The 573,486-nt window shown below is 39.7% G+C and overlaps 8 protein-coding genes across 16 annotated transcripts; 5 read left to right on the forward strand and 3 right to left on the reverse strand.

Moving 5' to 3' along the window:
* Positions 1-5,099: 5,099 nt before the first annotated feature.
* On the reverse strand, positions 5,100-79,423 carry TUBGCP3 (tubulin gamma complex component 3). Its single transcript, XM_063304854.1, has 22 exons — positions 79,157-79,423; positions 68,012-68,119; positions 64,036-64,103; positions 61,963-62,040; positions 60,428-60,627; positions 58,379-58,551; positions 46,846-46,964; positions 46,109-46,234; positions 35,424-35,492; positions 34,391-34,523; positions 32,131-32,297; positions 28,257-28,367; positions 27,502-27,610; positions 25,163-25,352; positions 22,394-22,529; positions 21,365-21,433; positions 19,143-19,278; positions 13,458-13,546; positions 13,173-13,304; positions 12,796-12,936; positions 11,787-11,903; positions 5,100-6,202 (listed from the first exon to the last, which is right to left on the reverse strand). Exons 1-22 carry the CDS (start codon positions 79,230-79,232, stop codon positions 6,044-6,046), a joined length of 2,706 nt encoding a protein of 901 aa, XP_063160924.1. The 5' UTR covers positions 79,233-79,423; the 3' UTR covers positions 5,100-6,043.
* Positions 79,424-107,609: 28,186 nt separating this feature from the next.
* On the forward strand, positions 107,610-243,391 carry ATP11A (ATPase phospholipid transporting 11A). Of its 4 annotated transcripts, XM_063304857.1 has the most exons (30): positions 107,615-108,446; positions 177,048-177,170; positions 184,381-184,470; positions 185,120-185,200; positions 187,024-187,131; positions 192,288-192,416; positions 193,752-193,855; positions 196,737-196,787; positions 198,387-198,451; positions 200,736-200,817; positions 201,196-201,346; positions 202,119-202,316; positions 203,244-203,417; positions 204,981-205,147; positions 206,799-206,870; positions 207,167-207,240; positions 208,170-208,273; positions 208,929-209,110; positions 209,717-209,968; positions 214,344-214,518; positions 215,377-215,479; positions 215,712-215,857; positions 218,635-218,694; positions 220,930-221,057; positions 222,277-222,412; positions 229,612-229,677; positions 230,513-230,616; positions 232,187-232,352; positions 237,544-237,648; positions 239,530-239,638. In XM_063304857.1, the coding sequence occupies exons 1-29, from the start codon at positions 108,408-108,410 to the stop codon at positions 237,631-237,633; spliced, it is 3,420 nt and encodes a 1,139-aa protein (XP_063160927.1). In that variant the 5' UTR covers positions 107,615-108,407; the 3' UTR covers positions 237,634-237,648; positions 239,530-239,638. The 4 variants fall into 4 exon arrangements, with proteins under 4 accessions (XP_063160928.1, XP_063160926.1, XP_063160927.1 ...); XM_063304858.1 differs by lacking the exons at positions 237,544-237,648; positions 239,530-239,638 and adding an exon at positions 235,436-235,524 and having other exon boundaries at positions 107,610-108,446; XM_063304856.1 differs by lacking the exon at positions 239,530-239,638 and having other exon boundaries at positions 107,614-108,446; positions 237,544-237,676.
* A 5,163-nt stretch (positions 243,392-248,554) lies between these two features.
* On the forward strand, positions 248,555-385,083 carry MCF2L (MCF.2 cell line derived transforming sequence like). Of its 5 annotated transcripts, none has more exons than XM_063304861.1 (31): positions 248,555-248,706; positions 252,381-252,573; positions 328,356-328,439; positions 332,317-332,431; positions 337,763-337,853; positions 344,599-344,718; positions 346,535-346,651; positions 348,464-348,613; positions 349,095-349,219; positions 350,246-350,360; positions 350,733-350,852; positions 350,961-351,152; positions 352,932-353,123; positions 353,820-353,979; positions 354,095-354,171; positions 354,797-354,873; positions 355,309-355,375; positions 362,901-363,016; positions 365,400-365,469; positions 366,669-366,761; positions 366,858-366,950; positions 368,531-368,656; positions 369,563-369,784; positions 370,371-370,463; positions 371,024-371,102; positions 372,188-372,254; positions 372,679-372,794; positions 381,568-381,686; positions 382,114-382,226; positions 382,763-382,866; positions 383,157-385,083. In XM_063304861.1, the coding sequence occupies exons 2-31, from the start codon at positions 252,405-252,407 to the stop codon at positions 383,249-383,251; spliced, it is 3,477 nt and encodes a 1,158-aa protein (XP_063160931.1). In that variant the 5' UTR covers positions 248,555-248,706; positions 252,381-252,404; the 3' UTR covers positions 383,252-385,083. The 5 variants fall into 5 exon arrangements, with proteins under 5 accessions (XP_063160931.1, XP_063160930.1, XP_063160932.1 ...); XM_063304860.1 differs by lacking the exon at positions 248,555-248,706 and adding an exon at positions 251,361-251,612 and having other exon boundaries at positions 372,676-372,794; XM_063304862.1 differs by lacking the exons at positions 248,555-248,706; positions 252,381-252,573 and adding an exon at positions 305,136-306,015 and having other exon boundaries at positions 372,676-372,794.
* Positions 385,084-394,443: 9,360 nt separating this feature from the next.
* Positions 394,444-429,445, forward strand: F10 (coagulation factor X). Its single transcript, XM_063304396.1, has 17 exons — positions 394,444-394,729; positions 396,559-396,719; positions 398,901-398,925; positions 399,017-399,130; positions 399,585-399,725; positions 400,675-400,778; positions 401,178-401,298; positions 402,260-402,798; positions 403,216-403,275; positions 408,003-408,180; positions 418,255-418,415; positions 420,191-420,215; positions 421,691-421,804; positions 422,935-423,066; positions 423,680-423,936; positions 426,605-426,722; positions 427,977-429,445. The coding sequence occupies exons 1-17, from the start codon at positions 394,660-394,662 to the stop codon at positions 428,549-428,551; spliced, it is 2,895 nt and encodes a 964-aa protein (XP_063160466.1). The 5' UTR covers positions 394,444-394,659; the 3' UTR covers positions 428,552-429,445.
* A 15,607-nt stretch (positions 429,446-445,052) lies between these two features.
* On the forward strand, positions 445,053-456,747 carry PROZ (protein Z, vitamin K dependent plasma glycoprotein). The gene is made up of 8 exons (XM_063304865.1): positions 445,053-445,174; positions 446,445-446,608; positions 448,455-448,479; positions 450,395-450,508; positions 451,859-451,990; positions 452,625-452,710; positions 454,041-454,155; positions 456,051-456,747. Exons 1-8 carry the CDS (start codon positions 445,108-445,110, stop codon positions 456,566-456,568), a joined length of 1,221 nt encoding a protein of 406 aa, XP_063160935.1. The 5' UTR covers positions 445,053-445,107; the 3' UTR covers positions 456,569-456,747.
* Positions 456,748-457,324: 577 nt separating this feature from the next.
* PCID2 (PCI domain containing 2) lies at positions 457,325-470,524 on the reverse strand. The gene is made up of 14 exons (XM_063304866.1): positions 470,331-470,524; positions 469,159-469,248; positions 467,866-467,939; positions 467,251-467,316; positions 466,530-466,571; positions 465,856-465,910; positions 465,506-465,609; positions 464,913-464,988; positions 464,668-464,809; positions 463,332-463,432; positions 461,581-461,654; positions 460,173-460,298; positions 459,098-459,221; positions 457,325-457,776 (listed from the first exon to the last, which is right to left on the reverse strand). Exons 1-14 carry the CDS (start codon positions 470,364-470,366, stop codon positions 457,687-457,689), a joined length of 1,200 nt encoding a protein of 399 aa, XP_063160936.1. The 5' UTR covers positions 470,367-470,524; the 3' UTR covers positions 457,325-457,686.
* Positions 470,525-485,661: 15,137 nt separating this feature from the next.
* LAMP1 (lysosomal associated membrane protein 1) lies at positions 485,662-508,083 on the forward strand. The gene is made up of 9 exons (XM_063304883.1): positions 485,662-485,853; positions 497,234-497,349; positions 500,360-500,573; positions 500,910-501,068; positions 501,585-501,793; positions 502,465-502,587; positions 504,478-504,547; positions 504,958-505,128; positions 507,154-508,083. The coding sequence occupies exons 1-9, from the start codon at positions 485,805-485,807 to the stop codon at positions 507,291-507,293; spliced, it is 1,251 nt and encodes a 416-aa protein (XP_063160953.1). The 5' UTR covers positions 485,662-485,804; the 3' UTR covers positions 507,294-508,083.
* Positions 508,084-508,916: 833 nt separating this feature from the next.
* On the reverse strand, positions 508,917-541,203 carry GRTP1 (growth hormone regulated TBC protein 1). 2 transcript variants are annotated; one of them, XM_063304869.1, is made up of 8 exons: positions 540,620-541,203; positions 535,464-535,615; positions 533,019-533,177; positions 526,546-526,670; positions 523,017-523,113; positions 512,441-512,613; positions 512,139-512,324; positions 508,917-509,242 (listed from the first exon to the last, which is right to left on the reverse strand). In XM_063304869.1, exons 1-8 carry the CDS (start codon positions 540,676-540,678, stop codon positions 509,153-509,155), a joined length of 1,041 nt encoding a protein of 346 aa, XP_063160939.1. In that variant the 5' UTR covers positions 540,679-541,203; the 3' UTR covers positions 508,917-509,152. The 2 variants fall into 2 exon arrangements, with proteins under 2 accessions (XP_063160939.1, XP_063160938.1); XM_063304868.1 differs by having other exon boundaries at positions 522,963-523,113; positions 540,620-541,201.
* Between the last annotated feature and the right edge of the window lie 32,283 nt (positions 541,204-573,486).

The raw sequence follows: 573,486 nt of genomic DNA on the forward strand, positions 1-573,486 counted from the left end.
TCTCTGAAGTATCTGGTCATTTATCTAGATGACATATTAATATTCTCTGAGGATGCTACAACTCATGTAACCCATGTACGTAATGTCTTAAAAAGACTGAGAGAGAACAAGCTGTTTGCCAAGCTAGAGAAGTGTGCCTTCGATTTAACTGAATTACATTTCCTGGGCTATAAAATATCAACAGAAGGCATATCCATGGATCCTTCTAAGGTCCAGGCAATTCTCTCTTGGCAAAAAACTCTCCATAGAGCTCTGAGAGACTACTGGTGGCCTAGGATGACTGCAGACATAAAGGGCTACGTGGCTTCTTGTCATACCTGTAGACAAGACAAGCCTCTCCCAGGGAAGCCCACAGGACTCTTGCAACCCCTATCCACCCCCAGTAGGCCTTGGGATACAATCTCCATGGATTTCATCACTGATTTACCCCCGGTCCAGGGGCTGACTTCCATACTAGTGGCGGTGGATCTTTTCACTAAAATGGCGCATTTTATTCCTTGCAAGGGCCTCCCATCTGCGCAAGCCACAGCACAGTTGTTTATGGACCATGTTTTTCGGTATAGAGGCATGATAAATCACTTGGTGAGTGACAGAGGCCCTCAGTTCACTTCCAGGTTCTGGAGGGCCCTTTTCCAGTCATTAGGGGTCCAGATCCACCTATCATCATCGCATCATCCGGCTAGTAACGGGCAAGCTGAGAAAATTAACCAATGGTTACAGCAGTATCTCAGGTGTTACACCACTTATCAGCAAGACAATTGGCCAGCCCTGCTCCCCATGGCAGAATTTACTTATAACAACTCTGTGCAATCCTCTACCAAGATGTCTCCTTTCCAAGCACTCTACGGGGTTAACCCTTGGGTGTTGCCCACCTCCTCCCAGCAGGGAACTGTTCCAGCCGCGGCTGATTTTCTTAAAGAGCAACAAGCCGCACAGGAGTTGTTAAAGGAGCAGCTGAACAGGGCAAAGAGTGCTTACAAGAGAGCTGCAGATGCTCACAGACAAGAGGGGCCAGCGATTGCGGTAGGAGACGAAGTGTGGCTTTCTACCAAGTTTCTGACCTCTACCAGGCCCTCCAAGAAGTTGGACTCTTAAGTTTGTGGGCCCTTTCACTGTGGTACAGCAGATAAATCCAGTGGCTTATCGCTTAAAGCTGCCAGCATCCATGAAAATCCATCCAGTCTTTCACAGAGCCTTGCTAGCCAAAGACCCTCCCCCAAGTACCTTACAATCACAAATGCCCCCCCCACCTCCAGTAATTGTGGAGGGGGAGGAGGAATACAAAGTCGAGGAAATTCTGGACTCTAGGAGGAGGGGAAGGAGCATCCAATATTTAATACACTGGAAAGGGTACCCTGAGGAAGAGCGCACATGGGAGAATGCCAGAGATGTGCATGCACCAACGCTGGTTCAACAATTCCATCAGCTTTTCCCTCACAAACCCAAGCCTTGCACTCTACCAGAGATTCCTCTTGACTGAGCAGGCAGAGGAATCCCAAGCAGAGGAGTTCATAAGTTGGCAACCTCCACCCCCTCCTGAGGCTCTGAGGCCAGAGACAGAGGAGGAGGGAGAGCCCTCCACCTCGGGCTTGCATTTCCCAAGGGGGAGGGGGGAAGAATCTTCTAATTATCTAGCTATTTTCCAGCAGCAGCCACCTGGGCCAGAAGCGTTATCAGACCTGGAGAGCAGCACTGATTCGTCCTTGGCGGAGTTTTCCTTTGAAGAATTTCCATAGTTGCCCAGTTCCCATGGGAGCTTGGAGGGGGAGATGGACTCTCATGAGACCTCTGGAAGGGAGGGGGCTGAAATGGAATGTGAATCTGGAGGGGAGGGTGATGTCATGAGTACTGATGGTGAGCAGGAGGTAGCCTCTATCCAGGGGGGAAAATGCATGCGTAGTACTGAGGAGTTAAGCAGCCATTCAAAGAGACACAGATCAGACCCGCCTTAACCTTTGGGGTTTATCTGTCTGGGTTTTTCTCACGCTTCTTCAGTTTGTTAGATTTTCTGTGTAATGTAGCAGTAATAAAGCACCAGAGACCTATTCCTTGTCTCAGCGTGGTTCCTGGCTGTTAGGACAAGTGACTTACTTAGGGAAGAGAGAGCTCTTTGGGGATACATCTTAGATTCACTTCAGTCTTAGATACACTTCATCCTCACTTACCAACCACAATTGGAACTGGCAACTCCATTGCTAAGTGATGTGGTTGCAAAGTGAAACATTGACCACTCCCAACTTACAATGTCATTTCTGGCTGTGGTCATGAAGCAAATCACCCATGGTTGAACGTGATGTCACATAACCATGACTTGCGGCCAGCTTCCCCATTGACTTTGTTTGTTGGAAGCCAGTTATTAAGGTCGCAAATGTATGGCCACAAGCTGAAGGACCGGTCATAAATCTCCTTTTTCAGTGCCATCGTAACACTGAGCAGTCAATAACCAAGGACTATCTATACTATTTTTCATAGCTGTATTCAATAACAGAGCAAAGAAGTGATACCATGTAGCACATTGTTGTACATGAAATGAATCAGATGGGTGGCTAGACTTTAAATGCTTAAATATATCAGCAGGTTTTCTGCAATAATGTTTTCATGAATTACAGCAGCAGTTAAGGTGGGGCATTGTTACATTATGGAAAATATGATACTATTCTGTGTCATCTATTATGTCCCTTTAGGTATTCAGGACAAAAAAAGAGCAAAGGCTGCAGACCTTAAAGAACTACTAAAGCACATAATCATTGCCTGTGTAGCTGTTTCTAGTTTGATCTTAGCAGTAATAGTTCTTGTGCACATATACAATTCATTGTTTGGGAAGAAGCGGTAAGCTATTGTTTCATCCTCTTCTCTCGTCCCTTCACTCTATCTCTGTATCTCCCATCCTAATCCTTACTATTTATATATTTTTAGCAAACATATAATATGTTGGGTCTAATTGATAGAGTAGTAGAGACTGCTAATCATATGCAACTCAGCCATCTAAGAATCAGATGTTGAGGCTGACTATCCTGCAGAAGGATAGGCATCCCAATTCAGCCATGATGCTCCCCCCCCCCCCAGGGCCTTGAGCCCTGTTTCTGGCCTAAACTTCATAGAGATGTTAAGTGTAAAAACCCTGTTCTAGTCTTCTTGAGAAGCAAGAAGTAGAAATATGTATTTCGTGCGGGCTTATTGAATGTTTATCCATCCATGATGTAATTCTTACATGTCAAATGCAGCCTTCAGAAGATGCTGCTAATACCCTTCTGCTAGCTAGGAATCTTTCAACAACCCCCCTTATGATTGATAATGAAATGTGGGAATGAGTAAGAAAAATGGCAACTTAATTAAAGATTCCCTCCCTTTCTTGGAAAAGACAGAGGGAAAGATAATGTTTCATCACTTGTAATCTGTTCAAGATTGGTCTTTTAGCTGATGTTGTTCCCAAGTTATTATTTGATATTAAGCATCATTTATAAATAATGTTTTGTTTAAAATCATTCTGTTATCATTTTAGGGAACCAATTATGGCAAATGCTAATACCGACAAGAAGGAAGAATCTAACAAGACGGAAGAATTGGTCAAAAATGAGGAATCAGACAAATACAAAGAATCTGAAAAAACTGAGGAATCGGACAAAACCGAAATCATACCACTTGAGCCAAAAACACCAGAGTACAACACTGTTGAGATAGAAAATCATAACAACAACAACTGTTCACCACCAGCAATTTTTCTTTCAACAGATGGTGAAGATGTTACAAAGCCTTTAGAGATTCAGTCTATTTCCTCCCCTAACTGCCCAGTAAAACAGACAGACTTAATTCCCCATGTTGAATCATTAGAGGAATCTCTTAATTACAGTACACATAAGAATTTCAAACTAAAATCTAGAGCTTTCAAATTGAATAACACTTCCTATAACAGTTTAGAACAACATAGTACATCCAGGAATCAGGACTATGGAAGACGTCAAGAGAAAGATTGTACTTCTCACAGAAAAAAATCAGACCATCATATATCCTCCAGGAATAGTACCAAATCTACAGAACCCAAAAGAGCACACACCACTGATATATATAAGCATCAATATTACAACTATTTGAATTGGGTTCATGATCCTTCATCAGATGTTTCCATTGCATTAGAAACAAACAAAAATATTAATGAACCAAAAATGTCCCAGTTTGATGGCACAGAGTGTGTATGTTTTCAGCATCACAAATGTGGTTCTAGTACAGATTCATACTCTGACTAGCAAAGCAAGTGAATAGTAAGGAGTTGTTCTATTTGATCAATGTCCAGAAGCATTTAGTCCAAATCTTTTTACCAAGATTAATCATGATGAAACCCTGTAGTATGCTGAAGCAATTATACTGCAATCATGCTTAGGAATAATAAAAGTAGGTTTGATACTGGGTTGTAGGAGTTGCTAATCTAGCTTCTTGGATTTGCCCAATTAAAGTGCAAGTTAATTTAATTGTAATATTTGCTCAAATTCTTTACCTGGCATTTTTCAAATTTCTAGTTTGAAAAAGGCCTAACTAGCGTAATGCACTCTGCAATGACAAATAACTTTCTGTGACATGTAAGCCAAAGCAAAACTGCACATATATTGAATATTTCAGGCAGTAAGTTCATTGGAACACTATGTTGAAACAGAAGACAGATATTGATACATCTGATACACATGAGTTGAAAAGGAATTAGAAACATAGGGAAGAATATCGGGATTTGGTTTTTGGCTTTTTCCATTTAAAAGATATCCACACTGAATAAAACAAACTCATAATACCTTTAATACTCATTTTGCACAATACTTTTTTTCAGAGAATCGGAAATAATGAGAGACCCTCTTGGCTCTGTAGCCTGTAATACTGAAAAGTTTCATGAACTTGGTCTAGGAAACCCATATAGAGGTGTCAGTATGAGTTGAATCTGGAGCTCCTTGCCTGAGGCATAATGCAAGAGGAGAGTGGTCAGGAGCGAGCTGTCCATTTATCTGAGATCCCTGGTAGACTATTGGCAGATTGGCCCGAACCATCTGATCGTGCAAACTGAATTATGTACTCTGAGAGGCTATCAGGCAAGGTAAAGAAAAGAAGGGCCTATACATTCAAAACTAATTTTATTATATAATTATTTCCTTTCAAGAACAGGCACTTTTCCAGTTAGAAGAAACAGATAAAATGTTTGAAAGATAATTGTGTTTATTTTCTAAGGTATTATTCTACCTGTGAATATAACAAATGGATAATTGAATGACTTGATATATAGTGGCTTCTTTACAAAAATGTTTCCCTGTAATATTTGGACAGCAATATATAAATATTTACAATGAAAAAATAGGCAAGGAAAGAGAAATAAGTAGTCTTCAATATCCAAAGTAATTTTGAATACATCCGATTTGAACACAAAATACTTCATTCACATCTATTTCATATTTACAAGTTTAATTACTTGAGAGCACTGAATTCTTAATTTTATTTTAGGATATCTGTGTGTTATGTTTCTAATATGTTTCTGTATAAGCAGTTAAAAATTTTCTGGAAAAATAAATCATTGCTTTGAAAATGCTGAAAATATTAATGCAAGTAATTTTAAGTGACATATTTTCCCCACAATACTAAAAAAAAAAACACCTTGGATACATATTTCATGACCAGTATCTAATGTGGCAAATTTTCACAAAACTGGCTTCCAAGTTCAAATAGAAACCTGGAAACGGTGCTTAAGTTGAAATGACGTCCTAAAGACGAATATAAAATTACAGTGGAAAGTGCTTCAGGAGCTCCCAACAAAATATAGTGATTTTTCAATATCTTAACAAAAATGGAACAATTTAAACCCATTTAGTTGTATCACTTATTAAACACAGAAGGGAAACTTTCTTGCTTTCTCTACCGGTGTCGCACAACCACATGACTGAAAACAGGTTGCTTCCAAGAATGACAAACACTATTGCATGCCATTTGGTTTCAGACTGTCAACCATCACTGCCACATCCAACAACAGTTATACTTTGAGTGATCCTGGTTATGTTTGCTGCAGAAAAAATTATGTGTGTGAATTACGCCGCCCTCTAGTGCCCAAAGATACCCGAAGCCTCGGTTCTCTGGCTTTATAATGTTCATTGAAATCCAGTCTAAAGCTAAGAAATCGGAGGCTTTCATCAGAACTGGTGGTCAGGAGCACCAAGAACTGCTGTACAATGCCCTGAAAGGAAAAGGAAAAAAAATTCAGAAGAAACAGAATAATTTTAGTGCAATGGTGGTACTAAATAGTACCCTGAACAGGAATGCATAACGTTTTTCAGATCAAGGGCCTCGCACTTAGTGGCAGGCTAACAGCCACATTTCCAAAAGTATTTAAGGCCATTACAAAAAACAAAAAACACAAACCCATTTTAAATTATTTAATAAAAGTTCATCCAATTCCGTTGTTTAAGCATAGAAAACCAGCTATGCTGTTCTATCTCTTCTCCACACTCCACCCAGTCACATTACCTCAGATCTATCTAAAGAAATGAAGAAAAACAAAACTCTTTCCAAGTTAAGAAAGGGCTTGGTGATGGCAGCAAAACCAATAGATCCTTTAGAGAAATCCCTGGGCTAAGGGGATTCGACTTCAATTTTTGAAGTCAGAAAGAAAAATAAGGAGACCCAGAAAAGAGAGGATATGCAACATGGGGTGAGGTGCAACTGCAGGGAGGTTTTGAGCTGTTATGCTAGCTGTTAGTGTCCCAGAAGAAGAAGAGCTCAGTGGAGAAACAGTAATTGAACAATTTGTGAGAGAAAACTTGTTGGAGAGGCTATAATTGGAAAGGACAGAGACAGAAAACAGGTTCTTGACATAAAAGCTAGCAGTTATGGAGGCCAAATTTATTTACTTATTTATTTAATTTGTCCCCGCCCATCTCTTCCCATCAGGGGATCTGGGGAGTTTACAATAAAATAATCAATTAAAACAACAGACAATATAAATATGATATATAAATATAGAACTACTCTTAATAAATATAAAAATAAGAGTAAAAAAGGTAAAACATCTTGGAGAATGACCAAGGCAGCTGGAATGTAAGGAGAGAGGTTTCCTTCTTCATGGTGTGAGTGCAAAAGAGATGAGGCTTCTCACTAAACAAGCAACATTGCTAGAAAGTGTGTGGAAAGTGGAGCAGGGAACCAATACAGCCCAGAGGGAAATACTTGGAATATCCCAAGGAGAACTGCCATAGCAACAGCCAGTCAGACATCTTCAACAAAAATGGAAAAGCTGAAGGAGCAAGAGAAAGAGACAGGAGAGGGAAACGTTTCAGTTAGAAGCAGAACATCCTATTAAAACACTCCTAAAGACTTTAGCTCGTACTTTCCTGAATAGTGTTGAAAGAGCTGCTAAGAGAAAATTCAAGAGGAGTTTATGAAATTGGTTCCATGAGAAGTTAGCAGAAATCTGTATGGAAATTCGGAAGGAGCAAGCAGATTCTTCAGTGTTCAAACAGTTTATAAGCAATTTAAAATGGATCCTGATTTCTTTAGAGGAAACGTTAACATCTTACATCTAATCTAAGGTGAGAAAACCCATCAATTGTTGAAAAAAATGGACAGAAGGGCCTAAGGTGAATTCCCTAGAGAAGATGATAGAACAGGTGGGCTTAGATCAGGTCTGCTCATAGCTGCCTCAGGAGATAAAGTGGAAAGTTAAAGACCTTGTTCTAGACCCTATTTTAAAAGGGGCAGATAGGTAATATATAGTGTCTTTAGTGGAGAAAAAAAGGCACGTCAAAGCTGACTGTTACTTGAGGAAAAGCTCAAATGAAAACAAACCAGAAATGAAAAAGAAATAACTTCTAAACTGAAGAATAAGTTTAATATTCAAAGACATATGTTGAATAAATGGTTCCTTAAGAGAAGCAGTGAAAGTTGGTCAGAAACCATTGAATGGTTATGGTAGATATTGCTGCTGCTATGTGTGTAATAAAGGTTCTAGTTGATTAAAACTAATCCCATGGTTTGATTATTTATAACATGGAGAAATATGAGAGAGTTACATGAGGTGGAAGTTATGGAAGATTTCTTTACACCCTTCATTATGCTAAGAGATGTAATGGGACTTGATATGCAAGTGTGTTTTAGCCAGGGCTCAGAATAAAAAGAATAAAGAAGCAGAAAAGGCAGGAACATATACCATTTAAGACTGGTTCTGAAGCTAATTTAGCACACCACGATTGATCATTATGTGCCCTCAAGTCTGTGTCAACTCAGCACTACATCCATAGCTCTTCTCCAGGATTCTCTCTCCAACCTGGCTCTTCAGGCCTTCCAACACTGTACCCATTGCCACCGTAATCAAGTCTATCCGCTTGCTGCTGATCATCCACTCCATCTTTTTTCTTCTACCTTTCTCATCAATAAGCCTTCTCCAGAGAGCTAGGTCTTCACATAATGTGTCTGAAGTAGGAAAATTTGAGCCTGGTCATAAGCGCTTCAAGTGAGAACTCTGGGTTGATTTGTTCGATGATCCATGTGTTTGTTTTCTTGGCCGTCTAGTCTTCTCCAACACCAAAATTGAAAAGCATCAATGCTCTTCCTATCTTGTTTCTTCAGAGTCCAACCTTCCCTTCCATAGAGTGTTACAGGGAATACCATTGCCTGCATAATTCTGATCTTTATAGACAGACACATCATACCATCTGAATATCTTTTCTAAGGCCTGCATGTCTGTTCTACCAAGGGCTAGTTTGCAGCATAGTTTTTGACTTCTTGTTCCTTTACTGCTGATCCTAAAAAGCAGAAACTATCCACCACTTCACTGTCAACATTAAGGCTGGTTGCTGTGCCTGTTGTCATGAGTTTGCTCTTCTTTATATCTAACATTAGTCCCATTTTTTCACTGTGTTTCTTGATTTTCATTATTGGAGCTTGCAGATCATTCGCATTTTCACTATCATCGGTATACTACAGGGTAGATGAAAAAGGAATAACTGATATATGGAAGAAGTCAGAAATCTCTTCCTTTATACTGACAACTTCACCATGGCAACCAGTCCAGTTCTGTGAGTTGTCAGAGGATTTTAAACATGAATTACAATCTGATACAGACCACAGATACTATCCAAGAGATTCAATGGAACTTTAAAAATTGTGATAAAGATTTATTTGGCACAAAACTCAAATGACTGGCATGACAATTTACAGTGGTTTGCCAACTATGAAACACCTCAAGAATTGAGTATGTCACCTTTTGATCTGATGTTTGGAAGGAAAGTGGTTGGCCCTCTATCCTCGCTAAGAAATAGTTGGGAGGACTGATTCAGAGAACCGAAAGCAAGTATAGTCCAGGATATTTTAAAAATCATGGCAATTATGTGATTGATGAGAAAAAATTTCACCTGATCAAAAGACCAGTCTTAGGGAATTCCAGACAGGGGATGAATTGATTTTATTGGTTTCCTCTCAAAGCCAGTAAAATGAAGATTGCATGGAAGCCCCTTACATGAAAGAAAACTTGGAGGAACAGCAACCTGGGCAATTATAGATGTACTGAGATTTGCCCATGCAATATAACTACTACAGGAGCTGTGCTAACTTCCAGTTAGCTTTCAGGTACAATTCAAGGTGCTGGTTGTCACCTTTAAGCCCTACATGGCTCAGGGCCTGGATATCTCTATGATTGCCTGTCCAGTAAAATCTTGGAGAAAACCCTTGCTGAGGGTCCTACTATTGAGGAAGTGCCATCTTCATGAATCCTGGGTTCAAGCCTTTTTAGTGATGTGATGCCCTAACTCCTCTGGAACAACTTATCATCAGAAATCTGGACCACCTTTCCTTCCTACAGTTTCAAAGCACAGCTCTTCAGAAAGGCATTTGGGGACAAGTAAGATCATGCTACCATGAAGTCGGGTGCACCAGACCATTTGGCTATATTTGTATTAATTGATTTTTGTTTCTAATCTTCTGTATCAATACTGTTAGCTACTTAGAGTCTGGAAATGTAGCAGGATATAAGCGGCATCCCCCCAAAGGGTCAGACATGACGTGGTGCTTGCACAGGGGACCTTTCACCTTTCACACAATAAACGAAGTAGTTTATTAAAGTAAGGATTGACAGAGTGTAAATTGTAAAATTAAGGAAATCTGATTATGAGCCATTTTAAGTTGTTTAATAAAAGTTAATTCAATTCCTTCTTTGGACATTAAGAACGTGACTGTGCTCTTATTTATCTGATCATGTTTCTCATTCCTTCATTCCTTCATTCATCTCATTCATATTGTATATGAATGTGTGTATATGTGGTTGCATATGTAGCATGGATACGTATAGTATGTGTGTGTATTTATGCACACACATACACAGACAAATATATTCATTAATCCAGGGATTATCTCTAAAGCATCTTTTGGTTTTGTTACCTCCTTTAAACAGTTTACTGATTTTGAAATTCTTCTATACATATATGCACCTCTAAAAATTGTGATTTAAATTAACTTAAACTACATTAAATTGCAATTTAATTTTGAGGAAAGAAAGAAAAATAAGGACCTCCACAAAAGAAAGGGTAGACACAGGTGTATCCTCATATTAAATACTTAAATACACCGAATGTTCCCCTTCTGTCGTGTTAAAAAGTACATTTTTGTACCAACATCTGTATTGGCTCTGGAGGCCTCATTCAAGATTCTCAGTGGGTGGCACAAGGCCCTCTGCATTCAAGAGGTGTACTGTTTGTCAGCCAAGGTCACATATGCACACCAGTTGCACTCACCTTATTTCCCAGTTTCCTCCCAATGTATTTGAGGAATGATGGGATGAAAGGAGAAGCAACAACACTTTGCCTCTTCCCAGAGAAATACTTATAGATTTCTGGTTTCTGGTAGGAAAAATCCAACATTCCCTAAACTGAACCTACCTCTTCTTCTAGCATTTCTACTCAAGTTTGCTAGTTTCCTGCTGTAAGTAACTGCAGCAAATCAGCAATCTTGAGTAGTGTCACAGAAAGGGACAGCAAGCAACAAGGTTTCTTCCTTCTTCCAGCACTTCTATGGAGATTCCTCAATTCTTGCTATGATAGCAGTGGAGACCAGCTATTATTATCTATCAGCCAACTCAAACGTGGGGAAGATGTTTTTGCATTAGCTGACTGACCAGCTAGCCAATAGGAACAGACTGCTGGTTTCTCGCTGCCATTAGAAGCCAGGAAGCTAAGAAACTGTTTCCTCCTGGACATGGTGGCAGAAATAGCCAGGGGTCCTTCAGGTGCAGCTTATTCCTATTCTACAGCAATCTTTGAAAATTCCTCTCTTAAGTAGCAACTGGAAACTGATAACCTGCAAGGGACAGGCAAATATATAATGTCTATCCATTGCAACTGGAACAAAATACTGTCTTTTGATTTTTAACGTAGAAAAGCAATTCAAGAAATAGCACAGTTAATTCACTGAAATTAGTGCCATGGTGGTCATGACATCTGTTCCAGCAAAAACACTTCTATGTTGATAAAGTATTGTCTGTCTATAGTGGCAATGATGTGATGTAAATCCATAATACGAGTTATGTAAGCAGTCTAATATATGGGCAGTCTCTGTGATGTGTTTGCTTATGCTTCTATTCTGAGAATACATCCTTCTTTCCCAACCTTAGCTATCATAATGGAATCATATACCATGAACAGTTTTACTATTTTCACCCAGTTACAAATCATGAAATGGCCTGAATAATGCTGCGTTAAAAGATTATTTATTGTAGACAAAGATACCTAGTACTAATCCATTCATATCAAATGTTCTTAGTTTAAACAAAATACCTGATAGAAATGAGTAAGTAGTCGCAACTGTGAGCACATTTTCGGTATTGAGTCTTCAAATTCTTTCATCCTTTTCATCTCTCCTTCTTGTTCTGAAGCTGTTACTCCCCATTCACCCTTAAGAATGCAATTTTTTAAAAATGAGGCGATAAAACAATAGGTGCACATTTATTCCTTTGTTCCATGAAGGTGCTCACTGATTTTTTAAATTAATTACTATGGGTAAAGGTAAAGGTTTCCCTTGACGTAAAGTCCAGTCGTGTCCGACTCTAGGGGGCGGTGCTCATCTCCGTTTCTAAGCCGTTAGAGCCGGCGTTGTCCGTAGACCTGTCCATGGTCATGTGGCCGGCATGACGACACGGAACGCCGTTACCTTCCTGCCAAAGCGGTACCTATTGATCTACTCACATTTGCATGTTTTTGAACTGCTAGGTGAGCAGGAGCTGGGACTAGCAACGGGAGCTCACCCCGTCACGCAGATTCGAACCGCCGACCTTCCGATCGGCAAGCTCAGCAGCGCAGCGGTTTAACCTGCAGCGCCACCGCGTCCCTTTCTCCCTTACTATGGGAGAAAGTCATAAATTTGGTTGATGATTTCTGAACCCTGAAGGACAGAAAATCAGCAGAAATTCTCTGGAAAGTTTAGCAACCATGAATGAAGAACTCTGGATACATTTTTCTTGTCAAAGGACTGATAGACCTACATGCACATTTTTGTGGGAAAATAAGAATTAAACTTCTAGTGCGATGCCTCTTGTGGCTTCCAGTACAATAATTTGCATTTAATTTATAAAGAAATATAACACGGTCACTCTAGTGTATTTTCCTAAAAGTAAACTCTGTTGAACATAATGGATTTACTTCTGAGTTATATACATACATTCATAAGATTGCATCTTTCTATGTGTTTCTACTTTTTATTCATTAATTTTCAGGAAAAAGAATGAGGAAGGTTTTTTTTTAAAGTACCATTAAAACACAAGCATGTGCCATAGGAAAGTAGCTGTACCTCAAGTTCTCGCTCCTTTTTTCTTTCTTCAAACTGCAACCGTAGCTGCAACTCCTCTAAGGCGGCTCGGTACATTGAGTCTTGCACATTTTGAAATTCAAGAATCTGATCAAAGACAGCTCGAAGCTGGTTGAGAAGCATCTATAAAAAATTGTGAAATGTAAAATAACATCCTGCACCCACAAATATTACAGTCAGTGCAAAGACAGTCTCAACATGGGTGTGCAGTTCCAAGCTCTCTTATTAGGGAACAGTGGGATTTAACTTCTGAGTAAATACGCCTAAAATTGCACTGCACAGGTTGCTAAGCAAAGAAAAGGAGGGATGAGTGCAACTCAATCATTACAGAAATGATGTCTAAAAGCGAAAAGGCTTACTCTTGAATCAGTGTCCAGCAAACAGCGAGATATGATGGTGTCTAGGAAAACTTCGTGAGCTGCAATGATGTGGTCTAGGTCCTGAGCTTGTTGGACCTTGTTCCACAGTTCGTCCCATGAACACTCCAGCACCTAAGGCACAATTTTAAGAATTCAGTACCATGATAACCTTTCTTCAGAAACTCTTTATATAGCACACTCTTTACCCTGTACGTCACTACAAACATTCCTCCTCCTCAAAACAAAAACGAAAAACAGACTACAAAATGGTTGGTTGAAGGGTACCTCAAATGTAATATAATACTGCATTTGATGAATGAAATGGACCATTTCTGATGCCAAGACGTGACACTGATGCAGCACCCCAGAAAGCTCTGTAAGAAATCCAAAGTATTTGTATATTAAAAGTTAGAAGGGAGGCACTCATCTAACATTTTAAAAAAATACAACTGAAGTTGCTAACCTGCACCCTTCTCTGAAAGGAATAAGATATAACAACTGATCAAGGACACTCAAAGAAAGAAAAAGCATAACATACTTTATTTATACCATCATCTTTTTAATCCTGTAACTTGAGCTACAAATGCTAATAGCCAGCAGTGTTTCTGGGTAATGATAATAAGACAGCTCCCAAATATATCATTGAGTCAAGCAAGAAAACAAAGGGAACAGTATGTGTTCCATATAATAAATGAAGCTAGGCTGCTTTCTGCTAAGATACTTGGTTCATTTAGTTTAGTCCTGTAAGCCTGACAGCACCTCTCCATGTTTTTTTTTCTAACCCTACATGGAGATGGAACTTGGCACCTTCAAAATGTAAAGCTTTTGCTCTACCACTTAGCTACAACCCTCTCCCAAATTGTTAGTAAGAACACGGAAAGGAAAGTATTTCAGATGGCAGAACTACCAAAACCAAAAGATAAGAAACAGTTACTCAGAATTAAAGATGGATAAATCTGTTAATCCCCAGCTCTGCTTTTCCATTATATTTCTTAGTACTTTCCTCTTCACTGCAGCTTGTTTTTACAAAGGTGGTATTAAACAATGAAAGCTGTATTGCCTTTCCCTAAAAGAATGAGACAATATTGCCTAGGGTTCTAATAAACCTATTATTTGACAGGGATGTTCATGCTTGCCCAAGGCCAATATTTTGACTCATAAGACACCTTCTTGCTTATTTACAAAGAAAGGTGACTTTCCTATTGGGTGGATTGACAAGTGGTTTCCAGTAGATGTTTATGTTCAATGCAAGAAGGGAGAGACTTATCCTCAGAGATTATAATATTCCTTGGGGAGAGATCTTTGTTCAAATGCTTAGGCCAAACTTTGTGGGAAAAGGAGATAAGGCTTTCTCAGTCAAGGGTACTCAAATGTAGAACAAGCTTCAAGAGAAGATAAAGCCATGCCAAAGCTTTCCTTTTGCATACTAGGTGGCAAAGCCTACCTGGTTGCCATAACCTACCTGTAACAGATTACTTTCCTGATTACTATCCTGTAGCTATTCCTTTCTATACAATAAATGTTATATAGTACTTGACATGCACAAAAACAAAACCCACAACATCTAGTATAAAAGGCATCATACCAGGAATACAACACACTGAAATAATGCAAGAAAGTATAGTCAGAAGCAGAATGATTTTCAGCATTCTTGCTGAATTAAGACTGTTAAAGTGATTGAAGCAAAGGGCAGACAGAAGTGTGGGTACTATGGCCAGAAAACATGAACAAATAAAAAAAAACATTTCATTTCAGACCCACAACCTATGTTTCAGGGCTTGTATTCTGAACTGTTAAAGCAGCCTTCCTATTGCTCCCCTAGTGCGTTGGACTATGATTCTCAGTCAACATGGCTAAAGGGTTTATTCAATTACTTGGTGGATAACTGTAAAATAGTCATGCAACTTATGGATATAGAGCCCAGGGACTATGATTTCATAGACTTACTTAGTTCTGCTTGAGCTTATGATTAGTATCCAATGCATAAAAATTTGAGAAGCACCTGAAAGTCTTATGATTTGGCAGACAACTCTGTGAAGACAAGCGTTTTCTAAGACTTGATTTCCTGTAATATTTATAAGGTAGCAAAAGTTCAGTCATTAATAACACAGCGTGATAGTCTTATATCACGGATAAGACTAGAAGCTGTTGAAAATAAAGGAATTGCTTGGCATGCAAATGACTGCAGATACTGCTGCTGAAAAGCATGGATGCCTTCAAAATTAGCTTATTTAGGGCTACCAAATCTGGATGACCATTTGTTGGTAGCGAAGAGACAGAGAAAATCTAACTTTTCTGCAGCCCAGATCTGATAGACGTAGTTTATTGCTTGAGAGTGACTGTTTGCTTAGCTAATTTTAATCCTTTTTGTAATGCCTAAATGGAGTTCCTTTCTTCCCTGTGTGTGTATATACATATATCAGCCTAAATCAAACCACTAAGGATTAAGGCTTCTTTATTAAAGGTTATGGATGGTCCTAATGAAGGATTCAGAACTGGGTCTCATGAGCCAGTGTGGTGTAGTGGTGTAAGGCACTGGACTAGGAGCACAGTTAGGTTCCCCTAAGCAAGGAAACCAGCTGGTGACTTGGGACCAGTCACTTTCTTTCAGCTCTAGACTGCGAAACAAAAAACCACCTAGTACTATCTACTAACCTGTACCGGACCCATCAGATAGATTATGGTTCATAACTAGGCTGACCATACATCCCATTTTGAACAGGACAGTCCTGTTTTTTTAACATTTCCAGACCGCCCCATCGTTTTAATATAAATGTCCATTTTGTCCTGTTTTCTTAAAAGCCTTACTTAAAAATTTGAAAGTTCCTGCGAACCTGTCAGAATGCAGTCTGACTTTGAGTGGAAGGAGGGGGAGCTCAGCAGAAACAGTGGGGAAAAAGCCGCAGAGCTCAACCCGGCGGGAAACCTAAAAAGAAAAAAACAGGATCAGCTGATAGGCTGTGATCAAAGGGCGAGCCAACTGGCTCCTGCCTTGAAATGGTGGGAAGAAAAGAACGTACAAGCACAGTCAGAGGAGGAATGGCTTGTCGGAGACAACCGTTCACTAGACTCTCCAGCCCAGCCTTGTCTCTCGCAAATGAAGGAATCTGAAGATTCCCAGCCTGAGAAAACAGGAGAAGTTCCTGCCTGCTGATCCAGCTGGTTGCCCAGCCCTGCCCCGTTTTGCCATCCCAATGTCCCGTTTTTAACCCCGTCCCATTTTGCCATCCCAATGTCCCGGTTTTGTCTCAAGGAAATATGGTCAGCCTATTCATAACCCTCACCAAAGAGATCTTCATTTTGCAGTGGACTGACTGATTCAATAAGAAGACAGTTGGGTAGGTAAATGGATCACTATGTGAGTTTATGACACATTTATTGGGGGGAGGGGGAGAATGTCCAGCACTTGTTTCAGCTGGAGCAGGTAATCCTAGGTTAATAAGCTGAGCATTGCACAAAATTTCTGTCTATGCTTATAATATTTTTCTTTTCTGTCTAGTCTATTTTCTGGGTACGTGTAAGGATTTTACATTCAGTAACTACACTGAAAGTTTCTGTTAACTTTTAATTGATCAAAATATTTATAAGCTCTTGGTTTTTTTAAAAAAACAATTATTCACAATATTGATTTACTTTTAAAATTACCTAGCAGTCACCAGTACGGCTGCTTATAAAATAAATACTACAATGTTCACTCAATCTTCAGTAATTTAGACTTCTTATAGGCTTGAAGAAGTACTATCTGAGCAACCAGAAACCTATACAGGTAGTCCTCACCAGGTGCCTCATTTAGCAACCATTCAAAAGTATGACAGTGTTAAAAAAAATTATATGGCGACCAATCCTCACATTTACAGCTGTTGCAGCATTCCGCAGTCACGTGATTGCTATTTACGTGCTTTGCAACCGGCTTGAAATAAGCAGAGTTAATAGAGAAGGCAGAAGTATAATCGTAAGTCGCAGTCACATATTTTGATTAGCGACTATGGCGCTTAGCGACTGAGTTGCCAGTCCCAATTGTGGTCACTAAGTGAGGACTACCTATATACCCCATGATTGACTCTAGGACTGCAGTTCAGAAACCTGTTAAATTGAATATGATTTCTATGCAAGAGAATTAATTACAATTTTATCAAGACATATTTTATTCAGGGGACTTTTAGTTCCATTTTGTTTTAGTCTTTAGACTTAAAACTTCCAGAGATTTAAAATGATTTCCATTTTGCCATATTCCAGTGCATTAACACGGATTTTTACTTCTATACAGCTCAGTCTTAAACAGCTCTGCTAAAGTATCCCTATTTAATTGAATGAGCTCTGTTAAATATTACAGATTTAAAAAATCAAGAGGCAGGAGAAGTATTCTAGAAAAAAACTTTAGATGAAATTCAGTCCTAATCAATGAATGATCTTCTATGATTTGGTTATTATTTACATATTAATTAAAATATCTGTTTTCCACTTTTATGGAAATTCAAGGAGGCTAATACTATTCAATAAGCAATTATAAAGTAAAAAGTCCATAAAGTTCTATTCACGTAAAGAAAAGAATGTAAATAACTTGGCATTTAGAAATGTACAGGTCAATCACATAACAGTGCTCTATTGCCCTCTCAAGGCTGTTTTTAAAAAATTCAGATTCTTATTAAACAGTTTTTATATAACTTATCTCTGATTAACTCCACCCCCTCCCCAAAACCCTATTTCATTAGTCATCTATCCCTGTTCCAAGCAAATAACTGGCAAGTGAGCAGCATTCTGATTACTATGCTGGCTGTATATAGAAGAGCCCTTTGGTACAGGCCAGGTCAGGAAATGGACATCACAAGAAATACTACAACTCTCTTTTATTGATAATACACTATAATAATAGAATCTCGAAGGCCTGAAACAGTTTCTACTTTCCCCTCTGATACTAAAGTGAATCAAGGTGGGGCAATTTTGAGTTTCTTTCTCATGCTTTCCTGTTCTCCTGGGCTAAGTTCATATTTTACTAATGGTTGCTACGAATTTCCTTCATTTCCATCTCTGAACTGCTCTACAATATCATCAATCCTGAACTAAAAGACTCATGTTGTAAAACATGGAGAAAGTCAGATCCCAATATAATCACAATAATATTTTGTAGCCATTTTCCCCATATATTTTGAGTACTTGGCAAATAGCTTGTAATGCACACAAGTGGTATTATCCTTGTATTGCAGATGGGTGAAAGAACTCAGACTAGAGAGCTGCCAGTTTCTAATATAAACCTAATAAATTCATGACTGAAATTTGAAATGGAGTTTTCTAACTTAGCAAGTGGGAGCACCTGACCAACTAAGACCTGTTCGCTGATGTCTAGGAAATGTGGTAAGCTTTACCCTCATTATATTTGGCTAGTAAATAAATAAAATTATATAAATAAATATTGGGCTAGTTTGCAAATATCACCCCTTCTGGTTACAAACTTCCCAAAACTGTCAGTGTTGGCTCAGTAATCCTCCAGAATGGGGAACACATAAGGATAAGTTACCACCCACATGCACCCCCCCAACCAACAGAAGGCAGCTATCCCTCTGTGAAAACTGACTTCTAGATATATTCTGAATAGAAAGGTTAGAAGGCAGCTAATTAGTGAAAAAAATAATTTCCATAACTTTATATGCCATGCTTGCTTTTGGGTTTTTTCCCCCCTGTTGTAATACGGTAGCAACTAATGGCAAGTTTGTCTAAACCTTCCAGACAGAACATCATCAGAGTCTATTCATTTTGAATTTAACTAAATCTGTTCAGTGATCACAATGTACCAGAACTTACTCTAAACCAGTGTTTCTGAACCTCGGCAGCTTTCAGATGTGTGGACATCAACTCCCAGAATCCCCCAGCCAGCCACTGCTCTAAACAGTTTTTAAACATCCAAAATAACCTGAAGAACTATGGGCACAAAACAGCAATTGATGTAATTATGCACTGAAGTCAATCCCTTACCAGGCATATTTTTTAGAAGCTTTGCATTGCACATATGTCCTTTCCATATGTCTGTTAGAATATATTCCATCCGTTTTGCCCTCCATAGGAAGTTAAACACTCTCAGATAGTGGCTCATGCACTCTCGTGTAAACATCTGTGAATAATAGCAACATTCGATCATAACCTTTAAAACCTCAGGCACTGCTGCTTCCATTGCTTCAAGTATCTCTGTTAAAAGGATAGTGCAATAGCTTAAGATCGTTGTCGACTCAAGGAGCTGAGTTATGGGATTTTGAACAGAAAGACTCAGGGAAGTCACAGTCTGACTGTTAGGAAGTCCCATGTTAGTACATAAGGATTTCTCTTGATCCTCTGTGCTACAATAAATACAAGGAAAACAGCATGATGGGGATTTGTGTTGTGCAAAAGAAGCTTTGGGTTCATTTATCTTAGCTTCCCTAGATTCAAGTGCTTTTGTATCTGCTCACCAGAACATACTCAGCCCAAAGACAGAAGTCCATGGCAAACCTTTTACTAAATACCCACGTTCTGAATGCACCAAAAAGTTAAGGCCTGTGCTGCAGTCATGATTAGCTACTGCATTAGTTCCAAGCCTCATCTGAGTGAATATGAAGGAGGGGGGGAAGTCCCATTAATTTCCCCCAATACAATTTCTGTATGCTGTCTCATTACTAGAAATAATTGTGAGGATAAAAAAACCAACAGTTTATTGGCTGGATAAGTCTTTGTGTTATAACAGACGGCTATGATTCAGCTGTTAGCACCCACCAAAAATGGTAAAATCCCCCCCTTCCTTGGCCCTCGCTCCCTCAAACAATGTTTTAACTCCTGTTGAAATAACATCTTCTGATTTATGTTCAACTGAAAGCTCACTTGAAAAAATCTGAGAGGGGGTTTTGTATCTGATTAACTTGAAAATCAAAAATTTTTTAGAAAAGAGCTGCTTCATCTATTTTATTTTTTATTTTTATTTATCATATTTTTTATCACCGCCCATCTCCCTCATATGGACTCTAACTCTTACCTGTTATCCACAGTCAGTCTGAGAAATGCATAGCTTCGTGGGTCAAGGGCACATTTTACAACTCAGACAAATTCTCATCATTTGAATCAAATATTCTACATTTTTTGACACCTTTGCAAAGTATACAAAATCTAAAATATTAACTTAAGAGTTGTAAATCAATAGGAACTGTTTATATTTCATATATTATTTGACTTCATAACAACCTTAAACAATTAGGTTATACATGGGGGATGGAAACTGAAAGGGTGACTTGTCAAAACCAGATATATTTGACCATAGTTATTTATATCCATGCTTCCCTTGTCCAAGATTCAAATGTCCACTGGGCTTCTTTAGTTACATATGTAGCTTTAAATTCTGTTCCTTATATAGTCAGGTTGGGTTGATTTATTTAAGGAATATACATATTAACGAATATTCTATTATAAGCTACAGCTATAGTAAAATCCTTCTACTGCATTTCAATTCTCAACATATAAAAGATTCATTATAACAAAAGGAAAATACATTGAATGGTTAACAGCATGCTACAACAAAAATTAAATATTAAGGAACTGATTACATAGCTCTGCAACTACTTATAACTTAAGGAGAAGGATGCAGAACATACAAATGGATTAACAAATGTTAAGTTAGATATTATCTTCCTTTGATTAAACTATACGGAGCAAATACCTTCTGGCCAAACTCTCATTTTTGACACCTTGTTCACAGAGCGCTGCTATTCTTTACATATAGTAAAAGCATTTTGAACAATGGTGCTGCTATTTTCTCATCTGTTTTAATGAATACTATATATCAGATTTTATTTAAAGAGTACAAATAGGTTCCCTAAAATACATTTTACAGTTCTCACAAATTATCCCAAATTAGTTGCTACAGTTTTAGAATAATGGCTGAAAATGAAAATCCATTTATTAAGTACTTTCTAAAATCTCCGACAGAGCAAATGAATTATTTATTTCAAATAATGAAGGTCTTAAAATGTAGCATTTTAACACTCATTAATAATTTAGGAAAATTGAGATTTTGGCTGTACTCTTAATACAATGGGTACATCAAAGATATCAAGCAATCTCTTTAATCATGTACTTCTAAAAGTACAAAGGCTATTTTAATAACAACTATTTAGTGAACTAAGTAGGTAGTAGGAGGGAATCAGAAACGGACAAACTGAGCTATACATCCTTACCGTTGCAATTGGCCCATCAACGTGATAGTCTAAACTGAAAACATCCCAACCTGTATCACCTGGAGACACCTTCAAAAAAAGTTATAAACATTTAACCAGATCAGTTACATAGTTATTTAGCTATTTCCCCAAAGTAATTATGATCCAGCATTTAGTAATGATCAGGGGTCTATTGCCAACCCACAGTGGGTTGAAGAAAGACCAACCTTATCTTAACAGGCTAAAATGTTAGTTTCAGACTAGGAGATAACCAGTGTTTATCAGCACACAAAATAAAGGAAATGCAGTTGTGACATTTTGGGTTCAGGTAAGCAAAGAGAGCCTCTTTGGAGCTTCATGTGACGCAGAGTGCTAGGCAGCAGTATTGCAACTGAAACTCTCCCCACAACCCAAGTTTGATCCCAGCGGAAGCTGGATTCTCGGGTAGCTGGCTCAGGTCAACTCAGCCTTCCATCCTTCTGAGGTCGATAAAATGAGTACCCAGCTTGCTGGGGAAGGTGACGACTGGGGAAGGCAATGGCAAACCACGCTGCCATAGTCTGCTAAGAAAACATCGCAAAAGCGGCCTCCCCACAAAGGGTCAGACGTGACTAGGTGCTTGCACAGGGGGCCTTTCACCTTCTTTTTCACAAGCAAAGAGAAGAACAATGATGATGTCACAACTCTTAAAAAACAGACTAAATAATGCAACATCTTAACAAAACTGTATCAGAATAAATTCAGCAGAACTATAATTTAGGCCATAATACATCACAGAGTTGAGGATCTGTAAATCCATATAAACTATGGGCATGTTTAATTTGGATTGTAGCCTTATGCTTTTATTATCAAACATACTTACCTGTAATATCTATAACAGACTGAGTATTAGAACTCATTTTTCAGTGAAATAACGATTACTGTAAGGCAAGAAAATCTGACAATTAGATGATATTTTTTTGGATTCTGCTGACCTCAGAGCTAATTTTTCTTACTTTTCACAAACCAAATCTAATGTTCTCATAAGATACTAAAATGGCTCAAAAGTACCTCCAAAAGTCTAACATCCAAGCGTTTGAGGATCTCAGGATTATCAAACTGTGCATTAGTTGCCCTGACCGCTGTTTCAAGGATTCCTGTCAGATTATGCTGATACAAGGTTGTAGCTGGTCTCGCAAGTTCTGGCCTATTTTTAAATAATATAAATAAAAGACAGATACACCACTGTTACTATACTCCATTTTCATCCAGCTGCAGATGTAATAGTTATACAATCAGTCCATACATTAGTGAACAGATTCTCTTAGTGAATTACTTTTTTTAAAACAACATTTGGGCAATGCCTGTATAAGGATCTGGCAAACTGCACAAAAGAACACACATGTTTTCAAGTTCTCCATGTCACATATTTTTTTGTAGTTGCAAGTGCTCCCAAGATGCAAATTTCAAGCACAGCAAAATCTCAAATCCACCAAGCATTCATATTTGAGCTTCTGTCCAGGGGCCAGGATCCAGAAGCCAATGCAGATGTTTACCACAGCAGTGGTCATGTTCAACTAAACCTACAGTGAAACTGACAATGTTTTTCAAAACCCCAGGGCACATCTCAATTAACCATTAGCACTGCAATGCAATTTTTCCTTTGATATAGTATCTTTTTAGACTGGATATAATTGAATTCTATTTTTCCCCTTTGCTCCTATTTTTAAAGGACCAGCTTATTTTCCTCTTTTTAAACAAGGATACACTGTGGGGGAAGGAGGAGCAGTGAGATAAAGGGGCTACAGAAGAATGCTTTAGATTCCCAACAGCTATAGATCTGGAAAACTCCTTTTACACCAAACATTGTTGTCATATCTAGAAACAATGAGTTCAAAATACATCTTGTAAAAGTGGATAATGAAGTATCTTTTTTGGATTCTAAAAAGTGTCTTAGGTGCTTCACATCAAATTTATTGACGAAGACTAGAAAGTTATGCTTTTTGCATTAAAGAATATTTAGGACCAAAGCTAATACTCTCAGAATCTGAAATAGCAAATTAAAAATTCTATGTCAAAAAGGGCTTATTTCCATTAATCCATGACTCTTCAGTGCTTGACACACCAAAATGTTGTGCCAATTCTATGTCTCATTATTATTCTGCTGCACTTTACTGTAGAGATGTTACATCAATTCAGTTCTTGGACAAATAGACGTCTCTTTGATGTCTGGCAAGCAAATGGAATCCTTTGTAATGAAAAATTGGCATTATTGAAGGAAAAGAAATGTAACATGCAGGAAGTCTGCCATTATACTATTGAAATGTCATTGTAAAAAGATGCTTTTAAAAATACTGACACCAAGGGAAGCAGGTGGGGTGCTGAATTTAAAAGTACAAGATCCAGGAGTTTAAAAGCTTGGGATCTAAGGAGACGTTTAAAATAAATATATCGCGATACATTCATCAAAAGGTAGTCTTTACTTTCTCTTTGTCAAAATATTATTCAGTGGTAGCAACCACCAAATAGTAAAATCCAGAGTGCAGAATGTAAAGTTTTATAACAGCCCAGTCCTCTGCAGGATATATTTGGTACCCTGCATTCTGAGGCAATAAAGAACTGGAAGATACCATATAAATTTAATGTCATGGCAACTCTTATTCCCAAATTTACAGTCTAAAATGCTGGAAAACAATAGAAGGGAGAAGGAGGGGCAGGAAGAAGGATGAGAGAATCAATTAAAATTAATGTAGGGGAAAAAATCAGAATTTTAAAAGATTTGATTGATGCTACTAATGTCAGATGCATAACAATTCAATCAGTGCAATCCGTTCTCTATTTTTACCACATATATGTAAAGTTTAATCGTGTCTGAAGTTATCTTAGTGAAAAGGTAGAATGTTTGATAAAGTTTTGAATACTGAGAATGGGAAGTATTTGTTATATTTTAGATTAATAGTGCAATTTTAAGAGTGTTTACTATGCAGTAAATTCAGCTCTCTGAACTAAAAGAAACTAACTTTTGAGTGCACGCAGATAGGATTGTAACATCAGGCCCCAATCCTATGCACACTCACCTGAAAGTAAGTTGAAAAGAATTAATAGTGCTTACTTCTAGAGAGATATACATAGATTTGCTGCACTCTTAATATCATATGAAGAACTCTCAAAAACTTCTAAAAGAAGAGATAAGAGAGATCAGCTTTTTAAAATTTGATTCTTTTCCACCAAAATCTAAAAGGCCCAAATGTTACCCAATAGAAGCTTAAAAAAACAAAAGAACCTTCAGTGTTAATTCTAATGTAGAGTGACATTATCACTGAATAAAGTAATAAAAGAGCAAGAGATGTATAAACTTTAATATTGGGTATGATACATACATCTCTCTCTATATATATTTTTCTTTAATTATACAAAGAATAGGAAAAAAGAAAAACAACAACTGTGTGTGTGTGTGTGTGTGCACACGTACACATAGGGTTTCTCAAAAGTCTTAGTGCAGCTTTAAGTTGCAAGCCCTATGTATGGGCTTCTCATATACAGTTTGCATATAAACCCATAAGGTTTTATACAACAGTTTCAGTAACGGATGGCCAGACTTCATCCATATACCATCTATTTGTGCAGAACATTCCTATATTGATGAGTCCCCCTCCCATCCCAAGATGTATAAGGGACATAATAATCCTCTCCAAGGTAATACTCCATGCATCCGATGAAGTGGACTTACCCCATAAAAGCATCTGCAGTAATACCTGTATCAGACTTTAAGGTGACACATGATGATTTTTACAACAACAGATTAACAGAGCGATCTCTCTGAATCCTGCATTTACTTACTTTAGCAAGTCCATTAAATGTCTGATAAAATCTCCTTGACCAAGTAGCAAATAACGTCTCATGGCCTGCATATGCTCCAGTAAATTGTACTTTTTATTGAGCACATCTAGCAAGTATTTGCTGGTCTCAAAATACGCAGCATCTATTTTTCCCTGAAATGCATTTTCCAAATCTGTGAACATTTCAGCAGCTGTTACAGGAAAAAAAAGAAGTTGCAAAACAAGCCCTTTAATATTTTTTTCTTAAATGCAAACATGCAAAACTAATCAACTCTTGCACTCAGTATAATTGATTCTGTAAAATGAATTCATTGTTTCCAGGTATTCCCAAATCATTTGATGGTGAATAGAATATAAATGATACTTACGTGTTTAATGAGGTTATAATGCGTTTTCTAGAGGTAATAGCGATTTTTATTTCATCTCATGGAGTTGGCATTCTGAGCATGCTAGGCTTCTGTCTTGTTCTCTATGCTTTTTAATACCAAACCATGAAGCCTGAGCTAATCCCAGGAAATTCTCGGGAGGAATGGATGAAGGCAAAGAAGCTGAAAATGAATCTGATTCTGTCTGCAGAAAGGTGGGTGGCTTAGATGGGCATGTGCAATTGGCTCTGCCTAGATTTGCCTCATCACTGAAAGTCCATGTCCAAGCCCAGACCCCGGGCCTTCTCCTGGACCCAGTGCTATCATATGATGAAAAGGTGGTGACAGCAGCTAGCAAGCTTTTTATCAGCTTAAGCCAGCATGGTGCTGTGTTCTTATCTACAGATAATGGGCCTTACCTTGGTTTTCATGTCCAGGTTACACCTAGACTAGACTATGGCACTGAGCAGTATGTGCAGCTTTCATGAAAATTGACTTTATCCATAGAAATGTTACTGAAGTTTAAGAATAGCCTCAAATCCCAGCTCACAGGCCCACCATTAAGATCAGTTATATTAACAGACAAAATAGATGTTTTAGCTATGATACTACATCCATGAAATTCCCTCTGGAAGGAAGGGACTCACCAGTCTAATTTAAGTAGATAGAAATACCACATTAAACAGAAAAGATTAGATGGATTGTTGATATTTTTAATGTTTTATTGCAATGACTGAACTAAGCTGCTGTTCTTAATCTTGCTTTTTAAAATAAACCGTTTTATGAATGTTATGAATAGAAAACACTCTTTATAAAAGTCACATATAAATTAATATAGTATGGTGCTTCAGATTCAATTCCCAAAAAGTACACAAGTGTGTGAATACACAGTAGAAGTTGCTGAATGATTTCAAGAAAAGATGCAGCTGATTTAAAGAGCTGCAGATGTGTGATATGCTTGTGCCCATACACATTGAAGAACCTTTTTGGAACTAAATCCAAAGAAACACAGTCCTTCTATTAATTCTTAAATAATAATAAACTTGAAATTATTACTGGAAAAATAATTACAATTGTGTGAAGTTTTGATTCAGAAATTCAAGTCTGTGAATTTGATCATATCTTCAAATTAGCTTTCCAAAGTGGATACCTTTAGATCAATTCAATTATTTGTATTTATGAAAACCACTTTTCCAGATTGAATCAGCTTTCTAGATCAGACTGTCCTGATTTGACAATTTGATTCAAAGCACTAAATAAGCCAGTTTGGTCTACTGGTTAAGGCAACAGGCTAGAAACCAGGAGTCTGTGAGTTCTAGTCCCGCCTGAGGCATGAAAGCCGGCTGGGTGACCTTGGGCCAGTCACTCTCTCTCAGCCCAACTCACCTCACAGGGTGGTGGTTGTGGGGAAAATAGGAGGAGGAAGGAGTATTTGGTAAGTTCACCGCCTTGAGTTATTTATGAAAATAATAAAGGTGGGATATAAAATAAATAAATAACTAAATAACCTGATTTTCTTAATCAAACAGATAATTCAAATCATATTTAACTGACAAACGGATTGAAGCCATTTTGCATGCAAACTGAAATGCTCAACATGATTGTGACTCGTTATATAAATTCATGAAACAAGAAAATAACCAACTAGCAACACTATTATACCTAAGCACATTATATATGGGAGCACATTATATATTTAGAGTCACACAACCCAGTGTTCAGGAAACAGTTCTCCATCTCCTAAAGGAAGACAGTATGGTGCAATACAACCCATAAAACCTTGGCCCTTGAACTTTTTACACCATGTTATTATTTCAGTTAATGATAATCTGTAAAATAATGAAGTTAAAAACAAAGTTACTGCTGAGTTTCTATGTAACCTTGAGGCAAAATTCTGTAAGACAAAAGTTTACGTTCTATTAAATAAAACTTACATAACATATATTGCTAAAGTAATCTTATTCTAATTCCATACCATCTTTTGGAGATTCTGCAGATCTGGCCACAGCTATCATCTTTGATGATGGACTTTGGTCATGACAAACTTGATGCAAGAAGTTTATGGATTTTCCTATTAGGAGAACCTAAATATAAAAAGGATATTATTTTTAAAGTTTTATAAGAGCAAAACATTTTTCAGGTAGTACATTTCACTTACTAAAATAAAGCACAGAAAAAGCAAACAACAATAAGTATAAAAAATTTACTTTAGCTTCAATAGCCCCTTCCAATTCTATACTGTATGATTGGTCACAGCAGACCTAGCAAATAAAGAGGGGCATTCACCTCAGTTTAATGATGAGTTTATCACCTTGGATGCCAAGCTTAGTAGAATGTTTTCACCATTTATCATAAAGAAAGACCTATGTGCCTAATTTTGGAGACTAGCCTGAAGAAAAAGGTTCTATAGCAGTGGTTCTTAAGCTGTTTGACCCAACTGCCCTTTTCCCAGTATGAATGTCATTACCCCCTCCAAAAAAACCCCATCAGACTCTGTTGTTTCACACAAGTGTCTTGGCAGTACCAAACTGGATTCTCACAAAAAAGCAATTATAAATTGCTCCCTTATGCCCAGGATATGCTAAATTACCCCCAGTTTAAGAACCATTGCTCTACAGAATGTGAACTTTTATATTCTATGCTTCCATATTATATATCTCTATCATCTACAGTATATCTATAATTGTCAATTTTAAAGTGTACAGAACAATCTACAAGTTTTTTTCATACCTTTCTGGAGTGATCCATCGTAATAAAAGAAGGAATCATTGATTTTCTCAATGTATATTTGTCATGCCACAACCGATCTGTTTTCACTGTAGGATCTGAAGCTACAAAGAACTATGGATAAAACAGTATTATAATAAGCGTAACTATGATACATATACAGTCACGTGTATTTTTCTATATATAAAAACTAATATATATTTACATATAGAATGAGAGAGTTGGAAGGTATCTTACAAATCATTTAGTCTACCTCCCTATCCAATGCATAATTAATTGTATTCTAATCAGAATGTTACCTTTGCTGCTTGGTTATAATCTATTAGCAAAAAATAAGGCTTATTTATTTTTTGGTTTTTAAAACTTGTGTGCTACCTTGCAAAACCAGATTTTCTTGGGGTAGCTTACTACAGACTCATTTAGAAGGTATTTATTTTTAAAAGATCAATCAATTCATAGCAAGAAGATATGAATACAAGCTGTACAAAACTCAGCTGGAAGTTTTTAGCTTTTCTGGTTGCATAAAACATTAAGGAGAAAAGAACCATTGCAAAATAGCATCCAGTTAATTTCAGAATCTAGCAATTTTGAGCTTTATAGGGCAAAAAATCAATTACGTATAACCTAGAGAATTTTTACTTTTTCAAAAAAACCCATATCCATCTATTTAAGAAATACGGTACATTTAGAGAAAACTGAACCATGGTATAGACAGTTTTAGTCCCCCTTCTTCCCCATTTGCTAGTAGCCATAGGCTCCTAAGGCACATTACATCACCTGTTAAATAATTCAAAAATTCAGAGCATTCCCCTCATTCATTATCTATTTCCCCAATGTTGTAAACAAAACAGAAGAATTCAAATGAGTGCAATACTTTGAGACTAAAGTATATAGATCCAAAAAGTGTCTATTCCACAGCTCTTCAGCTGAGATAGCACATGCTAGATAAATTCAAAAGACCAATATAATACAATACAAACTAAAATATATTAATCACAAATATCAAAGAAATATACAACAATTTTGGCACAACATTTAATACTCAGGAACAGTTCAAATAGTTTGTGATTAGTATTAGCATCCCTGTATCACAAGCAGTATACCTTCATGCATTAGAACTTAGTTTTGAGATGTATCTCCCTTGACAGATACCAACAACTTGCACCTCTTTCTTCCCATAGGATGGCCTTTGTTCTTTCTTGTTTCTATCTAAATTTTCTAGAATGCAGTCAAATAACCATTACAGTAACTCAGACTATCTGTAGAAGTAACAATAGTATACATGAGGCTACTTCTTCACTTCCTCCTTATAACATGAGGCTGGCTCTCTGGAATGGCCTCTTGTCGGAGGTCCATCTGTTTGAACATTATTTGCCTTCTGGAAAAAGTTGAAAACAGAGCTTTTCCAGAGGGCTTTTGAGGTCTGACATCATGTATTGCTTTGGGACACTTATTTGTAAGATATTTTTGTTTGATCACTGTGTTCATTTTATTAATATGAGCCACCAAGAGTCTTCTACAATTGTGGCAAGATAGAAATCTGATAATAAATGTATAATAACATTCTGAAAAATTATCAATAAATCAGCATCATAAGTGAGCACATTTCTCTGCTGGCTCTCCACAATTCTGATGGTCAAACCATCAACAGAAAAGCACACAAAATTCAAGCATTAACATAAAGGTAAATTGGTAGCTATAACATGTTTATCACCACATATGGTTTAAGCTCAGTAGTTTATCTCAATCCTGATTTGGTCTCTTGCCTTGCTAAGTGCCTCCTTTCCCTAAGCCCAAACTGCCCCTTTTTATCTGCCTGCATATTCAACTCATATCTCAATTAAATATTCTTGCTTTGCTCATTCCCTCACTCTGTCTTTATTGTGGTCATCAGAGATCCTGACCTTACATTGCCCCTTGTAATGCATTACACAAAATGAAAGGGAAGATTTTCATCTGTTAATGTCTTTGGCTGTACCTGAAGTAGCTCACTCAAAATAAATACCCATAAACACACATACACTTATATACCTTGTAGTATTAACATTATTAAAGCATTAGCATAATTACCATGTTATTTATAAGGCTGTTTTAAATCTAGTTTTCTTCCAATTAAATGTAAGGAAAAGATAAGATTGTTTATAGCAAAACGGAAGTAGTACATTCAGACAATATTGGAACATCTATAAATAAGGTATTAAATCTCATTTTATCCATTCTAATGCAAACACATTAGTTAGATGTCTTTGATCACCATCTTCACTATACATAGAATGCAATTTCTGAATCAGATGTTTTTGAGCTATTTATATGTCCCATGAACCAGACCTCGCCCGAAAGTAGGTTACCCTGTCTTCATGTAAGTAGAATCTATAAGAAAAGACATCCTATTTTCAGTTTTTAACATTTATTTATGAGTAGAGAAGATCACAGACACAAGTGTGTGCTGTACAAAGAGGCACAAGCAAAAAAGGCAGGAATATGACTAGAGATATGTGAAAAGGGGTGAGGGAGAACAGACCCCAAAACATAAAATTCTACCTCCCCTGCATACACACATCTGCACTGGAATGCAGTAGTAACTCATGAACATGCACATACCACAAATACATTTACTCATTTGGGAATGTATACATTGTAAAGGACCAGTTTCTAAAATTTACTACAGCTATTCCACTCAACAACAGGTATGGAACCGTAACTGAAGTATTAATGAGTAAAATATAATTTTGAAATCCATCAGACAATTAAGTCATCTTTCAGAGCTATGAAAACACTCATTTTATAACCAAGGCAAAGTAACATGCAATTAACGTATTTAGAAAAATACAAAAAGCAAGAAGAGCATTTTATAATAATCCTAAGAAAAAAGAGATCTTGGAAAGGGTGAAGGAAACCAAGGTCAGAACATAATTGCAATATAATTATTTTATCGATTCACTTTACCCATTCAAGGTTCTTTGAGTTTTGTTTTTGTATCTAGTACAAAAAGAATTGCAGGAGAAATGAGAAATCATGGTACAATCTAACTGACGAACAAATGCCAAGGCCTTCCAACCAACAGATAAAAGGGATGATTTTCTGCTGGGGAAATTAAGAGCCTGTTTACAAAGGCAATCAAAGTCCTAGAGGAAATCCCACACTTTCATTTGCCCCAATGTAATGAGCCCCTTCTTTTTTCCCCAAAGACGCAATATGACAAGCTTATTGTAGGGGTTATATTCACTAGAATATTTTTATTTGCTATAATGGAATGTTCTTGGGGTTTTCACCCCATAAGATTTCTACATCAGATGGAACATTTTACTAATTAAAGTTCCAAGTTCATAATGGACCTCATGCATTAAGCATCTCCTAGTCCACAGCCAAGTTAAAATCAAATGCTGGCTGTTGTACATGTCAGCATTCCCAAACCTGGACATCGTCCATATATTTTGACTTTAACGTAGAGAATTTCTCAGCCAATATGGCTGCTTTGGAGAATGTGGAAGTTATTACCTTTATAATATTATTTCAGCTGGTGCTTCTCATGCCATTTATTTGTTTTCTACTTCAGCAAAACATTAAGAAATATTTTAAAAAATAAAATAAAAATAAATCAACTATTGCATATTCATGCTGGGCCTCTGTTTGATAAATAAGGGACTAGTTACAGGATTGCTTGGATCCTGGTCATTGTATCTTAATGAAAAGATATGCACAAATTCTTTACATCCAAACCATCTTCAGATGCCAATCTTATCTTCTATGTAAGTCACATCTTAATAGTTCATGCTATATAGTGCAGGTACTAATTTAGAAAATACTCAATTGGCTTGGTTTATGGGAAACAGAGAATGGACCTACATTTTTAAAAATAACAGTTTATATAACTCACTTCATGGTATGTGTCCTCCAGTTCTCCATCATAAATCCAACGATAAAGAAAATTCAGGATGGGATGTGACACAAGGCCAAGAATATGTTGCACCAGGGATCTCATGTAGGGATCACCTGTTTTACTATAGGCATGAACAGCTGATGCAAGCTCACCTCCTTTTCTTCCTGGAAAAATACAGTGCATAAACTTTGATTGGTGGAGAACCCTGTGGGTTTTGTGCATTATAATCTGGGATACCTTCAGTATTCTGTACTGAAGCATTCCTAAGCAAATATCTAGAAATAAAATTCTGAACCAACAGCATAGACTAGAGAATGAAATCATTCTACTTCCATCAGAAACTTCTGGTGTTGTTAGCCTCCCTTATTTAGCTGACTGGAACGTGGCAGAAGGCACCCAATGCATCACAACCAGGTAAAAATCTTTCCTGAAGCCATTTAAGCAATTGATTGCCCTCTATAAAGATGAGGGCAAATGTCCTTCTTATACCCTCTGCATTATAAATCCAGCCTGCTTCTTCCTACCCTTTTCATGGATACCCTTAATGGATACCCAGCTCTATGTAACTCACACAATAATTGACATAATTGGTCCTGGGAAATTCTAGCTCCCAATGTACTTTGCACACAGTCATCTCTCCATCAGCCGTACCCTTCCCTTCCATATGTCTGGAAAGGCCAAGAACTACCCCTCTTTCCTCCTGATTCAGAGCAGCAGGATGAGGAGGCATCTCCCACCCTGACTCCTATCTCAATGACTGAAGAGCGCTCATCCTCCATATTGAGAGTGGAGGCATGGGTGGCTCCCCCCTCCCTTCAGTTTTCAAAGCAGAACATTCCTCTTCAGTTGAAGCTGATGAGACTGCTGCATTTCCTGAATTCTCCTTCTCACCTTCTGTAGTCTCCTACAACCCAGGAGAAGGTAAATAATGGAGACAATCAAGTGTCTCTGCACTCAGTCATTGCACAGAGTAAGAAAGATGGCTTTGACAGAAATATGAAGAACCATTACTTAGGCAAAAGGGACTGAAACGAGATAACATTTGGAAGTGGGTCAGGCAAAGGCCTCTCTCTGATTCAATGGCGCACAAGAAGGGGGACGAGGCACAGTACCGACTTGCGAGATTCTGCTATTATAGACAATCTCAGTAAAAGTAATTTTAGCCTTCCTATGGAATTAATTTCTTGGTTTGCTCTACATAATGGGGCTGACAGTCATCAGCCCCAGCCTCCTCCTTACACCAGGTATTCCTCCCCTCCAGAATTAGAATCTTTAGCAATTATTTATTTATCATATGGCAGCACATCATACATTATACAAATATATTATATTAAAAAATTGGGAATATAAAAAGGTACATAGAAAATATAAATTGGTCATAGGGCAATTATCATATTATTATCATATACGAGGCAGCCAGATAATCCTATGGATCTCCTGGCTAGAGCACATCCCTTTTTTTATCTTTAGCAATGGCAGAAGGCTTTTCATGTGGCCGGTTACTGTGTCACTGGAAACAGTAAAGGAGGCAAGGTGTAACAGTTTTCAGACAAGTACATATTGCAAGTGATTGTTACCTAAGCAAGCCAAACCTGCACAACGTCCACGCACAAACATACAGGCATTTAAGAAAAGATCAGCCTCCTTGTGGTTATGCCTTAGGGCTCAGAGAAGGATCAGCATGAGTGATTCAATTTTTTAAGATGAAAGATTGAGAGCATTAGTGGAAGATATAAGGGAGATAAGAAGTTCTGCATGAGACAGACTGGTCTTTGGTAGTGTCAAGATTGGATTCTTGGGAAGAAAAGATTACTGAAGAAAAGGGAAAGATATAGCAAATGGTGATAGTATAAACTGAATTTTGCTCTATTCCCTTTTATTACTTCATGCCCTTCATTCTTTAGTTTACTATTTCTTATTCTCTTTCTGCGTTACGCACAATTTTGCTTACCCCAAGGGGAATTGTGTGATGTGTATGTATGTAACACTACTGTCCTGACAACACCATCACCTAATTGGAAGCTCCTGGGGTATCAGTATGATCTTAGCATTCATTTTTATTGCATATTTTATTTTTTTATTTATTGTGTTTTTACACTGCCCATCTCAAAAACCACTCTGGGTAGTTTGCAAAGCATTTAAAACAGTAGCAATTAAATATCAATTAAAAGGATACATTATAAAAATATAAATTTACAAATCTAATAAAAACTCTAAAATATAAAATTGGAATATGCAATTGGAAACATTGTATTACCTTGACAGTGATCAACAAGGGCTGCAAGAGTTTTTAATCTTATTTTAGGATCGTATGTCCAGACTAACAGACGGCGAAGCGTTAAACTGCTTTCAATCCCCAAATTCACACCCTGATCATCTTCTACCTGCAACTAAAAAAAAAAAATCAAGAGGTGAAAAAGAAGTTTGACACTAACATTCTATGCGTACCAACTCTGAAATATATTGCATTGAATTTAAATGGGGCTTAGTCCCTGGTAAGGGAGATAAAATCACTTCCTCAATCAAGAATGAAATCTCTGTTTTATTGTAATCTGAATTTTTAATCTCGATTTGACACATGCATTTATATATTTTACTTTGACTGTTCACTGTCTGATTGGGGATGTGTGTGGAAAGTGTGTGTGTGTGTGTGTAAAAATATGCTTAGGATAACACACCAGAGAAACATCAGAACTAGCATTTATGAAAATATATAAAGGAAAGAGCAATCAAGAAAGCTGTACTTTATAACAGAAATCAGAAAGCACATACACAGGAAATTCTGCTTAATATGAAATAAAGGTTTTTTTTAAAAAAAAACCAAATGTTACAATGATTTGCTATAAAATAGTGGTTTAACAATGTTTCTGTAAAAATAGTAATATTTTTAATTTAACTCTATACACATTTCATTTTATATAAATATAAAACAGATTATACAGTGGATTTAGTAGTTTAATAATCTGGAATTAACATTCTAACCAAACTGCCCATGCTCAGCAAAGTGAGCAACGTGCGGTACAACAGAAAATGGGTGGTGGGAAATTATCAGAATTATAATATTTTGTTTTCCCAAATTCTTGCGCAACACAGATTAACAACTAGTTACAAATCTGTAAGAGAGAGGCTATGGCTCTCCAGAGATCATTGTACTATAACTCTCAACATGCCCATCATTGACCAAAGTGGCTAGAGTTGCTGGACAGTGAAGTCCCAACTCTTCTTAGCATGCAGTAGCCCTTTCCTGAAGTGTAGATGCACAACTGTCATATTGTACGGACTTGATTTACCTGTGAGTGTAAAACCGACAATAATCTGTAGTATTCTTTAAGTTCTTGGTTTAAGGCAGCACAAAAACTCTAAAAGACAAAAAACAAAAGGAATCAATGCAGTTGTTATACTCCAGTTCCATTACAGAGTGGTCTGAAAGATTATTCTTTGATTCCAAAGGATGGTGGAAGAAGCAGAGTATCTTGATCTCTTTCTGTCAGGTTTCACACCTGGATATAGGAAGAAATGGCATTGGTCACTCGTACAGATGGCTTTCAACGCAACCCAGATGGAGGGAGTGCAGCCCTCCTGGTCCTTTTACGTCTCTCAGTGGAATCTGAGACAACTGTCCTGAACTGGCTGTGAGGGCTGGAAGCGGGACACTATTTTAGGGTTCCAATCAGAGGTCACGATCAATGAGTAAATTGTCAGTTTGGGATGAGATATCATCAGTAGACTATGGGCCAAGCAGAGGTTACAGTGGCTTTCTCCAGTGTCTGAGGGATATAAAGACCTGGGTGGGATGAACAAGGTCAAGTTGGGGATGTTAAGTAGGCCATTCCAGGGGAAGGGAAACCTCCAATTTCGGAGTGATCTCCACTTCTGGCCTGTCAGCCTTATCCTGGGGAACAGGCGGTCAGATTGCTGGTGTCTTTGGCCTCAAAAGTGCTGATGGTTAGTCCCAGATCTATTTGCAGTAAGTCCATTCTCATCCAGAGTTAGTGTTGAATGAGGCAGATGATCTGGCTAGGCAACTGTGACAATGCTGTCACATCAGAAATTTTCCTAATTAATTATCGGGTTCTTGAGCAGCCTCAGCATCATGGCCAGTGTAGAAGGAATGGCTCTGATCCTAAGAGAGGCCTTGACTGTGACCAAGCACACTATGTGGAGATACTGGAATATGAATGCTTATATGATGCTTTGGGGAGGTGTCATTCAATAGTCTGGGGTGCAATATTAAATTGTACATTGCCATCCCAGGCCGTTGGGGAGATGCTGTTGATCCCCTTTCTCAGTGCCTGGAGGCTGATAGGGTCTGGTTGGGGAGAATAGACTGAAGTTGAACTCTGGCAATGTAGAGATGAAGGGAGATGATCTTCAAAGAAATATGCAAGAATTGTTACCTAGGCAAAGAGGGATGAAACATTGTTTAAGTTCTGGGAAGCAAGCTAATATTCAGAAGTGCCTCAGGCAAACACCTCCCTGATTCACTGAGGTATAAGAAGGAGCAGAAAGATAGCACAATCAGACTTGCAAGATTCTGCCTCTCAATCAAGTATAGGTCTAGTCTTCATATAGAATTTATTTTCTAGTCTGGTTTACCTAGTGGAGCTGAAAGGTAAGTCAGAGCTCCTGCTGATACTTTGGGATCTTCTGTCGCCATCAGTGTTACTCCATGGCAGGCAAGCATTATGCATCATGCTCACAACCTCAGTGTCCATCTGGACTTGTGGCTCCTGCTGGATCAGCAGGTAGAAACTATGGCCAGAGGAGTCTATGCTCATCTCCAGTTGTGCCAGTTACAGCCTTACCTGAGCAGGAGGACAATAACTCATGCCCTTATCACCATCCATCTAGACTACTGTAACGTGCTATACTTGGGGCTGCCCTTACAGAATAATCATGAACTGCAGTTGGTACAAAATGCAGTGGCCCGCATACTCTTGGGCTCCCAACTGTGGGAGCACATAACACCAGTTTGGTGGACCCTGCATTGGTTGCCAATTGGTTTCCAGGTCCAATTTAAGGCACTGGTTTTGACCTATCAAGTTCTTCATGGCTAGGCACCCGGATCCTTCAGAACAGACATCTACAGTTGGCACATCTAACTAGGTCTAGCAGAGAGGAACTGCTGCAAGTATCACATTTTGGGGCTGAGGCAAGAAGGCGCTGCTTTTCTATTGCAGGGCCAATATTGTGAAATGCCCTCTCTGTGGAGATCAGGACGACTCCCTCCTTGCTGGTTTCCCACAAGCTTCTAAAGGCTGAGCTTTTTCAGAGAGTTTCCCCCTGATCTGAGTTGTTGTTGCCATACTTTGTTCACTTTTTGTTTTGCAGTGTTGCTGTGTTCTTAATTTTTATTTGAGATTTGTTTTACAGTGCATTTTTTATGTGAACCACCAAGGGTCTTTTTGATTGCAGCAGCCTACAAATAAGTTTAATAAACAAAGAAACAAACAAACCACCCCAAATCTGCTGAATGGGTTACAAGCCCTCTAATAACTGAGTAACAAAATGTTTACGCACAGTACTCTTCATAAAACTAGTGTTAAGACCCAGTGAATACGTCCGGGGATTGTGAATACTGAAATGAACCTTTCAAAAAGTTAAGAGAATGTCTGTCCCTAGAAGATAGCCATAGTTCTTACTTAGAAACATCATCAGAAATGCATAAATAGCAAGTGATCTGCATAAAAGAAAAGGAAGAGATCAAACAGCAAGCAAATCAATTAAGAAAAATCAACCTACCAAATACTAAAATTGGTTTAATAACAAATATGACACAATGAACTTGTCATGCGCTGCCTGCCTCTGAATAAGACTCAGACACTGGTTCGTGGATCAGGCTCTGATTTATTCACAGCGCAGTTACAGCGTCGGAAGAAAAAAGCTGAGAGTGACAGGAGCGCGCCGGTGCGGGGTTTAAATACCCCGCGCCGGTCAGCGCCCCCTCACTCGCGGTCACGTCACCCCCCTTTGTCCAATACGTTGCCCTGCCGGTGGGTGAGGGGTTCCGGGGTCGCCCATCATCAGGTTTTCTATTCCTCTGGTGATTGCTGTCAGCTGGGCGATCTCCGATGTATTGGCGCTGATGGCTTGGGTGTGCTCCGTGATCCGTTTAGTTATTGTTTGTTGGCCGTTAGTCGTTGTGGGTTGATGGCTACTTATCTTGAGCCCCTTCACCTATTTCCTTGCTATTGTCATGTGTGCCATTGCGCTGATGACTTCAGCTCAACGGCACTCATGACATACTGCCCCCTTTCCGAATAGTGCTCCCCCCCGGTTTTCTGGTTTTTTTTTTTTTTTTCTCGGTGGAGCTGTCAAACGGCACTTTTTTTTTTTTTTTTTGAAATTCCCGCCGGAGTAGTTGTCGCCCCTCCCTTTGCTCCTCTACCACGTGCCTTCCCAGGGTGTGTCCATGGTGCGCATGCCCGGGTCCCGTCCTGGCGTGCGCATGCTCCAGCCACACCCTGCTTGTTTGGCTCAGTTCGGCGAGGAGAGATGCGTGGCTGGTCGGGTGCTTATCAGCTCCAGGTAGGGCCCTTCTTTTTTTTCCAATTTAAAGTGCGTCGCCTTTGTTGTATCTCCTGGGCGTTGCCCCCAGGTTGCCCTGTTGACTTGCTTGCCACTCCCCCGCGGCCGGGGGGGCGGGGGGAGGGTGCTGGCGAACGCTTGTCATCACCTCGTGGGCCCGGGGCGGGGGGAGTGAGTCCCGGGGGGGGGAGGTCCACCCAAGTCGCGGGCTTGGGGGGGCCCTTTCCCTTGGGGCACGGGAGGCGGGGGGGGCCTGCGGGGGGGGGGTTGGCTTGCTGACCTTGGTTGTGGCTTGTCGGGGTATGCCCGGTGAAATGCTCTGGTTAGGTCAGGCGCGTTAACGTTGTGCGCCGCCACCCATTCCGGGTGGGGGAAGTGTTTCCACCTGACCAGATAGTGTAGAGTTCCTCGTTGCTTGCGGGAGTCGAGAATGTCCCTTATCTCGAAGTGGTGTTGCCCGTCGATCATCAGCGGTGCGGGCTGTGGCGTGCTTGGGTGCCATCGGGAGGTGGTTGCCGGTTTCAGGAGGCTGGTGTGGAACACCGGGTGGAGTCTCCGTAGGTTGTGTGGCAGGTCCAAGCGTATTGCTACCGGGTTCACTATTTGCGTGACTCGGAACGGCCCGATGTACTTAGGCCCCAGTTTTTTCGAGGGTTGGGTTGACTTTAGGAACTTGGTGGATAGGTAGGCCATATCCCCCGCTTGGAACGTCGGTTGTTGGCGCCGGTGCTTGTCGGCCTGCTCTTTGTAGGCTGCCTGTGCATCCTTCAGCGCCGCCGTGATTACTGGCCATGCTTCCGCGATCTTCCGTCCCCAGTCGCTAGCGTCCACCTGGGGTTCCGGGGGTTGAGGTAGCTCCGGTATGGGGACGAAGTCGCGCCCCGAGACTACTTCAAACGGAGTTTTCCCCGTGCTCGTGTGGACGGCGTTGTTGTATGCGACTTCGGCGAACGGGAGCAGTTCAGCCCAGTCGTCTTGGTGGTAGTTAGTATATGATCGTATGAATTGCTCTAAGGTGGCATTAAGAACCTCTGTGGCTCCGTCCGTCTGGGGGTGCCAAGCCGTAGATAGGGCCTGTTGGGTCCCCGTCAGCTTTAGGAAGGCCCGCCAGAATTTGGAGGTGAACTGTGTGCCCCTGTCGGTCACCACACGTGCGGGACATCCGTGTAGCCTGTACACGTGGATGAGGAAGAGTTTGGCTAGCTGTTGTGAGGATGGGACCGACGTGCAGGGGATGAAGTGGGCCTGCTTTGAGAAGTAGTCCTTCACCACCCAAATGGCCGTTTTCTTCTGGCTGGGTGGGAGGTCCACTATAAAATCCATAGAGATTTCCTCCCATGGGCGGGAGGGTTCTGCCACCCGTTGTAATAGCCCCGCGGGTTTGCCTGGTGCCCGTTTGGCCCTAGCGCACGTTGGGCAGGACGCCACGTAGGCTTTTACGTCTCGCCTGAGCGCGGGCCACCAGAATTGACGCCGTGTTAGGTGTAGGGTCTTGAGGAACCCAAAGTGTCCCGCTTGTTTGGCGTCGTGTGACCTATGCAAGATCGCCTGGCGTTGCGAGTCCGGGACGTAGATTCTGCCTTCCCCCCATGCCAGGTCCTGTGCCATCGTTACCTTGTCGGGGTTTGCCAGGAACCAGGGGTCGGTTTTGAGGGCGGCGGCGAGGTCCGTGCGCATTCCCCCTGGTAGTTGCGGTTGGCTTCTTCCGGTCGCCGGTTGTCCCGCCGTCGGCTGCGCCGTAGAGTCGAGCTGCCTCCGCGCGCCGCTTCGGGTGGTCACGGCCATCCCCAGTTGCGAGGCGGATAGGACCGTCCCAATGGTGTCTGGGGCGGGCTCTTCGTCTTGGGGCAGTCGGGAGAGGGCGTCGGCCAGGAAGTTCTTTTTGCCCGGCATGAACTTCAGCTGGAAATTAAAGCGGCTGAAGAATTGGGCCCATCGGACCTGTTTTGGGCTAAGGCGTCTAGGCGTTCGTAGGGCCTTGAGGTTCCGGTGGTCAGTCCAGACTTCGAATGGCTGGGTGGCTCCCTCGAGTAGGTGTCGCCATGTCTCTAGCGCTGATTTCACCGCGAAGGCTTCTTTCTCCCAGACGTGCCATCGCCTTTCTGTCTCGGAGAACTTCCTTGACAGGTAGGCGCATGGTTTCAGGAGTCCCGTGGGGTCTTTCTGTAGCAGGATGGCTCCCAGGGAGAAGTCTGAGGCGTCGGCTTGGACCACGAACGGCCGTTCTGGGTCCGGGTGCGCGAGGATTGGCTCCGTAGTGAACAGCGCTTTCAGCTTGTTGAATGCGATCTGGCACGCGGGAGTCCAATTCAGCACTGTGCCTGGGTTCTTGGCGCGTCGGGTGTCCCCCACCCCTTTGGTTTTGAGGAGGTCCGTTAGGGGGAGGGCTATCTCTGCGAACCCCCGGGCGAATGACCTGTAAAAATTCGCGAATCCGAGGAAGCTCTGTAGTTGGCGTCTGTTGCGGGGGCGCTCCCAGTTTAGCACCGCTTCGACTTTTGCGGGGTCCATTTCGATGCCGTCCCCGGAGATTCGGTACCCCAGGTAGTCTAGGCGCTCTTTGTGAAACTCACACTTTGTAGGCTTGGCATAGAGCTGCGCCCTTCTGAGCTTGTCGAGGACTTGCCTGACTAGGGTCACATGTTCCTCGTGCGTTTTTGTGTAAATGAGGACGTCGTCGATGTAGACCAGGACCCCTTTGAACAGATGTTCATGCAGTACCTCATTGATGAGCTGCATGAACACCCCAGGGGCCCCCGCGAGTCCGAAGGGCAGTACTTTGTACTGGAAGGCGCCTAGGGGGCAGTTGAATGCCGTCTTCCATTCGTCCCCCTCCCTGATTCGGATGCGATAGTACGCCTCGCGAAGGTCCAGTTTGGAAAAGACTTTGCCCGTGGACAGGTGGGCGAGCATGTCCTTCACCAGGGGTAAGGGGTATTTGTTGGACAGGGAAGCCGCGTTTAGGCCCCGGTAGTCGGTGCAGAGCCGTAGGGTGCCGTCTTTCTTCTCCCGGAATAAGACGGGGGCTCCGACCGGTGAGCATGCTGGCTCTATGAATGCCCTCTCTAGGTTTTTATCGATGAACTCCCGGAGGGTTGCCATCTCCTTCGGGGTCATCGAGTAGATCTTTGGTCTAGGTAAGGGGACGTCGGGCAGTAGGTCGATCCGGCAATCCGTCTTGCGGTGGGGGGGTAGTTGGTCAGCTTCTGCCTCTCCGAAGACCTCGGAGAAGTCGTATTGTTCCGGTAGGTCTGCGGTGGTAGCGGCGTTGTCTTGTGTGGTCGCCTCCGCTCGTCCTACAGTGGGGTTGGTTCTGCCCGCTGGAACTGGTGCTCGATACTCGCCGTCGCCGAATGTGAAGGTGCGGGTCTCCCAGTTGATCCGCGGGTTGTTTGTCGCGAGCCATGGCATCCCCAGGACTGCAATGGGCCGTCCGATGTGCGTGACGACGAACGATGTGCGCTCGGTGTGAGTGCCCATTTGCAGGGTGACCGGCTCGGTTTGTAGCGTGGCTGGTTTCCCTCCCGCTGTGGAGCCGTCCAGCTGGTGGAATGCCAGCGGCGTGGGGAGGGGGAAGCAGCGGAGGTCGAGTTTGGCGACTAGGTCGGGGTGGATGAGGTTTTTTGAGCACCCCGAGTCCACTAGTGCCGCGGCCGTGGTGGCTCCGTTGCCGGCAGAAAGTTTGATTGCTGCCATTATTACGGGGCTTTCGTCGTTCCGTCGAGGTGGTCCGCGCTGCTGTCCCACCGCCTGCCTCGCCACGCGTTTCAGGGCAGGCGGGGAGCTTTTCCCGCCGGCTGTTCGGGGTCTGCGTTATCCTCTTCCCCCCAGTAAGCGTCCCAGCCTTCCTCTGGTGTCGCTGTGGCCACGGTCATTCGGCGGTGAGGGGGCGGCCCCAGGTTGAGTGGTTTGGGGCTAATTTTCGGGGTGGGTTTGGGCGCGCTGGTCGGCGGTCGGTTGGCGAAGCAATCCACCGTCTTGTGCCCTAATTTGCCACACCTCCCGCAGGGCTCCCGGTTGAATTTCTTTTTTGGGTATATGGGGCCGGCCATCCCCACATGTGGTGCGGGTACCTTTTTTCCGGCATAGTTTGTGTCTTCCGTGGTTGTCATGAGGAAGGTGCGGTGCGCGTGTTCGGCTTTCCCCGCGAGGTGGATCCACCCGTGTAGCGTTTCTGGGTCGTCGCGGTAGAGGGCCCATTGGAGAACGTCGCGGTTGAGCCCCCTTTTGAACATTTCCAGCAGGGTGGTCTCGGACCAGTCGCTGACCTTCCCCGCGAGGGCTTTGAACTCCAGGGCGTAGTCAGGGACCGTGCGTGTGCCCTGTTTAAGTCTTTGGAGTGCGCTTTTCGCCCTTACTTTGGCTAGGGGGTCTTCGAAGTAGTTTTTCATCTCATTGATGAAAGCAGGGAAGGTGGCGAGGGCGGGGGAGCTGGACTCGTACAGTTGGACGTACCAGTCCGCCGCCCTGTCTTGGAGTTTGATCGCCACGGCGGCGATCTTGTCGGCCTCGGAGTCGTAGGAGTGTCCGTGCCTCCCCATGAACTCCCTAGCGTTCGTGACAAAGAACGAGAGTTTCGTGGGGGTCCCATCGAAGAAGATGGGGAAGTCCTTTGGGGCCCGGGCGTTTTGCGTGGCCCTGCCTCTCGCTTCCCGGTCTGTGGTGTCGTCCGCCTGTGCCGTCTGCTGACCCTCCGCTGGCCCGTGGGGGTTCGGTGCTTCGCTCGGGGTGTGGGCCTGTGCGGGGACGTCGTTGGGTGGCGCGGGGGGCATAAGCGACTGGAGCATGGTCCGGAGTTCCGTCAGTTGAGCCTGCATGGCCGCGAGTTCAGCTCGTGCCTCCTCGTCCACAGCCCGCGCCGCCGCTGGGGCTGGTTCCGCTGGCGCGTCCTCGGGGGTGGGTTGCCAGCGGGGTTCCTCCTCCCTCTGCCGCGGGTTCGCTTCCTCCGCCGTCTGCTGGGTGTCTCCATCGTCCTCCTCCGTGTTGACCGCCGTTGGGCTGTCGCTCCACGCCCGTTGCTGGGGTGCGATGTGGGGCGCGGGGTCCTCCGCTGGTTTCGGAAGTCGTGCTGCTCCCTCCCGCGGTCGGGTTGCCTCCGTCGCCATCTCCCCTTGGGGTTGGAGCTGAGGCTCGGGTCGGGTGGGGTGGGCGTCCATGGCTCTGGGAGTCCGCGGTGCCTCTGGCCTTGGTCGGTCCTCCTCTGTCTCTTGCCGCGCGGCTCGCCCTCCTTGCCCGCGCCGCTCCGGCCTCATCTTGCTGGTCTTCTCGCCGTCTACTCCTCCCGCGGCTCGTTGTCGTCCGGTGGGGCTCGGCGAGGCTGAGTTTATGACTCTCAGCTTTATGTCATGCGCTGCCTGCCTCTGAATAGGACTCAGACACTGGTTCGTGGATCAGGCTCTGATTTATTCACAGCGCAGTTACAGCGTCGGAAGAAAAAAGCTGAGAGTGACAGGAGCGCGCCGGTGCGGGGTTTAAATACCCCGCGCCGGTCAGCGCCCCCTCACTCGCGGTCACGTCACCCCCCTTTGTCCAATACGTTGCCCTGCCGGTGGGTGAGGGGTTCCGGGGTCGCCCATCATCAGGTTTTCTATTCCTCTGGTGATTGCTGTCAGCTGGGCGATCTCCGATGTATTGGCGCTGATGGCTTGGGTGTGCTCCGTGATCCGTTTAGTTATTGTTTGTTGGCCGTTAGTCGTTGTGGGTTGATGGCTACTTATCTTGAGCCCCTTCACCTATTTCCTTGCTATTGTCATGTGTGCCATTGCGCTGATGACTTCAGCTCAACGGCACTCATGACAGAACTTAAGGAGAAACTTTACATTCATTGAAATTTCCCCTTTAATTTTTTTTTAAAAATCTGAATGCAACAAACAGCCAAATAACTAGAAAATAAACCAATTTAAATATCTGATTTAAATTCAGTGCCAAGCCACAATCTTTAGAAGACTGGTAGATGGGGAGGTGGGAAAGAGAGAGAAGAGGCAGTCCATGTGCTGCAAGTAAGTGGAAGCCAAGTACAGAAAATATTCTCCTTGACATTTCTCCTTTCCTCATCTCTGCTGTACTGCCGGAAGATCCAGCAGCACATCCCACTTCACATGTTACCATAGAAGCAAAGGGAAGGACAGCTACAGAACAAAATCACTTGGATTGCTTACTTCCACGTATCACAGTAAAATACAAACCAACATCAGCTTTTTCTACTGCATTCTGCCCAAAACATGTACGATCCATACGATTAGATTATAGTTGAGATTTAATTGAGTAATAGAAGGGTGCAATCCATAGTTAAGTAGAAAAGGCCCTTGGAAGATCAGTTAAGACAGTGAGATTTGAACATACACAATAGCTCACTGATTTGTGTGTGGGGTTTTTTTGGACAATACACTCAAATGGCATACTGATAACAGCTTCCCTATTGATAAATTCCACAGAAAGTATTAAGCACTGTTAGGAAAAAAATCTGCATGTTGAACATGGATATCTGAAAAGACCTGTATCTTCAGATTTCTCTATATATCCAGGTTTTCCTGTAGGAAACATCAGAAGAGATTGGAAGACGAAATAGTTTCAGAGGTGAGGTAGTCACCCTGCACCATTTCCCACTACAGGTAGTCCTTGTTTAACTATTTCCCACTACAGGTAGTCCTTGTAATAGTAATTGAGACAAGCAACTCCATTGCTAAGTGATGCAGTCATAAAGCACGATGTCACATGACCGCGCCGACTTATGATGGCAGTTGCAGCAGTCCCAGTTCCCATCATTAGGTGAATCCTGTACGGTCGCAGCATCCTGAAGTCACATGATCACCATTTGTGACCTCCTGCCAGGTTCCCCATTGACTTTGCTTGTTGGAACCTGGCAGTGAAGGTCGCAAATGGCGATCCCGTGACTGTGGGATGCTGCAACCATCGTCATTGTGAGCCGGTTGCCAAGCACCTGAATTGCGATCATGTAACTGCAGGGATGCAGCAATGGCTGCAACTACAAGGACCCATCATAAGTCCCTCTAGCTCAGCACCACTGTAACTTCGAACAATCACCAAACAAGTGGTTGTTCAACGAGGACTAACTTGTACTGTTCTTTTATGGTGTGCCTTCAGAAAATTACGTTAGCAGGAGAGGAGAGAAAGATTTACTGCTTTATGCTGTGAATCAGCCTTCCCCATTCTGGTTTTTGCTGAGTATTCTGGGATGAAACCACTCCTCCAAAGGAGAAAGCCTGAGTTAAATCAACATGTCAGATTTTAAGAGACATGATAATATAGAGACAGACACATATTTGCCAAATCCCAGTACTAGCACTACTAATACTATTAAGACTGATTGTTGAGATTATTGATAAGATGTTCAAGTTAGGAAAAGAGTAACTTCATAAATCTAACCAGTGGGAGGGCTTGTTATTTCAGCAGAAATCATTGAAGAGTCCTCATTTTACTCACATACCTGACCCACCAGTCCAAATGCACGGTCCATGCTCCTCTGGTCGGTATACTTTCTTATTTTATTATGCAGCCATCCTAACTCAGCGAGCCGGCTTGTGGTGTCTCTGAGAGACTTAGAAAGATTTGCCTAAAAATTAAGGTACAAGTGCTAAGTGAACAAGATGCAACACTTATGTCATCAAGCACTGTATGAACTAAATGGCAACTTAGTCTACATACCAGTATCTGATTTTTTTTAATGTAGCCCATCACACTGAGATGTTTGTAGTAATTCACATTTAGTGTATTTAAAATGGCTTGTGATCAGGCAGATTACTCAAAGAACTTGCTCCTGTATAAACCTATTCAGTAGCTAAGATTGATTACTGGAATCCTTTCTGCAAGGTCAGCTATCTGTGGAAGTTTGGCGGACAGCAACTAAAGAAAGGACCTTTTCTGTCTTTGCCTCTATTATTTTTTATTCCAAGGTCAGATAGTATTACTTTTGAGATTGAATTTTGCTGCTCTTTTAAAAATCATCTGTATATTTAATGCATGTCTGATATTTATCCATGGTTTTTATGGTCTTTTTGTTTTATCATTAACCACCTTGGATATCAACAATGAAAGAATTTGACAGAAAATGTTTTTTAAAGAAATGCTATTAAAACCTCAGATGAATAATACATTAAAAATCTATGCATACTATGCCTATTCAAGTTTGATCTCCCCCATCTACACCCTGCCATAACACAGTACCTTTGCATCTACTTTGTAACAGTTTTCTGAATTAAACATCTTAATGATTTTGCCATCGATTCCCTGGAAGACATATAAAATGTCTCTCACAAGGTATGCCTCGGTTATTTCAACAGATCCTGTAAAGACAAAAAGAGATCAAGTCAGTTCAAAGATTTGTTTAAATGTATTTCTTCATTTTCTTTCTGGAAAACTGTCCTCAGTAACGTAAGTCAGTGATTTGAGCATCGTATTCTTTAAAAAAATCTAGGTTGTCACTGGATGTTTTTATTCAAATTCCAAATGTCTATAACAGATTTAAAAATTAAAGAACACCAAGGCTTGTATTTTTCCCTATAGTCCACAACACACTTAATATTTATAATATTCACAAAATCCATCTGCTGTCTTTATAAATATTCTTTAATTGGGAATATGAATGTATTCAGAAGCAGTTACAAAATATAAAGGCAGGATGCATCTGTTTCTTCTATTACATTTGCCAGCTAGAATGAGTAAATATCTTTTACTGGTATGGTATAAACATAGTAAATTAAGACAATGATATAGCTTTTTTCTAGATTTGTATGCCACTGCTCCAATGCTTTATCCACATCAGAGTATCCAGGGCATCAAACAACAATAGGATTTTTAATGGTGATAATGTCTAAAGAATAAAGCAATTCTATTACACCTTTGAGCTATAAATTCAGCTGGGGAAGGCAACAAAATTCTGAGCACAAAACAGTTTCTCCTGAAAGTTACTAAGCATATAAAGCACTCCACAAGGTTATTTACAGCAAGCATTGATCAACTAACTTCCCTTCGAAATGAAAGAAAATTGACTGGGTTAATGCAAGAATGACATGATTTACTAAATGGCTTTATTTCAGATACTTTTAACACTTGCTTACATAATATTTTGCAATTAATTGGAACAAATTCAACCCTATTTTACACCTAGCAAAATTCAGCTTCTCAATAGTACATGATTATTGGCTCCAATTTCTAAAATTATAATTCGAATCACATACCAAGCACTTCATACTTTAACAAAATGTTTTTATTACTACTACATTTTTAAAATGATGCAAGCACACACAAAGCTCTCTTATGTTAACCTTCAACATAACTCCTGAGAATGGCATCTAACATACTGGCTCTAGTTCTCTCAAAAGCATACAAAGGATCAGAAGAAAGCAAGGTTTAGAGAAAGCTAGTTAGTGATATCATTGTGTGATAACCTCAGGAGGAAGAATCACCATTTTACTGAGAGTCATAAATACAGATTTTCAAACAATGAAAGAAATCTTTCAGGGAAAGAAGATACAGAATAATATAAGCCCTTTCCTTATATTCTTGAGAGTAGTGATTATGAAGAGTTATTTTTATTTTAGAAGCAACCTCACTGTGTCTGCGCTACTTTGCGGATCTTCTGCAAGCATTCCTCCCTGCTGATAGATGTATATTCTAGTGAATTTAGCTATTCTTCTATAGAATCTACACATTGGTCCTATACAACTCTCAGGGGAATGTTGACTTTTCCAGAGTAAGCACAGCTCCTTGCTTTATCACAATCTATTCTTGGAAATATTACTATCAAAAACAATTTCCCACACATTCAACAAATTCAGTTGCAAAGCTCTCTTAGCTGTACGGAATTATAGCTGCATGTCTCCTTGAATCACGGTCCATGGGTTTTCAAATGTGTAACTTACGCCATAAATAGCTTATGCTGCCAATGAATATAACACTTATATTACTACCCTCAAATTAGATGGGACATAGTATCATATAGTTCTTCTTTCTTTCATTTAAATCCAAAGCAGGCTTTTGGTGCTGTAACAAGGCAATGGGATAGAGCAGCCTTTCTCAACTTTTTGACACTGAAGGAACCCTTGAAATATTTTTCAGGCCTCGGGGAACTCTTGCACATTCAGGCTCAAATATAGGCCATTATATTCATCTCATAAAAAAAATAAAGAATGAAACTTACCTCTTTAAGGTGAAGTTGCCTGAATTTGAAATAATTTTTAAAATAAATTGTGATTTCCCAAGGAACCCTAGAGACCTCTCGCAGAACCCGAGGGTGCCACGGAACCCTGGTTGAGAAACCTTGGGATAGAGTGAGGGGCTGATTATGTATTTCCTCAGACTGTTCTTCTGCAAGGAACTGCCTCCTAAAGTTCTTTTTGACTTGCCTAAAAGACTACAGCCTCTCTTCCCTAGCTGGGGATGAGCACAGCAATATCAGTCTGGCTTCTTTTATTGCTACAACAGTAAATCAGAATTCAATATCCACATCCATTTGTCTTAAGCAGTTTTTTCCAGTGCCTTTCCAAACACTTCTGGTTTGGAATATAACTTCCCAACATAGTTTTTCCACTTCCATCTTACAAAAATATTGTAATTTCCCCCTCCCTGTTTTTTTTTTAATTTTTTGACCTGAGAAGTATTTGTCATTGTGGATTAAGATCAACAAAGGTTATGCATGTTTTATTATACTGTAGCTTTTAGTGAGAGTGCTGCACTCATTCATTCATTCATTCATTCACTCATTCATTCATTCATTATTTACTTATTTGCAATATTTGTAGACTGCCCCAACTGCAAGGTTCTCAAAGGAGGAACAACATGACAACATATATTAAAATGGATCAAAACTTACATCCCACGGTTGGATGCCCACAGGTCCAACGGCATAGTGGATTAAAAATATTTTAAATGTCTTGTGGAATGCAAGGAGGGAGAATGCTACACTTACTTCCAGGGGAAGCATATTGCAGAACACAGGGGCCACTATAGAGAAGGCTTTCTATCTGAGTCAGGTACCTTGTACTTCCCATGGAGTGCATGGGAAAGGCAGTGTTTAATGTAACCTGATGTTATAATGTATAGGACTTTATAGTTTATTACCTGCACTTTGAATTCGCACCAGAAGTTACCAGTGCAGCAACCTCAAAATTGTTGTTAGCTGGCACTGCACTGCCAGCAGTCTGGCTGCTGCATTCTAAACCAATTATAGCTTCTGAGTCATTTCCAAAGGTTATGCAATGTATAGTGCACTGCAATAGTCTGACCACATGGTGATCAAGGTATAAGTTATTGTTTCCATGGAGGGTTCCAACTGCTGCACTACAGGGCTAAGCAAAGGACCCCTTGGCCACGGCCTTCAAGTCATGTTCAAATCAAGGAGGACCCCCTAGTTGTAAGCCTATTTCATTGGGGGAATGCAATCCTAGCTAGAGTAACTATTGGGACCAATGTTACTGATTGTCCCAGTGTTTATTGGTGAAAAGGTCTTGGCTGAATTTCATCTGAGCTGTTTCACCCCATCCAGACTCTTACAGCTTCCAAATACCACTTCAGGCTTTCCACAGCACTGAAGGCTAAGTCTGGTATGGCAATGTACAATTGACTGTTATCAGCATAATCTCTCCCAGGGGCTTAGACATGTTGAGGTTTTCCTACTAATAGATTATTGTGCCTAGTCATTTTGGCTGAGTGAAAAAGGTTGCATTTGATTGTCTCCTCTCACGTGCTTCATGCAAAATAGCCTGGGGGGAGGACCTGCCCGGACTTGTTCTTCACTTCCTCTTTTTCTCTCTGCTGGAAATGTAGCTCAGCAAGGCTTGCTCCAAACGGAGCTAAGTACTTTAAATGTTTTGCTTTTGTTTTTGTTTTCTGTAAATAAATTAGTTTTATAGAAATGCTTGGTGTGTGACTTTTTTGACCTCTCCTGGGCTAAAGGCTTTCCCAGCATTCTGCAACAGGTTATGGGCCCAGTAAACAACGCAGTAAAACCCAGAAAGAAAAGAGAGATCAACTCCACACCTCATGCACAATTTAAAGGCAGGTAGCAAAGACCTGTGAAGATTTTCTTTGGAGCCACCTGGAGATTTTCCAGCAACTGCCGGTCTGCAGGACTTAGAAGCTAGCTGAGGTGACTTGCAAAAGAAGGAAGAAGCCATGGCTGCCTCCCAGCCCTCAGCGATGCCTCTGGAGCGCCTATCAGAGACCAACTATTTGAATTGGGCCCTGAAGATGGAAATGTATCTTCGCAGAGAGGATCTTTGGCTGCCAATTGGTGAGCAAACCCCCCAAAATCCCAATGCTGAATGGCTGAGACAGGATGAGCGGGCTAGAGCCACCATTATCCTGGGAGTTGAGGACAATCAGCTAGTCCACGTGCGAGGCATGCAGTCTGCAAAGCAACTTTGGGACGCTTTGAGAGACTTATATGTAAAGGCAACAGCAGGGAGTAAAGTTACTCTGACGAAAAAGCTGTACAGAGCCTACCTTGCAGAAGGAGAAAGCCTTCCTGAGCACCTGCATTATATTCAGCAGCTGTTTGTTGAGTTGCAGGAGAGAGGAATGGAATTTACACCTCTCACAAAATCCTATATCCTCCTGTCCTCACTGAATGCAACGTGGGACATGCTGATTTGTACCCTGGAGGCTATGCCTGAAGCAGACCTCACCCCATCGTATGTTACACAGCGCTTACTCGCTGAATGGGAGAAGAGAGAGGAAAGATCCCCCCCCATCTCTTCTGGAAAGCTGCAATACCAGAAAATGAGGGAAAAGAAGGGAAAGGAACCTGAGGCCACAGCACTAGCCAGCCAGCGATGCTTCACTTGTGGTTCAGCTGGACATTTGCAAAGAGACTGTGCCATGAGACCCAAGAGTAGAAAGACAGAGCAGAAGAACACAAGGGCAACACAGAAGAAGGCTCTTCAGACAACCCAAATTGCACAGGTTGCTGAGAAGGGTAATTCTGATGTATGGGTGTTAGATTCTGGGGCCAGTTGTCATTTATGTAATTGTAAAAGCTCTTTTGTGTCACTGTCTAAAACTGAAAGACAAAGTGTATCTTTGGCTGATGGGTCTGTGACCAAAATTATGGGACAAGGTGACTTGTATTTATCCTGCTTAGGAGAAACTGTAAAAGGTGTGTTGTATGTGCCAAATTTACAATCAAACCTTTTATCTGTGGCACAATTGGCTGCAACAGGGTATATCATAACATTTAAGAAAAATGGTTGTGAGATACGTAAAAATGGGAAATTGTGTGCTACTGGTATGTTAAAAGACTCCTTGTACATTGTGCAAAATGCAAGGAAGCCAAGCTGCAAGGCTGCAGTTGGCAACACACCATATCATGACCAATGTGTACACCTGATGCACAGGAGACTTGGTCATGCTAATTACAAGTATATAGCACAAATGCCACAGCTGTGTGCTGACCTAAAGATAAAACCCTGTGACAAATACTTAGACTGTGTAGTTTGCAAAGAATGCAAAACACTAAAAGCTCCTGTGAGTAAGCACAGTGACAGAGTTACAACTAGACCTTTGGAAATTGTACACTCTGATATTATTGGTCCTTTTGCTCCAAGTCTTGGACAAGCAAGGTATGCAATGACCATCATTGATGATTTCTCAAGATACACATTTATCTACATCTTAAAACATAAAGATGAGGCATTTGAGAAATTTAAAAGTTTTGTGACATGGGCAAATGGAAAATTCCCTAGGCCTGTATCTGCACTCCAATGTGATAGAGGAGGAGAATACCTTTCTCACAAATTCAGAAGGTTCCTAGTGGAAAAGGGGATAGAACAAATTCTTTCTAACCCGTACACCCCTCAGCAAAATGGTGTTGCTGAAAGAAAGGGCAGAACCTTGCAAAATGCGATGGAATGCATGTTAAAAGATTCACGATTATGTTTTAAGTTCTGGGGAGAAGCTTTATCGACTGCTTGTTATGTACAGAACAGGTTGTATAACTCTATGATTCAGGACACTCCATTCCATTTGTTTTATGGTGTGAAACCAAAGGTAAGCCATCTTAGAGTGTTTGGTAGCACTGCATGGGTTCACATTCCAAAACAGCAGAGAAGGAAAGGAGGCCCCACAACAAAGAAAGCCATCTTTGTTGGCTATGAACAAAGCCAGAGGAGCTACAGGTTCATAATGGGAGAGAAATTAATAATTAGCAAAAGCGCTTCTTTTGCTGAACAAAACTGGGGGAGATTAAATTCTAGCTCTCCAGTTGAACTGACCACCACAAGAGAACAGCAAGGACTTGCTGATGGTGATCTTTTCCCTGATGAGGACATTAAACCAGAAAAGCAAACTGAAGATCTGTCTGATGAGATAGATGCTTCTCAGGAAAGTGATAGGAGTCAAAATTTAAGCCCTGTATTACCTCGCAGATCTCAGAGGAGTAATAAAGGCGTTCCTCCATCACGTTTTCAGGCTGAAACAGTAAAGGCTTTTCACATATTCACAGAACCTGAGTCTTTAGAACAAGTGAATGCTTTACCACCTGAGATTGCACAAAATTGGCATTCTGCCATGCAACAGGAATTAGCATCCTTGAAAGAAAATAAAACATGGAAACTGGTAAATCTACCTCCCAATGAATGCTGTCTGGGTTGTAGGTGGGTTTTCAAACTGAAAAGGGATGCTGATGGCAAAATCCAAAAATATAAAGCAAGGTTGGTTGCAAAAGGATTCACTCAAAGGAAAGATTTAGACTTTGACAAGACTTTTGCACCAGTTACTAAAGGTGAATCAATTAGATTACTGTTAAAAGTTGCTGCACTCAAGGGAATGTCAGTTAACCACTATGACATTCAAACTGCATTTCTCTATGGTGATTTAGACCACAGATTATACATGCAGCAACCCCCTGGCTATGAAAAAGGGGAGAATCTAGTCTCTGAACTGCAGAAGTCAATCTATGGGTTAAAACAAGCTGCTAGATCCTGGAACCAAAAAGTAGATGAAAAACTGCAGAATTTTGGTTTTGAAAAAGGACAAGCAGATCCATGTGTATATATGAAGAAGGACAAACAAGGCTGTATGTATCTGTGCATTTATGTTGATGATTTGCTGCTATTCACATCAACAGAAAAACAAAGGCTTGATTTTGAAGCCTGCATGAAAAGCCATTTCATATTAAAAAGCCTTGGAGTTGTGACCAATTACCTAGGTTTGGAAGTACACAGAGACAAGGATGGTAGCTTTCTGTTAAACCAACGTAGTAAAATTCAAAAGCTCCTAGAAGATTTTAATATGCAAGACTGTAAACCAGTCTCTACTCCGATGATAATAGATTTTCAGAAAGATACAGGAGAAACTCAATTAACTGAGGCAGAGAACTATAGATCTGCAATTGGAAGTTTACTGTACATTGCAAATCATTCTCGCCCAGATATCTCAAATTCTGTGGCCATTTTAAGTAGACAGGTAGAGAAGCCTACATCTACTGGAAAAGCAGCATTGAAGAGGTTAATGAGGTATTTGCAAGGAACAAAGAATTATTGCCTGATGCTAAATGCCTCTGGAACTGAGAAATTGCAGGCTTTTGCCGATTCTGATTGGGGAGCAGATGTCAGTGACAGAAAATCCACTTCTGGGATTTTAATTCAATTTGCTGGATCTAGCTTAGGCTGGCATTCTAGAAAACAAACACTTGTTGCTCTTTCCACTGCAGAAGCAGAGTTTTATTCTCTAACACAAACCTGTAATGAGGTTACATGGTTTAAACATTTGTTAAAAGACATAGGCATGGAAGTGAACCAGCCTATAACTGTTTATGAGAATAATCAAGCTTGCATTGCTATGGCAAAATCTGAAGCCTGCAGAAGTAGAACAAAACATATCGATATTAGATATCAATATATCAAAGATATGATAAGCAAAGGAGAAATAATGTTAAAATATTGTGAATCAAAAGACATGATTGCTGATATTTTAACCAAACCTCTTCCTGTACCAAGACACAAAGAGTTGTCAGAGAAGATTGGTTTGCAACTTAATCTATAGTGTAAAAAGGGGAGTGTTGAGGTTTTCCTACTAATAGATTATTGTGCCTAGTCATTTTGGCTGAGTGAAAAAGGTTGCATTTGATTGTCTCCTCTCACGTGCTTCATGCAAAATAGCCTGGGGGGAGGACCTGCCCGGACTTGTTCTTCACTTCCTCTTTTTCTCTCTGCTGGAAATGTAGCTCAGCAAGGCTTGCTCCAAACGGAGCTAAGTACTTTAAATGTTTTGCTTTTGTTTTTGTTTTCTGTAAATAAATTAGTTTTATAGAAATGCTTGGTGTGTGACTTTTTTGACCTCTCCTGGGCTAAAGGCTTTCCCAGCATTCTGCAACAAGACAGACGTTAAATAATATGGGGAGAACACTGAGCCCTGGGACATCCAGCATTCCAGCATCCCTATCCCAAGACTGGGCCTGAATCCTGACTGCCGGGAATCCACATTATTCCTTTCTTCTAGGATTCTCTTTAGCTAGATTCCCACCATCTTCTCAACAAGCTTTCCCAGAAAAGGGAACCTGCAGAATGGGCAGAAATTGTCAAAATGTCTTCAATCTACAAGTCTTCTCAATCACTTTAGTTCCCTGTTAGTGCCTGTGCTGAAAAATAAGTTCCTCGCTTTATAAGAACATTCCTCATTTAGCAACCAAGTTCTATTCCAATGGCCAGGTCATTAAGCAAAATGGTCATTAAATGAACACATGACAGAGACAGAGACAGAGAGAGAGAGAGAGATGCTGCGAAGATCACTGGTTGCTGCCGTCTCATTCAGATAAAATTCTCTCATACAGCTAGGCCAATGTTACTCTCACTCCAGTGTGCATTGTTGTCAGGCACACAAAATTTTGTCGTAAATGCACGCATAGGTTGGAATTTTTTATTACCGTCGCATTTGAGAATGGTCACTAACTGAGATAGTTGCAAAATGAGGGGTGGGTGTATACAGTTAGAATACGGAATGCAAAAAGATGGAAGGAAAACTTGAAATTCTCAAAATGGAAATGAAGTGTACCAAATTGGATGTTTTAGGAATAAGTGAACTTAGGTGAACCTGAATGGTCCATTGGATAATCACTGATATTCAGGGTATGAATCCCTATGAAGGAATAGAGAGAACAAGCAAGTTTTTAAAAAGGTAGAGGGATCTGAGCTGAGATAGTTAATATCTATCCATAGCTAATATCTTATCCAACATAAAACAAATAATGGAGAAAACAAGAGAGAAAGCTGATTTACTTTTGTTTTCCTAACTACAGTACGAGACCTAGTTAATCTTTAGAGAATTTTTTAAAGAAAGAAGCTACTGAAAAAAATTAGTTTGGAGAAACCGAGAGATTTGCAATATAGAAGAGAATGGCAAAGGAATCTGTACTGTACATATATAACTTATACTATTTATTTATATTATAAATATAAATTTACAGGCTTGGAAAAGGTGTCAGGAATCAAAATTGGAGATTAAAATACAAGCAATTTGAGATATGCAGATGACATGACTTTGTTAGCCAAAAATAAAATTACTTATAAGAACTAAATACAAAAGGAAAAATGGAAAGTAAAAATTTCCTATTAAGAAGAAAAAGTTAATATCAACCTACATATAAGCAAGTTGGTGGACTGGAGGACAATGAGGAACTTTACCTCACACTCCTCCTCCACTCCACTGAATTGCCAGCTGGACAATTTTTTGATAGAGGTTATAGTAAACTGGCAGGCAGTTTTACTGATCTTCCTATCAACTGGAGTTCCAGAAGACCAGCAGAGCTATGTTCAGAGCTATGTTCAGACAAATTATAGTCTTGTCACTAATGTAACTTGAAAGGTGGCTAAAGCTTCCATCCCAGATAACCATCCACATTTGCCCAAGCCTGTCCTACCACAAGTGGTGGTATTTTAGTGCCAGCAGCAGGCTCTGGGTGAGAGGGAAAAATCTGTCTGTAGATTCTATATAGGCTATATGGACAGGACCACTTGCAAGGCTTGATACTGAAGGACACTGGGGCTCAACTTCCAGGGCAGCAACAAATTATGTCATTTCTGCTGATTCAAGGACAGGAAGAATACACATTAATGGAGCCATGATGACTGTGAGGTTTGGAGACTGTGGGGTCAAGATGGAAAGGAGCAGACTCAGGCTCAACCCTAGCAAAACTAAGTGGCAATGGATTTTGAGGCCTACTAAATCCAAAGTCTTCCATATTTAGTTCTGAATGGGTAGCAGTTCCCCAGACAGACTTGATGCACAATCTGGGGTCCTCCTAGACTCATGACTCCTGCTTGAAAATCAGGTGGCAGCCATGGCTCAGAGGGCCTTTGCGCACTTGTTGTGCCCATTACTGTACCCATTACTGGATTGGGAGGCCCTATTCACAGTCACTCATGCCTTGGTCAACCTTGTCTGGATTACTGCAATTCATTCTACTTGGTTGCCCTTCAAAACCCCCTGGAAGCTACCACTGGTCCAGAATGCAGTGGCATGGGTAACTACAGCTGCACCTCAGTACACCCGTGTAACATTGCTACTTTGAAAGCTATCAGGTTACCAGTGGGCTTGCGGTACAATTCAAAGTACTGGTTACCACCTTTAAAGCTCTTCATGGCATAAGCCCTGGGTTTCTGTGAGACTGTCTCTCTCCGATTATCTCTTCCCATTCAATAAAATCCCATAATGTTGGTATGCTCCAGGTCCTGTCTCTCTCTCTTTTTTTAATCCTGCCTTTCTTTTTCATATACAACTCAAGGTGGCAAACATACCAATACTCCTTCCTCCTCTTATTTTCCCCACAACAACCACCCTGTGAGGTGAGTTGGCCTGAGAGAGGGTGACTGGTCCAAAGTCACCCAGCCAGTTTTTCATGCCTAACATGGGACTAGAACTCACAGTCTCCTGGTTTCTAGGCCAACACCATGACCACTACACCAAACTGGCTCTCTTAAGCAATGTCATCTCTTGGAACCCAGGATACATGGCTTCTCTATCACTGCATCTACACTATGGAATAGTATTCCCCCCAAGATCCAGATGGCCCCAACCCTGCCTCATTTTTCCCTGCATATTGGGTCATGAGGATTTGTGAACCCATCTGGTTTGACTGTTCTGCTTGTTGAATTTGCCTCTTGCACAATCTGTATTATGTTTTCTTACATATTATTTTTTATGTTTTATGATTACAATTGTAGATGACTCTGAGTCATTTCAGGAAGGCACAACAATTTAACTAATTAAATACTACCATGACTGCAAGAATAGCCAGTCAATTAGTTCTGAGCCAAACAAAGGCTGAATACCTGATTAAGGAGATGATAATCAAGCAGAAATTCACATACTTGAGGCAAGTGACATGAATGAAGTAGAAAAAATTACTGTATTTGGCAAGGTTGATGGAAGTTGACAAAGCAGAAGACAATGGATACAACAGAGGTACCAAATGACAATGGAGATTATTGAGATGTCCTTTAAAAAGATAAGAGTTGTTGCAGGAGATTGGTCAAAATGCCAAGCATTTTTCCATGCAATCAGGAAGAGCAAACATAATACAGTGGCATCTAAGCAACTAATAAACATAGAACTTATTCCCAAACAATTATATCTTAAAACTTTATTACTGTTCAACCATTTTGGTAACAAGGACAAAATACACCAAGATTAATAATCTAATTGGGCTCTTTCAACTTTGAAAGTTTACAGATTCTGCAAAGTCAGTGAAATACATTTGGCTTACCAGTTATGTCACCCTCCCGCCTTGATCTTGGCTGATTACGTGAAACAGTGGCTGAAAGGCCTTTTGAGGTAGAATTCTGTAATGTAGGCTGGCCTGCAGTTAACGTCCAAGCAAGCCGTGTCCCCAGCTGTTGTCGGAGGCAATCTCCCACTCCTGTACGTTGATAGGATTGTCTAAGAAAAGAAACCCCACTATTAATATAATTAGGTTTTTGCTGGTTTAGCAATAATAAATCAATTTATTTTACTTTAAAATGTCCATTTCAGGGGATAAATACATTTACATTCCATAACTAAGTAAAGGTAGAAATGTTGCTGCAAATATTTATTTCTGAGAAAGCAAAAATTAAACAATTGGGTAATTCTTAAGTTATTAAAAAAAGTTATAAAGAAATGTATGATAAAATGGCAAAAAAATGCAGGAAACGTTCTCAGTATTTCCACTATCACATGGCTGTGCAATGCCATTCCAGCTAAGCCTAATTCAAGCTTTGCAGACAGAAAATGGTTATTTCACAAGGAATATTAATCAGTAAATATTTGCAGAAAAAATATTGCTGTTTCTACCATCACTATAAAAACAAAGGATTTCTCACCTCAGCAGGGTGACCATGTGTTTCCTGCATATATAGCCCCTAGCCATGTAGCCCTATAGTCTAAGAGGAAGCCCTGAAAAACGTTAATATTCAGCAGACATCTTCTGTAGTATATTAAATTCAGCACAGAACAAACAGATTCTTCAGCTCCCTGTTTGCTGCCAAAAAAATTATGTAACAAAACACTGTCCTTTAATGGAAGATAAAGATGGACATTTCAAATGCTTTCTCAGAGACACTGTCCTCCACAAAGAATTACTAAATTTAGACCTGCCAAAGCAGGCTTCAAAGTTCTGTTTCAACAATTATTTGACATTTCTGATAGATCTCCACTGATCTTTTAGTAAATAAGAAAACTAAATTGATACTCTTTCAATCCAACAAGAAACCCTATTCACAGCAATGGGAATGTCTCTTACCCGAAAGGTCCTATACAGTGCAGATTAGACATAGCCACCATGCCTGCGACACCTGTGTCTTACTAGCTATATTCAAGATCATGTTGTTGAGCTATCATGGGGAACAGCAACCTAAGTTCTCAGACTGAGAAATCAACTAAGTAAGAGTAGTTCTCATTTAGCGAACACAATTGGGAGCAGCAACTTGGTCGTTAAGCAAAGTGGTCACTAAGTGAAACTGTGACTGTGCTTACAATCTTACTTCAGCATTCCTTTGCTTGCAAAAGTCATAAATGCAAGGATTGATTGCGAAGTTACTTTACCTCACCGTGGTAACTGCGAATGGTTACTAAATGAGGCCATTGCTAAATGAGGATTATCTGTAATTTCCACCAGTAATGTATTAAATTTATCAAATACAACAGATTTATGAACAAAATACTGAGAATAAAAAGTGCTAGCATCTGCAAAGAGAACTAAAAAATCACCTCCTCACCACCTTTCTGTCATAAGGGTGCTTACACTGAATCTTGGTTTCTTCTACAAATGAAAGTAGCACTTTTGTTTGTGTTTCTAAATCCTACTCATAGGCTTTGAAACTTACAATGCACTCAACAATAAGCCTCACTGATGCCAAGAAATAGATTTTAAGATAAACATACTTAAATACATGATATTTACTATACCACTACCATGGAATCATTATGAGCACTTAACTGTATTGATTGCATGTTAAAATAATCCCTGAGATCCTCATACAGGTTTTGCTTTCTGAGGAGAAGACCTTAGTGTGGTCCCAACTATGGAATGCTCTTCCAACTGGTTCCTTCTCTGATGTCATCTTGGCACCAAGCAAAAACCTCTCTTTTTACTCTGGCTTTTTGGTAATTCTGTTTTTTATTCCTTACAGTTAACTCCTGTAGCTTTGCTGTTTCAATTGCATTTGTATATTGTTTTTTATATTGTGAGCCACCCAGAGTGACTCTGGAGTCAGGTAGTGCCAAAATCAAATTATATAAAAGAATAAATAAAATAAGATGAACAAGTTTCCTTTACCCTGGAAGAAAGGTCGGTGGAGTCGGCCCATTCGGGGCATACATCCCTATACTACTAATCCCACTGCTCCCCATACTGCCAGGCTGGACATTCCGGTCTTGGTAATTCAAAGGAAGGCTCTGAGGCCGAGCATAGTAGTAAGGAGTTGAGTGAGCATCCCGTGGCAGAGCTTGAGCAAATAGGGTTGCAAAATTTGAAACCTTGAAAGACAAAAAGGGCCTCATTTTAAGGAAACCTCATACAGTAATCATAATCTAAAGCATCATCCAAATCAGTGTTTCTTAAACTAAGTTCTGCAGAGCACCAATGGTAAAGGCGAGCCATGAAAAACCCCACAGTCCAATAAAATGGTTTTTATGTTTCATCTTACTAGCTAAACATTATCCTATCCGTAAAGGAAGACATTTGTGCAGTTCTCTCTTCAAATGCCAAACTTAAAACAAAAAGAAAAGAAAACATATCCCTAGACTTTTGGATGCAATTTCAGAGAATACCAGCTTTTAAGCAAAAAGACACTAAAGGCCCCTTCAACACATCTTTGTGAAATTGGATTTTCAGTACCCACTACAACCAGTACAAAAACTGAAATAAGTTTATTCATCAAATTTTGCCCACCGCCCATCTCCCCCCGGAGTTGGATGTTACACCTTCTTTAACAAATCTCATGCAGACAATGATGCAATATGTCAGCATATGTAAGCTCATACAACCCATTAAAAGTCATAATCATTAGGTATTTCTCATTTTATAAAATGTTTGTATTCTGACCCTGAAATGTTTAAGAAACACCCATCTAACAGTCAGAAGCAGGATGTTTAGATTTATTTATCTTTTTATTAACTATGCTTTTATTAACTATAACTATCTAAAATAATTTAAGAGTAATAAAATACTCCTAGAGCCAAATCCAAATTTTCCATGGATTTTAGGTATCTTCATTACATTCAATACATTAACTCACTTCTAACTTTCCAGTGACAACTGACTAAATATCTACATTGTAGACTGTAGAAGTATCATACTTGATAACACATTTTTGCTCCTCATACATTTGTTTGCTGACCCAGTAAGAACATCAGTTGATGCCATTTGCCAGCTACCACCTCTATCAGACACGAGATTTGTCGTAATGAAAAAAGGGGCCTTTTCTGCAGTGGCAGTCCAAATATGACATACATTTAAAGGCTCACTTGCTACTAACTTCAGTGAAGTTTTTAGGCACCAGAAAAATAAATATATTAAATTATTTAACCAGTGATTTAAAAACATTTTAATGTTCTTAAACATTTGAAACTCATTGGATTGTCATGTAGCTCAGAAAAATGACAAGTCAATGAGTTTCAAATATTTAAGAAAATTCAGTGTTAAATTGTGTAAACCACATTACAAATTTTATTTTATAGTTCACAACCACATTACAAAACTGTAAATTTTGTAAACCACATTACAAATTTTATTTTAAAAGTTAATGCCTACATATACACATACTGTACATACATACATATATAATACACAAAATTAAAAATGTTATTTGCCTTGTTTGACTGCTTACGCGGATCTTCGCTGAGACTAAGCAGGAGGTAGAGGATTGACCATCTGTTTTTCAAAACGCCCTATGACAAGAAGCAATAATTAGATATGACAGCATGACTTAACTATTTAAAAATTACTTATTCAAAAGCAAAGCAAGTAGTGCCTGCCTTATCATTTCAGAATAGCATAAATAGGTAACCCAGAGTTCCAAGGAATCTAACCAGCCATTGTTCACTTCTGCAAAACTGGTCTTAGGTTCTCTAGAAGCAGCCAATCACTCAGCCAGCTTCAATTAAAGACACAGAGATCTATTGTCACAATAATTTTATACGTATGTGTGTGTACACACACACATGAAAAGGTATCACCAACTGCCCACTTGCCCCTTTTGTACATATAAGGTTTGTGTTTTTACACAAAAAAACCTACCATCAAACTCTTCCATTTCCACTACCTACTTGCCCAGACCTGATTATGCTACTAAGACCAAGTGGACAGACTGTGTACACTGAAGTGTTTCAATGAACCAGCTATCATAACCACACAAAGAAGAACTGACATCAAGCATCAGGAATGGAAGATTCCTACTAGAATAAGAAATGTCGTTGCCAGGACATTCCAAGATTCTTTTAGGCTTGTTTAAATGATCTAATTCTGCAAGAGAAGATATGAAAACTAATCTGGGGTTAAAGAAAAGACCAATAGTTCTCTCAGAGTTATTAGCTGCTCAGGAGCAATTGCATTAATCAGCCTTTTAACTATTTTCAGAATCTCAAAATTATTTAGCAGTCTCCTCTACTGAAAGAAAGAATTCAACTATGTCAAGAAATAATTTGTTTTCTTATGTGTATGAGAGCATACACATAACTTAACTGCATAAGACTGACTCATAATTTGTCAATTACCATGTACGGTATGTTTAAGGAATCCTAGATGTCATGTACCAAAAAAAGAATTAAAATAAAGCCAAAATCATTAAAGGACTGAAGGAATGTATGATCAATTAATCAATATACATTAACTTAAAAATAGAGTGGGGAGATAAGTTCAACATAAAAAAAGAAAAATACTTCTTGATGATCTAAGAACTTTCTATAAAAAGTCATTTTGGGAAACTAAAATAATTGCTATTCATTTTATTTTCATAACAGCAAGATTTCATTACAGTATTTTGCAGAACGTAAGGGAACACTATACATTTCCAAAACCAAGACTAAAAATTATGATCAAACTGGTATTGCAGGGCACACGGCTCTGCCACCACCTCCAGCTGACCTTCGCTGTCTTCTTCCTCCTACTGCTGGCCCAGGATCCAGGCGCTGGGCGAGGGCACAGTCCCAGGACGCTCACAGCAAGCCTGGCAGGGCAGCAGAGCCTCGTCTGCTGAAGGGAGCTTGCTGGGCCCAGTCGGGGAGGAGGAAATGGGATGGAGTTGACAGAGGAGGCAGGGCAGCATTGCAGGCACAGGAGCCCCAACGTCCATGGGCCTGGCAAGCTCCCTTCGGCAGGCTCTACTGCACTGCCATACTGGGGGCAGTGGTGGCATCAGAGGTAGGCGGCAGAGTGCAGGGTGGCCAAAAAAGCAGAGATGGGGGGAGATAGGTGAGTGGGGAGAGCTGAAGCAGAGGCAGTTTGTGCAGGGCTGGAGAACATGACTGAGGGACGCTGTGACCAGTCACCAAGTGTCCAAATTTTGATGACGTGACTGTGAGAGCGCTGCAACGGCCAGAACTTTGAGGACCAGTTGTACCTACATTTGTTCAGTGACGTTATACCTTTGAACACTCGCTGAACAAATGGACGTAACTCGAGGACTATCTGTACCTCTCTTTGAAGCATCAAAGGGGCCACATACTTCACAAGGTTCCCAAGGTTGTCTGTATATGCTTCCACGGACAGCAGTTATGTCAAGACTGTCACATGCAAAGACAACTGGGGCAGCTTTTGCAGCAGCAAAAGTGAACATGAACCCTGCAAAGGCTGGGCTGCTTTAATGCTTCAAAGAGAGGTGCTTCATTTTGGTAATGGCTTCATAAATGCTTTGCACAGTCCTAGCAGAGAATTCATTCCTTTACCTGTGAGTAAAGTTTTCTGTAGAGCTCTGAAAATACAGCAGCATTTTCTTCTCTTCCTTGGCGCACAACTGTAATAGAGAAGGGCATTTTAGGAACAGTATTGTGAAGCAAATACTGTTTTACTCAGCAGGGATACATTATACAACAAGCTCTTTAAAGGCAAGTGGCATTACTATTGGGTGTTTTACTACCATATAAGTCGCTGTTGATTTATATTGCAAGGAAGGCCTCCAACAGCTCCTATTACATCATATTTTTTTTTAAAATCTCAGTATTGTTCATGTGTAGGAAATCCACATTTATGTTGTATTAAGAAGCAAATGTATATATCTATTCATCCATTCATACGGAAGAACCTGCTACTTAGCATTATATATGTGATCTAAATGCTAGGCAAAGGTTTTTCTGCATAAAGATGATTTTGTCTTCAAAAGAGCTGCCTTGCTTACATAAAAATGCAACATAATGTGCAAATGAATGGAAAACCACAAACCCTTATTATACCTGATATTACTTGCCTCTATTATATCCTTTGTAGTACTGATTTGAAGACGACATGGTATAAATTTCCAAAATGGAAATGCAGAAGTTGCTTCTTCACCAAGATTAAGAGTCACTGTAAATAAACTCCTCCTAATTCCAACACATTCTTCTGATATTGCTCAAGATAAAACCAAAAATATTTCCATACCAGGGTTTAAAGTGTGGAAATAGTTCTTCGCTCTTCTAAGGTTTAAAATTATGAATTCTATATACCTATATAATACTTGGTTTTTCCTTTTATGCTATGTAAATATAAAAAAATGAATTGTTCACTTAGCTACATGATTAAAAGAAAAGATACTAGCTGTATGAATCAAACACAATTTTACAATTATAGTTTGCAAACTATATGTTTTATTGTATGCTGCCCAGAATCACATTTGTGAGATGGGCGACTATATAAATTAGACTATATAAATTAGACAGACAGACGGTAACCCTAGCATCAAGCAAGTCTGTTTCCAATAAAGCAATCCAACTGTCTCCAATAAAGCAATCCAACCTTGGACCTTGCATTTTTTAATTTCCATGAAATACTTCATGGGGACAAGTATAAATTAAGGTCAGAATCACTTGCTGCAAAAATGAAAAGACATAATCTCAGTTACACACAAAATAGTTGGAAAGATGATACTTTAAACTGTTCCAATTTGCCTATGTCATAGTTTGTGTTCAGGAGGATACACAATGCATCTGAAAGATGAGATCATCCCCTCTAAAAGCCATAAGGTGGATAACATAAGAAGGCAAAGCTGTCAAAATGGTAACCCCTCCCCATTAAGTTTCTTGGCTTGTTGGAGGGAGGGAAGGAATGAAGGAACAGGTCCCCACTTCCTGCTGCAAAGACAAAACTGTCCAACCTGCTTTTTACAGAGCACTTTTCTATGCATATAAGTAGCAATAGAGAAAAATGGTTCGCTCTATTGTTCTGCAGAGAAAACTGTGGACTGTATAGGATGAAAGAGGGTCATCACTCCCTGCCTCACTTCCCCCAATCAGGTAAGGGCATACTGGCCAAAAGCTGCCCTTGCAAAGTGCTTGTATTTTGGCAACCTCCATCTGAGAGAAAGAACAGGATGGCCACAGCAGAAAATGTCTTGCTTCAGCAATCTATAAAGGTGAGGGGGACTTTCTCGCAGAAGAGAAAGAAAAAATCCATGTTAGGATTTTAAGTCTTAAAAGTCTGATTAAAGATACTGGCCAAAGATACCTTAGAACTGTTTTATGTTCTTAAAGGGGAGCTGGGAGGAGGAAGGATAACTGCTTACAAACAGGTAGTCCTCAAGTTACAACCACTTGTTCAGTGACTGTTCAAAATTATGATGGTGCTGAACAAGGAAGACTTACAACTGGTCCGTGAATTGCAGCCATTGCAGCGTCCCTGCAGTCATGTGATTGTGCGATTATGATGTTGCAGTGAGCTGTGGTCATGCGATCGCCATTTGTGACCTTCCCTGCTGGTTTCCCACAAGCAAAGTCAATGGGGAAGCCAGCAAGGAAGGTCACAAGTCCTTCTCATTAAGTTGTTCCCACTGCTTTTTCTCCTGAGAATCCCCACTATGGAGTACAAGAGCCCAGGGATCTTGTACTCTGTAGCACCCCTCACCCACCTGCAGCCTCCACCAATCTGCCTGTGCTCCCCAGCACTTGCCCAAGGTCCTTGCTGGCCCGCCTGCACTCCCCAGCACCCCCCACACTCCTTACCTGGGACTCCCGCCCTCTTCCTGCTTAACAACCCACATGATGCTGGGGTTACTATGGCAACTGGGAGTGCTGTCGCTAAGCGATGTGGTCACATGATATCGCACTTTACAACCTCATCACTTAATGACAGCAATCCAGGCCCCAATTACTGTTGTAACCCGAGGACTACCTGCATATGCCAAGCCATTAAAAAGCTTGAAAAATAAAAGAATGGGGGAAGGCATAATCTCAGATTTAGAATCCACCTTCTACCAGACTCCATTAAAATCTATGACCCATACATTCAACCTTTCTCCAACAGTTATCTCATATTTGATCATTTTTATTCTTTTGGCTAAAAGGCTAGAACCAATCGATCAATAATATTTATTCAGTCAATGACCAGCAAAATTAAAAAGGAGAAAAACAAAGTAAAACAAAGAAATACAATAAGATACTACCAACTAATAAAATATATCACATAATAATATTGCATTCACTCCGCTAGTACTATATTAATACATTTGTTACCTAGATAGTGTCAGCCTAAAACATTAGTAAGTATAAAATAAAAAATAAATATATCCCCTAACAATTTATTAATTAAGGTATTTCAATTTAAAAGTAATATTTAAAACAAGGGAATTACTTCTTTAGCCAGTCTTGTCTTATTTTCATTGCAGCAATACAAAATTTGGCTGCTGCACACGTAATGTGTGGTTTTAGATCCTGAAGAAGATGGTTCATGTAAAAATTATCTGGATTCCCAGGGAATTTATCTACTACGGGCAAAATGTAGATTGACCTAATGACCCTATAAAATTTACAATACAAGTGAGATGGTTTCAACTTCCTTGTCACCATATTGGCAGATATGCTCAACTGTAGGGATTTTACCATACCTGCCTTGAAGAAGTGCAGATGGAAGAAGATTGAATCTAGCTTTGAAGAATACAATTCTCAGCTTAGGGAAAGTTAGATTTTAGCTAAAAGTCTGTAATTTCTTTAATTGTTGTGAGCTGCCTGGAGTCACTGAGAGTTGGGTGGCATACAAGTCTAATTTGTTGTTGTTATGGTTGTTGTTGTTGTTGTTGTTAGTTTAAGCCTGCTCTAAATTCCCTCAGGTTCAGCTGGACTTACTTTAAGGGAGTTTTATATATTTCTGCATGCTAGCTTCTTAATACTTCTTACCCCCTTCCTCATTATTTATAGTTGCTATATATAGTTAAAAAGTTAGAAAAAGTTAGAATCTCTTCTGCATTTCAGATCTTTTCCTGTGTTATTGACAATAATCATGACAAATACTATCTGAGCCAGACAATCAACCTGGTGCCCTTAGAAGTTTTGGATTTAATGTTCAATAAGCATCAGATATGACAGGAAACAACAAAGGAAGTATAGAACTCTGAGACTCATCAAAATTAAATTTATATCCTTGCTATGATCATCATTTCATATTTTCTTCACTACAGTAGTTATAAGCTATATTAGAAAAGAATTTAAAAAGTGGATAAACATATTTGCTCTGCAATATGTTTTCTCTTCTATTAATCTCAGCTAACAGTGATATGTTTAAATTCATATTAAATATATATTAAAATGTACTTATTTTTTATAAAAATTCCTGGGGCAATAATGCAGCACTGATAAGTTGTAAAGTGAATCTGATCAAGTGCAATTTAGTAGCAGTATCAACCTTATCAAAAATAAATCTGAACACCATTAAAAAACAAAATCAAAATAAACTTACGTTCTTTTTTAATTTTTTCTGCCACAAGAAATTCATCTCTCTCAACTGTAGGGGCAAAGTTACTTCCAATGACTCGCACTGCATACTGAAACTGCTGAGCTACATCAGCTGAAATGAAATCACAGTTAGACTGTTAATATTTCATCGTATTTGTTTATTTAATCATTTGTAACCTGCCTTTTCTTCAAGGAGTTCAGGATAAGGCACTTACTTTTTTCCACCCATATTACCTTCCAAACAATTTTGGAACTTGGGTTAAATTGATAATGAACAGCTCAGTGTCACACAGAGATTCATGCCTGAGCAGAGATTGAATTTAGGTTTTTCAAGACCTGGAAGCCATGACTTTATTACTAAACAGATAGAAAGAACTCCCTTAAAAACTCAGCCTCGGTAATATAGCAGCAGGAATGAATAAAGTGTGTTCCTGTACAGCCAAGATCTTTGATCTAAATCAACAGTTCTCAAAGTATGGTCTGGGGACTCTTTCAGGGGGTCCATGAAGTCAAATAAATATTTTTAAATTTCTCAGTTTTAATTTCTAATACAATAAATATTGATAGATAAAACCCACATAAACCAAAGCTCCTTGGGGTCCTCAGTCATTTTTAAGAATGTAAAGAGGTCCTGAGACCAAAATGTTTCAGAACCACTGATCTAAATCACTTTGGAAACAAACATCCCAAACCTAAGAAAGATATACTGCATTCCCTCAGTTAAACCCCAGGCTTTAGAATCTTCTAATCTATTAAAAAGCATCTCAATTACATGCTGCCTGTAGCTGAAGCAGGTGACATAGATTGACAAATACATTTTATTTATTTATAAGATAATTAATGTTATACCATTAAAAATAGGGCTATGTTACAGTAAGTAATTAATCAGAACGTATCAACTTAAAAAAGCTAGCTTACTGAGATCTTCCACATGGCTTGCCATGGGAGAACATCTACTCATTGAGCTCAAAAATCAAAAATGATTCAAAAATTACAATGGGTTTTTCCAGATGTTTTATTCAAGCAGCCAGGTTTCTTAGCACATCTTCCAGTTCCTACTTCCTCCCAGCTAGTCGCTTCCTCATTCCTAATAATGTCCTTTACCTTAAGACATGGGTAGGCAACCTTCTAAAAACTGGGGGCATTGACTCACTCCCACAATCAACTGAAGGCTGCACATGATGCCACCAGGAGAGGGGAGACATCACTAAAAGAAGAGGGACAATTTTAAAAAACTTTTTCATGGGGGTCGGGATTTTAAGGATAGAAAGCTCTGAGAAATGATTTTCAGAGATGTGATAGGATGATGGTTTAAGAATGGAAATTTAGAATAGTTTGCTTCTTAGAGGTACCAACTTTTATTTCCATCTTTATTTTGAAGGGGGGGAGGAATATGTACCCTCAAAATCAGCAATTTTGCCATTAATTTTATTGTTACAATCACAGGGCTTGGAAGGAGATCAGGTGCCAGGGACCACATGCAACTTAAAAACCACAAGTTGCCCAATCCTGATTGAAGAAACAGGAAGGGAAATACCAAGCATGGAGCTATGCTGAAGGCATTAATGTATTTTTAGAGATAAATAAGTTACTGTGTTAAAGTAAAGGGAAGGAATATAAAGTTGGTTTATTTGATTAAGGTTAAAATATATCTGTTGTTTTCTGGTAACCTTTAATGGACTTTTGCTGATTAGGACTGAATGACAAGGCTTTAAGAATTTGTTTATAAATAAGAGATGAGATGGGAATAAGAGATATTGTCAGATTCCTCTGATCAAAAGGTTCACAGAACCCCTTATCAGAGCATCTTCCATCACTTCCTTATCAATGGGGTAGACTCTCTGTTGCTGGATGGGAGGAGGTGTTGAGTTGGAGTGTGAATTGCATTATTATGGCTACAGATTTATGATGGTTCACATCAAGGCCAGTCAGTAGAGATACACCAGCAACACCACCTGGATGGGAAGGAGGGTGACATACTTTTGTGGGAAAGGAAGGCAATCAAGGGAATGTAGTTTTAAATGTAGTTTTAGCGGGAATTCTCCATTCACAGCTTTACCTCTGTCCTAGTCATTTTGCTTCATTAAACAGTTGAAGGATCCTGGTCTCCTGACTGTCACTGTGTGAATGCTCGAATGATCTAGTGCTGACAGATCTTTTGTTGTATTCTCAGAGAAGGTGATAAGTTATTGAAATTGTTTGTACTTGTTGTGATGAAAGGGGAAGTCATTTCTTTATATATATATTTTCTTTTTCTTTATTATATTCTAATTTTTTCCTCCTTTTCTCTTTTTCTTTATAGTTTTTCTGTACTTTCTATCCTCCCTTTTCATTCTCTTTTACTTCTTTAGTTTGTATTAATCTTTTATCTTTGTAACTGCAAACTTTAATAAAATTATTATTTAAAAAAAGAACCTTGGTCCTAATATGCTTTTTGTTTACTTATTTGTTTTGATAAACTTAAGAAAGAAAAAAAGGTAGCACATTTCAGTGATAGAAGTGCCAAGGTGTAGATTTGAGAGGAGGAAAGAATATACAGCAATATCTAAGGTTCTTTTTTTTTTTTAAACTAACGTGATCTTTGAGATGAAATGCATTCCCTTCACCATCTGGTCTTTAAATTCTTTGTCTTTGCTAGAGACTTCATTTCATATTTGGCAGAACTAGGTCAGCAAAATGAAGAGTGCCAAATGCATGGGGGTAAATGCCAAATGTCTTTGCCAAAAGCAGAGAGAATGAGCTGATATCTTGAAAAACAAGCTTCCATCTTGCAGATCCTAATGGACTTCAAAAGCTGGCACAAGACAATGCATAGAAGAGCAAGCAAAATTAAGATCTATTCTGCATGTTCTTAACTTATCTCTTGTTATGTTAATTTTCAAGCCATAGTTAAGACATCGGGGCTTAACTATGTCCCAATAACAAAAATTAAACAGAAATCTAATCATATTAACATTCACTATAACCATAACCAAAACAGAAGAGAAACACCCTCAAGCATCCCCTAACTTTTATTACCTGGAAAACTTTTATTTAAATGAATTAATTGCATCTCATGAATATACAACACAAACAATGCAGGCCCATATATTTAAAGTTAATAGAAAGCCATTTAGAATACATTCAAAAACATATGTACTGTGCGCCTGTTCATGGATTTCAGAAACTTCACTTTAGGGGGGAAAAGCTCCAAAACAAAAACCTATGAGAATGATCATAATTTTAAGATTATGCCTTTGTTTGACTATCCTGGAAGAAGCTCTTAATGAACACATTTTGAGAACATTCTCCAAAAAATGAAGTATAGTATTAAATGCTATTCTGATCTCAAAGTGCATACAGCAAAGAGCATACATTATCAATTTGATGAGGGCATATTCCTAACACATTTTTTAGTAATTTAAATCATGTATGCTTTCACATTAATTGCTATTAAAACCATGTTTCCCTAATGATTACTGGTGATTGTTCTTTACCACCCATTCTGCAATATACATTTCCTTCTGTTCCATTAATGTATTAGATGAATTTGCACTCCATTGTTTGGTATATATATTTCAAAGCCTAGAAGGAGTTCTTGGCAAATCCTCTGGGAAATTGAAAAGGAAATATTAGAGACTACAATACATAAAGTTAAAATGGAAAAGATTCCCCAAAATAAAGGATTCTAATTGTCATAGCCAGTGCTTTCTAGAAGTTTCTAAAAATATGAGAGTATGTAATTTAATTAAATATGTGGTCGGTAAAAGTCGACAATAACTTGATGGCACATGCAATCAATAAAAAAAAATGTATTAAAACATTTAGCTGAATGATTTTTCCCATTAACAAGGTAATTGTTAATACTTAAACAAGTCTGTATTTAAGGCCAGAAGTACATTTAGAAAAAACTGAGCCTCTGAATCCAGTGTCTTAGGGCTTCAAGCATGTGTTAGGTTCTTTTCAAAAGAAAGGGGAGAAGCTTTAATCATTTTGTGCAAGAGTTCATCTTGCTATTTCTGTCAATAGTTTGCTTTAGATCATAGTATTCCTCCTATTTTGATGGGCTTTAAACCTCTGGTTGCCTGTCTCAAGCTTCCAATTAAGGTGAACATTGCATTTCTTTTTCTTCTGGTCTTCCACTGCTTCCCCCTTGTTCCTCACTTTTATCAAGGCTTCTGCTGCCAAAATCATCTCCCTCCCTGCCCATATTTCAAAAGCTATCCATGGCTTTCCCTGCTTCCTCTCTGCTTTTGGGTCCTGCACCTTCACTATCTCCACTTTCTCAACCCTCACCCCCTTTCATTCTGTCAAAAGACAATACCCTCTTGCATCTGCAAAGTTCTAGGAACACAAATATTGTTACAATAATTAAAAATTATAAAAGAGAAATAATAATTTTATTATTATTAAATGAGAATGTCCAAACAGGCCACTGTCTTCATAGTATGGATAAAATTATCTTCACAGTCTTTTACAATATAACAGTTTCTTCTTAGTCTTGCAAAAACTGCAATTAGCACATTGTTCACAACAGCACATTATATAAACCAAAGCATGTGCCTTGAGAGTTGTGTTTGCCCTTCTGCTTAAAGTGTATACTCTCCTCCAGCCTGACTTCTTGCCTACTCAGATATGAACCTACTTCAGCAGCAGGACATCAGGCACAGGTTTGCTGCACAGAGTCAAACTAGGATTTTAATGCAACACATTTTGGTAGCAGATCTCACCCTTGAATATATCATTATCTCAGGATCTGAATTAAATTTGGATGTCTGCACAGATATTTCAATCTTCTATCAAGACTGGCTAAATTAAACCATCACCTGCTTCTTTTTCTTTCTTCTCCTTTCTATACCTTTTCTCCTCTTTACCAGTGTCAGATTATAACACTCTCTCCGAGTCAGTGTGGCTCTAATGCAAGTGCCTGCAGGAGCTGATCTCATTTGAGGGATATTGGCAGGTGGAGATGGAGCTTATCTAGAGTGCCCCTGAAAGACCTGAATGGGATCCTTGGATTAGCCTAGAAAGGATTTTCATTCCAATAGGAATTTTAGACATTCTCTTATGGCCAAAAGTGCTGCCTTTGTTTTTGTACTATTTCTACTACATTGCTAAGCATTTTATTTTGCAAAAACCTTAGTCACTGCAATGATCTTTGAATTTTTAAGGTAAGGAGATGCACCTCTAAGAAATTTCACATAGTTGTGGTTCTATATAAGGGAGGGAGGGAAACAAAAAAGGCATTTTCTCCAGAAAACTTGCTAGCCATCATATAAGTGCATACAATAGTTTGCAGTGAAATCAAAATCCAAAGATAAATTATTTTCATGTTCTTGAGCTGAAGTTTATTTTGCCTTGTCTTTAGCTCTAAGCAACTACAGTATTTGCCAACACAAGGTGGGATTTTTTTTCCTGAAAATCAAAAGAATGTATTTCTGTATATATTCAATAACTTGGGAGTAACATTGCAAAAGAACTTACAACTACTATTGGCAGCAAAAATTAATCAGTACATACAGTATTTCATTTCACTGGCCACTTTGGCAAAGTATTCCTCAGATTAATTCCACTAAATATTCCCCTACATTCCCAGTTTAATGCTGTGCCTTAATCTCGATCTACTCAGTTTCTATACACCAGCTGTGTATAAAATGTTTTGGTAAAGTCCATACCAGTTAATAGCATCTCTCCTTTCAAGAAACTAAATGTTATTCTCATTACTGGCCTAAGTCACGTAGCTGGCCACACATTAGATCTGGCCTTTACCTTGGAGCAGATGAGATGATCTGCTTTTGGAGAATATTTCTGTCTGTCCCTTGTCATGGACAGATCACTCTCTCATGATGATGGGGTTATCTGGAGCCACTAACCTCCATGGAGAGAAGGACCCAGTTAAAATGCCCAATGGATCCAGAAGGGGCCCAGACCTGCTTAGGGATTTTCCCAGGAAACTGAAAGGCAATTCTGTAGGTTGTCTTGTTAGCTTCTGGAACACAGAAGCAACCAGGGCATCCAATGGGTTGTTCTTGGGCAGCCTCTCATCTGCCAATCCCAACAAGCCCTTTGATTTTCTGAGGAACTTCAAGAAATGAAGCAGATAAAGAGACGCCTACAGCAATACTGGTGGAAAATGAAAAATGAGTATGGTCAGATCATACCAGTGGCAAAGTGGAACCATTTCTCCCGCTTTACTGCATCTGTGGAATGTCAATCAACTGTACTAGGCCCTTTTAGGCAAGGTTGAGATGCAAGTGTAAGTTGCAGTCATCTGGCCAAGCATTCTGTAGATAAAAATCACTTGCATTCATCTAGTGATATTACTGGGGGGAGGGGGGGACTGAATCCAGACTATAGTTAATACTTCTTTATTGATGGGAGACTCCAGCAGCTCTGGAAGGAGTGCTAGTCCATCCACTCCTCAAGAGGCCAGGTCTGGACCCAGTTTAAATGAACAACTATTGTTATGTTTCCAACCAAACCTTCTTTGGGAAGGCTGTTGAGACTAGTTACTTAGGGCTCTAGAGGAAATAGATTATCTGGATCTACGGCAGTCTGGATTCAGGCCAGGCATCCTATAGAAGTGGCATTGGTCACTCTCATCAGGACTTGGATGGAGTGCAACCATCCTTGTCCTCCTAGATCTCTCAGCAGTCTTTAATACTGTGGACCATAGTACCCTTCCCAACTCCCTGTGAAGGTTGGGAATTGGAGGCAAAGTTTTATAGTGGTTCCACTCCTACCTAAGTGGGTACATCCAGTCAGTAGTGGCAGGGGGAGATGTTGGCATCTTAAGTGCTCCGTAATGGAGTTTTAGAGGGCTTGGTCCTCTCCCCTCATTCTTTTTAACATCTACATAATGATATCAGAAGAGGACAACTGTTAGTTTGGGGTGAGGCATCAACAATACACTGAAGATACCAGTTGTGCTTCTCTACCCAGGTCCAATGGGTGATGCAGCATATGTCCTGAGTTGATGCCTGGAGGCTGTCAGGGTCCCAATAGGGAGAAACAGGCTCAGGCTCAAGATTCTGTTATGATAACCTTATAATAAAAGTAGTACAGTATTAGCATGCATGACTTTTGGTCTCCTAGTCTGGTTTATCTGGAAGGATGACATCAGTCTTGCAAGTCTCAATGCCCTTCCCCCTCCCCCCTTTATTTCTGTGAGATCTAGGGAGGATCCTGTCTGAGATGCTTACTCAGGTTACAGTTCTGCCTAGACTCAAGATTTCTTTTATCTGACCATTGTCTTGATTATGGCTTTTCCTCCTGTTCCTCAATGTTACTCCTTCTGCCCATTACAGGAAGCCAAGTCGCGGCCTCTGACCTTCCAAACATTGTCCTCTCTACATTATATGTGTGCAACAGAAAAAGAGGAAAGCAACATTTGTAAGAGAATCAGCTCCAGACACCTCATGATCCAGGTTTTTAGAGGGCACTTGGGGAGTCTTCTAATGATCTGACAGTTCCACTAACAGTCAGTTAGCTTCCAGGAACAGAAGGCAATCTGGGCTCTCTGACAAAACTGCCCCTGAGCTATTTATTTCTATGCACCAATCCTGGGGCACACTTTAAGGAGCTTTGGGAGATGAAGCATCAGAAATGACATCTAGTATGGACATGGAGAAGGATCAAAAGCCAAAACTGATCTAGGAAAAGTTCAGGCCTACACCGTGGTGGTAAGTAAAGCAAACTATCATTAGTTCTCTCACATTGCATCAGCAGGTTGTCAGCCAGCAGCCTTCCCTAGGGTAGTAAACTCCTCATCAGTTGCTGGAGCAGGAGAACTTGGCTACAGTGTCCATGTTAATGAACCTGCAGAGTATTTTTTCTTTATCGTGGATATTTTATTATATTTTGGTATGTTGTTGTATGCCACAGTGAGGGCAGTGTGCACAACACAAAGCATTAAAATACATCATCTCCCAACACATCATCATACATTTAAATTAAATGCTGCCCGTAGCAAATCCTAAAGGCTAAAGGCCTGCCAAAACAAACAAACAAACAAACAAACTAGTGCTTTCCGAAACAACATGAGGGATAGAGACAGATAAACTCTCACAATGTTCCACAACGTGGAGGCCTCTACAGAGGAGGTCTGGCTCCTAATCCATCTTCCTTTTACCTACAGCTACCCAGCTGCCTGAAAACACCATTTTACCTAAGTAAAAAATTGATTAATCTGTTTAAGGATTCCAGCCCTTCAAACAAGCTTTGAAATATGTGGAAAGCAAACCCTATAAAAGGAAGCTTCATGGAATTAAGAGGAATGTTCTTTCTAAAGGTCACTGCCCAATCATGAGTGCTACCATTACCAGGACTGGCTTCTGGCATGTCTTATTCAGTAGCAACACAATGCAATAGACCATAACAGAGTTATCTTGTGTTCAAGGCTTTTTAAAAAATTCTTTATCTCACAGCTCCCAGTATGATCCCTGATCTTTGTGCCAAGCATACACCAATTCCATTACATGTATGAATTGCACAACAGGTTAGCAAATCTGCACTGGCCTGCAAAAATTAGCTGCCCTTCACTTTTGAAGAATGGAATGAGTGATCTATAATGAGCAGCTACAAGTCATTCAATATAGCAAAAGATGGCAAGGTGAAGTATATTGATCAGAAATCTTTTTTATGTACAGAAATAACCAATCTCAAGTGCAGAAGTCTGGGAGCGGGGGAGCTCAGAGGACAGAGCTATTACTCTGTATCACAGAGACTTTTATGGCCAGTCTTAAGATCAGAGGTATTGCTTACTCCTAGGTGAGCAATTTGTCCTGGGTTATTTTCATTAAAAAAAATGTTACTGAGGTAAGGTTTTTCGTAATAGTTTCCAGAAGGTCTAAGCAGTAGGCTCTTCCACCCTGTCCACCAGCCAGCACAGTCCAGAGCAGCTTTTTCAACCTTTTGACCCTGGAGGAACCCTTAAAATATTTTTCAGGCCTCAGGGAACCCCTGCACATTCAGGCTCAAATATAAGCCAAAAGTTACAAAATTATATTCTTTTCAGGTGTAGGCCTGTATATATGAAGTAAGTGTTCTTAAACTAAAAAAAAAAAGAATGAAACTTACCTCTTTAATGTGAAGTTATCCAAATTTGAAATAATTTTTTAAATAAATTGTGATCTCCCAAGGAACCCCTAGTGACCTCTCGTGGAACCCTGGTTGAGAAACCCTGGTCCAGAGTGAATGCCACAGAATTGCTTTCATTGCCACTACCCCTTTTCTGCATTTCAGCCAAGAACTTAGAAGCAAGGCCAAAAGAAAGGAAACCTCTTCTTTTAGTTAACTGAAAAGATGACATCTGAGGTATGTTACTAGATTACAACTTCCAAGACACAACTGGTATGAAAAATGTTTGTTGAGCAATAGCATTCATTACAACAAAAGCTTTGGACCAAAACTTCTCTGGGTATTTAACCACAAGAGAGGAAAGCTATTTATGGATGAACTTAACCAAGTGCCCATTCTGGGTTTCCTTACTAGAGGTAAAAGTATTAAGTTATAGTCCTCTTTATTAAGCCAGCCTCAGGTACATGCATTGTTCAATGAGTAGCCTGGAATAAGGGCTTTAGGCATTAGTGACATTTCTTCTCCAAAGACTCTGTAGGCCACAGCTGGCCATCCCTTGATCTAGACTGGCACCTAGCAATCTTCTGGAATGACTTCCACTTTAAAATCTAGTGGACTGGTTTCTGACTTTAAGTAGCCTCTTCTGAGCAAGGATGCAGAGTAAACTCTGGCAGATAGCCTGGCAATCCTTTTCCATGTGCCCATTATGCCACGTTTGAAAGAGCATGTTACAGTTGGCCTGCCTGCTGACCTCCACCAGTAGCTATTTCAAGCACCTGTTTTGGGTGGGCTGTGTATATGCCTCTTGGCCTACCTTATCTATTACATTTCTCCTGACATGCCAGCAGCCTCTGGGTGTCTCTGGTGCAGCTATCCCCAAAACAGTGGTCACAGACAATCCTAGAACTTCTCTTGATTTCTACAAATCTCTCTGCCAGTTCACCTGCTTCTAAATCCATCTTGGGCATTTGACTGAAGCCATGTTTGTGACAGCCCTTGGCAGCTGTTCTAGGGACTTCTCTACTAACTGAAGTCTTCCGAGAAAGTAATAAAGTTCCAACAGATCTTCAAACGTTTGCTTTTATAACCTTTAATCCAGCTTTTACAAGAGATGGGGATCACATGGCTCTCTGGGTGCTGTTGAGTTACTGCTAGCTATGTACTAAGGTTCTTGACATTAATAATATTTGGAATCCCCATCCTTTCTATCTAATCTATTTTCTCACTGTATAGTACATAATATCTCACTATCTTTTGACAACCTGTTGCATTCAGTTAAGCAGCATGCAGCTATCTCCATCGCTTTCTTAGGAAGTATTTTGCTTTTACCTACTGTACTGAAGTCATGTCTGAACTAACATATCTGGAAGTAGTACACGCAATCATATATATTTAACCTCTTGTAATATTCTACAAGAAACTGGGCCCTGAGGAATCTTCTGCTGATTGCTATCAACATTTTGACAGCAGTCCATCAGCCTAATAACCAAGAACACCTTTTAAAAATATATCATTTAAAACATAGGTCTGTATTTCTAGTTTGCTATTTGGCCAGTACTAAAAAATCACCTTTCAATAATGAGAGCTAATTGACACGTACTGTACAACTTTTGTTTACCATACATATAAGTCCTGTTCACATGCAGTTTTACAACCACCATGCTATTTGCCTTCCAAGCCTCCTCTTTCTGGCTTTTCTTATGGCCTCTTATTCCTTTAAGAAATTGAAATTAGAACTAAACACGGTTGCCAGGGGTATAATCCGTCGACCGGGAAGGCTTCGTTTCAGATCTGAGAGGCATAACTCTCCCGTTGCTTCGGTTCGCCGGGATGCGAGGGGAGGAGTAAGAGTGCCTCGGTAGCAGCACCACTCGCTCTGCCAAGGGATTGCCGGGGCACCTGAACCAGCCTGCTTGCCCACCCCCGCCGCGGTCCACTTCGTTTGTAACATCATCACCATCCCTCTCCTCATTATTGAGGAGGGGAGCCGGAAAGCCCTGGTTGCTCCGGATGGCCTGACAACTGCAAAAGAGCCGCTTATTCTCTTCCTCCCAGAGAGCAGCCCTCGGGGAAAGGAGAGCCAGACAGTTACCTTCGCCCTTGCCCAGGATGCGGCAGCAGAGATTCTGCAGCAGAACGTTGGGGGACTTCTGGTCCGGGCTCGCCATCCTCGCGCGCGGAGGGGGAGCGGGGGCGAGGAGCGCGCCCTCCCTCCCTCCGTCTTCGCGGGGCCACTCCCCGGGCCGCCCAACCCGGTGCTTGACTGGACCGTGCCTTAGGGCGCCATTTTAATCAAACCCGCCGAAGGGAGAGGGAAAGGGGAGGAAAAGAAAAGAGAAGAAACGGTTTTCAAACGTAGGCCCCCATAATGCCCCGCAGCACGGACGGCGCAACACTGAACACCTTCCGTCGTGCAACAACCTTTTCGCAACGAAGAGGTTCCGGGGACGCAAATGGATAGATCCCGACAAGCCCCAAGGAGATATTTCATTTTGCGGGTTTTTTTTTAATTTTCCCCACAGAACTACAGCTGGATTCTTTTCCCGCAGAGGACACCCAAGAAAATGAACAACGTGACCCTGATTTGTCGGACCACCACTCAGTCACATCATCTCATGACGCCATCACTTTTTAAATGATTGGATTTGTTTGTTAGTCTGAAAAGATGCTATTAGCCTCTTCTAATTTTTGGCTACCATAGACTAACATGGCTCTCCTCCTATAATGTCTAAATGGTTACATTCGAGTTATATAACAAAAAGGTGTCTGAGTCCAACACCTCTTGATGGTTGTTGCTTTCTTGCAAGGAATAAAATAAGATTGCAAACACTGGGGTGCTGCAGCACCCAACAAGTTTTTCCTTGCAAAATCTTTCAACGCATTAATAGGAAGATTATAGTTGTCATTGTCCGTTGTGTGACATTTGAATTGTACAATTAATTAATTAATGGGGCCTGAATAAAATTTCAAAAGTTATATTTAAATTATTTATATAGTGTTCACCAAAAGTCATCGTTAAATTATTGCATCCATTTGAATGACCACAGCAGTCAAGGTGAAAACAATGCAATCTACAGCATAACTCCTCTGCATTTTTACATAGCTGCCATCACACTGGTGCACAGTATGAACCCTGATTAGGGCTATCACAGCTGGATTGTAAAATTCAGGACACTTGCAGCCCATTTATGGTAATCCTACCTTAATCAACCAACCATTTTTGGTGCAACCATGGCACACAAACGTAGATCCAAGGCATATATATTTTATGGAACTCATAATTTTTACATGGAACTCAGCTGAAAGTGCAGATTACATATATGTACACAGAATTAGCTGTAACAATCACAATTTTGAGTGTTTTTGGCATCCCTATGGCACTAAAATATGATTGCAATGCACAAATCCTTATAGATCCTCACAGCACATTTCATTGCTTCACTTTGCCAGCAGATGTCTGTGGTAAGGATCCACAGGAAGAGACAAAACATCTGTTGTAATATCACAATACAAACTCTGCTCCTTATCTGCTTGTAGTCCAAGTTCAAAAGGATGGAGTTTGAGCCATGATATTGGACACACTTTGTCATTTTGATATCATTATAGCTAGCTGTAGGTGCCTATGGTCCTGACAGTTTTATCTGGGATTCACCTGAAAGTACCATAAAATCAGAGATCCATCCATTTACACATAATGAGCCATTACAATTATAGGAGAGAAAATTTTTGATTTGACTGAGGTGAGCTGGGGCCCAATGTCTGAAGGATAGCTCTTACAAATGGGAGGGAAATTAATACAGGTAGTCCTCATTTAGCGATCACAATTGGGACCTGCAACTCAGTTGTTAAGCAAAGTGGCCACTAAGTGAAACCACAACTGTGCTTATGATCTTACTTCAGCCTTCCTTTGATTTATAGACCTGTGAAGGTTGTAAATGTGAGGACTGGTCGCAAAGTTACTTTTTTCATCACCATTGTAACTGTGAACAGTCACGAAACGAGGATTACCTGTATCTCCTTGGTAAACCCTTTCCAAGGCTTTCCGAGGACAAAACTAATTATGGTAGGCTGCCACCAGTGAACCTGAACCTCCTGACAAATTCAAGTCTATCCAGATGAGGACTTCCTCAAAACTTATTCCTTCAGACTAGCTCTAGAAAAACAGAAAGGAAAATTCTTTCATTCAATCATTTTTTGTTAGATTTATATCCCAATTTTCCCCAGAAGTTCAAGGGGTATACACCATACTCTTTCCTTTGATTTTTCCCCATTTTTACAACCATGTGAACCAAAAGGAAGTAACTGACCCAAAGTCACCAACCAGCTTCCATGACCGTCTATAGACTAGAAGCTGGGACTTCCCAGTGATAGTCCAGTATCTTAACCATGGACCTCAACATATTTCTGCCCACACCCCAGAAATACACAGCTTAACAAACACTGTACCAATCTTGAAGCTCAAAGGGTATTTTTTAACCATGCAGTGGTACATATGGGGAAAAAATTAATGAGAAGTCCTCTTAAAAAAACCAATGAAGCCAAAGCTCTAGATTAAAAAAAAAAAACCAGGGAAAAGGAAATATAAAGAAAACAAGATTCATTCATGCACTCGGAATTCCAAATAAAATCCACATATTCAGACTTAGCTAAACTAATGTATTACTTTGTTGAATAAGCTCTTGAGTTGCAGCACATGTTCACTGCAGAGAGGAAGCTTGGAAAAAGATTATCTCAGCCTCCTGTTAGGATGCTAGTAGACAGAACCTTCTTGTCCTCTTCCTCTTTTTTCCCTCATCCTGATTCCTTTTCCTGTATTTTGTAGAATGTGGGGTATAAGAGGAAGCCAGTCTGTTTTCATCAAAGACAATGTTCCATCCTTGGTCTAGCCAGCAAATCAGAAACCCCGTCTTGCTGACAACCCTTGATGGAATTATAAATATATAGTCAGTTCACCATTTTTAAGGGTAAAGGTAAAGGTTTCCCTTGACATTAAGTCCAGTCGTGTCCGACTCTAGGGGGCGATGCTCATCTCCGTTTCAAAGCCGAAGAGCCGGCGTTCGTCCATAGACACTTCCGTGGTCATGTGGCTGGCATGACTAAACAGAACGCCGTTACCTGCCCGCCAAAGCGGTACCTATTAATCTACTCACGTTGGCATGTTTTCGAACTGCTAGGTTGGCAGGAGCTGGGACTAGCAACGGGAGCTCACCCCATCACGCGGATTCGAACTGCCGATCTTCTGATCGGCAAGCTCAGCAGCTCAGCGGTTTAAACCGCAGTGCCACCACATCCCTATATCTTGGCATTTTTACCTTTGTATAAATGGGATTGTATCGGGAAAGACTGTCTTAAAAACAAAAGCTTAGTTGAGTCTAGTCATGGAGGTCAATTTACCAGCTGCTTTTGGTGGGTGAGCAAGAACCCAATTTAAATGGGGACACCCAACAAGTATTCCCTTGCTCACTATGACTAGCCTTTTACAACTAACCAGGAGACTGAGGGTTCTAGTCCCGCCTTAGGCCTGATAGTCGGCTGGGTGACCTTGGGCCAGTCACTCTCTCTCAGCCCAACCCACCTCACAGGGTGGTTGTTGTGGGGAAAATAGGAGGAGGAAGGAGTATTAGGTATGTTCTGTGACTGCCCTCTCTCGGTGCCTGGGGGCTGTAGGGGTCTGGATGGGGAACAACAGGCTTCGGCTGAACCCTGGTAAGACGGAGTGGCTGTGGGTTAAGGGTTCCTCTGTATCCGGGACTTTGTCATCTTTAGTTCTGGATGGGGTTGCACTGCCCCAGACAGACTCGGTGCCTAACCTGGGGGTCCTCTTGGACTCACGACTCCTGCTGGAAGAGCAGGTGGCAGCCGTGGCCGGAAGGGCCTTTGCACAGCTTCGTGTTGTGCACCGGTTGCACCCTTCCCTGGATTGGGAAGCCCTTCGGACGGTCACTCATGCCCTTGTTATCTCCCATATAGACTACTGCAATGCGCTCTACAAGGGGCTACCCTTGAAGAGTATCCGGAAGCTTCAGCTGGTCCAGAATGTGGCCGCGTGGGCTATTTTTGGCACCCCTAGAAGGGTGCACATAACACCTTTGCTACATGAGCTGCATTGGATACCAGTTTACTTCCGGGTCCAATTCAAGCTGTTGGTTATCACCTTTAAAGCCCTACATGGCATGGGACTGGGTTACCTGAGGGACCGCCTCTTCCCCGTATCATCAGCCCGTCCCATCCGCTCATGCAGAGAGGCATGCTGCGGACCCCATCAATAAGAGAATTCCATCTGGTGGGGTCCAGGAGGCGGGCAGTAGTGCCCGCCCTTTGGATTAGCCCCATCGCTTTTAGCCTTCCAGGGAAAGTTGAAGACCTGGCTCTGCCACCAGGCTTGGGGCAGGGAAGAGAATCGACATACTTGGGGTTGGCTGGTGCCTTGAAGTGCCCCTCCTACATGGTGGTTGAAGAGATCATAGCCATCTGGATTTTATGAGCTGGGGTAGTTAAGAAATTGTGTTGGTTTTAATGGGATTTTATTGGAATTTTATTGTGTATTTATTTCAGTTTTTATTGTATATTTATTCTGTGTTGTAAACCGCCCAGAGTCCCTCTGGTCAGAGGAGATGGGCAGTGACAAATTTGATAGATAAATAAATAAATAAATATGTTTGCCACCTTGAGTTATTTATAAAAATAATAAAGGTGGGATAAAAATAAAATAAATAAAATAAAATAAATATACAGTATTCTTGTTTGCCTATTTTTATTTGTTGTTGTTTATTCATTTAGTTGCTTGCGACTCTTCATGACCTCATGGACCAGCCCACGCCAGAGCTTCCTGTCGGTCGTCAACACCCCCAGCTCCCCAGGGATGAGTCCGTCACCTCTAGAATACCATCCATCCACCTTGCCCTTGGTCGGCCCCTCTTCCTTTTGCCCTCCACTCTCCCTAGCATCAGCATCTTCTCCAGGGTGTCCTGTCTTCTCATTATGTGGCCAAAGTATTTCAGTTTTGCCTTGAATATCATTCCCTCAAGTGAGCAGTCTGGCTTTATTTCCTGGAGGATGGACTGGTTCGATCTTCTTGCAGTCCAAGGCACTCAGAATTTTACTCCAACACCACAGTCCAAAAGCATCGATCTTCCTTCTCTCAGCCTTCCTTATGGTCCAGCTCTCACAGCCATATGTTACTACGGGGAACACCATTGCTTTAACTATGCAGACCTTTGTTGTCAGTGTGATGTCTCTGCTCTTAATTATTTTATCGAGATTTGTCATTGCTCTTCTCCCAAGGATTAAGCGTCTTCTGATTTCCTGATTGCAGTCAGCATCTGCAGTAATCTTCGCACCTAGAAATACAAAGTCTTTCACTGCCTCTACATTTTCTCCCTCTATTTGCCAGTTATCAATCAAGCTGGTTGCCATAATCTTGGTTTTTTTGAGGTTTAGCTGCAAGCCAGCTCTTGCACTTTCTTCTTTCACCTTCATCATAAGGCTCCTCAGTTCCTCTTCGCTTTCAGCCATCAAAGTGGTATCATCTGCATATCTGAGATCGTTAATGCTTCTTCCAGCGATTTTAACTCCAGCCTTGGATTCCTCAAGCCCAGCATGTCGCATGATGTGTTCTGCGTACAAGTTGAATAGGTAGGGTGAGAGTATACAGCCCTGCCGTACTCCTTTCCCAATCTTAAACCAGTCCGTTGTTCCGTGGTCTGTTCTTACTGTTGCTACTTGGTCGTTATACAGATTCTTCAGGAGGCAGACAAGATGACTTGGTATCCCCATACCGCTAAGAACTTGCCACAATTTGTTATGGTCCACACAGTCAAAGGCTTTAGAATAGTCAATAAAACAGAAATAGATGTTTTTCTGAACCTCCCTGGCTTTTTCCATTATCCAGCGGATATTGGCAATTTGGTCCCTAGTTCCTCTGCCTTTTCTAAACTCAGCTTGTAAATCTGGCAATTCTCGCTCCATGAATTGCTGAAGTCTACCTTGCAGGATCTTGAGCATGACCTTACTGGCATGTGAAATGAGTGCCACTGTTCAATAGTTTGAACATTCTTTAGTGTTTCCCTTTTTTGGTATGGGGATATAAGTTGATTTTTTCCAGTCTGATGGCCATTCTTGTGTTTTCCAAATTTGCTGGCATATAGCATGCATTACCTTGACAGCATCATCTCGCAAGATTTTGAACAGTTCAGCTGGGATGCCGTCATCTCCTGCTGCCTTGTTATTAGCAATGCTTCTTAAGGCCCATTCAACCTCACTCTTCAGGATGTCTGGCTCTAGCTCACTGACCACACCGTGAAAGCTATCCCTGATATTGTTATCCTTCCTATACAGGTCTTCCATATATTCTTGCCACCTTTTCTTGATCTCTTTGTCTTCTGTTAGGTCCTTGCCATCTTTGTTTTTGATCATGCCCATTTTTGCCTGGAATTTACCTCCGATGTTTCTAATTTTCTGGAAGAGGTCTCTTGTCCTTCTTATTCTATTGTCTTCTTCCACTTCCGCGCATTGCTTGTTTAAAAATAATTCCTTATCTCTTCTGGCTAACCTCTGGAATTTTGCATTTAATTGGGCATATCTCCCCCTATCACTGTTGCCTTTTGCTTTCCTTCTTTCTTGGGCTACGTCTAGTGTCTCAGAAGACAGCCATTTTGCCTTCTTGGTTTTCTCTTTCTTTGGGATGTATATTGTTGCCGCCTCTGGGACAATGTTGCGGACTTCTGTCCATAGTTCTTCCGGGACCCTATCTACTAAGTCCAGTCCCTTAAATCTATTCTTCACCTCCACTGCATATTCCTTGGGAATATTAGTGAGCTCATATCTAGCTGATCTGTGGGTCTTCCCTAATCTCTTTAGTCTGATCCTAAATTGTGCAAGAAGAAGTTCGTGATCTGAACTACAGTCAACTCCAGGTCTTGTTTTTACCGACTGTATAGATGTCCGCCACCTTTGGCTGCAAAGGATGTAGTCAATCTGGTTTCGGTGTTGTCCATCTGGGGAAGTCTGTGTATAAAGCCGTCTCTTAGGTTACTGGAAGAGAGTGTTTGTTATGCACATTGAGTTGTCTTGGCAAAATTCTATCAGCCTATGTCCTGCTTCGTTTTGTTCACCCAGGCCATGCTTACCTGTAATTCCAGGTGTCATTTGACTGCCCACCTTAGCATTCCAGTCTCCTGTGATGAAAATAACATCTCTTTTAGGCGTGTTGTCCAGTAGGTGCTGCAGATCCTCATAGCACTGCTCTACTTCAGCTTCTTCAGCATCTGTGGTTGGGGCGTATATTTGGATCACTGTGATGTTAGATGGCTTGCCCTGAATTCGAATTGAGATCATTCTATTGTTTTTTGGATTGTATCCAAGCACTGCTTTAGCCACTTTATGATTAATTATGAAGGCTACTCCATTTCTTCTGTGGTCCTCTTGTCCACAGTAGTAGATCTGGTGGTCATTTGATGTGAAGTGGCCCATTCCAGTCCATTTCAGTTCGCTGACGCCCAGAATGTCTATCTTTAATCTTGACATCTCACCAATAACCACATCCAATTTGCCCTGGCTCATAGATCTTACATTCCAGGTTCCAGTGGTATGTTGATCCTTAGAACATCGGATTCGCCGTTCACCACCAGCACCGTCGGCCGCTAGCCGTCCTTTCGGCTTTGAGCTAGCTGCGTCATTGCATCTGGGGCTAGTTGAACTCATCCTCTGTTCCTCCTCAGTAGCATTTTGACCATCTTCCAACCTGGGGGTCTCATCTTCCGATGGTATACCGACATATCTCTGGTTGTACTGATCCATTTAGTTTTCATGGCAAGAATACTGAGGTGGGTTGCCATTACCTTCCCCAGGGATTGCATTTAGTCTGACGTCTCTGTCATGACCTTCCCGACTTGGGTGGCCCTTCACGGTTTAGCTCATGGCATCATTGAGGTGCTCAAGCTCCAGCACCACGACAAGGTAACGATCCTTTGCTGAAGGTCTATTTTTATAGGATAATCTTAAGCATATTATCTGGAAGTAAACATATAGAGGATAATTTTAAAGAAACTATTAAAAACTATTTATGAAATTATATAAACACCATGTTCTGGCTAGTGTGTTTTTACCTTATTTGTACTTCCTGTTTTTTTACTTGAAATATGACTAAAATATCCTAACTCAGGGATTTTCAAACTTTTTCAGATGATGGAACCTGTTTGTTACCTGGAGCCCCTGATCAAGAAAGGCGGGCTTCTGAATGTCAGATGATCAGCCCTGCTCCTTCTGTTCTACTTTAGTGGCTACAAGGGGAAAAAAAAAACTATCCTCAAGGACTAAGAGGATTTTTTCTCCCTTAGTCACTTGTGGAGAGCGTGTGGATGTTTTGTTTTGTTTTGTTTTGTTTCATTCTTTGTTATTTTGGCTTAATACCTTGCAGAGAGGTTTTGGTTTTTTAAGGGGTTTTGCTTTTAGTCCTTGCAGAGAATTTTCTCTTATCCCCTTGTGAGTTTCTTTGCCTTATACCTGCAGAGCCCATCCTGGGGAACCCAGTTTGAAAAACCCTAAGTGAATGAAATGTGATTTTTTTATTATCCTCATCTTCCAGAAACCAAGAAATTGTGAATAGTATACAGATGGTCCTTGCTTGATGACCATTCGTTCAGTGACCATTCAAACTTATGACAGCACTGAACAAGTGGTACTTATAACTCGTCCTCAAAGTTCTGGCCATCACAGCATCCCTGCAGTCACGTGATTGTGATCTGGGCACTTGGTGAGTTGCTTGCAATTACAACATCACAGGAACCCATGGTCATATGATCACCATTTGTGATCTTCACTGCTGGCTTCCGACAAGCAAAATCAGTGGGGAAGCTGGCAGGAGGTCGTAAATGGTGACCACATGACATTGCGCTTAATGACGGCACAGGATTTGCTTAATGAGAGCAACTGGAAGTGCCAGAACTGCCGTTGCTAAGTGGTACAGTCACATTATGTCACACTTTACAACCACATCACTTAGTGACAGAAATTCCGGTCCCAATTACCATCATTAACCAAGGACTATCTGTATATGCTTTTACATTACATGTCCCCACCCCAGAAGGCTGGGACTATTATTTTGCTTTTATGGGTGCCATTTTCCCCAATTTTATTGTTTTTTTAAACAGGATTACAAAAAAATGAACAGTGAAAACATAAAAAAAATGCAAAGAAATACTGAAGACAATCAATAAATGTCTAAAAGGATAAACCGGAAAATTGAAACCCCCCCAAATTAAAAAACCCTCCAATGTAAAAAATGCCCCTGTAATGAAACATGAATACATATTTTAACCATATAGAAATAACTGGTTTACAATGTTCACATTAATTCTTAAATTTTATATTTCAAAATTCTTCCTGTTGAGATACACTTCTCAAAAATACATTCAAAAATATATATTTGAATAGGCAAAGCTGGGGGAAACTAGGACAAGTCTTGATCCTGTTTTTTTTTTCATTTCTATTTTAATGTAAATTTTTGTCTCATTGTGTTTTTTTCTTCATGGGGAGAGAAGGGTTCTATGGGATACTGTACTTGGGACCCAAATCCAGCTGTAATAAAGCTGCAAGCTGTACTGTTAAAAGAAATAAAACAAGATGCCAGTTATACTTCATCTGGCTTCTTTTATTGATGATACATTTGAAAAACACATAAGCTGAGAACTACTCAGTGAACAGAGAAATTACAGAAAGTCTTTAGAAGTCTTCACAATGGTATTGCTGGAGCTGCAGTTTAATTCGGAGAAATGAAATAAGAAGGAATAATGGATCTGCAAATGTTTGCAGAAAGCTTTGGCTACACAAACAGAATAAAAACCATATAAGTACATGTGGGGAGAATCTTCAAATGAGCTATAAAGAATAGAAGCAGAGATCAACAACCCTAGACATAGTGTATTGGAGAGAGGTACGTATATGCCCCAGAATCCTTTAGAATGAAGTACTCTACCTCAAGAATAGCTTTTGCTTTTTCATTAAGAAGATTCAATAAAGAAATGTTGCACTTCTTACCAACCTTCTTGCCAATTCCATTTCCTAACAAAACATTTCATTCCTAATATTTTGTTGGACACTCTACTCACGATGGCACTTGTACCTTCAAAACACTACATAGGAACCATCAGTTTAAAGATCAAGGAGGAGAGGACATTATAAGTCAGGTTGTGACATCCAAGTAATCTTAAGTAATTGAATGCTAGGAAGATAGTTGAAAATGGAAGCAGAGAAAGTATTAAGGCAAGTACTTAATTACAACGTCCAAAGGAACTTTCTCAACTGAAAAATTTTCAAGAGTGCAAAATGATGTTATGTCTTCTCCAACTATACAACATTTCAGAAATAATTTTCAGGAGTGCAAATGTAGCACCTATCTTTTAAAAAGTAATTGCATCTTTTTCCAGGATTGCACAACTGACCTATGACTGAGTTTATTTTCAAAGTGTCTAATAGATCACAGCACATTACCAGCATTTCTATTAGACTAGATTCCAGAAGACTTAAACTACCTAGAAAAGTTCCACTGGCACTACTAAAAGGATACTGGAAGAGAAATATTGTCCCTTCAGTACTATCACAATGACCTCTCCCTTGTGCTTAATTAGTTTTGGGGAAAGATTTCCTCTAGCCATATACAAGTTGTCACTCAACTTCCTTTCTTGTCTTTGACAGGAAAGAGGACAAGGAGCCAAACAAACTTCACAAAGGGAGAGAACACTCAGAAGTTATTGTGTCAGCTGAACAGATCATCTTTATATTTTACAGGATGAACAAGATTTCAGTAGTAACATCTACTTTATTGGTTAGAAAATCTCCTAGAGCACATGGATTTGTTACCCTCCAAGGTGGACCATTGGTTTCCAAGCCTGCAAGAGGAATAGTTGCTCTAAGCATACATTTCAACAGGACAATCTGATCAGGACAAACACCCACCAGTTTCATATCATCATCCTCTTGCTTTGTAGAAAAAGACAGATCCAGAGTGTGTCTGACCACATGAGCCAGAACTGTAATAAATTGGGATAGATCCATGGTTATCAAATATATATTGAGCTGCTTCAACCATCTGATATAGACACTGAAATACCCCAGAACCATCATCTTAAGGTCAGATCATCAGCAAAGTCAAAGCCACCTTGGAGACTTGGATTTCTGTTTTGTTAGTCAATATATATTCTTTAAGTAAATAATCACCAAGATAAGAAGAATATAAGATAAGAACTCTGCAGAATCAGAGCGTAACACATCTTGTCCAACATTCTATGTCACAAAGTAGCCAACTGGAAGCATTTGGGAAGGTCACAGATCTGGTCTGGAAGGCAATAGCCCCTTTCCATTGTTACTTCCCAGCAACCAGAATGTTGCCTATGATTCAGGAGGTTGTAAACAGCCATCAATCTTAGTAGCTGTTGATAACCTGATTGTCCATGACTATAGCCAGTTCCCTTTATAAATAATCCAAATTCTCTGCCTGTTCCACATTGTTGACAATAAATTCTGCAGTTTAAATATACAACTGTCCTTCTGCTGGTCCTGAATCTCCCTGCATTTAATTTCAGTGGATGACCCCACATTCCAATCCTACAAGAGAGGGAGAAAAATGGGGTCTATCCATTTTTGCCACACACAATTTTTTTTATTCAGTATTGAGAAAAAGTATTTCTCCCTATCACCTTTGTCATTTTCTGTATCTTTGCACACAGTATCTTTGCCTCTGAATGTTATCAGAGCTTCATGTAATGGAATTACTATATTATTTGCTACCTGGTATATCACTTTTCTCTTTACTTCTTATCATCTTATTCTGCTTTCTTACACACCAGAATCTCAACTGATTGGGGCAATATAGAAATATTTCTTTGTTAAAAACATTTGTATGCTATTTCCTCACACAACTTTTGTAAATAAATTAAGAATAAATAAATATGTGACATCTATCAAATGTCCCCTTGCCCTCCTTTGCTCTAAGCTAAACAGTACCACTGCCAGGGTGTCCACAGGAGAGAGGTCAAAAAAATCAAGGTGGTGGCCACAGTCACACAATTGAAGTTCTGCACCTTTTTCATGTGTCACCATGTTAAAGAGGGATGGGAATTCAATCATGCGGTCACCGCTGATATCTTGAATTTTTTTTAACCTTCCCCAGCAGACGTCCCTGCCAATGCCATAGCCTTTTTCAGCAGATCACTTTGGTGGTGTGTTTTTTTTTACCTTTTCTAGCTCTATAATATTTTTTAAGATCCAGGGATCAGAACTATACACAACATGCCTATTGTAATCTCAGTATAAAAAAGTGTTGTATTGTCTGTTCTAGTTTCAGTTCCTTTCCTAATAACCCAAAGCACAGAATTTGCTTCTTTCTTTTTTAATAACAGCCAAGTACAGAGATGACTTTTTCAATGAGTTTTTCTGCTCTGTCTCCAAGATCCCTTTCCTGGTCAGCTGAAATCCCAGGCATTAGGTAGAAACATATGGATTCAGGGAACAGGTCACAGGCAGTCTTAAGGAACTGTTATGATCGGACTGGCTTTTCCCGTTACTATGACGGTCACCAAATGTAGATGAATGAGCCTCAGAAGCAATCATTTGGGCAAAAACTGAGTACTAGACTTAAGAAAGTTTGAATGCCAAATAAAAATTACGAAGTATGGCATTTTCAGAGAAAGTAAAGAGGTAAAGATGAGGTGCTCAATGTGCAAACATGTGCAAACACTAAGAAACAAAAAAAAATGCGAGCAAAATATATCCAATCACATTCTTAAGGCCATTCTATATGACCTATTTGGAGGAGGAGGAGACAGAAGAGGTGGTGGTAATGGAAGACAGAAACACAACTGGATTTCTGCAGCCCAGATTAGGCAACCCTATTGTCAAGTAATAACTGGATTCTAACTTCATTTTCTAGTCCTAGAATTCTTTTCATAAATCTACAGAAATTGATGGAATATCTGCAGAAATATGGCAAGCAACTGAAGAAGAGAAAATCTGGAGAACAACACTGTAACCAACAGACTGGAAGAGGTCAGTTTATGTACAGTACCAGTACCAGAGAAAGGAAACTTAGAAGAATGTGCAAACTGTTGCACAACATCCTTAATTTTACATGGTAACAAAATAACATTTAGGATTATCCAATAGAGATGAGAGCCCTACATGTAAAGGGAGATGCCAGATGTTCAAGCTGGTTTTAGAAAAGGCCAAGGAACAACCGATATTATCGCTGATGAAGGATAGATAATTGAGAACACCAAATAATATCAAAAAGAAATCAGAAGATGTTTAATTAATTATAGAAAGGCTTCCAGTTGTGTCAAACATGTCAAAGTGTGGAATGTCCTTAGGAAAATGGGAATCCCAGAACTTTTTATTACCTGCATTAGGAACGTATACACAGGATATGAAGGTGCAATCTAGATTAAATAAACAGACTAGCTGCAGGTTGACAAAGGAGTAAGACAAGGCAGTGTATTCGCTTATTTATTCAACCTGTATGTGGAATATATATTGAGGGAGGCTGGAATGGAAGAAGATGAGCATCACTAACCTGCACTATGCTGTTGCCACTACTCTGATAGCTGAAAATGCAAGCTCCAGTAATGAAAATCAAGGGGCACAATGAAAAAATGTGTCAAGGAATTAAATTTAAATTTAGTGCTGAAGCAGAGAAAACAATTAACACAGGTGTATGAAGAAATAGCTGAGTCATGCATGATGCAATCCTCATTGGGATTGGATAGGATTAATATAAATGGGAGAGTCTAGAATCTCTCATGGCTCTCTGCTCTCTCTGCTGTGTCCGTTACTTGCTGCACATCATTTTGTAAGTTAACCTGCTGTATACATATATTTGTAAATAGACTGTATATAAAATAAGAATGAAAGGACTGTCTGTATTTTTCTTGCGAAGACTTACTACCATGACAAAATGGGATTAAGATTAAATGTAAAGAGACCAAACTCATGACAACAGCTACAGCAACCAGGATCGTAACTGAAAATGAAGATATTAATGTGGTGGATAGCTTCTGCATTTTAGGATCAACTATCAGCCAATAAGAGAACTAGCAGTTAAGAAATACGCCACAGGCTAGCAGTTGGTAGGGTAGAAATGAAGGCCTTGAAAAAGATATTGAAATGCCATCACATGTCTAAACCTAAAAAGATCAGAATTGTGCAGGCAATGGTTTCCCTGTGACAATCTATGGAAGTGAAAGTTGGATTTTGAAAAAGCAGGAGAGAAAGAATATTGATGTTTTTGGACTTTGGTGTTGAAAAAGATTCCTGAGAATACTATGGACAGTCAAGAAAACAAACAAATGGATCATAGAACGTATCAATCCAGAGTTCTCATTTGAGGTGCAAATGACCAGGCTCAAATTATCATATTTTGAACATACTATGTGAAGATCCAGCTCCCCTCAGAAGTCCATCATGCTGGGCAAGTTGGAAGGGAAGAGAAGAGGATGACCAGCAACAAGGTGGATAGACTTGATTATAGTAGCAATGGGAGCAAAGTTGGAAGACCTGAAGGGCTAGTTTGGGGAGAGGTCATCCTGGATAAGATCTATCTATGTGATCGCTATGAGTTTACACCAACTTGATGGCACATAATCAACTGATCAGCTGTCAAATAACAAGTAATTTTGACTATTCTTTTTCATAGTCTGTGTTATAAATCACCTTGGAAAGATTTTATCTGGAAAGACAGGATATACATGAATAAATACAGTGATTCCTTGGAAAAGTACAGGGTTTTCACTCCTTCCAATAAGAATCCTAATAATTGATTTCTTGCCTTGGCCATAATATTTTCAGCAAAAGTAGCTTGAGTACACAGACATCAGGACAGAAAAATTTCTCAGTGAGTGTTTTACTCTATTCTTTTTCTCTGTATTGTAGTACCAAAAAAATCTCCAACTTGCAGTTATGTTTATCTTCTTCTATTTTTCTTTTAATAGAAGCTACAGTATCATTTCCCTGGTTCATATTTAAGTGTCAGCATTTTATAAAATGTATGTGGAGCTTCTATGTGATGACTGGGGAAGGCAATGGCAAACCACTCCGCTATAGTCTGCTAAGAAAACGTTGCAATAGCAGCATCTCCCCAAAGGGCCAGACGTGACTCAGTGGTTGCACAGGGGACCTTTCACCTTTCACCACATGTGGAGCTTGTACAGGCAGGCTATCTTAAGAAGTAATAGAATTGTATAATGCAAGGCTTTTAAAATATCTGTGGAACTGTGGAACTCCAAAATGATTGGAATCTGCTTTTCTGGTGCAAAGCATGTACTGAAAACATTTTCGGCAAAAGGTGCACTGAAATAGTTAACCAGTATGCTATACTGTATTTACAGATTGTTTACACCAGGTGGCAGTGCAGAAGTTTTCAAAACTAGGACTTCACAGGCCAAGTAAACAGCAAATTGTAGACTCACAGCTCTATATACAGGCAATTTTATTCTTTAATTAAACCAGTAGGAGATATATAACATTTTACAGAAACCTCGCTATAGAAGTGGAACCTGAGATATACACACCTAGACAGGAAACATGCACTGGCCAAATAATTTATCAGGCAAAGTTGTTTTGCTGGGAGAAAAAGTGAAGCTAAGCCAGGAGAACAGTGAAAATAGTTCAGAATTATAGGCAAGATATGAATAGCACACTTGTGGATCATTCCCTTAAGCTCACATTCTTAAGCTCACAATATATGCCAATTAAAAATAAAGGCCAGTTCCAGTTGGTGTAGGTAGTGGGGTAGAAGTCTATCCCTAATCCTCTACTCTGTGGAGATGCTGCAGGGCTTGGCTCTCTTCTCATTCAACACCTCTGCACTGGGCCGTCCAAGTGATGCTGTGGAGGTGCTTTCACAGTATTGGAGGCTGTACAACTCTGGATGGAGAAGAACTGGCTTTGGCTCCACCCTGACAAGACCTAATGGTTGTGGGTTTTATGGCCCCCACATCTAGTAATTAGCCACCTTTAACTCTGACTATGGTAGCACTCCCCCAGGTCAAAGCTAGTGTGCAGTCTGGAGGTTCTCCTGGACTCACAGCTCCTCCTCAAAGAGCAGGTGGCAGCCATGGCTGTTAAGAGCTTTTGTGCAAATATATCTTGTGAGCCAGTGATGCCCTTTTCTAAATCAGGAGGCACTGCTCATGGTCACTCATGCCTTAATCACCTCCTGATTGACCTAATGCAACACATCCTAGATAGGGCTGTCCTTGAAGAGCATTCAGAAACTGCAAGTTGGCCAGAATGTAGTGGCATAGGTAGTAGTGGGTGCAGTGCACTACTCCCACGTAATACCACTGCTGTGTGAGCTGCACTGGTTCTCACTATGCTTCCAGGTGCAATTCAAGGTGTTAGTCATCACCTTTAAAGCCTTACATGACATGGGGTCAGGTTACTTGTGGGACCACCTACCTCTGATGGTTTTTGCCCATCCCACTACATCTGGCAGGTGGGCATGCTCCAGGTCTCCTCATGCCCTTAGAAGCATGCTTTCCCTGTCACAGAACCTGCCTTATGGAATAGTCTCCCCCCAGCGATATGGATGGCTGCAACCCTGCTGGCCTTCAGGAAAACAATGAAGACCTGGGTTTCCCCCAAGCACAGTGTGGTTGATTTATGGATGCAAGTTTATCCGGGCCAACTTTTAATATCTGTATGACTTAAATAAGGTAGATCTCTGGACTAGAGAGGTAATTTAAGCTAAGCAAATGCTTTGAATTGAGGAATTCTTCATGTAGAAAATGATCTCCACCCAGAGCTTCATGTGACTTCCACCCTTATGCCATTCAGGAAGTTGTTCTCCCAGTCCTTGGGGACAGTGCGACTATGTAGTCGTCGTTTTGTTTTGGTCTGGTCTGGTCTGGTCTGGTCTGGTCTGCTTTGGTTTGGTTTGGGTTTGGTATTTGCTCTTCTGATCTGTTGTATTCTTTTATATGTTTGGGTTTTTTTAGTTGAAAGCCACCCAGTTTTTTAGGAGTTGGGCAACTAAATGAATAAATAAATAAATGTAGTCACAATTGCAGCTAAATCTAAGTGTGTGTCACAGAGAAAAATTATTGCTTTACAGGGATAACTAGATCAAAGAATTTGATGGTTTTGGAGAATGTGGGTGCATAATTTAGAGATTATGCAGCTAAAGGTGTATGGGCAAACCAACTATCATAGAAAAGAGAAGTTTATTGAAAATCCTCAGGTAACCATTTCCTTGGTCTAGAATGGTCTAGAATGAAAACCAAGGAAATAGTTACCTGAGGATTTTCAATAAACTTCTCTTTTCTATGATAGTTGGTTTGCCCATACACCTTCATCAGGCAATGGCTTCAGTGTTACATAAGATGCCCTGTATGTGTGATTGGGCCATTATAGGCACAACTTCCATGCTACCTTAGGTGCAATTGTATTTCATGATGATCAGTTCATATTTAGTAGCCAGAAATCAACCCATGAAGATAAATGCATGTGTGCATGAGAATTATTTTACTCAAGTTATGCAAACTAAATGCCAACCAATTACCATTTGAGATATCCCAAATTCTACTTTATTTTGAGCTGATACATACAGTACAATAAATATTCCCACACTGGAAACAGAACCAGAAAATCCTGGTCTTCTGAAGATATGAACTGCAGAATATTGGTCAAAAATGTATTTCATGTTATATGAATTATCAGTAAAGGTTACAACATTGTTTTGATTATTTAAATATTATATATTTTATAATGTTAACCCAAGGAACTCCAGTTACTTATGTTGCCACAGAATGTTCTCATCTGTACATATACAAGAAATTTCTCTCAAGCTGATTAATGACAAATATATTGTATCTATTACTAGGATGGAAATCTGTCATTTCATGTCTGTCAAAGCTACAGGATGACACTTGACAGATCTGTGCCATTAAGGTAATAAGTTTCCTGACTGACATGCATGGATGACTGCTTTCAGTGGTGAGAGAGACAGTAACAGAAACAACCGCTTTCTTTCTCATTTCAGTTGAGATTCCTGTTGGACAGTTTATCAGGTGGTATGGCCTGTTTTTCAATGAACACCAAGTCCAAAGTTTCCTGGGTTATGTAGAGTTAGCTGCATAATTTGGGAAATCAAGGGAGGAACTAGAGAGTCATGCCTCTTACAAATTAACACAATCCCCTTGCATTGCGTGTTTCCTAAAAGAAAATGTTCTACACATTTTATTAATTAACAATATTATGCATACAGTATGTTATATATTTTCTAATTCTTTCTAAAATTTGAAATTAGGATTATGGCATTATTATAATTCTAATAGCTGTAGCATAACTTCCGTGTGCTATGTCTGTATTGTGGCTAATGGCATTGCATCTACTTTGAATGTCTATTCATAAACTCCAAGATTTAACCTATTTGAATTGTATGTATTTAAACAATAACCAGGATCAAAGGTGTTATTTAGTATTAAGTACTGGAAGATGTTAAAAGGATATGACAGGTTCCTGGTTTCAATTTTTAATGAGATGATGAGGCAACCAAGCTGGAGTAAATAAGTAAAAAAGAAAGTGTCAAGAAAAAATTCCTGCTGTATTTTCTGATTGACTTTGCTTCTGGGGTCTGGAGAGACTCCTTTCTCACTGGATATTAACATGGGATCCTAGTGGCTCTTCTGCCAGGGGAGCAAGACTTCTATACTTTTAATTGTTTTGTAAAAGAAGTGATATCCACTGATGTATGTTGTTGTTTCAGCAAACTATACTTGCTCATATTCCTCTTCAAAACTGGGTTTCAGGAGTCCTGTCCTCTCAAATCTGATCATACATATATACCCATTAGATCCCAATACTAGCAGGAAACACCTCTATTTTCTACTGGATCCAATACTGTGTTTAGTTATTATAAATTAAGTTGGTGTGGTACAGGGTAAGAATGCTTAGCTTGGACCTAGGGAACTCGGATCCAAATTTTCGCTCAGCTATAAAGTTTACTACTGTGTTTCTCAGACAAACTTTTCAATTGTTCTATAAATTATCAAAAGAAGGCTATGTTACAAATGGAGCAAATAGAATTTGCAATCATGTACCATCTTATCTAGGTGTAAACCAACTGAACATGTAAAATAAAACTTGGAAGAGATTGCTTCTGAAGAAGCCTTTGTTACATTGGTTAAAGATGTGTGCCCAAATACACACACATACAGACACATAAACATATTGGGGGAAAGCTAGAATGAATCGTAATACAAATTATATTTAGATGTAAACTTAGCTATACTTTATTCATTCAAATGAACAACTTTTGCCACTTTAGATTTATCCATTATTATGAAATAGAGCAAAACAAGAACATTATATAAAATTCAAAATTGCAAAGTAATTATTTTAAATGTTCTTAGTCTTTGAGAAAAATAGACAAAATAGTATTTATAGCATGACTTTATGGGAAAAATATTTTAATCCTTGCCTGTCATCTTGAGTCACAAGGTCTAAAAGTTATATATTAAACAAACATACAAATAAATAATTTTTATACAGACCCTATTGTTATAGCAGACTTGTACAGAAGAAGTGTCCAGTGAATATCAACTTGATATATTTCTTGTAATGAAGCAAGCTGATGACATATTCTCAGGTAAGATTCCATAAATTTGGGAATCTTACCTGAAATAAAATTAGTGAAGCATGTTTTATCATTTTATCAGAAAGGTTTATTTACAGGAAATAAATGGTATAGGTAGAGAATCCCATCACCTAGAGGAGAATACCCCCATCTGTGGGTGCCTGTAAAACAAAGGCAGGAAGGAAGACATCTGAGATTATCAATCTCTTAAATAAAAAGGTGGCAGAGTAACAGATGAAAGAGGAAACCAGATGGAATCCCTAACTCACTATCTATATCCCACTGCCCTTGAGGTCATTAGGTGGTGGGAGAGGTGTTGAGTGAGAGTATTATTTGCAGAAGTCAGGCCTATTCCTAAACAGGTGTTAACATTTCCAAATATAAAGGGCAGCAAGATTCTGGCCATTTGGCTGTTTATGCAAAAAAGAAATTTGAGGCATAAGCCAAAGCCATTTAAAACTTTTCCATATGAGACTTTCTGATTAGTTGCTCATCTGTTCAACAAAGACGAACTTTGTCTCCAGAAAATGTATTGACATATTTCTGTTAATTAAGCATCTATGACCACTCTGAACTTGGCCAAAACATCTCTGCAGATACCTGTGAATATCTAAGTTGTACCAAAAGTCAGGCTCTAGAATTTATTATATACTGTAAATTACATTAAATGTTGCCATTTTCATCTAAACACTTCCTTACTTGTTTGATGCATAACCTTTGAACATTCCTGAGTACAGTAATATTTTCTCTGAAAATAAATAAAAAATTATTTGGCTTCTTCTGAACCCCTACATATTTCCTCATTAAATCTTTTCTTAGCATTGATGAAAGCACAGCCTTATACCTGTATATTTATTTACTTATAGCACTTTCTAATGATTTACCAACTGAAGTTCCTCTGTACAGTGTCCAAGTCAATTTAAAACATCCAGTACAAAATAAAACAATTAACTGAGACCAGCTGTGTGGCAGATGCTTTCAAAGGATCCACCACTTTCATAACAATGACAAAAGCAGCATTGTGCCATCGCAATGCATCTCCACCCCTTTTGCACCTTTTGTGTTTGATGTGATGCAAACCAGCCCATGAGATCTAATAGAAAAGGCTTGCGGAGGGTCCCAAATCTGCAGAGAACCTGTGCTTGAGTCTTCTCAGTAATGGTGCCCAGCCTCTGGAATAGCTTATTGCCAGATACTCAGACCATTCCCCACCCTCCACGCCCAGCATTATATTTTCAAATAGCCTTGAAAAGAGGGCTTGTCAGAGATTCTGCTGCCTGAATGGTGCTCCTCTGGTTACATAATTGATTTTCTGTGTTCTAATCTTATATTGTTAAGTGTAGCTGCTCAGAGTCTTTGAAATGGTGCAGCACATAAGCCAAAGTAAAAAAATAAATGAGGATTTGCCTATCATGAAATCAGGACTGATCTTGCCAGGTGCTAAAATGCTTTTAGCTTCTCCTGAAATTAAATGCATTACACCAAAATAACAAGTTTTTAGTACGGGCTTAATAGGAATTATGGGATTGTTGTCTAGTGGTTAAGGCAACAGGCCAGAAACCAGGAGACTGAGAGTTCTAGTCCCACCTTAGGCCTGAAAGCCGGCTGGATGACCTTGGGCCAGACCCTCTTTCTCAGCCCAACTCACCTCACAGGGAAAGAGCCAGTTTGGTCTAGTGGTTAAGGTTCTGGGCTAGAAACCAGGAGTCTGTGAGTTCTAGTCCTGCCTTTTAGGCATGAAAGCCGGCTGGGTGACTTTGGGCCAGTCACTTTCTCTCAGCCCAACTCGGTGCAATGTAAACTAGCTTCCTGGTGGTGCACCCCAGGCAACGTGACTTGTCACAGCTAAATAGTCTACACATCTGGCTGCTGGACCTCACAAGGATTTCCCAGTAAGAAAAAGCAGCATGAACACCAAACTGCTATGCCATATAATTAAAAAAAAAACAACCTCACAGGGTTGCAGTTGTGGGGAAAATAGGAGGAGGAAGGGGTATTAGGTATGTTCGCTGCCTTGAATTATTTATAAAAATAATAAAGGCAGGATAGAAAATAAATTAATTAAACAAATAAATAAATAAAGAGTTCTAGTCCTGCCTTAGGCATGAAAGCTGGCTGGGTAACCTTGGGCCAGTCCCTCTCTCTCGGCCCAACTCACCTCACAGGGTGATTGTATTGAGGAAAATAGGAGGAGGGAGGAGTATTAGGTATGTTCGCCGCCTTGAGTTATTTATAAAAATAGTAAAGGCAGGATAGAAAATAAACAAACAAACAAACAATGTTCTTTGCTGCTGTGAATTGCCCTTGGTAGGCCCTGTTCATCGGAAGTAAGTCAAATCAGACACTCTGCATTCAGTAAGATGAGAATAGCAACTAATTTCATCAAGAAAGGAGGATTGTAGTTATTCAGATCTATATAAAAGTCCCCTCTCTGCCCTGGCAGTCCTGTCTATTTGCATTTATTCAAAGGTACTTTTTCCATATTGGTTCACCTGTTCATGAAACTCAGAGCAATGGCCAAATAAAATGGTCTAACTAGCTAGCTGGACAGGAAGTACTACGTGTTTGTTTCTGAGACCTGTCTTAGAAAGCTGGATGTTCTCAGGTTCTTCTTCCATTTAAAGGCATTTAGTATCAGTATCCAAAATAAATCAGTATCAAAAATAAAAAGACGTTCATTGTCAATGGTGACCCCATAGACCTTGTGGGTACTTAAACTCTATATAGAAGTGTTACAGAGATGTTGTATTTGGTCTTGCTGTTTATCTCTCCCCTTCCTTTTAAATCCAACTACAGAGTATACCACACATTGATCAAGGAGGCTGCTGTGGAATCATATGTCACAAAAGTTTTTTATGGCTACAGTCTGATGCTTAGTTACCAGAATGTAAGTCATTTAGTTCATCTATACTTTTGATCTTGCACTGCATGATGTAACAAATTGATCAGAACAACCAAGGATTAACATCTGTTTATATATTTATTAGATTTATGCCCCATCTTTTGTACAGATGTTCAAGATGGGATACATTTTGTTCCTTCCTATTTTCCCCACAACAACCCTGTGAGATAGGTTGGGCTGACAAAGGGTGACTGTCCCAAAGTCACTCAGAGAATTTCAGAGTTTCTCAACCAGGGTTCCGTGGAATTCTGGGGTTCTGCGAGAGGTCACTAGGGGTCCACTGGTAGATCACGATTTATTTAAAAAATTATTTCAAATTCAGGCAACTTCACATTAAAGAGGTAAGTTTCATTCTTTATTTTCAATTTAAGAACACCGTTAATGCATATATACAGGCCTATACATGAAACAAATATAATCATTGTGTAACTTCTGGCCTATATTTCAGCCTGAACGTTCAGGGGTTCCCCGAGGCCAAAAAGTTGAGAAAGGCTGGTCTACATCTCTCTCTCATTCTCTCTCTCTCTCTCTCTCACACACACACACACACACACACACGTGTTTCTCTCTGTTTCATGGTATGTATTTTATATGGCTTATCTCCTTATTATATTTCAAGAGTTCTGTCCTCCATGGATAATCAAGTGGTTGTATCTGCATGGGCAGCTCCAGAAAAAAAATGTTTAGAGGATGCAAACAAATAAAGATTAGAATGTCAAGGATTTTGTTGGATGATTAAATGTAAACATTCTGGAACAAACTGAGAATTGGGAAATATTTCAGGGAAAAGAATCATCATGATCTTTATAAATATACTAGAACTTTGCAGATATTTTGAAAGATGAATTTTACAATGTGGGGGGAGGGAGGGGTCTTATGAAGCACCTCCCTTCAGCCCATTTTACTAGGTGCATCTTTTTCCCCAGGCTTTGCAGCTGCTTCTTATGCTGCTCCTGGTTATCAAGGAGGAGACAACCAGGAGGAGCTTCCAATGTGTACTGTATTCATTGGAGTTATTTTAAATATGTTTTTTAAAAAACCATGGCTTTTACATTAATTTTTGCATTATGTGTATTAGTAACATATCTATCTAGTATCATATAAATGGAAGCTGCAGTTATTTTTTTCAGGTTGCTATCCAGATTGGAAACCTAAATGCTCCAGTTTCACATCTCAACATACCTCTCCCCACCACCACTAATGACATGATTTCAGCAATAAAAATACATGAGATTTTTATACTGGGATTTATCATAGTATCAGATAATGTAATATATTTACTTGACTTTCTGCTCTTCTACATTACTGGGTCTGTTTTATTATTTCTGTTGGTCTTTGTCACCCTTTTCATTTCTGAGACATTGCTTGGATAGCTGGCCACAGACTTGCTGAATGTTTACTGCCCTCCAGATGGTCTTGTGTTTCACAGGACCTTCTGCTGAAAGGGGCTCAGAGCTTTCCACTTGCTAGCAGCTAACAGCATTTCCAATCGCTTCTAATCCCATTGCAGGGTTTTCAGCTCAGGAAACTGAGCTGAAAAAAGAACCTTGAGAAATTCTATCAAATGCCAGATTTGCATGTAGTATTACTATTAAACATAAAAGGAACAGGGCTTGTATATTTTTGGACCCTATAAGCCAGTGTTTCTCAACCTTGGTAACTTAAAGATCTGTGGACTAGGGAATTCTGGGAGTTGAAGTCCACACATCTTAAAGTTACCAAGGTTGAGAAACACTGCTATAAGCAGAGTTTAATTGGAATCTTAAGCCTAAAACCTGTTTTAAATAGCAGCATAGATGGAAAGCCATGGTATTAGTCATTAGACAAAAGTGAAGCACTCCCAACATATATCATTTCAACACATAAAATTTAAATGCCTACACATGGAAGAATCAAAGAATATCAGCTAAGAGGATTTAGGGCCCAGACAGATGGGAGACCTACTGGCCATTCTTTCAGGAAATTAATACCAATTGCCTGAACAAAACTTTTTAAAAGGATGATATCATGAGTACTGATGGTGAGCAGGAGGGGGCCCCTATCCAGCGGGGAAAATGCGTTTTCCCCCCTGGATAGGGGCCCCCTCCTGCTCACCATCAGTACTCATGACAGATGACCTGCATTTTATAATGGCATATGTCTTGAAGCAATGTGTGAACCAACCCCTACTTTTCAAAAGCTAGATTGGTTACAATTAGCCACACAGTGAGACTTAATTCCATCATTATAGCTTGTGGTTTAACTCATGGGAATGATTTACACATACATATACTTTTATTAGCACTGTCAAGTGTGTGGAGACCTTAGTGCTCTCTGAGCATGGTTGTTTGCTTGCAGACATTTCATTACACAACTAGGTAACATCATCAGTGCAAACATCTGCAAGCAAACAACCAAGCTCAGAGAACACCAAGGACTCCACAGTTCAACCCTGAGCTACATGTATTCTCTTCTATTGGAACTGTCAAATGTCTAAATATTGTAACTAATAATCAGAGTTGTTTTTAAATAGTATGTCCTATTAAAACCACACATTTTGCTTTCATAAAATATTCCCCATTTTGAAGATTTGGGGAAAAAATCTTAAGAATGAATATCAAGAAAAAATATTTTGGGAAGCCCAATCAAGCTTCTTAATTGTGCAGCTTTGATTTAAAATCCTAGCTTAATAATGTTGTAGATCCATAAATGTTTAACATTTCAGCCTTTATACAAATTGGATGCACTCTTAAGGCATCTGGGCCCTAAATCTGGGCAATTTGTATCCTGCAAAAGACCTTCATTCCCCCTTGTTACAGCTCAAAGCACTCCCAGATAACAAAACAACTGATTTTTGCTGGCTAGCGCCACCTTATTTTTCTCCCCAAAAGTACTTTATGAGTTTACGTGATTCCAGATGACTTGATGTTATATCTTTAACACCACAAACACCCTTAAGAGAAGAGGAGAAGCATCGATAATGTTCAGCCCCATTTCCTGATCATATCACTGCATTAGTGAAACTGTAGTCTTTAGAAAATAGGATGAAAAGGTCAGTTTCTTAGAGGAAAATACCCCCCTCTCCAGCCTATCATCCAGCCAGGATAGTAGCATCCAGGGTCTAGTCTGCAAAGTCCTTTACTCTAACTTCCTATTATCTATCTTGAAATACTATGCTGTTTCTGAAACTACAGCTCGGAAAATGTCTTCTGGAGTAGCACCAAAAAAAAAAAAGTGATTAAGGAAGCGAAAGTAGGTCAGTAGCAGAATGTTTGCCGGATCCTTCGATACAAATGTAGAGTTTCTTAGTCATTCCAACCAGCAGAGTTACTACAAATGCTGAAGGACAAACTGTAGCAACAAATACCCTAAGGCACAGCACTTCTCACTCCTTTCTTTCCTCCATTTTCTTCCCATTCTATGTCTAATTTTGCCCTAACAAGGAAGGGAATAAAAGGACTTCTAAGGTAACATAATGGAGTGGAGCATGGGGAAGATATAGGATAGCACACACACTTCGTTATCATTGGAATAAAAGAACAAGGTCGCATTTATTAAATATTTAATAATGGGCTTTAAAGCAGGTTTGCTTAATTCTCAAATTATCTATATCCCATCAATACTAACCTATCCTGGCCCCAATATTATTTATTTATTTATAAGATTTGTAAGGCCACCCAATTCAAACAATGTGACTCTGGGTGGAGTACAATATAAAAAACAAACAATAATAAAGAAAGGGGAAAAACCCTACCATACAGCAATAAACAAATACAAAGTATCAAATGGTAACCAGGCACATCCTTTTTTGTTTTTTTACTTTGTCTCCCTTACAAGAGGAGGTATTTGAAGGCTTGGACTCTAAGCCTCCTTGAGACCTGCACCACCCAATTCCTCTCTCTTTAGTTCCTCCCTTCTTATGCAGGAATATCACCTGGAGGGAGCTGCCCAGAGTTGCCTTTTTTGGTTTGGCCCTTCCATCACCCAGTCATCACACCTATTCACAGAATTAATCTGATGCTCTGATGCTGGACAGCTCTTTCATCTTCACCTATGTAAATTTAAGAAAAGATGCTTTCTTTTTTCCAAAATGTTATCTGTAAGATATTTTACTTTTTAAGGAAACAATAGCTGTGTTTGCACAACAGTGAGACACAATCTAGTCAACCACATTTTAGCCTCATGTATTGTCTGAACTCATGTGCTGTGCAAATCCATAAAGCTGGGCTGAGAAAACCAGTTACATTGATTTTTGATGATGAGCCATCAAGTCAGTGTTGACTCTTAGCAACCTTTTCCAGGAAAATCTATCCCCAACCCTTCAAGTCTCCCAACAGCACACCCATTGCTGCTGTAGTTGAAGTCCATCCATCTTGCTGCTGGTCATCCTAGTTTTCTCTTTCCTTCCACTTTTCCCAGTATTATAGAGTTCTCCAGAAAACTAGGTCCTCACAAACTGTGTCCAAAATATGATAATTTGAGCCTGGTCATTTGTGCTTTGAATGAGAACTTTGAATTTATTTGTTCTATGATTCATTCATTTGTGTTCTTGGCCATCCATGGTAGTCTCAGAAATCTTCAACACCAAAGTTTGAAAGTTTCAATGCTCTTTTATCTTCAAGTTCCAAGTTTTGCTTCCATAGAGTGTCACAGGAAAAACCGTTGCCCAGTTCTTGTAAATAGGGAATATGTTCTAAAGTATCTTGGATGTTGACATCTCTACTGTACAGAATTTCAGTATCCTCCTTCCATGTTTCTTTGATCTTCTTGGAATCAGTTATTATTTGTTCATTAGCATCATTTAGCAAGCCTCTTCCTGGCTTCAGATATCTTTGATGTTATAACTTATATCTTCTACCTTTTTGAACCAATAATGTAGTTAATTTGATTTCTGTGCATGCCATCTGGTGATATCCATATATATATGTCTCATTTTGGTTGTTTGAAAGCTGTCTCAGCAGTGAAGAAATCACTGGATTGGAAGAAACTGATAAGATGTTTACCTACTTCATTTTTGTCTCATAGGGCATGTGGTCCAACTATATTTTCCTCTTTAATATTTCCAAGTTTGGCATTTCAGGCTCTAACCACAAGCAGCACATCCCCATGATGAGGCAGCATAACAGGATTTGAGGGGATAGTTACATTAACTGTGAGTTTATGCGTAATGCAAACGCAGCCAGTGAGTAACATTAGTCTCTATCTTCAGAACTACAGGGTTATTATTTATTTCAGTGCTTGAGGTGAAATATAATGCACTGCCCCTCCTAAAGACTTTTTTTCCCCTCTTTAAGGGGACTTAAGGTGGGGGGAGCTATTTCTAGGACTTTATTTTCACTTTGAAGCAGTGCATCACTAGCTGATTCCAGTAAAAGGCATAACCCTGTACTCAGGGATCCCGTATTTGTTTACTTAAAACCAGCGTGGAGCTTATCCGGGGGGGTGGGCAAGGGCGTAAGGGCTGCCTCTCTCAAAGTGCCACAAAACTCTTCCTTGTTGTTCTCATGGAGCTTCCTGGCAACCTCTCGGTCTATCCCGTCCCCAGGATTCTCCTTGCCGCTGCACCACAGGCTGCGCCCCTCTCCGGGGTCAGAGAAGTCCTCTTCCCCCCCAATCTTGTTATCGCTTTCGCGCGCTTTCGACAAACGGGAGTCCGCATTTTGTGTATCTCGCGCTGTAATTTCAGGATCTGAACGTCGTTTCTTTCACTCCAGCTTTCCCCAGCCTGGTGCTTTTAGGATTTGGAGAGTATCAGGTCGAGAACGCGAGATTAATCGCTCTTTCACAAGGTCTCCAGGAGGGAAACGGGGAGGAAAGAAACAAGTCTGTGTGGAATGTGGAGACAACCCCAGCTGCGCGCCTGGCTAAACAAAGGCGCGTTCATTCCCAGGCTTCTTCCGCCTTCGGCTCCCCCTCCATCCCCCGCCCCCGATGATTTCAGACTGGCGAAGATCTCAGCAGCCCCGCGAGCGAAAGAGCGTGTCGGGAGATGTCAGGCAATACCGTCGGGGGGGGGGGGTGTTGAGCACTTCTGAAGTTCGCTCTGGTGGACGCAGATGTGCTCAGAGGCTTGGCGGGCTCCCCATGTCTTCCCACCGAGCACTCCCAACACACCGCGCTCTGCCGCCCCCGATTCCTCAGGGGCCTAAACTGGCCAACGGCGCATGTAGGGTAACCTCTTCACTTCCTCTCTCAGGTTTCGTTCAAGGCACTCCTAGCGATCGGCGAGCAGAGCACTTGTGGGAAACAATGGGGCGGGGGTGGAAGGGTGTGTTGCTCCCCTGGAGAAGAGATTGGAGCGCGCATGCTCGCCCGCGCCGCGTGACGTGAGCTGCCTGGCTTAGCAGGGAAAGATCAAAGAGAGAGAGAAGAACCCGGCGGAGGGGCGAGTGAGGCTCGCAGGGTTGCGCAGGAAGCGGTCCGGCGCAGCGGGAAGTTTCTGCGAGGAGGAAAGAGCGCAAAAACCTAAGCTAGTCTCCTGCGATCTGCCCGGGCCTCTGAGCAAAGTTGCCTTTCCTTTCCTCCTCTTCCTCCACCGACGCGCGCTGCTGCCGGCGCCGCTACGATTCGGGAACCGCGGACTAGAGAGCACATGGGAAGGCGAGCCAGCCTGGTGCACGCATGACAGAGCAGGAGCGAGAGACGAGAAGCCTCCGCCAAGAATACGCGACAGGTCATGGCAGGGCAGGGCTGTGATCGGGGCTGCTCTGAGGTAAAAATCCCAGCGTGGGTGCGGGAAGCAGGAGTGTGAGCGAGCCAAGGCAGGAAGAAACCCCCTGGCGAGAGCAGCAGAGGGAGGCTGAGGGCGCCGCCGGAGCAGCTGCCAGTCGCTTCACCATGGATTGCAGCCGCCTCAGGACTCTTATTAATAGATACGTAAGTATCCGGGGCGCCGCTGCCTTGTGCACAAGCTCGACCTCTTATCCCGGGCGCCTAAGCGAATCCGGATGCCGACCCGCAAGCCGCCTCGTTTAACGTAGAAGCGCGCGCCGCCCCTTCCCCCGCCACATGTTGGTTGGCAGCTGCCCCTTTGCACGGCAGGCTGGAGCCTCGTACGTGGTTTTTCTTCTTTCCAGGGAATTGCGCTGGCCTCAGATCCCGAAGGAACTGAGCAGAGCCGGTCCTTCTCTATTTGTGAAACGTTGATCCGGGGACGGGAGATAACTCTCCCCGCCCCCGCGTATTCGTGACAGATGAAAGAGGAAGGATTACAAGTTTGAGGCTGCAGATATGGATTCTAGGTGCGCTGCTTCCCTTTCCCATTCGTGGAGATTGCTTCTGAATACAGTTTACATCCAGACGAGTAAATAGAAGGGTTCGACCTCAGTCCTCATCCTTAATCTATTTAGTTGGGTGTATTAACAGCAGGGCCGCAACTGGGGGGGGGGGAATTGGGGCATGTGCCCCGGGTGCCATGCTGGTGGGGTGCCAAAATGAGCAGTGGGCTCCTTGATAAGATTTCTGTGGTTGGCTTTGCCTCATGTAAACAGGCTTCATAGCTATGCAACAGATCCTACATTTATTTGGAAATAAATTCATTTGATCCAGTGTGGCTTATTGCCAAGACAGATGTTCATTGGATTGCTTCTCCAAGAATTACTGTTTCTCTTTCATTCAACTTTTTAATTTACTCTTCATTCTCCCATTACAGTCAAGTAATGCATACTTTTATAGTGAAGATTTCACTTCAACAGATAATTTGCATCCTGTAGTTTAAGTCTGAAGAAATTAATGTGGTAGCAACTATTAAAATTAATCACCAGTTTTTCTCCCCCAAGGCTCATCTTAATGTTTTTTTTTCTATTTAAGAAAAGTTTCATCAATTGTTGTGAGGGGCAGCAACAGATTGCAATCAAGAGGATCTTTTCATTAAACAATCTTATTAAATCTAAGTGTATTGTATAGAAGCTTGTCCCATTGAATTTATTGGAGCTCATTTCTCAAAGACTGCATTTCAAATGACTCCTCAATGGAATGGAGGTTGCAACTAAATACTGTACATTTCAATTGGGAGAGTAAGCCTGTAGCCTGAGGAACATACATTGGCAAATTACTTCTATTGAATGCCAATAGCATATGCAGTGGAATTAGAATGCCAATTTGAACTTCATTCTGCATTTGTTCAGGGTTATTGGCCTATAAAAGAGATCCCCACACCCACCCCTGACATGGTATATTTAGAAAAAACACACTGTAAACAGACTGACATTCACATTTTATGATGCTTCTTCTGCATGTAACATCTCTGCAGTCCTGGTTTAAGTATTGTTTACAAGCTCTCCTTTCTGGAGCTTTCTAGTCACCATCATCATGAGTCTGATAAACTATCTCATGATTTGTAAGAAAAAGCCCTTGAGGCATGTTCTACGTTATTGTCCCCAGCAGGTAGTCATTGCTAGCTTGTCTGGGGTTTTTTGATCACCCTGATACAACTTGCACTTCGTTAACTCAAAAGTGAAAACTTCATATAAAATAGTAGGGCCTGATTGGTTTATTGTGTTGCATTAGCAGATGCTGAGCGATAATAATAATAATAAGAGAAATAAATCTAAGCAAAGGGAAATGAATCACATTTTACTTAGCATAAATATTGGATTTTCCTTGAAGTGCTAGCTGGCTGTGACTGTTCTGTGCATAAAATAAAAAAAGGCAAGAAAAACATAATTGTAACAAGTTACACAGTTAATAAATTGTACATTTGCATGCTTTTCTGTTACTCTTCATAAATGTAGATATTTTGCATAAAATTTCAGGTGCATTTATTCAGATTATTTTAGTGTTACTAGTCATGGAGTTAGTCATAGATTATTTATTTTCTATCCCACCTTTATTATTTTTATAAATAACTCAAGGCAGCAAACATACCAAATACTCCTTCCTCCTCCTATTTTCCCCACAACAACACCCCTGTGAGGTGAGTTGGGCTGAGAGAGAGGGACTGGCCCAAGGTCACCCAGCCAGCTTTCATGCCTAAGGTGGGACTAGAACTCTCAGTCTCCTGGTTTCTGGCCCGTTGCCTTAACCACTAGACCAATTATGAGGCACAGAAGCCCTTGCCACCATATGGAAACTTCCTACCTGGCTTTATGTTATAATGGCCAGAAACCAAATTAAACAGAAGAACAGAGTTGTGCATCCTCTTATCACAGGACAAAGTTTGCTATAAAACTACAGATAGTCTTGAATACTGCTTCTTCCTGGATTAGGTGAGATCAGCTAAACTTTTCAAATTGACATGCTGCGTTACAATGTTCTCTGCTTTATTCTAGAATCAAAAAATTGGAAAGGGCCATTTAGGCCATCTGAATCTACCCCTACCCCACCCCTCTCCGTGCATGAATTCATGTTAAGCCATCTCTGACAGATGCCTCCCCAGCCTCCACTTGAACAAATCTGTGAAGAGGAGCCCATCGCCTCTGGGTTGTAGCTTAAATCCATTATTCTGTGTCCTTCAGTCTGAAGCAAAACACAGCCCTCTTATATGTGACCTCCTTTCAGATCCTTCAAAAATGCTATCATATCTCCTTTTACTAACTCTTCTTTTCTTAAGGCCAAACACTCCCAATTCCTTCAATCTTTCTTAATGGGATCCTTTTCTAGCCCCCAGATCATTCTTACCCCTCTTCTGTGATCATGTTTCAGTTTGTTTGAATGCTTCTTAAAGTGTAGTTCCCAGACCTGGGTACATTGCTTCAAGTGTGCTTTGTCCAGCATTGAATTACAGTGGAAATATTACTTTGGATGATCTTCACACTGTCTTTCTGTTAATTCAGCAGAAATTATCCCTTTTTTGCAGCAATATCACCATGCTATCTTATATTTAATTTTTCATTAAGTGCTATTGCAAGACTTTTTTTCATTAACTGCTATTGCAAGACTTTTTACCAAACCAGGTATTCCCTATCCTATACTGTGCATTTGATTTTTATTTCCTACAAGTGTATAACTTTGCATTTGTCTCTATTAATTTTCATTCTGTTATTTTCAGCCTGTTTCTCTAACCTGTTAAGATTATTTTGAATTACATTTCTGACTTCTAAGATGTTAGTTATCTCAAACAACTTTGTGGCATTGCTAATCTGGTAACCATTTCCTCTATTATTTCCTCCAAGCCTTTAATAGTAATGTTGAACAGTACAAGACCTCAAACTGAAGTCATTCACTCCAGTTTGATTTGGGATCATTGTTGAGTGTTCTTTTGAGAACAATTTTCAAGGAGCTATATATCTACTTGTCATCCATCCAGTTCCAACTTAACAGTTTCCTAATCAGAAAGAATTGGGATATATTGTTAAACGCTTTGCTGAAATCAAGTTATATCCTGTCTGTAGCATTCCCACCATCTACCAAGGAAGATGCCCAGTCATAAAATGAGATAACATTAGTCTGGCAAGATTTATTTTTGACAAATCCATACTTATTTCTGCTAGTTGCCAGACATTTTCAAAAACTTGTAGATTATTTATGATCTGCTCTAGATATTGGTGTCAGATTGCTGATCTATAGTTCCAGCCTCTTCCTTTTCCTCCTTGTAGAAGATAGGAATAACATCTTCCTTCAGTCATCTAGCATTTCACTGGTTCTACACGATTTCTCCAGTTAATATATAAAGGTTCATCAGCAAAGACTTTTAGTACATTAGGATGTTATTCATTTCATCTTAAATATGTATTTTCTTTTCCTGTTATTTTGAACAATAATGATATCAATTGTATACTTTTGTTATCATATTCATTATGGGAACCATCCCACCAGATCTCTGTTGTACCTATTAAATTTTATTTAATATGATTCTGGGGTATAAAGTATTATAGTACTATATACTTTAGCAATTTAATTTCTAGGAGAATTTGGACACTGTTGTGTCTTATTGTTTATTTAAGTGAACTGAAACCAGATTTTAAAATTATACAGGCTATCTGAAAGAAGAAACAGATAGAAACAAAATGTTTAAGATATAAGGAATTTATAGAATTCCAGTTCTGAAGGATAAAATATGATCAGACTTCATATGGGCCCACATGCAGCACCTGTTAGAAACATCTTAAACAAAAGTTGTTTTTTCCTAGACCAGCTGCAGAGGGCATCCATGCGATTCCAGAAATGTTGCAGCTAATTTAAGGGTTTCCTGAGAGGAGCTTCATGTATGCCCATGTGCCCTTGAATCATATTTTGCCCTTTGAATTTGGACCCTATAAGACCTATATTTAGATCTGGCATTATTTATTTATTTGATTTATATCCTGCCTTTATAGCCTGGTGTATACCCAAACCAGCTAACAGAATTTAAAAACAAGAAGAGAATATAAGACATAAGGGTATACATTTAAATGATTAGTAAAATTGATCCTAAGATAGTATAACCTTTTGAAATCCTTGTGAAAAAATTATTTACAGGCTTTTTAAATATTGGGTCTGGGGTTGCAAAAAATGCAACATGTCCTCCTTTCAAACCTTAAAATCCTTGTGAAAAAAAATATTTACAGGCTTTTTAAATATTGGGTCTGGGGCCACAAAAAAATGCAACATGTCCTCCTTTCAAACCAGAAAGACAGGACTCTGACAATAGAGGCTTCTTCAAAAGAATATGTTCTGCATGTCTTAACAGTTGCATAAATTCAAAATGGGAGAGATGGGCTCTCAGATAGTCAGGCCGTAAATGGTTCAACGCTTTAATTTAATTGGACAATACCCACACCTTAAAATAAATCTGGTCAGCAATTTATAAATGTACAGATATTTCAGAATAGATACCTTATACCAGTTAGCATCCTAGCTGCAACATTTTATATCGGTTACAAATTCCTAACACTTTTCCAGGGTAACCCCATGAAAAGCATATTATTGTATCAAGATGGAATGTAATCAAGGCATGTATAATGGTTGCTAGGTCTAACTAGCTTAGAAAAGGTCACACCAGGCATAATTGTGCAAAAGCAGTGTAGACACCACCGGTGACTCCAATAGCACCTGAAGATTCAAGTGCACTCCCAGATTGTGAACTACTTTTTCAGAGGGGGCAAAACTCCTCCTAAAACAGGCTAAACTTCCATCTTCAAATCCAATTTCCTATTTAGCGACTACTCCTCTTTCAGCTTGTTCTGTCCCATTATCCAACTGAGACAATCTTTACCGGTACAATTTGCTTTGTTAAGGTTGAATGGTAAAGACTAATAGAGCTCCAGATATTAATGATACTGCATGCCAAAACTCCAAATGACACCTCTCAGCTGATTCATGTATATATAGTAGAAGGTAAGATGTAATACTATGGAATATCTTAAGTTATGATAAGGATATCATGATCAATGTTATTCAGGAAAAGGAGCAGTTTCTGGTGTTGGTCATCTCCCAAGACAACTAAAAAAATCCCTCATGAATATCCAAATGGGTTCTGTCAAAATGGATGAAATAACAAAGAACAATTTTACAATTTTACCTAATAATTGAATGGATTTGAAAAAGTGTTTCATACTTAGTAATAGAAATAGTATGAAATACACAAAATAGAAGTAATTGTGCAGAACATGGTGATATAAATACAAAAATCATAATACACACTTTGGACTGAGTCGCCTTGATAAGTCCTTTATGCATTTCTACATGAGGGTTTTGTATAATACATACTTTGAAAGATACCACTAGATTCAGATAAAGGACCTGAGAATCTTTCATCTTTAGCAACAGTGTATCTTAACATATTTGGTCAGCAATTTGAAGATAGAACAACTGTTTTTAAAGGGAATTAGTTTATTCCAGATTCAATATATATCTATATGAGCCAAGTATGTAAATAGGTTCTTTATAAGGAATATTAGTAAACAAGTTCTAATCCTAGATTCATAGCATACATGGAAGGCAGAGATCTTAATCATATTAGCTGGTGGTTACATTTGAATTTAGCAAACACGTTGAAGGTCTGTGGTAGAACAACATGCCCATTCACAAAATGCTTGTTTTATTGGATATAAATGGTTACAAAGCACCAATGTACTAAAATTCTATCTCCTCACCAAGACACTTTGTACTACTACTGCTTATTTATTTATTTTTTTCTGGGCAAGTAGGCACCTTTAACAAAGTACTGGGGTACAACCATCACCATTTTTTTGTTCTGAGAAAGCTTATGGATCAAATTTAGGTCTCACAGGTAATTTTGGGAACGAGGTAATGTTTTTTGGGTACTTTGCTTTACAATATGCTAGTTTCCAATTTTTTTACAATTCTTTTTTTTGAAAATATGTAAGAAGTCAATGGGGAAGGAAGCCAGGTGAACACAAAGGTGATTAGGATGCATTGGTTCCCAGCCACTGCATTGTAAACCCTATCTGTAAGGTATCTATAGTAAAATAATACATATGAGAAATCAAATTTTATTATGAGGATCTTATTTAAATGGAAGTTTAGAATATAGCGACTTTGTCAGGAATCTGCTGGAAATTAAGAAGCTAAACTGTAAGAAGCATAGCTGTCTGGAATGGAAAATAATTACCCATCTGGTGTATGAGGTGCAAGTAGAGCAGTGTTTTTCAACCTTGGCAACTTTAAGATGTGTGGACTTCAACTCTCAGAATTCCATAGCCAGCCATGAGAGAGAAGCGTTTTAGACTGATACATGCTGATTTTATATTCAACTGAGCCAATGAAAGCCTTGAGTCATTCTGAACTTGGCATTCAGCATAATGTGGCCCAGGTTAGTGCAGAAAGAAATAATATGGGTCAGATATGAGACCAATTATATCTGTTTGGAGGCCTCTGGGAAGATGTGTAAGAAGTAAAAGATGTGTAACTCAACTCTTCCTAAATCAGCAAAAGTATATGGTTTTTCTTGATTAATTCCATATTATTCTTGTCAGCTTTGCATGAAGAATGAACTTCGATGACTTGCATGACTTGGATGAACTTGCATGAAGGATGAACAATGAACTTACTGAAAGTTCACAAGACAGAGCTGACTTCATTACTGAATCTTTTACCAGTATTCAGCTACAACATCTAAACAATAAGCTTAAGAAATTCATCTTGATTCCTAATGAACATATGCATATTGATCGTTCAGAATCAAAACTTGAGCTCAGGAAAAAAAATCAGATAGGCAGATCTGAGCATGTGCAGAATACCCTTTCTAATTCAACTCCTCCATAAAATTTTATGGGGAAAAAAAATAGTATGAAAAGCAAAAGAGGAATTTAGCAATCTAATTTGGCCTTTAAATGCAGCAGCTTTATCCCTCAGGTTGTAAATCAGTCTTTGCACGTTCCAAATGTTTTAAAGCTAATAAGTTCTTAATAGTTCCTTTTTCATATTTTATCCTGTTTTTGTGGGTGGGGAAGGGGGCTTTTACGTTAGTTTGGGAAATATGGTTAGCAGAATGCCATTCATTTACATTGGTCTAAATTACACGTGCTAGCTCCTGTTGTTTGTGTTTGAACAAACCAGAAATGCAAGGTCAAATACTTCGAATACTTTCCAAATTCAAAGGAGTGGAATGTTGGCAATTAGCTTACCTTCTGGGAATCGTGCAAAATCTAATTTTCATTCAAGATCTGTGCCCAGCCTGTAGATTAAACTGGGATTGCACTGCATAATCTATAAAATTGTGGTTATTAATTTGTGTAGGTGTGCCTTAAAGAATAAACAAACAAATAAAACAGGTTCCTTCCCTTCGTCCAAGGAATACATAATATATTTCTCAATGAGAGAGTAAATGTAGATGTAAATACTTGGACTTTGTTGTGGTGAAAATGAAATGAGATGTTACCAGTGAACAGGAATCCACATGTCCATCAAGGAATATTGGATGGATTGTGTGGCAAGAATTACAAGGGAAGTTGTTAGTAGAATAGTGTATCTTTAAATATTGAAACATTGTAGTTTTTTTTAAAGCTAGGAATTCACTGTTTTTTCTTCTTTTTATTAATTGCAGTTGGATTGAACAAAAAAAAAAATCAATCCCACTCATATAGAATAAAGGAAATGCAGGAAAAGTTAGTGAGTCTGCAGTAGGAAAAAGCTACTGTATTTATAAAAATAAAATATTTTAATTATTTAATTATCTTCAGTCTTAATAGAATTACTATTGTATAGTTGCTCTAGAATTAATAAGAATGAATTTCAAGAAGAGTAGTGCTAGTTAAAGAATAAATAGCTAGTATTGGTTTATTGACAGGCTTAGAAAAAAACAAGGTGTCACCAGATAAGATGAAGGGAACCTTCCAGTCCCGCCTCCCTTTCCCAGACCAACTTTGAACTGTGTCATAGAGGAAGAATTTTATATTAGGGATGAGCATGAAATAGCAAATGTGTTTTGTTTTGAGCTGTTACAGAATAAAGCTCACATGTTCATAAGTATTCACTTGAGGCACAAATGACCAGGCTCAAATTATCCTACTTGGACACATTATGCAAAGACCCAGCTCTCTGGAGAAGGCTTTAATGCTGGGAAAGGTGGGTGGAAAGAAAAGAAGAGGATGACTAGCAGCAAGGTGGATGGACTCAGTAGTGATTGGAACAGCTGAAGGACCAGATTAGGGACAGATCATCATGGAGAAAATCTGTGTGGTTGCTAAGAGTCCACAACAACTTGATGGCACATAAAGTTCATATTCTGTCAGAACAAAACTTACAATATTTTGAGTGTTCCAGGCAGGGAATGCAAAGGGAAACAAAGAGAACTTAGGATCAGCATCTTGGTCCCTTATTTTGCATCCTACGGCCACAAGAATAGGTGGGATAGAAGTCCACACCAACTGCTACTGGCCAGCTGACCTGCAGAAAAAAATGGGAAGGATTTAAACTTTGTTAAACCTCTCCCTATGAAAAATTAGGATGGGAACAATATTTAAACCTGTTACCATAAAAATTCTCTGGATCCTCAACAGAAAAAAACAGGTCTTTTCAGATGCTTTTAATTAAACTCCTGGGGACACTTAGTCAACACCTTACAGGGAAGAGAAAGCACTAATCTCTCATCAGCATTCTTTAATAGCAGCTACCACTTAGCAGAAGCCAGATGACCTAGCCTGCAGCAGCCAGCCACAAGCAGACACAGACACTAATTTATGATGTTTCCATTATTACTGCTTTTGTTTTCTTTTTAAAAAACTTTTAAAAATAATTTTTAAGCACTGCTGCTAACCTTTACATGAATAAATAGAAGAACACAATGACTGTAACAATTCAGTACTGCCCCAGTAGAGTAAAAACCACCTAATAATGCATTTTGAAAAGTTCTGATTGGGACAAGAATCAAATGTGCCTGCATTCACATGCATGTGGATAGAGCCAAGTCAACAAAAGTTATGCAGAAAAGTAGCACAGAGCAAGAGTGGGGGAAAGCTCAGTAAACAAAGGAGAATGGAGTTGTAAGCTTAGGTGTTTTGAAATGCATCCTGGAAGCTCAACAGGGCGGTAAAACTTGCATAGTGTGAATCCGCTCTCCCCCCACCAAAGCTCAACAAGTATGCCCAGTTCAATAGAGAGGCCTTGGATTTTTAAATGCATTTTGAAATCTGAGTATAAATGCAGAACATGAACATGCATAGTTTGCATCTACCCCCACCCTCCAACTCAGAAAACCAGCCCGATCATTGTATTTGCTGTTTTTGCATTTAAAACTACAACATTATTAGCAATATTTTGTGTGAAGCAGAGTTGTGCACATGCACACGGACACAGCTGCCTCTGCATAAACCTACCTGCAATTCTGTTTTGGGGATATTTTTGCAGACTATGTACACGTAAGCTATGCACATGAACGCTTCAGAGAGAAGAATTTTTAAAGGACAATGGAAGCTTACTTATCAGGCAGGCAACAGCATGAAGTTGCAAGGAATCCTCTTCTGACTGGAGAGAAGCGCCTACATATGTTGCAGGCTGTGTGTAGTATGAGCTCCTCCTGGATATATTATGAGCCCAGGAACATCATCATTCAAGTGAGCCATGTGTGTGTCCATCCAGAGTTAAGATCACTTTGGTGATGCTGGAGGGACTGGAGAAACATACAGGAAGGACACCTCTATTGAACCTCTCTTAGGAGACATGAGTCAGTGATATATCCCAGTATGTAAGTCAGTGACTGAGGGATTTCCTAGGGCTGAAAGAGATTGACTGGCCAAGGTCATCCAGCTGGCTTTGTGCCTAAGGTGGGACTAGGACTCACAGTCTCCCGGTTTCTAGCCAGGTTCCTTAACCACTACACCAAACTGGCTCTCTCAATGACTGGCTGTGAGTATGATCTACATAAATTGGTGTTTCAGGAACAGCACTCAGTATATGGCAATGGACAGATGATTTAGGGTAGGCAAGGTAAGTGGTAAAGGTAAAGGTAAAGAAGGTCTAGCAGGGGGAAATCCATTTTAAGGAAGATGGGTTGCTCCAGTTAGTCAGCATCCAGTTGTGAGTGATAGAATTGTCTACTCTGGAGAATACCTTCCCACTCAGAATTTTGATCAGCGGGCAATAAATATTCACCAAGAAACATTGCTAGGTCTGAACAGCCCCTATTACTGCCCAGAGTCCCCCTTTTGGGAGAGAGGGGCGGTAATAGAAATTTGAAAAATAAATAAAATAAATTAAAAGTTACACCAAACAAGATCTGTCATCTCACCTTCCTCTACCTACTCAGGCAGCACAGAATGTAGCATTCTGTCTTCCTGCATAAGCCAGTAGATGGTTCCTCTCTTGTTCTTGATAGTGCATAAGCAAGAGGAGGGTAGCATAGATGGGCCTTTCAAGGAGAACTGTGCCAGCGCTAGGGCCCTGGTTATACTACATCTGAGTTTCCTGGAAGTCAGACCTCTTCTCCCTGGCTGCAGCTTAGTTTCCTCTCCTCCTCCTGGGTAAACAGGAGCTCTCTTTAACTGGGGAGATTTACATTACTGGCAAGGCTTTTTATTCACCCCTGAGTCACACAGACAGAAAATACAAATGTTTGTTCATCACCCAAGAGCTTCAGCCAGCACATGACCCCTGTGAGAATCCATGCTGCCAAGACTGTCTCACTGGCGTCTGTCTTTTCCTGGAGTTAATCCATGAATTGTTTTAAGGAAAGAAACAAAGGTAGAAGATGGATTTGTAGAGCTGTCTCTGTGCTTAGAGGGTCATTGCAAAGAAAAACAGGTCAAGCCTAGAGGGGGCCTTTGCCATGAGTCATGCCAGATCTAATGCTTTTGAGAAACATCTAAGCAAAGCTATGGAGAAGAGAACATTTACCGTCTACTACTAAGGAAGACCTTCTTTTGGCTCAGAAGAATTCTACAAGTGATGTGAGATTGACTTATAAAGCTTGAAAAGCTTTTTCAAACTAATATATCTCTATATGAATGAATAAATGTCTAGGATCTAGTGAGTAAGAGGCATATAAATTTTCATAAATGAATATACTTGACTCATTGCACATTTTCATACAGTACTTAGATCTAGTCTGCAGGATTGCCTGCCTCATTTATATTTTAATTAGTTGGTGCTTGATATTGAAATATGTTTTGTGTTCTGGCCTTTGCTTTGGAATGGTTGCAAGCAGCACTGTGGGTTCTCAAGCTTGAAGTTCTCCCATTACTACACTGTCATCAGGATCACAACATAATTGCTTTGGTGTTGTGAGTGGACTGCTGGTTCCTCCAGGTCATGATCATCTCCAGATAGGGACCCACATTCAGGAGGAGGACTTCTTTCAAAACTCACTGTCAGGAAGTGTCCTGTCTCAGGCCAAGCACACACAAGTACATGGAGAGGTAGTTGCAGACTTTTACTAGGTGAGTTTTTAAGCAATAGTGAGCAGCAGAGGGAAAGGTATGTGCAAATGTACACAAGAGCAATCAAGTCCCCACAAGTCCAGCAAAACTTGCCTAAAGAGATAGTCCAAAATCAAGGGAGCAGGCACAAGAGTGGTCAAGCACATCCAGGGGTCCAAAGTGTTAGCAAGGTCATCAGACAGTCTAGATTCAGAGTCAAGGTCACACGGTTCGAGTCCCAAGACAAGGCACACAGAGTCTGGGTCTGCAAACAGTTTCCAACAAAGAGGCTCGAGCTCATAGCTTTTCTTAAATAAGAGCAGTCCCGGCATGGCTCATTTAGGGGTGGGGAGGCTGCTTCCTAGCAAGTAACCTCACTGAATTCCTTTGCCCTGTTCTTTTTGCCACCTGCCAGGTTCTTGCGTTAGGAGGGGGTGGTAATTCTGTGCCCTTGTCTTCAGAAAGCAGTGCAGATATCTCTGCTGGTTGCTGGCCAGCCCCATCTCCTCTGCCTGCTTAGGCAGCCATCCATCTGGTGACTCCGGAGCTGACTTCATTATCCAAGGCCACTTCTGGGGCTGGCTGCCCTTCTTCATCTGAAAACTCTGATTCCAAATCTGAGCCCACCATAACAGGAAGGGAATGGGTTGGCTGAGCAAAGGTCCGCATTGCCACTTTCTGTGCTTTAGGAACAGCCTCTCCTCCAGCACAGGTTCTGCTCCAGATGTACCACCTGTGACATCCTGTGGCAATGACCACCAATTCAGGATCAGTAGCAACTCCATTTTGCCGCTTAGCACAATAGAAGTAGGAGGATTTGTAGCAGTGGGGGCTTATGGCTGCTCCTACTTTGCATCTTTGCACCCTGGATTCAGAGAAGTGCTTCACCTCTTTGAATGATAGACACAAGCCTGTAGTGCAGAGGAATACTGGGTTGTTTTTTTAATGAATTATTCTAATATTCCATGGAATATTTCTGTATGAGGAACAATTACAAAAGATCCTCAGTTTTCTAATAACTTGGAAACATTGTTATGGGGAATGGTGAGAATCAATTTCTTGACAGTGCAGTCCTTTTCCTATTGTACCAGCAGAATTATTATTTTACTAAAGGAATTCTGTTAACAAATTTATAAAGTAGTTCAGCTCTAATGGATTCTTGCTAGGTTTTGTTTCATTGTCTTCAAAACTAAATCTATGCGTATGTGCTGATTTTTAAAAGAATGACTGTCCCTGAGTTTGTTCCTAGAATTTTTCCTGTAGGATCTGCTTGTTATGCACTGCACTCGCTGCAGTTCACATAGCAAAGCTATCAGTTTGTGATGCAACAAGGGGTTTTATTTTTCACCCAGCTTGTTGCAGAGCTTCCAATTGTAAAAAGTATTTAGAAGCTATACTGAGAGCCAGTGGCATGCAAAGGTTAAAGCGCTGGACTAGGAGTGGGAAAACGGCTTCTAGTCCTCCCTTGGGCACCGAAGCCAGCTGATCACCTTGGGCGCTTTAACCTTTGCACCCCACTGGCTCTCAGTAAAGCTTCTAAATACTTTTTACAATTGGAAATTTGGTCCTCATTCTATGTTTGTAATTGTTTCCTTTGAACTACTGAGCTACAGTGAAGAATGTGCATATTCTTTCAGGTCAGTTGCTTCAACATGAATTTGGTCAAAAGTGAATCATTGGAGTATCGAGTGCTCAGTGTAAGAGACCTGCTGGGTTCTGTTTGATTTTCCAAGACTTAAGGAGAAACTTTACTAGAAATCTTTCCTTTTTGTTCTGTTTTCTCTTGAATAAGTTTGAGAACGTTTTGGAAAATACTTTAAAAGATACTTCAAAGTCTCCTTCAACATTACTGGAACAGCATTGTGAGAACAAAACAGAAGGAACAACAACAACAACAAAAATCTTACCAACGGTCATGTATCTGTGTGCTACAAATCAAGTTCAGAGAAGGGTAGAAAGCTGTTTAGTTGAAGTATTTAACAATTCTTTCTGTTCAGAGGGATAAATAGTTACCATAAATTGGCATTTGGAAAATGTGCAAAATCAAATCGCCCCCTTTAAGGGTATTAAATGTAACTTTTAATAATTCTCATAATTAAAATGTATCTATAACTTGCTCTTTCAAAATAAAATTACTCATCTTCATACCAATTTGCACACTGCTTTTCATGCAGTATTTGGTCCAGTGCGCTGTCTGATGCAGTTATGAGAGGTTTTAGAGGCTTGAAGACACAGGCATTATGCTTTTATCTTTTTGGCTTATAACTTGTTCTCACTTGCCTGTCTCCACTTATTTCAGCTAACTGAGGGTGTGTGTGTGTGTGAGAGAGAGAGAGAGAGAGAGAAACTGGGTGGATCCACAGAATAGTGAATCCATATTTGAGTGATAGAGTAGTGCCAGCAATCTTAAAAAGAAGCAATAGTATGTCCATTTCTGAAAAACCTTTCCTGTATCCAGAGGTTGACGACAGGTTCCACCCAGTCACAAATATCACTGGGGGGGGGGGCAAGGTGTAAGAATAACTAGTATTTGTGCAGCTGCAGATGTTTTCTGGAAAAAACCATCTTGACACATTTGAGTCTGGGCTCAGGCCTGCTCTTGGGATGGAATTGGCTTTGGTTACTTTGACGAATGACATCTTACAAGAAAGGTACAGAAGAAATGAGACTCAGTTGATCCTGCTTGATCTTTTGGTGGCTTTTGAACCAGTTGACTATACTATTTCTGAGTTATCTCAGAATGAGTGAGGAAATATTGTTCTGTTCCATCCTCTCTTGCAAGGATAGTTTCAGAGAAGACGGTGATGGTCGGGTATTACAAGATACTACTTTGTTTTCAGTGCTCTTTAGAATCTATATATAGCTGCTGAGACTTTTGGAATGAAATGCCATCAGTGTGCTGGTGATTCCCAGCTCTGTTTCTCCATAACATCTAAATCAAGAGAAGCTGTGCATGCCCTGAACCTGTGCAGAGATGGGCAGAATGACAGCCAATAAATTGAGCCAAATCCTGATGAGAGACCCTGTGGGTTGGTGGCTCCCAGATCCTGGAATTGCAGAGGCTCCCAATTCTAATGGGGTTGTTTTTCCTGGAAAACAAAACAATGCTTCTAAAGTCATAACTGTCAAAGGCTTATGTGACCATTATAGTTTGCATCACCTTTTATTAGCTTCACTTGTCTTACCATCGCTGCTCTTTCCTTGACAGAGATAGAGTTAGGGTTACTGGTAACTTCACATATTGATACGTAACTTCACATACCAATGCATTCTATGTGGGGCTAGCCTTGTACCTGATCTGGAAACAGCAGGTGTTGCAGATGTTGCAGAATGAAGCACCTGGCCATATACCTTATATACCATATAACATTACCTCTGTGCTGAAACAATTGCACTTATTACTGGTTAGCTACCAGGCCAAGTTGTAGGTGTTAGTTCTCTTCTCTTTGTTTTTAAATGTTTTAACAATTCGTAAACTGCCTAGAGTCACGGGGAGTCAGGCAGCATGTGAATTATGATTATGATTATTTTCTTGATTGTGCCTTTGAGTCAGTCTTAAATTCCTGGTGACAAGTCCATGTAGTTTTCTTGTAACATTTTCAGAAGTGGTTACCTTTGCCACCTTCCTAGGGCTGAGAGAGAGTGGCTGGCCCAAAATCACCCAGCTGGCTTTGTGCTTAAGGCGGGACTAGAACTCATGGTCTCCTGGTTTCTAGCCTGGTGCCTTAACCACCAGACCACAATGACTATCATAGGTTTTATTATTTAAGCTATGATGATGATGATGATGATGATGATGGTTCATTATTGGTGTGTAAATATCTGAGAAGACCAGGATGTTTTGTAGATTTCAGGTATGTGCAAAAACCACCGTTCTGCGAATGGAACGTTCCAGAGAACTCCAAAATCTTTAATTCCTCTTCTGTTTCAAATGGAATGGAATCACTTCTGAGTCAGAAGACTAACTTTTAGAAAACCTCAGGTTGTCCCCTGAATGGCTAGATCAGTGATAGTTAGGAAAAGGAAATGAATACAATGGAGTTCTTACGAATGTTCCTTTCCTGGAATGGTATATTTTGCACTACTACATCTCTAGTAGACTTTGCCATTATAAACTTGCCACAAATGATGGATTTCCATATTGTAATCATTCACCAGTGGATCTTCTGTGTGGATATTTCAAACCTTTATATTAAAGAGACACTTAGGATGTTGTTACTTAGTGCCTACTAATGACCCATCTTTTGTTCCAGGCCATTTCTGTATGAATGGTAGTCAGTCTTTTTAATTTTTTCTCCCATCCATTTTTAATATAGATGTTTGATATTAACTGTTTTAATCAATTGTTTATTATTGTTTTCAAATTTGTAAAAGGCAAATAAATTAAATACATTTATTTGTATATCAGTTTTTAAAAACCTGTGCAGAATTACTTATTGTCTCATGATTCTGTAGCATATATATTGGCTTCTTGATAAGATAAAATCCAAATTTCATGTTGCATTTAAAAATTAAAATTAAATAACTTTTGTCTTTTATATCCCTGTCTGTATATAATTTGGGTGGTACACATTACACTGGATATAGAGCTACAAAAATAGTCATTTGTTTGCTGTTTGACCACTTAGTTTCTGAACTTTGAAAAGCCTACTTGGAAAATGAGCTCTATTTTACCAACATTTGCTTTGAAGAGCAATAGTTTGGGAGAAACTCTTTCTTTACTTATATGTCAAGAACACTGAGTGTAGCAATGTTTTGTTTGCTGGCATACTTCATGATTTTGCAAGGTTAAAAAATTAGAGGGCTTCTCAAGAGTCACTTAACTTTTCATTGGAACAGAAATGGATGGAAAATATAGGAAAGATGAAGATTAATATAATTTTAAGTGGAAATGCAACATCCTTAATTTTTACAATGTAAAATGCATAACTATTTCCTGATATGGGAAAAACCAATTATGATTATATATAATTGATAAGGATTACACTGCAGCTTTCTGCAATATGGTTGCAGATTTGAAATTTGGTATATGGCATAGAAGTGAAGTTGTATATTTCTTAAGGATGATGGAGAAAACATCTTCAAAAATGAAGGGGAGTCTAAGCAATGGCTGAGGAAAATGCTGATCAAAAGATGGTTCCTTGTCTGTGATAATGGCTGTTATTACTGTATCTTACTGGCACAGTCTGTGACATTTGGGAATTGGTGGCCTGTTTTATGTTGATTCTACTGCTACCTTAGCAGGCAGTTTCAATTAGTGCTGAAGGAGTATGAAGAGTCAGCCCATGGTTACTCCAGTGCAAAGTGCTGTAGGGCTCCAGTTTTCCTCATTCCTATTTAACATATGAAGGCATTGAGAGAGGTTTCCAGAACCTTGATTTGCTTGCAGCAGGTGTGCAGCAAAATAATCTTTTGCCTGTAGATCTCTATGCATTCTGGAAATCTGTGCAAACACTTGTAGAAATATGGAAGGATACAAACAGAAACCCAAGCAGATAGGTTTCTCCACTATAGATAGCATCAAGGAGAGGATTGAAAGATGAGTCCAGGAAATCTATGGGACCTTTGGATCACAACCATCACAATAGTTTTGAAGCCCTTTCCAAAACATGGCATCTCTTTAGTCAAATACTGTGAGACTAATCTGTATATTTTCACTTACTGTTATTTATCATTATCACTGACCTGTATGAAGTGATTTTACATTAAAATTCAGCTACTTGGTTCAATTAATGTGGAGTAACATGATGCTAGTTGGGTAATGAAAAGTCTGCAACAATCAACCAAGCTCAGAGAGCACCAAGAATTCCACAGTTCAACTCTGAGCTACAGATATCTTCTGTTGTTCAATTAATTTTATTTTGTTTTGTGTACTTGTTTTTACCAGCTGGAATTCTTGCATTCTGGTATGATATTCCTGAAATCTGAAATTTGTGCAGTCCTTACATGTTTACCAAACAAAGGCCTTGTTCAGTTAGCTGCTCTAGATAAATTGGGAATGCAAGTTCTGGAATTACTAAGGCACTCTGTACATACACAGACTAGGTAAAGGAAAACTGATGTTAAACTCCTAATACGTGTTTATATTTTTGCAGCTTTCTACAAATTCAGAACAATTTTTCCTTTCCCAGTTATTGTAAACCACTAAACTAATCATTTTATTTATTTGGTCGGGTGGATGGTTGTAAGAATCCCTTCTTTGAATAAAGAGGCAGGGATGGGTTTCTAGCTATATTTGCTAGCTTCAGAAAATATCTAGTTGTAGCCTGTTACTTCCTACTGTCTAGTTGCCATTGGTTACAAAGTAGTGCTGATGCATTTTGTATTAAAAAAAAACACTACTGTGTGATATTGGTACTTTTTAAACCGTAGAATTCAGCTGAGGAAATGTTTCAGATTGGTACGGTCATATTTTCATTAACAACTCTGTGTTGTGTGTTCTTTTCATTAAGAGCATTATATTGGGTGTAAGCTAGCAGTGCAAATCCTGTTTAAGGTTTACTCCTGAGGAATTCTTAGCGTGTTTTGTGTGAATTATTATTTTCAATGGAATGAAGGCAGACAGTAAATTTGGATTATCTTAAAAATATTTTTAAAGCTATTCAAAATCTTGAGAAATCACAATAATTGCTTACATGTCTGTCATAATTATTGATGCTGGTGGCTAGAGAAAATACTTTTTTTTTTGTGCTTTATTTAAATGAAAGAGAAAAATGGAGTATTGCAAAGCACAGGAGTGGCTGGGCAGAAATCTCGTTCAGGCTGTCATTCAAATACTACTTCACGATCAGTTATTCCATTTATAGTAAATGACAACATCTAGCCCATATTGGCTTTCTTGAACAACTAAGCAGAGTCAGACCTAGAAAAATCCCAGAAAATCCAAAACATTCTTTATTTGGAACCAATTCTTGTTGATTTCAGAGATAAATAAGGGAATGCTGAATTATCTCCCCCACATTCTTCTTTTCTTCTTCTTCTTCCTTTTTTAGGTATTGTGTTGTCTCTATAATGATTAGGAAATTTAAAAAAAAAAAAACATAATATAGTATAGTATCGTATGTCTAACAGTGTAATTGAGAAATGATAGTTTAAATCATCTTTCTACCTCTGGAACCTTCCGGATTTGTTCTGTTGTAGCTCCCTTCTCACCCAGCCAACATGAGCACTGATAGATGTTAGAAAGGATCTAGCATATCTGGATGAGACCAGATTTGGGAAGGCTGACTGAACTGAAGCTCAAACATGTACTTCAAGGCAAAATAATATGAGAATACTATTACCTCATATGTTTAAATTGCCATGGCAACGATTCTACATAGATAAAACCAACACTGGGTTTTTCCTTGTATCCTCCCTTCCACACCCACACACTTTCTTACTTTAATTTTAATAATTTTAATTTTAATGATTATTTGTATTTTGATCTAGGGATATCTCCTTTGAATATTGTTGAATAGCTCATTTCATAAAGTGTGGATGTTTAACTTAAGGTCCCATAAATACTTCGTATGTTAAAACATTTCACAAATGGGTGATTGAAGTGGGAATACTGTACATCTCTATAGCAAAATGAAGCAAAACCTTTTTATTTAGTTATATATTTATTGTAGTTCAGTAACATAAATAAAATGAATTTGCCTTGCTCTCATTTTGCCAGATTTTAGATCACATTAGTTCTTCTATTTCTAAGTAGGATTTTAGTATTATTATATAATTGAAACCACAGCTCTGAATCTAGACAAGTACATTGCCACATATATATTTTTTGTACATTAAAAAATAAATTTTATGTGACTGAAAATGCAGATTCAAATAAGTTGAACCTTCTTCTCCCAAGTTTCCAAGCAGTGATCAGGTGCTCAGAGAATTGGTTCTTTTAGATCCAGAGACAATAAGCACCCCAGTGAGTAAAGACACATTAAGCTTTATTATAAACTTAAGCAAACAGATTTAAACAGAAACACAGTTTAGGCAGATTAAACAGAAGCATACACAGCATAACATAAAGAAAGAAAAATCATTACATACCAAGCAAGTTGACCCCAGCCTCCAATAGGCAGTCAGGAGCCCCTTAGTAAGGACAGCGGAGGTACCCCAGGGCGGCTCCTCTTCCACAGCCCCCAGCACTCAGGTCTGTGCAGAGGCTCCCAAACTCAAAAGGCAGCCCTAAGGTTTTTATCAAAGTCTGGCCCTAAAGCCTCATGACCCTATTCCATGGTACTGAGGCTGCAGGATCTGGCCTTGACCGGGTAGTTCCCAGGGTCTGGAGCACCTGTTTAATCCAAGAACCTGGGAAACTATAGAGATAAGCTAGTGCCTTGGGGTTTTCTCTTTTCTCCCCTCCCCCTATTTCAAAGAGAAATAAAAAACAAGCCAGCTAAACATTAGTATAACTAAAAATAAACTCTAAGCTTCTTCCGAACACATCATGCGACAAGCTGGTCTTGAGGAATCCAAGGCTGGAGTTAAAATCTCTGGAAGAAACATTAACAATCTCAGATATGCAGATGATACCACTTTGATGGCTGAAAGCGAAGAGGAACTGAGGAGCCTTATGATGAAGGTGAAAGAAGAAAGTGCAAAAGCTGGCTTGCAGCTAAACCTCAAAAAAACCAAGATTATGGCAACCAGCTTGATTGATAACTGGCAAATAGAGGGAGAAAATGTAGAAGCAGTGAAAGACTTTGTATTCCTAGGTGCAAAGATTACTGCAGATGCTGACTGCAGTCAGGAAATCAGAAGACGCTTAATCCTTGGGAGAAGAGCAATGACAAATCTCGATAAAATAGTTAAGAGCAGAGACATCACACTGACAACAAAGGCCCGCATAGTTAAAGCAATGGTGTTCCCTGTAGTAACATATGGCTGCGAGAGCTGGACCATAAGGAAGGCTGAGCGAAGGAAGATCGATGCTTTTGAACTGTGGTGTTGGAGGAAAATTCTGAGAGTGCCTTGGACTGCAAGAAGATCCAACCAGTCCATCCTCCAGGAAATAAAGCCAGACTGCTCACTTGAGGGAATGATATTAAAGGCAAAACTGAAATACTTTGGCCACATCATGAGAAGACAGGACACCCTGGAGAAGATGCTGATGCTAGGGAGAGTGGAAGGCAAAAGGAAGAGGGGCCGACCAAGGGCAAGATGGATGGATGATATTCTAGAGGTGACGGACTCGTCCCTGGGGGAGCTGGGGATGTTGACGACCGACAGGAAGCTCTGGCGTGGGCTGGTCCGTGAAGTCACGAAGAGTCGGAAGCGACTAAACGAATAAACAACAACAAGCTTCTTCCTGTGAAGGAGAAAGATCAAAGTATGTCACTTAAACTCTTTGAAATACAGTGGTCTTCCACGTTGCCACTACAAACCTTTGCCATTAAGTCTAGTTGTATGTTCTTGGTGTATATTATATAATTATTTTGTCATTTCTGGTAGCTAAACTTCAGTTAAATTTTGTATCTTTTCACATCTTTAGGAATTCTGCTGCAAAATTGCAGTAAATCTGTTTTCTGATAGCCTTGAATAATCTCTCTGCTTCAATTAAAAGAGGATTTATCTGGCCTATTTTAAACAGAGGATTAAAGACAATTAAAATACTTCCTCTACATTGTTGCTAAGATATGGTGGGATTTTATATTTCCTGAAATGTGTATCTGCTAAGTTGTAGAAAAAAGTTAGTCTTTTTTTTAAATTAGATATTGCATACAGATATATGCAGTTTAATTTTCATGATGCTTAAAAATATTGATAATTAACATGGAAAGTTTTTGTTTTTCGTTTTGTTTTTGGATATGAATGTAATTAATAAAATACTAAGCAATCAACTGACAGCTGAAATTCTACCAATAAATATTGTAAATTTATTTTGAATTAATATTTCTTAACAAAATAAAGGACAATATGAAACTTCATTTAGACTTTTTTAAACCTATGTTTATTAGAATATGAATAATTATGAATTAAAACTAAGAACTGCTGTTCTGTAATAATAACATCAACAATACTTTAATATTATGCTTAAAAACTGATAGCAGTTTTAGAGTGTCACTTCATTCTCTTCCTGAAACAAAACTACAAATGGGTACACCTCTATTAATTGTTTATCAGATATGCATAATAAATGACATATTGTACTATCTATATATGTATCTGTAGTGGACATACTTCCATTTACTAGGCCTCATGAATTTGTTAGGAAGAAAATATAACTTTTAGGTAAAGCATGTGCTGCCAGTTTCGGTCTCTAACAACTCAGCTGCAGTTGGAAAAGCACCTCTATGAAACCTGGAGAACTGTGGCCAGTGTTGGCTAGAGGGACTGATGATCTGATCCCTGTACTGTACTGTACTGTACCTGCCTGTGTAATATTGTCAGCATTGCAAGGTAGTCCAGACAAGAAGCACACCCAGAAGTAATGCCTATTCTAATATGCATCACTCATGAGCAGGAATTCAAAGATCTCTGATTTATTAAAGAACACTATGCAGGATCACAAAGAAAGCTGAGAATGGTAAAAGCACGGGTAAATTCAAACTAAAAACCCTCGGTGGAAACGAAATCCCTCCCCCCTTAGAATCTTCTCAAGTCCACCACCACAGGTGCTCCTAACGGTTTCTGGTGGTCTGCGGGAAAAGGCCTTGAACAGAGAACATAACCCAAACACATTCCATTCTCCTGATTCCACCTACAGAGCTTGGTACAAGGTTTCACAGCAGCTCCCTCCCATACAGAAACACGCGTCAGCGCCACGGCATGAGAAACGTTACGATGTTTGAAATACATTGAAACACTGAACATGACAGAGGGTCCCTTCTGAGACTTTGCCATGTCCACATTCCTTTTGCAGGCTAAGCTGCTGTTTATCCGACTGTTGCCCTGGCTGCGGCTCTTCCCCCTGTCCCCCAAGGTCATTCCCACACAGCATTACAAATATTTATAATGCCACAAGTCTCAATGATGCTGTTTGTTTTGCTTTAAGAAATAAATAATATCCTGCACATCTGCAGGAGGGGCAAGAAGAGGCAAATAATGAAATGCATGATGCAATGCAAACTCCATTCCTTATGATAGAAATACACAGTATCTGTAGGTAAGTCTCAGAATGACCCTCAGATATGGAAGGTATGTTTAACCAGAATGTCATGTTTCTCGGGGGAAATATTTGGCCTATTTTCATAAAATTGAGAGTCAGCATTTTCTGGCCTGCTGGTAAGCTTCTCTTACTAATATCTAGCCTTCCTCTTTTTATACAATAGGTATTTGCTATTTTCAGCTCCCTTCGATATCTCCTATTTGTGTCATCATTTTTTCCTGAATACTCTTGTTCTGAATGTTATTCATTAAAACTGCATGATTCCCTTTGCTTCTCTAATTGTTTGAGATGCAGATTACTTCTTTTACTTCTACAAATCCTCTTGCTTTATCACTCTTCATTTTTACTAGTTATAGCCTCTACCTCACTTTTTCTTTTTTTCATTATGTCTATAACTTCCCACTTCCAGTTTGTTTTTTAAAATTATTATTATTATTATTATTATTATTATTAGTAGTAGTAGTAGTAGTAGTAGTAGTATTTCTCCTACCAATATCTTTAAACTTTCTCTCTGCCATATCTGGGCTGCAAAAATCTGGATGACTATAGGCTAAGAGCAAAGAGTGTTTTTCGTGTCTCTTTGCTACTATCTAATGGTCAATCCAGTTGAGGTATGGTAGCCCTTCTTTTTCTCTCACACTCACGCTGGGTATTGTCTCATATGGAAGCCTGTAATAGTTTAGCCATGATTTTTTTCTTCCAGAGAACTTCTTTAGATCTCCATTTTCTTTCTCTTTATCATCCCTTTTTTTTTTGAACATAGAAACTTCATGACTAGTTTGTAGATCAGTGTCCTCATTTAGTCTCATGTTTTATCTCAACTTTCTATTTGTAAAATCAGTATAGATCCATAATATGCAAAGTCACAAGGACTTTCTGGCTTATTTTTGTTTGAATGCAGCTGCTTATTTTGTTTCTTCGTACCCTTTATACCTCATTATTTGATGTTTTCAGTTTCACTTTCGTCTCTTGAATTGTTCTTTTAATTTAGCCAGTTCTTGTTTACTAATTCTCATTCCAGCTGAGATTCGGCAGTTCTTTGGCCTTTTCATATCCTTTCTTTTGGCAACCTGGTTTCTTCTTTTTGTTTATAGTATTATTATTATTATACTGATTGATATCTAGTTGTTTTTTACTTTGGACCTTCTTTTCCAGCACTGATACTGATATGTCTACTTGCCTGGATGTTAATAATTTATCACACTCTTTAGCAAGTTAGAACTATATTCTTGCTCTAGCTTTTTCTCTGAGTTGGCAATATCAAGCTTCAGTCCTTGTGGAAATTTGATACTCTCGATATTAATTTATCATATCCTACAGATTTGTTCATTTCTATTTACAGGCTACTAAACTCTTACCAAGTCTCCTTCTACCAGTCATTTTGTTCTACCTTCAGTCCTTTTCCTCCTTTAATTGTTGTTTCATTGATCTTTCATTACACATGTAATTTCCTTTTATTATTTTCTTGTATTCTTTCCTATTAACTTCTTTTAATCTTTGATAGTGTGACCTTATGTATATATGCCCAAGAGTAAGCCTCAGAAAATACAGTGCAATTTATTGCAGTAGCACAAACCTGCACAACTTTTTGCAGAATTATGCACAATACACAGAAGTAATTCTCACTGCATTTAGTGGGGCTTATTGTTAAGTAATTATACATAGGATTGTGCTTAAGTCTCATCATGACTGGGCCCTTTTGTATTGCTTTTATAATCTTAAATCTTATATCACTATTCTTCTGTATTTCTTGGGGGAGGGCTGTTTCCTGTTGATACTCTCTTCACTCATTTTCCTTTCATGTCCTATCCCAGATAACGCAAAGTTTGCTTGTTCTACCATTTTTAAAAAAATCTTTCTCTGTCCTACGAAAAGGGATAAGTATGCTATATTTGGGAGGAAAGCACCAAGTATACACTATTTTTATAAGTACCTAGCAAGAGATTTTGTGGTAAATTATTCTTGTGGGTTAAAAAGTTACTCAGTCCTATGGATTAAATATGTTCAAACTCCTCTCCCCCCCCTGAAATCTGTTGTTCATGTAACAGAAGTGTTTCAAAGAAAAAAACACTAATGTGTATAATCAAAGTTTTAATTTTAGAATATTGGGACAGTTACTTGTAAACATGGTTTATTGTGCCTTTTTAGAAATGGAATGAATTGAATTACTGGTATTATTATCTTTCGATGTAAACTAGCTGCTTTTTAATTTTAGCATCATTTTTAGCAGCTGAATTAATGCTCACATATTGGGTAAATACATTTTGCAAAAGTCTTATGTGAGTGAATGGAAATGGTAAAGCATACCATTTCCAATATAATGTTTACTTTTGGCAGTGAAAATTGTTTTGCTTTTTAAACTTGGGGGGGGGGAACAGTGTTAAAACCTGAAATTATTTTGATTAGTACCTTCTCATTCCTAATTCTCTTTGCTTTTGTTCTTGTAGCTTGATGAACCATTACTTCAGTGCAGAAAGCTGTGATGGCTATCATATGTCAAATTGTCATTCCATCTTAATGTGAGATGGGGCTCCCTAGAAAACAACACTTATTATTAGAAACACAATACATAAATGGGAAGCGAAAACTGCTAATCTGGATATTTAACTTAATTGTTTTTGTAGTTATGATTATATTTCAGTCTGAAGAGCTGACTAAATTTAGACCAACCATTTACAGTTCAGCAGAGCAGAGTACATAAAGCACCTTTAAGCAACCACAAGCTTTCCAAATGTGTTGGGACGGAAACTCTTGGCATTCTCAGCTAGCATGGCAAATGAAAATGCTAGCCTGGGAATTCTGGGAGTTAGTCCCAAAACATCTGGGATGGGCGGAAGGCTGGCATAGAGATTATTAAACTACTAGAGAAGGACCATATAGAATAACATTAAAACGTTCTTTCTGATACCGTTTTCACAGTCTTGCCAATATTCTCATGATATGTTTATGGTCAAGATGGATAAATGTGGATATGGATAAATTGGACTATATGGTCAACCTCTGAGATGTAATTTGTAAGATTTCTGACTGAGTAGGGGGCTTGGACTAGATAACCCATAAGGATCCTTCCAGCTTATAAAATATATGAATCATAGAATTTTTGATTACTTTAGAACTAGATTTTGTTGTTGTTTATTCGTTTAGTCGCTTCCGACTCTTCGTGACTTCATGGACCAGCCCACGCCAGAGCTTCCTGTTGGTCGTCAACACCCCCAGCTCCCCCAGGGACGAGTCCGTCACCTCTAGAATATCATCCATCCATCTTGCCCTTGGTCGGCCCCTCTTCCTTTTGCCTTCCACTCTCCCTAGCATCAGCATCTTCTCCAGGGTGTCCTGTCTTCTCATTATGTGGCCAAAGTATTTCAGTTTTGCCTTTCATATCATTACCTCAAGTGAGCAGTCTGGCTTTATTTCCTGGAGGATGGACTGGTTGGATCTTCTTGCAGTCCAAGGCACTCTCAGAATTTTCCTCCAACACCACAGTTCAAAAGCATCGATCTTCCTTCGCTCAGCCTTCCTTATGGTCCAGCTCTCGCAGCCATATGTTACTACAGGGAACACCATTGCTTTAACTATGCGGGCCTTTGTTGTCAGTGTGATGTCTCTGCTCTTAACTATTTTATCGAGATTTGTCATTGCTCTTCTCCCAAGGATTAAGCGTCTTCTGATTTCCTGACTGCAGTCAGCATCTGCAGTAATCTTCGCACCTAGGAATACAAAGTCTTTCACTGCTTCTACATTTTCTCCCTCTATTTGCCAGTTATCAATCAAGCTGGTTGCCATAATCTTGGTTTGTTTGAGGTTTAGCTGCAAACCAGCTTTTGCACTGTCTTCTTTCACCTTCATCATAAGGCTCCTCAGTTCCTCTTCACTTTCAGCCATCAAAGTGGTATCATCTGCATATCTGAGATTGTTAATGTTTCTTCCAGAGATTTTAACTCCAGCCTTGGATTCCTCAAGGCCAGCTTGTCGCATGATGTGTTCTGCATACAAGTTGAATAGGTAGGGTGAGAGTATACAGCCCTGCCGTACTCCTTTCCCAATCTTAAACCAGTCTGTTGTTCCGTGGTCTGTTCTTACTGTTGCTACTTGGTCGTTATACAGATTCTTCAGGAGGCATACAAGATGACTTGGTATCCCCATACCACTAAGAACTTGCCACAATTTGTTATGGTCCACACAGTCAAAGGCTTTAGAATAGTCAATAAAACAGAAATAGATGTTTTTCTGAAACTCCCTGGCTTTTTCCATTATCCAGCGGATATTGGCAATTTGGTCTCTAGTTCCTCTGCCTTTTCTAAACCCAGCTTGTACGTCTGGCAATTCTCGCTCTATGAACTGCTGAAGTCTACCTTGCAGGATCTTGAGCATTACCTTACTGGCATGTGAAATGAGTGCCACTGTTCGATAGTTTGAACATTCTTTAGTGTTTCCCTTTTTTGGTATGGGGATATAAGTTGATTTTTTCCAGTCTGATGGCCATTCTTGTGTTTTCCAAATTTGCTGGCATATAGCATGCATTACCTTGACAGCATCATCTTGCAAGATTTTGAACAGTTCAGCTGGGATGCCGTCGTCTCCTGTTGCCTTGTTATTAGCAATGCTTCTTAAGGCCCACTCAACTTCACTCTTCAGGATGTCTGGCTCTAGCTCACTGACCACACCGTCAAAGCTATCCCCGATATTGTTATCCTTCCTATACAGGTTTTCTGTATATTCTTGCCACCTTTTCTTGATCTCTTCTTCTTCTGTTAGGTCCTTGCCATCTTTGTTTTTGATCATACCCATTTTTGCCTGGAATTTACCTCCAATGTTTCTAATTTTATGGAAGAGGTCTCTTGTCCTTCCTATTCTATTGTCTTCTTCCACTTCCGCACATTGCTTGTTTAAAAATAATTCCTTATCTCTTCTGGCTAACCTCTGGAATTTTGCATTTAATTGGGCATATCTCCCCCTATCACTGTTGCCTTTTGCTTTCCTTCTTTCTTGAGCTACTTCTAGTGTCTCAGCAGTCTTTGGGATGTATTTTGTTGCCGCCTCCTGAACAATGTTGCGGACTTCTGTCATAGTTCTTCCGGGGCCCTATCTACTAAGTCCAGTCCCTTAAATCTATTCTTCCCCTCTACTGCATATTCCTTAGGAATATTAGTGAGCTCATATCTAGCTGATCTGTGGGTCTTCCCTAATCTCTTTAGTCTGATCCTAAATTGTGCAAGAAGAAGTTCGTGATCGGAACTACAGTCAGCTCCAGGTCTTGTTTTTACCGACTGTATAGATGTCCGCCACCTTTGGCTGCAAAGGATGTAGTCAATCTGGTTTCGGTGTTGTCCATCTGGTGAAGTCCATGTATAAAGCCGTCTCTTAGGTTGTTGGAAGAGAGTGTTTGTTATGCAGAGTGAGTTGTCTTGGCAAAATTCTATCAGCCTATGTCCTGCTTCGTTTTGTTCTCCCAGGCCATGCTTACCTGTAATTCGAGGTGTCATTTGACTGCCCACCTTAGCATTCCAGTCTCCTGTGATGAAAATAACATCTCTTTTAGGCGTGTTGTCCAGTAGGTGCTGCAGATCCTCATAGAACTGCTCTACTTCAGCTCCTTCAGCATTTGTGGTTCGGGCGTATATTTGGATCACTGTGATGTTAGATGGCTTGCCCTGAATTCGAATTGAGATCATTCTATCATTTTTTGGGTTGTATCCAAGCACTGCTTTAGCCACTTTACTATGAATTATGAAGGCTACTCCATTTCTTCTGTGGTCCTCTTGTCCGCAGTAGTAGATCTGGTGGTCATTTGATGTGAGGTGGCCCATTCCAGTCCATTTCAGTTCACTGACGCCCAGAATGTCTATCTTTAATCTTGACATCTCACCAATAACCACATCCAATTTGCCCTGGCTCATAGATCTTACATTCCAGGTTCCGATGGTGTGTTGATCCTTAGAACATCGGATTCGCCGTTCACCACCAGCACCGTCGGCCGCTAGCTGTCCTTTCGGCTTTGAGCTAGCTGCGTCATCACGTCTGGGGCTAGTTGAGCTCATCCTCTGTTCCTCCCCAGTAGCATTTTGACCATCTTCCGACCTGGGGGTCTCATCTTCCGATGGTATACCGACATATCTCTGGTTGTACTGATCCATTTAGTTTTCACGGCAAGAATACTGAGGTGGGTTGCCATTACCTTCCCCAGGGATCGCATTTAGTCTGACCTCTCTGTCATGACCTTCCCGTCTTGGGTGGCCCTTCACGGTTTAGCTCATGGCATCATTGAGGTGCTCAAGCTCCAGCACCACGACAAGGTAACGATCCTTTGCTGAAGTAGAACTAGATATGAAGCAAATATTGAACCACCTTTTTTTTTAAGGCAGGATTTATGAAGCTGAAAATAATGTTGACATTTCTTATATGTTCTTAGATGAGATTCTGTCATAACTAGCTAACATCATAAATTTACTTCAGAGCTGAATACATCTTAATTTTTTTAAAATCTGAATTATCTGGCTGTGATTTTTACCATTTTGAAAAAAATAAAAGGCATTGAATGGAAATGCCTGTGCAATAGGCTGGAGAAATTCCAGAAAAATGCACAGGAATGAAAAAAATAGGTATATAATAATGCTGTAAATACTCACTGACCGACATTATCAACTGGAAGCAGATGATTGATACGCTTTTGTGAATACCATCCCCCAGTTGTGATTAAAGAATTATTTAGTCAAATCATAAAGTTTGGAGGTTTTGTTTATATTTAAATTCATAGAATAGGGCTAAAGACTGGACCAGATTATTACTGTCCACTCATCCCTATATTTCAACCTTTCAGTGTTATGTTTATATTATATTATTTGTAAAAATGCCTTTAGAACCTTGTGGAGGGAAAGTGATATAATTTTGAGTAGAAAAATATGCCTGATCCTGATACAGTTAGATTTCTGCCTATAAATATTTAGCCTGTCAGTCCTAAAAGATCTCAGGATAAATTGATGTAATTATATTGAAAAGACCATATTCTTACCCAGTTTCCCAATTTTATATTCTTGCCTAGCATCAATTCGTAATCATTCTGAGCAAGCTGGCTATTTTATTCCCTTGTAATAAGGAAGTAAGTTGTCTGATTTTGCTACTGTAATAAATTGATGGACTAAAAAGAACCAGGCAGTTTGGTGAAGTCCATCTTTCATTGCCCTTTAAAGCTAAGCTTGGAAAATATAGATATCAGCTTCTTTTATGCTTAGTAGGTTTTCCCCACACACATATCTTATAGGGAAAGAGAAGGAAATTTCCTAGTATACCAGCACTGAACTTCATTTTGTACTTAACAAAAATGTTTTAGGCTGTTTCACTGTTTTGTTTTGTTTTTTTTAAATTTCAGGGTTGGTATTAAATGAGACTTTTTGGCTGTGCTGCACTCCAATTTTGCTCATGTTGTGGACCAACTTGCTAACCATGAGACCTGTTATTAGCTTGGCTAGGCCAAGCTGTTGTTTCTGGCTTGCCTAGGAGCCAGAAACCTCCATGGAGGTTTTTCTGTCATATGTAATGATGGAAAACTCCTAGGGTAAATGAGATTTTGACATAACACACAAATAAAGATGGAGATACTTCTTTGTAGAGTAACAGTGACTGATTTTTCCATAATAGTATGTGTGTGTGGGGGGGGGTTGCTTCAGAATGAATTTTATATTTTTTCTTACAATTCTTCTCTAAGGGTTTTTTTTAATGCTATAAAGGGAGATAGCTACTCACACAGTAGTAATAGTATTTAATAAAATGAAATGTTAAGTTTGAAACCAGATTCTAATGTGAGCTGATGATAATCATCTAACAAGATCATGTATCAACTAGGAAAGCACCAGGTATAGATGAATTATCCATTAAACTATTTAAAATTGTAGGAGAAGAGGCACTTAAAAGCTAACAGGCTTTTTTTGCCAACAAATATGGGTAAAGATTAGCTTACACACTAGAAAACTTCATATTTATATCAAGGGGGTGGGTGCAAGAGTATGAAAATTACTGAATCATTGCACTAATTTCTTACACATGGAAAGGTTTACTTAAGATCTTACAGAGAACAGAGCTATACATAAAGAGAGAAAAACCATTTGAACTGGGATGTTTTTGAAAAGGGAGGGAGAAGAGAACAGATAACAGATAAAATTAGATGGATAGAAGAGAGAACAAGAGAATACAAGTAGACATCATAGCTGTGTTTTTACCACAGCAAGGTATTGTGTGGATCATACACAAAGGTGTAATATATTAAAGTTAATGGTGGAACAGCTGGTTGTTCTGCTGGAGAATCTTTATAGTGAACCAAAAGGTACTGCAAGGACTCCATGTGGAGAAACCGAATGGTTTAGAATAGAAAAGGGAGTGAGGTGTATTGTGCATATAGCCCTCATATCTGCTTAACAAATGTAAGATTTGCTGAATTAGATGAGATGAAAGTTGGAATCAAAATACTAACAGCTTGGAATACACTCTGGCACCACCACAGGATTGGCCAAAGTTAAAGAAGACTTAGAACAGCACATTCCAAAAGTGAAATGGAAAGTGAAAAATCCTTGTTAAATGAAGAAGACCAAAATAATGTCAACCAGCCTGTTGCTTAATTTACAGTTGACAGTGAATATGTGGTGGCAGGTAGTTTTGTTTTCTTGCGTTCAGAAATAGATAAAAATGGGCCATTTGCTGAAGAAATTGAGAGATTAATCTTAGAAAGACAGTGACAAACGTAAACAGTATCATGAAGGATAAGATTATATACGAAAAATACAGAATAATTACACAAAAAATTTACAAAAAATCAGAATAATTAAATCAATACTACTTTCCATATTGAGAAGTGAGAATATTTTTCTGGCTGAGGCCAGTACTTGGTCTATTTCTGAGAATGTGGAGAACGCAGACCCTGCACCCTTTTCAATCAATTCATGCCTAGCTGTGGGGCCAAAACAGCATTGTTGATCTTTTTGATGACCTTTGACAGGAGTGGGACAGGGGGACTATGACTATCTTCAGTGTCATTGGTCATGGTATCCTTCTGGGCTGGCCACATGGGTTGAAAATAGGGAACTGGTTTGCAGTGATCCTTATTCCTGATTGAGTGGTTCCAGTTGGTGGTTTTGCATGAGGAAAGATTGAGCCCTTGGGTACTCTGATATAAGTACTGCAGGACTTAGTACTCTCCCCATTGCTGTTTAACATCTACATGGGAGAGGTCATCCATCAGCACAGGGTGAGCTATCCTCAAAATGCTGATGATATCCACTTATATATCTGCATCTTAGGCCAAACAGATGCAGAGTCTTGACCCAGGGTCAGGAAGCTGTTACAGTCTGGGTGGAGAGAAACAGATTGAATCCCAGGAGGGTGGAGTAGCTGTGGACTCAGGAGCGAACTGAGTCCAGAGACATTCCATTTTTTACTCTCAGTGGGAATGTGCTCCCTTGGACCAGTCTGGCTCACAATTTGGAGGTTCCCCTGGACTCTCAGCTTCTGCTTGAACAGCAGGTGGAGGTCGTGGCTGGGAGGAGCTTTGTACAACTACTTCTTGCATGCCAGTTGTGGTCATTCATGGATTGGGCAGCTTTATTCCTAGTTACTCATACATTTTAAGGCTGGACAATTACAATTCTTTCTACATGAGGCTGCACTTGAACACCATTTGGAAGCTTCAACTAATTCAGCATACACAGCCCAGGTGGTTATGGGTTTACCAAGATTTGTCCAACTATATGGTATCTTTCGCTTTTCCAAAATGGAATTCATTTTTTGGGAAGGTTGTATCAACTTGCCTTCAAAAATTTTATAGTAGGAGACTGGTAGTCTATCTGGTCCAGGAGCTTTCCCTATTTTAGTCTTTTTTATGGCCTCAAAGACTTTCTGTATTGTTATAGATCCATTCATCAACTGCTTTTGTTTGTCCATTATTTTTGGTAAATTTGATTTCTTTAAATATTCATCTACTTTTGCCATTTCCCCCAGTTTATTTGCTAACTCAAAATTCTTCTGTTTAACAAAATTCATTTTTGTTTCCATTTCTTTAATTGTTACCTAGAAAGCTGGCATTGTAAATTAATGTTAATTTGCTGTGAGATATTTTTGCCTCCTGTTGATGTCTTTAATTCATCCTCTTTCATTTTTATCTGTGCTAAAATCTTTTGCATCTTTTCTTCACTATCTTTTCAATTTGCCATTCTGATGTATAAATTGTTCTCTCATAAAAAGCTTTGCTTGCATCCCATACTATCCTTATGTCTGTATCTTTATTTAAATTAATTTCTAAAAATTCTTTCAACTATTTTTGCAGTCCTCAGTCGCTGATTCTTTTTGTAACAAAGGCTAATTTAGCCTCGATTTATACGTTCTGTCTTTCCTCTTATATATCAATATCACTGGGTTATGATCTTAAAAAGATTTTGGTAATATGTCTGCTTTGTTAGTGCACATAGCTAATTTCTTAGAAATCCAAAACATATCTATTCTTAGAAAGATCTATGTCTTTCAGAAAAGTATGTGTATTCTCTAGAATTTCTGGAACCTATAAATGAATAATCTCAGTGATGGTTCTCCTCTTTTAGAACAGCCTACCCCTGAATATCTGTACCCAATTACATTTTTGAAGAACCATGAAAACATTTTTATCAGATTGATTGTAATTTTTGTTTCTATTAATTTTAATGTTATTGTGTAATATCTTGTAAACCATTCAGAATCTTTGGAAATGGAGTGGCATAGTAATAAGCAAATAAATTCTACATCCTCCTGGGTGGGGTAAGAAACATAAAACTAGGATTGGATTAGTTTGAGGAAAATAAAACCTGTTAGATGGGTTTGAATCTGATTATATAGGGAATGTTCTTTACTGTCAGCTAGATGTGATCCAGACGCTAATCTGCTTGCAATAAAACTTGGTTCTTAGCTGTGTTGTATGATTCCTTGAGAAGCAACAGCATCTAAATTTCTGAGCTGGTGAGACTGAAACAGCTGTGAAAGCTGAACAGTATGAAAGAGCTAGAAAAAGAAGATAAACACTGGAACAGAGTTACTAGATATCATGGACTGCAAGATGATGGACCAGTCAGTCAGTCCTGGACCACATAAAGGCTGGCTGATCCTTTGACATGTTGATGATAGGAAAGCAGAAACTCACATACTTTGGGCATGTGGTACAAGTGGATGTTGGACTAGAAAAAGAAACTATGCTGAGTAAGGTGGAGGAAAGTAGAAGAAGGGGTTGACAATGGATAAGGTGATTGGAAGCGATCAAAGAGAATAGATAAACAAAATGGCAAGCATTTGCCTATATGGTCACCAGGATTTAAGCTGAGCCTGAATGGCACTATTGTATTTTGTTTCCAAAATATTTGTATGTTGTTTGTTTTGCTATGAAATCTGAAAAACCATAAGGTAAATATTTAATAACAATAATAAAGACTTCTTGTTCTCAGCATACAAAGCTATAGAACTAAAGAAAAAGAAATTGACCTTTTAATTATTTACAAAATGTTACACATAACAAGATTTCTGATTTTATGATATTCACTTTACAAGTAGCATAATGACATAATGAATCTAAGTGTTCCTTTGTAAGGGATGTTAATGAGACAATTTTGAAGAAGAGTTTCATATAATAGTTACGTAGCCTTTTAAAACAGGATTGTTGTTGTGTAGATTTTTAAAAATCTGAATGATAGAATGACATCTGAGACTGGATTTGTTTATCTTGTATTTTGATGTAGACTCTAAAAGTATCTCACTTCTGTTGTCTTTTCAGCAACTCTCAGCTCACTTACATATTTTTGAGGGACAATGACAGAATTGAACATAATATTACAGGTGTGGTATAGGAGAATTTTAAAAGGTTGTTGTGAGCTTTAATTTCCTTCAGTCTGAGAACTTAATTTCATTTGTTCAGTACAAGCTGCTGCAGAAGCTTATTAAGATCCTGTAACTCCCCTTCTGGAACCAAAATATACATTAAAAAATCTATCTGTTTAATGTAGAATCACCAATTAAAAATAAAAAAGGTATGCACTTATGTTTTTTAAATTAATCATAATGAAAGCATAAGTGTCAATAGCACACAGAAGTAAGAAAACCATTAATAGGGTTAACAAGACTCTGCCCCATCTCTGCATCATTAGTGTCTATTTGGCTTTTGAATCACAGAAGTGAAGTGGTAAGCCCATTTTATTCTTTTAACTGTTTTTGTATTTCCAAAATTTAGTAATAGATACAGTATGAATCATTTTCTGTGGATTGGTTCTTTGGCTTGTGACCAGGTATTCCTCTTTTATTTATCCATATCTTCTTCCCTACAGAAAAATCTCTCCTCTTGACTTTTGTCCTCCTTAAGATTCCCTGGCATCTTTCACTTGGATAAGTAATCTTATTAATTCCCTCTTTTTAATGTTTTGCATTGCTAACATTGACATGTTTCTTTATGTTAAAATATGTTTTTGCTGATTTTGTTCTTTTTCACTGTACTGCTGACTTACTTGACTAAAGCTAGACTACAACATTCATCCCTTGACAAGTCTCTGATGTTGTCTAAAATCATTTCTCAGTAAGTAAGTTTTAAATCTAGAACTGTACTATAATTGTGTGTGTGTGTGTGTTTATATCTCTTTCAGTGTTTGTATCTGAGATACTATAGATATCTGGGCTATAATAATCCAGACAATCATGAGATGAACATAAGGAAATATGGAAACCTGTGGATTCTTGCAGCCAAGATCTCATAGCCTAGTAGGCTTGTTCCATATTCTAAAACAATCAGAAACAAAAATGTATCTCAACCCACTAACTCTATCCTAAAGTCCTTTTTTTTTGTTTGGTGGGAAGCATCATAGACTGAATGAAGAATACAATTATCCTCCTCTATCAATAACAAAATCAGAAATGGAAGTTGCTCTTTAGACATTTGGCTTTCTTATTGTAACCCATGTAGTCTGTGTTTGCATAACACTTAAATCTGGTTTACTGAATTAACCCAACTGCCTGCATTTGCATAATACCCAAAATTATACACAAACCACAACACACTGAACTACAAATGAGCTGATTCCATTTTTGTGTGGCACATTGTGCAAAACTAGCCACAAATTGCCAAACACTCATTGGGCTGGGTGAACAAGAAAACGAAAAACTTCCTTTTGAAGTTTTCCCTTGACGTAAAGTCCAGTCGTGTCCGACTCTAGGGGGCGGTGCTCATCTCCGTTTCTAAGCCTTGGAGCCGGCGTTGTCATAGACACTTCCGGGTCATGTGGCCAGCATGACAACTCGGAACGCCGTTACCTTCCCGCCGAAGCGGTACCTATTGATCTACTCACATTTGCATGTTTTCGAACTGCTAGGTGAGCAGGAGCTGGGACGAGCAACGGGAGCTCACCCCGCCACGCGGTTTCGAACCGCCGACCTTCCGATCGGCAGCTCAGCGGTTTAACCCGCAGCGCCACCGCGTCCCCTTAGTTCCTGTATCCTTTCTTAAATCTACTGATCCTTTCTCCACATCCCAGGCAAGTTGTCAAGAACTGACAACAAACTGGTTGGGAGGGCTGTATAGGAGGAATTGTCCTGGGGCAGAGGATTTCTTAAGTTACATTTAAGAAACTAGAAATCAGCACAAGCTAAGTCATAGTAGTTACAATCAGTCTAATTCTAGATATGCTTGCTTGCACATTCCCAGACCTCCTTTGTGATAATTGGTTTGAATTTAATTTTGAATTGACAACATATTTCAGAGCTAGCTGAAATTAAAAGGATTTTCATTTAAAGAAATTTTAGTTTCACTGATTTGTATGGAACCAATATCCTGGGGTTGTATTTTTAGAGGCTTAGAGATCCAATTCATTGTTGTTTATTCATTCAGTCACTTCTGACTCTTCGTGACTCCATGGACCAGCCCACCAGAGCTTCCTGTCAGTTGTTACCACCCCCAACTCCCCCAAGGACGATTCTGTCACCTCTAGAATATCATCCATCCATCTTGCCCTTGGTCGACCCCTCTTCCTTCTGCCCTCCACTTTCCCTAGCATCAGCACCTTCTCCAGGGTATCCTGTCTTCTCATTATGTGGCCAAAGTATTTCAGTTTTGCCTTTAATATCATTTCTTCAAGTGAGCAGTCTGGCTTTATTTCCTGCAGTATGGACTGGTTTGATCTTCTTGCAGTCCAAGGCACTCAGAATTTTCCTTCAAAAGCATCGATCTTCCTTCTCTCAGCCTTCCTTATGGTCCAGCTCTCGCAGCCATATGTTACTACGGGGAACACCATTGCTTTAACTATGTGGACCTTTGTTGTCAGTGTGATGTCTCTGCTCTTAACTATTTTATCAAGATTTTTCATTGCTCTTCTTACCTTGGATATTGTGAATAGTATCTATAAAACATTATTTTACATTTCTGTAAACCACTGTGGTATGCTGGTCTTTAAATTTTATGTCTAGGCAAATGGTCTGTAAACTCTCACCTTCCAGCCTGACACTTTCCAGTTTTATTGGACTACAATATGCATCATGCTTGGGATAACAAAAATTTCAGACAAACACACCTGAAGAACATCAGAGTTTGGGGCAGATTTCTAAAAACTGTTGTGATGCTTTACTACTACTGCTTTTCATCCAGTAGCAATTTGCAAGGTGGAATTCAGAAAAGGCTGTTTTCTGGATACGGAAACCTCATTAAGTAGCATTTCTGTAGCTCAGTAGGAGCTGTTCGTTGCTTTCAATTCCTTGCAATTGTAATGGCCCTGATCCAGTAGCAGCAGCAGCAGCAGCATGATAGTATCAGTGTAATTGGAAAGGAGGGTACCTAAATAGCTATTATAGGAAAAAAGGACCCTATTCATTTTTTCCACATTTCCAAGTTACACTGGTTCTGTATAAGCACGGAAAAAGAGGAATAGGCTTGACAGTTTTAAACAGCACCTGATTCACTCTGTTTTACTCCTAAGTGAGTCATCACTACTCAAAAGAAATTATTCTTGCAAACAGGAGGGTTTATAAGTAGATGGAAAAAACTGCTGTTAATCTAGCAGCCATCCTGATTTTTTGCATCCCAGAACCAATAACCCTACCATAGACTTTTATAACCAGCAGGTTTATTTTTTGTTCTTATTGGATACTGAGCATCCAATTTACCTTTTTAAAAAACAGCTATTTACATTCTAAATTCAGTTTCCATTCAGCTTCCACCTCAATTACAATATAATTTTCCTGAGCAGTGTGTGTGTAGTGTAAAGACATACAGCTTTAGTCGTATCATTATACAGATGCTGCCAAAAGAATCCCAATTTGCTGTGAAATTAGTTGAAACTGACATGAAAATGGCATCCTCCCTTCTTTATTCCATAGTCCATAGAAGAGACACTTTGCTTTTGATGTATGACTTAACATATTTTTGTAAATAATAAAACACATGCAAATGTTATGGTCATAATTTTTGGTACCCCTAATTGGGATTCTTTGGGACAAAGTGGAGAGGTACCAATACCTTTGGCTGAGTCTGTATATGTGAAATTTTCATATACATTTTTATAATACAAGATGCTAAAATGTGGGTTTTCAGATGTGGGGACAATGATAGGGCAGCTACTATTCATAAGATGCTCTAATGAAGAGAACAAACTTGATCCACGTTGGAGTGATAATGGGATTCAGAGGGAGAACAGCATGATTTTTTTTTTTAGTTTCGTCAGTTGTTTTTACAGTTCTACATATCGCTAGTACACAGGCTGCAACACTATATGAATGCTTTTAATGGCCCATCACCATGGGTCATTGGTCAGAGGGTTCTAAAGCTAATCCTATATTAATGTTTTTGTGCTCTGTCTGGTAGCTTTGCTTAGAATATGTGTCCATCTGATCAGGTGCGCTTTGACAATGGTGATGGTCTCCATAGAGAATGTTGGTGAAAATTCCTTTGCTCCTATGCAAAGGCAAATAATTCATATAGTATACATATATCATACTGCATTTAGAAGTGAACCAGTCCTGTTTATTAAATGCATAGATCAGCTCCCAAACATTTTTGCTTTAAGATAGTTCATTAAGACATATGAGATACTAGAATCAGGTCTGCTTGAAGCATAGCATTATGATAAAAGATGCCATCTCCGTCTTTCCTTACAGAAATTGTAGTCTTCATTTCCGGAGCTTCATGAACCCTGTGGCCTGTAGGGACAATAGACATTGATTGCATTAAATAGCATAATAGAATAATGTTGACTTACATAGTTTCCTGTTGGTAAAATTATTTTTTTCCATTACAGCATTTCCTGAAATTACTGAACGGTTATGTCTTAACACGTTCTAAACAGGGGGAATGAAACATTCACTTGAAAATATCTGCTGTCTTAAATCAAAAGGATTGTTTTATAAATATAAAGCCACCTTTATCCAATTAGTAATCTGTCTCTGTCTACCTACTACCTACCTACCTACCTACCATCTTCACCCACTGCTGGGTCAGCAGTTGAAGATCTAAATAGTAGCCTGTTCACCATACATTCTCTTTGTGTAATGTTGCTTTCCATAGCAGGTATGTTCAAGTAAATATTTGTACCTAAAACCATACCTTGTTGCATCTATTTTAAATAAATACATTTTCAGAAGTACACCTGAAATCTGAATACAAAATAAGTATTATTTTTATTTATTTATTCAATTTGGAGACTGCTTCACTCCCAAGTCTCTGGGCAGCTTACAATACACACAAAGAAAAAGAAAACCAAACAATTTTTTAAAACATAGACGTTAAATAGTGTCCTGTTCAGACTATGAGGCAGCCAGACAGAATTATTATCAAACTCATTATTTAAAACAACTATGTACAACAGTAAAAGTCCTGGTTAATAAATAAGCAAGCAATTTCAATCAAGACCACCCAGGCAATGACAGATAAATAGGCAAGGCTGCAGGATCAGACTGTGGCAGAACAGCAAGGCAGAATTCAGTTAGCTCTCTGATCAAAGCTGTCAGACTTGGTGAAGCTAGAGTGCGTGGCAAGGCAGAAGCTGGAGCAAAGCTCTGTGAACTGGCACGCAGATAGGACCGGGCTGACACGTGGAGGCTAGGCAAGACTGGACTGGAACTTCTAGGCAAGGCTTGGCTCTGGAGGCTAAGCTGGGCTGGACAACACTGATATCTGGAAATAAGGCTGGACTGGGCTGGAGAGTCTAGGCAAGGCTGAGAACTGGAAGCACAGCTGGACTGTACTATAGAATCTAGGCAAGGCTGAGAACTGGAAGCAAGACTGGGCTGGACTGGAGAGTCCAGGCAAGGCTGAGAACTGGAAGCACAGCTGGACTGGACTGGAGGGTCTGGACAAGGCTGAGGACTGGAAACAAGGCTGGACTGGACTGAAGAGTCTAAGCAAGGCTGAGAACTGGAAACAAGGCTGGACTGGACTGAAGAGTCTAAGCAAGGCTGAGAACTGGAAACAAGGCTGGACTGGACTATAGAATCTAGGCAAGGCTGAGAACTGGAAGCAAGACTGGGCTGGACTGGAGAGTCCAGGCAAGGCTGAGAACTGGAAGCACAGATGGACTGGACTGGAGGGTCTGGACAAGGCTGAGGACTGGAAACAAGGCTGGACTGGACTGAAGAGTCTAAGCAAGGCTGAGAACTGGAAACAAGGCTGGACTGGACTATAGAATCTAGGCAAGGCTGAGAACTGGAGGCAAGACTGGGCTGGACTGGAGAGTCCAGGCAAGGCTGAGAACTGGAAGCACAGCTGGACTGGACTGGAGGGTCTGGACAAGGCTGAGGACTGGAAACAAGGCTGGACTGGACTGAAGAGTCTAAGCAAGGCTGAGAACTGGAAACAAGGCTGGACTGGACTATAGAATCTAGGCAAGGCTGAGAACTGGAGGCAAGACTGGGCTGGACTGGAGAGTCCAGGCAAGGCTGAGAACTGGAAGCACAGCTGGACTGGACTGGAGAGTCTAGGCAAGGCTGAGAGCTGGAAGCAAGGCTGGACTGGACTGGAGAGTCTAGGCAAGGCTGAGAACTGGAAGCACAGCTGGACTGGACTGAAGAGTCTAAGCAAGGCTGAGAACTGGAAGCACAGCTGGACTGGACTGGACTGGAGAGTCTAGGCAAGGCTGAGAACTGGAAACAAGGCTGGACTGGACTATAGAATCTAGGCAAGGCTGAGAACTGGAAGCACAGCTGGACTGGACTGGAGAGTCTAAGCAAGGCTGAGAGCTGGAAGCAAGGCTGGACTGGACTGGAGAGTCCAGGCAAGGCTGAGAGCTGGAAGCAAGGCTGGACTGGACTGGAGAGTCTAGGCAAGGCTGAGAGCTGGAAGCAAGGCTGGACTGGACTGGAGAGTCTAGGCAAGGCTTGAATCTGGGAGCACACCTGGAATGCACTGGAGCGATACGACAAGGCTTGGAGCTGGACGCGAGACTGTGCTCTGCAGGGATGGCAGGGAGAGGCTCGACGAGTGGCTTGTGCAGAAGGCGGATCCATGGTTGCAGAAGATGCTGACGCTGGTTCCACGCTGGCTACAGGCAAGGCTTCTGACGCTGGTAAGGACTCTTCCGCAAATGCTCTGAGCTCGAAGGATTGGTTGTCTCTGTCAGCTTGTGCCTTGTGTGCCTGCCTTTTAACACAATCCTTTCCATGCCTTTTCTCTCCTGCAGCCAATTGGGCTGCCTTCTGATTCATGCGCTTCTCTGCTCTCCTGGCACCGATTGGTGGATTCAAATCCCTCTACAGAGTTTGTCCAATCCACCTCTGCAAGTTCTTCTGCTCTGCTGAGTCGCTTCCTGGTTTAGATTCTCCAAGTCCCTCCTGATAGGTTTTGTTTTCCTCTTCTGATTCCAGATAAGCTTTGTTATCGGAGTCAGAAGCGGGCTCAAACCTCACAAATAGAGTGAAACAATTAAATTACTTATATGTAATTTATTTCAACTGTACTATTGTTTACACTTCAAATTCTCCATTATGATTCCTAAAATGATCACTTTTCATCCAGTAGGACTGATCATTGATCTATGTACATAAACATGTATATAAAATATGAAGTTCCTGGCATATATATATATATATATATATATATATATGTTTGTTTGTTTGTTTGTTTGTTTGTTGGACTTATATGGTCACCTATCTCATACAATGACTCTACAACAATCCATAAAATGAAGTCCCATCAGATGGCAACATTTAAGGGAGGGGACCTGGAGTGTACCCACCCTATCTAACCTAATAGGATGGGCAGATACTCTCAGGAAGAGATGGTCCCAGAAGTTAGCATCCCTGGTTGAACATAGATGCCATTTGTGGCATGCTGCTTAGCAGAGTGTACATACAACCATTTAAGAGATCTGGCACTTGTGTTTGCCTACACAGTGGTGTTTCCATTTATCTGCATGTTGGCACTTAATTTAGGATTTGCAGATCGGATACCAAAGAAGGAGAACCCCAAGAGAGAGAGCAGGATGGTGATAAATCTTAAAAAAGATTTATTAAGAAATTGCACCCAAATACTTACAGCATCAGGAGAATACAACCCCAAACAGCTGGGTGAGCCCTAATGGCAGGGAAGGTTCATGTTCCGGAACTTGACTCACAAGGAAGCTGGGAAAAAGGGGTAGATCTTATAGCCCTTTTTCCCCACTCCCCTGCCCTTTGGAGTCTTCACCTCGCTTCTGGGATAACTAGCAAGGGGAATATAATGTTTGTATTTTCATTCATTGAAGAGGAAGAGATTACCAGGCGCTGCGGGTTAAACCGCTGAGCTGCTGAGCTTGCCGATCGGAAGGTCGGCGGTTCGAATCCACGTGACAGGGTGAGCTCCCGTTGCTAGTCCCAGCTCCTGCCAACCTAGCAGTTCGAAAACATGCAAATGTGAGTAGATTAATAGGTACCGCTTTGGTGGGCAGGTAACAGTGTTCCGTGTAGTCATGCTGGTCACATGACCACGGAAGTGTCTATGGACAAACGCCGGCTCTTCGGCTTTGAAACGGAGATGAGCACCGCCCCCTAGAGTCGGACATGACTGGACTTAATGTCAAGGGAAACCTTTACCTTTACCTTAAGCAAGTACAAAATGGGGGGAATACTCATTGAAAGGAATCCCTTGGTGTACACAAGAAAACCTTTAGAGTGAAACTGATTAGGGTCTTTGTCAATTTCAGATAGCACCAAAAGCTGGCCAATGGTGGTAATTAAGCTGTGGCTAGCACCTTTCAGGGAAGTGCTGTGCTGCTTAGCTCCTGAAGAGATAGCTTGTTTAGGCAATCTCTTCCCTCTGCAAGGGGGGAAATTCTGCAAAGGGGAAAAGGGGAAAGGTAAAAAATACAAAAATACAAGTTAGGCAGCCAGGCACAGGACAAGTGGTATAAATGTTAAGTTTATCCAGTACTCAGTATTCAGTTATTAGTAAGAAAGACTGGATACAACTATTTTCAGTATATTATAATCAGTAATTTGTAGGTTTTGTGGAAAGTTCCAATCTATGTTCATTCTGTGCAATGCTTGTGTTAATCATGCTTCAAAGATGGCACAGACTCTGTATTTTATATATTGAATGTCCTTTGCTCATGTTTCTAATCAGCTTGCTTTAACACCAAACGACTGGCTTTAGCTAAGCTGTTACTGTCCACTGTAGTGACATTTAAGGATACTATAAATGCATTAAATAGAACATTTATTTCAAGAGCATGTATTGAATATGTTGAATATTATATTAGAAGATTGTCAGAGGAAACCTGCAATTTATCTATATATTCCTCCTTTTCCACTGATTTTGGATATGAATCATATTGTACTTTATTGCTCATGAGTGCTTTTTAATGACTTTGACAATAAGATCCCCTTTAAATGCACTTTTGGCTTGTTAATAACCTCTCTTTCAGAGAGGAGCATTATATTTCAACTTAATTTACCATCACTGCATCCAAAATGAATCCATTTATGAGAAACTAAATTCCCCTGAAATGGAATACAGTGTCAATATCAGTGATTCATCAGCAAAACCAGAAATGAACTAGACCGCGAATCAGTTTTATTTATGATTCTATGAAGCAAACAAAAACTTCAACTTAACCAATGAATTAAGGTGCTAACAGTGCACAGAAGCAAGGATATTGTAAAGTTAAGCTATCTGCTTCAATTTCTGTGCCCAATAATAACATTCTGTTTTGTATCAATATTTTAGATTTTATTTATTTGGGTGAAGAATTAAGCTACAGACTGGTAACTCCACTCTCATATATTACAATCCTCACTGAAATTAGAACTCAGTTGTACAGAGTCCAGTTTTAGTCTGTTAAAATTGATGCTGAAAGCTAATGTAGTTAAATACAGTGATTTCTTACCACCATTTCTTCTATAAAACCCTATTCAATTCATTATCTTTTAGATTTTAAACCCTACCTTAAAAAAGGCTTTGTGTGGATAGAATTTCAAATATTTTTGAAATATGAAGTACAGAAATTACATTTTCCAGTTTGCTTGAAAAGTTGCTCAGTATTTCCATAGACTTCTTATAACAAAATAGAACATCGTTATTCAGATATGAAGTAATAAAGGGGTTCAAGGACACCCACAGAGCAGTAAAAAACGTCCAGATGGAGGTTATGAGTGCATGATCAAAGCCATACCTTTTTCTACATGTGTCATGCCACAGAAAAAAAAAGGGGGGGGGGCTTTGATTGCACAGTCATCACCCTCTTGACTTTTTTTTACCTTCCAATCCCCGATCCTTTTGATGGTGTTCCAAGACTTAACACCGAGACTTAACACAAATATAAAAAGGAAATTGTTTTGTACTGGTGTCTGTATTAGTATCCTTTTTTGAATAGGGTTTTCAGTCTTTCTGAGACCTACTAATTCACCAATACACTTCGAATACGCTAAGGTTGTTGGGACTGAAAGCTGTCCTGATTACCAGGAAACACACTGAGACAATGACTTGGTCTCTAATATTTATTAGTAGTACTTAACAAGAATCCTAACAAACTGAGGAAGCGTGGGAAAAACCCAGCCATATAAACCCCAAAGGTTAAGGCGGTCCCGATCTTTGTCTCTTTGAATGGCTGAACAGTTCCTCAGTGCTACGCATGCGCTTGACAGTCTGGGTGGGAGCCCCCTGCTCGCCATCCTTACTCATGACAAAAGCTGTCTTGTGGCTAACAGGTGGGATAACAATGTTTTTCTAATCAGTTATTTTATTGTACTCTGAAATACAGACATGAATGATTTGCAGCATTATACAATATAGGAAACATGTACTGTTGTATTGTCAGATAGTTAAATAATTTGGCTGCATCAAATATTCCCAATGACATTGCCTTATAAGGAATGGAAAATATTAGTCAAAGGTTGGTCATTGCTAAAAATTGCTGAAGCTCATTTAAAGTCACCATAAGAGGAAAAACTAAAATGAATGGCTAAAAGGTGAAGTCACTGCTGCAAATTACTTTTACTGTGTTTGTGACTAATCTGTTTGAAATATTTGTAGTATGAAAACAGAGCAACAAACTAGAGTAGCATTGCTTTAATCAAAAAATAAATAAGGTGAACATAAAGATTAAATATAGGAGCTACATATAATTCAACCTCAGCAGGAAATATATATTAGGTTAAGAAATCAGCCCTATCCAAAAATTATAAAACTATAAATAAGAGGATTTAAATATATAATACGTAGAACAAGTTTAAAGGGATCTGTTATCAAATCATCACCCCAAACAAATCAATCTCTTCTGTGCCTTGTAAAAAGATGCCCAAAAGGAAAAAAAAATACTACCCAAAATTAGTGAAGGCCATAATCAGTTTTGAAGTGGGATTGAATGATTCATGGAGAACAAATCTATTACAGTAATACTGGTAAATAATGCAACAGATACTATTAGATCAAGCTTTGAACTGTTGGTCAGTGTGTATGCTTTTTTGGCTTCAAAGGTGACAAAAAAGCTCTGATAGGTTTTGTTCATATTACATTTAGCTTCATTTGTATCCAGAGAGTTGTACTTGTGGGAATTCAAAGTGAGCGTGTTGTCAGGCAAACAGAGATCTCTTTCGTACACTGAAGAATATAATTGATAATTGGAAAATCAGTAGTAAACACTGATAAAAGTTAAAGAAAAAGCAAGGTACTTGTCTGGAATGTGTGTCTAAATTGCTGTATACTATTTTGTGTTGAATTCACTATGTGTGATTTCAAAGAAGCTTCAGTGATTTCTGTCTGGTCATCCCTTGATTCCAGCTTCTTAATTCTTAACCCTCAACATTTATAATATATTAAATTTATATTATTTATTTATTTTAAAAACCTGTCTTGTGGTTTGAGTAGGATATCCTTGCAGTACCCCAGTGATTACTATCCAAACCTCTCATCCAAAAACAAATGGGCGTATCAGTTATTTAAACAACTGTATTAATTTATTTTTTCATTACTTCGTCCTTAGCTGGTTTCAGAGCTAAAAATTTTTGACAAGAACTTCTCTAGCCAAAGGGACAATTAAAGAATATGCAACTAATGAAGATGAAGCATATTGTGTGGAATTGACTCTTCTGAATTATGCTTATTGACTTGTATATGTCTGTCAGTGTTTCAGCATTTTTTCTGAGCAACAGTTGTGATATGAGATACCCTTATTTCTCTCTCTTCCTCCTACTTCCAAGTTAAACAACTGGCAACAACCAGTAATTTAACAATTACCAACTTGAAAGGTAAAAATGGTACTAATTAATAATCATAACCTGGATTATTAATCAGGATCCTTGTTACTGAAGAAACTGAGGTGAGAGGCTGTAATTTCATACATGACTCTTGGAGAATTTCCATTAAAACTATTCCATAGACCTTGGTTGGAAATCCATAATTATGATATGAGATTACCAACAAGTACCTGATAATGAATTCCGTTTGGATGCTTCGTACCTAAGGGTTCAGGAAATACTTTGGGATCAAGAAGGAGATGGATGTGGTATTAAAGGATTTTAAACTGTGTCTTTTATGGATGCCTGGGGGGTGGGGGGGCAAATGACATTATATGTATCTTGACAACATCACAAAAATGACACAGATTGTATAAATTGGTCTTCAACCTAATTTCAGAAAGTTTTGCAACTGAAAAATTCTAACCTCCAGCAAAAGTAAATTTTCCTGGAAACCTGAAGAGGAAAAAAGAAAAGCATTGACAGAAAGAAAGAGAGAGAGAGTAAATGAAAACTGAAAAGAATGAATCAGAGAAAGTCAGAAAGAATAGGTGACCATGCCCAATTTCGGTGAGATGGGTGAGCCGGCTCTCTATGCCTCACCCCTTATTCATTTCAATCCTGTTGGCTGGGGAATTCTGGGAGTTGAAATCCACACATCTTAAGAGTTTGAAAAACACTGCTCTAAATTCAGAGAAGCTGTAAGTTAATTAAGTCAAATTGACAGCTCCTTTTTCAGCTGAGTATAAATCCTGGAAAATGAGTTTTCATTTTTCTGGGATTTATATTGTGCCCCATGCTGTTCAGGGAACTCTAGGAAACTAGGTGACATAGGTGAAGCAAGCAGTTAAATTGGTAGAGATAAAAATAAAACAGGATCTATATATAGTTCTTAATAGTGCAAAATTCATTTATTTTCTTTGTTAGACAAATTGATGGCTGTTCTGCACTGAAGTCATTTAATCATTGTGTGTAGATAGTGAACTTGTTTCTGTCTGGCTCCTGTATTAATTGCCTGTCTGTATGGATTGGGATTTCATACCTCCTGGATGCTGAAATTTGAATTCTGAGTGCTTGCAGTATGGTGTGACAGAATAAAGTAGATTCATTTAAGACCCCCAAGCCCTAGTCAATAAACCCAGGGGTAGGTCTCCACAGCTTCTCCCTTGGCATCATGCCCTTTGCATCATAGGTACAGCTCAAGCATTTGTAAGGAGGACATTTTATACAGATAGTTATTTGCCCAAAGGCTTCTCTTTATTGACATTCATGCTGTGCATGTAGACAGCAGAAGATGGGGGAAGGACTGTTAGGTCAGCCTCTTCATCCTGCCTTTATTGGATGCACATATACTGGTACCGAATAGGAATTTAGATTTAAAAATATGCTTTCTGGATCATACTGTTAAGTACTTTTTCCCCTAACAAGATATATTAAAAGAAGTTGCTTGCTGAAATACAGTATGTGTGCATGCTTCTGTGTATTATTCATCTACTGGAGAAATAATCCACGAAGTCAGCTAGATGATGTAAAATATAACTTATCAAACAATTTAGATGCCACCTTAATTCAGTGCCTTATCTGCATGAGGTTCCTCTGAATTAAGACTGGAGAATATGTGATTTATTTGAGTTGTAACAGATGAAATTTGGTAGACCTTTGCAAATATTCTACAGCATCTCATCACATTTAAGTGCCCTTCTCTTGCAGTTTAATGATTCATTAAGTAGGGCAATTATTAATTTGAAAACCATGTTGCTTGCTTGCTTTCATTCTCTCTCCTGCCATCCTTTGAACCCTACTGTCCACTGTAGTTGGTTTAAAGTCATGTGTGAACCCACACTGTAGTTATAAATTATGATTGAAGTTTTGTTAATGTTTCCAATTGTGGTTTATTCAATAAACTAAGCATATCAGGGATGAGCACAATGTATAAATGCAGCCAGTAGCTCTTGATATTGGTCTCTGCTCACTGGCATTCTAATTTTAAATTGAATGGGCTATCTCTGATCATTTTTATTCTATAAAATAACCCAGCTTTCAATGACAGCTGCTTTCTGTACAGCTGCACAAGTGACTGTGAGCAGAGCCTTCCAGTGCAGGAAAGGGCACAACTGGCACACAATAACAAGCTGTGCAAAAGCACCCCCAGCCATTGTTGCCATCTGTTTCTCAACAGGACCCATGAGTCTAGGAGGACCCCCAAATTGTGCACTGGCTCTGTTTGGAGTAGTGTCACCCCATCCAGACAAGAGATAAAAAGTCCCTGGAATTGGGGGGCCCTAAAACCCAGAGCTACTCAATCTTGCTAGGGCTGAGCTGAAACCTGTTCTTCCCCACACAAACCCCCCACAGCCCCTGGTCCATTTCAGATTGACTGAAATGAAATCTGACTCAAAAAGATTGGATATGCTGGAATTTTGAGACGGCTGTCTTTTTCTATATCCTTTTCTATCCTGCTGCTGGGTTTGCCCCCACTTCACTAAGCTCCCATTATCAGCATTTCTGCACCACTCTGCAGCACCCCACAAGCGTTCTCACTTTATTTATTGCTCTATTTATACAATTCATGTGGCTGCCCAACGCACAAATTGGGACTCTGGGCAGCTAACACAGGATTAAGAACTTGAAAAGGATAAGGCAGTTAAGATAAAAACTGCAAAAGCAAAACATCAAACAGCACAAGCCAGGGACAAACCCAACCTGTTCAGTGACCCAAACAACTTACCAGAAGGATTATCCGGCATCCTGGCCCAATGTCCAGGGGAAAAGCCACGTTTTTAACACCTTACAGAAGGCCAACATTGGTTGGGACCATCTGAATCTTGAGGACATGCTTTTCCAAATGGCAGGCATTGCGACAGAGAAGTCATGCCTCCTGGCTCTCCTTTGAAGTCGTTATTCATAGAGGGAAACTGAAGCATGCCCACTCTGTCCTTGGGAGGGACAGACACAATTGGAGATAGGCATTGTCCTCCCTTTCAGCCAGCCTGTACTTCCCCTAGTTGGCCATTGGGAAGGAATAACTAGGTGGCTCCCTCCATCACTCTTTCTTCTCTTCTTGCCATATTTGCTTTTTGCAGAGATGAAAAAAGTAAAAATAAAGCAGCATCAGAACAGACTGCTGCTGTAATGGACTGCTGCTGTGCAAAGCCACCCTTCAGAGCAACCAGAAAGCAAGGGGGGAGAGGGGGAGCAAGGGCCCCTGCCCCTTTGCTTCAGGATGGAAGGGGAAATCTTAGGAGACAGAAGTAGGGATTGGCCAGGAGCTCCCACCAAGGGGCACTTTCAACTCCAGGACTCCAGGGGAGAAATAAAGATGCTGTGTTCCCTTTGGAGCAGCAGCTGAGCTGATTAATTTCTGAGTTAATCAGCTCAGCATGTGAAGATTGCTGGAAGCCCTACGATGTCATGGGGACATGCAAGGCCACTGCTGATCTTATGAGCACCAATTCAGATCTTGTAACTATCTTGAAAAACTATATTCCTTGTTAGAAAAGAAAGTTAGAATCAATACATCTGTGCCTTATACCTTAGGCAGTATATGAAATTGTGCAAAGGTTAACAGGAAAAATTAGAAGAATCCAGAAGGCTAAAACCTTTTAAAAGGTACTTGCATAAAGAGGTTGTGTATGCTGTTTTTCTGGAGACATAAGCTGCCTGACTCCTTCTAATGAAGGAGCTTCTTCTCTTCTTATCCCAACCTTGGAATACAGACTCTCTTTTCTCCAAATTGCAACATTTAGAGGATGCTTTGAAATACAATTATCTGTAAGTATTATTATTAAACTAATGTATGTGGAAAGGCAAAATGAGGTGCAAGAAAAAGAAGGGCTACTTCCCCACCCTTGGACAAAAGACATATGCCGTGCAGAACTAAAGGACAGAAAGGAAGTTGGTTATACTTGGCATTTTCCGGGTCCAATTCAAGGTGTTGGTTATGACCTTTAAAGCCCTACATGGCATGGGGCCAGGTTACCTGAGGGACCGCCTCTTTCCCATTACATCGACCCATCCCACCTGATTGTGCAGAGAGGGCATGCTGCGGACCCCGTCTGTAAAAGAATTCCATCTGGCAGGGTCCAGGAAGCGGGCCTTCTCCGCAGTAGCTCCCGCCATGTGGAACATGCTGCCCCCGGAGGTGAGATTGGCCCCATCGCTCCTGGCCTTTCAGAGGAGTCTGAAGACCTGGTTCTGCCGCCTCGCTTGGGGTGGAGAGGGGAATAGATCTACATGGGGATGGTTGCTATAGACCACTCCTCCCACACTTGGACTGTTTTAGATTCTTTCACCACTTGGACTTTTTATCTTTACCTTTATTTATATTGTTTATTGTTGTATTTTTATACTGTGTATTTTATGGTTGTTGTTTTTAATCGATTGTTGTAAACTGCCCAGAGTCCCCCAATGGGAGGAGATGGGCGGGGACAAATTAGATAAATAAAAAATAAAATAAATAAAAATTTTAATTTCCTCTGACCAGTTGAAAATGAACCAGGTTCATTTCTACTTCTGTTGCTCAGCAGAGCTATATAACCTATCCCAAGAAGCATGGAAAAGCGTGTTGGTGAAATTGCTCACAAATTCTTCCCTGCTCATGTATATTCTTCATTATTCTCATCATGAAGAAGAGAGAGGAAGGGGCAGAGGGTTTGTCCTTTTCAATTGCCTTTTAGATGAGCTTTGAAGAGCACTGAATTGTTATGAAGAAAACAGTAGGAGAAAACTTAGTATACCTTTTAGTAATTATGTTACAACTCTTGCAGAATACTTTTGCTTTTGCACACCTCCCTTTTAACCCTGTATTAGCTGGCATTTTATCATGTGTTTGGCATGTACAATGTGGATAAGTTAATAGGCCAGTTTTATCTCTTAAAATACCTTAATATCTATACATACTGAATTAAGCACATTCCTATTTTGTTCAGATCACTTGCAAGACAATTCTCTAACAATTTATACTTTGTTAATTTTATCTTTTACCATATATTTTATTCATCAAATTTGCCACCGCCCATCTCCCCTCAGAGGAGGGACTCCGGGTGGTTTACAATAAAGGTAAAAGATTTAAAATGCAATAAAACCATAAAAATACAATAAAATCATAAACAATACATAAAATATAAATACAAGATATAAATATAAAACAGAATCCAGATGGCAATAAAAAGTTCTAAATCAGTTCATGTATATATGAGGACCACTTTAGGGCACCAGCCATCCCCAAGAATGACTACTCCCATTCCCGCCCCGAGTGAGATGGCAGAGCCAGGTCTTCAGCTTCTTCTGGAAGGTCAGGAGAGATGGGGCTTGCCTCACCTCTGGGGGAAGAATGTTCCAAAGGGTGGGAGCCACTGCAGAGAAGGCCTGCTTCCACTGCAGAGAAGGCCTGCTTCCTGGACCCTGCCAGATGGAATTCTCTTACAGACGGGGTCCGTAACAGGCCCTCTCTGCATGACCAAGTGGGGCAGGTCAATGTAATGGGGATGAGATGGTCCCTCAGGTAGTCTGGACCCATGCCATGAAGGGCTTTAAAGGTGATAACCAACACCTTGAATTGGACCCGGAAGCAAACTGGTACCCAGTGTAGCTCTCCCAGCAAAGGTGTTACATGTGCCAATCTTGGGGCACCTAGAATTGCCCTCGCGGCCACATTCTGGACCAGCTGTAGGTTCCGGATACTCTTCAAGGGTAGCCCTATGTTGAGCTCATTGCAGTAGTCTATATGGGAGATGACCAGGGCATGAGTGACTGTTCAAAGGGCCTCCCAATCCAGGAAAGGGTATAACTGGCACGCAACACGAAGTTGCACAAAGGCCCTCCTGGCCATGACTGTCACCTGCTCTTTGAGCAGGAGCTGTGAGTCCGGGAGGACCCCAATATTCCTCACTGGGTCTGTCTGGGGCAGTGCTACCCCACCCAGAACTAAAGATGGTAAATTCTTGGACACAGAGGAGCCATTAACCCACAGCCACGCCATCTTGCCAGGATTCAGTTGAACCTGTTGTTCCCCATCCAGACCCCCACAGCCCCCAGGCACCGAGAGAGGGTAGTCACAGCATCACTTCACTCAGGATGGAGATGTATAGTTGGCTATCATCAGCATATTGATGATACCTCATCCCGTGGTAACGGATGATCTCATTCAGTGGTTTCATGTAGATGTTGAAGAGGAGCGGAGAGAGTACCAAACCCTGCGGCACCCCTCAAAGGGCGGGCCGGGGATCGGATCTCTCACTCCCTATCACCATTATATAGCTGTAGGAACATGAATTTCAATTTCTACTCAGTTTCAATTTTTGGATAACATGTAATATTATCCAGTTTAAGACTAGTGTACCTTGCCAAGAACAATAAAAATGCAATAATGGATCCATTCTAAGTTGAAAAGGCAGTTAGAACTAAACCATAATAATTGTGACTGTCATTATTCAATGATTTCCATCTCTGAGATTTTACTGACCATGGAGTCTATTATGATACAAATCAAAGAATCATGGAAAGTCATTGGACGATACAGTTCCTACCTGTACCTTGTGTTCCATCTCCAGTCCAACTTTCTCCTTACTGCATTTTTAATTTGAATCTATTCATAAACTTCAGTGGTAAAACCATATATAAAATGATGTAATCAAGTTCATTGAGGAACCTCTTTCTAAGCTTTCTGGAGATTCTGTGCTACTGATTTATTCAAGCTATTTAATGGATTATTTAATGGATCATCTTGAGTCTCATACAGTTCTTCTCCAGCATAGCATCAAGAAGTTTAGAAGTTTTCACATTTCATGTACATGAAATGGAGCTTGTTATGATATCCAGACCCAGGACAGTCTGTGGTTAACCTCAAATATGGTTTGTTGTATCCTCACAGACCTGAAGCTTGGCTTTTTTCATCCTAAGTAGTACAATACATTTCAATTAATTTTAAGCTGAAATGCAGGTTTTTACTGACTCATGAGTAAGCCAGAAAAGAAGGGGAGAACTCAAGGTTCACAGAAGCTGCTTATTATTATGCAAAACTTCAGTTTAATATTAAATTATCATGGATCCAGTTTCCTTATTAATCACATACTTCACCTACAAAAGTCCAGAAGAAATCATTCCCTGACAGTCTTCCATAGAGGCAGTGCTCAAGAACAGAGCAAAATTGAACTGCAGCATGTAGCTTCAAATCATTGTGTCCTGTGCCTTCTGTGCAGCTTATTTTTTATTTTAAAAGTGACAAAGTTATAACCATTGTATCTTTCTTTCCCTTCCCGTCTCATAACCCTTGACAGTAAATTAGAACACTGTGGTATGCTGTGCACTGTTCTTATTGCTGAATAGAAAGCAGTGTTTGAAAAGAATGGGCATCCTTTTAATATATCACTGAACGACAACGACATCTGGAAGTTGTGATTGGCCTTATCTTCTCACCCAGACCCAACTTACACAACCTCCTTTTGGCATTTGTTAGCCAAAGCAGTGCAGTTCAGAATGCTTTGATCTGTTATAGATGTCCCTCTGCTTACTAACATGAAGTAAAAATAATTTCACAATGGTATCACTGATTGTTTTGACCTGGGGATGTTTGACAGCCTTTCAACAATCAAATATATTTGAAATGCAGAGCTATATTAGTGCGCTCTCTCTCTCTCTCTCTCTCTCTCTCTCTCTCTCTCTCTCTCTCTCTCTCTCTCTCTAGGTTATGACACAATTTGCTTCCATTTATTTTTCAGGTTAGTAAGTTCAGATCTGCATGTTCTTTTGACTGTTGTAGACAAACTCTGTATTCTCTCCTTTTTAAAAGGCCATGTTGGTACCATCATGTTAGTGAAGCAATTTTCTAGGCATTCAGGTTAATATTTATCATTCTTAATCAAATATAATTTTTTAAAGTTTCTTCCTTTATCTGTACACTTAGGCTTTTGACAACCTCCCAGTATTGGCAGGGTCTTATTTCTGATGCCTTCTCTGGCCCTTTCTTCTTTGGCAAATAATGGCTTGGAGCTGCCATTTTAATTTTACACAAGGAATTATGATAGTTTCATTACATTAAGCTTCTATAATTCTTGCCAATATATATTAGCTAGAAGTTATGGGATCTGATCTATAACATAAGTAAAGATCATCAAATTGCTGAAGACTTCTCAGTGCTAAACTAAGTAAGAGTGCCATAGAATTTTTAAGGAAATTTTAAAAGAGATTTCTAAGCTACCTAGCAATTTTCCTATGCTATGTAAACCTGTCATGGTCTGGGGGCAAACCAGTACTAGATACCACTGTAGGGTACTCTCCTATTTGTCCCTGAAAGCTGAAGTTTCTTTGTTGTTGTTCTTGTTTCAGTTAACAGTGCAACATAATTATTTTTCTTAAACTAAGAATTGCATAAATTAGCATGCCAAGGGAAACAAATTCCATCTCTATAAACTTTATTATTCAAAATTGCTAATCCCCAGATACTGTTTCCTTCCATATCTGCTTAAATATGATGAAAAGCTCTGTGTCACACACTTATAAAATGGGAAGTAACCTAAAAAATAATCCTGCCCAGACACTGGCATGGAGTTACATTATCTTAACCAGATGACTTTATTTTCTTAGAAGCCTTCAGAGGAAGTGATTTTTAAAATTGTTCAGATAATCTTGAAAGCCTGAGAGAGTTTCTCTCCTACTTCTTATACACAAGAGAATCAAGGGAAGAAACTCTTGAGTTTCTTTCTTACCCACTTCTCTCTTTCAGGACTGAGCTGGTGTTTACAGAACTACACTTGCATTCTTTTTTCAAAGCTAACTCCATATTCCTCTCCAGTAGACTTCTTTGATTAAGATTTATTCACATTTTAACGAAATGGTTATTTAGAGTTGATGTGCTATGATGAAGAGCAAATGACCAAGTATTTTGTACACTATGGTGTATATATAGGGCAAACGTTATATAGTATAAAAAGAATTCTAATGAGACTTGATGATTGAGGAGTTGAAGCCCAAATCAGGGGTTCCCAAACTTTCTTGGTTCATGGCTCCTTTAGTGTCTCTGTAATTTTTTCATTGTGCTCCAAGTGTTTCCACACTGTGCACTGTGGTGCCCTGGGGCACTGCAGTGAACCCACTAACAGTTCTGTTTAGTAAAATGTCCTACGGCACCCCTGTGAATTCACCACAGTGCTCTGAAACTGTGGGTCCAGATAAGTATACTGCACCGATCAGGAGGAATTTTTTTATTTACAGTCTAGGGAAGGAGGGTGTCATGAGTAAGGATGGCGAGCAGGGGGCTCCCACCCAGACTGTCAAGCGCATGCATAGCACTGAGGAACTGTTCAGCCATTCAAAGAGACACAGATCGGGACCGCCTTAACCTTTGGGGTTTATATGGCTGGGTTTTCCCACGCTTCCTCAGTTTGTTAGGATTCTTGTTAAGTACTACTAATAAATATTAGAGACCAAGTCATTGTCTCAGTGTGTTTCCTGGTAATCAGGACAGAGGGAGATAGTTCAAGTACCTCTGGGTTCTAATGGTTAAGACATTGCCTAAAAAAGCAGGTTCAGAAATCCAATCTCTGCTAATATCAGAGGCTCAGAGTATGTGGTAATGCTCTATATATAGAAAACAAAATACAAAAATGCATAGATAAATCATAAAAATGCATAGATAAAACAATCCTGGATGCTCTTTGCTCTTCTTCTGCCCCCTTGCCCACCTTCAACCTTGAAAGGGAGTAGTGGATAGTGAATTCCTTCCTTTTCAGTGAATAAATGTAGGTTTAGTAGATGGTTGAGCTGAGCTATTTTCTTTTCCAAAATATATGGGCATATGTGTCTGCATCTTTAGTTAATGGGAAAGGCTATTCCAGGTTTGTCATGTTTAGAGCCCCTGATTTAGGAGGAGTGTAACCTAGACAGGAGAGCCAGTTTGGTGTAGTGGTTAAGGCACCAGGCTAGAAACCGGGAGACCATGAGTTCTAGTCCCACCTTAGGCACGAAGCCAGCTGGGTGACCTTAGGCCAGTCCCTCTCCCTCAACACTAGGGAGGAGGCAAGGGCAAACCACTTCTGAATACCTTGCCAAGAAAACTGCAGAGACTTTTCCAGACAGTCACCAGGAGTCAACACAGATGCAAAGGCACCCAAAAGACCCAAAACAAACCCCCAAACCCACCCTATTTAGAACCAGGTGATTGTTGTTTATTCGTTTAGTCGCTTCCGACTCTTCGTAACTATTGTATTGGATCTGACTTTAACTTGTACACCAACCAGAATCATTTTTATTTATGCCTATAAAATGTATTTATAAATAAATGTAATGTTGAAGTAGAACCATAGAATTGGAAGGGACTATTTAGGTCATCAAGTTCTGCTCAGTTTGTTGTTTATTCGTTCAGTCACTTCCGGCTCTTCGTGACTTCATGTACCAGCCCACGCCAGAGCTTCCTGTCAGTCGTCAACACCCCCAGCTCCCTCAGGGATGAGTCCATCACCTCTAGAATACCATCCATCCACCTTGCCCTTGGTCGGCCCCTCTTCCTTTTGCCCTCCACTCTCCCTAGCATCAGCATCTTCTCTAGGATGTCCTGTCTTCTGATTATGTGGCCAAAGTATTTCATTTTTGCCTTTAATATCATTCCCTCAAGTGAGCAGTCTGGCTTTATTTCCTGGAGGATGGACTGGTTTGATCTTCTTGCAGTCCAAGGCACTCTCAGAATTTTCTTCCAACACCACGGTTCAAAAGCATCTATCTTCCTTCTCTCAGCCTTCCTTATGGTCCAGCTCTCACAGCCATAAGTTGCTACAGGGAACACCACTGCTTTAACTATGCGGACCTTTGTTGTCAGTGTGATGTCTCTGCTCTTAACTATTTTATCGAGATTTGTCATTGCTCTTCTCCCAAGGATTAAGCGTCTTCTGATTTCCTGACTGCAGTCAGCATCTGCAGTAATCTTCACACCTAGAAATACAAAGTCTTTCACTGCTTCTACATTTTCTCCCTCTATTTGCCAGTTATCAATCAAGCTGGTTGCCATAATCTTGGTTTTTTTGAGGTTTAGCTGCAAGCCAGCTCTTGCACTTTCTTCTTTCACCTTCATCATAAGGCTCCTCAGTTCCTCTTCGCTTTCGGCCATCAAAGTGGTATCATCTGCATATCTGAGATTGTTAATGTTTCTTCCAGCGATTTTAACTCCAGCCTTGGATTCCTCAAGCCCAGCATGTCGCATGATGTGTGCTGCGTACAAGTTGAATAGGTAGGGTGAGAGTATACAGCCCTGCCGTACTCCTTTCCCAATCTTAAACCAGTCCGTTGTTCCCTGGTCTGTTCTTACTGCTACTTGGTTGTTATACAAATTCTTCAGGGGGCAGACAAGATGACTTGGTATCCCCATACCGCTAAGAACTTGCCACAATTTGTTATGGTCCACACAGTCAAAGGCTTTAGAATAGTCAATAAAACAGAAATAGATGTTTTTCTGAACCTCCCTGGCTTTTTCCATTATCCAGCGGATATTGGCAATTTGGTCCCTAGTTCCTCTGCCTTTTCTAAACCCAGCTTGTACATCTGGCAATTCTCGCTCCATGAATTGCTGAAGTCTACCTTGCAGGATCTTGAGCATGACCTTACTGGCATGTGAAATGAGTGCCACTGTTCGATAGTTTGAACATTCTTTAGTGTTTCCCTTTTTTGGTATGGGGATATAAGTTGATTTTTTCCAGTCTGATGGCCATTCTTGTGTTTTCCAAATTTGCTGGCATATAGCATGCATTACCTTGACAGCATCATCTTGCAAGATTTTGAACAGTTCAGCTGGGATGCCATCGTCTCCTGCTGCCTTGTTATTAGCAATGCTTCTTAAGGCCCACTCAACCTCACTCTTCAGGATGTCTGGCTCTAGATCACTGACCACACCGTCAAAGCTATCCCCGATATTGTTATCCTTCCTATACATCTTCCGTATATTCTTGCCACCTTTTCTTGATCTCTTCTTCTTCTGTTAGGTCCTTGCCATCTTTGTTTTTGATCATACCCATTTTTGCCTGGAATTTACCTCCGATGTTTCTAATTTTCTGGAAGAGGTCTCTTGTCCTTCCTATTCTATTGTCTTCTTCCACTTCCGCGCATTGCTTGTTTAAAAATAATTCCTTATCTCTTCTGTCTAACCTCTGGAATTTTGCATTTAATTGGGCATATCTCCCCCTATCACTGTTGCCTTTTGCTTTCCTTCTTTCTTGAGCTACTTCTAGTGTCTCAGCAGTCTTTGGGATGTATTTTGTTGCCGCCTCCTGAACAATGTTGCGGACTTCTGTCATAGTTCTTCCGGGGCCCTATCTACTAAGTCCAGTCCCTTAAATCTATTCTTCCCCTCTACTGCATATTCCTTAGGAATATTAGTGAGCTCATATCTAGCTGATCTGTGGGTCTTCCCTAATCTCTTTAGTCTGATCCTAAATTGTGCAAGAAGAAGTTCGTGATCGGAACTACAGTCAGCTCCAGGTCTTGTTTTTACTGACTGTATAGATGTCCGCCACCTTTGGCTGCAAAGGATGTAGTCAATCTGGTTTCGGTGTTGTCCATCTGGTGAAGTCCATGTATAAAGCCGTCTCTTAGGTTGTTGGAAGAGAGTGTTTGTTATGCAGAGTGAGTTGTCTTGGCAAAATTCTATCAGCCTATGTCCTGCTTCGTTTTGTTCTCCCAGGCCATGCTTACCTGTAATTCCAGGTGTCATTTGACTGCCCACCTTAGCATTCCAGTCTCCTGTGATGAAAATAACATCTCTTTTAGGCGTGTTGTCCAGTAGGTGCTGCAGATCCTCATAGAACTGCTCTACTTCAGCTTCTTCAGCATTTGTGGTTGGGGCGTATATTTGGATCACTGTGATGTTAGATGGCTTGCCCTGAATTCGAATTGAGATCATTCTGTCGTTTTTTGGATTGTATCCAAGCACTGCTTTAGCCACTTTACTATTCATTATGAAGGCTACTCCATTTCTTCTGTGGTCCTCTTGTCCACAGTAGTAGATCTGGTGGTCATTTGATGTGAAGTGGCCCATTCCAGTCCATTTCAGTTCACTGATGCCCAAAATGTCCATCTTTAATCTTGACATCTCACCAATAACCACATCCAATTTGCCCTGGCTCATACATCTTACATTCCAGGTTCCAATGGTGTGTTGATCCTTAGAACATCGGATTCGCCGTTCACCACCAGCACTGTTGGCCGCTAGCCGTCCTTTCAGCTTTGAGCTAGCTGCGTCATCACGTCTGGGGCTAGTTGAACTCATCCTCTGTTCCTCCCCAGTAGCATTTTGACCATCTTCCGACCTGGGGGTCTCATCTTCCGATGGTATACCGACATATCTCTGGTTGTACTGATCCATTTAGTTTTCACGGCAAGAATACTGGGGTGGGTTGCCATTACCTTCCCCAGGGATCGCATTTAGTCTGACCTCTCTGTCATGACCTTCCCGTCTTGGGTGGCCCTTCACGGTTTAGCTCATGGCATCATTGAGGTGCTCAAGCTCCAGCACCACGACAAGGTAACGATCCTTTGCTGAAGCAGGTGAGTGTAATCACTCTAATTATTCAACCTCTTGGTACGATTTGATTTGGTTTTGGACTTACATCTAACCATTATATACATGTATTACAGTGATAATAAAACCATGTATAATGTGTTCATCACTGAGTCAGCAATCGAAGTGAAACAAGCAATTTCAATAATTGAATTTAATTTAAACCAGCTATTTAACATTCTTTTGCATTCACACATGAGCCAGGCAGCTGGGCTTACTGATTTATCACAAACATGCACAGTGCTGATAGAAGCAGCCCATTTGTTCTGCCCTTTGCAGAATTGGATAAAACTAATCAGACATCATTAGCTCATTGTGATATTTAAATCCAAGTTCCTAGCTGAAGTTCCCAAACAAGCAAATTTTTGGAATCCATAAACCCAGCTTTGTTGCTGGAAATAAAAACTAGGATTCTGGGTTCAGATACTGTAAGATCAGTTTTATTCACTTGTGTGAATGGTGGTATAAATGGAATAAAATATACTTTATATTGGTGAACTGGCTGTTCACATTACAGCAGAATAGCTCATTGTGTACAGGTATCAATTCGGAGGCATGTACAGTTACATTACAGGTTTTTATGGCCCGCTGTGTACATGTACCTTTTTTTTCCTATTACCATTCTTTCTCATCCAATTGGCTTTGGAAAAGAGTGTACTGCTTAAAAGCTTAAACCTGTGATGAGTAGCATTAGTGTTGTTGCAAAAAATAAATGTGTTTGGTCTCTGTGACAACCATATTGATTAGTACCACTTCAATAAACTTTGCCTCATGGACAATAATGGGAATGGTGGTAAAAAAATATCTCCATGTACTTAAAAACATTCATGTAAAGTTATCCTGCACAAAAATCTCCTGCCAGTTCAAGAGTAATTATTTCTTCTGAGTAATGTTGATTCACCTAGGAGTAAAACAGATTGAATCAGATGCTGTTTAAAGCTGCCAAGTCTATTCCTCTCTTTCCTTGCTTATATCGGACCTGTATAGCTTGGAATCAAGAACAAAAATAAACAGGTTTTCTCCTACAACAACTAGTTTCTGTCTCTCCAATTGCACGGATACAACCACGCTGCTCCTGATGCCGGATCAGGGCTATTATAGCAAGGAGCTGAAAGGAACAAATAGCTCCCATTGTGCTATAGAAATGCCCAATACAAAAAAACACTAGTAGGGGGATTCAGTATCCAGAAAATAGCCTTTTCTGTATTCCTCCCTGCTCATTGCTACTGGATGAAAAGCAGGTATACTAAAGCATCACAGCTGCTTTTAGAACTCTGCCCCCAACTCTGATGCTCTTCAGGTGTGTTGGTCTGTAACTCTATGATCCCAAGCACAATGCATATTATAGTCCAATGAAACTGGAGAGGCTCAGGCTGGAGAGAGAGAACTTACAGACAGTCTACTTAGTCATAAGCGTTACAACCATCAGAATTACCAGCACAGCAGATAGATTTACAGAAAGGCAAAATTTTGTTGTGAGCCTCCCAGAGTTGTTCTCTAAGATGAGCAGTCATGCAAATCTTTAAAATAATAAAATAAAATAAGTTTCATAAATATTATGCACAATATCCAAGGTGTGGCTAGATTCACACAGCATCCTACACTAAAATGGAATTGTCTCATTATGCAAAAGCAGACAGTTGGGTTAATTCAGTAAACTAGATTTCAGTCAACAAGTTATACAGAGCCTGTGGACTACAAGTAGAAAGTCCAGAGCTCTAAGGAGTAACTTCCAATTTTGTGCTGTCAGTTGATGATGATGGTTCAATGTTCTGCTTTCTGCTCCTATATCTTGTCCTAATGCCTCAAGAAAGCAAAAATTACACCAATTTCAGTAATGTATCTTTATTGCTGGAAGTAAAGGTAAATGCAGAATCTTGGAAACCCTTGTTTATTAGTAAGTTCATTGAGGCAAAGACTCCTAGAACATTTTGCATCATTTGTTCCCAGGTGCCTAAGTACCACCTAGCTCAGTGTTTCTCAGCCTTGGCACCTTGAAAATGTGTGGACTTCAACTCCCAGAATTCCCCAGCCAGCATCCACACATCTTCAAGTTGCCAAGGTTGAGAAACACTGACCTAGATTGTTGCCAATTATGAGATAAGCTACCGGAGTCCCCCCCCCCCCTATTTCTTGGTTGTTTATGTCTATTATTCCTTCCATTACCTTCACAGTCTCTTCACAGTCTCCCACAACAATAAGTAGTTACAAATGAGACACTATATTAAAACTGAAACCAAATTATGGCTGATTGTAGTCTGCAAACTCTATGAAAGATTTGTATTTCAAGAAGGCCCTTGCAATATATCTGTAAGTAAGTTACAGATAAGTAACATAAGTATGAAAATGTGTAGTAGAACACTTGTTGTTATTACAATGTTCAGCTACAATTCTGTAAACACAGAACCAAAACAATTCTGGAAATGCTTGGGAGTTTCAACTTTTGAATCAAAAGCAGGATGATCAAGTTACAATTACTTTAAAACTAGTGCAAATTATAATTAATTTATAACACAGAGCCCAGTATTATATCTGCTATATATTTAAACCTTCTACTTATCCCTTCGCATCAGCCTGCAGCCCACATGGATTCCCTTCCAACTTCACTAGTATGAGATGGTAAGTGCTTTCTCAAGGCAAGAACTCTTCCTCTGCTGCCAAGTAAGACAAGCACACTGTTTGTTTTTAACATTGTAGTGTAGCTAAATTATAAGACAGACAGTACGGTAGCATGCTGCAGATCTCCAGAAGGAATTTGCTTATCAAAGGGGTGACCGTGGTAAGATCATGTGGACTTGGTTTGAGCTTCCCCAGTTTGCTGTCCATCAGTTACAGTGTATTGGCACAAACAGCTGCCCATCAATCTTTTTGCACTTCATCTCACCTCCCTCATAAAAGTCTGCTGCATATGTTTTAAAGCATTAGCGTATGAATGCTTAGACCACAATAACGTTAGCTTTAAGGCACTTCTGTGTTTGCTAAATTAGACTACAGGTACCCCTTGACTTATGACCACAATAGGGACCGGAAATTTGTTGTTAAACAGTGCAGTTAAGTGAGGCATCACGTGACTGCACCCAATTTTATGTCCTTTTTTGCCGTGGTCGTTAAATAAGACATCACGTGACTTACGACCTCCTGCCGGCTTCCCCATTGGCTCTGCTTGTCGGAAACCGGCTGGGAAGGTCGCAAATGGCGATCATGTGGCTGCGGGGATGCTGCAACTGACAAGAGTATGAGTCGGGTGCCAAGCAACCGGATCGTGATCATGTGGCTGTGGGGATGCTGCAACATTCATAAGTGCAAGGACTGGTCGTAAGTCAGTTTTTGCAGCACCATCATAACTTTGAACCGTTGCTGAACAAATGGTCGTAAGTCAAGGACTACCTGTAACGTGGCTGTACCTCTTATATAATATTGGGGGATAGGCATTTATTTCCTGAATGCATTCTTAAAAAGCATGAATCTCTAGAAAGCCTGATATTTAACTATACTGACTTATTTGTGAATTTTGTATGTCTCATCTTTTTCTTAATGCTTTTATTATGTTAAACTTTCATGTCCTTTAAACGAGACTCAAAGTCATATATAAATTATTATTCCTTTACCTTTTGAGTTTGATAAAGATAACATTCTTGAAAATGGTCTTTTGGTATATGATGGAAAGACAGCTTAATGGATCTTTCCAGTTTTTGGGTTCTGTATTTGCTGATAGTGCTGAAGCAAGAAGAAAGCATAAGTAATGCTTCCTCATTGATGTGCCAATGAAACTTGGTTTCGGTACATTGAGCTTTAGGTTATTATTAGAAACTCATAATGCTAAGGCATATTTATGGTTTCTTGGATGTACCTTTTAATGGGTTTAAGTAATAATGTACAAAGAGATGGATACACTTCACTACCCTGTCCATTTTGCTGCATGGTTTTTCTGTTCTTTTCTTTTTGTGCATGTGCTATTTTTTGCAAAGGTCTTAGCGGAATTTCCTCAGGCAACTCTGGCATAGGGTGGAAAACTGTTTTTTGTTATGCTTTTAACAAAGTTTATATATTGATAAATGTTGTCAAGAGCTATAGCAATGTCTATGGTACTATCACTCTTTTTTCTTTGTGATTTCTTTATGTTAGAATAAGGTGCGGTAGGGTAGGGTTGTAGAATAATGGCTTTCATACTGTATGCCCCTGCTTTAAGTATTACTGTTGTTGAACAAAGTATAGGTTGAGATTTATTACGGAGGATATAATACAGCTTTTTTCAGGAACTGTAGTCCCAACATATATGGAGTGAACCAGGATGGGAAGGAAAATGCAATATAAATGCATATGAAATATAATTATGTGTTCTGAAACACTTTCTTAATTTTTTAAATGTATAAATTCTCATGATTAGCTGTGAAGCATAAAGCTACCAGCACAAGTTTTTAAATCTTTTATGCTTCCCAGCATCCTACTCAATTGAAAACTGGGCTTGGATAATAAAGAAAAGTTCCTAAAATGTTCCAAAATAGTTGATCCCGGTATGAATCTTAGTAAAGATTGACAGGATCTGGATTTATCTTTCCCATGATCTTCAACTGTTCTGGTTTGTTTGCAGAAAAAACTCACAAAGGAAGGCAAACTTTAATTGTTCGCCTCCCAGAGTCACTTTTTGTGAGATGGGCGGCTATATAAATGTAATAAATAAATAAATAAACAAATTGGTAATCATAGCATAATGGGAAGCTTCTCTGATCACCATGGACTTAGACTCTTGAGATCTACTATTTTGGGGAATACTCCATCTCTGTTCGTGCCATACCCATCAACTGCATGACATCAACATCAAAGCAGCAACAAGGTGCAGTAATTTCTTAAATGCACCACTCAGGTGGTGCCCTTTGCAGATCAGGTTCTCCTCCCTCCACAACCCTGCTTTGGGAGGAATACATATTTGCATGCAGGCCTCCTATCCTTTATTCTCAGATTGTTGAGACTGACTCCCTTCCATGCCCCCCACTTCCCAGCTTGTGGATTGCAAACTACAGTAGGAGAAAGCATCATTTGGGATCAGCAGGCTTGAAAACTCAGTGGATTGTGATATGGCAGAACTCATTATGGTTTCTTTAATCCAGTCTTTCCTGAGCATCACTCCTTCCCTTCCCAGGCTAAGAAGTGTAATTCTTTTCTTTTTCCCTTTCTGTGGCCTCTCCCCTGATGTATTCCTGTATTGTTTGCCTGGCTTTGTGCTACTTGACTCCTTAGTTGAGAGAAGGATGGCTGCAATGATCCTGGTTTGGGTTTTGCAGGCTGCTGACCTTCAGCTTGCAATGAACTTACTTGTTCTGACTCTCAGCTCAAGACTGGAAGTAAAATTCAGTCCAGTTCTAAATATCCAATTGCTCTACTGAGAGATTTTAGAATCATTTTCCTGCTTCAGAAGACTGTGGATTAAACTGTGTTACATGCATTATGGCACACAAAAATCTAAAATATCCATTGTTGGTACTCAGTCCAGATCAGGACTGGGTTGTGAAGGATGTAATTTGAAAACGTTCCTCACTATTTCAATATCCAAATAAAAGTGACCAGATTCTCAGAATTTCCAGCAGCTGCTATTAAGACAAGCAGCATTGTGTGCCTTTGGTCTTACTTTGCTATACTTTAAAAGTTTGATCAATATAACTATTGTATATTTTATGTTTTTGGTACATACTACTTTATTTATTTTTAGTCTGATCCTACCGCAGTCCCAGCAAACACTATTTTCTTAGTGACAGCTTTCTTCTTGATGCAAAATGTAAAAGCTTTAGGGAGATCAATTTTAATTGTGATCATTATGATCCCGTTATGACAGCTATAATAACTGTCGTGATAGCTATTTTCAATTAAGCAGAGTAATGCATTCTGTGTAAATATTGGTTTATAATATTTAAATTAAGAAACTAAATTTAACACTGGTTTTTTAAATAGAAGACAATAGAAGCATGCTGGTTATTATTTAACTTTTGTATACCGAGATGCACACACCAAAAAAGGAAATATAAATTGTTCAAGCTTTCTGTTCCCTTGAAGGTTTGAATGTTGAAAGTTATTATGAGAATTACTGTTCAGAACTGTGCTAAATATACAGAATGGTTGCCCCAGAGCTATATTTTATTAGGATTCAGACTCATATTTTAATAAAAATCCTGTTTGTGCTCTGTGCCAAGGATGAGTTATTGGGGTTTTTTTTTCTGATGCTGGTATATTAATTTGGCCAATTAATGGGGAAAACAACAGCAAAGTAAATAGATTATTGTCAGCCTTGCAAAGTAGTCCAGACAAGAAGCACACCCAGAAATACTAGCTGTAACTGTATTGTAAGGTTACATTAATAGAATCTTGCAAATCTGAAAGTATATCTTTGTCCTGTAGCCTTTACAATCTAAGAAACTGGGGAAGATCCCTACTGAGACACACACCATTCCTTCTATGGACTCAGCTGCTGCTTGTCTGACTGTTGTCTAGTCTGCAGCTCTTCTTCCTGTCTCCCAAGGTCATTCCCACACACCATTATAATTATACAGCATGTTCCTCAAATGGTGGATGAAGAAACAAATATCTGGGAACAGTATAACCTTCACAAGTCTTTGCTGTTTATAACCTTAAAGAAGTTCATAGGAATCTTGTCATCATAAAGTTCCTTTTGCTTTTGTCACTCAGTTCCTTTTGAACTGAGTGACAAGTATAACAGTATTTAATTTTAATAACAAATGTGCATATTTGGGATCAGATTTGTGGGTGTGTGAATTCTGCGTTATTATGGAAATGCAGCATTTTCTTGTCTGAGAAAAAGTAATCAGGAAGCGTTTCAAGAAGGGACAGAGCATGAAAGTAGAAACTATGCAGGACAAAGTGAGATGAAATGGAAAGAGAAGTGAAATACAAAGATTGGTAGTATAAAGTGGGCACTTTAAATGGTTTTCCTGGGAGGATTTGAATACATGTATGGTGTTTCTATTGGGCAGTTTGTTCTAGTAAATAACTGTTGCACCCAGTGAGGATTTGATCTAAACTTCCTGTCATCTTATTATTATCAGACTGTCAATATGGCTTGTTCAGTTTATGTAGGGTATTCTGCAAACAGAAGCATAGTGGCTTGTAAATCATGGTTAGTGGATTAACATATTGAATCACTTACTCTAAAAATAATAGATGAATGTGATCCGTGAACACCTTTGCCTTACCTTTGCCATCCATTCTGTATGGAAGGGGAATTTGTAGAGGATTCTTTATAGTACAGCTCCAAACATGTTACCAGTGTTCAGGCACTACATAGTGAGATGGGAAGTTAACATCCAAGTTACTTAACTTGAAAAGTCCCCTAGACAGAAATTTCTGAAAACATAAAATCAGTGGTTTAATTAATTTTTGTTGAATTGCCCTCAAAACCTCTGCTTTGAAACTTCTGCATAAAAGTACTTTAAATAAAATTTTAGGAAAAAAGTCTAGAACTATCTGATATACATATACCTTCAAAGTTTGAGAAAACCTTAACATTGGCCTTAGTTTGTCAGCAAGAGTGGGAAACTCACACCTTTGCAGCACATCCTTGAGCCTGGATAGATATCTAAAAGGAACTACAGTGTGACGGTCCCAGTACCAGGATCTTAACCTTAGAAATTCTCAAGACAGTCCATAAAGAAGCTTAAAGAATTCTTTATTAAAATCCGATTGACACAAGACAGTCACAAAGCTCTGAATAAGATTTTGGCACCAGAGCATTCAAAGTGATTCATTCCCCCTGATCTAAGTCCTCCTCCCTGTCTTGCAAACAGGCTCTTTCTCACTCCTGAATTCCCCCCTCCCAGCTTGTTAGCTTGTTAGAGTGATTTAGATTCCAGGTGTCTTATCAGTGTGCTTGGCCTTGGCTGTAATGGTTCAAGAAGGAATGTGCTGAAGACTTCTGTCTGTTTGCAAAGCTGCAAAGCTGACACATGAAAGCTGACATGTGTTTGCAGTGCTTTGTGGCAGGTGAGCAAAGGGAACCTGACGTACAGCCTGTATATTTTAAGAACATCTATTCCAAGAGATGGGCAACCTTCCTAATATATATGAATAATACAAAAATAATTATTGTTTCAGAGATAGGATTCTGACAGCTCATCTCATATCATCTAAGTATTCAGGAAAAGATGTAGGAGATGGATCTTTATAAGAAGAGTGAGTGGTGCATGGCTCATCAATTCAGTTATTTATTTATTTAACATACTTCTATATTGCCACAATAAAAAGGGCTCTTGGAGGCTTACATAGAAAAAAATGGTATAAAACATGCCTCATACAAAAATAAAAACACAACAGCACTACAACAATACAATCAGAATAAAAAGAAAGCAACATCAAATCGGGAACACTCCCTGGAACAAAATATCAGCTTCTGATGTGGAACTACTGGCTGATTTTTTTTTTCTTCACAGTGTGCTGGGGAAGAGAACTGGGTAGACAATCGAACAATTTATGTTGGGCATCGTGAACCCCCTCCAGGTGCTGAAGCATACATTCCACAGAGGTATCCAGACAACCGAATAGTCTCATCAAAGGTATTTCCTCATATCTTTATTCTCCTCACTGCCCCATATCATAGTTATTTAATTTGCTTTATACTTTTGGCTTTAGTGTATACACTTCCTCTTTTTATCAACAATTTTATTTTTTGCACCTGGTTCCCTTATTTAGTTGCAGAAGTCTGACATTAAAATAAAAGGTAATCTTAGCTTTTTACTATTAAAATATGCCAGTAGTCAAATTCTTGCTGGTTTGTGCAAGCATAAAATAGCATATTCAATTTACTTTATGTGCTTATTTACAATTACAGTATTCTATCATAATGGATTTCTCCAAAAATAGATACGTAGTTGGCCCCACCAAATCTGGGCTGCAAAAATCCGCTTGACCACTAGATGCCAGCAAAAACGTGGAGTTTTCTTAATGTCCTTCTTATCATCTAGTCATTATGAGATTTGCATCCCACATGTGGTAGCCTCAATACAGTGGGTGATTTCAATGGACTTCTGACTGGGTTGGCACGTTGGATTAGGTGACAGGTTTCTCTCAACTGCAAGTAGTTGATACAGCAAGCTTCTCAGAACTTGAATTAGTAAGATTTATTGAGAGGAAGGTAAAAATAACAACAGAAGAATTCTGACACATACTCTCAGATGAGACGGGTAGGTAAACAAAGGTGAGGAACTTCTTGTTCTTTTACTCATGCTGTTTCAGTGTAAAAGGAGAAAACTAGTCTTTTTCAGAAAGGAAGGACAGACTGCCCATGCTGGTTTGGAAATGTCTACTGGACTAATTATCAATCTGAGAATCACCTCTCAGACTAAATTGTAGTTTGTTTAAGCTTTCTTTATTGAGTAAAGCACAACAAAGAGAGCTATGTATTATGGTTTATAATACAAAATAGTTTCATTCACGAGTCATGTGCCTAAGGTGGGACTGGAACTCATAGTCTCCTGGTTTGTAGCTTGATGCCTTAACCACTACACCAAACTAGGTCTCTGTAGAATATACTACAATAAAATGTGAAAGTGCAAACTAATAAGCTCCTCTCTGCATTTTGCCATAAACCAAATCCATAAAGTAGTATCAGTATAAATGAAATGCATGAATGGGATATCTCATCTCTTTTTAAAAAATGAGGAACTGATGGGATTCATTTTTATTGGGAGCTAAAACTTTGTCACTATTTGAATCAGAAGCTACTTTCAGAGAAATTCAGTTATTTCTGGTGGGAAAAAAGAAATGGAAAAGAAATTTCTTCAGGAAGAATATATGAACATAACCAGGAAATACATTTATCTATACTTTTATTTATTTATTTATTTATCAAATTTATCACTGCCCATCTCCCAAAAGGGACTCTGGGTGGTTTACAATAAAACATAAATAAGAAAAATATAAAACTGTAAAATACTATAATACATAATGAAATAAATATGATAAAAACCCCAATGGCTGAAGTTCTCTGTGATTTGTAAGCAGAGCAGGGTCCTTCTAAAAGACTAACCATCCCCAGGAATGACTACTCTCTCTCCCGCCCCAAGCATGATAACAGAACCAGGTCTTTAGTTGTTTCCTAAAGTCCAGGTGGGAGGGAGCCAATCTCACTTCTGGGGGAAGGATATTCCAAAGGGCAGGGGCTGTTGCAGAGAAGGCCCGCCTCCTGGACCCTGCCAGATAGAGTTCTCTTACACGCGGGGTCCATAGCATGCCCTCTCTGCATGACCGGGCGGGACGGGTTGATATGATGGGGATGAGATGGTCCCTTAGGTAGCCTGGACCCATGCCATGTAGGGCTTTAAAGGTGATAACCAACACCTTAAATTGGACCCGGAAGCATACTGGCAACCAATGCAGCTCGTGGAGCAAAGGGGTGACGTGTGCTGATCTTGGGATACCCAAGATCGCCCGTGTGGCTGCATTTTGCACCAGCTGTAGCTTCCGGATACTCTTCAAGGGTAGCCCCATGTAGAGCGCATTGCAGTAGTATATATGGGATATAACCAGGGCATGAGTGACCATTCAAAGGGCCTCTTGCTCCAGGAAAGGGTGTAACTGGCGCACAACACGAAGTTGCACAAAGGCCCTCCTAGCCATGGCTGCCACATGCTCTTTGAGCAGGAGCCGTGAGTCCAGGAGGACCCCCAGGTTGTGCACCAGGTCTGTCTGGGACAGTGCAACCCCATCCAGAACTAAAGATGACAATTTCCCAGAAATTGAGGAGCCATTAATCCACAGCCACTCCATCTTCCCTGGGTTCAGCTGCAACCTGTAGTCCCCCATCCACGCCCCCACGGCCCGCAGGCACTCAGAAAGGGTGGCCACAGCATCACTTACTTCACCCGGGATAGAGATGTATAATTGGGTATCATCTGCATATTGATGATACCTCACCCCGTAGTGACAGATGATCTCACCCAGTGGCTTCATGTAGATGTTAAAACGGAGCAGAGAGAGTGCCGAGCACTGTGGCACCCCACAAAGTAGGGGCCACAGGCCGGATCTCTTGCTCCCTATCAACACTGACTGGGACCGACCCTGGAGGAAGGAGGTGAACCAGCACAGAACCACACCGCCCACCCCCAACTCCCTAAGTTGGTCCAGAAGGATACCATATTCGATGGTATTGAAAGCCGCTGAGAGGTCAAGAAGAGCGAGGATGGATGCACTGCTTCCATCCCGCTCCTGCCAGAGGTCATCCATAAGTGCGACCAATGCCATTTCCATCCCATAACTGGACCTGAAACCCAACTGAAAAGGATCTAGATAATCCGTTTCATCCAGAATCCTCTGGAGCTGCAAAGCTACTACTTTCTCAACCACCTTCCCCAAAAAGGGGAGGTGGGAGACTGGGCGAAAATTGTCCAGTATAGTAGGGTCCAGCAATGGTTTCTTGAGGAGGGGGCGCACCAGCGCTTCCTTAAAGGCTGCTGCGAACACCCCCTCTCTCAAGGATGTATTTACCATCGCCTGGACCCAGCCACATGTCACCTCCCGAGCTGCTTTCACCAGCCAGGAGGGGCATGGATCTAATTGGCAAGTGGTAGCATAGATCCTGTCCACTTCCTCGGGTTCAACAGGATCGAATTGGTCCCAGATAACCTGGTAAGTATGTTCCCTGGTATCTCCTCCGACTCTGTCTCACGCTCGGAGTCCAACTCGGTCCGGATCCAAGCGATTTTATCCTGTAAAATGCTTTTACATTTGTTTACAGGTAGTCCTTGCTAAACAACCACAACTGGGACCAGCAACTCTGTTGCTAAGTGACACTTAGGTAAGACATCACATGACTGTGACAGACTTACAACCTCACTGCCACTGCAGTTGTTAACTGAGTCACCACAGGTCATTAACTGAGACATCATGTGACCTTGACTTGTGATTTCACTGCTGGCATTTCCATTGACTCTGCTTATCAGAAGCTGGCTGTGAAGCTCACGAATGGTGATCACATGACTGCAGGAGACTGTTATGGTTGTAAACACCCACTGGTTGCGAAGCACCCAAATCTTGATCATGTGACTGCAGGGACACTGCGATGGTCATAGGTGCGAAGACCAGTCATAACATTACTTTTTTAGCGCTGTTGTAACTTCAAACAGTTGATGAACAGGATAATCATTAAACGAGGACTATCTGTATTATTAATATATGTTTTCTTTCTAATTCATCCAATTCAGCCTGCAAAACTTTAATGTTGCTGGTCCCAATTGTGGACGTTAAGCAAGGACTACCTGTAAATAAATGTAAAATTATTTCTCTGTACTTTCTTGGTAATAGATAAATGTTACCTTTTAAGGCAGAGTATTAAATCTCTGCTTTCTATTCAGTTTGTTAGGCAAACTTTTGTTTATTGGAACATCAAACTCATTGTGATATTGGTGTCTTTCTTGTTATGTATTTATGTTATTATCCTTATATTAATATCTATCATCTAAGTACTTTGCTTTTGATCTGAAAATAAAATTAATATCAGTACTTAACTTTCAGCATCATTTGTATCAGAAAACCACCTCAAAAGAACTATCTGATTGTATTACTTAATATTTAATAGGATGTTCCCTGCAGTTTCTATTAGAACTTTCTTGCTTGGAGGCATGTCTGTAATGCCAACTAAATTTAGATGAAATATTAATAATAACTTCGTGGATTTTGGTAATTCTGTGGTGTAGATAGATGTCACTGCATTATGAATCCAACATATCCAACATTTCAAATAGAGGTATTTTTAGTTGGCACTTAAATTAAGAGGCAGGAATAAATGAAGGAAGTAAAGGTCATAATGAATGCCCTCTGGACAGAAGATGGTATATGAATGGATATAGCAACAGGAAAAATATTTTTGATAAAGAAATTAGCAATTAAATATATAATTATAATATCATGTTTTGGGACTTGTCCAGAGAAAGGGTTAGCATAGAATCTAGCCAAGTAAAGGTAAAGGTTCCCGTTTAGTCGTGTCTGACACTAGGGGGCGGTACTCATCTCCGTTTCATGGCTGAAGAGCCAGCGTTGTCCGAAGACACTTCCGTGGTCATGTGGCCAGCATGACAGTCACAGAAAGCTGTTACCTTCCACCCAAAGCAGCACCTATTAATCTACTTGTAAGGGGTTCCTAATTTAGGTCTGGGTCTGCAGGAACACTCTGATTGGACAGGTAGCATTTTCCATATCAGGAAAGAAAAATCACAGATTTGATCCCTTTCAATTGCCACAAGCTTTTTCAAGTCTTAAGAGGTAAACTTTGGCCCCTATACCACCCAAGCATACGCAGAGTATTTGTTTCCATGCTCCCTAATAATAGTAATTTTTTGCCTTCATTTAATTAAAAAATACAGCTTTTTCAACTAAAAATATTTCAGACTGATTGGATTCCATTGTGAAGGGAAAAAACAATAGTAAAAGGAAAAAGAAAGGAAAAAGAAATCTATCTTCTAACCTAGAAAATTATAATGACTCATCATTATCATTCCATAATTGATCTAAGATAAAAATCTCAGTATACATACATACATACAATTTTACACAAGGTTAAAAAACTACAGAAACTTAAACAGAAAAATTGAGAAAAGAGAAGAGGATATAAAAGAATAAAGGAAAAAGTGAGGGACACAAAAGACAAAGAAAAAAGAAAGAAAAGGTATCTAAAGAAGTGACTTCTGATCATCTTTGCAGCAGTTATAGATATAATAGTTACCATCTCCACCCTCCCAAATTACATATCTTGGTTCCCTTTTTCCCCATAAACACCTTTCTTAATCAGTAAATCCAGAAATCACCAGTTCACTTTTATCAGTTTTCAGCAAAAAGTCCATAAAGGGATTCTAGTCTTTAATAAAAGTAATTACTGTTCCCTCCTTAGTTAGACAAGTCAATTTAGCTATTTCTGCAGACTCCGCCATCTTCACAATCCATTCCTCCATTATGGGTGTTTCTGTATTCTTCCAAAAAAAATCCCAGTATACATTCAATTCTTCCATAGAATAGTTGTTCAATTAATTTTAAGATCTGGATGATCTTAAGGTGTCAGTTTGGCATGAGGTGCTCCTTAATCACTTTAAAGTCAAGTCTTTTTTCTGCTCGTAAAATGGACAATCCAAATTTGAAATTCTTCCTTTTGGATTGCTCAGAGGTATTTCACAAACTACTACCAAATTTATCAACATTCCCTAGAAGTTTGTTAAATGAGTGACACGCCAGACATAGAAAGGTAGACTCCATCTTCTCTGAAAAGTTGAAAAATGATATTTTAGGTTAATTAGCAATGCAATCTACTTCTATTAGTATGTGACACACACAGACATATAATATATAACATATGACCTTTTTATGATCACATGATTATTTTGCAAATAATATATAGCCAGACTGCTCACTTGAGGGAATGATACTAAAGGCAAAACTGAAATACTTTGGCCACATAATGAGAAGACAGGACACCCTGGAGAAGATGCTGATGCTAGGGAGAGTGGAGGGCAAAAGGAAGAGGGGCCGACCAAGGGCAAGATGGATGGATGATATTCTAGAGGTGACGGACTCGTCCCTGGGGGAGCTGGGGGTGTTGACGACCGACAGGAAGTTCTGGTGTGGGCTGGTCCATGAAGTCACGAAGAGTCGGAAGCGACTAAACGAATAAACAACACACAGCGTGTTTATTCCCAGCATTAAGTAATATATTGTGCTATTGACACAGAAAAAAATTAATCATGACCACCCTCTTTCGGTGCCTGGAGGCTGTAGGGGTCTGGATGGGGAATAACAGGCTTCAGCTGAACCCTGGTAAGACAGAGTAGCTGTGGGATGGGGGCTCCTCTGTATTTACCATCTTTGGTAGACACCAGACAGACCCAGTGCAGAATCTGGGGGTCCTCCTGGACTCACGACTCCTGCTTGAAGAGCTGGTGGCAGTCATGGCCAGGAGGGCCTTTGCTCAACTTCATGTTGTGCACCAGTTACTCCCCTTCCTGGATCAAGAGGCCACCCGGTCAGTCACTCATGCCCTAGTCATCTTCCTTATAGACTAGTGCAATGCACTTTACATGGGGCTACCCTTGAAGAGTATCCAGAAGCTATAGCGGCCACACAAGCAGTCTTGGGTACTCCAAGGGTGGCACATGTAACATCTTTGCTGTGGGAGCTGCACTGGTTGCCAGTGTGCTTCCGGGTCCAATTCAAGGTGTTGGTCATCACCTTTAAAGCCCTACATGGCATGGGCCCAGGTTACCTGAGGGACTGTCTCATCCCCATTACATTGACCCATCCCACCCAGTCAGGCAGAGAGTTACAGACCCCATCCATGAGAGACTGTTGATCAGCAGGGCCCAGGAAGATAGCCTTCTCTGCCATGGCCCCTGCCCTGCGGAGCACTTTTCCCCCAGAGGTGAGGCAAGCCCCTACTCTCCTGGCCTTCTGGAAAGGGGTGAAGACCTGGCTCTGCCATCTCGCTTGGGTGGGAGGAGGGGTAATCCTGGGGGTGGTTAGCACCCTGAAGAGGCCCCCGTGAATTACATGAATTTAAATTAAGAACTTTTAATATTTCCATCTTGGATTTTACATTTACATTTAAGAAATACTGTTTTATTGTATTTTAATCTGTATTTATTTTTAGTTTTACTGTATACTGCCCAGAGTCACTCTTTGAGTGAGATGGATAGTGACGAAAATGAAAATATAAGTAAATGAATAAATAAATAATTCCTGCATAAATTAAGATTTAGGCTTCCTTGACTTTCCCCTCTTTTTCAGTACACCTTTTGGAACTTCATACCGAAGAACTTATTTGAGCAGTTCCGAAGAATAGCGAACTTCTACTTTCTTATCATTTTTCTTGTACAGGTAAAATGTACCTCTTTCCTTAGATATAGAGGCCACACAGAATGTAGGAGAGAAAATGCAAAGGAAAGTAGTAAAAGTGTATGAAACTTTTTGACTTCGAAATAGCTGTTCTGATCTTACAGAATAGGTTCCAAACTCTAAAGATTTCTGTTTTGCAGATCTCTGCATTTGGAGCTTGGAAACTCTGGAAAAGAAACTTCTGGAAAAAGTCAGAATAGCCATTTTGAACTGAAAATAGGTTGTTTCAAACTCAGAATGATGCCTGCCCTTGGAAAGCCCTACTTTTGCTGTAAAATATTAAGCATGAATCCCTACTCATGTGTTTGTGAAGACATGCTTCATAAAGGTATATTTCAAGGAGCCCTAACTAAGTCAGCCTAAGGGACAAAACAGATTGGCCTCTGCATAATACATAACAGCACCATCAGTCATTTGAAATTATCAGTATGGCTGGATTTCTTCAAGTTATGCAGTTGCCTTAATATTTAGGCTGCATAGTCATTATTCAGACAGAATAACTTGTCAAGCTGTACCTCATTGATTGTAAGACCAGGGTTCATTTTTATAAAACTGTAGTTTGAAAACTCTATACTTTGTTTTAAAAAAAACCCTATTCTGTAAAAATTATGTGACATTTCTTTATTCCCAGTTAATTATTGATACCCCAACCAGTCCAGTGACAAGTGGGCTCCCACTTTTCTTTGTCATCATTGTAACAGCTATAAAACAGGTAAGAGTTTTAGAGTTTTAGTATTTTAGAGTTTTAGTTTTTGAGTTTCAGAACTGGAGGCAGATCATGTGTGCATGTTTTTCAAAAAGGTTTTTTTAATTATTCATTCATTTCAATTACTTTTGTCATGTTTAATTCCTTCTGCCTTTACATTCCCTCAGTTGGGCTGAGAGATGATTGCCCTAAAGCAGTGTTTCTCAACCTCAGCAACTGTAAGACTTCAACTCCCAGAATTCCTTAGCCAACCCTGGAAAGGAAAAAGCGTTTCCTTTGTTCTGGAAAACGTATCTTACTTTTTTATTTTGAATTTTTATTTGTACTCATGATTCCAGCATGATTCCAGCATTTGCTATATCCATGTGTATATGAAAACTATGTTTATTTATCCTTATTGATTTGTCGCTGTGAGCTGTCAAAGATACCATTAAGTGAAGGTGAAAAGGAATTTAATTATTTTTTTCAAATAAATAAAACTATTAAGTGAAAAAAAAAAGAATTGAAAATAAATATGCAGATACTTAAATATTGGAATAATGTTTTTTATCCTATGCTGCAGAATTAATTTCTAAGTATTTCAGTGGTATTAAGAGCAAATTGTCTAGTGATGATTGCAGAAATAGCTTGTGACAGTTTTTAGCCATTAATTAGCTATACAAACTGAGTTTTGTGTTGAATTCTATCCTGATTGTTATGAGGAATCCAATGAGTCCAGTATTTTCCATTCTAAAGTATAGTTCTTAATGCAAATAAATACTGAAAACTCAAGTATATCAGTGAATTACTTTATGCCCTCTCCAACAACGGTGTCTGCAGGAAGTATGTCAAAAAAAGTTAAGATAGAACTGGACCATGTCTTTAAGCCCTGCCCCTTTTACATGTGTGTGTCAGTGCATGTACAAAAGGGATGGTGCTTCAATTGCATGGTTACAGTAATCCACTGGGACTTCTTTGACACTCCCTGCAAATGCTCCTGCTTTCCAAGTTCACTTTCGTCTCTGTCCTTAGAACCTGCAGAGTATGTAAAGTTTAAAGCTTGTTACTGTCAAAAGCAAATTACATACACAGTGCGTTGTATATGTTGTGTGTGTGTGTGTGTGTATGTATAGTCCCATTGCTTCAATTTTCATAATACAAACAGACAAGGATAATTGTAGATTGTAAGAATTACAGTATTTTTTTTCAGGAATGAAAGGAACAAGTGGCAAGTGGTTCTTGGGGAAAATGTCATGGTAGTTAGCACTAAGGCAGGTATGACAAGTCTATGCTCCCCAGGCTGATCTATCTGGCCAGAGTAGCCTTGGTGAGACCTTCCCTGGCCCCAGTGTGCTGTCTGCAGCTGCCAAATAAAGATTTGGCTTGCCTTCAGGAAAGATGGAAAAGGTTTCCTTTGCATGGAAGGACAATGAGGAAATCACTTGCCTGACTGCTACTCTGGGGAAAATGTTTTTTTTCCCCGTGTTTTAGGCAGGTAGCCAATTGTTTTCTTTTATAGCTTTGACTCACGAAGGTCAATACTGGAAGCAGGGATTCTGCTGTTCAAATTCTGACTTTATGTTCTCCTCCACTCCCTTCATTATGGGATCTGGATTAATGTTTTTCAGCTCCTTCCTTTTCCTTGCCCTACCTCATCTAATATATTTTATATTACAATTTCTCTAATTTATGGTGCATAATAGGCCAAAAGATAAAAGAGAAAGACAACTTCAAGTTGAACGTGGTTGGAGTCAACCATGCAATTGTTGTAGTCACAATGTACCAGTAGTTTGCCATTGTCTTCTTCCAAGACACATTTGATTGTATGTTTCCTTTGCTGTTTCTTTCAGGGATATGAAGATTGGCTGCGTCATAAAGCTGACAATGCAACGAACCAGTATCCTGTTCATTTTATTCGTCATGGCAAACTGGTTAGAAAGCAAAGCCACAAACTAAGAGTAAGGATCAAGGATCATAAAATATACTTACCGAATTGAGGTTTCTTGATATGAGGGTGTATATTTTTGCAGGTTTCACATATGGCAGACAGACATTTCATAAATAAATGTGATATGGGTTTAATGAAGTTATAGTTATTCATATTGCTGAAGGGTGTGCCATTAAAGCTTTCATATTATGGTAATATGGCATTTGATCCAGTTGTGCAACAAAACTTTTTATATGAAGTACCTGATGTTATAGAGAGCAGTAAAGGAAGGAATTCTAAATTCACTGCAGGTACCAGACTTTAACAGCCACAATTTCTTAAAGTTGCCTTATTGTTGCATTTTTAAATTCAATTCCATTATCCATCAAGTGAACAAAGAAATCTTATCTCACTACGTGCATGAATCAATCTGCTTAAGGTAAGAATGTTTGAGCTGCACCCAAGCAACACTTTGTGTTTGTAGTAGCTAAGCTATGATTAGCCACAAAGTAGCTAAGTATTACCATCTGCAACTTCATTGCATTTTCCGCTCAGCACAAAGTGTGTTATTTCATTGTGCCCAACATAAATGGGATTGCAATACATGAATCGTATGCCGTAAGAAATACAAGAAATGTAGTTATGCTGGTCTACGATCATAATAAAGTTAATATATAAGTGCTAAGAAATGTATTAGCATTTAAGGTTTCACAAGGCTTGGCTGTTGTTTCAAAAACAATAGCCTCATATTTGAGACCTTTTGAGTTTGCCTGTGATAGAAAAATTACAAAGTAGAATGTTGTAATGTAAATAACTTTAATCAAATCCACTTTGGATGGATTTCACTTGTACTGTCTTTCAGAATTTTTAAAGCAGCTGCAGATAAGGTTTTAGACAAACAAGATTAGAGGGATAGTAGAAGACAAGCCAGTAAGACCGGTATTGTAGCAGGCAGTATTTGTTCTTTGTAATTTGAACTTTACACATCCTGTATATATTGAACCAATGGGTCTTAAGAGTTGCATTTGTCTGAAAAAGGGGGCTTAATTCCGAGCACTCTCTTTTTCTTGATGATCCTCTATCATGAAAACTCTTGTGGCTTCATGATGTATCTCTTGGGGGGTCTTCTTGTCTAGGATTGTGGCAAACATTAATGCATGTAGTACAGACAGTAGGGTCCCTTGAATACCACAATATGGATAATCTTTGTAGGTTTTCTTCTCTGCTGATCTAAAACAACTTTATATGTAGCAACTACAAGCATAAAAGATCATATGAGTGCAAGGGACAGGAAAGAATGAAAGGGTACTTAATTTCATCCATAACATCTCTGTGTTTTAATGTTAATTGCATATATTGTTTCCCCAACCCTCCACACTTTACTGAGGGGCAGCTTTGCGACACCCCCTGCTTAATGGGCAGTTGGGATTTTTAAATTTTATTTTTCTTGCTGCAAAAAGGAACTGCAGTGTGAGAAGAATAAAGGCAAAACAGGTCATTGTCTACTTGGCTAGTTGTTGTTTTGTACTGTTCAGTAAAATTAAATATAGTGGAACTTTCTACTGAATAAAAATGCTTGGTATTGTGTTGTTAATTTATGGAAGAAGAATTATTCAGATTCAGTTTCTTCCTGAATTTTGAAAGCACTCTTCTTTATGCCATGGGATATAGATTCTTTTATTGTTGCTCAGGCCCATTTAAAAAACAATTTTTCCCATGATGGCTGTCACAATCTATCAGCCTTTCAAGGTAGATCAGACTAGGAGACCAATGTCATGTGGGTCAGTACTACTTTTATTGCAGAGCTATTGTAAGAGAATACTGCAAGTCTGAATGTGGTCTCCCCACCATTTACCTTTATATGAACTAGGGAGGGGCTTGCCTGAGACATTTACTCACATTATATTCTCATCCTGGACTCAGGCCCCTTTTAGCCAACTGTTGCCTTGGTACAAGCTCTTCCTTCTGTCCCTCAAGGTCATTCTCTCTGCTCCCTACATTGTCTGGCTAATTCAACTTAATCTAAACAAGCCAATATAATAAATAAATAAACAAACAAACAAAGCATAAATAAAATAAAATAAAAGTCAATAAAAGTAAAATTGGCAATTTGCTTCTTAGTACAAAAATGGGAAGAAATTGTCACTTAACCCAATAGTTCATAACCCTTTAATGACAGCTAATGCCAAAGCATTTGTTCTTAGCCATTTCCTGTATGCAGACCACTACCATGTCTTTGAATGCTTTTGATAATCACCTTGTAAGAAGGTCACTTTAAGAACATCAGATTAAAGCCGCCCATCCATTTTTAGACTAATACGTTTTTCTGAATGTGCAAAGGTCAACAATGCACACCTACGTCATGCAAAAGCACCATCACTTAAAATCGGAGAATGCTGTAGGATGCATGTAAGAATGCAATTTGTTAAGAGGTGAATGGGGCTATACTGTATTATTATAATACAAGTTCCTCCCTGATGAATCACTTATCATTTCCTTGCAGTCCACTGTCTGGGAACCACTGTATAGAGCCCTAGCACTTTTAACCCGAGCAAATGTATTACGGCACTATCTTTTCTAGGCTAAAATTCATTTCAGCCCCTACATATCTTTTTGCAAGGATGGTACATAGGAGCGCTAAGCTGAAAATAAATAAATCTAATATCTCCACGCACCCCACAAAGATGGGTATCCATACATGCCAACTGAAGTTGACATCTGATGCAGATGTAGTGAAATCTACTTTGCTACAAATTAAAGGCAATGTTTCCCTCCAGCTGAGCTCGATTTCAGGTGATTATATGGATACATCCTGTTATTTTATTGGCACAATAAGGAAAGAGTTTCTCGCTATCTTCTTACCAGCTTTTTTGTGAATCGTTAAGGTATTGTAAGTTTCTAGCATAAAAGTATTTAAAGCAGATCAAGGCGTGTTATCCTGTTAACAGTTAAGGATTTTTAATAGTGTGTCCCAGGTAAGCAAATACAGTACAGGTTTGCAGACTTAGTATATTTAATAAGGCTTGGAGTGCTTTGGAAATGGCTTTCAAGAAGTGCTTCAGGATTCCCACAAGCATAAGCATAACACCTCTCTGTTAATTAAAGCAGTCCAATTTTTGTCCCCAGGCTTCTGTGTGAGCGTAAAAAAGGCTGCCACTGCTTTAAGCAGTTTACTAATTAAAGTTAATGCAACTCTTAAAGGAGCTAAACAGTGTTTCTTCAGGCTCACGAGGGAGCTGAGAAAAAGAGGAGCTGCTTTGATGAATGGCAGAGGAGTAATTGTGGAGTGTTCTTTTCATAAATTACATTGTTTACAGTTTTACAGTTTTTTCTAGGTCAGTAAGTTCTTGTGCTTTCTTCATGTGCCTTTTCCATTCCTCAAGAGAGAGATTTGCATATTGTTTTACTTCACTGGTGCATGAAAAATGACTGTACGTTCTGCGGAAATGTTTCCACATTTTTCAGCCTGTTCTACTTTAAATAGAGCTTAAAAACAAAACTAAAAGCTATTATCTGCAGGTGTTTTTTTTTTTTTTGAGAATGCTATTAGAAACAAATTGGGCATTTCATTGCTGTTCTTAAACTTTTTTGATTTTCTGTTTAAAAGCTTAGAATCTCCTAAAATGAAACTTGTTCATAAAAGCTGCATAAGTGCTGATTAATTCTGTTGCTGAATGTATTGCTATACTTTTGGTATACCTGTAGTGAACAATTGAGTTGACCCTTCATTTATACGGACAGTTTTTTTTCTATTGGAGCTAACAAGTCTAAAAGTACAACTTTCAATAACTTCTCAGGACTCTGCTTGTGTTCAAGAGTGATCCTCTGCTCCTATTTACTCCTAAGTCACTGTACTTCAGGAAATCCCATAAGTTCTAGCAATCACAGTCAAGGTAGCAAATCATGGGAATTGTAGCTTAGTGCATTTTGAGAATATCACCTAAGTGGAGGCTCCTCAGCTACCTGTTTTGACACCAATTAAAATGATGAAATTTGCATTATGACATCTCAGTGTCACAACACAAACCTTTTCTACTTGTGTTACAGTGCAGCATGCAACTATGTGAGGGGTGATGTTTGCATTGCAGTGTTTCAACACAAATTTCATTTCTTGCTCCAACTGCACTCCCCCAATTTATCATCTGATATATAGTATTGTAGAGCCAGTTTGGTGTAGCAGTTAAGTCCCTAGCCTATAAACAAGGAGACTGTAAATTCTAGTCTGCCTTAGGCACAAAGCCAGTGGGTGACCTTGGGCCAGTCACTTTCTCTCAGCCCTAGGAAGGAGGCAATGGCAAACCACTTCTGAAAAACCCTGCCAAGAAAACTGCAGAGACTTGTCTAGGCAGTCTCCAAAATTCCAACGCAATTGAATGGATTTGTGTGTGTGTAGTATTGCAGCTGAGGAGCCCAAGCGATTGTGAGAAAGTGCTAATTCTATTCAATGATCTCCTGAACAGGACAGAAATAAGCCAGAGTTTATTTTGTAGATTATCCAATTTATCATGACTAGTTTAGTGACATCTTAATTTGTTTTCCATCCATTTGTAGCTGTTCTTGTCTTGCAGCTCTGTGGATTGTGTATAGCCTTGGACAGGAATAACAAACAAAGTAGTACTATATCAGAAATTCCCAAACAATTCCTGCATCCCTGTGTGTGTATCATGCTATGCTACTGTTTGGTATGCCAGTAAAGCCACAAAAATAATCATGGTTTAATCACTGATGCTGTTCAGTTATTAGATTAAATCCAAATCAAATTACATTATGTTGCAGCCTAGGTTTAATCCATTTAATGACTGGGTTCATATATCATGCTAGGCCATGATCTGTTTTAACCATGATTTACTGAATAAGCTACTTTCACTGGTCTATACTAAGCTGTAAACATGGGGTATAAACCCCATTAAGACACAAACAATAAAACTACATTATGACTTACCACATTATGTAACCAAGCCAGTAGGTTCATTGTACAGTGCTAAGCCAGTATTTTAAACTATAACGATTTATGTGTAACATTAAACAATCTTGTTGAGTTTATACATCATGCTAGACATCATACTAAGCCTAAAAACAGACAAATCACATATTGGTTTCATGTGATGTTAACAGTGTATTCAGTTTTAAGATGAGTGACTCTAATCTTACTCAAATCGTGATTTCTCCCTGTACTTTTCCCCCTAGGTTGGAGACATTGTGATGGTAAAAGAAGATGAAACATTCCCCTGTGACTTAATATTTTTGTCAAGTAGTCGATCGGATGGCACATGTTTTGTTACAACAGCTAGTTTGGATGGTGAATCAAGTCATAAGGTAACAAGTTTAATTTAATGGCAGTCTAAGGCTGAAGGTAAGGCATTGGGTGTTTCTCTTATATTACAGAACCCCAATTTATGAATGACAGTATGTTTCTAGAGGACTAAGTAACCTAAAGCTACACTGTTACTTTTGTAGGTGAGACATAAGACAAAGCATCACCTCTGAAGGAGGATCAAAACAGGCAAGATAGCAGACGTGGTGCCATAATAGAAACTCCACTGTTTTTATGCGTGTGTCAACATTGCACACCTGTAAAAGGAGCAGGGTTTCAGTTGCAATAGTGTGAGCACCATCATGCCTTTTTTGACCCTCCACCCCCCGTGGATGCCACTGCATAAGCCTCCTTTTAATTCAGTGAGACTTTCTTCCAAATAGACTTGTACAGATTTATGCAGTAAACCTGTTAACACTTTTACCAGCCCCACCTCCATATTTAGAATGGGCTTCCTGAAAAAACAGCTTCAAACTGAGCTTAATGTCTGCTGCTTTCATGGACGTGTCCATGTTTTTTTGCCGCTGTATTTGTTCAGTTTTCCATGCAATCTTACAATCTTGGTATTTCCTGGTAGCCAGCCATCAGCGTAAGAACCAGGTCTGACCTTTATTAGTTTTTAAAAATCAGGCAGGTATTGCCATGATACTTATAACTTTACTTCATATTTTTTGTCAAGGTTAAATGGGACATGTTTTGTGTAGGACAGGGACAGGTTCTTACAGCACCATGGTCCCCAGAGCCCATTATTTTGCAGTCCTAGATCTTAACCCAACTGGCTGCTGGTTGTTGATATAGTGGTCGCTACAAATGCATTGAACTCTATCTGCCATTGGTTAGCAGGGAACACAAAATCTGTAGCTGAATCACCTGTGTTGTGTAGCCCAGTCTGCTTTGCGTCATCACCCTACCTACTACAACACTTGCTGTCACCCTCCCCACAATGTGGAGGGTGGTTGTGATTCCTCATAATTAAAAGATGACCCACCTTTGGTTTAATGTATGGTACATCAAAATATGAATCTATTTTGAAAATTAGCTGTGCACCTTTTTGAAAATATAAGCTTTATGATGCAGTTTATAACTTGCTAATTTGACATAGTAGAGCCATGTAAAATGGTTTGGTTTACTTACAGTCTCAGCATTTATTTCTGTAAAGGTAGCTTTTCAGCAGTTATTCAGAACTGCAGAATTTTGCAATAGTGTTTGACTACTCGAAAACAGATGGAAAGATGAGAAGAGCTGTTTTTCATGTTCAAAATTCCTGTTTCCAATTTCACTGTTATTTTCCTGTAACAACAACCTAGCTAGTAGCTATATGTCCTTTTCTGTTCCAGACTTATTATGCGGTCCAAGATACAAAGACCTTTCACAGTGAACAAGATATTGATCAACTACATGCTACCATTGAATGTGAGCAACCTCAGCCTGATCTTTATAAGTAAGAATATGTAATTTACTATCTTCTTTCTTATTCTGACTTCACTAATGTCACTTTAAGTACATTGAACTCCAAGTGTAGAGCTGCACATTTTGAGAAGATATCTGGAACAATGAAGATGGTTCCTAGTTCTTCTCTTCTCTTAGAGAGACTTGTGCTTCAGGTGATCAGGATGAAGCATACCATTGGTCATGATGTTTGTATTTGAATACATATTATGACAGATATTATGGGCAAGGTTGGATGTCATGCCTAGCAGTGCTGGTGCTGATTGGTACCTGTTGCCTTCTCCTGCAAGTAGGCTTAGCTAACAAGCTACCCTTGGCATGGATAAGTAGATTTAGTGTTATGTTACAAACACAGAACATTGAATTTGACTGTGAACCAGAAAAAAACTAGAAAACAAATGGTTTGATCTTTGTTTGTTAATGGCTATATAGTGATGAGGTATGATAAGTACACATTTCTCCATTATTGGTATGATATTTCATCTAAGCATCCTTTTGTTCCATTATGTAATGACTGTTTTCTGTGTAGTCCTTTTCAGCCAAGTTAAAAGTTAATAGTTTAGGGATAGGACTGAGCAGCTCCAGTTTCTGCCAACTCTTCCTCACTGAAATATCCCAATTGGGAGGCTAACTTGGAAAAACCCAGGTTAGAGCTACATAACACTTGACTTCTAACTCTACATCAACATTTATTCCCCAGTTGTGATACTGGCCTAGAATTTAGGGCTATCATGTTATGTATATATCCTAACCTATTAATGATACCCACACTGCATTTTGGTCATTTGAAATGTCATCACACACAATCGAATTATGTGGAGATGCCTTACTTAAAATCAAGTTAAGGTGTGACCCTGGGCCATATTTATGTGACAATCTGAAAAGTTACATGAATGTAGGAATGTATATAGAGAAATGAGAGAAATGTATATAGCACTGAGTTATTTGTGGATGCAAATAGAGTTGTTTGTGCCACTTTGTTCCAGCTAAATCATTTTAATGCCAGTTCCCCAGGGTTTATTAGGTTGTACACTGATGCAATTTTGGAATAGAAATAGAGATCACCTAACACAATAAGCATTACTTCCATGTTAGTAATTTTAGGCACCATTCACTGCATACATTCCTGGCCATTAGCTTCCAGTCTCCCCATGTGGTCTGCAAAAGCTACAGAAGCTCTGACTTCTTGCTATCCAAGTCTAAAGTGCAATCAGATAATTAAGAAAGTAAGATGTCCTTCAAATCGAGCTCAATTCCTGCTGAGTTAAATGAGCATATCCAAGCCGTTCTCTAGGTGTGATGCAGAAGTTACTTGCCGTTCATTTTTCTGGGCTTTCTTTTTTTGAAAGAAGTCTTACTCCTGTGCTTCTCAAATGGACTCCCAACCATGGTCAACTCCACTTAGCTTTTTAGATCAGCCAAGGTCAGTTAGCTGCTACTGTCAACCCAGGTATTCAAATAATTACTGTTAAAGGAAAAGCAGAAGCCTTGTGTGTGTGAAGGCAAGGAGAGTTCTGCCCTAAATAACTAAAGCGTGAGAACTGGATAGCGTGGAAAATGACAACTGCCAGCCCACAGCGTCTGCAAGAGGAGGCCCAAATCAGCAAGAGGTTAGGTGTGATGTCACAATCTAAGAGCTGCCCTTGTTGTCCTTTTGTCCAAAAGAGGTGAGGCATGGGTTTGGCCCTCTCCTGCCGCTAGCGCATTTGCTGCAAAACCTTTACAGAGTTACTGGTAGTTTGTGGGAATACCGTAATGAAAGATTGGGTGGACAACATCCCAAAAGGAAGCTGAAAAAGGGGAGTAAAGGAAAACGTGAATCAGTGCAATAACAGGAAGCAGAAGTGAAACCGAGGGATTCAAAGGGACTGTAAGAGAATAGTCTCTCTGGTTTTTTTCCCTCCTTCATTTCTTCCAATACTGATTCCCTTAGGTCAGGTCCTAGCTATCTAGCCTTAACCTAAGACTTGAGATAAGAGAAACGCAACAGAGCAGAACTGCGGATGGGGCAGCCGCAGAAGCTTACCGTGTTTGAAAGAAGAGACTGTGCTGTGGTCAACAGTTTCAGCATTAGATTAAATGGAAAAAGGTTGATTTTTAACTAGAAGGAGGGGCTAGGCCAGATTTGGAAGCTGCCCTGGATATAAAAAGAAAAAAAAATAAGACTGGATGGCAGAGGTACGTACGTACGTATTTATTTATCTAATTTGTATTGCCGCCCATCTCAGCGAGTGACTCTTACCTCAAATGGCAGAAATGTAGCCATAATGGAAAGGAAGTAGTATGTTACCAATTGCTGTATTGAAATTTTATTTTATTCATTTATTTGGGATTTATATATCATATTTATATAGCCACCTATCTCACAGAGCACGACTCTGGGTGGCGTACAATTTTAAAAGACCATTTAAAAAAATCATAAAAACTAACAAAATAGTCTACAATTAAGGACACCAATCAGGATTATTAGTGACAGATGAAAAATACTTTTCTCATCATTATATTGCAACATACAGAATGAGAAAATAGGAATATTCTAAACCAATAAAAATGAACCCCTTCCTGTAGGTCTATAATTTATTGTAGTTAAGCAGAGAAAGAGAACTTTAAAGAAAATTAAAATGTTTGGTTGGAGGTGAGGCTTCAGCTAGAGGGATAGCCAAGGACACAAGCTTTGGAAAGGAGCAGAAGGCACTCCATGGCTTTTGATGGAGGCATTCACGATGCATTTTTCTAGAAGCAACAATGGAAGCTATTTGCCTGCCTGTACGCACAATTTCTGGAATGCACTTCTCTGCTTTCCCACAGCCACACTGATGCTCAGCTTTTCCCTAACTTGCTTTTTGTTTTTGTTTTTGTTTTTTTGCTTTCAGATTTGTCGGCCGGATAAATATTTACCATGAGAGCAATGAGCCAGTTGCAAGGTAAAATACAAATCTGCACATGTTGCCTAAGTAATTCACCTCTTAGTATTAATAAATAGAAAAAAATAGCATTTCATCAGGCATGCACATTTAAATAAATAAATAATCCTTTACCCAGAGAGAGGTTGCCTTGAGTTAAATGCCATTTACATCACGTAACTGGATATTGGATTGCAGCTGGGCAGCTCAGTGCTAAATGGCCGGGGGCCAGACAAGCTGTTAGTTAGCTGAAGCTGGGCTACATTTCCTTAATCTTTGTAATTTCTGATGAGTATAGCTCAAGGGGAGGTGGAAACCAGGAATTTGTTTTCTCAGAGTTCCCATTGAATTTAGTATGTTTGTTGCAAAAGAATAAACTGTGGGCTTGTTCCTAATATGGAAGGAGTCTGGATGTGATACAACTTCACATTACCCTTGGCCTTTTCCTTCACCGTTCCTTTTTCAGCTCCTGTTTTGGCATATTTGGCCTGTAATTGATCAATCCTGTTAGCATTTTTTCAGTACTCTGACTTATCTCTGGGATATACCAGCAAAAGCAGAATATGACTCATTGTAGCTCCTTCTAGCAAGGACTAGGAGGAATTAGACTTGTACTGTTCATCACTTTGATATATTAGGTTTAAATGGTTACAGGTTCAACTTCAGACAGAGAGTAAATCATTTTCCCCTGTACAATTTACTTTTATACTTGGCATGCTTTAATTGTATTATTCTATATAACATATTGTATATAATTGTATATAATTATTTTAATTGTATTTAATAAGAAACAGATTGGTGTAGAGGTTAAGGCATCAGGCTAGAAACCGGGAGGCTGTGAGTTCTAGTCCCACCTTAGACACAAAGCCAGCTGGGTAACCTTGGGCCAGTTACTTTCTCTCAGCCCTAGGAAGGAGGCAAACCACTTCTGAAAAAACTTGCCAAGAAAACTGCAGGGACTTTTCTAGGCAGTCTCTGAGAATCAGACACAATTGAACTGATTTAAAAAAAAATGTATTCAGATTTTTGATCTACACTTAAGATCTACTAATGTTTTTGAAGTATATATGTACTGTTTGCTATCTGTGATCATGCACATGTAATTCATGCAAATATTAATTAGTAATATATGTGTGCATATTCATGAAATTAAAAACACAGAATGTACTGCACACAGTTAAAATGTCTGCAACACTGACTGAAGCCACAAACAGCTAAATATCTTGTTTTCTAAATCAAATAACTTATCTTGCAAGATACAAAGCACATTGTGATTAAAATGGCATTTTCCCATTAATTCCAATAGGACTGATTAATGAATAAGTAGCACTGAACTCTGTAGCAGGTTAGAAAATGCTTGTAGAATAATCTTTAACATTTTCTGGATGATACTCTAATTCTTAGTTTATATTTCAGGAATATATGCTCAACAATTTTTAAAAGTTTGCCTAATATGTTTTTGATTAGGAACTTAGCTTTAATTTTTTTATATATTAAACATGTATTTATGAATTGCCATAATCACAATTATGTTATCTTGTTTGTTCTGCATTTCATTTGATTCCAAAAATGCTTGGTTTGTTTCAATGATAAATTTTTTTATTTATTTTTACTTTGCAGGCCACTGGGATCAGAAAATGTGCTTCTTAGAGGAGCTACATTAAAGAACACAGAGAAAATCTTTGGTAAACTTTGCATATTAAGACGCTTTCAGCAACATCTTTTAATATAGTACAAGTTATCTCTTGTTCAAAAACAGAGTGAAAAAGACCGACAAATAGAGCTATGTTGAGTTGAAAGCAGGGTTGTCAACATGAAATCAAATTATTCTTGAAATCCTAAATTATTCAATAGTCTGGGTGGTGTGGGGAGGTGGTTCTATTTTTGTCAGTTTCCATTTGCTATTTGCAATTTTCATGAAGTATTTTCTTCTTGTGTGGTATCTACAAGAATTGATCACATGTAATGGTAGCATGACATTATGAAACCCCGGGTTTCTATCTCTGATCTCTGGCTGTGCCCAGCAGTCTATCCACAGAGACCATCTTTGGCCTCTGCTGGGCTCCATTGCCTACTTGATTTTATTTGTTAAACTGTCATTATAAATACTTAAATGCTAGATATAGGCACAGTCAGCATTCTTAGAAAATAAAAATGGTGAATGCTATTCCATCTGCCCAGAAAAATGGCCACGAATGGCAAAATGGTAGTCTGTACCTTGTGACTTGTCTGCGCGTAACTTTGTGGAAATTGGCCTTGCCATCCATAATAGCCCTTTTGTGAGAATGCCTGTGACATCACAAAATATCATATATATGAAAAAGGTTGAAGGTTCCAGGGTACCAGCTGAATCCTGGTAAGATGGAGTGGCTGTGGGTTAACAGCCCCTCAGCTCCTAGGAATTTGCCATCTTTAGTTCTGGATGGGGTTGCACTGCCCCAGACAGACTCGGTGCCTAACCTGGGGGTCCTCTTGGACTCACGACTCTTGCTCGAAGAGCAGGTGGCAGTCGTGGCCAGAAGGGCCTTTGCACAACTTCATGTTGTGCACCAGTTACAACCCTTCCTGGAGCGAGACTCCCTTCGAACGGTCACTCACACCCTGGTCATCTCCCATATAGACTACTGCAACGTGCTCTACATGGGGCTACTCTTGAAGAGTATCCGGAAGCTTTGGTTGGTCCAAAATGCGGCCGCGTGAACAGTGATGAGTGCTCCAAGATCAGCACATGTAACACCTTTACTGCGCGAGTTGCATTGGTTGTCAGTTTGCTTCCGGGTCCAATTCAAGGTGTTGGTTATGACCTTTAAAGCCCTACATGGCATGGGTCCAGACTACCTGAGGGACCATCTCACCCCACTACATCAACCCGTCCCACCCGATCGTGCAGAGGTGGCATGCTGCAGACCCCGTCTGTAAGAGAATTCCATCTGGCGGGGTCCAGGAGGCGGGCCTTCTCTGCAACAGCCCCTGCCCTTTGGAATATCCTTCCCCTAGAAGTGAGATTGGCTCCCTCCCTCCTGGACTTCAGAAAACAGCTGAAGACCTGGTTTTGTCACCTTGCCTGGAGTAGGGAGGGGAAGAGCCTTTCTTGGTGCTGGTTGATTCCCTAGTTCTGCGGGGACCGGTTTTATTCCCTTATAGTTTGAATTACATCCGCTGTGGCTTGGACTTTATTGCATTTTATGCTGACTGATTATTGGTTGTATTTATGATTTTATTGAAATTTTAAATTGTTTTTATTGTGAACTGTCCAGGGTCCCCCGTTGGGGGAGATGGGCGGTGATAAAAATTTGATAAATAAAATATGAAAAAGGTTCTGCTGCATTCGATGCAGAACAGCTAGATTAGGTAACAGTTTTGTCCTCTGGGCTATTAGACTCCTGAACTCGTAATAAATAAATAGGAGGGAAAAGGGGGTTTTCATTTCATTGTGGCACCTGCTGTATGTAGGACCATGTTATTTATTAGGGATAATGATTAGGGGAGTGGAATGGTAAATATATATATTATATATTATAGTAATTATTTTTTTGTGAGCCAATTGCAATGGAATTTCATTTTAATGTGCACCTTGGTGTATAGCAGAATGACAATAGAAGTTTATCCTATCCTATCCTATCCTATCCTATCCGTTGGCCCAAAAAGGCTGGAATCCTTTGGTTGACCAATCAGAATTGGATACACAATGGTGTCACTGAACAGAATAAAGGCAATTTTTTGTTTTCCTCATCCTAAAAGATAAACTGTTTTTTGCCCTTCTAGATCAGTATTGAAAAAGTTGGGTGATTTTTTTCAATGAAACGATAAATTAGAATAGCACAACCACCTCATTTTTGGTTCATTATCTATTACTGAATGCATGTTGCCATTATTCAATTTATCAGTCAAATCCACAATGGTAATCCTGTCTTATTGATAATTCCATGTTTTTTATTTCTGGTTTTTTTGTTTGTTTCTTTCTTTCAGGCGTTGCAATATATACTGGCATGGAAACAAAAATGGCATTGAATTACCAATCAAAATCACAGAAACGATCAGCTGTAGAAAAGTAAAGTGCTATCAACTGTTCTAATATCTGTGTGTGTGTTATGGATGAAATGAGTAGGGGGGGGAAAGTATTTATCTGATGAGTAGGGAAAAAATCTAATAATTGTGTATCTTTTATTGTAAATAATTACTTGAGTAATGAAGGGTTTGGGGGCAAGAGTCTGTGTGTTTTGTTGAATTATGAGCTAAAAGAATATAAAATCACTGACAATGTACAGTAATAGACATTTTTAATCTGACTTTCCTGTTCTGAAATGGTACTACATTGTCTGCAAAAATGTCACATGTATAGAGGGAAAAAGATTAACTTAAAATGTTGTAAGTTGTAAAATGAATACATTTCACTAATGATAACAATATTTTCTTTCATCTGTTTCAGATCAATGAATGCTTTTCTTATTGTATACCTTTGTATTCTAATTAGTAAATCACTAATAAATACCACCCTGAAATATGTTTGGCAGATTGAGCAATATCGTGATGAGCCTTGGTATAATAAAAAGACAGAATCAGAAAGGAAAAGAAATGTGGTATGTGAACTGCTTCATTCATACTGAGATATAATAATGTACTTACTTTTTATATGATTTATGCCCTTCCCTATCTTGAACAAGTAGAGTCCCTTCAGCACAGCTGTTGGCTTCATCCTGTAAACTCTTGGAAGAATTTTTGCACATTTGTGTGGCCTTCCACAAATGTCACTAGCTGTCTCTCCAGCTGGCCAATGGGGCAACCTTATAAATGGCAGCTATCTGGCATTCTCCCTCCACCTTTCTTGATGCCTAGACAAAAAGCATTTTGTCTAGTTATATCCAGCATTATGCTAGCAAAGGTGTCAGCCTTGTGAGGTAGTCCAGACACAAAGCACACCCAGAAATACTAGCTCTATCTTTATTGTAAGGATACATTAACAGAATCTTGCAAATCTGAGAGCACATCTCTCCCCCCTCGCCTTTACAGTCCAAGAAATCAGGGAGGGTCCCTTCTGAGATGTTTGCCATGCCCACATTCCTTCTGTGGGCTCAGCTGCCTCTTACCTGACTGTTGCCTAGGCTGTGGCGCTTCCTCCTGCCTCCCAGAGTTGATTAATTTACTTTCTTGTGTATTAGTTACAGAAATCAAAATATATTTTCTCTTACTAAAAAGTAATAATAAAGTATTGTCTAAGAGCACAATTATATACAAGTTTAAAAAGAAGTAAATCCAACTGTAGCTGCTTCTTTCAAGTTAACATGTGTAATAGTGTGGTCTAGCATAAACTAGCTTATATTGATATTTTTATTTTTGTCTTTCTCTTGGCAGTTTATCACAGCATTTACAGATTTTCTTTCTTTCATGGTCCTTTTCAACTACATCATTCCTGTATCTATGTATGTCACAGTAGAAATGCAGAAATTTCTTGGTTCTTATTTTCTTACTTGGGATGAAGAAATGTTTGATGAAGAAACAGGTGAAGGACCACTCGTGAATACCTCTGATCTCAATGAAGAGTTAGGGCAGGTAACTGTCATGCAGAAGGAACTATAAAAATATAACAGCTGTCTTTGATATAAAGAGATCTGGAAAGATTAATATTTCAATTTTCCTGGAGTTATTCTTTATTATTATATTAAAATGTATTATAATGCATAATCCTTTGTCTGATTTAGAGGATATAGAGACCTTCCTACTGATCAAAATTTCTGATAAGTCACAGTTGGCTGTAGGTGTTTGGTATAAAAGAAACCTGTGGTGTGTTGAAAACTATGATCAGTAGTTTCAAATGTCCTGTCGCTATATATAAAAAAAGAGCTGTGCCTAAACACAAGATGCATCTTTGCTCAACTGACAACCCTAAACGTGGTTTGGCAAAGGTCAGAAAATGTATGACTCTGGATCATTTCTCTCAACAACTCCAATGAGAATGCCCAATGGCAAAAGTTGCAGGAGAACCACAGGTCACAATTCTCTGTTTTTTATTTATCATTATGTCCAAACTAGACCTAGTTGATTAATGTCATATGATGTATTATCAGAAAGACGCTATCAGTACTATCAGTATTGGAAGTTCACATCTTTTTATTATTATTTAAGTAATAGTGCAAAAAATGCAGTATTATGCTGATATATCACAATCCAAGTCACATAATGCTTCTTGCACTGAAAACTCGCGTACCGTTTGAAACTCACAGATAATTTTTCTGAACCAGGGTAATAAAAAATATTACTATTTTTAAAAAAATAATAAAATAACTTTCTCCTCTGTATTGCATTCATTTGCACTATAGTAAAATGTCTCCTTGAAAATACTGCAAGTTCTCTAAAGACCAAATGACAGAGTTTCAAAAGTCAGACATAATAATTTCAGTTTTCAAATGATCTTCCCCCATTCCTTAAAATCTGTCCTTATAAAGTTAATCCTAGCTTATGCTATCTGTCTCTTTTCAGGTTGAATATGTCTTCACAGATAAAACAGGGACATTAACAGAGAACAATATGGAATTCATAGAATGCTGCATTGAGGGGCATGTTTATGTACCCCATGTCATCTGCAATGGGCAAATTCTTCATGACTGTGCTGGAATTGATATGATTGATTCTTCCCCAGGAGGAAGTGGAAAAGTATGAACTGTCTTGTTTTGTTTTAATGCTGATCCAACTTATTAAAAAAATCAAGCTCGACTTCTTGATTTTCTGGACACATTTGTGTAGTTTTGTGGGCAACAATATGCTATTGCCTCCCCAGTCTAGCTTACTGCCTTGCTCTGTTATTAAAAACACAGCACTTGAATCATTCAGTTGAAGTAGCTTTTTGTTGGATGTGCTTTAAAAATGTTAAATGCTTTTTCTAAGATGTTCCTATTTGACAGTAATGCCAAAACCACTACTTAAAATCTTTACAGAAAATAATTAAGAATTCTCTGGATGTCAAACCAATAAGCGAAGAAGATATCACTTGAATTTAAATTAAAATGGAGCAACGGAGACAGTGGGCTACAGCTCAGTATGTTAAATCCAAAGATTTCAATCTTGATGCATCTCTAGTTTGATAAGCCAGGAAAGAAGGATGCATCTAGGGGATTTAATAGGCATAGCAAGAGCTTGGGAGTGGCATACTCACAATTTTTAAATTTAAATGTACCCATTTTTATTTTATTTAATGATAACTACAATGATCATTCATTGGTGGAAAGGTAGAATTAATTGCCCTAAAATGACTTTGGGGGGGTGGACATAATGATTGAACTTATCATTGTGAAAGAGGCTTGCATTGACAGATTGGCTTTTGTAATGCACAGGTGTGTTGGCTCTTTTCTCAAAGAAGTTTTCATCAAACCAAACCAACCTGCTCTTTCCTTCTCTTATTTTCTCTCTCTGCTCAAAACAGTACAGATAATCTCACCAACCTGACTTAATATAGTGGTAAAAAGTCCTGAATGCAAGTTGCATACTCAGGGCTGCAATGTGGGGGGGCAAGCAGGGCGTGTGCCCTGGGCGCCACACGGGGGGTGCCAAAATGAGTGCTGGGGGGGGGGCGCCAAAATGGGCACAGAATCCATGTTTGCCCCAGGTGACACAGACCCTAGTTGCAGCCCTGTGTATACTGATCCCAAATATCATGTTATAACTGATTCAGCGTCACAGGCTCTCATTGGTCTAGCAATAGCCCTAAGTGAGCAAGGGAATGGGTATATAGAGTATAATAAGAAAAAAATAGTGATCACACAAGATTTCTTTTGACAAGCTAAGACCCCTGTAGCTGCACTGCAGCCCAGAAATGGAATGACTAAACACTTTCTGATGAACAGATCAAGAACACTAGTTCTTCACATTGGATTGTTTTATTTATCTTAGACTTTTTTCTTAAATTAAGTACACTTATAAAAATGGAAAGTCTCCCCTCCCCTTCCTCTCTGCAGCAGCTTCTCTTGTGTCCCATTCCACTTTGTTCAGAAGACCTTCCTGACCTTATGGACGAGCTTTAGGAATCAGAGGTGTTTGCAGAAGAAGAGAGAGAGGAATAAATTTTTCCTTCCATCAGCTTCCTTAAATTATTTTAGGATCGATGCTAATAGTACATCCACTTCAGGCTAATAAATTTAAATGCACTATATCTTTTCCATCAAGTTATAACCTGGTAAATACTAGTGCTTTTCATAGAAGTTCTTCCTTTTAATTTATTAGGACCGAGAAGAGCTCTTTTTCCGAGCTCTATGTCTTTGTCATACAATTCAAGTGAAGGAAGATGATGATATAGTGGATGGAGTAAAGAAAGCTCAGCTTTCAGGGAGATCTTCAGTGTATATTTCATCATCCCCTGATGAAGTTGCTTTAGTTGAAGGGATTCAGAGGTATGTGCCAAGCTGTCTCAACTCTTTAGTTGTCTCTAAAGTTATGCAAGAGCAAATGTCCGTTCCATTTCATAGTATGACCGCTGGAGTACAATGTTATTAATGAAAATATGTCTGTGATTGAGGAAAATACGGATCTTAAGAAAACAAAAGTAGGCCTAGTTGTGTGTGAGACATTACTTTGGAATCAGAGCCTGTAAAATAGCTCTAGATTTGTCTTAATTTCTGTTGAAAAATAAATGTTTCTTCTGTTTTTGAAAGCCCCTTTATTATAATTTATGTGAACTTTTCTGGCTCAGAGGTTATAATGATTTAATTGATTAATGGTTTCTGAAAGTAGGGTTCTTCAGTGCAAAAAAAGCATTGGTGGAGGGATAAAGTACAGGCTCAAAAGAGGAGAGAATTTCATTATAAAATCATGCATGAAAGGAGACACCAGCACAGTATGTGTGTGAGAGATCAGACTAAACAGCAGCTAGCCCTGAGTTGCAAAACATCCATTTTATTATTAAAAATCCCCTTTTCCCTCCTATTTATTTATTGGTTTATTTTATCAATTTATTATATTCATTTATATAGAACTTTAGAAAAGGGACTCCTGAAAAAGTGGTGAAAATCTGTTTTGGAACCTACTTGAAAGAAAACATGAAGCAGGCTATCTAGTCTATATATGGGAATATCTGTGTTCACATCTTTTTGAAAGAATGGTTCACCCTACAGATAGGTAAAAAAGGGAATAGATAGAAAAGGAATGTTGAATATTGTTATCTCGTAAGTGTGTACCATGGAGTTAAATTTAGGCTTGTCTATAAGTATGGACAAGAATACAATTGAGAGCCAGGAGTACAGTGTCCGAATGTCATGAAAGCCAAATTTCTGAAGAAAGTTGGCATACTGGGGTATATACCATTTGGGTGCTTCCACTTGCTTCCTCAACCAGTATGAGCAACTAAGCAAACTTGGAAGCTTTGGACTCTTTGGACTTGTTAGGAGAGGAACAAGCCAGAGCATATAATGCTAAGCAACCAGAGGTGGAGCTATCCGGCTTTGTTTAGCTGCTCCCACTGGAAGGACGAGTAAACCAAAAGTGATATTGTGCACCTTTCTGCCTAAGTAATGCTCTACAGTTCTAATTCTGGCATCTGAATGTATCCAATGTCTTGGTAAGAGAAAAGTAAAAGACCTGATTTGTATTATAGGTAGGTGTCAACAGCTCAGATAGGTTATCTATTCAATAATCCTTGAAATGGAAGACAAGACAAATCCTTAACCAACCTGAGTGAATCATATTTTTCTGAAATTATATTAAAAAGGGTCTTTTCTAGCATACATCTTACCATTTTATCTATCTATCTATCTATCTATCTATCTATCTATCTATCTATCTATCTATTTCAAATTTAGTCACCACCCATCTCACTCAAAGAGTGACTTTGGGCAGTTTACAATAAAACTAGAATAAATAGAGATTAAAATACAATAAAAACAATATTCTTAAATAAAAATAAACAATCCAAGATAGAGATGTTAAAAAATTCTTAATTTAATTCACATGAGCATCTTTAGGGTGCTAACCATCCCCAGGATTGTAAACATGAATGCACAAATATGCTTGTTTTAATTCCTGTTATGTCTATAATTGAATTTTCAGACTTGGTTATACATATTTACGATTGAAAGAGAATTTTATGGAAATATTGAATCGAGAAAATGACATTGAAAGGTAAGTTATTTTTAATATGAAACAAGGGACACCAATGGAATACTTTGTGTGCATAGTTATTTTAAATAACTATAAAAATTACTTGACAAAAATATTCTGCTTAGTTGATTCTTCAAATTATTTTGAGAAAGACCTAGAACTGTGTAACTGAATTTTGAGTCGGAATATGGGATTTCAATGAGACATTATTTTCCTATCACAAGAAATATCTGGGAGTGGCATCCCCATTCTTCTAAAACTAAGAGTGTGTACATGCAAATGTAAATTATTACAGAATGTTTTTTTTTCCTCTTCAGGTTTGAACTATTAGAAGTTCTTAGTTTTGATTCAGTAAGAAGACGGATGAGTGTGATTGTAAAATCAGCAAAAGGTAATAAAAAGAAACTTTACAATTATATATCCAAGGACTTTTTATTCTTTCCAACCCAATGGGATATTGGGAAAAAAAACTGTAAAGGATATTGGAACTATGTCAGAAAGATAATTTTCAGAACAGAACAGGACCAAATTTGTTGGGGGAAAAGCTGGCAAAAGAAAGATTTAGTTAGGAAAGCACTATTGTAGATAACATGACCAGGAAGGAAGAGGGAGAGGGCTTAGAGGGAGCAGTCAGCAGCATTCTGAGTCAATGCCCAAGTGCTTTCCAACCCAATGGGATATTGGGAAAAAAAACTGTAAAGGATATTGGAACTATGTCAGAAAGATAATTTTCAGAACAGAACAGGACCAAATTTGTTGGGGGAAAAGCTGGCAAAAGAAAGATTTAGTTAGGAAAGCACTATTGTAGATAACATGACCAGGAAGGAAGAGGGAGAGGGCTTAGAGGGAGCAGTCAGCAGCATTCTGAGTCAATGCCCAAGTGCTTAACTGGTATCTTCCTTGTTCTAATGTACTATGACTATATTAAAGAAGGTCCATTAATATTTTCAAAGATCTATTTAGAGCAGGTTGAAGAGAGATACTGTCAGACCCACTAGGTACGCCAGACCAGGAAATCAACTCCACGGGAACGCCAGAACTACCTTTATTGAGATTGGTTAGAATAACAATCTTGCAAGTCTGATTCTGCTGTACCTCCCCCTCTCCACTTCTTATACTCTAGTGAATCAGGGAGGCATCCGCCTGAGCTGCTTCTGAATGTTAGCTTGTTTCTCAGGGCTTAAAAAATGCTTTCAGCCCCCTTTGCCTAGGTAATGGTTCTTGCATATTTTCATCAAGGTCACTTCACTTACTCTCTCCAGATACATTACTGTACATTTAACAAAGTTTTCTTGTTTTGTTTTGTTTATGTATTTTCAGAGGAAATCTTTCTGTTTTGCAAAGGAGCAGATTCTTCTATATTTCCTAGAGTTACAGAAGGAAAAATAGAACAGATCAGGTCAAGAGTTCAGCGAAATGCTGTGGTAAGATCCAAATTCTAACAAGTATAACTTACATTGTATGTCTATAAGACAGGAAGAAATGTAATTTTTCCCAGAGCTTACCGGTACTGAGGAACCCATTGGTGTCCACAGCAAACCAAGATTCCATCACAATCACATGGCAATATCATGATGCAAATCCTACCCCTATGTATTTGCTATTTTTGCATCTACACAATTTGTGGTATTTACTTCATGATGTCATGAAGCATGTTTGTCATATGTCCCCTTGGTTTTTTCCTGCTCTCCGCCTCTGCCTGTGCGTAGAACCAAAGATTTGCATAATCTAATCCAAAGATCTCACATAAGAGTGATGTAATTATACAACATTTGAATGTTCTTACCTGAGATGTGAAGGTATCATGTGATTGTGACCATTTTAAATCTTACTTTAATTTGTGGGACCCTCAGGCATTGGTTTGGAGGATGTCAGTCATACAAGCCCTCAAAGGCTTCATCTTCCTGATGCTACACTTTTAAGTGGTATGTTTGTGGTTTAGCAGTTTATGTAAGCCAAACCACTATAGTCTGTTCAACAAATAATGTCTTAGATCTCTGTATAGAGTAGAGCTCATTAACAAAGCACACAACATTTTCAATTAATATTTTTTGTGCTTCTAAAACAATTGTCTTTCAGGAGGGTTTGCGAACCTTATGCGTTGCATATAAAAAATTCACAAGTGAAGAATATGAGATTGTGGAAAAACAGCTTCAAGAGGCAAAGCTAGCCCTGCAGGATCGGGAAAAAAAACTAGCAGAGGCATACGAACAGATAGAAGATGGGCTTATCTTGCTTGGGGCTACAGCAGTTGAAGACCGGTTCGTGTTCTCCTTTCCATTTAAAACTATATGCCAGATATATTATTCTTGATCTTAAATTCAGTTGTGGTAGTTAATTTTCCTCCTGGCCCAAGTACCTGTGTGATAAAAAGGCCCTGACCCTGATAGCTAGATTGGTTCAGCATAGTTTCTCACTCTGGACAACATAGGACATTCTAGTTAACTAAGACTTCCTGATTTATTGGGACAAGGTCAAAGGAATTATTTGGGAATGGGGGGGAGCCTTTTTTCATTATTTCAATGTAATGAGTTGAGATACAGTAAAGTGAATGTAGCCTTAGAATCCTACCCAGCTTAGAAAAATAATCGCTCTTAAAAGCAAATGTAAAACAGTCAAAAAACATAACTGTAGTTCTTCCAAGATGAAAAATGTAACTCTTGTATCAAAGTAAAACCATTGAACCATTGATAATAAGAACTAAATACTTACTTAATATCATGATAGAAAATGTGTTGTTAAAAGGAATTTAGACCTGGGGATTTCCCTTATATGGAGGCAGAATCTTTCCCTGTGTGGTAATAGATTCACTATATTTTTAATTCCAAATTTTGTCAGTTGTTCTTGTTGCTGCTGCTGCTTTGTAGGTTACAGGAAAAAGCTGCTGATACAATTGAAGCCCTGCAGAAAGCCGGCATTAAGGTATGGGTTCTGACAGGAGACAAAATGGAGACTGCTGCAGCTGCCTGCTATGCCTGCAAGCTGTTCAGAAGAAATACTCAAATACTTGAGTTAACTACAAAGAAAATAGAGGAGCAGAATTTGCACGATGTATTATTTGAATTGAGCAAAACTGTCCTAAAGCACAGTGGCAGCTTATCAAGGGACATCTACTCAGGGTAAGTTGAAAATACATGTTCAGGGCTGAAGCTTTCAGGAATAAAATGAAGTACAGATTTTCAAATATTTCTCAGTATACAGAATGTAAATTGCGTATTCTCCAGCTGAAGATACATAAGGTGTTGGTAGTTCTTTATCAGGTATATCTGGTATACCTTTTTGGGGCTGTAGATGTCTTAATGCATTTGTTATACAGTATCTCTGAGCTTCCTTTTGTAGCGCCCTTTTCTGGACCAGGAGGGCCTTCAGACTGTCACACTTTGGATACCTTGCATTTGGACTATTGCAATGTGTTCTACATGGGTCTGCCCTGGAAAACCACTGGAAGCTGCAGCTGATCATGAATATGGTGGCATGCCCATGTGACACCCCTGCTTGGTGTGCTTCACTGGTTACCAGCAGACTTCCAGATACAACTCAGAGTTCTGGTTATTATCTATAAAGCCTTCCATGGCATTGGGTCCAGTTATCTGAGACACCATCTATCTCCTATAGTTTTTGTCCATCTTGTATGATCAGGTAGAGTTGGCATGCTCCAGGTCCCATCCCTTAAACAGTGTCATTTAATGGGACCTAGGAAGTGTGTCTCCTCTATTGCAGCACAACTTTGTTGTGGAACAACTTTCCCCCAGAGGCTGTTTGACCCCACCCTGACATTGTGTAAATGAATTTAATAAATAAATAAATACTTTTTTTTAGTTTTATTCAGATGGATTCAAAGTTACATGAAAGTTACAGAACAAATGGAGGGTGCATAGGCCTCCAGCTACCCATCCAAAGGTTCTGATTTTATAAAATGTAGTGCTCAGAATTAAGTGGTCTTTGCAGTGAAAATATATCCCATGATATATTTGAACATCTGTGCTCACTTTTAGACAAGTTGCCTGATGGGGTTTTGTATGAAGGGCAGGGGTGGTTGCTGGGAATAATGAAGAATAGTTTGGAACTGAATATCATTAACTGGAGGTAAGAAGTCGTTGGACTTCTGGTGAAGATTCATGGTGAACTAGATGTCCCTGAAGGAGTGGGGACAGCATTGTGGCGGACATGGATGGTCAGACGGTGAATTCTGGCCAGTGAAACCTCTTTGGAAAAATGAGATATATGAGATCACCCATATGCACTCCAGACAGCTGCTTCTCATAAATTGCAAGAACCAAAGTTTTTTCAGTCAGCTTGTGAGTCGACCAGCTGGGAGTTGAAAGATTCCAACTAAGCTCACACTGTAATGTAGCCTATACAGACATAAGGCTTACTGAGCCTCATTTCTTAATCACTTTCAGAAATTGCTTCTTAACTGCCTTTTAGCTATTAGGACTTACTAATAGAGAATGAAGCAAAATATTTTAACATTGAGCATACTGAAGGATATTTTTGAACAATGGACCCAGAAGTTAATTTTAAGAGTATCTGCCTCTATAGATACTCTTATAAACACAGTTCTTATCTGTGTTTAAAAGATGTTATGGAAGAGAAACAAATGTTACTGTACAAGACTGAGACTGATTTGAAAGTGAATTTTAAAATGAGAGGCTACAAGAATTATATGGAAAAAGATGCTACACTGGATCTACAAGTGAACCGGCTGATGTCTTAATAATTAAAAGGGATATACAAATAATAAAGCAAAAGAGTGACCTGGATAACTTTCCTATACTGGATTTATGAAAGAGTTGTGAAAGCCAAATAACTCTATCTTTGCCTCATTTGTCCAGAGCACATTGTTCCAGAAGTCTTTCTGAAGGCCTCAGAGAGCTCTTTCAATCTAGGTATGGGTACAGGTATGCACCCTTCCAACAACAAAGAAGGATTTTTTGAAGGATTTTATGAGAAGGGACAAAGAAATCAAGTTCTAGGACAGTATTTGAAGGGATTAAAGATCAAGATTGTTAAAAATAAAAGGAAGGAATTTAAAGTTGGTTTATTGGATCAAGGTTAAAACAGATATGTTGTTATCTCTGGTAACCCTTAATGGACTTTTGCTGACCAGGACTGAATAACGAGGATTTAAAGATTTGTTTATAGATAAGAGATGAGGTATGGGATCATTTGTTGTATTTTAAGAAAAGGAGATAAGTTCCTAAAATTGTTTATACTTGTGATGAAGGGAAAAGTCATTTTTAATATATTTTTATCCTTTTCTTTACTGTATTATTTTTTCTTTCTTTTCTATTTTTCTATTTTTTTATTTTTATGCACTTTCTATTTTTTCTATTTTATTTTTTTTAGTTTGTATTCGTTCTTATCCTTTTAACTGTAATGCTTAATAAAATTACTATTAAAAAAAGTGTAAGTCATTCATTAATCTTTTCTATAAAGAAAATGTAAACTTAAGCTAGTTAGTAGATAAGACAGAAATAAAGCTTTTTCCCAAGCCTCTAAGGATATGAGATGAGATACAGTATGAAAAGCAAATGTTTAAGTTTCCCACCCACCTCCCCCACACTCCTCCAAGACAACCAGTGGTAGTCCCATAACTGATTTGAGTGGAGGTAAGCTGGTAACTGGTTTCAGCTATTACATTCAATCAAATCCAAGAAATTCCTTTTCAAGCAGGGCCCCTGAATCTCATGTTGGGTATGGATCTGTGGCCAGAGAGAATTAGAACCATTTACCCCATTCAAATGAGCTGAAAGCTATTCAAATTGCCCTAATCCCCTATTTACACCCCATGTAAAGATTTTTTTCTTTTTAACATAGGTGGAATATCAATATTTTATCTTCATTCAAATAGTATTTAAAGATAAAGGTGATGTAATTGAACAAAAAAAACTATAAAAATTGACTTTGCAATAGTTTATTCAACAAAAAATTAACAGATATGTTATTTCCTTCTGTGGAAAAGATAAATACATTCTTGGCTCTAATATCTGGTATTACGCCCTTTGGCAGAAACCACCTCAAGTAGGCATTTCTTATAACTGTCTACAAGTCTCTGACATTGACTGGGAGGAATTTTTCCCACTCCTTCATGCAGATTTTTTTCACCTGGGCAATAGTTGAGAGTTTTCTTGCATGCACAGCTCATTTCAAATCACCCCACGGCATCTTAATGGGATTTAGGTCCAGGCTTTCACTTGGCCATCCAGAATCCTCATTTTCTCTTTTTTCAGCCATTCCTTGGTGGATTTATTGGAATGTATGTTGTCATTGTCATGTTGCAAGATCCACTTTGGGCTGAGCTTCAATCTTCTGCAAGATGGTCTTGCCTTATCCTCAGCACCCTCTGGTACAATGAAGAATTCATAGTGGATTCTGTGAGGCTGAGCTGCCCAGGCCCTGATGCAGCAAAGCAGCCCCAAACCGTAACATATCCACCACCGTGCTTTGCACTTGGTGTCAGGTTCTCCTGGTAAAATGCTGTTTTCAGTTTTTGCCAAACTTGTCTTCTGGTACTGTGGCCAAATAACTCTATCTTTGCCTCATTTGTCCAGAGCACATTGTTCCAGAAGTCTTTCTGAAGGCCTCAGAGAGCTCTTTCAATCTAGGTATGGGTACAGGTATGCACCCTTCCAACAACAAAGAGCAAATTAAAGGTCTGAATTGTTAATAAAACAAGTTCCTCCCAGATCCTCTCTAACAATGTTCTCATCATTGGCACCTGCTCTGGTGCACCTGATTCTAATTTTAGGTATTTGAAGTAGTAACAAATGTAGGGGTGTACTTATTTTTTCCACATGCAAAATAAAGATCAAATGTCTGTATGTTGAAATACGTTGAAAAAGGCAAACATTTCAATGGGATGTACTTATTTTTTCACATGATTGTGGTTGTCCTTTCATATCCATTCTCCTAAAGCTTGTTGAGCTACACTGGGAGCTGTACACTCACTCATTTGGAGCAGCAGTTACAGTTACCAGCAGCAATCACCAGGGAATTTCAAATTTATTTTCTTCTTTCTCATGCACCTTGGAAACTGTGTCCACCAGCTTTCAGTCAATTATGGTTGATCAGTAGGCCCTTTGCTTTGCCCTCAGCCCTCTGTTCCTGTTGTTTCTCAGCTTCAGAAGATCAGTGCATAGGCCGTATGGAAAAGAGAAGTTGCACATCTGCTACCCCATGAAAATTGATGCTGTACGATAGCGTTGGCAGAGCATCCTTCAAAATGTAAAAATAGCCTGGTTTTATTTTCTGTGATACAAGTGGTACCTGAGGCTGAGCAAGAGAGTGGTGGAGTGACAGCCTAGTGGTAAAGATTGTATTCTCTTCTACAATCCTTAGAGGAAAAACAAACCTGCTATGGATTTATTTAAAATGAAAACAAATACTGGATATCTGAATATGCTTTATTTCAGGATATCTTTTGGCATGACCACTCTATAAAAGAAGCTTGGTTAACGTCAGCATTAATTTCTTTACTTTTGTCACTCAAAGGCTTTCAGCTGAAATGCAAGATTATGGTTTAATTATTGATGGAGCAGCATTATCATTAATAATGAAACCACGGGAAGATGGCAGCTCTGGTAACTACCGAGAAATCTTCCTTGAAATCTGTAGGAACTGCAGTGCAGTTTTATGCTGTCGCATGGCTCCTTTGCAAAAAGCACAGGTTTGTGTTTCCTTCTTTCTGGTTATATAATAAATGTATATTTATGTCAATATTGAAATTGTCATATAATACATTGTGGTAATTATAAAATGTTGAACACCCTCCTTCCACTAACTGATAATGGATGAAAAAGGGGAAGACAAAGAGGAAAGAAACCAAAGAAAGATTTCTATAAGAAAGCAATTAGTTAATAGTACATTCAAGTGGCATCCTGCTGTGACACTCATTTATGTATATTTCAAGCAGATTTCAAGATTTATCATACCACCAAAAACAAATGTATTTTAACGAAGAAAAAGTGCTGTTTGAACTGTTTACTGATTTCATGGGGATGCTTTTTATTCCCCCCCCTCTAAAAAAAAAGTGGGGGAAGGGCCATATGTGTAATATAGAACTGTTGGCTAATTAGGATTCTGTCTTAATTGATCTCAGGAATAAAACTGGAAAAAAATTAAAACAATGTGCAGGAGAGAAAACAGCTAAATATATTTTTGGGTGAAACACCTGTTACATTTGGGCAATTGTTTAATATAGTCTACCTACTTCCAGTGCTATGAGAAATGAATGACAAGTAAATCTGGCTCTGATGTGTTTGCTTGAATGAGAGAGATATCCGGAAATATTCATTTGGATAATCTGTGCAGATGAGTATGATATAGCTAGGGTTGCTTGTTATTTTCTCCCTGTGATAAAGGAAGGGGTATACTAAGTTTCTTGAGAAATTAAGTTCCCCAGAATGTGGTCTTCTCTATATACCCTTGTGGTCAATTTGCCAGAAAAAAGATACCTGGCAAGTAGACTATTGGACACAACAACAACATATAGAAATAGTAAAGCATTACACTTTTTCCCTTTTAGATTGTAAAATTAATTAAATGGTCAAAGGAGCACCCCATCACATTAGCAATTGGTGATGGAGCAAACGATGTTAGTATGATATTGGAAGCACATGTTGGCATAGGTAAGTAGAGAGGCTCCATTTGAAGTAAGTAAACATCTTTGTTGTCATTCACTAGAGACAATGATATTGAGTCATTAGTCAAACTGTGCTAGGTCTGTCCTTCTTAACGGTCTGTTTCTCAACATTGTAATGATATGTAAACCACAAGGAATTCATGTATAAATTTTACAACTTGATATCACAGCATCACACATACTTTGCTTCACCACCTTCCCCCACTTTTTCCCCTTAGGCGTTATTGGAAAAGAAGGTCGTCAAGCTGCAAGGAACAGTGACTATGCAATACCCAAATTTAAACATTTGAAAAAAATGTTACTTATTCATGGGCATTTTTATTATGTCAGGATATCTGAACTGGTGCAATACTTCTTTTATAAGGTAGGATAGTATTTTATTTGCCTTTTTAAAAACGTTTAAAGCACTCAGGGATAGAGTATCTTTACAACTGTGTTGAACAGTTTCACTGTGTCACCAGCAGTCACTTCTGCTTGTGCACAATGGCACTGATATACTTGCACTAGTAGTAGTGCACTTTCCCAAATTATTGGGAAGGTTTCCTGACATTCTGATGCTTTCCGAAGTATCAGTAGCCTCTATCTCCATGTGAAGGGAAGGACTTCCTACTCACGTAGTGTGATTTTGGATCCAAGCCAAGTTGACAGAATTTCTCCTCTCCTGCACTCATACCAAATAACTTAAGCTTATTTCTTGCTATTCTGTTTATAACATCTGACTCTGGCAGATTCTTTGAAAATGCAAAACTGGTTTGTCCCCAGCCCCAAGGAGGTCTGCTGGCTTATTACCTTGCAGTATTTTTGATCCCATACTTTGTAGCAGATGGTGTGCCTTGTTGTCCACATTGATTTGCTGGCATAACCATCATTGTATGGATAGCAAAAAAACAAACCAACCAATCCTGCAGTCCTAAAACCATTTACTGCTGGAATATCCATTAATAATAGTAGATAAAGAAGCAAGCTGTTTGATGGCTGCAATATTTATCAGGTTCCAATTTCAGTTGACCAAGCTGAATAGAAGACAAACATTTTTATGTCAACACTGGTTGCCCAGATCATATTAATAATAACTTTAACTGGTATTTTTATACATTTTCAACAACAAAATCCATAGCTTTATAAACATGTAGTTTAAAATGCCAACTTCAGTTATTTTAGATCAGCATATTCCACAAAAGCTTTAGGGTACATGGCATATCTTGGACCAAACTATAGTTTATTTCTCTCCCCCGCCCCACCTTTGATATACTTGGTTGAATAAAATACTATTCAGCTAGTACATCTGAAATGGCTTCATACAGGAGATAATAAATAATGGACAAGTAAGTGTGACGCAAAGGCAAGCTCATGTTTTCCCCAAGCCATTGTTTTTAAGTTCTGCTTTGAATTCAGTTCTGAACTAGCATGGATGTTATCCAGTTGAACTAACATGGACATTATCCATGTTATTCTCCTGATTGATCTGTAAATAGCTCATCTGATCAGTATGTTCTAGTGCAGCAGTTGAATGACAAAAATATACTTGGTTCTATATTATCCTGCTTCTCCTGTCAACAGGGGCACATTCTAAGCATTCGGTAGCTTACTAGAAGCAAACTATGTCCTTGCTTCTGTATCATTCATCTTCTCTTCCATTCCCCCCCTCCCCTCCATAGTTCAGATTCTCCTAATCTTTTCTTTCGCAGCCTTTATCTTGGATAAAGGATTGGTGCTTTTGTATTTCTTTTCAAGGGGAAATTGATACATATGAGGCCCCTGGCAGCCATTCACAAACCAAAAGAGCTACATTCTCTCAGAATCTTATTAACCAGATTCTGTATATTGAAATGTAAAGGGGATGGGTGTCCAAAAAACCAGTTCTTCTGTGGGTTTTCACAGCAGGTATCTCAGAACATCTTCGTTTTATGAACCAGGATGAATTTTGCTTTTATAGTGTTTTATTTATTTGAGTCAGTCAGCCTTCTTTAGTGTAGAGTTGAATGGAAACATATACTTTAGCATCCCATTTATTTCTGAGTTCATTAGGCAGAGTTTTTGATCCTCTTGCTGACTGAGCCTTGATGCCGTGGGGAGGTCCCTGCCCATTTTCCTGGTAAAAGAAGAATATGAAGATGTTCCAAGCTTGCATTATTCTGCAAACTGCTATTCTCTTTCCCAGGTCCCCAGAAATCCATTATAATACACAGACTTTTGGAAACAAAACTTAATACTGTAAAGGCAGGGCTGAGCCCATTAGGTGAAATGTTGGAAGCCGCAAACTTTCTCTCCCATCAACCCACTGGTTCTTCTCACGCTGGCACTTCCTGCCTGCCTGCCTGCCTGCCTTGGTGCAGCTAGTAGCTTTTATTGCCATTGCCTATCTTCTGATAGGTTACCTTTACCAGGTGTCTTCCCGACAACCCCAGCATACAAAATGTAAAGGCATCCCACGGCCTGTACATCTTACTGGCAAGTAGGAGCAGCTGAAAAAGTCAAAGAAGTTGATAAAAGTGGAGTACGTTCTCTAGCACCACCTGCTATCCTGTAACATGAGGCATGTGGCTAGGGAAATCATCCCCCTCCTCTACTTTGAGATAGATCAGTTTTGTAGTGTACAGACAAAATTAACTTTATTTTTAAAAGACAAGAAAGTAAGAACTTTCTCTTTAGTTGCATGCAAAACAATTAGTAGTGGAGGAGATAAAATAGAGTGCTGTGAAAAACCACAGACAGCATCTCAAGAGAATCGTTAATGGAAAAAGGTACAAGAAAGTTAAGATTCTGATGTCTTTATGATGGCATTGCTTTATTATGTAGGATGTACACTGAGCTTGCACTGTAAAAATATTCATTAAAAACCACCTACCTACCTACCTATCAGGGTCTGCCATCTATGTGACATTCAGCTGACAGTCTGGAGCAAGAAATGCATCCTTATATTTTCATTCGTCACGGCTTGTTTCTCACAGATGTTAGTTCTGTCCAGTGCATGAGAATTCATATGTTACTGAAAAATTGTTTTTAAAAGGATTTTAATGTAATGTCTTACTAAAAGCTAACATTTATATTTGTTCAAACTGAAATATTCAATTGTGTTGCTACCACTTTGTTTATCTGGTGTGATCATTTTGTGCAATACCTATTGCTCTTGTCTTCCAGAATGTCTGCTTCATTTTTCCTCAGTTTTTATACCAGTTCTTCTGTGGGTTTTCACAACAGGTATCTGAGAATATCTTCATTTTATGAACCAATACGAATTTTGCTTTTATAGTGTTTTATTTATTTCAGTCAGTTTTTCTTCTTTAGTGTAGAGTTGAATGGAAACAGTTAACTTCTTTCCAGTTGGGGCTTTTTGGATAATCCAAATTGCAATAATTCTGGGTAGCACTGGATGGATATCAATGGAAACAATGAAGTTATATTTGGATATGAGCTTGGGAAGATTCCACATTTCAATAGACATAGTAGATAATCTAGTTTTTAATTTTTTTTCTGCTGAATGATCAGAAAGGAGCATGTAGGCACTTGAAGCTTTTAAATTAGTTGCTATTTCCTCCTAGAATTTAATGTGTGAACAGATCTTCCAGTCTACTCTTTTACTTGTGTTTTTCATTTCTTGATTCCTTGTAAGCAATATTATCTTCACTACTTAAAGTATGCACATTTGCAGTGAAGGTCACAGATTCTTGAGCTTATACACAGCTGAAAGGTAACAAGTCTTTAGCATATCTTATTTTTGTAAGGTAGGCTTGTCAGTGGTATTGCAAGACCACCCATGCTTCTTTTTTCCCTCAGTCATCACAAACCATTGTTTCTTGTTACTCTTCTATTTGTGTGAGATAAGAAGCAGCAATTCACAATGACTTAGTGAGCTTTTGTTATCAGGTAGTGATTGCTGGAGGAAACACATAACAGCCAAATTTAAGCCTGAACCAGCCAAAGCTAAGTGTTTTACAATCATATTTGCTTTAATGGGCAAGAAATAATATTCTTTAATCATTTCTATTGTAACGGGCATGCTTATCTTTGATTGGTTTATGCTGTTTTTATACTTGTTTATTATTTGTCCATATCCAGTTCAATCTTTTTTCTAATTAGGAGTGGCATATAAATTAGGGTTAGATGAATCGAAGAATGTAGTTACAATGAATAACTGGATAACTAGATTAATACTGGATATAAAATTCATATTCAGAATAGTAGCTAATATTTGGTGGCAGAGTCACCTGTTTATTTATTTATTTATTTTATAAATTTATTCACTGCCCATCTCTCCCCTATGGAGGGACTCTGGGCGGCTTACAATAAAACAGGATTAAAATATAAAACCATTACGTTACAAAAATACAATAAAAATATAAATATAATAAAATCTACATGGCGAAGAGATCTTAATCAGTCCTTCAGTGTGGTAGGGCCCTCCGAATCACTTCATGGTGCTAGCCATCCCCAGGTGTAATTATTCGCCCTCCCATTCCAAGCCTGCCTACAAAACCAGGTCTTTAATCTTTTGCGGAAGTCCAGGAGCGAGGGGGCTTGTCTCACCTCTGGGGGAAGGATGTTCCAAATGGCAGGAGCTACAGCAGAGAAGGCACACTTCCGAGACCTCACTAGATAGAATTATTTTATAGATGGGGCCCGTAACATGCCCTCCCTGCATTACTGGATGGAGTGGGTTGATGTCTTAGGGATGAGACAGTCCCTCAGATATCCTGGTCCCATGTCATGTAGGGCTTTAAAGGTGATAACCAACACCTTGAATTGGACCCGGAAGCAAACTGGGATCCAGTGGAGCTCACGCAATAAAGGTGTTATGTGTGCAAATCTTGGAGCACCCTAGATTGTCCATGCAGCCGCATTCTGGACCAGCTGTAGCTTCTGGATGCTCTTCAAGGGTAGCCCCACGTAGAGCGCATTACAGTAATCTATATGGGAGATGACCAGGGCATGAGTGACTGTTCAGAGGGCCTGTTGGTCCAGGAAAGGGCGTGCACAACACGAAGTTGCGCAAAGGCCCTCCTGGCCACGACTGCCACCTGCTCTTCGAGCAGGAGTCTTGAGTCCAAGAGGACCCCCAAGTTACACACTGGATCTGTTTGGGGCAGTGCAACCCCATCCAGCACTAAAGATGGCAAGTTCCTGGCACACGAGGTGCCATTAATCCACAGCCACTCCATCTTACTAGGGTTCAGTCGAAGCCTGTTGTTCCCCATCCAGGCCCCCACAGCCCCCAGACACTTGGAAAGGGTGGTCACGGATATACAATTGAGTATCATCAGCATACTGATGATACCTCATCCCAGGGTGACGCCATCCCACTTGTTGAGATGGGTGGCTATAGAAATTAATTAAATAATTATTAATTTCCAGATTTTCTTTTATTTCCCCTTATAATTCTTTATTATGACACTATTTTACTAAAAAATATAATCTATTTTTTTTTTCTGTCTGCAGCCTTTATACGATACTGCGTATCTTACTCTGTATAATATCAGCTTTACTTCACTTCCTATTTTGTTATATAGTCTAATGGAACAACATGTCAGTTCTGAGACACTCAAGAGAAACCCTATATTGTACAGGTAAATGCCCATTGTTTGAACAGACAGATGAGGCCAGTTAATTCATTTTCCATTTCTAAAGGATAGGTGAACAGTGAGGTGTTGGAGCAAAGCATGTTACTGTATGTTAATGAAATTTACCATATGCATATGTTATATATTCCTTGCAGGAAAACAAGTAACACAGGAATTTTGTGTAGGATTTATTAATCTATACATATAGCTAAAAGTTACAGCCCATATTTGATAGCCAGTATAGGAGTAATAATTATTGTTTCAGACCAACAACTGAGTCCAAACTTTTGCTTTAACAGGAAGCATACTTGTATCCTAGGCATAGTCACAGTTTCTCATCTACTGTAAACTCTGTATCGTAGGATTTATCAGTGGAATTACTGATGAATAAATAATTTCAGTAATATAATTAATATTTATAAAAATCACTTCAGAGCCCATGTCCAAGAGTGTAAGTTGTATTTCTGTATATACAGAATATAGCTATCTATATATAGCTATTCTGCAGCTATTTCAAAAAGCAGCATCTTGAAATGAAACAATCTTCTGGGGACCTCTAGTGTTGTTTTTTAATACATTTGTGTGTTCCTTTGAGTCAGTCTTGACTCTGGGTGACTGCCTGGACAAGTCCCTGCAGTTTCCTTGGCAAGATTTTGGAAGTGATTTGCCATTGCTTCTTTCCTAGAGCTGAGAGAGGTTGACTGGCCCAAGGTCTTCCAACTGGCTTTGTGCCTAAGGCAGGACTAGAACGCATGGTCCCCTTAGCCACTGCACTAAACTGGCTCTCTTAAAATGAAGTAAATCATGTATTGGATACATCCGAGTCTTCCTATATGAAAGAATTTAGGATAGCCTTGCTCACTTTGGAGCCCTGCAGATACAGTGACCTTCAATTCCCTTAATTCCCCCCCAGAAGGGAATTATGAAAGTTGAAGTCAAACACTTCTGGTGGAAATCCTGGTTTAAGGTACAGTGGGAACATACATACATATATGCATAGATGAGAATGACTGAAACATCAGCATAGGAATACAGGGCAATACGCTGGACATGCTGGCTAGTGAATTCTGGGAGTTGAAGTCCACATATCTTAAAGTTGCCAAGTTTAAAAAACACTGCTCTATATAAATCCCATTGAACATTAAAACGTTCCTTCTTATCACAAAAAAGATTTATTTTTCTTTATTTTAAAATGTAAAAAATGGGTATCTGTGTCATTATTCAGGGATGTTGCCAAGAATGCTCACCTGCGATGGCGTGTATTCATTTACTGGACGTTCTTGGGAGTTTTTGATGCTGTGGTCTTTTTCTTTGGTGCCTATTTCTTGTTTGACAATTCAACTATGACCAGCAATGGGCAGGTTTGTATCTAAACACTAGGAAGCTGTTTTAGAGTGAATAATTCAAGTGGCTTCTCTTGGGGTACTATCTACGCTGACAAGCTGAATCTCTAAGGATTCAGGCAGGATTTTTTTAAACCATATCTAGAGAAATTACAGAATTGAAACTAAGCTGTCTGTATGCTAAAGCATGTGTTCTTCCACTGACTCACAATTTTGCAGATTGATTAAAGTATCCTGAAAAAAACCCCAAGAAGCTAAATATAATTATGTGTTTTCTTCCTCATTAATGTAATTCTAAGTTTCATAATTCTGTTCTAGTTATTGTAATAGGTAATTTTTAGAATGCGAAGCGGGTAGGAGTGGTAACATTTGAACTCTTTACATAGAGTTCAGAGTGCAATTTAGAGCCTTGGGACTACATTTCCTGAAGGGTATCCTACTCTGATGTATCCCTGACATTCTTCAGAAGTTCACCTCTAAGTATACTCAAATAAGGCCTATTTAATCCAGAACACCATGAACCATTTATAATTCACAGTATCTCCAGCATGGCCAGATTGGCATGGTCCAGAGGAGAAACAGAACATTCCAAAATTCTCTAGAACATTCCATTCTCAGAACAGTAGGCTTTGTACTTCCCTGTTCCCTGCTTAGCTCCATAAAGGCCCTGCCAAATAAGGCAGGTGGCTTCCAGACAGAAATGATGATGATGAGTGAAATAAGGCTCCATCTATTGACTATATTTGTATAAGGTAATTAACCAGAATTCTATCAAATCCTAGACTGGATTCTAGGTATGGAAGCCACAAAAGCTGTGGCTTCCTAGTTTTGTCCCATGAAGAAAGGAGTGAATTGTCTTCATTCACATATATACCGAAAGCCAGGAATCCTAGATTATCATTATATGCAAAGATCACTACTTTTTAATCCTTTAAAATAATTTGCTCTGGGAAAACTAAAGGTGTAATTGATATTTCTAAAAGTATCTTAATAGATAGCTTAGTTACTGTCTAACTTCTATTAAGGGTTATTGATAAATTAAAAAATGAGAAGGAGCTATAGGAATTACTTTGGTATCATTCACTTGAAACATTTAGTCAGTGAACTACACAACTGTAGTTAAGCTATGTTCAGTATTTGATGTATTAGAACTTCCATTATAAAAATATATACTCTATGGTTAAGTACCATAATTAATTTGAAAAGAACAAAATACATCCATTTAAATAAAGCTCTTTGTATTTTTTGTTAAGTGACACTAAACATAATTTTAAAGTCCTTCTGCTTTTATTTGCAACATTAACATTTTTGCAGTTTGTTTTATTTGTGTCTTGCTTTTTTCCTTTTCTTCCTCCTTTCTCCTCTTTCTGTCTTCAGCTAATGACAGTCAACACTCACATGGTAAGACTGCTGTGGTTTTGTCATGATGCGTGTTTTTCTCTATTGCAATTCAGATATTTCTAGACAAAGAATCACATTTCTTCTTTTTTGCCCCCTATATGCGGTGCCAAAATAATAGAAAACTGCTCTTAATTTTCTTTTGAAAAACAAAGAAGAAATATATGGGATTAAAAAAAATCTTGCTCCTTTTTCCTAGTTTACTTTGTTTCTGCTTAGCTAATTTTAAAGTTCATATAATTTAATAAAATTAGAATAATTACTGTTAACTAATATACAGTGTGTGTGTGTGTCTGTGTGTGTATATACACACACAAACACACACAATATACATACGTATATGCATACACTATTTGGCTGAACTCGTTTAGGTACAATAGTTAGGAAAATAAAGTAGGTAGCTTAGAAAAAAATTAAGCAATTAATAAAGCCACAAGGAACATAAAGCAACAGTATAGATCACTGATACAAATGAATTAAAATAAATTGTGCATCACGAAGTCAGACGGTCTGAAATGCAACTTTTGAAGCTCTATAGTTAAGACCATGCTTTTTTAGGGGCTTCTAAATGGACTAATGACTGATAGTCCATAATACCAACTGTATGAACCTGCCCCAGTGCTAAAGAGTACACTCCAACCCTATCCTCTCTCTCTCCCCATTTTCAGGGGTTATGGGCAGTGCCTGGAGAAAGTGCCTGCTTGTTGGAGATGTGTTTGTTTTTAGGCTTGCTAGCTGCTTCTAGAAAAATGTGATTGTATATATTGGCTGTGTAATATTTTTATTTCAAAGATAGCTGGATCCCTGTGAGATGCAATAAAAAGATCCAGATCAGATCCAGACTATTTGGAATTATGTATTATGTTTTTATCTTTGTTCACTGTCGGAGTCTCACTGGTTCGCTGGGTAGCCATGTAAATTTATTTAATAGATAGTTAGCTTCATTCTATGTAAAAGCTTTTGAACATGCTGGACAGACTCCACAACAATTATGTATGTTTCTCTGTGTGCATATAGTTTGTTGTGCTGTTATTACCATGGCTATATACAGTTGCATCAGGAGTCTCATGATACTACTTCTCATGAGACAGGCTTTCTTGCTTATTATTTATTTATTTATCTATTTATTGATTTATAGTATTTCCAAGCCACGCCACCCCCACAGGACTCTGTGTTCTGAACAATGGAAAACAATAAAATTAAAGCAGACCTCAACTAATGCAATACAATTAGCATGGGCCAAAGAAACAATGGACTAAGATTGTACCTGCTTGTGAAAAGCCAGGGTGGGTGCTGCCCATACCTTGGCAGGGGGGAGGGGTAGTTCCATAAAGTACAGGGCTGCTACTGAGAAGGTCTGTTGCCTTGCCCACATCTCATGTTCTTCAGAAAGTGAGGGGACTCCCACCAGGTCACCTCACAATGATGAACCAGGCAGCTAAATTTGATTCTGCAAGGAGTTGTCTGATACAATCTGGTGCTATGCTAAAGTAGGGTTTTAAGGATATAAAGACCAGCACTTTGAATGTGGCCCAGAAGCCTACTGATAGCCAATGCAGTAACTTTCAAATGAGTTTTATGCTGCACTGATGGGGTTGACTTGCCAACAGCCTAGCTGCTGCATTTTGTACAAGCTGTAACTTCTGAAGAGGACCCAAATAATGCTAGATTGCGATTAATCAAGTAACTAAGGAGGAGTTAAATGTGCCTGATGGGCATAATGTCCAAAATTGTTGGATGCTCTCAAGGATGATTATTGTAGGGTTTCATTTTTTTCACTTAAATGGGTTTCCTTCTAGATCAGAAATGTGGATGTTTTGTTCCTGTTCGGAACTGCTTTATTTCAGGGTAATTGATGGGGTTTCCATGATGAGTGGGCAAGGTTCCAACCAGGCTATCTCCTCCTCTTCCTTCCACTCCATTAGATCATCCCTCTGATGGAGGGGTGATTGCTTGACATTAAGCACAGGACTGTGAGCTATACATGTAATAAATAATGCTACATTGTGTGAATATAAATATTTTAAACTTGTGACAGGATTCTTGAGGACTGAAAATTCTGCACCTTTAGAATAATAGGTGTGTGAATTTGGTCCTCCATTCCACCTTTGTTATTTTTCATCTTTTTCTCGTTAGCATTTTAAATCTAAAATTAAAGGTCTAGTCTACTTGCCCTTTTTTGTTGCAGCAGAGACATGGGCTTTGTGTTTTGTGCTCACTTATTTCCTGCTGTCCTAGAAATTTAGGGTTGCTTTAGAAAGGATAAATAGCATAAACTATTCCCAGTCATGACCTTTCTCTCTCCTGGAATCCACACAAGTGCTTGGTGTTTTCCCCTCCATGCAAAAAGGTAATGCATTTTTCAGCTAATGCATAGAGTATATCTAACTTGTGTGCTTACCTACGGAAATCCAATTAATAATAATGTGCTGTTTAGTTATAATTAGTGTTATTTTGTGGCACCTAAAAATTCACAAAATATTGTATATTATTAAAGCATTTATTCAGTACATTTCAGATTTTCAATGCTCTTTTTTTTTTTAGATTTTTTTATCCCGCCTTTATTATTTTTATAACTAACTCAAGGTGGGGAACATACCTAGTATTCCTTCTGTGTTTCATCTTTAAAGATTTCCCTATCAGGAATTTTTTTTTTTAGGAGTGATATACAGCATCAGTACACAAATATTTGTACTGATAACTCTATGTTGTTGTTTATTCGTTTAGTCGCTTCCGACTCTTCGTGACTTCATGGACCAGCCCACGCCAGAGCTTCCTGTCGGTCGTCAACACCCCCAGCTCCCCCAGGGACGAGTCCGTCACCTCTAGAATATCATCCATCCACCTTGCCCTTGGTCGGCCCCTCTTCCTTTTGCCTTCCACTCTCCCTAGCATCAGCACCTTCTCCAGGGTGTCCTGTCTTCTCATTATGTGCCCAAAGTACTTCAGTTTTGCCTTTAATATCATTCCCTCAAGTGAGCAGTCTGGCTTTATTTCCTGGAGGATGGACTGGTTTGATCTTCTTGCAGTCCAAGGCACTCTCAGAATTTTCCTCCAACACCACAGTTCAAAAGCATCAATCTTCCTTCTCTCAGCCTTCCTTATGGTCCAGCTCTCGCAGCCATATGTTACTACGGGGAACACCATTGCTTTAACTATGCGGACCTTTGTTGTCAGTGTGATGTCTCTGCTCTTAACTATTTTATCGAGATTTGTCATTGCTCTTCTCCCAAGGATTAAGCGTCTTCTGATTTCCTGACTGCAGTCAGCATCTGCAGTAATCTTCGCACCTAGAAATACAAAGTCTTTCACTGCTTCTATATTTTCTCCCTCTATTTGCCAGTTATCAATCAAGCTGGTTGCCATAATCTTGGTTTTTTTGAGGTTTAGCTGCAAGCCAGCTTTTGCACTTCCTTCTTTCACCTTCATCATAACGCTGCTCAGTTCCTCTTTGCTTTCAGCCATCAAAGTGGTATCATCTGCATATCTGAGATTGTTAATGTTTCTTCCAGCGATTTTATCTCCAGCCTTGGATTCCTCAAGCCCAGCATGTCACATGATGTGTTCTGCGTACAAGTTGAATAGGTAGGGTGAGAGTATACAGCCCTGCTGTACTCCTTTCCCAATCTTAAACCAGTCCGTTGTTCCCTGGTCTGTTCTTACTGTTGCTACTTGGTCGTTATACAGATTCTTCAGGAGGCAGACAAGATGACTTGGTATCCCCATATCGCTAAGAATTTGCCACAATTTGTTATGGTCCACACAGTCAAAGGCTTTAAAATAGTCAATAAAACAGAAATAGATGTTTTTCTGAAACTCCCTGGTTTTTTCCATTATCCAGCGGATATTGGCAATTTGGTCCCTAGTTCCTCTGCCTTTTCTAAACCCAGCTTGTACATCAGGCAATTCTCACTCCATGAATTGCTGAAGTCTACCTTGCAGGATCTTGAGCATTACCTTACTGGCATGTGAAATGAGTGCCACTGTTCGATAGTTTGAACATTCTTTAGTGTTTCCCTTTTTTGGTATGGGGATGTAAGTTGATTTTTTCCAGTCTGATGGCCATTCTTGTGTTTTCCAAATTTGCTGGCATATAGCATGCATTACCTTGACAGCATCATCTTGCAAGAGATAACTGTATATCACTCCTAAAAAAATTTTTTTGTGTATTGTTAGCAGTGAGGGAAATGAAGGAAACAGGATTCTAGTTCTCTGATGCTAATTCATGAACAACATAAAAGTGGGGAAAGGTGAGGATTCAGGTGATAGAAATCTCATTTGCTATAATTTTACTAGAGACAGTATGCAGATCAAAACAATTTACAATCCAAAAAGTTTACAGAAAGGTAGACAGCATTAATTTTAGTTCCAGCAGTTTAAAAGAACATATATAGCGTACAACAATAAATAACTTTTTATGTATTGTTATAAAAATTCTTATTGTTTATATAAATATGAACAATTGATACTGAATTACCTGTATCTCATTCATTTATAATGCCAGATTTTTATCTTGTGCTTATTATGAAATATTAATATGTTAAATATTTCCCATTAATATGGAGATGTATGTAAAATCAAGGAAGGTATTTATATATTAAATATTTGTTGCAAATATCAAACATTAACTTGCATAACCATATTGAATTGAGAGTCACGTGCTTCATCTCATTTTGATTATTCAGGAAAAAAAACTTTGATGTCAATTTCACTCCTGAATTCTATTCTGTTTGTCAATCTCTAATTCTCATCACCACTATTTGATGCAAAGTTTTGGAATAGACTGATACAGAGATCTAATATCCAAAATGTATTCATCATTTTAAAAGCTATTTGTTCAAGAGGAAAATTAGAAATCTCGCATCCCCTTTTAAATACATTCTTTTCACTATACCCCAGAGAGTTCTTCATCTCTCCAGAGTGGGGATGTTGTCTGCAAGAGAGAGAAGAGATTGTAAAATTATTCTAATTATTCTGCAAGTGGAGTTATACTTACACATTTCTGGATCCATCACTTAGTAACAAGTTGTTTATTGGTATTATGGATTATTTTCAAATTACTATTACTGGAAAGTGCATGAATAAGTCATGAAAGAAAGGGCATACACGTGATACCAAATATCAGCCTGCCAATGATAACAGATAATTTTTGTTTTGTTTTGCATTTGATATTAACAGTGAAATCTTATGCATGATATAAAGGTCTTTTGGTTCTATTAGATTTACTCCCTGATAAGCATGCATAGGATTTAAATCTTTTTACATCATGATAATACATATACTATCCACTTAAAATAATATTTGTTCTTTCCTTTTATAGATAGCCTCTTCAATCCCCCTTCCCCATAGTAGATGCATGGCACAAAATTGCGTGAATCATAAATGTACTTTCAACAGAATGAAAGTATAGAAAATAATATAGTATTGAAACACTATGCTTATTTATATCAAACCTAACTTCCAGCTCCAGCCATTCCATTTTATACCTGCCCATATTCCATCAATTTGCCTGCATTCCAAGTTCACTGATCATGTTCATATATGATGGGGCGAGGTATTGTTTTATTTTCCTAAATATTTTGGTACTTGCTGAGGACTCTGTCTTTTTATGGGCTGTAGCATTATGGCTGAGTCTTAGAAAGCTGAATCCAGTATTAGTATACAAGATGTATTGCAAGCATTAAATCAAGCCTTTCAGTAATGAATGCTTAATTTCCATGTGTCATCAACATTTTGGCCTATTGCACAGCACTGTACTAAAAAAATTCCTTCTCTACTGGAATGTATAATCTAGTACTTCTTTATTCCTTCTTGCACAGATGTTTGGAAACTGGACCTTTGGAACACTGGTGTTCACTATACTGGTATTCACCGTTACACTAAAGGTATAATCATCTACAACATCAAATTGATGTCACTCATATGATCCACATGAGGACAGACTAGAGGATTTTGGTGTTGCTTAAGAAAAAGTAATGTCTAAAAGTAGACACATCCGAAGTTTGTAAAATAATTTATGGCAGGAAAAAGGTAGTAAAAAAGAGGTTTTCCCCTCCTCTTATAAATTAGAAGATGTGGTCTTCTGCAAGAGTTCTCTGGTTGCTTAGTCCTGTAGGAACAGGAACTTTCAGAAATATTGGTTGTGGTGTTGGTCATAATGAGATGTTGCTACCACTGTGAGTCAGACAAATAAAAAAAGTGCATATAAAATTAATTTTACAAAGTGTCTTGTCTGATCAGCCCTTTATATAAAGAATTACTGGGAACTGTTCTGTCTTTGGCTTCCAACTAGATTTGAATGCTTGCAGCTTTTAGAAGAAACTATCATTAGCCATCTTAGTGGTAAACCAAGAATAATTTTACAGTAGGAGCTTCTGAGGAATAAGAAGTAGAGAGAGCTGAGAAGGGAAGTGTATTTTTGGCTCATGAATGAATAGGTGTGCACATGAAAAAAAAGTGAAGTTCCGTGGAATGGGAACATAAAATGTAAGGGGTGAAATAGTCTGATAAATGCTGATAAAACCTGCTGCAATTTATATAACTGTACTGTATTATTTAAGAGTAATTTTCACACTTGGGTTTAGTTAGCTAAGTACTAGTTGCTCAAAAGTCCAGGATTCAACATGTTAAAGCTATCCTAAGACAATTAAATATTTACATAGTCTCCTTTTCATGCTAGTGTAAATCCTGAAGTATTGATAGTAATATCTTCCTGTACAGCTTGCACTGGACACTCACTACTGGACATGGATTAACCACTTCGTGATCTGGGGATCACTACTTTTCTACATTGTCTTTTCCCTTCTCTGGGGAGGGATCATTTGGTAAGAAACCAATGTGAACCTATATTTAAATGTCTTTCCTAAAATTACAAAAATCAGTTATATACAGTTGCATGTAAAAGTTTAGACATCCCTGGTCAAATTGTGTATCTAGGCTCCCACAGCTTCCAGGCACTGGGACAGAACCTCCATGGCATCACTTAGGTGACCTGGGGTGAAGATGCAAAATGGGGTATCACTAGCATACTGATGATACCTCATCCCAAACCATCGGATAATCTCCTCCAGCAGCTTCATGTTAAACAGGAGAGGAGAAAGCACCAAGTCCTGAGGTAACAGAATGTCTGTGTGCAATTATGTACATTCAACTGGTGTTTGTATGTATGTGCATGTGTATATACACACATACATACATATACTAGCTTAGTTCCCAATTGCTGATGACAAATCTCTTTGCCTGTACTCCCTTTTTTTGTTACTCTTCTAGGCTCTAGTGGGGCCCTAGTTCTTATCCTCCGACCCTAGTTGGGAAGCACCTTCCAAAATCTCTGCTTGAGTCTCAGTTAATCCCTGTTTGTTTGGGGCAAGTGTATACATAAAAAAGTTAGCAGTTATTAGTTGGGGTGGAATTTGAATGTCCATGAATTCTTTTACTGTATATGTATTGCATTAATTTTCTTTATATGGATTGTAGCAAAGTTGGTTGCAAAATAATTTTTCTTCTGGCTTAGTAAAGGCTACAGTGCCAATGTACTATAGATACGCACATATTAAAGAGACAGGTTAAGAAAAAATACAGTCATTTTAGCTACAGTAGTCCTCAGCTTACAACCACAATAGGAACAGGAAAATTCATCGTTAAGTGGTATGGTGATCAAGCGAGGCATCATGTGACCATGCCCAATTTTACGACTTTTTTTGTGGTCATTAAGCGAATCACCACAGTTAAGTGAATCACATGGTCATTTTTTTTTTCTGCCTTTATTATTTTTTTAAATAACTGAAGGCGGCAAACATACCTAACACTCCTGCCGCCTATTTTTCCCCACAACAACAACCCTGTGAGGTGAGTTGGGCTGAGAGAAAGTGACTGGCCCATGGTAACCCAGCCAGCTTTTATGCCTAAGGTGGGACTAGAACTCACAGACTTCTGGTTTCTAGCCCAGCACCTTAACTACTAGACCAAACTGGCACGCATTGCCCCATTGATTTGCTTGTTGGAAGCCAGCTGGGAAGGTCACAAATTGTGATCACGTGACCCCAGGACACTGCAACTGTTGTAAATACATGCTGGTTGCCAAGTACCCAAATTTTGATCATATGACTGCAGGGACACTGCAACAGCCGTAAGTGCAAGGACTGGTCACAAGTCACTTTTCCTAGCACGGTCATAACTTCGAACAGTCGCTAAATGAATGGTCGTAAGTCAAGGACTACCCATATTTATCTCCATACAGAGCACAAAAATCCAGTGAAAACTAATACTTTGAGCTAACAGAAGCATCTAGGAATGTGAAGGAGGGATATAACTAATAAAAATATGCATGTTGAAATCACTCTTGCTTTGATTCATGTCTTCCACCCTGGTAATATTTTATCTTTCATCCATTAGGCCATTTCTCAACTACCAGAGGATGTACTACGTATTCCTGCAAATGCTGTCCAGTGGTCCTGCATGGCTGGGCATTATTATGCTTATAATTGTGAGCCTTCTTCCAGATGTGCTGAAAAAGGTTTTATGCCATCATTTATGGCCCACAGCAACAGAAAGAATTCAGGTAAAAATTTAGCTCTTATTTTTACAGAAATGATGCAGCCTGTTAAATATCTCTGATTGTATTGCTTAAATTTTTATTGAATCAGCAATTAGCAAAACATTGAAAATAAAATTAATGCAATATTTTTCACAGTAGTTTATTTTACATGCATTGCATACAATTAAAAAAAATAAACAGAATTAATGAGAAGCAAAAACAACAGCAAACAAATCAGCCACACAGTTTGGGAGTATATGTAAATAAATTTCTAATCTTAAGAAGAGGTATAAAATTGTAAAAATCCTTACCCAATATTTCTATCAAAAAAGACATTTGTATAGACAGATGTAATTTACTAGGAATTACTTTATTATTCTATACTTCATAGCCGTGTTACATGGAGACCAAATGTGAACAAAACAAACTTTAACTAGAAGATTCTTCAAAAAGGTTTTCTACTATTTCTCACTCTTTTAACTACTCTTGATCCAAAGAAAGACGTATCTCAGTTTTGCTACAATGAATCTGGCAGCTTTAAAAAATGTAACGTATTTCTTTGTTTCCTGGGAAGATGGACAATAAAATTACATTATTATTAATGATTAAAGACTGTTGTATAATATTCAGTTTTCTCAAAATATTAAAATAATTAAATTGCCGTTACCACTACAGATACATACGAATTCAATTACAATCCTTTCAGCACAGACTAGAAGGGTTTTATTTAATGTAATGCAATTTAAAAGGATGTAATAATATATTATTTTGATATAATATTCAATTTTCTTCAAATTATAGCCAAATGTTTACTTAGTTCTACTTTGCTTCCCACAAGATAAGCTAGAGACTATATCTTAAGGAAGCCATGTTCTATAAAAGTTATTTCTCTTTTGTTTCCTTTGTGAACCAACCTTTTTCTAGCTATTCAAACAGGTCTCATTGTACCCATAGATATGCCCACACCAGCAGAGTTGAATGTATGAATCACTGCTGGTTTTGACAGTCAGTGTATCATAACTTCAAAAGCTGGGAGAAATATAGCTGCAGTCAAAGGCATTGTTGCAAGTACCAAAAGTTGAACTCCATGGAAGGAATAAAAAAAAAAAATCATAACAGGTTTTATTTTGTTTTGGTTTTTCTTTTTAATATTTTTGTATTTTTATTGTTCTTTTTTCCCCAGTTTTTTTAAATGCCAATCTATACCTTTTGCTTCACATTCAAGGGAGGACAGTAGACAAGCCACTGGGGAAGGCATTCCTTTCTAGCAAGCTGTGTAGCCTAGATAGATGGACTCATCCAAATACTCTGGGATGATTTCTGTCCTTTTGGCAACAGCAAGGGATGTCATTAGAGTAAAATACAGTACTTAAATGTAACTGTTCAAAAATCTGTTAGCTAGCCTTTTTTATTCTGATAATTAATCTAATTCTTTCTTAAATCACTCTTTAAAAATAAAATCTGCTCTAAACTTCAGATATCTACAGTGTGGCATGCCAAATTAGGATTAAAAATCTACTGTTTCTGTTGTTTTATCTAACCTCCAATAAAGATCTCAGAATAATGCACTCCATACCATGACAACACAATATTCTTTTACCTTTTCCTATGCACTGTTGAAATTCCCTAGCAAGCATTTATCTTAGATTTTGTGGACTATCTATGCAGACCGCTAGCAACTGAGCAGTTTCCAACCAGTCCTCACCAACCTGTACCAATCAGAAACCAGCTCAGCTAAAGGCCAATCAGAAGTCAGGACACCTGGCTGTAAAGACAGGAGCCCGTCAGTCTCTGGTCCGCTGCCTGAGGTCTGCATAGCAGACCATTTTGCCTCTGAACATGCCAGCCACAGTTGCTGGCGAAACTAAACCGTGAAGCCCAACAATGAAGAATTTTCCATACAATAAAGCACAGTGAATTTCAAGGCATCATAGTCACATCCAAGTTCCCAGTCAACCTGAAATGCCAAAACTGGGAGGAGATAGGAAAGGCTAAATCAAGCATTTTGATCTCAAAATCTGACATCAGATATATCAGCATTTATATACTATCCCATGCAATCAATAATAAGATAATTCAATTTCTCTGAACAGTCTGACTTGGATGAAAAAAATCTTGACACTGTTTAAAGTTTGCTGAAGCTATACAAAAATATATTTTGACTCTTGGTTTTCAGTTAAGCTCAAGGTATCCAGTAGGATAATATTATTTTTAAAATGTAATATATTCACCTATGTTGACATTTCAAATATATGACAAAGCTATATGAATAAATTTAAATAAACTGCCTTGTCAGCTTCACATTGTTGCTTAGAGAAGATCTTTAGGGCATTATGTGAAAAAATAAAATCACACTCTGCTATATAAATTGCATTGTACTAATTAATTTGAATGACCTATGATAGTAGCCAGTCAGGATTCAGGATAGAGTTCCAGGATTAGGAATTAAATTTTTGGTAGTACAGTAATAGTAAGAACTGGTAGTAGTAGTAAGTAGTAGAAGCAAGAAATGTAGCCTTTTCATGCTTGCCTAAAGAATTGGGTTCAGCCTGTGGGTGTCTTTAGCGAGAAATCTAAAGAGGTTTGGATTCCTATATCTGCACAAAACAGAAGAGTCCTGCTGCATCAGCCCCAAAGCCCATCTTGTCCTGTTTTCCCTGTGGCCTGATGTCTATGACAATCCCACAAACAGGATGTGAGCACAACAGACCTTTCTGTTTATGCATTCAGGCAACTGCCTGCCTCACCAGAGATTTGATAGCCTAATCCTATTGAGGAATACAGTTGAATGCAGTGGTATAGCTGAGTAGTCAGGTGTAGCATTACAGGAATAATGAGGATGTTGTGCTATGATCATACACATATCTGGTGCAGCAATTTTCAGGGACTTCTCCATGATTTGAATGTGCACCTTTCTATATGCATTACGTTGTCAATGTTTCTTTGTAAACCTTTGGGATTTAATCAGATTAATTCCTTGTGTTTCTTCTTTTCCCACTCTCAATACACTCCTGTCTTCCATACTGCTTTTCCTAAATAACTGCTACCTTGCTTTAAACTAAAAATGATGTACACGGGTACTACCGTCAATCTTCTTGGGAAATCAGACTAAACACCAGTGCCTTTCTGTTGAGCAGTCTACCATCTTTATGCTTTCTCAGACTTCAAGCAGTCTAAGTTTCTAATGGAGCAAAAGGTGATTTTTTTCCTGCCTTTCTGCATGCTTGGTCATTTCATTAAGAGGAGAGAAAGTGCATTCACAACCACAATATGTTAGTCATACTTCATCTCCCCAATGGAACTTTAAACTCTATAATTATAAGATTTTTATAGATTTTTCTTCTTTGCATCTCCAAATGTACAATATATGTAACTATATGTATGTGTGTGTGTGTATACACATACATACATACACAGTATATACACACATACATTCTTTATCACTGTTTGTATATAATATACTATAATAGAATATCCCTGCTGTGTTTATTCTTTTATAGTAATTTGAGTAGTTTCACAGTAACCACCATGGCTAAGCATAGATGTGATGGCAGCTTCTGAATGCTATTGTTCATATGTAATCATGAACACATCTGCCTAGACCTGTGGACTGGGGTGTGCATGCTTTGAAAATGATTCAAAGTGTTTTGGGTCTTGTATGAGGATAGCCTCTCTCTGCTATTTATTAAAGAATCTAGATTTTTTCAGACTTCCATGTGTTTCAGGGTGGGGGAAGATGCTACTGTCTTAAGGAACCTTCTTATTAGAGTTAATGTGAATCTTATAGCAGCAACTTTTTTGAGGTTAGTGTAAAAGCCACATAAAATTGTGTTGCTTCAATGGATGGCAGAGAGATGTCACACTCAAGTTCACCCAAAGTTCCAAGTACTGTTGCTAAATCATTTTTAAAGCATGAAGAGAGCTACTGTGTATCTTTCACTCTAATTTCTCTTTGCATGCTGGCATATTATCTTTCCTAATTTGATGAAATTAGTGTCTTTTTTCCTAAACCCACATGCTAAGCATTTGTCTAATCCTGTAAAACAGGATAAGAAATCTGTATACTTTATGTTTGGCCTGGTTTGGTACTCAGTATTTCAAACAGAGATTATTGCTGCACTTTTTGCTTTCCATTTTGATAGTACAAGTCTGATCTGTTTTCCAAGTCCATTACAGTCTTTATGTTGTTCGGCTTGTCACTTCTGTGTGGTAAGCAAGAACATTATTCTCAATGCCTAAAATTGAAGTAGAAAGCCTGACTTTTCTTTTGCTGTTCTGTTTCTGAGGCTTAATAAGAGTGTATGGGAAACTGCATTGGGCTATTAAATCAGTAAAGCTGCAAAAGCTTTGGAGGAATCTTTTTCTTTTGGTAAATTATAAGCCAAATCCTATTTCCTATGATAATTCTAGACTATTCCATTAAGCTAATTAGAATTTCTGTCTGACTTGTATCTTTTTCTGACACTTACGCATTTATCTCATTATCCTGCTATATGTAATTATTCTGGTTTTACAAGACGGGTATTAATGTATTTTCATTTCTACTTAACATTATTTTTCTTGCTTCAAATGTTAGACTTTTGGTGTAAGCTTTTTTTAACTCATTTTTTTTAACTTCAATGACACAAAAATATTCCTTTAATTCAAAATTTCCTTTTGATTAAAATAAGCAATAAAAAGCAAGCATTAAATCTGAAAAAAAAAGTCAGATTTGGACTTCTGGACAAGATGAAAGCTATAATCATTTTTCTGCATGTGGGGCAGACTGGTACCTTCATTCTATCCTTTGCATGATTGTGGAAGGTATTATCCTTCCACTTAAAAGTATAAGTAATACAGAAATACAGTCTCAATTACAAAGGGGACCAATGCATGGGATCACATTTTTCAGTCAGACCCAGTTTCAGCAGGAACCATAACTGATAATGCTGAAGTCACTATACATTTTAACACACAGCAGTCAATATATTCTAAAGTTCATGACTAATATCACAAACCTAGATCTAGATAATAAAAGATTATAAAACCATTGTACTCCAACTATGATAAAACATTATTTCTTCATGGTTTTTTACTCAATCTGTCAGGTTTTCATTAGCAGGATTTAAAGATTTTGCATATATTAGCCATCCTAATATGATTGTTTACATGTTCCTCTTAAGATATTCTTATTGGACCTACTGTATAGTTTCAGTGTTTTTCCTCATCCTTGCAGAAGAGTTTGAAACATAAATCAACTCTAAATGCTTTGATGAACAACGATGACCCACTCCTTGGAGGAACCCTTTCTGCTTCCGAGGCATAATTAGATCACTGATAGGTAACAGCATTGCATGTGGTACCTTTAGGTAATTTCTACTAGTGTGCTGTGATATTTTCAAAGAGAAAGCCATTTCCTCCAGAGTTTTTGCTATGTTTTCCCAGAGTTAAAAGTCTGATTCTTCTGTTCTGAATATTATAGTCTGTTTTCAATTAGTTCAGCACACAGGTAAGTTTTTAATAGAATCGTGTTTGTGAGTGTGCATGTATTCTGAAAAATTTAGAATTTAAGAAGCAACCTAATTTGTTTTATTTTTCCACTGATTTTAATAAGGGTTGCATGCACAATTGCAGCTTTAATTAAATATGGATTTCAAACAGCTGTGGGTGAGATGAAAAGATGCCTCCTTTTAAAACTGGCATGGTTGATAGGTGTAAGCCACAGGTATTCATTAATGCTAGCAATTCTGGCTTGAAAAAAAATCAAAGCACATTTTCCCAAGTATTTTTTGTAAAACTTTTATATATAATGAATGCTGCCATTCTGTAACAATTGCCTGTAGCTAACATGATGAAACAAACCTCAAAGGTACCAACATTAATCTTAAACCTGCAAGCATAAATGTGAGACAAAAACTACAGACTTCAAAGCACCTGGATGGACATTACAGATTCACACGGGTATGCAGTTTTGGTATAAATCAGTTTTCCTCAAGAAGCATTTAAAGATTCCTTTTCACAAATTAAAAACAAGGAAAAAGAAACAGAAGTACACATGTATTTGTTGTATTGCATGGATTATCATGTGCAAAGAAGCCTTTGGAAAGATAAGCATGCCCAAGGTTGTGTGAAACATTCAGGAGGGAATTACCCAAAGCATATTAGCACAAATGAAGTACCTCTTCCCAATGCTTTAAAGCAGCCCTATCTTCTTGGAAGGCTTGTACAGCTTCCTTAACAGCTGCCTCCAGCTGTTTACATAGATAATACCTCCACTGGGATCACTACTAAGACGAAGCAGATCTGCAAGTTCCTTGCCCTCAGACAGTCGGGAACACCTGTTGAAGTTTTTGCTAACATGCTTTGTGAATTACTCCTTCAGATGCTTTGTGCAGCCTTAAATGTTAAAACCAAGAATTTTTCAGACCTCAAGATCTCTGCCCACATGTGTACTCCAGGACTGTGATTAGAGTCATCTGATCATAAGAATCACCCTGATTGTGGTCACTGGATCCATTACTCTCCCTCTACCCACCATCATGCTTTAGGCAAAAGATAACATTTGGGGGGATACAGTTAACTGTAGGTTTGCTCCTTGAATCCTGAAGCTGCAGGAAAACACCAACAAAGGCTTTGTGTCAGGCCAGAATCCTGAGTAAATGGTTTCTGTTCTCACTGTTTCAGGACTGCACCAAATCTGATATCACTGTAATAGCTAGAACTTAGAGCACTGTTTTCCAACCATGGCATCTTCAGGTGTGCCGATTCTAATATGCAGAATTTTCTAGCCATAGCTGAGAAATCTGGAAGTGGGAATTTACCTAGATTACCTTTGTAATCTTGGCAATAAGAAGGGCAAATTAATTCTTGCATGAAAATATCCACATGATTATTCTCTTGAATTATTAAAGAAACCTATCTGCAAAGCCAGTCATTTCAGTATGTCATGATTATACAATATCATGTAAGATACAGCATAAAATGGTTCCTAGCTGAGGATCTTCTTATTCCCATCATGCACCATGTTAATGCCACATAAAATGAACTGAAATTGCTCCTTCATTCCAACTCTCTTGATTCTAGTGAAGTCAGCAGTCAATTGTTAATTCTGTAGCTATTTGACCATAGTGTCACTTTAAGGTGGTAGATGCCACCTTAAAATCTATACTTAGTTTTAGTTGTGACTATTCCAAAAACATGATTCTTTTTGGTTTTTTGGCAGAAAACATCAAGCCATGGTCAGGACCCTATTTCAGAATTCACACCCCTTGCCTCTTTGAAGAGACCAAAATACCGAAGTAATGAATGCAGGAACTCCTCAGCAAAGAGATGTAGTTCTCATTCTAAAAAAACCATGTTCACGCACTGGCAAAACTATGATTATTCAATGCTCCCATCTATCTTTGGCTATTCCAACAAGCGTTGCAATTCCAGCACACAGTACTACCACCAAAGTGCAGGTTTGGAAACATCTCTGTGACCGATCACCAACTCAAGCCTTTTAAGGACTACAGCAGTCTCCCCACCCCCCACCGCCCACCTGCAAAGGACCATTTAAGAACACAACCAGAAACAGTGACTTTTGCTGTCAGGTGTAAGATTCTGACAAGCTGGATCAAGAGTGCCTGCTACAAAACCAGGAGTATAGGTCTTTTTTATGTTTTGAACTATTGAAACAATAAGTTATGTATACAGTCTGGTACTGTGGAAATAGGTATGATGCTATTTTCATTCCTGTCAGTCAAAAACTGTGTGTTACCTCCATCATCCCTTTTTATTTGTTTGTTTATTTGTTTATATGTCACTGCTTCAATTAGTGACTATCTCTGGATATGAATTTTGACAAATGGTCAGCCATAAATAATACTTTTGGATGTCTGGTCAGGAGGTATGTTCACTACTGCTGCTTCTGACAGTCTTTGTCCTTTCTTTGCTCTTTCTGCAGGTATTTCTGCTGTGCAAATTGGCATTCAAGAAACAAATTCTAATGTCTTTGTATTGTTAGTCTAGGACTATATGTGATTTCAAGATATTCTTGTTTTTTTTTTTGGCGAAAGACCAATACATTTAAAGAATATTAATACAAACCTTAAGAAGTCAGTCTGGCTATCGGTGCGTGGGATGGCCAGTACAGCAGTTAGACTGAAAGTAATTATTGAACCTTCAAATTCAGCCTTAGGAATTTGTTAGTAATAAACAACTTAGTAGCTCTAAAATAGTGTATTAGGAATTGCTCTACTAGTTTATGGTCTTCTTATTTTAATTAAGAAAAACACGTAACTAATCCTTTAATGAATTAATAGAGAGGTATTTTCTTGTTTCACTTTTAATTTGATCTTAAAAACAGAAGGGGAATCAACATTAGCAAGAAAATTTACGGTATTAACTGTTACTACATGGTGTTTTCCCATTCTTTAAATAGGGACTCAGCCATCCTTCAAGAGGGAACAAAAAGCTTTTATACACAGACCTCAGTCATTTTCAATAGGCAGCTTGTGAGCACCTCCATTTGTGACTCTAGTTTGCTTTCAATGGATTTTAATAATAGTGAACACATACCAGCTTGGTTTAATTTTTTTTCCCAGTGTTTTGTCTGGGGTATAAAAAAGGCTTAAAGGTTACTGAAACTAACATTGCTGTTTGTGCAAATTCTCTGTTATCTTCCTGAGCAGAGATAGGGACAATAGGAGACATCTGTTTTAAAAAGCAGATTGTAAAATATGTATTATACCAAAGACTGTGAAGACAAAAGAATCTGGGTTGTTCATAGGCATCCAGGTCTGGTGGGGGCTGGCAAGGTGGGGCAAGTGAGGAAAACATAGATCATAATGCAAACTTCACCTCTTATGCACTTGCGTATGACATATGAAAGAATGGAGCTTGTGTCATAACATCACAACATGTGCCTCATCATTTTGGCATCATCATGTGAGGAACAGACACTTATGGGTGTTGTCATTTTCATGTTTTCCCACTCTATACAATGCCCAACATCATAGCATTTCTATTATTTTAAGACGCAATCAATTTCCATTTCTGGTGTTGCTAATACACTTATAATATACTTAATGTTGTATATTTATTTGACATTGCATACTTGAAGGTGGGGTAGAAAAGTCCCCTGCATGAAACACTGGTTGTAAAATGTACATATATAGATAAATATTTCTTATTTAAAAGAAAATCAACTTGATGTGGGTATTGATTTTATACCTGTACTAGTAACTAATCTCTTTCTGAATATAGTTAGCAGAATTATTTTTAATGTATTTTTTTAGAAATCTAAAAAATGCCTTTGCACTGAAATATTTTTCAATATTGTAGCTCTTTATATATCTGATTTATGCGTACATTTGTTAACATATCAATTCTATTTTTTAAGTATATGTTCTAGAGGGATTTTTTTATATTTATGAGTTCTAGAGCTCCAGAATTTAGCTTATAGTGGAATTGAGATTGTTGAAACTCTGGTGAATGTTAATATTAGAAATAGGTTTGTTCTTTCAAACTCATCCAAAGCTGCTGATTTTTATTTTATTTGCTTTTGCTTGTAAATATTGGCTTTCAATATGACAGTCTCTCTTCTTACAAGGAACTGCTGCCACCATTATTCTGTATTGTTCCATAAAACTTTGTTATCACTTGCTTGTTCTTTATGCTTTCATTTCCATCCATTAGCCTTAAATGGGAAGACTCTTGTCTGATGATTTGAAAATGCTGCATACCTGCCCTGCTTGCTAAAGAAAGGGTTTATGGCAACCTTGTTGCACCTCAATAGTTTCTCTAAAACGTTTACAGGCTGAAACATTTAATGGTAGTTGTGGAATAAAAACAAAACAAAACACCTTTTTCCCCTGAGTTCAAGGGGAATCTGCCAGTGTGTCTGTGTGCATGTCAAAAAACGGCCAATGGTGTCTGAGACTGAATGATCAAAACCCTGCTCCCTTTTTACACCCACATAAGAAGGGGCAGGTTTTAATCATGCAGTGCCTGACACCTTGACTTTTTTGACCTTCCCATTCTAGGAGCTGGTCCTAGACTTAATCACTTTTTAACATTAAACTCAGTGGGTCTACCTAATTATGATCAGATCTGGGATCCCATTCATTTTACTAATTTAAGAGTCAGTTTTGAATTTAAAAGCTCCATTTTGCTCAGAAGAAGTCAGTTTTTAAAAATATTTCAGGAAAATAACAAAAGAAAAATCTACCTAGGCATTAACTTTAATTTTCCTTCACTGCCTTTCTATAATAGACATGCAAGTAGAATTCTAGTGCAAAGATCTTTATGCACAGCATCAGAGTATATGTACACTGGTACACCCAGTATTGAATTCTAGTAAATAAGTGACGTATGCAGTGATTACTTCTTACCCTGACGATCTGAGGATCTGAAAAACAAGACTGGTTATTAGCTCAGCACGATGCTTGTACCTCATTTGGTGACGAAAAATCTTTTTTGATCTGAGTGGGAGTGAAGGAAGTTACAGAAAGATTATTTATAGCTATGGCTTATCTCTATGCACTGTGGATTACACCCCATAATTAGATATTACAAATGACTAGCAATAAATTATCTTAATAAAATTAACTAAAACTGATGGAAATCTATGAAGAGAGAACACTTCATTCTGCTTAATCATATTTTGTCAGAATGGTTGAACTTTTAATTAAAAACTGTAAAATTGCTTTCTTACTTGAGCTAATAGGCTCCAATCAGTGATGGCTAATCATGTACTTTCATTGAAATTCACATTATTCCGCCTCCCCCCACCCGCCAGGGTCAGTGCTACCAATTTTCCTAGGTTCTTTTATAATCTATTATTTCATCCAACTACTTGATATAAAAACAATACCATTTAATCTTCTGCTTGCCTCAACTTGTTGTTTATAGATATAATGCAAGTATCAAAGGAAATAACACATTGTGATAAACATAAGATGTCAAAAAGCTTTAATGGAGTGTTGTCAAAGTATTATAAAAGGAAGAATTATGTGTATGATTGTACATTGTATAATTGCACACATCAGTTTCTACAGCTTTACCTTTGTCAAAACTATACAGAATTTTAAGTGTGTCTGAAATTCTGTGATGTGCTTATTGTTCTCAATAATCTTTCAATCTATATTGCAAAGTAGAATTGGCATAAAATGCTCTTTGGAAAGGTGGAACATAGTTATTAGAACATTAAACATTAAAAATATCTATAGTCATCAGCACTAAATACCGACATGTATTTTTAAAAGGTACAGTGATAAGTTCACTTGCCTGATAATTCAGCCTTTAAAACCTCTGTTAGATTAATCTATAATACTTCATTAACAGGTTCAAAGCAGTCTCAATATTAAGATGATACATATAAATATATATATATACACACAATATATATACATGTGCATTGATGTAAAGTTTATTTTCAGTGCTGTTTTTAAAGTTTCGTTTCTGTAGATAAAATAAATTCTTTATATCCATATTTTGGGATTTTCTGTAGATTCTATATAAAGCAGTAGATGTTTAAATCTGCTTGCAATAAAATAAAATTTACATATTTGTTTTGGTGTGTTGTGTATGAGTCTCCACGGGCATGCATACTCCTAATAGAGATAGGAACATTTAAAAATTGTATAAATTGCAATTTAATTATAGTTATGCTGAATACATTTATAAATAACCAGACTTTACTTCTAGTGCAAAAAAGTAGGGTACTTTCAGACGAATTAAATTAAATCAAATCACTGGTTATATAGTAAAACTTTGGCTAGCATGCTAAATACAAAGAGAATGAGATGTTTTTAACAGTAAAAGATAAATTAGGAGTCTAATGCAGATATTATTGCATAACTTTTATCATTCAGAAATCAGCCCTCGTTTTACTACATATTGACGAATAATACTACATATTGAAGAAGAAATTCAGATTATTTTGCAAGGGGATATAGTACCATCACACTATGTACAGATGAACAATTAAAGTCTCCCATATGAAAACACTTCTGAATTGTTGCAATATCAGAATGAAAGCTATAAGTACCCTTTTAGAATCAATATAGTTCACGTTTGTGTTTATAAACCAACCTGCTACAGCCAGGACATAACCGAATTTATTTTCATATGTGCCTGTAATGCTAAGTAATTTAATGTCACTAGGGTTAACAGATCTGGCAAAAACACACCATCAAGCTTGATTGTTGCAGTGATCAATTAATTCCATTACTGGAATGTGCCTGTTTTGCTAGTTTTGCTTTATTAATTTCCCATTTCTCCTTTTTCCTATAAACAACTAAATCCACAGTGCCTGATTTGCCCAAGTCTTTCCAAGCCCCACTGTTTCAAAAAGAAATCTTCATACCCACAAAAGATGAAAAATAAAAATTGAATATGGGAAGTGAAATTGCCCAGTACACTCTGGCAACTTATTCGTCTAAAGCAATTTTTTTGGAACAACTAATGGTTGCTAGGAGAAGGCTTGACCATTCATAAAACTGCTGCAGTTGGAAGCATTACTAGTTAACAAAATGCTACCTGTTGTCCCATCATTTTTATTTGCATAGAAAATGCATGGGGCTATTCTGCCAGCCTCCTGCTTATATTAACTGCATAAATAAATATAGAGATTTATAAAACCTCTATATTTTATAAATACAGAGGTTTGGCAGGGAGCCTGTCAGGCTTCAACAGACATCTCTAGCTGCACATTAACAGCTCAGTAATTTGCTCACTGCCCAAGCTTAATGTGATCCCAGTCAATATATCAAACTAGATCGATTCACCATGGAAGAGGCTCCACTGTATAATATCCAAAATGCAATTGATAGTATACTATACTCCAATATATTATGGAAGGTATCAGGCAGCCCAATATCCATTGTTTCAGAATGCAACTTCCACAATTCCAAAGTATTGGCTACACTGGTTAAAGGCTACCAAAGTTGTAACCTAAAACATCTGGCTAGTCCTTGGTGGCCTACTCCTAGACTAGATAGGGCCTTGGTCTGATTCAGTCACACTGCACATGGTAAAGTAACAGTTTCAGCAGGTCAAAGCACCTGGCTAACATTGTCTGGGCTTGGAATCTATGCAAGGTTGGGCCTGGCCAATATGTGGATGGAAGTCCTCCAGGGGGTAGTCTAGACTTGGCACTCAAAGAAACATCCTGGAGGAAGACACTAGCCAGCTCTGTCAATATTGCTACCCAAAAAACTACATGGACATTTCCATGAAGTCACCAGCAGTTAAGCTGAATGTTTCCTCTGCTATAACTTTTATAGCTGAACTGCAGGGCCTTTACAGTTATATTTCCATTCAGTACATCGCATTCATAACACTGGTAAAAACAAATCACTACCCATTTTTCTTGTGCTACTTTAAAATGGTATAGCCTACTAACAGTCCAGTCATATATGTCTAATCATTTAGCAGTAAATCTTAGTAACCACATGTTCAAGTAACGTGTGAGCATAGGACAGCAGCCTTAATTTCTCATCTATATTTGACTTCTGATTCTCAATCTAGAATGTTGATGGATCAGGCCTGGCAGAGGAGCTGAATTTTGAAAGGCAGATCTTGAGAAACTTTTCCCCATCCCTCTCCCTTAATAGCACATTTCATCAAACAAAGGCCAGCCAGCAAATCTTGAGAAAGATGGCCACTTAAGCAACGAACATAAAAACTTGGGAAAAATGCGAACATATACAGTGGATATAAAAAGTCTACACACCCGTTAAAATGCCAGGTTTTTGAAATGTAAAAAAATCAGACCACTTCAGAATTTTGTCCACCTTTAATATAACATACAAGCTGTGCAATTCAGTTGAAAAACAAATCTTTTAGGGCAAAAAAAATAAAAAAAAAAGAATAACATTGCATAAGTGTGCACACCCTTAAACTAATATGTTGTTGAAACACCTTTTGATTTTATGACAGCAGTCTTTTGGGGTAGGAGTCTATCAGCATGGCACATCTTGCCTTGGGAATCTTTGCCCACCCTTCCTTGCAGAAGCGCTCCAAATCTGTCAGATTGCAAGGGCATCTCCTGTGCACAGCCTTCTTCAGGTCACCCCACAGATTTTCAATTGTATTCAGGTCTGGGCTCTGGCTGGGCCATTCCAAAACTTTGATCTTCTTCTGGTGAAGTTCAACCTTGGTCTCATCAGACCATAACAGTTTCCCACATGCTTTTGTCAGACTTGATGTAGGTTTTTTGCAAAATGTAGCCAGGCTTGGATGTTTTTCTTTGAACTTTTTGGCCATTATTCCAAAAAGTATGTTTGGTGCAAAAACAACACTGCACATCACCAAAAGTACCCCATACCCACAGAGGAGCGTGGTGGTGGCCTCGTTATGCTTGGGGGCAGCTGGAACTGCAGCATTAGCCAAGGTGGAGGGAGTTATGAACAGTTCCAAATATCCATCCGTTTTGGCATAAAAGCTTCAGGCCTCTGCTAAAGGATGAAAATGGAGGAGTTCACCTTTCAACACTACAGTGACCCAAAGCATACCTCCAAATCAACAAAAGAATGGCTTCACCAGAAGAAGATCAAAGTTTTGGAATGGCCCAGCCAGAGCCCAGTGCCCGGACCTGAATCCAACTGAAAATCTGTGGGGTGGCCCGAAGAGGGCTGTGCGCAGGAGACGCCCTCAAAATCTGATGGATTTGGAGCGCTTTTTCTATCCACTGTACCTATTTCAGCATACTAGGGACGATGTCCCACCGAACTCATTCAGTTCAGTTCTGGGCAAGCTTATACAGTGCAACCCTTTTAGCAGCCCTCCAGAAAAAGGACGGGCGGCGGAGTGCCAAGCCGTCGGAGAGAGAGAAATGCTCGCAGAAGAGAAGCCGCCGAGGCGCTGGTCCGAAAGGGAGGTTTCGTCGCCTGCCACCGCATCCCCCGTGCCTCGTAGCGACAAAGGTGCTGAGCTGCCGCACGCCGCCGCTCCTCCGCCTCCTCTTCTTCATCCTGGCCCGGAGCAGCGGGAGATGGGAGTGGGCGGCGCTGCGCGCAGGCGGAGAGGCGCGCGTCGGGGTGCGAAATGCTGTTCCGCCCCCTCCCTCCCCACCTTAGGTGGCGCCGGTTCCCCAGCAGAGGAGCAGCCGCGGAGGAGAGCAACTGGCCACAAGCACAGCGGGCAGAGGAAGCGGCCGTTCCGGGCTCTTGTGACTCCGTTGTAGTCCTGAGAAGCAGCAATACCAGCAACCTGCCGCCGCCTCACCCGGAGTGGGTGAAGCGAAGGCGCGAGCACGACAGGTGCGTGGTGTGTGTGTGTGTGTGTGTGTGTGTGTGTGTGCCTTTGGTTGGGCGGTCCCTCCCTCGCTTCTGCGTGCTGAAAAGTGCAACGCGCGTTGCCGAGGGCAAAATTGAAATCCCGGTTTCTCCCGCCTTTAGCGGCTTCTTTCGCCGTCCTGGTAGAAGGGGAGCAGCGGAGGAAGGAGATGCGCGGAAGTTTCTTTGGTTTTGACCTTCTTAGCTCGGAACGGGCGTCTGGGTCGCCCCACGTATCCACTCCGGGTCAGGGGGAGAAAATATTTGCGGAGGCCGACCTGCTCCAAGGCCAGGCGCATGCATGTGGTGGGAAACGTAAACGTGGTAGACTGGTTGATGCAGCTGTGCGGCTTACTCAATTGTGCGGAGCTCTGGATTTGGCCTTTGCGGGGGGTGGGGGTGTGATGAAAGCTGTGTTGATTTGGGGAGACAGTTCCGCACAAGGCTTACACCGTGAATTATGAGAAGGTGGCTTCAGAATGGAATGCAGCACACTAGCCTCGTGTTTGTTTAAGAAAGTATGATCGTATTATAGGACGCTCGCTTTCCACCTGGGTTAACATTAAATAGAATTCGCGAGTTTGGAACATCGAGTGTAGTAGAAATTATGACACCCAAATACTTAAACGATTAAGATTTCATTCCGTTTGTTATTAAAGATGGCCCTCTGATCGCTATTCCCAGGAATAGGAATATTAGTAGCCAAAAGGCTCATGTGGTTAAATATTAAATTTCCATTTTTGGTCAGGTGACAGTACAATACAGTTATACCTCCCCTTGTGCAGACCTGATGCAAGAATGAAACAAGCTGTACTTGTTGAAATGTCTTTACTTAAGACAACTCCTACAAGGCACTGGGCAGAATCCTGGAATTTTGTTGTGTGTCCTTCCACTTGATCCACAGAATGCAGCAGGAACACCATGCTATCTTCAGATTAATCACTGGATGAATAAAGTACAGTTTGGAGAGAGAGGGAGAGAGCACATTTGTGGTTTCAACATCACTTCAGTCCAAAAACATTTGAAATTGATTTTCCTTTTGTTTATTGTTATGGACTCAGTGGGATTGGCTCACAGCTCCCTTCAGAAACAATAATTGGAAAGTTGCTGTGGAACAAGTGACACCAACATTGTTTACAGTAAGCCTATTGTACCACTTAATCAAGGTATCAGATTAGAGGAAAATTATTTTCATATTTGTGTAGGCATAAGCAGTAGTATGTCAAGGTACAGACAGAGAATGGCCTAAAATAGAGAAGTTTTGTTCTGTGTGTTATATCTAGAGATGTCTATAACAACTGGTCTTCAAAAATCCAGTCTACCAATAGCCCTGGATTTTTTTCCTATATATTCTAACACTTAGTAGGAAATAGGTTTTTCATCCAGGATTACTACAGTCTTCTAGATAGATTCCTTTTTGGTTTTAGTTGTGCTCAGCATAGGACTTTCCGATAAAAATGATACCATGTTGCATTAAATTAATCTATAAATCTTGAACATAAACCTTTACATTCTTGAAAATAAGTGTTGGCCAAAAATAACAAACAATTGTATATTGCTATTTTTTTTTATCCATTCAATCATGTCCAGTTCTCAAAGACTACCAGGACAAGTCCCTGCAGTTTTCTCAGCAAGGTTTTTCAGAAATGGTTTGCCATTGCCTCCTTCGTTGGGCTGAGAGAAAGTGATTGGCCCAAGGTCACCCAGCTGGCTTTGTGCCTAGGGTGGGACTAGAACTCAGGGTCTCCAGGATTCTAGCCTGATGCCTTAACCACTACACCAAACTGGTTCTCATATTTAATGTATGATATATAAAACAGACAGACAGACAGATAGATATTGCTATAGCTTGACATTAATATAAATGCTAAATTGACCTAGGAATGAGATTTCCAATCAATAAAATAATGGGAAAGATATTAGAGACACTGTAATTAATAAAGATAAGTGGTCCTTTGCATATTACTTTTCTAATTGGAATTCAGTGTGTTTAATGAAACTCACTGCCCGATGAATGTGCAAATGAGCCTGCAGTCCCATGCTTACATATTTAGAAAAAAAGATCATTTATATAAGTGCATTAAATTATTCCATTTAATAGCTTTGATAATTTGAATTACTGGAGTGGGTTCTAACTGTTAAGTTTATAGAAAATATTTAGTATGCTAAATTTCAATTATGAGGTCAACTCTAACTGTATATATTTAGACTCCAATTTGATTATTCATAGAAATGTTATAAAGAAAAATGGCAAAGGAATGAAATGATAGCACTTAACAGCTGCTTTCATATTAATTGTTCTTTTCCCCTATCTGCTTGGAAAATATGTAAAGCCTTGATATGATTCCCAATTAAGGTTTGCTTTCAGTTGTTCAACTATTGAGCTGAATTATTGCACTGGAAATTTTAAATTCTTCTGCAGGGTCTTTTTAAAAATGTGAATGTTTAGCAATAGGAACAGAAAAATGCCAGAGAATTGCCCTGTGCTTTTCGTTTTTTGTATAGTGAAAGGTTTCTTTGGACCTTGCACAAGCATACATGTCGCAATACATTTAAGGGAAGAAAATGTTTTTGTAGTATTAGTATTTGTTTTATGACACTCGTGATTCTTCAGATTCAGAACCTTTAGACCAGATCATAATATAGATGGAAGCAGATAGAACAATAAAAAGTAGCATATTTATAATTAAAAACAATACTTCTCAAGTCACCTAAAACAAGCCATTCAATAGCTACTTGCCTTGTTGAGTACAGACAGGAAAATATTTATGTGCATTCATTGGAGAACTGAATTCAGCAGGAGCTGAGTTAGAGGATGTGCTCCTGAGCATAAGTGGAGTGCTAAGAAAATACTGAGTAATTAAGTATCAACAGATCCCATTCAGAAAGAAAAATGTTCTTAATATAGTTCTGTTGGATGCACAGGGCAGGCTTAACCAGCTATCAAAGAATGCTAGCAAACATAATTCTTGAAGTTAAAAGTAGATTTATTCAGAACTACGTAGAATTTGAAAGCCTGTTAAAATTACATTTTAGAGAAGGAAAGGAAAGAAATTCCCTATTTTCTTGCAGAGACTCGTTTTTGTAAAAATAGACCAGGTGAGAGACAGACAAGGGGGACAATATATAAAAACCGTTCCCCTTATTTGTCTCTTGCCATTTGCCCTAGTGGTCCAAAGTCTCATTGGATGATGCAATTTCCAACAGGATATTTATTTATCACCTAGGTGAATAAAAAATTAACAGCAGATCCAAATGACCTGCCAAGTGTTTTTTGTGGGGAATGCTTTTTTATGAACATACCATTGATAAAGACAGGCTGTGGGATTTAGTTTGTTTACGATAAAAAGAAAATGGATGAAATTAGAGTTAACAGATTTAAGTTGTCCTTCATCTTGGTCACAATTCATTTCTGCAAAGAGTTTAAGAGGTATGCTTATGTCATTCTTACTAGCATTTTGGGAGTGTTCCTCCTCCAGGTTGAAGGCTGGCTTCCATTATAGCTCTCCTGGGTTTTGGAGCAATCTGGTTTAAGAATGCTGAGAGTCTAAGTTTCTTTTTCTCTCTCTCTTTTAAAATAACACTGTATTTTAATCATTAGTTCCTTGCCTTCATATTGATGACAGAGAACCAGAAAGAGAAATGTAAAAAGTTAAAGAAATTCTACATCTCTTAACAGGGGGCTTTCTGTCAGAAAAGTACATAGAGTGGGACTGGGAATTTGTAGCCCCATTATTCTGGAACTGCAGGTCACAACCTCAGTGTGCCCAGTGGTGGAATGCTGGGAATTATAGTTCAGCAACTTCTGGGAAAGGACAGGTTTCCCACCTTCTGGGGAATTCTCAAGATTACTGGATGTTTGGGCATGGCTGGATATTTCTGTATGTCCTGCCAGCTGGTTTAGCAAGGAGACTTCGTCTGGTGCTTCACAATTAATATGCTAGGAATCGTTTCCAGAAAAGGAATGCACAGTTAACAAAGTCCATGTTTCACTACAGAATGGAAAATGTCCAGCTGTTGCTCTTCTGCCTGAAAATTATATTTGGTAATGATATTTATTATTATTTTATTTATCACAACTATTTGTATGCTGCCTATTTGTATGATTCTAAGTGGTTTACAATATAAATTAAAACATTTATAAAAACTGGTCTACTCTGGAACAGCATCAGTTGTTGTGCCCAACTAAAATCCTTCTCAAAGCATGCCCTGAAGAAGAGGTTTCTTTTTACCAGCCTCCTAAAAGATTGGGGATGTCCTCACCCCCAAAGTGAGAAGCCACTTGCCACTGAGAATGCACCCACAGTACCCTCTACTGCATAGATCATGTAAAGTAGCGTAAGAGATTGCACTGTGGCTGAGAAAGAAAGAGAAGTGTCACTGACTAGCCAATGGGGATAACCTGTTACAGGCTTGTAAATACTTTGGAAAAAAGAGAGAGAATTTTTTTCAATGAAATCCTGCCTTTAAAACTCACTAATAATGGAGGATTGCCGGGTTAACATCTCAGTTGTCCAGATTGTGTATTCCAACTCAGTTTTGGCATTAAAACTCATGAGAATATGTGTGAGTCTTCCTTCCTTGACTGTGCTCTGCAGCTCAGAGGCATGACAGGTGGACAGATGTACCTGGAGATGTTTCCAAGGCAGCAAGGACACGTACCATATAGTGCAGCTACCACAAAATATAGGTTTCCCCCTCTTCTTGATGCAATCATTAAAGTGACGTCTCATAAAATGTAGAAACAGATGCCCCCAATGGACTGTCATTGTGGGTTAAAATAGCTTATTTTGCTTTGTTTCTCTAACTGCAGGAGCTTGAGTTTAGACATATTTTCATGTCTAATTACTGGAGGCTTATCCTTTGTAAGGAAGCTGGAAATTGCAACTGTTTTTCAGCAGACAACCAGCCTAATGAAGAAAAAGATGATACAGAACACCACATTGTGGTATCAGACATCCTGCAGCTTGTGCAAGATAAGCAGAAGGCGCCTGCAATACAGCCAGGTAGGATGCGCTGCTGATTGTTACATCTTAGAAACATAATAGCTGAAGTGGCATTTTACAATAAAATAACTGTCTGAGCTTACGAGTGCAACCCTGGGGGTGCTTGCGTGACAATAAATCCTACTGATCTTCAGTATTTGTTTTCCTATGGAGTAAAGAAAAGATAATTCCTGAATTCAGCTCTCAAAACATAGTATCCCATAAGTGAGCTAGTGAGATGTTGTTTTGCTTGTAGTCTTAAATATCAAAGGCTTGATGCAGACTGTGAAAGACTTTGGCTAATAGCCAGAGAAGCTGGCTGTGCTTGTTCATTTTTTTACTTATTTGTTAGTCACCGCATAGCAAGAGCCCTTTCTTTTGGAAAATAAATGGTGCCATAATCCCCATCTTCATCAATTTGAAGAGCTGTTAGACAGATAATGGAGCAGATTTGTTTTTTGTTGTTTCACTGCTGTGGGACCCAAACCAGCTGTTCAGAATATTGGAAAAGCAATTCATTTTAAAAATCCTCATTGTATAGACTGTTTTGAACGCTTCTTTTGAGACCTTCACTGCCAATTTAACAAAAGCTTGATGGTTAGCTGTTGTGCGGTGGGTAGTTTCCAGACCTGTACTTGTGGCCTGAACCCCAACATCTCAAGATCATGGCAGCAGATGACTGATTTGGGGTGCTGCCTTTTTTTTTTCTTTTTGCAAACTCCCCCTCAGATTAGAGGCTCAAGTTGCCTTAACTCTACTCTCCTGTAAATAGGCCTTGAAAACCAGCTTTTTCCCTAGGCACTGGGTTAGGGAATAATGTGCCATTGTGGGAATTTTCTTATTGTGTAGATATATTACTCCCTACGTTATTGCAGCTTTTTTGGTTCTATTGTATTGGATCTGATTTTAACTTGTGTACCAACCAGAATCATTTTTATTTATGCCTATAAAATGTATTTATAAATAAATATAATGTTGAAGTAGAACCATAGAATTGGAAGGGACTATTTAGGTCATCAAGTTCTGCTCAGTTTGTTGTTTATTCGTTCAGTCGCTTCTGACTCTTCGTGACTTCATGGACCAGCCCACGCCAGAGCTTCCTGTCAGTCGTCAACACCCCCAGCTCCCCCAGGGACGAGTCCGTCACCTCTAGAATATCATCCATCCACCTTGCCCTTGGTCGGCCCCTCTTCCTTTTGCCCTCCACTCTCGCTAGCATCAACATCTTCTCCAGGGTATCCTATCTTCTCATTATGTGGCCAAAGTATTTCAGTGTTGCCTTTAATATCATTCCCTCAAGTGAGCAGTCTGGCTTTATTTCCTGGAGTATGGACTGGTTTGATCTTCTTGCAGTCCAAGGCACTCTCAGAATTTTCCTCCAACACCACAGTTTAAAAGCATCGATCTTCCTTCTCTCAGCCTTCCTCATGGTCCAGCTCTCACAGCCATATGTTACTACGGGGAACACCATTGCTTTAACTATGCGGACCTTTGTTGTCAGTGTGATGTCTCTGCTCTTAACTATTTTATCGAGATTTGTCATTGCTCTTCTCCCAAGGATTAAGCGTCTTCTGATTTCCTGATTGCAGTCAGCATCTGCAGTAATCTTCGCACCTAGAAATACAAAGTCTTTCACTGCTTCTACATTTCCTCCCTCTATTTGCCAGTTATCAATCAAGCTGGTTGCCATAATCTTGGTTTTTTTTGAGGTTTAGCTGCAAGCCAGCTTTTGCACTTTCTTCTTTCACCTTCATCATAAGGCTGCTCAGTTCCTCTTTGCTTTCAGCCATCAAAGTGGTATCATCTGCATATCTGAGATTGTTAATGTTTCTTCCAGCGATTTTAACTCCAGCCTTGGATTCCTCAAGCCCAGCATGTCGCAGGATGTGTGCTGCGTACAAGTTGAATAGGTAGGGTGAGAGTATACAGCCCTGCCGTACTCCTTTCCCAATCTTAAACCAGTCCGTTGTTCCCTGGTCTGTTCTTACTGTTGCTACTTGGTCGTTATACAGATTCTTCAGAAGGCAGACAAGATGACTTGGTATCCCCATACCGCTAAGAACTTGCCACAATTTTTTATGGTCCACACAGTCAAAGGCTTTAGAATAGTCAATAAAACAGAAATATATGTTTTTCTGAAACTCCCTGGCTTTTTCCATTATCCAGTGGATATTGGCAATTTGGTCCCTAGTTCTTCTGCCTTTTCTAAACCCAGCTTGTACCTCTGGCAGTTCTCGCTCCATGAATTGCTGAAGTCTACCTTGCAGGATCTTGAGCATTACCTTACTGGCATGTGAAATGAGTGCCACTGTTCGAAGTTTGAACATTCTTTAGTGTTTCCCTTTTTTGGTATGGGGATATAAGTTGATTTTTTCCAATCTGATGGCCATTCTTGTGTTTTCCAAATTTGCTGGCATATAGCATGCATTACCTTGACAGCATCATCTTGCAAGATTTTGAACAGTTCAGCTGGGATGCCGTTGTCTCCTGCTGCCTTGTTATTAGCAATGTATCTTAAGGCCCACTCAACCTCACTCTTCAGGATGTCTGGCTCTAGCTCACTGACCACACCGTCAAAGCTATCCCTGATATTGTTATCCTTCCTATACAGGTCTTCTGTATATTCTTGCCACCTTTTCTTGATCTCTTCGTCTTCTGTTAGGTCCTTGCCATCTTTGTTTTTGATCATACCCATTTTTGCCTGGAATTTACCTCCGATGTTTCTAATTTTCTGGAAGAGGTCTCTTGTCCTTCCTATTCTATTGTCTTCTTCCACTTCCACACATTGCTTGTTTAAAAATAATTCCTTATCTCTTCTGGCTAACCTCTGGAATTTTGCATTTAATTGGGCATATCTCTCCCTATCACTGTTGCCTTTTGCTTTCCTTCTTTCTTGGGCTACTTCTAGTGTCTCAACAGAGAGCCATTTTGCCTTCTTGGTTTTCTCTTTCTTTGGGATGTATTTTGTTGCCGCCTCCTGAACAATGCTGCAAACTTCTGTCCAGAGTTCTTCCGGGACCCTATCTACTAAGTCCAGTCCCTTAAATCTATTCTTCACCTCCACTGCATATTCCTTAGGAATATTAGTGAGCTCATATCTAGCTGATCTGTGGGTCTTCCCTAATCTCTTTAGTCTGATCCTAAGTTGTGCAAGAAGAAGTTCGTGATCTGAACTACAGTCAGCTCCAGGTCTTGTTTTTACCGACTGTATAGATGACCACCACCTTTGGCTGCAAAGGATGTAGTCAATCTGATTTCGGTGTTGTCCATCTGGTGAAGTCCATGTATAAAGCCGTCTCTTAGGTTGTTGGAAGAGAGTGTTCGTTGTGCAGAGTGAGTTGTCTTGGCAAAATTCTATCAGCCTATGTCCTGCTTCGTTTTGTTTTCCCAGGCCATGCTTACCTGTAATTCCAGGTGTCATTTGACTGCCCACCTTAGCATTCCAGTCTCCCGTGATGAAAATAACATCTCTTTTAGGCGTGTTGTCCAGTAGGTGCTGCAGATCCTCATAGAACTGCTCTACTTCAGCTTCTTCAGCATCTGTGGTTGGGGTGTATATTTGGATCACTGTGATGTTAGATGGTTTGCCCTGAATTCGAATTGAGATCATTCTATCTTTTTTTGGATTGTATCCAAGCACTGCTTTAGCCACTTTACTATTAATTATGAAGGCTACTCCATTCCTTCTGTGGTCCTCTTGTCCACAGCAGTAGATCTGGTGGTCATTTGATGTGAAGTGGCCCATTCCAGTCCGTTTCAGTTCACTGACGCCCAAAATGTCTATCTTTAATCTTGACATCTCACCAATAACCACATCCAATTTGCCCTGGCTCATAGATCTTACATTCCAGGTTCCAGTGGTGTGTTGATCCTTAGAACATCGGATTCGCCGTTCACCACCAGCACCGTTGGCCACTAGCCGTCCTTTCGGCTTTGAGGTAGCTGCGACATCATGTCTGGGGCTAGTTGAACTCATCCTCTGTTCCTCCCCAGTAGCATTTTGACCATCTTCCAACCTGGGGGTCTCATCTTCCGATGGTATACCGTCATATCTCTGGTTGTACTGATCCATTTAGTTTTCACGGCAAGAATACTGGGGTGGGTTGCCATTACCTTCCCCAGGGATTGCCTTTAGTCTGACCTCTCTGTCATGACCTTCCCGTCTTGGGTGGCCCTTCACGGTTTAGCTCATGGCATCATTGAGGTGCTCAAGCTCCAGCAGCATGACAAGGCAACGATCCTTTGCTGAAGTCTGCTCAGTGCATGAATCCAAATTAAAGTATCCACAACAGAAAGCTATCCAGCCTCCATTTGAATACATCCAATGAACGTGAGCCCACCATCTCTTTGGATAGTTGGTCCCACTATCAATCTTACTGTTCTTACTTTAAATGTATTATTCCATGTCATGAATTCTGGAATGAGAGAACAGTTCTGATTTCTTTCTATGTGGCATTCCTTTTGGTACTTGAAAATTGCTATCATATGCCCCCTCAGTCATATTTCCTCAGGCTAAATGTACCCAACTCCTTCAATCCTTCTTCATGAGGCTTAGTTTCCAGTCACCTGATCACCTTAATTGCCATTCACTATTCCAATTTCTCAAAATCCTTAGTGATTAAATCAGAATAGAATGGAACAATTGCTTCCTGTGATTTGAGCATTATAGTTTTGTTGACGCAGCCTAAAATTGTATATGTCTTCTTTGCAGCTACAACACAATTTTGGCTCATACTCAGTTTGCTATTATTGGAACCATTATTCCAAAATCTCCTTTACAGGAACTATTATGAAGTCAGGTTTCCTTCATCTTGTCCATGCACATTTGAGTGTTGTTTCCTAAGTGAAGAACTTTGCATTTGTTTCTGTTAAATTTCTTTCTTGTTACTTGCAGCCTATCATGATTGTTTTTTTGCTTGCTTTCTAAGGCATTTGTTATTTCACACAATTCCATATATCTGCAAATTTGATAAGCATGTTCTGCATCTTATCATTCAAATCTTCAATGAAAATATTGAAGAGTAGACTGATCCTTGTGGTACTTCATTTGATATCTCTGTTCAGTTTGATTAAGAATCTTTGATGGGTGTTCAGTTTTTGAGCCAGCTAACAATCTATCAGAGAAGCTACTCAATTTAAAAAAAATGTGATTATTCTTGCAAGATTTATTTCTGACAAATCCATGTTCTGATAATTACTGGATTGTTTTCAAGGTCCTTATAAGTAAATTGTAATGATTGCCTATTCTAAAACAGCATCAGACTCATAAGCAGGAATTCAGAGATCTCTGATTTATTAAAGAACACTATGCAGGATCACAAAGAAAGCTGAGAATGGTAAAAGCATGAGCAATTCAAACTAAAAACCCTCGGTGGAAACGAAATCTCTCCCCCCTTAGAATCTTCTCAAGTCCACCACCACAGGTGCTCCTAACGGTTTCTGATGGTCTGCGGGAAAAGTCCTTGAACAGAGAAAATAACCCAAACACATTCCATTCTCCTGATTCCACCTACAGAGCTTGGTACAAGGTTTCACAGCAGCTCCCTCCCATACAGAAACACGCGTTAGCGCCATGGCATGAGAAATGTTACGATGTTTGAAATACATTGAAACAGTGAACATGACGTACTGGCCCCCAAGAAAAAACAAAACCCCACAAGAAATCAAGCAGCAGGCTTCAATGGATAAGCAATGTGAAAACGGGTAATTAAATCAGGAGCGTTAACATGAAGAGCAGACACCCATTCAGGATGGGGGAAATGCTTCCATTGGACCAGGTACTGCAGGGAGCCCCGAAGTTTGCGAGAATCAACGATGTCTTTGATCTCTAAGTGTTGTCCATCAATCATAATAGGAGTCGGAGGAGGAGGCAGAGGGTGCCAACGGGGCGATGGGTGTACAGGCTTTAATAAACTGCAATGGAAAACAGGGTGTAGGCGCTTCAAATTATTAGGAAGCTGCAATTTAACAGTGACAGGATTAACAATATCAATGATAGGAAAAGGACCAATAAATTTGGGAGCTAGTTATTTAGATGGTTGAGGAGATTTGATAAACTTAGTGGATAAATAAACTTGATCGCCAACTTTAAAGTCATTTTGGATAGACTGATGTTTGTCAGCCTGAGATTTGTAAGGCTGGGCGTCAGCTAAAGCTTGTTGAATTACTGGCCACAAATTGGATAGTTTAGTAGCCCAATCAGATGCAGAACATGCCGGGGAGGAGGGTTGAGGCAGTTCAGGGACAGGCACAAAGTCATGTCCCGAAACAACCTGAAAAGGAGTTTGTCTGGTACTTGATGCACAGCATTGTTGTAAGCAACTTCACCAAAAGGCAACAGGATGACCCAATCGTCTTGGTGGTAGTTAATGTATGCTCTAAGGAATTGTTCAAGTGTGGCATTCAGAATCTCAGTAGAACCGTCTGTCTGCGGATGGGATGATGTGGAAAGCACCTGTTTAGTGCCAATCAATTTTAAAAACGATTTCCAAAACTGGGAAGTAAACTGTGTGCCGCAGTCCAAAATTATGTAGGAGGGGCTACTGTGGAGCCGGTAGATGTGGTGGAAAAATAGGTGCACCAATTGCAGGGCTGAAGGTATCAAAGCACAGGGAATAAAATGGGCTTGTTTAGAAAAAAAATCCTCTACCACCCAAATGACAGTTTTGTTCTGACTGGGAGGTAAGTCAACAATGAAATCCATGGAAATCGGGTCCCAGGGACGGGATGGGTTGGCAACTGGCTATAAAAGCCCTTGAGGTTTCCCCCCTTTTAGTTTAGACATGGCACAAAGAGGACAGGAAGCAACATAGTCTTTTACTCACGTCTTAAGGTTGGCCACCAGAATTGGCAGTGTACCAAATGCAAAGTTTTAACAAAGCCAAAGTGTCCAGCAAGCTTATCATCATGGGAACGCCGCAGAATTTCAGCTCGTAAAGTTTCAGGCACATAAAGGCGGTGTTCCACCCAAGCGAGACCATCCTCAAAAGAAACATTGTTTCTATTAGTTAGCAACCAAGTATTGGATTTCAGTGCCTGCAGAAAGTCTTTTTGTAACTGACAAGGAACTTGCACTTTCTGCTTCCCAGGGCGTGCTGGCGGTGAGAGGGATTGTGCCCTGGTTTGACTGCGAGTGACAGCAGCCAAGCCTAATTGTGGTCTAGTGAGAACCGTATCAAACACATCAGCCACCTGGTTGTGATTTTGAGGTAAACGTGACAACGCATCAGCTAAAAAGTTTTTCCAACCAGGAATATATTTTAACTGGAAGTTAAACTGACTGAAAAATTGAGCCCAGCGAATCTGTTTAGGGCTGAGATGTCTCGGAGTGCAAAGAGCTTTCAAGTTCCTGTGATCAGTCCAAACCTCGAAAGGGCATTTAGCACTTTCGAGGAGATTTGGTGAGGTTTCTAAGGCTGCCTTAACTGCAAAAGCCTCCTTTTCCCAAACATGCCAGTGGCGCTCTGCCTCAGAAAATTTGCGAGACAAATATGTGCAAGGTTTTAAATGATTTTCCGAATCCCTTTGTAACAAAACAGCCCCAATCAAAGAGTCAGAAGCATCGACTTGGACCACAAGGTGGCGCTCAGGATCAGGATGCTGTAGAATGGGCTCAGCAGTGAAAAGGAGTTTGAGTTTATCAAAAGCCACTTGGCATTCAGTTGTCCAATTCAACACCGCCCCAGGGTTCTTAACTTTACGTGTTTCACCTAAGCCCTTGGTATGGAGTAAATCAGTGAGGGGCAGAGCAATTTCAGCAAACCCCGGGATAAATTGCCTATAGAAATTACTGAAACCTAGAAAACTTTGTAATTGCCTGCGGGTGCAGGGATGCTCCCAACTCAAAATTGCCTGGATTTTTGCTGGATCCATTTCTATACCACGGTCAGATACTCAATATCCCAAATAGTCAAGTTGTGTTTTGTGAAACTCACACTTGGAAAGTTTGGCATAGAGTTTGGCGTCTCTAAGCTTGCGTAACACCTCTCTGAGGAGACGTTCGTGTTCTTCCTCAGTTTCAGTATAAATCAGAACATCATCTAAATAAACTGAAACCCCTTTGAACAAATGATCGTCCAACACTTCGTTGATTAATTGCATAAACATTCTGGGCGCCCCCGCCAACCCAAAAGGGAGAACCTTGTATTGGAACGATCCCAATGGGCAGTTAAAAGCAGTTTTCCACTCATCCCCAGCTTTGATGCGAATGCGAAAATAGGCTTTGCAAAGATCAAGCTTGGAAAAGATTTTGCCTTTTGACAAATGGGCTAACATGTCCTTCATGAGGGGAGGAGGGTACTTCTTGACTATTGAGACAGAATTTAAACCCCGATAATCTGTGCAGAGTCAAAGCGTGCCATCCTTCTTTTCCCAGAATAACACAGGAGCCCCAACTGGAGAATTGGCAGGTTCAATGAATCCCCTTGCCAGATTTTTATCAATGAAATCCTGTAGTGCTTCGAGCTCCTTCTGAGTCATGGGATAAATTTTTGGTTTGGGCAACTGAGCATTGGGGACCAATTCAATTGCACAGTCAGTTTTCCTGTGAGGGAGTAGCTGATCTGCTTCCATCTCCCCAAAAACATCCGCAAATTCTTGGTATTGAATGGGTAAACCTTCCAAATGTGGCAAGTTAGGGCGCGGCGTGTCGATCACCACCCTTCCAACCCCAGCCCGGGCAGCAATCTCTGCGGCAAGAGCTCGGTAAAATCCATCTTTAAACGTCACAGTTCTATGCTCCCAGCTTATATAGGGACTGCAGTCCCCAGCTTATATAGGGACTGCAATCCCCATGATGACCAAGGGGTTGCCAACTGGGGCTATGACAAATTTCAAAGTCTCAAGGTGGCTGCCCATTTGCATTGCAACAGTTCCAGTAAAATGGGTTGCAGCCCCCCCCCCGCTGCTGAACCATCCAGCTGGGTAAAGATCAAAGGACGCTGGAGGGGAAACTCGGCAGTTCCAAAGCAGCAACCAAATCGGGGTGAATTAAACACCTGGAACACCCAAAGTCAACTAAAGCCCACACCTCTGTAGATTTTGTGCGGGAACTCAACTTCACTTTTACTGTTAAAGTGGGACAGTCATCACTCACCATAGCATCTTCGCGCCCAACTTCTCCCACCTGCCAGCTGGTGCCCTTCATGGCAGGTGGCTGACATTTCCCGCTGGCTCCTTAATTTCGTCTTCAGCCTCTCCCGAAAAGTAAATTAACTCTTCAGAGTCGGCTGTTCCCTTGGCGACTGTCATTCGTCGCGAAGCAGGGGGCGACTTGCCCAGTGGCTTCCCCGCCCGATCTCTGGCTTTGGCTTTTGGGCAATCAGCCACTCGGTGGCCCTCCTTCCCACACTGAAGACACTGACCTTTTGCATAGCACCAATCTCTCTCTTCATCCCAGGCTCTGTGGCTTGCCGGACAGCAGCTGCAGTACTTCGGGGCCCTCTCATGGCTGGGCGTGCTTTTTCAGGTTTTCTGGTTTGCAGGAAGGTATGCTTGGCGTTCTCAGCCTTCCCTGCCAGACAGATCCAGTCATAAAGCGACTCGGAGTTGTCTCAACCTAACGCCTAGCGCAGGACATCTCGGTTGAACCCCTCTTTAAAAAGCTCTATTAAAGTTGACTCAGACCAGTCAGTAATTTTACCAGCCAGAGCTCTGAACTCCAGAGCATAATTGGCTACTGACATTTGGCCCTGGGTAAGATCCTTCAACGCCTTCTTGGCTTGTGCCTTGGCCAGAGGATCTTCAAAATGCAATTTTAACACCCAGATGAAATCATCAAAATAGTCTAGTGCAAGGGAGTCAGCGTCATGTAATTGGACATACCAGCCAGCTGCTCGACCCTTCAACTTGGTGGCAACAGCATTTATTTTAGACTCTTTGGAAGGAAAGCATGCCCCAAATTCTCTCATATAACTCTTAACATTAGTAAAAAAAAATGATAATTTTGTCAGATCCCCATCAAATTTGACAGAAAAGTCTCTCACTCCGCCTCTCGCTGGAGTGGACCCAGTAGATGCCTGAGGGTTTGGCCCCAGGTTACTGTAGCTTTACCTTTACAAGGTGGGGATACTGATGGCCTGGTTCTGTGGGATGGAGACTCGTCCCGGAACCGTCTCTGGCCCCGTTCTGCTGTTGGTCTAGATGGGAGGATGGGGGATGGTTGTGGAAGGCTGGGATCCCCTCCGCATTTTCCCTGTCCCTCCATTGTTAAAGAAAAGTTTTTTAACATGTACTCTATCGATTCCATCTTTGCTTCCATCACTCGTAGCATCTCAGGGGTCTGAGAGTCTCTTCTCCTTTGGATGCCTGATTTTCTCTCAGCCGACACCGTGGTAGATTCTTTGTCGGGGGTTAGTGGGAATCGATACTTCCAGGACATCCTCGATGTCCCTGGTTGTGGGTCCCCCACTTCATCCAAGGTAATCCATTCGGTGAGTGATTCACTTGGTGGTGGTGGCTTTGGTTCCCCCCCATTATCGGATTCTTCTGAATCTGAGTTGGAGTCTGATCCCTCCAAAAGTTCTTGAGATTCTGATGGCTCTGTGGTGACGTTTAGTTCTCCGGTTTTGACCGTTGACTCGGGCATCGAGCTAGTTGGATCCTCGAGTCCACCTGTCATGGACTTTGACTCAGCCATCGTTAACTATATTCTCTCACAAGAAACTAATCTTGGCAGGAGCTAACGGTACAAATTTGGATTCTCAGCTTTATGTAATGATTGCCTATTCTAATATGCATCAGACTCATAAGCAGGAATTCAAAGATATCTGATTTATTAAAGAATAGTATGCAGGATCACAGAGAAAGCTGAGAATGATAAAAGCGCACCAAATACAAACTAAAAACCCTCGGTGCAAATGAAATCCCTCCCCCCGTAGAATCTTCCCAAGTTCACAATCCCAGGTGCTCCTAACGGTTTCTGATGGTCTGCGGGAAAAGTCCTTGAACAGAGAAAATAACCCAAACACATTCCATTCTCCTGATTCTACCTACAGAGCTTGGTACAAGGTTTCACAGCAGCTCCCTCCCATACAGAAACACGCGTCAGCGCCATGGCATGAGAAACGTTACGATGTTTGAAATACATTGAAACAGTGAACGTGACATAAATTTCTTTACGATCTGCTCTAAAATATCCCCAGGTAGCAATGTCAGACTGGGTGGTTTGTAGTTTTCTGGAACTTCAGTGTTTCCTTTTTGAAGATAGGAACAGAATTTGCTTTCTCCAGTAACATTTGGCTTTTTTCGTTGAGCAGCTATTATACTGATTCTTTCATTTTCCTTTTATTTTGAATATATCTAAAGAAGCTCTTTTTGTTATTCTTTGCATCCTTTGCTAACCTCAGTTCATTCTGACAGTTAACTTTCCTGGCAACAGCTGTACAGTTCTGGGCTACCTGTCTGAACTTTTCCTTTATGACCTGGTCCTCTTCCATTTCCTGCATGTGTCCTTGTTCTTGTTTTTAGATCCTTACTAAGTTATTGGAATTGTTTGCAGCTGTGCTTTTAATATCTACTCCTTTATGAACTACCACCATTCTTAGTTCCTTTTCCTATCAGCCTTTCCTGCTATAGAATCCTACTTACCATTGCTCTGAGTTTATTAAAACCTACTTTTTGAACTACTTTTGAAGATGCATATTTTGACTATGCCCAGTTTTATTTGCCCTTAAAGTCAGGAACTTTGTCATTACATGATAATTTTCACCCAGTCTTTTGCTATTTCCACTTATTTAATTAAATCTTCCCTATTGTTTAGTATCAAATCAGGGAGAAATTTCTGTTGTGTCTTTTTCCACCCTCTGAAGGAGAAGGTGTCAGCAAGAGAATTCAGGAAGTTCCTGGAAGGATGATTTTGGTAGAGTTGGTTTTTACCAAGTTGTTATTTTATTTGAAATCTCCAATGATTATGATCACAGAAAACAACCCTTCCTCTGTGGCCCTTTGGAAAATCATGAATTTGAGCTATGGTCCCCACCACCTAACACTGTCTACCCCTGGCCTATTGAGAAGGCTGTGGACTGTAGATTTCCTGTATTGGTTGGACGATGGACTGGCTGGTTTTTGAAGTCCCTTCAATATAATAATTATAATGTCTACTATAATAGAAAATACTGGTATGTACAATATTTGATGGCATTTCATCTATAGTTCTGTATAACTCTCTAAAGTCTGTAGTAAGTAGTTGAGAGGTACCTTCTTATTCCCATTGACTGGCCAGTCATGTTAGGAATCTGATAAATATAAAAACCAGAGACTTTCATGTACCCTCTCCTAATGGTATAATTTAGGTGGGCCAGGAGGGGACAATTATCAAATATGTAAGGATGTCCCAAAGAGTAACTCCTGATAACTTCATGAAGAAAGTCTAATTGTTTCTTCTAATTAAGTGTGATGTCATGAGTAAGGATGGCGAGCAGGGGGCTCCCATCCAGACTGTCAAGCGCATGCGTAGCACTGAGGAATTGTTCAGCCATTCAAAGAGACACAGATCGGGACCGCCTTAACCCTTGGGGGTTATATGTCTGGGTTTTTCCCACGCTGCTTCAGTTTGTTAGGATTCCTGTTAAGTACTAGCAATAAATATTAGAGACCAGTTCATTGTCTCAGTGTGTTTCCTGGTTGTTAGGACATCAATCCTAACAAACTCCTACTCCCATCGAAAGAGGGAGGAACAAGCAATTAAGGAGATACGTTTAGAAATGTCTTCAGAAAACCAAGAAATGCGGCTCGCCATCCAACAATTAGCAGCAGTCCTACAACAACACCAGCAACAAGTAGATCTCCAGATCAACACATTACAAGCTGCCATGCTACAGCAGTTACAACAACCAGCTCCGATTAACCCACAACCGGCACCAGCAGCAGCAGCAGCAGCAGCTCCACCAGTAATGTTGAGATCCCAGGGCAGTCTACCAGAGAAATTTGGAGGAGAAGCAGGACAGCTGAGAATCTTTCTCACACAGTGTACTATGTTCTTCGATAGCAGACCCGCAGAGTTTCCCACAGACAGAACCAGAGTCACTTTCATCCTAGGCCTGCTGAAGGGACCAGCTGCCAAATGGGCTATTCCCATGGTGGAGAACAACGACCCGATTCTCAACGACTACCAGAACTTTTTGGCAGGGTTCCGAGCACACTTTGACGACCCCATCAGAGAAGCCACGGCCAGCCGGGAAATTCGGAGGCTCAAGGTAACAAGAGGGTGGGACTCTACATTGCTGATTTCAAGTTGTTAGCAGGAGATCTGGACTGGAATGAGAGTGCATTAAAAGACCAATTCAAACAGGGGCTGGATGAGGAAATTAAGAATGAATTGGTGCGCCAGGGAACACCAGCTACGTTAGAAGCCCTATATCAGTTATCGGTGGTCATAGATGCCAGGCTAGAGGAGCTTAGGCAGATGTAGCCGGGGAGAAGCAAGACCCTCAGAGCGTTTTCAGGATTTCCAGCTCTCTCTGTAGCATCCTCTCACTCAGCACAAGAGGAGCCAATGCAGATTGGGGCAAGCAGGAGACTGATTTCCGAGACTGAGAGGCAGAGAAGGAGAGAGAGAGCCCTGTGTTTCTACTGCGGAGCCCAGGGGCACATGGTGAGAGCTTGCCCAGCGAGAGGCCAAGCAGCTCCAGTAAGAGCCCCAAGGCAAGCAGCTGAAACAGGGACCAGCTCCGCCTCTACTCCCAACCAGGGAAACTCCAGCGGTCTCCCTCCACAGAGCTCAGCAGGGAGACCATAAAGCAATTAAGGAGGGCTCATTCCGAAGATTCCAGGCAAGCCTTTTACTACTTACCAGTAATAATCCATGACAACCCAGAGTACCAGGTCAAGCTAGAGGCCCTCGTGGATTCTGGAGCTTCAACTAATTTTATTGATGCGCAGACCGTACAAGACTGCAACATCCCGACCAGAGAATTACCATGCCCCATAGAAGTGGAGACCATTGACGGCCAGCCACTCAAAGCAGGGCCGATTAGAAGGCTCACAGAACCGGTGCAACTGACAGTGGGAGACCACACTGAGTGGATCCAGCTTTATGTTACCGCATCGCTAAATGTGCCGGTAATCCTAGGCACGCCTTGGCTGAGGATCCACAACCTGTTGATGAACTGGACTACAGGAGCTATCTCCTTCCCAGCCAAGGAATGCCAGCACCACAAGATTCAAGCCGCTCCACGCTCTCCAGCAACCAACGCAGTCACAGTAGCGGGGAGTCCACTTGCCAGCCAAGTATGCAGATTTTGCAGACGTTTTCAGCGAACAAGAGGCCACAGCACTACCCCCCCATAGGGACTGTGACTGCACCATTGAGTTGATACCAGGAGCCAAGATTCCAGCAAGGAAACAATATCCCATGTCCCCCAAGGAGTTAGCCACCTTAAAGGATTACTTGGACTCCAATCTCCAAAAGGGGTTCATCCGACCATCTACGTCCCCAGCGTCTGCTCCTACCTTCTTCGTACCAAAGAAGCCTGACCCGTTGGCACCTGCAACCCAGGAGACACCCATGAGAGTGGTCCGCGACTTCAGTTTTTTAAATAAACAAACAGAGAATCCTATCCTCTGCCCTTAATCTCGGATCTGCTGGATCGCTTACAGAAGGCACGCATTTTTACCAGGTTGGATCTCAGGAGTGCGTACAATCTGATCCGGGTGAAAGAGGGGCACGAATACCTGACTGCCTTCGACACCAGGTTTGGAAAATTTGAGTACCTTGTTATGCCCTTTGGCTTGTCTAATGCAGGAGCCATATTTTCCAGATTTATGAATCACGTTTTTGCTGATTTACTAGATAAGTACATGGTCGTTTATCTAGATGACATATTAATTTTCTCTGAGGATGCCACAACTCACGTAACCCATGTACGTAATGTTTTGCAAAGACTAAGAGAGAACAGGCTGTTCGCCAAGCTAGAGAAGTGTGCCTTTGATTTAACTGAAGTACATTTCCTGGGCTATATAGTATCCACAGAAGGCATATCCATGGATCCTGCTAAGGTCCAGGCAATTCTCTCTTGGCCACCTCCCCGAAATGTTAAAGATATACAAAAATGGTTAGGATTTTCCAATTTTTATCACCGTTTCATAAAAAATTACAGTGACCGTACCAGACCATTTACACAGCTCTTGAAGAAAGGCTCAAAATTCATATGGGGGGAGAGGGAGCAAGCAGCGTTCCAGGAATTGAAGCAGCCTTTTGCTTCCCAACCGCTCTTAAGGCACCCTGACCCCACGAAGCCATTCATAATGTATTCAGATGCTTCAGGTGTTGCCATTGGGGCGGTGTTATTGCAATATACAAACAAGGCAGAGAATACATTGCTTCCTTGTGCCTTTTTTTCACACCTACTCTCACCAGCAGAGAGAAACTATGATGTTTTTAACAGAGAGTTGCTGGCAATTAAAGCAGCATTCCAAGAGTGGAGGCACTGGCTAGAAGGGGCGACCTTTCCTGTGAAAGTTTGCACCGATCACAAGAATTTACAGCTTCTACAGAACACCAGATCCCTCACCCCACGCCAGATCAGATGGAGCCAGTTTTTCTCCCGTTTCAATTTTGTTATTTCTTATGTGCCCGGGGCGCAAAACTGCTTGGCAGACGCCCTGTCTCGATCCTTTCAGGCAAAACCCCCCACTCACCAGGAAGTACAGGCTGCTATATTACAACCTCACAACTTTGATCAGCCGATGAGGGGGAGCCAAACAGAGATTTTAGCAGCAGGCAGACAAGCAGAGGACCTCTTTTCAAGAGCCAGAGCTCAGCAGCAACAGGACCCGTATGCCAGGGCCAGGATGGATGACCTCCAGAGGGCCCCACAAGACACTGCCTCCCCATTCAATGTGGAGGCAGGAATCCTCTGGCATAGTGGGCGATTGTATATTCCCCCTTCATTGAGGGAAGAAGTACTGAGACTGTGTCATGACCACCAAACAGCAGGCCACGGAGGCGTTTTCAAAACTCTCCATAGAGCTCTGAGAGACTACTGGTGGCCTAAGATGGTTGCAGACATTAAGGGGTACGTTGCTTCTTGTCACACCTGCAGACGAGCCAAGCCTCTCCCAGGGAAGCCCACAGGACTCTTGCAACCCCTACCCACCCCCAGTAGGCCTTGGGATACGATCTCCATGGATTTCATCACTGATTTACCCCCGGTCCAGGGCCTGACTTCCATACTGGTGGTGGTGGACCTTTTCACAAAGATGGCACATTTTATTCCTTGCAAGGGCCTCCCATCTGCACCAGCCACAGCGCAGTTGTTCATAGACCACGTTTTTAGGTATAGAGGCATGGTGAATCACTTGGTGAGTGACAGAGGCCCACAGTTCACTTCCAGGTTCTGGAGGGCCCTTTTCCAGTCATTAGGGGTCCAGATCCACCTGTCATCAGCGCATCATCCTGCCAGTAATGGGCAAGCCAAAAAAGTTAACCAGTGGTTACAGCAGTATCTCAGGTGTTACACCACTTATCGGCAAGACAATTGGCCAGCCCTGCTGCCCATGGCAGAATTTACTTATAACAACTCTGTGCAGTCATCTACCCAGATGTCTCCGTTCCAAGCGCTCTACGGGGTTAATCCTCAGGTGTTGCCCACCTCCTCCCAGCAGGGAACTGTTCCAGCCGCAGCTGATTTTCTTAAAGAGCAACAAGCCACACAGGAGTTGTTAAAGGAGCAGCTGAACAGGGCAAAGAGTGCTTATAAGAGAGCGGCAGATGCTCAAAGGCAGGAGGGGCCAGCGATTGCAGTAGGAGACAAAGTCTGGCTCTCTACCAAGTTTTTGATCTCTACCAGACCCTCCAAGAAATTGGACTCTAAGTTTGTCGGCCCTTTCACTGTGGTGCAGCAGATAAATCCAGTAGCTTATCGTTTACAGCTCCCACCATCCATGAAGGTCCATCCAGTGTTTCACAGAGCCTTGCTAGCCAAAGACCCTCCCCCAAGTAACTTGCGATCGCAACTACCCCCCCCCCACCTCCAGTAATTGTGGAGGGAGAGGAAGAGTACGAAGTGGAGGAAATTCTGGACTCTAGGAGGAGGGGAAGGGGCATCCAATATTTCATACACTGGAAAGGGTACCCTGAGGAAGAGCGCACGTGGGAGAATGCCAGAGATGTACATGCTCCAGCACTGGTTCATCGATTCCATCAGCTTTTCCCTCACAAACCCAAGCCTCGCATTTTACCCGAGATTCCTCTTTCGCCTGAGCAGGCCGAAGAAGCCCAAGCTGAGGAGTTTGTGAGTGTGTATTTCCCCCCGCCCCCGCCTGAAGCCTCGACTTCAGGTGGGGGAACCACAGCCCTCAACCTCGGGCTTGCATTTCCCAGGGGGGAGGGGGGCTGACCCTGCTAACTCTCTAGATGTTTTCCAGCAGCAGCCACCTGGCCCGGAGGCGTTATCGGATTGGGAGGGCAGCACTGCTTCATCCTTGGAGGAGTTGTCCTTTGAAGACTTGCCTTCCTTGCCCAGTTCCCATGGGACTTTAGAAGCAGACAGCACATCTTATCAAGACTCTGGAGGGGAGGGGGCTGAAATGGAATGTGAATCTGGAGGGGAGGGTGATGTCATGAGTAAGGATGGTGAGCAGGGGGCTCCCATCCAGACTGTCAAGCGCATGCGTAGCACTGAGGAATTGTTCAGCCATTCAAAGAGACACAGATCGGGACCGCCTTAACCCTTGGGGGTTATATGTCTGGGTTTTTCCCACGCTTCTTCAGTTTGTTAGGATTCCTGTTAAGTACTAGCAATAAATATTAGAGACCAGTTCATTGTCTCAGTGTGTTTCCTGGTTGTTAGGACATGTAATTTCTTTTTAGCATAGAAGTTCTAGCAATGTCTGCTCTTGTGATAATCTGATACGTTAATTTCAGCAGCCGTTCAAGCTTGTCATACTGTTTCTGGAAAAAAAACCCAGAATTTTTATATAAAATATTGTTACCTTGTTCCGTAGTCCTATAGATCTGAATCTCCCTGTGCAAAACAAATTATTTATTGTAAGCCAAACTGGTATTTTGAAAAGTATTTTGTTAGACTTCTTAGGTACCAAAACTCTAGACTCAAAAAATAGCATGTGATAAGCAGTCTTGTACAAGAATACATTGCTAAGGCATATTCATAAACTGACTGAGCAGACTGAATTAAAATAACCTAAACTCCTTGTTCAGGCATGTAGTCTCAAAGTAAAGTGGCTAATTCCAAAACAATTCAATTAACTATTCTTTGCATATTCAATGTCAGTCTTACATTCTGCATTTAGTAAAAGTAAAGGTTTCCCTTGACATTAAGTCCAGTTGTGTCTGAGTCTAGGGGGTGGTGCTCATCTCTGTTTCAAAGCCAAAGAGCCAGCGTTTGTCTGTAGACACTTCCGTGGTCATGTGGCCGGCATGACGAAATGGAATGCCGTTACCTGCCCGCCAAAGCAGTACCTATTAATCTATTCACATTTGCATGTTTTTGAACTGCTAGGTTGGCAGGAGCTGGGACTAGCAACGGGAGCTCACCCCGTCACACGGATTTGAACCGCCGACCTTCCGATCGGCAAGCTCAGCAGTTTAACCTGCAGCACCACCGCATCCCTCTAATATTCTGCATTATGTGTCTTAATTATATCTTGAACAATTACTAATTAATAAAATAATTTTTAAAAAAAAGAATGCCTGGTAGTTGAAGTGAAGATAAATTATGGACACCAGCTACTTGAAAGATAACTGTTAGAAAAATGTCATGGAATTCTGGATAGAAGGGTCCTCAATTAACTCACATAATTAAAAAGTTTGCTTGGAGTTATGGGAAAATTGTATATAATTACACATGGCCAGCAGACTCTATCCCAGCATACAAAGCCAATTAAATTAAATGAAGCAACTCTGAATCATTAGAAAGAATGGGTTGACACATTATGTTGTTGTTCAGTTGTTAAGTCGTGCCCGACTCTTCACGACCCCATGGACCATTGGATGCCAGGCCTTCCTGTCCTCCACTGTCTCCTGGAGTTTACTCAAATTCATGTTCATTGCATTGGTGATCCTATCTAACCATCTCATCCTCTGCCATCCCCTTTTCCTTTTGCCTTCAGTCTTCCCCAGCGTCAGGGTCTTTTCCAGTGAGTCCTCTCTTCGCGTTAGGTGGCCAAAGTATTTGAGCTTCAGCTTCAGTATCTGTCCTTCCAATGAACATTCAGGGTTGATTTCCTATAGGATTGACTGATTTGACCTCCTTGCAGTCCAAGGGACTCTTAAGATTCTTCTCCAGCACCACAGTTCGAAAGCATCAATTCTTCAGTGCTCAGCCTTCCTTATGGTCCAACTCTCACAGCCATACATTACTACTGGGAAAACCATAGCTTTGATAATACGGACCTTTGTCGGCAAGGTGATGTCTCTGCTTTTTAATATGCTGTCTAGGTTTGCCATAGCTTTCCTTCCAAGGAGCAAGCGTCTTTTAATTTCATGGCTGCAGTCACTGTGGTGATCTTGGAGCCCAAGAAAATAAAATCTGTCATTGAATTTCAAGCCAGCTTTTGCACTTCTTCTTTCACCCTCATGAAGAGGCTCTTTAGTTCCTCTTCACTTTCTACCATTAGGGTGGTATTGTCTGCATATCTGAGGTTGTTGATATTTCTCCCAGCAATCATAATTCCAGCTTGTGATTCATCCAGCCCAGCATTTCTCATGATGTACTCTGCATATAAGTTAAATAAGCAAATACAGCCTTGTCGTACTCCTTTCCCAATTTTGAACCAATTGGTTGTTCCATGTCCGGTTTTAACTGTTGCTTCCTGACCCATACAGGTTTCTCAGGAGACAGGTAAGGTGGTCCAGTACTCCCATCTCTTTAAGAATTTGCCACAGTTTGTTGTGATCCACACAATCAAAGGCTTTAGTGTAGTCAGTGAAACAGAAGTAGATGTTTTTCTGGAACTCTCTTGCTTTCTCCATGATCCAGCGAATGTTGGCAATTTGATCTCTAGTTCCTCTGCCTCTTCGAGATCCAGCTTGTACTTCTGGTAGTTCTCGGCTCATATATTGGTGAAGCCTAGCTTGTAGGATTTTGAGCATAACCTTGCTAGCATGTGAAATGAGCGCAATTGTGCGGTAGTTTGAACATTCTTTGGCATTGCCTTTAGTTGGCATTGGAACATAAACTGACCTTTTCCAATCCTATGGCCATTGTTGAGTTTTCCAAATTTGTTGGCGTATTGAGTGCAGCAGTTTAACAGCATCATCTTTTAGGATTTTAAATAGCTCATCTGGAATACTGTCATCTCCACGGGCTTTGTTGTTAGTAATGCTTCCTAAGGCCCATTTGACTTCAGTCTCTAGGATGTCCGGCTCAAGGTCAGTGACCACACCATCGTGGTTATCAGGGACATTAAGATCTTTCTTGTATAGTTCTTCTGTATATTCTTGCCACCTCTTCTTAATTTCTTCTGCTTCTGTTAGATCCCTGCCTTTTTTGTCCTTTATCATGCCCATCTTTGTACAAAAGATTCTCTTGATATCTCTAATTTTCTTGAAGAGATCTCTAGTCTTCCCCATTCTGTTGTTTTCCCTGGTTTCTTTGCATTGTTCATCTAAGAAGGCCTTCTTATCTCTCCTTGTTATTCTCTGGAAATCTGCATTCAGTTGGTTATATCTTTCCCTTTCTCCCTTGCTTTTCGCTTTCCTTCTTTCCTCAGCTATTTGTAAAGCCTCATCAGACAGCCACTTTGCTTTCCTGCATTTCTTTTTCTTTGGGATGGTTTTCGTTGCTGCCTCCTGTACAATGTTACGAACCTCCGTCCATAGTTCTTCAGGCACTCTGTCTACCAGATCTAGTCCCTTAAATCTATTCATCACCTCCACTGTATATTCATAAGGGATATGATTTAGGTCATAGCTGAATGGTCTAGTGGTTTTCCCTATGTTTTTCAATTTAAGCCTAAATTTTGCAATAAGAAGCTCATGATCTGAGCCACAGTGAGCTCCAGGTCTTGTTTTTACTGACTGTATAGAGTTTCTCCATCTTGGCTGCAAAGTACATAATCAGTCTGATTTCAGTATTGACCATCTGGTGATGTCCATGTGTAGAGTCGTCTTTTGTGTTGTTGGAAAAGAGTGTTTGCTATGACCAGCATGTTCTCTTAACAGAGCTCTATTAGCCTTTGCCCTGCTTCATTTTGTACTCCAAGGCCGAACTTGCCTGTTATTCCAGTTATTTCCTGACTTCCTACTTTAGCATTCCAATCCTCTATGATGAAGAAGACATCTTTTTTTGGTGTTCGTTCTAGAAGGTGTTGTAGGTCTTCATAGAACTGGTCAACTTCAGCTTCTTGGGCATCAGTGGTTGGGGCATAGACTTGGATTACTGTGATGTTGGAAGGTTTGCCTTGGAGTTGAACTGAGATCATTCTGTCATTTCTGAGGTTGTATCCCAGTACTGCTTTTCCCACTCTTTTATTGACTATGAGGGCTACTCCATTTTTTTCTAAGGGATTCTTGCCCACAGTAGTAGATATAATGGTCACCTGAATTAAATTCACCCAGTCCCGTCCATTGTAGTTCACTGATCCCCAAGATGTCGATGTTCAATCTTGCCATCTCATGTCTGACCACATCCAGCTTACCTTGATTCATAGATCTTACATTCCAGGTTCCTATGCAATATCTTTACAGCATCAGATTTTCCTTTCACTTCCAGACACATCCACAACTGAGAATCCTTTCAGCTTTGGCCCAGCCGCTTCACTCTTTCTGGAGCTACTCGCAATTGCCCTCCGCTCTTCCTCGGTAGCATATTGGACATCTTCCGACCTGAGGGGCTCATCTTCCGGGGTCATATCTTTTAGCCTTTTGATACTATCCATGGGGTTTTCTTGGCAAGGATACTGGAGTGGGTTGCCATTTCTTTCTCCAGTGGACCACGTTTTGTCAGAACTCTCCGCCATGACCTGTCCATCTTGGATGGCCCTGCATGGCATAGCTCATGGCTTCATTGAGATACACAAGACCCTTTGCCACAACAAGGCAGTGATCCAGGAAGGGGTGACACATTATACTAAGCCATAATTTTGGGGAGTGGGGGTTAACTTCTTGGCATGTTGTATAAATCCAGGCATTTTTCTTTGTATATCATGATTTCTGCCTTAGTGCTATGTTTGAAGCAGACCTACCTTTCATGTGCAGCAGAGGATAGCTTATATAAATTACGGCTCAGAATGTTGTATGAACCCAGCCATTGACTTCCGCAGCCCTCTTAATTCCCATACTAACATGCATGTTGCCTGTGTTATCTGGAACTGACTACCTTTGTTCTATGGGGAATCTCCACACTCAAAATATGATCTTAAATATGAGATTAAATTTGTATTCCTGCTGATTCTTTATTGATTTGTTAATATAAACAGTTCACCTTCATGAAGTTAAAAAAATAAGATTGTACTTGTGATTGGAAATTTAAACACTTGTGAAGTCTAATTCCACTTCAGCTAAATAAATGGTAGGGAGAGTGTAGCACAATATACATATCAGCTGTTCAGCTTGGTAAAAATGCAGAACACATTTTCACACACAGCTGTTATGTTCTTAGGCTGTACAAATCTTGAGCCATTATGTTTATATATGAGAGAATTCTGTGCGCAGAATTGAGGGCGATCAGCCAAATCCAATCAAAAATATTAAACTGAGTATTTTTCCTCCTGCGTTCAATATAGAACTAGAGTTTTTCATTACAAGGTGTATTTTAATATATGTCCCATAATTAGTTTGGAACTATATATTACAAAAATGGTTACATAGTCTTTTATGTAGAAAACTATAGATTAATGGAATAGTCTGCATTAAGAGCATGACATCAAATACATTTTTAAAAATAAAAAACCAGGAAAAATATTTCATCAGTCAAAGTAATTCATTTCTAAAAATCATGTAGCTAGGAGGAACTTGGAGGTCATTTAATACACCATCAGTATTTGCATCTGTGATACAAGATGTCACAAATCCATCTTTAGCAGATGGCTATCCAATTTTTAGTCCTTGCTTAACCATCTTCATAAATGATAGCCTGCCACCTTCCAAGGCAATCTGCTCTTGTATCCTATGAATCTTACTCTTTGGATGTTTCTCTTTCTTTTTAGGTGAAATATGATTTCATGCAGTTTCTAGCCATATGGCTCTTGTCCTATTCTGTAGAACAGATAATACTCTGCAGCATATTCCTTTGATAATTAGTGGCCTTAGATATATATGAAGGAATATTATATATTTCCTTAATTGGCTCTTATGCTAAATATAGCCAACCTTTTCAACTATGTCCATAAGATTTGTTTTCCCACACTATATTCCCATTAAAGAAAAATATGAAAACACCACTTTTATTGTGGTAATTTGAGTAAGTCCTCCTTTGTTCTATTCTTCCATCCTTCTGGCCAATACTAATGTGAAATACAGGATGTAGAACAAGTGACATAGTCTACAAGTGACAAAGTCCACCCAGTCAGCAGGACTGTACCTTCTTTGACTCTTGATGGGGTTGTGCTCCACAGAAAGAGCAGGCTCATAATCTGGGGGTCCTCTTTGACCCACAGGTTCTGCTCACGGCCTGAATGTTTTATTCTTTCCCCAGTAATTTCCATCCATCCTACCTGGACCAGCCTGTAAGGGTGTCCACCTACCAGAAGGTATAGTGTGAGGGGCCCAACAGCAAGTATTCTCTGTAGCAGCTCCCCTCTTTGCAAAAACTTGTTCGCTGAAGTGTGATAGCCTTCTGGAAGTTGGTGGAAACAGGGCTGTTCCAGAGGGCCTTTGGGGATTAACCTAGCATGATACCACTTCTTAAGTTCATAATTTTTAGTTTTGCTTTAATCATGCTTTAATTTTTGATTTGTATCATGTTTTTAACAGCTTCTGTAAGCCATCTAGAATCTGGCATCTAGCTTCAGGCAGTTAGATAAATTTTACAAATAAAATAGATGAATTCATTGACATTGTCTGAATATGCTTTAGTTCTTACCCTGAAGAAAGATAATAACAATAAATTAGAACAGTGATATATTTATAGTAAGGAATTGATCAAAATGGTTTGTGAAAACATTTGTCTCTTCTTATATCTGTCTGTGGATTTTTCTATTACAGTTTAACAGTGTGATATTTTATATAAGCCTATTCAACAGACGGGATGATTTTCAGTGGGAAAATTATGTCTACAGGAAGAATGACTTTTAAAAAACCCTCTTTCTCGTGGGTCTTATCTGGATTAGGGAAACTCAAACAACTGTGTATAGAGACACACACCCATACTCACTGTCTTTGTACAATCTCATCCTTTTCTCCTTCAGTATTAAAGTTTGGATTTTATGCTTCTTGGGCAAAGATTGCTGTTGAATAAAATGCCATGCATGGTATGGTTTATACAACATTGTTAGTGATTTGAGACTAAACAGAGGAAAAACCATTCAGTACACCAGCACATTCTTTGCATGTTAATATATCCCAGATTCTATCACTGTTACAATACCATTCAGGAATGGTTGGTAAAGTACCACGGTCTGTGACAATAGAACTCCAGAACAGTGAGGATAGAAACTCCAGTCAAATGGATCAGTGATCTGGCTTGTGTAAGGTATCTTCAAAGCTTAAGAATTCTAGATTTTTCAGGACTAGAGCTTTGGAAAGAAGTAGAAGAAAATGCAGTGTCCTATCTCTAGCATTTCAAATTACATTCAAAAGATAATGGCACAAAATTGGCTTTAGTGTTCTTTTGATTGCAGTAAGCGTTCTGGATCTTAATATGTACAGACTGAGATTTCAAACAGGGTAAGTCAGTAAATGTCTGAATCAAGTCTAAGTGTTTTACCAAAAAGTGTATCATAGAGTCCTCCCCAAGAATGACATCTTCACTCCTTGGATTCTGTATCTATTTTATTCTTTATTTATACTGGTTGTTGATATTGTAATTATATTTTTATGGTTTTAATTGCTGATTTTATTGTGAACCACCCAGAGTCCCCCTTTTTGGAGGAGATGGGAGGTGATATAAATTTGAATAATAAAGAAAGAAAGAAAGAAAGAAAGAAAGATGGAGTGGGTAAGAAGTGACAGATTGCCTGAGGAAGGAGGACATGCTAACGTGCTAATAAGAATTATCTAGCATAGCTGCTAAGACACTGAGCTGTCAATTAGGAAGTCAGGGTTGAAATCTCATGCATAATAGATTACTCCTTCAGTTTCATAGTGTGCCTGTAATGCAAGGATAATATCTCCTATATTACAGTGTTGTAAATACTACCGTAGGTGGTGCCTAAAAGCTTATGACTAAATGTAACATTTTTCTAACAGCCATATATAGTTGACGGTACCTGTAACAAAGGCATATGTTTAAATACTTTGATTGTGGGCTGATGTCCAAAACTGAAAACAGTTTTCCCTTTAAGGGTAAACTGATGCTTATTTGGTCCCATAAAGTGAAGATTGTGGATTTTAAACATTTTATTTGCATAGCTTTAGATTTTATTTGCATTTTAAACATTTTATTTGCATAGCTTTAGATTTTATTTGCATTTTAAACATTTTTTTGCATAGCAACAATCATCTGAGAAACCTGAAATTATATCAAGTTTACTGTACTCAGCCACAGTGACCAGTAGATGCTGCTGTTGAATCAAAATGGTAGGCTTGGTGACTAGAGGTTTAAAGTAGGAGGAGAAGACTTCACTATACAATTTGAGGGTGACTGTCTAAGCTGTTGATGTACAGCCTGTTGGTTGTAAAGCCTGCTCAATATTCTTGCTATTTCTTCCCTCTTTAAACTAAATGAGATACTTGTGCACATCCTATGCGTAGCTATGCATAAAATAAAAGTAATTGGACATTAGCACTTTTGAATAATTTGACTGTTATCTCCTAAATGAGGTAACGCATATTTGCTTAAATCTCTTCCAACTGGAGAAATGCTCTTCCCTGCTGCAAGACATGTGACCATTCAGTTTCCAAGGTAACCAGTCTACTGTGAAGAGTCTGCACTAAATTGAATCTGTCAGACTGCTTTTGATTATGTCACTGCAAATTGAGGATTTAAAAAAAATGTTACTGAACTTCTTTTACTTTAGTCAAATGGGGTGATAGAGATTAAATATGATGAAGTTAATACTTTCGTGAAGCAGAATTGGAATACCGGAAAAGCTACAGGAAGGGTTTATATGAATTCCTGGGACAAGTGTTGAATGACAGTATAAAACTCCACTGGCTCAGAAAGTTTGTAATACTCATTTTCATTTTAGAAAAAATACAAGATTTAAGATAGCAAATCTGCATTGATGCAAATTTGCACCTTCAAGTAATTTTCATACGGTCATTGATTCTGTGTTAGATATGTCTGCATGCTGTCACAGAAAATTCATATTTATTGTGATCTTCAACTTTGTGTAGATCCTACATTACATTATTTCATCCTACTTGCTTAAAAATCCAGTAGGATTCATCCCCATGTTCCTTAAATGAGATTGTAGCTGGGTAAATGAAAAATTGCCTTGGTAGCTGAAAGACAGAAGTGATATGCAAGGACTCATAAAGAAACCTGAAGTGGGGAAACAGAATTGTGGAAGGAAGATTTTGGAATGATTCTTCTCTTGACTATATCATGATGAGAATACTGAAAGCATAGACCATGAACAGAAAAACATAGTTATACGGAAATCATAGTTTCCTTGTGTAGATCTACAAGAATAATTACATTCAGCATCATTGAAGGATATGACACTTTAGGGAGTTTTTAAACCACCCCAAAAACAAATCATTACCTTACTTTATCAACAGGTTGATTACCGGTTTAATACACTGTGTGCACAATTATTGGGCAACTATTAGTGTGCAGAATTATTATGCAACTAAATGGAAAACGAAAATTCCCCCATCTCACTCGTTTATTTTCATCTATTAAAGTGAGGATAATAAACAAACAACTCAAAATTTACAAATAAACATTTCTGACATTTCAAACAAAAAATCAGTATCCAATATAGCCACCCTTCTTTGCAATAACAGTCATAAGCCTTCCATTCATGGAGTCTGACAGTTTCTTGATCTGTTGACAATCAACTTTTTGTGCAGCAGCAACCAGAGAGGTGTACTGTTTTCCTTCACCGTAAATCTCCCATTTGAGAAGGGCCCATAAGTTCTCAATAGGGTTTAGGTCAGGTGAGGAAGGGGGCCATATCATTATTCTTTCATCTTTGAGGCCTTGTCATGTTCACTGTTTCAATGTGCACTGTACATCGTAACGTTTCACATGCCATGGTGCTGACGCGCGTTTCTGTTGGGAGGAAGCTGCTGTGAAACCTTGTGCCAAGCTCTGTATCTATGTTCATTTCAATGGAATGTGTTTGGGTTATGTGCTCTGCTCAAGGATGTTTCCCGCGGACCATCAGAAGCCATTAGGAGCACCTGGGATTGTGACCCTGGGAAGATTCTATGGGGGGAGGGATCTCGTTTGTACCGAGGGTTTTGCATTTGGTGCGCTTTTTCATAAAGCTGAGAATCAACAAAGTTGTACCGTTAGCTCCTACCAAGATTAGTTTCTTGTGAGGGAAAACAGTTAACGATGGCCGAATCCAAGCTCACGACCGGGAGACTTGAGGAGCCGACTGGCGTGATGCCTGAGTCAACGGTCAGGAGCGGAGAACTGAGCCTCACCCCAGAACCTTCAGGGTTCCGGCAGGATTCGAGTTCCAGTCCTGAGGTAGAGCAATCCGACAATGGGAGAGCACCAGAGCAACCGGCACCCAGCGAATCGCCTGCAGAGTTGATCACCTGGGATGAAATGGGAGAACCCCAGCCAGGGACATCCCAGGCATCCTGGAAGTATCGGTTCCCACTGACCCCAAACGTAGAATCTACAACGGTATCAGCAGGGAGACAGCCTAACACGCGAGGGAGGGAGGAATCTCAAATCCCTGAAAGGCTAAGAGTGGTAGAGGCCAAATTAGAATCGATGGAGTACATGCTAAAAAACCTGTCTCTGTCATGGGGGGAGGCAGCCGAGGCGCAAAGGAGATTCCAGCTCCACGCAATCATCCTCCATCCCCTCACCCGGACCGCCGGCGGAGCGGGGCCGGAGACGGCGCCGGGATGATTCTCCACCCCGCAGAGTTCGACCACCAGTGTCCCCACCCCGAGGAGGGAGAACTACTGTAACCTGGGGCCCAACCACTCAAGCAGCCGCTGATTCAGCTCCAACAGGAGTGGGGGTGAAAGACTTTTCTGTCAAGTTTGATGGGGATCCAACTAAATTGTCTTTCTTTCTCACTAATGCTAAAAGTTACATGAGACAGTTTGGACCATACTTCCCTTCCAAAGAGGCTAAAATAACTGCCATTGCCACCAAGCTGAAGGGACGAGCGGCTGACTGGTATGTTCAATTAAGTGAGGCTGACTCCCCTGAGCTTGAGGATTTTGAGGACTTCATGTGGGCGTTAAAGCTGCATTTTGAGGATCCCCTAGCCAAGGCAAGGGCTAAAAAGGCACTGAAGGATCTTACCCAGGGCCAACTGTCTGTAGCTGATTATGCCCTGGAGTTTAAGGCTTTAGCTGGGAAAATCCCAGCCAATCTTAATAGAACGGTTTAAAGAGGGACTCAACAGGGACGTCTTGCGGTGGGCATTGTGTAGAGACGACCCAGAGACATTGTATGAATGGATCTGTCTGGCCGGCAAGGCTGAGCACGCCCAGCATACCTACATGCAAACCAAACGACCTGAAAAGCAACCAGCCACCATGAGGGGATCCCGAAGTGCCGCAACTGCTACCCGGCCAGGCTATAGAGCTTGGGAAGAGGAGAGAGATGGGCGCTATGCAAGGGGTCAGTGTCTCCGATGCGGAAAGGAAGGGCATTGAGCAGTTGATTGCCCAAAAGCCAAGGCCGGAGACCGAGCGGGCAAGCTGCCGGCAAAATTACCGCCCCCCTCGCGGCGGATGACAGCAGCCAAGGGGGCAGCCAACGCTGAAGAAGTACTCTACTTCTCGGAGAGGCTGAAGATGACTCTAAGGAGCCAGCGGGAAACGCCAGCCACCTGCCATGAAGAGCGCCTGCGGGCAGGTGGAGGAGGATGGGCGCAAGGATGCTATAGTGAGTGCTGACTGACCCGCTCTAGCAGTGAAAGTGAAATTGGGCTCCCGCACAAAGACTACAGAGGTCTGGGCTTTAGTTGACTCTGGGTGTTCCAGGTGTCTGATTCACCCTGATCTGGTTGCTGCTCTGGACCTGCCTAGCTTTCCCCTCCAGCAGCCTTTGATCTTCACACAGTTGGATGGTTCAACGGCGGGGGGTGGGGTGGCAACCTATTTCACTGGAACTGTCGCAATGCAGATGGGCAGCCACCGTGAGACTTTAAAATTTATAGTACCACCTGTGGGCAACCCCTTGGTAATTCTGGGGATTCCCTGGTTGACCTATCGAAGCCCACATATAAATTGGGGACACAGAACTCTGACTTTTAAGGATAGGTTTTACCAAGCCCCTACCGCGGAGAGGGCTTCAAGCGCGGGGGTTGGAAGGGCTGCAATTGCCACGCCGTGCCCTAGTTTGGCACATTTAGAAGGCTTGCCGGATCGATACCAAGATTTTGCAGGCGTTTTGGAGAAATGGAAGCAGATCAGCTACCCCCCCATCGGAAAACTGATTGTGCAATAGAGTTGGTTCCTAATGCTCAATTGCCCAAGCCAAAAATTTATCCAATGACTCAGAAGGAGCTTGGGGCATTACAGGACTTTATCGACAAAAATCTGTCAAGGGGGTTTATTGAACCTGCAAATTTCCCAGTTGGGACCCCTGTGCTATTCCAGGAAAAGAAAGATGGCACACTTAGACTCTGTACGGACTATTGGGGGTTAAATTCCATCTCAATCTGCAACAAATACCCTCTGCCATTCATGAACGACATGTTAACTCATTTGTCTAAGGGCAAGATTTTCTCCAAGCTCGATCTTCGTGAAGCCTATTTTCGCATCCGCATACGAGCTGGAGTGGAAAACCGCTTTTAATTGTCCACTGGGTTCATTTCAGTACAAAGTCCTCCCTTTTGGGTTAGCAGGGGTGCCCGGAGTCTTCATGCAATTGATTAATGAAGTATTACATGATCATTTGTTTAAAGGGGTCCTGGTTTATTTGGATGATGTGCTCATTTACACTGAATCCGAGGAGGAACACGAACGCCTTCTCAAACAGGTGTTAAGTAAGCTTAGAGATGCCAAGCTTTATGCCAAGCTTTCCAAATGTGAGTTTCACATGACCCAACTTGACTATCTAGGCTATAGGGTATGTGACAAGGGCATTGAAATGGACCCTGCAAACATTCAGGCGATTTTAAATTGGGAATGTCCCTGCACCCGGAGGCAACTGCAAAGTTTCCTAGGGTTCAGTAATTATTATTGGCAATTTATCCAGGGGTTTGCTGAGATTGCTTTGCCCCTTACTGACTTGCTACGTACCAAGGGTTTGGGGGAGACACGCAAGGTAAAACACCCTGGGGCAGTGCTGAATTGGACGCCTGAATGCCAAGCAGCATTCGAGAAGTTAAAAACCCTCTTCACTGCTGAGCCTATTTTGCAGCACCCCGATCCTGAACACCCCTTTGTGGTCCAAGTTGATGCTTCTGACTCCTCAGTGGGGGCTATATTGTTACAGAGAGATCCTGAAAATCACTTGAAACCCTGCGCTTATTTGTCCAGAAAACTTTCTGGAACTGAGCGCCGGTGGCATGTTTGGGAAAAAGAGGCTTTTGCTGTAAAAGCCGCTTTGGAAGCCTGGTGTCACCTCCTGGAAGGCACTAAATGCCCTTTCGAAGTTTGGACTGATCACAGGAATTTGGAAGCCCTCCACACACCCCGGCGTCTCAGTCCTAAACAAATTCGCTGGGCTCAACTTTTCAGTCACTTTAACTTCCAGTTAAAATTTATTCCGGGAAAGAAAAACTTTCTGGCCGATGCTTCGTCACGTTTACCTCAGGACCTTGACCACGTGGCAGATATAGTTGGGACTGTTCTCACTGAACCACAACTGGGCTTGGTTGCCGTCACTCGGAGCCAGACCCGTACGCAGGCAACCCCGCCCCCAGCCCTGTCTGGGAAGCGGAAAATGCAAGTTCCTTGCCAGTTACAGAAGGACTTTCTCCAGGCACTGAAATCTGACACTTGGTTGCTAGCTAATAGAGACAGTGTTTCTTTTGAAAACGGTCTGGTGTGGGTGGAACACCGCCTTTATGTGCCTGAAACTTTAAGAGCTGATGTTTTGCAGCGTTCCCATGATGACAAACTTGCTGGATGCTTTGATTTTGTCAAAATCTTGCATTTGGTTCGCCGTCAATTTTGGTGGCCAACCTTAAGGCGTGATGTAAAAGACTATGTTGCTTCCTGTCCTGTTTGTGCCATGTCAAAGCGTAAAGGAGGAAAACCACAGGGGCTTCTACAGCCAGTGGCCAGCCCATTCCGTCCCTGGGATGAGATTTCTATGGATTTTATTGTGGACCTACCTCCCAGTCAGAAGAAAACTGTCATTTGGGTTGTAAAAGATTTTTTCTCCAAACAAGCCCATTTCATTCCATGTGCGTCCGTCCCGTTGGCCCCGCAATTGGCCCGCCTATTTCTCATCCACATCTACGGTCTCCACGGTAGCCCCTCCTGTTTGGTCAGCAACCGCGGGACACAGTTCACTTCCCAGTTTTGGAAATCATTTTTAAACTTGATCGACACCAAACAGGCGCTGTCCACCTCATCCCATCCTGAGACTGATGGATCTACTGAGGTTTTGAACTCTGCCCTTGAACAATTCCTTAGAGCATACATAAATTACCATCAGGACAATTGGGTGGACTTGCTGCCTTTTGCTGAAGTGGCTTACAACAATGCTGTCCATCAAAGCACCGGGCAAACCCTTTTACGTGTGGTTTCTGGTCACGACTTTGTTCCCATCCCTGAGCTGCCACAACCCCTTCCCCAATCCTGTTCTGCCTCTGACTGGGTTGTTCAGCTGGCTGATTCCTGCCTGGTGATTCAACAGGCTTTGGCTGGTGCCCAGGCTGCTTACAAGTTTCAAGCCGATAAACGTCGTTTCCTGCGGACCATCAGAAGCCCTTAGGAGCACCTGGGATTGTGAGCCTGGGAAGATTCTACAGGGGGAGGGATCTTGTTTGTACCGAGGGATTTTTAGTTTGCATTTGGCACACTTTTTCCATTCTCAGCTTTCTTTGTGATCCTGCATACTGTTCTTTAATAAATCAGATATCTTTGTGTTCCTGCTTATGAGTCTGATGGTGTTTTAGGATAGGCAATCATTACAGGCCTTTACTGGCTAGCCACGCAGTGGAGTACTTCAATGCATGCGATGGAGCATTGTCCTGCATAAACATCATGGTCTTCTTGAAAGATGCAGATTTTTTCCTGTACCACTGCTTGAAGAAAGTGTCTTCTAAAAACTGGCAGTAGGTTTGGGAGTTGATTTTGCATCCATCTTCAACCCAAAAAGGTCCAACTAGCTCATCTTTAATAATACCAGCCCATACCAGTACCCCACCTCCACCTTGCTGGCGTCTGAGTCAAAGTGGAGCTCTGTGCCCGTTACTGATCCAGCCAGGGGCCCATCCATCTGGTCCGTCAAGAGTCACTCTCATCTCATCAGTCCATAAAACCTTTGAAGACTCTGTCTTCAGATATTTCTTGGCCCAGTCTTGCCGTTTCAACTTATGTGTCTTGTTCAGTGATGGTCGAGTTTCAGCCTTCCTTACCTTGGCCATGTCTCTGAGCACTGAACACCTTGTACTTCTGGGCACTCCAGGTAGGTTGCAGTTCTGGAATATGACGGGACGGGAGGATAATGGGTTCCTGGTAGCTTCATGTTTGATTCTTCTCAAATCTTTGGCAGTTAATTTGCCTCTTTTTTTCTCAACACATTTCTTGCAACCCTGTTGACTATTTGCAAAAAAACGTTTGATGGTTCTGTGGTCATGCCCCAATATCTTAGCAATTTCAGGAGTGCTGCATCCCTCTGAAAGACTTTTTACAATTTTTGACTTTTCAGAGTCAGTTAAATCTTTTTTTTTGGCCCATTTTGCCTGAGGAAAAGAAGCTGCCTAATAATTATGCACACCTTGATATAGGGTGTTGATCTTCTTAGGCCACACCCTCCCTCATTACACAAGTACACATCACCTGATATGCTTATGTCCAATAAGCATTCAGGTTTATACAGCTTGGAGGTGGAAAATATGCATTAAAATGATGATATGGTCAAGATACTCACTTGCCTAATAATTGTGCACACAGTGTAATCAACAATGTGGGGGGGACAATAAAGGAGAAGAAAGAATAGTGGACAAATAAAGTAATGAGAACACTACTGAGTTTGTTTACAGCTGGGCAAGATAATTTTTGTGATGTTGTGGTGACCTATCAGTTGGGAGATACAGTACCTTTGATGGGCAGTTCTACCTCTTGCATTGTGAGTGTAATTGTAAGATACATAACAGTATTTGGGAATCAATTCTGTGTTGCAAAATGTAAAATGAGGGTAAGCAGTCTGGTCTCTTCTAGATGTTTTGATCTGCAACATTTATAAGCCCTGGATATAATTGTTAGAGTTGTACAAGTTGGCCAGAACATCTAAAGTATAGATAGCCTGTAACTTGTTTAAGGTTTTTGTTTGCATCTTAACTTCCCAAGGATCACCTTTTAGGAACTGCTTCTCAGTGTTTTCAGATTTTCCAGGCAGGGTGGTAGACAGTTGTGATCATCTGTTCCAATCAAAGAGAGGGGAAAAAACCCAGCCACTTTATTGTCTCTTCCATTGTGAAAGTTTACAAAGAAATCAAGGAACCAGATTCTTATGTATGTGTATGTGTGTGTTTGTGAATAGCCTTTTTTTCCTCAAGAATATATTTTTTAAAAAGTCAATGAAATTTTCATGGGTATGAAGCAGGATTTCTGTGCTTACCATAGTTAAAAGATGCCTGTAAGCAGCATGTGAGAGTAATCTGTCTTTTACTGTACAATCTTATTTTCAGCTTTATAGAGTCTACCTCACTTCCTACCCTTCAAGTAAATCTCAAGGGAGGACATTGTGAAGGAAATTCTCCCATGGGGATTTTCAGATCAGGAAGCATGGGCGGCTGAAGAGTTCTGCAGTGATGGATGAGATGAAACAGAAACTTATGAGCTTTTTTTTTTTTTGGCAACACTGCAACTTCTAAGTTTAAAAACACCACCCTGAGCATCCTGAGAAGGGGAAATAAAAAAGATATCTTCTTTTGCAGAGTATTTCCTATTCAGGAAAACAGGACAGATTTCACACAATGCTAACCAATGTCCTCCTTATCATATTTGGCATCATACTTTCTATTTAATACTCAACATCTGAACAATAGTCCTCCAATGGCTAGTCACTTAGAACATTAAGAGAGCCAGTTTGGTCTAGTGGTTAAGGTTCTGGGCTAGAAACCAGGAGTCTGTGAGTTCTAGTGCTGCCTTAGGCATGAAAGCTGGGTGACCTTGGGCCAGTCACTTGCTCTCAACCCAACTCAGTGCAATGTAGACTAGCCTCCTCATGGTGCACCCTGAGCATCGTGTCTTGTCACGGATAAATAGTCTACACTTCTGGCTGCTGGACTTCACAAGCATTTCCCAGCAAGAAAAAGCAGCATGAACACCGAACTGCTGTGTCATATGATTAAAAAAAAAACTTAGAACATTAGTTAACTCTCAGTGTATAAATGTCCCATAAAGACATATTTGCTTTACATGTGAATTACTAATATTTAAAAGTGACAGTTAAGGAATTATTTTTAAACAAGCAATGCGTGGAAGTGGAAGAAGACAATAGAATAGGAAGGACAAGAGACCTCTTCCAGAAAATTAGAAACATTGGAGGTAGATTCCAGGCAAAAATGGGTATGATCAAAAACAAAGATGGCAAGGACCTAACAGAAGAAGAAGAGATCAAGAAAAGGTGGCAAGAATATACAGAAGACCTGTATAGGAAGGATAACAATATCGGGGATAGCTTTGATGGTGTGGTCAGTGAGCTAGAGCCAGACATCCTGAAGAGTGAGGTTGAATGGGCCTTAAGAAGCACTGCTAATAAGGCAGCAGGAGACAACGGCATCCCAGCTGAACTGTTCAAAATCTTGCAAGATGATGCTGTCAAGGTAATGCATGCTATATGCCAGCAAATTTGGAAAACACAAGAATGGCCATCAGACTGGAAAAAATCAACTTATATCCCCATACGAAAAAAGGGAAACACTAAAGAATGTTCAAACTATCGAACAGTGGCACTCATTTCACATGCCAGTAAGGTAATGCTCAAGATCCTGCAAGGTAGACTTCAGCAGTTCATGGAGCGAGAATTGCCAGATGGACAAGCTGGGTTTAGAAAAGGCAGAGGAACTCGGGACCAAATTGCCAATATCCGCTGGATAATGGAAAAAGCCAGGGAGTTTCAGAAAAACATCTATTTCTGTTTTATTGACTATTCTAAAGCCTTTGACTGTGTGGACCATAACAAATTGTGGCAAGTTCTTAGCGGTATGGGGATACCAAGTCATCTTGTCTGCCTCCTGAAGAATCTGTATAACAACCAAGTAGCGACAGTAAGAACAGACCAGGGAACAATGGACTGGTTTAAGATTGGGAAAGGAGTACGGCAGGGCTGTATACTCTCACCCTACCTATTCAACTTGTACGCAGAACACATCATGTGACATGCTGGGCTTGAGGAATCCAAGGCTGGAGTTAAAATCGCTGGAAGAAACATTAACAATCTCAGATATGCAGATGATACCACTTTGATGGCTGAAAGCGAAGGGGAACTGAGGAGCCTTATGATGAAGGTGAAAGAAGAAAGTAGAAAAGCTGGCTTGCAGCTAAACCTCAAAAAAACCAAGATTATGGCAACCAGCTTGATTGATAACTGGCAAATAGAAGCAGTGAAAGACTTTGTATTTCTAGGTGCGAAGATTACTGCAGATGCTGACTGCAGTCAGGAAATCAGATGATGCTTAATCCTTGGGAGAAGAGCAATGACAAATCTCAATAAAATAGTTAAGAGCAGAGACATCACACTGACAACAAAGGTCCGCATAATTAAAGCAATGGTGTTTCCCGTAGTAATGTATGGCTGTGAGAGCTGGACCATAAGGAAGGCTGAGCGAAGGAAGATAGATGCTTCGGAAGTGTGGTGTTGGAGGAAAATTCTGAGAGTGCCTTGGACTGCAAGAAGATCAAACCAGTCCATCCTCCAGGAAATAAAGCCAGACTGCTCACTTGAGGGAATGATATTAAAGGCAAAACTGAAATACTTTGGCCACATAATGAGAAGACAGGACACCCTGGAGAAGATGCTGATGCTAGGGAGAGTGGAAGGCAAAAGGAAGAGGGGCCGACCAAGGGCAAGATGGATGGATGATATTCTAGAGATGATGGACTCGTCCCTGGGGGAGCTGGGGGTGTTGACGACCGACAGGAAGTTCTGGCGTGGGCTGGTCCATGAGGTCACGAAGAGTCGGAAGCGACTAAACAAATAACAACATACGAGCCAGATGAAGAGGTCTTGATGAAAGTGATTGATTAAATGAATCACTTTAAAATTGATAACAATTGTAACAAAAATCTCATAACCTTGTAATACATCCTTTAAGATATTTGTGGACTACTGAAACTAGTTTGTCATATGACTTCTTAATTCAGTTTTTAGAATTTTATTAAAAATAACATTGTAATCTGAGATCTTTAAATGAACTGCTTATTCACCATCTAAAAATATATTGGATTGAAGGCAATTTAGAAGCAGATAATTTTTTTTCTACTTACATGGACATGCAATTTATGTTCTTTAGCAACACTGCTAAAAGATTTATTTGCTATTTGTTTGTTTGTTTGTTGATTTGAAAGTCTGTTCCAGCTTTTCCACAGCTCCAGGAATAAAGTTACTAAATATTTAGCCAGTGGTTTTAAGACACTATTCTAGGATGCTGAGATTCTTTGAAACTTGATTTGGGGTTCCTAAGCCAAAGATCAGCACTGTTTGCTACCTGTGATCAAGCAATAAGGGCAATAGGTGTAGGCCCAAGATATTAGCAAGAGCTGCATAGTATGAACACAAGATTGAATTCAAGAACCAGTGTTCCTTGGCTGATTATTTCATAAAGAAAGTTTTTTAAATGTTGCTGTTATTTTAGTACAAAGGCAGTTATGTTCAGAGGTTTCTGTTGTTGCACTAAGGAGTTGAAAAAACAGATAAAGGTAGCTGAATGGTTTTCTCATGAGGCTATAGCTTCAGGGATTTAATGCTTCTCATGAGGATGCTTGTTATAGGAAACATTCTGGTATGCTGTGGTAACCAGTTTGGTCTAGTGGTTAAGGTGCTGGGCTAGAAACCAGGAGGCTGTGAGTTCTAGTCCTGCCTTAGACATGAAAGCCAGATGGGGTGACCTTGGGCCAGTCACTCTCTCTCAGCCCAACCTACCTCAGAGGGTTGTTGTGGGGAAAAGAGGAGGAGGAAGGAGTATTAGGTATGTTCACCGCCTTGAGTTATTTATAAAAATAATAAAGGTGGGATAGAAAAAAAATAAATAAACAAAACCAACATCTTCATTTGAATCTGTACTGTTATCCACTTACCCTTTTTTTATGCGGGGAGGAAGCCTAATTGAAGCTTTCAATAGAGAAAGGTCCAGAAATAAAACATGGAACAAAAAGTTGAAAGGAGAATGCACTTTTTGCCAAGCCCCAAAAGAAGTGCAAAAAAGACATGGCATTCAAGTCACACACATGCCAAACTAGGCCCAGGGCTGAGCAGGTTCTTAATCAGGGAATAAAATGTTGATAAATCATTATTCATACCAAGACGACCCCATGGGTCAAAGGAATAAAGGTTCTGGCCCTGATTCTGGATTAGTCATCAGAGTAAAGTAGACACAGCGCTACGTGGGATCACAGAGTGCCAAGAAAACTCTAAATCAATTAATGTGCCGATCCAATGAACAAAGTTTCTAAGGAAGAAGAAAAGCTGCATCAAGAAACTATGAATAAAAGAGAAAACTTATTCCTAATCTTTGGGATTTTATAGGATTTTGGACACACTTCAAATAGCTTAACTTCGAACGGTACTCAGGATAAAAGGAATCTATTGTTATATTTATCATAATTTATCCAACTTAATTAGCAGAGGAAAGTATACATCTCTCCTTAATCCAAAACCGTACAAAGGTACATAGTCACTTATCACAGTTGTTTTTTGTTTCCTGAGCTGCTTTACTCACTTTTCCAGCTGGGATGTCTTGTCCAAAATGAACATCAAACGAAGTAAGTCCCTGAGAAATCATAATGCACCAGAACACACATGAATAGGAAATCAGCACATACAAACTCTTCTCTAGCATTGCTAACTTTAACATTTTATTGTTCCATTTAATTGTTCAAAGATTCATATTGCTTGTTATCGGTAGCAAAATCCCTGAATATTGCGAGGTATGGTGTTAGCGCATTCATATTGAGTTAATATTTTTCTAGAACATAGCTTGAAAATGATGCTTAATGAATGCAGAAGGATCAAAACTCTTCATGTTAAGATTCAGAGGATGAGATAAGTGTAAGTGATCTCTTCAAAAGAGAAGTTGAGTCAATAACACTCATCTAAATTTGGGGTGTGGATTTTTTTTAATGCTCCTGATTTTATATAAGGTGCTCTAATTAGAGAAGTATATTTAATTTGCAGATTTATGCTTAAATATGAATAAATGCATCTTTGTTTACTGGCATGTTCTTTATGAAGATTTGTGCCATTTAAACTATACAGGAGAAGATACAGCTTATGGTGACAAAGATCCATTTCACCCTTTTTTTAATTAGAATTTTATTTCTGTGCCATGGAGTGGCAGTCAGTTCCACATTTGACTGCTTTTGATTAGGACAGCCCGCTGTTTTGGAAAAGCGTCGACATAGGTGAAACGCTTCAACCTCAGGAAGTCCTGACTCAGAAGCTGCTCTTTGGAATGTTCAAAGCATGAAAAAAAAATGTCTGCTATTCCAAGCAAAGTAGTTTTGCGTGTTTTGACTGTTCTGAAAACCGCGGCTGGGTAGATTTTTTTTGTGACATGCTTGAGTTGTTGTTTTCAACCTTTTCCCAACCTAGCCAATACACAGCAAGTCCCTGTTGCTGTTGGTTTTGATTGCATGGGGTGATAGGGGAGTGGAGTGTTGAAAGAAAAATAGCGGTTACGCATATGGCCTGACAGAAAAAAGACAGCTGCTGCGTGCCCTCCAGCCTGCCTGATAAATGATTTTTTAAGAAATGTTTGGTATGGACATTGGTTCATACCTTCTGTGGTAGGTTGCTACGTTACGTATTTGCATGCATTTCTGTACAAACAAGTGTGTACAAGTTGGGTATTTGGTTGGTTTGTGTGTACACTTCATAAATACTCACGTTCCCTGTTGCTGTTGAGCATTAGGGGACATCGAAAGATGCAGAGGTCTCATGTGTGAGGGTTAGTTCTCGTGCAGTCAGAGGGAAACAGCCCGATACCAGATCTGTCTGTTGTCAAAACAACAGTCAGGAAACTGGCCGTCTTCCTAAAAGAGAGGGCTGTCCAGCGTGTTCTGTAGCTTGAAGGAAGAGGCACAAATATTTCAGCCTAGATTTTACTATCATTATGACTTCAATTTTATATACAGCAGCTGAGGGAATTCTTTCATAATAGCTTTCTAGATTTTCTACAATAAATGTTATTTATAAGAAGTTCTTGCCTATTTAAAGTGATTCCTGGGGAGAAGCTTGACATCATGTTGATGTGACTTGAGTCTGCATTACATGTCTGCTGTTAAGTTTTGTTTTTGGAATGTTCATCCAGTGAAGGATCAGCAGCTGTTAATTATTATTTCAGCCAGCAAACCTATGTGCAAGCAGAAACATCAGCAGAGAACCTTAGATGCTTTTGATGGGCTTGTGTGTCATGGTCCCTGTTCCAATGTTCCTGGAAAACATCGTAACGGGTTCCCATGCCATGGTGCTGACACGAGTTGCGGTACGGGAGGGGGCTGCTCCTGTTCCTTGTACCAAGCTGCGATGTGAGGAGTGAAGAATGAGGAATGCATGTTTGGGTTATCTCGCCTTGTCAAGGACGTTTCCCGCAGACTGGCAGGAACCGTTAGGGGCACCTGTGGGGCATGGAATTGTGTTGACTTTGGGGGGAGGGACTGGGAGCTGCTTGGGGATTTATTGGGAGACATCCCGCGCTTTTACTATTCTCAGCTTTGCTTGTGATCCTGCATACTATTCATTATTAAATCAGATATCCATGAAAGCCTTGTGTGAGTCTGATAGTGATTTAGAATAGGCAATCATTACATTGTGCAATGGTAGGCAAGCTGCCAAAAACAAAACAACAAACGAACTCTGCTGCTAAGTGTGGTATCAGAACGTTTTGAATGAGGGGACATATGTGATGGTAGTGGTGGGGGAAATAGATGTATGGATGGAACAGAGTAATTTTTGTATTCCAGTTGCATGGAAGTCAAGTGAGATTTTACTGCCATGTAAGTATGCATAAAACTGTAGTCTTTTACTATTTCTTAAGCAAGTTGCTTGCATTAAAATCTTCATCTATCCGTATGAGAATTTTTTATTGTCTGATATGAGAGATCTAATGTGTCATTTTTTATTTGGAGCATGATTCACACTCCTATAGCAGCCATCCTGATTAGGTTCATCTATCAATAGCTGTTTGTAATGATGGGCATAACAGATTGTCTATTACATTCAAAAAGATTGGAAGGGCTTCCGGTGGGAACATGGCGGCCTGAACAGTTGTGCTTGCAGGTTCCACAAGCAGAACTGACAACGTGGCAATTTTTGGGCTCAGGCAGGTTTTTCCTGAAGCCCAGGGGTGTTTTTCCAGAGAAAAGAAAACACTCGGAATTACCCCATCTGTCCTCGCAAAGGCTGCTTGCAGCCAGAAAATCGCAAACAGCATTCGCGATCGACTGGTAAGAGCAGCTGGGAGGCTTGGGCGTCATCATTTCCAAGCCGCGCTGTAGCCTTAAAGGGACACTAAGACCGGCCACCCCATTTCTAAATCACCCAATTTATTTTTCTTTTAAGTATGTGTACCCTAAGAGAGGCTTTCTACAGCAAGGAGAAACACATTCTCTTGGTGCTTATCGTTATTTTTGTGATTAATTTCTTTTAAATTCTTTTTAAGTTTTGGATTTTGCTTTCCATCCAAATATTAAGGAAGGTTGAGAGTACGTAATCATCTCCCTGTTAGTATTTTTGTACTAAATTTGAAGATTTTAGCATTTTCCTACATGTTGAATCTGCTGTTTTAGACTTTCAGCTTTCTGTTGCTACTTTCCCTGGGGATCTCCCTGTTATCATACTTTCACTTGTGTAAACACATTTTGGAATTTTTCTATTATCTCACACTTTCACTGGTTAAGTACCTAGGGGGTGCCATAATTTACTGTGTGAGTCATGGAGGATTTCAATCAGACTTTTTCAGATTTTCATTGAGACTTTTAAACAGATTCTTTGTGATTCCTGTCAAGTTTTTATGCAAGGCATTCAGGACATTGTGGAAAACATGAGGTCTAAAATGTGTCATTTGATTGGGGATGTTGTGGAAGAAATTGAAGAGCTTAACAATAGAATTGTTTCTTCTAATAGTGAGATCGGGGCTTCTGTTGAAATAATAGATGAAGATTGGATAGTCGAGTTGAAGAAATGAAAGGGACAGATCGAGTTGCAAGCCATATGTGAAATTGATTTTCTGATGAAATGTTATGGAAAAGAAGAGGTCATTATGTATGGGAGGCTTTCTGTTGAGAAGTAGGAGTTTTTAAGGGGGCAGTTGGGCTGTCTGATTTCTTTATGATAAAAGAAATGTGTGTATTGTGGGGGTATGTAAATGCTCAGGTTTATTTTGAAGTGGGGTACGGGTTTAAGAATATTTATCTGGATTGCTTCTAGGGCTTTGTTTGACTTCATTCATCTTTAATGATTTAGATTAAGATGAAGTATAATAATAAATGCTTGGTTTTAGGCTTAATATGATTAAGATTATTATAATTGTTGTATTATTAATTATAATGGCAGACAATTTATATGTTTTTTGTTTGATTTTTTATTAGACAGAAATGTATAAAATAGTAGGAAGGAAATAAATAAATGTTATCTTTGGGGAGAGTTGATTAGGAGATACACACACACGCACACACACACACTGTATATATATTTCTTTTAATATAATGGGATGGAACAACTGTATTTAGTAATTTTTATAATGTGCCAATGGAATGATTTATAGAAATAATGTGATTTAGGTTTAATATAGAGTAAGGAATTGATTATGGAAAATTTATTGTATATCCTTGCTGTTAAAAGTTGGAAGTCACCTCTTCTTGTAATTGTAAAAAAAAAAAATTCTCTTGTGTTTTCACACTTTTTTAGTTTTCTCTTTTTTTCTTTTTGTAGATTTTTGCTTTTTTTGTAGCTTTTGTCTTAAATCTAATAAAATTTTTATAAGAAAACAAAAAGATTGGGAAAACCTGCTTTATGTGGAAATGAATAGATTAATTATCTTGGATCATTCAGTTTATAATGCTTATAACACTCAAGCCAAAGAAGGTATATAATTGACTTCTTAATAAAATATGCTTGGGTTGTAGTTTCATTTTAACCATGTAAGGCTGAACTGAAACAATCCAGCTGGTTCATTTTTTCCTTAGTTCTTCATAGTTTACAATATTTAATTTTCATACATGTTGAAGGAAACTGTTTCTGACAAAGTCCCATATGTGAAGCGGCTTCCCAGATTTGATAGGAGGAAGCTTGTGTGTTAATCCCCAGAGATTTATGCCTAGAAAACCTTCACCAGCTTTAGAAGTGGATGTACTACATTTCAGTACATACCCAGTGAGATTGAGCAGAGTGGGAGCGTTCCAGGTCACCTCAATCAAACTGTTGTCTGTTGGGACCTAGGCAGCGCACCTTCTCTACATGGAGATTCCTATTCTAGCAGCTGTTCCACCCTGCAGCTATTCCAGAAATAAATAATGTGGCTCTGCTCCCAGGCATGGAATTAGGGTGGATGCCAACCCTTTGTTAGTCTTTACTGGTTTTGGATATGTTTGGATGTTTTACTCTTCCAGATGCCTTTTAAAAATGTGTGTGTTTTTTTTCTTTGTGTGTATTGTTAAGCCGAGTTTTTGGGGAGTCAAGGAGATTCCATATTGAATTAAACAGACAGACAGACAAACAAATATCCTAGCTTCAATTAGCAAAGGGTGAAGAAGCTCCTTGTCTTCAAGAACCCTTGAAAATTCATCTGACATCTTTCTAAACCTGATAGCTGTCTCTGCACTTAATTAAAGCTATTGAATAGGCAGAGGTTACGGCCACCACTGTATGTAATTCAGTCCCTTGATCTCACCAATTGGGTAGAATCTTTAATCAATCAAATGCAATTGGATTTCCAGCTGGAGATTCTCCATTGAAAAAGAGTAACTCAATCAAAAAGATTACTGGATGTCAATCTAGGAAGCTGCCTTATCCTTACTTTATTTAGTCCAATATTGTAAGCACTGACTGCAACCAGTTTCTCAGAGATTCAGACAGGAATTTTTATAGTCCTGTCTTGGAATTCCAGGTATTGAAGCTTTGACCTTATCCATGCAAAGCATAATTATGCTCTATCCCTACATTGTTTCATGGTCCCTTTTTAAAAAGCAAATCGTATGTATCAATGTGTTTGCATAGTGTGCGAACATCAGGTAATTAAAATGATACAAATCTGCTGTGATGTTGAGACAAGAGACTGAAACAGATTAAGAGTTCTGTTTTCACCCTGCTTTGAGAATGAAGATTCTGTGTAGGCCATCTGTTATTTTTCCTCTCTGTAAGGGAACAGCAATCAGCAATATCCTCTATCGGCTGCTGCAGTGCAGCTACCCTGTGAAAGGCTTGCTCTAGTCTTGAAGAGGGAAAGAACTGGTTAAAGAAAGCATCACATTAATTCTGACATCTTTTCAGATGGAGAGGGGGAACACGTCACAGGGAAAGAGAGAACATGTTGATATAAATGTGATTGTATAAACCTCTGGTTCTGAAGAGCATCCTTCTGCCGGTGCATTGCAGAAGAAGAGCACTTCCCCTCCATTTGAGCTGGATTGCGGGATCTGTGTAGAGAGTTAATTGAAATGCAGCACTCTAAAGCAGGGCTGTAGGTTCCTCACTGTCGTATCCAGAAATGTGGGTTGTCTTGGTTAATGCTTGACAATGAGATGCTGGCAGAAAACCGAAGAAACGACTTCAGAAGAATTGGTGTGGAGACTGTATTCTGTTTCCCTGAACATTGGTAGGAAGACCTGCTTGTCTTAAATTATGTTTGTGCATTTGGCACATGGGATTCATCTCTGGTAGGATTTTTTATTTGGATCGAATTGTCATTGGAATAATTATTCAATTATGTCTAGTTGTGCTGATGAGAAAGATGATTATTTCTTAATTGGTAGTAAGATTTTAGCATGTCTTTTTACAGCCATTGTAAAAATAAATTATGGTCTGCGGACAGTAGAACCATTTGAAAGGTATTATTTGTAGGTAGTTCATAGTTCAAGGAAATCAGTTCCACTCAGATGCATGATTTTTTTTCCAGGATTGTTTTATAAAACCAAAACTTGAAAATACTCGTCTAAAAGCAAAGGGTTGAAAGCTAATGGTAGGCTGCATCTTCACTGGCTTTTTATAGGAAAAAGAATGCTTGAATCTGTTAAAAAATTGTGTTATTTACGGTTATTGCCTCTATTAAAAAGATGTTTTTTGTGTTTTTAATTTTAAAAGTTAAATTCATTTTAATTTTAAAAATGAAATGTTTAAATAAAAACATGTCAGTATTTCTTATTTGTGTGTCATGGTTTGTTCTGTAGAATTATATAGATATGCAGGAGAACTTTCTGAACATGATTTATGAATCAATGCAGATTGGAGATTTGATATGGGTGATGAGTCTGGTCTTAAGGATATGTGTAACTATCCTGAACTTGACAGAAAATGTTAGTTGTTCGAAAACATTTTTTTATGTGTACTTTCATACAAATAAGCAACTGTGTGGTAGTTTTTTTATCCTGCAGTCTGTGCTATTGCAAAGTAAGCTTTGTTTTATTTTAGAGTTGCAACTAGTTGCAAGTAGTAATAAGTTAATGCTTTTTGGGTGTTTATAGAGAGTTTTTTCTTTATACCTCAAAAATACAATCCAATTAATAGAGTGTTAAAAATAATATAATATACCACAAAGTAAGCCGTATTGTTTATCCTTCTATGGATTATACACAGTAAAAAATAAATACTGAAGAATTAAGAGCTAGCCATGAACTTAAGTTCATTACTGAGCTGAAATTTAAACAACTGACTTTGCTAGCTGATTTTTCTAACCCTGTGTAAGAGGGAAGCACAAAGATGGATGTTAAAATGCACAGTGCCTTAAAATATATATGTAGTATTCATTTTAATTTAGTTTAATTTGTTTTTATGGCAGCCCAGAAAAAAGTATAATATAGTATCATATTATCATCTATGCACTCCATAGATGTTCTTGTTCTAGCCTCTTATCTCCTGTGGTGTGTATGAGAGTCAGCATCAGTGCTACAATTTCTTGCAGAAATCTGGTGATACTCCCATATCCCTCAATATATGGCTCACTAAATATATATATTGTAATAAAGAACGGTTATATGTCATTCTTTATTATATACATTCTCTCATTTCTGACAAGTTCTGATAGTCCTTTCTATTTTTTGTTCAATAGATGAAATACTTTTTAAAAAATAGGTGGTGGTCATATACAGTACCTATAAATAGACAAGTGGTTTATAATTTGCATTTATTTGTTATACCTGTGTCCTTTTGGTCTCTTTTTTTTCTTGCTTGATTCTTTAATGAACCCTTTTTGTGTTAATATTGTTAGCTACTCTTAGTTCTGCTAATTCAGTGGAAGGGCAGCATACAGATCTATGTAATAAAATAATTAAACATTTTTGAACAGTTGTAGAAGGATGGGAGAAAATTTGCAGCACCAAGAATTTAGATACCACCCTTAAAGCAGGACACTGGTGTTTCTCCTTCTGCTAACCAGCTTATCAACTTCTATTTAGAAACACTGGAAATCTTAGATGGAGTTCCCTAGGTAAGAACATGGTTCACTGTGCCTAGAAATACAGATTTTGCTCTTTCTGTTGCAAGTACTACATTCTCGGATAGATTCATAAAACATTTTGTGAAACATCAATTTTATTTTTTATATCTCCCCTAGATTACTTCAACAGGACATTGGGTAAAAAAAGTAGTTCATACAAGTTTTAGTAGCAAGCCCTTCTGTTCCAAGAAAGCAAGTATAGGACCAAATTGAAGGGCACAGTCAAAGTAAACAATGGTTGATTTTTATTTATGGCATTTCTACGTTCCAGCTGGCCAAGGGGGGAATGAAAAGATTGGTGCTCCATTCTGCACCCCACGTTCCCTCCTCATGATTTCCTCACTGTATTGGCTTTCACAATAAGGAAGAAAAACAAGTGCTTCTGTGGTAATAATGGCAGAACTATCCTTTTATTCCCAGTTAATGGAGAGGGGGAGGGAATAGCACAAGGCGCTTGAGCACTTAGAGGGAAAATCTAGGAAGAGATGAGAGTGCCTGTGTGTAAGAAACTACCCATTATCCAGTTCCAGTTGAAATACTGTAAAACTGTCTTTGGAGCATTTCCTTTGGAGCAGCAGCTGAAATGGAAGTTACTTGACTTGGTTGCCCAAAGTCTGCCAATTATGGGGCCTGCAAGCATCACGGAGACAAAGGTGTGCAGTGCTAATCCCAGATAGGCTCAGATGTAATGTGCGGAAAGGGTATTAAGAATGGCTGCTACATGAAAGCTGCTGCAAACCAATGTAGTATAGGTTATACATGCTGCAGAATAATTCATCCAATTTCAATAGGATGCATTTATATATGTTCCCAAAATGTAACTGTTTATAAAATACTGTAGTAACTAGTAATTTTGCAAAAGTGAGGGTCAATTTATCAGGAAAAATTGTGCTATGTGTGCAAATTAAAGTTGACCTTAAGTTCTAAGTGCTTGTATTTGGAATTAAGCCTGCTTGATTTCAGTTGAAATCAACATGCTGTATTGGACTTGAACCAGGATGGCCAACAAGTTTGTTGTTGTGGGAAAAAATGGGGAGACAGAGTACACTGCCAGAAATAAATAAAAACAATATGGTCTTGAGTTGAGCATCGTGGAGGAATTTTAAAAAATAGCAAAGAATTGATATTAAAAAGTGGTCTTTGAAAATATATTCATTATCCCTTTGATTTATGTTGGTTTTTATTTTTAGGTTTCGTTATTCAAAGATGAAAATACTAAGAAATTTGCTCAGTGGAAAGTCAATTATTTGTTTAGACTGCAAGATTTCATTATTAGCAGACTGAAAACAAGTCTCTCATCTCACAACAATCTATTCCACTTGGCTGGTTGCAATATTTCCAAATAAGCAGTACTATAGCATCAAAAGAATTACAGAAATAATACTGAGAGATTTGACTGAATTTGATAATTTATAACACATAATGACAAACACCTGCTGGGGGTAATTTACCCACTATTAGTGAAATATGACTCAGAATCCCAGCAGATTAAAGATTGCATGATCAACTAGATGCAACATTTGAATATAGTGATAGAGATGCGCCAGTGGGGATTTCAATGGAAGAATATTAAATTTACTCTGAATGTTATACTCACAAAAGATTATTCCCACTTTAAGGAGATAGACATTTGACAAAAAAGTATGGCAGAATTGGAAATTTATGGCAACAGAAGAACAGTTCTAATCCCTACATACATGGATATGGTTACAATAGAGAAAAAGTGTCTCCACAGTCAGGGAAAAGAGCTCCACAGACACAATTTTATGTCTAGGCAAAGATCTTGGGGAAAACTTGATGAATGTAGAAATACCTCTAGGGGTATATCTCGGCTACAAATAGAGAATTTGAAGTGTGTTAGACCATCTTGGATTTGCTGGAGTCCAAGTCTTTTTGCGAGGGACGCGGTGGCGCTGCAGGTTAAACCGCTGAGCTGTCGATCGGAAGGTCGGCGGTTCGAAACCGCGCGGCGGGGTGAGCTCCCGTTGCTCGTCCCAGCTCCTGCACACCAAGCAGTTCGAAAACATGCAAATGTGAGTAGATTAATTGGTACCGCTTCGGCGGGAAGGTAACGGCGTTCCGTGAGTCATGCTGGCCACATGACCCGGAAGTGTCCTATGGACAACGCCGGCTCCAAGGCTTTGAAACGGAGATGAGCACCGCCCCCTAGAGTCGGACACGACTGGACTTTACGTCAAGGGAAACCTTTACCTTTACCTTTAAGTCTTTTTGCTTCCTTGACAGGACTTACTTGAGGTCCCTTTACCTGCACTCATTAGAAGCTGCTGTGAGTATTTTACTTCCTGTTTGTACAGTACATTACATACCTGTCCCCTTCGCCCAGCACACATACATATACACGTACACACACCACTAGGGACAGGGAGGTCCTCACAAAACTGGGAGACTTGAAGCCCAGCCCTGGCTCTATCAAAGGGAATAGTCCATATTTCCATTTCAAAGTTCAAACCCAGAAACTCCTGGGGGGCTAAGGCTAATGAAGTTCCCATGACCCCGGAACACCCCAAGTCACATTCTCAGTTTAGGTGATGGCAAAGGGACTAAGCCACCTCCAAACCACCTCTGAGCATGCTCCTCAAAAACAACCTCTGGAGCAGAAAAAGAGGCAGCACAGGCAAACCAAAGACTCACTGCAGCTCATCCTTGCAATTCCAGAGGAAGAGTTAAACCACGTGACACATATGCTACAGTTTGCCAATTCCCATTCTTGAGTGGCCAAGACAGAAATTACAGAAAGTTAGTAGATTACTGCTTCCTGCTACCTTCATTTGAGTGAGCAGAAACAAATTTGATCATGAATACTCTTCCCACTGAGCGTTCAACTCAACTGAGAAGACCCTATTTTCTCAATGGTTGTGGTAAAGCGGATGGTGTAGTTACTGAAATACAGCTACAGGTAGTCCTTGCTTAACAACCACAATCGGAACTGGAATTTTGGTTACTAAGCAAAGCAGTCATTAAGTGAATCCGACCCAATTTTACGACTAATTTTTTGCAGTGGTTATTAAGCAAATCACCACAAGTGTTAAGCAAATCACATGGTTGTTACGCAAATCACGTTCCCCATTGATCTTGCTTGCCAGAAGCTGGCCTGGAGGGTAGAAAATGACGATCGTGTGACCACGGACACTGCGACAGTCATAAATTCAAACTGGTTGCCAAGCACCCAAATCATAATCACATGACTGCAGGGATGCTGCAACAGTCGTAAGTATGAGGACAGGTCGTAAGTCGGTTTTTCCAGCACCGTCGTAAGTCCAAACTGTCACAGAACGAATGGTTAAGTGAGGACTACCTGTAATAGGAAGGCCTCTCCTTAGAACAGATTAGGGCACTGCAGTGTTTCAGATTTGATTTGAAAAAGTTGTTTCAAAGGAACATGAATAGCACCTGTCTTCAAGTACTTAAAGCAGCTGTGCATTTTTGTGGATTCATGCATCAACTACAGAGGACTGTGTATTGTCTTCTGAGTGATTGGAATGTGTTTGTAGCTTATGTATGCTGCTGCGGAAGGCAACACTGCATCTGCGAGAAACAATTCACCTTTTGCCTCCTACCGAACTGGCCACAGTGTCCCCAATTTAACTTATTAAAACTAAATCCTTTAAAAATACTGGGAATTGTGTAAAACTTATGTCATGTCTAAGATCACAGAAATGTGACATCCTTGCATGAAATTTTGAGGTGAAATCACTGAAAACTTGTAAGATTCCAAGCAATTGGGAGGCCTGAAAAAAGAATTTTTATATACATTATACTTTGTGTTATTTTTAAAAAATCTTACTACTTGAAGAAACTCCTATGTACTGCCGTGTTTGTAAGCCACCCAGGGTTATGGTGCATAAGATGGGTGGTTGTGCGAATATTTTATATAAATAAATAAATTGTATGAGGGAAGGAGGTTGAAAAACTATGGTTTTGCATAAAGTACAGTTTCTGCTTGACATTTGAATTTTAAAAGCTTCTTTTACTTGAACTTTAAAAGCTTCTACTTTACTTGAACCAATCACAGGTAGAATAGTCTGGATCAGACAGTAGCATCTCACTGAGAGCTATTCTTTTAATATTCAGCTGTAATTTTGCTATTGTATCTCAACCAATCTATTTAGCAATAATGCTAATTATTTATGCATGCACACAGACTCATTAATTTCATATATGTTCGTGTAATGTTCCATCTTGTTGCAAGCATTTTATTTATTACTTTATATTCCAGCCTTCTTCCAAGAGCTCATGGCAGCTTGCATGGCAATCATTTTATTCCCACAACGACAACACTGTGAGGTAGATAGGTAGAGCCTAGGATGGGCTTGAACCTGGGTTAGCCTGGTGTTAGTCCAGATCCTTGACAACTGTGCTGTGTTGGCCTTCTAGCCAACTATCTTCCTGGAAAAAAAAATGTCAGTATTTCAGTGGAATTGACAGATTTGTCAAAAGACCAAGAAGTCTTATTTGAGCATAGCTCAGACTTTCAGAATGCCTTGTTTGTTTGAGCTCCAATGCAGTTTGTTTCATCTTTGCACAGGGGAGAGAGAAGAGCAGGTGGTATTTGTTCAGCACTTCCAATTAATACTGTTAAGGCCTTACTCTCTTTGAAGGTGCTAATTAATTGTAGGTTGTTATGGAGACTGGAGAAAACTGGCTGAATCTTACAGATTAGTATTCAGAAAAAATAGGAGCAGCTATCCTTTTTCTTCCAAATTATGATTTCTATGACAGATGTATTTGTATCCACAAACTCTGAATTCACAAAGTAAAATGAGTTGCATCATTATCAGAAGTTCAGCATTCGTCTTTTTTTCAGACATTGTGAGTGCGTCCTGTTACAATACTTAGAAATCTTCAGTTTTTGTTAACCTGTGTTGAACTTAACTAATGGCTATCTTATACAAATGAATCTATCTATCAGTCTCCAACTTCAAATGTACTTGGACTATCACCTGCTGTCAAAGCAGCTTTCCAGAGAGATTCCAAGGATGGATCTGAGACTTTTGCATGGAAAGCAAAAGTCCCATTGCTCAGCCAGGGATGTCCAGAAGAAGGGGGTTAAAAAAGTCAAGATGGCAGTCACAACTGTGCAATTGAAGCCACGCCCTTTTTTATTAAGACACCCCTATATTCAGTAACCTTTGTGTGCTCACTTAGAGTATTTTGCAGGTTCACATTGAATTGTAATGGTCTCATTTAAACATACAGTGAATAAGTATTTACTCTACTGAGGCCTAAGTATGTTTTCTATCCTGGAGGCTCTGCCTAGTGTAGCAGACTTTCAAATTAGGAAAAAATATTTTGAACCAGATGAATAAAATGTGAAAAATCATTGGCCCCTGAAGTCTTTGGTATGGCACCTGTTGTGGTCTGCAATTTTTTAAATCAAATTTTAAATTTTAACATGACAGAAAGGATTTGACACATACGGGCATAGTAGTACTTTCAGTTAATTACTACCAATCACCAGTACACAGTTATTGTTTCCAGGAACTCACTTTTTTTCTTATTGTTTGATTTGGATTTGTCTTTACTGTATATGTACCTAAATTATACGTCATGTTTTTCCAGGTGGTTGTTATAACATGCAGCATGGAAGCGTTTTAAAGAACAACGCCTAACTGCAAAAAGAACAACTCCCAACTGCAAAAAGAGAATAGCCAAACTGAATATCATGAAAAGCCTAAGTGTGGTGAAAACAAAACTTGCATTTACTTTAATACAAATTTAAGAATGATACAACTCTAAAAGAGTTGGTTATTTTCATGTAAAAAAAAAAGTTGTCATTGTCTTTCATTATGTAGTCACATGATTTTAAAAAAAAAGTCCATAAGCCACAACATGACAGCTGAATTAATTCTTGAGTTACAATCTTCTAATTGTTTTTGTGTGTATTTCTTTCTAAAGATAACCATTTGTTAGAAAAAGTGAAGATTGTGCACCTTACATGTTTTTCCCATAAGAAACAGATAATTTATTGTTCAAATTTCTATCACTAATGCTCAACTCCAGTCTTATGTGGTGTTAGACTAGCTTGTTATATTTCACAGTGTTGGCAGAAGTTGGTGTGCTATTGTGGGAAAGTGCTGGCTTTCTGAATGCACCCACAGTTAAATATCTTTCATGGAAAGGAGTTACTGCCAAGGAAAGCAACGCAATCAGTTTCCTCTCTCTCCTGTGTTGAATAAGATGAGAACAAATCCTGTAGAACAGTGGTCTGTATCCCCTCCCTTCCTTCCCACTGCAATTTGTTTATTAAACTGGAGTTTTTCTGGGAGGAGTTCTCTTTTCCGTTTTGAATGCTTTGAGGAAAAATCAATTTTAGCTTTGAAGATCTCCAAAGCAGCATATTTCTTATGGATGGGCTGAAGGAACAATTAATGCTTGTTACGTTCATAAAACTTGAATTTGAACATTGGTAGCTTTCTCTGCCTTGTTGAAATCAGCAGCCCAGAACCAACCTCGAGGGAAAACGAAATCCTTGGCAGTCAAACCTGGGATTTGAAACTTTAGAGTTTTCAGTGAAATATTTCTGTCTCGTTAAGTGCTGATCTGTGAATATTTGAAGAGGACCTCAACATTCCCTTCTGTATGGACACCTGTTGCTTGGCAATTCAGAGAATATTCCTGTGCAATTAGAAGGTGGCTCCAAATATGCAGAATAATAGAAGTAGCTTAGAAATGAAGGAAGGCTCTCAACTGCTTTGAGAAGATACATGGTAAAGAGGGAGACTACACTTGGATACAACTTCAGTCAAATATTCTAATTAAAAACACCTCTGGATCAAGTGTGTGTCTAGTATCTTCTGATCGAAGAAACAGCTGTTAGAGAAGCAGTGAATGTGTTCTGTGCTCCAAGAAATTATATGTGCTTTGAAATTTGCTCAGCAAAGTATATTGTAAGCTCTTCAAGAAACTCACTGCTGTTCTTAATGAAATGAATGTGATTTAACTTTATCTTCTAATGTTGCAGTGTTTGGTAACTTTAAAAGAGACTCCTTTTTAATTAGCGTTGGAGTACCAACTGCAATCAGAGGTTCAAGAGAAAGATTGTATAGGTTTTCATTCTAGGAAACTTTAAAAGTTTATGTGAAAACAACATCATGTCGCAACGTGGATATTCAAGAAATGGACAAGAAAACCATCACCAGGTACTTCGCAGAGTCAGTCATTTCCGTCACAGGCTTACCTCAGCCGTACAGCGATCACTTACAAAAAGGCATGGAAAAAATTACTCTTGCCACATCTGGTCAGGTGAGAACTGCCCCAAATTGTTGTTAGCATATAACTGCCAACTACTTTCCATAAAATTGGAATGTTTGTATTGCATGCTCATTCTTATATATACATGACAGTTATCTCTATTTTTCTTTCCCCTCTTTTTTCTCTGTATTTTTAAAAATATTGCATCCTCATTTAATATATAGCCATTCCTGTTTTAAAATCTGATCTTAATTTTTTGGAAAAAGTATGTGCATCAACTGTTTTTATCAGTACCCTGCAAATTATCTTCTTGGCTGTTTAGCTATTCTAGTGGACAAGGGAAATGCTGTGAATATTATCTACCTTGATTCCAGCAAAGCATTTGATAAGTTCCACCATGACATTCTCATTGACAAGCTGTTTAAGGGTGGTTTAGTTTTATTTTCTTTGGATTATTGCTTATAGCTCATCTGTTTATCCAAGGTGAGGGTATTAAAAGGCAAATCTCTCTTTAGTGATTGTCAAATATTCTGCAAAGAGTTCTTAGAAAATTGTGTTCATAATTGGTGAAAGCTTACCTTTGCAGTCTTCATTTTAAGAAATGTCAATATGACATTTAAAAAAGGCTTTCTGTGGGTGTTAATTTGAATTTGGAGGTAAAAATGATTAATTTTCTTAGTTTAAAATCATCATCATCATATGATAAGTATTGAAAAGATTGGGTTCCAAGGCTACGGCTCAAATTATGGACAGATATATGGATCCCAGCTGCTCTGCCTTTTTCTGACAACCTTGTGGATTTTTATATGAAAAATATGTGCTTACGTTCAGTTTGGATACTCAGAAGAATTCCCAGCTCGGTGTGGTTTTTAAAGGGTGGCAGAATCAATTGCTGTGTTACAGGAAGTCTGCTTGCACCATAGGTCTGTTTTTTCCCCACCCTTGCTAGCCTCAGTCCTTTTTCAGACAATCCCCCAGAGACCTCTGGAACAAATTCTGAGGAAACTTCAGGAGCCAAGAGAATAGCCACCTTCCTCTTTCTACTGATTGCTCTGGTTCTGTCTGTGGAAAAAGTCTCTGGATTCCACCCTCTCACTAGTTGATGATTCTCAGGGTTCTAATGAAAGCAAAGTAGACCCCACAAGACTGAAGTCTGCCTAACTGTCCAGTGCTATGTTCCCTTCAGGCTAAAATGTTGTCTGGTCTAGGTTTAGCAGTGTCAAAATCCTCCTTTATTTCATTGTCATCATTGGAACTAAAAATAATTCATGAAGCCTTCCTTAAAAGCCAAGAAGGAAGTACTCATGGAAGGTAAATAATACATCAGAGGTCACAAGAAAAGTGTGCTGTTGCTGCTGTGATTACATAGTAAAAGTGCAGCATGAAGTGCATCATAATTAAAAGAGTTAAAAAGAAAATACAAAATAAAACTGACAGAAATAAGAGAGAACTAGAGTTGGACTAGGACTGAGGAGATCCAGGTTCAACTGCTGCAACAGCAGTGAAAACTCACTGAGCAACTTTAGCTAGGCTCACCCACACACAGCTCAACCTTCCTCAAAGGGTTGATGTGGGGAAAAAAATGGAAGAAAAATATGTCACTTGGAGCTGAAGGAAAAGTAGGATATAAATGTAACAAGTAAGTAACCAACAGAGACAATAGGTAGTAAACCATGAATAACACCTCCAGGGCCTGCCCTTGAGGATTGGATTTGCAAAATTTGTTGAGTGTCTGGACTAATAAATCCTCTCAGGACACTGAATATTTTGTGGGAAATATTTATACTTCACCAGGAAATATGCCTCCCACCCCGCAAAACATCACTGTTCCTCTGTACAAATTATGTTCTGGAATTTGAAATCAAGTGCTCTTAGAACATAAGCAGTGCCCCACTGGATCAGACTCCTGGCCTGTCTAGTCCACCAGTTCACACAGTGGCCAACCAACTGCATGAGGAAGCCCACTAGTCTCCCAGCAGATGGTCTTCAGAGGCAGTCACACTGCTATCAAGGCTAATAGCCATTGATCCCCATGACTTCCATGAACTGGTCCGATCCTTTTTTGAAGTCTGTCAAGCTTTCATTTAGGAAAGGGGAAACTGCTTCTCGTCCACTTTATCAGTCATTTCCTTCTCTTTCGCCTCTTTCCTAGATTAAAAAGCCCCAAATGCCTCAAACATTCCCCAAAAAGAAGCTGCTTCAGCTCCTTGATCTTCTTAGTTGTCCTCCTCTGAACCTTCTCTACTTCCACTGTATCCATTTTGAGGTACAGCAACCAGAACTGCACACAATATTCTAGATGCAGTTGCACCATGTTATATAAGCATCTCTATTTTCAATTCAATTTCTTACTATCCCTGTTGGCCTTTTTTTGCAGCAGATGCACATTGTGTCAACATCTTCTCTGAACTGTTTACCATTACTCCAAGATCTCTCCATCAATCATTGTTAGCTCTGATCCCATTAGCTTGTATGACTAATTAGAATAAGTAGTATAGGTAGACAACTTCTTACCGTGAAAAACTGCAGAAGTATCAGCGATAGAGGTAGGGGAAGATACACTTTTTTGGGTCCTGACAATCTGGGAAGCCTGTTCTAGGCTGCAACCCAATCGCCAAAAGTGAAAAAAAGTAACACAAATTGAATATTGTGCTTCAAAATAAGTATGGATTCTCATTTCTTAACTTTAGTACACTTAATTGCCACTTGTGAACTGCCACTTTATAGGTAGACAGGTGATAGCTGATGGGAGGAGGAATTGTAATAATCAGGGAGATGGGTTTCAGAAACAATGGAGCTAGTGTTGTTGATGGGATTTCAAGTCCAAAATATACATGAAGAAATGTATATTGGCTCTGATTCTCCTTGCCTTGTTGGCTGTAAATACAATACTAACCAAGCAGCTTGAACTATATAAGGAGGGTAAACAATGTGAATGCTCCAGGATTTGAAAAGAGGCATCGCTTCAAGCAACACACTATGCTTGGATAATTGCAAAAAAATGGAAATAGTAGAAAACGACACACAAAATCCCTTCATCCTGTGTTAAAAAGGTGAAAAACCCCATAAGCTCTACCTCTTTCACATAGAATGAATACTCCTGTGATCACCAGGCCACTGATTTAGTTTGGCATAAAGTTAACTGAAGCAAATTCATCTACTTATAAAATATTACAGCCTTGCTTCTCCTTTGACATTTTTAAAAATTGAAACATTAAAAAGGCAACAAAACAGTTAATAAATTCTTGCACAGGTTTTCAGATATCTTCAGGATGGATAATATGTTAAAATTAATTAGCAAAAGTGCTTATTTCTGATACACTGCTAAACCTCTATTTAAAAATAGCCTTAAAAGCTTGCTGTGGATCGCATGATGCAGCAGTAATTGTGGGGGTAGAAATGCCTCAGTCTGGGGAAGGGAAAGTATAGTTTCAAAGTACAGAGAATAAAAGTTCAAGTTATTTATTTATTAGTGTCACATGCACATTTATGCTTGTATCATGATGGGTGTAAGTGGCTGGGGAGAGACGTTAGAAGTTTATGCTGGACCTCAGAAATGGATGCTTTGGACTTGCAATACTAATCTGTTAAGATATTCAGGTACAAATTTGCTGTGTATATAAAATATTACCATATTATAGTCTATTGCTATTGAGGTAATCCCTAAAATCCATCCAAATTTGATAAAATTGTGATTCCTGTCTCTGATGTCTCATTAGTTTAATTTTGTAATTTTTTCTAATGTAGCAGTTGAAGAGGCCTTGTTAATCCACATATCAATTGTTACGTCATCTAGAGTTTTCCAGTGTTGGGCAATTATTATTTTAGCTGCTAAAATTAGGTAATAAGTTCCTTATTTTAAAACTTGAGGTTTGGTTTTGTCAATAAATGCACTAAGCCTAACTCTGGGGAGCATTCAATTGTTTTGTTTAGTGATGGTATTTATCTCCCCAAAACTTTTACACCAAAAGGGAATAGCTTTATTTCATGACCACCACAAATGAAAAAAAAATTTTTTATAACTTCTCCAACATTTGGAAGAATGAATGAATGAATATATATGTATATATGTATATATACACGCATGCCAATCTAACAAGAGTCAAGTGGCAGTGATGTATAATCTCCACTGCAGTTGTTGCATGGTAGCTGAGGTGAATCTACCCAGCTTCCATAATTTCTGCAAATTTGTCTCCTGTATAAATTTACCAAGACCAGTATCCCAAGCTTCCTTTAAGCCATGGGGTATATCTCCTATTTCTATTGGCATTAATATCCTATAAATTTTGAGATTGTTCCTTTTGGTTGTTCTCAGTAGTTAAGTATTAAATTCTCAAAAGTGGTAGAAGGCCATATTGCTGAAGCTCTAATATTACTATTGCCCGAAAGAGATTTGACTTGATACCAAAAGAACCATGGTAATTTATCACCTATTTGTTGCTCTGTCTGATCTCTATTGAAAGGTTCCCTATTTCTATAAAAACTTTTAGTCTAGAAAGATTGTGTTCTCTGAAAAATTTCATTTTAGCCAAACTATAATGATTATCCTGATCTATATATGTTATTAAAGGAGTTAAAGGAGAAGTATCCTTGATCAAAGCTATGTATTTGCTTTTCCAAACTTGAAGCATCATTTTAGTGAAAATATTTTCAATGTGTTTTATTCTAGAAAAGTATTTTGTGTGAAAAAACTATTGCATATTGCAATGCATTGCAATAGTAAAAAAATGAAAACCAAGTTCCTTGTACTTAATTTTAGATCTGAAGAGTACTCTAAAGGTGTGGTTTATAAAATAGGCCTACCTGGTTTAAGTAAACATCCTGCTTAAAGTTAATGTAAGTAACTTTTATTGCAAAGAGTAATTTAGGGCTGATGAGCAATTGCAAATTGCTCAATATAGATTATGATTTTAAAGGAACAAAATTCATTCGAGGAGTAAAATAAAGCCCACTTGTATGAAGATGAGTTACGTTGACATTTCAGTAGAAGAAATGGAAAGTTATCATTTCTTTTCCTGTTGTTGCTCCTATCTAGTTTCTATGGCTCATGGTAAGTACATAATTTCTATTCTGATATCCAGGTTAGAGCATTCACATTGCAGTTTACATTAGGTTACTTATGGTAGCCTTCTGCAACTTGATTATGGGAGTTAACTCCCATAATTCCCAAACAGGACAACTAGCTAGTAATTCTGAGAGTTGAGATCCAACACATCTGAGGGTAGTAGTTTGGGGGAAGCTGAAATTAGGGAACAGCATTTGATAATAGGCGATGGATTATAACTGAAGCCATGTCATCAGGCTTCTCAGAGAGAAGTTAGAATATAAATACAATCAATCAATCAATAAAAATGTTTTTTCATACTGTTATCTGTCTTCAGATAGAGACATAAAAGCCACTGCTGTGAAATGGGTGGCACTATAAATTGTTTAAATAAATAGATACGTTCACCTATCTGCTCTTTTAAAAAAACAGATTGAACCAGGGTCTTCTGTATGATTTTTGCCATTCATTAAGGTGCCTCCCCAAGATGAAGCATCCCCAATTGATGGGAAGAGGGATAGGAATGAACCAAGCATACAAATACCAGTAAAGAAAGGGAAGTGATATAGAAGTTAATAAGGGCTGTGTGCCATAATAATTCCCAAAAGGTAAAGGTTAAAAATAACCCAAAAATATTAGAATCTTCAGGTACGTATTTGTACCTGAAGTACGGACAGGCATAGCTGGGATTAAAAAGCAACTTCATACCTTTGACAGTGCAGGGTTAGTCACCAAGAAGAATTTAAAAAATACAATCCAGAAAGTAGTCTGCAATGGCTGCGACCTTGACAGGATGAATAATTCAAAGTGGCACTTTAAAAAAACCTCTCTTTGGTGAATAAAGGATGGGAATTGCTCTGCAGACATGCACATTAAGTGATCTTTTGATATGGTTTTCAAGTATACTCCCTCCAAGCCCTCACTGTTGTTTTGAACACCTGAATGGTAATATGGAGATTAATGTAAAATAAAATAGCTTCCTTTAGCTTTTTTGTGAGGAGAGGTGCCTTTAATATAGAAATAAGCCATTGTGTACATAGCAGGAAAGTACATAAAGGAAGAATATAAACAGCACTGTAGAAAGTGACGCCCATTGTTCCTGCAACCCTATTCTTTGCATCTGGGATTAAACAGGAAGTGTCGTAGGAAATTAAAAATAGAGAGCAGTCATTGTTCTAAACAGCAGATCTTTTGCAGGATTAAAATTCTTCTTTGAGGTAAGGGTGCATGTCCTTTTGGGTCCACAAACAAGCTCAGGACACAGTTTGTTCACTGTGTATCTCTGTTATGAAAAACGAACATTTTATGGGGGTTATTTTCTATATGTATAGGGTTACTATAGCTGGACTGCAAAAATCTGAATGACTGCTAGATGATAACAAAGAGTCAGAATATTTTATATATCGTTTTTCTGCCATCTTTTGGTTTTCCAGTTTTGCAACCCATGTATATAATTTCTTTGCTGATTACTGACTTGCTGAATTTTATATATAGTTAAATTTTTGTCATGCTCCCACTCAGGTTTTTGGACTGCAGTACCTGGCACAGTTCTCAAATGTCAGGGTTCAAACTTTAGCTAGAAAAAGATCTCACTCTCTGCTCTAACATTCTAGCTGACTAGATGCACAGCCTTCACCCCTTGTTCACAGTTTCTTTCTTTCTCTTCCTCCTCAGGTTAAAGCACATGTTTATGAGCTTTTGTTTCCATGTTTCTGTATTGTAGGCTAAGAAATACTGTTTCAGCAATTAATCAGTTTTGAGATCTGGTGCTATAAGACTCAGTGAGATTGATCTGCTTATATAGTATGACCTGCCTGGATTATTTTTATAATAGGAACCTTTCTGGATTATTTTTTTTAAAGAAGACACAAAACTGGAAAACATCCAAATAATAATAGGCATGACTTGAGTGATACTATGAGGACTGTTCATGTTCTCCAGAGGTGTCATAGGATGCTGTACATACAGTACTAGTAAGGCAGCATTCCTCAACTTAGTGTTCTCCACATGTAGTAACACTGGTTTATTCATCTACTCTCAGCATAATCAGAAGAAGGAGTTTATTGGAAACTTCCTACTCAGTAGGCAGTTTGGGTTTTTTATAGCAAACTCTCAAAGCTATGACATAGATCAGAATGCAGAACTTCCATCAGCTTATGGGCAACAATCCATAACCAGATAAGGTCAATTCCCACCTGTGGAAGGGATTTCAGGTGCTTTAAGGGAGAAATTGACACCTTAAATATCTGCAGAAGATATCTGTTTTGCCTTTTAAACATCCTCAGACCTCAACATTGCAAAGAAAAAAAAATGTCCCCAAACATTTGGTTCCCACTCAACCCCCACCTTTTTCCAGTTGGAATACTGGTGGTCCCCAAGGCCACATTTTTTGCACGCCTATCTAAGATAGGTGGTCTAGTGGTTAAGGTTCCAGGCTAGAAACCAGGAGACTGAGAGTTCTAGTCCCACCTTAGGCATGAAAGCCAGCTGGGTGACCTTGGGCCAGTCACTCTCTCTCAGCCCAACTCACCTCACAGGGTTCTTGTTGTGGGGAAAATAGGAGGAGGAAGGAGTATTAGGTATGTTCACTGCCTTGAGTTATTTATAAAAATAATAAAGGCGGGATAAAAATAAAGTAAGATAAAGATGGTCCAGTCAAACGCTGGCTTGTCTGTTTAATTATTTGAAGAAACAAAATCAGAATGTGGCTCATTGTAAAGGGAAATAAGTAGCTACCATCTATATGCTTGCTTGCTTGCTTGCTTGCTTGCTTGCTTATCTATCTATCTATCTATCTATCTATCTATCTATCTATCTATCTATCTATCTATTTATATATTTTGGTTTCCATTGAAGCCTGAGATATAGCAAGACTCTCAAACTCACAGCCATGAGTGCATGGAGCCATCCAGTTAATTGTGTACAGCCTGTGCTCACAGGAGAGCAATAGCAGGAAGTGTAACAGCCGCTTGCCAATCTTAGCCAGGTGCTGTTGATTCTCTGGCTAAGAAGAAATGGTGGCAGAACAGCAGACAAGTTGGCAGACTTGTAGCCCTGCATTGTAGCGCTAGCCTACTTGGGCCACGGCCTGTCAGCTCACTACTAGTGTGACAGGTGGAGGGATCCTGTTCCTACTGCTTGAATAGGGATGGTATTCTGCCCTCCTTCACATCCAGAAGTGCACTCCCCCCAGACCTATTTGTTGAATGTTGCTGCTGTTGCTCCTGTTTCCTACTTCCTTGTGTTCTGTGGCTGTTAACTAGGGTGTGAGAGAATGATAAGCGCTTGCAGTATTTCTCAGGACACTCTGGTGAACTTGTCTGGGAAGAAAGAATGCCTCCTGATATGAAGGAAGGCAAATATTGACTCTTGGAGTGGCCTCTCCCAGCTGGGCTTTGCGACTTGAGGCTGGACAGAAGAACTATGTCATCCTCTCTAGGTCTCCCCTTCCCCCTTTGATCAGGAGCTTCCCACAGGGAGCTTTCCTGCCACATTTCCTCCCCTGCCCATCCCAAAGCATTTCCCTCATTTCTGTCCCAGGCTGGCCACCTGCTATCTCAAGACAGCCCTATGAGATATGAATTTTGCTCAAATATTAAACTTGATCTGAAATCCCAAACATTCAAGATTCCCCATTACTTACAGCTGAAAAAGACTGAGAAGCAATTGCTTTTTTTCCCTGTGTGATAGAATGACTACATTTTTAGCCTGCTTTCCATAAACTAAAGTGAAATCTACATTTGCAGGAATTATTGTCTCTCCTAAGAGGGTGACATGTGCCAAAATATGACTTTTTTTTTCACTGAGAACTGCAAATGTTTTTGTTTCTTGGCAGATTGGAAATCGTTTTCAGGCATAGTTGCCTCTTCTGAAGACATAAATCCTGCCAAGTTTCATGATTAGATTTAAGACTTTTATGTTGTTATTCAGCAACAACAGCAAGCCAAATATTGGTGCTGCCAGAGAAAAAATGGTGAAAAAGCATCTCTCTTTCTTAAAAAAAAATATATTAAGGAGTAAGCTATGCAGCATTTTGGAAGTAAGTTGGAAAAGATGCTTCAAGATATGTGGAAATGCAAACTTATCACCTGTTTGCAACTTAAAGCAAATGGGTCTTTTTCTGCAATGCTGCAGCTGCAGTGGACACCTGGAAAATGATGCAGCTGCTTTAAGGACAGCTGCTAGATTCATACTGCCTCATGCCCCAAACCTTTCTGGAATCAAATCAAAAGCATTATTTGACCTGAGTAAGGTGATATATCACACACACTCTACAATATGAATTGGCTAAACAACTTATTTGGATATCAGAGCAAGATAAGAAGGGACACAATCCAGTCAGTCAGTCAATCCATTTACTGTTGTGACTGCAGGTTGTAACATTATATAGAATTAAAAATGAAAGAAAAAGAAAAAGGAAAATACAATTATAATGGCTTTTATTTTCTTTTATTTCATATTTGGTATGGCTAAAAGACTAAAGTATCTAAGAAAAAGAAAAAAAAAGAAAAAGCATGTTGGGTTAAGATGGAACCAATACAGAAATTAAGAGCTTAAAAAATTCTAAGTTTAAAAGAAAGCATGACAAAAGTAACAACCTGACTATTAACAGTTGAAATCACATCCACAAGGAAGTACAGTAATTCATTTGTTCAGTGCCTGAGCCCTTAAGTCTGTTTATCATCTTATTTTACCCCTAGTTTCATCATAGATGAGACGGGGGAAGATATAATGGATGATATTCTTCACTTGGCCAGCACTGCAAGGGCAGAGGCACTGTTCCACTGGACATCCAAAATCTTTCCATATATTGAATCCTTTCAACAAGCACTTTCAATACAGAGTAAAAAGATGCTTCATGTATTCTTAAGATGCTCTGTTAACTTCCCTGAATTGCAGGTGGCAGGGGAAACTAAAGTATCTTGGTAGATAAATCCAGGAGAAACAGCCTAGCTGAAGCATGGCACCAGAGCCATGGATGAATGCAGCACCAATGTTGAACTGGCTGGTAGGTAGGACTGCCTGTCCACATGTTTTACCTTATGTGTGCCTCTGCTGTAAAGAAGTAATGGCTTTCAAGCAGCAAAGTAAGAAGCAGCAACAACAACAATAAAGCTAAAAGAATTAGTGTGGGTTCATATGATTGTAGGGACTCCTGTAGGAGGGCCAAAATAGGCAAGATGGTGGGCACAGTGTCACTACCTTGTCTGTTTTCACATGCATACACCCCACAGACACTACTGATAGATTCCCTGGACTACTTCCAGCTAAATATGATTTACTTGATGTTTATTTTATCTATTAATTTATAATGATGTGTATGCATCTGCTTGAGTGGCTCTGCGTAGCTTCTTATAGTGAAGGTGCCTAAGTGTCTTTTTCAATATTAGCCAGTTTGCATAGTTTTTGTTTATATTAATGAAATCAGAGTAGGTTCATCACTGCTTACTGTAGTATAGAATTTGAAGTATATATTCGGTAGAATTACCATGGTAGTATTTAGTTGACTTAATGTTTTGACCCATGTTTTATACATAAAGAGAAAACACTGCATTAAAAGTAACTTTATTTTACAAAGAATGTTGTTTTAATTTGATTGCTATTGGTCAGACAAAATCTATTGATTAAAAAAACTGCAGATCGAATATTTTTTGCATGTAAATGTATAAGGAAAAGCAAAACTCAGATTCTTTGTTTCTCTCTGTTTCATTTATTTTTGTGCTTATTGGTTTTACTGAGTCCAAGATTGCTAGAAGTAATCTTGAAGTCACTAATTAGTGGATAATCTGTCCAACAATTACTTAAAAGGATCCAGTGAAGTAAGAGCTTGCTTAACAATAGTAGCTTGAAGTTCCCTGGCCTGCCTGAATTATATTTAAGGAGGACCATATCTTTTTTAAAAACCATTTTATAGATGTCACTAAAATACAAATAAACAGAATTAGATCATATTATGTTTTGTGACATAATTCATCTGCATGGATAACAGAAGTATTTATAGGTCTCTTCATTTCTGTAAAATCTCAACAAACATATTTTATGCCAGTGTAATAAGAACCATCAGAACTATTGCATTCATGCTACCTTGAGGAAAGACTTGTAAGGAGTGCGAAGGGAAAATTTGACTTCATTGAAAAAATAAAAGTTCATTTGAAGCATATTTATGAGAGCATGTACAATTTTTATTGTAATTTATATACATATTTTATTATAACTCTTCTATGAAGCTCAGACTCTAACCACATAATGATTTAAGGGTTCTATTAAAGTCGTCATTTCTTTTCTCTCTGCCTTTGCTTTAAAAGTACGAGATCTGGGGGTTTTATTTCCAAATGGGAACTTCCCTTTCCATTTCAAAGAAATGTTCCATTACAAAACTCCTTAAGAGAGGCAACTATCAGGTGACCTGTGATGTTCTCTCAAGCCGAAAAGAGATGGCTCTACTTGATAGGTTACCATTTGTTAAAGAAGGGTTCCTTAAGGGAGGCTTTTGACATGCCACTCCAGGAGAGGTTTGGATTACTTGGTTTTGAAAATTGGGTGTTTTAAGTTTGCTCAGGGATTGCCCTCATATTCTGAATAACTCAAGTCTGTAAATTCAATGCAAATTTGTTTATAATCATAAAATAGAAAAGCAAGAATATGCCAGTAAAAGCTAACCTTTGCTGGATGGTTGAAAGACACACTGGCTTTAAATGTAATTTAAAGAAAGGCATTGTGTCCCACTGAGCTGGAAGTTTATTGTGAAAGGCGATGAGTTTTTCCTGTGTTTTAAAGCAAGTCTCACAGATGTTCTGAGTCTTCAGTGCATTGGATTCAAGGTCATATTTCAATAAATCAGTCTTATTGCTTTCCAAGGATATTGCGGAATTATGGTTTCTTCTGAAGAAAAGCAAAGGTATGTCTGTCGTGTTTTTTTTTCCCTCTTGCTCTTTATGTTGTCCTCCCATTGACTTTATTGTACTAACCTAACTGGTAGTCTTTAGTAATTTTTGTACGTTGTTAGATTATTTTGCCGCCTCTATAAGCCAAGATTGCTTATTTTCCTTTTGTAAAACTAAAGGGTACATTGTTCATGTATATAACAAAACCATTTAAAAATTCATTTGCATTCATTGCTTAGAATGTTGTTTATGTTATTTGCTACAGGATCATGCAAACAGAATGATTGTACATAAATGGTTTTTCCTTTAGAAACCCTTCTCTGTCTTGCAACATGCAGTTTGAAAGTAGTGCAAGCATGAGGATGTAGTGCTTTTAAATGTTTTTACTCCACTGTTTCTCAGACTTTTTAGCACAAAACATTCATTCGTACACGAACATCCATGTATTTAATTGAACTTAATTCAACTTTCCATTGTAATCTTGCCTTTTAAAAGGGTATACATGAAACATTGGAGACCCTCTTTGTGTGAAATAGTGAAGTTGCAGTCCACTGTGAAACTGAAAGCTTGTTTTTGTGGAAAATTGGGAGGAGGGGAGAGAGAAACCAAATACTGCTGATTCTGTTCACGTTGTTTGCCTTGTATTTGCCTTGGTGTGCATGACTGTTCCACAGGAATACAGGATAGAGAGCTGTGTCGTGTCAGGTTGGTGATTTGCATTTTAGCATTTCTTCTTTCTAAATAATTCTGTTTAGAGTAAGAGGTTTTACATTAAATGACAGTCTAAGCCTCATTGTATAGTGAGAATGAACAGCTTTCTGTTTAGAGTAAGTTCTGTAATCAGAGGGTATTTTTCATTCAAGGCAATGTTGTTAGGCTTTTTAAGGCATAGTTTCTGCTCGACATAAGAAAGAATAAAACTCTGAGGTTAATTAAACATTAAATAAGCTGAAACACAGTTAATACAATTTTCAAACATGAGCCATTTATGCAAACTACAAGTTTGCAAGTACGTTTTATGGGAAATGGGACCAAACTATTTCATGGGAACGAACTATTCAGATAAAACCTATTCAACTATTACTGCCAGCTGCCTTGGTATGGATTATATCAAAGAGTTTTTTTGAAATAATTGAGAGTAATCATAAGAATCTTACGCTTTTAGCTAGAACTACTGTTCAATACAGTTTAAGTTGCCATGGGAGAAGGAAAAATCTTTTCATGTGCTTTTTCTGCAAATCAAGCTGCTGTTAAATGGCAGGTGAAATTTCAAGGAACTTGCAGATGAGTATATCATAAAATAATATATAGAGATGAAGCTCTTTCAAGGCCACTTGGCAGTTCTGTGCTAACCTCTAAGGAAAATAAGTTTATTAGCCTTGACTGTCTTGAAGTTTTGGATTTGAAATTCATTCATTGAACAAATAGTATGAGAATACTCTTAGACCCTTTTTAAACTTTATTGATAGTTAAGATTTTATGCATGAGAGATCTCAACATATCTACTGTTGGCACAAAATAGAATAATAAGGATATGAGAGACTCCCAGCATCTTTCATGGTCTACAGAACATTAATAGATGTACATGTGTGCTTGAGTTTGACCTGCAATAAGAACATGTCTTGTAGCTTTTTTTGTGTGTTTTAGTCCTCAGTTGTGTTAAGTTCATAGGATCAATGTGAATTTCATTGTTCAGCTTTACAAACTTTCACTTTACTTTACATTCCCCTGTTAAGTAAAGTGAGCAACATGTAGAAATTTGAGACATAAATTCAGAATGAATTTTGAATTTTGAATTTTTTTTGTGAGCTGCCCAGAGTTTTTGTAAGTCATATAGAGAGGCTTATGTGAGATCAGTGGCTATATTAAATAAACAAACAAAGCATAAGTTCTCATAACTGGCCAGGACTAGATACAGCTTGCTTATATTCTTCTTCTGCTGTTTTAGAACAGAGAGTTTGCAATGGTCAGCTATTTTAGTAATCCCAGTATATTGGATCAGGCTTCTCTCAGTTGTTTGGGATTTTCAATTTAAGGCTGTTACATCAATCAATTTAGCAGTTATAATTGGTTTTCAGTTCTTTATTTATCATATGCTTTCAAATACATGGAAATCAGATTTTGACTTGCTATTCAATAAAACCAGAATGTATCTTTTTCAGACTCTGTGCCCATAAGTCCATCCTCCTGCTCAGTGCAGGAATCCAAATTAAAACATCTGAGACAGGTATCTGTCTAATCACTGTTTCAATAAGTAAGGTGAAAGTGAGCTAGCCACCCCTCTGGGTAGTTGATTCCTCTGTTAATACTGTTAGTATTTTGTAACTTTTAATCAGAATCTGCCATCCTGTAACTTGATATCCATTCTATGTTTTGCACTTGGTCAAACCCTGTTTTGCATTATTCTGAGCGATCAGTGGCATCTACAAAGAGGTTACATGGACATTCAAAAGAAGTGGGATTTGCATCACCATGCTCTGCTCACCATCCTGCAGGTTTGACACACCCCCACCAACAGTGCTGTGGGTGACATCCATTCCCGTACCAGAAAAAAAATACTGCCATATCCTATGCAGTCTTCATTTCAGTTTTCATCTCAAGGCAAAACTAATGTCCTGTTCCTTAAGTCTTTCATCATTCTGCTTACTTTCTAGTTCCCTGATCATCATCACTGTCTTTCTCTTAACCTGTCCCAGTTTTAATCAATTCTTCCTGAAGTGTGGTGCAAAAACTGGATACAGTATCTTAGGGTGAGATCTAACCAATGCTGAATAAAGCAAATCAATATTTTCTGTGACTTTGAAACAATTTTCCATTTCTATTCTACCAAACATTGCGTTGGTTTTTTGCAGCAATGTTACACTGCGGACACATATTTTGTAATCAACTGTTATTCCAAAATCTTATTTTACAACAGCTAAAAGCAAGCCAGATATTCTCCATCCCGTACTGTATTTTTGCTTCCAAATGAAGAACATTGTATTTGTATTTCTTAAATTTCATTCTATTATTTTCAGATCATGCATTCAACCTGTCAAAATAGTTTTGAATTTTATTGCTCACTTCTAGGGTATTAGCTATCCTACTTCATTTTGTATCATTTGGATCAAATGAGATAAGCATTCTGTTCTTCATCCAAGTCATTAATAGAAATGTTGAAAAATTCAGGTCTCAAGACTGGCACCTCACTCTGATTTGATCAGAAACCATTTATAAACATATTTTAAGTAGAGTTTTTGAGCCAGCTACCTATTCTGATAACTGTCATGTTATTCGAATCAGAGTGTCATTGGATACCCAATCAGATGTTTGCTGAAATCAAAAAGTGTCCATTGTATTTTCTTCCTATAATCAGATTAGTCTGGCCATTTTGTTCTTAAAATAAAGATAGCAAATCTGTGCTATCACTTTTGTTCTTGGCAAATATATGCTAATTATCACATTGTTTGCAAAGTGCTGATCAATCATTTTATAATCAGCCCTAAACTCTTCCCAAATATTGATGCTGCCTAATTGTTTTATAGTTCCCTGGATCTTCCTTTTTTCCTGTTATTCCTGTTTTTGAAGACAGAAACAGTTGCCTTCCTTCAGTCATTGGATCCTGTGCCATTTTGCCATGATTTTTCAAAGATGATACATAAACTTTTAGCCAGACCATCAGAAAGTTCATTTAGTACCCTGATCGCTTTACTAGTACTCACAGTCTTCCCCCTTAATCATGTTATCCATAATTTCCTTTTAGAATACACAGCTGCTTTTTGGAGAAGACTAAGAAAAAAATAGGATATGATAGCTCTGCATTTCCTTTGTTACTTGTCAAAGGTATTTTGCCGTCTTTATTGAGCAGCTGGTATACTGATTCTTTTCTCCTCCTCGGGCTTTGAGCATATGTGGAAAACTCTTTTATATTGTTTTTAGCATCCTTTGTCAACCTGGGCTCATATTGTAGCTTTCCTAATAACTTCCTAACTTCTGGGCTGCAGGAGCATTTCTAGATTCACTTGTGGTAAGCTGAATCAGGTGCAATTATATGGGGTAAATCATTTTCAGTTCAAGATCTGTTACTACAACATTGTAATGGATTATGTCAAATAATTATGCTTAGCTTCGGCTTAGTTGTAATTCAGTAGATTTGAAAAAATATATATATTAGTGGAATCTCTAATGATTCCTCAATTATTATATTTTTGTTATTTTGTTATATATGGCATTTATAGAACATATAGATAACATTTAGCAACTAGAAAGATTCCTTTACAACATTATAGAAGGTTAAAGTCTATCATTTCACTGAGTACAGTATTTTCAGTTCGTGGAGATGTTTTATTGTGTTAGCTTCCTATACCCAGATGTGGACATCACATTTATGTATTCATCCTAATCTCCAGTGCACTATTTTATTTATTGGTCACTCAACTTTCCTAGTTAGCAAAGAGACAATTCTTGATAATGGAAATTCTGACACACATTCATCATTACTTGCATTCATTAAATTCATACAAGTTTTTCCATTAGCTTCTGTTTTGGGTTTAAAAAAGGCCTTTCTGCTAATAATCTATTAAATTACATATACATACTTAACAACTAATAATTCATAATGTTTTAATGAAACCATGTTTTTCTATCATGACCATTACACATTTATTAAAACCTATTAATTTTAAGCATGCAGTTATTGATTCAATAGAAACCATGCTTATATAATTTTCAGGTTCAGTGTTTTGAAATGGCAGTGCATTTGAAACAGTCCAGCAGGGTTGAAAAAAAGAAAAACTACGATTGCAAGAAGAAGGAAAATGGAGGCAAATATATCTATGGTTTTGCTGTTCCTTGAATTTCCTTTTGAAGCTAACAAATATGTTCAGTCTTTTTTCTCTGACCATTTCTGTGTCTGAGTTTGTTAAGGAGAGCTTTGTAAGGGAATGTTAAGTGAAGAAGACCTAAATGGCATCTGCTCCTTCAGTTCATTCAGTGTTTTGCAGTCATTTTCCACATAAAGGTCCCTACAGTCTAATCGTTTTCTAATTCCAGTCTCCTTAGTTAAGAGTTAGACCAGCTGCTGGTAGAGATGAGATGGAGCCCAAAGGGATACAAAATTAAAGATGGGCCTCAGGGCGTCAGTTCCCATTTGCAGATGATGAATGCTATGTATTTAAGTCATAATATAGTGAACATTCTTAAACAAAATGAAAGATACATGCTGTGAACTATTACAAAAGATTCCCTTGTATTTTCTGGCTAGCCGTTCACTTCCAAGACATGATTCTCAGTTATGTGTTTTATGTACTTAAAATAGAATGTTTATAATTAGGCTTTTTCTTTGGCTGTCCAATATCTCTGTGGTTAAGAATGCCAAAAATGTTGCAAGAAATAGTGTTTTCTTCTTTTTTTATTGTATTTCTTTCATTTACTTAGTAACAGAATTCAAAGATTCCTGGCAGTTTAAAATCATAAAACAAATACCTTTAAAACATCCAAATTAGTACTGACGGGGAGTTAATTATTGCCCATGCCTTTCCCAACAAAATGTCTTTCTGATGTGTTGATGAGCTATTAGAATTCACTGCCTACATAGCTGGATATTCTGGGAATTTTACTTTCAACTATCCAAAAGGAGAGAAGGAGAGAAACATTCATTAACATGTTAGGAAGAAGCCTTGTTTCCCCGCTTAATGAGTACCAGCTGAGTTCCATATGTGTGGGGCTCACTGTGTGAATGAGAAGGCTCTAATCCTCTTTTTGCCTGTTAGATGACTTGCTTTAAATCTTACCTTGTCTAGCTTTGGCTCCAAGGTCAAGGTCTAGACAGCAGCAATCAGATGCAACCAGATAGTCACTCGAAGTAGAGTTGACAAGGATATCTCGTACAATAATCTGTCACCTTGTATAAGATGGGCAGCCATAAAAATGTCAGCAATAAATAATCTGGGGAAAATGTTTTCGCTTTGGATGTTGTGGTTTTCTTTTACGTAGGGAATCAGGCCCTCACTTTTGGCATTGCTTTTGCTGTCTTCTGTTCCTGCCATCCCCTGCCTAAGACTTTACTATGGACAGAGAGCAGCTATTGGATGGTAGTAGTGCTAAAGAGTTTTACCAGTTCTAGCAGTTGGCCCTGGCCATGCAAGGTCTTTGCCATCCTCGTTAGAACATCTATAATTTGGTCTTTAACGGTATGCTTTTATATTTCTCTCATAAAATTTATTTCAGTCTCTGATACCACTACTACTCTTCTTAATTTTCTTGGCAATATTGCTCTGAGATGATGAAGAGTTGTTGATGTTAGCTGTAACAGATAATATATGGAGATGAAAACAATTGAACTTGGGACCTTATGCACGTAGAGAGTATTTTTTACCTCTGAGCTCCAGAGAGAGAGACGAGAGATCTTTTATGTAACATCCTTCCCCTCAAAACAGTACCACGCAGGGGTATGCTGGCAATTTGCTAACAAGAGTTTTTCAAGTCACAGCCAACAGAGAAAGGAACAGAGGTAAATTAAGTCTTCATTTGGCAATCCAGGAAAAAAACCCAGCTTATTTCTTACTTTCTCTGCTATTTCTCTGAAACCAAGCTAGTTAAGTGAAACTAAAGCAATTAACACTGCCCAGTAACAGTGTGTGAATATGTCCTTTCTTAGTTCCTTCTCAAACGTTCTCCCATCCAGCATTCCTGATGCAGGACTGAGCTGCAGCTTTTACAGCTTAGTCCCTTGTGGAAACAATAAGGTCACTGTAACCAGATCCTTCTTTGTCGCTATTCTCTATATTGCCTCACCATTCTCCGTGGTCACCATGTTAAACTTTAAAAAACCAGGGCTTCTGATAATCCCCCCCCAAATTAATTTGGAGCCCTCTTCAGTACACCTCTGTTACCATGTATCTGTAGTCTCGTGTATCTTAAGCAAAACTTCTCTTTTGCTGCACGGGCAATCTTGAAAGCTACCGAAGATGATCATGGATGCATGTACACAGCCCAGAGTCACTTGTTGTGAGATGGGTGGCTGTTCAAATTTGATAAATAAATAAATGTAGCAGTAGTTGCTGATTTTTTCATTGTAGATATAGATACCCATCTTTAAAAACCGAGTATTCAGTTTCCAGTATGAAAATACCGTCCTTATAAGTAGTAGTGTGGGAGTGGTGCTGTCCATGGTACATCTCTGGTTAGCTTAGTGAACTTGCAATAATGAGCTAGTTAGAATTCATGCTCACATTATTAAAGAACTCCCTATAATTGTATTGAAGTAGGCCTGCTATAATTATTACTTTCGATTTATAGATTTAGTAGTACATAGCTGATGACATTATGTGAGATACTAAAACCTGTTAATTGGTGTTATATTTATCAGCACCCGTGTTCAAAAATAGAAGATTTGCTTACAGTACTGTAATAGTCTTACTGTCTTTTTAGTATGACTTACATTTTTCATGCAAAATGTACAGACCAAGAGTAAAGTGCCACACACAGTGAAAGAAACTGATATCTCTTCTGGTTTCAACACTGCTGTGTTTTACATATTGCTTACATCAGAAAAATGTAATGTAATACTGGACTTCCCTCTTACTTTTATTTTCCCCTGGAAATCCATAGATTTGTCATGCCACAAACTCATGACACAGGACTTCTGCTTTTTAATGTTTTTTATGTATTTTCACTTTGTTTTCTTCAATATTTATAGCTTAATGGAGGAAGACAACGTGGCCTGCCAGATTTGCTGAGCTGTGGTTTCCAACAGCCTTAGTCAGAACTAAGAATTAACCCTTAATATGATGAAAGTACAGTAATTGCAGTGGATTTTGGTTTTTTTAAAAATAGATATATAGGTGGTGCTAACTTAGAATTTCGTGTAAATTTACAACCATAATAGGTGATCAGGAATGGGAATTTAGTAAGTTCTGTATATTTATAGATACATTTTAATCGTACAGCATACCACAGCTGCTTACTGAATGCACAAGGATTTATCATAAATATCATGTACAATATCTTCATTTTTAAAATAACCTGTATGTTTAAAGAATTTTAAAAATCTGTTCTCTATCAAACCAGAGCACACTATACAATATTTAGCTACGTTGCTGAAATGCTTGGACTATGATCTGAGAATAAATACTGCATGAAAATCATAGTGTCATAGTGGGAGATAATGTAAGAAACATAAACCACTGATTTTGTGTCCCAAATTCACAGGGACAGGTGAGGAGAACAAAATGGTTATTATGGTAATGACCTGTTAAGAATTCCAAAGGAAGTACAATGAATCTGGCCATCATGAATTCCCCTGTGATATTTAAGCACTTTATAAGCGGCTAGGTAAGAGGGTCATTTTTTTTCTAAAGAAACTTACATACAAATGACTGGAATTAAGAATTTTTTCTCTCCAGGTCTGTGTCCCAGGCTTGCTATTTCATTTTTGTCCATTTTTTAATGTTTTTAAAGCACTTTTAGGACGCAGAGCAATGGTAAACAGAAGCAATAAACTAGAGCCACTTTTCCAGCTACCTCTTCCAGATAGATTTAAATGGAACAGCTGGAATGGATAGGGCCAAATTTCTTGGAGTGGGCTTTCATCAAAATGTTAAAAGTAAAACTAATTTATATTTGTATATTCAGCTGTTTAAACTACTTTTATAGCTGAACTATTTCTGAGCATTTGTTTTCCTTGACCCTCTCTTTTTTCATATTGTATTGTGGGATTCTGGGTCTTCTGCTTTCTTCCTTTTTTCTCTCTTGATTGCAATATTAATAGTTAAGGCAGTTACTGGCATGAGGAGTTCATTCATAAGAGCCATACACTTATATTAAATATTACCACTCTCTAATGGGCCCTAAATGGCACATACAGTGTTCTTTCTGTGCATAATCTTATTTCAGTTTTTTACCTTCATGGTTGTTGAAGGAAATGTTCAACCCTGGTGGTTGCACTTTTAAGGTGAAAAGAGATGCCACTAGAAATTTGTGGCATTGCACATATAGAGATCCGGTATCTTTGGACTGCATCTTTTCCAAACACCTGCAAAATGTGCATTTAGAAGTTTGTTGTTTATTCGTTTAGTCGCTTCCGACTCTTTGTGACTTCATGGACCAGCCCACGCCAGAGCTTCCTGTCGGTCATCAACACCCCCAGCTCCCCCAGGGACGAGTCCGTCACCTCTAGAATATCATCCATCCATCTTGCCCTTGGTCGGCCCCTCTTCCTTTTGCCCTCCACTCTCCCTAGCATCAGCATCTTCTCCAGGGTGTCCTGTCTTCTCATTATGTGGCCAAAGTATTTCAGTTTTGCCTTTAATATCATTCCCTCAAGTGAGCAGTCTGGCTTTATTTCCTGGAGGATGGACTGGTTTGATCTTCTGGCAGTCCAAGGCACTCTCAGAATTTTACTCCAACACCACAGTTCAAAAGCATCGATCTTCCTTCTCTCAGCCTTCCTTATGGTCCAGCTCTCGTAGCCATATGTTACTACAGGGAACACCATTGCTTTAACTATGCGGGCCTTTGTTGTCAGTGTGATGTCTCTGCTCTTAACTATTTTATCGAGATTTGTCATTGCTCTTCTCCCAAGGATTAAGCGTCTTCTGATTTCCTGACTGCAGTCAGCATCTGCAGTAATCTTTGCACCTAGAAATACAAAGTCTTTCACTGCTTCTACATTTTCTCCCTCTATTTGCCAGTTATCAATCAGGCTGGTTGCCATCACGGCAAGAATACTGGGGTGGGTTGCCATTACCTTCCCCAGGGATCGCATTTAGTCTGACCTCTCTGTCATGACCTTCCCGTCTTGGGTGGCCCTTCACCCAAGGTTTAGCTCATGGCATCATTGAGGTGCTCAAGCTCCAGCACCACGACAAGGTAACAATCCTTTGCTGAAGGCATTTAGAAGTAGTTAGCTGAAAACTGTGTTTTGAACTGTGTGGATTTTCTGAGCAGATGCCTTGATAGGAAGGTGATAGCGTCATACACAAATATGCTTTAATACCACTAGCTTATATAAAACATCATCTCCTTATGTAAAAAGTTTTCCTGTTAACTAAAACACATTTAATGATTGAGTGTTTTGCTTCATAAGTCCTTTAAGAGAGATGAGGGACTGTTCTGTGTCAAAATAATTATTTTGCTTATGGAACTCATCTTTCAACATGCGTTCTGTGACCTTTATGATATCTTATTTTAGAACACCTATAGCCAGCTTCTGATTCTACTGCCTGAGAATTAGATTCTTACAGTATTTCAGCATTGCTGCGTGGTGTTAATAGTTAGATTTTAACACTGCCAACTTCCGTATATACGTTTGACTGTATCAAAGGATTTAAACTGACATTGAGTACAGTTGTGAAATCATAACATATATATATATATATATATATATATATATATATATATATATATGTTTTCAGTAAACAAAGATATAAGTGTGAGCCAAAACTTTCCCATGGAATTGATTGGCGGGGTATGTTTTGTTTCAGATGAAATCATGCATCAGGATACTGTTCCCCTCTGTGCTGAAGATATTGAAGACGAGCTAAGAAAAAAGTTTGCATATCTTTCAGGTAAGAATTAGAAAAATTGTACTGGACTTTCTACTAATAAGTGTGTCTATGTGTAAGATCACCTCTTTTCCTAGTAATCATCCTATTTAATTCTTTTGATAAAATATATTAAAATGTAGGACTGAAATAGTGGGTTGAAATCCCATTGATGAAATTATCTAAAATGATCTGATTTTTTTGCAGAAATTAATGTTCTTCTAGATGCTAGCTTGGGTGTGGGAATTGAAGATTATGTCCTCACAATGCTACATTTTGAAGTCTATATATTGTATGCCATCCTTCCCAGTCTGAGCAACCTAAATAATTAGGGAGCATCCACCCTAATTTAAGAATTTAACTCCTAACTCTCAATCATGCTGGCTAGAGAACAGGAAAGTGCTGACAGAAAGAATGCCAACTGATAGTTGGGAGGAAAAAAATTGAAAACTAGGCATGATGCAGAAGGCATGACATGAAGTTGCCAGGAAAGGGGTTCAATAGTTGAGAACAATAGAAATTTAAAAAGTAAAATGAATCACCACATTGGAGAGGTCATTTCCTAGTTTAATTTGAGAAAGTGTTTTAAATTGTTCCCATTCATAAAAAACAATTTTAAAAATCAAAACAATTTTTTCACCCAATTAGCAGATTCTTCCTCGGCTAGTTCCTAATTTGAAACAAAATATTAATTCTACTAATAAAAATTCCAAAGTAAATGAACTTCATTGCTCCCATACTGCAAGTGGGAAGGAGCGGTGCTTATATGACAATGGGGTTGAAATGGATAATATTGTCCTGGAATTAATACTCCAGGTTAAGTACTGGAAGGTTTAAAAGAACGCTGCAGGATTGTTTACCCTACAGCATAGTTGACTATCAAAACCTTACCTTAGATTGAAGAACTGTAATAATGTAATCTGCTATAATATTGTAAGCCATTCATGGGGCTGAAAACAGGTCACAATGTAGGTCATCTTTCCTGAGGTCTGTCTTCAGAACAAATAAAACTACTGATTTGCAGGCAGAAGTAGATGTGTATTTGATTGATTGATTGATTGATTGATTGATCAGGCTGTCCAACTCAACCAGACACTGGGCAGTGTACAGATTAAAAACTGATACAGTTACTTAAAACAAAAAATATAACAATAAACGTAATGGACATAGACACTGCATATCACGTTGACCTATCCCAGAACTTGGCAAGGAGAAACAAATTTTCACCAATTGTTTAAAGGCTTGCAGAGTCAGGGCAGTCCGAACCTCTGGAGGGCCTTCCGAACCTCTGGGGGATATTATTCCAAAGGACAGACTCCATAAAAGAGAAGGCACACTTCTAACTCCCATAAGATCACACTGCTTAATCGATGTGACACAAAACATGCCTATTCTGTCTGATCTCATGAGGCAGGCAGAGGGACAGAGGCAGTCCCTCAGATAGCCATGCCCTATGCCATAAAGGGCTTTGTAAGTGATAACCAACACCTTGAATTGCACCTGGAAGCCTACTGGTAACTGGTGCAGTTCTCATAGCAGAGGTGTTACATGGGCAAACCAAGGTACACACATAACTAATCATGCCACTGTTTTTTTGGAGCAGCTATAGCTTCTGAGTGATCTTCAAGGGCAGCCTCAGATAGAGCACATTGCAGTAATCCACATGCGGGGTGACCAAGGTATGAGTGACCACAGGAAGGGACTTCCATTCCAGGAAAGTGTGCATTTGGCACATTAGATGAATCTGTGCAAAGGACTTCCTGGCCACAGCTGCCATCTGCTCTTTGAGCCCACAAGGACCCCCAAATTACCACCTCATTCAGAACCAAATATTCCTTTGACACAGGAAGAACCAGGCACACATAGCCAGTTTGTCTTATGAGGATTAAAGATGTTCCTCCCCCATATGGATCCAAGCAACCTCCAGGCACTGGAACAAGACCTCAGCAGCATCACTTCATCAGCCAGGGGTCAAAATATACAACTGTTAATAGCATAAAGAGCCAGTTTGGTGTAGTGGTTAAGGCATCAGGTTAGAAACCGGGAGGTTGTAAGTTCCAGTCCCATCTTAGGCATGAAGCCAAGCTGATTACCTTAGTCACTCTCTCTCAGCCCTAGGAAGCAGGCAATGGCAAACTGCTTCCGAAAAACCATGTCAAGAAAAATGCAGTGACTAGTACAGGCAGTCACCAGGAGTCAAAAACTGACTTGAAGGTGCGCACACACAATATCAGCATACTGATGATGCCTAACCCATGCTGATGGATGACCTGACCCAAATGCTTCATGTTGAAAAGGAGAAACAAGAGCATTGAGCTCTGTGGCACCCAACAAATCTGAGGTTTTGAGCTGGACCTCTTCCTTCTTGTCAACATTGATGTCATTGGCTAAGAAGAAAGCTGAACTACTGCAACGCTGTGCCTCCCATTCCCAAACCCTGTATCGGTCCAGAAGAATACCATGCTTGATGGTATCAAAAGCTGCTGAGAGATCAAGAAGAACTGGATGGTTACATCATCCCATCCTGGTTCTGCAAGGGTCCTATGTGGCTGTAATCCAATGAACTTCATTGCTCATCAGGCCATAATATCCTTCTGTCTCTTTTCCCGTCTTTCTCTTGTTTGCTTACTCCGCATGCCTAATTGTGGATATTTACCCATTTGTTATCTAGGGTACTATCAAATGTGACCATAATGCTGTTCCTTTGTCCCTATCAAATTTAGTATTGAAGGAAACCCCACTTGCCTTTTCTTAAGCCCTACTATACTCACCTCAGATTCCATTTAACCCCCAGTTTTATCTTCAGAAAAAAAAAATTGCTTTCTTCCTTTCCTTTTAAAATTCTTACTTTTCAGTTGGTACTTCTTTTGTTGTTTTTCTTCTCTTGTGGACTTGATGATTCTTTTCTATTGATTTCTCTCTCTTTGATTTCAACAGTATTTAACAGCTGAGTATTTTGCCACCAGATGAAACTTTGAGCTCCAGGTCTTTCTTAAGCAGTCCTTCAGAGCCTTTCACAAAGGATTGTTTCTGCTCTTAATCTTCCTTTTGTGTGCTCCCCTCCATGAAAAATCAGAAGTGTACTAGTATGATAAAAGCATCCAGAAAAGCTAGGAGAGATGTTAAGGTACAACCTGCTATGGTGGCCATTTTGATGGAATATATGTATCAACTGTACTTCTGTTTTTGGGCCCTGCTAGCTAAAACCTGTTGCATTGCTAAGAAAAGTTAAAAATTATCTCAATAAAAAAGAATGAAGAAATGTATCATAACGTTAAAGGAAACCTGAATTAAAATGAACTGATGAAACATAAGAGCTAAAACCAATTCAAAATCTAAACCAAGGTTTATAAAGCTTGGAGAAATAAAAAGGACTTTGCATTACAAAGCTCAAAGTTGTGCATTTTAAAGATAAAATGCTTTTTATACCTTATATTTCCCCCCACCCCAACGGGAGATTAAAAAATGTAGCAAACCAGAGATATGCCAGTGCTGATATTGGAGAGACACGTATTGTCTCCCTAATTTATAATATAATATTCTGCTTTGTTCCAGTTCAAATGTACGGCCTGATCTGAATTGGAATATAGTGCTTCCTGACTGCTGATTTTGTCCAAGTGTCTTGTACAAATCCAGTCTGTAAGCAAAGCAAACATTTCTCTTGAAGTGAACTTTTCTGGCAGTGAGGCAAAACAACTCTAATTTTATTGAAAATCAATTATATTACTTGTGACTTGGTCTTCATTTTGTATCTACAATATTGGTATTGATTTTGATCCCCTTAGATTGGGCTGTCACTACAAACAATCAGTAAAGAGCAATTCACCTATTTTCATAGGAGTGCTTTTAAACAACGTGATAAACTTTATTCTGGAAATAAAATTTGTTTGTCTTTTTTTAGGCGGCCGAGGAAGAGATGGCTGTCCTGTCATCACTTTTCCCGAATATTCTACGTTCAGTGAAATTCCAGAAAAGGAGTTTCAAAGTGTTTTGACATATCTCACTAATATTCCCAGGTAAGGTTCCCAGGTACAATTGGGCAATCTGTACAATCTACTAAAAGGTCCCCAAAATTTTTGACTCATAGAATCCACACTTTTGTGACATTTTTGGTTAGGCAATACAAGGCAAAGGGAATTTTTAACAGATGGTAGACAATAGACAATTATAGAAAAGAACATTGTCGTTACAAAGCAGGGCATATTAATATTTGAAAGAAACTAGAAAGAGGGATACGCACGCGCGCACACACACCCAAGTTTAAACAAAAAACACAGAAAAAGAAGAAACAAAAAAATGAGAAAATCAACAAAAGAAAACAACAAGCTAAACTGAAAAAAAAGAACCTGACACACAAGAGATTTCATATCACATATCCAAATATTAAGCAATATATAAACACTTCTAAATCTAAATTAAAGAGAATAATATATGACAGTACTCTACTATTAGAAAATGTCATGAAATCTATCCCTGAAGAAAATATATTGTCATTTTTGATTAGTAGATAAAATTGCCTTTTCAAAAACAGATAAATCACATATCTCTTGAATCCAGTCCTTAATACTAGTAGTAATGCTACTTATCCTTTTCTCAGAATAATTCTCTTAGCAGCACCCAGGCCAGATATAAGCATAACTCCTAAGAGACAGTCAGATTCCAATGCAAACATTGTCATCTAATAGATATATTGGAAGCTTCCAATATCAGTTAATCTCACTGATGTCATTTTCTTCCAAAAATCAGAAGTGCTTATGACAGCCATAATTTTTAAGAACCAAAAACTTACTTAGCAACTTAAAAATACCAGTTCAGTTAATTACAACTTTTTCTCCTCTGAGAGAAATGTCTGTTTTTCAAAATGACTGAGTTGGAAGAAATGGGTAAATGTAATAAAATGCAACAGGGAGGGGTCGGAAGGAGAACAATGCTGCTCCTCACTGATGGAAAATATTAATTGAAATAAGTAGCTTTCGTGTTTATAACTCTTAACACAGAACTTGTGGATATATATAGTGACATGATTGTCTTTGATCTTGTCCTCACTTGGGTTTCCAATAATATATTATTCTGCCCCAATTTTGTCAGTGTCAAAAATGTAAATTTTTAGATTGTACTGAATTCAGTTTCTGCAGAAACTACTAGAAATATCAGTATGGAATTAATTTCCTTTATATACATTGATCCTTTATTTTATTCATTCTCTCAGGAATTACTATGTTCAGAAATTCAGCAGGAAGTTGAGTGGAAAACTGAGTCTCTTATTTTGGGTTTGCTATGCTATCTCTGGACACAAAATAGAGAAAACTTTTTTTTTTATCACATAATAGAAATACATATGGCAGTTTCTCCTACTTGCTCATTCTCATACTACTATGGAAATTATTGCAATTTTTATGAATTTTAAGAAATAAAGTAGGTTAATTTTGTATATATGCAGAGCAGTTTTTTAGTATTAAGGATGTGTTATAAGAGGCAAATCCTGTTTCATGAGCTACCAGGTGTTGTGGTTAATTTAGGTTTGATATTGCTCATAACAATAAAAGTAACCTAAAGCAGAAATGAAGACATCATATTCATGTCATGTATTCTCCCTTGGCTTGCCATGTCAGGGCTGAAAAAAAATCAGGCAGCCACCAAATAGCTGCACAGAGATACAGAAATTCTTTGCTGTCATCTAGTAATAGGTTGGAAGTTACAGAATTATTATATTCATTTCATGTAGGTCTGTATATATGAATTAACAGTGTTCTTAAACTAAAAATGAAGAATGAAACTTACCTCTTTAATGTGAAGTTGCCTGAATTGGAAATATTTTTTTAAATAAATTGTGATCTCCCACAGAACCCCTAGTGACCTCTCATGGAACCTGAATAAGTGGAAAAAATACAACAGAAAAATTAATAAAAATATAAAATAATATGCTGTTACAACAATAAACAGTTACAATTCTATGCATAATTATCTAATGGAAATATTATGGGAATATATACATACACAGACAAACATATATTTCTAATACAATTATATAACTATCATGCTTTTTCCTAACCTACTGTATTTTGTATAAATGCGTCCCATATTTCATTGTGACCTTGGGCCAGTCATTCTCTCTCAACCCAACTCACCTCACAGGGTTGTTGTGGGGAAAATAGGAGGAGGAAAGAGTATTTGGTATGTTCGCCATCTTGAGTTATTTATAAAAATAAAGGCAGGATAGAAAATAAATAAATACTTGTCCATACAAAGTATAAATCTATAGGCAATCCGCTTATAGGTGGCAAGTGTAATCAGGTCTTCAATCCATTGAGTGAATGGGCAATACATTTATCTTCAGCTGATTTCTGTCCATGGTGCCAACTTCAGTCAGCTCAGACTATTCAGATTCATGCATAATCACAGTAGCAATTGCAGAGCTGAGAAAAATCAGATTTTTTTCTTCTAATCGCATTGCCAATGTTGTTATGGACTCCTCATGTGGATTACAGCATAACTTTACCTGAATAAAGGATACTCAGGATGCTTAAAGTTCAGGCTGTGGACACGTTTGGACAACCAATTTAACATGCTGCCCTCCAGTCTGTGGGGTGGCACAAAGTGCAGTATTGTAAACTTGTCACTGTGTTCAACCTCAATGACGCCAGTGAGTGATGCTCTTCTAGCAGTTTATTCCTAGGCAGTTTAAGGTGGAACAATTTGTACATTTCCCTGCTGGTAGGAAATAATCCACCAATCATTCTCCCAAGTGTCTTAGTCACTTCACATGTGGATTACCGCAAAGCTTATATGGGGTTGCCCTTGAAGACCACTCAGAAGTTTCAGCTAACCCAAACTGTGGTGTGAGCCTTTATGGGCATGCTGCAGTATACCCATGGAACACTCTGCTATGTGAGCTGCACTGGTTACTGAAGGCTTCCAGGTTCAGTTAAAGATGCTGGTTGTCACTTACGAAACCCTTCAAAGCATAGAATTTAGTTATTTGAGGGACCATCTTTTCCCCATGATATCTCCCCATCCTGTAAGATCTGAAAAAGTCACCATGCTTCAGGTCCATGTATGAAGCAGTGCCATCTGATGGGAACCAGGAGGTGTGCCTTCTTGGTTTCAACACCTGCCCTCTAGAATAGCTTCCCCTTAGAAATCCAAACTGCCCCAACTCTGCTGTCCTTTAGACAAGCCTTAAATACCTGGTTTTCTCGGAGGCATTGGCTAAGAAATGGTGTGGGCTTGTTGTATGTTGGTTTTGTTTTAGTGTTTGTTGCCTCCCTGTTTAGCCATCTTTTTTTTTTATGGTTTTGATCATTGTTTGATGCTCTGGGTAGGTGGCCTACAATTGTAATAAATACATTTGGGGTGAGTAGGAAATGAGTTCTGTCAGATTTTGTACAAGGCCCTCCCTGGAGTAGCTAAAACACCCTGCTGAGGGTCCCACATGACAGCTCCTACAGCCAGCCAGCCCCAATTACCTGCAGTGCCTGCTTCACAGGGATGGGCTCACAGAGGCTACAAATTAGAAACTGGGGCAGGGGGATCCCAGTAAAGATAAGCTTTTATGGATAACCTCTACCCTATACAGACTGTTACTTAAAAAAAATAAAAAATAAAGGTAATATTTTCATGGTATGTAATAAAATAACAAAATAACTATCCAATATCTAATGCTACAAGCAAAAAAAAATGCAATAGTGAGCTTGCAGAAATCCCTGAAACAATATATGTTCGTCCCTGGTACTAATTTAATCCATAGTTTTGATTGCAGTACTGTTCAGTGTGTTCACATAATCTGCTCAATATTTTTATTTATTTATTTATTTGTTATTCAAATTTAATTACCACCCATCTCCCCCAAAAGAGGGACTCTGGGCGGTTTACAATAAAATCAAGCTCCAAACATAAACATTAAAATCTCATAAAAGCAACGACATCGCAATTATTATAAAATACAATAAATAAATATAAAATCCAAGAAGGTATAAAATCCAAGCTGGTGGGAGGGACTTTAGGGTGCGAGCCACCCCCAAGAATGGTTATTCACTTTTCCGCCCCAGGCAAGACGGCAGAACCAAGTCTTCAGGGCCTTCCAGAAGGTCAGGAGTGAAGGGGCCTGCCTCACCTCCAGGGGCAAGATGTTCCAGAGGGCAGGGGCCACTGCAGAGAAGGCCCGTTTCCTGGACCCCACCAGAAGAAATTATCTTACAGACAGGGTCCGCAACATGCCCTCTCTGGATGATCGGGTGGGGCGGGCCGATGTAATGGGGATGAGATGGTCCCTCAGGTAACCTGGCCCCATGCCATGTAGGGCTTTAAAGGTGATAACCAACACCTTGAATTGGACCCGGAAGCAAGCTGGCACCCAGTGCAGCTCGCGCAGCAACAGTGTTGTATGTGCTGACCTAGGGGCACCAAAAATTGCCCGCGTGGCTGCATTCTGGACCAGCTGAAGCTTCCGGATACTCTTCAGGGGTAGCCCCATATAGAGCGCATTGCAGTAGCCTATATGGGAGATGACCAGGGCGTGAGTGACTGTTCGGAGGGCTTCTCATTCCAGGAACGGGCGTAACTGGCGCACAACCTGAAGTTGCACAATATACACCAACAATTAGACAATCAAATCATTCTGGTTTATGGTTGCCTGTTATTTCCATTATATTGCAACTGCCTGGCAATCAAGGTTTGGCATTACATGATGGGCTTGTATCCTGAGGTATAAAACAAGAGTGGGTGTCTTTCTTTGCATTCTCCAACTGTAGCCCATGCAGCTGAACAGAGCAAAATAAAAGACCTTACTGCCTCTTCCATCTCAGTGTCTGTCATCTGTAGGCTGTCCTGGATCTTCTTATCTGTTTCCTGGTTCAGGAATTTCTGTTTTGGTTCACATGATCCTTGGAAGATCAGTTCTTAAAATACAAGGACTTGCAACGTCAGATTTCTTAGATAAACCAGGAATCTAGAACCTAAGAGCCTGTATTTCATATGATGAAAGTTACATTTCTCTCCACACGTACTTATATAAAATGGTATACCAGCAAGAAAACATTAGAAGAACTAACATGGTTTTTATTCTGGAGTGGGCATTATTGATCCTTCTTTAAAGGGTGGATTTTCACCGTACACGGAAACATGTACAGCCAGTGAGTTATAAAGAGTTATATATGTATAAAGAACAATACTTGTATATCAGATTAATAAAACCCCAGCCTTTAGGTAGAAGGGTAATTAATGTTTTGACTAGCTGAAGCTGCATGTAACGTTCAACATGCATAGTTTAATGGGGCTGGTAGCAATAGGGCATTCTCTCTCTAAGAGATGCTAAATGATTTCTCTTTCCTCCTCCCTCCCCAACTCAGTTCACAAGATGCTGGAATTGGATTTATCCTTGTCATAGACCGCAGGCAAGACAGATGGACATCAGTGCATGCCTCTATACTGCGAATTGCGGTGAGCTGCTACGCCGCTAATGCTTTTGCTTCCCTTGACAAATCTGCGTGAATTGCATTGAATAACATGCTTATTTTCCAGAGTGCTTGGGTGCTATGTTTTTTTGATCTAGAAGCCTTATAAAATTACCTACTTCTGTTATAAGTGTGGCTTAATTAGAGAAGTAGAAATAATCTGCAGTGATATAAAATGGCATTAAGAAAATTTGAAGTTTGTAGAAGCTGCTGCATTACGTTCAGGGATCAAATGAATCTAATTCTTTATGATTACAGTATATCAAGTTTAAAGAAATTGGGCTTCAGGCAGTGATAAGATATGACAAAAGAGAGGTGTTTTTGTTGATTGCAGAGACTTTCTCACTTTTGATGAAGTATCTGTCCGTGACAAAGTACTTAACGTAGAATTGACGCTTTAAAATTATTTTAAGGCACTTGCTGTGGTAAAATAGCAAAGATTTGGTGATTTGTATATACTTTTGTTTATAAAGAGAAATTGATAGAATTTGTAAGCCATTCTTCAATTACCCCTAAAAGTGATACTTTGTTATACTTCTATAATGTAAAAGCAGTCTTCTAGTTGTGTGCTAGTCATGTGTTCCTTTTGTTTATTTTTTCCCTGTGTGCATATTTGTGGTTGGTATGGGGGGTGATCTTCATTAGTACTGAAAAAATACTGTATTAAACTGAGATCAGCAAAGCATTAGTATTTATACAAGATTATATTGGTGGTTATTCCTGGAAGAAATGAGAATCAAAGATAAAATAATGGGTTGTTTTTTCAAGCAACACCTCCATTTTAGGCTTCCAGTGGATTAGAGACAAGTAGCTTTTTTCCCTTTTAAACAAACCACATTACTTATATAGTAAAATTTTTGAGTTGTTAGGTTTTTCATTTAAGAGAAATTGTATTTCATGATTATATACAGAAAGAATATTAAATCTAGAACTACTAATAGTTTACTTAAAGGCAATACCAATGGCAGTGCCTTCAGATATTTGAAGCAGATTCAAGGAATAATATCCAGGGTTTTTGCTGCCCTCTTTCTAAAATCAGGATTTTTAATATTTCTATGGTACAAGAACATTAGGTTTAGTTATAAAATTATTTTTTGTTAATATCTCACAAAGGATTTTTTAAAGTTAATAACACTGAACCAGTGTGTTTCCAAGTCTTGCAGTGTTTGGCCTAGTTCAGCTGTATCCCACATCTCTGTGTTCCAATTTGCAGTTAGTTATGTCTTTGTGTAATGGGGGAAAGAGGAGACAGATAATAGAGAGTTGAGGGGCATTCTGATGACTACTTAGTGGGACATGATTATCTTTCTTCCCTTGAGCAGTTGGATGCATCAGCTGTCTCCCTGAGGTGAACTTTGCTAAGATATTTGCCTTCCTAGAGCTTAGTTAATTAATTGTAGGTTGACAAGCTTGCTTCATTCTCCAGGTTGGCAGGAATGAACAGTAATAATATTTATTTATGTACGTCTCAAATTTGTACTACTGCCCATCTCCCCCTAAGGAGGGACTCTGAGAGGTTTACAATAAGTTAATCAATTAAAACATTAAAGCAATAATGAATAATAATAATGAATAGATAATAACTGTTTGTTCCTGGTTGGGGCAGAGCCTATTTTCCACTTCTTAACTACAACCAATGGATAATTACCCTTATAATAAAATTAAAGAAGTTTCTTTTTATGCTGTAACACTTAGGGTATGACCCGAATTAACTCACCTATTAGCTCAATATCATTTTTTGCCACCAAATTACCTTATTCTCAGCTATGCCCGCAACCATTCGAGATACCTTGGTAAGGACATTATGATTAGTACAAACCATGAAAGACCTTCCCAACATGAACTTAAGAACTTCTCCCAAACCAGTGTAACTCCTGAGGTTTCATCTAAAGAGATACATGAGGAATGTTAGATATACTCTGAATTGTATTAATTATATAAAACAGAAATATAAGAAAGTGGCCATGATTTTCTTAGATGCAAAGAAAGCCTTTGATAATTTGGAATGGCCTTTCTTGTTTATGAGTCTGCAAAAAATGATTTGTGGTATGAATTTTATTACATGGATACATGTAAGAACAGAGCCAAGATAATTGTAAATGGACTTTTATCACAAAAATACCCTATAATGAAGGAAACAAGGCCATGTTGTCCTTTCTCTCCTTTATTTCCATTGGCGTTATAGATAGTACTCATTTAATTACCACAATAGGGACTGGAATTTCAGCTGCTAAGCAATACAGTCATTAAGCGAAACTGACTCAATTTTACAACCGTATGTGTGGTGGTCATTAAGCAAATCACCGTGTCATTAAGCGAACCATGTGGTTATTAAGCGAATCACACAGTTCCCCATTCATTTTGCTTGCCAGAAGCCTGCTGGGAAGGTTGAAAATGGTGATAATGAGACTGCAGATGCTGCAACAGTCATAAATGTGAACCGGTTGCCAAGCACCCAAATTGTGATCACATGACTGCAGGGATGCTGCAACAGTTGTAAGTGTGAGGACCGGTTTTAAGTTGTGTTTTAGCACTGTCGTAAGACTGAACCATTGTTAAATGAATGGTCATTAAGCGAGGGATTAATGTAGTACCACTGGCAAAGAAAATACAATTTAATAGAATTTCAGGAACTAAATTATCAAATCAAGACATAAATTAAAATTATATGCAGATGATGCTGTACAGGTAGTCTTCACTTACCAACCGACCACTTAAAGGCTATTCAAAGTTATGATGGTACCCCAAAAGTAGATTTCTGCCTGGGGCCCAAAATTACGACCCTCACAAGGCCTCCGCGATCATGTGACGCAGATTTGGCCATCCTGGAAGTGGTGGCCATTTTGGGTCACATGACTGCACTTTATACCAAGAAGTCCTCCGGACTTATGACACTGGATTTCTGAGGCAGCAGGCTCAGTCACATGGCCGCACTACTTTTATGATTTAGCAGCTGGCAGAGGGAGGCTTGTGTGTGCCTTACAGTACTGTACAGGAAAGGTAAGTACTTTTTCCATGCAGTACTGTACTTAAGCTTGCCTTTAATTTTTTCCCAATTTTTGTTTAACTTAGAGATTTGTATGGTGCCATGTATGTTCCATCCTCTGCCTGTCTGATTTTTAATTATATTTAACAATAGTGAATGCTGGTTTACTGTTTTTAAAACAATTGTTTTATAAAAATCAGATTTATATACAGTACTGTACAGTAACAAAAGTTGCAGAGCTTACTACAGCAAGAAAAAAAAGTTACAGTACTGTACAGTACCTTTAAAACTGTAGAACAAAGATTCCAATGAAGACCTTACAGTAAAAGTTTTTAATAATCAACCAGTAATATTAGTTCAAAATAACAGTAATACTACTACAGAAAGTAATACTACTATGGCCACAGAAGCATTTCCATAGTGATGTTTTGATAGAAAACATAATGACTATCACACTCCGCCCCCGCACAGTACTGCAAAGTAACTCCTGGTTCGCTTAACAACCGTGCCATTCACTTAGCAACCAAAGGAAACCACAAGCCCTGACCTTGAATCACTTAATGACTGCTGTGACTCGCTTAACAACCATGGTAAAAAACATTGTAAAAATGAGTCTGGACTCACTTAACCATTATGACTTACAACAAAAAATCTGGGCTCAATTGTGGTTGTTGAGTGAAGACTACCTGTACTTTCTTTCTTTCTTACTTACCCAAAGAACTCTCTAGAGCTCATAATGGAATATATAGAAGAGTCCCCTTCTTTGGGGGAAGATGGGTGGTAGTAGAAATTTGAATAATAAATAAATAAATAGACAGACAGACAGACAGACAGACAAATATACAGTAGTGTAATTTATTATCACAATACTGAATTAATAAAAACACCCAAATAACATGAAACTTATCTAGAGAAAAAACAGTACTTACATCAAACAACTAAGTTTAACATTACTGCTAAAAATATAAAGTGTCTGGAAATTTATTTAGCAAAAAGTAATAAAGATTTATTTAAGAACAATTACTCCCAAATTTGGAGAAATGTAATAGTAGACATTTCAAGATGAAAAAGCTGAAGCTGCCCTGGTTAGGAAGAATTACAGCAATAAAAATGATCATCTGGCCAAAATTTAACCTTTGGTTCCAAATGATCCCAGTAAGAATTGCAGAAAAGATACTAAATGATTGGCAGAAACAAACATCAAATTTTATATGGTCTGACAAAAGACCTAAGGTAAAGTTCAGAAGTTTATAAGAATAAGGTAAACTGACAGCACTCAATTTTAAGCTGTATTAACAAGCTAACTCTTCAACATAGGCAACAGATTGGATTATAACACTTTAATAGCTGGAGTGTCTTCATGGGAGGAGCGGCATTTCCAGATGGCTTGCACAAACATCTTTGATCTGATACCAGAATTAAAATACAAACTATAAGGGATTGTTCAATAATAAGTAGCCTCTTTATAATATAGGACAAATGCAGAAAAAGTCCAGATCTATTGCCTCTGGCCTTGTTTTTAAATATTCATAATTTGATACAGAATTTAACCCAATGTGGAAACCATACTGTATTTGGATTATAATCTTATAAATGGGTTTGTACCACATCTAAAATTTGGGGGGCGGTTAAATATAAGTTTGTAATTTCTGCAGTTTCTCCAGGCTTCCTTTGGCTTTATGGGCCTTTTGGTTTTCTAAAATTATATATATACTGCACACACACACACACACACACACACACACACACACATATTATTCTGGAGGCAAATGAATGTAAACCAGAAGATACTCCTGGGAAAAGACAAGGATAAGGAAATTGCAGCTAATTTATAGCGATACCAACCAAATCAAGATAGTGAGAGACTTGCTTCTGAAGAGGTCCTTGACTAAACGTTGCTACTTCAGTGTGAGCTGACTGCCCGTGTTTCCTTTCACCTCCTTCTGTCCTCTGCAACTGCAGTATCTGAAAGATGTTGAGTTCCAGACTCGCTGCGTTTCAGGAATGTATTTCCTAGCAGAGTAGCAGGAGAATTGTGTCCATTTCTGACTTTCTAATTCATTTTTTCATTACAGATGACTCTGTAGAGCTAGCATGTTCCAAGGCCCACACCCAGTATTAAGCTGGTATTTGTGAACTTGGTGATTTGGTCTTTTGTTTGCCTTCCTTTATTTTTTAAGTTTCACGACAGCTACTTCTGAGGGTTGGGAGCTAGTTTTTAAAAACGGTTTTTGAGCTATCGGTCAGAATTAAGCAAAGATAAGCTATTGTTCATTGATTTCTAAAGCTTTAGGGAAGAACAGTTTGGCTACAGTGAGGTAACACCTTGAGGAAACGTAGCCTGACCAACCATGAAAGAGCTAGCTATGAAGAAAATGGGAATGACACCCTTCCAGGTGGCAATGTTTATTCTATTCATTTCAGAACCCACCAGCTCGTTATTTGCTTGTAGGGCAACGTGACAAGTTCTGGGGCATGCCAGTGAAATATAGCATGCATTTTGCCAATATTCCAGAAATTCATTCTCAGCTCCGAGTTCCTTTATAGAAGCAGAAATGAAATAAACTCTGAAGCCCTCTGAGGATAAACTGTAATGAGTTCTGCATAACGTCTATTGCGAATGTACTGATACTCAGAACTTCTGGATTTCTTGAGCTAATATGAGATAAATTGTTATTGGTCTAAACAGAAGCCCAAGTAAAATTGTGATTTAATGGAGGAATTTCTTCTTGACTCTAGACTGCATCACAGAATAACTTTCTTCTACTGTATTTTTTTCATTCGGGTTTGGGTGTTATTTTCAGTTTTGTCTAAGAAAAGACAATATAGAAGCACATATTCCAAACACACACACTTTGTCTAAAATATAATGAAGCATTTCTGTTTTCTGATCACAGCCAAAAGATCCAAGTGTGGAAATGCTTCTGTTAGGTTAATCTGTTATATAAAGAAGATAAGGTTGATTTTTTTTTTTGTTTCTAAATGTGCCTAAAAAAAAATTTTTCTATAATAAAAATTACACTGAGGAAAAATGTGTGATTTTTTTCCTCAGGCTAAGAATCGTTCGAAGGCAGGGATGGATGGAACCCATATATACAGCTTAGCTTGCAGGAAGCATCATGTTATTACCTATCAAGTGCCAGTTCTTAAGTTAAAGATGATTCCTAGAAAATTTGATTGGACAGTGTCATTTTTCAGATACACCATCACTTTATTATTTTTCCTTGGAGGAAAATATATACAGTCATTTATTTCAAAGTGTCAGAATTACTCTTTTGTAGTAGAAATATAGCATCAATTAGATAAAACACTGGCTCAGTTTAGGCAGCACATCAAATCATGCTATTAAAAAAGCTTATCTAGGATTTGGTGCAATTGCTTAATTAAAAATGACTTGTCACCTCTGAAACCTAGCTCAGAACATAGACCATGGAAGCCATAATTGATAGCTTGGTATAATGTCTGAATTGGCAGGCTGTAATTACATCCATTTCCATTGCTCCGTAGGAATTAAACCATAGTTTGCCCACATCTTTTGAAGTTCAAAATGTAGTTCCATTTCTAATCTGTGATTAATGCAAAGCAAGTGTAATGTGATTTGTAAACTGATCTGTTGATTCTATCTTACCCAATCTGATATATCAAAATGTTACACCACAAGAAATGATTTAGATTGAAAATGATCAATTATTCAGTATCTAATAATATAAGTTAAATATGACAATCCTGTTTAACCATTTTGCAGACATCATTTCCAGGAAATTTGCAGCTAGTTCTGGTTTTGCGTCCAACTGGATTCTTTCACAGAGCTCTCTTCGACATTGCGTTCAAATTTCATAGAGATGACTATAAAATGAAGCTGCCGGTTAGTGTTTAATCTCTTTATTTTCACTTGTAATTTATTTTTGTGCACAGAGTAGAATGATAAGTATACTAGAACAATAGAAAGTATGTCTTTAATATATCATTTCTTACAGTTTTTTTCTGCATCGGCAAATATTTTTTTCATCAATAATAAATGGACTGAATTTTCTATAGATAAAATGATGGCTTTAAAAAATAAGCACTGATTTGCCTATGCTTTTTGTATCATTTGAAATTAGATCATTTTTCAAAGTATAAATAATTTTAATACTTTCACTGGAAGATATGAAAAAGTTCTAATTACTATTCATTAAGTAATATTTATTGCTTATCATTGCAGTGAGCACATGATAGCATTTTTATCACATGCATAAATGAGGTTTTTACAGTGCCTCTGCTTTAGATTTCAGTAAGATTAAGTCTGAGAACATATGGAAGAAAATTGAAACAGCTTCCCAATAGTTTAATGTATGTTGCTCTTTTGTAATTGTCATCTGTATGCACTCCCTATTGTAGATGTTCTTATATGAGTAAATTTTTAAAAATGATTTAGAAAAAGTACCTTGGACATTGCAAGAGAAAGGGTAAAGCATTGCTGTGCTGTTCAGTAAAGAACTGACTTTTTCAGGCTTTTGTGCAAAGCTTTAAAAAGTTGCTTGAGAATTATTCTAATGTTAATGAATGGAGCTATAGGTTTATTCCTTTTCATGCTGGCATGGGTTGCTTTTTTGAGTAATAGAGAAGTGCTGGGTTTACATGAGGTCAAAAGAACTTATTCTGAAACATTTTCAACGCATGCTTAGCCCTAATATTTAATTATTTGGTAAAAAGCAATTAATGGGGGAACAACACCCACACCCACACCTATGCCATATATGCTGATAGTCAGGCAGTTAACTTTTCTAGGATTAGTCAAAATAGCACACATTTGTGTACAAGCTTCTGAGTTTTCCAGAACTGTTCTTCAAGCAGTTTAAAGGTTTCCCTTGACGTAAAGTCCAGTCGTGTCCGACTCTAGGGGGCGGTGCTCATCTCCGTTTCTAAGCCTTAGAGCCGGCGTTGTCATAGACACTTCCGGGTCATGTGGCCAGCGTGACAACTCGGAACGCCGTTACCTTCCCGCCGAAGCGGTACCTATTGATCTACTCACATTGGCATGTTTTTGAACTGCTAGGTGAGCAGGAGCTGGGACGAGCAACGGGAGCTCACCCCGCCGCGCGGTTTCGAACCGCCGACCTTCCGATCGACAGCTCAACGGTTTAACCCGCTTGGATTATAAGGCTGTGTGGTGCTTCAGAAATCGTTCAAAAAGTTGCTTCTAAGTGCTTGGGAGCACAAACATAGCATCTGCCTGCAAGCTCTTTAAATCTTTTCCCAGGATTATATAGCTGTCCTCTGGAGTTGCCATGTGATCCTAGGAAATGAAGTGGCTACTTTAAAGACTTCCAAACAAATGATACTTTTCGTATGTTCCAAAGAACCATTTTCAATCAAATCTGAAGCATTGCCAGTCCTATTAGATAAGGATAAGAACTTCTGCTATCTCACATGGCCTATCAACATCATACTTTTAAAGGTTTCTCAAGTTCCTAGTTACCAAGTTACCATAAGCTTATACATTACTTCTTTTAGTTTTGACTTAAGCAGATACTTCATATGCTGTTATCATAGTGAAATCCCTCCTTTATCTGATAAATCATGTTTCATCAAATATTATGACTAAGTTACATGACTACAAATTTGCCAAAACTATCAAAGCAAAAGTCCAAAAATAAGGTTAATTTTATTCGTTTTATACTGTGTTTTATGTCTTGTAGATCATAATGCTGAGCTCACTAACAGAATTAAATAACTATATTGATAGAGCCCAGCTAACTGAAGATCTTGGGGGTTCCCTAGATTACTGCCATAATAGGTGGCTTGCACAGCGCACTGTAAGTGTTTTTTTTCCTCTTTCTGTTTCATACCTTGTTAATGGCTGTGGACTAAAATATCAACAATTGTATCTTGAAGAAAAACATTAGGAGTAATCAGTTTGGAAGTGTTGATTTGTATGATATATTGTTAAAAGGAATTTTTGATAACTCTTGAGTGAATGTATTCAACTACTCTTTGTGCTTGATTGTTTGCTTGTAGAAGTTTCATTATCCGACTAGGTAACATCATCAGTGCGAGTGAGTGTGGGGTTTGTTACCTGTTTATATATAGTGGCCAACCCTGCCAGTTTTGGTGGGGCGGGAGTAGTTTTCTCCTTGGTAGTTTCTTGATTAGGGTATTGCTTTCTGCTTGATTGTTTGCCTGGTGTTAATCTCTGCTTATTTGGGTGTTGATTTCTGGCAAGGAGGTGTTCTGGTCTTTTTGTTTCCTTTTTAGCTTTTTTATTGTCTCTTGAATGGTATGTAAATGTTGTTTACCTCTGTGTGCCTGTTGATGGCTGACTTGTGTGAGTGCCAAGCTTCCAGGAATTCCCTAGCATTTTTGGATTTAGCTTCGTCTAGGATGCTCACAGTTTCCCTGTTGAAACTATGGTTGAATCTGTCCATGTGTTGTGAGATTAAGGAGTTTTCATTGTGTCTTCTGATTGCTAGTTCATGGACGTGCTTTGCTAGTCTTCTGCCTGTCTGTCTTACATAGTGGCTGTTACAGTCCTTACAGTGTATGTTGTACATGACTCCTGTTTTTTCTTCTTGGGCTACTGGGTCTTTTGGTTTACTTAACATGTTTTGGATGGCTTTAGTTGGTTGGTGTGCTATGGTGATGCCGTTTGGTTGTAATAATCTGTTGGTTGTTTCTGAGATGTTTTTGATGTATGGCAGCATTACCCTTTTCATAGCTTGTGTTGGTTTTGCTGTAGTGGATTGAGTGGTCAGGCATTTTTAATAAAGTTGCGTGGGTATCCATTTTGTTGGAAGATGTTGTATAGGTTGTCTGTTTCCTTTTTCTGGTGTTCTGGGTTGCTGCAGTGCATTTGTGCTCATCTGAATAATGTTCTTACACAGCTCTTCTTGGGGGAGGTTGGGTTGTTACTTTGGTAATGGAGCACTTGGTTAGTGTAGTAGATTTCAGCTGTTCTGCTGGTTCTCAGGAAGGAGGGAGCACATTCCAAGGAGGTGGAGGGGATAAGAGGAGGCACAGTCTGGGAAGCAATGGTGGGAAAACCAAGAGGTTCAGAATAACCCCGCCCTAGAGCTCTCCCAGGATATTTTCCTGGTTAGGTAGAGTTACTTTTGTCTGGCAAGATTCTGTCTATACGGTGTGAGCAAATAAAGAACTGAAGCTTGAATGGACTGATTCTTCATCATTCTTGGGCTGTCCCTGACAGTGTGGGTTGTTTTTTTGATAACTTGCATTTCTGATTTGCCATCGCTTCCTCTGTTGATGAAGATATTTCAAAACAATGCCCTAATCAAGGAACTACCAAGGAGAATACCACACCCCTACCAACACTGGCAGGGCAAGCTACTATATATAAACAGGGAGCAAACCTCACACTCACTAGCACTGAGGATGTTACCTAGTTGAGTAATGAAATGTCTGCAAGCAAACAACCAAGCCCAGAGAGCACCAAGGACTCCACAGAGATAATTTTATTTACACCTATTGGCATACATTTGCATTTAAAACAATACAACACTGTTTACTTCTAGAAATAACGATTGGTGATTTTTAGAGTTAATTTTATATGTATACATGTTAAATAGATGTCTTCCATGTCCAATGTGTGTCATGTATTTGTAATTCATAAGGCTATAGAGAACTTTGCTCGAATGGTTAAGCAGACAGCTCAAACACTTCAATCCTTTGGGAATGAACTTGCAGAAACAGAGCTACCAAATGACATTCAGTCCACCAGCTACCTCCTTGCAGCACATACAGAAAGCAGAGACAAAATGAAGGTATGATAGCAATTGTTATATAAGGTAATTTTATTGAATATGCCCATTAACTGGTCTTTAGTTTTATTTTCCTTTGCACATTTTTCCTTTGAATTTTGTGTGGCATCCTGCCTCTGATATCAGCAAATTTTATGATCCCTCACATTTTCAGTAGATCTAAAGATTTAAAATATTTATATTGGTAAAACAGTAACAAAATCCTGAAATGCAGATTATAAATGTGGGAAAGCAATTCCTGTGACATGACTTTTATCTGTAGCAACTGGATTATTTAACTTTTATTTTGGCATTACTATGTTGCAGTAAGATTTTTAGGTTTGTGCACACAAGCACACACAAACAGAATTACTGTACTACCAAAAGGTCTCAGGTTACCCATCCTTAGCTTAGATTGTATTGTTTCAAAACTCCTGGGATGGCATTTCCGAGTTGAATTCTCATAAAAGCAGAGCCCAACTATACTCTTTCAACTTTTTTACAGGAAGATTTGAAAATAGCATTAAGGCAAGGTCACAATATTTTCCACAGTATTCGAAAACCAGTCCTTGAAAACCCAGAGTACAAAATGAATCCGGATCAAACAGAAAATCAGATTACTGTGGAAAGGTGAGATACATCTAATATTTGTAGTATATATTTTCACTGCATTCCTGTTTTTGTATTTCCAAAATCTTCCTGATGGCAAGATTTTGATACCTTTGTGAAGGTCCAGTATGGAAAACAAGTGTCATCCATCTAGCTATGTTATCTATCTCAGCAAAAGAATCAAAATTCTACAGATGTACCAATCAAAATACAGGGTTGTATTTTGTTCATTGTTCCTTGAAAAAATAAACTGTCTGGCAAAATAAAACAAAGATGCTGATAACAAGTTAGCATTTGGTCTAGTCTGCAAGAGGAGTCCTGTAAGTTTTGCTGTGTGAACTGTCTCTGAAGATCTAAGGCTTCCCTAACAAGGAAGAATATAGGTATAATAAATTGCTTAATTGAGTCAGACAAGCAGTTAATTACACCACCTTTCCCCAACCAGTGTAAACCTCAACTGTCCCAATTTTCATCAATGGACATGTTGTCTAGGGAATTCTGAGAGTTGAAGTCCATGTATCTGGAAGAAAGCCCCCATTGGGAAAGGCTAAGCTAGATTATAACATTACATGTGGTTTAATATACTTGTTTCTTATTTGCATGGGATATCAACTTTTTGACTTCTAATAGATTAGATTTGGAAAAGCAGTGTGGTATAGAATAGATTCCCAAACTTTTCAACCCCTTTTTTGATTTTTAGAAACCTCATGCCTACCCCCCAAATGTCTGTTAAATCCATCCATTATTTTGAATGTTCCTAAAAGTACATTTCAGGCCTCCATGCCCCTCAGCTTCCCAGAAATCTGCTATCAATCTCCTTGCCACACACCCACCTTCCTCCCATCAATCTACCCATCCCTACCAATCTTCCCAGTTCATTAGATTTTCATTTGACAATTACTGTATTTTTCAATGCTGTAATTTTTTTTCCTAAGAATTTCATATCCTTTCCCCTCCTTGGGATTTCTCAATCCCCTTACCCCACACTCAGTTTGGGAATGGCTGATACAAAACATCTTTATCTTGCTTTTTCTTTTGTCTTTTAAGGCTTTTATCTCAACTAGATGAGACAGAAGCAGCCTTTGATGACTTTTGGTCTAAACATCAACAGAAGCTTGAGCAATGCTTACAACTTAGACATTTTGAACTGGATTTCAAAGAGGTATATGATATATTGGTCTAATTAAGTCAATTCTGGCTTAGCAGCAGTATTTCAGTGTTTCATTTTCACTTAAAATGTTAAATTTTCACTTAAAAGTGAAATTTCCTTAAAATTCATTTATTCTGTACTAGACAAAATATTTCATCAAAAATGTTTTTGATCATCCATCAAGTAAGCTTACTTGATGCACCTTAATGATTTAAAAACTACAGTATGACCTAAAGAATCATAATAGGAAGTTCCTTAAGAAATACTGCTCATATACATTTCTATGGTCATAAGCCTTTACTGATTTCTCTGGTCTGAAATCTGATCTGTAGCTTTGCTATATTGTTGTGATTTACAAAAAATTATATATTGTATTTCATTTAGGTCAAAGCAGCACTTGATAGTGTGTCTGAGAAATTACTTCATTTCACAGAAGTGGGAAACAGCAGTTCACATGTGGAGCACCTTCTGAAAGATCTTGCCAGTTTTGAAGAAAAATCACAAGTAAAGATTTAAGGTTCCTTTATTTTGACACATTTTCCAGTGGGGCATACTTATAAAGAGATAATGTTACAACTTACATTTTCTTGTTATATTAATTACTTTCCTCAGGAAGTTTTGGAAACAGCCAGCATACTAATTGCTAAAGGTGACCAGTTTATAGAAAACAAGCATTATGCTGTGGACTCTATTCTTCCAAAGTGCAGTGAACTCCAACATCACTATGAAATGATTACTTCAGAAGTGGATAAAAAAAGGGCTCTCCTGAACCATTCATTTGAATTACATAGACGGTTGGAAAAGGTAAAACCTGGTCTTACCACTTAGGCTTTAAATCTATAATAAGCCATATCTGGAGCAATAACTGTCAGGTACTGATGCAAAGCTAGTGGGTAACATGCTAACACAAGGGACAAGGTAAAATCAGTGATGGCAGATCAAACATCAAGAAGGCAGCATGAAAAAAAAAGCAGACCCTGGTTAAGGGGGCCAGGACAGAGACAGAGTGACAGACATTTCCATCATGCTCTTTTCTTTAGGTGTAAGCAACATTATACAAAATGCAAAAACATTATGTGAAAGCCACGTCAATGCTGCAAAATACAAAATTTATCAGGAATTGGAAGAACCTGCAAATTGCAAATGCTCACAGATGCTTTGATGTACTGCAGAAATCTGCTAAGAGGGAGGAGAATTTGTATAGGCAAAAGCAAGGCTGTCAATCATTGCTTAGAAAGATGAGGCAAGGAAAAGAAGCCTAATGTTACTTAAGCCCCAAAGTGGATGGCCTTCACCTGAGATGCAGTGCCTCAAGCCTTGGATTTATGATTCAAACTATCTATGGGCATTACATAATCTAGAACAGTGTTTCTCAACCATGCTGGCTGGGGAATTCTGGGAGTTGAAGTCCATACATCTTAAAGTTGCCATGGTTGAGAAACACTGATCAAGAAACTTGTTCAGTGTTTGGTTAATAACAGAAGGAGGAGTAAGCTTTAGTGTTCTCTTACTAAAGTGACACGAAAAGAAATGTTAAATCCTCCACTCTTAATGAATCATAGAATCATACTGTAGGGTTGGAAGGGATTTTGGAGGTCTTCTAGTCCAACTCACTGCCCAGTGCAGGAATCCTCAGACCATCTCAGACAAATGGTTGCCCGATCTTTCCTTGAAAACCTCCACTGAATATTGTAATTGTCTCTAGCCACAGTTTGAAGCAGTGGTTGTTCCAAAGAATGTGCACAGGTTGATTGGAACTACAAAGGAAGGAAGGCTTTTCCAGATAATAAAGGATGAAGAGGCGGTTGTGGAAGAGTCTAATAAAGGACACGTGAACCTTTATATTCTGTTATGACTTTAGACGAATGAGAAAAATGTCTTCTTTCAGCGTATATGGTTTGGTCAAATCATACAGTTCCGGAGTTATTCTGTGAGGGGAAAAAGAAGATAAAACCTTGGTCTTAATTTTTGCCTTGTCTTCTGAAAAGTTTCTGTTAGGATAAACATTACACATGATATAATGTGGTGCTTTAAAATGCCAGCATTTTGTGCTCATATTGCAGTTGACTCTGTAGCAGAAGATAAAGGCTTAAATAACTCCTTATGCTGGGATCCTGATCCATCCAGGCATCCTAGTTTGGCAATTTGCAGGGAGGAATAAACTGCAATCAAGTGATACAAATGTACATAGCTAAGATACACGGTGTTTGGCTCTTAGGTCTCTGACTTTAGAACTTCAGAATGTTTCCTTCCTTCCAACTCTTACTCTTTGGGGATAGAACCTGACATCTCTCCCACCATCTTCAGGTTTCAGAGTTCAGTCTCTGGATGAGGCAAGCAGTCTTACAACATATCCTCACCACAATTAATTAATGGTAATCTTAATATTAATGGTAATCTTAATATCAAGATTTCAGAACAATATTTGGTCACATTTACAGTATAACGAAGCATATACAAGCCTGAAAAGTATAATTGAGAGAGTCCTCGTGTCTTCAAATCATCCTGTTAATTTTGGGGGCATTATAGGTCATTTATATAATGCAGCATTTTCATGAAGTGTTTTTCTTGTTTCCTTTGTAGTGCATGAAGTGGTGTGATGATGGAATTTATCTTCTGGCTTCTCAACCTGTAGACAAATGCCAGTCGCAGGATGGAGCAGAATCGGCTCTGCAGGAGATTGAGAAATTTTTGGACACGGGTGGTGATAATAAACTCAGGGAACTAAATTACTTGTCCAAAGAATTTGAAGCTATCCTCACTGAGGAATTAATGGTAATCTTAATATCAAGATTTCAGAACAATATTTGGTCACATTTACAGTATAACGAAGCATATACAAGCAATAAATTGGAATATTTGAGTTGAAACCACTTAATAGGTCTGTTCAGCTTTCTAATCCTTATGTTAACCTCCATAAACTATAATGTCAATGTCCTAGATGGGTAGCTTTTCAAGTAAATTAACTGATGTTTTGGTAAATAACTCATCCACAGAAGATTAGCAATAACATAAATAATGTGGTAGTGTATATGTTATTGCTAAATTTCCATAGGTCAGTTAATTTACTTGAAAATCCACCCAATTACTACAATGTAGTATTTTTGAGATTTGGGAATCATAAATGTTATGGATACTCCTAAATACACAATCTTGTACCCAAACCCCTTGTTTTAACAGAGGCACTATACTCACCTATGGAGTGGTCAGTCACTTGGTTTCCACCATGGCTGCAAATTCTTCAGACCATCCCAGTCCTGTGAAGCTCTCAAAGGATTAAAAAAAAGGATTAAAAAATCATAACTCATTTGCTTAGATTTGGTCTAAGAAATGTATTCTGTGTCGTGAATCACATTAATGTTAACACTGAGCACATTCTTTGTGAATTGCTTTTAGATTCAAATTCAGCTTTTGAAATGATGTTCTATGAATTGAGTTGTGCATACAGAATTTTGCCTCCTCTTTTTACAGGAACATGTACAAAAGGTTTTTCAGAAACAGAAAAGTATGGAAGAAATGTTTCAAAAAAGGCAGGTCAGTCTTAAGAAACTGGCGGCTAAGCAGACACGCCCTGTTCAACCAGTGGCACCTAGACCAGAGGGATATCTAAAATCACCATGTCCTTATCCAGGTTAGAAACCAATCAGTCAAGGCACCTGTTGAAAACAAAAATAATTGATCTGGCAAGTATGCTTAGCTTGACATGAGCTTTAGTTACAAAGGTTGGATTCTGTTTCACATACCAGGCCTTCAAATAGAGTCTGAAGATCCATCCAGCCCTGATAATCATGCAATAAGGAGAGTGAACTTCAGTAAAATCAAGGTAACAGCGTATGAGTGAAATAGAGACAGTTAAAATATTAAATTCACCCTAAGCATATGAAGCACTCTTACTGAGAAGATCCCTGACCCATCAGAGTTCAGGAATCATTTTTCTGTTGTTGGTGCTACAGTAAGGTGTAGAGTTGGGCATCTACTGCAAGAGAAAGACTCTGCCTTAACAGTTCTTTCCTTGATCTGTTAGGTGACCTTGATTTGGAGATCAGGAGCAGCCAAATTGTGTCCCAGCATCCTACACCAGGATTTGAAAAATTAACAGTTGCTTAACAGGACTAGCAATAACTATGTCTCACATGCATTTCTCCTTATATGAGTTTGTATTATACAATTGGTCTAATGCCCACGTATTTTCAATCAATGTATCCTTGCATAATGCATTTGGGGCACTTTTGTTGCAGTATAAGTACTTAATCCTTAATTTTTACTGGTAAATGACAGTAGGCCGAACATGTTAGCGTATGCGTGCATGCCGTATCACTTAAACGTTTGGTATGAATTGCATTTATGTGAACCAAACTTCTCTTTCTCTAGCCAAGTATGTTTTGGAAAGGAGAAGTTTGGCTTTGAAGTTTTCTTTGAAGCTAAGTTGTTGTTGTTGTTGTTGTTAGAGTGACATAAGTGAAAACGAGCAATCCAGAAGTGTACCTGTGACAGATGATGAAGAAAACCTAGCAGTGTTACGCAAGTGAGTACATCTTTATCCAAGCAACTGTGTGTAAAGATACCACGTCAGAAATGTTTTCAGAATAATGTCAAACAATTGCATTAAAAGGTAGTAGAAGTCATTAACGGGCAACTCAGATGTGTTAATCAAGCAGTAGTCATACAGTTCTGACCAGTAATCTTTTTTTTTTTCTTGGCGGTATTTCTATATCCATCCTATTGAATGCAGCAGTAATTTTACTACCATATTATTTGGGTTAAGTCATACAATTTTCAGTAAAATGTTCTTAAAAATATTTATCTGTGATCAGATCTAAGAAACACCATGCATCTTGTTTTGCAGTTGCTAACATTTATTAAAAATCAATTCTTGATCTCCAGTAATTAAAATTCTACACATAGAGAGGTTTTGAAATCTGAAACTATTTAATGATTAATTTATTACTTATGTTGACAGACATGTAATGAACGAACTTCTTGAAACTGAACGAGCTTATGTGGAAAAACTTCTCTGTGTTCTTGAGGTACATATTTTAAATCCTTGCCAATCATATATTTAAAATGACTTCTTAATTAATCCTGCAGTGTAGAACATGATCTGAAATACTTACATAGGAAGTACTAGGTGGAATCAAATATTTGTGGGATAAAAATGTGACCTTATAGGACATAAACATTCTTCTACAAAAAATCAGCCTTCTTCTAGAAAGAATTGACTTTGGGGAAATTGGAAGCCTGCTTTTTCTTAAAGGGAATACTGCTGGGCACTCCTCACTTATAAAAGAGATAGTCCACTGAATTTACATGTCACCTTAAACTGTATGGGCTTTTTTTTCCAAGTATAATTTGCTGAAGAAATAACAAACAAAGAAACAATATGGCAACAATAAGTGCAATGTGTGAATGCTGGCAATGTGAGAAGCCACATCTTCTGTTGCCAAAAGAGGGTGGATTCTGTCAATATTTTCTCCACCATGAAAGATCACTGAAGAAGGAGAATTGAAGTCAGGAAGTGTCATGTTCACTGTTTCAATGTGCACTGTACATCGTAACGTTTCACATGCCATGGTGCTGACGTGCGTTTCTGTTTGGGAGGGAGCTGCTGTGAAACCTTGTGCCAAGCTCTGTATCTATGTTCATTTCAATGGAATGTGTTTGGGTTATGTGCTCTGTTCAAGGACTTTTCCCGCGGACCATCAGAAGCCGTTAGGAGCACCTGGGATTGTGAACTTGGGGAGATTCTACGGGGGGAGGGATCTCATTTGTACCAAGGGTTTTTAGTTTGCATTTGGCCCGCTTTTTTCATTCTCAGCTTTCTTTGTGATCCTGCATACTATTCTTTAATAAATCAGATATCTTTGTGATCCTGCTCATGAGTCTGATGGTGTTTTAGAATAAGCAACCATTACATAAAGCTGAGAATCACCAAAGTTGTACCGTTAGCTCCTACCAAGATCAGTTTCTTGTGAGGGAAAATAATTAACGATGGCTGAGTCCAAGCTCACGACTGGGGGACTTGAGGAACCGACTGGCTTGATGCCCGAGTCAACGGTCAAGAGCGGAGAACTGAGCCTCACCCCAGAACCTTCAGGTTTCCGGCAGGATTCGAGTTACAGCCCTGAGGTGGAGGAATCCGACGATGGGACAGAACCAGAGCAACCGGCACCCAGCGAATCGCCCGCAGAGTTGATCACCTGGGATGAAATGGGAGAACCCCAGCCAGGGATGTCCCAGGCGTCCTGGAAGTATCGGTTCCCGCTGACCCCAACTGTAGAATCTACCACGGTATCAACAGGGAGACAGCCTAACACGCGAGGGAGGGAGGAATCTCAAATCCCTGAAAGGCTAAAAGTGGTGGAGGCCAAAATAGAATCGATGGAGTACATATTAAGAAACTTGTCTCTATCACGGGGGCAGCCGAGGCGCGAAGGAGATTCCAGCTCCACGCAATCATCCTCCATCCCCCCACCTGGACCGCCGGCAGGGCCGGAGATGGCGCTGGGATGAATCTCCACCCCGCAGAGTTCGACCACCAGTGTCCCCACCCCAAGGAGGGAGAACTACTGTAACCTGGGGCCCAACCACTCAAGCAGCCGCTGATTCAGCTCCAACAGGAGTGGGGGTGAAAGACTTTTCTGTCAAGTTTGATGGGGATCCAACCAAGTTATCTTTCTTTCTCACTAATGCTAAGTTACACGAGGCAGTTTGGATCATACTTCCCTTCCGAAGAGGCTAAAATAACTGCCATTGCCACCAAGTTGAAGGGATGAGCGGCTGACTATGTTCAATTAAGTGAGGCTGACTCCCCTGAGCTTCAGTATTTTGAGGACTTCATGTGGGCATTAAAGCTGCATTTTGAGGATCCCCTAGCCAAGGCAAGGGCTAAAAAGGCACTGAAGGATCTTACCCAGGGCCAACTGTCTGTAGCTGATTACACCCTGGAGTTTAAGGCTTTAGCTGGGAAAATCCCCGACTGGTCTCAGTCAACCTTAATAGAATGGTTTAAAGAGGGACTCAACCAGAACATCTTGCGGTGGGCGTTGTGTAGAGACGACCCAGAGACATTGTACGAATGGATCTGTCTGGCCGGCAAGGCTGAGTACGCCCAGCATACCTACATGCAAACCAAACGACCTGAAAAACAACCAGCCACCATGAGGGGACCCCGAAGTGCCGCAACTGCTACCCGGCCAGGCTATAGAGCCTGGGAAGAGGAGAGAGATGGGCACTATGCGAGGGGTCAGTGTCTACAATGCGGAAAGGAAGGGCATCGAGCAGCTGATTGCCCAAAAGCCAAGGCTGGAGATCGAGCGGGCAAGCTGCCGGCCAAATCGCCGCCCCCCTCGCAGTGGATGACAGCAGCCAAGGGGGCAGCCGATGTTGAGGAAGTATTCTACTTCTCAGGAGAGGCTGAAGATGACTCTAAGGAGCCAGCGGGAAATGCCAGCCACCTGCCATGAAGAGCGCCTGCGGGCAGGTGGAGGAGGATGGGCGCGAGGATGCTATAGTGAGTGCTGACTATCCCACTCTAGCAGTAAAAGTGAAATTGGGCTCCCGCACTAAGACTACAGAGGTCTGGGCTTTAGTTGACTCTGGGTGTTCCAGGTGTCTGATTCACCCTGATCTGGTTGCTGCTTTGGACCTGCCTAGCTTCCCCCTCCAGCAGCCTTTGATCTTCACACAGTTGGATGGTTCAACGGCGGGGGAGGGGCCGGCAGCCCATTTCACTGGAACTGTCGCAATGCAAATGGGCAGCCACCGTGAGACTTTAAAATTTGTAGTGGCACCTGTTGGCAACCCCTTGGTAATTCTGGGGATTCCCTGGTTGACCTATCGAAGCCCACATATAAATTGGGAACACAGAACTCTGACTTTTAAGGATGGGTTTTACCAAGCCCCTACCGCGGAGAGAGCTTCAAGTGCGGGGGTTGGAAGGGCTGCACTTACCACACCGCGCCCTAGTTTGGCACGTTTAGAAGGCTTGCCCGATCGATACCAAGACTTTGCAGACGTCTTTGGGGAAATGGAAGCAGATCAGCTACCCCCCCCCATCGGAAAACCGATTGTGCAATAGAGTTGGTTCCCAACGCTCAATTGCCCAAGCAAAAAAATTATCCAGTGACGGAGCTCCTTATCAGAAGGAGCTTGAGGCATTACGGGACTTTATTGACAAAAATCTGTCAAGCGTGTTTATTGAACCTGCAAATTCCCCAGTTGGGGCACCTGTGCTCGTCCGGGAAAAGAAAGATGGCACGCTTCGACTCTGTACTGTCCTAACAGCCAGGAACCACGCTGAGACAAGGAATAGGTCTCTAGTGTTTTAGTACTGCTACATAACAGAGAATCCTAACAAACTGAAGAAGCGTGGGAAAACCCAGACATATAAACCCCAAAGACTAAGGCGGGCCCGATCTGTGTCTCTTTGAATGGTCACCTAATTCCTCAGTACTACGCATGCGCTTTACAGCCTGGATGGGAGCCCCCTGCTCGCCATCCTCACTCATGACATGTACGGACTGGGGGTTAAATTCTGTCTCAATTTGCAACAAATACCCTCTGCCACTCATAAAGGACATATTAGCTCACTTGTCTAAGGGCAAGATTTTCTCCAAGCTCGATCTTCGTGAAGCCTATTTCCACATCCGCATAAGAGCTGGAGACGAGTGGAAAACCGCTTTTAATTGTCCGCTGGGTTCATTTCAGTACAAAGTCCTCCCTTTTGGGTTAGCAGGGGCGCCCGGAGTCTTCATGCAATTGATTAATGAAGTATTACAAGATCATTTGTTTAAAGGGGTCCTGGTTTATTTGGATGATGTGCTCATTTACACTGAATCCGAGGAGGAACACGAACGCCTTCTCAAACAGGTGTTAAGTAAGCTTAGAGATGCCAAGCTTTATGCCAAGCTTTCCAAATGTGAGTTTCACATGACCCAACTTAACTATCTAGGCTATAGGGTATCTGACAAGGGCATTGAAATGGACCCTGCAAATATTCAGGCGATTTTAAGTTGGGAACGTCCCCACACCCGGAGGCAATTGCAAAGTTTCCTAGGGTTCAGTAATTACTATCGCCAATTTATCCAGGGGTTCGCTGAGATTGCTTTGCCCCTTACTGATTTACTCCGTACCAAGGGTTTGGGGGAGACACGCAAAGTAAAAAACCCTGGGGCAGTGCTGAATTGGACACCTGAATGCCAGGCAGCATTCAAGAAGTTAAAAACCCTCTTCACTGCTGAGCCTATTTTACAGCACCCCGATCCTGAACGCCCCTTTGTGGTCCTAGTTGATGCTTCTGACTCCTCAGTGGGGGCTATATTGTTACAGAGAGATTCTGAAAATCACTTGAAACCCTGCACTTATTTGTCCAGAAAATTTTCTAAAACTGAACACCGGTGGCATGTTTGGGAAAAAGAGGCTTTTGCTGTGAAAGCCGCTTTGGAAGCCTGGTGTCACCTCTTGGAAGGTGCTAAATGCCCTTTCGAGGTTTGGACTGATCACAGGAATTTGGAAGCCCTCCGCATCCCCTGGCGTCTCAGTCCTAAACATTCGCTGGGCTCAATTTTTCAGTCGCTTTAACTTCCAGTTAAAATTTATTCCGGGAAAGAAAAACTTTCTGGCTGATGTTTTGTCACGTTTACCTCAGGACCTTGACCACGTGGCAGATATAGTTGGGACTGTTCTCACTGAACCACAACTGGGCTTGGTTGCCGTCACTCGGAGCCAGACCCGTGCGCAGGCAACCCCGCCCCCAGCCCCGTCTGGGAAGCGGAAAATGCAAGTTCCTTGCCAGTTACAGAAGGACTTTCTCCAGGCACTGAAATCTGACACTTGGTTGCTAGCTAATAGAGACAGTGTTTCTTTTGAAAACGGTCTGGCGTGGGTGGAACACCGCCTTTATGTGCCTGAAACTTTAAGAGCTGATGTTTTGCAGCGTTCCCATGATGATAAACTTGCTGGACACTTTGGTTTTGTCAAAACCTTGCATTTGGTTCGCCGTCAATTTTGGTGGCCAACCTTAAGGCGTGATGTAAAAGACTATGTTGCTTCCTGTCCTGTTTGTGCCAGGACAAAGCGTAAAGGAGGAAAACCACAGGGGCTTCTACAGCCAGTGGCCAGCCCATCCCGTCCCTGGGATGAGATTTCTATGGATTTTATTGTGGACCTACCTCCCAGTCAGAAGAAAACTGTCATTTGGGTTGTAAAAGACTTTTTCTCCAAACAAGCCCATTTCATTCCATGTGCGTCCATCCCATCAGCCCTGCAATTGGCCCGCCTATTTCTCATCCACATCTACGGTCTCCACGGTAGCCCCTCCCATTTGGTCAGCGAGTGCGGGACACAGTTTACTTCCCAGTTTTGGAAATCATTTTTAAACTTGATTGGCACCAAGCAGGCGCTGTCCACGTCATCCCATCCTGAGACTGACGGATCTACTGAGATTTTGAACTCCGCCCTTGAACAATTCCTTAGAGCATACATTAACTACCATCAGGACAATTGGGTGGACTTGCTGCCTTTTGCTGAAGTGGCTTACAACAATGCTGTCCATCAGAGTACCGGGCAAACCCCTTTTCGTGTGGTTTCTGGTCACGACTTTGTTCCCATCCCTGAGCTGCCACAACCCCCTCCCCAATCCTGTTCTGCCTCTGACTGGGCTGTTAAGCTTGCTGATTCCTGGCTGGTGATTCAACAGGCTTTGGCTGATGCCCAGGCTGCTTACAAGTTTCAAGCTGATAAACGTCGTTCTTTGCAACACGATTTCAAAATTGGGGATCAAGTATATCTATCTACCAAATTCATCAAGTCCCTACAACCCTCTAAAAAACTTGCTCCTAAGTTCATTGGTCCTTTCCCTATTGTTGGTCTTATCAATCCAGTTACTGTCAAGTTGGACCTGCCTCACAATTTGAAACACTTGCACCCTGTTTTCCATTGCAGCCTGCTCAAGCCTGTCCACCACTCTTCCCGCTGGGATCCCCAACCACCTCCTCCTGCTCCGATCATGATTGACGGCCAACAGCACTTTGAAGTCAAGGAGGTTGTTGATTCTCTTCGAGGCACCCTCCAGTATCTGATCCGCTGGAAACACTTTCCTCATCCTGAATGAGTGCCTGCTCACCACGTTAATGCTCCTGATTTAGTTAACCGTTTCCACTTGACTTACCCTTTGAAGCCTGCCGCTTAGTGTTTTCTTTCTTTTGGGGGGCAGTATGTCATGTTCACTGTTTCAATGTGCACTGTACATCGTAACGTTTCACATGCCATGGTGCTGACATGCATTTCTGTTTGGGAGGGACCTGCTGTGAAACCTTGTGCCAAGCTCTGTATCTGTGTTCATTTCAATGGAATGTGTTTGGGTTATGTGCTCTGTTCAAGGACTTTTCCCGTGGACCATCAGAAGCCGTTAGGAGCACCTGGGATTGCGAGCTTGGGAAGATTCTACGGGGAGAGGGATCTCATTTGTACCAAGGGTTTTTAGTTTGCATTTGGCCCGCTTTTTTCATTCTCAGCTTTCTTTGTGATCCTGCATACTATTCTTTAATAAATCAGATATCTTTGTGATCCTGCTCATGAGTCTGATGGTGTTTTAGAATAGGCAACCATTACAGGAAGGTAAAAAGCTTCCTCTCTTCTGACTTGGCCCACAACCAGCTAGTCTGTTGGAAATGTATTCTGATCCCCATATTTTAATGTAAAGTTATTTTTGCTGGAGGCAAGGTGGACAGGACATCCATTTCCCTTTCATGGCATAATCTCTTAGTTCCCATTAAGATTTAAGACAATCCCCTTTTTACTCTCCTTGTTTTTAGTGGTGGATGAAATAAAGACTGTAATATAATGGCCTAAATGTAATGGCATGGAAGGCAAAATTAGAATGTTATTGCCAGCATCCTCCTTTGCAAAACAGGTATTGCCCCTGGAGAGAACTTCTCCGGGACAAAATTCTGCCACTTTGTATTACTTCCCTTCCTAAGCCAGCTGTTTTGGATACATCAACTAAAAGCAGAAACTTTTCTAGCCTCATGAGTGTTTAAAGAGCAGGTTTCTGTGTCTTTCCTGATGTGTCGAAACACTAAATAATAGATACAGCTTTGTTGCCTAGAGCAGAAGTCATAAACAGGAACTGGGGTCAGGAAGGAAGAAGAAAGAACAATTGCCTTGAAAGGTCATTCTGTGAGAACCTGCAATCCTTGTGATCAACTCTGGAGTCAGAACATTTGAATTACCACCTATATATGTGGTTATAAATAGTTCTTATTTACATGCAGATAAACAGTTCAGAAATACATGTTGATTATTTAAAAAAAACGTTCTTGCTCATGTGAATTATTTTTCAAAATTAACTGTTCTTAGATTATAACTATATTACATAAATTAGAATTACTGTTAAGGTGTGTGAGCTCTGTATTAGAAATCTGAGCAGATTAATAGCTGTCGAAATATTGCTACATGCTTATCAGCAGTGAGCAGGCTGCAATTGCTGAAAATAGAAGACACTTAATGGGAACTCAATGGAAGCAATTAATCTGCTTCTCTTTTTTATTACAGGGCTATGCAGCAGAAATGGACAACCCCTTAATGGCACATCTCATTTCACCTGGGCTACAAAATAAGAAAGATGTTTTGTTTGGAAATATGGAAGAAATCTATCATTTTCACAGCAGGTTAAGATTTGTATCCCATATACAAGCTTTCTGGCAATATAAACAGGGCATTAAAAAATAACAAAGAAACTTCCCATTGTTGAACACAATTAGAACACCGTATCCCAACCTGGTGCCCTCCAGATGTGTTAGTCCCCAAGTCCCATCACTCCAATACCCATAATGGCTGGGGATGATGAGACTGTAGTCCAATGTATCTGATGAACACCAGGTTGTGAAAGGTTGTATTGGAATATCCTAGAGTATGAGGGTATGTGTTTGCTTGCTTGCTTGCTTAAAATGTTTTTCCATATTATTTGAGATAGGTAGCCATGTCAGTTTGATCAACAAAGCTAATAACTGATGACAGCATAAGCTCATTCCATAAGAATCCTGCTTGTTTTTTCAAATGGTTTTTATTTATAATAATTTAATTTCTCTTTCTTGAATAGGGATTCTTCATAATCTGTGTTGTTAATGTGTTTGATGAGATTCCCATGGACATTAAGAGTTCATGCACGTATACATCTGATATACACACAAAATGCATGATGCTTCGTTTTCTGCTGCCCCAGAGGGCAAGATAAGAACCAATGGATTTATTGTATTTTGAATGTGTCATGTGTCATGCATTTTGTGTGCGTATTTAAATATATGTACTATTTCAGACTAACTGTCAGGAGTGAGTTCTTGATTATAGAAGCTGTCAACCACTGGAACAGGATACCACATGAAGTGCTGCATTCTCCTTGTGCTGGTAGTCTTCAAATAGAGACTGGATAGTGATCTGTCAGAGATTCTCTAATGGATCTTGCACTAAGCAAGGGGCTGGGATAGATGGCCTCTTAGGTCTCAACTCTACAGTTCTGTGATATTATAAGGGTGCACATGGCTATTGCAAACTGTGTTTCTCAGTAGTGTTTCTCAACCTCAACAACCTTTAAGATGTCCGGACTTCAACTCCCAGAATTCCAAAGCCAGCATGACCCAGAAGTCCACACATCTTAAAGTTGCTGAGGTTGAGAAACACTGCAGTAGAGCTTTGAATGAAATAAATGTCAGCCTTTTATTGTGCTGGTGGTCTTCAAATAGAGACTGGATAGTCATCTGTCAGAGCTTCTGTAGTGGATCTTGCACTAAGCAAGGGGCTGGGATAGATGGGCTGATAGCTTTCTCAGTGAATATGATGCTAGGAGACAAAATTATGAATATACTGTTTTCTATTTGGATTGGAGTAGATAGGGAGCAAAATAAGCACAGAAAGGAAGCGATCCAGAAAGGATGGTTACTGATTTCAGAATTGGGCATCTGTTTTTTTAAAGCTTTGAGGATTGTTCCCCGTGTTAGAGCCCTCATGATTCAGTGGTCCACCTGGTGGCCAAGCTGTGAGAGTGCACCTTTATGAGAGGCACAGATAACAGCTCCGGTTAAAAAAATTACAGCAGGTTTTGCGATTCGCTGTTAATAAGTTAGAAATTGGTGACATAAATAGTTACAATTATTGTCCCTGTCCTTTATATCTTTCATGAAGTCCTGACTTTATACAACTACCCAAAGTCCTACTGGACTCTCTATTAAGACAAAATGACAAATTATTGTATGATCTTAATTTAAATGCAGCAATTATACAACAATGCTTCGATATCTAAAATAAGACATCTGCTGGTAAATACCTGGGAGAATTTTTTCTCATGCTAATTGGTTCATTTCCAGATATTATTGTCAATCTTTTATCTGTTCACTATAAACCAAAACAAAATCTCAGTGTTGTTTTTTGTATTCTAAATGAAAGAATAAAAATTTGAATTTAGTAAGATTCTATTTGAAATTAATATTTATATAGGGTCATTTTTCAAAGTGCTCGAAGTCCTTCAGACCTATAATGTTTTATATAAAATCACACATGCATTTATATATTTCAGTGTCCTTGTCTTTCCTCTTATTTCTTCCTCTTCCAATTCTTACTTCACATATAATCAGAGATGAGTCAGGGTAGAGTCCTGTCTGTTTTGTTTATACTCTTCCAAACCTGGTGTCATCCGAATGTGTTGGCCATGAGAGTAAGATTTATTAGAAATTGTAAATTCAGCACATTTGAAAGGCATCACGTTGGAGAAGACTGTGCTGCTCAGTATCAGGCACCATAGACATTAATAATGTTATAAAAATGAATTATTTCCAGCACCATCAATTTCACCTGGTAACTTATACAGCGTAAGGGTAAGCTGTTTTATATTTTTAATGCCAATAGTGGTTTTGATTATGTACATGGCAGCCATTATTAGATTCCTGCTCTTGAAATACATAAGAATTTGCATGTAAATTTAGAATAGAATATAGGTGGGCATATGTAGTGTGTTAAATTCTTTCATCATGTCAAGTAAAATACAATTATTTTTGGTAGAATATTCTTGAGAGAACTGGAAGATTACATTGAATACCCTCAACTAATAGGACGTTGTTTTCTTGAACGGGTAAGTATTAGATTTTAAGTGAACTGAAGTCATGATGTATTACTAAATTATGCTTTCTCGGTATTCTACCAAGTTGTAAGAACATGCATGCCTAGGACTGGCTTAGTTGTGCTTAGCCTTTCCATTCTCCCCAGTAAGACTGATTTTGAATGTTGGGGAGAACAGCAGGGGAATACCACCTAGAAGACTTCTTTAAGTCTTCTCCCATAGTGCCAATTGTTATTGCTGGTATTGTTTATAAAACCCTTGCTAGGATTTGTATTCTGAAGGTGAGCTATACAACAGTTGCAGGAGGAGGAGGAGGAGGTTGCTGCAGTAGATCCCAGATTCATTCAAGAGGAGCCTGATGAGGCTCAGATGGATGAACAGATACTCTGACCATGTAACAAGAAGCTTTCCGTGTTCTTATAATGGTTTGATTATATGAAATGCCTGGCTACAGATCAGCTGTACTAGTCCTATAATACTCCAGGAGTAAGAAATATTGCATTCATTTGTGCAAGGTTACACTTGCATACAAAGATTTGAGTGCAAAGTTAAGCTGCTCTCCCACCTTTCTCATGTAATCTTCTTGTACAGATCTTGTCCCTTTACACTATATCAGTGTTTCTCAATGTTAGCAATTTTAAGATATGTGGACTTCATGGGGGAATGTGCTGGCTGGGGAATTCTGGGAATTAAAGTCCACCCATCTTAAAGTTGCTAATGTTGAGAAATACTGCACTAAATGAATGATGATCTATGTAACAGGCACATAGGGATATTGGAGATAGGACTTGTGTATCCGACCAAGCCCCCCTGCTCATTTCATTCCCCCCAAAAGAGAGAGGGTTAATTTGAAATAATTTTGTAAATTGTCTGTTGTGCAAATGTTTTGCCATATCTGGTCAACAACTGACGTCCGTGTGTGTTTAGAAAACAATCTATAGGTTGCTGCTAGTTCCTTTGAAATAGCAAAGATACCCATTTAATATCCCATTATTTTCCTTGATTTATTGTAAAAGTTGTATAATACAGTTTTTCAGATTTCCCATAACAGGAAAAAGAATAGCAGAAGTATGAACAAAAAATGTTTTCCAGTTTCTCTAGTCAGAAGGTTATGACCTCTTAGTAAGGTTCTCATGATAGATGGAATTATTTTCTTTTAATTAAATGGATGCTTCATTTGTTTGATTCATGGTTCTCTCTTTTAAATTAAGATGAAAGACTTTAAAATTTATGAAAAATATTGTCAAAATAAACCTCGATCAGAAAGTCTTTGGAGGCAGTGTTCGGATTCGGCATTCTTCCAGGTATTCTTTTATGTCCTTGGGACCATATTAATTAGTCAATTACTATCTTGAAGTCCACACTTCAAGAAGTTGTTGTTCATTTTTTGTTTTTCGTAGGAGTGTCAACGAAAACTTGATCACAAGTTGAGTTTGGATTCCTACTTACTAAAGCCTGTTCAAAGAATAACCAAATATCAACTGTTGCTAAAGGTAGGAATTATTTCAGCCATGTCCTTGATTGTTTGATTAATTGATTGATGTCAGGTGGGACAGGGAACCTAGTAGGTACCAGAAGAAATGCCTACAGTCACATTTGTGGCACACTTTTCAAAGATTGCTTTGTATAACTATGTGTAAAAAAAATTGTCCAAGAATCTTTGAAATTTTTAACATGCTTTTCAATTGTCCTCAGCAAATATATTATGACATAGAAAACTTCACGTTCCTCTGCAGGAATCATCTTGCCAGCCAAAAGAGAGATTTGGGGAGGGAGGGGACAGGGGAAGGCATACATTATTACATTTCCTATTCCTGTGTAGTAGCTTACTTTTGCCATAACTGGAGGATCAAGGAGTAACTCTCTTCCCTGGAATAAGCAAGAGGTGATGCTCCAAGAGAGACTTCAAGGAGACAACAAAAGTTATCCTTTCCGAAAGTAGTATCCTTCTGCTGGATCAAAACCTTCAATGGACAGAAGGAACTTTCTACAGGCAGCAAAGTTCTGATCCAGTACTCTGAAGGCTTCTACTTCACAGATGGAAAGTGGAGTTTGATCAGTAACACCTTGACCAAGAGAACATAAGAAATACAGAGAAAAGACTGTTGCTGTTAGTTTGTGGGTCAACACTTAATTTAGGATTTGCAGGCTGGATATATCAAAGGACAAGAACACTAAGGGAGGCGCCAGGACAGCAACAATCCTTTTAGAGAAAGTTTATTAAGAAATTGTCCCTGAGCTTACTTACAGCGCCAGAGCCCAAATGGCAAGGACTGTCTCTGGAATTCAACTCATGAGGAAGCCAGGTTTGCAGGGCAAATCTTATATCTCTTTTTCCTCATTCCCCCACCCTTTGGAATACTTACCCTGGCGCTGGGATAATTAGCAAGAAGGAAATTAATATTTGTATTTACACTCACTGGGAAGGAAGGAGTTACAAGTGAATAAATAGGCACACATTAGAGAATACACATTGAGGGAAATGTTTTACCACTGGCTATTTGGCTAGTGTGCTTGCAACTGTGAGCCATGAGCTGCTTATGAGGCAAAAAAGCCTTTGGTGTTAAATTAATTAAGGTCTAGTCAGTTTCAGGCAGCAACCCGCCCAGTGGTTAAATTAAGGTGAATTAACTAATTAAGGTCACAGAGCTGAGCTTGTTAACTTGTGGTTCACTCTTTTAGGGAAGTGCGGCAGAGAAATAAATCTGTTTAATAATAATAAATCTGTTTAATAAATAATAAATAAATAAAAGCTGCTCAGGAAGAGACAGGTTGTTTAAGCAATCCCTCTGCTCTTGGGAGGGGGGAAGAAAAAAAAACCAGATTAGGCACAGGATAAAGGTGGTCCTTGAACTGATCAGTACCTGATCCTGAAGTCTGTCTCAGATGTGAATGGTCTTTTATTGTAACCGCTTGATTTAACAATATTTATTTGAAAATAGTTATTTGTTATTTGACTCAAGACTGTTGCTCTTACTGCAGTAGCTTAAAAGAGCCCTACTTCTAAGCATTCCCTTAATGATACACTTCAGGTGCTTCTCTGTTGCCTGAAATGCATGTAATTCTCCAACAGGAAATGTTAAAGTATAGTAAAAATTGTGAAGGTGCTGAAGATCTCCAAGTGGCCCTGACTTCAATACTGGGAATTCTTAAGGCAGTTAATGATTCCATGCACCAGATTGCAATCACTGGCTATGAGGTAACTGGTAATATTTAGGTATCTCGTATTTTATAGACAGAGAAGAAACAGCAAGCCTACATAAGTAGTGTAAATATTTTATGCAACAGTTTTGTTTTTCCAGTGATCCAAAATCAGTTATTTGTTCAAATTAAATCCCGCCTTTCATTTAGGACTTCAAGGCAGTATAAATAATCCCTCCTATTTTTCCTCACCACAACTGTGTGAGGTAGGCTGGGCTGAAAGTCTTCCATAGCTGAGGGTGATAAACATAGTATACAATCTCATAATAATTCCATATTTTTTAAACTGCAGCTCGCACACTTTCCCCAACCCATGCAGTGCTTCTCACACACACCCTTGCACACCCTCCCTGACCCTAGTGGTGCCTCTCGCACATACTTCCTGACTCATATGGCACCTTGCGCACCCTCCCCAACCTGCACCTCTCAGCACCCTCGCATGCCCTCCCCAACCCCTTGCAGCACTTCTCACACTCCCTTGCACCCCCTCCCCAACCACATGGCGCCTCTTGCACACACCCTCGCACCCTCCCTGCCCCTGCCCCATGCCCCCTGTAGCCCTCTCCCATTCTTGACCATTCGCCATGCCCCTGTAGCCCTCATAACCCAAGATATTTAAAATTCAAGTATTCGTCCAGCTGCAAAAAGGAATGGATGCACTTTATGCCATGCTAGAAACTGGCATTTTTGAGAGCTGCTCTGGCTGGGATGTCTGAGAAACTGTAAACAAAATGCTACCCATTTTCTCCTTAGGTTTTGAACTTAAATAATGATGGCCAAATTAATATAATACAGTTTAACAATCAAATTTTAATAATCAAAAATAAAATCATCTACCTGCAGTGCTATTGACTCTGTGTGTGTGTGTGTGTGTTTGTATTTGCTATTTTTATCATTCTTGAAGGGGAATCTGAATGAACTGGGCAAACTTTTAATGCAAGGATCCTTTAACGTATGGATTGATCATAAAAAGGGCCACTCAAAAGTGAAGGATTTGGCCCGGTTTAAGCCAATGCAAAGACACCTCTTTCTCCATGAGAAGGCGATCTTATTCTGCAAAAAGAGAGAAGAAAATGGAGAAGGATATGAAAAGGCACCTTCATACAGCTTTAAGCATTCTTTAAATGTAAGATTTAAAGATATTTAAAATATATAGACTAAAATGTTTGCATTTGAAGTTTGGAATCTTGAATTTGCATAATTTTAAATGTCTGAATATTGGGCCGAAGTCCAGTTACATTGGAATAAAGCTAAATGGACTTATTTCTATCCTATTACAATAGTGGTGAAGTCTGATGCACACTAATACTTTATATCCCATAAGACCATAGAAATCCAAATGGGTTTAAAGCTATACCAACGTATGCTCTTGGAAAATTGAGATAACAGTATTAATACACAGTTTAATCACTGCACTACTAAGTCACTCTATCCAATAAGAGCAATCTTAATTTTCTTTTCTCTCCATTTCTCACCTACTTTTCTTCCCCTCCTGCTTCCCCTCCTGCTTTTTCATAAAAGTACACAAATTGGGAACTCTTTTTAGTTATTATTTCCTTATGTGCACTGCCATGATTGCATATATATAAGAAAAATAGCAAAAAAACTCATTTGAATTAAAAATGCATTTATTCAAAAGGAATTTAAATTTGGTGGAAGTTTTGTTTGGCAAGGTTATCTACATGAATATCAGTTTATATTTTGTTGTCTAGATGACTGCAGTTGGAATAACAGAAAATGTGAAGGGCGATATTAGAAAATTTGAAATTTGGTACAATGCACGGGAAGAAGTTTATATAATACAGGTAAAAACCTTTTCTTTAAATGCTGCTTATTGAAAAGGCTGTTTAGTCCTTTTGTTGTTGGGTTTATTTCCCACTTCTGCCAACTGATGATGCTCGAGGAAGCTAACAAAAACAAAAACAACAGTGTAATTAAAATGCAAGTAAGAATGTCATTAGCATAATTTATGCAGCAATAAGATGTCTTTTCTCTGGGACCTGTGGGGGAGAGACAGCTGGGAAACAGAGAGAGAAGAACGAAACAATTACTTGAATTTTGGGACAGTGAGACAGTGGCACCCTGGGGGGTCAAAACAGACAAGATGGCAGCTGTAACATCATGATCCTCCCCTTTTGCACACATATACAAAGGAATACATACATACATTGCACACACATACAAAGGGAGAGAGAGAGAGAGAGAGAGAGCATGGATATGCAAAGGGGTAGGGCTTTGTCACAGTGCCTGCCAGTTTTGATGCTGACACAACTCTAACCCCATTTGCTGAATTTCTCTTTCTTCTTTTTGACCAGCTGCCTTCATGGCAAAGGATTGAATTTCTGACTTCCTCTTTTTGACATAGGCTGCAACTCCTGAAGTCAAAGCTACCTGGGTAAATGAAATAAGAAAAGTATTGACCAGCCAACTTCAGGCTTGCAGGCGTAAGTTAAGTCTTTCTCTTCATTCTCCCAGATATCTAATAGCTAAGTGCAAAATGTCAGCGTACAGCAGGGTTTCTCAAACTTGGCAACTTTAAGATGTGTGGACTTCAACTCCCAGAATTCCCCAGCCAGCATTTTTCATCGCCCTTCCTCTTCCTGCATCCATCTCCCAGGCAGACCGATGAGGGTTTTCTGATGTGAAGGAAAAAACATGATAGACCCTTTTCCTTCTACAGGAAAAACTATGAAGCTACACCTAGGGATGGAAGTGAGTTGGAAGGGATTCCTGTTTCAAATAATGACCATCAATGTCAAGGAAGAAGAGCAAGTTTTGCTCCCCTCCTAAGAAATTTGTGTCTGTTCAGAAAAATAAATGCAGTCTTCAGTCAACGCCAGTGTTTCTCAACACTAGCCAGTTTAGGATGCGTGGATTTCAACTCCACACAACCCAACATGTGGCTGGCTGGGGAATTCTGGGAGTTGAAATCCATGCATCTTAAAGTGGTCAGGTTTCAGAAACACTGATCTAGGTCATGGATCCCCAACACAGGGCCCATGTATTTGCTGAGCTGGTACTTGCCAGGTTCTGTCCCCACCCCTCCAATTTTAGTTTTTGTAAAGATGATTTAATCAATGGTGCCAGGCTCAAGCATCATCTTTATTTCCCAAAATGTTTCTGAGCGACACAATGGTGCCAGGGCATTCTAAGAAAATAAAAAAATGACTGCAGGTTGCTTGTGATATTTCCCTGACCCAATAAAGAAAAGGCAAGGCTAAGCAGAGGGGGCAGAGTATATATTATGAGCCAGAAGTGATGGCAGTAAGCATGCTCAGAAGTTACAGTTATCCTAGTTAAAGCCCTGTATTTAAAGTGAGAATTCTGTCCACACCCAGTCCACACCTAGCACAAAAGAAGCTGTATAATGTGTAAAGGTATTTGGTCTGCAGATAAACTACTGTAGTTATCCCTTTTGAACTATGGTTTGCCTTCATTCATGATCACAGAGCTTTTATGTTTGGCTCCAAAGCCTTAATTATGTCAATTAAAGGTCCTCTCCCTCTCCCTCTCCCTCTCCCACTCACAGAAGCTAGCCAGCATAAAGCTATTGAGCAAACCCAGAGCTTGCCTCCCTCTCTCTCAGCTAATGCCAGGTAAGTTATTCTCTACCTCAAAGATTCCTTTATAAAATATTGAAAACAACTGATGCTCTTGGATTTCAAAGATCTTTGGTTGTATTTTTATTTAAAGTACTTATTTGCAAATTAAAAGTTAGATATTTAAACTCTCCTTAACTTCTGTACAGTACCTAATTCTTCAGGGGCTTTCCCAAGAAATATAGACAGTGGACTCAGGTTTTTATATATGATTTCCTAGAAACCAGCTTTTCCTCGTGGTTTTAGATTCTACTGCTCAATATGCCTGCATTTTCATCTACTCTGTGGGTTCATTAAAAAAAAAAAACACGCCCTACAGCTTGTTTTAAAGTTCTTTATGTAACATAAGTCGTCCCTGCATGTTACACTGTTAAAATACCTATAAATGATAAAATATAATCTCGCTTTCTTCCATGAACAGCCCTTCAAGAAATGAGGGGAGGCGCTTGAGAAAACAGGAAGTGAGAAATGCAGATCCTGTAAGCCTAGATGGTTGTGTCACTTCAGTAGCATCAAAGAATCCTGAAAAAAGCAAAGGTAAATTCAGGATGCACATAAGCGATCCATGGGACCAATTGGAAATTTATGGTATGAAACAGGAAAAAATGGAGTGGCACTTTATTACACTGTGATGTGAGATCTTGGTAAATATTACAAAATATTAAATTTTATAGTGGTTAATACCTCTATAAAATTTGACTTTCAGAGTCAAAAATGTGGGCTTAGCCTTATCCATCGTTGTTCTTAGTCTTGTTTTAACAACTGCAAGAAATAGTTACCTACCTCCTTTTTGTTTGATGGGAAGAGCAGAATCATAATTATTAATTTAGTTCCCCAATAAAATGTGTGCAGTGTGTTGGCTGTGTTTGTCAGTTCCTTGTTTTGAAGCATTTGTATGGACTACTGTATGGACTGCTTAGTAAACCTAAGGTCGATGGTGAAAATGGTAAACAGTTCCATTTTCTTTAAATCAAGAATATGGATAGACAGTGTGCTGAAGAGATAAAGAACAGATTAATCTTAAGGAAGAAAGTAATAAAAAACTTAGGCAATATTACTCATGATAAGGATGTTTCTATGGCAATAACAATCCGTATAATTAAAACAATGGTATTTCCAGTGTTAGTGTATGGCTGTGAAGGATGAACATTGAGAAACACTGCTAGAAATGATAGATCTGGAGATGGTTACCAGCATTCCAAAGGCTGCAAGAAGAACTGATCAGTCAGCCTTGGACCAAGTAAATATTGAATACTCCATTCAAATGAAGTTCAGTCAGATTTGCTCTGAGCAGATGGTGTGAACAGATGATAGATTAAAAGAAATGACCATGTTCTGCAAGGTTGAGGGAAATAGAAGACGCTGGATAAAGTAAATGGATGAGATCAAAAAGATTACAGGGATGTCCTTAATTGAGCTACAGCATATTGCTAAAGACAGGTTGGGATAGTAAACATTTGTCCATGCCGTCTCCAGGATCTCAGCCCAACTCATTGGCACACAAGGTGGATATTTTGACATAGTACCCATAATAATTTATATCTCTAATAAAACGAACTCAACATTATAAGGAATTACTAAATGAATCTTCCCTTTGCCTGGTCTACCTGTTACAGTTCTCATTTGGAAACTATTGAACATTGTCAGTGTAAAACGTGAGTCTCATATCTGAAATACGGGCAGCACCACAAGTCAGCATGATTTGGCCCTGACAGGAGGCTCAGACTGTAAGCCTATAGCTACTGTTATCCCTTGCTAGGGCTACCAGATTTGGACTACAAAAATCCAGGTGGCCAGTAAGTGACAGCAAAGAATTAGGGTTCTCAGTATCCATTCTGAAGTTATGAGTAAAGGAGGAGAAAGAAGAAAACCTGCTGCTGTTGCTTTTGCTTGTTTATTCTGTTGGCAGAGTGCTAGGAAAGCATTTGGCCCAGGAGAGATCAGAAAAGTCACACACCAGGCATTTCTATAAAAATAATTTTATTTACAGAAAACAAACATATTTAAAGGCTGTTTGCTGAGAGAAGAGATTTCTCTCAGCTGCATATTCTCTGCAAGCCTACACAGAAGGGAAACTGAAACTGAAACAAGTTCAGGCAAGTTCCTCCCTTAGGCAATGCAACCATTAACACGTGAAAAGGGGACAATTAAATTCAACCTCTTCACCCAGCCTAAATGATTAGTTACCATAGTAACCTTAATCTGTAGTAGAAAACAATATATTAACATATTCATTGCCTTTCTTCCTGGCAAGCAAGCAGCTGGCATCAATGACAGGAAGAAATGGAGAAAGCTCCATTGATCCACGCTCTTACAGTACTAGATATCCCTCATTAAATATTCTGGGGTCCTTGCATTTTCATTTATGTGTGCCAGTTACTTGTTCGGCTGACTTTCTTTTTTAAAAAAAATGTTTTGTTGTTTATTCATTCAGTCGCTTCAGACTGTTCATGACTTCATGGACCAGTCCAAGCCAGAGCTTCCTGTCGGTCGTCATCACCCCCGGCTCCCCCAGGGACGAGTCAGTCACCTCTAGAGTATCATCTATCCATCTTGCCCTTGGTCGGCCCCTCTTCCTTTTGCCTTCCACTCTCCCTAGCATCAGCATCTTCTCCAGGGTGTCCTGTCTTCTCATTATGTGGCCAAGGTATTTCAGTTTTGCCTTTAATATCATTCCCTCATGTGAGCTGTCTGGCTTTATTTCCTGGAGGATGGACTGGTTTGATCTTCTGGCAGTCCAAGGCACTTTCAGAATTTCCCTCCAATACCACACTTCCAAAGCATCTATCTTCCTTCGCTCAGCCTTCCTTATGGTCCAGCTATCGCAGCCATATGTTACTACGGGGAACACCATTGCTTTAACAGTGTGGACCCTTGTTGTCAGTGTGATGTCTCTGCTCTTTTAACTATTTTATCGAGATTTGTCATTGCTCTTCTCCCAAGAATTAAACATCTTCTGATTTCCTGACTGCAGTCAGCATCTGCAATAATCCTCGCACCTAGAAATACAAAGTCTTTCACTGCTTCTACATTTTCTCCCTCTATTTGCCAGTTATCAATCAAGCTGGTTGCCATAATCTTGGGGTTTTTTCAGGTTTAGCTGCAAGCCAGCTTTTGCACTTCCTTCTTTCACCTTCATCATAAGGCTCCTCAGTTCCTCTTCGCTTTCAGCCATCAAAGTGGTATCATCTGCATATCTGAGATTGTTAATGTTTCTTCCAGCGATTTTAATTCAGCCTTGGATTCCTCAAGCCCAGCATGTCGCATGATGTGTTCTGCGTACAAGTTGAATAGGTAGGGTGAGAGTATACAGCCCTGCCGTACTCCTTTCCCAATCTTAAACCAGTCCGTTGTTTCGTGGTCTGTTCTTACTGTTGTGACTTGGTCGTTATACAGATTCTTCAGGAGGCATGCGAGATGACTTGGTATCCCCATACCGCTAAGAACTTGCCACAATTTGTTATGATCCACACAGTCAAAGGCTTTAGAATAGTCAATAAAACAGAAATAGATGTTTTTCTGAAACTCCCTGGCTTTTTCCATTATCCAGCAGATATTGGCAATTTGGTTCCTAGTTCCTCTGCCTTTTCTAAACCCAGCTTGTACATCTGGCAATTCTCGCTCCATGAATTGCTGAAGTCTACCTTGCAGGATCTTGAGCATTACCTTACTGGCATGTGAAATGAGTGCCACTGTTCGATAGTTTGAACATTCTTTAGTGTTTCCCTTTTTTGGTATGGGAAAAATATAAGTTGATTTTTTCCAGTCTGATGGCCATTCTTGTGTTTTCCAAATTTGCTGGCATATAGCATGCATTACCTTGACAGCATCATCTTGCAAGATTTTGTACAGTTCAGCTGGGATGCCATCGTCTCCTGCTGCCTTGTTATTAACAATGCTTCTTAAGGCCCGTTCAACCTCACTCTTCAGGATGTCTGGCTCTAACTCACTAACCACACCGTCAGAGCTCTCCCCGATATTGTTATCCTTCCTATACAGATCTTCCGTATATTCTTGCCACCTTTTCTTGATCTCTTCTTCTTCTGTTAGGTCCTTGCCATCTTTGTTTTTGATCATACCCATTTTTGCCTGGAATTTACCTCCAATGTTTCTAATTTTCTGGAAGAGGTCTCTTGTCCTTCCTATTCTATTGTCTTCTTCCACTTCTGCACATTGCTTGTTTAAAAATAATTCCTTATCACTTCTGGCTAACCTCTGGAATTTTGCATTTAATTGGGCATATCTCCCCCTATCACTGTTGCCTTTTGCTTTCCTTCTTTCTTGGGCTACTTCTAGTGTCTCAGAAGACAGCCATTTTGCCTTCTTGGTTTTCTCTTTCTTTGGGATGTATTTTGTTGCCGCCTCCTGAACAATGTTGCAAACTTCTGTCCATAGTTCTTCCGGGACCCTATCTACTAAGTCCAGTCCCTTAAATCGATTCTTCACCTCCACTGCATATTCCTTAGGAATATTAGTGAGCTCATATCTAGCTGATCTGTGGGTCTTCCCTAATCTCTTTAGTCTGATCCTAAATTGTGCAAGAAGAAGTTCGTGATCTGAACTACAGTCAGCTCCAGGTCTTGTTTTTACCGACTGTATAGATGTCTGCCACCTTTGACTGCAAAGGATGTAGTCAATCTGATTTCGATGTTGTCCATCTGGTGAAGTCCATGTATAAAACCGTCTCTTAGGTTGTTGGAAGAGAGTGTTCGTTATGCAGAATGAGTTGTCTTGGCAAAATTCTATCAGCCTATGTCCTGCTTCGTTTTGTTCTCCCAGGCCATGCTTACCTGTAATTCCAGATGTCATTTGACTGCCCACCTTAGCATTCCAGTCTCCTGCGATGAAAATAACATCTCTTTTAGGCGTGTTGTCCAGTAGGTGCTGCAGATCCTCATAGAACTGCTCTACTTCAGCTTCTTCAGCATCTGTGGTTGGGGCGTATATTTGGATCATTGTGGTGTTAGATGGCTTGCCCTGAATTCGAATTGAGATCATTCTATCGTTTTTTGGATTGTATCCAAGCACTGCTTTAGCCCTTTACGATTAATTATGAAGGCTACTCCATTTCTTCTGTGGTCCTCTTGTCCACAGTAGTAGATCTGGTGGTCATTTGATGTGAAGTGGCCCATTCCAGTCCGTTTCAGTTCACCGACACCCAAAATGTCTATCTTTAATCTTGACATCTCACCAGTAACCACATCCAATTTGCCCTGGTTCATAGATCTTACATTCCAGGTTCCAGTGGTGTGTTGATCCTTAGAAGATCGGATTCGCCGTTCACCACCAGCACCGTCGGCCTCTAGCCGTCCTTTCGGCTTTGAGCTAGCTGTGACATCACGTCTGGGGCTAGTTGAACTCATCCTCTGTTCCTCCCCAGTAGCATTTTGACCATCTTCCGACCTGGGGGTCTCATCTTCCGATGGTATACCGACATATCTCTGGTTGTACTGATCCATTTAGTTTTCACGGCAAGAATACTGGGGTGGGTTGCCATTACCTTCCCCAAGGATCGCATTTAGTCTGACCTCTGTCATGACCTTCCCATCTTGGGTGGCCCTTCAGCCGCTCTGCAAGTCTGCTCAGCCCCAGAAGGCTGGATTTTTCCAGGGGACTTGAGAGGGACCTGAGAAAGCTGCCTGAGTGCCAAGAGGAAGGAAGAGCTCATCTTGGCCTGGGGATTCTGGGATCTGTTTTCCATTTGGATAGGAAGAAAATGGCAAATCTCAGTACAGAATAGAAATTGAAAAAATATATAGCTCATGGCATCATTGAGGTGCTCAAGCTCCAGCACCACGACAAGGTAACAATCCTTTGCTGAAGTTTAAAAAAAATAAGTACTTTAAAATACAAGTACAAGAGTCGTCACTAAAACTGCTAACTTCAGCTGTAGACTTTTCTGCCAGTTTGTAGTGACTAAGCTACTTGACTAGAAACTGAGATATTTGAGTTCTGGTCTCCCCTTAAGCCCAGAAGCCGGCTGGATGATTTTGGGCCGTGGCGCTCTTTCAGCCCTCTCACGGGGCTAGCATCGTGGGGAAAATAGGAGGAGGGAGCATTATGTACTCTGCCTTACTTTTTCCTTATTTGGTGGCAGTGTTGTAAAGCTCAACTATTTTGAAAAATGATTTATAATAGAATGAAACAGGTTTAAAAATAGGAATTTCCTTTCCAACTTGCTATTTTTATATTAATTATTACTAAGCCTTACATTCCCCCAAATTATACAGAATTAGCTCTTTCCATGGCACATGGGGAAAGAACATTATATCTATGTGGGTAAAACTGCAAAACATACTGCTTTTGTGTTTCCATTTAATTACGAACAGGCAAAATACAGCTTCCTATAATAGAAGTAATGTAGCTGCAGCATAATGAAGGAGGGATATTTATTGTTCAGTTCTTTCGCAGATGCAAGTTCTGTGTTAACATGGAACAGGGCAAAGTGGGTCAGTGCTACTTATCTTTTGCTAACAGCACAAGGCAGGCAAGGTAATGTATCTCTCTTGGGACTAGATCACTTGAGCTTTCTGCATGGTGTGGTTTGCTGTGCTTGTGACTGGTAAGGGCTATCTTTCCTTGACCTCTTGGTTGCCCTCAGAGACACAACAGACCTGCCCTCAAACACAGGTTGCTTACTTGATTTTAATCATGGAAGGTAGGATTTGGTAGATAGGATTGTCACCTTTAATTCTTCATTTATGCACTTGTTTATTTAATAATTTAATAAAAGCTTCCTTTTCAGTTCATTCTAGAATTTCCATTTGTTGACATCTGTATATTCCTGCCTCTAAAGATCTCAGGATTAATCAGGGTTAGCCATTTAACATATCATGAAGTCACAGTGAGGACCAAGGTAGATGTGTTCTGTGATTGTAGCTTTTGACATCTTCATCTTTCAGAAAAGATGAAAAGGGAGGGCTGATTTAAAGCTAGGAAGCCTTCATCAGTTCACTATAGTGAATGTGTTCCTTGCTCAAGGAACTGCTAGTGCAGAGAAGGAAAAAGACATACAGGTAGTTCTCATTTAGTGACCACAACTGGGACTGGCAATTTAAGCAAAATGGCCACTAAGTGAAATTGCAACTGTGCTTATGATCTTACTTCAGCTTTCTTTTGCTTTACAGACCTGTGAAGGTCATAAATGTGAGGATTGGTCGTAAAGTTACTTTTTCATCCCCATCATAACTGCGAATGGTTGCAAAGCAAGGCAGCTGCTAAATAAGGGCTACCTGTTTGCTCCTCTGTGACTAATGGTAGCTGAGTGAGTATGTGATTTAGATCAGAGAGTTAGCAGGGCTGCAGAAGAAAAATATTCCTTTTCTCCTACATTTCTCCCCAGCCAGCTGCTCTTTCAGTAAGACAGAGATTGTGGAATTTTCAGTCCTCTGTCCCCACATCAGATCTAATTTGATTCAAGAGAAAGAATGACCAATATAAGCTCAAGTATTTCTAGCTGCAGTGCAACCCATTATCCTCTGCACTACATTGGCAGTGTATGACTGACTAAGTATAAATATCTTCAGGGTCTGGTGGGAGTGATACAGACTGCAAAAATCTTAGAAGATCTCACAGCCACACAAGCCTCTCCTATGTTTCTTTTGTTTGACGTTTCCCTACACTGGCCGTTAAAGAAATCAGTCTATTTATTGGCATCAATTGGGAAGGCTTAAATGTACAATCTTAGCTATTAGGAGAAATACATTCAAATACTCCCTGAAAGATCTTGCCAATTGCAGCCCACTTACTTTATCTGATAGAAATTAAGTGACATCATTAACAACTACATTTTTTTTAAATATATTGTGCCACTATATGTTCAGTTTCTTGCATGTGGTAAATAAAGTAGGACAGGAAGATAGAACCTAGTGAACCAGTACAGAAGATGCATGAGACAATACGTGCAGTTTTTCAATTCTATTGTTAAATGGAGGATAATTTGTTACAATTTGCGTGCTCTAAGCATATCACTGCCAGTATTGTATGAGTTCCTTGTTTTGTCCTTTTCTGAATGTTGTTGTAATGTAAATATTAAATAAATATTGGTATTATTAAATATTGCTATACGATTTAGTGCAACATTATTCAGTTTTAAAACAAGCAGTTATTGATAGGAAGGACATATGAATAACAACAGAAAAATACAGCTTTCAGTTAGCATAAGTTAAGACATTGCAAACTTACATAATTCTAGTTTCTAAGCGTAGGTATTCATTACTTATTTCAGATAAACATTTCATTAATATGAAAAGTTGTTTCCACGCTAATAAACCACACATTTGAAATTGTTCGTGTGAAATAATTATTGTAGATGCACATCTTTAATTCTTACACAGACTGGTGCAGCATTGTATTTTATTTGATTAAACAACTTAAAATAATTATGTTTGTGATACCATCCTTTTCTTTTTGATAGTATATTGGACTCTCTCCTGTACTTCCATGCCAACCAGGGCAACCAGAGACCCCTTTGCTGTTGTCATCTGCATTTTTTTTTTGCCACAGATCTGATAGCCCTAATATCATCTAACAAGTTCAGAGAAGTCATAAGAGGGAGCTAATCTGTGTTAAATGAGAGTAACTGAAGTCTTTCTCCCCCCCTCTCTCTCTCACACACACATGATAATGTATTAAATAATTGTATTAAAGAAATATAATTAAATTATAATTTGATCAGATCAAAGTTTTTATATTTGATTATGGTGTAATTTTTCACCTGACTGGTATTGGTGATATCTCATCTACCTATTACCTCCAGACAGGACATAATGGAGTTTCAGCACTCAGTGTTGTTAAATAACGTAGAATTGGCTAGGGTTGTTTTTGTTTTTTGTTTCTGTTTGGTTTTTGCTCTTGTTCCTTTTTTGTCTGCCAAAAAGCTCTTGCTGCCGATGAGTTTCACACACCAATTGATTAGGTCTACTTACTTCAGCTGTCTTGCACTTTGTTTTCCAACCAGTGGGTTAGGATTAGGGTTATTGATCGATGGTTGACATTTACTTCTGCAACTTTATGTACCCACACCATAACCCCAACAAAGATGTAGCACCAGTCAATTACATTTGTGAAGCCAAAAAATTTTTGGACATGAGCTCTTACACTAGAAGTAAAGTGTTTTTACACACTAAAAAAGAACAAGAGCCATTTTTAAATTCATTTTGGTTTGTCGTTCCTAATTCCAAATGGATTCTGTATTTCATATTAAAACTCTGTATGTGTGTGTGTGTGTGTGTGTGTGTGTGTGTGTGTCAGAGAGCGAGAGGTAAAATCTCAAATATCTTTTAATAATGATAAGTATTGATTTATTCAGGATGGTCCAAAACATCTCAATCTGTTGATGCTTCTGAAGAAAATGATGGCTGGTCTAGTGCAGAAGATCCATTTAATTCATCAGATGCAGAAGAAGAGGGAAAGGGAGAGAAGAAATTGGTACGCTTCCATCTTTATTGTAGAAAGTGTGAGGGGATATATAAATCCACTCACACAATAATCACTGATGAAAACAATGTTTGTGTTTTTTTAAAGAAAAGAATTGTATGTAGATTTGAACAATTACTCTAATGTAACTACTTATTAAGTAAGATTTCTTAAAGGTTCTTAAATATCTATTATTTAGATATTTGTATGAATGTGAATTCATATATACTGTACATTAGAAAGCTGTTACCCAAAACCATTATAAAATATTCCTTAGTATAATGCCAAAGACTGCATTTGGGAGCTTCACTATAGAAAAACTAAACTGATACCACTATTTAGTTATGTCCCAAATGTCAACCTATTTATTGTGACAGATCTAATGCTTACATGATTATTTCTTATTAAACCAATTGTGGTTTCTCATCTTTGTATTTAGATTCCTGGTAAATACACGGTTGTGGCCAGTTATGATAAAGGCAACTCAAATGGCCTGATCCTGAGCAGTGGAGAGTTAGTTCAGCTGATCCATGAAGGAACAGATGGTCATTGGTATTGTATTTTAAGACAAAATATATTGAAATACACTTTTGCCCAGTATGTACATACTATCCTAGATATATAACTATGGTTCAGAAATCCTGAAGAAGCTTAGAGTATTGCTCCCCCTTCCCCTTATAAAAACAATCTTCCATAAACCTACAACAATACAATATACAGCAAATTAAAACAAGTCAGTAAAAAATAGTCTAGAGTCTTGGGAAATTAATCCAATTTACAAATGTGACATTTTTCAATGTGTTTCTCAAACTATGTTTACATTTAATGTAGGTGTAATCATGGCCACAGCCACACAGGAGAGGATTTACAAGATAAAAAATTCTGGGAGATGGGAAAAAGCAATTCTGATTTGTAACCTTATCACAGTTAGAAATCTGGAATGTTCGGTGTATGTAAGACCACATTCCAAATACCACCTATATCTAAACAAGGAGTGGTTATATTGCTTCTAGATTAGATGTAATGTTTTGATTTCTTGTAGATGCTTGGTTTTTCAAACAGTTTGACAGCAAAAGTGTATTTCTTAGGTATCTGAGGAATCTGAGCACGAACAAAGAAGGCTGGGTCCCCATCAACATTTTGTTACCATTACTTGGTAACTCAAAATCTGCTCTCTCTCTCAGCAGCTCAGGTAAGTTTCACTTTGCAGATGTTTGCATTTAACTTCATTTGTCAAAGTTACATTGTGAAGAAATGTCTCTTTGCTGCTTGGGTGTCCCCTTCCCCTTAGGTGGGATGTTGTACCCTTTTGGTTAATATACAGATATTTGTATCTGCATTGTTTTACAGAAATGGTTTTATTAAATTTTATCTTGTAGGAGTATTTTTTACACCATTTAGGGAGTATTTTAATAAGCAATTTAGAGATACATATAAACATAAATGTATAATACTGTGTTAATATATGTGTGTTTTATCCAGAATCTGCAGCTGGTTCAAGTACCCTGAGTTCATCTTCAAGTTGCAGTGAAAGTTGCAACGTCAGTAGCACCAGCTTCTCAGATATGAAAGGTTAAATTGAAAGCTCCATCGCAACTCTTCTGAAGATTTAAAACTGCCAATGTAAATATCAGATGTTAAAGAAGTGAAGAAGCATCACAACTGCTCATCTCTCAGTTGCTCCTCGTTGTGTTTAACGATGGTTTAGTGAGTACTCTTGAAGAAACTGAATATATCGGTAATGGATTAGTGGGAATAACACTTATGGAAGCTGCATTATAGAAACCTATCACTCTTCAAGAATAAAATGGACCTTATTGTGGATAACTTGGGAAGAATATTACAAAGCAGCCAGTAACTTCCATTGTGTAAATCTGACTAATTAAAACAATAATTATTAAATTAATATAGAATGTAGAAAACAACAACTGAAAAACTTGATCCTCATAAATAAATGACTAAAAGCCATCTGGGGTCAAAATGTAATGGACAGGAAATACGGCATTGGGTATTTGCTATTTCTGTGGCATTTCCATTTGCCATGGTAAAAAGTGATAATATTCTGGGATATTTTTAGCACTGAACCAAATTTTATGCTTGTTTATAGAAGTATGACAGTTTAGTAGTTACTGGGTCATACAAAACTTTGTAAACAATGGAGTAAAAACACTGAAATCCATTTTGTATTAGTTAAGATGATACACTATCACAAAATTGTCTTCTGCTCTTGCAGTTGGGCAAAAGCTATTCAATGAAAATTTTCTAACCCTCTGTGACTGAAACACTGTTGCTGCTTAAGGTTTATTGTGAAATTAAAGGCACCACACAACATGAAAAAAAAGTTGCAATTTTTTTAGAGAAGAGATTCTTAAGTATTTTACTTTCTTTGTGTGAAATAAGAGTAATATTGTACAAACCATTTCTTCTAAGAAAATGGTTTAGAAATCTGTCTTGCCAAAGGAAGAACTACTTAAAACCCGCATTTAAATCATGCTGGATTCACCCATATGTCTGAATTAATTTATAGATCATGCTAGTGTTATGTGGAAATGAATGCTGGACTTTCAGCATTTATGAAAGCAATGAAAATCTAACAGAGGTTTGTGTGGATTTTGGCTCTGGAAATATAACCACTTCTCATAGTTGTTTGTTCCAAATGACAGAAAAGTTCTGGGCCAAGGTTGCCATCAGCTACAACTGACTCTGGTCAGTACCCCAAGATACTATTTTTGTATGTCTGTTTATATGTGTGTGTTATGTATTAATGTAAAAACATGTATTAATGTAAAAACATGTATTTATACTCTTCTGGCTCCCTGAGATGCCTTTGCATTTCAGTTTTTTAAAAGGCAGCCATGCGCAGCCTTTCCAAGGCGTTACTTAATACACTTTCAGCATAAAACAGTCTTTCTCTCCCTGAACCTTCTCAGAAAACAGGACTGTGCCAGCCATGTCGCCATTTGGTTCTGTTCTGCTAATCTACTAGCAATATTCTTTATAACTTATTTTGTAAATATGGGTGGTAACAAAAAGAGAAAAAGAAACTCTTTTATTATCACTTACCACTTCCTCCATCTGCCAGTGGCTTCAGCTTGGGAAAGTTGCAAAACAATAAGTGACTTTTTAATGTAACATGTATAAAATGGTTGGTTATCTTCGGCTTTCATAAAGAGCTACTGCAGGGAAGTAAAGCTCTGCAGAAGGCTCTCCTATCAAATCCTGATTCTGTTTACTTTATACTCGCCAGTGTCATTTCATGTGGTTGTACATGTATCATTGCACTTTAATCTACAGCCAACATTTCAATTTTCTACTGCTGATGTAAATTACTACTACAGAATCTAGTATCCTTATTATGTATGAAACTTTGAATAAATTTAAGCATTACTTGTTGGTTGGTCTGAACATATAGAGGTTTGTGTATGTATGTGGGTGGGGGTGTTCTGTATTCTTTTTGCTTTTTGTTTCTTGGCACCAGAAGGTGTTGAATTGGTGCAGTGAATCCAACTGCACCCATAATGGGTGCAGAACAAGACAAATCAAAGGTAGTCTCTGTCCCTAAAGCAGCATTTCAAGAATGTCTCCCCCCCCCCGCTTCCCCCAAAACCACCTGTTTTACAATCTGTCAAAGCCTAATTTTTGTTTTCAGTTTTCCATTGTAAAACTTGACTTTATAAAAGAGAACAAAATATGTATTGCCAGCTTAAGACAATTGACAGAGTAGAGTTCTAACAAGTGATCTGTAATGTACTGATGCACAGGACCATCCAACATTGGTTTTTTTACAGACCTTTAAGCTCATCTAATTGAAATTAAACTTAAAATCTGGTTAAGACAGAGAAGACAAAGCAATGATTATCTAGCTGAACCTTCCCAACCTGACCATTTCCAGTTTTGATGAACTCTATGCTACCCAGAGTATTTAGGATTATAGTCTAGTACAGTGTTTCTCAACCTTGGCAACTTTAAGCTGTGTGGACTTCAACTCCCAGAATCTGGCTGGGAATTCTGGGAGTTGAAGTCCACCCAGCTTAAAGTTGTTAAGGTTGAGAAACACTGGTCTAGTACCTCAGCAAGGCACTGGTGTGGGAATCACTACCATATGATAACTACTGCAGAAAAATCTGGATAATTGTGGAAGTACTGTATATGCTGAGAAATGATTTGCAATGGAAAAAGGAGATGGCACTTCGTGGGGACTTTTGTGAGATGGAGATTGACAGTACTTCCAACTAAGCCCAGGATATCTAACACATTCAGGAAGAAAATGCTGCTAAATAATACAGGAATTTATAAACATACTCAAGCCTTAGATTAATTGGTAAATATGTAAATGAGTTTCTTGTAGATTAAGCAGCCAGAACAAATAGAATGAAATTGTTTGTTCATTTGTTTTATCAAATTTTGCCACCGCACATCTCCCCCCAGAAGAGGGACTCTGGGCGGTTTATAATAAAGCTAAGAGATTTAAAATGCAATAAAACCATAAATAATACATAAAAATATAAGTATAAAATATAATCCAGATGGCAGTGAAAGTTCTAATCCAATTTGTGTGTATATGAGGACCACTTCAAGGCACCAGCCATCCCCAAGAATGACTATTCCCCGTCCCAAGTGAGATGGCAGAGCCAGGTCTTCAGCTTTTTCTGGAAGGTCAGGGGAGAGGGGGCTTGCCTCACCTCTGGGGGAAGAATGTTCCAAAGGGCAGGAGCCACTGCAGAGAAGGCCCGCTTCCTGGACCCCGCCAGATGGAATTCTCTTACAGGGTCCATAACATGCCCTCTCTGCATGACTGGGTGGTATGGGTCGATGTAATGGGGATGAGACAGTCCTTCAGGTAACCTGGCCCCGTGCCATGTAGGGCTTTAATGGTGATAATCAACACCTTGAATTGGACCCAGAAGCAAACTGGTATTCAATGTAGCTCACGCAGTAAAGATGTTACATGTGCTGATCTTGGGGCACCTAGATGTAAGGAACATGACACTAGAATTGCCCGCATGGCTGCATTCTGGACCAGCTGTAGATTCTGGATACTCTTCAAGGGTAGCCCCATGTATAGCTCAATGCAATAGTCTAAATGGGAGATGACCAGGGCATGAGTGACTGTTTGGAGGGCCCCCTGATCCAGGAAAGGGTGTAACTGGTACACAACATGAAGTTGAGCAAAGGCCCTCCTGGCCACGACTGCCACCTGCTCTTCAAACAGGAGTTGTGAGTCCAGAAGGACCTCCAGATTCTGCACCGGGTCTGTCTGGGGCAGTGCAACCCCATCCAGAACTAAAGATGGTAAATTCCTGGACGCAGAGGAGCAATTAACCCACAGCCACTCCATCTTGCCAGGGTTCAGTTGAAGCCTGTTGTACCCCATCCGGCCCCCCTCAGCCTCCAGGCACCGAGAGAGGGTGGTCACAGCATCACTTACTTCACCCAGGATAGAGCTTTATAATTGAGTATCATCAGTGTATTGATGATACCTCATCCTGTGGTGACAGGTGATCTTACCCAGTGGTTTCATGTAGATGTTGAAGAGTAGAGAGAGTACCGAACCCTGTGGCACGCCACAAAGGAGGGGCCGTGGCTCAGATCCCTCGCTCCCTATTACCACCAATTGGGACTGGCCCTGGAGGAAGGGGGTGAACCAGCACAAAACCACGCTGCCCACCCCAAACTCCCTGAGTCGCCCCAAAAAGATACCATGGTTGATGGTATCAAAAGCCACTGAGGTCAAGAAAAGCAAGGATGGATGCACTGCCACCATCCTGCTCCCACCAGAGATCATCCATAAATGCGACCAATGCTGTTTCCATCCCATATCCGGGTCTGAAACCTGACTGGAAGGGGTCTAGATAATCCATTTCATCCTGAATCCTCTGGAGCTGCAATGCCACCACTTTCTCAACCACCTTCCCCAAAAAGGGGAGGTGGGAGACTGGGCGAAAATTGTCCAGTACAGTAGGGTCCAGCAATGGTTTCTTGAGGGGGTGCACCAGCACCTCCTTAAAGGCAGGTGGGAACACCCCTCTCCCAAGGATGTATTTATCATCGTCTGAACCCAACCACACGTCACCTCCTGAACTGCCTTCACCAGCCAGGAGGGGCATGGATCTAGGTGTCAAGTGGTGGCATTTACAGTCTGGAGGACCCTGTCCACTTCCTTGGGTCCAACAGGATCAAACTGTTCCCAGATAACTGGGTAAGTACATTCTCGAGGCATCTCCACAGACCATGCCTCATGCTTGGAGTCCAACTTGGAACGGATCTAAGCGATTTTATCCTGCAGAGCCATATCTAACAGACCCAACAAATCAGTATCTGTAACAAAGCTGTGTATTAAGGGGACTTATCACTTATATAAACCCAATTGGATGTTGTTGTAACCCTAGATCAGGGTTTGTCAACCAGGGTTCCATGAGAGGTCACTAAGCGTTCCCTGGGAGATCACTATTTAAAAAATCATTTCAGATTCGGGCAACTTCACATTAAAGACATAAGTTTCATTCTTATTTTTAGTTTAAGAACATGGTTGATGCATATATACTGGCCTACACATCAAACAAATAAAATAATTCGTAACTTCTGGCCAAAGAGTCCCTTCTTGTGGGGAGAGATGGGTGGTGATAAAAATTTGATAAATAAATAAATACTTGAGCCTGAATGTACAGGGGTTCCCAGAGGCCTGAAAAATATTTCAAGGATTCCTCCAGGGTCAAAGGTTGAGAAAGGCTGCCCTAGATACTTAACATGAAAATAATAAAGTTATAACTTGGTCACACTGATTTTCTTTCTGACCACTAATATTGAGACTTCAATTTTGGAAGATTAAGAAAAAAAAATGAATACCTGATATGTGTGTAACTTTAATATGTTCCTGTGTCTTCTACCAACGCTTGTTTCAAAGCCAAACTAGTTATGATGTGGGTTACCTGAATGATGTTGCTATGGAGGGATTCCATAAGGACCACGGCATGCAGAGGAATGAGAATTCTCTCACACACATGCTGTTTTCCAGATTTCCATCTCTCAGGTTTGCTTGTTTGTTTTGTGGGGACTTCAGATTAAAAAATTTGAAGAAGCCATTTTAATTGGGAGAATAGATAAAGCTCAGTTCTTGGATCCCATTCAGACCCTTCCCCACAAAGTTTTATTTTTAAAAATTAAAAAATAGGCATAGAATATCCAAATTACCTAAAAAATATCTAATTTATCAGATAAAATGGGGAAAATATATGGTCTCCATAGGCTTTTACGGCTATTTCTGCAACATCTCAGAGTGGAGAAAAAAAGGTCAATATCATGTCATTGTGACATTTCCAAATTTTCATAACTCTGCAAGTCATGCTTCCTCTTTTCTGTTTTGCAGAAATTCTCTCCTCACATCTTGTATCAAATGCATAATTTTGTTAGGCGACTATTATTGGGCCAACCAAGCAACCCACTGCCATTATCATCCCAGGTTCAATTTGAGGCATTTTATAACCTCAGTTCATAAGCAGCTGTCTTCTGGGCTTGACAAATATTTTCCCCCATTCCAAAATGTGCAGTCTTTCCAATCTGTTAAGCAACAAAAACAACACAGCATCTTTAAGTTCAAAATTTGTTGGGCACAAACAATGCTGAGTTACCATGCTTAATTCAGTGGCAAAGCGTGTATGAAAATCAACTGGTAGATTGTGACTTGGTTCTTCACCAATCTGCTGCTCTAGTTTAACTCAACAATTCATTCTCTCCCTAACAACACTTCCTTGCAACATATGCAGGTTTCTGTTTTTGAGTAATATGGTATTGTGCTTTAGTTTTTAGTTTTGTCCATATTTCATATTCTAGTTCCTTTTTTTTTTTTTTCTTCAGCAAAGAATCGTTACCTTGTCGTGGTGCTGGAGCTTGAGCAGCTCAATGATGCCATGAGCTAAACCGTGAAGGGCCACCCAAGACGGGAAGGTCATGACAGAGAGGTCAGACTAAATGCGATCCCTGGGGAAGGTAATGGCAACCCACCCCAGTATTTTGCCATGAAAACTAAATGGATCAGTACAACCAGAGATATGTCAGTATACCATCGGAAGATGAGACCCCCAGGTCGGAAGATGGTCAAAATGCTACTGGGGAGGAACAGAGGATGAGTTCAACTAGCCCCAGACGTGATGACGCAGCTAGCTCAAAGCCGAAAGGACGATTAGCGGCCGACGGTGCTGGTGGTGAACGGCGAATCCGATGTTCTAAGGATCAACACGCCATTGGAACCTGGAATGTAAGATCTATGAGCCAGGGCAAATTGGATGTGGTTATTGGTGAGATGTCAAGATTAAAGATAGACATTTTGGGCATCAGCGAACTGAAACGGACTGGAATGGGCCACTTCACATCAAATGACCACCAGATCTACTACTGTGGACAAGAGGACCACAGAAGAAATGGAGTAGCCTTCATAATTAATCGTAAAGTGGCTAGAGCAGTGCTTGGATACAATCCAAAAAACGACAGAATGATCTCAATTCAAATTCAGGGCAAGCCATCTAACATCACAGTGATCCAAATATACGCCCCAACCACAGATGCTGAAGGAGCTGAAGTAGAGCAGTTCTATGAGGATCTGCAGCACCTACTGGACAACACGCCTAAAAGAGATGTTATTTTCATCACGGGAGACTGGAATGCTAAGGTGGGCAGTCAAATGACACCTGGAATTACAGGTAAGCATGGCCTGGGAGAACAAAACGAAGCAGGACATAGGCTGATAGAATTTTGCCAAGACAACTCACTCTGCATAACGAACACTCTCTTCCAACAACCTAAGAGACGGCTTTATACATGGACTTCACCAGATGGACAACACCGAAATCAGATTGACTACATCCTTTGCAGCCAAAGGTGGCGGTCATCTATACAGTCGGTAAAAACAAGACCTGGAGCTGACTGTAGTTCTGATCACGAACGTTTTCTTGCACAATTTAGGATCAGACTAAAGAGATTAGGGAAGACCCACAGATCAGCTAGATATGAGCTCACTAATATCCCTCAGGAATATGCAGTGGAGGTAAAGAATCGATTTAAGGGACTGGACTTAGTAGATAGGGTCCCGGAAGAACTCTGGACAGAAGTTCGCAACATTGTTCAGGAGGCGGCAACAAAATACATCCCAAAGAAAGAGAAAACCAAGAAGGCAAAGTGGCTGTCTGCTGAGACACTAGAAGTAGCCCAAGAAAGAAGGAAAGCAAAAGGCAACAGTGATAGGGGGAGATATGCCCAATTAAATGCAAAATTCCAGAGGTTAGCCAGAAGAGATAAGGAATTATTTTTAAACAAGCAATGCGCGGAAGTGGAAGAAGACAATAGAATAGGAAGGACAAGAGACCTCTTCCAGAAAATTAGAAACATTGGAGGTAAATTCCAGGCAAAAATGGGTATGATCAAAAACAAAGATGGCAAGGACCTAACAGAAAAAGAAGAGATCAAGAAAAGGTGGCAAGAATATACGGAAGATCTGTATAGGAAGGATAACAATATCGGGGATAGCTTTGACGGTGTGGTCAGTGAGCTAGAGCCAGACATCCTGAAGAGTGAGGTTGAATGGGCCTTAAGAAGCATTGCTAATAACAAGGCAGCAGGAGACGACGGCATCCCAGCTGAACTGTTCAAAATCTTGCGAGATGATGCTGTCAAGGTAATGCATGCTATGTTGTTGTTTATTCATTCAGTCACTTCCGACTCTTCGTGACTTCATGGACCAGCCCACGCCAGAGCTTCCTGTCGGTCGTCAACACCCCCAGCTCCCCCAGGGACGAGTCCGTCACCTCTAGAATATCATCCATCCACCTTGCCCTTGGTCGGCCCCTCTTCCTTTTGCCCTCCACTCTTCCTAGCATCAGCATCTTCTCCAGGGTGTCCTGTCTTCTCATTGTGTGGCCAAAGTATTTCAGTTTTGCCTTGGATATCATTCCCTCAAGTGAGCAGTCTGGCTTTATTTCCTGGAGGATGGACTGGTTTGACCTTCTTGCAGTCCAAGGCACTCTCAGAATTTTCCTCCAACACCACAGTTCAAAAGCATCGATCTTCCTTCTCTCAGCCTTCCTTATGGTCCAGCTCTCGCAGCCATATGTTACTACGGGGAACACCATTGCTTTAACAATGCGGACCTTTGTTGTCAGTGTGATGTCTCTGCTCTTAACTATTTTATCGAGATTTGTCATTGCTCTTCTCCCAAGGATTAAGCCTCTTCTGATTTCCTGACTGCAGTCAGCATCTGCAGTAATCTTCACACCTAGAAATACAAAGTCTTTCACTGCTCCTACATTTTCTCCCTCTATTTGCCAGTTATCGATCAAGCTGGTTGCCATAATCTTGGTTTTTTTGAGGTTTAGTTGCAAGCCAGCTTTTGCACTTTCTTCTTTCACCTTCATCATAAGGCTCCTCAGTTCCTCTTTGCTTTCAGCCATCAAAGTGGTATCATCTGCATATCTGAGATTGTTAATGTTTCTTCCAGCGATTTTAACTCCAGCCTTGGATTCCTCAAGCCCAGCTTTTGAACTGTGGTGTTGGAGGAAAATTCTGAGAGTGCCTTGGACTGCAAGAAGATCAAACCAGTCCATCCTCCAGGAAATAAAGCCAGACTGCTCACTTGAGGGAATGATATTCAAGGCAAAACTGAAATACTTTGGCCACACAATGAGAAGACAGGACACCCTGGAGAACATGCTGATGCTAGGGAGAGTGGAGGGCAAAAGGAAGAGGGGCCGACCAAGGGCAAGGTGGATGGATGATATTCTAGAGGTGACGGACTCGTCCCTGGGGGAGCTGGGGGTGTTGACGACCGACAGGAAGCTCTGGCATGGGCTGGTCCATGAAGTCACGAAGAGTTGGAAGCGACTGAATGAATAAACAACAACAAAAAAAGTTCCTTTTTTAAGCTAGAATTTCATTCCGGATGAGTGCGAATGGTATGTACAAGTCAGATCATTTAACAAGAATTCTATCACTAGTCAGCACTAATGTGATGTAAAAATCTGAATATGTGCTTGAAGGAGAAATGGAGAGATCAACTTCATGTTCAGCCATGGAACTCATCAGGTGACCCTGGACCTCTCTGACCTCACTAGCTTGGTATTGATAATTCCACATGGGGGAATTATCCGCATCTGCTATTCTGAGCTCTTTAAGATCTGTTCAACATACAATGCAAAACAGTAAAAAATGACAAATGAAAACATTCCCCTTTAGTTCATAATGTTTTACATTCTGCTGTGTGCCTGAAGGTGTTGTATATAATAAATATTGTATATAATTGGTTTAACAAAATATTATATAAATAATATTTTAAATAAAAATATTAAATATTTCAGTCTGGGATTGATGGTAAAATGGGGGTTCTTTATTATGTTCACTTCTTCAAGTTAACAAAGTAATTAAACAATTTCTATTTCACATGAAATAAAAAACAAACATAAAACTAATGAGATATTCAAGGTGTGTTGACTAATGAAATTTTGCCAGAAAAAATAGAATTGAACTGGCCTGACAGGAGTTAGCTGTACATGAAATAAATCAGTACCATGTGGTTACTTCACCAAATAGGGAGCTAGGAAACAGGCCCTTGCACCCTTCTAGAAGGCATATATAACAGCACATGGGCTGTAGATTGAATGAGTCTTTTTCTGCAAGGCACAATCTTAGCTTGTAAGAAACTTTTTATATTTGTCCTCAAGAACAGTTGTTGGGAGGCATAAAAACATGCTAATACTGGTGCTGTTTGGTGTTTACTTGATTTAAATACCTTGCTGGCCTGAAAAAAAGGGCTCACTTTTCAGAAACACACTCCGGGACAAAGCAATGAAATCCAATTGGCCTTCCAACCCCAAGTGGGTTGCTGGGTGCAGGAGGTGAGGGCCAAGTGAGGGCTTTTTGGCTGCTGGAAGGTATAGCACAGAAGATGCAGATGAGAATCCCTTTATGCGCCTGGTCTCCAAGATTTTTTTTCAGTAAGTCATCTCTTCTAATTAATACTTATTCCAAATCCATATAATCCCTAACACTGATCTAGCTAAGCATAGTTAACTATGACTTTCTTCTTGGATTTGTATTCCACCTTTTATTCCCATTGTTCAAGATGGCTGTCCCTAGAAGATTTAACTGATCTTCACCATCCTGTGAAATAGGCTAGATGAAGTACGTATATGTAGCCTTTAACCATGCTGTCTGGGTATTATGGGGACTGAGGTCTAGCATTTATGAAATGTTTGAGCTAGGCTCATATAGACCCTTTGTCTTAGTCCTGCCAATACCTGAAGTACGTTAGGTACTTCGCTTTTTTCAGTGCCTTCCAGGTTCAGAACTCCCTCCTTCAAGTGCGTCTGCAGCTCACAAAACTAAAAACCAAAAATAAAAGTAGTCAATATGGTCAAAAAAGTCAAAATGACCGCCACCGTGGTGTAATCAAAGCACTGCCTGGTTTTTTATGTGTGTCACTCGTGACTTCTTTGACCACACCCTTTGGACACCCCTGTCCTGTTAGCCCTCCCATTTTTTGCCTTTTCATCATCAAATAAAGATCTAAGTCAGATATTCTTCCATTTTTACTATTTGAATTGTTTCATCTGACTGCTCTGGTGGTTTCAAGCTTTTTTCCCTTTTGATTTTATCTACTGGTTTATTTAAAATATAATTTTGTATTTCTAAGTGTTCTGTTTTTTTGTTTTACTCTTACTGGTAGTGTCTTCTGAGCACTACAGGTCAAATGGCAGGACAGACATCAAACCATTAGTGAGACGAAGTCCTATCAACCAGCTTCGTGCCTACCGGAATTTGAAACCTGGTTTCCCAGCCCCCTCTCTCTGCCTAGCTGGTGTGCCAGAGCCCGTGTTAGGGTTTCAGAGCTTTCTCTTCCACTCCCCTCCTCCAACTGAAGCAGCTGAAATGTAGAACTTTGCTCTCAGAGTCCTTGCTGAAATATCCATACACTATTCGGACACAACATTTGAGTTTCATCATGATTTCCTGTCACTTCAGCGTTCTGCTTTGCTTACTTTTGCTCACATCTCCCATTGCGCTGGCTTCAGGTATGATGCATCTGAAAACATTGTTTCTTGCAGTCATGAATTAATTGCCATATGCTTTCATTATTTTCTGTAATCAAACTTTTATGCAATAGTGCTCGTTGGCTACCAAAATGCCTTAGAAAAGCTGACAGCTAAAATACTTAGTAAGCCAGATTTTAATCCATCATGGATACTCAGCAATCACATTCCAGGAATGAGAACCAAAAAGAAAAAGCAAATTGGACCATTCTTGAAACAAATTTTGTGCTTGTGCATTTTTCTGATTGTTGTATATTGCAGAATATTAGCATGAAGAAAGAAATCTAGACAATATTATACTACTTATTTAAATATTTAGCATTTTATATTTTAATTTTTCTGTAATCAATTTAGAGTAATGAAGTATATATAGTATTTTATAATACTATAAAAGATTCTGTAATCTTTTATAGTAATGAAGCATTATTATAAAAGACTTAGCTTGAACAAAAAAATCTACATAGCAGTATTCCTTTGCAAGAGGCGAATATATAGTAAATATGTTGTAGTTTTATTCTTTGGATCAAAAAATGACACAAGCCTAGCTGGAGATTTGTTGTTTCATTTTAAAGTAAAAAATTAAGACCAAGTCATTTCTCATTCTTTATCATTTAAATTGTATACACTATATTTAAAGCTATCTTTATCAGGATAAAGAAAAAAAATGATACGAAACAAGTGAAGTATTTGGTACAATTTTCATTTAATCTAAAATAGAACTTGGTTCTTAATTAGTAAACATAAAATTCAATAAAACAGAAATAATGTCTTCATAGCATTAACTAATTTTAACTGCTGTATGCTTTCCTTGACAGAGTTTAAGAATACAGGCCAGCACAGTTAAGCCTAGTGGTCTTTGAATCAAGGAAGTAATGGAGACAGGACTATCAAGGGCTACTAGATTTGAAATGTCAGTGTAACTTCTTGATGGGGGGCAGCATGCCTTCCAATATCAGTTGCAGAGGAATACCAGTGGGAAAGGCCTATGTCTCTATCTCCTACTTATGAGCAGTCAAGAGGCTTCTGGTTGGCCACAGTGAGGAACAAAATGCTGGACTATTATGGGCTTTGGCCTGATCCAGAAGTTTTGCATCACAAAACTGTGGGGGAAATATTGAAAAGACTTTTTTTGATGGATGCTTGAATGCACTCCAAAAGAGATTTCAATTTGCATTACTTGAACAGTCCTGGATATTCCGGAGCAAGCTGGTTTGAAAGGTGGGGCAAGATGGAGAGTTACCTCAGTAGTATGAAAAGAGAGAAAGGGTTACCATTTTAAAAGGAAAAATATTTTTTTCGTATAAAACTTAAACAGATATAGTGGGATTGCCTGAAGGCTGCTCTAACACAATTCTGGACAGTCAACTTCATAGGATCAAGGAAAACTTGACCTAGAATAGACAAGAAAGCATTCTTTTCAGTTGAAGTATTACTACTAGACCTGACCTCAATGTCTTCATCCTCAGTGCCATTTAAACTGATTGGTGATGGTGACTACTTGTTGTATATGGCTATAACTTTATTGTTATAAAGCAGACACAAGCTGACAGAAGTCACAAAGATTGCCACTACCTTCAGGTGAAAGGGAGGTTAACAAGGGAAAATAATGCTGACAAAGCAGGAACAAAGGCACTAGAGGACACTGAACTAAGCTATCATTGAAGTTATGTGAATATCTCACACTAAATGTTGAAAAATTTCTCAGGTGGGAACCACTTTTCAATGCCCACAGAAATGGATGTTAAGACAGAGTATGTGATACGTCCCTTCAGTCTGATTAAAGTGGTTGGCTCATTATTTCTGTTTTTAAGTTTTCTTAAGGCACAAGGAAGCAAACAATGTGTTACAAAGAACTAAGAGAGCCAATTATTTCTTAGAGGAGCTTAAAGCAGCATCACTCGAGCGGGAATGCCTAGAAGAGAAATGTTCATGGGAGGAAGCAAGAGAAATCTTCCAAGATGATTTGAGGACTGTAAGTAACAAAACCTTGTGGACAAAGAGACTTCTTCTGCTGACCTATTATTGTTTTTAATAAACTTTCCATTTCAGTGGTAAGTGCCTATCTGAAATCATCTAGGGGTGGGAAAAGCTGGATCACAACTAGGGTACCCCTAAATTGTGGTCTCTTACAATTATATAATTATATACAATTATATTTCTTGGCTGATTAAGTGTATCCCAAGCAGATTTCTCATCTTCTTTGTCCTGTTGGCTAAAATGCAATAAGGCTTCGGCATATAACCTTCCTACCCCACCCCACTTGCCTTTCTTCTGTACGAATATTCTGGGCCATACTCTGGTGTATGCTAGGCAAGAGAAAAGGAGGGCAGTACTTCTATAGGCCAAAGTACTTCTGAGTATTATCCAGGCAGGATATTAAAAAAAGAGAAAGTTTACTTTTGGGGTAGGGGCAGGGAAGAATAATTATTTTTTAAAATCAAAAGGATCAGGAGATCAGGAAAATTTACAGATATCCAAGGCTTGAACGAGTTCCTGTGCACACCTTGTTAGTGACCCCATACCTATGATCTCAAAGCAAATCCCAATATAACAGACTAAAGGCCATTCCACATTCAAGGGAGATGCCAAGCCAAGATTGGCATTACCCCTGTATGATATCACAATAATCTGGGACTTCAAAAGTTCATTGAAAACTGGAATGATTGCTTTTGGCTCTATTTTCAGCCCAGAGGCAATGACAATTTCCCAACAGCTACAAGCTGAGAGCCTGCGCTTGGTGGGAATTCCATCTTACCCTTCCTCACACTTTTCAGATTCTTCCTTTCCTCCAGAACCAAAGCTTCCTTGCTTGCCAAGGAGAATCTGCTTTCTTCTGGCACCCTAATTTGGTGAGGGAGTGGGATGCCAACTGCGTCTTGGTTTTGGCACTGGCTGATTGGCTCAAACAAGCAAATGGCACTTGTGTACAAATCCAATGCTGTTTGAAGCCGGTAGCTGAAAAGGTAAGTATGGAAGTGCCAAAGAAGCTGTGAATTTTCTTCAGTCCAGAGAAGGTTAGGATATCCTGGTTATCTTCTTCAGAATGAAGTAATAGTTGTTCAGACTATGCTAAGAGAAAGGTACAAGATGCTTTGAAGTAATCTACAGTACCAAGGAGGTAATAACAGGTTTAAAGAATTTTAATGAAATAAGAATAAATCATTGACAAAATCTAATAGGATTCGCATCATACCTGAACCTAGATACAATTTCTTCCCTACCCTGACTTGTGTTTATTTTCCTCCCACTCCATTCATTTCAAACCTTAGCTTGTATACATCAGAAAGTCAGAAATACATTATCTGCACTGCACTCAAACCAAAATAGCAAACTGAGATTTGCCAACTTGATTGTTGTGTGGTAATTCTGGTTGTGAAAGGAAGCACAAAATGATGTTTTGATAGTTTTTGTGCACAGTATTGGCAAAATCTGTGTTATTGGGAGTTGTGATTCCATCAATTATGTACATGTTTGTACTGTATAACCATATATGTATGAACATGGGCAGTTTCCTTTCATATGCTGCATCTGGTAGAACTCTATTTTGAACTGTTCGGATATTTTGAAGCACTTTTACTAAGCTAGCTTTCAATGAAATCTCTCTCTCTAGTTGTTGTTAAACTACAACTCCCAGCATTCTTTGTTATCAACCATACAGAATGCAGCTCACGGGAGTTAAAGCCAATTTAAGCAAAAGAACAATAGAATTTCTTTGCTTTATTTGAGTATAAATTGTTGTTGAATAAATGAATAGAATGTATAGAGGAGCCCCAAACCATTTCTAACTAATAAGAGACATAGGAATGTTTTAAGAAAACTTAAAACTTGATTATGAGAATTAGTAGTGCAAGATTTCCTGTTTCCATATGTTAGAAGTTGAAGGTTATGATAGCATTGGAAATCTCCTAGTTGCTGTGTTGTTGGAGAATCTTCTCTGGATTGGTCCCTTCCAGTTATTTTGGATTACTCTCCTTATCACTCTCAGATGGCATAGCTAACCACTAAGCATTGTAGGAACTGTCGTGCAGAGCACTTAGGGAGCATTAGTTTGGTGAGGATTGATCCAGGTATTATTTTTCTTGTGGAAAATTTAATGTGAACGTTGGATAATTTGCTTTATCTTTTACCTGCAATCCTGTTTCCTTCTTCCCAGAAAGAATTCTGGACCATCTATTCAGGTAAGGGCTATTCACTTGAACACCAATTAGCCAATTCTGCCACTAATGCTTTCCTAAAACTCTTGCTAATGCTGAGTGCTCATTTTCACAGATCCTGACCAGTGTGACTCCAACCCATGCCAGAACAATGCAACCTGTATTGATAGGCATCAAAACTACTTTTGCATTTGTCCTCTAAACTATGAAGGCAGAAATTGTGAAATAGGTAAAAGCTTGCTAACTTAGTAAAAAATAATATAAAAGTATTGTGTTCTTGAAGACTGGTCATCATTCCATTATCTCTCAGCCAGCCATTAAGAAGTCCAGGTATCACAGCATTTTATAACTGCAGTGAGTGATATCCAGATTTTAAGACTTGGATTATATTTCTTCATATCACCATGATCTTCAGACCTGTATACTTTCGATTCTAATTGGACACCATTGTTTATCCAGATTTGCAGAGCTATGCAGTCCAAAATCATGGTGATGCAAACCCGTTAGCATGCAGTATCCTTCCTTCTAAGGGAAAGTGGCTATGTGGATACCAATCCCAATTAACATTGTCTTCCATTCTTCCTTAGAATCAAGACCTTCTTTGCTACCGACAACCCCCGCCACACAGCACTTTTCTATCCAAACCAGGATATGTTAATTCACATCTTCTTCTCTATATTTAGGACCAGAAAGCAAGTTGAAATGCTTCTATAAAAATGGCAATTGTCAGCAGTTTTGTGTAGATTCCCCAACTACATCAAGGCAGTGCTTCTGTGCAGAGGGATACAGGCTAGCAAGTGACCAAGTATCATGCATCCCAGAAGGTAAGCATAGACCACCACACCAGTGTGTGGCCATGATATCCCTTTCCAGATAGATGCCAGCGTATAGACAGATCCCTTTTTACTATTAATTGACATACAGTGAACTGGTCACAACACTAGAATGAATTACAAAGGTAGTCAGCCTTCCTCAACTATGGTTAGCATTTGTTTTAAAGGCTGTTTCCCTGTTTCCTATCAGTTCTAATTTTGTCAGTATTAGTACCAAAATACTGATCTCAAGATGGAAAGCAAGAACAGCCCAGTTGAGCTGACATTCACACACTTGGCCAGAGCTCGTAATTAGCACATCTCATTTGCACTGAGAGGGAAATGCCTCATGAGAAGTCATGCTGGCCTAATTCTCCATGGCTTCAGATAGGGATCTTTCACCACCCAGGAGACACCAGGGACTAGGCTGGGCTTCCGCCCGAGTGAGGCAAAATTGGGTGGAAGCAGGGGTGGGGAATTAGATCTTTCTATAGTGAAGACAGTTGTCTTTAAACAGAAGCATGACGCTTCCTGGTGCTCAATCCTAAAGGACCATAAGTAGATAGGTCTTTTCTTTAATGACACTGGCCTTCGTTTTATTGAAAGCATCAATTTTACCAGCTCCTCAACTGTAAGAGCCAGCAGTATTGCTGGGAATTTCAGTTAAGTAACATCAACCTGGAGTTTAACCCCTTCTACAAGAAAGAGTCTTGTTTGGGAAAGTTCTTACCCCATGGGGTTGATTTTGCTGTGTATGTATGCCTGTGTACATGCATGTATGGGTGTGTGTATCTGTCTGTGTATGCGTATGTGAATAAGGGAGAAATCTGCATATTTTGACTTTAAAAAGCATTTACTGTTTTGCTTGAAAATATTTAATGTGGTTTTGAGATACTACTCTTACTGTAATTTTTTACACATATTAGATTTCCTACATAGTAAGGTAAATCTTTTTTTACAGTTGATTATCCTTGTGGGAATATACCCATTCTGGCAAAAAAATCAAACCAACGAGGAAGAATCGTAGGTGGTTTTGACTGTCCTCCAGGCGAATGTCCATGGCAAGTAAGTGCTTGTCAGAATTGATACAATTTAATTTAAAATTAGTTGAACCACTCACAGTTTGTATGGGCATCTACCCACTTTGCAAGGTTTATTAGGAAAATTGTAGGTCAGATTACTAGTTTCATAAGAAATAGAATAACTATAGTGCCCAAAAACAAATTTACAAAACAGTGAAACTGCAGAGTGTTGCAATAGACAAGAGGCCCTGCCCTGTACTTGCTCTGCTTTTTCTGCCGTTGCCCCCTTTTTGAGTGCAGCCCTTGGCACACCACACAAAACTGAATGCAGCCCTTAACCCCAAAATGCTCATCTATCCATGCTCTGATCTGGATGATACCAGCAAGATAAATTGTCTATAACATGCAAGTAAGCCATACAATTTGATTATCAAATGTTTAGGCTCTCATAACAGACAGAAGACATGAAAAATGTGGAGGTGTTCTGGTTGCTCCATCTTGGATCATTACAGCAGCCCATTGCTTAGAACATGTCCACCAACAAAACCTCAGGATAAAGCTTGGTAAGTAGGCTCTTGTTAACTTTCTAAAACTCAGTGAAATTGAGGAGGGAAAAACACTGCACCACACAGGAAGGTCTAGTATCGCTTTCCGGTTGATTTCACCTACATCTTCCGGCATCTATTTTCATATCAATTGCTGCCACACACGTGGCCATCAACTGAGCCAATATTTGGTTCTGTATGATTATTTTGAACAGGTTCTATTCTGACAGGAAAAAAAACCCTGAAATATTTTTGAGCATCTGGCACAAGGAACAATGGGAACCTGAAACAAACTTCTTGTTCCCTTGTTCTTCATCCTAGGGCCACAAATGTAGGTAAGTGGTAGTCCCTTCAGAGCACTACCTACAATCCAATCTCCATAAAACTGACAAAGAAACTTATTTTTTAAATAATAATAATAATAATAGAAACCTTAAGTCCCATAGTAAACAATGACAGAGCAGTTAAGCATGCCTTTTGCAGCCAGTGTCAGACAGCATTAGATGTAAGCCCAGCAAAGAGGCAACAACAATGGATTCATTTTAACATATTATTGCCTGCAGACAATAATAACTAAAGTCTCAATTTGTTTTGAGATCAAAACTTTGGAATATGGATATGCTTCAAACTTGGCACACTTGAAACAGCCAGTTTGAGCTTAGCAAGTTTTGAGTTTGAAATGTTTTGCACAGCTCTCAAAAATCCTCAAGAGTCCTCAAAATCAGATTTTATATGCCAGAAAGCATACCATATCCTGATTCAATAAACACTATCAGTAACAGTAATCCAGCACTATAAGAGAGAAGGAAAATAAGTAAATTTTTTCTAATGTAAGAGAGAAGGGAAATAAGTAAAGCCTTTTGTATTCATTAACTTCCAGTAGGAGCTGAAGAGATCAGCTAGGCCTTGACTCTGCTCTGAGGTCTGCACTATGAAAGAACTTGTTATCTGCTACATAAATCAAGTATTGCTTTTTCAGGTGAATACAGGATAAACCAGAAAGATGAAGGCGAACAAGAAAGAGGAGTTGCTGAAGTCATAATCCATGAGAAGTATTCTTCCAAAAAAGTTGATAATGACATTGCCTTGCTGCGATTAGCAGCCCCAGTTAACTTCTCTGAGTACGTGGTGCCCATCTGCTTACCACCTCCACGGTTTGCAGCAGACGTACTGAACTACATTGAATTCTCAACAGTGAGTGGGTGGGGGCGTCTCTTGGAAGGTGGGGCTACTTCAGCAATTCTTATGAGAGTGCAAATCCCCAAAATACACAAAAAGGAATGTATTCGGCACACAAAATTCAATATTACAGACAACATGTTCTGTGCAGGGTATCTCAATGGGACTAAAGACTCTTGTGAAGGTGATAGTGGTGGACCTCATGTCACTGAGTATAGGAATACTTGGTATCTAACTGGACTTGTGAGCTGGGGTAAAGGGTGTGCTGCACTAGGAACATACGGAGTTTACACAAAAGTCTTAAGATACTTCCAGTGGCTAAACAATCATATGGATTCCTAATACATATTGTTCCAAATTGTCCTTCTTTCATTGTCCAAGTCAATGATTTTTAACCTTTGAATATTTGAACTATCTGAAATAAAGATTATATATTGATTTTTCCCCTTGTTTATTTTTAACACTGCAGTCATGAAGAGCTACTTAATTATAGTTTAACTTTTTCCAACATTTCCCATATGTATAATTATACATCAGAAAACAATATTTTTATATGATTTGAGCTGCTTCAAAACATTGGTACCAAAGAAAACAAAGATAAATATGAAAGTTCAATTGGAAATCTGGAGTTAGAACTGGATGGTCATGTGGCAAACTCTATATTTGTTGACAATGCTAGGAATTTGCAGGCAGAATAGTGGTGAGCCTGTTTTTTCTCCTTCAGGTTCTTCTTGACTTGTCTTGGATTTTTCTCAGGTGAAAACAGGAAGTAACAACAAGCTGGAGATCCCAGAGCTGGAAAAAGTACATCCAAGAGTAACAAAAATCTCTCATGATATTAGAACTCAGCTTTACTGAATGCAATAGACTGGAAATAGATTCAGAGAAATCAAATGCTTCTTCATACAACATCATTCATATATGGAATATGTGAGGGACACATTGCTGTCATAATTGTGGTGATAGCCATGATACTACTGGTGACAGTCAATTCACTACAGACTGTACTTATGGAAACTTTAAGGTTGTTTCTAAAAGTAGAATACATTTTTAAATAAATACATAGTTACAATCATTACCTTATGAAGGAAGACTAAACGTATAACAGCAGAACCAAAGGCAAAATTACTATAACACCTACACACAACATACACTAGCTTATAACTAGCTTATATGTTTTAAACTAGATTTTACATTTTAGATCTATAGTAAAACATCTATTTAATTAACCACCATTTAGTAGAATTTGAATGCAAAAATTTCCATCCAGACGGCCTCCCAAAAATAATGGACAAATCCCTTGCATCCAAAGCAATCTAGACAAGGCATTTAAATTTACATTAAATTATATTATATTCACATCATTTGCACAATGATGTGAATACCCAAATAATATGATCATGCCACTTGCATAATACTGTCAATACACAAATTGAGGTTATACTTTATTGATTTCTTAAGTTAGCTTTAAAATAAATAAATTTAAAATAAATTATCTTCCGGTGTGATAGGCACTCCCATGTATAAACTTCATAAAATTCCATGGAAAACCACTGTTTAGGAGCTGAAGAGCATATTTAAATGTTTGAGTCACTGAGTTTCTTGATGCTCTGGATATTTTCATGTGTTTTTTGTAATTTGTGTTTCCTCTGGCTCTGTCCATTTTGTATCAAGTGTCACAGCTTTACCCACAAAATATTCAAGAGTTCTCAGTCAAATACAGCCTCCCTTGATGTCTGACAGTTTGGGGGTTTGTAGTCCAATAAAAGAAACACACACACACACACAAACGATTTTGGAAAGCTAGTCAAGACTTTGCAAAACCAGATAGAGAGAGAGCTTCTAATCCACCACATAATCTAAATGCCCTGATTGAATTAGGAAGTTATTTAAAACATGAATTTCTAAAAACTTCTCTAAAAATCTAGAAAAAGATAGAACATGGAAACAGTGCAGTAAGTAAGTGAACAGCACAGAAAAGACAGAAAGCATAAAATCCATTCATCCAGAAGAGAAGGGCACGTAAATCAAATCAATGAAAATCTATGGAGCAGCCTGGAAGAAGGGGATGTTTTTCACTGACCCTGAAAAGCAATGCAGATGGAGGAGGGGAGGCTTCCAGAGGGAGAGTCCAACAGTCAAGAGATCCTTTCCTTTGTTTTAGTCCTCTTGGTAAGACCCCGGGGAAGCCCTAGTTATAAGGGAAGAGACATTCCTTGAGATACTCTGGACTGGGTCAAAGTGGAAAATGCTTTAAAAATCCCCATTATGAGAAGAAAATGGAGCTCCCTGACAATCTCCTGCTGTCTCTCTCCATTAAGTTTCGGAACATGCCCCATTCCAGAATGGCCCTATACACATCTCACCTTGCTCTACCTTCTGCAGCTTGTTGAGATGTGTGTAAGAGAGAGAGAGAGAGAGGTGCAAAATGTATTTCTCTCTCTCGTTCAAATATTGCAGAAACACACTTACTACAAACTGGGGGACTGGCGGCATTAGCATTTGCTAGGACTTCCTTGGGAACAAGTTGCTCTGGGCGTAGGGTGTGTTAATATTTCTATAAGAAGAACCCAGAGAGGGGGCAGTGAAACTCTTCCCCTAAGAATAATCTGCTTTCAACTTCTTGGTGCACTTCCTTTAAATGTCAGTATCTGTGCCAAACAGCGAGGGTAGCTGTCTTTTGAGGTATCCATCCCACTCCATACTATCAATCTCACACTGACGTGAATGACCTTATTTGGCAAAGACCCAAATTTCAAATTAGTCAGCACAGTGATCTGAAGAATCCATATCCAAACACAAACAGGCTTGGAGGACATGATAAGGGCTGGAGCAGAACAACAGGAAGCATGCTGACTTGAACCTTGTTTACAGCCAACCCCGAAAGAGAACAAAGTGCTCTTTTCCACCGATAGGCACCATGGCTCACCAGCTACTCCTCTGTCTGATACTCACTTTTCTGTGGAGTCTCCCAACGGCTGAAAGTAATGGTAAGAAGCGCTTCCTTTTCTTTCTCTCTCTGCTTCTTATAATCTGTCTCACATGTAACCTGCATCTGCATGATCACCCAGTCTTTCCTTCCCTTCCCCCTTCTCATCCCAATTTAAATCCCACATCAGTTTAGCCTCTTCACGAAGCTGATTAAGCTCTTGAATACTTATGCCTTTTAAAGAAATGTGTTAGTCTGAAAAGGAACTACCAGACTTCTTCTGAGTTTCAGCAACCACAGACCATATGGTTCTATATGACTTCTCTCTTTCTATAATTGGCTTAATTTCTTTTGAAGAAGCATTAATCGTTTTTTGTGCAGCCACAAGTAAGGACCGAGTTAGAGGAAGTCTTCATGCTGAAATATTCACATATCTGCTATCTTGTGTGCACAGGAAAACAGCAAATAGTGTAAAAAGAGCAATCCATTCCATTTCTGAGATTGCAGAAATGTCTCCTGCTTCAGGAGTAGGGAGGCAAGAGATAAACAGAGAATAGTTGGGCTTAGGTGCCTTCCTGTTGCAAATATGTCCACTCAGAAGGGTTAGGAAATAGCACATATCCACCATGCTGTCTATGATGGTTCTCACCATGAGCAGGTAATCCAGTTTCAAAGAAAAGTAGAATTAAAAAGTGCACAATACCAAATGAAGATACCTTTGAAAAGTCAGGGAAAATGCAAGAATGGTCCCTATGAAATATGAAGTGGGTAGAGTGAGAAGGAGTTCCTTAAATTTCACAGGTCAGGAAGGACAGAAGAAAACCTAACATGAAAAACTTTTGACCTATTTGTACTACTCTTAAAGGGTTTTCTGAACAATAAAGCTTGATCATTCAATACACTGAATGTAACAGAACCTCACTAGGGTTGGTAAGCAAATAGCTAATTTCCTTTTTAGTGTCGATCTAAAGCCATTTCTCAAAAATACATTTGGTTTTTCTGTGTGCTAATGTGTAGCTTGCAGGTAAATACCTTGTTGGCATGAAAATATGCCACACTGATTTCATTGTCATAGACTCTCAGCAACTGTTTGTAACAGTTGGCTTTCAATAGGACTGACCTGCGTTTTTAACAGTAGCTGCAGAAAAATGGTCTTGGCTGTTGCAAGGAGGGGATCTAGGCATTCTAGAGTGATGCAGACAAAATTAAGCATTCTGCCCCGCTGCCATTTTCAACAGGCACACCAATAAGCAGGATCTTCAGGGCAGAGTAAAGGAAGCATAGCCTAACATGGTGCATAATTAATGGATAATGCGCTCTGCCACAAGAAGTGGGAATGAGCATTAGTTTAGAACTGAACTAGATGTGTGATTAAATGCACAGCGCATCAAACATAAAAGGCAGTGAGAAGCACCAGCTGAATTGGGATCACTGCAGAGTGTACGGGAAAATTATTTTTTTCCAGCCTTGTAGGTGTCCTGGACCCTCCCTCCAATTTTTCTGATGAAGAATTCTCTCCAATTCATATAGCAACTTATGTGTTGTATTTAAATATTTATTTCTTAGTATCATTACCTTTCATTTAGGAGCTCAAAGTGATATACGGTACATAGTATTTCCTGTGATTTGTGAAGCAAAACCATTGGTGGCTATGATGGACAATAGGTGGGAAAGGGCAGGCTTTTCCTTCTGTGGAATGTGCCACCACTTGTCCTCTGGATGTTTTGCCTCTGTCCAGGACATTATTAGAGATGCTTTCATAAATCCCTCCGTCAGGATAGGAAGGATTTCTCCTTATTTAAATGATGCAATTATTAGATTTCTTAAGTAGCTATCCCTGTATCCATCAGAGGTAGACAATTATTGACCCTCCCTAGTTTCCACGAGAGTAAAAGTAAGGGAGGGGAGAGGTTCAGTACTTTCATATATGCAAGAATCTGTTACTATTACTATTACTATTCTATAATCTTACAATAAGGGTAGTGTTGGTACTCATGGTTGGTGCTTCTTTTCTGGGCTGCCTCAAAAGGCTGACAGAAGCAGATTACCTCAATGTCATGCGCTGCCTACCTCTGAATAACGTTCAGACGCTGGTTTGCAAAGCAGGTTCTGGTTTATTTCAGGGTAGGTACAACGTTGGTAGAAAAAAGCTGAGAGTGACAGGAGCGCGCCGGTGCGGGGTTTAAATACCCCGCGCCGGTCAGCGCCCCCTCGCTCACGGTCACGTCACCCCCCTTTGTCCCATGCGTTGCCCTGCCATTGGTTGAGGGTTTCCAGGATCGCCCATCCTCAGGTTTCCATTCTTCTGCTGATTGCTTTCAGCTGGGCGATCCCCGTTGTATTGCCGCTGATGGCTTGGGTGGCTCCGTGATTCGTTTAGCTATTGTTTGTTAGCCGTTAGTCGTTGTGGGTTGATGGCTACTTAACTTGTGCCCCTTCACTTATTTCCTTGTCATTGTCATGAGTGCCATTGCGCTGATGACTTTAGCTCAACGGCACTCATGACATGCTGCCCCCTTTTCGAATAGTGTTCTCCCCCGGTTTTCTTGGTTTTCCCCGTGGAGCTGTCAAAACGCCACATTTTTTTTTATTTTTTTTTTTCAAAGTTCCCGCCGGAGTAGTTGTCGCCCCTCCCTTTGCTCCTCCCTCTACCACGTGCCTTCCCAGGGTGTGTCCATGGTGCGCATGCTCGGGTTCTGACCTGGCGTGCGCATGCTCCAACCACACCCTGTTTGTTTGGCTCAGTTCGGCGAGGCGAGAGGCGTGGCTGGTCGGGTGCTGCTCAGCTCCAGGTAGGGCCCTTCTTTTCTTATTTAGAGTGCGTCGCCTTTGTTGTGTCTCCTGGGCGTTGCCCCCAGGTTGCCCTGTTGACTTGCTTGCCACTCCCCCGCGGCCGGGGGGCGGGGGGAGGGTGCTGGCGATCGTTTGTCACCACCCCGTGGGCCCGGGGCGGGGGGAGTGAGTCCCGGGGGGGGGAAGGTCCACCCAAGTCGCGGGCTTGGGGGGGGCCCTTTCCCTTGGGGCACGGGAGGCGGGGGGGGGCCTGCGGGGGGGGGTTGGTTTTGCTGACCTTGATTGCGGTTTGTCGGGGTATGCCCGGTGAAATGCTCTGGTCAGGTCAGGCGCGTTAACGTTGTGCGCCGCCACCCATTCCGGGTGGGGGAAGTGTTTCCACCTGACCAGATAGTGTAGAGTTCCTCGTTGCTTGCGGGAGTCGAGGATGTCCCTGATCTCGAAGTGGTGTTGCCCGTCGATCATTAGCGGTGCGGGCTGTGGCGTGCTTGGGTGCCATCGGGAGGTGGTTGCCGGTTTTAGGAGGCTGGTATGGAACACCGGGTGGAGTCTCCGGAGGTTGTGTGGCAGGTCCAGGCGTATTGCTACCGGGTTCACTATTTGCGTGACTCGGAACGGCCCGATGTACTTAGGCCCCAGTTTTTTCGAGGGTTGGGTTGACTTTAGGAACTTGGTGGAGAGATAGGCCATATCCCCCGCCTGGAACGGCGGTTGTTGGCGCCGGTGCTTGTCGGCCTGCTCTTTGTAAGCAGCCTGTGCCTCCTTCAGCGCCGCCGTGATTACTGGCCATGCTTCCGCGATCTTCCGTCCCCAGTCGCTGGCGTCCACCTGGGGTTCCGGGGGTTGAGGTAGCTCCGGTATGGGGACGAAGTCGCGCCCCGAGACTACTTCGAACGGGGTTTTCCCCGTGCTCGTGTGGACGGCGTTGTTGTATGCGACTTCGGCGAACGGGAGCAGTTCAGCCCAGTCGTCTTGGTGGTAGTTCGTATATGATCGTATAAATTGCTCTAAGGTGGCATTAAGAACCTCAGTGGCTCCGTCCGTCTGCGGATGCCAAGCCGTAGATAGGGCCTGTTGGGTCCCCGTCAGCTTCAGGAAGGCCCGCCAGAATTTGGAGGTGAACTGTGTGCCCCTGTCGGTCACCACACGTGCGGGACATCCGTGTAGCCTGTACACGTGGATGAGGAAGAGTTTGGCTAGTTGTTGTGAGGATGGGACCGACGTGCAGGGGATGAAGTGGGCCTGCTTTGAGAAGTAGTCCTTCACCACCCAAATGGCCGTTTTCTTCTGGCTGGGTGGGAGGTCCACTATAAAATCCATAGAGATTTCCTCCCATGGGCGGGAGGGTTCTGCCACCCGTTGCAATAGCCCCGCGGGTTTGCCTGGTGCCCGTTTGGCCCTAGCGCACGTTGGGCAGGACGCCACGTAGGTTTTTACGTCTCGCCTGAGCGCGGGCCACCAGAATTGGCGCCGTGTTAGGTGTAGGGTCTTGAGGAACCCAAAGTGTCCCGCTTGCTTGGCGTCGTGTGACCTATGCAAGATCGCCTGGCGTTGCGAGTCCGGGACGTAGATTCTGCCTTCCCCCCATGCCAGGTCTTGCGCCATCGTTACCTTGTCGGGGTTTGCCAGGAACCAGGGGTCGGTTTTGAGGGCGGCGGTGAGGTCCGTGCGCATTCCCCCTGGTAGTTGCGGTTGGCTTCTTTCCGTCGCCGGTTGTCCCGCCGTCGGCTGCGCCGTAGCGTCGAGCTGCCTCCGTGCGCCGCTTCGGGTGGTCACGGCCATTCCCAGTTGCGAGGCGGATAGGACCGTCCCAATGGTGTCTGGGGCGGGCTCTTCGTCTTGGGGCAGCCGGGAGAGGGCGTCGGCCAGGAAGTTCTTCTTGCCCGGCATGAACTTCAGCTGGAAATCAAAGCGGCTGAAGAATTGGGCCCATCGGACCTGTTTTGGGCTAAGGCGTCTAGGCGTTCGTAGGGCCTCGAGGTTCCGGTGGTCCGTCCAGACCTCGAATGGTTGGGTGGCTCCCTCGAGTAGGTGACGCCATGTCTCTAGTGCCGATTTCACCGCGAAGGCTTCTTTCTCCCAGACGTGCCATCGCCTCTCTGTCTCGGAGAACTTCCTTGACAGGTAGGCGCATGGTTTCAGGAGCCCCGTGGAGTCTTTTTGTAGCAGGATGGCTCCCAGGGAGAAGTCTGAGGCGTCGGCTTGGACCACGAACGGCCGTTCTGGGTCCGGGTGTGCGAGGATTGGCTCCGTCGTGAACAGCGCTTTCAGCTTGTCGAATGCGGTCTGGCACGCGGGAGTCCAATTCAGCACTGTGCCTGGGTTCTTGGCGCGTCGGGTGTCCCCCACCCCTTTGGTTTTGAGGAGGTCCGTTAAGGGGAGGGCTATCTCAGCGAACCCCCGGGCGAAGGACCTGTAGAAATTCGCGAATCCCAGGAAGCTCTGTAGTTGCCGTCTGTTGCGAGGCCGCTCCCAGTTTAGCACCGCTTCGACTTTTGCGGGGTCCATTTCGATGCCGTCCCCGGAGATTCGATACCCCAAATAGTCTAGGCGCTCTTTGTGAAACTCGCACTTTGTAGGCTTTGCATAGAGCTGCGCCCTTCTGAGCTTGTCGAGGACTTGCCTGACTAAGGTTACGTGTTCCTCGTGTGTTTTTGTGTAAATGAGGACGTCGTCGATGTAGACCAGGACCCCTTTAAACAGATGTTCATGCAGTACCTCATTGATGAGCTGCATGAACACCCCAGGGGCCCCCGCGAGTCCGAAGGGCAGTACCTTGTACTGGAAGGCGCCTAGGGGGCAGTTAAACGCCGTCTTCCATTCGTCCCCCTCCCTGATTCGGATGCGATAGTACGCCTCGCGAAGGTCCAATTTGGAAAAGACTTTGCCCGTGGAGAGGTGGGCGAGCATGTCCTTTACCAGGGGTAAGGGGTATTTGTTGGACAGGGAAGCCGCGTTTAGGCCCCGGTAGTCGGTGCAGAGCCGTAGGGTCCCGTCTTTCTTCTCCCGGAATAAGACGGGGGCTCCGACCGGTGAGCATGCTGGCTCTATGAATCCCCTGTCTAGGTTTTTATCGATGAACTCCCGGAGGGTTGCCATCTCCTTCGGGGTCATCGAATAGATCTTTGGTCTAGGTAGGGGGACGTCGGGCAGTAGGTCGATCCGGCAATCCGTCTTGCGGTGGGGGGGTAGTTGGTCTGCCTCTGCCTCTCCGAAGACCTCGGCGAAGTCGGCGTATTGTTCTGGTAGGTCTGCTGTGGTAGCGGCGTTGTCTTGTGTGGTCGCCTCCGCTCGTCCTACCGTGGGGTTGCTTTTGCCAGCTGGTGCCGGTGCTCGATACTCGCCGTCGCTGAATGTGAAGGTGCGGGTCGCCCAGTTGATCCGCGGGTTGTTTTTCGCGAGCCATGGCATCCCCAGGACTGCAATGGGCCGTCCGATGGGCGTGACTACGAACGATGTGCGCTCGGTGTGAGTGCCCATTTGCAGGGTGACCGGCTCGGTTTGTAGCGTGGCTGGTTTCCCTCCCGCTGTAGAGCCGTCCAGCTGGTGGAATGCCAGCGGCGTGGGGAGGGGGAAGCAGCGGAGGTCGAGTTTGGCGACTAGGTCGGGGTGGATGAGGTTTTTTGAGCACCCCGAGTCCACTAGTGCCGCGGCCGTGGTGGCTCCGTTGCCGGCAGAGAGTTGGATTGCTGCCAATATTACGGAGCTTTTGTCGTTTCGTTGAGGTGGTTCGCGTTGCTGTCCCACCGCCTGCCTCGCCACGCGTCTCAGAGCAGGCGGGGAGCATTTCCCGCCGGCTGGTCGGGGTCGGTATTGTCCTCTTCCCCCCAGTACGCGTCCCAGCCCTCTTCCGGTGTCGCTGTGGCCACGGTCATTCGGCGGTGAGGGGGCGGCCCCGGGTTGGGTGGTTTGGGGCTAATTTTCGGGGCGGGCTTGGGCGCGCTGGTCGGCGGTCGGTTGGCGAAGCAATCCGCCGTCTTGTGCCCTAATTTGCCACACCTCCCGCAGGGCTCCCGGTTGAACCTCTTTTTTGGGTATATGGGGCCGGCCATCCCCCCGTGTGGTGCGGGTACCTTTTTCCCGACATAGTTTGTGTCTTCCGTGGTTGTCATAAGGAAGGTGCGGTGCGCGTGTTCGGCTCTCCCCGCGAGGTGGATCCACCCGTGTAACGTTTCTGGGTCGTCGCGGTAGAGGGCCCATTGGAGAACGTCGCGGTTGAGCCCCCTTTTGAAGATTTCCAGCAGGGTGGTCTCAGACCAGTCGCAGACCTTTCCCGCGAGGGCTTTGAACTCCAGGGCGTAGTCAGGGACCGTGCGTGTGCCCTGTTTAAGTCTCTGGAGTGCGCTTTTCGCCCGTACTTTAGCTAGGGGGTCTTCGAAGTAGTTTTTCATCTCTTTGATGAAAGCAGGGAAGGTGGCGAGGGCGGGGGAGCTGGACTCGTACAGTTGGACGTACCAGTCCGCCGCCCTGTCTTGGAGTTTGATCGCCACGGCGGCGATCTTGTCGGCCTCGGAGTCATAGGAGTGTCCGTGCCTCCCCATGAACTCCCTAGCGTTGGTAATGAAAAACGAGAGTTTTGAGGGGGTCCCATCGAAGAAGATGGGGAAGTCCTTTGGGGCCCGGGCGTTTTGTGCGGCCCCGCCTCTCGCTTCCCGGGGTGTGGTGTCGGCCGCCTGTGCCGTCTGCTGGCTCTCCGCTGGCCCGTGTGGGTTCGGTGCTTCGCTCGGGGTGTGGGCTTGTGCGGGGACGTCGTTGGGTGGCGTGGGGGGCATAAGCGCCTGGAGCATGGTCCGGAGTTCCGTCAGCTGAGCCCGCATGGCCGCGAGTTCAGCTCGTGCCTCCTCGTCCACAGCCCGCGCCGCCGCTGGGGCCGGTTCCGTTGGCGCGTCCTCGGGGGTGGGTTGCCGGTGGGGTTCATCGTCCCTCCGCCGCGGGTCCGCTTCCTCCTCCGTCTGATGGGTGTCTCCGTCGTCCTCCTCCGTGTTGAGCACCGTGGGGCTGTCGCTCCACGCCCGTTGCTGGGGTGCGATGTGGGGCGCGGGGTCCTCCGCTGGTTTCGGAAGTCGTGCTGCTCCCTCCCGCGGTCGGGTTGCCTCCGTCGCCATCTCCCCTTGGGGTTGGAGCTGAGGCTCGGGTCGGGTGGGGTGGGCGTCCATGGCTCCGGGAGTCCGCGGTGCCTCTGGCCTCGGTCGGTCCTCCTCTGTCTCTTGCCGCGCGGCTCGCCCTCCTTGCCCGCGCCGTTCCGGCCTCATCTTGCTGGTCTTCTCGCCGTCTACTCCTCCCGCGGCTCGTTGTCGTCCGGTGGGGCTCGGCGAGGCTGAGTTTATGACTCTCAGCTTTATGTCATGCGCTGCCTACCTCTGAATAACGTTCAGACGCTGGTTTGCAAAGCAGGTTCTGGTTTATTTCAGGGTAGGTACAACGTTGGTAGAAAAAAGCTGAGAGTGACAGGAGCGCGCCGGTGCGGGGTTTAAATACCCCGCGCCGGTCAGCGCCCCCTCGCTCACGGTCACGTCACCCCCCTTTGTCCCATGCGTTGCCCTGCCATTGGTTGAGGGTTTCCAGGATCGCCCATCCTCAGGTTTCCATTCTTCTGCTGATTGCTTTCAGCTGGGCGATCCCCGTTGTATTGCCGCTGATGGCTTGGGTGGCTCCGTGATTCGTTTAGCTATTGTTTGTTAGCCGTTAGTCGTTGTGGGTTGATGGCTACTTAACTTGTGCCCCTTCACTTATTTCCTTGTCATTGTCATGAGTGCCATTGCGCTGATGACTTTAGCTCAACGGCACTCATGACACTCAACCCATTTCAAACTGGCTTTAGAACAGGTTATTGGGGTTGAGACTGTCTTGATTGGCCTGATGGATAAACTTTTGGGATTGATAGAGGGAGTAGGGCTGTTGGGTCTTCTTGACCTCCCAGCATTGTTTTTTTTAATTGAGTTGGCCATGGCATCCTTCCGTATTGCCTGTATTTCAGAACAGGACATGGCTTTTCATTGGCTCCATTCCTGTCTCTCAGGTTACTTTTAGATTGTGTCTCTTGGGGTTCCTCAAACAGAGCTATGATATGGTGTCTCTTGAGGCTCTGTCTCCTGTGCTTTTCAATATCTACATCAAAACACTGAAGAAGTTAATCAGGAGATTTGGAGCAAGGTATTGTCACCGTGCAGATGGCACCCACATCTATTTCTCTGTGACCTCTTCAAAAAATACTATGGCTCCTCTGCTTGCAATCAGTGATTGGCTGGATGAGGGATAATACATGGAAACCAAATCCAGACAAGATAGAGCTGCTCACTCTATCATGAGAGAGCATGATTCCAGAGAGGAGGCAGATCTGCTGTCCCAGTTTTTGGAATGCACTCACTGCAGAATTGAGGACCCTTACATCTTTATTCGCTTCTTAAAAGGCCCCCATGTTTTGCACAGCTTTTGAGAAGCTTTTCAACAGCTCTTTTAAAATGCTAATTTGATTTAAAAATAAAATACTTGGTTTCAATTGCTAATTTATCTGTTTCTTATATCTTAATATTAAGATTGTTTTCCACTGTAAACCATTGAGTAATGGCAGTAAGTTGGCAGTATATCAAATTAAATAATCAATTAAAATTAATTAAGAAATAGGACTGAATTGAGAGAAAGAATTTTGAAGGAACTTCTCCTACCCTAATCAAACTTACCTGGGCTTTAAGAATTAAAGAAGGAGTATTTCAATAAGAAATAATTAAAAAAATACTCTTTTATATTTACAAGAGAGAGTATCTATTCTGTATTCTTCAATATTGCCGCTATGGACACTAGTACCATTCTTTCTTTTCATTACAAAACCACACCTTTCAATTTGCTTGGGCATTTTAACTGTTTAAATTGAGTTTGGTTTGATTCCTGTTTGAACAGGTTTTATGTCTCTCTTATTTTACTTGTTATATTGTTATTATATAATATATCACATTAATTGCTTTATCTTGTGTATACCCTGCCTTGAAATTCTTTGTGAAGGGTGCTTTGTGAATGTTTAAAATAGACCAAGTGGGTGTGCTCCTGGTCCCTTCAATTAAATGTTGTCATCTTGTGGGACTGAAGAAGCATGCCTTCTCTGACACAGCCCCTGCCATCTGGAATTGCATCCCCCCAGAGAGACACATGGTGCCCACTCTCTTAGAGTTCTGGAAGGCTCTTGAAACTTGGATCCTGTTCCAAGGCCTGGAGTTAGGGTGTCTGTGGAGTCACTGCTAAACCTTTCCTGCATGTTTGGGAATGTTAACATTTAGTCTGGAGTTTTTTTACTTGTGTTTTTAACTTATGCATGGCACATATTGTAAGCCACTCAAAGCCTTTTGGGCGACCTTAACAAATTCAGTCAATCAATCAGTCAATCAGGTCAGTGTAAGATAGATGTGATTCGTATTCAACACATTCAGAGGCAGAAGGCTGGGAACCCTAATGCAGAAGAGGAAAACAAGGGAACAACTTCTGTTGGGGAACTCAACAGAAAGATCTGATCAGCCAGCTACAAGGTGACAACGATAAAACTACAGGTGGTTCAGAGATTGGGGCAGTGGAAGGAACCTCTACAGCACATTTCTCTGTTTAACCTCTAGAGCAGGTTTCTCTGAAGTCCACACTTTAAGATGTGCGGACTTCAACTCCCACAATTCCCCAGCCAGCAACTGCTGGGAGTTGGAAGTCCACACATCTTAAAGTTGCCAAGGTAGAGAAACACTCTACTGCCTTTAATTCCTCTAGCAATTATCCTAACGGTGCTGCCCACAGATTTACAAAACGTATTGTAAGATCTTTCTCTCTGCCTGCTTCTCCATAACAGCCTTCCCCAAATGGACGCCCTCCAAATATTCTGCCACTCATAACAATGCTGGAGGTGAGGTGACCTGTAGTCCAGTGCAGTTGGAGGGCATCACATTGGACAAGCTGCTTTACAATGTGCCTCTTGGTTATATCACAGCTGCTTAAAAACTTAAAACCAGGAATGCAGTAGAATATAGGATTTGACCTGATCATAACAGTAGCATGATTACCATGCTGAATTATTTATTTAGCTAAATAATTCAGAAGTGCATTATTATTTTTTACTTGTCTTTTAACTTATGTATGGCACATATTGTAAGCCATTCAAAGCCTTTTGGGTGACCTTAGCCAATTCTATAAATTAATTAATTAATTAATTTGGTCAGTGTAGGGTAGATGTGATTCGTATTCAACTCATTCAGAGGCAGAAAGTTGGGAACTCTAACGCAGAAGAGGAAAATAAGGGAACAACAACTCCTGTTGGGGAACTCAACGGAAAGAAAAAGATAGGATGACCTTCTGCGGAGGAAAATGATTGTTTGATAGGGGGAAAACCAGATAAGCTAGAGCCTGGATCATTTTTATCAAAGGTGGCAGAAAGGTCAAGGAAGATCAAAGCAAGAGATGTGGTAGTATGGAAATAACTTACAATGTCAGTTTCAATGCATGGAGCAGAGGAGGGCAAGAGTCAGATTGTAGCAGGTTAAGAGTACATTAAAAAAAGAGACAGCCAAGAATATTCCAGGGATTCAGAAGCAGAGTGTGCATGATTGGCCAAATTTAGGAAAAGGAGTTTTCAGAGAATTAACGGTTTTTAGAACTGTAGAAATAAGGGTCTGCTTGAAACTCTTTAATTTCTATAGGAAACTAAAGGAGTGGCTGGTGTGGTAAAGGGTTGGGTCATAGTTTGAGACATAATATTCAGGACTCAGAAAAGAATAAGATCAAAGATTCATGTAAGAATTAAATGAGGAATCATGAGACACCAGAAGTGAGTAAATAAGATGGAAGATGGATCAAAACTAGTGGGCAAAGGCTTTCTAAAGAGAGTCCGAGATCGCCAAGAACTTTTTTTTGAAATCCAGGATGACTTAAAGTGGCCTCTAAGAACCAGTGGGGCCAACTTCACTGGGAAGAAAATTAACTTTAGCCAGAGGTTAAAGAAATAGTATCAAGATCTAGTATCCATAGAGACCAAGCCCATCTCTAAATTTATTAGAGATTAACAGGAATGATGGAAAACCAGAGAAAAGGATTGTTGTGGATAGTTTCAGTACCACTGAAAAACATATCAAGGGGGAAAGAAGAAAGGGAGGCAGGGACAGATCTATGTTGCAGAGCATCAACATTAGAGAGAAACTGTGAAGATTGGCTGAATGGTTATATATTAGGATATGCAGACATGGTAACTAATAGAAGGAGGAATCAAGGGTTGATGATTCATTCTCAACAACTGAGAACAGGAAGGAGTAAAAAATGGAAACTGTAAAATATGAGTAGGCAGATGTAGTTATTAAAAAATACACTATTAAATGCCACAGATTATGAAAGAAGCCAAAGTGGAGGACCTCCAATAATGAAAACAATACTGAATTCTGCTGTGGAACAAACACAGATGGTGGCAGGTTGCTTCTGGAGAGAAAGAGTAGGTTTCTGATGTGGGATACTGTAAACCCAGGTCATAAGTTTACTTCTTAATGAGCCATTACATGGAACACGTAATGCAGCCAAAACATAGCATTTTGACTACAAAACTCAGCTCTCTGACATCTGCAAGTTCTCCAAATCTACTTTCAGACCTCTTGTAATCCCATGTGGTAGAATGCAGTGTTGGAAAAAGTTTATGTGTAAACTTATGAATCTCATCATAATAAAATAAGTATGGTGTGTATTTGTGTGATGTTTGTGTTTGTGTTTGTGTAGAGAAAGGACTGTGTTGGATCATATGTCCATAGGGGGTGTTTTTGTTCAGTCTGCCTTTGGTCATGTCTGATGAAAACTCTGATCTTGAACATGAAAGGTTCCCCATGTCTGCCAGTCTAGTAGCTCATTATTCCCTCTTGCACATTCACATATTCACACTTCCTCACATGAAAAGCTTGTGATATCAGTCCCATGTCAGAAGTAATGACATGCAAAATTCAGCACCATCATTTCTCATGGCATTATTCCTGAATATAATTATGTATTTTTCTTGTTTTTTGGGGGGAAAAGAATTGATAGTTCATGTCCATACGATTTTTGTTTTGTTTTGTTTTCTTTTTTAGTATTCTTACGAAGCAAAGTGGCAAACAGATTTTTGCAAAGAACAAAGCGAGCTAATTCAATGTTCGAGGAATTTAAGCCTGGAAATATTGAAAGGGAATGCTATGAGGAGAGATGCTCGAAAGAAGAAGCCAGGGAGGCATTTGAAGATGAAGAGAAAACTGTAAGTGTGTGCATTTCTGACTCTCTCCGTGTAGTGTTTTTTTGCGCACGTGTGTTTTTACACCTCTTATTTCTGCAAGGCCTTCAAAATCAATGAGATGGCCTGAAAATGGGTTTCTAGTAAACCTGCACCATGGAACACTTTGCCAGATCATTTTTTCCTACGGTTCTCTCTGTTGCTTCTGGCTGCCTCCTTGACCACGTGTCTCTTTTCTCCTTCCTGTTGAAGAAAACTGAATGTGGGGGTGCTTCCATCTCACACTCTGAGCACCCCATGAAGCTGTGGGTGTGACACCCAGATCCTTCCAAAAGCTTCTACTAAATTGTAAGTCTCAGTGTGACAGAACCAGCATACTACCAAGGACACAGGGGGAGTCATGCCATGGATCATATTAGTAGATTACCATTAAATCCAGTTCAATTTTGTCCTTGGGTCTAGCTTTTTTTTTCCCTAGCTCCAGCCACTTTGTGGTGGGTGTGGGGTGCTCCTCCCTGCAGCACACTAGTCAATGGCCAAACACAGGCAAAGTATAAGAGGCAGTGTCAGAAGACAGGAAGGGAGACAAACAGGAGTGAATGGGAAGGAACAAAAGTTATTGATGCTTGTCAGGTTTTCTGGTGGATATAGTGTGTTCGGTTTTTATCTTGCATTTGTCCAACACCAAATTAAAAGAAGAAAAAACTGGTTCTTCTTTTTCTGTTCTTACCAGTCTTTATCATCTGATCAGCCAGCTACAAGGTGACAACGATAAAACTACAGGTGGTTCAGAGATTGGGGCAGTGGAAGGAACCTCTACAGCACATTTCTCTGTTTAACCTCTAGAGCAGGTTTCTCTGAAGTCCACACTTTAAGATGTGTGGACTTCAACTCCCACAATTCCCCAGCCAGCAACTGCTGGGAGTTGGAAGTCCACACATCTTAAAGTTGCCAAGGTAGAGAAACACTCTACTGCCTTTAATTCCTCTAGCAATTATCCTAACGGTGCTGCCCACAGATTTACAAAACGTATTGTAAGATCTTTCTCTCTGCCTGCTTCTCCATAATAGCCTTCCCCAAATGGACGCCCTCCAAATATTCTGCCACTCATAACAATGCTGGAGGTGAGGTGACCTGTAGTCCAGTGCAGTTGGAGGGCATCACATTGGACAAGCTGCTTTACAATGTGCCTCTTGGTTATATCACAGCTGCTTAAAAACTTAAAACCAGGAATGCAGTAGAATATAGGATTTGACCTGATCATAACAGTAGCATGATTACCATGCTGAATTACTTATTTAGCTAAATAATTCAGAAGTTTATCTGCATTTCTTTGGACAAAAAAATCCACGATAATCCAACTCCTCAAAATACTGGAATGTTTGTCTAAGAAGTCAGTTTAAAAAACAACCACAGCCTAGCCCATTATTTAAAAGGCAGCAGGCTCACAAATAGATTACTCTGATCCAAGACGTGTAAATTCTTGAGATTTGCATAAGGTAAACAGAATAACTCTTTTCATTAAAGGACCTGGAAAATATTTTATACCAGGAAAATAGCAGAAGATAACAGAGTTTTAAAAAACACAGAAATCACTTTTCAGCAGAAGTGCAGCTGAGAGAGGAAGTTTTTAATGTGGTGCAAATATGATGTATTAGTATTAGTACTTAATTGCTGATCCCTGAAATATTGCATGAGTTTCTTCTTTATTTTTTAAAATATTCCCCAGCTTTGTGGTTTTCATTTAACACTGCTAAATTCTAATGTGCATGTGTGTATTTTTTTTTTTTTCAAATTAGGAGAATTTCTGGAATATTTATATAGGTAAGAGATTATCTGCTTTTGCTCCAAACATTTTCCTAACGTATTGGTCAAATATGTGCAGTGTATTTGATAAAATAAATGTATTGGTTTTGATTAAAATTAAGAGTATACCCATGATAGGTTAAAATTGGGCATTTCGAAGACTATACATATCCATAACAACTGTGGTCAACATACCACTCAAATCAAGTCATCTGGGAGGAACTTCTAATAATTTCAATGATATTTATTTTTATATAATGTATACTATTAGATTCTAAGGCTAGTTTGCATATTCTGATTCAGCCACTGAAGTAAAACAAACTGTACACTTTTAGTTGTAGTTAGGTGATTGGTCAAACTGCATCCATAGCACCATCTGTCCACAGAACCAGCTCTCCTTTTTCCTGTGGAGAACTGAAGTAATGCAGTTCCGTGTGTTAAACTGGCTTCAACTTGCTTTACACATTGTGTGAAAGTTTCCTTGGTAATTTGCAAGACGTTCATCAGGAGATTTGGAGCGAGGTATTGTCACCGTGCAGATGGCACCCACGTCTATTTCTCTGTGACCTCTTCAAAAAATACTATGGCTCCTCTGCTTGCAATCAGTGATTGGCTGGATGAGGGATAATACATGGAAACCAAATCCAGACAAGATAGAGCTGCTCACTCTATCATGAGAGAGCATGATTCCAGAGAGGAGGCAGATCTGCTGTCCCAGTTTTTGGAATGCACTCACTGCAGAATTGAGGAGCCTTACATCTTTATTCGCTTCTTAAAAGGCCCCCATGTTTTGCACAGCTTTTGAGAAGCTTTCCAACAGCTCTTTTAAAATGCTAATTTGATTTAAAAATAAAATACTTGGTTTCAATTGCTAATTTATCTGTTTCTTATATCTTAATATTAAGATTGTTTTCCACTGTAAACCACTGAGAAATGGCAGTAAGTTGGGAGTATATCTTGCTCTGTGCAGTACATACATTTGGTAAAGCTGACTGATCCAAAGTTGAGCCTAAATTTCATTCATTGCGGGCAGCTTAAAAATCCCATCCTTAGTGCTGCCTTAGTACTTCCAGGAAACAATGTAACAGTAATTTGGATTTTGAACATGTATATACTCTGCAGTGGCACCGCCCTTTGGAATATTCTGCCCCCCGAGGTGAGGCAGGCACCTTCTCTCCTGGCCTTCCGGAAGAATTTGAAAACCTGGTTCTGCTGCCTCGCTTGGGGTGGGAAGGGCAACAGCTCTTCCTGGGGGTGGTTGGCATCATAGTACCCTCCCTATTGAATGAGAGCTTTTCACCACTATGGATCTTATATTTATCTATTTATAATGATAGTTTGTATTGTAAAGTATGTTTTATGGTTTTGTTTATTTTGTTGTAAACCACCCAGAGTCCCTCTTTGGGGGGAGAAGGGCAGTGACAGAAATTCGAAATATAAATAAATAATAAATATACTACATTTTGGATTTTAACTCCTTTTTTTTATGCTAGATGGGGATCAGTGTCTATCAAACCCCTGCCATTATGGTGGGACATGCAAAGATGGCATCGGTAGCTATACCTGTACATGCTTGGCCGGCTATCAAGGGAAAAACTGTGAATATCGTAAGTTGAGCTGGAGCAATTCAGAAGAGGAAGAAAAGAGTCATGTGGCCACTCTTATCCCCCCACCTCCTGCAAGTTTTGTAAAGATTTGAAATGGCATGAGATTTTTTTTCTAAGTCTTAAGAGACTTCAGTGAAATCTTATGAGAACTGACACTTAGAGTCACTTAGACCGAAGTGTCAAAGAAATCATAGCAATAAAATGAAATAAAACTAAGACAATTTTCCAAGGGTTCAGGTGCTATCCAGGAAAACTTCCTATGTGGCCCAGATTTAATTTATGGAAAGCCGATGGCTTTGTACGTGAACTGGTGTCTTGAATATAGTTTCTTAGCAATATTCTTGGCAGAAGTAATAGAAAAGGATGTTCCTAAGGATATGGACAATCAGTTCAGATACTGATGATTATGAAAGTGAATATATAAGAAAATAAGAAGCATCTGGATGGATTAGGCCAAAGACTATGTAGTTCAACATGTTTTGTAGCTAACATCCTTTTCTATTATTGGTATACAGCTGGTATATACTGATAAAGAGCAGTAGCTTGATCATCCATTAATTTGTCTACCTCTCTTTTAAAACTATTTGAATGTCACTGTACTATCCCTTATGGTTTCAAGATTTGTTTTCCGATTAGTCATTGCTACTTCATATTTAATGTGTATGTGAAATCTGTGTGGTCTTTGCATTAATAACTATCATTTGTTATTTTGTTCACTGACCTGACCTGTATTTACTCAGGCTGGATAAGAGCCCTCACATCTCAACATGTAGGGGGAGCTGGGACAAAGACATGTACAAGTAACTCCTCTCCCTCAAAAACTTCAAGTTTGGTTGATAGATTTTCTCTATTTTGTAGAAAAATAAATGAGGCTTGTAGTTTTCTTCAGTTTTCCCACCAATGTGGAGGACAAGAGTCCATCCCCAGAGAAGAGAGATGAGGTCAGATTACTACCAGCATCATTTCCACTTCTGCAACCAGTTTTCCTTAACAACCCATTATAAGCAAGCAACATTTAGAATAGGATTGCTGTGCTGTGAAAAATCATTCTGGCTGTTACAGTTTTATCTTTGTCTACACAAGATGTTTTTATCTATTTTCAGTGCTTTACCTGTTTATTTTTTATACAGTCATACATAGGTCCTGCATATTGGACAACGGGAACTGTTGGCACTTCTGCAAACTTGATCAAAACAATATTCAGTGTTCGTGCGCTGAAGGGTACATTTTGGGAGATGATGGCCAGTCGTGTGTTGCTGGAGGTATGAATGCATTTGTTCCATTGGAACAACATATTATAACATTTTATTTTGGTTTTGTCATATCACTGTAAGCCAGACTTACTGATGTCTCATTCCTATTGAGTTATGTACGTTCTGTTGTAATTTGAAAGTCAAACAGAACATTTTTTAAATTAACTTGATTTGACTGTTGGCTCTATTGTTTAATTTATTATTTCATCATAAAGGAGAAGGGCAGTATGTTATGTGATAACTAAAGGATCATCTCTCTATCTCTTTTTTCTGCAACCTGTTTTCCTTTCAAATCTGACTCCAGTGTAGCTTTACTGGCATGACCTATCTCTGTCCATTTACAACTAAGACTATCTAGATATTATTTTAGTCTTTGATAGGAATTATTTCCTTATGTAAAGACAGCATTGTTAGATGTGGGCTAAATAACCAGCATTATAACATGTGGTTTTCAGCAACAACGATCCTTTATTAAAAGAACAGAGAGGGCAGTTATCTAATTTGTTGATAGTTGTCTCACTCAGAATGAGATGTTTAAAAGTAAAGGTGTCCTTTTTTGTATCTTTCTTGACCTTGTGTTATCTTGCAGTTGCATCATTTAATCCTCATTATGGTTTTTCAGGTGACTTTCCATGTGGTCGAATTAAAACATCAAGGAACAAGAGAGAAGCAAGTCCACCTGACTATCATCCAGATTTCTCCGATGGCTACGATGCAACTGACCAACATGTTTATTTTGAAATTCCTACGAATTTCTCTAGCATAGTTCCTACTTTGCCCTCCCAGAATGAAACATCACTCAATCAAGGTGATGATTCAGACCGCGATGTAAGAGTCGTTAATGGAACAGACTGTAAATTGGGTGAATGTCCATGGCAGGTAAATGAGTTGAATGTGTATGATAGAATACTAATTTATCTACATCCAGAATTTGTTTAAACAATGAGACATACTTTACTTTTAATTTCCACTTAGTTTTACAACCTGTGTATAGAAAACGATACAATCCTATGTGCATTTAAATATACAGTCCTACATACTGTATATTTAAGGATCAATGTTGTGATAGAACATCAATATCTCACCCTGCTTCAGGTAGAATGAAAAATCTATTCCAGAATCACATCTTAAAGAATTGCAGGATCTGCAGATCACCATAGTTTATGCTATAGGTTGGGAACTGAAAACAATGGCACGCTCCCATCTGATCCAAGAGTTCCCCTTTCTCCTCTAATATGGCAGTTTAGTTTTAAAATGATGGATTTTTTTTTCAAACAAAGCCTAATGGGATCACTATTAGAGAGGGATTAAACCTCTCTGGTGGTTGTGACTTCCCCTCTCCCACTTGCACAGCAATAAATACTTGCTGAAGATGTCACATCAGCACCAATGGGAGCTATTTTTCTAAAGTTTTATTGCTGCAGAGGTGGCATAGATGTGTGGAGATAATTTGAGTAGGAGTTGGCAAAAGAGATTCAATAATTCCCAGATGATATATCTGTATTCATCACTAGCTTGATATCTCTAAAGATGACACAATGTCATCAAGTGCAAGTAGCTGACCATATTTAGTTCAGAATATTTGTATTCATCCAAAATAATATCTTAGTTTTGCTCAACTACTTTTCTGCCAGTATTTAGGATTTGTATTTGATGCTGAATAAACTATTTATTAGCAGCAATACACCAGCCCTGAAATGTTTAGTAATCAATGGTCAATTGATTTTATTACGGTCACTGACCAGTACAAGATACAATTCTATAAAAATATGCACATTAGCCATTAGCCATAAAATATGAGCCATCTAAATTAAAATAATTTTAAATTTGAGTTTACAAGTTCCAATTAAGTGTTAAAATACGTTTGGGTCACAATGTAAGTGAGCCCCTTAATCAAGTTTAAAAACAATCATATTAATTTGCATTATCATGACTAATATTCTATCAGTGTCTATAAAAATATATGTAAAATATTAAAAGGAGTGATAAAAAGAGTAAAATATCATATATAAAATGTGTTATATAGACCACAAAGTTATTACAAGGGATACATTACTACATTTTTCCAATCATAATCTGACGTATCTTCATAGCAGCTGTGCAGAATCTGGCTACTTGCGCTGTGACAGTTGGATATTCATATATAAGTAACATTTGCATACAATCTATATCTTTCCATCTAGGGCATTTACTAATCAAAGGTAATATTAGTTTACTCCTGAGCTCTTTATAAAAAGGACAACGGAGAAGCACATGGTCTGTAGTTTCTATCTCTCCATTGTTACAAGGGCACCGCCTTGCAGCTATTGGGATTTTTTTGTATCTGCCTTCCAAGACTGCAGAAGGGAGTGCATGGCTTCAAGCTAGGGAGAAAGCTTTCCGCTGGCTAGGAATTTCAAGTTGAGAAAGGTAGTTAGCAGTATTGACAATATATTTATTATGTGTTTATTAATCAAATGAGGCTATAATCTAGTAACTTGATTCTCCAATTAATGTCAATATTTTTAAATGAACTTTTCAAAAATAAGCAGTGACTTTGATTTAAGTATGATATATATGGTTTAGTTTCAGGAATAAATGTCCTTTTTTGTGTGCAAGACCCATGTTCTGAAGGCCACGTGTATTTTCCTCCAAGTCTTCTAGCGTAGGCCAGAAGCGCTCTCTTCATCAGAGGCTAATTTGGGCTATGTTAAAATGAAACTAAGATTATGAAGTCATGGATCGTGGGAGGGATGTCTGCAGGATATGGTCAGAAAGTCAAGATGGTGGATGCAACAGTGTCATTGAAGCTTCACATGTTTCATGTGCCTTACAGGGTATAGTGCCAGGGCGTGGTCACAGAAGTCAAGATGGTGGTGGCAATCACACAATTAAAGTTGCATCTATTATTTATGTGTATCACATCTATAAAAACCAGGCCTTTGATTGCACTGCCAATTTGACTTCTTTGACCATAACCTGTGGGCATCCCTGGAGGGTGAGGAATGAACGGATGGAGTTTATGAAGAAAAGTAGTTTTCCTGCAGACATGGTCACGTTCTCCCTTGGGCCACCATATTTGCATCACAACATATTTTCACCAGACCCTTGTGCAGCCCCTGATTAAATTGAATAATTTTGTTTCTGAAAGCTTTAGAAAAGGCTTGACATTACTTTATTATTTCATGCACTGATGTTTTGTCCTGTTTTTTGAAAAGGCCTGACATAGAATATAAAGGAATGCAGAGGTAGAAACTTTTCTGAAAAGAATGAAGGATAACAAATGTCCAGGGAAAGATTCATTACTGTGTGTGTGTGTGTGTGTGTGTGAGAGAGAGAGAGAGAGAGAGAGAGGGAGAGAAAGAAGTCAAGATAGTGGCTGCAACTGCACAATGCAATTTTTTTATGTGACACACATAAAAAAGGATGGGGCTTTAATCCCTCAGTTCCAGCTGCCTTTGTTTGACCCTCCCTGAAGATTCTCCTGGCCATCACAGTAAAAGCTGCTATGAAATCAATATTCCAAGAATAATGATTATTCATAAAACTCTATTCCTTCTGTTTCCAGGCACTTCTGATAAATGAGGAAGGTGATGGGTTTTGTGGAGGAACAATTTTGAGTCCCATGTATGTGCTTACTGCAGCCCACTGCATAAACCAAACCAAGAAAGTTAAAGTTTTTGTAGGTGGGTATTTTCACTGTCATCTATCTTCAAAAATATTTACAGTGCAAGCCAGCAGTACATGTGTCTTCTGAAGTTAAAGGGGATGTAGTCTCAGTTTAGCATCTTTAATTACATATACTGCATATCTTTGGTTACTAATCTGTATCAAGTCAGACAGAATCAGAATAAAATTCCCTTTGCTATCCTAATGTTAATGGCCATGGCATCTAATGCACATTCTTCACCCTCTGCTATGGCCATATGTTTGACATTTTATGTTTAAGGGTGCAGGAGAAATCTCATGTGCATTGTATTGAAAAGGGAAAAAAAAGAAAAGGGAGGGAGGGAGGGAGGGAGGGAGGACATGCCAATAACTTTCACATCATATGTGCTGTGGGGGGGAGAGGTGTAACCTGTATGCTGATTCACAGAGATGACTCTATTCATGTCACATAACACTGGATTCTTACACACACTAAGCTATAATGCAATTTGTTTTGTTTCGGCTAAGAATATGGTGTGAATCCAGGTACTGTGGCCACAAGCAACCACAGGAGGACGGGGACAGGACAAGCAATATGGATGATGAAATGCCTCAACTCACATATTTGCATCAGAGGTCCTGACACAAATATGTTATCATGGCATTGGTGTGATGATGTCATCACATGCTTTGTACTTTGGCATTGCTACAGTCTGTGCTGCTGACTGTGCTTTGTAAATCATGCATTGTGGCTAAGTGTTTTGCCCAGCAAAAAATAGAAATGCTCTACACAATTCCCTCCTTCTCAATTTCCCCCCCCCCCATAGATTCTTTAAAATAAAATATAGGAGTTTCCCACACCTACTGTACTTACTGTATATTTCTGTCCTATGGACTGATGTTGCTTTTGCTATACAAGAAACACATTCAAAGAATGAGTTAGTGCGTAGCTGTAACATAAATTCACTGTAGAGGGACAAAATAAGGCATCAAGTAGTCCTATAGATAGTATAACATGATATACAGTTCTGATTAGACATACTTCTCGGATAGATATATTTCATAACTTATTTTTCAATATACAGTATACATATTTCTCTTCTTCTTAGCGTTTTTCCTGTGCTATGGCAGGGTCCACTTGTCAGCATATCCGTCTCCATTTGGCTTGGTCCAAATATATACATATTAAAGTATACATATTTCTGATTATAAAAATTGGGATAGCTGTGTTTTAAACACTAGTACACTATATTTGTACCACATCATAATTTTATCAACTTGGTCTTCCACAGGGGAAGTGGATATATCAAGAAAAAATGCAGGACATCTTCTCGCTGTGGACAAAATATATGTGCATCAAAAATTTGTTCTGGAAACCTATGACTATGATATAGCCCTCATCCAGCTGAAGAACCCTATCCAGTTCTCTGAAAATGTGATTCCTGCCTGCCTTCCCACTGCTGATTTTGCCAATCAAGTCCTAATGAAACAAGACGTAGGTATTGTTAGTGGTTTTGGGCGTACTCAAGAAAGAGGACGAACCTCCAACACACTTAAAGTCGTTAGACTTCCTTATGTGGAGAGGCATATCTGCAAGCTTTCCAGTAATTTCCCTATCACTGAAAATATGTTTTGTGCTGGCTATAGTACTCTGGCTCAAGATGCATGCCAGGGAGACAGTGGGGGCCCTCATGTCACTACATATAGAGGCACCTACTTTGTTACTGGGATAATCAGCTGGGGGGAAGGATGTGCAAGGCAAGGCAAATACGGTATTTATACAAGACTGTCCAAATTCATCCCTTGGTTAAAGAGAATGATGCGTCAAAAGCCACAGAGAATAGAGTCGAGCATTGCTGAGCCCTAAAAATCACCCAATGGCACATTTCGTGCAGGGATTTTGCCAATCAATAAAGCATTGGGTTAGAACATTCAGTATATTCATTTGATCCTGGAACTCTTCATTTCAGACATACTGCCATTTTTCAATGTAACGTTAAAGTCACGTAGCTTGCCAATTTATCAAGGGCTTTTTTTTCCTAGCATCAACCCCCTTGTGGCACTTAGAATGAATACTACTATTTCATTTCAACTCTGTCTCTTCAGTGCCATATCTTTAATTGCTTCATATGGTTTATAATGGTAACTATAATCCTGCAAGCGAGAGCAATTAGAAGCCCAGCAGTGATATTTGGCCCCTTTGTAATACAATCTCCAGTCACCAGCCCTGTTCCCTTGAGACAATCAGATGGGTTAATCAGGGTAGTGCACAATGGGGTAATCAGCTGAATTCTCCTCCTATCTAATTTACCCCCAAACACACCCAGAAGCCAAGCCATGCCTACTGGTGCCTGCCAGCTCAATAGAGGAAGGGTTAGAGACATCATAAAATCTTGCTCTCCTGATCCAACAGCTCATAGGATACCAAAAATTTCCTGGGGAAAGTGGACAGAGATTCTGTATTCCCCAAATGGTAATTCTACCCATGCACCCACATTTTGTGTTATTTTGTGTTATCAGAATTTCCAGTGATGGGAGATGGCTGAGTTGATTACTGACTGGGTTAAGTATGTTGTAGGAACAACAGGGTCCTAATGAAAAAAGAAGTAGGCATTATTAGTGGTATATATTCAGTACACTTCTTTAACAGTGCTATTTTATCACAAGCATGCTTTTTTTTCTGTCTGAAAACATGTTTCACTGAAAAGTTAAAAGGCTTTTCAGATTTGTGATTGATAAAATTAAAGATGTTTGAAAGTTCTATCTGCCTGTGAAGTGAACGGGTGTATTTACTAGACATCTTAAGATTTTGGGAAGATCAATTAACATAGAGTGTAAGTTGCACATTTACAAATTATCTTTCACTTGGTGAAAACTACAGTGCATTATCTTCTGGTTTCTTACTCTGAATCTTAGGTTAACACAATTAATTATCTTAATATTTTGCCACATCATCAAGGAGCAACAGTGTGCATTGTGTCCAGTGAAATTCAAAGAGGCTGCTTCTGACACAACTAGCCAATTTTTTTTGTTCAGCAGCAATGGGAGCAGCAGCAGAAATAGATATGGTAAAGGCTTAAAATGAAATCCCTTATCAACTTCCATGACTGACAATTACGAAACTTCTGAACATAAGGCAAGAGAGTGAGGAATGGTTAAAATCCACTCATTAAGTTCAGTGAGCACAAGTGTTAAATTTTGAAATCATACAAACCTATCAGCTGATAGTGAACACACAGCTTTCAAATATCTACTAACTTAAAACCATATTTATTGGAAGAGCCCTGATAGAGGACAATAACATTAGGCAACTCTTATACTGTCTGTTATTTCAAAAGAAAGCAAACAATATTGCATATGTACTTCTGCACTGAACTAATGTAACAGGCATTAATTTTAAAATGTAGCAGGCATTAATTAATCATGCAACCCCACTGTTTTCATAGCTAATGTCCAATGTTAACCAGAAAGCAATCCCGCACCATTTACACAAAGTTAAGTCTATATATTCCTCTGCTACTTCTTAGTAGATTTGCCACATTCATTTATCCAATATGAAATCAACTGCAGCCAGTTCACATAACCAGTATAATATACTCATACAACCAATATAAGCATATACAGCAGGCTGGCTGGGGGCATTCTGGGAGCTGAAGTCCACACAGCTTAAAGTTGCAGAGGTTGAGAAACACTGATATAAAGTAATAAAACCACTACAGTGACTTTTTTACATTTTACATCTCTGGCATTTAGAAAAAACCCAAAAATAACTATGGCTCACTCTGGAAAGGGAGTGAGAATGGAGTGCCAAAGCAACATAAGCTGATAATGAAGACATGTGGGGCTCAGTTCAGAAGAACCAGAATTATTCCTTTATTTTTGTACCCATGTGCAGTTACAAAACAATATACTCAGCTTTGGAAATGCTATCATGTTTACGACAAATCAACATTCTCAAAAGATCCAACAGTATTAAAATATGGGAAGACCATTCTTATTAAATGCATCATCAACTCAAATCTATGCAACTCTAAAAACAATCAGGACCTATATCATATCTACCCTATTCTATATGCCACATTTGTACAAATGTGATACACAACTAGAGTAACTTTACCGTAAAGCCTCTAAATGTTTTCCAGTGTTCATAAGTGTAAAGTGGAAGGAAATAACTGGAAACATCTCCTGAGAGTCTGAATTACACAGAAGAGGAAATTTATTATCTGCCCTTCATTTCTTAATTACAATAACCAAAAATTTCATCTGAAGATAGTTAATGATAATTAATGATTCATATTTTCAAGTTCTATGAGACAACTTTACCAAAGTGGGCAAAATGAGGAGAGGGGCAGGTTGTTTCCTTCTACTCAGCTAGGCCTGTCCTTTCTCTTCTTTTTCTTTTTTCCTAAAAAAAGACCAATGGTGTATCATAGAATTTTAGGGAAAAGACTAAAAATAAATTATTCAGCAAGTTCAATGCTTCAGAATTTTAATCTCTCTGTTTTTCAACATCTCTGTTACCTTCTTTGTCTTAAGAGCATCAGCTTATTGTACATCTCAAATTCTTAATTTTCTGATTACAGTAATGTTTTTATTCCAGCAGCAATGTGCCAATGGAAACAGAGATGAAAGAGTTAAATGTGAAACACACATCAACTGAGTTAATTTTTAGTACAAGAAAGTTGACAAAGTTTAGGCAGTTCAAGAACAGAAGGAATCAATAGAGCAGCCAGAGACTGTGCAAACTGTTGCTTTAATATCGGCAACAGTTCTTTGTAATATGATTCAGAAATTGATCTATTTATGGCACCATTTCCAGCTGATTTCAGCATATGAAGATCTAAGATACCATTAAATACCTACATAGTCCTTGTAGTTAGAGCTATGGATTTCCTTCCTGAGTTTAGCTATGTTAAAGTAGCACAGAAAATATTACAAAAATCAACAGGAGCCCTCTGTGAAACAAACATTTTTACAATGCATTGCTCAAAATGTTAATCAGGAACCCTGGGCCAACTCTGTTGTTACGTTCATTCATATATATGACTTTGCCAGCTTTCCACTGTAAAATGACTTGAGCTGCTAGATGGCACACCAATTTATGACTTTAATGATGGTGCAGAATATTGACAACATGATGATCATGCCAGAGAGCTATGTCAGGACAATCTGAGGAAGAGGAGGAGGAGATGCTTCCATTACATAAACAGACCATGCAAATTCAAGAAAAATGTAGCAGAATTAATCTGCTTTCCAGGTTTACTAGCATGAATCCCAAGCTTGAATCATTGAAACCATACTGAATATTACAGTCTACAGGCACATAGCTATTGACTGGAATCCGAACCTTTGTGTAACAAGAAAACTGCAGTCTGTGTTCACTTCAACCACAGCCTCAAAAAAACAATGTTCCCTTACATTTCCAGTAAATGAAACACTCACTTGTGATATAGTGTGTTTCATTTTCAAAGGCAGCGTAGCAGTCAGACCAAGGACCAGGGAGACTTGTATCCAAGGCCATCCCCACCATGGAAGTTCACTGGATGATTTTCAGGATCATTATTTCCCAGCTCAAGTTATCTCACAGGTTGTTGTTGTATGGTAAAATTGGAGAAGGGAATGTTAATACTCCACTTTCAGCTTCTGGAGGAAAGGCAGAATATTAATCTAATGAAAAACAAAATTAAAATGCATATTACATCAAGCCATTTGACTGAGCATAAAGTTACTCCTATCTCAGTGTAGGAGAACAAAATACATTCATTTCTTTTTAGATTGCTTGGGTAAATTTACAACAAAACTTTTCATGCAAGGGATTTGCAGAGCTCAGATCTCATCTAAGTTTATTTCTCTGGATTTTAATAATGAAACAATGGGGCAAAATGAAAGGACACAAGAAAATCAAACTTCATTTGTATTTAGAAGGCATATTAGACAAGTTCCCTCCTTCCTCCCAAAAATTGTGGGATTTTTTTTTCTTTTGACTATCATCAAATTCACTTGTTGACATTCTATCCTGTGAGTCAACAGCAAAGTCCAACACTCTGCCAGTGTTGTTATCAGCAAAATTATGCTGTCAACTGGGGACAAAACCAACCTGCTGAACATCTGTGCAGTTCTGGGAAGGGAAGAATGATATAAAGTAGGTCACAGCACCGTTGACCCCAAATGGTTTTTCATGCATGTTTCCAGCAGGCTAAATAAATCTATCCCCCTTATCAACATACTTTTGGCATCACAAAATGTTTCTCTGATCATGTTCTGACCTGCTTTTATCCCTAACTAGCATCACATGCTCTTAGTGATGCTGTCACGTAGCCATCTCCTAACTGTATATCGCTGCAATCTCATCTTAATACTAAATAAAAAATTAACACAAAATGATTTTGAGCACTTACTCTGCTGAAATTGCCTTTTTCAAAAGGTCTAACTGGAACTTGTGTATATGGTACAGTTTTTAGCTGTAATTATTCATTTGCTGCATTGATTGATCGGGCTATAAATTCTGTACATATTGCCATTATCTTGGTTCTTATTAGTTATGATTGTGAAACCTTTAAAATGTATTATCATATTTATAAATTAATATGTTGGAGATCCCTTAGGAGGATTTTATCCTAAAAGTCTGACTGCAAATATTTGAATTAAAGACGTAAATTGAAGTTTTTGCTTCCAAGGCACCAAACAGTTCAAAGACTAATCCACCAATCATTAATGCATATTGAATGTTTGATTTTTTTTAATGTTATCTTACGTATGTTTTTGAGCTTATACTTGATGAAAAGTGAACAGGAAATAATTACCATAAATTAAGTTGATTATTGTATGGAAAGTTAAAATTATATCCATAAACCAAGTTGTTACATATGCAGCAGGATGTGCTCATCTTAGTGACTGACTTGGTCTGCAGCGGTGAAGGTGGTCTGGCACGTATCCTGATTCGAAACTGTTTACATTTTATATGTCAAAACAAAACCTTGAACTTGGCTCACTTACTAAGAGGCAGCCCAGCAAAGCAGCTGTGCATATGCAGTAGGAACAGCCAGGAGCAGTTAGAGAGCAGCTTTATGAACCTGGAAAAAGAGGTGGCTCTTTCAATGATCCAAAGACAGTGCTTCATGTGTGCTCCCCATAGTAAGAAACACTTCCTTTGAAGGATTTGCAGAGCCACAGAAGACACTTCTTTTATTTATTTGTTTGTTCAATTTATATACAGGTGTTTGTTGTTTATTCATTTAGTCGCTTCCGACTCTTCGTGACTTCATGGACCAGCCCACGCCAGAGCTTCCTGTCAGTCGTCAACACCCCCAGCTCCCCCAGGGACAAGTCCGTCACCTCTAGAATATCATCCATCCACCTTGCCCTTGGTCGGCCCCTCTTCCTTTTGCTTTCCACTCTCCCTAGCATCAGCATCTTCTCCAGGGTGTCCTGTCTTCTCATTATGTGGCCAAAGTATTTCAGTTTGGCCTTTAATATCGTTCCCTCAAGTGAGCAGTCTGGCTTAATTTCCTGGAGGATGGACTGGTTTGATCTTCTTGCAGTCCAAGGCACTCTCAGAATTTTCCTCCAGCACCACAGTTCAAAAGCATCGATCTTCCTTCTCTCAGCCTTCCTTATGGTCCAGCTCTCACAGCCATATGTTACTATGGGGAACACCATTGCTTTAACTACGTGGGCCTTTGTTGTCGGTGTGATGTCTCTGCTCTTAACTATTTTATCGAGATTTGTCATTGCTCTTCTCCCAAGGATTTATATACAGGTAGTCCTTGCTTAATGACCACAATTGGGACCGGAATTTAGGTCACTAAGCAATGCAGTCATTAAGTGAATCCAGACTGGATTTTACAACCATTTTTGAGGCAGTAGTTACGCAAATCATATGGTCTTTAAGCAAACCGCATGGTCGTTAAGTAAATCATGTGGTTCCCTATTGATTTTGCTTATTGGAAGCTGGTTCGGAAGGTCAAAAATGGCAATCATATGACCGTAGGACATTGCAACCATGGTAAATGTGCGATGGGTGCCAAGAGCCCGAATCATGATCACATGACCACAGGCATGCTGCAACAGTCATAAGTGCAAGGAACAGTCGTAAGTCATTTTTTCCAGCACTATCGTAACTCTGGATGGTTGCTAAATGAACAGTTGTTAAGCGAGGACTATCTGTATCTCACATATGTGACTCTGGGTGGCTTACAAACAAACAAACAAACAAAAAAGATACAAAAATAACCAAAAATGGGTAGATGTGACTGGGGAGAGTCCCTCAAACTTGAACCTGCAATGACAGCAATGACCCTAAAAGCACCCCCAAATACATCTCTTGTTTTTTCTGCAATCCCATTTCGAACAAGTCTCCCGCCAGTTAGGAGTCAACTTCAGTTTACTGGCCCTGCCCTTTCCCAACACGGAGTCAAGAACTGACTCAGAACATAGCAGCCTTGCCTGATTCAGATGTTCAGAAAAAAGTAGGACAGAGTGCCAACCACATATTGATGACACTTCACCCCAAAGCTCTGGTAATAAAATAATGCCATGAAACTGCCAAGTTGCAGAACCCCCAGCAGTCAGTATCAGGCCATCTGTGAAAAACTAGATCCTTGACTTCTAATTGTGTCAAGGTCATTGCCAGTATTCCACTACTGATCAAGAAACAACAGCTCAATTTTGCAGTAATTCTTTCTCACTGTAGAAAGCAAATCCAGACAAGCATTGAAATGTGTGTTTTTTCTCTCCTCCCTCTGGTGGTTGCATATGGCAAAACAAGGAACAACGTCGGCTAGAAATGCATTGATATACAATATATGGTGCCACAATACACCAGGCAGTGACATTTCATAAAAAAGATAGCACAATGTGTATGAGGAGTGTTATATCCACTGCAATCAAGTTCAGCACAAACAGATTCTGCCAATTTTGTGGCATCTTCTGCTATGAAGACTCTATGGAAGGGCAGCTTCTTGACAGTCTTCATGAATGTTAGCAGAGGGCTACCATCACAAAGTCTGCCTTCAGGTAGACCCTCAACCCCTTAACATTTTGGGAGGGGGGAATCTACAACATGCCCTCAGCCAGTGCGTGTCCAACAAGGACCCAAGCATATATCACTGGGCAGAGTTAGAAAGCCAGCCAAGTTAATCACTGCTGCAAGGAACCAGAATCGAATTTTGACAATAGAAAAGACTACAAAATGGAAAGGAAAACCTTGGGCAAGTCACTCTCTCTCAGCCCAGCCCACCTCACAGGGTTCTTGTTATGGGGAAAATAGGAGGAGGAAGGAGTATTAGATATGTTCTCTGCCTTGAATTATTTATAAAAATAATAAAGGCGGGATAGAAAATAAATAAATAAACAAATAAAATAAGGTGCACATCTATAAACACATCTCTTTATTTACAGCTAAAAATTGGGGCTTTGTAGAGCAAAAGTAGGAGTTTACATTTATGTCCAAAAATGTATAATAGACATCAACACTAAATCTTGATGTCCATAAAGTGTCTACTGCAATTGCAACAAGCTGTAAGGCCATTATGTGCAGCAAATTGTAGTAATTTCAAATTAATTAATTCTGTGGAATCTGTTTGATTGTAATGTACATAACACAAATAGTCATTTCATATAAACTAGTTCAATAATAGATTGACACTGCAGATTGACACTGTGAATGCTAGTACTGTATATTATTACTCACTTGGACATTTTTATGTGTCTATTTTGTGAAGAACATGTTTTTGGTAAACCTGGAAGCATCCTGGTTGGCTGAAAGAACACATGTGCAATTTTCCTGTCAATATTATTCAGGGGAAAAAAAGAGGAACAATTTAAAAACTATTTCTAATTTATTGTGGAAAGAGAAGGAGAAGGGGATGAAAGCTGACATACAGCAACTTTCATTTTGCTTTGGGAATTCAGTGAGCTGATGAGTGAGCTAAGGTTAAGACCACAATTTGGTTCTAAATTGTCACAAAATGTTTCCTTTACTCATTTATGAAAAGTGGCTGAAAAGAGAGGTTTACCAGTTTCAAGTGGTGCTGCCTACTAGATTGGCTGGCTTCCAAAAAGGGCCAACTTAGTGGAAGTCCTGGGGATCAATGGCCATTAGGCTTGATGGCAGTGTGACTGCCTCCGAAGGCCATCTCCTGGGAGACTAGTGGGTTTCCTTATGCAGGTGGTTGGCCACTGTGAGAACAGACTGCTTGAGTAGATGAGCCAGGGGTCTGATCCAGCAAGGCACTGCTTATGTTCTTGTATAAGCCATGATCAGCAGACTAGTGCAGATGAAGCCAGGTGCTAATTCAAAGTCTTCTCCTCTTTGGCTGGAGCAACTGGCACAGGTAAAGAGAGAGAAAGTTTAAATGGCTAGACCTGTGCTTCTCCCTTTGCACGTCTGCACAGCCCTACTCTCAGGAAAGTTTTCTGGTAAACTGATTTGGCAGCCTGAAGCAGAGTGTAAAACCAGGACAATCCCACTTGAATAGGAATGTATGCTAAGCCTAAGCAGACATGAAAACAGAATTTTATCTAGGAAGTTTTCTTTTTTAAAAAATCCTTTGGGTTTATGCAAAGGATAGTCCTGGCTTAATCCTTTGGAATTAAGAGTCTGTACTTAAACCAAACACTGTGCATGAAACAAAAAAAATATCTACATACATACTGTAAGGCCTGCCCTCCATTTTATAATACAAATATGATAGAAGACATACAATAGAAGGGCAGGAAAAGATAAGATTTAAGTTTGAGATGAGCTGTTCCATCAGGTTAGGACTTTGAGGCAAATGTCTAAGGCCCCAATCAGTAAAAAAGGAAACAATCCCTTTCTTGCATCTCTTCTGCCTATTCTGAGTCACTGCTGAATGGTGTTGCCCTGATTTATGAATGAGCAGCTGTTACAGGTAAGGTGATGGGATTCTCCTCTGACTTTGCTGTCTTTCCCGTTGATCAGGGAAAAATCCACCAGTCAGGCCACTGCAGCAAGAATGAAGAGGCTCTTACTTAAAGACCCTGCCTCTGTCTTCTTCTGGCTGTTTTTCCTGATCTTGCTTCCACATCCCTTTTGGGCAACACCCCAAATGATCATGCAACTTGCAAGATTCGTAGAATGGGAGAACTCCAGCTGCCTTGCTGCTGAGCACCTGGCTGTCTTCCCGTACTTCCAGAAGGGAAGGACTGAGAGAGACCAATATGGGGAAAATAGCAAACAAGCACAAACACACCACCTCTCCTTCCTCAAATAAAATAATAAAGGTCTGCTCACCTTGGAAGCCTGGACAGAAGCTAGTTTTAAAAACAGACAAGCTGGGTGTGAGTGAAGGGGATGGGTGTGAAAGGAACTCACAAAATAAAGTGCTAGTGGAAGGGGCAAAAGCTGAGAAATGACTAATGTGGGAGCTAGACAGTGACCAGCAAGGAGAGGATATTTTATATATCTTTGAGGTTGCTCTTGGATAGTGTTGGAATAAGGGAAAATATTGTTTTGTATTGTACAATTAATTATGACTTATACCTATCTCACTCATATGCTAGGATTGTGATGAAGGCAACATTGTGGGAACAAAGCAGAAAATTGGTGGTGCTGCCAAGGCATAACTGAGCAGTGCTAAGGGGAAGTGGGGTCAGGGCCAAGTGGAGTTATACACAGTATCACCTCAAGGGGGAGCTCACAGAAGCTAATCACGTTCTCAGCCCAAACATAGGTACCTCCACCTCTGCATGAAATCAGTTGAAGTTCAGTGTTCTGAGCATCAGTTTTGATACGTTGGTGGAAAGAATTAGATGGATTCCTGGCAGTACAGAATCCTTGTGAAAGGAGAAAGAGGGACAGATGATGCAGTTGGGGAATAGAGAGTGTGATTTTGGATTTATGCAGAAGGAACAGAATATAGCAGACACAGACACTGGAGAAATACGGAGAAAAGTCAAGGCTTTGGGAGATTCACACATTTCATTTAAGAAGAAATCAAGAAAAAAGGGAGGGCCAAGAAGAGCAGCAGAGAAGAGGAGCAGCATAATCACAACTTGGGAAAGGTGAAATACACCCACTCCTCGTTCAGTGTCTGTGTTCCATTCCAACTACCAGGTCATTAAGTGAAATGGTCACTAAGTGAACAAGTGACTGAGAGAGATGCTGCAATGATCGCTGGTTGCTGCCGTCTCATTCAGATAAAGTTCTCTCATACAGCTGCACCAGACTGTCATGTTCACCGTTGCGGTGTTTCTGCATCGTAACGGTTCACTTGCCAAAGTGCTGATACGTGTGCTGGCTGGGAGGGTGCTGCTGAGAGCCTTGTACAGGAGACGTGCTGGACTGTGCCAGGGAGGAATGTGTTTCGGCTAGTTCTTAAATGTCAAGGTCTTTTAGCCCGTTGATCAGCAGAGCTCGTTAGGAGCACCTGGGAATGTGGGGTTGTACTGGATGTGAAGGAGGGGGTGGGCTGATGTTTGAAACGATGCTATTTAGTTTGAGTTTAGGCGCGCTTTCCTCATTCTCAGCTTTTTACCTGTTTGCACTCTATTCTAAATAAACCCAGAACCTGAACTGTGATTTTGAGTCTGAGAGTTTTATTTGGATTAAGGCAATCATTACATAAAGCTAAGAATCTTTGTTCAAACCAACCTCGCTACTCTTTACCGGAAAATTTTTCTTGCGAAAGGGGAACTAGCGATGGCAGAAGGGAGGAAGGATCCTACGGAGTTCGAGGAGGAGACGGGACAACTTCCAGAGTCGACGTTCCCAAGCAGGGACCTGAGCCCCGTCCCAACCCACCCCACACCTCAGTCGGGGGACTCCAACTCTAGCCCGGGATCAAAGGAACCACCAACGGACGACGTGACGGGGCAGGAACAATTTTTGTGGGATGCCCTGATGGACCCCCGGCCCGCACGTCCCGCTCCACATGGAAGCTGCGCTGGCCCGACACTCCGAGGGAGGTGCGCCCAGACGTGTCGGGGAGCCCGCTACCTGAGGGACTGGGGCTGGAGGACTCTGCCACACCGGACAGGATCAGGGTCCTGGAATCCAAGATCGAATCTATGGAACACGTGCTGCGCTCTATGTCGGCTGCCTTTGGGGACCTCGTGAAAATCGTCCGAGGTCCCAGAGCAATGGGGCCGCCGAGCCTTCCGCCTTCCCTGTCACAGACTGCAGAAAGAAGAAGCCAACCACGGGACTTTCCATCAGGTCCACGGGGATCCACTCCCGTAGTGGGGGCCCCCAAGTCGTCCATCAGGGGGGGTTCCACATGTTGGAGGAACTCCCCGGGACTTCCCGGTAAAGTTTGATGGTGACCCCACTAACTTATCTTTCTTTCTCACCAATGCTGCCAGTTACATGAGACAGCATGGCCACCTCTTTTCTTCAGAAGAAGAGAAGATCTTGGCGGTGGCCACGAAATTGAAGGGCAGGGCTGCAGACTGGTATGTCCAGCTGTTGGAGATTGGAGCGCCAGCCCTGGCAACTTTCGATACCTTCTTGGCTGCGCTGAAGTGCTATTTTGAGGCTCCCTTGGCTAACGAGAGGGCTAAGGATGCTCTTAAGGAACTGGTGCAAGGGCAGAAGGCTGTTGCTGATTATGCTCTTGAATTCAAGGTTTTGGCGGGTAAAGTTCCTGAATGGTCCGAGGCCACTTTGAATGATAAATTTAAGGATGGCCTCAATTGCGAGGTCTTGCGCTGGGCACTTGGGCGAGACGATCCGAACTCATTACATGACTGGATTTGCCTCACTGGTATGGCTGAACATGCCCAGCGCACCTTTATGATGGCCACCAAAGAGGACAAGCCTGCCACAACTACCAGGGCACCGTTCCTACCATCAAGCTCTAGATGGGATACAGAGAGGCAATGCCGCTTTGTCCGGGGAAAGTGCATCACCTGTGGAAAACCGGGTCACCGCGCCATAGACTGCCCCAAGGCTAAGGCAACGGATCATCCATCCAAATTGCCACAGAAGACAACAAAGAAACCACTCAATCCTCCTCGCGGGTTGCCGGGGGCAATGGCAACTGTGGACAACGATGATTACACACCGGGAGACGCTTTGGCTGCTCTGGAACAGCCAGCGGAAAACGCTTTCCACCTGCCTTAACTGGCGCCATGGGGCAGGTGATGGAAACCAGGCGCAATTCCAACATGGTGAGTGCTGATTGCCCTATCCTCGCTGTTAAAATTGAATTCGGATTTCAATCCAAGTCCGTAGAGGTCTGGGCTTTACTAGACTCGGGCTGTTCCAGATGTTTAATCCATCCTGACTTGGTCAAGGCATTGGATTTGCCCTGCTTCCCTCTTCCAAAGCTGCTGCTTTTTCAGCAGCTTGATGGCTCCATGGCGGGGGGGGGGGGGGGGGCGGCCACCCAGTTTACTGGGGAAGTCGCTTTACGTATGGGGTAACACTTCGAACTCATTCACTTCATCGTCACCCCAGTGGGAAATCCTTTAGTTGTGTTAGGGATTTCATGGTTCATCTCTCATAATCCCTACATCAATTGGAGGTCCTGCTCTATTACCTTTGAGGATGGCTTCTATCAAGCTCCTCTTCTGGGACATTCCCTGGCTATGACGGCGGGGAGAGCAGAACTTGCTGATTCTCTAGCTCCCCCATCCCCCTTAGAGGGTCTACCAGCTACGTACTCAGACTTAGCTGATGTTTTTGGGGAGGAGGAAGCCGACCAATTACCCCCCCATCGCAAGATGCTCCATTGAACTTCTTCCTGACGTCCCCTTGCCGAAGCCGAAGATTTACCCCATGACTAAGAGGGAACTTACCGCATTGCGGGAGTTCATTGATAAAAACCTGGCTTGCGGCTTCATTGAACCGGCAAACTCGCCGGTTGGGGCTCCTGTATTGTTCCGGGAGAAGAAGGATGGCAGCCTCAGACTTTGCACGGACTATCGTGGGTTAAATTCTGCCTCACTCTCCAACAAGTACCCTCTGCCTCTCATCAAGGACATGCTCGCACATCTGTCCACTGGCAGAGTTTTCTCAAAGTTGGACCTCCGCGAAGCCTACTACCGGATTCGCATTCGGGAGGGGGATGAATGGAAAACGGCTTTTAATTGCCCATTGGGTTATTTCCAGTATAAGGTTCTCCCTTTTGGTCTGGCGGGGGCTCCGGGAGTTTTCATGCAGCTGATCAATGAAGTTTTGCATGACCACTTGTTTAAAGGGGTTTTGGTGTATTTGGATGATGTCCTCATTTATACTAAGTCTTTGGAAGAGCACGAACGATTTCTTAAACAGGTTCTCACCAAGCTTAGGAATGCCAAACTTTATGCTAAGCTTTCTAAATGTGAGTTCCATAAGTCTCGCTTGGATTACCTTGGTTACAGGATTTCGGATAAGGGCATTGAAATGGATCCTGTTAAGGTTCAGGCAGTGCTTCATTGGGAGCGACCCCGAACCCGACGCCAACTTCAAAGTTTCCTGGGGTTTGCCAATTTTTACAGGTCCTTTGTCAGGGGGTTCGCTGAAATTGCCCTACCCCTGATTTGTTGCACACTAAGGGGGTGGGGGAAACCCGCAAGGTTAAGAACCCGGGGGCCGTGCTCAATTGGACTCCTGCATGTCAGGCTGCTTTTGATCAGCTGAAGGCTCTTTTTACTGCAGAGCCCATCCTCTCCCACCCTGACCCGGACCTTCCATTCGTTGTTCAGGTTGATGCCTCTGATTTTTCTATTGGAGCTATTTTATTACAAAAGGATTCTGGCGGGCTTTTAAAGCCTTGTGCCTATCTTTCCCGAAAGTTTTCTGAAACAGAGAGGCACTGGCATGTTTGGAAGAAGGAGGCTTTTGCTGTTAAAGCTGCCTTAGAGGCTTGGAGGCACCTGTTGGAAGGCGCTTCTTGCCCTTTTGAGGTTTGGACGGATCACCGCAACCTCGAAGTGCTCTGTACACCCAGACGCCTCAGCCCAAAGCAGATTTGATGGGCTCAATTTTTCAGCCATTTTAATTTCCAGCTTAAATTTATCCCGGGGAAAAAGAATTTTTTGGCTGATGCCCTTTCCAGATTGCCGCAAGACAAGGGCTCGGTTTCCGATGTCATTGGCACTGTCCTGTCGGGACCACAATTGGGTCTGGTGGCTGTTACGCGTAGCAGCACTCGGGGCCAGCCTTCGCCTCCTTCATCTGTTATTCCAGCGCTCCGCCCTCCGGTTCGCAAGCCGCCTCCATTGTTGGGAGGATTGCGCTCTGCTTTTGTTTTTGCGCTGCAGTCTGACCCCTGGCTTCTTGCTAATCCTGACAAGGTGTCCCTTGAGCATGACCTCGCCTGGGTGGGGGGGCGTTTGTATGTGCCTGACTCTCAACGTTCTGCTATACTGGCCCGTTCTCATGACAGTAAGCAGGCTGGTCACTTTGGTTTTCTAAAGTCCCTCCATTTGGTCCGGAGACAATTCTGGTGGCCCACCCTGTGGAAGGATGTCAAGGCCTATGTGGCTTCCTGCCCTGTCTGCACTATGTCCAAGCGTGCTGCTGGTAAACCGCAGGGGCTCCTACAACCTGTGGCTGACCCTTCTCACCCTTGGGATGTGATCTTCATGGATTTTGTGGACCTACCCCCCAGTCAAAAGAAGACTGTCATTTGGGTGGTCAAAGACTATTTCTCTAAGCAAGCTCATTTTATTCCCTGCGCTTCCATTCCCTCGGCGCAGCAGCTGGCTAAGCTTTTCTTGGTACACGTGTACCGCCCGCATGGCTGCCCCTCTCGTTTGGTGACCGATAGGGGCACACAATTTACCTCAAAGTTTTGGCGGGCTTTTTTAAAGTTGATTGGCACTGAGCAGGCATTGTGGACCTCTTGGCATCCCCAGACGGACGGATATACTGAGGTCCTTAATGCCACACTAGAGCAATTTCTTCGTGCTTACATAAACTACCATCAGGATGATTGGGTTGACTTGCTCCCTTTCGCTGAGGTCGCTTACAATAATGCTGTTCACCAAAGCACGGGGCAAACTCCTTTTTGCATTGTTTCTGGTAGGGATTTTGTTCCCATCCCGGAATTTCCCCAACCTCCAGCTCCGGCTGTGGCTGCCTGTGATTGGGGCTCTAAGCTGGCTGATTCCTGGCCCGTTATTCAGACCGCTCTTCGAGAGGCTCAAGCAGCCTATAAACTGCACGCTGATAAGCACCGCCTCCAGCAGCCCGCTTTTCAGGTGGGGGATTTGGTCTATCTTTCTACGAAGTTTATAAAGTCTCCTCAGCCCTCTAAGAAGCTGGCTCCTAAGTTTATTGGACCCTTCCCTATTATTGCAGTGCTAAATCCTGTCACTGTTCGTTTGGATTTGCCTCATAATTTGAAGCGCTTGCATCCTGTTTTTCACTGCAGTTTGCTCAAGCCTGCTCAGGACTCATCTCGCTGGCATCCACGCCCGCCTCCCCCTCCACCGGTCATGATTGATGGGCAGCAACACTTCGAAGTCAAGGAGGTGCTCGACTCTCGCAGGCTTCGGTGATCTCTTCAGTACCTGGTCCGCTGGAAGCATTTTCCCCATCCTGAATGGGTTGCTGCACATGATGTTCTTGCCCCTGATTTGATACGTGCTTTTCATGTTGCTTATCCTTCAAAGCCCTCTGCTTAAAGATTTTTGGGGGGGGGGCGGTATGTCATGTTCATCATTGCGGTGTTTCTGCATCGTAACGGTTCACTTGCCAAAGTGCTGATACGTGTGCTGGCTGGGAGGGTGCTGCTGAGAGCCTTGTACAGGAGACGTGCTGGACTGTGCCAGGGAGGAATGTGTTTCGGCTATCTCTTAAATGTCAAGGTCTTTTTACCCGTTGATCAGCAGAGCTCGTTAGGAGCACCTGGGAATGTGGGGTTGTACTGGATGCGAAGGAGGGGGTGGGCTGATGTTTGAAACGATGCTATTTAGTTTGAGTTTAGGCGCGCTTTCCTCATTCTCAGCTTTTTACCTGTTTGCACTCTATTCTAAATAAACCCAGAATCTGAATTGTGATTTTGAGTCTTAGAGTTTTATTTGGATTAAGGCAATCATTACATAAAGCTGAGAATCTTTGTTCAAACCAACCTTGCTACTCTTTATGCTCCTGTTAGGTTTCCCCGTCACACTGTTTAGGCTTTGAGGAGCTGCTCTGGGTTGTATCTTCTGTACCATCTGGTGAGGCTTTACAATATTTATAATGAAGGTCAAAGTCACAGTTTCCAGGAGGTGCATTTATGCACATGTGCAGGTTGAAAATTCATCAGATAAAATGTAGTATAAATGCCACAGGTATATGCTCAAGATTTTTTTTTAAGCAAAATCTCCAGTTGTTGGGTTGTTGTTGACACTGCGTTGTCATTGCCCTGTCCCTTTTTTTTTTAAAGTGGGTTTCTAAAGTTGCACTTTAAACTTTGCTCATCCTGTGTCTTTATCAAAGAACCACCGTTAGGCTGGCAAAATTCAGAAAACTACGCCTAGGGAACCAAAATGGGAATTCACAACTGGATATGCTTTTTCTTATTTGCATTCATTGCTCACCCAGTACACCTGACAGGTAGGATGTTTTGCTCACATAATATTAACTGGATTTCTCTTAATTTTCAAAAAAGAAACAAGAGCACAGGGGAGGGATATAATAACCTCTCGTTATTCTATACCTCTAAGAGTTAATTCCCCCAAACCACAGTTTGGTATATCTTGCTATGGCAGAACTCTATTATTTATGATTAAATACGTGTTTGTTAATTAGTACTGGCATCCAGAAATGATTGGTGCCATTTACTTCTTAATGATAAAATGGGAGTGCAATCCTATGCATGATACTCAGAAGTTAAGTCCCATTGAGTGCTATCAGACATTCCCCAGTGAAGGGAAACTAGGACAGCAGCCTCAGTTGTAAAAACAATTTTGTTTTTACCAGAAAGAAGCGTGCCATGGGAAGGAAACTGAATGTTTTGCTCCTGTCTTATCTCCTCAGAATCCATTGCTATAGATCAGCCTTTCTCAACTTTTTAACCGTGGAGGAACCCTTGAAATATTTTTCAGGCCTCAGGGAACTCCTGCACATTCAGGCTCAAATATAGGCCAGAAGTTACAAAATTATTGTATTTGTTTCATGTGTAAACCTGTATAGGTAGATTAACAGTGTTCTTAAACCAAAAATAAAGAATGAAACTTACCTCTTTAAGTTTCCCGAATGTGAAATAATTAAAATAAATCACGGTCTCCCAGGGAACCCGTAGTGATCTCTTGCAGAACCCTAGGGTGCCACAGAACCCTGGTTGCAAAACCCTGCTATAGATATTCTACCAGTCCCGGGGAAGGTGGCGGTGGTGCTTGGAAAAAGAAACCTGCAAATTTGCTTCAGGATGAAGTATTGCAACAAAAATGAGCAGGCTTAGTTTCTCTCACCTACAGACATGTTTTGTAACAAAAATGAGGCCGTTCCCATCCAGCTTTATGTGCTATTCAGTACATAGATGGATAACCATAGTTGCTGTCATCCTACCCAATTTACCATTTTAACCCAGCATCAAATGTATTCATTTTGCCATTACTGTATTGGGGAATATTGTGTAGGATTCCCATATTAATGTTTGCAGATGCGTACCATAAGTAAGTAATCTTCTCATGGACCTTCTCCCCCCTTCATGGTATCATCATCTAACCATTCATCTCTTCCAAGATGTTCAGTCTATTCCAGCCATGGAGCACAAAGGCATGAGGCTCTTCTGAATCCTTTCCATACTGAGGCTGGGCCAAGATGGGGATGGATTATGTCCTTTGGGAAAAGTATCTGATGTTCCCCTTGTCCTTCTCTTAAGTATTCCTGTCAACAGAAGATGCAAATCAAGTCCTGACAAGATCCAGGCGTGCTGCTTTTATGTTGTTTGAGGAAATTTTCCAAGGGAATTTAGAAAGAGAATGCCTCGAGGAAAGATGTACATATGAGGAAGCAAGAGAGGCATTTGAAAACACAGAAGAAACTGTATGTATTTTCAACATCAGCATTTCCCATACAGACAAGTTAATTCCCTTATCAGTCAAGCCCACAGTCACAACATCTGCCAACAATTCATTCTGGAATTGTAACCATTTCTGTACAAGTGCAGAACCCTTAACCAGTGTGTTATGTCTGCATTCCACACAACTCAGCCTGACACCTGTTGACTACCTTAGGTTAATGCAGGCATGCCTTCTCCACTTCAGGGTCATTTCACTTTTTGGGATGAGTCTGAATTGTCCAAACTGGGTTCTGCCCTGTACCTCTCTGAACCAAACTACAATTGAAAACCTGAATCAGTCTGAACAGTGGCTGAAAAGGAGAAGGGGGGTATTAAGCAGCTTTCTGCTGCTTCACAATGCAACTCTCCTCACGCATATCTGTGTTGCTTGGCCTGCTTTGGAACACAGGTTTCATGCTGTTCTGGAATAGCACTAAACCTGTGTCCAAAAGGAACCAACTATCATTTGATATCTGAGAGATGGACTCCCTTTGAAATACGCTCATGAAAAACACTTGCGCTAAACCAAAGCAGGTTTGACAAACAGACAAACTCTTTACCATCCGTCACTGCTCTCCTCTTCCCAACTGCGCCTCATATAACAGGGAACGGCTGCTGGATGTCTAGTGGGTGGGAGGGAATCCATCAATCCCTGTCCTTAACATTCAGCACCACTTGTCAGTGCTGTGCCTGTGGAAGTAGCCTATTTTATGCTGATGTACAGTAGCTTTCTGTCAGCTCAGGGAGTGATGGATAGTATTTTAAGGTGGCTGTGGGGAAGAGCCCAAAGCCAGGGAGGCAGTATAGTGTTCTGCGTAGCATCCCAGAAAATGTACGGGGGCAATAAAATTACCTTGATTTGCTGCAGCCTATCCTGCAAAAAAAGGAACAGCATAATCATATTTATGTCTACTCAAGAATAGGTCTGTGAGTTCAAAGATGTTGACCAAATGCTAGGGCAGTGTTTCTCAACCATGGCAACTTTCAGAGGTGTGGACTTCAACTCCCAGAATTCCCCAGTCAGCAAACTTCTTTCTAGCTTTAGGACACTGCCTGTCTATTGCTGCAAAATCACCTGGCTCTGAAAAATCCAACCTTTATTCAGGCTGTTTCAGGATGACTTCAATAAATCAGGTTCCTGAAGGGAGATCATTTGTCGGGGGTTAGCTGTGAGCTGTCAAGAACTGGGAGCAGAGCCAAGAATCCAGCACAGAAAACTTTTATTGGTCAGGAAATCTCTGAATCCGGCCAAAAGGGAATTCTGAGAGTTGAAGTCCACACCTCTGAAAGTTGCCACGGTTGAGAAACACTGATCTAGACAACGAGTCCCTCACCTTATTCCTTGGAGTATTTGATTGCATAAGGTAAGCAAATTATTTTGGCCTCTTGGAAGCTTTCACAAGGGTTTCCTGTGTTGCTAAATGGAAATCTTTTGAAGCTTTTGCCCAGAAACAACCATTAAATCCCCTGCAATATTAGATCCACCATGTTTTGGCCTTTCATTTGCAGCTGAAACAGGGAAGCTTACTCTGCCTCATTAACAGTATACCTTGTGTCCCTCTCTTCTTTTGTTTGGGGGGGGGATGTTTCTTAACCCTGGCAACTTTAAGATGCATGGACTTCAACTCCCAGAATTCCCCAGCCAGCATGTCTGGGAATTCTGGGAGCTGAAGTCTACACCTCTTCAAGTTGCCACGGTTGAGAAACACTGTGCTAGGGAGTAGTAAACGTTACACTGCAGTGTTGAGCAGCTGTCTTATGTCCCTTGCAATCAGTCAGTTTTACATGTTTACAATTGCACAAGAAAACATTTACATTTCTTTTTTCCAGGATGAATTTTGGAGTGGTTATTTTGGTAAGTATTTAAGAAGAAATTAAGAAGTATTTCTTAACTGAAGAACTCTCAATGTTTGTGTTATCTTCTGAATCACCAGCAGGATGGTGCTACTCTAAATGACACTGTAGAGAAGATGCTGCCATTAATGCAAACTTTGCTTGTTTATTCTTAGCCTTCTTTGGGAGGGAGGAAGGAAGCAATTCCAGTCAGTGCTATTAATCCAGACTCCTTGCTTTAAATCATATGAAAGAGTTTTCAAACAATTCCAGGCTAGTCTTGCAGCAGTAATAAACAAACATAGAATGTCATAGAGCAGTGTTTTCTTTTAAAAAGAAAAGTGATGTCTTTACATACATAATGTTTGATGGTTCTTTTTTTAAATTTTTCATAAATCCACTTACCCACCCTTTAAATGGGTCTGCTTATCCTTAGTTTGTTATGTTTATTTCCATAACAAATGTATCCCTAGGAATAAATCGTGTTTATTTGTTTTGTCTGCTTTAATTTTTCCAGAAAACTAGTTTTCAAACCTTTCTTTAGAAAAATACTAAGCTTTTTCAGACACCTTACCAGATCAGTAGACTAATCTCAAAGCATTTCAAAATCATCTTATTTATGCATTTGTTTTTTTTTTTATTTACTTTGAATTTCCTTCACAAGGGAAACTCAGTGATTTTATTGATGCCTAAACAAATGAATTTACTAAAAATACACATTTACTAAAAATGAATCTTAATACAAATAATTTATCTAGCTAGGCTTGAAAGCATTCCACATGTTGGCAGGGTGAGACTATCTCTGAATAAAGCAGAGGGTCAAACTGTGGTCTGTAGGCTGAAGAGAGTTCTCGGCCCATTTTTGCAGCCAATAGTTAGATCATGCTACCAAATTATTACAGTAAAATGCAAGAAGAGTGATGAGCATAAATTAAGGCTTTTGTTAAACAAACATGCAAAGTGACTGTATTAAAGCTTCTACCAGGCTTACACTTATTTCACTTCTAAACAGTATCAGAAAACAGTAGAAAAGAACTGAGATTTTTCAGTCCTACCCAAGTGACATTACTGTATCATTGCTCCCTGCAACTTTTAGAAGATATGGGTTTTTTTTTTAAGTTAAGTGGTTCCCCCCCCCCCAATATAACAACTAAAGAACAGAAATATTGCAAGCAGAATTTGATCTGCCTGAAGGAAGAATTATTTTTCAGGTATGGTTGATTCCCACTCACCTATCCCCTTTGCCTGAGCCTGTTGGTCTCTTTTCAGGATATATGAGATCTGATCCTTTTGTTGATGGTGCTTTTTCATAAAGAATATTCTGGGGGTGTGCTGCGGCCACACCAGGAGTCCTGTCTTTTAGGAGCTAGTAGCATTCAGTGATCACCATGGCAGGAAACCATGGTGGGTGAAGCCAGTCATACAAGAAAGCAAATAAAGGGTTTCGTTGTCATCACCAATTATTTTATTTCTGGTGCCTATGTTGGAAATAGAGTATAAGTGGTGCTTCAAAATGGTGCTTGGCTTTGCAACATGCTAATTTCCCTATTTTTGGTCTTGGGTGTCAAGGAAAGACGAAAGGAAGATCAGTAACTCACTACTGATACAAATCCTGTTCTTATACAATGTTTTGATCACGTAATTGATCAATCTGCCCAAATGTAGAGTCATCCATATGGATTGGGACTACAACTGGCCCTGCTGATTGGCAGTTTTCAGGGCGGAGGTCCCACCTCTTCTAGATGGTGTCAGATTGGTGAAGAGCGAGGATCATACAGAGAAGAAAGGAATTCAAAAATTTAAATTGAGCCTAGGAAATTCTTATGGAAAAGTTGCTTTAGTATCTTGCAGATAAACAGCTGAACATGTGAAGAAGAACAAAATGTAAGTTCCCTTGTTAGAAAGCTCTACATGTATGTAGGTTTGTTTTTCTTCAGGTGGTGTACGGTGTTCTTCCAACCCCTGCCTTCATAATGGCGTATGCAGGGACACCATTCGCAGCTACACATGTGACTGTAGAGATGACTTTGAAGGAATAAACTGTGCTTTTGGTAAAAATCAGTTTTTCTTTATCAACCAGCATGTGTTACATTACTTCTTGAAAACATATGGGAGATTAGTAATGGTTCAACAGAATAATCCAGGTACTGTAGATAATTTGGCTTGGTCTCTTCCAATATTAGGTGCCATAAAAGAATTCATAAGCAACATATGGTCACAGTGGACATTTTTCTCTTTAAATCCTTCTGTTTTGCAAGCAGAGATACTGTATTTGTCTGGTTCTAGAAATGCTCTCCTGCAAAAGAAGGGGCTGAGATTCTTTGGAGGCTGACTAGATAAGGAGTGGGGAACTGATTTTGTCCAATTCCCCTTCCCCTGCAGCATTTCAGGAGATCTTTCAACGCCAATATGAATAGATTTTCAGGAGAAAAAAAGTTTGCTGCCACGTTGTTTTGGTGGCAATAGAGACAAGAATGCTTAATATAAATGGTACTTTCTCTTCTGCCCAAATCTTTTGCCGTGGTTGAACAAGTCACGCTTCTCCTCCCTGCCCTCCCTTTTTTCTTTTTGGACTACAGAGCCTTTCCCTTTCAACACTGTCTCACTGAAGACAAACCACAGAGTCATAAGATTATCCGTGGGGTGTGTGTGTATGCATTTGCAAAATGAACGTACAATAAGTCTCCAATAGGCTGTCTACTTTATGAGGGTAGTAAAAGATGAAAATGAAAAATGGTTAAAAACAAATTACTCACAGCCCATCCAGTGATATCATTGTATCGTGCCACACTTCATAGAAAAATACACTGTTGTCCCTGTACCTTATTCATAAATGAAGTTCTGCTTAATCAGTGCATTGAAAATTACAGCAATGTGGAATGTTTTGGCTGCAAATACGAATTCATTTTGCCATGAATGATCACCACTAGATACAGTCCAGCCATTTCAGCCCATTGTGGGGCTTTTCCCATTCTTAGTTACTCAATTCTATTACCAAAGATTACAGCTGACTCTATGCATGTGATTCATTCCAGAGTTAGTCATATTGTAGTCAGAGAAAGGCTGCAAATAACAATGAGACTTCAGATAATGATTTCAGTGAATCTTCTCTATGACTAAATCTGGGGGCTGCTCATCATTCTCCAGAGCACAGCTGCAGCCTTTGGTTCCAAAAAACTTACCAACAACTTATGGGAGCTGGAGAATCTGCACGTCTCGCAGAAATAGGGTCTGGCAAATGGTATTCCCATAGATGGACTGAAAAAATTAATAGCCCTCAGAAAACAAAAAGGACAAATAATAGAGAAAGGGAGTACTTGTTGATTTTTTGCAGAATAATTTCATTATTTTACTTTCCATTCCATGTTTGTCCTCTAAAAGTGGCATTTTATTTTCCATAGCTAAAAATGAGTGCTGGCATGAAATCCATAAAGGGTGTCAGCACTTCTGCTATCCAGAATTTGACTCTTATCGCTGTTCGTGCGCCAAAGGCTATGAACTGGGGGAAGACAGTAAATCATGCATTCCACAAGGTATGTAGAATTTTTTTTAAAAAATGAGTGTTTCTGAAGGTAACCCAGGAGTCAATATTGTACAAATATTAAACAAATGAATTGAAATTATCTCTGGTTCATTTGTCAATAGCTGAGGTTGCATTACGCACTGGGAGAAGATTAGATATTGCAATAATCCCTTGACTGAGTATCTGTTCAAAACGTAGCTCATTCTAAACCTACCAAGCAATGTAAACAAATCTCACTACCACTCTCCCTTTAGGAAAGGTTGAGTCTGCACTCATTAGGAATAATTAACAGCTTTTGTCCTACTGCAGCTTTACTCCAGAATGTCTATAGATATTAGAAAAATCAACTATCAGAAAACAAGAACACATTTTAAAGCAACAAAGCCCGGGTTGTTGTTTTTGCCTCCTCTGCTACATTGAATACCAAAGTTATGAGAAAAAAATCCCTGTAATTCCAAAGATGTTACAATCTCCAGATTGCAAATGATAGCAAAAGAGGTCAAGGTATGCTTGCTTCCATCAACCAAGGACCCGATTTCATGTTTAAAAAATGTTTATCTTAATCAAATTAACAAAAGGAGTGGCTTTTGAAAGCTACCCATTAGAAATGATGACATGGGTTTTTCCTTACAACATATTGCTAGATGGATGTGCATGTGGAAGACTCCAAGATCATCTTTCACTTCAACTTAGTGCACCTGAAGAGATCTACAGAGAATTCCCCTGGCAGGTACCAAAAGAGATGTGGAGCTGTTTTGAGTTGGTCTGGCTGTAGGGGCTCAAACGGAGACTTGCCATGCTGCAGATGCACAGTGACAGGCACTGCAGGTTGACAAATCCAAATCACCATCATCAATTAGAAAAATAAAATGTAAAATATAAATTACAGAACAAAATTAAAGTTAGTTGAGGGGGTCAGCTGATTTCAGGTCTTCACTGCTGCCCAGCAATAGGTGGCAATTCTCCTTGTTTTATCTTGGTTAGTGTCTGATGATAATAGTTTAGTACAAAACTCAATTGTTTTGCCTGGAAATTGTTGGAGGACTGGTGCTATATAATACTTTCAGAAATCGCAATTGAGGAGGACATACTCAACAGTTTCTCTTTCTCCATGGACATAATCTTTCATGTGTAGGTGTTATCTTTTATCTTATGTCTAGCTCTAAAGAATTCTTCCCTTAGGCTGAGAAGGGTTAACATGCTCAGATAATTCACAGATTTCCGACCATTCTGGAGCTCCATGCTAGGGAGCTAATTTTGGCCTGTTGGCTAAGAACAAGTGTAGTGTGCACTGTTTAAAAATTTGTGGTGTCAGAGAGAGCATGTGATTCTGTGTATTATTTTTGGAATTCTGCCTAAACGAGGGCAATTTTTTTTTAAGAGAATAAAAGCAGGATAATCCTTCCTCTTACTATCCATTTGTGCTTTTCATAAATTCTGCTAGTAACTTAATCTGGATTTTCTGCCCCATATTCCTTGTTAGATCCCACCTGGTCATAACAACTCAGGGTTACAGGTAGTCCTCATTTAGTGACCATAATTGGGACTGGCAACTCAGTTGTTAAGTGAGGTGGTTACTAAGTGAAACCACGACTGTGCTTATATTACTTCAGTTTTCCTTTGCTTTACAGACCTACAAAGGTCGTAATTGCGAGGATCGGTCAGTTATTTTTTTTATCACTGTCGTAACTGTGAATGGCCACTGTATGAAGCAGTTGCTAAACAAGGACTACCTGTATATCTTTATTTTGAAGCATAACACTAACATTGGCTTAAAATCAGGAGTTTGGTAGCACCTTTTCTAGCTAACAAATTTTATTAAAAGGCCTGAGCTTCTGTGAGCCATGGCTGTGAGCTGCACAGCTTTCCTCCTATGTCAACCGACTTATCAACTATCCAATTCACAAAGGCAGTGATTGCACCTGCTAGTAGCTACTTTTCCTTATAAAGCAATGTTCCATAAGCCTGCCCTATCAGCAGCAGCAGGGAATGAAATAGCAACATATCCTATCTAGTGGATGTAAAGAGCAAGAGAAACTCTGGTTTGCTTTGTCTTTAAGGTCTTGCTGTTAAACTCAGAAGGAAAATGGATCTGTGGAGGTGTTCTCTTGAAAACTAACCTTGTATTAACTACAGCTGAATGTGCGCTGCTGTCTCCTGCTAGTGTTGTGGTTGGTAAGTAACCCAATGACTGTTTCTCTCAGTAATGGGCTTTTCAAAGCAACAGAAGCTCAAATACAGCAAGTAAAGGTACTAGCAGGCCTAGAATGCTCGTCCTGCAACACTGCCATGCTACTGTTTTGATGAGAGAGAGAGAGAGAGAGAGAGAGATCCTGATTTTCAGGGAAGCAGAAGAGATTGCTATCACCTTAACTGGCAACACTAGCCAACTTTGCCTGATTGCAAAAGTTAATCACGGTCAGCCATAATTACTATTTGGATGGCAGACTTCATAAGGAAATCCCAGGACTGCAGGCTACTCTAGAGTCCTAAGAACATTGTGGAAGATAGTTATGACAAAGGACTTCTCTATTCTAGCCAAGAAAATTACATTGTGCATCCATAATACCACCATGATTCAAGCTTGACTCAAGGAAAATTTTAACCTTATCTTAGGCAAAAACTGGTGAAGAGCAAGGACATGTTAAGGAACAGTAAAGCTGCATTTCCCCAGTGCGCACACTCATCATGCAGTACATTTAACACAGCCGCAGTGACGCTCCATACTGCACAGAAACCATTTAAAAAATAAAAAACATATTACTAACTGAAATGTCACAAGATTACTGAGATTTCTGTGTTCTCACATGAGATCTTATAAGACTGAGTGTAAGAGTGTTAAAAATCAAATCTGATTTGGTGATCTGTGCCATTTCATTTATTTACTCCTTCCTAGGATCACTGAAGGGACGTGGTGGCGCTGCGGGTTAAACCGCTGAGCTGCTGATCGGAAGGTCGGCGGTTCGAAACCGCGCGGCGGGGTGAGCTCCCGTTGTTAATCCCAGCTCCTGCTCACCTAGCAGTTCGAAAACATGCAAATGTGAGTAGATCAATAGGTACCGCTTCGGCGGGAAGGTAACGGCGTTCCATGTCGTCATGCTGGCCACATGACCCGGAAGTGTCTATGACAACGCCGGCTCCAAGGCTTAGAAACGGAGATGAGCACCGCCCCCTAGAGTCGGACACGACTGGACTTTACGTCGAGGGAAACCTTTACCTTTACCTAGGATCACTGAAGATCACATGATGTGGAAAGGTTGTCAAGCCCTAGTCTAGTGTGATTATGGATATATTCCTTACGTTATTCCCTATATGAAAATTCCTTTCATAGAAATTGCATCATACAAGAAATGATGGGTTATGGTGTGTCATAACCCACCAGTCATCCAATTATAGGTATTTTTGCAGGCACTGCTATAGTCACATCTGTCCACCACCCCTAAGCCACAAGATTCTTCTAAGGGTGACAAAGGCTGCCAGCCCAGATATTCCACTGAGTGAAATTGGTGCCACCTCATGCTAAAGCCAAACTGTCTGAATCATATTGCAAGACTATTCTGACACACATTTTTGCCCCTGCATTTCCTCATTTGGGGTTCCCCTCCTTCCATAATGCTATACGAACTAGTGGTTTCATCCCACTATATTGGTAGGACCAGCCTTGGTTACATATATTATTCACATTTCTTATTTCAGCTCTTGTTAAATAGGACTTCCTTTCCACTGCACCTGCTCCAGGAGATTGTCTACTCTTCGGAGCAAAAGGAATAAATTTGCTCTCTTTGTTTCACTGAACAATGATCATCCTTGAACAGAGTCCACAGATCCCAAAAGAGACACATAATCCATAAGCAATATTGTACATAATAATTTCAGTTTCATATACTTAAGGGTTTTCAAGAAACTGCTCCCTCTCTGTAATCATTTTCTCTATTCCATAACATTAGCAATTTAAGTGGAATTAGCAAGATGGCGTTTTTTGTTTATTTGTTTAAAATGCATGAGTAATGTAATCCCAGTTGAAACAAAAGCTATTGCAATGACCAATGCGTACATTTTTACCTGCACAGGCATCAAAAAGTTGCAAAGAGCGAATCAAGTAATACCAGTGAAAGAATCACATACACACATTCGCTATGACATCACCACCGGCGAGAACAACCTGGCTTTGCTAGAGCTTAGTAGCCAAATTGACTGCGACAGTGACCATTTACCCATATGCATTCCAGAAAGGGATTTTGCAGAGCATGTGTTGATTTCAGAAATGGAGGGTACTCTTAGCGCCTGGAATGCAAATGGAAGTCACCTGACACCCTCCCTGGTGGAGAGGTCTGTTTCATACCTCAGCGAGAATGACTGCAAACAAATTCTCAACAGAACTTTGATAACAAGGGAATTCTGTGGGTACAGTCAAGTGCAAGCAAGGGAAATGCTTGTGGGTGGAGGTTTTAATGCGGTTCCCTATAAAGGCACATGGTTTCTGACTGGGATTTTAGAACCATGGGCAACAGAAACCGTTAACTGGAAAACACTTGTATTTACCAAGACCTCAAGGTACATGATGTGGTTCAAACAAATAATGGGATAATGAAACATAAAGACAAAAAACCTATATAAAATGAGTAGCCAGCGTATAATGTATTCAGGTCTGAACCACTGCTGTAAATATTATGTATGCTTATCTATGAAAATAAAACTTTTTGCCTTCCTCCAGTACTCTTTCTACGAACAAAACAATGATTCACTTCATTCGCCTGTGTGGAGAGATTTCATAAAAAATTCACAGATAGATCCAGTGTCTGTCCCAGTATAAATCAATAATCAAAGTACCAATTTCACTGATTGTAAGATTAGGTATTAAATCTTAATACCTTTTCACAGTTGTGTGTATTTAATTTTGTATTCTCTTCAGGGGAATAATCTCTGTGATCACCGTCAATATATAAACATGAAGAAATACAAAGAAGAAAATCTAGCACAATGACATAAACAGGAATTTTACTGTAAACTAAATTCATTGCATGAGTCCTGCAGATAATTAAAGACATGCTGAATAGGAGCCTAAAATGGCTTATAGGTGCTGAAAGTGAACTGACAACACACATGCAGCCTCGCTGAAAGTATCCTAAACTTATAATTAAAAAAAATAAAATAAAATTTAAAACACCCTATAAAATGGGCTTTTCTTTTTACTATTATTTTTCATTTCCTACATAAAGGTTAAATTAAACGCTGGAAGATAATGCATTAAGTTATTTTATTTTTAAAATATCACAGCAACAGTAAAGGTGAAAACATCAATTATGGTAACTTTATGAGCAGAGAGTTCACCAGAGATCATCAACAGAATATAATGTGGTTTATTCAGTCTGAGATTTTTACCAAGAATAACTGGATTGGATCAGAAAACTTTTGAACCAGTAACACATTTCTGATGGCATAATACACAGTTCATTCTGTACCTACCCTGAAAACTGCTCCGCAGGGTTGGGGAAAATTGCCTTCCAGAAGGTGGTACTGAAGACTACAGAGAAGGGATCGCAATGAGTGGAAGAAACTGGTAGAGGCTGTGCTGCTCTCTTCAGTGCTGCAGTAATCTCTTCAACAGGTCCCTATTAGCTCCCCATCGACTTGTCCTAAATGCAAAGACTGTTCCACCCTTTGAAGGAGGCTCCTGCCTGTGAGCAACATTCCTCCAATCTCAATTCAGCAGACAGTAGAAAGTGGAGGGAAAGGATTTTGCTTGCTGACAACAAGCTTCTGATGCTGATGTGATATATAGCCCTTAATATGACCCTGGTGTAGGGAAAAAGAAGTCCACAGGCATCAGTCTTGTAAATCTAGAATAACGTCCATATATCTGTTAGGTTTCAATATTTATTTAACCATGTACATTGTTTCAGTGTGTGCAGTTTTGGAAATATTAGTTTCAGATCAGAGCAATATTATTCACAGGGCCATGCTACGGGTGAGGTTGTCTGATTTCTGCACTGGATAATTGTGAATCAGGCATGTACAGGACAGAGGGCTAATGTGCGTTGAAGTGAATGAGAGAGAGAAAATAATGTAAGAGAGTGTATAAGGGTAACAGATTATTCTGCATCAACATTCAAGAAGGAAGCAAAGCCACTGCAAACAAAATAGTGTTGAGACTAGTATTCTGAATCAGTGGTCCTTTACCCCTTTTCCTGGTCTTGAATAATGTCATTACCCCCACCCAAAGAAAAAAAACAACCCCAGACTCTTGTTTTGCATAAGAGTCTCAGCAGAGGCAGTCCCACACTGGATTCTCAACTCACAAATTGCTCCATTACTCCCAAATTACTCCCAATTTAAGAACCACTGTTCTAAATCAACTTGGCATCTCCAGATTACCACAGTATGAATATATGTATTTATAAAGTTAAATCCCAGAATTCTAAATCAGGATGATTTTCACCATGCTAGGTAAGAATCTGGGGAGTTAAAATCCAACACAGGTGCTGCACTAAAAGGTACCGAACAGCTATGTTGGGAATAAAGGAATTCCTTTTCTTAAATTAACATTGTGTTGTATAATCCCTTATACCCATCATTTTAAGTGGCATAGCAGCTGATATCATGTGTGTCTATTTTCTCTCAGTCCGTTGCCTTCCAGGTATACCAAGACCACAAATTCCTGAATTCTCTGCCAGCTTGATTAACTCATTAAGCTGTCTGGGGATTTTGGGATCTGTTGCTCAGTGAAGCCCAAAGGCACCAGGCTGCAGAAGGCTGGTGCACTCTCACCCTTACACAGCTAGGGATAGCAATGTTCCTCTGGCCATTCACCAGCACAGTGTTTTTCAACCTTGGCCATTTGAAAATGTGTGGACTTCAACTCCCAGAATCATGGACACATTGAGAAACACTGCGCTAGTGATTGCTACCCACCGTTAATACTAAGTTGGAGAAATAAGCAATGGAGAAAGAGAAACTTGTCCAATCCCATTGTCCTCCTGAGCAACCATTTGTCCTTTTGTGCTTATAGAATATACAGACTACATTCGTTGTATATAAGTGGGGTCCAGAGACATTAATTTCACAGTAGAGTAAATGTTGTTTTTATCCATGCCACATTACAAATGCCAACACTTACCATGTAAATGAGATTAGCCAAAATGCACTGAACTTCATCGATATCAACATCAGTGACTTTCATGAATTTCAGGGCAACCAGAAAGGCATCTAGAGCCAACTGGTGAGTTTTAAGTAACAAATATCTGAAGGAAAGAAAAAAAATCACAGTTGCTATCACTGATAGTAATTCCAATCTAGGCTACACTTGAACCTCCAGATCTATCCTTTTGCTGCCTACTCATATTTCTGTGAATGGAAACATGTGAATATTTTACTTTTCTGAGAAAATTGTATGTGGATTCTATATTTGGATTCTGTCAAAAGGTCTGGTGGACCAGCCAGATTTCATTTCATCTAAGAGAGTTGAATGTGACCACTGTAAATCAACTGGTAAAGGACCAAGCAAATTCTACAGTTTCTATTAGTCCCTAATATCTGGAACTAAACTGTCCCATTATTACTTTAATTGGGAAATGAAACAGAATCTTGAGATTCTAGTGACAGATTAGGCTTAAAAGCAACCCAGTAAGCATGCCTGCTATTCCAGAATAACTCAGCCAGCTTCTTTAATATTTAAAAAGCATTGTTTACATCAATAACTACAAATGCTTAATCAAAACAGAAAGTAAAATTCATCTAAACCAAACAATTCACTTTATTCCCTGAATGTGACTTTTCTTAGCTGGGTCTGTATAATTAGTACAGTCAGGAAAGATAACTTTCTAACTCCCACCTCAGAGACCTCTCTTTTTTAAAGCACGTAGGGAGTGTTTTCTTTCTCTTGCCAGATATTTGGAATAAACTTTGCAGGTAGGTCTCTGAAAACTGAAAGTGTGTTTCTTAAATGTTGAACATACTACTGATTAAAAATACAGAGTTTTAATTAGCAGAAACTTCTATTCAGGAAGATGCTTAAAAGCCAGAGGCTCTTTGTTCGACAAGTGGGAGCCTGCCATTTCAAAATACACTCCTTACAGTAAAGGGAAAGCAGATACTATAGTTCTGGTTGATGTGGCTTTTTCCCCTATTATAACATCATCATATATAGTTAATGACACCTTAGCCATGACCAGCAATATAAATGATATGCTTACACTTTCTTGAAGAGATTTCTATAGGTGATGATTTTCAACTTCTCAAGAATAAGGAAGATACCGCAGCGAATGAAAAAGGTCTCATGTTTTGCCAGAGTATCATTTAATAAAAGAAGGTTCCCTTCACTAGAAGAATAAAAAAAATAAAGATTTTGAACATTCCAAGAAATTCATAGTGACTGTATCTATGTATAACTAGGGACGCATAATAACTTAGTGAGTGATGAGCAGCAGCGAGTAGCTTCGTAGGAGTTCCTCTACTCATTTGATTTTTCCAGTATCTTAGCCTCTACCCCATGTAGCCAAGAAGAAGAGGAAACTGAAACTCTCTTTCACTTTATCCTGGCATGGTATTACATGAGAATGTGGAATTCTGATCTAACAGTCCAGGAGTTACAGATTCATTCAATGTTTCCTTTCGGTCATGATTCCTAGCTTTCTCAGAGGTGTTATCTAAATTAGGCAACCATCAGTTCTGATAATAGTTAGTCCATTCCCATTTTCTCCCTTCTTCCGATTTCCTGACATAATTGCTCCTTCCCCCCGACCCTCCTCCTACATGAAATTATAAGGGCACCAAAAGCTCTTTAGTAATCTAATGAAAGCATCCTTATTCCACACTGCACAATATTAATAACCTCCCATTGCAAGGAGTCATCCTGCTACAGGACAGAGAATAGATACAACAGGCATAGCATTCAGCTGCCTGGAGAGGGCACATTGACTCAGCACCAGCAACCAGCATGTTCCTCAGGAAGAAGCCCAGAAATAAATTAACAACCAGTTTGCAAAAAACAGACCAAACCAGTGAATTAGCACTCTAGCTTATATGAAAGAAGAGGTCTAGCCAAAGTAAAGCAGAATTTTGCTTTATTCTTCCTCCTGGTTTCACGGAGGAGAGGCAAGGAAAAAGTCCACAAACCAAGACTTCACCTGAGATGTTTCTGCTGATACATATCACACTAAACCAATATTTAGAGATGCCAATGTTGAGTGCATGGATTGGCAACTTTTTGGGTCCTGGGATCCACTTTGGGAGGGGTAGGACTGCAATGGGCAGGGCACTAATGCAAAGCAGGCAGAGTTACAGCTTATACATGGGTGTGGTTGGGATGTTCCCTTTATTTTATTTATTTATTTGATTTCTATAGCTGCCCATCTCAGCAAGTGACTCTAGGCGGAGGGGAATGTTGGTTTAATCTGCATTACATTTCTCACTATTTCATTACACTAAGGGACTAGGAAGAGGAAGCAGAAAAAAATCTGTGTCTTCTTCTGGATTTTTTTTTAATATAATAGCAAAGCAACATTCAGCAATTTGTGTTATCTGCACTGTAAAACAAATATTGTTTGCAGTCTTACTAAACTAATAGGATTACAAGTATGCAATTCCATAAATGAAACTTACCTCACAGCTTTTGTAACTTCTGCAAACTGCATGAGGTCATACTTTTTTAAAAGCTGGACCATTGGCATATGGCCCTGAAAATCCAAGCACAATTTGAAACTCAGTGCCAAAATTAAATGCACCAATAATTAGTTTTTTCCTAAAGCTATAAAGGTCATGAGTTGTTCTACCAACCACCAACACAGCCAGTTTCCTAGCACTACAGAGATTATTTCTGAGTACCTCTTGCCCAAGTAACATCCAGCATATGTAGGCAAGATCCTAATGGGGCCCAAAACTGGATCATATTGGGCCAAAGTCGTATCTATAAAATGTCCTAGAGCCCAGTTCCACTATATGCTATTCCAAGTCACAAAGCCATCCTTGGACAGAAAGACATTCTAGCAAAAAAAAAAAATCTATTGGCAGCAGTCACACTACATTGGATCTGGTTGGAGTTTAGCATTTAGCATAAGGTAGCAGAGAACTGCTCTGTCTCCTCTTACTGTGTTCTGAAGCCTAAAATACAGAACCTGCCTTGTGAAGAAGTCCAGCACTTTATTCCTAAGTGCTCACAACAGGAGTTCCAACTAAGAAGTCCTGAAAGATTCATCACTGATTCCAGCTCTCTGGAATCCAGTTAGTGATTCGCATCTGACAGCACACCATGTGCTCAACCTAGCTCGTTTTCCCTGATCATCTGGAGCTACAACACTCAAAAGGATTAACAAGTACACAGCTAACAACTTCCTATGCCTAGTGGGACCCAAATCTTACAGGCCTGCCATAACCTTTACTTATGATGGGCAACTCCATAATCTCTGGCAAATGTAGGGCGCACTCCCTAATTCTTTACAAAGTGCCAGAACATACTTTAAGACTAGGGAACCCAGTGCGGCAATCTGCTGATACCTGACTCGACATTCATCAAGCTCCATGATCCTCATCATTTTTTACATTAAAATTTATTTTAATTTAAACAAGGTAGGGAAAGCATGCAGAGCATGGCCTCTGGAATTCTTTTTAACCCCTGTACCAGCAGCAGCCTTAGGAAGCATCTGTACTTTCTTCTGGGTATTGAAGTAACAAGTTGTAACTGTGTGTATTTCTGCCATACCCTTATGTTGCATCTGTGTATGTGGGCTGCATACACTCAACTCTGGATCACATGACCATGAGGGAGGACAGAAGGGGACTTAGAGGGGTGGAGCCAGTAGCATTTTGAGCCACTGTCCTACCACCTTCCCCTTATGGAGGCACATAGGGAATTTTTTCTGGAATGTTTTTTTTTACAGTTCCAAGACAGATCTGGCCCATTTCTATGCTGTACCTTTCTTTAGCTGACTTCTCACACCATGCCAAATTTGGTCCCATTCTCATCCATTTTTAAAGAGCCATCCTGCTGCCAGACAAATGGACAAACAGATAAAGTCCTGAGCTCTTTACATAATTTCTTTCCAATGTCCCATTGGGTTGGCAAGAAAAAAAATGGGAAGCTAGCACGCTACAAAGCAAAGTGCCAGCTTCTTCCATTACAAATGATGGATGGTTGCTGGCCTGAGCTTTGTGTGGAAGCATGTTCACCTGCCAGGAAAAAGCCAAGTCTCAAAAAGAAGCTAGAGTGGATAAAAACATTCATGTAAAAGGGCAGGCCCCCAGCAAACTTGTGAGAATGCCCAGGACATATTTTCATAATTCCAAATTCTCTCACTAGTCCCCAAAAGTTGAGAATCCTTTCTAGAGGAAGTCTGGTAAGTTCAAATGCCACTCACCAGTAACATTTTCACTGGGAGCAAATAAATCAGTATCATCCTTTTGTTTTTCTGACTGGAGCGGTGACAGTGCTCAAAGGCAAAAGACAGATACTCTTCAGCTGCAAGAACACAAAGAGAAGGAGTATCGTAACTCATCAACGTATACCATCAGCAAGTACTGAGCAACAATACATCTTTTTAGCAATCTTTCCAAACGTGGCTCTATACCCAGTGCTGTGGAAGATTGCACATATCAAAGCTTCCTTTTCAAAGTGTATGGTTTTTCTATGCCATATCAAGGCAAAAACAAAATCAGCTGAGATTTCAGCATCCATTACGCATATTAGAGAACCGTAATGATTATTCTGAAGAGGGGCTTGTACAAATACTCAAGTTTAATAGCACTGTTCTCCCAGATCATACTTACCCCTGAATTTAGCTACATCAGTTTTTCTGAAGAGCAACAAATGCCAACCTCCCAATCTTTGTCAGGAACTTAAGCACTTCAAAAACAAGTCAGTGCTCAAAATCGAGAGGAATGCTCTATTTTTAATCCACCTAATTTATGAGTCTGGTTTAACCTGAAACAAGACCATCTTATTCTTCCCCACTTCCTACTTTAACTCTGGAAATAATAAATGTACACAACAAAAGGAAATCAACTTTTAAATTTTTAAATCACCAAGCACAGCTCAAAACACAAGAATATGAAACTATTTATGCTTAGTTTGATGTTAAGATTGCCATATAACTACAGGAAGGACCTCATATGCTCTTCTTTCCACTAAGCTTCTATAGATATTAATCTCTCTCAGGTTAGAGCAGTGTTTCTCAACCTTGGCCACTTTAAGATGTATGGAGTTCAACTCCCAGAAGGCTGGGTGGAGAATTCTGGGAGATGAAGTCCACACATCTTAAAATGGTCAAGGCTGAGAAACATTGGGTTAGAGGCTAACTGTGGCCAATGCTATACCATCAGTAGTATCAACACAAGCCAGTGTTAATTCAACATATATGACTAGTGAAAACATAAGTGCAGAAATACTGGCTAGATCCAAATGGGTAGAAGGAATAGCAAAATGGGAAAAGAGGGAGAAGAACCAGGAGAATCCACAGCACGCTAGACCTTCTAAACATGAATAGGAAATAATGCTCCCTCCACACAGAGCTTAATGAAATTAGTAATATATCTATTTCGGTAACTTGTACTTCCAATGAGTTTTGATGGAGTTTATCCATAGTCGTACACCTGTAACCTGCAGTACCTTTATGGTACTGGGGTCAGACCAACTTTTTAAAAGTGTATCAATGTGCAAAAGCTCTTAGCAAAAAAGTATATTAATATGATAAATACCTTGTTTAAAATCACTATCAAACATGGCCTTCCTTCCAACGTAATATCTGTATGTAACTCTTTGTGCCATGCTATATTCATCTTTAAGGTTTGAGCTATCAATTGCTCTTATCAATGGTTTACACAGGTGAAGTTTATTGATCTGGAAAGAGCAACAATGTTAGTAGAGGGGATACTACATACAACAGCAGTCTTGAATTAAGAAGAAAGAATTTATGACAAACTTTGCAAGGTTCATGTCATACCTTAAAATAAATTTTAAATAGTTGATTCACCAGAAACAACATGCCCCACTTTTTTGAATCCTCAATGCTGGCTCGACTGTAACAAACATTACAAAAACATCAGAATCAAAATTTAGCCTTAAACACACATATTAAGCTTTGAGCCACATTTCCAAACATGTGCTTTTGCACACCAAAATCACAACCTAGGTTTGTACTAACTTCATAATCCTATCCACATGCACTCAGAAATGTTCTACTGAACTCATCAGATCTAAAGTGGTACATAAATGTTACGAAGGCCAATTCCAATTATCAGACTGATTGATAAATTAGTATTTATATTAATTTTCAACTCAACAAATTCAGATCTTAAGATTGAGAAAACTTTGTCTTAAGAAAAATGATCTCTGTTTTGGATAAGGATGGTTAATGATTTTTCACAATGAAGATCCCAAAGAATTTGAAATTCAACGTATGGCAATTTCACAGTATCTCCCAGGTCAAGGAAGACTGACATATAACGAGCCTACAGACCAGTTTACAAATTGAAAAAAAAACAGGTAATATACATTTCTAAATAATTTAACCCAGGACTAAGAGAATGTACTCACGTGTCACTTGCACATACACGGAAACAGCTCATAAGAAGTTCAGCTGCTTTTTCCAACATGTCACCAACTTTGCCTTTGCCTTTTTTTGCCAGTTGTTGATCAGCCTATCATGACACAACCATGAGATACAATCACATTTAAGCCTTTCCTTCGAATCACTAAGTTGGAACAGAATACACATACACACTGAATTCAGATTCAGTGTATATATAAGTGAGCAAAATACCTATGTGCGTTTCTGAACATGTTTCTGGCCAAGCACAGAGCATCTCCAATTGTTACCCAGTCCATCCCATTCTCTTCCACTCCTTCAGCATCTAATAACTTTGTGCCCAAGCAGCAATACTTACACTGTTGGCAAAAATTCGAAGATCAAGTGCTACTGCATACATAATAGGCAAAGCCCTGGCAAATGAAAATCCAACACAGGGTTAATCTTACAAACAGTTGTGAGGTGAAAAATAATCTGTTGCATGCTTTTAAGCATAGCAACAAAACACATTATATATTTATTATTATTGTAACTTGGGCAATGAAGTTTTAGTTTCTAGTGAGTTCCTTTAATTTGCCCAAAATACTCAGGGACATAGAAAAAGCACAGCAAATATCCAAGCCCACATTTATCCAGCATGAATGAGACCTTGAGAGATTTCATGGCTCTTTCAAATCCTTCCATGGGCTACTTTTAATATCTGTTGGGGATAACCAAATGGCTAAAGATTATAGGATGATGATTATGATGGCTAAAGACTATAGGAAAAGGCTAGCTTAATGCAAATAAATAAAATCACACATTGATTTAGTTGGCTTTCCATCTTTCTTTGATCTCCATGCCATTCTCCATATATGCCTTCTTGGTCCACCAAGAGAGCATTTTGCTTCCATTTATCTTCAAAGTTGAGGAACCTTTGAGATACTAAAATGGGTCATCCCATCTTCTGCAATCTATGTAGAGTGGCAAATTTCTCATCAGACCAACTCATTTATATTTTGAGGTACAGATTTATGTTAACCAGGTACTTACCAGTTTTCTTCTTTGTGTGCTTGAAAAGCTCTCAGGAAAGATGTACAGAGTATAGGGAATTTGATGCAATATGATTCTTAAAACAAATCATGGAATTTAGTGACACAGCTCTACATTATGAACCCACAGCTTATCACTGATGTGACAAGGCAAGAATAATGTCCATGGTTTAATATGGATGTTCTCAGGACATGGATGACAGGAGCCACTTAAACTCTGATCAGAAGAGGCCACAACTATTATGCCATGCTGCTAATTACCAAATGTTAGCATACTCCTTATCTGGGAATGCAAACCTACTGACTATAAATGCCAGTCATGAAGATTCTTTAAACTGGGTGTGTTTTATACAACCAGTACTTCATGCAAGTGTCCCATTTGCCCAGCGATCTAGTGAAGCCCAGGGTTTTTTTCAAGTATTTTTTTTTCAAGTTTTCCAACTATACTGGTTTACTTCTTCTAAGCCAGTGTTCCTCAACCTCAGCAATTTTGAGATGTGTGGACTTAAACTCCCAGAATTCCCCAACCAGCATGCTAGGGAATTCTGGGAGTTGAAGTCCACACATCTCAAAGTTGCTGAAGTTAAGAAGCACTGCTCTAAGCAATGGATCCAACTATTTACTTGGCCCTTAACACAACATTGGTAATTCCGTAGTTTGTGCTGAAAACTCAACTCCAACTTCCACTGCAGATTTTTAAAAGAGTGAATGGTAAAGGATATTGTACTACAACTGTTTGGCATTTGTAAGCTTCTACAAAGTCATGGTTGGCAACCGCGTAAGTACACCTATTAAGAGAAATGAAAGATGAATTTTAAGTAATAACCAAAACTAAGCGGTGTCATATTTTCTTTACCTCAATTTTAAAAAGCCTAACCATATTTTTCATTAGTCAATTTGCCCAAATTGTGCTGATTCTTGCTTCTTAATATACATGTTCTGCAACACAAAATATCAGACTTCTTAAATGGTAACAAATGAATATTTGTTATATTTATATTATAAATATAAATATATATTATATTTGCTCATTTCATTTGCCAAAAAAAGTACTTGAGTAGAATGCAAACACCTAATATATCTACACTGTTTTACTTTCTATTTTAGAACTTGTCAACTACAATTCTGTGCAAATACTCATTTTGATGATATAGCTGTTTTAAAAAAAAAAAAAAAAAAAAAACTACCCTTTTTTACACTATTTCAGCCACCTCTACTGATTCAGAATAACTGGTAAGGTATCAATTTCCTTAGCACACAATTCCATTTGTGACTACTTGGACTACTTGAAAGTAAGCTGCGCTGTGTTCCCTGCATCTTATCCCCCACAGTTTTACCTTAAGTGAGCAGCGAACATCTCATCATAAGGTGGTTCCAGCACTTGTTGACATTTTTCTTCTGGAGATGAAAGCTAGATATAAAATAAAGACCAGAGGAAAAATGAGGCTTTGCTGCATGCAACACAATTTGACCATAATCCTCAGGCTGAAGAAGTACAGCTTAATTGCCTGTGGTTTTTTTGCTTATAGCAGCTGAAACAAACAACAAAAGCAACTTTTTATAAGTAAGCTACCTGGCCATATTACAATTTTTAAGAAGTCTTGAAGTAATTTAGAGTATAATTGCTTTCAGTCAATGATATACAGTACATCTGGGTAGGAATCAGCGTGACTGGAATCAGATTCAGGAGTGACTAAGATTCACATTTTATAACAAGGATAAATCATGAATGCAATTCCAACAAGGAACAAAATGAGCTCAGAAGGCAATTAGGTTTCAAAACTTAACATAGGGTGGTACATGCTAAAGCAAATCCTTGCACAGAGCAACATTTAGCTAGAAGCTGGCCCTTTTGAAAACACTGTATAATATATTGATTTTAGAATCATAGAATTGTGGAGTTAGAAGAAACCACTAAGATTATTTACTCCATTCCTTTGCAATGTGTAGGAAAACCAGTTAAACCTTCCTTGAGAGGTGGATGTCCAGCCTCTTCTTAAAAAGATGGAGAACCAGCTCTGTAGGAAGACTGTTCCACGGTTGTATAGATCTTTTACATTGGAAGACACCTCTTTGTTGGTAAAAACATAAGCAAGACTGCAACAACTTTTAGGCATGGAATCCACAGCAAAGCAATAGTTCAAAAATGTTCTTTGAGGTATTTTCCATGACTCTAATTATGGCTATCTAACAATCCTATCGCAGGGACGCGGTGGCGCTGCGGGTTAAACCGCTGAGCTGTCGATCGGAAGGTCGGCGGTTCGAAACCGCGCGGCGGGGTGAGCTCCCGTTGCTCGTCCCAGCTTCTGCACACCAAGCAGTTCGAAAACATGCAAATGTGAGTAGATTAATTGGTACCGCTTCGGCGGGAAGGTAACGGCGTTCCGTGAGTCATGCTGGCCACATGACCCGGAAGTGTCCTATGGACAACGCCGGCTCCAAGGCTTTGAAACGGAGATGAGCACCGCCCCCTAGAGTCGGACACGACTGGACTTTACGTCAAGGGAAACCTTTACCTTTACCTTTTAACAATCCTATATATTTCTATTCAGGAATAAACAGGACTTGTTCCTCTATTCAGTTCAACAGGACTTCAGTACATTTATAGGATTGCAGTCCAAATTTGTTACCTGCAGTCTAGGATTTGCAACATGAGGATGTTTAAATGACACTAATTCTGCACAAAATAATCCATCTCTGCTGTCAATAGATTCTAGTACCTGTGAAAGAAAACAATGCAAATCTAAAATTAGCATTATTAGAGGACCAATAAGAAAACTTTATTAATTCCTGCTTATTTTAACTATTACCACCATGGTGTCCAGCAGTATGAGGTAACATGTGATCTCCCAGATATTGTGAATACAGTTTCCACCTTTCATTACCATTGGCTGTGTCAGTTGGAACTGCTGGGAACTGGAGGTCATGAATATCTGGAAGTCACATGCTGCCCATGCATTTTATACTATGGAGAAACCTCTTAGAAACACAGAAAGAATAGAGCTGGGTCCTGTTACAAGTCCCATTTCTTGGCAACTAAAAACAGTAGTGACTAATGAAATAAAAAAAGATTGTGACCAATTTAAAGTGATATCCATTCATTTCTTTCTAATAAAAAATGAATAATTCAAAATAAACACATTCATAGAAATAAAACTTTCAGGGTTCAGAAAACTACACACCCTTCCTGCATCAGTACATTATGTAAAAACTTTATATCTTTTTTGAGATTATGATTATATTTACATGTAGGCTGCCCACTCAAGCAATTCTAAGAGATGGAAGGGTGAGATTGATGATAGAAGAAATGGCCATGTAATAGTTGAATGGAAATTCAAACTGAGGCATTCCCTAGATCATCTGCTTAAGTGCTGATTCAATTTGTAAAAAAAAAGTAGAGTAAATAATAAGTAACATTATATTAGAAAGAGAAATCAAAACATGCAGAAGTATGAGTGCTGGTTAAATTTACTGTTCTTTGTAGACAGTTTAAAGGTAACTTAAACTTAAAATGAATTTAAAATGCTTTTAAATGTTTGTTAAACCTATGTTTAAAAGTGACAGAATAGTGAGCAACAATCACTATTAACCCTGAATGAAATTTAGTCCATTAAAATGTTATTTTTAACAGATAATTTCATGCAATTATTGAAGGACAAATGCTACTACTATTTCCATGTATTCTCAATAGAGCATTATCACGTCTGGAGGAGTCTGAGCCAAATTAGAAGACATTTTCAAAATATACCATAATGAACGACTAATAGCAGATGAACAATTTTTCAAATTAGACTTGAATTACCTGCTGCAAATATTGGTTGATACTGATATGTGCCATCGAAAGGGTACTGCGTAAAACTAAGTGAATGCTTTAATCTGAAAAATAGCAGATGTTAGCACAATAAAAACAGTAGCACAAAAGTTTGCCTCTCTTTGAAAAGAGCCCCAAAATCCCAGCTAGCCTCAAATCCTTTAGTACAATGATTAAAAAGCACTCCAAGGAAAGATCATGTACCCTCCTGTGTTTATGTAACTTCACTGCTGCCACTACAGTACATTTTCAAGAATAACTCCTACCCCTGAAAGCAGTGTTTCACAACTTTGGCAGCTTGAAGATGTGTGGATTTCAACTCCCAGAATTCCCCAGCCAGCAAGGCTGGCTGGGGAATTCTGGAACCTGAAGTCCACACATCTTCAAGCCGCCAAGGTTCAGAAACAGTGCCTTAAAGCCTACCTACTTTGAATCTTTAAGGCCACATATGATTTCAATCTGTATCAGTTACTGCTTTCTCCCCATCTTCCATCCATCAAGACTGCGCATCAGACCTTTCTCCAGGGGCCATCAATAATGTAGCTGGAAACAGACTTCTTAGTAACAGCTCCTTGCCTTTAGGAGTCACATCTTTTAAACACTCGGTTAAGCGCAATTCTCTACTCCTAGAATTGACTTCCTAGAAGCAAGCCTCCTTCAACATACAGTAGTCAGATTTCCTCATCAATATGTGTAGGTTTGCACTGTCATACTACAACCTCCTTTGTAATAAAGCCGTTTGTAGATCAAAACTATTTTTTAAAAAAGTTATTTGATAAAAGCTGCGTTTACACCACATTAACTCATTAGATTAACTTAACTGACCTTTAGCTGGCAATGCTGGATTGCATACAGGAAAATAAAAAGGAAAGAACTTTGCAGAAATGCTAAACTAAGGCTACAGACCTGGCATTGGTTGCCAGGTCCAAGGAGGGACGAAGGGCGGTCTGGCAGATGTTACTGAAATGCAGCTCCCATCGGGTCTTGGAAGCAAGGCCGATGTTCAAATGACTGGAGCTGCACCAACAACACACTGGTCACAGGTTGCCCATGCCTGCGAGAGCAAATCAGCACCGAAATCAGGAAGAGGCCCTCTGCATATGCACCAAAGCAAGGTTTAATATAGTACAAGAAAAAGACGGAACCTTCTGGAACATAAGGACCAACACATTTATTGCAGCAGCAGGAGCTTCGCCGGAAAAAAATCGGGATTTCCGGAATCAAGAACCGCCTCTTTCCCGAACGATATCAAAGAACAGCCACGCTACACAGCACGCATGCGCGTAACTCTCCTATTGGCTGCACTAATATTTCTTCCAGCGTTGCCTACCAGGAGCCCGAATCCCGACTACATCACTCCTGGACCACCACGGTCCCTACGCAGCCTCAGTTGCAGATAGGCGGATCCAGCAGGGGAAGAACAGAATTTCCTTTCAGGCTCCTCTATCGTGGAATGGTCGTCTCCATCTTAATGCTCCGCCTACTCTCAGACCTCATGACCTACTGCGGAAGCGGCTCCTCGGTACTAATCCAACAGAACGGGATGGGCGTGTCAATGCAAATAATGGGGTGGGGCTCAGAGCAAGGGAATGATCGAGCCCCTTTAAGAAAGCGGCTTTAAAAATCCGGACGGACACTAGGGGTGGTAAGGGGGTAGGTTGCGGCGGTCTTTGAGGCCTGGCGAGTTTCACAGTATTAGTCTCTCATATCTCCCAACGTAAAGCTCAATGTGGACCCCTTGCTTTTGCTTAAGGTAACCGCTTGGTTGTGCCTTGTTTAGGCGAGCTAATTTCCAGGTTAGGGTACTGTGTAATTTACGGATTAAACCAGAAATAAAAGTTCAGTTGCGCTTAGAGTAAGCCTGTTGACATCCAAGAAAATATAGGTCTGATTTCATCCAGTTCTAACTCAGTTTTCCTAAAGAGACGAGGGAAAAATAAAATCCGCAGAGGAATATCCTGGAAGAGTCTGTTTTAACCATAAGCCGTTAGTTGCAATAAAGCGGCGCAATCTTAGGCAGATCCTGTGCAGGCTGGTTCCTGCCCACGGTGGGGCCGAATGGGGGTGCAGCGGGGGGTGCGTGTGCAGCGCGGGTGCAATCAGTGGGGGTCCGTGCGCTACAGCTGGCGAGGAGGAAGATGAGAGCAGCAGGCGGGACTCGTTTATTAGGCTGTTACTTTAGACGACGAAAGGGACTCGAGCCCGCGAGAGTGGCTTTGGCTTCGGCTTCCCTCGAGCGAAAGGCGAAGGAGCCATTTTGAGGGGCCCGCGGAGGAAGGCCCGGGGGCGCAGCAGGCGAAAAGGGGGCGTTCTCGCTGCGGCCGCGGCGGCTCTTGGCGTCCTTGCCTTGCAGCCTTCGGGCGAAACGGCGCGGCGCTTTTGGAACCTCTGGGCAAAATGTGCCATTTCGGCAAGAAGTTTTTTTTTTTATCTGCGCTGTTGATTTGTAAGACGCCCAGAGTCCAGACTGGAAGATGGATGGATGGATGGATCTCCTTTGAAAACCTTTAGCGCTTTTCACTTCGGCCAGCCGGTACCGAGGAAGAGGTCGGGGGAATGGAAAGCCGCCTTCCCCGCGCCCGTTTCTCAGATGAGCGTGGCCAGCGATCCGCCGCCGCCGCCGCCGCCGCCGCATTTGTCAGCCGCTTCCTTCTCGATTGAGTACCCGACAGCGCACTCATCACCACTGTCTGGCTTTGAATCTTGGAATCCTAAAAAATCCTGTCTATTAGCCTCATTTATAGTGTAAACATGTAAGCTCACTGGAAGGCCTCTTCTATTCGACAGGCCTTCATTTCAGATGAGTGTGCATAGGATTGGAGTCGACTCAGTGTGAGAGTAAAGCCATAATGTCCAGGTTTTGTCATATATATTCCCTTAAGGACTCATGTGAAGTAAAAGGATATTAGCCTTTGAATGTAGTCCAGGCAGACCTGGAACATTTTCACACAACTAGATAAAAGTCCCCTATAGTACGCCACCATTCTGCTTACTTGAAGACCCACAAAGGAAAGTAAGTCCATTCCAAGCTCAACATTTAGATCTGTCTATTTATTTGTGCCATTTCTGTACCACTGACTTCCAAACACTCCAGTTTACAGAATTACACAAAACCATAAAAACATAGCAACTCCCCTCTCACCATTAATGAAATCTGGCATCCCATAGCAGCTTCCTCTTCTTCATCCATTACAGGCTCTGCTTTTGCATTCTATGGTGTGTGTTTTGTATTATAAACATTACCCTACTATTCTTTATCTGTATTTTGAAGACTCACAACTTTCACTGCTGGTAGTGCCGTTCCCGTGTGAACCTGAGTCATGTTAACTCTGAAAGTGTTCCTTATTTTTACAGTGCTTAGCTTGCACCAAGGATAGTACCCGTATGTTTGCATATATCTTAACGATTGTGGTTGCATGCAAAGCAAAGCTACACCTGGACTTATTCCTGTGTGCAAACACTCCAGTCCTTGTGGTTAGAGGCACTGCTGTTTGTCATGCAGATTACAGACTATGAGAGTTTCTCTTTGGCTAAGGTGCAAGAATAAAGGGAAGGTGCTTGGCACTGTGCCTAGGTTAGATCAGAACCTGGCAGCCATTTGAGAACCGAGGTGCTCTATTTGCTGAAATGTGACATACGTGGACCTTTCTTCACCTTTCTCTATCTTCTTGTACTTGTGACTGATCATGTTCATTTAATATTGAATTAAATATAGATTCACAAACTAAATCCTTTAAAAGGAGGAGTTAGAAAAATGATGCAAGTAGGTTCAAAAGGCCACAGCTACATTAACGCATCCATACACAATGCACACCCATGAGCTATTTCCTTTTGGGGTAAAAACATTTGCCGCATGCGGAAAAGAAGTAAGGAAAGTAAGTAATAAAAGCTGTGAGATGGGGGCGGGGAGGAAATACAGCTAAATATAGTTTACATCAATGCTTGTTTGCTACAACTCTCTTATGGCATTCTTCCATTAGGCACAGATACAGTTTTCACACACATGTGAAACAAGTTGCACAGTTACTCCATAAGCAAACTATATCCATATTTTAACATTTCTTCAATCACCCTGTCTACACCTGCATTTTTCAACATTCTCACATCATTTATGACTTCCCTTTCAGTACTTGTTTCTTGGACACTAACATGTACAGCATTCATTTAAATTCCATTCTTCAATATAACACTATCATTCCCATACAAATCTCTAAAATATCCTCCCAGCTTTCCCTCAGTTCTTTCATCCCAAATTGCTTCATCATTTTTTATTTTTAATCCATTAACTTTATTAATTTAATAGGATCTTGATTCTAGCATAAAAAAGTGAAGTCAATCAATTCTGGATCATCTGGTAGCTCCTCCTGTTCCTTGTACTGTAGACAGGTTTGTTTTTTTTAATCCATTCAATTGTGTCTGATTCTCGGAGATTGCCTGGACTGGTCCCTGCAGTTTGCTTGGCAAGGTTTTTCAGAAGTGGTTTGCCATTGCCTCCTTCCTAGGGCTGAGAGAGAGTGACTGGCCCAAAGTCGCCCAGCTGGCTTCATGTCCAAGGTGGGACTAGAACTCCCAGTCTCTAGCTTGGTGCCTTAACCACAACACCAAACTGGCTCTCACTGTATACAGTATGTGCAGCCTAATGTGTATTTAGGTTTATTGGAGAGCAAATCTGGCTCTGGGAAAAAGCACAGTGACATTAAGTTGTTCCAGACTGGTGCTCCATTCACAAACTAGAGCTTGAAAGGACCTTTTGAGATTGAATTGGAAGCACCATAGAGCAGGAGTACTTAATAAACCAAAGGGGTGGTTGAAGATTTCTGATGGAGTGGATTTTTATACCGAATGATAAATGTTTGAATGGGATTGTGGTTCTAGTTCATGTAACAACCGAAGATGATGTGATTTTGCAGTTTATCAGTTTATATTTCAAGTTACAAAGGACTTGCTGTCTATTTCCTATTGCACAAAGCCACAATCCTTTAATAAAGACCAAACATTCTGTTGAAAAACAACAATTACACCTGTTTTGAAATCTTAACATTAGAAGAGAATTTAATACTACAATTGTCATTGTACTGGATCTATGTAAAGTAGAGAGATCCAGTTTGCCTGGTAATTAAGTGGCAACAACTTAAATAAAGCCATTAGCAAGTCATCTGTTATATATAACCTTCAGTGGCTTTACCAAGTATGGGTTAAGTATATAAACATATATTGTAGATAACTTAGTTACAAAGTAAGCTGGTGAGACTGTAGAGCTGTCTCACTGGATAACATCCATTTAAATTTATTTTTTAAAAATCTTTATTTCAAATTCAGACACCCTTGAGAGGGCAGGTTGTTGCATGTTCATCTGGCATTTCTCAATGTTACTGTGTTTCCTAGGTAGTAAAGTAACTCCTCTTATCTCTGTTTACAATCCAATAAAGTTTTATTATATAATGTGCCTTCAGTCTGGTCTGTCCCCTGTGGCAGGAACAGACAAATTTCTGAGCAAAAGCCCTGTCTTGTTATTCTAATTTATTATTATTTCGGTATCTAAGTGTGGTAGAGAGTCTGTTGAGCAACTTGATTTCACAGAGGTCATAAATGGAACATCTCTTTTTATTTTAGGGTTATGCAGGATTAAGTGCAGAATGGATCTGTTGAGCCCTCCAGAAGCTAAACAATTTTTTCTTGTGTTTTATCATACCAAAAGCAAAGTGGAAGTTAATGTGGTTGAAAATCAGCAGCACAAAATGGGAACGTGGTAAAATATTGTAGCCTAGCTTTCTTCTATTACAGAATATTTTTGTGATGTTGCAAACCTTGGGGGCTCCTCTTGGCTTCCTGACAGCATCCTTATGTTGATAGTGCTGTTTTATCTTCAGAAGAACCCTTAGAGAATGAATTTGTTATTATTCAGTGATAAAAACAGTGATGGTGCCTCCATGTTTTCCTTATTTGTCATATAATAATTGTGGAGATCATTTTTAAGTTGGAGAATTGGCATAGGTTTTTTAAAAAATCGTCATGCTTTAGATTTGGACTTGCAGTTAACACCACACACACCACTATAGCTGCTTTTTAAAAAAGAAAAATAAATATGGGAAGTGCTCAGCAGTGGAATTCCCATAAAGTCACATTTGTTCCTTACTATGTAAAATAATTCCAGGATAAACAGCAGTAGGAAATACAAGGTAGCTTATGGAAACCTATTATGCAGAAAAATGAACCACCTTTCCCCTTTTACACAACTATTACAGTGCATGCCCTTCCCCTGGGCACTGTGCCAGCATGCCCATCTGACCTTCGTAGGTGTGTCCATTTGCCAAGTTCATGTTTTAACATTTGGCCCCAAGAGTTTTTTCCAAAATAGATAGCAGCTATCATTGCATTCTTCCACCTGCTGGTGTTTGTTTATTCGCTTACTTGGATAACTTGCTCTTAGTTACTCTTCCTGGTAACTGTCTTCCCAGGTAACTCAGACCTCATGTTCTTCACCCACTTTGGCCTCTGGGTCATTCATTCATTCATTCATTATTCATATTTTGTTACCGCCCATCTCCCCCAAGAGAGGGATTCTGGGCGGTTATGAGAAATCTTCCCTTTTCTTCAAATTATCCTGTTAAAAGGATAGATACCATCAGAATGGCTGCTTTTCTACTGTTGCTGTGACTCCTCTACCTCCTGCTTCCAACCTGAGGAATTCCTGCCTCAGGGAATCCCTCCATTGATGGCTGGATTCTCTTCAACTTAAGTCCTCATCACTGATACATTTATGTCTGGATGGGGAGCTCACTTTATGTGATGACTGAATAGGCTGGCCATATTTCCTTGAGACAAAAACAGGACATTGGGATGGCAAAGCAGGATGGGGTTAAAAACAGGACATTGGGATGGCAAAACGGGGCAGGGCTGGGCGATGGGCTGGATTGGCAGGCAGGAACTTCTCAGTTTTCTCAGGCTGGGAATCTTCGGATTCCTTCATTTGCGAGAGGCAAGGCTGGGCTGGAGAGTCTAGTGAACGGTTGTCGCCGACAAGCCGTTCCTCCTCTGGCTGTGCTTTTACATTCTTTTCTTCCCGCCATTTCAAGGCAGGAGCCAATCGGCCCGCCCTTTGATCACCACCTATCAGCTGATCCTGTTTTTTTCTTTTTAGGTTTCCTACCAGGTTGAGGTCTGCGGCTTTTTTCCCATTGTTTCTGCTGAGTTCCTCCTCCTTCCACTCAAAGTCAGACTGCATTCTGACAGGTTCGTGGGAACTTTCAAATTTTTAAGTAAGGTTTTTAAGAAAACGGGACAAAATGGACATTTATATTAAAACAACGGGACAGTCTAGAAATGTTAAAAAAACGGGACTGTACCGTTCCAAATGGGACATATGGTCAGCCTATGACTGGAATACTCAACTTCCCATTAAATCCGACTCATAAGCATTTACTTAGAATTCTCTTTAATGGTGTGTAGCATTCAGTACAAAGAAAAAAGTTGTGAATGGAAAAGCCCGCACTTTTCCCCCATTAAACATCTTCAGTAAATTCAAATTATCCCCCACTCCCTATCTCAGGTATGCACCCCCTCCCTCTCGTGCCAGTTAGTGTAAGAATCTGCAGCTGTCTTCAACAGCTCCTCGCAAATGACCTTGACATTACAAGATAGTCCAAACAAAATGATTTCACACTCCAATGATGTTCCCCCTCCCATGCCTTCGACTTGCAAGAATGATACATGTGTTAGCTGAAACATGCATGTGAGTCAAATCAATTGTTCTGAGAATGTTTGATCTGGGAACATGACACTTCAAAGCCTTCTGCATCTGAGCTGCTTAGTTCAAACACAAAGCATCATGACTTATCAATGAACCCAACTCCTTGCAGTTTGGAAGACATTTCCAGTCCCCCAAGGCTTATCTCCATGGCCAAACTGTTTGGCTTATACTAACTATTACCCAGATTGATATATAAACATAATTGCACAAAGTTGGTCCCTCTTTTGCACCTGACAAAACAGATTTGGCATTGGTACATCCATCACTCCAGCCTGGAAATGGTTCCTTCGAAGTGACAAACCTATGCCAATCAGCTCAGTCATAACAGAGCAGCTGGCCATGGAGGAAAACTGCATTCATCAACTACAGCATCATCAAATCCCATTGGGGTAAACCTAAACTTCATCTCTGTGCTTTGCAGGAGTAAGGCAACCCCTAACTTTTTTCAGCAAGGGTGAGATAGACCAATTTCTCAGCTACATTCTTTTTTTTTTGGAACAAACACCTATTTTACCTGTTTCCATTAATTTCCTGCTAACTAGACTGAGCTGTCGATCGGAAGGTTGGCGGTTCGAAACCGCGCGGCGGGGTGAGCTCCCGTTGCCCGTCCCAGCTTCTGCACACCAAGCAGTTCGAAAACATGCAAATGTGAGTAGATTAATTGGTACCGCTTCGGCGGGAAGGTAACGGCGTTCCGTGAGTCATGCTGGCCACATGACCCGGAAGTGTCTATGACAACGCCGGCTCCAAGGCTTTGAAACGGAGATGAGCACCGCCCCCTAGAGTCGGACACGACTGGACTTTACGTCAAGGGAAACCTTTACCTTTACTAGAGTCCTGACTAAGATCAACAGGTCTCAACCAATAGTGTTCTCTTCACAACTTGGTGGCCTCACAGCTGTAGTTCATCCTGTCCCTTTACTCCATCAAGACTACCTTCACTTTCTGAGCCAACCAGTTTATTCTCCATCCACCGGGCATAAGCCTTCCATCTAGACCAGTATTTCTCAACCTTGGCAACTTTCAGAGGTGTGGACTTTCAGATGGCTGGCTGGGGAATTCTGGGAGTTGAAGTCCAAACCTCTGAAAGTTGCCACGGTTGAGAAACACTGATCTAGACAACGAGTCCCTCACCTTATTCCTTGGAGTATTTGATTGCATAAGGTAAGCAAATTATTTTGGCCTCTTGGAAGCTTTCACAAGGGTTTCCTGTGTCACTAAATGGAAATCCTTTGAAGCTATTGCCTAGAGACAACCATTACATCCCCTGCAATATTAGATCCACTGTGTTTTGGCCTTTCATTTGCAGCTGAAACAGGGAGCCTTACTCTGCTTCAGTAACAGTGTATCTTCTATCCTCTCTTCTTTGTTTATAACCACCTGACAAATATTTCCAGAAAGGCCTAGCACATCTCTGTCCTCAGGCATCCTGGCTGCTTCCAGTCTGGAGCCCCTTGTCCCCTCTGATAATATTGAAACCCTTGGAACCACAAAGCACAGTTTTGCCAGGACTGTAGCAGCTATTGGAGGAGAGACGAAATTTCTGCAGAGCAATACTTCCCCGCTCTCCCTCACACACGCACACAAAATGAAACCTTTTGCTCAGGTTAAATGCCAGCGTTGCCTATAGAGATAACACTTCCATTGTGGGAAGATGGAGCAAGCAAGTAGGTATCTTGCTGAACAGTTGATTGAATTACAAATCTTAACAATGCTGATCACCTTGAATGCGAGGAGAAGACAATAGTGCATTTCTAAAACAATCAGAACCAGGAAGTCTTTTGCACATTTGCCTTTGGTCAGGGGATGATTTGGATGCCCCTCTGAATAACCCTCATTGGGTGGATGCAATGCACAAGTCCTGGCTTTTGACCAGAGAAGAAAATAATGAATTTTAAGATATTTTTTTCTTTATTTTAGCTACGGTCTAGCTAAGTCAGAAGATGCTGCAGCTGGGCAGCCAGCTGTGAGCATTCCTTCTCCAAACAAGCCTCTGGTTATCCCAGTTACTATTTCCTCCCCCTTTACAGATGATGCCTTATGACTGCAGAATAATATTTCTTCAGCCTGTGTTTTGTATGCTTATTTTCACTGTATGGCAGTTAATAATTATAAATAGATTTCCATTGTGCTTTAGTTACTCAATCCTATTTTTCAAGGCCAGTAAATTGAGAAGAATCCTGCAGCTGTGGTAAAGCAAGAGTGCTGAATAAAGTTCAAGAAGCAAGGATGAAGATAATGCAGACACATCCATCTTGAATGGTGGTTTCAAGCACAAATTATTCAGACTAAGGATCAATGAAATCCAAGATGAAGAAATGGTATGCATTACATATTGATATCTCTGAAGACTTATATTGATGGGTTACTTATTGTTGCCCAACTGAACAGAAGTTAGAATATTCAGTTTCAAGCAGAGTTCCAATCCTTTACAAATAAATACTATCTTTTAAAAATTATTTTGCCTTTAATGTATAGCAGAGGTTGGTAAAATAACATTCTTTCATGAAATATAAACATTCTTCAGAACTGAATAACTTTTCATCTTAGTGTTGTGATGCAGCCTGGCATTCACAAGATTGATGGTTGCTACCCAAACAGGGAATATAAATCCCCGTATCAAGCAGGATCTTCCTGAGAAGAGATGCTTCCTTTAGCATGTAGCTAAAGGAGAGATTCCCCCACAATCTTTCCTGTCCAGGTGCAGAAGTTTTGTTCTTTTGGAAACTGGAGGCAGTTCTCAACATCAAACAAAAGCTTACTACCATGGGTGGGGAGAGAAAGAGAAGGCTAAAATTCTCCTCCAATCTCTGATTAAAGTTGGAATTTGCAGGAAAAAGGGTTTTCCAGGTAACAAATTGGCACAAAGGTAGCATCTGTTCCAAGAGTGGTCTGTATACTAAAGCAGTGCTTCCCAAACCTGGGTAAATTACCCAAAATTGGGTAAAAGTGGTTTTTCTTTGGTTAACAACACATGAACCATTTAAACAGACTTAAAAGTGTTTTACCTACATTGGGTAGAAAGGACTTTCTGATAAACAGTTTTGGGTAATGAAAGAAAAAATTTGGGAAGCACTGTCCTAGAGCAATGTTTCTTAACCTTGGCAATTTTAATATGTGTGGGCTTCAACTCTCAGAATTCCCCAGCCAGCATGTCTGGGAATTCTGGGAGTTGAAGTCTACACATCTTAAAATTGCCAAGATTGATAAATACTGCTCTGGAGGAATAGGAAAAAGTTAATTAAGAACTGTGATAAGTTTTATTTTTCTGTGTGTGATTTTTAAGCCTACTTTTGCACCTAGTGACTACTGTCTCTTTGTAAGTTCTGCCCTTCTGCATTTATGCAAATTGGCACTTCCTTGCATTAGACATGCATCTAAATATGAGCTGATCAGTATCATCTTGGGATCTCTTCAGAGCCTTATCTTTTCCTCTTATGATTTTATATTAGAGGTTCTTTTAGGTGGACTTATCTCCTGTGCCACTTAATTAGGTTTTGGCAGTGATAACTACCAAGCAGCACATGAAGGTAGGAGGTGGAGTTAGGGTGGAGAGGACAGTCAACACTTCGAACCATTTACCCTATGGGCTCAGCCTTGCTGCTACAGTCAGCTACAACAAACATGGTCAACATGCTAAATTCAAGACTGCTTGCTATCCTAAATGTAGGGTACTGGCATTTCATGTCCATAAAAACTGAATCATCTAGCCTGGGAATTGTACCTTTTTTTGTAAAGCTTTAGCAACTCTGATAGGAATTAGGACAGCATTGCTATCTTGGAGAACTCAGCTGTTGAAATAAAAATAGCTGCATTATTATAATTTAGAGTCCTTAGGGCAGCATGCTGGCCATACATTGTTGTAACTGGCCTTAGAATGCATAGAAAACTCACTACTTAAAATGATATTTATTGAGAAAATGGCTCTGCCACAAAATGAATGCTGCATAGACAAAATACTGCCCTAAAACAGGCTTAAATTTTATATACAGATATATAAATATATGCAAATTACTGTGAAATTTTTCCATACACGTCCTTAGGTCATGTTCCATTTATAAAAGCCTTTACACAACAATACAGTATTACTGTGTAGTGATTTTTCCATAAGATCATTGGGTTGAGGAATTCTTTTGTTTGTATTCATATGTTTATTAGTCCCACATTTTGACATCTCTCAAGGCAAGGAATGTATGCAAATGTGTCTTCATCTGTGGGCATGAAAGAAAGAGATGTAGAAATCTTCTGGTTTTGTTACTTAGGTTGGAGAACAGGTTGACACAACTGAAAAGGTGTTATAAGATCAAAGTAATAGATGTGATACAGGGTGTATAATGAACAGAAGGAAGAATTTGCTCATAGCCATCTTGTTTCACAGTTATATAACCAACTAGCATTTCCAGTAAAGTTAAATGTTAAGGCCCTTGTCTTCTGGGAAAAAAAAAAGCAAAGTAATCTGATTTTAGGAACATAGGAACTATTTTAGGAACATACTATAGGAAGTAGTTGTCCAGAATTGTCAACTCTAACTGGCAGTCAGTCTTTGTGAATTCAGGCAAGCCTTTTTGAATGTACCTGGAAACCTCAGGAACTTTGAAGCTTCTGCTTGGAAAGCAAAAGTTGTACCACTGAGTTATCATTTGTGATAGCACCATGTATATAACCGTGATACAAAATTCTACAGTCACAGAATAAATATAATTGTTTAGAGCTTTGTTGCAGTTTTTTCTTTATCCTTGTATTGTTAAATGACACATATTTTATTTTATTTTTCCATAGGATGGAGATCCGAAAAAGCAGGTTGCATTACTCCTTGATAGACACTAGAAAGATACAGTGATGCTTAAAATTCATGAACCTTTTTGAATTTTCAATACTTCTCCATAAATATGACCTAAAATACGTTCTGTTCTCCACAAAAGTCCTAAAACTAGATAAAGAGAACCCAATTAAACAAGTGAGTTAAAAAACGTACTTGTTCATTTATTTACTAAGGAAAATAATTCAAAGCCACATATATGATGTTCAATAATCTGCTTCATGTACCAATATCTGAAACATCTTTAGCCAGAGTCCATCTTTGTTTCAGAAACATTTACTTTTAGATCTGCTTTTAGAATTCTGATCAAACTTCATTTTGGAATTAAAATTATGTGAACAGTACTCTTACGGTATAAATATTTGGCACACAAAAATCAGTGAGGCTGTATGGGATTGGCTGCACATTATAAAGATTATGTTGCATCATTCTGCTTAATTTTTTTAATGGAACAAAATAAATTTGTCCTCCTAGAATACACTGAATTTTTAATTGCACATGATGAATTGTAATACTGTTTTTAAATGTTATCTTTCTAACTCTATCCTTAGTCAGTCAGATCAAATGCTGAGAGTAATTACACAGAAAACTACAATAGCCAAGCTTTCTAATTAATTCCAAGTATTCATGAGTGTTTTTTTAAAAAACATCCTATGAATATATGAAATGAATTAAACTTTCCTATTCCAGGATGGTTGCTCTGTGAAGTTTCATGGAACACCACAGGATATTCTAGTTTTACTTTAAGAATTGTCATGTTTTAAAGCTTTTTAAAACTTTATAGCCTGAGAATATACAGTATGTAAAAATCATGTCCAGATTCCTCCCATTTGCAAACCAGACCTATGAGAAGTCTTCACAGTAGCTTCCTTTTCACATGTTTAGTAGCTTACATATGCAAAGAACTAATTTCAGTTTGTCTTAGCAAAATAGTAGACAGCTGACTGATTAGTTGACGTCAGTGAGTTTTCCCCTAGTGAAGCCTCCATAGGATTACAGTCCCATGCAGAATTAAAATTCTTTCACATGCTTTTTTGCATTCAACATCACAATGTAATGAAGATGTGTTCTCCCAGTGACTATTTGTTGAAACACCTGCCTTCCACTTTTAGAAGAGTGTCTATGATGGCTGATCAGGAGGCAATCCTTAGGAGATACCAATTATATTAATTGGTGTTTACAAAGTTTCAGGCCTTGCCTAGAACTTCCAAGATTAAGCATGACCAACATGAAAAAAGTGTGTGAAATTAGTGAAGTCAAAACACAATGCATATTCCTTCATGTAAATTGGTTTCAGCAATGCATTTGCTAATAGTATATAAGATTCAAGGCTGTGGTATTTAGAATTCTCTTGTTATTCAGTACACTTTCTAGGTACATAGTCAATTTCTAGAATATATGATTTAGGGTTCAACCTTTAGGCTTCCATTCAACTCTGAGCAGCTTACACTCCAGTAGCAGATTTAAAGCAGATGTAACAAAAGTCACATTGTCTTGTTCGAATTTTATTCCTTACCAAGTTCATTTCTGAATCGGGACCAAAGAAACAGGCAGTTGCATGAAATTAAGTTCTTTATTCTTCACCCAAGAGCAAAAGTAATGACAGCAAGCTTTAGGTGGGCGATCACACAGGACCCCCTCCTTACAGCATTTTATCATTTTTTTATCACTGCCCATCTCCAAAAGGGGGACCTTGGGCAGTTTACAATAAAATAAAATTATTTATTGTAAATTATATACATTCTATTCAACCCCTCCCTTAGAATACCACCAGTTTCCCACCTTAGCATCACTCCATATTAGTGACTTCCTTCCTTCCTAGGGCCCTTACCCATTAATACCTTTTCTCAAAAGAAGCTATCCATGGAATGTACACCTTATTTTGTTTCTATGGGTACAGCTATCTATCAAGGCCTGTGAGAAGTCAAAAGAAGGCCAACAGAAATCTTAAAAGAAAAAAACAGTTTCGGTGCCATAGTAAAAGTGTAAATGTTCTAATATATGAATACTGAATATAACATATATTTGTATGTAAGTTCGATATATGTAAAAATCCATCAGTCTTAGTAACACCAGGAGGACAGAACAGCAATACACCACCCTCTCCCCGCACACAGGCATCAGGCTCTCCGAAACAGCAACGTCTCGATTCCCAAACCCTCCAGAGATACGAGTTCAGCGTCTCCGATTTCAGAAAATGAACAGCCGTCTCTCGTGGCGTCACCTCTCCTAGTACAGCTCTGGATCCTACCCACGCTTTCTCGCGAGAGCAACAAAGGGAGACCCAAGTGCCACAAGCCTCTCGAGTGTTTCTGCACGAATTGCACGCCTCTCCAAAACGGTGGTGGTGAGAACCCTTAACATAATGCAGTTTCTTTAAAAAAAAGAACTCTTCCGTGAGCTTTCGGTCTGATTCGACGACGCTTTCGAGCCTGCTAAAAGCATCAGAACCCCCGGCGGCCCCTGGCTAGCACCATTAAGCGCCACGCGTCGGTAACATGAGGACCCACCAATGCAAACCAAAACTGGGTTAAACGAAGCTATGGGCAACAGAAAACTTAAAAAAAACTGAATAATAATAATAAAACTGTTCGCCGCGCGAACTTCTCTCGGGCTTAGCCCGTTTGCTTCAACAGCATTCTCGCGAGATCATGACTCTCGCGCCTCCCCCTCCCACTTTTTTTAATAAAGAAGGCGGGTCTAATTGGAATCAGGTGACAGTGAGGGCGATAACGACGGAGGGGCGGGGGTGGGGCTGACGTCCCGGGTCATGTGACCGCGCCCCTGGTCGGTTTTCGGCGCTGCGTTGGGTCTTCGCTGCCGAGTGCCGTCGTTGCAGCTTCGTGCGGCGCTCGCCTCCTTCCCGATCCTCCCTTCTCGCTCGGGGCGCTCTATCATGGCGGGCCGAAGTACGGTGGGTCTCCTCTTGGTGGCTGCTCTACTCGGTGAGTGTGACTGGGGCCGTTTCTCCTCTCCCACTGGGGCGATGCGGCCCGTTCGTCTTCCCTCACGGCGAAGGCCCGCGGGGAAAGGCTCCGCGCTTCCTGCGCAGCGCTGGACTCGCTGGCGCTTCCCGAGGGGACACCGGACGAATTCCCCCTGCCCGGGGGCCGGTCGAGCAGGGTGGCTGAAAGGAAGGGCAGGCGGCTTTTCCTAAATAGATGGGCCGCCTCTTTGCCTGGCGAGGTGGTCGCTGGCTGCCTTCCGAGAAGGTGAGAGGATGAAGAGAAAGGATTTCCTTTCCCCGCTGCTCTCCCCACCCGCTCCCAGATCAGATCCGCCGCTTCTGCTCAACGTTGGTACCGAGTAATAAGAGCCTCCGAACTGGTTCGGGTGCCTAAAATGCCCATTAAAGAATGCGTGATAATACGGAGCTGCTGCTAGGCAGCCTTAGGCACCTTTTGTATTCTGGTGTCATTTCGTAATGCATGGAGTAGTGAAATCAGTGCTGTTCCTTTCTTCTTCCTGAAATTTATCTGAGCACTTTGGATTTGCTGTTTCCCAGCCTCTAGTGAGCGTTTCTTTCAGTGGAGGAAATGACTGACTACTTTCTCCTTCTCCCCCCCCCCCCTTTTGGCACTGCAATATAAGATAAGCTGCACTTCCAGCTTTCTTTCAGCTGGATAGTTGGGAAATTTTAAAGCTGGAGGCCTAATTTTTCCTGGCTGCGCTTAAGTGTTTCTAGAATCAGTCGCGGTATTGTTGTTCTCCTTCCAAGGTAATAATGTTTTGCCGCTGCTATGCCCCTGTATTTGGCTTACTCTGTGTGTATTTCTTAGAACTCTCGGAGCCCGTTAACTTATGTAGTTAATATCATGTGGCTTGGTGTTGTTCAGAGCTTGCACTTAGGGTAATTATAGAGTTAAACAGTTGAAAAGAACTGCAGTGCTAAACCCTTCCCAACTGTATTCAGAGCAATAAGTTCGATTTCATTTTACTCATTAGAAGGGAGTATGGATGTCTTTGCTCGAGGCAGCAGTTCTATGCAAGAAGGCTGTAACTTCTTTGTACTCAAACAGCAACAAGCTGTTAGTGTTGTACACACCGTTAGCAAGTTCAGGGATTTATTTAGATGGTAAACATCTTATTTTTTAGGAATCTTCCTGTGTTTTTACCCTAATATGTATTTTCTAAATAAAACCTTCTAAAATATTTTGCTGTGTCATTTAAACATGGCTTATTTAGTATATGACAGCAGAACTCTTGCTCCAAACACAGAATGGTTGATTCTTTTTCCTCCTTTCTGAAAAGTTTCTGGATTTGTACTTTCCTCCTCTAAATGTTCTATCTGTATGTTTATTTAAAGAACCTAAATTTGTTTCCTATAGTTGATAGTACAATTAAGATTAAACTGGCTCTATATCCAGGTATTCTTTACCTTATTTTTTGAAAACTGGATGTGATTCTTTGAAGAATCATGTAATATGCTATCATTGATCCAAATCACAGTAAATTTCCTTTATTTTTTCTATGACAGTATTTGTTTCCACTATACTTATTGTGGTTCTATGATGTTTATGATAAGAGGATATGATCCTATACAAACTTGAGTAAATATTATTGAACTCTGTGACCTATCTATACCAGGGGTTCTCAAACTCTGCAGTGTTGTGACCTTGGAAAATGTTTATAAATTTGTGTGATTCTCCGACATGAATAAAACTAATGAATTCATTTTGTTTAGTTTGGTGAGAAACCACATACTTTTAATACATTGTTAATCTAGATGCCAAATGAAACAACCATAGAACTGTGCAACTTTATAATATAAAATCTTTTCACTGGAAATAATAAAACAGTATATTTAAAACCATATTATTTAAATAAAAGTTTAATTTTATAGAATTCTTCCAATTTATGTTGTATTTTAAGACTGCCACTCTAATTTCTTGTTCTACATTTATTCAGGATTAAGATGTACTCTTTTACAGCAGCAATTGTAAATAATCCTGATCTTGCTGTCAACTTGTCAGGGCAGAAGAGGAGCATGTAGGGAATGTGATCCATACTTTGGCTTTACAAGCAAGGAAGGTTTTGCTTGGACAAGTCAGGTGTCAGCTTGTCCAGGCAAAGCAGGAACAAGTTCTGATAGTGATCCAGCTTTGTGGGTGCAGCTTTGAGAACTAGCTTATAAGTAAAATACAAGAGAACACCTGTAAAACTACTGATTTAATAGTGGCCGGTTTCATTGTGGTTCTGTAAATGATGTGGATTAAAAAGCTCTTGAAAATTCCATACAGAGCAAATGTTACCCCATTCTTTCTTGCTTTGAAAATATGCCTTATTTCACTGCTTATGATTTGTAGTGCAAGCTTTTTCAAATTATACAGAAAAAACTTACCAGTGAAGTCAACATTTCTCTTTTTGAGCTTAAGTATTTGTGATTCATAAATATAGCTTTCCAGTGCCAACATACCTCTACTTTATCTGAGTTGAATCCATGAATGATTTGTTTTACAATGTTTTAGTGACATTGAAGCAGATTAGAAAAACAAAAGGACAGTGTTTAATTAGTGAGGTCAGTCTTCCCTGTTTATCATGAATGAAGATGAAAATGCTCCTGTTAATGTTTAGGCACTGTGAAACTAAGAGTTTTAAAAGGTGAACTTGTAAATATAACTCTGAATTTTGTTCTGGATTTGATACTCTATTTGAAAGTCAACTTTTTTGCCTATTATGCCTTATAGAAATAGAGGGTATTTCTATACCCTTTTCTAAAACCATGCAGTAAAAAGAATGTCAGAGTTGCCTTTGATTTTTAAAAAGCTGAGCCAGCATGAAATTTGAACCAGAACACCATTGGCAGGAAGTTGTAATTCATTGCCATGATATGTGACTTTCATAGCCATGAAAGTTTCAAAATTAAACTATTAACTTTATTTTCAATCTATCTAGAAAATGTATTAATTTATGTAGTTTATCTACTTCTCAATCCAGTTGGATTCCAGGAGATACAAATATATTAGTAATAAAATACAAACATACAGTAATACGTTGTAGTATTTTATTGCATTTTTTACATATAATTGCTCTTCATACAGTTAGATAAATAGTATTTGAAACAGTTGTTATTTATTCTACTACGTTGAAAGTGACAGTTTTCACATGGAAAATAGGTTGGCCTGGGTTCAACTCCAGGTTTATAATAAATAATAGACTGGATTCCCCACCATTTTTAGTAAGGTCTTTGCTTCTTTCTCTGCCTATGAGCTCAGCTGATAAGGGGAGGGGTGTAACTTAAAATCAGACAGTGCGTTTGAGACCGGTTAGGAGAGAAAGGATTGAAGGAATAAAGTGACTTGATATTTAAGAAAAAACAAAGATGGCAAGGACCTAACAGAAGAAGAAGAGATCAAGAAAAGGTGGCAAGAATATACAGAAGACCTGTATAGGAAGGATAACAATATCGGGGATAGCTTTGACGGTGTGGTCAGTGAGCTAGAGCCAAACATCCTGAAGAGTGAGGTTGAACGGGCCTTAAGAAGCATTGCTAATAAGGCAGCAGGAGACGATGGCATCCCAGCTGAACTGTTCAAAATCTTGCAAGATGATGCTGTCAAGGTAATGCATGCTATATGCCAGCAAATTTGGAAAACACAAGAATGGCCATCAGACTGGAAAAAATCAACTTATATCCCCATACCAAAAAAGGGAAACACTAAAGAATGTTCAAACTATCGAACAGTGGCACTCATTTCACATGCCAGTAAGGTAATGCTCAAGATCCTGCAAGGTAGACTTCAGCAATTCATGGAGCGAGAATTGCCAGATGTACAAGCTGGGTTTAGAAAAGGCAGAGGAACTAGGGACCAAGTTGCCAATATCCGCCGGATAATGGAAAAAGCCAGGGAGTTTCAGAAAAACATCTATTTCTGTTTTATTGACTATTCTAAAGCCTTTGACTGTGTGGACCATAACAAATTGTGGCAAGTTCTTAGTGGTATGGGGATACCAAGTCATCTTGTCTGCCTCCTGAAGAATCTGTATAACGACCAAGTAGCAACAGTAAGAACAGACCACGGAACAACGGACTGGTTTAGGATTGGGAAAGGAGTACGGCAGGGCTGTATACTCTCACCCTACCTACTCAACTTGTATGCAGACCACATCATGCGACATGCTGGTCTTGAGGAATCCAAGGCTGGAGTTAAAATCTCTGGAAGAAACATTAACAATCTCAGATATGCAGATGATACCACTTTGATGGCTGAAAGCGAAGAGGAACTGAGGAGCCTTATGATGAAGGTGAAAGAAGAAAGTGCAAAAGCTGGCTTGCAGCTAAGCCTCAAAAAAACCAGGATTATGGCAACCAGCTTGATTGATAACTGGCAAATAGAGGGAGAAAATGTAGAAGCAGTGAAAGACTTTGTATTTCTAGGTGTGAAGATTACTGCAGATGCTGACTGCAGTCAGGAAATCAGAAGACGCTTAATCCTTGGGAGAAGAGCAATGACAAATCTCGATAAAATAGTTAAGAGCAGAGACATCACACTGACAACAAAGGTCCGCATAGTTAAAGCAATGGTGTTCCCCGTAGTAACATATGGCTGCGAGAGCTGGACCATAAGGAAGGCTGAGCGAAGGAAGATAGATGCTTTGGAAGTGTGGTATTGGAGGGAAATTCTGAAAGTGCCTTGGACTGCAAGAAGATCAAACCAGTCCATCCTCCAGGAAATAAAGCCAGACTGTTCACTTGAGGGAATGGTATTAAAGGCAAAACTGAAATACTTTGGCCACACAATGAGAAGACAGGACACCCTGGAGAAGATGCTGATGCTAGGGAGAGTGGAGGGCAAAAGGAAAAGGGGCCGACCAAGGGCAAGGTGGATGGATGATATTCTAGAGGTGACGGACCCGTCCCTGGGGATGCTGGGGGTGTTGACCGACAGGAAGCTCTGGCGGCTGGTCCATGAAGTCACGAAGAGTCGGAAGCGACTAAAATAAACAACAAATAGATTTTACACAGGAAATGCTTATTTTTTGTTTTAACCTCACCTACTTTCCTCTTGTTGCACTCACATGTGTTATCCTCAACAGCCACTTGAACCCCAAAATGTTCTGTGCTTTGGTAGTGCCATAATGTAATTATGTGGTTTACATAGGAGTAGAACTAAATTACAACTTCACTCTTCTGCTCTTTTCTTTTTGGGACAGTTATACATTTGCTCCCTAATGTTTTTTAGTATCTGTATAAAATTAGTCCTGTTAACGTGGCTTTAGTTGGTCCAGTAAATAAAATGGGATACTTTAAGATGAATACTTCTATTTTGTTAAGCTTGCATACTCTAATGGGGCCGGGATCTTCTTGAACAGCAGCATTTCAACTCTATTTTATACCGCTGATGCTGAGAACTGTGGGGTAGAGGATTGGATTTGGTCAAGAGGCAGAATCCATCTCACCACTTACTCAGTGGGCTAACTGGAGTTAGGGCTTATCTGATGTCACTTGAAATCTTATCCAGTAGTGATATCATTTTGCCTAGGCTTCATCTGGTCTGTACCTTCCCTCAGTGAAAAAGAGATAGATAATGACAAACTAGCAGCATCCAGCTTTATTTGCATCCTGCCTTTCCCCCTTTATAGGAAAAAGTAAGCATGAAAGCTGGCTGGGTGACCTTGGGCCAGTCTCTCTCTCAGCCCAACTCACCTCACAGGGTTGTTGTTGTGGGGAAAATAGGAGGAGGAAGGAGTAATAGGGATGTTCTCTGCCTTGAGTTATTTATAAAAATAATAAAGGTGGATAGAAAATAAACGAACAAGGAGTAGGGCTTTGGTAGAAGGTAGGATGCTTTAAAGGTAAAGGTTTCCCCTGCAAAGTTGTGTCCGACCCTAGGGGGCGGTGTCATCTCTGTTTCTTAGCTGAAGAGCCAGCGCTGTCCAAAGACACTTCCACAGTCATGTAGCCGGCATGACAGGCATGGAATGCTGTTACCATCCCACTGAAGTGGTACCTATTTATCTACTTGCATTTGTATGCTTTCGAATTGCTAGGTTGGCAAGAGCTGGGGCGAGTGCGGGAACTCACGCCATCAACGCGGGGCTAGGGTCTCGAACCGGCAAACTTGCCACCTTCCAATTGACAAGCCTGGCGTCTTAACCACTGAGCCATCGCACACCAAAGTAAAGAATAGTGAAGGGTAATGGATGCTTTACCCTGGTTCTAATCCATGTTAGCATGGAAGACTGATGCATTTTAAAACATAAGCAAAGCTAGTATTTTCATTAATGTGTCCGAAGTCATTACAAGGATAGTGGTCTGCTTTGCCTTGATTTACCCTACTGCTGAAGTCTGTGGTTCAAAACCAGCCGTGTGTGTGGCTGGCTACAAAGATGGAAGAATTACAGTACCTGCCCTTGTTAATCCTAAATTTCAGGTTTCACAATTACAAACTATCTTGTCTCTGGATCCTTGTTAAATCCAAAATCTCAGGCAAAATACTCATTTTGTAAGAAACTAGCCTTGTTCCATTTTTTAACAGTGAACAAAATCATATTACATAATCAACACATTTCAGTGTGCAGAAGATGCTGGGGTGCAATGTGTATCTTTTCTGATAGGAAGCAGTTTCTGCCCCATAAAATGCAAGATGTAGCTTTGATTGGATAATAAGTATGTGTATCCAAAACAAGTGCAGAGGAGCTAATAGTATTTCTAACTTGGATCTAATTTTTAATTCTAAGTTGCACACATTTTAAAACGTATTATTCCAGAGTACACAGCCCATCAATAACGTGTCCATATTGAGAGCATTGGGTTATACAATAAATGCAAAGTAACCCAGTGCAATTTGGATAAAGGGTCAAGGACTTTAAACAGGGCATAATAAATCCTGCAGCATAATCTGATGTCAGTCGTCTTAATGTTTAGCTTTTGTTAGGAAAATCCTAGCTGGGAGCACTATAAAGTTGATTGTAGCCAACTACAATAAGAAAGGGTGCTACAATATATGCATACTTGTATAGTAGCTGGAAGCCGCACTTGAAAAAAAGAGTACCAGAACAAATAATGTTAGTTAAATGAATTACTACTGATTAAAATTAATTGTTTGCAAAATTAGAAGCCTCATTTTAAAAATTATATCTGCACATATTAACTGTTTTCATATATACTGAAACTATATTACAGAGAAACATGTACACATACATGTTCCCATAGTCATTTTCAAGGGAAATAGCAAAATGGGGAAAATACAGAGTGAGGGATGAGGAGTAGCTGAATGGAAAGGAAGGGGGGAAGAGAAGGGGGGAAGAAAACTGGATGGAGATGAGAAAAGAGGGAACCAAATAGAGGGGAAAAAACCTGTGGAGCCTGTTTGCCCATCTAGTATGGCATTCCATGTCTCTGATGAATTTGATGCATTTGGGATGCCAATAAATAAAGCATGCTGCCTATGATGCAAGAGGAAATAAATAGTCAATATTGGTAGCCACTGAGAGCTGTCTCCTCCACAAATATATCCTGTCCCCTTTTAAAGTCATCAAAATTGTCACCAGTCTCACATTGCTGACAGCAGATTCTAGTTTAACTATGGACATTTTTTTGTCCGCGAGGAAGAGGAGAACACATGCATGTGGAGAAGCTCCAGTCCTGGTGGGGTTGGGGAATCCTCATTGACAACATCTGTACCATGCATGATTTTAGATAATTCAATGAATTGCTGTAGCCTGTTGTCATAGGCGATCTGCTCGCTAATCATTTTGTTTTGACTGTTACTACATCTTTTCCAATTCTGTAATAACATCTTTAAGATGCATTGAACAGAATTGAGCACAATACTCCAGATAGTCTTAATAAATTTACATAACAGCATTACAATATCAACAGATCTAATTAGGCCTAATGACTCAAGGCATGGAATGTGCTGCTTTTACAGCAGCTGCACACTGGGTTGATATTTTCATCAAGCTCTCCACTGTGAGTCTACATCCCTTCCCTGATCAGTCACTGTCAACAGTGCTCCGACTAAATTTGTATTTTTTTATGCCAGCAGTATTATTTAAGGTCTTTACAACTCTGAATTTTATTTTTCAATTTGAAGGCTATTCAAACAGGTTGAACAACTCGTTTAGAGCTCTTACACAGTCCCTTTTTTATTTTGCCACCCTGAACAGTGTGGTATCATGGCTACCTCACTCCTCAACATGAACTCCAGTTCATTTTATATACATATTGAAAGTCATAGCTCCCAACACTGATCCTTGAGAGACCTGTACACATCTCACCAGTGTAAGAACTGATCTTTTATTCTGACTGTCTCCTGTTCTTAACTAGTTGCCGATCCATGAGAGTACCTATCCTCTTACCTCCTGGCCACTGAATTTGCTCAGGAGCCTTCACTGAGGGCTTTTATAAAACCTCAGATAGGTTTAACTTTTCAACCTGTCTTTTCTCACCTTCACCAAAGACTTGGTTAATGAGACAGGTCTTGATGTTGTGGAAGCCATTTTGGTTTATTTTCAGCCAGGTTCACTGCTCTACTTTAACTTCTTTAATAATTATTTCAACTTTCATTGGAACAGATGTTAAGCTAACTGGACTGTGGTATTCTTTATTGACCCTCAATCCTTTTCCAAGAATTGGGGTCCCATTGGCTATTTTTAAATCCTGGGAATGGATCCCAATGTTAAAGAACGGTTGCATTTCATCAATTTCGTATTTAAGTTCTTGAAGAACTCTCCTTTGGATATTGTGTGGACTTGACGATTTATTTTTAGTTTGTCCATTTTCACTTATGAATCATCTTTTTCTTTACCTACATTTGTTTCAGTTCACCTGGCATTCCTTCTGAAAAAGTTGGCTTTGGCACAGAAATCTGTCCTATAACCTCAGCAGAGAGAAGCAAAGAATTAAATCCGTTTCTCTGCTGTTTTTCTATCCTTTAGCACACCATTTCCCAATGTCATCTTTGCTCAGGTTCCTATTCTGAAGAACTATTTTGTTTATCTTAAAGTTTTTACTGTGTGTTTTTCTACATCTTTTATTGACTGCTTGTGTAAATTTTGCCATATTGTTGGTCTCACGTGGACAAGAGTTCAAGAGATATTTTTTGAAGAAACCTTTTGTCTGTAACAAGATCTCTGACCCTGCTGATTATTCACTCCAATCTCCTCTCGAAACACATTTAAGAGGTGTTTCCTGATCTGAGATGTACTTTCTGGCTAATATTCTATTATTACACTTTTGAATAATCTCTGAGCATTGTGGAGAAGATTGATCCTCTGGACTCTCCCTTTCAACTCTCATTTCACCAGAACCCTCATTTTGAGGAAGCTTCTGCTTTTATGGCTTTTGAACTTCTTCAGTAAGTCTCTACATACATGGATGGTCAAGGTTGCAGCACATTATGATCCCAAGAGAGAAAAGAGGGAAGCCTTTTTTATGCCATATGCAATATTCACTAGGCAAACTGTCCCTTGCAAGTAACTACTTTTTAAAATGAAAGGACCCTTTTCAGCAGCTCTGTCTGCAATTGTTTAAACCTATGTATTCCTTTGTTTGCAATAGCTTCAGCTGTTCCTATCTGGGAGTGTAAGAAAATTTCAGTTCACAGGTAAATAATTTATAGGGAAGAAAATATCAGGTAAATAGTTGTCCTTCCCTTCCCAAAGAACAGAGGTTGAACTGAGATAGCGTGCTGTGTAATCCTGTTGAGGATAGTATTGACCCTTGTACAAACGTGTGTGGTGATAGCCTCTTGTAGGTTGCCTGAAGAGCCAATCTAGATGGACTGAGCAGATTAATTCATCTCCCTCCTCAAAAAATCTCGTTTTAAACTATCACTTCTACCTAGGGAGAAGCTGTTTTCAAATAATGCCTGATTTGTCCATCTTCAGTTAGCACCCTAAATGCTGAAAGTATACTTTTTTCTTCTCCTAAATATATACCCCATAGCCTCTCATCCTAGTCCCCATGTTCATTAGGTTTCCAGGTTGAAGGAGATCTTACTAGAATATTGGGAGCCATTTTTAAACAATTTGTACAAAGCTGTTAATTTATAAGGACAATAATGCCAGAAAATATATAATAATCTAAAGTGCTTCACTGGGAGTACACCTATATCGTCTTTTGTTCTTGTTTGTATCCTTTCAAGTAAAATTGTGTTGGCGTTCATTATACATCTTGTATGAAGCTTGGATAAAGGATTGACGCAGAAGAGTGTTCACATTCCTAGGATTTTTTTTTGCCACTTTACATATGAAGTGCCATTTCTCCAAGCAGTAATAGTGCACACACAAGAACAATGTGCAGATATGTTGTAACAATAAAGGCAGTCTTTTTGTACATGATTAAATTCACCCCTACAGTATACCATTTTGTCCTATCCTACATTCTTCTATAGGAAAATGCTGTAGATGTGAATGGTTGTGTATACAGTATTACTTGTAACATTAAGGCAGGGAAATGCTATTATGAAGCAGTTGTCTCTTGAGAATTCAATGCACATGGAGTACATCATTTTTAAATGCAGGACTTTGAAGAACTGTCATGTACAAATTAAGCTGTCACTGAGTAAATCATTAGCTCTTGCAGGTGATCCTTTGTACAGTTGCTGTTGACAACAGCTTGTACTGTAGTAACAGGAATCTTGTTAATGAAGTATAGCTGAAGTGAAGTCAATACTCCTTGCTTTTAAAACTTTGTTTCCTGCCAAGACAGAAACAATATGATGTGCACACCTTTGTAAGGTAGTGCTTTCAGCATCAGAAAATCAAGAATTAATGTTATTGCATTAAAATAAAAACCAGAAGGAACTTTAACATATGAGGGGAAAAATTGTGTATATTTCTTGGGTAATTTTAAAATAGCATTTCAACAGTTCTACCAGCATGTTATTAAGAATTCTGGATACAAATTATGCTGCAGAAACTTTGGTGACAAAAATAACCCCAACTAATCTCAGATTGATCATTCTGCTTTGATTCTTATTGTCTCTTCGGTATGTTTAATCTTTGCGGCCCTGTTCCATATAAAAAGAGGAATAAATGAATACACAGATTAAAATACTAGGCTTCTTAAAGCATAAGTAAATTGATAGCCATTGTGTGTAAGCAAGAAGGTGGGATGAGTGCATTAGTTCTATGCTCCCTAAATCACTTTCTATGTACACAAGAGCTCTACATAAGTTAGAACCCTGAGTAGGTTTCTCTGTGTTTATAATAAAGGGTTTAGATTGTCTGCACAAACAAGAGCTTTCTAAGATGGCATGAAGGTCTTCTGAAAGTATTTGTATTATAGTGATTCTCAAGTTACATATAGACTCTGAGCTTTTAAAATAATTGCAATCCACTGCTTGATCTTTCTTTCTTGTTTTTTTTAATTTGTAGGGTTTTTACAAACATCATCAACATTTCAAGTAAATAATCCAGATGGAAAGCTATGCCTATCAGCCAACTTCTCCATGAAGTTCACAGTGGAGTTCAGCACAAAGAGTAAAAAAGAGGTGAAACTGCTGGAATGTAAAGGGGTGCTAAGTGAGAATGCTGTTAGAGTGGTGAAAACTAGCAAGATACTGCTGTTGAATTTCAGCTCCTTGATTAACGCTGAAGCTTTGAATTTGCCAGCAGCAAAAGGATATTTTTGCATAAAAAAAAGACCTACTTTGCTGTATAATGGCCTATCAGGATATGTGATTGCAGTCCAGAAGCAGGACATAAGGGTACTAGCCTTCTCCTGCTTTTTAGATTATATGATAGCAAACCTGACAGAGCTATGATTGAACCAAGCTTTCTGAAGCATGTACTTTGCATGTGAAAGCCATTTTGATGTAGTCGTTGGCCCAACATTACCTGGCTGCCTTTGTGCCTAAGGCAGAACTAGAACTCCCAGTTGCTAGCTTGGCGCCTGTAGACCCGCCTTAGGCATGAAGTCATCTGGATGACCTTGGCCAGTCACATACTCTCAGCCCTGGAAGAAAAAGGCAATGCAAACCACTTCCTGCCAAGAAAATTGCAGTCGTCTTCAGGCAGTCACCAGGAATCAAGACTGACTTGAAGACCAGCCCACTTTGCATGCATATGTTCAGCCTATTTTTGTGCTATATTTTAAGTATTCTATTAAAGAATTGGAAAAATAAAGTCAGCATTCACTGCTGAAAGATAAAATTACTACTTGCAGTGAATCAGTTCAGTTAATATATTTGTATGATCCCATGCATTTTTAAAAGTGTTACAATTAAGTTACAATCTCTGATACTAGTTGCTAGTACCTCTAGGATCTAAATTTATTTAAACAACTGTTGTTCAGAATACATAGCTGTAGAATAAGTACAGAACTAAAATACTCCAGCCACGTTATTGAAAGAGGTAATTTTCTATCATTAATAATTAACTAATTATTGGTTATAGCCAAACTATATTTGGTTATAAGTGTATAGATATGTATGGGGGGGCGGAGCAAAAGAGTTCTCCTGGATCATTCTCTGCTCTATTGTGGCCGATTAAGTGCATCTTGAAAATTCAAAGCAAAACAGGAAAGATAACCATCTTGACTTGATGCTCCTAGTAGCTGGTATTAAGGGGTATTGTTTGAGGTTGCTCATAGCCATGAAGACTAATCCACACTGATAGCTCAGTCCTTCAAGAAGCTGTCCAATTGTCTTTTAAGGCCATCGCCATGTCTGATGGCAGCAAAATCTATGCTTTAAAATATGCATAAGGAAATACTTTTTATTGGCCCTGAATTTCCCAACATTTTGTTTCAGCGGATGCCCTTGAATTCTATTGCGCCTGTGTTTTAGCCTCATTGTTTCAGTCCTGAGCAGCAAAAGCCCCTTAAGGGTTACTAGAGATAACATACCAATTTTAAGCTTGATCAAATAAACCAACTTTATATTCCTTCCTTTTACTGTTAATGATCTTTAGTCCCTTCAAATAATGTCCTAGAACTTGATTTCTTTTCATTTTTTCTTTGTCCCTTCTCACAAATTTTTTCAAAGCTTTAATAAGCCTTTTTGTAAATCCAATATAGGAAAATTATCCAGGTCATTCTCTTGGTTTATTATTTGTATATCGTTTTCCATGTCATTCTTGTAGCCTGTCATTTTTAAATCCACTTTCAAACTCAGTCTCAATCTTGTCAGGTAAAACTTGTTCCTCTTCCATAACATCTTTTAAACACAGTCTGTCTATAGAGGCAGACACTATTAAAATTAACTTCTGGGTCCATTGTTCAAAACTGTCCTTCAATATGTTCAATGTTAAAATATTTTGCTCCGTTCTGTATTAGTAAGTCAAATTTAAGTGTTTTTCTCCTTTAATTGTAACCTTTAGTTCCTTCAGGTTTCCTCTAGTGTCCAGCCTTTAAAGTCTCATCCTATCATGTTTGTTTTAAAAAATTCAAAACAAAAGCATTTTCTCATGTGAAAGCTTCTTATAACTCCAAAATCTTATTTCAAATCCATCCAGACTTAGTCCATTTGTAACTTTCCAAAATCAAAGTTCTAATCACCCTTTTGCTGTTTATTCCACACACACAAACACAAATATATATGTGTGTTTGTGTGTGTGTATCCTTAAACTTGTATTTAAAACGTCTTTTGCTAAGGATTGAAGGAAATTCACCTGGTGTTTTTAGACTTGTCAATCCAAAGCTTCCTAATAACTGAAAAGCAGGTAACAAGCAATTTCCAAAAGTGATTAGAAAAGGAAATAATCCAGTGTCCTTAAAGGCTCCAACCATGGTTTGAGCAAGATGGCTATTCCCTCATCTCCCAGAGGTATAAAGCCTCCAAAGACCACTGTCTTGCAGTCTCCTTGTGAGGAGCAACTGTCTGGAGCACTTATGGGTGATCTCAAGTCCTCTCCTTGTCTAGAGAGGAATTACGAGAGCTGGTCTGCTTGCCAGGTCTCATTCCGCTGCAGTTGTCGGCTCTGCTTTTAGCAGAGCTGTCTTCCATTTGCCATTTCTTTCCCGGAAGTCAGCATTAAACATTTCTAATGTATATTCCTTGCCTGTCCCTCTCCGCCACCAAGAAAAGGTTTTTACAATATAAAATTAAAATAACTGATAAAGAGCAGTTGAAAAATTTTGCTCAAGGACCATCTCAGCTATGCATATGTCTAGAATGGATGCGTATGTCTAGGCTGCTCCAAATATGTGAGCATGTGTTAATCTTATATGATGAAGGAATTACATGACCAAAGTTCTCATTATAGATACTGGGCATATGAAAATGGAATATCAAAGTTTGCTGGTTTTATTAATGAGATTTGGCAGATTTGTGTATAAATCCATATTCATCCATGATACTTGCTAGATCATCTCACATAAATTATTTGTGGCCTTCCCACTCAAATGTAATGATCCAACATACACTACTGTGGGCTAGTTGAAGGAAGATCAGTTCAGATATGTGCTCAAATCAAGTGGGCCTGCACATTCTTTATAAATCCATGGTGTTAAATATAAGTGGATATTTTTGTAGGATTAATCATTGGCTTTATATCTATTAGATCACAACCTTCACACTTCCACCTGATGCTCATGTAGTAAATACTAGCACCTGTGGCAACAAGCAAGCACCTGAAGAAATTCTAATAGTTGGATTTGGCAAAGGGCATTCATTAAACATGACATTTGGGAAGAATGCATCTCTCTACACGGTCAGTGCTTTGATGTTCAAATTCAACTTGAGTGATTCGTCCCTTTTCCCCAATTCATCTGGAGGTAGGTGGAGAGATTTTGGTTTTTTTTAAGGTTTTCAAAATCCACTGCACCAGGGTGGTATAGTGGGTAAAGGGGTTGGGTTAGGAACAGGCAGACGTGTACTAAGCCATCAAGAGCTTCAAACACTCCCTGGGTGGCTTTGGGCCAGTCACACAGTTTTGGACGGACCTACCTCCCCGGATGGTTGTGGGGGAAAATAGGAGAAGGAAGCGCTATGTAGCAACTTGAGCCTCTGAATGAATGATGGGGCATAAAATCTAATAAATAATAGTGTTGTGTTCCATTTGTATAGAATTCTCTGAAGGGTCTTGAACTACTGTCTGTTTCTTACTACAGAACTAACAGAAGTAAAAAACGGAAGTGATATCCAAGCAGACTTAAATACAAAATATTTGTGCCATAGCAACAAGTCAGTAACTGCGGGAAGTGTGTCTGTTGTTCTTAGTAAAGCTGCGATTGAAGCATACATTGCAAATGGCACCATCAGTAAGAAAGGTGAGTGCTTCTACAGAGTAGCTATGCTAAGTTAAATCTTTCCAGTCCGGCTAGGCCTAGTACAGTGTCTCACCCACTGTTAGCCTAGAAGCTATTTGACAGTTTTGTAACTGTTTTAGTAACATGGATTTCTAAAAAAGAAACACATTGCAGTCTTAGTAAAGTGCTGGATTTCACTGGATCACCATGTAACTATTTAAAAAGTATTTTAAAACCAATTACCATTGTTGGGGCAGATGCACTTGGGGGCTCTTTGTGGCCTTTTTGTGACATGTTTAGAGATGCATTTTAAAAAATGGTGCAGATTCTCCCTTTCTGTCACATTTTAAAAAATCCACTTTGGTGATTAATTTTGAAGATGCTCTATGTTCCCATCCATTGTTTTGGGGCATGACAATGTGTATAAAGGTAGCTGTTAAATTATTTAATTTGGTTTTTCTCCTTCTGGTTATTGCTGAGTTCATAATTTTTCAGTAAAGTCTTCCAGCCTTGTGATTTGCAGTTGTTGCTTTCTAGAAACGATTTGTTCTGAAGACAAAACATCTACTACAGCTGGCCCCATAATCACTACTCACCCACCTTTAACTACCAGTGGTACAACTACCAGTGTACCACCCTCAGCAAAACCAGAAGTTGGACAGTACAGTGTAAATGATTCATCTGGTATCTGCTTACTTGCTTCTATGGGTCTGCAACTTAATCTCACCTACAGTGTACCAAATAAGGTATATAACTTTTTAATATATTTTTACAACACACCCCTCAAAGATTTGATCCTTGAAACTAGAGCATTTCGTTAAAACCAGAATTGCTGCTGCTCTTCTTCCCACCCCTCTAAGTCATAGTTCTACCTCTAAAGCAGGGTTTTTCCACCATGGCAACTTGCAGATGTGTGAACTTCAACTCCCAGAATTCCCTAGCTAGCAAGGCTGGCTGGGGAATTCTAGGAGTTAAAAGTCCCCACATCTTAAAGTAGCCAAGGTTGAGAAACACTGCTCTGAAGGTTGTTGGTGTCCCTCCCTGAAATGTATTCTGCACATTTGGAAAATTTCTCCGTTATCTCTTGTTTCCATATAGTATTACTATTGTATCTATATATGTATTTGTGCTACATATATTATACTTCAATAAACTAGTTTAGAAAAGTTTGTTTTCAAGGTTGAAACAAGGTGTTTTAATCATTCTGCAAATTTAGAATGGTTGAAACAACTGCTTTCAACTTGGAATATTTTACAAGCCTCTAGTCAGTTTATATAAATAATTGTTAGAAATCTAATATTGTGGTCCCATTGTTCCTTATTGTTTGGATAAATAAAATTGAACTAAAATAGTACATATGCTAGTTACTTTGTCTTCAGTGTGAAGTTTAAACTTTCTATCACAATATTTTTTTAAGACTCTTATTTCAAAAGTGTTGAATCTTCCACCAAATGCAAGTTCTTCTGGGAAGTGTGATAATGTCACAGTTACTTTAAACTTGACTTCTGGGAGCACCAGTATTTTTCTCAGTTTTGCACAGGTAAGCATAATTTGATATAGAGCATTTCAGAATGTTCAGCCCATGAATAAGATAAGATATTGCTTCAGTTGCTTAGAATAAATTTTATGTTTATGACATTTTACGACAGAACTGTGTTTGTTCTAGGCTTAAATATTTGCACAGAATTTACATTTTTGATCTGTGTAAAGAGCACCAATTATGCATACCTTGGAGGGAGTTGGAACGTTGGAGGCTACAGAAATAATATTCATCAAAACCCTCTTCCTGACCCTGAATCATGCATTTTCAGGCCTGCTTACAAATAAGGTCTAAACCAGTTTCCACAACCTGGCAACCCTGAGATCAGTGTTTCCCAATCTCAGCAATTTTAAGATGCTGGCTGGGGAATTCTGAGAGTTGAAGTCCATACATCTTAACGTTGCTAAGGTCTAGAAACACTGCTCTGGATGTATTAGGACTTAAAATGGTAACCAATGTTGCCTTCATTCCAGTATATCTGGATGTCATTTTGTAGGGAAAGACTAATATAGCTGTTTGCTATAAAAAGAGATGCAGAATTTGAAAGCAAAAGATTTGTTTGCAGTTCTGTATTAAAAAACATTTCTTCTCCCTGTTACCTGTATCCTTCTGTAGCTGCTGGTAATTTTTCTGTGTAGGTCACTGTCATGAAAGATCTTTGAAAGAATGAAAGGCAATGGGTGGAACTATTTATAGCTTTATGACAATGACCCAATTTCTGTCAGCACCTTACAGTAAAAACAAACTCTTGTTGCAGTTTTGTTAGTGGCAAACCAGCTGAAGCCCCTCTGGATTGAGATGCAGATAAATCTCATAAATAAATTTGGTGGTAAGGTTGTTCAATTCAACCTTTCGTTGCTTATTTATTATATGATCAGTCATAATATTACTACTCCCTTTTTCCAAGTTACCAGCATACTGCTTGCTGAAGACGGGACCATTGAAGAATGCATAATATAAAATATTCTGAATGAGGTTGCACAAAATGGGTTCAGAATGCAGCAAATTACTATCATAATCATGCTACGGTTTTAATTTATCCTTAGAAGATGTACAGGTAGTCCTTGCTTAACAACAGTAATGGGGACCAGAATTTGTGCGGTCGAAAAGCATGATGTCACATGACCGCATCACTCAGTGACGGCAATCCTGGCAATCCCTATTGCTGTTGTTAAGCGAGGACCTCACATGATTGTGACTTAATGACTTCCTCCCACAAGGAAGGTCAGTGGGGAAGCTGGCAGGAAGTCGCAAGTCCTGGGAGGCTTGAAAGTAGGCCAGTGGGCGGGTGAGTGCCACAGAGTGCAACCAGGCAGGGGGGCAGCTGCTGCAGTGTGGCATGAGCACAGCTGGGTGGGGTGGGTGCTGCAGAGGGTGGGAGAGTGCATAGGAAGGTGGTGAGAGTGACTTGGCTTCCCCATTGACTTTGCTTGTGGGAAGCTGGCAGGGAAGTCGATTGCAGGACACTGCAGTCGTCGTAAATGTGAGCTGGTTGCCAAGTTCCTGGATTGCAATCACATGAATGTGGGGGGTGCTGGAATGGCCAGAACTTCAAGGACCAGATGTAAGTACCACTCGTTCAGCACCATCATAACTTTGAACGGTCACTGAATGAGTGGTGGTTAACCGAGGACTACCTGTAATGTAAAATCAGTCTGTGCACTTAGAAATGGATGTTTTTTTTCTACAGATAGAGATTATTGATCTTCAGATTGTAGTATATTTCTAAAAAGAGGTTTTTAATAACTTACTAGAAGTTTGAATGTAACTTTTCTGACTTCATACATTATGCATGTTTCCTCTAAATTAAGTTATTTGAACTGCAAATATTGAAGCAGCTTTTGTTAAAGAAAATGAAATTAATAAGTGATTAAATGTGTTCTTTTAAAGAATTCAAGTACTGAGAAATACTTCCTGCATGGCATCATTGTGAGTGCAAATCTGCCTTCTGAAGCTACAGGTAAGAATTCAGTTCTTTTATAAAATGTTAATGCTCTAAACATTTAAAAATGCAGTGTGTTTAAAAAGATAACCTGGTCCAACTATACAGTGAAAGTCTGTTCACATTTTTTTAACTGGCACTAATGTAGATTATTTTTTATTCTTCTCCAAGTGATCTTCCAAATCCTTAAAAAAAGGGGAAAAAAACAAGTACTCAGGCATAGGCCATTTGATTAAATTGTGTCATGATTTGATGGTTCCTAACTAAATAAGCAGATGATTTTTGATCTTACTGTTTGACGGAGGCAGAACATTAGTAGCAGTGGTAAACTGCTCACTTTTAGCTTAGCTCTTCATCTTGCTCTCACTAGTATTAAGTCTTTAAACTAAAGTTGCATGTAATTTGTATTGTTTGTTAATCTTTTGCAGAAAAAAGTATTAAAGCTGTCAACAATAGCCTGAGTGCCCTAAAAGCTACAATTGGAAAATCTTACAAGTGTGTTGCAGAAGAGATCATTTGGGTTTCAGACAAAGCTTCTCTCAATATATACAGTGTCCAAGTTCAGGCTTTCAAGATTGCAGGAGACAAATTTGGAGCAGGTGAGATCTCTAACATAAACTTAAAACATAGTTTAATGCAAATATGCATTCCTAAGAAGCAATTGAAATGTTTTGTTCAAATGTATTTTTAAGCACTTAAGGCTCATGTCCTTTCAAAACTGTTGAAAAAGTGTGATGCAGTGCTCTAAAGGGACATGTGGACAAATTCAACATTTAAAAAAAGTAATAAAACAGTCCCATGAGAATGGGGAATTGAAATTACAGCCATTTGCTTTTTCTGGTGCAGAGTGGTAGGCGGCAGTATTGCAACCGAAACTCCCCACGACCTGAGTTCAGTCCCAGCAGAAGCTGGATTCTCGGGTAGCCGGCTCAGGTCGACTCAGCCTTCCATCCTTCCGAGGTTGGAGTACCCAGCTTGCTGGGGAAGGTGACGACTGGGGAAGGCAATGGCAAACCACCCCGCTTTATAGTCTGCCACGAAAACATCACGAAAGTGGCGTCTCCCCAAAGGGTCAGATATGACTCGGTGCTTGCACAGGGGACCTTTTACCTTTACCCCTTTTTCTCTTAAGAAATGGCATGTGCCACCTGGTACATGTATATATACAAATAGAAATATATACATTTTTGGGAACTTATTCCAGAAATGTGTGTCCTCATTATCATTGGAATCACATAAAAATGTGTCAAGGCTCATATAAGATCAAACACTAACAGAGTAGTATAATGCCATGGGGAATTCTACAGTTCCACCATAAAAAAAAGTGTCCATTGTAAGTGCCAGCCTTCCCAGTCCTAATAGTAGTGTCTCAAATATGTAATTATTGTGTCTGGTTGTAACCAGTTATGCTGTTGATGTAATATCCCCACATAAAACTGGCAGATACCATTTTTCTTACCTGTTGGTTAACCAGTTAAATGTATATAGATTTATATAACCTCAATCAATATTTTAAATGGTTACAGTTATCCCATCTTTCTCCAAAGATTAATCATAGCTTTAAAATGTGAAGTATTTTAAAGAAAAGTTGGCCTTTGACACTAATTTCCTATTATCAGAATATAAGATGAAGTATACATTATCCAGTGTTGCAGTCTTACTTAAGTAACTCTGCCAACTGAAGTAGGTAAATTACCACTATTCGAATCTTTTGAAACAATGAAAGATTAAGGCAAATCAAGATGCCTCTAATTTTGCAAGTGGTAATACTGGAACTTTTAGTAGGATGGTGACCTGGCAAAAGATACATTGTTTTGCTCTTCATACAGTACAGTACTATTGTTAAGTCTATTGCAAGGGTTCAGCAGGGTTGTATTTACCAGAACAGTTTCAAATGCTCAGCTGAGAATCGCGGGCAGGATTGGAATTTTACAAAGTTTACTTTGTCAGGCCCGATGGGGAAACCTTTAATGTCCTGTTGAACATGCTTTTGGTAAGTAAGTACCTCTTTGCCAATTTCAAATTGGAAAATAACTGCCTGGATTCTTCTGGAAGGTGGGATCTGTGGCCAGATAGAAATCTTCAATTTTTGAAAATTAGAATAGATTATGTGGCAGAACTGCTAAAGACAAGCTAAGAAGGACTTCTACCACTAGGATCACTTTTGTGAAAACAGAAATTCATGCATTTTATTTGATCATTGGCCAGTGAAGCGTCAAATTGCATTTTTTAGTTTGAATGGAGATGGCTTTTGCCAAGTAGGTAACTCCTAGAAGTGGCTGGTTTTACACATTGCTTCAAGTCATGCGATTTGTTTGTCCTAATGTTGTGGGAACACCAACAATTTTATTCCGTGATTATAACAAACCATACCCTAGCACAGTGTGAGAACCCAGTCTATTCGTAATCTTAAAGCTAGTTCTCCCGGCATCAGGCAATAGATTTTTACCACTGTATTCTGAATGGTGCAAATACAGGTGATACTATTTACTACACTAGATGTAAAAACTATAATCTAGGTTCAATAAGATGCTTTGACAAATTATAACACTGTATTGAAATAGTTACACTGTACTTGCCTTGATTTTTTATCAGTTTTAAAATTAAATTTTTCTTTCTTTCAGTGGAAGAATGTCAGCTGGATGAAAATAACATGTTGATCCCTATTGTAGTTGGTGCAGCCCTTGCTGGACTTGTCCTTATAGTATTGATTGCGTATTTAATTGGGCGAAAGCGTAGCCATGCTGGTTATCAAACAATTTAATAATTTGCACTGAATTAAACCAGCATGGAAGAACAGCAGTTGCAAGAAGCAGAAAATTGATTCCCCTCCCCATCTTCTCCTCAGTTAGATTTATGAGGGAGCACAATCTTTCCTTAAAACTGTTTCTTGCAGTGTCTGCTTTACTAAATGTGAAATCCATCTTGTGGCATTTAACTATGCACAAAGGATAACTTTAGTTCTGTTTAATTTTGCTAATGGGTTAAGTATTTGCCCATCTAGAAACAGGCTGAAATTTTATGAATGCTTTTCTGAATTGGCATGGTTTATAATGTCAACTACTTAAATGAGGATGATATAGTTACTTCATACTCCACTTAAATTCAGATTAATTGTATTTAACAAAGGGAAATTTCCACTTTCTGGTACTACCAACCTATGCTGACCTAAGTTACTGCATTTACAGTAATGATTGACCAGTCAACCTCTGCTATTCCCACTTTGCCTCTACCTAGGTGTGTATCATTAATCTTTAAATGCTAAGCTTGGTATATGCAAAGTGTGAAAATAAAATGTGGCTCTTAATATATTTTTGGTCTGTCAGCTTAGTAGGAGCTGGCCCTTTTTTACATGAAAATGGGTGTTCCTTTATTTTTGGTAAAGTGAATTTCAGTCTCTTTTCTTGGAAGTTCAAAGGAGATCCTGTTTCTGCACATGTGTACAATAGATTTCAATCTGCTAATTCTTGCTTTGACTCTGGCTGGGACTGTACACTGCAAGGATCAGTTATGAATGCATTGCCTGTAACAATGCTAATAAAGACTTTTCTGTACATTCTCAGTGTTCTTTTGAGCAACTACAAGGCTGCTTTGATTTTGAAGTAAATGAAGTTTGTAAAGTTTAGAGAGTAACTCTATTACCTCATATTGCTAGTTGTAAACTAGAAGCCTAAAAACTTAATCCATATTTTATATTACAACAATCCTCTTCCAGTCCTCTTACCCAGTTTTTTCTGGGGGTGGGAGGGAGTGGAGTTACCATTAAGCAAGTGGATCTGTTTTTGTAGAATTGCCCAGTCACGCTTTGACTTGAGCTGTTGTGTTTGCTGTAGATCTGCCCACAGAGATTTCCTAGGATGCTGCAGCAAGCTAATTTGTTACAAAGTAGATTACCATTGAATAAGAAAAAAACAACTTGGTAATCATTGATAGAACAACTTGCCGATTAGCAAGATATGGGAGTACATAGGAGATTGCAGCTTTTGTGCAACAGACAGTTCTGGGATGAAGTAGGTTATTCAGGATAGAACTTCTCATGAAGCACCTCTCACTACAGCTGAGTGCAGTAAAGTAGAACAAATTGAATGTCATAAAACACTTGTTTTCTACGTTTGCTGTGGGGTATAACTCCTGGTGTTTGATTCTACTGCAGCTCACTATCCAGAAAGTTTCATTCTGCTTTAAATTGTGTGTGTGTGTGTGTGTGCATGCATGCACGCATATAAATAATTTTAATCTCATTTAGCATAGCCAGAGAACAGAAAATGGTAGATACGATGTTCTAAAAAAAATAGTAACTTGTGAGATTAAGTGGAGCATTAGTTTCCTAAACAAGGATCTCTACGTAAAGTCCACGACCTTAAAATGGTTACAATTCAAAAAAGGATAGCTTCAAATATACTTTATTATATGTTTTGTATTTTGTTATTACAAAAACGTCTGAAAAGATATAGTCCATTTGTTGAAAAGGGGTTACATCTATATAGATCACATTTTATTTACATAATTAAGGTGTTTGTGCTTTTTTAAAAAACACTGATCACATGAAAGACTGGAGCTAATTAGTGAAGTATCAATAGCTGCCTGAGAAAATTGTATCTGAGCAAGTGAAGAAATGTTCATTTATATTGCAGCAATCAGATTTGCTCTACATGTATCTCGTAGTTTGTTTATTGTAGCCATTCGCAGACTTCCAGGTTCAGTAAATATTTTCTAGAATTGAAAATTAAAGTATTAGCATATACTAGGGTGCAAAGAAATATCTGAGAATGGGGTTCAGGATATAAAACAAGTAGAATTGCATTGATCAGCCATGAGGAACACTTGAGGCAAATTTCCTAGAATGGGATGGATCACATTATTGAATGAGCTGAATAGACTAACAGTTCTCTTTAAATCACAACCTATAATGTTCCACACAGATTGTTACAATCTGTGAGCACTGAGCATTAAGAAATATATCTGAAGATTCACTTGCAATACATTAGACCATGAAAACTAGTGAACGTTCAGGTCTTGTACCTGTACTCTTTACAATTTCAATATTGGAAATATTACAACAGGTCCTTCGTCAGATTTAGGGCTAATTTTCCTTTATAGCTAAATAGAACTTCCATGTTCTGGCACGGAACACTTCTAAATGCCAGCTATATTTATGCTGTAACTTTCTGAGGGTAATCTGGCTGGCCAAAAATTAGATGGGTCTTTGATCTGGCCCAACAAAATTTTAGAGCATTTAAATCCAACCCTAGACATTTTTAGATGACTCGAATGTGCTTAGGAATAATTGGGAATACTGTGTTATATTTAAAAATATTGAGCTGCAAAAAAACTAAATGATTAATGCACCGGTCTTATACACAAAGACTCCCAGCTTTCAGAGTGAAGGTGAATAAAGACGACATGGTAGATATCCATAAAAATCATGTACAATATGGCAAATAGGAAGATAGTTTTTTCTCTCTCCAGAATGAATGGCCTTGGGGCCATCCACTAAAAGTAAATACAGGAAAATTCAAGACTTAAGTTTATTTACATGGCATATTGTTCAAGTGTAGAGTAAATACCAGCTGCTGGACAGCAAGAGGACCGTTCTCCACTTGTACATGTTCGGAGATTAATTGCCCACAATGTGACACAATGTGGGCCTGAAGGGATTTTTGGCACACTGCAACAAGGCTCAAAAGCTCGTAGAGAAGAAGTGTGTATCTCTTGGCTTTCCAGAGATTGTGTTATACAGTATTTATGAAACATGGGGTTGCCACTGATCTGTGAAGCAAACTACATGGCTGTGACACTATGTGAAGCTAATTGAGACGAAGTTGACACAACATCCTTTGAGGAAAATCGTGAATACAAAAGCTTCAGTAAAGCCTATCATTCAAACTGACTTTTGAAAAGTAATAGCTCTTTATAGGGTTAGACATTTTCTCACACTACCGGAAGTTCCATAGAAAGCATACCAATAAAAGTAAAACGAGCATCTAAATTTCCATTACCTATCATTTGTATATCCTTAGCTATTTTGGTTATGCAGTAGTGAAATAAAGTGGGTGATTCCATAATGCTGCGGATCACTTCCAACATAATCTGTGCTTCATCGGAGTCCTATATGTACATTTTCTCCAGCCAAGAAACAATGTTGGCTCAATGTGCTTGGTAAAGGCATGGCACAGTACACCATTTTGTGTGTTGTTTAACTAGAATCTGTTTCAAAAGATTCAGATGAAGTTCAAATCATGTACATCACTGTAGTGCAGAATTATGGATAGTTCTAAGGGTTTTGAGAGCTTCATTACTTTGTTGAATCTGCAGAGCAAAGCCTTTCATGTACTGTGCCATCATAGATTGGATCCATACTTGCCCTTCTATGGAGGGAGGGCTTACTTTCATTTACAGAAGGGTCCAAAAGTTCAGAAAGCTGGACAGGGACAAGAGACCCAGGTTCAAATTCCCATTCAAGCATGGGACTTACTGCAGGCCAGTTGCCTTTTTATTTATTTTTTGTTAAATTTGTATTGTGTGTTTGGTTCAGGAGCTTAAGGCAGCATGCATAACGCTCTCCACCTCCAATTTTTCCACCCAGGGACAACCCTGTGAGGTAAGTTGACTGTCCTAAAAACATCTAGGGAGCTGCTGTGGCTGAAGATGAACTAGAATCGGTTTCCCTAATGCCGCTCAAACACCATCCACCCAACTTACTCCACTGGACTTCATCCTTTGACTACCACTTTGAGCTGAGGAAAAGCAGGATTTTCCCCCACCAACTTTTAGTGTAGCTCTGTATCTTACTATTTGGATGGTCTTCAGTTCTTTTGACCTTTCAGAACTGTGTTTCAAGAGGTTTCAGAAGAAGTAGAAAAAAAAGACAAAATCATCCCTCCTATATATAAAATTAGAACCATAAATATCTTGGATTCAAGCAGTCACTCATGCCTTAGTCACCTCACAAATGGATTCCTGTAACACGCCCTACGTGCGGCTGCCCTTAAAGACCAATCAGAAGCTACAGCTGGTCCAGAACGCAGCAGTGCAGACAGTGAGAGGCTTACCTTGGGGCCCCATTGTTCTGTGAGCTGAATTGATTACTGGTTGGCTTCTGGGCGCAATTCAAGGTGCTGGTTACTACCTAAAAAGCCCTTCATGGCATAGGCTTGGTTATCTGAGGGACCACCTGTCTCTAGTGAGATCAGGGAGCACAATGCCATCAATCAAGCAGGGTCATCTAGCATGCCGCCTTTGTCATGGCACCTGCCCTCTGGAATAGCTCCCACCCTGATGACATTCAGGAAGCTTAAGAGACCTAGCTATTCTCCTAGGCTTTGGGGCAGGGTGATGGTTGAGCCCGTTGGATGGGGCTTTTTTTGTTTATATCTTTGTCTTTGAGACGCTCATGATCTCTATTTTTTGTATTTTTCCTTACTTTTTAATTGTGAGCCACCCAGAGTCCTTGGGTGTTGGGCAGCCTACAAATTGTATAACTAAATAAAATATATTTTTAAAGTTAAGGTTGATACATACTTTCTAAAACCCGCTTAAACAATATTCTGAACAACTGTATTAATACACAGTTTTTATAGCAGATTTATAGTTTTAGGATGAGACCTACCTGCATGAAAACGTGACACTCTGTTACAAATGGTCCTGTAGTAATCTGCTTAAATTTTTCACAGATTTCGGGGAAATTTGTAGCTTCCAAAATGAAATCTTGGTGTTGCTTAATTAATGTTAAGGCCACACGAAATATTATTTTTGATCCTTCGTAGAACAAACAGTCCCAAATTCGGAGTACAGTCTGTAGAAGAATGAAATTAGTCATCACTGAAGTGTATGAAATACATGCACTAGAATTTGGATAAATATATAAAAGGCAAGTGCACACAGCTCAAGTTGTCATCAGTTCTCACTTGCCTCTACTGGAAGAATGTCAATGAACAAACATATAAACCAACGGGACACCACCAAAGTCCACAAGTTGCCATGCTTTTCCATTAATTCTGCCACAGCTGGAATCTTCATTTTCACAAGTTGTCCAAGAACATCTTGATCTGTTTTCAGACCCATCATTTCTGGACTATAGTAATCTTTAGAAAGATGATACAAAAACCAAGTCACCAAGATGCAATTTATTACTTCTAAAATATATATTCTGTAAGAAATATCTAACAGTAAGAAACACATCATCTTTCAAAGGTTGTCTAGTCCATTGGTTCTACTGTGAAATTATGAAATTCTACTGGTGAAGTAGAGAAAGCATGGAAGACTGAGTCGTATTACAAGTTTTGACTGAGGACAATTTGCAGCAAAACAATAAACTCCAGTCACCTATTCTTAGCCATGGACAGAGAAGAAAGGCTAGCAAGAGTAGGTGGTGCTGGAAGTATTTTTTATTTCCACTAGCCTGGATGAAACTAATTTCCAGTCCCTAATAATTATGAAAAGAGCCTCGTGTGGCGCTGAGTGGAAGGCGGCAGTATTGCAACTGAAAACTCCCCCCACGACCTGAGTTCGATCCCAGTGGAAGCTGGATTCTCAGGTAGCCAGCTCAGGTTGACTCAGCCTTCCAAGATTGGTAAAATGAGTACCCAGCTTGCTGGGGAAGGGGACGACTGGGGAAGGCAATGGCAAACCACCCTGCTATAGTCTGCCAAGAAAACATCATGAAAGCGGCGTCCCCCCAAAGGGTCAGACATGACTCGGTGCTTGCACAGGGGACCTTTCACCATTTTTTTTCACCAACAATTATGAAAAGGTATATACAGATGTTGAATTTACATAAAAGTACAGACTACATTGGGATGCGGTGGCACTGCAGGTTAAACTGCTGAGCTTGCCAATCGGAAGGTCGGCGGTTCAAATCCGTGTGATGGGGTGAGCTCCCGTTGCTACTCCCAGCTCCTGCCAACCTAGCAGTTCGAAAACATGCGAATGTGAGTAGATTAATAGGTACCGCTTTGGCAGGCAGGTAATGGCGTTCCGTTTAGTCATGCTGGCCACATGACCATGGAAGTGTCTACGGACAAACGCCAGCTCTTCGGCTTTGAAACGGAGATGAGCACCGCCCCCTAGAGTCAGACATGACTGGACTTAATGTCAAGGGAAACCTTTACCTTTACCTATACAGACTACATTACACCTTAAGGAAAGCATGTTGTATGCTGAGATATGACACTGGCATGGTACATCTAGTTGCAAGGAGCACAAAAATAATATTCCATCATAAGCCATTTTTCTCAATTCACTTCCACTGTATGAGAAAGTAAAGTGGTCACACCAATTCTTAATGAAGACACCAGATGGCGCTCCATAACCTGGCATAGATTGCCACACAGTAAATTCCAGGTTTCTGTAATCATTCCGGGATCTGTTGGAAGAGAACTGCAGTTGCTGTTTTCAGTCTCCAAAAGCAGAGCAAAAACTACAGGGCAAAGCTCTGTGCAAGAATAGCAGGACATTACCCCAAACCCTTAGGAATACTACAAGGTCAAGGTTAGATATGCCACTGCTCTGCTTTCTTTATCATATAATAAGCAAGCATCAGAGGAGAAAGACTGAAGATTTTAATAAGAAAACATTAAAAGATTTCATGCTATAGTAATGTATGCCTTTCCACTACCATCACATACCTCATTACACACGGAACGTTCCCTTCCAAAGAAAAAAAGGAAAAGGGAATGATAAATATAAAAATCCAGCGGAATACAGAGATGAAGCATTTCTCAATGCTTCTTTAACTAAAAACTCATATAGGTAATTCTGTCTTGCCTGTTTTGCAGTTTTCAAGTGGTTTACTGCAACAAGCATTCCATTTCAATATTCTACTTCAGTTGCAGACCAGTAAAAATAGCACAGAAGCTGAGAAGCATAACCAATAAAAGACTATCATTAAAAGCCATAGACTATAAAATACCTAAAGCCCTTTATTATTTAGATTAGATTTATATCCCACCTTTTGTTCAGGAGCTTACAAAAGCCTTCCTAGCAGCACACACAGTGCTCTGTCCTCCGTCCCCACGACAGCCACAGAGGTTGGTTGGGTGGAGAGAGAACAATCGTTCCCAACCAACAAGTGGCCCTCATGGCTGAGGGACAAATAGAACCCTAATCCCACACCAGAATAGTGTACCCCTTTGGCTCTTAATGCTTCCTCTTACACTGAGACAGGATGCAGGAGGTGAACAGCACCTTGTGCTGCTAGCCATTGCAATCCTCCAAGTACTGTTCTTGTTGCAATCTACAACATGCATCAAGAATCAGCTATCTAAAATACCGTATTCTGATGGCAACAGAAGCCTCAAGAGACACTAAATCACTGAAAGCCACTGAAAGCTAATTTAAACACACATTTGAAATCCAGGAAAGAGAAAGAGTTTTACTCTGATACTGAGGTCAACCTGGATGCCAGGAGAAAAAGTTCCACAGCTGAGGAACCCCACTCCCTTCTAGCACCTGTACTAACGGATCAGCACAATATGAGTAGGGCAGATTGTACTAAAATGGCATAAGCAGCAGTATTTTTACTGCAGCTCTAAACTGACCAGGAAAAAATATTAGTAAAAACGAAGCACAAACCAAAACTTAATTATATCATCATAATGCTGTATGAAATTCAGTTTACTACTTATATTAATGAACAAGGTAAAGATAATGACAATGACTAGTAAGGCTTTTGTATTCTCCTGAAGCAGCCCGTATTTTCAATTTCTTTTCATTAGCATTATTGCTTATGATTGATCAAAGCCTAAAGCATCCAGACTGGCTTCTTATTTTCTCTCTCTCTTGCATGAATAAATTCAAGTTTTAAACAGCTGAAAATTCTGACAGGCAGGCAGCCCTTGGAATATCTTAGCCAAATAATGATGTGCACCTGAAAAGACTGTTTACGTGCAAAACGCTAAGGATGATCCAGACCTTGCATTTTCTAGGGCATCCCTATACAGTCCTGTTGCAATACTCCCTTCCCCCCAAAGTTAAATTCTGTTGAGTCACTTGTGTGATCTATAGGAGCCCAACTGTTGCAGTTGAGAATGTAGAAATTGTGTCTCTGTGTGTGCGCACGTGCGCATGCATGCATGCATGCGTATATTGCATTGACATAACAATTTGTCAAAAAAACACCTTCAGCTTCACACACATAGAAATAAATCCTGTGGTGTTTCACAATCTGTTGGACTGTGGCAGGACCTACATTTCAAAAGATGGGTCTTAAATTGCTGCATATGATTCATCCAAAGATAAAGAATGAAGTCTGTAAAAAGTCCATGAACTGCACCCTTCCTCTATTTTTGGCCATTCTTCTCAATCTATTTGTGGTACAAAACAAGATTACATAGGACATATAATCTTCATTCCTTATTCCCAAATCTTATTTTAGCTTCATAGAAAAGTTGCTAATTTGCATTATTAAAAAAATTAATAGCAGGACTCTTAACAAAGCAAAATATAGCCTGTTTTGTTTCAATTTGGTAAATCAAAGGAGGGCTCTCATGAGCAATTCTGTTGCACTGCAAATTTAAAAACCAGTTCTGGAGTTTGGGGGCAGGGAGGGGAAGGAAGTTGCATTTACACATTTGTAAATATTGCATTCAGCAGTAGAAATATGTATGCATATACCTATTAATCTTGAGTCTAACAGAATTGCAATGTATCTTTTCCTTTGGAGCATCTACTCTGCAGAAACAGAAATGTGTGCACTGTTTTCAATGTTCTGCAATAGAGGTGTAAACTGAGGGGAGGAAAAGCAAAAAGAATACTTTTCAAGTTCAGTACAAAAAGAAGGCTGTTGTAGATTTGGATATAAAAGAATATGGAATCATCTGAGATGTTTAACTGAGACACAAAGCAACATTTACCTAAATTACATGCCACTTTGAAGACTAAGTACTATTCCTCCGATGTTAAGACCACAGAGTAGAGGTTCCCAAACTTCTGGTTCACAGTGCCCTTAGTGTATCAGTAATTTTTTCATGCCACTCCTGGCCTTGTAATTTGCACAGGGTCCAACAGATGTCAAATATCCCCTGGGTGTTTGCCACAGAGCCCTGGGTGCTGCGGCATCGTTTGGGAACCATGACCATACAGCCAGCTATGGTGGTCTTTCCTTCTATGGGAAGGACACTTCAGTTCTCCAGTAATTTTGGTTGAGTTTTTCCCAATTTTTTCCAGCTCTGTAAAGTTGTATGCTTCTTAAGGTGCAGTGACCAGAACTATGCACAATACTCCACAGATTTGTAAGTACTACTACTGAGGATGATGATGATGATAATGATAATGATAATAATGATAACAACAAGAGTTTCAGGTTGATATTTTCATGCAGTCCACTGATTCCAAGTCCCCTTTCCTTATCATTTATTGCCAGTTCATATCCCATTAATGTATAAAAGAAATTTGAATTTTTTGTGCCAATTTGCATTGCTTTACTTGTTTATATTGAACTGCATTTGCCATTTAGAAGCCCACATTTAAGTTTAGAGAGATCCTTTTGGAGCTCTGCACAACTGCTTTTTGATTTTACCACCCTGAACAGTTTGGTATTAATAGCAAACATGGATACCTCACAGTTCAACTTGAACTCCACATAACAATTGAAAATCACTAGTTCCTGTACTATGCACCTTTCCCCATATGAGAACCAACCTTTTATTCCAACTGTTTCCTATTTTTAACTAGTTGCCAATCTGTGTAAGTACCCATTCCATAGTTGCTAGGTTTGCTCAGAATCCTTTGGTGAAGAATTTTGACAAAAGCTTTTTTAAATCCACAGTATTTATTGGGTAATCCTTATCTCCCTGCATTCTGACACCCTTATAAAAATTTGAAAATTTAGTGAGACAAGACACACATGGAGAAATGTTGGTTCGTTTTTAGCAAGACTCATTCTTCTGCGTGTTCACTTGTTTCCTCTTTAATATTCCTTTCAATCATTTTCTTTGGAACAGATGTTAAGCTAATGGGATTATGGTTTCCTTTACTGATTCTCAAGGATATTATATGAATTGGGTCACAACGGCTATTTTTAAGTCCTGAGAATGGATGCTGATGTTAAAGAAAAGTTTCATATTTTTCTGAAAAGATCAGCAATTTCATAATTAAGTTCTTGAAGAATTCTTCATCTGATATTATCTGGACCTGTATATTTATTATTCTTAGTTTTTAAATTTGGTTTATCATTTCATTTCTCACTGTTTCCATTTGTCTCAGTTCATCTGTCATGATCACCGTTGCGATGCTTGTGACATCGCAACGGCTCGCATGACAATGCAGGGAAATGGGTACTGGGCGGATTAAGGCAACTAGCTAACAAAAGAGAGCAACGGGTGCTGGTAACAAAGTATCAACTCTAGCGGAGGCGTGGAAGAGAGAGATACAATGTTGCAAAGAAGGTAATTGACAAGACCAGACCATGAGGCGCGCCCGAGCTGTCAAAGAGATTACGAACCTGATTGCCCGGCAATGAACCATCACCGGCCAGGGAAGCAATCAAGGAAACGCCCGGAGCACAGGAGGGGCTCCACGACCCACCTACCGAAGACGGAACCGACGGGGCTCGGGGCGCACCCGAAGTAAGAAGGGGTGGAGCGCTGACCGGCGCGGGCTATTTAAATCCCGTTCTGGCGCGCTCCACTGACTCTCAGCTTTTCTTAAAGGGCACGCATACTGTTACTCAAATAAAACCAGAACCTAAGCCTACACTAGCGTCTGTTTTTACTGGGTAGCAGGCAGAGCCTGACATCATCTGACATACCTCCTGAAAAAGTCAGAAATCTATGTCCTCAACAATGAAGACAGAAGCAAAGAATTCATTCTATTTCTCTACTTTCCTATCCTCCTTTAATACATCTTTGTTGTTAGTTTCCTATTTTGAATATATTTGATGACTTTAAAAAAATGCTTTGCAAATTAGTATTACCTATATAGATTTAGTGTAGACTTTCTCAAAGTACACCGTTTCTCCCCAAGTCCTGCTGTGATGCCTCATTGGGGGTGGGATGGGATAGGGAATGGTATTCCAGGAGTATTTGTCAGTAGTATATAATCCCAGCAGGGTCACCAGGGTGTGAAGATCATTCCAGCTCTCCAGATAAAGCAAGCAGCAAAACAGGGATATGCTGAGGCAGATTACTTTAGTGACAATGGCAAAGGCATAATTTCATACTGCATGGGAGAAGGCAACGGTAAACCACTCCTGGATTTTACCAATAAAATCACTTGAATAAACAATATAAAGTGATTGATGACATAGTACCAGATGAAGAGCCCACCCAATCAGATGGCACACAAAATGCTACTAGGAAAAGTTGAAGATCTTTTAGAATATAAACGTTTATGACATGTCTAGGTTAAAGCCTTTGGGATGCCTAGGCTTGATGTTGCTGTGTGGAAAAAGAAAATCCAAAGCTGCAAAGCTGCAAATTATATTAGAAACATGGAATGTAAGAAGCATAAAAATGGGAAAGCTCAACATAGCAAAAGGTGAAATGAATCAACTACACACTGATATCTTAGGCATCAGTGAATTGAAACAGACTGGAATTGGACACTTTCAGTCAGAAAAGCATTCTGTTACTCAGGACATGAAAAACAAAGAAGGAACAGCAGTGCTTTCATAATCAGAAGTATAGCAAAAACAGTACTTGGCTATAATGTAATCAATGACCAAATAACATCAATTAAACTTTTCAGACAACCCATTAATTTGACATGCATCTATGTCTGTGCTTCAACCCCTGGTGCAGAAGAAGAGGAGGTTCTCTTCACATGCAAGCAAAATAGTGCTTAGGATCATCCAATCTAGATTAGAGCCCTACTTGGAAAGGGAGATGCCAGGTGTTCAAGTGAGCTTTAGAAAAGGCCAAGGAATACAAGACATTATTGTTGATGCATGCTGAATAACTGAGAAAGCCAAAGAATATAAAAAAATAAGTCAATGGGTGCTTCATTGATTATAGAAAGGTATTTGATTGTGTCAATCATGTCAAGTTGTGGAATGCGTTTAGAAAAATGGGAACCCCAGAACATCTCATTGCCCTCTTGCAAAACCTATACGCAGGTCAGGAAGCCACAGTCTAGATGGAACATGGCAAAATGGACTGGATATTAAGGGAAACTGAATAGAAAGAAGATGTACATGCTTTTACATCTGGAGGAAGAAACATCAATAAACTGTGCTGAAGATACTACTCTCTTAGCTGAAAATGCAAATGCAAGCTCTAGTAATGAAAGTCACAGAGTACAATGAAAAAATTGGTATTAAGATTAAATATAAAGACAACAAAATTCATGACAACAGGTACAATAACCAGTCTTAGAACTGACAATGAAGATATTGAAGTGGTAGATAAGCTTTTCCCTTTTAGGAGCAACTATCAACAGGAAAGGAAGAAGCAGTCAGAAGAAGCAGCAGTCAGGAAATATGCCAGAGACCAGCACTTGGTAGAATAGCAATGGAGACCTTGAAAAAGATATTCAGATGCTGGGATGTGTCTATACCTATGAAAATCAGAATTGTGAAGGAACTGGTTTTCCCTGTGACTCTATGGAAGTGAATGTTAAAGAAGCAGGACATAAAAAGTATTGATGTTTTTGAATGTTGGTGTTCAAAAAGAGTATCATGGATAGCCAAGAAAACAAACACATGGACCTCTGAACAAATCAACCTACAGCACTCACTACTATAGGTTGAAATTATCATATGTTGGACACATTATGTGAAGACCTAGCTTTTTTCAGAAGTCTATAATGCTGGAAAGATAGAAGGAAAGAGGAAATAGAGGATGGACTTAATTACAGTAGTGATGAGCACACTGTCCTAACAACCAGGAAACACCCTGAGACAAGGAACTGGTCTCTAATATTTATTGCTAGTACTTAACAGGAATCCTAACAAACTGAAGAAGCGTGGGAAAACCCAGACATATAACCCCCAAGGGTTAAGGCGGTCCCGATCTGTGTCTCTTTGAATGGCTGAACAATTCATCAGTGCTACGCATGCGCTTGACAGTCTGGATGGGAGCCCCCTGCTCGCCATCCTTACTCATGACATCCACAGCTAGAAGACCTAAAGGACCAGTTTAGGGCCTGATCGTCTTAGAGGAGGGGTATCTACATAGCTGCTAAGATTCAGCACCAACTTGATGGCACATAATCAAAAATACAGTTATTCCTCAGTTTATGCATTTTAGTTTATACATCCTCATCCCTGAAAGTTAATTCTGTTGCTTTAACACACACATACTCCCCATACATCATTCCCATATACATACACACATACGCATTTTTCCTTTAGTACTTTCTCAAGGAGCTCATAATTACAAACATGGACTAAGCAGAGTTTATGGGACATCTCCATGCAGGAGCTAAACAAACAAAACTAAATCATTCTGCTTACTATGGAACTTAGGCATCAGTTCCAAATGGGCATAGTAAATATCAAATTGCTTTTCTTAAGGCTAGATTAAATGTCCTATCACCACACGTGTTGAAAGATAGATTTGAAAGGATTTCTATTCTGCAAAGATTTTATCCTTTCAATAGCAAAAAGGCTGGATCAGTGGAGCATATTTCTCCTGATCCGTAATGTTTATGTGATGGTTCACAAGGATTTGATCTGGCCTATATTAAAAATATGTCAAACAGATTTAATTTTAAATATGCTACATTTTTGCCACCTGACAAAGATCCAAAGGTGGCTCTTGTGATAGCCAAACTTCTAAGGGTAGCTATTGAATGCAGCTAATGAATTAAATAGGAATAACTGAATTATTCTGGACACATAGTTATTTGTTAACTAATGTTGAATATTATTTTTCTTAATAATGTAATTTAATAAGGTTAATGTAATAGGTTCTGCAATATCTATGTTCCATTTCATGTTATATGTCAAATGTAATAGGTTCACAATATATACAAAAATAGACTCCACCTAATTTTTCACATTAGCACCAAGCTTGTTCATGCAAACACCTACCTCATGAACTTTATGAGTAGATTGGATTCTAAGGATGAAGTCTAACATTCTGTGCAGTGTATCATTCCTGATCCTGTTGAATGTGACATGTTTTACTAAATAAGTCATAAAGGATTTGATATCTTCCATCTGAAAGATATCATATAACTTATTCAAATACTACTTTGTTGTTATCCAGAAAAAACCTCCCTACTTTGACAGTAGTATGGAAACTAACATTTATTTGTAATAAGAAAAGCAGCATCAGCTTATCAGATATATACAAGTAGATTACTGAGCCTATGCTAACACTCTACAAAGCTTCCTTATAGTGTGTTTTAAAAAGCTGTAATGTACAAGTATTCCCCAACCCTGGCAACTTTCATATATGTGGATTTCAACTCCCATGATTCCCAGCAATGGCCCTGTCGGCAGGGGAATTCTGGTAGTTGAACTTCACGTATCTGCCAAGGTCAGAAATGGAAAACATTGATATATAGCAACAAGGAGTGCTATTCCAACTTAAAAGACTTCAAGCCAAACCAGTGATCTTCCTCACAGCAAATGCTTTTATGTTCTTTATTTGAGTAAACTATTTTACAAATAGTCCAGCAGATCGATAAATTTGGCTGTTTTCACAAACTATTGGCTTTGAAGCACTGTTTTGAACCATGTGTCTTTAGCAGTTGAGCTACAGTCATAAATATATTTAGATAACTTAATGCATCATCTAGCAGTTTGTGATATGAAAAGTTATTTTAAAGCTACCAGATCCTCTAAGAGCATAAGCTGAACTACTTTAACAAATATACAAATGTCTAGAAGCTTTTAGAAGAGCAGCTCTGGTTTAGCTCCATTTTTAAAAATCATTTCTCACCAAAGTAGTAAAATCTCTGCCTAGAATGGACTGCAGATGAGAGCCCACATATTCATTTTGTATCGCACCTTTATTAGTTCTACAAATAACTCAAGGCAGCGAACATCCCTCATACTCCTTCCTCCTCCTATTTTCCCCACAACAACCACCCTGTGAGGTGAGTTGGGCTGAGAGAGAGACTGGCCCAAGGTCACCCCATCTGGCTTTCATGTCTAAGGCGGGACTAGAACTCATAGCCTCCTGGTTTCTAGCCTGTTGCCTTAACCACTAGACCAAACTGGCTCTCACGTAACTATATAAACCATTTCACATACACTCTTTGCCCCATTTCCCTACGCAGAGCGAAGTCTAGGCTAGACACAGTCACCCGTGTTTTTTAATTTGATCACATGATGCAAACAATGTTATATATTTATGTTGTATATAGGGAAACATATACTTAAGGAACACATGCATGTAATTTGCAGATTCTGACAGAAAAGCGCTTTCTGTATAGAAATTAAGAAATTCTCAAGACATTACTGATGGTACATCATATACATTTAGACTCCTGGAAACCAAAAGCTGTCTATATGAACAACAAAGTTACTTCTACCTATTAAACTCACTTAAAGGAAACAGGAAACACAGGAAATGAGTTGCAAGATAAGATTCAGACATACCAGGTAATATTCGGCCGATGAGAGCATCTAATAACCAAAATGATTCCTCTTCATTCCTTGTAATAAGAATCAGGTATCCAGCTATGAAATTCATGCCCTGAAATAAAAATGAAATTCCTATTTATTTCACATTGGCTTATGCAATCCTGAGGGAGTCAAGAGAATAAAGAGAGAAAAGCAAAACATTTGAACGCTAGAAATCTTTTGTTGGCAGAACAGGAATTCTTTATTCTTTCTTCTGCTCACATACCCGACAGAAGCACTTTGGAGGGTTACAAGACTTTGATGGAAAATTAGTCCAGACATTTATTAAGTGGCTAGTCTGACATAAAGGAGAAAGGAAACAGATCTCTTTGGGATTTGGGGTAAAAAAAAAAAGAATCTGCTCTCAGTATAAAATTTGCCACTATTACGAGCATATAGACTCATGATATGGCAGTAGATAGTTTCTATTACTTCTGTACTTCTACAAATCAAGAATTTACTTTGCAATGAAGTTGAGTGAGGCCACAGCTTTTGAAGAGTTAAGTGTGAGAGCTGTAAGATTTAGAATATTAATGAAGAGTAGTATCACTTGCATTCATTTAAGTTTAATCTTTCAATGCATCTCCAGTTTCTCACTGTCTCTTTAATTCTCCTAGCTCTTATTTCACTAGTTGTTCTTCATCTTTCTAATCAATTGCAGAGCAGGAATATTATACTTTTTAATTTTAATTCCATAAACAATGCCAGCTTGGGTTCAGACAAGACAAAAAATTCAATGTGGTAATAATTCTTTATAGAACATTTCAGGTCAAATAGAATCAGCTGTTCTCCTAAGTTTCTAAGACTTCATAATCATCTGTTGACATGAAATTGGCTTTCTTCAAACAGTGCCTGCCCCACCTCCTCACATCCTCTTACCAATCTATGAAAAGCCAACAGCTAGTATAAAAAAGCATTCAGTGTTGTTGGGGTATTTTGCCCTCCAGTTGTGCTGCTAGTTTGCTTGACAATAGCAACCATGGTGACTATTTGGCATTTGGTTGCAGGAATTACAAAAGTCTGCCCCTCAGAGGGTGTCTGAAGAGCAACTGCATTTACTAACCATGCACGCCAGTATAAGACTCTATTAGTACTGCTGCAAACAATAGCAAAGCAAACCTGTCTAATTCTTTTAAAGGAATGTTCACTGCAGGATTCTCTGAAACAAGTCAGCTGTCAGTCACATTAACATTTCTGTACTGGGAACTATTTGAAAATTCCTGAAATATAAGCTTAATTTACACAGAATCACAGAATGCCTCCGAAAGGCCTACATACTTGGAACAATCTGCCGCCTGTAATGTTCAACACATTTTATCCAGTTGAAAAAGCTTCAACTTCTCAATAGCACATACTTTTGTATTCTGGAAAATAATGGCATCTATTTTGGAGAATATAGCAGGAGTTTGTTCCAAAGCTACAGTCACCATCTACTGAAGTTACTTGATGGTAAAATGGATTAATGATGGTTATTCTAGGACAGGGATAGGGTTTTTCTGTTAACAAGCCTAATCTGGATTACCTGACCAGCTCACCTGGACAGTGAGGCTTTCAGACAGACCCTTCCCTACTTCCACACCTGCCAGAGTTACAGTTTCTACAGGCACTCTAGCAGAGCACCTTTATGCACAATCCTGTTTTCGTATCTTCTGCCTTTCCTTTGAGGGAAGTGCAAGGCAATCAAGAATTGTCAGAGTCATTCGTGCAGGCATTCCACTTAAAATACCTGCCAGCACTTATCCTAATGGGAGAATGTGCAGGCCAACTAGTTACTTGATGCAGGACCAGATGGGGAGAACTTCCTTCCTGTTTCATCCTGAACAGATGAAAGTGCTTTGTGCAAAGAATGTTGATCCCCCACCTCAAGTGGCTTTGTCAAACCTCTGTTGCAGAAGAGCGCACAGGTTGCCCCTCATCTCCTCCTCCATTGAAAATGTATGTTAGCAGTGGGCTTTTTGGAAAAGAGGAAGACATCATTTCATTAAAGCTTCACCAATATGAGAGAGAGAGATGGCTCACCTAGGCAGTGGGGAGGTAGGTAGAGCTATTCCTTCTCTATTCTGGTTTCTGCCAGATGGGCTGAGATTCCAACTGACAATGTTGGCTGGGAATTCTGGGTATCATAGCCCCAACTTATATGATGATGCTAAAGGACATCAGTTGGGAAAGGCTGCTCTTAGTCCGATACTTTTCTACTGTATTGACAAGGAAGCAACTCCACTGGTGCAAGGAGCATATGTAATGACACATTAGTCATATGACTAGCCCCATTCAATGGACTTACAATCATCAAATGGTACAGCACCAATCTCCCATGCCCCTCCCCAATGTTTATAGGCTCTTAGAATCCTTTTGACTGCTCAACCTCTGTGGAAGAGTCCTGCTTGCTGAATCTGAATTTCTAGGGAAGAAATAGGGATTTACTTGTTACACCAAAATGATGGTTGCCAATCTCAAGATGCTGTTCAAGTGCTGAGACCTAAAACTCTCTTGGCACCCTAAACATTAAAATGGATACCTTGGTCTTGGCTTGCAGCCTAGTTTGCAAGCTTGATTTGGCAATACACATTCCTTTGAAATCCATCATGGGCTTCAAGCATCATACTTAACTATAGTATGTTTGTCTTAGCAGACTGTATAAACTCAATGTTTGTGCGTTAGTCGACCATGGTTTATTACTTAATACAGAGTATGAATTTAACCAATAAGACTTGTTCCAAGTGATTGATTTTAGCTCAGATATGATCAAAAGTGGTAGAAAATAGGAGACAAAGCTTGGAGTATAGGTAGTCCTGAACTTATGACAATTGGGACTGGAATTTCCTTCGTAAGTTGTTGCAGTCATAAGCTGAGTCACCATGTGACTGGACTTGATTTTACTACCATTTTTACAGCAGTCATTAAGCAAATCCAGCTTCCCCAATGGATATTTTTTGCCAGAAACCAGCAAAAAAGGTCGCAAATTGTGATTGTGTGACTGTAGGACACTGCAACTGGTCATAAATGTGAGTCAGTTGCCAAGTGCCCAAATGGCAGTCATTTTGACTGCAGGGATGGTGTGACAATCATAAGTGTGAGTACAGGTCATAAAGCACTTTTTCCAAGGCCGTCATAACTCTGAACTGTTGTTAAACAGTTGTAAGTCAAGGACTACCTGTACATTCTCAATGACATGCTGACAGTACCCTTCTTCTGGAGTTTGCACATTCTCATTGTTACCTATCACTTGTAACTGGTGGGGAGGGAGTTTACAAGTCCTGATGCATATGTAGCATGTGAGGACTTCTCAAACCCAATTCCAGTGCTGGGGAGGAGGCACTCAATACCAGTCTCAGAGGGCAATTTCGAAGAGGTTCAGATTGGAAAACAGTTGGATAGCATGTCTTAAACTACTGAAATATGAGCAACAGTCAAGATCCTACATAAGTAAAACTCAACGATATGAAGTTTGTTTGCTATTATTTTCTACCTCAAAAGTTAACACTTTGTTTTTAGAATTACATACCTGGCAGTATCCCACAGATGGATTATGGTGCCCATATGCTACTAATACATTGTAGAGTGTTTTCTGTAAACAGGGAACAGCAGTTTTGTGGAACTTTATATTATCTGGAAATGTCCTATTTATGTCTATAATTTGAAAAAGGAGACATTTTAAAAATTAATCCATGGAACAAAGTTTTGGAAACTGAACCAGATTGGACCCCAACTTACTCATAGATTGATGATTAAACAAATGGTAACATAGGTAATATTTTGTTATTTTGTTCAAAAAGAAAAAAAACCTACATCAAATAAATACATTTTAGAAAAAAAATTCTAGTTTGGCTTTTTCTTTTATCCTACAAAATCCATCAACTCTCTTCAGACTGCACTTCTAGATGCATTCTAAAAAATAATAATCCTTCAACCCAGTAGAAGTTAACTTCAAGTAAGTAAAAAAAGAATTATAGGATTATATTATAAAAATGTAAGTTTCTCAGTAAGTCTTTTAAGATTGTTGTCTAAACACACTACCGCACTCTTAAATACTGAAGGCAGCTGAAAAGAGTACACATGAAATTACAGGAGATATATGCCTCTGTTAAACTGACATGTCCTCGCAATCTGTTCTCAAACTCATTTAAAAATAATTTCCACTGAGTTCTGGAAAATTTATTTCCTGGCAATCACATTAGCTTTAAGAAATATTACATCATTCCTAAGAACTGTGAGCAAAGGCTAACCTGTATGAATACATAGCAATATTTGAAGGGACAAAATATAGCTAAAACATAGCATTTAAGTAATGTATTTTGGCTCAAAGTAACAAGAATTTCCATCACGCTCTTCCTCCTTTCCTCATCTCTAGGCATGCCCAGGTCTGCCCCAAGTACAACAGGTTTGCTTTAAGCATGATCAGATCTGAGTCCTATTTAGAATTTTAATTTCCCTTTTAATAAAGACATGACAAAGTGAATTAGCAGGCATTGAAACCAATCCAGAGAACCCTGCAGGATGAAGTGGCTGGTATAGATACTGTAGCAGTGGTGCCTGTAGAGAAGCTTAAACACATACATCCCCTTGTAACACACACACAGTTAACACTATTATGCAGTAGAAACAAATATTAATCAGAGATATATCTGAAACCTCAATCTTGGATTTACACTCAGTGTGTACAGCGTATAGGAATCACAGGCATTGCATGTTCTTTGAACAAGTGGCTCCCAATCCAGCTGTTGTTGTTTATTCGTTTAGTCGCTTCCGACTCTTCGTGACTTCATGGACCAGCCCACGCCAGAGCTTCCTGTCGGTCGTCAACACCCCCAGCTCCCCCAGGGACAAGTCCGTCACCTCTAGAATATCATCCATCCACCTTGCCCTTGGTCGGCCCCTCTTCCTTTTGCCTTCCACTCTCCCTAGCATCAACATCTTCTCCAGGGTGTCCTGTCTTCTCATTATGTGGCCAAAGTATTTCAGTTTGGCCTTTAATATCGTTCCCTCAAGTGAGCAGTCTGGCTTTATTTCCTGGAGGATGGACTGGTTTGATCTTCTGGCAGTCCAAGGCACTCTCAGAATTTTCCTCCAACACCACAGTTCCAAAGCATCGATCTTCCTTCTCTCAGCCTTCCTTATGGTCCAGCTCTCACAGCCATATGTTACTACGGGGAACACCATTGCTTTAACTATGCGGGCCTTTGTTGTCAGTGTGATGTCTCTGCTCTTAACTATTTTATCGAGATTTGTCATTGCTCTTCTCCCAAGGATTAAGCGTCTTCTGATTTCCTGACTGCAGTCAGCATCTGCAGTAATCTTTGCACTTAGGAATACAAAGTTTTTCACTGCTTCTACATTTTCTCCCTCTATTTGCCAGTTATCAATCAAGCTGGTTGCCATAATCTTGGTTTTTTTGAGGTTTAGCTGCAAGCCAGCTTTTCCACTTTCTTCTTTCACCTTCATCATAAGGCTCCTCAGTTCCTCTTCACTTTCAGCCATCAAAGTGGTATCATCTGCATATCTGAGATTGTTAATGTTTCTTCCAGAGATTTTAACTCCAGCCTTGGATTCCTCAAGCCCAGCATGTCGCATGATGTGTTCTGAGTACAAGTTGAATAGGTAGGGTGAGAGTATACAGCCCTGCCGTACTCCTTTCCCAATCTTAAACCAGTCCGTTGTTACATGGTCTGTTCTTCCTGTCGCTACCTGGTCGTTATACAGATTCTTCAGGAGGCATATAAGATGACTTGGTATCCCCATACCACTAAGAACTTGCCACAATTTGTTATGGTCCACACAGTCAAAGGCTTTAGAATAGTCAATAAAACAGAAATAGATGTTTTTCTGAAACTCCCTGGCTTTTTCCATTATCCAGCGGATATTGGCAATTTGGTCTCTAGTTCCTCTGCCTTTTCTAAACCCAGCTTGTACATCTGGCAATTCTCGCTCCATGAACTGCTGAAGTCTACCTTGCAGGATCTTGAGCATTACCTTACTGGCATGTGAAATGAGTGCCACTGTTTGATAGTTTGAACATTCTTTAGTGTTCCCCTTTTTTGGTATGGGGATGTAAGTTGATTTTTTCCAATCTGATGGCCATTCTTGTGTTTTCCAAATTTGCTGGCATATAGCATGCATTACCTTGACAGCATCATCTTGCAAGATTTTGAACAGTTCAGCTGGGATGCCATTGTCTCCTACTGCTTTGTTATTAGCAATGCTTCTTAAGGCCCATTCAACCTCACTCTTCAGGATGTCTGGCTCTAGCTCACTGACCACACCGTCAAAGCTATCCCCGATATTGTTATCCTTCCTATACAGGTCTTCTGTATATTCTTGCCACCTTTTCTTGATCTCTTCTTCTTCTGTTAGGTCCTTGCCATCTTTGTTTTTGATCATACCCATTTTGGCCTGGAATTTACCTCTGATGTTTCTAATTTTCTGGAAGAGGTCTCTTGTCCTTCCTATTCTATTGTCTTCTTCCACTTCCGCGCATTGCTTGTTTAAAAATAATTCCTTCTCTCTTCTGGCTAACCTCTGGAATTTTGCATTTAATTGGGCATATCTCCCCCTATCACTGTTGCCTTTTGCTTTCCTTCTTCCTTGGGCTACTTCTAGTATCTCAGCAGACAGCCACTTTGCCTTCTTGGTTTTCTCTTTCTTTGGGATGTATTTTGTTGCCGCCTCTTGAACAATGTTGCGGACTTCTGTCCATAGTTCTTCCGGGACCCTATCTACTAAGTCCAGTCCCTTAAATCGATTCTTCACCTCCACTGCATATTCCTTAGGGATATTAGTGAGTTCATATCTAGCTGATCTGTGGGTCTTCCCTAATCTCTTTAGTCTGATCCTAAATTGTGCAAGAAGTAGTTCGTGATCGGAACTACAGTCAGCTCCAGGTCTTGTTTTTACCGACTGTATAGATGTCCGCCACCTTTGGCTGCAAAGGATGTAGTCAATCTGATTTCGGTGTTGTCCATCTGGTGAAGTCCATGTATAAAGCCGTCTCTTAGGTTGTTGGAAGAGAGTGTTTGTTATGCAGAGTGAATTGTCTTGGCAAAATTCTATCAGCCTATGTCCTGCTCTGTTTTGTTCTCCCAGGCCATGCTTACCTGTAATTCCAGGTGTCATTTAACTGCCCACCTTAGCATCCCAGTCTCCCGTGATGAAAATAACATCTCTTTTAGGCGTGTTGTCCAGTAGGTGCTGCAGATCCTCATAGAACTGCTCTACTTCAGCTTCTTCAGCATCTGTGGTTGGGGCGTATATTTGGATCACTGTGATGTTAGATGGCTTGCCCTGAATTCGAATTGAGATCATTCTATCGTTTTTTGGATTGTATCCAAGCACTGCTTTAGCCACTTTACTATTAATTATGAAGGCTACTCAATTTCTTCTGTGGTCCTCTTGTCCACAGTAGTAGATCTGGTGGCCATTTGATGTGAAGTGGCCCATTCCAGTCCATTTCAGTTCGCTGATGCCCAGAATGTCTATCTTTAATCTTGACATCTCACCAATAACCACATCCAATTTGCCCTGGCTCATAGATCTTACATTCCAGGTTCCAATGGTGTGTTGATCCTTAGAACATCAGATTCGCCGTTCACCACCAGCACCGTCGTCTGCTAGCCGTCCTTTCGGCTTTGAGCTAGCTGCGTCATCACGTCTGGGGCTAGTTGAGCTCATCCTCTGTTCCTCCCCAGTAGCATTTTGACCATCTTCCGACCTGGGGGTCTCATCTTCCGATGGTATACCGACATATCTCTGGTTGTACTGATCCATTTAGTTTTCACGGCAAGAATACTGGGGTGGGTTGCCATTACCTTCCCCAGGGATTGCATTTAGTCTGACCTCTCTGTCATTACCTTCCCGTCTTGGGTGGCCCTTCACGGTTTAGCTCATGGCATCATTGAGGTGCTCAAGCTCCAGCACTACGACAAGGTAACGATCCTTTGCTGAAGCCCAATCCAGCTATAACTGTCTTTATGAATCCCCCAAACATTCACAGAGCCAATAATATCCTGGCAATTGTACAATAGCTTTTAGCTGTTCACCTGAGAAACAGTAAAAAGCCATGTTATTGCATACTAATGCCATGTTAGTTATATGGATACATGACATTGTTTTAGGATTTCACCTCGAGCAGCCACAAAGCACTGTTAAGTGGTTGTGTGGATAATGTTGTGCACCACTGAGATGCAACCTTATTTTTTCTCCAGAGCAGCACAGCATGGCCAGGTCTATTCTGTTGGATAAAGGGGATATTTAGGGAAGAGATTGTAAATATAACACTCTTTTATTGCTACAAAACAGTTAGGTATTCTCCATAAAATATATAAAGCCAAACCTGAGTAAACTATCATAACCCTAAACAATCTTAAATATTAATCAATCTGCATTCATTCTTATACCAACACACTTCAGGTAACTAGGCTAAGTGCAAGGTAAAGCAGAGGCAGGATAGGTGGTGTTAGATGAGCTTTCCCATCTTTGCACAGTGAGTCATTTTGTTCAGTTGGTCAGCTTCAAATATTTGGTTTTTTTCTTCACTCATTCCATTATATACGCAGGAAGATACCATGTTATGTTTCAAAGTAACCATTTTGGGGAATTATTCTTGTGAGAAACCTATCTTGTTTATTGCCCTTCTTAAAACTTTCTAACACATTTCTTTATTTACTTCATTTGTTCATTGTATCTTGCCATTTCTTACTGACAAAAATCCCTTCTTTTGGGCATATCAAATATTCATGCTGTATCGTGTAGGCCTTCTTCCTTCTGATTAGTTCTTTTTCTTGTTCATGAGCAGGCTGATACATTTCCAGGAACCTGGTATTTATTCCATAGGCCACATATGACTATTTACATTCCAGGCCATTACTTTCTGATCTCTCAGTTTTTGCCTGTAGCTCTTGTCCTCGTATCTTTTTAAAGTTTTCTCAGCCTTGTTTGGCCTTGCCTCTTCAACAAATATCTACTCCAGTCACACTGTAAAATGCCTGCCGATGGCCTGTTCCAATGGCCTTGAATAATAATCTTAATTGTTTCTTAAGGACACTAGCTTTGTGAACAGGAAAACTTTTTACATTACTACCACTGCATCAATTAACATCCTGTCACATTCAGAAAAAGATTCTCTTATAAGTAGTTGCCTTTTTTCTTCCCTACGAATTCCTCCAAATTAATCTATCAGGATCATTCCAAAAACACTATTCATTTTTTAAAAAATAGTAATTTCATTTCCAAGCTGCAGCAGCAACAGCAAAAAAGATTTCAATTCAGTGTTCCACAACTTGATGACCTTCAGAGCTTAAAAATTCCATCAGCTGAACTAGCCAGAATTTGTAGCCCAAAATAGCTGGTGGGCATGAGGTGGAGGAAGGCTCATTATACAATGATATAAAATCAGTCACAGAAAAGCACTTCAGTTGTTCAGAACAGTCTTCTCAAACACAGTTCTCTAGATGGGTTGGAATTCTACACTGTACTATTTGTGGACATTTCTTAGAATTGCAATCCCAACACAACTGGAGGGCAGTTAGGAAAATCTGGTGTAGAACTGGTCTGTCATTATTCTAGCTGCACCATTTTGAAAATGCATTTCTAGAACTATCTTTCATTCTCCCACAACTCATTTAGAAAAATTAAGTTGCAGGAAGTAAAGGGAAAAGTTATCACAGAATGAGTATTCTAAACTTGCAGGAACCAAAACTTAAGAACTTTGTATTAGAGTTAGTACTAAACCAACAGCAAAGTATCTGTCAAATTCTTTTTTGACAGACAGCAAGAGATAAGGAAAAATAACTCAACAATTCCTAAGACAATGTTTTAATTGGCATAAAAAGCATTGCTTCTGTGCAGAAAAATATATACATTTCATACACCTCCTTAATTCAAGTAGAAGGTCATACTTACCTGCACCCATATCTGTGCAGGGAACTGTGAACAACAAGCTCCTAATACCCAAAAAAATGTATAGATACATATTTTGAAGCTAACCTGTCATAATTGTTTCCACAAGTTTGCTGTTTTGGTCTCCTTCCAATAATTTCTGGTAGTAGCCTGGATTGTGATCCATATGCAACTGAGCACCACTCACTACCATCCAGACCTTGGCCCGGTGCTCATTTGGAATACCTTTTCTGATATAGCGTTTAACTGCAATAAAATTATTTAAAATACATGTTTGAACGTATAAGACGATACTAAGGACCATAATAATACAGTACTCAACAATTAAACCTGTAAATCAATTAAAACATATTAAACATATTAACAGTGGCCACAACTGGAGACACAGGACCATCTTGCACTGTCATATGGCAAGGTGAATTAAATGCTGTTAGGGTTACATTCCAACATTACAATTTCATATTGTCCTTCAGGCTGACACCCGCCAATAACCACAGTAACTTTGGGGCCACTTCAGACCTCCTGTGCCAATTGTAAGAATCTGCCCTAAAACCTGCTAGGTGGGGACGGGGCTAAGTTGCTCCTCAGAACAACTTGGAAGATGGAAAGTATATTGACCAGGCTATCATGGTTGTCTTGTCAACAGAAGTTAATCAGTTCAAACTACCAAGACTCATTCACTGGGTTGTGAGGACACAGAGACACATTGCCAATCTATATCATAACGTGCTTGCATGTAGAAGGGCCCTTACCCTCTTAGCCACTATGCTACACTAGGTCTGAAGAAAGCGTCTCAGTGTATTAAGGGATTTGTCAAGAAAAAATGTTCCATTACCCTGATTTTAATATTTTCCTGTCCCGCAGGGAACCTAACTTCCACAATAAATTAAAACTGTTTTTTGAAGGGACCCTGCAAAGTTTCCAGTTTAACATTTATTATTCAGAAAAATGATTGTCTTTTAATAACCTTTTTGGGGACCCATTATAATTTACAATCACTGAGGCTATGTAATCATACATACTTAAGGGAAGAACTTTAACAGAAAGGTAATTATGCCGCAAACCCCCGCAAACTTGTGCTGAGAAAATGTGACTTGGCTCAATTCATTCAATATCATATTAAGTTAGAATTTTTAAAATAATGGTTTGTTGAGTAAACCATGATGACTGGATTGGTATATCAAGCTAAAAATAAAAGAAAAAATACATGGCTTAGATCATTGTGCAAACACAGCTCCTGTTTTAAAATGCACAAAATTCATGTAGCAGCGTATAGAATGAGCATGAAATAAACTTGCTGGAGATCATTTAAAGACTGAACTCTCAAAGGGCACAGGTATTTTGATTGCCCCTGCCACCTAATATACTGGATTTTTCTCTGGAATACTTTTAACCAAAAAGAAAATACCTTTTCTTTTTGAAAATATCTGAATATTTTGGCCTTCTCTTCTTCTTTGTAGCTGATCCTTCCCGGACACAGCTACTGATTCTGAAGTAAAGTGTCATTCTGCAAGCAAGAACAGGGGTGGGTGGGGTGGAACTGGGGCTACACACAAACTCTTACTGCTTCCGTCTTTCTGAAACGCAGCTACAGACTTCAAATGAGAGAAAGTTGCTTTAAATTCTTGAGACCATGAAACCACTTTTCTCTGTTCTATAGATATAAATATAACAAATTAACTTCAGTTCTCAGAATTATCAAACTTTGGCCTATGCATCTCTCTTCAGTCTACAGAAGTTTTAGCTTTTTGGTTTAGATTTCATCTTCCATGACACATATTCAGATCATAAAATTGTGTTTTCTCACTTTTCCTTCCTGCTGCATTTTTCAATATTCTTTGAAAATCTACCAACACGTACTAGAAAATCCTAGAATAGCACCTGATTGGGACCCCTGCGGCAAAAAAAAGCCCAGAGAGTCCCTCTTGTGATTGCAGAAAAAGGGCAAAAGAACTGATGGAAACAATGAATTATATGAGGAAGTTCAAAGTATAGTTTACTGCATCAAATATAAGCTTTCAAAATAAATCTGTATGCATACATTCAGCATTTAAGTTTGCCTTTTTAATTACTTGCCTTTATAAATCTGGCTTTCTAAAAATGCTATATTAGAAAACTGAGGTGAGAAAACCTGTTTTTGTCTGCAGATGACAACTCATTGTTCCAGTTGCACAAATAATTACTGTTAACAAATGTTTATACCAATAAAAAGGTTAAATTAACTTCTTACAAGGACAGAATCTACACAGAAATCAAAACAATTCCTCAGTGATGAACTAGAGAACCTAGGCGTTACTGCACTTCAGTTTTGGTAATTTATATTTTGTTTGACAATTAGTATTCTTAAATTTTCTACACAAATTGCTGGGGAGATAATGACAAACAATAACTGAACTAGGAAGGGCAGGCACTCACAAATGGTGGTTCTACAATGTAATAAAATACCTTTTGAAAAAGATAAATCAAAAAGTTGCAACTTAAAATGAAAAATAACATGTCCCAATTTCAGATTCAAACATGGCAAAGTCTTACCTTTTAAGTTTTTCTGTACCCTAGTATTTCCCTTCAAAAGTTTGGACCACTTAATTGCTCTTCGAGTGAGTATCACTAAGTATCTAGAAAAGAATTCTTCATATGTGGCATAGTCAAAGTCTGCTGGTCTTTCAAAGCCATATGGATCCACTCTATTTCAGAAGAAAGATTATTATAAAGACATAAACATTATACAGTTAAATAAGCTTTATTCATTAACCTAAAATTAAAACAGGAGGAGAAAATAAAGTACAAACTTGGTGCCAAACAGATTCCATAAAGTTTCTCAAAGATTAGAAGATTATTCTGATTTCCAAGACATCTAGCTAATAGCAGATGTCTCAGGATAATAGGGCCATTTCACACAATCCACTAAAGCAGCCAGAGGCCACTGATACACCTCTTATATCCCCTGCTTCTGGATCTATGCAAAAAATGGGGAGAAAAGACACTTAAGCCTCTTCTGGATTAACACATCATATCTGCTTGTAGGGGATGCCAAATCTCCACTGTTTCTACACAAACCAGAAAGAGCAGACAACTGCTTACTTCTAAGCATCCCCAATCCTAGATTTTTCTTAGGAATGTAATATATGTCTTAAGAAAATGTATCACCACTGTGATTAAGTTTGGGCCGAACGTTAAAGGACAAATGGTTTAAAATTTATTTATTAATCCTTGTTTTCTACTTATTTTTGAATTTTATATTTTTTTATTAAAGGTTTTAAATACCATAGTAAAAGCAAATACAAATTAAACTCAGAAAAAGAAAAGGAGATAAAGAATAAAAAGTGCAAAGAAATAAAAAGAAAAATAGGAAAGAAGGAAAGCAGAAGAAAAAGAAATATGTAAAGAAGTGACTTCATCTTCATCACAAGTAAAAACTAATTTGATAACTCATCACCCCCTATAAAGTTACAAATAAACATTTATTCTTCCCGTAACCCATCCCTTCTATATATAAAACCATAAATCATCAACTTTTCAGTCCCGGTGTCAGCAAAAAGTCCATGAAGGGTTACCAGAGCTTTATAAAAATATGTCTTGTTTTAAACTTGATCAAACAAAGCAACTTTATATTCTTTTATTTTACTTCTAACAATCTTATCTTTAATTCATTCAGATGTTGTCTTTCTTTTTCCCATAGCAAAGACTTCTTTGAGGCTTTAATCCTTGTTTTCTACTTAGTAAATACTAAAGGTGGCAGAAGAAATGAATAAAAAAGTCAAATCTTCCATTTATGTGTCATCAGAACTAGGGACTATTAACTAACTAGAGTTATTTTAAACAAGCTGGTTTCAGAAACAATGAAACAAATAGGGCTCATTTTAAAGTCAACCTAGTTGACATTAATTAGTTTATTGGTCTGGATGATACCAAAAAGCTTTTTTTTTTTACTTCTATTGCTTTTATACTATATCAGGTATGTTTTCAATTGTGTGCTGCCCATTTATATTTGGGAGGCCTATAAATGTGAGCTACAAATAATTATAAAGTTGTTCGTGACTCCTGGTGATTACATAGACACAACCATGCACATTTCTGGGAAGCAGTATGGAAGTGGTTTCCCAGTGCTTTTTTTTTTTTTTTTTTTAAGTTAAAAGAAAAAAAACTTTCCAGGCAATTCTACAATCCCATTATTCCCTGGTAATCTTTTGCCCAACTATAGTGAGTACAGAAAATGGCCTTGAAGTCAAATGGAAGCTCCGCTGCCAAGGCAACGATCAGATAAATGGGGCTTGAGTCCAGGCCAGGAAAGTGGTTTATGAAAACACCTCAGACAGCTTCCCCTTAATGCACAAGAAGATAAAAGACGGTGAAAGGAAGCACATTCAAATCTGCTAGATTCTGTTCTAATAAAAATATTTTTAGGTCTACATAGTGTCTGTTTCTTAGTCTGCTCTATCTTAAACTTAAGACCACCTTCATGCAAAAGTGTAAAAAAAAATCAAATTAAAAAATGACTTAAATTTCTGAGATCTCACATGGTCTTAGATGAGAACGTCAACAGTTTGCAAGGTTTCACATGAGAAAAGGAGTATTTTATAATATTTTGACCATTTCAATTTTTAAGAATTTTTGAATGTTGAGGTTCTATGTGTACTATCTGGGAATATCAAGGGCAACTTGGCACCCATGAATGCTGCGCTGCCAACCCACAGTAAGGATTACATTAACACTGGTATTCCTTCAGGAGATATAACTCAGTGCATTGCCTTCTTTCAAAGAACACATATTACAGGTGGTCCTCATTTAATGACCACTTGTTCAGTGCTTGTTTGAACTTACAATGGTGCTGAATGAGTGGTAGTTACGACTGGACCTTGTACTGATGGCCATTGCAATATGGCTGTGGTCATGTGATCGCGATTCACAACCGTCCCTGCTGGCTTCCTACAAGCAAAGTCAATGGGGAAGCCAGCAGGAAGTTGAAAGTCATGGTCATATGAGGTCCTCGCTTAACGACAGCAACCGGGAATGCCAGAACTGCAATCGCTAAGCAGTGTGGTCACATGGTTTTTCAACTTATGACTGTGTTGCTTAATGATGGAGTTTCTGGTCCCAATTAGCATTGTTAAGTGAGGACTATCTATAGTTGAAAAACTTATCTAGGTTCCTAAATGTTCCTTCATGCATTTCATGCAACTGAAATAAATTCTAAATTAAAGCTCATGTTATAGTTTCCACATTATGTAAACTATAAATACATTTCTGAAAGTAGCAGCATTAAGGCAGAATAAGGGAAGAAACTAGCCATGCCATAAAAGTTATTTAATTAAGACATTCCAAATTCAAATCTAATTTCAAACTAATTCTGTATTATACCACATTAGCCCTGTGTGACGGAGTGAGCTCCTGCACTCGCCCCAGCTCTTGCCAACCTACCAATTCGAAAGCATGCAAATGCGAGTAGATAAATAGGTACCGCTTTGGCAGGAAGGTAACAGCATTCCGTGACTGTCATGCTGGCCACATATTTTAAAGGTAAAAGGTGTGATTGCTGAAATGGTCTATTAGGTAAGACCTTAAACTAGTTATTAGAATTACATTACTATACAACAGGGTTTCTCAACCAGGGTTCTCAACTATTTAAAAATTACTTCAAATTCGGGCAACTTCACATCAAAAAGGTAGGTTTCATTCTTTATTTTTAGTTTAAAGGTAAAGGTAAAGGTTTCCCTTGACGTAAAGTCCAGTCGTGTCCGACTCTAGGGGGCGGTGCTCATCTGTTTCTAAGCCTTAGAGCCAGCGTTGTCCGCAGACACTTCCGGGTCATGTGGCCAGCATGATGACATGGAACGCCGTTACCTTCCCGCCGAAGCGGTACCTATTGATCTACTCACATTTGCATGTTTTCGAACTGCTAGGTGAGCAGGAGCTGGGACTAGCAACGGGAGCTCAGTTTAAGAACGCTGTTAATGAATATATGCAGGCCTACACATGAAACAAATATAATTTTGTAACTTCCGGCCTATATTTGAGACTGAATGTGTAGGGGTTCCCCGAGGCCTGAAAAATATTTCAAGGGTTCCTCCAGGGTCAAAAAGTTGAGAAAGGCTGCTACATAATATAAGCAATTTGTTTACACTGTTGCTTCTCTGACCATGCAAAAAGCATATCAATCAGAAGTACTTTCTGTTCCTTCTAACCTTTGTTTTCAGCTACTTGAACACATACCTGTCCAACCAGGAAATGAAAAATTGTAGCATACAACATTTCCAAGGAAAAATCTTTATTTTATAACACTTGGAACAGGTAAATTTCCTTCAGCATTTCCTGATTTTAGTATTTAGTAAACATATCATGCAGAAGATTTATCCAAGAAGAGTACAAAGGAAGTTTAAGAAGACCTAGTTAGAACAAGACCATGTCTTCTCAAGTTGTTTTAAGCCACTTGCTTTGCATAATATACTCAACTATCCACGTTTTGCCTTTCAGGCTTACTAGCAGGGAATGACTAAAACACGCCAACGTCTATTAGCAATCTGAAGTGTTTCCCCCAAATGGGAGAACAAGAAACTGTAACTCCTTTATATTTATCTGATATAAGGCCATTTCCCCATTATGATGTGCAACAGAGGAAACAATAAGTGTTGGACAGTGGACACAATTTTGTTCTGAAGGAAATATTGATCATTCCTGATGCCTCATCTGTCCAAGATTCAGAAAGCAAGTCTTTCCACCTGCAGAGAATCTAAGCAATTTACAGTGTTTATCCTCTTCATATTCTCCAGGAATTATCTTCTGCAAACTCTGTTTAAAATATTCGTGTCTGAGTCTACAGCTTTTCTTCAGTAAAACCTTAAAATACATACAGTAAATGAAATCGTTAAACATTCATTCAGTACAACTGCATACAGTAGATTAAGAGGAGCATCTACCTAAATATCTTCTCCTGCTTTTTAAAAACTCTTCATGCTAACCCCAACAAAAGGAGGAAAATTTCCTGGAGCCTACACAATGTAAACCATATTTCCAAAATAAGGAAATCTTGCTGAAAGGTAATAAATGTAACTCTCCTATGGAAGGTAAATTAAACTGTCATTCTTTCTTTTCAAATAAATTAGGAGATGCTAGTATTAGATTACTCTGGGGATTAATAAAGTTTTATCCTGGGGAAACCTGCATTCATACAACGCACAAACTATAAACTGTTCACTCAAAAGGCTAGATTAAAACATGGTTGTCTATTTGCAGCTGAATAAATTGGGGGAATACAGCCACCAGAAATAAAAATGCTTCAGGAACAGGGCTTGGTCAAAAAAAGAAACACCCTTGGTTTACCGAACAGAAAAGCCAAATACACTCTCTCTCCCAGATAACCTTGTTCCTATTAAAAGCTAGGAGCGCACTCCTTGAATGACAGATCAGCTGCGCCACTACTCAACAAAGGAAAATACTTCCGAGAAGTTCAGCCCTCGCAGGAAAGAAAAGGCGCTCGAGCCTCGAGAATTTACCCCAAACGTGGAGCCCGCGCTCCTCTCCCTGCCACCCACTCCCGCCTTCTTCGTTCAGAAACTTCCTTCCTGTTACACCTGGCGGGCCACACCGTGCACGCCAAGTAAAAACCAGTTAACTTGCTCGCCCCTTCCCCGAAACCCAGCGGCGGGCAGGCGGCCGGGGAGGAAGGTGCGCTCGGCGAGGTGGCGGCGTACCTGTGGACGTTGCTTGACCGGCTCTCTGGCTTCGCTCGCCGCGCTGCCTCCCCCTCCATCGAAAGGGAGCTCCCGGGATTCCTTCAGCACTGAATGATCGAAGGGTCCCCCGCCCGCTCTGCTGTTGGTGGGGAGTCCAAAGCCTACTGCTGCGTCAGCGAGGTTGCTGCTTTCGACGGCGCCGTCTGGCTCGGCTCCTTCCCGGCTCCAAGAGCGCTCGGCGGCCAGCAGCGAAGTATTTTCAGGAGGCAAGAAGGGGGCAGGGCGGCGAGGGAGCGCCGCAGCGATACTTCCACGTCGGAGGGAACGGCGGGAGGGGACCACCCAGCTGCCAAGTTCAGCAGCAGCTTGATCCCTCAAGGGTCGCTTTCTCCGCTCCCAGAGGGCGCTGGAGAAAGAAACAGAGACGCAGAGCCGTCCGGAGTACCGTCTTTCCCATCGCCGGCGCTGGCCTTTCCCGTCCCCTACCTGCCTTTTAAACGGTAGGGAGTCTACCTCCGCGAGGAGAGCTCCAAACTGCGCCGCCTTAAGGACAAGGCCGGCACAGCCGCTGGAAGTAAGAGAATGAACCGCTGAGGAAAGTTGCTCCTCACTCCCGCGGGACTCCTCCTAAGTTACTATTCCCTCCCTCGGGAGCTCCGACCTGCGCGCGCACCCTCGCATGTTGGAGAGGAGGCACGCGGCAAGTGCAGAGAGGGGGCGTTTGCCCGCACCTTGGCAGGGCGGTTCGTCCTGTGACCTGGGGCAGACCCCTGAACCCGTTTTGTGGTCAAGAACGATAAGGAAGAAAGGACTCCTCAGCGGTGGCGTCTGTGGTTCACTCAGCTTCGGTGTACAGAATTAACTCAATTGCTTGAGGTTTGTGTTAAGACACCAAACCACAGACTAACCACACTGGCTGGATTTGTATTATAAACTAAGCCACACGTTTTAAGCTTGCATGGTACGCTAGCACAACGAATGTGTCTTAAGTTCAGTGATGCAGAACCTCCGTGTGCCAGACTCACTTGCCTAGGAGTTCTGGTCAAAATTTAGCCATCCTGTGAATATGCAGTGAGGCCCAGACAGGCTGCTTTGGTGCTCTGTCCCAAATCTCATCCTATTGAGGGGGGGAGGGAGGAGGGATCAGTTAAAGAAGGATCAATTTTAAGTAGCTTATGGATTCTCTTTTGAAATAGGTGACCTCTGGATAATGGCAGTTTACTGAGGCCACAAGTAGTGCTTTTAAGCTGCTGGGACATGTTAAGCTTCAAACGCGGTTGGCCTTTCTGAAAGTGCTTAAAACCCGGCTTTCCCAAGGGTGGGGTGGGAGTGTTCAGGAGGCTAGTTAAACCCAGATGGGTTGATTGCTGGCCTCGGTTGCCATGTTCTGTTCTTGGTTATTGTGTTTCTCTTGGTGTTATTTTAAAATTGAGATGGGCACCAATGTTATTTATTTTTTATTTTATTATTCAAATTTAATTACGGCCCATCTCCCCCAAAAGAGGGACTCTGGGCAGTTAGGGTTAGGATTAATCAATATAAATCGATTTAAACAATGCAGAGGTTTCACACACTTGTACAATAACAGGATTTTTTTGTTGAAGTCCAAAGTGGGACTTCTAGAAAAAGTATATCTGTATTATTTCCTTTGTCAAAAAGCCAAAGAATGTCAGTTACAAAAATGTTGCTGTTAAGTATTTCTATTTTTTTTTTTGTAAGAATCCAGCTTGATGTAATTGTGAATGTAAATAAACCCTACGTTGCACATCTCTTAAAATTCCTTTCTTCTCAGATAGAAGCCAACATTCAACTTAGCTGCACTTTGCAAGGATGGAGGTTTTTGTTGTTTCTTCTGCATTTCTACAAGAAAAAATTATCTGGAACATGCCTTAATAAGCGCAATAGAACTTACTCCCAGTAAATATGCACAGGATAGTAGCTCAGATAACTTTGAAAGAAACACAGTTTGTAACACAGTCCTTTGTGTGTCTACTCAGAAGTAAATTTATTTGCTTAAAAAAGCCTTCCTTTTACTGAATCCTACCCTGTATAAGCAAGGTACTATACAGGTTGTCTTCATTTAGCTGCCTTGTTTAGTGACTGTTTGCAGTTGTGATGGTGATGAAAAAGCAACTTTATGGCCAGTCCTCACATTTACGACCTTTGCAGGTTTGTAAAGCAAAGGAAAACTCTGAAGTAAGATCATAAGCACAATCATGGTTTCACTTAGTGACCACTTTGCTTAACAGAGTTGCTGGTCCCAATTGTGGTTGCTAAACAAGGACTATCTGTACAATTACTGTATCAGTGGCAGGTGTATAATTGTTGAAGATGACAAATTACAAATAACTTTAATATCTTTTAAGAATGATTTCAGTAATAAGAATTTGGCAACATTCTAGTATTTTTCAAAAAATGACATTTTAAAATGCTAACACTATCTGGTAAGACTGGCTAATTTTTACTCATGAGTTAAATTAATTTCTTTTTTTAAATGTAGATTATGATTAGCATATATATCCCTATACCACTATAGAGTTACTACAGTTCCTGTATTTTATGTAGTTCTCTTTTCTGGTCCTGTGGAACTTTTTCTGGGGCAGCACAAATGAAGAGTTCAAACTAATTTAGAAGATAGTGGTTGTCTGCAAAAAAAGGATGACATTGATATGGTGTACCTTTTTTCTGCTGGCATAAAGATCCAGCATAGAACTCTGTTCTGAAACTTTCCTATTGACATGATGAAATACTAAATTATAGAACTCATAGTAAGTGAAGAATAAAGACGTATCACCTATGGAAAAATCTTTTTGGAGAAGCACCATGAGAAGACCAAGCCCGTCCACATGGCATTCCTTGACCTGGAAAAGGCCTTCGATCACATCCCACACAAACTCATTTGGCACGCTCTACAATCTCATAATGTTCCCGAAGCCTACGTCCGGTGGATTCAACTACTGTACCGTAGCGTCACCAGCATGGTCCGATGTGCTGTGGGAACATCGCCTCCCTTGGCCATCAACGTCATCCCTAAATAAATTTGAGTACATCAAGGATTGGCACTTTCACTCGTACTATTTGTCCTTTGCGTGGACACTGTGACGCTTGACCTCCAATCGCCTCATCCATGGTCACTCCTCTATGCTGACAACGTCTTCTTGGCGAATAAACAACGTGAAGGCCTCCAAGAGCAAATGCGGCAATGGAATGAACGGCTCGGCAAATTTGGACTTCGACTGAACATTAAGAAAACAGAATATATGGAATGCGGCCCCCAAACTGATGGAACCATCAGCATTGGTGGAGAAGACTTGAAGAAAGTAGAGCAATTCAAATACCTTGGCTCCCTCATATGCAGCGATGGCGATAGCTTTCCAGATGCCCATGCCGGTGTCAACGCCACCTGAATGAAGTGGCTCCAGGTGACTGGAGTCCTGTGTGATCGTCAGATGCCCCTACACCTCAAGTCAAAGGTCTACAGAATGGTAGTGCGCCCAGTCGCCCTCTGTGGATCGGAGGGCTGGCCAGCGACAGCAAAGCACAAGTAGGCCCTGCACATGATAGAAATGCGAATGCTCTGATGGTGCCTTGGATTAATGCGATTCGACCACGCCATGAACAATGGTGTCCGATAACAACTGGGAGTCGTGCCAATCACTGCGGGAAGGAAGGCTTAGATGGTATGGACACGTCATACGCAGCAAAGAATCGGTGGCAAGAACAGCCATGCGTCTGGACCCTGGTGGCTGGCGACCCCATGGTAGACCCAAGAAACGGTGGATGGACCACGTTGAGGGCATGGAATGCGTGAACGTCACCCCTGAAGATGCCTTGGATCAAGTCAAATAGAGATGGATATGCCAACAAGCGGACCCTGCCATAGCGCGGGAATAATGCTAGGAAGAAGACAACTTATGGAAAAATCTTTACATTTAAAGCCCAAATAGAGAGATTCGTATGTAAAAGCGGACAGTATTTCTTCGTGGTTTCACTTGCTGGCTAAGGAACCATGAGCATCAGCTTGATATGCATATTAGACAGACATCTGAATATTGATGTTGTTTATCCATATTGCGGGTTTTAGTTTGCTGCACCATTTATGAATGATTTGCTATTTTTATTCTTGGGTAACTAGATCCATGATGACCCATTCATAAAATTAAATTGTATCATTAAAATACTAAAACAATGCTGGGATCTACCAGAGTCAGGAAGTTACTTTCATTGATACAATATGCTCTTTGCCTTCATTATGGGAACCCCCAAGACTAGTAATAAGTATCTAAAACTGACTCAAAGAACAAGTAAAGGTATTTATTTACTTACTTACTTACTTGTTGAACATTCTGTACTGCCACAGTCATAGGTGTCTGGGCAGATTACACATTAATGTCACACATTTGCTTCGATTGGTACATTAATGTCAGCATTTCCTCTTGGATGATATTTCAGATACGACCAATGGCAAAGGTCTCAATGTCAGATTATGTTAATATTTTGTATAGTGCTTCTTCAATTTAGGAAATCAACTTAATATATACTTGTATAAATATGTATAGAAATACATAAAAATAACATACCATAACAGAAACGTATCAAACACTGAAGGCTGGAAGGTTGGTGATCTGATATGTCAATCCACTTTCTCTATTTTCCTTAAATCATACTGCTAGCAAGCCCAGGATCATACTTCGGTCTTTACCTTTTTAATTAGGAGAGTCACTTAATATTTCTCAGCCAAATTTAATCTTGAGTGCTCCCTAAATAAATGTGTGTACTCAGCCCCTCTCCCCACCCCAAAAAAGGAAAGAACATAACTGAAATCTTTTGTTTTATCTTCTTTTTATGATGTGATACTGAAAAAAAATATGCTTGCAAGTGTTGAATGACAAAAAAATACTCAGTTAGAAAAAGGGACATTCTTGAATTCTTTGTGCCTTTAAATGTAGCTTGCTTGCATTTAAACCATTTAGTAACCTCTTCTAAATACCCACTCAAAAAGAAGTACCATTGAGTTCAGTGGGACTTTTTCTAAATAAGGAAATACATGACTGAAGCTTTAAATATTTTTGCTATTTTAATAATTTTTGTCATCCTTTGAGAAGATTAACTATAACACATGAGCATGGTTGGAAAATACCAAAGTTCCTTCCCTCTCTTCATTGTTTATGTATATTGTATAGTACTGCAAATAATTTACTTAAGTCAAATTATCAAACAAGGTAGGATCAGGATATAGCTATTTTGAGCCGTATTCCTTTAGACTGTCTCTGAATTTGAAGTTATTCCAGTTTCATGTTTCTTGTAGCACATTTCCCTGACAAATTTTGTAGGAAAGGAGATCCAAGGGCTTCCAGAAAGTCAAACAATTGCCATAAAAAAAAGGTTATGATTTCATCATAAAGGGAACTGATTCTCATGATTATTTTTCCCCATAGTGACATTGGCCAGAGTAGATACATTTGAGTACACTTGAAAAAGATTGTAGGACTGTGACTTGGAAGATTGGTTATGATGGTAGGATAGTTTATGAGATTATATTTTCTTGTATACCTTTGCAGTGAATTTTTGAAATAGTAAATTTGAGGTTGATTACAGGAGTTTTAGGGCTGAATTATCCATCTTTGGACACTAACCACATTGCAACAGATAAATTTTCTAACTCCTTGTGCCTTCCCAATGTGTTCAACTGCTCCTGTCCAAATTCCCAGCTATAAGGTGAATAGTTTTTAAGTATAGATGAAACAGCTCCAGAAACAATGGTTTTGACAATGTCGTTTTCTTAGCATCTCAACCCTGAGAAATTGGTGGAAAACATATCAAAGGAGTTAATGGCCTTTCTGAACTTTCGGATACTAGGAATTTATTTTATATTCTTTTATTTAGCTACGTATTTCTATGGATCTGGATTTCTAACTGGTGTTTCTTCTCGGTCAGCAACATATGGTCAGCATGTGTTATTAACTCTCATATCAGTCAGTGATAAGACTTGATAGAAGTACAGTTCAGCAACGTTTGAGGTCCACATCACTGGACTGTGTGGTAAACCATTATATAAGTAATGATTCTTGAAGTGTATTAAATGTGTGGAAGAATTTAAGCCATTTGAATATTGATATATGTTTTAGCATGTAACAGCAAATATTTAGGAAGCACTAGAAGCAAGCAAGTACATAAGAATAGTTTCTATATTGTTTTTGTGGTTAGGCTTCAAGAGGAAGTTGGTCCAGGTAGCTAGAGCTAGTTACAGCTGTCGTCTGACATTTAGCAGGTATAGCTGAGCAACTCAGATCTATTTTAAAACCTTCTCTTTTATAATTAATTTGTAACCAATCACCTTAATAATCTTATATTTCCTTGTTACTTGATTATAAATATACCGTTTCCTGTGTATTGGGATTTTGCTCATGGAATGCTGCTGAAGTTGTCCATATGTGCTTGAGATGGCTTTGCAAACCCATCATAAAGTGTTTGGAGACTGAAGTCCTCTAGTGTCCTGCTTGAGTAGACAAAATGAACCTCATCTTAGGAAGGGAGGGAAAATTTGTAAGTCATAAATGGGATGGAACAGGGTTTCCCTCTTACAGACTTTTCTCCAACAAATGGATTAAGTATAATGCATGCCATAACATTGAAAATGATTTTAAAATACATAATAGAAATAAGATGACTTTCCTTTCTTTAAATGTGTACGTGTTATCTGTTTTCTTCTGCTTAGAAAAATATAAGTTGCGTACATTAAAAGCTGAGAAACAGTTTGGTGTAGTAGTTAGAATTACCAAGACAAAAACCAGGAGACTGTGAGTTCTAGTTCTGCCTTAAGCACGAAGCCAGCTGGATGACTTTGTCACTGTCTCTTAAGCCATGCTTTTCAACTTGGCAACCTTAAGACGACTTCAACTCCCAGAATTCCCCAACCAGCCAGTACTGCTCTGAGCCCTAGGAAGAAGACAATGGCAAACCACTTCTGAAAATGCTGCCAAAACACCTGCAGGGGCATGTCCAGGCACTGACCAGCAGTGAAAGCTGACTTGAAGACATCCACACACATAACTTAAAAGCATGAAATATGGGGTATGAGGACTGGTCATAAGTACCACTCATTCAGTGCCATCGTAAGTTCAAATGGTCACTGAACAAGGGGTTGTTAAGGACCACCCGTACTTACTTGTTTTAAATAAAAATTATAAATTTAAAAAAGAAAGTACAGATCAATAAACAGATCATCCAAAATCTTTCTAAAGTTTAACATTGCAAACTGCTTGTTCATAACTCTTAAACATACTCTATCTTGAGAATTTTTAATTTATCAACTTTTCTAATACTACCCATAACCTTTCAGATGAGGTGCCATAGAGAAAATACAGAAGACAGTAAATAATAAAGAACATTCAAATGGCACTTGAATAGGCTTATATTTAAACAATGTGCATACTGAGTAGAACTAGTGAGTATATATGATTGCAGCTCAGTAATTAATTATTTAAATATTTCACGTTATTTGGAGACCATGAAGTAAGATCCTGTGTTAGAACTGCAATGCTCTGTTGCCTTTAATTGTCTTTAGGCTCTTGCGACAACAACTAATACTGGTTAATCCAGTCCAGCAGTAGCAAACTGCTTGAGACAAGACTGAATCCTGGTTTTCAGGATGTACAGAGGAGGCACAAGGTGCACACAGGAAGATCTAATTTGTAGGGAGTTAGCTTATGTAGATGCGTGAGTTGTTCGTATGGCTTTACTTAATTGCTTGTTCCTTTGTATTCCTGCATACTTTGCTGTGTGTAGCACACTTCTGTGATATTTATCACTTCCACGTATGTTCCTTGTAACATTCCATCCTGGATTGTACTGTGAACTTTTGTTCTTTTTTCTTTTCTTTTTTTACGTTTATGGTTGATCATTAAAAATAGCTATGCTGAATCAGGCTAAGGCGTAACTCAGTCCAGCATTTTGTTTCTAACCGTAGCCAGGCAGATCACTCTGGGGTGCTTGCAAAGAAGAGGAGAGATTTCCCTCCCTCCCCCCACCCCCACCATTGTTTCCCAGCAACTGGTATTTGGAGACATGCTGGAGATAAAATAGACTCTTTGAGACTGATAGCCCTCGATAGACTACCCTCCATGAATTTATCCAAGGTTAAGTATTTTTATCCTATCTGCAAATATATTATTGATGAAATCACTTTTGAGTAACAAATATCAAAGAAAATGATAATGCGACTGGAACTGAAAAGTGGGAATGAATAACTACAGATGGCAAGCTTGGGGATTAAAGAAAACACCTGAGAATAAAAGGATTGTCATCCAGTATATCTAAAGAGTGCCAGCATAGAGCAGAATGGCTACATAGCCCTTGTGTACCTTAGATCATGGATCCAGATCAGATTCTTCCCTTCCCTTCCCTTGTTTGGTTCTGCAGGACAACCTTCTACTATTATGGGTCAGTGGTGCAGAAATGTTAATGTTTCTGGACTTATGGCTTTATGGAGGGGATCAAATCAAGGAGTACACGTTTCTGAAGTCTACAATTCCACACCTTGTATAATTACAACTTGATTCTAATGTGCTGTACAATCATCATACCTTCTCCCACACTGACCTTATCCAGGGATGGTAATTACTACTCTGGCTGCCTGATCTCCAAGAAAAAGTGAACCACATTTGAGAACTAGGGGGCTGACTTTTGATAACGTAAGAAAGGGAAGGAGTCTGTGGCATTGCCAACAGGTATGTGAGGCGGGAGAAGAAGGTGTGGCTGGAAAACACAGTTGTGTGTGCATTGCAGCAATATCTGAAGCGTGGCAAAGCCTAAAACTTGATTCGTCAAGGGAGGTCAAGAACTAGATTGTGATAGGTCACCTCAGATTTCAGGAACCACAAAAGATTGGGTGAACATGTGATATATGTATATATGCCCCCAAGATAGTTATGTGTGTTACTTATTTCATAAGACTTGTGTTTAGGTCCCTCCTACTCATCTTGATGAGAGGGGCTCTGGATTTCAGCATCAAAGTCCTGCCCTGTTGGCATTGCTGTTCTAAATTACCCATGGCCTGATAGCTGGCTTTTGCCTTTACTCATTCAACAGACCATGGATTCTTTTTGCTGCAGTCAAAGCCAAGACACTGACCTTAGGACTCTTGAGAATCTTGGGATCCTTCAAGAGTGGACCTGAATGCAAGCCTGTCTCTGGCCCTGTGCTTGTTATATTTGCCTCTCCTCAGTATAGCGAGCTCTTGTATTATCAACATCGTCATGAACCTCAGGAGGTTATTGGGTATTGAATAAGGCTAAAATTAGTTGCGGGGTAACACCCTTCAAAATGAACTCCATAGAGACTGCAGTTAGCATGGGGAGGCTAGATAACTGAAATCAATATTCTAGAACTTCTATGTATGGTATATGACAAGTTTATTTTTAGAGGCTGTATCTCAGTCAATATCCTTTAACTAAACAATTAGGATATGGCTATCTTAGGGTGTACATCTGCCCTGTACAATTCCTTGCCAAAACCAAGAACTCAGTAATTTACTGAGTTCCTGTCTATAAAGTTCCATGTTGTGCAGTGCAGTAGGGTCTGCTCCTTCTCAGCAGAGCAGCAGTTAAGATACAGTTAAGCATGTATTTTAAAAAATACATTTCAGGATTGAAATATTTTCTTGCAAAATACAAAGATGCATGCTGTGATCTTCCTTCATCATTCAGTAATGTTAGAAATGCTGCTGTAGGTTGGCCAGTGGGTTGCCCAGTATTAAGGTGTAGATTTTATATTGCTTTGAGAGCCAGTTTGGTCTAATGGTTAAGGCAACAGGCTAGAAACTGGGAGCCTGTGAGTTCTAGTCCCGCATTGGGCATGAAAACCGGCTGGGTGACCTTGGGCTAGTCGCGCTCTCTCAGCCCTGGGAAAGAGGCAATGGCAAACCACTTCCAAAAAACCTTGCCAAGAAAACTGCAGGGACCTGTCCAGGAAGTTTCCAAGGATTGGGCACAATTGAACAGCAAATATATATGTGCAAACTATAGTTGTCATCCTGAGCTGCTTACAGAAAGATTTTTTAAACAGCATAATTCAATGGCTCTGAAGAATACATACAGACACACACACACACACACATATATATATACACATATATATACAGTATGTGTGTGTGTGTGTGTGCGCTTCAGAGCCATTGAATTATGCTGCTTTCTAAAAAGTCTATAAGAAGCTCAGGATGACAACTATAGTACTTCTTAATTTGATCTTGTAGCAACTTTACGAAGTCAGATTAAATGGAAGCAATCGGGTCAGGTCCAACAGCCTTCAGAGGGGGCTTAGAATTCAATATGGGTTGAAATTTAACACTGTATTCACTATATGACTGGCTGTCAGTATCACTGTAGTCACATTCATGTGAGTAATTAGATGTACATGACTGTGTTCCATTCACTGGATGCCTCAGCAGCATGAGATGTACAGACACTGCTGGATAGCCTTTCTGCTTTCACAAGTCAAATCCATTTGACTTTTTCTTCATTTCTCATTGAAAATTTCTGGCTAAGATTTCTTTCCTAAACACATCCAACTTGTACTTTACCATTCTTTCAGGATGTCTTCTGGTAGGAAGTAATAGGAGTACAGTAGATACTTGTAGGTGATTTTTTTTTTCTTGCAAAATGGAAAATGTGCCATCTAAAGGCATAACATGGCACTGCAAGAAAGCAAGGCACTCTTAAGTCAGATGATACTTTTTTGTTGTTTATTCGTTTAGTCGCTTCCGACTCTTCGTGACTTCATGGACCAGCCCATGCCAGAGCTTCCTGTCAGTTGTCAACACCCCCAGCTCCCCCAGGGACGAGTCCATCACCTCTAGAATATCATCCATCCACCTTGCCCTTGGTCGGCCCCTCTTCCTTTTGCCTTCCACTCTCCCTAGCATCAACATCTTCTCCAGGGTGTCCTGTCTTCTCATTATGTGGCCAAAGTATTTCATTTTTGCCTTTAATACCATTCCCTCAAGTGAGCAGTCTGGCTTTATTTCCTGGAGGATGGACTGGTTTGATCTTCTTGCAGTCCAAGGCATTCTCAGAATTTTCCTCCAACACCACAGTTCCAAAGCATCGATCTTCCTTCTCTCAGCCTTCCTTATGGTCCAGCTCTCGCAGCCATATCTTACTACGGGGAACATGATTGCTTTAACTATGCGGACCTTTGTTGTCAGTGTGATGTCTCTGCTCTTAACTATTTTATCGAGATTTGTCATTGCTCTTCTCCCAAGGATTAAGCGTCTTCTGATTTCCTGACTACAGTCAGCATCTGCAGTAATCTTCGCACCCAGATATACAAAGTCTTTCACTGCTTCTACATTTTCTCCCTCTATCTGCCAGTTATCAATCAAGCTGGTTGCCATAATCTTGGTTTTTTTGAGGTTTAGCTGCAAGCCAGCTTTTCCACTTTCTTCTTTCACCTTCATCATAAGGCTCCTCAGTTCCTCTTTGCTTTCAGCCATCAAAGTGGTATCATCTGCATATCTGAGATTGTTAATGTTTCTTCCAGCGATTTTAACTCCAGCCTTGGATTCCTCAAGGCCAGCTTGTCGCATGATGTGTTCTGCATACAAGTTGAATAGGTAGGGTGAGAGTATACAGCCCTGCCGTACTCCTTTCCCAATCTTAAACCAGTCCGTTGTTCCGTGGTCTGTTCTTACTGTTGCTACTTGGTCGTTATACAGATTCTTCAGGAGGCATACAAGATAACTTGGTATCCCCATACCACTAAGAACTTGCCACAATTTGTTATGGTCCACACAGTCAAAGGCTTTAGAATAGTCAATAAAACAGAAATAGATGTTTTTCTGAAACTCCCTGGCTTTTTCCATTATCCAGCGGATATTGGCAATTTGGTCCCTAGTTCCTCTGCCTGTCCTGATTACCAGGAAACACACTGAGGCGAGGACTTGGTCTCTAATATTTATTAGTAGTACTTAACAAGAATCCTAACAAACTGAGAAAGCGTGGGAAAACCCAGCCATATAAACCCCAAAGGTTAAGGCGGTCCCGATCTGTGTCTCTTTGAATGGCTGAACAGTTCCTCAGTGCTACGCATGCGCTTGACAGTCTGGGTGAGAGCCCCCTGCTCGCCATCCTTACTCATGACATCGCCTTTTCTAAACCCAGCTTGTACATCTGGCAATTCTTGCTCCATGAATTGCTGAAGTCTACCTTGCAGGATCTTGAGCATTACCTTACTGGCATGTGAAATGAGTGCCACTGTTTGATAGTTTGAACATTCTTTAGTGTTTCCCTTTTTTGGTATGGGGATATAAGTTGATTTTTTCCAAACTGATGGCCATTCTTGTGTTTTCCAAATTTGCTGGCATATAGCATGCATTACCTTGACAGCATCATCTTGCAAGATTTTGAACAGTTCAGCTGGGATGCCGTTGTCTCCTACTGCTTTGTTATTAGCAATGCTTCTTAAGGCCCATTCAACCTCACTCTTCAGGATGTCTGGCTCTAGCTCACTGACCACACCGTCAAAGCTATCCCCGATATTGTTATCCTTCCTATACAGGTCTTCTGTATATTCTTGCCACCTTTTCTTGATCTCTTCTTCTTCTGTTAGGTCCTTGCCATCTTTGTTTTTGATCATACCCATTTTGGCCTGGAATTTACCTCCGATGTTTCTAATTTTCTGGAAGAGGTCTCTTGTCCTTCCTATTCTATTGTCTTCTTCCACTTCCGTGCATTGCTTGTTTAAAAATAATTCCTTCTCTCTTCTGGCTAACCTCTGGAATTTTGCATTTAATTGGGCATATCTCCCCCTATCACTGTTGCCTTTTGCTTTCCTTCTTCCTTGGGCTACTTCTAGTGTCTCAGCAGACAGCCATTTAGCCTTCTTGGTTTTCTCTTTCTTTGGGATGTATTTTGTTGCCGCCTCCTGAACAATGCTGCCAACTTCTATCTAGAGTTCTTCCGGGACCCTATCTACTAAGTCCAGTCCCTTAAATCTATTCTTCACCTCCACTGCATATTCCTTAGGAATATTAGTGAGCTCATATCTAGCTGACCTGTGGGTCTTCCCTAATCTCTTTAGTCTGATCCTAAATTGTGCAAGAAGAAGTTCGTGATCAGAACTACAGTCAGCTCCAGGTCTTGTTTTTACCGACTGTATAGATGTCCGCCACCTTTGGCTGCAAAGGATGTAGTCAATCTGATTTCGGTGTTGTCCATCTGGGGAAGTCCATGTATAAAGCCGTCTCTTAGGTTGCTGGAAGAGAGTGTTTGTTATGCACATTGAGTTGTCTTGGCAAAATTCTATCAGCCTATGTCCTGCTTCGTTTTGTTCTCCCAGGCCATGCTTACCTGTAATTCCAGGTGTCATTTGACTGCCCACCTTAGCATCCCAGTCTCCCGTGATGAAAATAACATCTCTTTTAGGCGTGTTGTCCAGTAGGTGCTGCAGATCCTCATAGAACTGCTCTACTTCAGCTTCTTCAGCATCTGTGGTTGGGGAGTATATTTGGATCACTGTGATGTTAGATGGCTTGCCCTGAATTCGAATTGAGATCATTCTATCGTTTTTTGGATTGTATCCAAGCACTGCTTTCGCCACTTTACTATTAATTATGAAGGCTACTCAATTTCTTCTGTGGTCCTCTTGTCCACAGTAGTAGATCTGGTGGTCATTTGATGTGAAGTGGCCCATTCCAGTCCATTTCAGTTCACTGATGCCCAGAATGTCTATCTTTAATCTTGACATCTCACCAATAACCACATCCAATTTGCCCTGGCTCATAGATCTTACATTCCAGGTTCCAATGGTGTGTTGATACTTAGAACATCGGATTCGCCGTTCACCACCAGCACCGTCGGCCGCTAGCCGTCCTTTTGGCTTTGAGCTAGCTGCGTCATCACGTCTGGGGCTAGTTGAACTCATCCTCTGTTCCTCCCCAGTAGCATTTTGACCATCTTCCAACCTGGGGGTCTCATCTTCCGATGGTATACTGACATATCTCTGGTTGTACTGATCCATTTAGTTTTCACGGCAAGAATACTGGGGTGGGTTGCCATTACCTTCCCCAGGGATCGCATTTAGTCTGACCTCTCTGTCATGACCTTCCCGTCTTGGGTGGCCCTTCACGGTTTAGCTCATGGCATCATTGAGGCGCTCAAGCTCCAGCACCACGACAAGGTAACGATCCTTTACTAGCAGAACATTAATTCTGTCCTTGTTTAATTTGAATTCTACTGAAATTCAAATTAAACAAGGACATTGCTACGCAAATAGGTAAAGAAACACTCAAATGAATTGGTTTTGCATTTTAACTGGAAGCATCCATTACAGTTTCTGTGGAATAGAAATGTGATACCCTGAACATTAAAAACAAGGTGTTTTCAGTGTAGAAACTGTTGTGGGATAATATGAAATACATGGTCAACATTTCTTAACAGACTGGTTTGATAAAGAATGATTACCCAGGATGGTGATGAGTTCCTTCTTTGCTGGAGTTTGCCAGGAAGACCAGGGTCCACTGGGTTTGGGTGGCCACTTACTTTATAATAATAAATGTATTATAATAATTGTTTGCCACCTAGAGTCACTGGTTTGAGATGGGCGGCTATACAAATTGAGTATAATAATAATAATAATAATAATAGGATAGTTCACTGAGCAGAGGAGTCAGGCTTGATGGCTTAAACCCTGTTGTTCTATCACTAGGAGACTTGTGTTCAAATCTTAGCTGTAGCATTAAATCTTTTTCACTTTTGGAATTGATTCTGAAAAACCCTATTGGAATGTGCTGGAAAATGAAAAAGATGCAAAGATGATAATGTTTTTGCCTTACAAACTAAACTGTACTTTTGTGCAGAAATTAGGAATATATTTTTGAATAGTTATTTAAATGAATTTAAAAGAAAACCTTTATAATACACTTAAGGTGCAGGTATTGATTTACCTGGGTTTTCTTTAGTCTTTTAGTCTTGTTCTTCTGGTGGAAAAAGTTTTCAATATTTTTCCAAGCTATTGATGATAAGATAGATCATGCTAATTTTTTTTTAATTAATGGAATACCCTAACACCATATACAAGCTTCTACAAGCTTGAACAATTTGAATCTATCGTTAAGTTTGGGAGGTTTTATAGAGTTTCTATCAGGAAGGATTGTGCATATGTGCTGCCAATGCCATAGAAGATATTGCTCATATCAGTGTCAGTTATAAGCTTTAGAAAAGACTGATCAATTAGAATCCCACATAAAATGTAAGAATTTCTGGGAATCAAGGTTAAATTGTCCCACTTACTGCTGGAAACCAGCTTAAAATATAATAATGCAGAAAAGGAAAGATCAGGTAAAATTACAACCAGAAAAGAAATAGACAAAGCAAAGCAAGTATAAAAACCACCTAAAATACTCAAAACATCTGAAACATTAAAACCAGCAGCAGAAAGTACAGATTTTAAACCTGATCAGAAAATAAAACTATACAAGAACTTAAGAGGAGGAGAAGCACCTTAAACTAGAGGAGGGGGAACTGTATCTGGATGCACCTTCCCACCTGCCCAGGTAGATCAGGCAGAGTCAGTGGGCAGGGCTTAACATAGGAAAGCCTTGCCTCCTGAGTCAGTATAGTATAGAAATTAAGGAACTGGCCTAGGACCAGGGAGATCCAGGTGCAGGTCTACCCTCACTCTCAGTCCAACTTATCTCACAGGGTGGTTGGGATGAAATGAAGGGAGATCCTTGTGTAAGTTGCCTTAAGCATTTGGAGAAAAGGCAGAACGTAAACCTAATATAATAGGGAGCATCAGCAATAATAGAGAAGGGTATTTGGAAGAAGGCCAGAGGTTCCCTTTTCTCCCTAGGGAGTCAGCTCTATGTGTGGGAAGGCAGACCTTCAGTTACGTGGTTAAAAAGCGTTGCTTATTTCTTGAATATCAGCAATAACAGTATTCAAGAAAAATACAGTACTGAGGAAAAGATGTTAATGGATGGTTAATTGTCACACACACTGAACCCATCATACAACCATCAGATTTAAACATGGAAATGGAAGGCATGCCAATCCCACACAATGCGGTCCTACTGACTCAACAGCATCTTTATAGAATCATTATATAGCCCTTTAAAAATGGCTAAAATCCCATAAATTAAATAGGGGATTGAATCTGCTTGCTACCCAAACAACCAATTTTTCTCTCTACCCATATCCAGATATATATTTGTGTGTATACGACTTCGGGCTGAATGCCTCCCACTTGCGACGTCTTGTAAGGAGCTCCTCTAACAAGTTCCTTTTATTTCTATTTTATCACATTTTAAACTCACTATTCAACTTCAGATAGTTTTTTACCCTACTACGGAGCCTCCCTTGCTTCTTTATATTTTACTTATACCACTTATCTCTTGATATGGGGAAAAGGAGGAAGAGACAAAGGACTCCCTCAGCAACGCAACCCTCTTCTAAACCGCTGAAACAACAGAAGGTGGACAGATTTGTTATAAGTAAGCGAACTTATAACAAATCTCTCGTCAGGAAACTATGATTCCCCAACTTACTTATTGAATAGAAAGGATTCTTTGGAGTGGGACTTACAGGCTGCGATAGAGAGTCAGCAATTGTTGGAGTTTTCTTCATCATTGATAGAAAATGCTTCTTCCCCAGAGGCTGTTGCTGTCTGCACAGCTGCTGAACAATTAAATAAGGAAGGACTCCTTGATCATAAAAGCTTGGAAGTCCAAAACTCATTTGAATTTATAACCAGACACAGTCTATTGACAGCACAGACAGTTTTCTCAATCTTTGATTTACTGACTACGATCAAAACTCAAGTTGATTCTTTAAGAGACTCCCTGGTTGAATTTGGCACGAGTCTTGCAAATCAAACTGAGGCCTCTGATAAAGCTAAGGGCTTACACCTGCACTGCTCCTCTCAGTCAGGCTGCAGAGGAAAGGAAGTTTCAGCCTCTGAAGTTAACCCTATAGTAGGAGCTAAAAGGGAAGATAAGAAAATGACAAACATCTGTATAGAAATGGATGAAAAGGGTAAAAAACCTGTATTAGGTAAATGTTACTTACAACCCAATAAGCCCTTCAAACACAAACTAATAGAATTAATGGAGGCAAATGGGAGTCAAAAAGAGCTATACTGCAATCATTAAGTCAGTTACTACAATGTGAGAAACGATTTGTGGATTTACAAAAGATAGACTGGCTACCAGCCAGAGGCAGCTTTAGACGGATTCTCTTGACTTTTGGTCTTTCTGTGATTCCAAGTATGCTTCTAAAAATGAAACCTTTTTTGAATACTTTCTCAATATTCCCAATTCAAGTTCTTCATTCAGAGGAAGTTAGTCCCCTTATAATTCAGCATAATCAAGAGAGTGTTAGAAATTTAACTCATAGTAGAAATATTCCTGCAGATAAATCCAAGGACACCTCATTAATGGAGACTATGCCAAGGAACAATAATAGTAAACATTCTCTCCACCCGATAACAACTCAGTTGCCTCCTGTTCCCTTAGAACGGAACTTAATTAACTTATCCAGTGTTCCACCAGATAATAGACAAGTTGATACACTTAAGAAATTAAATGACTTAAAAGGAGCTTTAATGGCAACTTGCCACACAGCAAACCCTCTATTAAATTTAACACCTCAAACAATGCAAGAAGAAAATCCTCACTTGGGACAACAATATGAATGCACTGAAAAGAGAGAGCAAACTAGCTGTAGGCAGAAAGCTGTCAATGAGAACCAAGAACTACAATAAAATCCAGACGTAATATCTGAGATAGAGGAGTCTTTGGTCTCACTACAAGTATTAATATCACACAGAAGCAAGTGGAAACAACTAAAGCAAAAATTATTACAGTGGCCCAAGTTCACGAGCAACCCTTAGAAATTTCCAACCTTGGCTCTTTAGAAGATGGGGATATGGATGGGATCCATTTGGGTCATAAAGAGGGTTTGTCTAGATCAAGGATATTAACGCATATGGCCTGACGGTACACAGACCAGTGTAAGATAAATCCCCTGAAAATTATTTCGTGGAATATAGCCGGATGGTATCGTAACAAAGGCCTTAACCATCTAGATCATTTGTTAGATACGGATGTCCTTTTGCTTCAGGAAACTTAGACAGCCGATGATCTTGTATTCAATGGCTATTATTCGTACAAGTTGGAGGCAACCGCTGGCAGAGGGCCAGGGCGGATGAAAGGTGGACTGGGAATTCTTATTTCTACCTCTCTGAGAGTAGGCCATAAATCCATTCAGCCACTTAATCAAATAACTATGGCTGTACTCTTAGATCTGGGAAATATTTCCTTATTAATGTGTATTTCCCGCCAATACAAAGAAGAGCCGAAATAGAGGCAATGTGGTCAGATCTAGAGCAGTACGTGGATAACCTCCTTTTGGAATATCTAGTGCCTTGGTACTACTCGGGGGGGATTTTAACACCAGGCTAGGTCCTGATGACCAAACACTGTTATCCAAATTTCAGCAGTACCCGCCAACCCATGCTCCTAATTGACCTGATGCCACTCTTGTACGCCTCTTCAAAGATAAAAGATCTAACTATGCTGGGATTTGTCTGGCCAAGTTTGCAAACAAGTTTAATCTATACATACTAAATGGCTCCATGAAAAGTGATCACCCAGGAGAATATACATTTATGGCTGGAACTAGGAAAAGTACTATTGATTATATGCTAGTCTCTATTAACTCATTACATTCAGTGGAGTCCTTTAAGGTGCTTCTGCATCTAGAAAATGACCATCTTCCTTTAGGTCTACATTTGAAGATACCTACTAGTCAGCTGCGACCGGAGACATATTTTATCCCTGTCATTGTACCAGCAGGACAAGTAAGTTGTGCCAGATGGACTTTACAACTTGATCAAAGGGTGAGGAAGACATTGGCAGAGGATGATTTACAAACAATTCGATCATCATTTATGTCTCCCAATACCTCACAAGACCCATTGATTTTGTATAAAAATTTAATACAAAAATTACAACCGGTATTGACTCGCATTACTAACCCTGACAGCAAAAGGGTTGTGACTTTCTCTAAGACATGGTTCGACAAAGAATGTGTTGAAGCTAAGAAAGCCCTCACTGCAGCTTATCACTTATATAAATCCGAGACAGAGTCTATTAACAACGCAAATACAAAATCTCTTGAACACCTCCTTGCTAGCAAAAAACAGTATAAGAGACTGGTGGCTGATAAGAAGAAGCAGGATATGAAAACCACGTGGAAACGTCTTATTGAAGCTGCCAAACTGAAGAACGCCTCTCTTTTTTGGCAACTATTATCCAATCAGACTGTCAGATCATCTACTATTCTAGACTCTCACATTTCACCAGAGGTGTGGGAATACCATTTCCAGAAAATGTATGAGGATCCTAACAATGCAATATTGACACAAATGAACGACAGTCTAACCGAGTGGCCCCCAGTCTCGGTGGCTGAAATCAAATTTCTTATTGGACAACTTAGAAAAGGGAAGGCTCTGGGAATGGATTTTATTTCAGCGGAAGTATTAATAATGTTGAATGGTGGTCCCCAATTTTAGCATCACTTTTTACCTATATTGATAATTCAGGGAGAATCCCAGAGGATTGGGGCCTGGCTATTATAGTCCCGATTTTTAAAAAAGGGAAGACAAATGATCCTGCCAATTACCGACCTATTAGTCTACTGAATATAATTAGTAAGCTATATGCTAGACATTTGCAAGGAAAACTCAAAGACTGGCTGGACCAGAGAAATCTTATAGCGGACGAACAGGCTGGCTTTAGAGAGGGCAGAGGAACTATTGAACAATGTCTGATTCTTCAACACTTGACTGAAAAATATTGTTCCAACAAGATATCATCATTGTATGCTGCTTACATAGACTTAAAGGCAGCTTTTGATTCTATATCTAGGCCTAAGCTGTGGGAGAAGCTGGAAGCCGCCTCAATAGGTAGCAGGCTTCTCTACCTAATACGTGCCCTACACTCAGATACGGCCTTGAAGGTCAGGTGCAATAGATCTGGGTCACTGTCCAAGCCGATTAAAGTACAAAAGGGGGTGAAACAGGGTTGCATTTTGGCTCCCCTACTTTTTAACTTTTACATTAATGATATGGTAAGATGCCTAAGTCACCCAGACTTTCATCCTCCTAAATTAGGGGACCAAAGTATTGCCCTGCTGCTGTATGCAGACAATGCGGTCATACTCTCTAGGACTCCTATAGGTCTCAGGAGAGCTTTGACATCCTTGGCCCAATATTGTATTACTGGATCTAGGAAACCTCACTTTGAGGATGCAGCTGATTCTGGACAAAAATCAGCCAATGCCATTCTAAAGTTTTTCCAAAGCAAAGGTGGGCACTATATTCCAGCAGCTCTTAAGCTCTTCCAGGTGAAGTTAGCCCAGCTCCTTTACGGGTCCTGCGTTGGTGCTCTGACTTCAAGCATTACACCTCTGGAAAGAGTGCAGTCCAAATTTATTAGAGCAGTACTTCAAATGCCCAAATGTGTGACAAACGCTCAACTTCGACTGGAAGTCAGCATGATAAAAGTCAAGGCAAGAGTGCGTGTAGCCTCCCTGAACCTTTGGCTAAAACTCAAGCATTATCCCCAAGGTTTAGCACCACTCATTTTTCAAGATTACTTCCAATCCTCTTGGTTAAAGGACATTGAATTTAGCCTCGCAAAGCTAGGATTTTCTACAGATTCAATTCTTAGGATGGATTACGAACAGGCAAAATTTAGCCTGAAGCAAAGGATAAAGGATATAGAGAGAGAGATGGACTTTCAGAAGGCCCCTCATTTCCTATCTTCAGAGCATAATATATTGTCAATACTGCTAACTACCTTTCTCAACTTGAAATTCCTAGCCAGCAGAAAGCTTTCTCCCTAGCTCGAAGCCATGCACTCCCTTCTGCAGTCTTGGAAGGCAGATACAAAAAAATCCCAATAGCTGCAAGGTGGTGCCCTTGTAACGATGGAGAGATAGAAACTCCAGACCACGTGCTTCTCCGTTGTCCTTTTTATAAAGAGCCAGGAGTAAACTAATATTACCTTTGATTAGTAAATGCCCTAGATGGAAAGATATAGATTGTATGCAAATGTTACTTATAGATGAATATCCAACTGTCACGGCGCAAGTAGCCAGATTCTGTGCAGCCGCTATGAAGATACGTCAGATTATGATTGGAAAAATGTAGTAATGTATCCCTTGTAATAACTTTGTGGTCTATATAACACATTTTATATATGATATTTTAATCTTTTTATCACTCCTTTTAATATTTTACATATATTTTTATAGACACATACTTGATAGAATATTAGTCATGATAATGCAAATTAATAAGATTGTTTTTAAAGTTGATTAAGGGGCTCACATTGTGACCCAAACGTATTTTAACACTTAATTGGAACTTGTAAACTCAAATTTAAAATTATTTTAATTTAGATGGCTCATATTTTATGGCTAATGGCGAATGTGCATATTTTTATAGAATTGTATCTTGTACTGGTCAGTGACCATAATAAAATCAATTGAATTGTATGTATACACAACCACACATTACATACATATCTAATACAGACACACATACAAGTATTTTATATGGCTGTTGCATAAAAGAGGAACTATATATTTGTACGGATGGTATTTTATCTAAAATGAAGCCATAGGCATAAGTGATTGTATCATTTTAATGGTGGTATGAACATATAAAATAAAACGTGTTACAATCAGTAGGAATATGTTTGAGCATAACTTTCCCATCAAATATTTGTTGGGACTAAAGCACCATTATCCGCATTTAGAATGGCCATGCTGGCTAAAGTTAGTTATACTAATACAGAGTGTATTGAGTAAGGACCGCTTGACATAATTTGATGCTCTATTTAATTTCCAAAATGAAAAGCCACTTAACTCCGAGTTTTTAATGATGGCTTAGTAGCCTCTCTATCTGTCTATCTGCACTAGGAGGCGAGAAACATGCCTGTCGTGTCTGATCTCCTTGAATGCCTCGTTGTCCTCAAGCCACCTTCAATTCAACTCGACTCCAACTCTCCTTTCAGTCCCAGATGCAGGCCCTATTATTCGCCTGAATTTTCTAGATTTTCTAAATGGTAGGTTCTGGTTTTTTTTAAAATGGATCTAGATTTTGGATCTAGATTTTGTTAACATTAAAAGTTAAAATAGGTCCACTGAAAACAATGGGATTTTAGTCATGAGCAATTGACATTCTCTTAAATTCGGTATGTGTATTCTGGCTACACATACGACTAAGCTTGGTTTCATGTCAGCATCTGTGGTATTTTTAGGGGAAGGGAACAAAGTGCTTACAAGCAATTCCTTTGGTGCTCAGTAGTTCCCTGGTTTTTAAAAAGTTTTAATTAAATCCATGGAACTCTAACATGTTACAAAGCCAAGCATCAACTTCTAATATTTTTTTCCAATCATGCCCAGTAGGTGGGATAGTGGGAAGCAACCTGCCAGTGTGTCTTTTGAGAGATGGCTGTTCTGTGACTGGTGGTACATTACAGCCATTTTTTAATTAACCATTTTAGACATTTTGTGAGTGTTCCCAAAGTTCAAATGGTTGAAAAAAAGTTATGTGGTCTATTTTTTTGTTTTGTTTTGTTCTGAATGGCTTATGAATTTCTTAAATGTCACTATGCTTTATTCTTTATTTTCTCTCTGTTAAAAAAATGGACATCCTGACTCTGAAATATCTCAGCATATATATTAGGAATGGTAAATTTAAAATGTAGATAGCAATGTTTATTTAATCATGGTATTCTAGATAGAAATTCCATTGACTTCCCTGGGGCTTAATTGCAGGTAACTGATTATTTTTTAAATATTCTTGGCTATAACTAGATGGAGAATATATTACATTGCCCTGCTTGGACCAAACTGAGCCTTATTTATCTTTGTAGAATTGGAGCAGAAGCAGGCTGATAAAGTGCTAGAAACCCCAAGGTGTAGTTTTTCCACTCTTTTATGAACAGAGTTTCCTTGGTTTTTATATATATCGAGTCATAATAAATGTGGTTTGATCTGGTGTATATCGTATACAGTTTGGAGGGCAATGAATAGCATGAGGATGGGGGTACCAAAGTGTAAGACAAATCTATTTAAGTGGGGGTTGCTGGCTGACAGCAATATATTATGTGAATGTGGAAAAATCGAAGATCCTGATGGTGTGCCGGTCATTGCTGGAGCCTTGTACTCTCGATGACCTACAGCAAGCTAATGACAAAGCTGTGGCGGTGGCTCTATTTTGGCAGAGCAAAGCTTGACCTGGACATGAAATAAATAATAAATGAATAAATCAAGTATTTTCTGTTGCTGCATTAACCTAGCAGGAAAATGTTTTACACACTCATTTTTGCCGCTTATGTAGTGGTTCAGGAACAAATTCTTTAGATTTTCATAAGGAACAGCAAACTGGTTTGTAGCTATATTAACAGTAGAGCGGATGACAAGGGAGTATTCAAAATCCATTTCTCTTTTTATCTCATTTATAAATGAGAGCAAAATTGTCAGTACAGATCTCAGCATCACTCGGTTTAACTTCAGAAGGAATTATCTCTTCAGAATGCATATTTATTGCCAAGGCTGAAAGGCTAATCCATATTAGGTAGAGTGAGGGAGTCTCCCCACAACTCAGAGTAGGAGCTGCACAATGTTTGTGGAAGGCGCTTTGTGTAACACATACTGCCCTTGTATACAGTAGAAGGTGCTGCACCTTGATCTTCACCTGTTAGTATGGTCAGCCTAAGCCATCTTACCTTTGCTTTAGAAAACATCGTGCAATGGCCGACTGTGCCAAGGCTTGTTTAATACTAATTATATTAGTATGTAGAACTGAGTCCTGAGATTCAAGACACAATGGCCAGAAAAATAAGTGAAAGGTATCTTATTCCTTAACTAAGTGCATCTCTGTGCTGCATGTCAGGAGTTTCTGTTTCTGCCCTTTCCTGGATCGAGATGCCCTCCGAACAGTCACTCATGCCCTGGTCATCTCCCACATAGACTATTGCAATGCGCTCTACATGGGGCAACCCTTGAAGAGTACCTGGAAGCTTCAACTGGTCCAGAATGCAGCCATGCAGGCAGTTATTGGTGCCCCAAGATCGGCACATGTGACACCACTGCTGCGCGAGCTGCACTGGGTGCCAGTTTGCTTCCGGGTCCAAGTCAAGGTGTTGGTTATGACCTTTAAAGCCCTACATGGCATGGGCCCAGGTTACCTGAGGGACTGTCTCATCCCCTTAACATCGACCCATCCCACCCGGTTATGCAGAGAGGGTATGCTGCGAACTCCGCCAGTAAGGAATTCCACCTGGCGGGGTCCAGGAGGTGGGCCTTCTCTGCAGTGGCACCCACCCTCTGGAATATTCTGCCCCCAGAGGTGAGACAGGCCCCTTTGCTCTTGGCCTTCCGGAAGAACTTGAAAACCTGGTTCTGCTGCCTCACTTGGGGTGGGAGGGGCACCAGTTCATCTTGGGGGTGGCTAGCACTGTAGAGCTCTCCCCAGCGAATAAGTTCCTTGCCTCTTGGATTTTGTATCTATTTTATCCTTATTTATTGGTTTGTTATATTGTAATTTATATGGCTTTAATTCTTGATTTTACTGTAAACCACCCAGAGGCCCCCTTTTGGGAGAGAGGGGCAGTAATAGAAATTTGAAGAATAAATAAATAAATAAATTTGGAATGTTGAGAATTCTGTTCCTATTCTCCCAAATGGCTGCCACGGAGATATGTAGCCAGTTTCAAAGAGTCAATATACGTGTTCCCTGTGGCTTCCACTTACCTTTTCCCCTTTTCTTCTGAGTGGAAGACACACTTCTAGTCAAACATTAGGCTATAGCTGCTCACCATTTTTATTTTTAAAAAACGTTTTGGAGGCCTAGGGGCATTCTTCAAAATAAGCATTATGCTGGAATCTGGTGTTTTTCTTTGCAGCATGCCACCTTCCAATTCCGTGTGTGTGTAGTAAAATGTCAGTGAACCTGGTAAGCATCAAGAGAGGGGTCTCAGATTCATGGACAGACCCATGTATCACTTCAGGATCCCAGTCCCATGTTGTATTTTGAGGTTTGCAGCTTGGCATTGGACTCCAATTTGAAAGTTGATTCTCTAGGGAAGCCTGCTGACAAATTAAGCCTTTGTTTATAAGATGTGTGCTGTGCTGAGTGGGAGATGCCTTTTCATGAATGCCTTTATACTAACATGGCCTTCCAATCCTTTGTCTTCAGAAAAAATGTGAAATGTCCCTGGGAACGTTATGCCCTGCTTTATATCTTAGCTCTGGCTAAATAGTAATATATCTAATTGTTCTTCTACTCTTTGATCAAGGGAGCTTCTAATCAAACCCTCAACCTTTTGATACAGTTGTAAAAGCAATACAGTGTGCATCCTGGAAAAAACAGAATCAAGACTCTTGAAAGGTTATACGTATCATTGGCCAAAATGATGAACTCTGAATACAACAATATAATTAATGTGAACAATTTATATTCTCAAATATCATGATAAAGCGAATACATTTAAGAATTATTTTCACGTATAATTAGAGTCTTTTATCTAGAGATATTTTAATAGTGGACCATTCATAATTTGATCAGTGGTTTTGACCTGTTCAGATGTTTGATAATTACATACTTTCCTCTGACATTTACAGCAAAACAAAAAAAGGGAAGAATAATGAATAGACAGGTATAACATGAAAGACCAGCTTTCACACAGTATATGTGTCTTTAGCTGTAATTCAAGAAAATGTTTATGTAAGAACCATATGAGGCTTTTATACGCTACATGCATAGTTTGGTCTGTTCTACTGTATTAGAGGATCCCAAGGACTTGGCAGAATACTCTTCTCCAGTACTTACTATTTGATTCTGTGAATGGAAAGACCAGAGCAGCTTTCTGCAGCCAGCATGGCCATCACCAAAGATTGTGAGAGCTGAAGTTCGTACATTTGAATGGTACCAAAGTTGGAAAGGTTGGGATAGAGATAGAACTTCAGAGCTTCCATGTGCAAAGCAAGTGGTAGGAACATAAGCACTGCAAAGTCTGCCCTGACATGCAGCGTAGTCTCAGTGTTCTTCAGTGGGACAGCTATACCTCCCTATATCACAGTAACAAAAGTTGATTTCTACTCCAACCCATTAATGGCATGTTGGGGGTGTTCCAGCATTTGTTTATTTCTTTAGATTTAAACCCTGTCCTTCCTTCGAGAACATAAAGCAGCATATGGACCTCCTCCAATTTTCCACACAACAACCCTGTGAGATAGGTTGGGCTGAGAGCGAGTAACAGGCCCAACATTACCCAGTGAGCTCCCATGATTGAGGTGATATTGAAGCTGGGTGTCCCTGGTCCTAGTCCAGCATTCAACCACTATACCATACCATCTCTCTAGAATAGATAAATAATTCTAACAGATGAAATTTTTAAGAGATTATAATTTCTCGGAATAGAGTAGCCCAGGCTTGCTGTACATACTTTGTGGCTGGGTTCTCTGGACTTTGGGAGATTAATACCAAGGTGCTCATCAGGTTTTCTGCAGATGCTTCACCTGGCAAAGCTTCCTCAGTGCAACAGTTCAGAAGGGGGAGAGTTGCCTTGTGACATTTTTAGTCTGCATAGGATTTGATTGGTGGTTTCCTGCAAGGTGTCGATCAATTCATTCTTGGGAGTGCCACCATTTCCCTTTTGAGTGGTCCTTGTCTATTTGTGGTGGGTGTTTTGGATTAGGCATCTGATGGGTGGTAGATGATGTCCAGCTCAGTGGATCTCTTAATGGCCCATTTGTTTGAGTGCCAGGCTTCTAGGAATTCTCTGACTTTCTTATTGTTTTATGGGGTCTATGACTTCAGTATTCTCCCAGTCAAATGTGTGATTAATTTTAACAATATGGATGGCTGATAGATATTTACAATCCTGGTTCTTTATTGAAGTTTTGTGTTCCATAATTCTTTGATGTAAGTGGTATCCTGTTCGTCCAATATAATATTGGTGGCAATCTAGGCAGTTAACTTTGTATATGATTTTGCTTCCATCTTGGTGGAGTGTGCAGACTTTAGGATTGCACAAGATTCTTTTTACTTCATTTTTTCCTAGTCCACCTAGTTAGGCCCCAAATCCAAGCAACTCACCACAAACAAACAAGGAGGACCAGTCAAACTGGAGAGAACCATGCCCCCAAGAACCACTTGATTGACACCACACAGGAAACCTCCAATCATCAGTCAACCACCACTTAGTTCAAATACTATGCAGAGTACCAATACCACAAGGCTCTCTCTCTTTCTGAACCTTTGCACTGAGGAAGCCTTGCAGAGATGGGGTAAAACATGTACAGAAAAACTGATTAGTACCTCTGAAGCCCAGAGAACCCAATCACAATGTATGTAGGGATTATAATATCATATAAAATGCAAATATTGAAAACCAATAAAGTATCATAAGTATCATGATAAATTAATTTAACAGGGTTGCATTCACATCTATCTATCTATCTATCTATCTATCTATCTATCTATCTATCTATCTCACAGCAATGTAATGATGATGATGCCAGGTAAATTCATACAAAACTTACTGCAGTGTTCACCTTGAAAACTACTTGGACAGAACTGTCAAGCCATTAATCTTTAACACTGTTTTCAATTAACTTGTTCAGAAACCTTGTCTTATCAGCTGGAAAGCAACTTCAGTGGCTTCAATCAGAGCTGCCCTTCTTCATTAGTAATTTAGGACAGTGAATAAACCGATCATTGTAGCAAATTCATAAGAACACCCAGAGATAATGAATAAATTTGTTTGCCTTAGTAGACTAGAAAAACACATAAAGACTGCAGTATAATAGCAGTAGTTAAGTCAGTCAGTTATCTAACAATCCAGTACTAAATATGCTTGCTTTAGAACAAACATAGAAATACATTCAAATAGATGAAAAATAAATATACCAAGAAGAGAGCACTGCAGGAGGATGTACAGGCTATTTTTTGCAGTTACTATTATTTCCTAGTAGACAGGCTTAGACTAACCCTCTTAACATGTTTCAGAAAAGAACACCAGAGCAGTGGGAGAGGTATTGCTGTAATTGAACGTGATTAGAGTTTTCTTGCAGGTTTTCTCAGTTAACATTGAAAGGTCGTAAGTTTAGAAGTGGGCTAGACCAGGCAATCCTAACCGAAGGCTAAGTATTTATCTGAGAAGAATTATTGAAAACACTGTGTTAAGACAGACAAATCCTTCACTGTGCAAAGGGAAGCCAGCATTGTGATAAATGCAAGTATCGTCCAAAGCAAATCTAATAGCCATTATGAGATGACACTGTCTCTTTTAGGACTGCAAAAATCCAGACAATCACTAGGTGGCCTCAAAGGGAAACAGAACACTCTGGGCCGCCATCTCACCGTCCACTGGATTTCTGCAGACATAGCCTTGTTTGTTTTTCCTGAGAGAAGGTTGAGAATAGTTCAGCCAAAGTGAAGGGCCTTTTAGTTCCATTGGTTTTGGTGGAAGAGTTAAGAATACGTACAACTGCCCCTTACAAAAATTAGTGTCACCAGAAAAATGCTTGCCATTTCTGGAGTATGTTCTAAATTGTGAACACCACAAAATTTATACAGTAGTTGTATAAGATATACACTGCTGAAATATGTAAATAATTGATAAGGAATATGAAGGAAATTGGCTTTTTATTGCTAGCAGTAAGAGTCTACAACTCTGCTTAGAAACTGCCACTGCTTTGTCTGTCTGTGCATGTGTGTGTATGCACACACATACACACACAAAAGGTTTTTTTCCCCCACTTAGTTTAATGTTACTTACGTAACATAAAATGCATGTTTTCACTACAACTTGTTGCCCTCTTCTAAAATGGCAGGAGTGTTAAACATCAATTATACCATCACTGTTTGAGAGGATCAAAGCAAATTAAAGCTGATTTTCTTGAGAATTTGGTTGCTATAATCTTGATGTTAAGATCACCCTTGGCTTCTGCACTTGCATTTGCATTTTTCACATTACAGGCATGCTTGTGAGTAACTGGGCCCATGGCTACTCTGAAGTTACTTCATTCTCTCTTTCTTTGCTCCATAATTAACTCCTGAGATCTGGTCACAGTTTACATTTTAAAAAATTCCACCTGTTCTACAGTAATTTTCTCAACTTTCTGCAAATTCCACACAGTGCAACTTCACATAGTGCAATATTTGATATTATTAGGCTTACCACATTCAGAAGTCTTATGTGTAAAATGATTAACTGGGATGATATGTGAAATGATAAAGCTATAAAGCATATGAAAATATGAGATTAATAGAAGACACCAAATACAAGACAGTATCAGCACTTTCCCACTAAGATGGGAAAGTGCTGATACTCTAAAACTCTAACAAACTTTGGTTATAATACACCAAAATGGCTTTTGGTTATGATGATTTTGTATTAAGGCTCTATTCTTTTATTTTTGTATATTGGTGTTTCTTCTCCATTTCAGTAAGTGTGACTGTTTTCACAGCTTGTTTTTAAAAGTAGTCAAAAATCAAATACTGGCAGGATTTCAGGGTCTGTATAGTTTACTCCAAAGTCCCAAGCCATTCATTCCATTTTATTAGAACAAGTACATATAAAGTTCAAATGAGAAGGATCACTAATCTTAATGTTTAGCCAGGAAAGGCAGTTCAATCTTGTTGCAACTGAAGTTAATTCTGCTGAAGTATAACAAGAGTTAAAAAGAAACTGCCTCTTCTAGTTCATGCCAAGGCCATCTACAGGTAGTCCTCGTTTAGTGACTGACTCATTTAGTGAACATTTGCAGTTACTATGGTGATGAAACTAACTTTTCAGCCAGTCCTTGCATTTATGACCTTCACAGATCTGTAAAGCAAAGGAAAGCTGAAGTAAGATCGTAAACACAGTTGCCGTTTCACTTAGTGACTGCTTTGCTTGATGACCAAGTTGCCAGTCCCAGTTGTGGTCGCTAAACGAGGACTACCTGTCATCTAATATTCAGATTCCAAGAACAAACAGCCAGATGCCTGCAGGAAACCTATCAGGACAGCATGGAGGCAATGTCATTTTTCTCAGGATGAGGGATTCAGAGAATCTCCTTCAGTAGATGGAGATTCCATTTAGCAATCCTGGCCAAAGCTGGTCGATAATTTGTATAGTCTTTTTTCAGATTTTTGAAATCCTCCATTAACTTGTATAGTCTTTCTTTCCCACCCCCATAAACTCCTAAACTACCAGTCATACATTTTTAATCCTAATTTCTTAATTTCTAAGGATTAAAAAACCAGCGGTTTTGTGGGATTATGAAGATTGGCACTTTTATCATAGCATAAAGTTTGAGTGTGGATGGGAAAATAGATGTAGAAACTTTAAGACATGCAGTTACTGGTACTGAGATATTGAGTGGGATGTGATCTGTGAGGAATGAATATTTATGAAAAGAAGTGAAAATGACTGTGTACAAGAGTGTGCTTCTACTCACTTTGTTATATGGAAGTTACACCTGAGTATGTCAGGAGAAATGTAAATTGGATGCATCGAAACAGTAAGAGTAGGAAGAGAATGAAGTGAAAAAAAGGAGAGGTAGGATCAAGAATGAAGAGGTGCTGAATGTGTGTGGAACTGAGTTATCAGTGCAAAAGAAATATGTTGAGGTGGTTTGGTCATATAGTCAAAAGATATGATGATCAAATTCCAAAACAAATATATGAAGGAAGAGTGAATGGATCAAAAGAAAAGAGAAGAATGAGAAAGTAATGGTTGGAAGGAGGTGATGACATTTTGAAAAGGGGAGCGGTGAGAAGTTTAAAGAAGAAAAGACAGTATATGAAGCAGTGTAGAGATATGTAAAAGCAAGGGTGGTCTGCAAGGATTGAAGCATATGGAGCGGTATAGTAAATGGTGTTGATATAAGCTAGATGCATTTATATTTCCTTTCCTTTTCCTTACCTCATGCCTTTAGTTTCTTCTGCTCGTTTCTTCTCATTCTTTTTCTATATTTTGCATAACACTAGTTACTCTGAAAGATAATAGTTTATGGGTATGTATGTATACAGACCTGCCATAATCAATGTTTATGGTTGAACCCTAATAAAATCATCTTAAGGCAGTTTAACTGGAGCAATATTTGCCAGTTCAGAAGAGATAGGGGAGGAGACTCTTATGAACAGTGTGTAATGAAGACCATGATATTTCCTTTCCATAAACTTTCTTAATAGTTCCTTAATCATTGCTTATGCTCCAAGATTTTGTTTTTAATGAATCTTGGAACCTTTTACTGTTTTTGGTGTTAATTCTGTTCATAATAGAAAAGGCATAATAGAACATAATAGAAAAGGCAAAACTTGGATAACAAGGAATAATATGGATTTGAAGTATTTCAGTTGTCAAGCTTAATTGTATCAATTACCCGAATAATCAGTGGTTTAAAAGACAATGGTATGGCTTCTTCACTGTAACTTTCTGCTTTGTATTTTTCAAAATCTACTAATCTACCTTTGTTCTCATCTATTGCAGCAGCCCCAACCTCTTTAGACTCTCCATATTTAAGCCCAGATAAGTAATTTGCTGCTGGTATTTGGTATTTGCCAGACCAATGCTGTGTATTCTTCTGTTTGGGTGGGTGGGTCTTGTTTGATGAGCCTAATTTAGGGTCTTCCTCATGCTCACAGCCCATTTTTTCCTTTGGCAAAGTCTTATCATGACTCAACAGTGGAATTCTGTATTTGTCAAAGTTCTTCAAGGGACTCTTTTTTCTACGAGCATTCTGCTCATGTATTTCTGGATTGGAGGGCGGAAAAGATTTCTCAGGCTGTTGATGTTTATACATTTCAACTCCTGTGTTAGATTTTGATTTGATACTACCTTTTGGTGTTTGTATTTGCTGCAGTTCTTTCCCTCCTGCCACATTATCATCCTGCTGGTTATCCAGTTTCACATCTGGTGAGGGAAGCTGATATTTCTTAGAATTCCAGTGCTCTTTAGCAATCAGGTGAGGGTTTCTAGAGTCATTTAAGGATGGCTTCTGTGGAATTGCAACTGCCACGTTTTTGGGGTCTGTTTTTAATTCTTTTGATGACAATGGTGTTTTATTTTTCTTAAAGGGAATCAGAATGGTCTTACTTGCTGCACTATTCTTTTGGCTTTTTGAGCATTCATGTTTGAAAGGTAACTGGTTTGGGACTAAATTACTACTGGTCTCTCTCATCTTTTCTGAATTACTTCCAGGCCTCATTTTGTTACCAGATGATGACATTTTTTCGTTCTGAAGATTATCCTGATTATTATGTCCCCTTGTATCATCATCATCATTCATTGACTTCTTGAGTGAAGGGAGCTGGGGTGTTATCATGCTCTTATTTTGTGCTGTAACACCTTCCTGTTTTACTGGTTGCCTTGCTGGTGTTTGGCATTTAGAATGTTTGACCATAGGAGGCATAGAACTGTTATCCTGTGCTCTAGCACCATCCTGTTTCACTGGCTCCCTTGGTGGTGGTTGGTATTTTGAACGTTTGACTATCGAAGGAACAATAGTGTCATCTTGTGCTGTAACGCCTTCCTGCTTCGCTGGTTCCCTCGGTTGTGTTTGGTATTTTGAGTGCTTGACTATTGAAGGTACAGTATTATTATCTTGTGCTGTAACGCCCTCCTGTTTCACTAGTTCCTTTGGTGGTGTTTGGTACTTTGAGTGTTTGACTATCAAAGGTACAATAGTGTCATCTTGTGCTGTAACACCCTCCTGCTTCGCTGGTTCCCTTGGTGATGTTTGGTACTTTGAGTGTTTGACTATCAAAGGTACAATAGTGTCATCTTGTGCTGTAACGCCCTCCTGTTTCGCTGGTTCCCT

The sequence above is a fragment of the Candoia aspera genome, chromosome 5, assembly GCF_035149785.1.
Source record: "Candoia aspera isolate rCanAsp1 chromosome 5, rCanAsp1.hap2, whole genome shotgun sequence".
NCBI classification, from domain to species: domain Eukaryota; kingdom Metazoa; phylum Chordata; class Lepidosauria; order Squamata; family Boidae; genus Candoia; species Candoia aspera.

Excerpts from the sequence above, each read along its gene's own strand:
- TUBGCP3 (XM_063304854.1), bottom strand. The coding sequence starts at position 79,232 with ATGGCGAGCCCGGACCAGAAGTCCCCCAACGTTCTGCTGCAGAATCTC. Across the intron at positions 13,547-19,142 it reads GCTTCTAAAAAATATGCCTG|AGCTTTCTGGGGTGCTGCAT; the intron begins GTAAGGGATTGA and ends GATTTCTTACAG. Across the intron at positions 12,937-13,172 it reads TGCTGGACACTGATTCAAGA|ATGCTTCTCAACCAGCTTCG; the intron begins GTAAGCCTTTTC and ends AATTTTTTATAG.
- ATP11A (XM_063304855.1), top strand. The coding sequence starts at position 108,408 with ATGGATTGCAGCCGCCTCAGGACTCTTATTAATAGATAC. Across the intron at positions 185,201-187,023 it reads TTGTAACAGCTATAAAACAG|GGATATGAAGATTGGCTGCG; the intron begins GTAAGAGTTTTA and ends TGTTTCTTTCAG. Across the intron at positions 193,856-196,736 it reads CCTCAGCCTGATCTTTATAA|ATTTGTCGGCCGGATAAATA; the intron begins GTAAGAATATGT and ends TTTTGCTTTCAG.
- MCF2L (XM_063304860.1), top strand. The coding sequence starts at position 252,405 with ATGTCTAATTACTGGAGGCTTATCCTTTGTAAGGAAGCTGGAAATTGC. Across the intron at positions 353,124-353,819 it reads TCCTCACTGAGGAATTAATG|GAACATGTACAAAAGGTTTT; the intron begins GTAATCTTAATA and ends CTCTTTTTACAG. Across the intron at positions 371,103-372,187 it reads CCAACTTCAGGCTTGCAGGC|AAGCTAGCCAGCATAAAGCT; the intron begins GTAAGTTAAGTC and ends TCCCACTCACAG.
- F10 (XM_063304396.1), top strand. The coding sequence starts at position 394,660 with ATGATTTCCTGTCACTTCAGCGTTCTGCTTTGCTTACTTTTGCTCACA. Across the intron at positions 398,926-399,016 it reads ATTCTGGACCATCTATTCAG|ATCCTGACCAGTGTGACTCC; the intron begins GTAAGGGCTATT and ends TCATTTTCACAG. Across the intron at positions 408,181-418,254 it reads CGGGTGCTGCTCAGCTCCAG|TATTCTTACGAAGCAAAGTG; the intron begins GTAGGGCCCTTC and ends TTTCTTTTTTAG.
- PROZ (XM_063304865.1), top strand. The coding sequence starts at position 445,108 with ATGGGAATTCACAACTGGATATGCTTTTTCTTATTTGCATTCATTGCT. Across the intron at positions 451,991-452,624 it reads TAAATCATGCATTCCACAAG|ATGGATGTGCATGTGGAAGA; the intron begins GTATGTAGAATT and ends ACATATTGCTAG. Across the intron at positions 452,711-454,040 it reads ACAGAGAATTCCCCTGGCAG|GTCTTGCTGTTAAACTCAGA; the intron begins GTACCAAAAGAG and ends TTTGTCTTTAAG.
- PCID2 (XM_063304866.1), bottom strand. The coding sequence starts at position 470,366 with ATGGCACATATCAGTATCAACCAATATTTGCAGCAG. Across the intron at positions 461,655-463,331 it reads TCCCAGTGAAAATGTTACTG|GGCCATATGCCAATGGTCCA; the intron begins GTGAGTGGCATT and ends TTGGATTTTCAG. Across the intron at positions 459,222-460,172 it reads AGAAATCTCTTCAAGAAAGT|ATATTTGTTACTTAAAACTC; the intron begins GTAAGCATATCA and ends TCTTTCCTTCAG.
- LAMP1 (XM_063304883.1), top strand. The coding sequence starts at position 485,805 with ATGGCGGGCCGAAGTACGGTGGGTCTCCTCTTGGTGGCTGCTCTACTC. Across the intron at positions 497,350-500,359 it reads GCACAAAGAGTAAAAAAGAG|ATCACAACCTTCACACTTCC; the intron begins GTGAAACTGCTG and ends TATATCTATTAG. Across the intron at positions 500,574-500,909 it reads TTTCCCCAATTCATCTGGAG|AACTAACAGAAGTAAAAAAC; the intron begins GTAGGTGGAGAG and ends TTCTTACTACAG.
- GRTP1 (XM_063304868.1), bottom strand. The coding sequence starts at position 540,678 with ATGGAGGGGGAGGCAGCGCGGCGAGCGAAGCCAGAGAGCCGGTCAAGC. Across the intron at positions 535,616-540,619 it reads CGGTCAAGCAACGTCCACAG|AGTGGATCCATATGGCTTTG; the intron begins GTACGCCGCCAC and ends CTTCTGAAATAG. Across the intron at positions 512,325-512,440 it reads TTGACATTCTTCCAGTAGAG|ACTGTACTCCGAATTTGGGA; the intron begins GCAAGTGAGAAC and ends ATTCTTCTACAG.